We start from the raw sequence: 576,716 nt of genomic DNA, 5'->3' as shown, positions 1-576,716 counted from the left end.
GCTGGTGTGGATCTTAATGCTCCTTGGGCCATTGACCTGTAATTTTTGCAAGAAAGTCTTTGCAATCCTCTGGAGCTATATAAATAATTGACTGCAATTAATTATTATTATACCTGCCCAAAAAGTGAAGACAGTGATCTATCACCAGAAGTGGAAAATTACTAAGGGCTGTACTTCAGACAGGCTCTCCAAAAAGATGTGTTCTGGCTTTCTTTCTGCTGTCTTGCTTTTCCTTTGTGATATATGTATTAAATGGTACCTTCTGCACAAAAATCTGACACTAATTTTCACAGATTTTCAAAGGTACAAGCAAGACACCACTGCCAATATGCTGCTGTTCAGGACCTCCGCATTCAACAGCAAGCACAGTTCAGAGGCTGACCATGATGCTTCTTATTTAACCTATGAGGAGCATCATGTCTAAAGATGCCACAGCCTCTCATGTTTATTCTCACAACTCCCCACTGGACATGGGCATTTTTAAAATAGATGACCAAGTGCAATCTCTTTGCAGCAAGAACTTTTTTCCACATTTGCACAGTCTAACACAAGGAGATGCCATCCTACAACTAGAGCCCCAAACACCTCAGTAATACAAACAGCTGTGCTTTACCCATAGGAGACAGAGACACGAACACCCCCAGGTTGCATTGTCATCTGTCATTCTTCACGTTTACTTGCCAGCACCTTTGCAGTCATCCAGGACTCAGCCAAATGGGACTCACAGGGAAATTTCAGCACAGCAACACGGTTCTGGAGCTTTACACACAGTGGGTTTTATCCACCATTTTCTCTTGCAACAGCATGTTGCAAGACATGCTCGGTTAGAACAAGAGCTGAGTTGTTGTTAGAAAAGCCCAACACTGTGTGCTGCAAGAATAAAGCACAATTTATAGGTAGTCCGAACCTCAAATTTCAGGACCCTCTTGCCTTTCTAGTCAACTTCTGACCAGCCAGATCTTGCAATTACAGATATGGCTGGCATGTCTTCCAAAGGGCAACTGAAGCTTGTGGTAGACCAAGTCCAAGTTTCCTTAGTATTTTAGACAAAAAGCAAGTGTATTCTCACTACTAATACAACAGAGGAAAAATATAAGTATCTTCTGGACTATATTCTATACATTAATTTTGTGAAATGCCTGCAATCCGTCAGTACTAAAGACTAACAAAAGATAGATACAAAGTTATTTTAATTGCTATGAATGCAGCAAAAAGCCCTTTGATTTCTTTGAGGGTTGGGTGGTTTTTTTTTTTGTTAAGCAAAATTTCTGCGTTGGTGTAAGGCAGATTTTCCAGGCTTCAACAAACCAGATGGCCATCCAAAAATGCGATATGAAATTTTTATAGGAAGCTAAGAGCTGAACCCATCTAAGGGAGAGATTTTTCAGAGATTCCAAACTTTTAAAAATAAATATTACTGCAAGATCTTATGTATCTACATTTGAACTGTAATGAGTAAATAAATAGCCACAGTGATAATTACCTAAATTCTATATTTAGAAGGAACAGAACACGTGCAATAAACAATAGCACATTGTGATATTAATGAAGCACTTGCTTCCTCTAAATGTAGAAATTCAGCAATTATCACCAGAATTGGCATGTATAAAGGTGCCGGTGACAATTTTAAAAAGGCATATTGCTTATCTGATAGACCAGAATGCATGCTTTGGACCCGATGCATTCTGTTATGAAGCATTCAGTGACACAGTCCCACACTGAGCCAAGCTTATGCTCGGCACAGCGACGGCTCTGGTGGAGAGGAAGAGGTGATTGCAAGCCTTCCTTCTGCTTGCCCCAACTTTGCGTTGGCTGGAGGCCAACTCAGCCATCAGCACAAATTAGAGCTGCTATAAAGATGTTCTACTTTACACCAGCAGGTTTGGACCCCTGAGGAGCGCACCACTCAGACATCAGAGCATGTATTGAACTTCAGACCTTTCCCATCAAACCTCTGTCAGGCTCCTTCCCTGCTAAAAGGTGTCTCCTTTATGCTCTCAGGCATTTCACCCTGTGCATTTAGAGCCTGTCAGAAGAACTGACAGAGCTGGCCACACCAAGCTGAAATGTCTCTGAGTCACAGGAGATGCCCTCTTAAGCTTTAAGGTCACTTTTGGTAGTGCTGCTTTGTGGCCAAAGATTTGGCCTGGAGACCTCGCCAAAGAAATACCCCCCTGGCAGCTTGTTTTTTCAAACCTGCATCTCTGGTCCCGTGCGCACACAGAGCTACGCTGTTCTGCTGCCAAAACACCATGTCTCTCCAGCCTGCCTTTGTGTCCTTAACTCTTTCCAACTTTCTTTCCTGGGTGAAAAACGCCCCGCTTCTATTTTTCATTGGACTTCTCCGTGCAGCCTGGTTTCCTATGACCCTATTCTAATTCGCTCACGGAAAGCAAACAAAGTTAGCATAATGTGGGAAGGTGATAATTTACCACCTGGCTGACTGCAGGGTCTGAGTTTTAGCTTTCCACCCTATTATGTGCCAAATGAAGTTAGTCACAGGGCAAAGGACTCAGGCAGTGCATGAAGTCTTCTCTAATCATCTGAGCAATGAAGGTTTCATACTCATCCCTCTGCTTTGCAGCACATTTTCTGTGCAGAAAGCACTGCTGAACTGCTAGGGCAAGCTTCCTTTAAAGGGCGTTACATGGGCAAGAAAATTTGTGGCCCAGAGCGTTACAGTCCAGCCACACCTTGCAGTGGTCAGAAAGCTCTCCTTGTGTCTGGGAACTTGGCACGGGACGTACGAGAAAATTAATTACTGAAGGGGTATAGTAGCCACGTTTCCAAATTCAGCTGTTTTGTTCATTCATCAGCATTCAGAACGTGTTTATTCTGCAATATAAACATAATTGCTTGCTGTGGCTCTGCTCCTGCAAATGCCTCCTGACAGATGGACACCTGCCCCAGTGCTGCTACTGGAGATCCTCACACCCCCCGCGCCCACCTAGCCAGGTGTAATCGCTGCATACGGTCCTGATGGAGAGTCGTCAGGAGCCGGTCATGCTCCTTCACGCTCGTAACGTTGACTCCATCTCTGCCTCAGGAAGCATCACCAGAAGTTGACTCACAGGGCTGCGGGAACGTGTTCGCACGCAGAGGCTCCCAGTCTACGGGGAGGTGACAACCGTCACACGCCGCCGGGGTGGGAAGACAAACTGCTGCATACATTGGAGCGTTACGGCACTGAACGTACACAGGATCACAGGGAGAAGATAACACACAACGAAGAATTCATACACCAGCAGTGCCAAAAAAAGAGGTGACTAAAATGACTGCAGCTTATGCTTTCCCCCTCTGAGAGGTAACGTTGCCAGAGGACACAGGGTGCAGAAAGCTCTCCGTAGGTATTTACAGAGTCATCCTAACCAGCTCTCCAGAAGGAATAACTGCATTTTTTCTACAGAAACCTCCGGAGATGATAGTGTGCATGACTATATCCACATCACTGAGACTTTAGATGTACCGTATCTGTTTGTTGGCATAAACTGCTCACAACAACTGATCCCATAGAATAATGGCTCAGAAGCTGGCAAGCTCAGTACCTGATTCACTCAGCACTTGTGCTGCCTCTGACATCCCTACCATCATTATACACTGTCCCTCTCCATAAAGAGACATGAGGGTGAAATAATTGCCACAAGGACCAGAGAGGCACCACCTCTCAGTCACCTAACCTCTGGTGGCTTTCTGACTTGGCAAAAGTAGTTAAGTATAAACTAACACAGGTCTGGGAGCTCTTATTGCGGCAGCCAGAAAGGAACCGCTGCTCTCATGCTAGGATGGGTCTCTCCATCTGCTTCTAAATGAAACCTAGGGTCTCTTTTCCTACTAGTTATGTGAAGTCCTAAAAATCATGTACTTTGACATCCCAGTCAAATAACCTAATAAATGCAGGGATTACTGTGTCTCAGAAAATAATTGCCCCATGCCTTCCTGTGCTAGGCTGTAATGAGAAAATACCTGTCGCAGGGGTACGTATCCCAGCTTTCAGTGCTTTTGAGGTATACTGGATCTGCACAGGGACCGCTAAGCAGGAGTGCGATCCAACCGCTCAGCTCAGATCTTCTCAAGATGCTCTTTGCTCATGCAAGCTCTTGTTGTGTTTTCCACTCAGCAGCCCGATGACTGTCTACAAAAACATGTAGTTATAAATGAGCACACCAACTGGTTCTCAACACGGAGCAGAACAATCAGGCGGTGGAATGCACTGGGAAATTCCCCGTTCTGCGCCTTTTGTTCCAAGGCTGCTAATGTGTTTTCCATGAGAATTTCTTCTGCAATGGAAAAAAATAAACATGTCCCCAAATGTTAGGCAAACAATTTATTTATTATTAGAATGAAAGGCAGAAAGGGGAGTTTAGCAGAACTTTAAACAGAGATTTATTATGAAGGCTAAATATTTTTAAAATGCAGAAATGTGTTTCAACAAAAGTCAGATTTGATAAGAACTGCCGCTTCAAGGCCTTATAGTCTAAATCTTTTGAACTGCTGTTCAGGTTAGCTGAGCTACAGTCTGGAGCAATCTTATGTACATGCACAAAGTTGCAGAATCAGGTCTATTACTGGCTATGGGACTACACTGTCTTAAAGACACTTTTCATGACCATACTCACTGTCTCTATGAAGATGGAGCTGTAGACCTAGATGGAGCCAAAATAAAAGGTACACCACACCTCCAAGCATGGTGAGTTACATTCAGCATGCCATCTGCAGTGAACATATTGGTGTTGCCTTTCTGAGGTCACCCATCAACTGGATGACCTCCGAAGTTGAGGTATCTAGCTCTGGAGCAAATATCTGAAGCGGGTCTCCAAGAATGGTCTAGGTTTAACTGTTGTCCAGCATCCTACCTCTGAAAATGAAACAGAGGAGATAAATAGGGAAAAAAAGGAGAGTTGATGAAGAAAAAAGAGTAATTATGTAGCTGAAATGAAGTAAGGGGAGAAGAAATGTGAGACAGGAAAGAAGAAATGTGGAGAAACACAGGCAGAAAAGAAGGATGGGTAAGTGCAAAGGAAAGGAGTGGTTAGGAGAAATTCTGCTGCTAAAATCCTACTGTTCCATGTGTTTTTCAAACCAGCCCTCTTGTAACAGATAATCTATGACATTTGTCTCTTAATCCTCTCAGCATGCCTAAGCAGCACCACAGTCTATTGACTGAAATGATGCAGCATTGACCATAATTACAGTACCAACATCCTGCTACCTACAGCAGCCATAGCCTATGTAAAATAAAATCCCCAGATATGACAACATGCACAGGAGAATTAAATTTCAAACAGCAATAACTCTATAAACATACTATGGATCTACACGTAGCTTTCAAACAAGAATCTTTTCTACAAGGAGTGCATAGCTGAGGGCTACGTAACATCTTTTAGCCTTTTCTCAGTATTTCTGAAGTAGTTTTTTCCTCTGGCTATTTTCCTAAGGCACAATCTGTTTTTAGGCTGTGCAAACAACAACATTTTTGCCTTTTTGTTCAGGGGAAGCAGGGCTTGTGGTGGCTGAAAGGGCAGCTGAGGTGAGCATGATTGGGCCCGTCTCTTCTGTGGTGGCATTGTGGTTTTGCTGCAGAGACCAGCCAAATGAAATAATTGTGCGTCTTAATAAATACAGCCCTGTGTAATGCTCACTGTGAACATGTGTACTGACCTTATGAGTGAGAATAAAAGGGGTGTACACTGCCCATAATTGATTTTCTTGTGCAGTTGTCCACACTCCCCTGTACCCCAACCACATATCCTTCTGTAGCAATCTTGTGTCTTGTAACTGTTTATCATGTGGATTCAGCAAACCTATACACAGCCGAATTCTTGTGCAAAACTTGATTTATGGTCACTGAATTCATTTTTAATGAACCGTTTCCCAAAATATCAACAGCGTGTTTTGATTTCCAAGAGCAGTTTAACAGTGAAAAAAAAAAAAAAAAGAAAGAAGAAAAAAAGCGCCTTCTTGCTCCTTGACTTAGGAACGCCACAAAGGCTACATTTTCCTCCAACTTTGGACGTTACAGCTCACATACACTTGCAAGCTCACTACAGCTTGCATTAGTATACAAAAATGTCTACCTGTATGTTTAGCAAGCTACAGCCTCAGAAAAATCTCTCCATCTTTCCAGCTGCAGGGCAGACACAGAGGCTGTAAGGGTGAAAGGATAAGAGAGATACAATTAAGGAGTCAATGGCTAATATCTCAAACTGCTGCCTTGCAGGGTGAGTAACCTGTCAAGGGCTGGAGAGGCTAGTTAGTCACGAACGCATAAGGTCACAAAAATATCACTCAGCCTTTTAAATTATACTTAAATAATGTAGCAAATGCTGAACAGCATCTCTTCTCTGCTGCATGGCAATGCTAATGGTCATGCAGTCACAGATAGTACCTTGAGGTCCAATCAGGATCTTTCATGCTTGATAGTACATGGGCTTTCTCCCCAGAGAGCCAAGGTATAGATGAAGTCTAAAGTTAATCAGAGTTTTACCCATCAAACCTAGTTTGTCCATAGGAAAAAACAACTTTTGGTTATACTACCAGTGCATAATGCAAAATTTGGTTTGGTTACACCTTCTCCTAGATAGCACAGATGAATAGCTCAGCCTGTTTAACTACTCAGTCCTGAAAAGGAAGGACCTTCCCACTCCATCTCTGTCCCTGTCCCGTTAACAATGCCTTGCCCCTCTTGTACTGACCTGACCCTTTGTCTGAGCAAATTTGGTTTGATAAAGTTGCAGAAAGTTGCCCTTCCACATTTTGCCAGCTTGGCAAGTCCAGCAGGTCCCTGTGATGAGAGAACACCATGGAGGGTGGGAGCATGCAGCTCCAAGAAGGGCACTGGGGAGTTTCTTCCAGCAGTAATAAAGTATTCAAGCTGAGCACTTCTCTCACCTGGCCATTTCAATGTTGTTGTCACCCTCTCCCCAACCCCCCACCCCCCCGCAAAAAAAAAACCCAAAACAAAAAAAAAACCAATAAACAAAAATAAACACTTCTTTTTTTCAGAAGTAGTTTCAGAGGTGGACAATCACCTTACACAGGCTATCAACAGGAGTGCTGTCCTCACCCATGAAAGGTCTCCTCACAGCAGACAAGTGTCCACTGACGACTTTGAAGCAAGGGAGAGAATTAAACCCTCCGAACCACTCGGGTCCTTTTACTAAATGAAATTTGGTAAACCCCGGAGCATCCTGGCTGACTGCTGAGGCCCCAGAAGCTCATGGTCTAGTAGAGACATCACAGCGGAGAAGGTCTAGGAGTAGCAGATATCCCTGGTCCTCACCACGTAACAGCTATGAGTGTGTCACGGCAACACACTGCAGATCAACACCACGGACTAGCAAACAAAAAACCTCTCCATCTGTTAGGACAGACTTAAATGTCGAGCTAAGCAACTGCATGGTAAACTCAGCTCATGTGCAAAGGAAAGTCTGGCTTCTCTTACAACTCCACTGCAACCATATGCAGGTTTGCCCATTGCCCTTCATTCAGCAAGGACCAAATTATCGTTCCCTAATTAGACAAATAAGTAATCATTACATGTAGACCTTCAAGCACCAGGCAAACAAAATAAACCCAAAGTTAGAAAAGGACCTGGAAGAGGTCCTTGTAAATACTACTACCAGAGACTTTTTCTCCTATCCATAGTAGAGTTATAGCTGTAATAGAGCAAAAGACTTGGCAATAACTATCACATACTGGATATGACTACGTCTCGTTCAGGAAAAGTGCATCATCTTTGGGCTGCAAAGCACAGAAACAAGTTTGTACTGAATTAAAATTATCTCCAATATCAATGATAAAGGAGTCAAAGAAGAAAAATCTAAACTTCCCAACTGCATTTCGACCATAAATTATTATTTCAAATGTCTTTAAAAGAATTAGATTGATTCTAGAAAATCCCCAGAACCTCGAAACAGATTTTTTGTTAGTGGATCAAATACCTAACAGTTGCAGAGTGTCATTGTACCAAAGGAGATGATCAAAGGATCCATTCACAAAAAGTGGATGGTTCTCATGCATGGGAAAAGTAACACGACATCTTTTAGCATTCTCTCTAAGATCTGCAGGTTTCTCTGCAAAGTCAAGGATCACACACAAAAACCCAAAAAGCACAGGAAAAAAATTAGTTCCTTGGGATACTGTTTTCCAGAACTGACAGGATGAAGATGCCTAAAGAAAACCTGGATTAAAGACTGGAATAATCTAGGGCTTCCTTCTATCTCAGTGTCTGCCTTTTTTATTTTCCATAATTCTTCCTACCTATTGACTTTGAATTTTTCATTTTTTTTCTTTTTTCTCTTATTTGTTTGCTTGCTTGTTTTGATAGATGCCATAACAATTCATGTGCTGAGATTATGACATTTAAAACAGAAATTGAAGCAGTTTTTGAATACCTGTGTTCTCTTCTGATGCACAGGAGTTTTGTGTTTGTTTGATATGTTGACACCTAGACTGTTTGTTATAAAACAAATTGCAAATGTTTAATAAATAATACAGTTTAAAATAATTTTAGCACATAAAAATATTTGTAAATAAGTTTTAGTAAGAGTAGCTTAGGTAGAAACAAATGCTTGAAGGTTTTTTTTCAGTGTGTAAAGCCAGTATTGCAGTTGCAGACAGGTTTTGACATTGACCTCCTCTTCCCTTCTGCTGTATAAAACAGTTGTTTTATATACAACAAAATGTTGTATAATTCCCTTAGACCCAGTTATCCAGGCAAAGGCAGTAGGGATTCATGGGTTAGCCTGGCAGGGACTAAAACACTGCACCCTTTCTCTCTGCGGTCCCTTAATAAATGCTTGTACCACTAGCAGGCTAGGACTACTGTTTGTTTTACCATGGCCTGGAGAAATTACCTTGGTTTCTTGTCCTCTAAAACTACTTATTCCTTCAAATCCATTAGTTCAGCAAATTCTGTGGATCTCTATCCAAGCACAGGAGGCTGCTCACTCCGGATGAAGTGAAGGTCCAAGACTACATTTCTGAGATCTGCTGGTGTTGTTTCATTCTCAGACTAAACTGAAATTATCTCAAATGTTGGGCTGGTCAATAGATTGTGAATGAAAAAAGAAAAAAATCCTTTTGGAAAGTATCATCATCTGAACCAGTGAAAAGTTTCAATATTTCTTGTCCCAATACAAAAAAAAAGTGTCAAAATACAACACTTTCCTGAAAGGCAGATATCCTACGTTTTATCAGCACTAGAGAGGAATAAATCAGGAAGATTTTGCTTTGTTTCCCTTAGTTTGAGTTAAAGAAAAATCTTAAAAATAATAAAATAAAAGCACTTCCGAAACCATGGACTCAATATTTTATCCAGTCTATTGTCTCTACGGGTAAGGATTAATTATAAGATTCAGATTAAACTCCAGTGGTACCGTGAAATGTGTTTTTAAGCAGAAGCCTTCATTAAAATAAGGAAGTTGCACCAGCAATACTGCCTCTTCGGTGCTTTTGAGTCAGCTTTTTCGCCGAAGGCCCTATTCTAGTTTCATTCAGGAAAGCCAGAAAGCTACATGTGGAATGAGAAGTGATTGCAACACCCACAAACCCATGTGCTGTTTACTTTCAAAGGGACTTTGAAATGTAAACTGCCTGGGCTACTTTTGAAAGCAGGAACAGGTCATTCAGATCCTGACTCTCAGATGTGTTTAAGAACATATATATGTTTAAATATCTCATCTGTCAGTGCCTCTGAACATCTCTCTGATATTACGATGCACGTCCAGCTCATGACGCTCAAACTGCAGTAGGATTATGGAGTTGGGAAACTGACATCTGGGGACTGAGATGCTAGCCTTCTCCTGTGATTTACCTCAGTTTTTTACAAGGAAATGTATATTACTCTGGACATGGTTTTTATATTTTTGTAGCACAAAAGAGAAAACCTATTCCACATTAAGAGAAAACCATTAAACAAAAACCCCTGCTGCATTTAAATTGAGACACGGCGAGATCAAATCATCCATTCTGGTGCTACTGAGTGATACACAGCTTTGTCCTTCATACAGCCCTTCTCTTCTCTTTGCTTTTTTATTATAAAATAGTAATAATAGCAGTCCATCACCTGTATGAACAAGTAGACCGAGATGCTTTACTTTTCTTCCCCTAGGAAGATGTCCTTCTGCTGGGGTGACAGCAGAAATGAAGCGCCCAAAGGGTTTATCTCTCTGTCCCAGTTAGACCCACACATCTCCCTGGGATGGCGTAATTAACTCTGTCCCATTAAAACACTGCACACTCTGCAGCAGCACCTCAACCCTGGTACCTGATGGATCTGTCCTAGTTACTAGCAGCCCTGCCCATTCTGTTTTGAGGCACAGTTACAGTCAAGCCTGGAAAGAATATCATCGAAATCAACCATTGCAGAAGGGTAAAGTATATCTTTTGTGCTGCTCTCTATAAAGTATATAGTCAAAATTCCAATGATAGCAATCACTTAGAGATAGAAATTACACAAGTCAGATCTGTTACGCACCATTTTGCTACTTTCCAGCAAGATAATATTTGTGTTTTTCCAACTTTCTCTCTGCAATATCATTCAGGAGAGAGAGTGGAGGGGGAATATGGGGAAAGAGATTTCTCTTAAAAGTCATACGACCAAAAAGCTCTGACTTATCTTGATAGGTAATATAAAATATTAAAAGCCTGACTGTGCCACAGCATTTTCCACCTACCAGGCATTGTTATATAAAAAAATGACATTGTACTAAACGGAGTGTAAGGTGAAAACTCCAGCAACTGTCCCACTCCCCACCCCCTATTTTTACCAATTACTTTTTAAAATTTGGCTATTTGTAAAGGAAGCAGAGCAAATCTAAGAACTGGGAAATGCATTTGGTTTTGAACATGAAATGTAACCTGTTTATTAACAACCGGGCAATCTTTCATCTTTGGGATTCGAGATCTGCACAGATTGCGGTGTCACCTCCCGGCATTCCCCACTGCGAACCTTAAGTTCGTGGGAATGACCAATACTAATGATCCCTGAACTGTTTCCCACAGCCAAATGACAGCTGTGATTCTTTAGCCCCGGCTCTCCTCCTAAGAGCTGATTCAGTGGTAAATTTATGGCACTTCCTCTGAAGTGTCCCATGCTGGCTTTGGACATTTATCACCCAACCTTATCATCAGAAGATGCGTCTTCCCCATAACTCACAGTCAAGTGCCTACTTCGCAAGACCACGGGTAGCAGGGAAAGGCAGGTCTGGGTGTATTCTGGGAGATGTCCAAGGCATTTATCTTATTATCATCTTTCTTCAGGGGAGGAGGAAACAGTGGTGGGACTTTGTGCAAAGCGTGGGGGGAATGTGTCTAAAAACATGGGCTTAGAGAAGCACTGGACATTTCTGAGCAAGGATACAAACAGAAAAAAGAAGTGTCATCTTGAACCTATTTCAGGTTTGAGACTTTTATACTGTCCGTCTCAGAATTCAAGGGAAATAGTTATATCCAAGAGCATCTGCTGGCATGGGACCAGTAAAGAGCTGTAGAACTTAAACAGGAATTGTTTATATGTCGTTACCCAAGTCTACTGCAGTTAATAGACAATCTACAAGTCAAGCCGCAGCATAACATTTTCTGTTATTTTCCTTATCACTGTATTTTAAAGCAAATAACACTAACAGCTTCTCTACATTGGTCTTTCCATCTGTAAAATTGATCCTTAAAGACAGAATACATTTCTGAATTCACTGGTCAATTTATTATAGATAATGTGAAACAAGATCTGCACCTGACAAGATGCAATCCCTCCAGCAAGAACGCTTCAACTTCTAGCATGTAAAATGAAGCAGACCCATTTAGCCATAGTGGAAAGTAATGTTAGTATGAATTTATGACCGGAAAGGGTCTCCACAAAACTGTAATTTTGTCCTGATCACGGATTATTCTTGTTAATATACATGGTGATGTTTGACTAGTGCAGGTTTTTTAACTGAGTAGAAAGCAAGGAGAAATTACTTCCAGGTTCAGATGTGGATTTCAAACTCCTCCTTCCTCCTCATTCTCAGCTCTTCCAGGCAGTATTTTATTTTTAAATGAGGGCAAAACCCGGTGTCTTTAACTTCATAACTTCTTGTTCAGAAACTCTAGCAGTGTGTGATAGTCTGGTTAAGAACTGTTTATCCTGCAGCCATGCCAGCAAAGCAATGCACCCTTGATCTTTCCATATGAGCTGTTACACAGAGAGCAGGTTTCACAGCAGGTTCCATGGCACAAAAGACATCACGATGCAGAAATAATGCTCCAAACAGCCAGACGCATTCTCACTTCTACAAATGTCTGAGCAAACATCCGCATCTGGTATTCTGATTCTTTTTGTTGTTGTTTTAAAGACAGTAAAATTCTGAGGATTAGCTTTTGTACTTCACCATTTAGGAGTGCCTCCACTGGCTCAAAGAAAGTGTTCTTGCTTTGGATCTGGCTGGAATTTGGTTACTGGATCAGGAGCACATCTTCAGCACGTTCTGCACTAAATAGACTTGAAATGCAAGGGCTATTTTTTCCTCGCAGTAGAAATAGCTAAGGATGAGCTTTTCAAAGCAAGGCTATCAAAAAATCAGCATGTTTTTCAAAGTTCTGTGGGCTGCATATTCAAACACCATTTTAAATTGTACCAAGGAAAACATTTTTCGTCCGTTTTGAAATATCACAAAAATTCTCATTTAAAGTGTTGCTATTCCATCTGGGTAGTCAAAATTAGAGAAGTAAATCCTGAGCAAACAAATCAGACTTTTGCACCTCACTCTGTAAAGACAAATATTAAAATTGCAAACAGTAGATAAATAGAAACATTCTAAAATGCAAATTGTTACCAGCGATATAAGGCCAAGCCAGTAAAGCGCTCTCATTAAGAAGCTTTATGGAGGCCATAGATTTAATTATCGGGGGCAGTTGTACAACTCGTTCTGACCTACTAGCAGCATTTTTGGTTTGCACAGATGGGCCATAGTGCTGTCTCTTTCCTCCGTCTATCTTTTCTGTTCCCCAGAACAGGCAAATTGCTGAAATCTATAAGTATTCTGCTCAGCAAAACTCTCACCCTTGCTTGTCAGTCTTGAATGCAGCATGCTTTCTGCTGGCAGTAGAGGTGGAGACAATTTTCAAGACTGTGAAAATCTTATAAGTTTCATTCCTTAATAATTATTATTCTGCAGTTGGCGAAGATAAATGCAGCCTGTTCTCCCTGCTCATTTTCTGCTAACAGCAGTAAGTGTCCTACATACTTAAACCATGCACTGTGGACACACAGGGTGGAGGACAAAGACAAAGCTTACACAGCTGGCTTAATAAATAAGGGGGTTCAATGTTTCACTAAGTATATGTAGGGTGTATAACTCTTTTCTGTTCACTCACCATGAAATAATGAAGTTTGGAGCCTGCTGAAGGACATATACCAACTACACTTGACCATGTTAGTTTTACAGGAGGGCAAGGACTTGTGAGAGTCTTGGGATTTTCTTTTTTCCCTGAGAGGAAAAATGAAACTGTCAACAGCACATTGCTGAAAAGTCCATGAAATAAGGGCCTGGAAATTTCTTCTATATACTTGTGCAATATCTTGATTAAAAAAAAAAAAAAAAGAAAAAAAGAATCCTGTTTATTGGAATGTGATAACTGCTGGATGGACTTCAATAATAAAGTATGTCATCAGTGCTTCCACCCAGGAGTCCCTGTTTCTGTCATTCTGGTTATCTCTTTGAGTAATCAGTTTTCTGTAACCTGCATTTCTGTTCTGTCACCAAGTAAATGCATGAAAAGCTTACATTGCCATTCAATCCTCGCAACGCTTGCCTTACAAATTTTGGACCACTGTCAGCAAAAGTTCTCCATTCTGTGCCTCTGGCAAAAAGAAAAATCCTAGGTCTTTTCTCATCTCTAGGACTTTATTCTTGGAGCAAAACTCTTGGATCACCAATCCATATCTGAAAAGTGAAAACTTCTGCCTTAAGTTCCTTCTCTTACTGATGATAGACAATAAGGACAGTGGAAAGCACAGCTTTCTTCTGCAACACTACGCAACAGGATAAACTAATGTCTGACCTGATTGTTTTTCATGTATTAAAAAAAGTATCTCTAAATGAGTGCCTGAAAATACACTGCCAGCTAATGAATATATAGGATTCTTCAGATCTTGACTTTTTTTTCTTTTATGTTAAGGAGACCTGTCTCGTGTTTGTCTTGACACCTCCCTTCAGCTTGTCTGATCCATTGTTTAGCAAAGGTTAAAAGACAGAGCTTCTGCCTGGACTCACAGCTTCTGACCCATGCCACGTAAGTAGTCAGGGCACCCTTTAAGGTAACAGTTTTCCCACAGAACTCAGTTGTGAACATGAGATTTGTTTTTAACATACTTAACTTTTAAAAACAATTTTCTTGACATTGATGTATCCATGTACTTAAGCTACAGTTAGGATCACAGTGAGAATATTTCCTTATTTCCCAGCACTAATGTTCAATTTCTCTTTGAGGCATCATAACTGCATTTTACTTTCACTGATCCTTGGTGCCAGCCAGCCCTAGCTTGCCTAAGTTTCACACAGTGTGGCTGCATTCACTGTGCTAATCTTATGTTACATACATTTTTTTGTCACTCCATGTGTTTCTAATTGGTTTCCCAAGCACCCGCAGCATTACAGCTGCTCTATTTGGCAGCTGCAAGTGCCCACAAACCCCTGTGTCTTCCTCTTCTACACTGTTTTAGGTATTCTCTTTTGGCACTAAAGTGAAAACAGTTGTAATCAGATGTAAAGTATAAAAAAAAAAAAAAAAAAAGCATATGGAAATCTTGTGGCTTTGATGTTGCAAGAGGAGAAAAGTCTCTTCCTGTGTTGTGCCCACTGCCCCACCCCTGCCGATGGAAACTGGCATTTCTCTGTGTAACCTGGGGTTATTATAAGAAATTACAATAACCACAACCAGAGGACGAATGACCAGAAGTGCACAAGCTGCAGTCGGTAGTGGACCGGGCAGAAGCGAAGGCCACGCTCACCACTGCATCCCTGGTCGGGGGCTCTTCACACCCGTGTGCAGGGCTGCCCGGCTGGGCTTAGGAGTTTGATCTGTCCTCCCAAACCCTGCTGTGCTTCCCCTGCCTGGAAAATGGCATTCAGGAGGCTATAACATTACAGTGGAAAATGTAAATATTCTGTAAAACACGCAGGTTCCTGCATAAAAGGCCAGAGAGATTACTTTTAAAGCACTATCTTTTATGACTACCAGGGGGATAAGCACAACAAGGTGCTTCATAAGCTGCCTACAAACAAGCGCCTGTGAAATGCGGTGTGGAAAACTATTAGGGAAAGGACTGTGTTATCTTTACTGTGCACGCAGAGCAGATGGATTTTCACTTCGACATCTCTGATCCCACCTGAGAAAGATGTGCAGCAAGTGAAAAGCTCAATTTATCTGTCACGCAGGAATAAGAAGTGGAGCCAAGCCCAGCAGTGCCTGAACCTATGGTTCAAGGGGGTCTCAGTCTTTTAAAATCAATGCCCAAACTCCTGACTTGTCCTGAGCGCAGGTATCAGAAGGTCATGGGTGGGCTTGGCTGTCAGCATCAGTCCAGATCCAGGCTAGGAACCAAACTACTCATCCTGCACAGGGCAGTTAAGAAACTCTGCTTTCTGTGTCTACCACCACAGTCTTAATTTAGTGGACTAAATACCCTGCTAGTTCTGTAACATGAATTTCTCATAGCAAGTGTACCACTATTTGTGTGTAGAAAGGGACAGAGAAAAATTATGACTCTCAACCCCATGTTCATTTTTTGTGGAAGATCCCTGTGGAATGGGCTAAAAATAGTAATGCAGGACAGCAAAATTTTTGCTTAATAAGAGAAGGGTGCCCAATCCACACATGTAATTTTTGTAATGTTTCTGCTGAATCGAGCTTTATATGGGGGTAGAAGAGAACTCCTACAAAATATGCTGTTGCATTAATTATAAGTTTTCCATTTGACAGCTTAATTAAGAAAAGAAGAGTTAGTGTAGGGCTTGCAGAATTCATGATGAATCACACATATTCGTACAGACTTCATTTTCATGTTTCAATTATACACATTCCTAACTGATGAACAGCAACATAGCATTTTCTGTTTAATAAATGTGATATCTGTTGGAATTGATAACATTAGTTCAGTAATTACTGAGCCATTATTGTCAGGCACCAGGAAAAAAAAAAAATGTGGAAGGATTCCCTAGTTATTAAAGTTTAGCATCAGCACTAAAAAAAAAAAAAAAAGGTGTGGGGGCTTTACTTACAGCCACAATACTTAGCAGAAGTCAGTGATAGAAGGTGCCTATGGATCCAATTAAGAGACAAGGGAGGGAGGAACAATAACTTTATGACTGGAGAACCAGACTGAAGGTTGGGAGATCTGCATTTAATTCTTGTGTCTATCACAGACTTCCTGTGCAGCTTTGGTCAAGTTATTTCATTTCTTTATGACTCAGCTCCCTGTCTGTAGTAACGTAATATGCAATAATACAACATCGCCTTCTCCCACACTTGTGTCTATCCTTTTTAAGTGCAGCAGCTTAACTGTTGGGACTATCTCCTTCTCTGATACAATAGCTCTCCAATTTTATGGGGAAACACCAAATATGCTACCATAATACAAATAATTGTGAAACCAATTGTCTTAACTCATGAGGGGAAAAAAAAAGCAAGTCCCTTCTATCTAGACACAGAGCAATAACTTTGAGAGAAAAGGAGGCAAATATCAGCTCAAGCATCTTTTCTGAAACAGTGGTTTTGATACACCAATTTGTATCCAAACTTTCCAAGGAGAATTTCCTTTTTCTTTCTCCCAAATATGGTAAGAAGGAAACAGAGGTTAAGAGCAGGGAATACCTTCCCTGACAGAGCTGACAGCAGAGAGCTATGGATGACAGTTTAGTCGTAAATTCAGCCAAATCCTTTGGTTTTGTTCCCAAGTAAGAGTTACTTTCTCAGCTACAGGAAATAAAAATTTGCAAGAGGTGAGCATGTGTGGAGATGCCAGAGGTCTCTGTCTGATGGTTTTTTTCCCTTTTTCAATAACAGCAGCTTGAAATCAAGTTCAGATGTTTATTTCTTTGGTGACCTATTCAAAGCTCTTTCACTATCATAAAGGCAACTGCTTACACATAAAATAGGTTTCTGCTGTAATTACTTTTGAATGTATTCATAATTATCTCTAACAAGATTACTGATCAAGAGCCTTGTCTGAGGGAACAGCTGGAAATGGCTTCTCGTTCAGCTTTCTAAGGAACAGTGTCTGCTTTATTTTACCTCCTCATCACCAGAGACTGATAATGCACAAAGCACCTGACTCCTATTTCCCTAAACATGTTCAGAAATATATGGTACCTTTCTGACCTGGTGAGAAGCTCTGTTTTCATGAAGTAAAGCACAAGGACACAGAGTTTTTGGAGCAGCTCTAGGTGAGCATTTTGTACATCCCATCAAGAACAACAAAAAATATGTGGTTTGACATTTCGATGTACAAAAAAGTACTAAGAAAAGGATGAAGAAGAAGATGGCCTCTCCCAGTAACCTACAAGTTTATGTCATTTTATGAAATCTACATAGCAAACACGGAAACGAATACCATCAAGAAATAAAGGATTATTTCTTTGCCATTTCATGCAGGTGTTTTGGCAGAGAAAACAGATAAACATCAACACAAGAGCTGAGTGAACTCCACCTGATGTAGTAGGTCGTGGTGTTCAGCATAGTGCTCTGATGCATGTCCACTGCTAGAGCTGTTCTCCAATTTATCATCTCACATTTGATTGTTACTAGAAATGACTGCAACTGTTCCAACTGAATGTTTTTGTTTTTCTTTTTCCCACTGGAAAATGCTGATTTGTCAAAATGTAGCTGATCCATGGGAACAGAATGATTTTAATGAAGTTCTGGTTGAAGCCAAGGAAACTGGCAGCTGTGCCAGCTTTGAAAATCTCTTGCTCAGACAGGTTTCTAAAATTATCCCATGTGACTTGCTGCCTGTTCACCTGATATACTGCTAAAGAGACCGAGCTCCCCCAAGTCCCAGGCTCTCAGCCACAGACTGGCCAGACCTGGAAGCACAGATGCTCAAGGTGCCACCTCTGGAGTTTGCCAAGACTTGGGAAAGTTTGGGAAGAAAAGTTTTGAAACTGTTGAACAAAATGACATTTCAATTTTTGCTAAACAGAGCTGTGGATTTATTCAGGAAAACATTTTGAAGTCTGTTTTTCACTTGAGGTTTTTTTATTTTGAAATTTTCCACTGAGTAGCTGAAACCCAGCGGAGTATATTTCTTTGTTTTGTAGTTACCACCGCAAAGCCATTTCGACTGATGAAAAAGAAGTACAATAGTTCTGTACAAGGGTTTTGTCTCAGCCAAGGTGTCTCTGTGGAAGAACTGACTTGCAGAGATGTCTTTGTCTTTTCCCAGCTGCGGAAATGTTTGCACAGTTAACTAAGGCTAGACGCACATACAACTTCAAGAGAGCTACAATTCAGCAAGTTAAATCTTATTCCTAAACATTAAAAAAAAACCCTGAACTTAAAAGAGATTAGGCATGCTTCCTACTGTAACTGGATGAGATAGATTCTATTGCTTAACTTTCTTTGGTTGTCCAGTGTTTTGTACTCAGAATACTAAAAAGATAGAATTTTGTGATGAGGATGAGAATTTGTGTTCTGAATTTAGTTTTATTCATAGCATCTGAAGCTATTGCTCCATTTTCTTGGCTATTTAGAGATACCAAAATGGCAGCTTTCATCTACTTTCCAAAGGCCATCTAGGCATACTTGCTTCCTTTATTAAATGTCAATTTAACATTGTCTTTTTACCTTCCTCTTGTTTTTATTGTCCCATCATTGTCCTGAGGCTCTTTGTGACTTTTTTTCCCCTATTTCTATTGTAGCCTGTTACTCTGCAATTTTCTCTTTTCTGTCTCCATCTGTGACAAGTGATGTAGTTGGGGCAAATGTAGGGCTTTACAGGCTTCTGCTCTGAATTGTGCAGGTTTTACTCACTTTTCCCTTCCTGATGTGGATTACTACACAAGCTGGCAAACCCAGTTTCTCATGGACGCCCCACCACTGCCAAGGTTAGATCTTCCCAGATTTGGCTATTACAACACCAGCACTCTGCCAGCACCTGCTCATCTTGGTGCTGAACGGTGGCTGCCAGAGGTTTGAAAATCCTCATTGTTGTCACGTCCCCTTTCAGTGATGTCCAGAGCACACCACCCCTGCACTACCTATGTGGTCTCTCTCCCCTCTTCCAAATAATGTGCTGTAGTCTACTGGAGAAAAAATAGTGGATTTCTGCTTTCATTCTGTCAGTTCTGTTTTACCATAAATATTTGTAATAAGATAATTTGTATCTAGACTTAGGTGATCTTCAGATCTTTAGATGTCTGAAATAATTACAAATTTAGACCCTTTTCATTTTATGTCATTCATGTTCCAGCTTCCTCATCCTCACCAGGCAGCCCTGTTTCTTTGGGCACAGGAAAGTCCTCCTCAGCTGTTCTTTAAAATGTGAGACAAGAATTAGCTGTCAGGATAAAACCACTGCACTAATCAGTTTGCAGAGGTGTAAATTGTTTGTCAGAACACAATGGCAGTAAGGCAATTTTAACAACAATCCTAACAGCAAGGGTCCCTGGGGCGGAAATAAGTAATCAAGCAACCAACCAGGGCTGAAACTTTGAGAAAGCGAGGAGCCATCTCTTTCCAATGCATCTGCAGTGTAATGAGACCTTGCACGGAGCACCGGGAAAGGAACCAGGCTTCTCTTTCTGTCATCCTGAAACCAGCACTTAAGTGACTAATCTTTATTCACATGAGCAAACTTATTCTTTAACATGAGAAAGGAAGAACAAGAGGACCAGGTCTTTTCCCAAAGTTTTCACACATGCCCAGCACTAACTTGGTTGTCCTCAAATTCAACAGTTTTATTGGCAATCATGATGGGTTTAAAAGAAAGTAATCAGAATTAAAGCCAAACCAAACAGCCCTGGAAATCCCATCCTTAGAATATCAAAGTTACACAGTGTTTCATCCAGTCGCTCTTAATTAAACCATCCCAGACATTTTAGAGATAGCAGAATCAAGCCATTCCAGTTTTAATGTCTTGGTACGGAAATTAATTTTGTGCCTATGCCCATATGGGGGTATGTCCATAAATCCAAAGCATGAGGAATGCTGAGAGCATCTCATTTCCCCTTGCCAGCCACTGCGTGGATAAATCAAAATTTATTGAATAAAAGCTGCTCTCTTTCCCTACAAATTTTGCCTCGCTTCTGTCCTTAGACCATCATGGGTCCTATCATACTATTAAAATCAGTCAGCACACCGAAACGAAATGATTGAAAGGCAAGTCTCAGCAGAACTGGAACAGCCCCTTCGTTTTTTATTTCTTACTTTCATGTGTGTGAGACAGGGAGAGAGAGAGAGAGAGAGACTATTGAACTTTAAACTTCCTGATAAGCTGTATTGTGGGAAAGTGCCATTTTTAGGTTTACATGAAGGAGCTACCTCTGAGAATGGCCTTTTAGCCTGTGAAAAAACTAGAAACATCCCAGGAAGTCTCCGAAACATTGTAGCACTGTGAGAATTTGTATAAAAATAAACATTGGATTATTTCAGTCCTACTCCCTTGAGAAAACGAGACCAAATTACTCAGAGCTACTAGCGTAATCTTGACAGAGGAAGGAAAATTAGCAACTGATGCCAGGGATTTTTGTTTTGTTTGGGGTTTTTTCCCCTTCTTTTTAGTGTAAAGTAATACTTGGAAGAGGCAGCAAAGGCAGGTTAAGCCTGTGATTGAAACGGGCTCAGAGCTGAGACCAAGCCCTGGAGGAGAGCAAGCCAAGCCAGAAGGAGCACTTTTAAAAGGTGTAAACTGGAATTCACAGAAACATGAGAGCTTGGAAAGCATCCACTGACAGACACAATCCAAAAGCAGACAAATCCTGGTCTCTAGAGTTCAGGGGATTTTTTAAAGCTTTTTGTCGAGCATTTTTCTCAGGAGAAATTAAGATGTGAAAGGCACAAGGAGTCAAGCAGGGTCCCATGTCACTGCAAAAGCTGTTTCTAGGCCTGGTCAGAAAAGTCCTTCTTTTCATGGAAAAATTATTCTGATTAATCTGTCTTCCCATCAGGAAGCACTGAGAATCCCACATGGTAATAATCCCACATTTTACTCAGCATTGCTCCTAGGACTAGTTAAGGATTGTAAGAAAGAACAGGAGATGTTGTGATTTCCATAGCTATTGGTAAGTGATTGCTATAAATTAAGAGAAAGCTGCATAAAGCAAGGAGTAGGAAGCAGGGTTATCTGAAGCCATATTATGGAAAATGCATGTGTAAGAAAATAAGTAGAATGAAGGCATCTCCTCCACAGGGATGTCCCCACAGCTATGAACTGCTCCACAGTGTTGAACAAGGTTGAGCAACTGTTTGATGGAGAATGCACTGCACCCTGGGAGGGTTTGTGTGCACTCAGAGGAGGGCACAAACTTGCATTGTCTCCAATTCAGAGCAGTGGTTAAATGCAGAGGCTTCATTAATGGCCTAACACATGAGGTCCAATCTTCAGATTTAACTGTACTGTCCCTCTCCATACCTTACATGGCACCAAGAAGACAAGGAAGAGAGCATAGTATGCTAGAAGAGAAAGAGAGAAGGTATTCTGCCTGCTGTCTTGGCTGACTGGATTCAAGAGCAAAAAAGAGTTAAAATGCATGAGTTGCTTTAATCTGAGCGAGAAAGCTAGTTTTTTTAGCTTGACATGTAACAAACAGAAGTATTTCTCTGGGGTGAAACACAGATAGGAACCCCCAGCAAGGGTTGAAAAAGGACTGCAGAAGCACTCATGGCTACCCACATCCCTTTCTGCAAAAATCATTCCAGGCAGTTCAGGAATGGCAGCAGACAGAATCTGGTCCTTTTGCTGTCAGATTGGCCAACAAAGAAAGACGATGGTTAGGATCTCCAAAAAGAACAAAATGAAGGCAAAGAAGTTGCTGCACAACAGGGAGAAAATCAATACCTCCAGAAGCAGGAAAAAAATATGTGATACATTTTTAGCTTCACTGCCCAATCAAGTTAATAAAAAACCCCCAAAAATCACTATACAACTGCATGATATCTATAGTGAAAATTCAATATCTACTGCCATTAACAACATCATTAATAACAAATGTCTGTTTAATTACTCTTGCTAAGATTAAAAAGGCCATTATTCTTGTAAGTTGAGAAATTCATTAGCTGGAAAGTCTGTTTAATGCCACATGCACCCCCCTTAAAGGCACAGGGTTTAATACTTGAAGGTATTTCTGACATTCAGGCATTTGTGTTGCTTGAAGAAGCACTACCCAGCTGGGCTGAAGTTCATGCTGTGACAATAAGCAAGTGCTGTTGCATTTCAGAAACTCAGATGAAGATACCGGATGTCTGATAGCACTGTCTTTCCTCCAGAACAGTTAAAAATGCACAGGGACAGAGTGGGGCTCTCAGAAGTACCTAAATCACTTAGGACCCTTCATCTATATGAGGGAAAAATAAATGCTTCTGAAAGATGGAGTTTGGTGGCTGTATCCCCCAGCAAATTTTGAAAATGCTGCCCCATAATGTAGCCTATAGAAGTCAGTTTTCCCTTACCATGTGCCTGAAGAGTCTTGCCCCACTGCCATAAACCTGAGCTCTGTGGATTATGCAATGTGCACCTTCCGTAACTGAATCCTTGTGACACCTAAGACTCGTGTTTGCCTTGCTATTGAAGAGAGGAAAATGTAGCAAATGTGGTAGTGCCTGTTAATGCAGCAGTTTGGCTGATATCCATTTTTTAATGGTACTAAACTCTTAACACACATTCCATGTCTGGAACTGAATACAATTGAACAAGCAGGTACAAACAGAGCAATTACCTCCTTCTAAAGCCTGAAACGCTGTGCCGGAGTCCAGGGCAGGCAGACGATCTGGTCTGTGGCACAGATTGATGTGAAAAGGTAAACAAGTTTACGAGCTCTATGGATGGTGCAGAAAGGCTATAGAGAAAAATTATTGCAGTTCAGAGCAATAGTAAACAGGGACGCATTTAGCAGGGTAATTCACACTGAGAGATAAGAGGCTGCCTACAGAAGTAGCACCCCAGTTCCTGGGCCCCTCCAGCTGGCTAGCCTCCACATAATGCATGCCTTGTAATCACAGCACGAATGAGGGAGACATACCCAGACAGTGGCTGGAAACAGAGTTTTCAAAAAAGGTACCCAAATGATCGGTATCTCAAAAACTGTGCTGAAGTTCACTGCTTAGCCTGTTTGTGCAGAGTTTCGATAACCACAGGATACACACCAGTGTCTGTGCAATATCTTGTGTATTTTACAAGAGCTGAATTGTGTAACACATTTTTAATACGGGGTTGAGGGGCTTTAGAAAATATAAAGGGGCATTAGAAAAGTACAAAACTGCAAAATTTGCATTTGAGGCAAGGGCAGTGACTTATCCTCTTCCCTTCTTTCCTCAGAAAATGACAACAGTTCTGGCTGCTGTTGTCAATGACATGATGGTGACAGCAAAACATGATGAGTTGTGTGGCTACTTGATGCGGTACCTGGCCAGCAAATTGATACTCAGGATTTACATTCTGAAAATGTTACAGATATCCCAGAACTTAAGAAGATCTCAGAGTCACCAGCCCCACTTCTTGGGTACATTTGTTCTGGTTTTCTGCTTCTGGCAGAGACATCTCCCAAAAACAGAGGTCCGTCCTCTGTTGCTGTTGTTTCAACCTTTTTCTCATGTCGGTATCACCCTCAATCCATGCCTGTTTGGAGGTGATTCCATTTTTCATATCATGCTGCCTGGGGAACCCAACTAGATTGGAATACAGACAGTTCTCCTTAAAAATAAAATCTCACACTAGTAATACATCATTGATTAACACTTACAGTTCACAAATAGTCCCACCATGTGACACACTGGACGCTTTTACATATTGAAAGCAGAGTGACTTAAAATTATGAGGAAGTAGATGTCAGGGCACCTGAGCAGTAATTCTGAAAATCTTTAAGTTTGGCTCCTAAATACAAATCTATCTGCTTTGCCCTACTTACAGATGTTCAGAAGCCTTGTCTTTTACAGTCACTCTCCAGCAACATATAAAAGCGTCTCCTTCATGTTGGGCACCGATATATGAAAGTCTACCACAAAGTCACAAACATCTGTTTAAGGAGCTTTTTATAAGTACCTCTGCCTCGTTTCTAGGTTATGCAAGAAGGTACACTAATTCAGTGTTGAGAGCAGTGGTATTGTGGGCCAGTAATTACGTTAATACAGATAATGATATGTACTTGTATTACAGAAGCTTTTTCAAGAGTTAAATTTGCAGTCAAGCAATTGCATTGCTCTGTTTAGCTTTGCGTTTGGATAGCAAACGGAGTAAAACAACAACCATAATTTTGGTCAGTCAGGAGTGCTGCATTAGAGAAGTAAGGGGTTGTTTGTGAACAGAGGGCATTAACTACTTTCCTTCTGGCTTGGTTTTCTATTGCCTTGCTCCACTTTGTGAGCTTTTAATAGTTGCTTTTGAAATGTCTTACCTGTCCAATTATACCTTGTTTATCTCAGAAATGTTACATAAGAAGCAAGAACTGGGCTTGGTAAAAAGCAGTGCAGCAAACAAAATCATTATAGATTAACTGCAGTGATTAGCTACTTTCTGAAAGAAGTGAGACACTCACAACAAGCCTTGAAGTGTCTATCACAGACCAGAGCTGTAAAGGGTGATGGTGTGTTGTTTAGGCCCAGGTGAATGAGCAAAAGCATCCATATGGCCCAATTAATTTAAAAATGCATATATTGTGTGTAGCGTGTGTTTAAATAAACGAGGAGCTAGATCCAGCAATGCTCCTGAGCAATCAACAAGTCCTTGTATCCAGAATGGGAAAGTTGGGTTGCCTCAGCTTCCATTTTAATTTTTAGTTTAAACCCTAATGTGATTAGTAGACACAAAATCTAGCTGCATTTTTGTTAACATCCTCAGTCAACTAACCCCTTGAAACATGTGTAAGCATAATACACAGGAGATAAAGCTAGAAATGAAAAGGTATTAGATGCGTATATAGTTGCCACATCCTTTTTCTCAGGAGCAGTATGACTACCATACATATCCAGCTATCATACACTCTGGGTTAAATTAAACCATGGTACAAATACGACCAGTTTAAACGATATTACCCCAGGGGTCAATTTAGCCCATCACATGTTAATTACATCCCTGAAAATTAATACACCCCCCCTTTTTTTTTTTAAGGTAAATAGTCTTTTCTAAAATTATTTTTATGGAAAACAGGTTTTGTTTGTTTTTTCAAGAAAATTACATATTTGCAGAGTTCCTGGGCTTTTTATGCTGTTACAAGTTACATCTGGTTTTCTCCACTGGCGCTGTCCAAGCCAACTTTAAAGGTAAAGCTAATCCAGAGCAAGCCAAGGATCTGACTAAATTCTATAAGCCAAGAAGGAGCCAAGCCACAGAGAATATTTAGGCACGAGGCTCCTGCCCACAGCCCAGCGCTGCAATCCCCAGGAATGCACTGCGATTGCTCTACAACCTTGAAAAGCCCGGAGACAGCTGCTGGTTCCTGGCTGCAGCCGCCGCTGCTGAAGCATTTTTTTCCAGCTTGGTTTCTTCTCGCCCTTGTTCAGGCCAGCCCCAAGCCACGAGCCCCAGGGTAGGATTTCGGTGGCTCCCCCATTCCCCTTCGCCCTGCAGCGGCTGTTCATCACCACCCAACGGGGTTAGGCAGAAGGAGGATGGACAAACTTCCTGAGGCTTGAGGCTCTGCAAACAGTCGCTCTTCCTTCTTTGCAAAAATAACTCAGGTCCACAAGCACCTCTTCTTGCAAAGCCAAATACCTGCCCCGGCAGCGTGGTTTGTGTTTTTGGTGTTTTTGTCTGCTTATTTGTTTGTTATTAAATGGAAGAGTGAGCTGTGTATTTCCACTTCTTATAAGCTAGACTGGCAGATGGGGGTCATCTGGATATGAAGTGCCTAGCCCTACCTCTGGTTCACTTCTTTATTGTATGTTTTCCTCTCTCCTCGTTCTTTGCTCTGTAATTTCATTGTCTCTGGTTAACTCAAGTCTTACAACAGAGTCTGAGCTTGCTAAGCAAAATTCTGGCCCCAAAAATGAGTTTTGCAGCCGATTTCAGTGAGAGCAAAGGAAGTATAGATATTTATCCCTTGCTAGAAGACATAATATTAACTATATAAATCTTAATATAACCTCTATTTATTTGCAGTGATATGGCATGAAAACCACCAGTATCATCATAGCTGCAGGGCAGTATTCATATGTAAAATCTTGCCTTACCCTGTGATAAGAATCCCTGGCTAAGGGCAATTGAATATTCAGCATGAAAAATGGGCATGTAACTGAAACAAAGACTTCTGCTTCTAGTGCTTGAACATACATTTCTTATATCTTTCCCTTCTACTGGGAAAAAGTCCACACCGACGTAGCAACAAGAACCAATTTATTAAATAAATGAGCTGATGGTTCCCAGTCTCAGTCGCCCACTCTAGTTACTTGTGTATGTGTGCATGTACACAGATATTAGTATGTCTCCAGGCAATGTGAGCATCCATAGATATAATGTCGCATTGCATTCTGCCGTCCTGTGGAAGATTTAAACTTCCCACTGAAATGCAATCCCTTTTACCGTTCCCTCCTCGTTTCGCTTCCTAATGCCTTCCCCAGACTAGAAAACACAGCTTCCCTGTCTTTCCAGAGCTGTTCCAAAACTGAGAGGCTCACATGGTCAGCTCAGACGGATGGAGCTGGTTGTCACCCGTCGTGCCCCGACCCAAGCGGACACCACGTGCCCCTCGGTAGCTGTTTCATCCTTCCTGTGTGTCTGCTCTCACTTCACTCTTTCCCAGGGACTGTTCCCTTCCTCTCCCCGTTGCTTTCTCAGTACTTTAGCAGATGTTTCTGAGTCCCTCCTCAAGTGTTTCCACCGAAACTGAGGAGGTAGCATGTCTTTCTTCAACAGGGCTTACTGGGACGGGGTGCTGCTGGGACCTGCCTGGGAGAGGAGAAACCTCTCTGCATCACGCAGAGCTCAGTGCAATTGTTCCTGACAGCTCAGGTCTGGGTGGATGGGCAAAGGTCCTCAGACTGGAAAAGCAGCTGAAATGAAAAGTGGGAAAGACTTAATCCTTTTGGAAAATTTATGTATCAGAGAGCTACACCTCCCACACCTACACCTCCCAGATTTCCCTAAAGTAACCATATCCCTGACGGATCCTTAAATCTGGCCAGGCTGTTCCCCTTCCCCATCTTCCCTTCAGGAGCCACTTTTTTTTAGCCAGCTCCAGGTCCTGAGGAGATCCCATTTTAAATATTCTTCCCCCACTCCTTCACTTGCACCTTCACTTTCTGCTCACCTTCGCCAAACTCCTTTAGCAGGGCTCTTGTGCAATAGCCTGCTTCCAAATGCTAACTGTCACAAACTGCAATTATTTGTATTAACATTTTAATAGATTTTCTGTCTCCGACATCTTCTACCTACCTAAAAGGAAGATTGCAGGGCTAGGACTGGTAATCATCTTTTACCTTTTTTTTTTTTTAATAAATTGCCAATCAGGATTACAGAGCAAAAGTAACAATTGCAGAATCCTACTACTCACATATGTTTTTTATCACTTTTTCACTCACTCACTCTTCTGGTATTTGCAGAGTTCTGCTTTGTGCTAGTAGTCTTCTTGGTGGTTATCAATTTTGTTTAATTTGCAAAGAAAAGCCATGTTCTTTGATTTTCCTTTGTAATTTAAACAAATTGGAAACTAGTTATTCATAAACAGGACCATCTTTCATTTGAGAAAGCAGGAGTCAAAAGATTTTGCCTTAAAGTGGCAGTTCCTTGTTTTGTTAAGACAGAAGTGTCCTATTCACTAGGAAGAAACACTAACAAATCTGAAGGTCACACAGTCTAAACAGAATTTTTCATGTCATTTGGAGAAATTATTGATGCTATAGAGATGAAGCAAAAGCAACTTATATTTTAGGTGCATATTAGAAATATATGTCCCTTTTTTAACATCTAAGTTTTTCCATGTTCCAAATAGCTAGCTTACTTTTCAATAATCTTCTTTAAACTAGTTTTTCTTAACCTTTTTAAAGATTATTTAAAATAGCATCAATAATTTAAAGTTAAGCCTAAATTTATATGAAACACCTTCTGTGCCTATTGCATTCCAGTCTTTTTTTTTTTTTTTAATTAAGGAGATTCTAGCAGTCATTTCTGACTGCTGTGGCATCTCTCTGCAAATCCTTTCTTCAGCTCTGCTACACTGAGGTTCATTTGTGTCATTCAAATCTTTGCTCTTTAAATATCCTCTTATAAATTTATTATGGCAATACATTCATATCTTTAAGTTTTATCTGAAACTTCGATAACAAGCAGGAGATGGAATAAATGAGTAGAAAGGAGCCCAGATAAAAATTAAAATACTGTTCTGTCATTGCCTGTATAAACTATTAGGGACATTGACAGGATGGTATTTTAATTTTGTCCTCTTGTCCCTCGCTTCCTCCACCCAACTTCACTCTTCCATCTTCAGCTTGTTACCAAAGCTTCTGATTAGGCCCAGGAACAGGGTATCACACACAACATGCTCAGGAGGTCTTTAAAAAGCAGGAATATGAATGACACCAGGTAAGCATCAGTGTGCTACAACCCAACAAAAAAGATCTTTTCTTTCATTAATTAGATATCCAAGTGATTCTTGCAGCAAAACACCTTTATTTTCTAAATAATGATTAAAAACCCAGCATCATTTAACCCTGCTTCTCAACCCACCTGTGATTTACAGTGATATTGTGTGATCAATTACTTTTTCCACAATTCACGTTATGATGTTAATGCAAAAATCTATTTGCAGGCCTCTTTCCAGCCCTCCCTAAACCAAAAGTTCAGAAGTGCTTCCACTGTGTAACTAAGAATCTGAATGTTGTTGGATATTTTAACATTCAGGTATGACTGTTTTCTCTTTCCTTCAGTTAAGGGAGAAGAAAACAAGTCTTTTTTTCAGTTTTCTTATTTGTTGAGTATCCAGGTAACAAACTACTTAAAATCAAGCAAACAAAACTTGATAATTGGCCCCATCCCCATCTGAGCCGCAGAAGGATGTAACCATGGCAACGTGTGGTTTAGAGCAGACCATTTCGTGTACCTTTCAGGATTTAAGCTTGTGAGAATCTATCCATTCCTAAGTAGAATTATCACTCCGGGAGCAGTTTGTTCTTTATTTTAAAGGATGGTTGAAGCTGGGGCCAGAAATAGTCCTTGAGGATGTGTTCAAGGTTGGGGGGGGGGGGAGAAAAAAAAAAAGTGAAGGTGATAGGCTGCACACACAAAAAGGAAAACAAAACCAACACAAAAAAACCCAAAGTTCCTCCGGGCCCAGGAACAAACAGGAACGGACACTGCAAAAGACAGTAATTAAGGATGAGTCAAGCACAGCAGGTTGTCAGAAAGCTCTGCTGCAAATGTGTTTTCTCATCTGTTAAGAAGCTTGGAACAAAGTTAGTCATACCTCAGCCCTATGGTCCAGCATCTTTTCTCTTGCTGTAGGTAACTCTCATTGTACATGTGTGTATATGTATCATTACAGAAGTATGTCTGTGTAAAGAAATTTAAAAAACAGAAAAAACAACATGCCCAGGTTTGTGATATGGCAACCTCTTCTTAATCACATGGATTCAGGATCTAAGGAAACTAAGTCAATTTAATACTTTCATGCCTTTTTTCCCAATTACATAAGGCTTCCTAGGTTTCTTCTATCTATGTAATCCAACCATCCTTGTGTGTTTACAGTTAATACCTCTGTAACATTACTGTGTTCATAGAGCTGAGCATATAATTTTGCTTTCTTCCTGCATCCCACTAATTAAATTTTGTTTTTCAATGTAATTAAGACTTGGTCTTGAAATCCATCCTGCTAATGTTAGTTTTTTGTTTTCCTTTTGAAACGGAAACTACAAACACAACAGATTGTAGCTGTCTCTTTTTACATGAGACAAGTCGCATTGTTTAACCAGAGCCTGATTAGGCAAATCAACTGACATGAGAATGAGTGGTTGCACTGAAAAGGTAATATGCTGCACAAGGCAATGCTCAGAAATATCTTGACATGGAAATCTAAAGGAGAGATCTGTATTCAGATTTGAAAGGAATTAGATTTGAATCAGAATAAAAATATTCTGAGTCAGAATGAAATATATTCCTGTATTCTTACATATTATCCTATTACCCTCTGCAGCACTTGAAAGGGAAAACATTAATAGATATAGAATCTTTTTCAAGAGTGGATATTCTTTAAGTGGGCAAATTCCACATTTTCTCCAGGGGTCTAAGGCTGGCGGACAGTTGTGTTACTGGCTGGAGTATGTGACGTGGAAAACTACATTGCAGTCCATGTAATATCATAAAACATAAGGTACACATTTCCAGCAGTACAGTAGTCAGAGCTAGAGTACACACTGCTTCCCCTAATTAGCACAGTGCACGTCTCCTTTGGTTTTTTTTCCTTTTCTGCAACTTTTGATATCCTAGGTCTCCTATACACCTTTCTAAAAACCAGTAGTTTACAATAAAAATTTAAATTGAGGGTGAGCCATTTACAACCTTGAGAGGTGACCTAACAATCAGGTCTGAGTTTTCCATGTGTAGGATCAGGACTGACACCTGAAGAAGCATGTATTCTTGATATTATTTCTCTAATTTCAAGGTGAAACCTAAGGTAGACTATCTGGTTAGATCATCATTACTGTGCTCCTACCAGTCCTACTGCCATTACTATTGCTGCTACTACTACTACTACTATTACCAATACTACATTTTTTTCAAGGAAAAAGCAGGATTTTATTCATCAGCAAATAAATATTGCTTGCTGTTTAATTTTATCCTCAGAGAATTTTGCATCTTGCACACTTTGATAGAAATATAAGCTCATTAACAGAATATTTTTTAACCAGACCATTATGACTTCATTTTGAATCAAAGCTCATTAAAACAATTATAATCAAATGTTTCATTTTCTTTTTCCCTTGTGAGGAACAGCTGAAAAGGTTATGTTTGTTTTTCTTTATCTGAATCTCTAGGGCTATATAAACAGACTACATGGACTTGTTTGTGCTCCTTTTTCTTTACATTTAAGGGTTTGCTTGGCAGAGTGTGCATGAGCACTGTTCCTGGGGTCATCCGTGAAGAGTTGCAGCATGAGTTGCAACCCAGACCACACAAAAATCAGTGGTAATTTTTGGTTTTGTGACCAAGGATGTTGACTCACCACCCAAAGGTCCAAACCAGAGCCATGTCTTCATCCTACATTATTGGCAACCATTTGAGAGTGTGCACATCAGGGATGGGTTTGCAGGGTGTTTTCCTTCCCTTGCTCCACTTGCAGGGACCAACAAACCCTGAGCAGAAGGAAAGGGGGAGGGTGGTAGAGCAGGAGAGATGGAGAAGGTCCTCGCTTTGGTCTGGTGTCTCCTACCCTTGCGCAGACCTACAGCTCAGGTGGCAAAATGTTCTCTCGTTTCTTTTGCTGTTGCACATCAAAAATTATTTTGCACGAAGAGAACTGGGGCTCACTGAATGGACCAGTAGTATTTTGTGGGTCAGGGGAATCATACATGGACAGGTGCATGCCACAGTCACCTAGAACAAACCCCACTGAACCTTAACATTTAAAGAATGTGCTTAATTCTCTGGTGCAGAAAAATATCTCTTTTTCTTTCAACACAAGCAGTCTGTAATTCAAAACAAAAATGACCAGCTCCAATTAAGAGAAAATAAATCTGTACTCAAAACCTAGCAAATCTATGTAAAAATAAATGTAGAATTAAGGGATTTTACTCTGAAAGAACATTACCTTCATATGGAAAATGGTGATTTTTTTTCTTCTTTGAAATAGGTAACAAGTACACAGCACTTACAAGCCACAAGAACAGCCCTTAGCTACAGCCCAACACCACTTATTGTAATATCAAACATTAATTGCCTTTCAGCCATGAGGTTAAAACCTGAAAGCTGAACATGGCCTAACAGGTGAAAGCTCTGTGTACAAAATTTTTCTCAGGAAGGACAGTCTTCCTTGTTTCTGTTGAAAATATGAATCTTTGCTATCCTGATAAAGCAGAATTTCTGTACGAGCCCAGTGTAACCACCATTCCCATGCAAACAATCAGCCCATACAAGGCAGAAGAATAATGACAGGGCATCAGTAATGAAAATATGAAAAAAAAGCAAAATTAAACTAATGCATAGTTTTGTCCTAATAATTGACCTAGACATTGGCATCTAATTGTGAGGGAAATGATAAGACAATATAAATGACCATATTTTAAAATAAATAATATTTGAGCACTTTCTAGAAGCAAAATTCTTTATGATAGATGTATTTCTGGGAGACATATTTGTCAATGGTCAGGGTAATCTCGTGAATTTATGGGTTGAAGCCAATGCTTTCTGGGCTCTAAGGAGAGCCTGGGACCCACCTCTTCCACCTGAGCATAAGACATGAGACAAAAATGAGGACAACTCAGTCTTTGTTCAACACCATGAAGGACTGAGTTGTTCATCCTGCTCTCCCAGACCTGTTAGGTGTCCTTTTCTTATTTCCAATTTATGGACCATTTCCTAGGTTTTGAGGACCTAGGGTTTGCATGGCCTCAGCAATAGGTAAGAATGGCTTTCACAAAATCTTCCAGATGAGTATATTAGAGAATCAATTACTCTAAGCATGGATATGTAATTCTACGATTCCATGTTTTAACTTAAATTTGAAGTGCTCTATAACTACATTCAAGCAGGAAGATCATGGTCTTTGCTTTTTTCATTTTTAGGGTTTTTTTTTTCTTCTTTTTCTTTTTTGCTGCTTTTTTTTATTATTTTTATTTTTTTCTTTTTCTACCCAGTCTCAAGCAAGACCAAAGGATTTCAGAAACACAGATCAGGAATTCAGTTGGGTCTACTTGCACGTTAATGGAAATGGGAGCTCTGCTCTTTCTGGGTTGCAACATAATCGTCTTATTTTCTAGGAACAGATCTCCACTGATGACAGGTAAAAGTCAGGTGGGCAAGCAGTGCTATTGTAAGTGATAGCAGCAAATAAGCATTAAATAATGCCCCATCTCTGAACGTCCAGCTAATTCTTTACAATAAACCAGAATAACAGTAAAACCGAAGAGGTGTTAGGAGTGCTGCCCCTAAAATTAATAGAGAGGTTAGTTTGCAGTCACAGCTCATTTCCTCAGACTGTTTCCAAATGCAGACCTCCAAACCAATGGACATTAGATTTATTTCAGATTTAAAACTGTTCATCTTTCAGGGTAGAGCCGTCAACTATTTTGTCAGTCATCCTTAGTAGGCTGACAGGGGTGGAAAGAAAAACAGGAGGATGGGGCATGGAGGGAAGAAAAAAAAGAGACATTTCTGAGTATCAGTTCTCCTGCCTACACCAGTCTTTTCCTTGGTCCTTCCTAGTTAAAAAGTTGTTTCCCAGAGACAACAAGGGCATGAGATATGAAAGACATTGTATTGCATGGTGGTGTATTTACTTTTTTTTTTTTTTCTAAACTCTGTTAGTTAGGAGGGGCAAGCGTGACCCTTGTGTCAAGTCTGGTCTGCACTTGGAGCATTTTGCAGTGGTCAAAGAGAAGGACTGTTTCTCTCAGGACAGTGCTGCTCTGTCCACGCTTCTCCAGCTCCGGCACCGTGGCTGCAGTCCTCTGCACCCTACTCAACAGCTGCCAAGTGTATTTAAGACCCTCTTACCTGAAGAAAGACAAGGTTTTCCACATCACAATGAGGTTTGCCTGGAGGATCTGATTTTTCTATAAGCAAACCAAATGATTTTAAAATTTTTGTTGTTGTTGTTGTTGCTAATTACTTGTTTTAAGGAAGACAGCAGACTGGAAGGCAGTGACCTACTCACGGATGCTGAGATCATTTAAAATTGTACAACGCAGGCAGTATGGCCAAACCCAGACATTCCAAACTCATGAATCAGGCCCCATAAACCATGAGATAGTCTTAAAATAATGATCTTAAAAAAAAAAAAAAAATGAATGTTGGTTTCTCTCCACTGCCTTCTGGCTTTGTCATCTTTTAAGTTACACATAAAATCAATTTTTCAAATATTCCTCATCAAACATGAGGACCTTAATTTTCTATTTTTTTTTTATTAAGGAAAGCTGTTTGTTAAAATACTACATGATACATGAAAACTCTGGTTTTCAAGAAAAAACATCAAATGTTACCACTCTTCTGATAATATCACAAGAGCTGACAACAAAGGAATAGCATCTATACATTGCAATAGTCTTTCCCAGGCACTTTAATAAGACTTACACATTTTATATTCTAGCTGTGCTTTAATTAAAACCAGTTACTTTCTTTTGTTTGAAATAGCTCAAACAATTCAGCGCTTAAAAAAAGAAAGGAAAGAAAATAGAAGAAAGAAGCTATCTGGATGGGTTTCTAATAGTGGGTGTAAATCCAGTCATAATCAAGATTTATTTGTACAAATCATTTCAGTGGGAAAACAGAGCCTCCAAAGTGTGCATTCAATTAAGTATCATACCAAACCTTTGTTATCCTTGTGTTAGACCTGGCTAGTGTCTATGTACATTGTTAGTCAAACATAGCAATATCATAATCATAAATAATTCCTATTTCTCATGAAAAGCTGACTCCAGTCTAAACCGTTAGGGCTCTGCATTTCTATTGGTACTTGTAACTGCCTGAAAGCAAAAGCAAGTTTATTATTACAGACTAAACTGCAGTCAAATATTAACTTATGAACTCTTTTCCGACTTCACAGGATTGTGCGGCATTTTTGTCTGTTATCTGAAATCCTTAATAATGCATTAGAAGACCGAAATTTCAGAAGAATTTGTTGAGATTTCTTCTTTGGCTTCATCTGCAGTTCTCAATGAGCAATGCATCATCCAAACACATTATAGAAATTAGAGTCTGCATTCCATTATGCATTCAGACATTTATAGCAGAATGATAAACCTGTCTGTACCTCAGGGAGTTGGCTTTATAAATCAAGGCTTCCTGTAAAAAGATTACATTCCTATTTGAAATTATTGGGGTTCTATATCTTCTTTCCTTATCATGTTATAATATACATCAGAAAAAGAAAGGAGAATGGAATTAAAGTGGGGAAAAGTGATGTTTTATTAGAGGCAAAATGTGTTACTATTTTATTTTGATTTTCTGAAAGAAAGCTGAGATTCTGGAGTTTTAGGTTTGAACGCTGCACTATTCTGGAGCTTATAAAAAAAAAAAACCCCTAATCTCTCAATCTATTTTTGAAACTTATCTGCTTCTGTAGTACCAGAAAACCTCAGAAGTCTTTCATGTATTTATCATCACTGAACTCCTCTGAGGGAGGAAAATACTGTTATCACTGTTTTAGAGATCAGATGTTAAAGCACAACTCCTCTGACAGAGAGGGGGATTGAGCCAGTGTCTCCCAGCCCCCCGAGATCACGCAGCTGGTGGAGGAATGGGAAGAGCAGTCACAGGAGCATGCCTTCTCAGCAAGTAGGGCACAGCGGGTCAGGACACACTCCCTGCACTCAACAGTGATAGGAAGGATAGGACATTTTCTGGTGTGGGGGTCCTGGAGGCACTATAGCATGGTGCCTCCAAAAGCCATGCCATCCGCCCCCCAAGGTAAGATGCTCCTGTCAAACTCAAGATTTGAGCTATCTTAGTAAATACAATGAAAAATTAGTCTGCTAACATGTGTGGAGAGCAGAAATTTAAGCTCCAGAGAGGGCACTCACTCATGACCATCCATAGGTTTTCTTCCACTGCACATAGAATGTCCCCCTCAAGCCTCACCTTGACCTTCTTGAGATGCCTGCCTTGCAAATTATGGCCAATACAATGACAATGGTCACATAAGACTAGGTGAACAGAAGTGTAGCATGGTAATATTTGGCCTGAAAAAAAATTGGTTTTCTTTATGACCTCAAGTGAGCATAACATCCTGTAGAAAACATTTGGTACACTTTAAGTTAAGAAGCAGGTATGCATGTCATGGTTTTTGGGGATGAGGCACTTTCTAGCAATGATGTGGAATAGGAAATATTAATATAAGAAATTGGGGAATATAGCAAATAAGATGGAGAATGTGAAATTATATATTATTTTCTCTTTACACATTTTAGTACTTGACTTCATTTAGTTTATATATCAGCAAATTCAATAGCTCTGTGTGTTCCTCAACAGACCCGTATTTGCACTGAGAAACTACCACAAAATACATTATTAAATGTATCCTGAGTGTATTCAATAACTGAAACAAAAGACATGGTTTTCAGGACAGAGGTGTATGAAAATAGTAATTTTGGAGGCAGTACAATGTCCAAAGTCACCTGGCTTAGTGGTTAACAGCGAAATGTATGGGTGAACTAGTAAACTTCCTCAGTTTTGTTATTTAAATTTTGGCATCTGAATTTCAGAGCTCAGAAAAAAAAACACCAGCTAAATTGAAAAAGTCCTGTTCTCCTAGGTCCAATCACTTAGTCCAATGAATGGGCTGAAATCCTATTAAGACAGTAGAGTTAGGTCTTCGGGGTCTTTAATTTATACCACAAGTGATACCCACAGTGACTTCAGCATCTACACATTAACTTCATTTAAGCCACAGTGACTTATCATCCATGCATTAACTTTATTTTATTCACTGGTTTGAACAGAGCTCTTTAAGGTTAAAATGCCTCTTGAGAACTGCAGGTTACATCCACCCTAAACTAATTGAAAGGCTCCATGGATCTGAAAACCACCAAAGGACACTGGTGTGTTCATATGACACAAGACCCTTGCCTTGAAAATAAAAGCTTTACACATGTGTGCAAATGCAACCATCCTTCCTCTTTCCCCCACCCCCCGGAAATAAAATGTGGTTCCCTGGTTTCACTGTGAAACAACATTTTTGCATTTATATTTTTCTACCTCAAACAAAACCATCCTTAATCTACTAAAAACTTGACCCACTTGTTTATTGCATGGCACCTAGATATTTCATGCTAAATGTAAGATATTTTTTACTCTACCATTAAAAACTTACCCAAAAGCTAAGTCTAATAAGTTAATTTGATCAAGAAAACTTATCCTACATTGTTCACTTAATCTGGGATTTAGACTCAGGAAGTTGTGGAAGTAAAATCTGCAGAATGAATCCTATTTTACAATCAATAATCCTTACTCTTTCCGAGTTCGTTACAATTAGAGATGTAGCACAATATAGATAAGGACTCAGGAAGTTTAACATATACAGTATTGATTCCTTTTTGTGCTTGTTTTTTATTTTATTTTTACATTATAAAATACTCCCAAGAGATGCAAACAAAGCCTAAGGAGGCCAGACGTAGATGCTGTACCAGCAGTACAGAACAAAATAATTCAGTGTATGCAATCTTAAAACCATAACCATTAATCTTTTGATGCAGTGCATCTCTGAGTGTGGACTCATAAAGTATATAATAAAACACAGATATGCCACAACAATTGAAGTCAAGTCCTGCCTTTTCTCAGCCATGTGACTTACAACAGCAGAATAAGAGCACAGGGTAAACTCTAGGGAAGTAAATGACCGAATCACTTTATGCTCTTAGCCCTTAAATTCCTTTAACATTTTGAGTTTTGCAGGCTGGACTATAGAACTGCCTATTCTACACTGATGATATATTTTAGTTGACTGACATTGTCCACTGTCAAGTTGTCAGGCAGTTTCACTGCCTAAAAACTTCAAAAAAATTTAATTGTCTGAGTGAAACTCTTCCAAACCATATGTTGAAATTTGGGAATATTTCAGAATGAGTTTAGCCACATCCGAGATGGGGCTAATGAAAAAAATTACCTTATTTTGTGTTATTTTTCATCAAAGTAATCACTAAAGTGTTTTCTCTGGAAAGTTTGAATTAGTCAATTTCTAAGGAATGTAATTGAAGTTTGACAAAGTTTTGCATTTGAATCATGTGTGTGGCTTTGGCTGTTTCTGAGAAAGTGTGCCCAAATGTAGACAAAATCACAAGATTTTTTTACAGCTCAGAGCTACAAAGGTATTCTGTGGAATCTGTTTGAACTGCTGTGCAAACCTAAGGCAACTAAACCAACAGAAAACAGCATATCTGACTGGGCATCTCTTTGCCCCATGTTTATGTGTGAGACTATTAGTTACAGCTCTTTCTCCCCCTTTTTCATGAGCAGTGGTGAGACCTACACAACAGAATGTTAAAAAGTTTTTAAAGGAAAGCTTTAAACAAAGCAGAGGGTGACATACTGAAGAAAGAAAACAAAATATCACATATCTCATCATTAATCGCCAACCATCCTAAATGAGATAGTCATCTTTGAAAAGACTAGGATGTGATCATATAATTTAAGACTGAATAATAAAGCGTGGGCATCTTTTTTCTGTTATTTCCTTACTTTCAAGTGCCTCTCTCTGATCTTATTCATGTAGTCTCAGTAATAATCGTGTTGTACTCATAGAGAGCAAAGGTGATAAGAAAAGCTATATTTCTGGGAAGATCATGCATTACATCAGACAAGGTTTGGGCAGGTATGCCTACACATCAGTTCTCTGATGCTCCTCAACAGGGTATAAGTCTGATTCGTGTGTGTGTGTGTGTGTGTGTGTGTGTGTGTAATATATAAATAATATAAGAAAGACACAGTTCATCTGTGAGCAAAAAATCCCATTGAACTATAAGATTCCCAGATGTTATTTTTCTAGTATAGTGTATACGCAGAGAGTAGCTTCCCCTTAAATAGACTGCAAACCTCCTAGTGCTGTTCACTCTACTCGTTGTTTCAGAGCCACCAGAAACCAGCCAGAGCAGCAATATGTATATAACTAGGCCTTGCATGTTTGTATATTTTTAGTAAACATAGTTATTTGGTACCCAGCTGTGCCCCTGTGGTTTTTTCATATTGTTTTTGTTGTTTAAAGATCAAAAAGCACAGGCATATACTGTACATTGTAAAGAAAGGAAATGAGGAGGCAAAACTTAGATAATTTAAAAATCTCTCTGGCACCTCTCCAAAACACAAAACACAAGTCTAGAGATATCCTTGAATATTACATTATGTACCTTGTGCAGAGCCAGGATCTCTGCATTGTTTGGTTTACATTACTCAAACTTCCAAATAGTGAAATTCTCTTAGTATTGGCTTCCACAACCTCATTATCTTTTGTACCATCAGCTACAAGGGCCTCAAAGAAGCAATTTTTAACTTTCAAATGTGACTAATGTAACCATTTAACTCTAAAAGGCCTTTTGTTTCATGTCTGAATGTGAAGATGTTTTTCTTCTATTCTTTCCTTGACAATAATGTGAACTGTTTCGCAGACTGTTGAGAACTTTGTCTCAGTGAGAGGTTATTACTGATTTCTCCATTTACTCTGTGGGATCTTAAATCACATGAAAGTATCTCACAAAGGGAAAAAAAAAAAAAAAAGTATTTTATAAAGCTGGAAGGTGATTGAGGTGTGTAAAGGTAATATCAGTGTGAATTTCTCCTCATTTGGGCAAAATGGCAGAAACAAGAAAGGTGGTCTATGTAGTGACTGCCCAAAACTAGGAAGATCCTGACCAAGGTGTTGTGTCAGTAGTATGGTAAAACATCAGTGCAGTTAAACCATACGGATCCAAGGGTTTGATGGGGACGACCAGCAAACACAACAGCATGGAGAACAGCTGGTTTCAAGAGGAAAACAAGACAGGGAAACATATAAGAAATGGTTGAGTTTGGCCTAGGGAGAGGTCTTTCCATACAGTGTCTTCAAAAGGCAAACTCAGATTTATGAACAAGGTGCTTCTCTATCGTTTGTTTCTACTATGTGCCAAAGCAGATTTTTTTGACTAAGAAATACCTTCCTTCTTTTTCTTAATTTTTGGTTGTTTCTTTTTTGTAGTGGAAACAACATTTCATGGCTTGAAATCTTAGTTATCACTTGAGCCAAAAAACCCCAATATTATTGTGTTTGAGTTCTGGAATTATCATAAGGGATGTGCATTCGGCACAAATCTGTGGTGCTCGTATCCAACCCTTTGTATTCTCCGAGACTTGTCTTTTAAGCAAATAGAACCAGCGCAAGCAGGTGAATCCTTATGCAGCAAAATATCCAATTACTTCTGTGTGTGCTCCACCTGAAGAAAGGCTTCTGGATGTGGGCATGCAAAGTGCTTTTACTGTCATATTCACCTCCGTTAAACCGTAAATAAAACGTGTGGGCATGTGTTGATGTACTTCTCTAGAAAATACCAATGCCACAAGTATTATAGATTATCGTTCACGGATGCTGGCAAAGTGTTTGTAGATCAACATTTTTTTCCAAATGAAGTGTCAGTGCAAAAGTGTGCCCTCAAGATGTGCATGAAGCTCCTGTTGACAATGAAGGGACCTGAAATCACAGGCATCTAAAAGCAAGGTCTGGACCACAGTCACGCCACCACAGAAACTCTGACGCTGAAACTGGGTTTATTTAAGTTCATAAAAACACTGAGCAAGATATCAAAGTATGGTATGAGCATGCAGGGAGAGAGGGAAATGCATGAAATAGACTGTGGAGCAAATGCTCTGGAAGAAAGATTCAAAGTGACATGTTAGAAAAGCAAACATCTGGCATACATGGAAACAAAGGTTGTCTGGATAAAGTGAAAAAGCAGTCGCTCAAAAGTGACTGGAGGATTATGCATAAACTGGCATTTGAAATTCAAAAGAGAGGTCAGTAATTAAAATCCTAAAAAGTAAATGAAGCTTTTAAGAAGCTAAATTCTAGGTGGGTCAAAATAAGCACTGATGGAGCAGAGTTGCCTGGTTTTTAATTTAGAAAGCTGCATAGAGCAGAAAAGTGAATGGAAATCCATATTCGTTTAAATCACACTTCTAGATACCTCCGTCTACAATATAGACACGTCTCAATGAGAGCTATATTTCTTTAGATATCTATAACTTTCCAATATAGATATTAAGCTAAAGGAAGAAAAAAACCCTCATATTTACTTTGAATTCCACAAATAGCAATTGTCTCACTTGAGGAAAATTATTTAGATGTTTTGTGTGTATGTAGGTGTGCAATAAAGACTGATGGACAGATGTATATGTACGCCAATAGATATCTGTAAGTTTGTATCTGCAGTGGTTGTAAAACAGAATTTTATATTCTGTCTTACAGCAGCGTTTGAATAATATATGTAAGAATACATGGCTTTTCTGAAATGCCAATGTTAGCAGTACATTGAGTCTTTTATCTCCAGCAGATGAATCCTATTCAGGACAACTGTGAAGTACTCAGTATTATTGCTGTGAGAGTTCATGTATAAACTCATTTTTGAACATTTTCTTCCCAATCCCCTTTCTGGGGAATGAGTGTCCACATTAAAAAAAAAAATCTTCCTTGCTGCCATCAGTGTTCTGCCAGGGAAAGCTGCCCACATCGGTGGGCCAAGGAGCTTTGGAGCTGTTGCTGTGTGACCTGCAGCCCACGCCACAGGGCTGGCCCCCCATCCCAAGGACTCAGCACGAAATCAGCCAGCAGCTTATTAGAAGGATAAGCAGAGGGAAGGCCAAGGGATTTGGAAAGAAAGATTCACCTTCACCCTCAGCCTTTTGCCTGTTCCCCACCTCCGTACCCCTGCTCCCGCAGCAGACTGCCTCCAGCATCCTCAAAGTCAGCGCGTTACAACTCCTACCCAAGTATTTCCACACCTAAGCACAGCACGGATGTCTGGTTTTTTTAATGAAAGGGAAATATCAATGCCTTCTTCCCCAAGTTTTCCCTCCTCCCCAGGTTCAATCACAGAGGACAGGAGCAGATCCAGGGTCAGTGCTAGCGTAGGAGCTGGGTTCCTGCCTGCGTCATACTCCACACTGGGACCCTGATGTGGTGGCATAACTCCCTGTCACACACCCTGGGCCGTGAAAGGACCACCCAGCACCTGCATCTGGGGGCTGGAGAGACTGTGCCCCACAGTGCCCTGGTTGGGCGCATGTGGCCCCCGCTGCACCTTCCACCCTCCTGCCGCCAAAATCCTGTCTCTGCCCTGAAGGAACAACTGATGAGAAAAAGCATTCTAATGCCAAAAGCGAAAGAAAAGCCTCAAACTAAAAGGGATCGATTTTTTTTTTCTCCATGAGACATTTGTTTTCAGACAGAAATGCTTTTTCAGCTAAACAGGCAAAACATAGCCTTCTCTTCAAATAAATTCTATTTCTCAGACAAAACTTGAAAATAGAAAAATGTTTCTACAAACATTTTCATTGAAAATATGTCCTCATGGGTTCTACAGATAACAGTTTCAGTGGGATTATCCCCAAATTCCTTTTCAGACCACACTCTCCTTGACCTTACTGCTAAGAAAAGTTTCAGGATTTGGCCTTAAAAGTTTAATTTTGGCCCTGCTACAAGGACTAGGTATAGATCGTTTTACCCCCACACACACAAAAACACTTTGAAAGCTTAATTTTTCAAATTACTCTCTGCCCATCCCCTGATATCTACAAGTATTTATAGGCTGAAAAGCAATAATTTGTTTTGATATAAACTCATGTACTGAAGAAAAGAAATATACTGTTTCCATCTGTCAATTAAAATGTTCACTTGAAGTGAACAGTTACCTTGTGGGTAATTCTCCTTAATCTCTTTGCTCAAATAAAGCCAAATATAATTGCTTGCATATAGTAAAAAAAATCCACGACCTACTCTGCACAGAAACCTACATAAAACTATAAGAATGGTTATTTAGTACAGAAGGTTTCAGTTAACACTACACTTATCATATATTTGTTTTAAAGTTCCCTATGTGCTCTTTGTAAAGATCAATTGATATATTTTTCTAAGACTTTTATCTTTTTAGCAGTTATTTGCTAATACAATATTTCACTTCAACGTGCCACATTTTCTCAAACAGCCTTACAATAAAAATTCTTCCTTTAATCATGTCAGAATTTTAGCAGGCAATCATTTACGTATGAATGTATGTATGTATGTATGTATGTTAGCAATTAAGGATACCTTTAATATTAACCTAATCAAGCTCCAGTTTGTGGTTAAGTAATCATCGCTTTTGCTTCAGTGAGATCCTGCCTTTTATGTATTTTACTTAACATATATACATACATACATAAAATAAAGTGTAATAAAGGGCAGGAAAGGTTTCTCTGGTTGTATTTTCTCCTTGTTTTCCTAAATGTATTTTCAAATTGTGAAACAAGAAACAACTATGCTCATAACCTGTCTGTACTTGAGACTAAATAAGCATGTATGTTGTTTATTGCCTCAAGCCTCCTTTTCACTAACTCTTTGTTCCAAATGCTAAATGAAATAATGTATTTTGGGAAGCTGCTGATGACTGCGCACTAGTTTCTGCAGGAGAAAAACTCCCTGAAATCTAGTTAGACCAATGAAATAAAAACATGCTACCTCCACAACAGTGAGGACCCAAACTGGGACATCAGCAAGAATATTGACATTGCCCCTCTCCAGTGATAAGTTCCACTAAATACCTGAAAAACCCTGCTGGTGCATCCAGCGGTGGAGAGAGGTGGGTCCATTGACCACCAGTGGGACCACTGCTGAGTACTGGAGGGAGGGAAGCAGGAAGATCTGCGACATGAGGGATGCTCTTACTGTTAGGGGGAGAACAACCTCCAAAAGTTACTGAGTCATGGGGAGTCATGGCCATTCTGATTCGCCTGGCAGACAGGTTGTATCATAGAGATGGTTCTTCAGGGTGCTGGACCTGATTAGTGTATTTTACCTGGAAGATAGAGGGAAGAGGGGTGTCCTACTGCAAAAGTCCTGCAGGGAATTCTCATTTTATTCACATTTCACTGTGCTGCTTTCTTGAGATGACAGCAACCCCCTTCATTCACTGGATTTAGAGTTCAGACTAACCTCTGATGCCCTCCCCAGATACAAGATCATCTGTCTGAAGGAAGGTTTATTGGCAAATAACACCTCCGCAATCAAAAAATCTTCCTACAGAAGGAAATGGGTCATTCCATACACGAAAGAAAAGTCATTTATTTCTTCCTTAAAATAATTAGAGGGCAGAGCAGGGAGCAGAGAGACACTTTAAAAGGACAGCATTATTTCATCATATAGACAATCACCTTGCTTTAATGCAATTTAGAAATTTCTGATATTGGACAGATAAATTAGGAAGATAAATTGCTGGTGACAGAGACAGGATCAGGGAGAGTCTAAGCACCGTGGCATGTATGTTTTATCTCCTTGAACACAGATTTTAATACCCTGTGTTTTATTTCTGTACAAAATGAAGCTAGGTTACCTTTGCCTAGTAGACATAATTGTCTTTTATAAAAGAGAAAAATGTATAAATTCTGAGGGAAATGTAATATCTTTTTGACATAGTTTTAGACCACCCACACGGCAAGCTAAGGAAGCCAATAATCTTAAGCCAAAATGCGTTTAAATCACTGAACAAAGCTTTTGCCTTTTTATTCGTCTTGTATTGTCTAATAAAACCAACATGAGCTGGTTGTGAACTATTTAGAATTTTTGAGTCCACTCTTTTGTCCAGTCTGTGATGCAGTTATTATTTTTTGGAATATAAAATCCATTTTCAGTAAAAATATACAATATAATGTATTCTGAAAACAGGCCTCCAATTTAGAAGGGAAAAGAATGTAATCTATTTTCAGTGCTGCATATCTTTTAGTACCTGATATGAGGTCAAAATCTGCCCTGATGCAAAGGATTGATAAAAGAAAAGGATGCAAGGGTCTATATACTTTGTATTGGAACTGGGTTTTTTTTCTTTACCTAAAAATCAGAATTACTCTTGACCTGATCTTCACCATACTTAGCACTGATTTTAGAAATTACTTCTGCAAGAGAAGTCTCACAGCACTTCACAGCACTTAGTTCAAGCTTGAGGGTTGAGAAGGGCATGCCCCATGTAAAGTAATTACCACCCGCTCCCATTCATGGCTGGCCCCTAGCAAGGGGACATATTAGTAACTTGGAGGTGAATTCAAGACCAATTTCCCTCAGACAAGGATGGCTGTCAACCAAAACCCCCTGAAAGCAGTGGAAAACATTACCATGATTTCAGATGAGACTTTGATTGACTTCCTAGATAGCAAGGAGAGAGTATCAACAAAAGAGCCTTTATTTGTGAATTTGAAGATTTTTTAAAAAATCGACACAAAATCTGGTTGACAAAGATTTGCATTTATCCAAAAACCTCTGAATACAGTGCCTTCATTAGAGCCAGGATCAGAGGTAGTACCTTTATCTGTGAGGAGTCCCACTGGCTTCAGGAGACCCATTAGTGGCAGAAGCAGCCAGCAGCTCCACGCAGATAGGGATTGCAGACCCTAGTGGTTTATTTCTCTGCATTAACTGTTTTCTCTCTACTGCCTATGGCATATTTACACCCTTTAGAGAAGGTAGCTATTGGGGTTAAGGAAAGCAATGGTTTCCTTCTTCCCCTCTTTTGTTCCCGCTGTAAGTAATACCGATAGTAACAAAAATATTTCCAAGATAAAGTTCCAACTCTGTACCTGAGGTTATTCTGGAAAATGTTTTTGCTTGCCAGAGCTGTGGCTTTGCATAAGGTAAAGGAGCCCTGTGCTCTCTGCACTTTCTCCAGTAACAATGCTTTGATTCAGCCAGCCACCAGCTTGAGTTGAAAACAGTGATTAAGCTTGGCTTAAGTTGTGAGAATCATATCAAATCTCCTTAAGTTCAGTCCAAACAGTGGAATGAAAACATATCTTTTCCTTTAATAAAAAAATTATGAGCTTTTTAAATGGAGCTTAAAACAAGTGGTCTGAATTAAGTTTTAGTTGTGACCTCAGGTATTGCTCTTTTTCCTTGTAAAGCCTGGGATTTGCAAGTTATTTGGCTAAAATTTCAGGGCAAGCTTGAATAAAACAGATTCTCTAACTATATTTTTGCACAAGAGGAAAAAAAAAAAAGAGTTAAGTGTGAAGCTGGGTAAAAGGCAGGAGAGAAGAGGGGTATGAGGAACTGCAGCTGACCTCAAGTGTTTTGTCCTTTTCTTCAGGTTTATTATTTTAATGCAAATGAGAGAACTACTCATATATAAGGAAAAGAAATTACATGCTAGAACAGCGTGTCTATCTGAGATGGGTATAACTCAATTTCCTGTGACTCTTCTAGCAATGAAAATGAAAGCACCAGGACAAGTCCCCGGATGTGGTCAGTGTTATGCCGGACTGGGGTATCTAAACCTAACCCGGGTTCAGATGCTGGGCCAGGGGCCTGGAGCTCATCGTCTGTCCCTCGCTGGCACAGAAGAGAGCAGACTGCCTCTCCCCAGGCATCCGTGCCTGAAGTGCCACCCGGGGAGCCCAGCAGTTTCTAGGAATTACAGTTTGCTGCTGAAGATGAACAGGACCGTGGGATTCGTTTCCCAGCCTGGGGAGCAGCATCTGGCCACACACAGGATATTGCTTCTGCAAGAGGGGAGAGAGGAGACCAGGAGGTGCAAGGGTGGAGGTGGCCCTACTGTGCTGTTGGTGCATTGGAGCCAGAAACCCAGACACAGGATTTTTAGGGCAGCCCCCCTCAGATAGACTGCTCGATCTCTAGTGGAAAGAACTGCAAATGAAGCAAAACATCTCTCTCAAGGCAGTTTTTTTACAGCTGGTCTTCTACTTCCCCTGCTTCTCCATTCTGCCCTCCCCTGATATAAGGAGACGACTTCTTTTTGTTTTACCCCTTGTTTGTCTGGAGGTTTGACTCTTGCTATTCACAGCAAAATTACTAAACTGCAAAAAACCTATGTTTTCATTGGACAGTTATCACTTTGATGGTTCCTACCTTGTAATATTTTTTAATTATATTATCATTGTTTTGACCCTAACGGTAGAGGTAGCAACCCTTCCTGTGCACCAACAAAAACTAGCTCAGCTTAAGTTCACCTCTGGGTGATGGAGGAGACATCCCTGTGCTGCTAAGGAGACACACAGTGTTTGCAGAAATGCAGACAAGCCTGCAAAGCTCTTCAGCTTTAACTCTGAACAATTAAGCGTTTTACTGGGGCTATTTGCATTAACCTGATAATGTGCTTAAACTCTTTGCTGGTCTGAGGCTTTTAGGTATATACATGTATATTCTTCCTCTGTAGAGTAAGTCCATGCCACTGCTAAGGTTTGTATGTTGCCTTTAAAACACTGGCAGCACAAGGACCCAAAAAAGTCTCTTTGCTGTAGACAGCACCAATTGCCTAGCCACAGAGGAGCTTCACGGCACGGCAGTCTTTGGTGACATTTACACGTGTGCCACTTGGCAGTGCATGCCTTTGCCCCCGACGTGCAGGGGCATCAGTGTGGAGGAGCCAAATGTGGCTCTATTTTTCACACCACGTGTGTCTGTACACAGAGTCCAACACAGCCATAAGACCCAACCACCAGTAGGGTGGAATGGTGACACTGGTACCAGAGACCGTACACTGGGCAGGATCAGGAGGAAAATCTTCCCCAGCTATACCCTGCTCGAGTTTGCACTTTGTATTTCTTTTTATTACGTTTTATCGCCAAAACACATGGCTATGTGCCTAGAAATCTGCAGCAAAACTAATGCTGATCCATGGAGAGACTAAAGGCTGCTTCGAAGTCTGATCAAGTCACAGGAAAAAGGTCTCTTTAATTTCAATCTACATGAAAAATTGCTCATAGGAGTTTTGCTAAGACAGAACGAGCTTAATTCTCTCAGGTCCAAAGGAATGTACCTGTCTGCAAAGTAATATCTAATGGTAGAGCTTTTAACGTTGAAAACATTCCACCTGATTTCAGCATTTAAGGGTCTGCATCCCAAAGGAGACAAATCCCCAGGTACAAGAAGTTGATCTGACGCAACAGCAGCTCTTCAAAGTTTAACAATGAGCAATCTGCATCGTCTCAATCCAACATCTCCCCTCCCCCTGGTCCACGGTGTGAGAATCCGGAGACTGTTCATAAATACAGGTTCCCCTTTCCCCAACTTTCACTTGCTGTTTTTAAAACAATGAGAGTAAAAACGTTGCATTTGTGTGCGCTCCCATGAGCTCGCAGGGATTTAAAGCATTTCACCGGCACATTGTAGTTTTTACCTATTACTTTACATTTTTAAAGTGGGACAATGCAACACTGGAAATGGTGAGGGTTTAGGGTAGAGATCTGTTGAAAAAAAGATTTTAATATGGTAAAATCAATCTAAAATCTGTACTAGGCAGGGAAGTGGCAGGGGATAACATGAGCAAAGGGAATAAAAAGAGCTCTGAAGAGCCCATACCAGTTGCTAATACTTAATCTCTTTAAATAATGAATTAGCTGCTCATATCTACTGTCGCTGCTAAGAGAAAGCACTTTCTTTGTGAAGTGAAGTAAAGCTTGAATACCCATGAATTATTCAATATAAAGTGTGCCAGTTAAAATGCCTTGATATTGGAAGTCAAGTGTAAGATTATCTTTTGTCTGTCAGAAAGCATCTCTCCCATGTTACTGAGACTTGAGGGGGTGGAAAAAGGGGCCAACCGGCGCAACAAACACATCAAGAAAAACTAAGGGAGGCATTCTAGTAACACACAGAACCATTTCCACTTATGGATGAACTTCAGTCATATGCAGGAATTATTCTGCTGGGCTTTATTCTGTTTATTGTTTCTGTTCTCCTTTGTCTCCATGATCGCTCCATCGTCTGTGACTCTGAGGGAATCACTCATGATGTAGCGATGCTGCTCCAAGGTTTCTTCCAGCAGAGGCAGCATCAGCTATTGATCTGTCAGCCTTTGCTGACATGGAGAAATATATTTCCTTACTCAGGTTTCTAACAGCTTCCAGAGCTGAATAATGACCTTTCCACTGTATCAGAATGTGTAATCTAGAAGAATGTGCCTTGCAGAAGAGTCTGGCACAGAAAATGACTGTTTCTCAGGAATGTTTAGGTCATCTAGCCCTGGGGTATGACACGGGCTTTCCAAGGGGCAGGGTAATCGGCTGCTATTTTTCGTCCTGTTTTTTTTTGTTTTCCCTCTTCGTACAGTCCACATTGTTGACAGCACCTCCAGATATCTCAAACATTCCTTTTATTTTATTTTATTTTGTATCCGTGTTTTGAATGGATTCCAAATCTTTTTTTTTTTTTTTTTTTTTTTTTTTTAGGATCCATTTGAGTTCAAAATATCATGAAGCTGCAGAGAAAAACAGGCTGGTGTTTTGGAGGACAACTTCTTTTTTTTCAATCCGTCTTTCCCATCCTTCCCCCTCAAATTATCCCTACACACAGCTTCTGTCTACCTCACTAGTACCTTCATGATGCCTTTCGATTTTAGGGTACATTGTTTATGTTTGGTGATTTTTCAGGTAGAGTACTGCAACATTAGCAACTAACCCACAGCTGTGGCATCCAAAATACTAGTCAACAAACTGGACAATCAAAATGGGCTGTATACAGTTTACCATTTAAAAATACCTAATTGAAGCAACCTTACTCTTCTCCTCATCAACAGAAGTGGCAGCCAGGATCTGGTAGCTCTGAAGAGAGGTTAATCTGGGTGGGTTGTCATGATACTGAACTGGGATGCTATCACAGATGTGACAACGACAGTGAGCATCTAGAATTGGCTTGAGTGTAGTCCAGTGTAACACTGAACCCCAAGCTGAGATGACTTAATCACTTCTGGAATACTTTATTTGCCATTATTGTCTATGATCCAGTTCTTACTGATATTGACAGAAGAGTTTATTCAGGCCTAAGACCTCCAAAATCCAACCTCAGACTTTGAGGTGAGACAAGAGAAAGGCATGTTGTGTCTCTGGATCACTGATAACACTCTGTGAAGGATGATGCCAGTACTCCCAAGGATGATGTCTGAGGACTATCAGTTCCCTAATCATCAACTGAAAAGAAAAAGAAAAGGTGAAGCAGAACTCTGAAAAGTATCCCAAACTGTAACAAATATCATTAAAGGGATAATACTTCTAATTGACTTACTCAAACTGAAAAGAGATAGAAAAGTTACTGCATACATTTCGGGAACAATCTCAAACTGTTCTTCCTCTGTATTTAAATAAGACTGCTATGCACTATTGATCAGTCCATGTTCGGTTAAATTCTTCAATACATAAAAGTGATATACGTTTTTGTCCTAACAGAACCATCCATCCCAGCTCTCTTCCATTTATTTTCACATTTCTATTGAAACCCAAAGAACCAGCCTTTATAGCCAGATCCAGCCCAGGCCATAGAAAAAGCTTCTATTTCACCTGTGATGCCCATGCATTAATTAAAAAAGCTATAGTTTCAAACATCTATTTTCTTGACCACCTTTCTGCATGTTGGGTGCTATTCAGTTTAACAGATATTAATCAAATTGAGCAAACATAGAGTAGTTCTCTTTTCTTCAGCCTCAAACTATCCCCGTGAGAATAAATTCTGAATCAGATCACAAGATGAAACGGAAAAAAAGGAACAAAATTAGATTCCAGAACTTTTTGTCTGGACTAAGATAGTTGAATGATCACATGGTTAGAAGATATTTTAAGTCTTTTAATTTTTTAAGTGTCTTAAGTTTTTTCTTAATGTAGCATCAATATACAATTAATATAAAGAATCTAGTCTTAGCAAGAAGAATCAGAATTGGAAAAAAATGCATTAATTCCCTTGTTTTGAAGGGAGATCGTTGCGTGATGTCTTTTAAAATATGGCTTGCAATGTCCTCATTCAACAGATTAAGAATATACAACATGTTGCATGACAAATCAAGGCACAGTCTTTAGAGTCATTTAAGATTGATGTTTAGCAACAAATGAAAACCATTTACCATTTTCCCCAGAGAAATTTTGGAATGAAAGATTAATTATCCATATTATTGTCAAAGCTAGATCCAGAAAAACTCTCTTGGTTTACATCTTTTGTTCCAGAAATTAATTTAAATGTCTTGAAAAGATTGCTCAGAATTTATATGGTGCCTTTCCTCATTAAAATCCATGGATATAAATTTCACAGTATTTAAAAGTACACAGATTTTAGCAGGGAAAAATTAGAGGCCTGTGGCCTTTTAAATGTCAGGGACCAGATTATGGTCTCAGTTGTATGTATCTAATTCTCACTGAAATGAATAGAGGTCCCACATATACACTGTCTTCATAATCAGAACCAATTGTTTTTCTGCTTGCACGATTCAGGCTGGGTGAATGAGGAAACATAGGAAACCAGGCATCACAGGGCAATGTCATTCTTTGGTTCTTGAACTGCGAAACACACTAGATCCGATTTCACTCACTTGTGGTTTTAACAAGCTTTTTATTAGATCTTCCATATTTTTACAATGGGAAGAACCTCCATCATTTCATATAACTCACCACTCTTCATGTTTTGTTGAACTATTAACATTTTTTTTTCTTGCTGAATAACAGATTTTCCTTAGCTAACTCTAAGTGAATGTGCTTTTGTGCCTTTAAAACTACAAAAACAGAGAATAGGCCCCTACACAGTTACCTTGAAGTTTGGGACAGGGCATGGTTTGTTTTGGGTGTGTGGCATGTCTGAAATTTCCTCCCAGAATGTCCAACCTGCATTACAGATTTTGCTTCTAAGAAGCCCATGATCTATTTGCAGTATAGGGTTTCTTGTTTTGGTTTTGGGTTGGGTTTTTTTTATTTTATTTTTATTTTTTTACAAACCGACAACTGTTCCTGACTATTTACACACTGTGCAATATGTATGTCTGTTACACCGACCTAGTTCTTGAAGAATAATGCCAGATGTCCTGTGCTCAAAAATACCTACACTAATGCTACAACCACCACTATCACTGTTTGTTTATGTAGTAATCAGCTGTCACGTTGTCTTTTCATATAAGTCATTGTATTGTTTTGGAATGAGGTCCAGAAGAGTTAAAGGAGAGCACACATTTTAATTGGGCCACAGGTATCTTTTTATAAAACATTCTGAAAAAACACTTTTCAAACTACTAAAGCCCCTCGATCTCTGCAGTACCTGCTAAAGAGGCCAGACACACTTTTAAGATGCCATTTGAACACTTAAAGACCCTATTTCTCAATGAAGACTTGAAACGGGTTTTTTTCCATAGGCAGGGCCAAAGGTTAGATTTCTGTTTTTTTCCCTGATACTTTTTCTTGGCAGGCAAAACTTAGGTAATTGCATATCCACCTATGGGCAGTCAGGAATTGTTCAGATCTATGTATTAGCCAGACTTTTTCTCTGTTGGTTGATCCATCTGACTGACACATCTCTATTGACTCCTAAACTGTAAACTTAACATTTAGAAGTAATCTTTCCACAAAAAAAGTTTATTCTGGGAGTTGGAATGGGTCCATAAACAGACTTAATGGGACAATAAACACTTTGGTTGGAGGAATACAACAAAGGAGAAAAACATTCTGTTGTCTTTCTCTAAAAAAGCACTTGGACTTCTTAATCCAGATCCTCTCTTCAGAATACCTTCTAGACATAAAAATCTCAAGAATTAGACAATAGTCTTGAGTACTTGTGCTAGCATGGAAACTCAAGACCTGTTGGTTAATAAAACGTTCCACTAATCTGTTTTAAAAAAGTGTTCTTGGAGCTAAAGGGGTATCTGCCATACATGTTATCCTTACTCTGTAGTCCATACCCAAATAAATGACCATATCTGTAAATCCTGTTCACCTTTAGGAAAATTCTTGGTTTGTTAACATGCATGATATTGCTGTTGTTTTTTCCATCACTCTGTAAATAAACTCCAGTGTCATTCTAGTTTGCTATAGGTACAGAAGTTTGGCCTTCTTACCCCATTAAGAAAAGATGGTGATATATGGGGGGAAAAAAAAAAAAAAAGAAGTGGAAAAATGACCTGCATTGAGAAAACTAGCCTTCAGATACAGACAGAGCAGAAAAATGTTGCACAAAAAACATCTCTTATCTACACGAGAGTAACTGTGTTGCTTTCAGTGGAGTTTTATTCATTATTTTGGGGGGGATCATATTATAAGGTGACTCAAACAGCTGGCAATTGTCCTTCCTTCCTTCCTTCCTTCCTTCCTTCCTTCCTTCCTTCCTTCCTTCCTTCCTTCCTTCCTTCCTTCCTTCCTTCCTTCCTTCCTTCCTTCCTTCCTTCCTTCCTTCCTTCCTTCCTTCCTTCCTTCCTTCCTTCCTTCCTTCCTTCCTTCCTTCCTTCCTTCCTTCCTTCCTTCCTTCCTTCCTCTTTCCCCCCATCTCCCTCTCTCCCTTCCTTCTTTTTCTACTCTTCAAAAAGCAACATATTAAACCAGTAAATCAAGGAGAAGACAGTAAAAATTCCCACTCCATATAGTAAATAACTATTTTGACCAACCAGCTGCTGGCAGGTATAAAATCTGAGACAGCTGGTTAGACAACTCCTTAGGGCTATCTGCTCTAAAAATCACTTCTTTTCTTTTCCTTCCTTTCCTTTTCTTTTTTTTTTTTTTTTTTCTTTTTCCTTTTCACAGCACATACCCAGATACAGAATCTCTGAGCTAATTATCAGGGCTGGGATTCTCAACTTAATCATCACTACCAATTCCCTGGAGTACAGTGGCATCTAAGAGCTAACCCCTGCCATGCTGAATCACAGCCACACAGATGAAGAGCCAAAACCCACTGAGATTTTCAACAGAGGAGTCCTGTACACATGTATAATATAATCCTGTACTTTACATTTGAAGTGTAAACTAGGAGACACTAGCTGATGAAATGCAATTAAAAGTTAAAGGATGAATGTTATAGATTATTAGTTTAACAAGGCTTCAGGGAAGAGAGAGTCCATCTGTCTGCTTTGTCTAAAAGCAATTCTACGGTGGGCTATCTGTAAGAATTAACTCATGCCATATTCTCCCTGAATGAAAAAAGGTGGAAAGATAAATAATCAGTTGACTAAGTAGATGTAACTTTGCAAAAAGCATTCAGCTTCTGGTTAAATTAAGAGAAGAGAAAGGTAGATCGCAGAATTATTTCTCTCCATCATCCTCATTAAATTTCATTTCAACAGGGAATGGTGTCACTGCTGCTTTAGTTATCTATTATGAATTCAACCCAATATTCAGCTTGAGTACTCTCTGTACATTACTGCCTGTACTTGCAGGTATACAGAATGGCGTGCAGTTATAGGACGCCAGTAAATGGCAGGCTTAATTGTTTTGTAATTATTCCATGAAATCATTTATTTTGCATGAATAAACACAGATGCTTATATACTCTGCTGGTGTAAATCGAAATTGTTCCACTGACACCAGTGGAGGTGCGCTAATTTACACCAGCTGGAAATTTGGTCCGATTATTTAAAGACCTGAGCTATTTGGCAAATGCTCAATAGGCACGACTGAATTGTGAAGTTTCCTCTAAGGGCATTTCGGCAGTAAATTACATTTTATACAGAAACTTCAGCTATCTGGATGTAAAAATCTTCCTGGACTAACTGCAGTAAATTAGTTGGTCTGTCAGATGCATGCTATTTGCTACACCACTTGCAGATGTTCAGTCCTATGTGAGATTTCCTCGACGCAAATGCCTATTACAAGGACATATTTATCACACTTATAGCTGTCTAACCTCTAACTAACGCTGCTCAGATGGAAGACACTTATTTACAAGAAATCTAAAGTATGTTATTATTTTTTGTTAAATTTCGTTAAATTTTTGTTAAAGTTTGGGTATCATCAGCAGCACTGGCAGCTTACAGCATTATTGTTCATAGTGCAAATTGTTTAAGGCTGCAGCTTCTGGAGGTATGAAAATATGTCAGAATTTATGCTTAACTTTTTTAAGCATAAATGTCTTTCTAGCGTGCTTCATGGAACAAAAATTAAAAAAAACCCGACATGAATGGTAGTGGAAAGTTCAAAACCACTCATTTAAGAAATTTAGCCTCAGACATTCTCTCTCCTTCATCTCACTATAGTTACAACAATTTCATAATTTTGGAGCACCTTATGTATTTGTGACTTTGGCAGCACTGCAGTAATACCCTCTGCTTTTCACAAAATTACAGTGGAAGATATGAACCTTCTGCCAAGAAACCATGGTGTAATTATGTGAGATTTCAGACTGAGTGGAGCATCCATACATACACTGGCAGGATCTTGTACACCTAAACAGAAGATCGTGAAATAAATGAAAGCTTAAAGTTTAACGGACATGAAAGTGACAAAGGAGGTCTGAATTTTATTCTCAAATACTGACACAATCACTCTTATTCTCCCTTTCTTTGGCCAAAAATTAAGGAAAGAAACATTTCTTCATCACTCTTAATTTATTCAATTTTGGAGAATCCTCCAGAATGGGGTCAATCATACTAAATGTCATAATAACTGCAAGAAGTATGCAATAGCTCTGTAACCTCAAAACCAACTGTTTCTCTGCACGTCTTTAGGACATAAACCTCTAATTCTCTTTGTGTGTAAAAAATTTGTCCTCAACGGTTGCTAGATGAAATTCTATAACCAGATGAGTTTTGCAGCAGTCAGATTAAACTACAGCAACGCTTGGTTAAATAGTTTTTTTAACTGCTTCAAAAAAAACAACAAAAAAATCAGGTTTATTCTATGATTTCAGTAATCAGTGCAGTGTAATGTTCTAAATAGTCAGAAGGAAAAGCTTGGATAGACTATAGTAATTTTTCTGGTGTGCTTCTAGCTCTCTATAGCAGCATGGTCCTCCACGTTATAAACAGAGATGTATTTTATTTGGTTTCATTCCATCTGCCAGAGAAGGATCTGGGTCCTTACTTGTGTTTCCCTTAGAAACAACAGGGTAGGGGATGTGTTAGTATTATTTTCATCCACTTTTCCTTCCTGGGCACATGCAAACAGTTCAGAGGTTTTCTTCCAAATTACCACTGGACTAGGGGGAATCTGACCTGGCAACCAGCAACCATCAGCCACTTTTAAAGGACCATCTCCTGTTAATTATTCTGGTCCGACCTCAGGTAAACTGTAGTAGTGGGAGGCAACTTCTTTAACCATATAGACCATATTTTAAAATATTTAAGTGTATTTATATGAAGTCAAACATCTCAGGAGGTTCTGAAGAGTTCTTTGTCAAGTGCTTCTGAAATTCTGCCTGTGAAATCATTCTTACCTTGACTGACTGATTGCCTCTACCAAAATCCCTGATGTCCTCTAGTGGACAAGATAAGACAAGAGGTAATGGTCTCAAGTTGCGCCAGGGAAGATTTAGACTGGATATTAGGAAGTATTTCTTTACAGAACGGGTAGTCAGGTGTTGGAATGGGCTGCCCAGGGAGGTGGTTGAGTCCCCATCCCTGCAGGTGATTAAGAGTAGTGTTGACATAGCACTGAGGGATATGGTGTAGTTGGAAACTGCCAATGCTAGGTTAACGGTTGGACTAGATGATCTTCAAGGTCCTTTCCAACCTAGATGATTCTGTGATTCTGTGGACAGTGACAAAGGTGGATGCTTAACTATCTGTTTGGTTCCTCATTGGTATGTCACTGTGCACAAAGCTGAACTATGGAGGTTTCCTGGTGATGTTGGTTCTGTTACCTGCACAATTGCATGCACATGTATTACAGTGCACAGGCTGTCCTTACTCTCATTATTTCATGCAAATGTTACTGAATTCAGAGAACAAGTTGGTGATGAAGAGATCTCCTTGGGGGATTCACATGAGCTTGGAAACAGGCTCATATATTCGAACTAAATTGTGATCTTAAGCTTGTATCTTTTCATGACTTTTCTAACCAAAACATGATGAACACTCAGAATTTGACATCAGATATCCATGATATGAAACCTCAATTTCTTCACAGCCTTGGTAAGGTGAATTCTAGCACACATCTTTTAGCTACCTGTTTCTAAAAACCAATTACAGTTTTCAGTAGCCTCCCACTTGAAGAATAACCTGTTTTGTACCCTTCTGAAGAAAGCCAGTTGCAGCTCTAAGTGTCCAAGTGGCAAAGATGGACAAGAACTAACACGTGCTCTGCTGAGGCACATTCCCTTTGGGGAAAACCATCTTCAGGTCCTCTGTCCCAAGATGTTGCTGCACCTTAGCACGTGGGTCCCTCTTCACGCCCACCAAGTCAAGATGTCCTGAAGCATTATCTTTCCATACAGCAGAGAACTACACCAAGGTTTCACAGCTGGATTTGGGGACAACTTTTCTCTAGTCATTTTGCATGTTTGTGACGCAGCCTTTTAAGCAAGGAAAGCTCCTGCTTTCCTCTGCTTCCAGAGTGGAGGGTACTAACAGTCATTTCCTTTCCTGCAAAGCCATGTCTGTTAATGTTTTATATCCTGTTGCTGTGACTTTATATGAGGTTCAACAAGGCTCAGTGCTGGGTCCTGCACTTGGGTCACAACAACCCCACACAACGCTACAGGCTTGGGGACGAGTGGCTGGAAAGCTGTCTGGTGGAAAAGGACCTGGGGGTGTTGGTCAGCAGATGGCTGAACATGAGCCAGCAGTGTGCCCAGGTGGCCAAGAAGGCCAACAGCATCCTGGCTTGTGTCAGAAATAGTGTGGCCAGCAGGACTAGGGCAGAGATTGTCCCCCTGTACTCCGCACTGGTGAGGCTGCACCTCAAATACTGGGTTCAGTTTTGGGCCCCTCACTACAAAAAGGACATTGAATTACTCGAGCGTGTCCAGAGAAGGGCAACGAAGCTCATGAAGGGTCTGGAGCACAGGTCGTACGAGGAGCGACTGAGGGAACTGGGGGGGTTTAGTCTGGAGAAGAGGAGGCTGAGGGGAGACCTCATCGCTCCCTACAACTACCTGAAAGGAGATTGGAGCGAGGTGGGGGTTAGTCTCTTCTCCCAAGTAACAAGTGATATGACAAGAGGAAATGGCCTCAAGTTGTGCCAGAGGAGTTTAAATTGGATATTAGAAAAAATGTTGAAAAGGTTGCCAAGCACTGGAACAGGCTGCCCAGGGAACTGGTGGAGTGACCATCACTGGAGGTATTTAAGAGCCTTGTACATGGGGCAGTTAGGGACATGGTTTAGTGGACTTGGCAGTGTTAGGTTTATGCTGGGGCTCAGTGATCTTAAAGGTCTTTTCCAAGCTAAATGATTCTATGATTCTATGATGCTATGACTTTACTCAGGAGTTTCTCAGAAACAAACAGGTTTGTAGGTACAACTCCACGGCAGACTGCTACTATTTCATTACAAGCAGTTCTGCTCTCTTTGTAAAGGCATTTAAACTTGGTCTCAAAATGTATGCCTCGCTCTGATGTATTGCATTGCTTCTTGCTTAATTTGCCTTAAGCAAGCTAGTAATGGGTATCATATAAATCCCATAACAAACACAAGGCAACATGTTTGAGGTAGCTCACTTTGAGCTTTGGTAAGGAGCTGTGGCCTCTTCCAACCCGTTTGAGTCATTGACATCTCTCAAAATTGCAAAGGAGAGTGTGCCAGAGGGTTTAGCTGAGAAAGGAGGGCAGCTTCGGGGAACAGTCGTAGCAGATGTGTCCTGGAGGGCCTTGAACTGTCGGAAAAGTGGGAAAGGTTGAGAGCAAGGAATAGCAAATCCTGAGAGCTGGGACCCTGTGGGCAGATGTGGGGCATGCAGGACTTTGTGGGACCTCAGCTGGTTTAGAGAATCACTTAAACTTTTGGGTATTCACCCGAAACTTGCTTCTGCTAATATCACTGGCACCATTTTAATCCTTCCTTGTCTAGCTACAAAATGTCATGTTGTTCTTGTAGACATAATTATCTAATTGTTATTTGAATCCTCCTTTCGCTGCTCATGTAGCAAGTTACCAGCAAGGCTAATGACATCAAGAAAATTGCTCTGAAAGGAGTTGCCTGTATACTGTGATGTATCATAAATATAGATGAATGCAAAGTAAGATGCTAGGCATAAAATGCAAATGAGCGAGGAATGAGATTCAGTTGTTCACCAGAGATTCAGATCTTGATGGAGAAGCCTCTGTAGGGCTACCAAGCAAAAAACAGGCTTATGTTTCAACTCCCCAGCTGCTGCTGAGTAGGGACCACAACCTGTCATAGAGCACTAATTGAACAGGATGCTGCTGGAAGGAAATATGTGTCAGTGCCAGTCCCCCAGTGAAAAGCCATAAGGCAGATTCATGGAGGAGCAGCACACAAAGAACAGCCTGGGCCAAAAATGTAGCCTCAAATGCAAAAAAGTCAGGAGAGTAAGCAGCCACGGAAGAGGTCTCCTGTGGCTGAGAGAAGTAAAAGAAGGTTAAAATACCCCAAAGATTTAAATAGCCTCTGCAAGAGAAGTGGCAGAAAGACCACTGAAGGGGATAAACAACTGTCATGGGAGGCAGTAACTCAGCACAACACAACTTTATTTCACTTTTGCAGCTTTTATACAAACCACCGCCCACACGGTTTCCCTGGCTTAAGCACTCCATGGCAGCCAACGGTCAAGGGCAAATTTCAGGAGGTGATGGAGGGGGAGTGGGCGCTGCATCTGTGCCAGCCCGCCTCCGCAGCGAGCAGGGGTGTGGGGCGGTGAGGAAGACAGACGCTTCTCAGAGCAGTTTTGGAAGAGCCACATGTCCTTACACCTGAAGCAAAACTTCATGGTTTGTGATATTTTAAATTATTGTTATTGCCTAGCTTTGTTCCAAATTAGAAGCAGTGCTCAAAGCACTGAGGTGTCCCAGTTAGCCAGCCTGAAAAACCCGAAAGGACCCTGAATTTCACATGTTTTTCTATTTGCCTAGCAAATCTCACGTATATAGCTGAAGAAATAATCACAGCAGTTTCGTGATGACAGTAGTAATGTGAGGTGGTGGAAGACTGCTTGCATCGATGGAGCCTGCAGTCTTTGGTCAGCTTGAGCTAGAAATACCATTCCACAAATAAAGATATGAAATCTTTTTTTATACCTCTCCATGTCTATGCCTCTATTTGGGCATATGGGACACTCAATTGTGTTAAAACCTACAGCACATGAGCCACAGAGCTACGTAAAGGCTTTGGGAGAATTGCACTCCAACATCTCAGAAGGAGGTCTGGACAGCTTATACAGAAGTTTCCTGTTACAGGACTGCAAAGTCTTTGATCAGCTTCCCCATTTTCTGAAACTATTAATATTTGCATCTGATATTTTTTAGATACATTGTGAATTAGCTCCTAGGTGATTAGCACCTAGGACTGGGGTCAAGAAGTTCTTCCAGATCATCATTTCAAAACATCTTTTTGCTTTCATTTATCTGGTGAGTTAGGCATGTTGCTTGTGGTCAGACGTGCTGTTCAGCTACATAAAATTTACAAGCTGGGGTTTTTTAGCTTTACCCCAGAATCTCTCATTATTTGCAGGAAAGATGTTATTCTCATGCAGTTTTTCTCCCCTCCTTCCTCAAAACATCACCTGTAAGTACCCTCTATATCCTCCATACCTTGCTGAGCTTTGCAGAGAGACATCCGAAGGGCCAGGCACCAGCCCAATGGCAGTCGGATGAAACTCTGCCTCTCAGCACAGTCCCAAATGTACACAAATGTGTGCTCGATTTTTCCGCTGCTTCCTGCCAGATCCTGGTTTGTACCAAAGTAGAAGTAGGAGCACAGCATAAATTAGGGAGATGTGAGGAAAGAGAAAAGACGCCCGAGATAATAGTCGAGAAAGAAAACCTGGGAGCGGCAGTGAGCACTGCAGGAAATGAAGGAGCACAGAGCCTGGAAAAGATGTAGATGGGGTGTGGGGGGCAGCAGCCAAAACCAAAAGGGAAAAGGCAGCAGTGTGGGTAACGGTGACCTTTGCAAGCTCTTTCAATGCAAAACCAAATAATTCTGAGTTTGAAGCAAAGCGCCATTACTATTGTTCAGAAAAACAGTATAGTGATGTCCAGTAAGAGAGTTTGATAGTCTTCAAACAGACTTACTGTGTGATTCAGATAGTTTATTATTACTAACCATCCCTTTATTAATAAACTTTGTCCTAAAGAGGTCCTAGGAATAGATCTGCAAACCACTTTCACTAAGGGAAAGAGATTTTATATATCGGATATTGTTTTCTGTTCCCTAAAACCTCTCCTGTCAAAAGTCAGATAAGTTCCTGGAATTGCCTTTATTGCAAGGATGATGGGAAGAGGCCCAGGGAAATCATTCCTATTCCAGTAATATGGAAAAGTATTTTGCTTTTCCTCTTAGGGGACAGCCCTCTTAACAACCCTATCTATATCTTGCAGAAGAAGAAAATCAACCATAAGCCTAGTTGAAAGGTGATGGATACAAAGGAAAACTTAGAGGGGAAATATGGAAATATATTTTTCAAAGTCGCTGCCTTTTCTGAGCTAGCAGCTATTTGAATATGGCTGTTGTGCAAGAATCCACTGATGTGATTTAAAAATAAAAAGACTCTAGGAAAATACCAGTGGTTTTCATTATTTCTCCATTGGGAATTTCTGGCTTCGTTAGTAGATTCAGACTTCGTTGTTAGCAGCCAAATGCTGAATACTAAACAAAGCATTTCCTCCCAAATTAAATGAAGCTTTTGAATTATGCAGCTTTAATGCTCACTCCTCTGTGGAGAAGAAAGGGTTAACAGCATGAAATATTACCTCTCTGTGAGAGAGGAGGGATTTAATTTCAGAAGGCAAGATCTTACAGCATATCCTGACTCAGACATGCTTTTACTGATTCAGCCATAGCATTCACTTGGAAAGCTTTACATCATGGCCTTGGCAGACTCCCAGGCTTTCCCAATGCAGGCTGCTATTTTTCCTTTAGCTTACCAAAAATAGCCATGCATAGATTTAGTGTACTTGGTTTGCTGGTGTTTACAGGCGTGTGAGTGTTGTCAAGATTGCTCTGGGCAGGCAGAGACTATTGCAGGTCGGGGAAGAACGGGGGAAATACCGATTTGCTTTGCAGGCAGGGCCACCCACCCTGCAGCCTGGTACTTTGGAGACCTCCAAGCATCTGACCTGTGCACTTGTCTTACTCATGGCACTGGCCCCATCATTCGCGTGTGTGTTCCCAGCTTGGGACCACCCTTTCTGCCCGCTCATGGTAGCTTCCAAAGGGTTGATCACTCCCTTCCCCATGACCCTCATAGCACACTGACCATCAGGGCAAAAAAGTTAGCTGTGACTTTCTTCGGAGAGAGGTGTGCCCGAACTTTGGCTTTAAAATGATGAGGTAAAAAAAGTCCGCTGGTACACGAAGGGATGAGCATCACGCTGATGTCTCCGTACAGATTTGCTGACCTCTTTCTAGGCCCTTTTCCTGCAGCCAGGAGGACAGAGCCTCAGCTGCTATCACAGCTGTCACGCGTTACAGCTCCTGGGCTGATGGAGCTGCCTTCTGCTTCGTGTGCTGTGATCTGAAGTGACTGACACACCCCGCTGCAGAGGATCCTTGGGTACGTTTCACAGAAAATTGTGAAGGAAGACCAGCAAGACGCCTAAACCAGGACAGCCTTAATGCTCAGCTGCCAACACGGGCATCCCTAGCGTGCTCCTTGTCCGGGGGGCATGGTGAACACCAGTACTAGCATGTCGGCCACCGCAGGACTTCCTAAAGCAAGATATCTAAAAGGCAGTGTTCCTGCCAGCATCCAGGCTTGCGATGTAGACTGCAATTTCAGAAGGAACACACAGTTGTACCTTGACTGTAGAAGGCAGTTGGCAATAGTAGTGAGCACTCAATGAGGTTTTCCTGAGACAGCTTACCTAAAACAAATCACAGCACGAGTTACAGCAACAGGTTAGCACATATTTTCGCTCAAGCTCGCTACCAGGCAGCTTCGTGAGCTTCCTAGCATGACTGCAGCAGGCTGACGTGCTCTGCGTCCAAGCCCAGGGTTGTTGCAGCGATCACCTCCAGTAGACAGATGAAAGGACCTGAAAATCTGGTAGCTCTTGCCCCAAATTTTTTTAAGAAAATTATCTAAGAACCATCTCAAGGTCTGGAAGACTGGTGAACGGGGTAACTGCAAAATGTCACAAGCTGTCATATCTCTCTCTGCTGTGCTTCTTGTCTCATTGGTCATAACCACCCAACACCTGTGGCACAAATCCAGAGAGAAAAAAAGACCAAGGCACCGTGGCCATATGGTGTGTCACCATAGTGTACCCGCCTCTCACTCTTCTCAGCCCTGCCAGGGAAGCACAGTATCAAGCATCAGTCTAAAATAGGCTTCAGTCTGAATCTCACTTGGAGCGTGAGTCCTGTTGTGATGGCGTTAGTGAAAATGCCTCAGTCAGACTCACCTGGGGAAGGCAAAGATGCTGAGCAGATCTGGGTCTGGGAAATGGTTTGCTTTTAGTTGTATGAAAAGTCTGGCAGGGGAGTTGAGTGCCTCATTTAGTGACTGGAGTTTTCTTTGATTTCTTGTCCTCCACAAACAATGAGGAGGAAGGTCACTGTTCAGATCACTTCATCTCAGGGTCTTTCCCTAACATTTTTTTGTGTTAATTTACAGAAGACCTCACTTTCCAAGTGGACAGAAACACATATATCCTCTTGTGATACCACTTGTCCACATATCCTTGCAGTTGATACTCTTCTCCTAACAGCATGCCCTTATTTCATCACCCAACACCTTCCTTTGTTACTTTTCTTTCTTTTTACAGGTGTTGCTCATAAGAGCTGGAAAGGACAGGATATCTGTGAAACCTGACAAAAGACAGTTTCTTTTCCTTAATTCAACATATGGGATGGAAGGCTCTGTGTGTGCATTCATCTGTACCTAGATACGTGCACATATCTCTGTGTGTGTGTACACATTGTTTTCAGAATACTTTTTAAACGTGCCCTGAAACGCTGACAATGCAAAACCAACAGCCCCGTGCAACTCTGGCAAGTTAGAAAGTGTAGGTTGGGCAGCCAGCACCAACCTTAATAACCAAAAATAACTGCTTGGGTCTGAACCAAGTATTTTCTCATCAGTATGCAGCACCAGGGTGTAGGAGGAGGAAAATGAGGAGTGGGAGGATATAAAACAAACAGTAAAAAGGAAAAATGTCAACTGTGCTCTGGCCTTCCTTTCTGCTTCTCACAGCCCACCCCAAGCAACGCAGTTGTGGTATGTGACGGGCTGCATACGGAGCCAGGGTAGCACGCATACAGCTGAACACATCTGGTGAGCAGTTGCCTGGTTTTGTGTTGCGAGTCAGCCAACAGCATCCACATTTCTAAGCGAGTCCTCTGCCATTGTTGCAGAGTGGTTTATGACTTAACTTTTCCTTTGTAATAGGTTCATTCCTCCAGCCAGCCATACTGCTGTCACTCTTTCATCTTTGCCTCCCCGCTCCTACAGCCTTCATCCACACATGCATACATACAGTCAAACTCAGCGCGATTGCATCGGAGAGGGAGTCGTTTGCATTGGAGAATTTGATATGAGCACTTTATCTGAAATGCTAAATACCTTCCCTTCCTAAGGCCATTCCCTTCAAGGCAAACCATATTTATTTAGGTGTGCAATACCGGTTCGCAGGCCTGACTTTGGCATCAAAGTGGAAAACTGTCGCTTCAGTACTTCCAGGTACAGCACAAGATGTAACGTTATTTCTTGGGCAAGATGTGGTTGCATAAAGAAGTGTAAGTAAAGGGAAGTGCTCCCTTTTTCAGATTAGCCTGGCTCAGGCAGGAGCAGCACATCTGTCCTTTCCCTCTTTTCTATTGCCCATGCTATCAGGAAAGTGGCTAGCGACAATTTCCTCCTCTCTGACCTTTGTTTGGTGTAATAGAGATGGTGGTGGGGAAAAAAAAAGCCATTTGCACAGGCTGATACTGGTTACTGTTCTCATTTTAAGTATTTCTACTTTCCCACCCTGCCAAGAAACCAAGGTTTCAATTAGGCTGGAAGTTGATGGTAGTAGCATGAGGAAGGTTCAGATAAAGAGAAGAAAATAATTAGCTAAGCAGACATGCACCTGTGACCTGGTCCGTGCATAGGACAGGAAGAAAAGTTGAGGAAACTCTCCATGGGCGCTGGCGTTTACACTAGCCAAAGAACAGAGATACAGCCATGGAAATACAGCTGTGCACATGGAAGATGTGATAGACTGGCAAAGTCAAATCGCTTCAGAAGCAAAATTAACTGTGATTACTTGATGCAAGACATCACTCAAACCAATCAAATTGTTATTTTGGGAAATCATAAATTTGTATCCAGAGTCAGTTTGTCACTCATTAAAATCTTATAAGAATGATTAGGAAATGATCTTAATAAGTAAATGTTCTCCTCTTTTTCATTTAATAGCTTAAAATATAAGATGATCTCACCTGGCTCTTACATGACCCCTGACCACCTCGCAGGTAATTATTTTTATTCTCGTCCTTACTGCTGGGGTTGGGTCCAGTCTAAGTCTTTCTGGCACAAGCAAAGCTGAAGTCTCCTTGGCACCATCTTTATCTGGATGATAGCACCGCCCCAGTATGGCACATCTGTAACTCATTTTTGCCAAGTCATTGCTTCCCAGGGCTAGGGGCAGAGTAATGCTGCAGTGACCACGAAGTACATGAAGAAGGCAAAAGGAAGAGGAATCCTTATGAATCCTTCTGAAACAAACAAAAGGGGTGTAATCCAGAGCAGCCTCGTTATTCCTCCATATTACAAGGTGAACCATTTTAGTGGTTACATGTAATAGATGGGAAATGGTTACTTAGACCATCTCTACCAGCCTTTTAGGCTCACTTCAAAAGCTGTTCCTGCTAGGAAATCCCCCACAGGAGGGACTTCACAGATCAGTTTGGTGGCTTTTCATGTGTGCTGCATATCTGTAGACTCAAACTGGGGATCTTATTTTATTCTGAGGAGCTTCCGTGAAAAGCACCATTGTTAAGATATGCAGAAGTAGGCACAGTCATTATTAAAGTATTGTTTAAATTACATTTTGAAAAGGGGGACTTGGGTGCATATCATTTCTTTTGACTACACAAGGACATATTTCACTCACAAGCATATGTCATATTTCTGAGTGAAATATTCCTCCCTTTCCAAGAATGACCCTTGTAAAATGATGGACTGGGTCTTTACATGAAAGAAATACAGATCATTTTGTATCCTTAAAACTAAGAGATAAACCATATTGGAGAAACCAGAAAACAAATCATCCGGATCAGAAATTTAAAAAAAAAAAAAACACGAAAAAAACCCAAACAAACAAACAAACCAAAAACCCACAACCAAAAGAACAGTTTTTAAAAAAGAATAACTTCAAGTGCAAGTTACTGTAATATGAATGCAGCAGTGAATTCACTTTACCTTTAAATTTCACTTTTCCTTACATGGAGCTACAGGCAATTGAAAAGCTGTTGAAATCTGTACTTCTTAAGCCTCCTTTTCAATAGAATAACTACAGGAAACCCAAGGGATTCAAGTGCCCAACAGGTTAAGAGCAGTTTTATTTAATACATTGTCCTGCTTTGCTGAAAGAGAATGGTGATCTCTTTAAGAGACCTTTTTGATTTGCTTTCAGCTCATCCCTGCTTCACAGTGCAATTCTCTATTTCTTTCTCTCCATATCTAGAAAAAAATAATAAATGCCAGTGTGACACATTTTCAGAAAGTGACAACATGGTTTAGAAACTGTCAGTACCTAATGAAGCATTTCAGCTCTATTTTATAAGCTGTGATTATCATGATCATTTTACTGATACATATATGGATTTGACATCTGCAGCCCTTTAGCCTTTTAAATAATCTGGTCAGCAAAATTGCTAGTATGTAGGTCAATTTAACCATTTCTTTCTAGGTTTTCTGGTGGGTTTTTAGTGTTATGCTCTGCGTATACTTTGCTTCTTCCCTGTAGGAAACAGAGCAGAGAAGGCTTGGAAGATATTCAACAAACTCAATTATAAACTCAGGAACTTCTTATTACTTACTATATTCACTCAAGGCAATGCATCGTATAAGTAACACTGACAGAAAGGCTCTGACCCAAGAATTAAAGCACAGATCAGAATAATTGCTCCTGCTGCTCTTAGGTTATCAAAATGTTTGGTTAATTGTAACTCTTCTCATATAGATCTCAAGATAACAGGACTAATAACGTGGCTGTAGGAACAGGGAGAGGAGCAAAAGGAAATGAAAACCCAAGGATTAGGTACTGGACTGGCATTAGGAAGAAGTCCAACCAACACATCTGAAACCAGCAGTCGATAAGGGCTTTCTCCAGTTTTCAGACCCATTCACTTTGGTACCATAGCAAAAAACCCTGTGCCCCTCATCTTTCTCCCTGCCTTTGCATGGCATTAGCTCCCATATGGTTATCTTGGTTTCAGTGGCAGAAATTTGGTTGTCCTGGCAATGCTGAGTGCAACCAAGATGCTGCTGACCCGATGTGGGGAGGGGAAAGGTGCAGGAGCTGCGTGTGCAAACAGGACAGCAGTTGTGCAAGACACACGCACCTAGCTTGTGCATGAAGGTTCAAACTGGTAGAGACATGGATAATCACAGGATAAATTGGGTTGGAAGGGACCCCAGGTTCAAGATCAGTCAGGTTGCATAGGGATTTCTCCACCAGGAGAGGAGTCTCATACTTGTAGATATTCACTCTGGTGACTTGCTTTTGCTTTGCTTGGAAAACAGCTGATTTGGGTCCAGGTGTGACCTTATGCAAGTAACTGCGACACTGAGCGAGGTGTTTGAATGTGTGATTCCCTTTAGGCACACAGGTGGTCCTGGTGGAGTTCAGATGTCTTCGAAACATCCCCATGGAGATATGGACTGAACTGATTTCACACGACGGCTGCATGAGTGGACCTCACCAGCAGTTTGTTACCTTGTACATAACAGAAACCCTCAAAACACTGGGCAGTTCCCCCATCCCTTGATTACCACCAAAATTTTGCTGCTAGTCTCAAAGATAAGAAAGCAAATTATACATGATTTCCCTAGTGATTTTATTTTCCTTAGAAAACTAGTGGTTTTACATTGAGAATGTACTCCTGTACCATTATACCAGGCTGGAAATATGTAATTGAACTTACTTTTCTAGCAATTCTGAAAAGGTTTTTTCACACCAAGGTTAAAAGCAATTTTTTTTTTTTTTTTTTTTTTTTTTGGTGTTCGTGATACGGGTGGTTGGTTTTCAGCTTGGTTCTGCCATTCTAACATATTAAATAAAATCTTTTCATGGAAATAGGTCTGTCTGTTCTTTTTCACTTCAAAATCAAGGTGGTTGCTCAAGCAGCCAGACACAAGAAGTGCAGAAGACGTTACACAACTCCAAACCCAAGTGCAGCACCATAACAAGTGCTGTACATGATGATCACAAGGTAAGTGCCACACATTTGGACACCTGTGCTAGATATTCATGCTCTGCATGAAATGCTTTCCTAGGCCTACACGGTGCCGATGGTAAGTCTAGCACCATGAGACACCAAATTCAAGTGAACGTTAGTGATTCACATGCGTGTGTGACTGTGCCTCTGTGTGTGTACACAGAGATACTCACATATATACAAAAATAAATAAATGCCAACTCGATTTTAACATCAATTTTTAGGTAACTCGGCTTTCTGCAAATGCTGATTTGTGCCTCTTCCTGGAAACCACCTACAGATAGCCAAGAACTAAAGAAACCTTGAAAACTGTCATAGCAACAGTTCAGATTGCAGTTGGGAAGCCTGTGCAATATTGGTGCCTTGTTTCAAAACTGACATCCAAAAATTCAAGTTTAACATCCAGCACCTGTTCAGTGCTCTTCTGAATCAGGGCCATTCACAATAATAGTCATTTGCCCATGCTCTTACTGCACGACCAATTTTTAACCCGTGGAATGCATTCTCAATACAAATTGTCCATGCTACATTCTCATTACGAATTGCCTTCCCTGAAATAAAATACGCTCACTCTCTTTTACATGAAACTATAGCACAATCTTCATAAAGCAGCAGTCACAGATGGGAACTCTTTCCCCTTTTCAGTCTTCTTTGTAAACAGATTTTTCCTATAAGAAATGATGAGATGAAATTCATTCCTGGAACAGTGAGTACAACCCTGTGTCAGATCTCGAGGATCTTGTTTTCATTTTCCAGTTACTGTACAAATTAAATAAGCATGAGTGCCCAGTGAACAGCTACGCTGGGTCAGAAGGTCTTCTAAATTATTAACAGTTCATTGCGCCACAAAATTTACTATTACCTACCACAGTTTAAGCAGAGATGTACAATAGATTAGCTGCTAATTAAGGACTAAACCCTCAGTTGAAGCAGAAACAACGAAAACACTCTCTTTTTGTCAAGCTGGTGGTCTGATTCCAAAGTTTGTGAATAAGTCTGTGGGTCAAAGTAGCAACACTGTTTACTGTCAAGCAGCAGAATCAATGGATGAAGTCAGAAGTTCAAATCTATCTGTAAGAGACTGGATTATCAAATGTCACTTAAAGTATACTTTATACATGTTGTCTTCTTTGACAAAATGTCCTGAAGGTCTCTTTCCTTATTTTTTCACCCCAACAACACTGTGTCTCCGTCAGAGCCCTGGACAAGAGCTGTACCTTGCCCTGCAGCAAACACTCCTTGTAGAGGAGCCAACCCACCCACCCGTGCACACCGGTACAGAATCACAGAATCATCTCGGTTGGAAAAGACCTTGAAGACCATCTAGTCCAACCATTAACCTAACACTGACAGTACCCTCGTGCCTGCAGCAGAAAGTTGTGGCCGTAGCTGCAGAGAGGCTCTCGCCTCTTCCCTGGGCACAGCATTCGTTTCCTTCCACTGCCATCTGCACCCTGAGCTGCACGCCTGCAGTTTCGTGTTCATTTGGGCTCAGTGCCTAGGACCTGACACGCTGCCCGTGACACATATTGCCTGTAACCCTGTTGCTGCTATATGTCTCTGTGCTCTTAGCCATGACAGGATCAAGGCACGCAGAGGCCAAGGACCCTTCTTATACTTTCTTACTCTTCTTCAAGAAGAGCAGGTTGGTCTAGAGTTGTAGAGTTGGGTTCATTATAATGGCTGAGTGTAAGACCTGGTATGAATCAAGCAATTGTAATCTCTCTCTGCTTCTGATGGCAGATTTTCTATACCTAAAATGCATCTTGAAAAATGCAAGTTTTCTTCCTTTTTTAAAGCTTTTCTTTCCGTAGTGAACCCAGTCATAGAGTCATCTCTTCATTGACTTTCTGACTAGCATTTGCAAAGACGAAAAGCGGCTCAGTCTTTCCTCCTGATCTGTTTTACATGATGCTCAGCCCAAGAGAGCGCAAACGTTCATGAAGGGACTTTTGATGAGTTCAAAGGAAGTTGGCTGAAAAGGACGCAAACACTGGAAAACTCCTTTGGGTTCCTTCATCCCATAGGTTCAGCTGCCCTCGGTTGGACCAGCTTAAAATTAGTGTGCACATTGTTTCAGTGCTCTTCTGTTGGCCGAATGCTTGCAGACAGCAACCCTATAAAGCACGTGTACCGTCTCTCTTTTTTGCCCTCTTTTTCTCTCTCACACAAACCAAAACACAGACACACACACACATGCGCACACACAGAGTCACAGCTTGTCAACAGCTTTAGCAAAGTAAAATACAAATGATAATTAGAAACATGTGACCCTAGAAAAGCAGCACAGAAACTAAAAGGTCATCTTTTTTCCAAATGACCTAATTAGAAAAGCCTGGAGTGTTGGCTACAACATAATGGTTTTACACAGCTTTTTAACATAGACTTCCTGTTTTAAAACAGCGCAATTTAGTGCTCCTGCAAAAAAAAAAAAAAATGAATTGGCATTTAATGCCAGCAAAATTAGGCCTCACAACAACACCTGCCTCAAGCAATCCCCAGCCTGTTAGATCTATCAACGGAGCACTGCGGATTTGCCATCCCATAATGACCATGGGAAGCCAGCAGCAGGACCACTGCCAGCTGACAACAGAGCCTAAAAAGTCACTCCAGCATCTCACGGAGCAGGCAGGCAGACGGGGCTCGCGCGCATCCCTGCCCACAACCCCTGCCTGCACCATCCCATTGGAGCATCCTCGCCTTGGCTGAGCCGGAGGCAGCGTGCGGAGGAGAAGGGGAGATGGAGCAAGGAGGAGAGGAGGTGGAGGCATGAAGAAATGCAGAAAAATATGGGAAAAGGAAGGTAGGGGCCAGGGCACAACAGAAAGAACGGGTGAAAATTTCTTGCCCGGGGTCATCTCAAAGAGAAGATCATGGGGTACATTTGGGGGATTTGTTGAGTTTAGTTTCACCTCCTCACTTCTCGCTCCATGCTCCTGTTTAATAATTTTCTTTGTTCTGGTGAACATGCATGCCATTTATTTCTGCAAAACTATTAATCCCAACTTATTCTTCGTTTAGTGAAGCTATATTTAGTTTATGGCTTTTCCCCATAAATCAAACCCTGCAGGCTCCTCGATATAAACGTTTTAATTATGGCAGCTATTCCCAAGCTGTAGGGCATGTCCCCACTGCGATGGGAGTGCAGGGGGCTGCAAGATCGGCTCAGGACAGCAGCAAGGGGAGGATGTGAGCTGGCTCCCAGGCTGGAAGCAGAATAACCAGGACACCATGGGCCTGGCCTGAGCTAATTAGAGAGAGGGACAGAGTTCATGGAGGAAGAAAGAGCTAGAGAAAATAGCTTGGGAAGCGCCGACTTAAGGCCATACTCCGGATTACTAAAGGCAGCCAAAGTAGGTTTCTGTGAATTCAGCTGAAGAGAAGCCCTAGCTTTCACATGGCAGAGAGGCTTAAAGCTTTGCAGCCGTCGTAAAGGTGGGAGGGACATGAAGTTTTTGTGTCCATGTCCCCAGGGGCTTAGAAGTTCTCCACTCATAGTGGTTTCATTGGGAATCGACGGCATTGCCCATTTCTCAGGCAGTCTCCGTGTCCCATAGGATTGAGCTGGATGAAGCAGCATGGAAAAATAATATATACTGTGCATGTAATGTGCTGCTTAACCATTTTTTCCAAACTTACAAAAGCATGTGATCTTCATTGAAAACTGTGTACATGCCAAGTTTAGAGCTTTACATTCAAGCTCTATTTGAGAGTCTGTAATGGGAAAAAAAAGGAAAAAAATGATACACTTAGTTGGTATAAACCCCATAATATTTCTCTGGCTTCATTGTTCTGAAGTGACTGCATGGATTTTATTCAGATATTTATTTTTTTGTTTGCTCTGGTTTGAGAAGAACAAATGTCAAATTTTAGCCTCAAAGGTAATTTTACTATGAAAGCCACTGAAAATAGGGGTTGAAAAATACAAGAATCATAACAATAGTAGTGATAGTACAATGACATTATGTATTAATAATGGTTTCCTTGTGGTAATTCTTCTAGTAATAGTGGGTATCTCATCCATAATTAGACAGGGGCATTCAGATGTACTCAGTGCTTACAATACACAACCCACAACGAAAAAAGAAGCATCGGCAAGATACCATATCATTTGCAATACAAGTTATGTTAACGCTTAAGGTTAGAGAGTGGCAATTTGCATCTTCCCTATATCACACTGAAAAACTAGCCATTCTCCTCAAGACTCTTTTTTTTTTTTTTTTTCTCTCCATGTGTCCAAGGGGTACTGAGTCCCACCGAGGCAGAATCAGGTCCCTGTAATGCATTCACACCTGCATGGGGCTGTCTGTTGATCTGGGGAGAATCAGGTCACTAAGACGTAACTTGGTTTCAAAGACTGAAAGGTACTAATTTTATATGCCAGTAAATCCATCAGATCACAAGGAGACTGAGGAAATGCTTTTATCTTTAAAATGACAGGCATTAATAATGTTACCAGAATTTCCCTTATATATAACTTTAATAGTTTCAGGACTCTTCAATACCTGCACAATGTGAAAGCTTCTGAAATATAAAAGGCAGTGTCCCCTTCAGAGTTACTAACATCGCCAGCATGGGTGTGGGAAGATGAAATACGTTCTCAGGAAAAAGAAAAGGTTGTACAGAAGAGAGGAAAGCCATAACCATTTAAGGAGAGGTATTTTATATAGACACCCGTACTGACAGCATTGTAGCTGGTTCTGTAAAGAGAAAGACCAGCTCCAAGCAGGGTTGCATCCACCAATTCAAGCGGAAAAGATTTGTGCTGATTTCCCGCTTGCAGGTGTGCACGAGGCACGCGTTTCAAAACAGCCGCTGCTAGCAGCCTCGCAAAGTCAATGAGGAATTTACTACCCAGTGCAAGGTGAGGTCCACAGCAGGCACTCTGGAAAACCCAAACCACAAGCTCCAAGCATGATCTAGATGAGAAATGTCTCGCCTGTCTGCTCAGAGCATCATAGTCTCTACAGCTTCCCTCATCCTTCCTCAGATAAGGTCCTGTGAGTCAACGGCCAGAAAATGGCTGCTTAGTCTTAAACAAAAAGTGGATGAATAAAAGACTCTTTTAAGATTGCAGGTCATGTCTTAATAATCTCAAGTTAATGGGATGTCAATCTTCCCTCCACCCCAGGATAAGAAAAAATGACAAAAGCCATTTCTTTTTATGTACATGCCATTAAAGGAGTTCTGCATTCTGTACCTCTGATACACACCTGCTTGAACCACAGCAGTAAGTTCATGACAAGAACATGATAAGCACAATCTACCTTTGTGCTTACTCAAGCCTCTAATAGTTTCCTAGCAGGGTACCAGCATGCATCTCATCTGGATGGAGCCGGAGCGAGCATGCCATGACCTGAAACTAATCATTCCCCGAGCTACACCCAGGATGAGTTTCTCCCCATACACATGAGAATTAACAGAGAGAAAGTACCTCAAGGGCAGAATACAACGCAGCAATGAGTTGCATGGGTTGAGTGGACATCCTTGCAGGTGGGTACTTACCAGCTGCCCCGTGCACTGAGCATTTAGCAGCCTGTCTGGATCATTACTTTTTTGCTCTTTTCTTCCCAGGCTAATGGAGTTCCCGGGAACGGTTCAGTAATGGAACTCTGTGGGGAGTTAGTGTCCCTGCTTTTTTGTCTTCTCACCTTACTTAATCATCTATCTAGCATAGGACCTGTATTAGCTATCTCATATAGGGGCTGAATCTTTGCCAAAATATGGCAGAGCTCAGAGGGTGGGGAAGAGAGATCACAGAAGCAGCAAACCACACAACTTTTTGGTTTTGCAGCGTGAATTAGTCACTACTACCCCACACCTGCTTCTCTTTAAAAATCAATGAAAAAAATATCCTGGTAAAATGATACAGGTGAACAATCAGATTTATTTACTGAAGTTCCTGTAATCTGAACTTCTGTTCTTTAAGATACTTTTCATTAGTATCACGTTAGTACAGCACACTGAGATTTTTACAACAGCAGCAGTGATTCATTGCCTTTGTTAAAGGTTATTTGAAAGTGTGCGCAGAGCAGATCTATAGAAAATCTACAGGATATTCCATTTGGTTCGTATGATTCAAACTCGCTGCAGACTGTACAGTCACAGCTTCCTATTTCTGCTGGAAATACTACAAGCTATTATATTTTTTTTATTAGCTATAATGTGCAGATATGGAAACTGAAGGATACCCAGCTCCTTCCACTTCTCACTTCCAGTCGCCCACTCTCTCTTTCTTTCCCTTTCACACACACGCTTCATTGATCTGAATTCTACATTTATTTTCATCAGAGAACAGATTTAGTTGATCACAGAAAGTTGCTCATTCCAAAGTGGAAAGATTTTTGCTTTGTTTGGCAATGCGAAGCTTTTTTAACAGGTTTGGGCTTTCAGAGTTCGCATTTCATAAGCTAACTGCGTGACTCGACTGAGGCAGTATGAGCAGGAAAGGCAATAGAGTATGCACAAACAGCTCTGTAAAATCGGGTTCTTCAAATACCAATTGCTTTATTACCTCAGTATCGGGTTTACAAAGTTTCTTAATTCACAGAAATCCTGTGTATGAAATAATTGCTGGTTTTCCTCTCAGTATATTTTTTTTTTTACTTTACATTTTTGCTCTGTGAACACCAAACCAGACAACTGGCAGTGTCTGTCATTGCTGTCTGATTATTAACACAAGCTGCAGGGTTTACACAGTCTACACAAGGGACTAACTTGTTTGTGCCGACCTACCAGAACCCCAAAACACTCCTTCTGCATCAATCTGAAATACTGAGCGCCAGCTGCAGCAAGTTAAACCCCAGCTCCTGGATGGACTTGCGCAAGCATCCCACTTGTGGCTCACAAAGAAGGAAACGCTGCAAAGGTTATTTGTGCCTCGAAGGCAACACCAGACCCAGGAACTCACATTTTTTGAAGCTGTCGCTCAGGGACTGCTGAACATGTATATTATGACTGTAGGAGTGAAGCTCAGAAGCGCGGCATGCAAGAAACTGAGTTCTCACTAGGGGCTGGGAGGAGAATAATTCAGAAGAAAATCTTTCTCTTTTCATTTTTTTTTCTTTCCCTTTACATAACCAGTTCAAATAGCTATATTGCTCAACTGCTGGGAAATCAAACACAGAGATAGTTCCCGGACTGTATAAAACTAGCACCCAGAAGGTGAAGGAGGCTGGAAAGGGAGGGAGCAGGAACCCCCTGTTAGAGCACCCATGGGAAAATAAATTGAGAAGCTGCTCCAGCAGAGCCCCATCCTGTTGCAGAAAAAGCTGTTTACATATCTACAGCAGGTGGGGGTACAGCTCTTGTCCACTGAACAAATCCTGCTGCGAGAGGGTATGTTTAGAGGCGCCATTTTGGAAGGTTGTTCCACCCTCCATGGAGAAGGGAAGCGAAGTGCTGTCTTGTGGATGAGCAGACAGCAGCACACATGAAATACAACCTTATGAGCATGCTGGGCGGCCGTTAGGAAATGGCACCTGCACTGAAGTGCCCATTCCTGAAGATTTTAGTCCAGCAACAATAAAGTATGCTGCTGTAATCGATCCCTGCAGCTATGACCCCTCCAGCAGGTTGCTCCACAGCTTGAAGGAGCCATGCCCAGAAGTGCAGAGCATGGCGTTTGGTGAGTGGGAGGCCGTAAAGTTGACTTTACCATAGATTTTTAGACCCGTAGAAACAACTCAGCAAACATCGCTCTGGGCAGGCAGCACTGCCTTGCACAGGAGGGGTCAGCAGGACAGTGTGTTACAGCTTCTGTCAAACACAGTAATTACTGAAACAAGAACTCCCTATCTGTTTTAGCATCAGTATAAGACTAAGAGGTAGGTGTTTTCCCCTTATATCTGATGCAGGGAGCCATGGACAAAAACAGAGCCAAAATCTTTGGGTCACGGAGCTGGATAATCAGATTTTCAGGGAGCTGCTTGGTGGCACAGCCATGCCAGGCAGTGGTTCGCTCTGCAGGGACCAGCAGCTACCCTAAATGCTTGTAGTTCATCACAGCAATAACTGCACCTGAGAGGAGGAGGAGTCCTGTGCCACCGCAGCACAGGAATATCTCTTTGTTTAATAAATGGTCTAGAAAATACGACTTATCATTGTAGTGTGGGGTTGAGCAATGCATCAAAGGCTTCTTGTAGCCTGCTTGGGGCTGGCACAATCTCCACAGCAAGGACTGCTCTGAGCTCAGCGGCTCCGAACCTACAGTCAGAAATGACCCCGTAGGAGCACGTTGCTCTCAAATTGGGCACATGGAAGCACACAACCTGCAGAAGTGGTAGCTCCATCACCACTTCCAGCACCACCCTTACGGCTTGTTGCTGAGGGTGGGGGAGAAACTGAGGTGCTCAGAAGCCTTGAACATCTGCCAGCCTAACTGCTCTCACATCCACAGACCAAAGGCAGAATTTCACCATCAACATTTCCTCTGTAAATCTACCCCTGAAGTTCTTCCTCGGGGTTTATTCAGTTATATTTCAGCTGTGAGCTTTCCTGAGAAAGAACCATGGGAAAAGGTGTACAGGTGCTGAACAAAGATCTCAACCTTCCTTTCCTTCTTTTCAACTTCTACGTTGTTTGCTTAGTGGTATTTGGAACAGACAGCATTTTGCTAAGACAAATGACAGTTTGACTGGAACACGTCAATGAGACACACATACACAAGTTATGGTCTGTTTATATTAATAACAATATTTTTATGAATGAGTGTCCTTGAGAGGTGGACAACTTCTTGATTGCACTGCACCTTTGGATGACTCAGACAGAAGCACCTTCCTCTTTCGGCAGGAATTTAAGTCTATTCTTTAATGATATGTCAGAAATCTGCAAGATCATCATCATATTTTATTGGAGATGGTAACAATTCACTAATTAGCAGCAGCAAGTCTCTGAAAAATACTTTTCCTTTCCATTAAGTTTGTTTCTTACTTTTCCTCAGAGGCAGAACTGAATATTTACATGTATATCAAATCACTGTTAATTTGGCTTGTTGTTATTTTTTTCAGATGGACTGTTAACCCATCATTTTTATGGCATTTTAATAGCATTTACTATATTTTTAGACTCTTCACTGGTCTGTTTAATTACTTGGAAGGTTGGGTTTTTTAAAGTTAAATAATAATTTTGTTCCAAATCAAACGTTTATAGATTAAGAACCATACACACAGCCTCTTGTATCTGCATCCACAATTTTGTGGTTGGAATCAGCCGCATATGGTAATTTGGCATCTGGGTTTTTCAGCATTTTTGAAACGATCTTCAAAATTAAGCATCTGGCCAGTCATAAGTACAATTACCCAGTTCGCACAGGTAATAGCAATATTTCAGCATGAAGACTCAGGGTTCAGTTGTGGTCCATTCAGCATCACAGGCAAAATCCAACTGGTTTCTATGACAGGAGCAGACTAAGAGCATGTGGCCACTCAACACTCATTACTGGATAAACCTTATTTTTTAAAAGTGGGGCTCCAGTCATCTGATCTCACCTTACTGACATACATACAAATTACAAGTATTCAGGGCTTCCTTTTAGTTTTGTAAAACTACACCATCACCACAACATATTTATTATTACTTGCAAAATCCTTAAGCCAGAGTCCTGTTGTGCTGGCACAATATGTGCAGAAGTCAATCACAATACCAAAAAAATTTCTAATCTATGTATATTTCTATTATTCCAGTTTTTCTTTTCCCCACCACAACCCCATTCCATCTTATTTATAGCAGAATTTGTGTCTTCATGTTCAGTCTACAGATGAGTGTAGCTCAATTTATTATATCAGTTAATTTAATTTTACAACTTTGTCTGAAAAATATCCTAGATTGACTTTACATATATGATAGGTATAAAAAATAAAGAGATTTATGGTTTATTTGTTTCTTTCTTTTAAAAAAGCAAAAGAGTGAACTTAAAAAGAGGACATCTAAGTTAAATTCTCAACTTTGCCAGAAATTCATTGTACAGTCTTGGGAATTAATTTCATTTCTCACCGACTCTGCTTCCCATCTTTAAAAGTGGCATAAAAACATGTTCCTTTTTCTCTCTCATCTATTTAGATCCTTAACACTTCCTTGGCCTCTTGCTGTTTCTAATGATCTTAATACTTCCAGATGCCAAAGTGATACAAGTAATAACCACAGGTTTTGTATGATTCCTGCTGGGTCAGTGTGAGATGGACTAGGTCTGATAGGTTTGTCCCAAGGTCACGTAGAGCTCTTTGAGAATGAGATGCTTTAGGAGGAAAAAAAGGAAATAATTTTGCTTTAGTAACATTTGTCAAGTCTTCAGCCAAAGCACATAAACTCTGGATGTCTTAGTTTCTCCATCTGTACAGAAAAAAAGAAAGAAAAAAAAATCTTTACCTTCTAAAAGGACTATCTGTAGTTATCCTCTCATGCTCATGAGGCCCTCTGTTAATGGGCGTGAACTCCATAGAAAAAACCCATCAAGAACAAAGTCTAATCTTCCCATGTCGTGAATTTCAGACTTCAGTTGTGAGATGATGGTCCCCTCCTCTGTGATACTTAAATTCGGTGTTAGTTGCAGTAAGGCTTCTCAAAGCCCCTTTACGACTGGAAAATAAAAATCAGAAAAATTTAAATCAGAATGTAAGGCAATACTCTTAGGATATCAGAAGCACTAAAGAAAAAGAAATGGGAGACAGATTCACATTAATATGTGTGAGTTCATAACGAGGTTTTCTTTTAAAATTCTCCTCCAAAATCTTAGTCTGTATAATGAATTGGACTAGCAGGTATTCTATAAATGTAGCAACTACTGTAAAATGCCATAAAAATGATGGGTTAACAATCTAGATGAAAAAATAGTAACAAGTCAAAATAACAGTGATTTGATCTTTCATGTGAATATTCAGTTCAGTCTGTGATGAGAAGTAACATTAATGATGAGAGGATATAACTGTCAAAAAATCCTGGGAAAGAAACTTAATGGAAAGGAAAATATTATTCAGACCCCAATGCTGGTAATAAGCAAATTATTACCAACTTTGATAAAATTGGACAATTAATATGTAGAAATGCCATAAAAGCGTGTAGAGTGTCTAGCATGCAACATGAGCTGTTGCTTAATAATAGAGGACCTGGTTTAGTCTAAAACTTTCATAAACAACTTCTTTTTATATTGTCCTTTATGTCTGGAAAATTATCCCATTTTTCTTGAGATCTTTTCTTAGGGTGTTAATAACAGAGTAGAGAGTTTTTGAAAAGGCTTTTCAGAGATAATCTTCTCAGTTTTTAAGGAGTGACTGCACTTCTCATTTGATCGCAGCAATTTTACTTTTAACTGCATATAAGTCGCCCTTGACTATAAGGAGGTATATTAAGGATGTAAATATTACATAGGCACACATCTGTAAGTGAGTCCACGGAGCACATCAAGGGTACGTACAGGTTATCCATGGTAATTCAGGACTGCTTCTGCTGTTATGCAGACAGATATTGAATTGGTAGCTGAGACACTGTCAGACAGCTTTGGAAATGTACGTCAGTGGTAATAGAGGCGATGCATCGTACAGCAAAGCTGGTGCAGACAGTCTTTGAGGCATCTTGCAGCAGATCCAGAAATGCTAATTCAAGCCATGCCCCAGACTCACTCTGAAGCCAGCCCTCATGTCTTGTCACCCCAGCTGCAAAGAGTTAGGGGTCATTTAATCTAGAAAGCAGAAAGCACCCACCTGTGGGCCTTTGTGTGCCCCTTCTTTATGCACCTACTTTAAGGTGACTTGAGAAAATGTCCTAGGGCACTAGTCTCAGGTGAGACTTTGTTTTAATACGATAATGATGAACATGTTCTTACACATGGCAGGAGGAATATTTACAGCATGAGAACATCTCATGGGAAAATCTATTCCAGAATAGGTCTGTGCGAGAGGGAATGTTTTCCTACCTGCAAAAGAATTGGTTTGCTTTCATAGCAAACTCACGGTGCACATCAGGGCTCACCCAGAAACAGGGCTACCCATGGAAACTCCCTCCACAGAATCACAGAATCATCTAGGTAGGAAAGGACCTTGTAGATCATCTAGTCCAACCGTTAACCCAGCACTGACAGATCCCAACCACACCATATCCCTCAGCGCTATGTCGTCCCTATTCTTAAACACTCTCTTCGCTTCCTTCACAGAACTGGCCCCAGCAACAAATGTTTTTCTCCCATGACCTGGCAGGTAGATGGATCATAGACGATTAGCCATAAAAGCAGTATGGCAAATTCCAGTGTCATCTGATATATGGAGTTACCTAAAAGGTCTCAAATAGGTTGAACTAGAATGAGAACTGATATTAAGCAGCTATTGAGGAAGGAGATCTTCTCCATCTAGGAAATGCTGCCAGAGATGCAGTCAACAGAAACTAAGTGGTAAGCGAGAAGAAGCCAGCACAGAAGCGATGTCCTTCTGCTCCCAAAGGTTGCAGTTTGGGTCCGTTCAACATGTTTTTCGTCCTCGAACGAGACCCAGCTAATAAAGCACTATATAACGTATTCAGATTCCTGTGGTAACAGTGGATCTTTCTTTTTTACATGACATTTTTTCAAAGTCAGCTTTATGTATATGATTCCTGCCTGCCAAATATCTGCCCCATTTGAAATCTATATCTAGCCTGAAACATTGTGTTTTGCCCTCTGGTTGACCGTCTGCGCCAGTGAAAGACATCCTTGTGAAGAAGTGCCCCTTTGCTCCTGTGGTTACCAATACTGTTCCACACAGTTTCCAAGGCTGATGCTATTATATTGCTCCAGCCACTGTATGCACCCTATTGAGTAATTTATTGGCCAAGATCCTAACAGAGGAAAGGCCTGTCTAGAATCCTGCTGAATTTTAAAAGGTAGGAATATTGCACTTCATAACAAGCAGCCATTAATGATAACCAACAATATAATTCTTATGGAATTATGCCTTGCATCTGCATGAAATTCCCAAGCATAATAAAAAGCGAACCAAAGAAGTTAACCTCTTGTGTGCCGTGCTTCCTGGAGCATAATTACGGAATAGTGGAAAGAGCGTGACCCCGTAGCTCTCCAACATTATAATTAGCATTCCCCATACTGAAGCCTATTGTCTGGAGGACAGTTTTGTCTCTCCTCTGTTCTGACTTGTGCAAAATTATACCCCTAAATGTGAGTTCATGGCCCTTTCTCAAAGCCAGCTTTTTGTTTTCAGCATAGTCCCAAAATCAATGGACTGGCAGGATGTGCAGCATACACCCACAGGGTCAGTTTGATGCTCATTCACTAGATACATACGGTGCATTGTAAGGATCTATATGAGATAACAATGATTTTCCACTTTTCAAATGTAGCCACATGAGATTAGGGTATTCGGCAGAAAAATGCTGCCAACTCTTTATGTCATCCTATTAATGGTGAGTAGCAGAGTCTGTACGTTTTGCTTGGATTACAGAGCAAAACCTGTTCAAAAATCTTCCTGTTTTTCTTCTCATGTATAAATGAAGCTGTGCATTGTACCTCATTAAAACAAACTAAGGTACCTCATTAACACCCGCCAAGAAGTAGTTTGAATGTCAGAACTGGAAGTCTGTATAATTCTGACACGAAAAGTTTTACTGAAGAAAAACTCCATTTAATTAAGGAGATACTGCCAGGTTTTAGCAAAAGATTAACAGTCAGAAGTTCAGAATTTTGCCTAGACTGATGTCTGGTGAAATATCATGATCCTTACCTCAATCTGTTTTTTTCTTGAAAATTTCTGTCTGTGTTAATGAAGTGGTTTTATTTTATTTTTATTTTTTTTTACCATTATGTCTTTCTTCTCTCCAGGGGGAGTGAATGGACCTGCATAGGTACAAATGTAACTGTGGGGCAAGTTTTCCTGATTTTGGCACCAAAATAAGTAGTCTGATTTTCAAAATCAAAGTTCATGTAAATCTCCAACTGAGCTCAAGTGAAGGAAGTCAGATAGAAAACATTTCAGATAGATTCACTGTTTATAAAGCTGTTTTCTCATGGGACCCTGACTTGTGCGCTGGGTGATCAGCACTGTTAAAAATCAGGCATTTACTTAAGAATCTAACAGGGATTTGAGAGCAAAAAATTAAGACTCCTGTTCTTGAAAAACTTGCATTAGATGTTCACAGATATACTATATGTAAAAATGAAATTTTTTAAAAATTATTTTTATTTTTCCTGCAATGGTGATGTGAGAAAATATAAAATAAATACAGTGTTCTCAGATCTCTATTACTCCATTTACTTTCATAAATTCCCAAATAAGTAACAATATTGTTGTCCAGACAAGAGTAACCCTCTAAAACAGACACAACTGCTGCTGCCCGCCCAGAAACACTGGTGTTAGGCGTGGTACTGTACAACTTTATACTCAATTTGCCTCGGTTGCCTAGAATAGAAAAAATCCAAGCCTAATCCAGTCTGAGTACTGTGAGTACCCATCAGTACAACTTGTCTTGAATGAACTTTTTGTCTTTAGGAAGATTAAAGAGCTGGCAGCACTGGAAACTGAAGTATAACGTTTATTGTAGCAGGGAATTAATGACAATTTACAACATGACCATGCTCTGAAGAATGATGAGATGGTGCGTGCCGTGTTACCGTGATGCAGGGTCAGAGCTGTGGAACGTGCCAAAACCATGCAACATGCCTTCGTAACATGGGTCTAGCACACACTGGGCTGAAATCAGCCTTGCTTTTACCTGGAATTTCCAAGTAGATGTAGGCAGTGTGTTGAAGGTAGAAAGCCAACATCTGACTGCTGAACTTTTTGCCTTATACAGCGGCTTTTGACTCATTTCCCGTCTTACTCATAGCCAGAGTGGAGTGAAAAATTTGCGGTAAATAATTAACACAACAAATTTAGCCTTTTTTTTCCTACTCTGCAAGCAAATAGTGATTTTTCAAGCAAACCTCTATTCAGATTTATCAAATGCATGCTGCACAATTTTTTGGTTACTTCATGGCTGAACACAAATAGCTCTACAGGCATATTAGATGATCGACTTCTGAAAGGTGACCTATGCTGTTTAATTGTATCACATTAACTAGGAGCTTTAGTCTTATTTTCTGTGTGAAGGATCAGGAACAAGTTGTACAGCTTTCCATCACTTTCCTCCTTTTTTTCTGACACTGGTGCATTACTAATTTTTCTAACTCCATGAGGTATAATGAAATTAATTTTCCTAGGTTTTATTTACCTTTTGCTCTGAAAAGTGAACCACTCAATGTGTTCTAAAATTTTTCTTATTCTTATTGAAATAAATTATTTGGTTTTAGTATTTTTATACAGCTAATAGCTTTGTTTTGTTTTCCATAAGGATGAAGGGAAACATGGCACACACCACACTGACATACGGCCCTAATGGTTGGCACTAGACAAGAACTTTCACTATAAATTTATGTTAAATGATTACCTGCTCAGATAATTGCAACAATGATTTCCAATAAACTGACCTCCATACAAATATTTCAACCTCCTCTTCATTTGGAATCCAAGATTTTTCTGAATGGTTTCTTTATTTTCTATCAGTTCTACTTTTGTATAGTTAGACAAGTTAAATTCTTGTATTAATGACAAGTTAATATTGTCAGCTTCTCATAATTTTATAATAAATATATAAATAGTCTTAGAGCATGAGAATTTTTAGCTATTGTGTGCAGGGGCTTTTGAGTCATATAGTTAACCCCTCCCAGATTTGCTCCTTTTATATGAATGTATTCAGAGAAAAGAGCTGATATTAAGTTTGTTTCCAGTATTCAGTGCCAACTGAAAAAAAAAGAAGACCTTAAAAAAAAAAAAAAAAGACCTGTTTTTTAACATCTGAAGTTCCCAGTCCAGTGCAGAAGTTAAATGTCTTTGCTTTTCCACTGTGCAACGCAGAGAATGTGGTGGGAACAGAATAGCAAGGCAACTCAGCTGGAAAATATCTCAGATAGATGAAATATTTGTCAAGCAGTTTTCTCATGTGAATATGCCTCTAGTTGGTATATGCCAGTCACTAGAGCATGGCATTTGTTTTATCTTCTGTCCCAAGGATTTATTTTAAAGGAAAAATTGCTGTGTAAGGCACCAGAATTGTGGAGACAACAAAGCAACACAAGTTTAACAAGAGCTCTATCTTTCATGAGGCTAACAGAAAAAGAGTCAAGTTTTAATATCCTCAAAGGTCTTTTTTTCAGATAAGATTTTTATAACAAAGGAACCTTAAGGCAGGTTCCCTTTCTTCTTCTCTGTTAGACTCATATTCATTATTGCCAACACGGCATCATTTTGCATTTTTTAAAGATGCAGACATCAAATATGATAGTGTTGCATTTAAAATGAATAACAACAACTACAATATTAAAAAACACGTTTTTCCCAGATGTGCTGATGTCTCAATAGAATCTTTATGCCGAAAAGGAAACAAGGCACATATAAGTGTTTATCAGCTTTGCAGCTTACAAAACCAATGTCCTGAACAAAGACAGCAACATATCCAGTGGGTGTTATCTGATCAAAAACATTCCACATGTACAAATCAAAGCTAGGGGGAAAAAGAGCCGTGTAAAGATGAGATAGCTGAGAAGGCAGCCACTTCAGGAAAGGGTCCCCTATTTAAACAGTTAGGCTTTAAAAAAGGCAAAATGAGAGCTAAATGAATTCCCCCTCAGGGTTCATGTTCTCACAAATGGGTCTCTGAATTGGATAAAGATACATAATGATTCTGTTTTCCAGCATGGTGTGGACACTGACCTGTCTGCAGGGCATATTTGAAGGTGTGTGGGGGGAAAAAGGAGAGAGTTAAGCCCCAAAAGGTATGCAGGCAGCAATTGGATTAAATTAATATTACAATTAGTGCTGCAAAAAGAAATAATATTAACACCATGAAAAGAAAGAGCCCCGTGATACGCTAATATATAGTATCTGCACCATCCTAATGTACTGCTGAGCCACACTGAGTAAAACCAGCATTTGTCTAAAACTCATCTTCTGGATGATGCAGTAAAGGAATTCAAGAGAGAGAGGATCTTTGCTATGTGCTGATAAAATCTCATGGAAAAGTTGTCCAGTTACTGGCACTTTCCTCTCCAAAACAACCATCCTGGGTATTGTTTCAGTTCTTATTTGCAAGTTATTTGTGTCTCTGGCCATAAGGGTTCAATAAATAGTTAAATCAGTACTGAAACTGAAGAAGCTGGCTCATTTGCCTGTCCTCTTTGGCTTACTTTCATGCCGAAGGTGTGAATTCCTCATGAAGATTTTTCTGGGGGACACACACATATACGAGCCTTCTCCCACCTGTATTCTTCGGGGTCCAAAGGATGTCAGATTATATTAATGTCCCAGCACCACCTGGCAGCATATTTAGATGGTTTTTTATCTATTTCCACAAAATGTACAGGTATTTGATGGTCTTTTTGTTGTATATTCATTTTTGAGCTTTACATTTTTAAGGTTTTATATCCAACCATTCAGTCCTGAAAAATTTGAAAACAAATAAAAGTTTCTGTTAAGTTTATAATAAAAATTAATTGCTATTATCACATGACTTCTGAGTTCAGGGCCTTTAAAATCAGAACCAAAATTTGTAAAAGTTTTTATTTAAAATACAAAACACCATTAGTGCTGGCAACACCAATATAGTCCCCACATTTCATTTGCCAAAGGAATCTTGCAGGAGCTGTTTCTAAGCAAAAATAAATCTCTTGCTGGGAGGGTGAAGAGGGAAAAATCAATAAATGTGGGAATTAAAATTAACCCTGAGTAATTCTTATTTAATCCTACTTCTTTCATTTGTACGATATCATTTTCCTTTATGTTTTAAAAGAGTAATAATTAGTAATCTGTTGATGCACTTAAGTAGAGGGACAGAAACGCTATTAAAACATCTGAATCAAATATGCTGGGAAGATCAACAGGTTTGGATCAGTCACCTTACTGAACTCATCCATGGTCTTAAATGAGATAGGAATTACTTACTTACTTGAAAAAATATGAAGGATTGTTATTTATTGGTATGCAATTTGGAGCGGCAGTATCCTGATCAGCTTCAGAACATGAATTTTTCTTCCACAAATGGTGTGGATGAACCAAGGCAATGGCCAACATCTTACATTGAAAACTGTAGTGAATGGGCTGGTTTGAATGTATATCGTGCAAGCCAATGTGCTTCCGAAAAAGCCTCTTTCAGTTTGTAGCCTTCTCTTGACAGCGTAGTCACCATTTTGAAGCACAGTAGCCTGTGTTTTAAGCAGGTATCTATGAATGACAAGAGTCAACAGAGGCACACTATTGCAGTGTGGAATAGTGCAGACATCTTCACAGAGATGCCACCAATGTAGAACCAGCCCACGGAAGGTGACCAGTAAGTCTATGGGAATCTCCTTTTTGCATCTATCTCTGTAGATAAGCACCAGATGATGGCAGACAGACTCAACAAAGATCACAATTAGCAATTACATATCCTAAACCTCATGTGTGTCTCCTAATGTATGAATTTAACACTAGTTCTCCTCCAGCTTCCCTGTTCAGGAGCTCTAGTTTTGGCATAACAAGATGAGCATGGAGTTACTCTTTGGTTTCTGTGCAGGATGGTGATGACACAGACTATCTATAACTCTTACATTATTGTTTTGGGTTTGTTTTTAAAGAAAAAAAATAACTTTGAAGTGTCTATTCAGCTCAGAACATATTTGCTTTGCATATCACAGGCAACAGGACAATGTAACTACAGCCCACAACACCAGTTATGATTTGATCTCCTGACAGCAAAAGGGGAAGGGAAAAGCACCGTAAGAGGAAAAAAAAAAGAGGGAAATGGAGTGGTTATTACTGGAGTGAACATTCAGTCTGTGACAGGGTAAGGGAAAGAGGCACCAGTTCTGGACTTTTATACTTCAGCACAAATTATTCTGTTTTGCTTGCAGCCCATGACACTGCGAGTCACCAACCTGTGATCCTCTGCCCTAGACTCCCAGGAGCCCGGGGGCTAGTATCTGTTTCAAAAGTCTGGCTGATGACAGTTCCTCCTTCAGGATGCTCTGATTTGAAATTGGGCAGGAGTCTTATTTTACAATAACGTTTGAAAGATTACGTTTTCTAAAGTCACCTCTTACTTGCCTTTGTTCTCTAATACAATGTAAAGAATGAGTACCTTGGCATTTTAAGACATAATTTGCAGAGGACTGTACCATCTGATGCTGCCTTCCTGTAACAGGCAGCATCTGCTGCCTGTGTCAGATGCCTCAGTCGCTGCAGGTAGCACGGGCAGCACAGCCTATATAGCTAAGGTTCCCCAAGACTCTGCAGCATAAAACCTTGTTTTCAACTGTTTATAACTCTGCCAAATACATTTGTATTAATCTTTTCACTAGGAAGTAGGATCCATTTTATTATCCTTGCCAGTGATGTCAGATGAGTTGTCTGTTTGCATCTGGAAATCTTAATCAGTCCAGTCACCTTTCATAAAAGAACAAAGAAAACTGAGTTTTAGCAAATGAGAAATATGAAGGAAGTATTATAACTGGCATCTCTTGGCTCCGAGAGGCAGCTATTACCTCCTCCTGCAGGTCCTCCCACAGCTGTAACCCCAGCCGACTGCTGTCGAGCTTGGCTCGCAGTCAGTGCGGTGATACTCGATAGCTTTGAATCAGTGCTGATGACTGAGATAAGGCAAACTACATGAAACGCCGGGTATTAAAGACAGAACTTCTTTTGCTATGAACATGCCAAATATTGCTGATGCACCTGTTTTATGTTCAGAGTGGGAAGACGGTCAAAAAGGAAGTGGCCAGCTTTAAAAGAGAAGCAGTGCTTTCAATTTCTGAAAATAGCCCAGATACAGAACTGGGTAATAAGAATACGTTACTGAGTAAATGCATGTTTGAAACGTGCTCGGGCATTTTTTCATTGTCACACACAAATAGTATATGTGATGTTTTCAACATACAGATTCATTTTCACTGGTCTGGAGTGCTTCTTATCTCCATCTACCACTGTCAGGGTTAAGGTGCTCCTTGGTGATAGTGGGCAAAGGTTTGCGAGAAAGCCTGCAGTGAAATCCATTATATGAATTGATCTGCCCCTTTTCCCTGATTTTCACTGCAGTTCTCACAAAGATGTAGCAGAGAGCACTCAAGATGTTAGTGTACACAAGTTAACATCCTCTGGCATATACAGATTTTCTAAATCTGAAGGCGATTTTTCTAGGCAGCATATTAATTTCCTCAGTACTCAACAGGAACGCTGGCTGAAACTGCACTGCAGGCAGGGAAATTATAACAGGTCAGAAACTTGTAGGAGCGTTAGAGAGTAGAGGAAAATGTTGGTCATTGGTAAAAGAAACCTCCATTAGAACATGAAAGTGTGCAATATCCTAGGATGTTAGGGACGAGGAAAAAAGCATTCGGCATATGACATATCCGATCTCCTTTGCTGGCTGAATCCAGTTAGATGGTACACAAAAGTGTCTTATAATGAAGTGAACAAAGATTTTCCACACCTACTAGGGTGGTAACCCTGAAGCTATGAAAGAAAAAAAAAGAATCTCTGAGAAACCACAGAACACTTGTTAGTACTTTAAAAGATTGTACAAGCCAGGAGAAAAGGTTTTTATGTTGGCTAGTTGAAAGAGACAAGAGAACTTACTAAGAAGTATGGTGTGATTTTTTTATTTTATTTTCCTTTTCAGTTTGACCACGAGTCCCTCTGAGCGAAGCAGAATCTTTGCAACCTGGGAGCTTAGTTATGGGGGTAAAAAAGAGTATGAAATGTGTGGTGCTCGTACTTGAAAAGAAATCTTGATTCACTCCCACACACGTATAAAATATCTATATTACACAGGAGTACATAATGGAATCACAGCGTTTTATCTGTAGGTAAATACAGATCTATAAGGTAAATGTGGCAATTCCTCTGCCTTATGAAGCAAAATAGTTGTAGAGACTGATTACTGTGGCGGGTGGACTGCTTGGTGCTGAGCTTTCAAGCCTGCTAAGCAGGCAGGTTTCCGAGCCTCTACACAGTCAGTACATGGGAACCGTGCGAGGGAGTGACTGTGAAGGGGAAAGGACAAATCCCCAGGGACAGCCCTTGAATCATTAGAGCTGTTGATCCAGCATACCATTCATAGGGTAATGTCAGTGCTGTGGGACCGGGAGAAGGAAAGGGCTGCTGGTGGTGCCACTCTTCACTGCAGCTATTGAGCCCTGCTGAGGAGTGAGTCCAGACAAGATTAACGCACCAAAAAAGTGTGTGTCAAACAATTGCCTCTTGAAAACCTTATTTTTTACTTCTGAGTTAAAATCCTCTCCAATTTGATATGTTAATAAACATTAATTCCACATATGGAATTTAAAAGCAAGAATCTGCTTTCAAAAACACACGCAGCATCTGGACATGCTGCATATAGAAAATCAAATAAATAGCTTTGGAGAAAATGTTTAATTTAGAGCAGAGATTTGCCTAGTGTTTAGAGCACCACATTTCGTTCAGGACCGTCTCAACTCCAGAATTTGCCATATGAGGATTTCTCTAATGTTCAGGACTAAGGGCCAAATTTGGGATCAATTCCCTCTGAGGACATGGATACCTAAATGCTGCTCCCTGTCTATGTATTTACTTTCCTATAGGTACACAAATACACTGTGACACTGAGAAGGCCAGAAGGCATTCATCACCATGCCTTTGGGACATGCCTGGCAGGTCTGTGGAGAAGGTACAACACACACACCCCCCAACCAGTTCACATTGCCAACTTCCAGCGTGCATTTTTTACTAAAAGGACAAACCGACCCTTGGAAAGATCTTCTGTGTGCTTGACCTAGCTCCTCGGTTTGTTCTTTAGTGGACAGTCTTTTGCTAAAAGCTGTGACCAGCTGTCAGCAAAGATCAAGGACTGCAGTGAAACTCTCCCACCTGCACCCTCCAGCCCGTATCCTCCACTCCTGGTGCCAAGTGTTGCTCCCAGCTTGGCCATGAACGTTATCTGCCTCTGGTATGCTAGCTAGATATCGGGTATTCCCTGTGTCCAGACAGTCGGAAACAACTGAAATTTCTTAACTGTGCCCTTGAATAAGGCTTTGAACGTGACTTTTTTGGTAACATGGATAAGAAGCAATATAATTAATACATATTTTTTTAATGATGTTTGGATTCTTTGATTTCAGGATATTTTTGAGCCTTCCGTAGCACATGCTGAGGTCTGAGACCGAATGCAAGCTGGGCATTCAGGGACAGTAATTACCCGCAGGCAGCATCTCCGCCTGGAACCGTAAGGAATTCGCACAAAGAGCCAAATCACCCCTTGATATCAACAGGGCAAGGCTGACCCACATTATCTAAGAATCCTACTCCAAATTCCCCAGATATCCAATGACACTGGGAATCTGGTGTCTGGGATGCTCAGGTTTGGACTAAAATTAACCTTTCCACCATAGTTTTCTAACTTTAAGATGTGAAAAGTACATCTGCACCGCTACCTCCATCCCTCGCAATTTTTTTAAGACAATCATTTGGAAAAGAGTAAGCTATCTTTATAGCAATCTGAAACATTAGAAAGGTGTTCAGAGACCTCATTGTTGTAGTTAAAATACAACCAAAGTAAAAGCAAATATTCTCTCATCTAAAAAAACAGCAATAAGCACACTGATATAAAACCACTTCAAGAGTTTTTAACATAAAAGGCTACAAGAGTCTAACAAACTTTTTGTCACTTTTGAGAAGCACAGTCTCCTCTGAGCCTTGAGAGACTACTGAGTGCTGTATAATTTGCCAACAGCCGTGGCTAGCACGGCGTATTATCAGGATTAGCTGCCTTTCTTTGTAAGCACACTGCAGCCTGTGTGGATCACACCAACGACTTGTTCTGCCATGGCTTCATATGCCACTGTGCTGAATTATTCACTGTCTGCTCTCTGAGTGTCAGAGTTTGCAGGAGTCCTTTCAAAGAAATAAGAAAGGGGAGCTGGTGAGGCTGGTGCAGGGGGACTGAGGGACGAGATTTGGTGCATGAAACATGCCAGGAGGCACTTGCAGATTCTTGTGTTTTGATGTGGTAAACAATCCCAGCTATTACACAGAAGAATAATCTTTAATAAAGATGATAGCTAGTTAATAGCTATGCTGAACGCAGTGAAAAGAAAACTGAAGTGGAAAAAGCTGACTGTCTGCCTCAGATTATTTATTTCTGGAAGCTACATTAATTTTTATTACATTTACGTATAAAATTCTTCACATGGAGCAAGTTTAATCCTCCCCAGATCTGTGAACAGTGGTTAGCATCAAGATATTACTCCAGAAAACTCCCGTGACTCTGCTTGTTGTTTCAACCGGGAAGATTTCTGTTACAATTACACTGCAATGATGGAATTAGCAGGGTCAGAGGAGGTAGCATGAGAGATGAGAAACAAGCATATGTGACAACCTCCAGGAGACGATTTACATGCGCGAAGCAAAATGTTTCCAAAACTAAGAGCCGTGTGAGCTTGACAAGCAAGTATGCAAGCACAGTCGTTTTGAAAGCTGGGCTGCCTCAAACAGACGGGCAGCCACCGAACCAGAATAGGGGTTTATTTGCTGGTAAAGGTCAGAAGTTAGGCTCCTATGGGCGCTAGTGGAGGGGAGAACACAAGACAGTATCTTTTAGGTTGGGGTCACTCCCAATCCCAAATTTTGGTCAGTCTCCGTGAAGGGAGGAGTTAATAGCTGTAGATGGCACTGGCATTAAATGATGCTGGTGCACGTAGCTGCCTCTGACCTTGACACACACGCAGCCTCCAGCACAGCCTGCAATGCCATGGCCAGTTTTCCTGAGCAAAAGTCACTGCGAACAGTCGTGTTCAAAGAGGATTGAAGGTTTAGACTGAAAAAACAGCTTTCAGGCGGTCTAATCTCGTAAAGTATTACAATGTACAAGGGCAGCGAGAGTAGGTGTTCACCTGTCAGTCTGCTGCATCGAAGACAAGAGCCTATCTCCACTCTCCCATGCACTGACTTTAAAAAAAAAAAAATCACATGGGGGAAAAAAAAAAAAAAAAACACAACATCTTTGCTACAGAGACATTTTTAACAAGTATTCCAGAAAGAGCACCAGCTATCAAAAAGGCTGCCAGGACCAGAAGGAGCCATCAATCGAACAAGTTTACATTTCAAAGTTTTTTGAGAACAGTGAAAATGTCTTTACCCTCCTTGATGGGAAAACTGCAGTGCTATAGGAAAGTAGCTATTTGCTGCTTCTTACTGAAACGCATTTCTCTGAAGCGGCCCTTTAACCCTGGGAAGGGTGCTAGAATGTATAGACATATATATATATTAAGTAGCTCTCCTGAGAGTTCTGCTCGGTGCTGCTTTAAGACCGTGGAGTCAGTCTGCTCTCTTTTCGTTTTCTATATGCCATTGTTCAGCTCCAGAGCTCCTCTCTGATATTAGAGATGAACTGGTTAATTTTTTAAAACCCTTTCCTGATAGTATTTAAGAGACGGCAGAATGCATCTGTCTAATTTTGACATTTATCAGATAATTCAGTCAAGTTCCCTCATGTGACACAGCTTTGTTCCCTTGAAAAGAACCTGCTGCAAACAAAAGGCCATAGTATATTGTACAGCATCGCTGCTCCCAGATGTTTCAAAATTAAACTACTAAGCCTCCCTGGCCCTGTGAAACCTGGAAGAGTATAAAAAATGGAGTGACTTTTAACAAGCTGCATTTTCTGTATCTGTGCTACTTATTTCATCTCTGTGCTTGATTTTTCTGAGTCATTTGAAAATGATTAGGCAGCTCAAATAATTGTTTCCTGGGTATATTAGCGGCACTATAATTGTCATGTTTGGAGCTAAAGTTGGTAAAGCCTGTAGTCTGCTCTGGAATATTCTAACTTCCCATATACAACAGCTCACAGATAAATATTTTGAAACTTTTATTACTAGTTTCCCTAGCAGTTCTTTTCTTTGTTTCTTTGACAGGACCCCATGTGGATTCGCTCTGACACTGTTCTTCATTACCCAACGGCACTGCCTGAACTCTGGATGGAAAGGTTGTCATCTAGCCTTTGGCCAGCATCTTGCAGTCACTACCATACGCTGGCTGCTGCATGCTCTCCTCTTCTGGGTGGGAAGGGTAAACGACAGGCCTTTACTTCTTCGTACATGCAGAAGAAAACAAATGCCATCTACCACGACATATAATTTATGTGAGTGCAGTCACAGCCTCAGACTGACTTATTGAAATAAATTATACTTGATATAATTCATTTGGGGGGAAAAAAAGTTATCAGTTACCATGCCAACACTCTTTGTAAATACCATTGGTTCTCAATGAACTCCTTTTGACCCGTTGGTCTGAGGTTGCTGCTGTGTGATGTACATAATTCTCTCAACACTGGTCCATTACTTCTGCTTAGGGTTGGGGGTCAAGCCTGTAGTGTAAAGTCAAAGAGAATTAGCAGCCCTATCAATAACCAGCTGCAGGACTGCAACCCAAATGATAGACCAGAAAAATCCAAGGAAAGATGAATAAAAAGTGGAGGAACATGCGTGTATATTCTATAGTTTGAGCAGCTGCTGTGGACTATCAACATCATCAGGAGACCTCAGTGCATTAGCATAAATTCAAATGACAAATGCACAGTGCTATTCAGAGACTCATTAATTTGCAATGGGTGCAGTGCTCATGACATATTAGTGAAAAATTCAAATGTCTTTGTAGCATCGTGAGTTTAGTTGCGGGACCTAAGTTGCTAAAATGAAAACGTGTGCAATTTTTTAGCAGTTTATTAAATTATGAAGTGTGATGACTATATCTGTGCATCTTTTTAAGCAGATGAGGTCCAGCGTGCTCCAGCACCAAATTGCATGGTTTGTGTTGAAATCTCCCTGTCAGACAAATTTCGAGCAGGAGCCGAAATACGGGCTGGGTGCTCGCTGCTGCAGGATGCAGGCTGATATCTCCCCCTTCTGGGTAAACTGCATTGCCACCGAGAGAGACAGAAAATACGGTTGCTTCATGGCTCCTGCTTTGTTACGCCTGCCTTCTCCACCACTTTAGCCACCGATTTTGTTTGCACGATGTTTAGAGGAGTCAGCGGTGGCAGAAATAAAATAAGGCAGTTTGATTTATGTACGAGCGCAGCGTCTTCCTCTGTCATTCCCTATGTACACCCGTAGTCTGTACGTGTAGGATAACTTAAACGTGTAGGATATGGAAAGCCTTAATTACAAGTATCTTGTCTTAAGCAAGTGGCTTTGTTTATCTGTACAAAATGGAGAGAGAAAAGGTTTATGTTTTTATATGAGGAACAACCCGACCGTAGTACTTTTTCATAACATTTAGATCAAGCTTGCAATTATAACGTGTGACAACCGAAATACACAGCGGTGGTGTTTATTCTTAGTGCCTTGACCCTGCCCTGTGTATGCAGATCAGACACACTGCTATATCTTTCTGACCTCGATGAACACGGCAAGCTTCGCCTTACGTTTCTGCTTCCTCTTGGACCTCTAACTATATCCTTGCCTGGCCCTGAGTTTACATGTTTTTCTGTCCACCTGGCTGTCACATCTAATGTGGGTTTCCTTTACCAGGAAAATATGCTGTAAGATAATTGCTAGTACTTTTTCTGAGGAATAAAACCCTTAGTTTTAAAGTGCAGGGGCCACAACACCAGACTGGCAAAAAATAGCTTACATTTTCAAAGGCACTAGATTTTAGCTGCATAGTCTCTGAAAAATTTTGAAGCAACCTGATTTTTAAAGACAGTGGAATCAGCTGCCAGTCGCATGTCCAAACCCATTAGTTGCTCTTGAACATTTGGGTGTCTCTGTAAAACACAATAATATTTTATATATACACCAGTCATTAGGTAGCACAATAATAAGAGCCTTAATAAGGTTTGAAGCATCTCCCAGCATATGTCACGCCTCAGAGTGAAAGGAAAGCCATTTCTCACTCTGGCTTCTCATCTGTGTCATGCCACCTGCCACGTAGGATATGGTATGTCACAGCTCAAAAAAAATAAAAAATAAAGGCTGTAAAAGAAAAGGGTGGCATGCCTTTCCCATCCCTGCGAGGAATGCCACATTCCTCTGTGCCCCCCAATATTTGGATAATCGTGATGCTCGCTGGGTGACCTGGGCTGCCAGTGAGCTTAGTGCGTATGGAAAGTGCTTTGCCCTCTCCACATGGAGAAGAAAAGCAGACAGCACATCACCAAACTAAGAGTGCAAACCACTATAAACTGGCTTAAACCTACAGCTTCCAATTACACCAACAGATTAGGATGCTTGTCTGCCCTCAGCTTCCACCCCCTCCAAAGGCTTTCCAGGTAGGCATTTGGGGTGAGATCATAAAAACTCTGCATGAGCCTCCCATCAAAGTCAGTTGAAGCTTCATCACACAGTAACATCATTTATTTTAGTTAACCTTGCCCAAACCTGACATGAACTTCCACATCACTGTGGATCTGAATTATTGCAGGCAGAAGGAAGGAGTTTGATAAGGAGAGGGCAAATATGGTGGCAAGGTGTGATGCAAGCAAAGGGTGTGTCTGGGTGTGCAGACATCAGGATCTCCCTCCAGGTTTCAGCGTGGGAAACGCTAAAAATGTGGAGCAACGGTCAAGACTGGATCTACAGTTATTTTAGACACAGAAGGGCAAATGTTCAGCCACGGAGGCTGCTCCAGGGGATTGCAAGGAAGGAAGAGCCAAGAGCGAGCAGACCCATGTCTCTATGGCCCTGACTGATGGAGGAGCACAGCACCCACCCTCCGACTCTCTTTTCCCCTTTGCCACTGAAATCCCAGTGTTAAGCTACAGAGCAGAGCCTTAACGCAGGCCTGTCAGGCAGCTGAAGGTCCCTCTTCAGCAAAGAAAGCCTTTGGTGGCCTTTGGCTGGCTCCAGCTCTCCAACATTTCCTTCCCTCCCCTCCATCGGGGATAAGACTGGAGCAAACAGCACAGTGCCATGGATGATTGCCTAATGTGACTGTTGATGCCAGCAGGACCCTAAAGCCTAAATGACAGCCGTGGGATCAGAGCAGCCTGGAAATGAATGACTCGCCCTTCTCCTCCCACCACCCACATCAAAAGTGCTGTGCAGGAGCTCAATGCAGCTGAGGATTCAGACCATTATCTAAATGTCACCCTGACTTCTGGGGAGAGATGAAATTCTGTTTTGTGTGTATCTCTCAAAAGCCTAGTTAAAGGAAACAGGGCACAGGTGTGGGTTTTTTTAAGAAAGTAGACTGTATTTCTTATGAGGAACAACTTTTGTTCATTAAGAGGCAACACTGGACAACAGGGTTTGATTTAAAATATAACCACCTAATCTCTGCAAACAATTGCAGAGGTTTCCTTGTATTTACAACAAATGCACTTGAGGTTCAGGTGTCAGTGGAGAAAGTACCTGATCAAGACCTGGTCAAGAACACTGGCAAAAGAAGAGCTTCCTTGCAAAGAAGTTGTTTTCCATTACTGCAAAAGGCAGGGGTTTGCTTTTGTTTCAGAAAAGCCCAAATCTATTTTTCTCTTTATGTTGTTTTTTTTTTAACATCATAGCAGTGGAGAAGCAAGCTGCTATGGACACCTCATTTCCAGGTGTGACGCTGATTTCAGGAACGTGTGTGTTCCAAGATGATGTACCTTGTCATAGATGTCAGGTGGCTGGCTAGCAACAGGAGGTGAATGGGGAAATGTCCCATCTTGAAATCCTACAAAATGATTATTACCTGCAGAAGAATCCCAGCAGAGGGAGTTTGATAAGACAAATGGAAAATCAGATTGTGTCTATGAGCTGGCAGAAGCAGTGAACTCCCCCCAGAAATGTGGACAGTGGGAAAAACTATGGTCTGAGCTACACCAGTGAAAACCCAGTCAGTCTACCAGCTTCAGAAATAAAATTTGGTCCGAAGTGATTAGAAAGAAAGAGGTGACAATATTATTAAACTTATGACACTGTTTGCGTTAACATCTTTTTTTGTGCAGAACATGTTTGTATTTCAATTGGCAAAGTATTTACAATGAGACCAGATATACTCACCACCAAGGGCAATTAATTCAGGGTTATAAAGCTTGTGTTTCAGAACAGGCATGAATAATTCAGTGTTAGGTTGTTTAAGTGTGTTTTGTAAAATAGAGCTGCAGCTTTTGTTTTTCTTGAAAGCTTCTGGAATAAAATGCGATTTTTGGTTTTTTCCTTTTCTCTTCACCCCTGGGGAGAGCAGTGGCCTTTTGATGTTCCACACTGACCTGCATTCCTTGCTTTTTTCCCACTAACTTGAAGAAAATATGACTTAAAATGAGAGGTTTGCAAGTAAGGAGTATGGGACTAACCCTGGGTGTCAGAGCCTATCAAACAGACTGTGGTGCTTCCTACTGCTTTAATCGTTACCAGCCTTGCCAGATTGTGAACTTTTATGATGCTGATAAGCAGAAGTGCACACAGACATAAAGGCAGCACTTGCTTTTGAGTGCAAGTATAACCAGGTAAATGAATTTATGGAGCTGAGGGGAAGGTGCTTGTGTGGTGTCCCTCCATCTCTGCTTCAGGTGTGCCACGATACTTTCATACTACTCCATGGGCTATGCACGTAAACCTAAAAAACAAGCCTGGGTAACTGCTGGCTAATGGTTGATTTTTGACCAAAAGTGTCTTTACCACCCAGAGTCAAGAGACAGCAAAAACGGGGAGTTTTTTACAGCCTTTGCAAACTGTTGACATAGTACAAGACATATTCAAACCTCTTATAGTCCCTGTTAGCAGCTGGGTGGGCAGGGGTGTGTCAGTGGAGAAGCTGAGACCTCCATCATGTTCTTCAGGACTTCCATATTTGAAGGCCCTTGTTAAGGAGTATTTTAAATCAAGAAGTAGCAGAAAAACAGAAACAACATGCCTGAGAGGCTCAGATAATCGATGTTCATCATGTAAGCCTTGCTGGACTTGGTATCTTGGCAGAGCTTAGGAACTTGAGGGTCCCACTAAACATGTTCTTACACAACAGGGCAGACATGGCAAATTATGGCAGTCTTGGTAAGTATCGTGTGCTGAAAAGCAGAGCACCTCAAATGGGTAATATGGCAGACAGCCTTGTTTTTTTCACTATATACCTAAATTCTCTTCAGAGGATGAAACCTTATGGTACTTATGTGGTAGCTGACTTGAGCCTTTCCAGGCTAGGCCAATAACCACCAGACAGCTAGCTGGAGATAATCTCTGTATCTGTCCAGGCCTCCACAGCCAGAGAGACAACGATGCTTGGTGCAGCTGAAACGCTGGATTTTCACACTTTTCTGCCCAAAATCCTTTGTGCAAGTAAGCCATGAGACTTCTGAGAAGGAAGGAAAGTATGTGCACGTCTCCTCTGCCAACACTCAGACCATGTCATGCTCACCTACACCTTTTCCTGGAGACATCCACATGAGGGATAATATTTGCTCCCACAAAAGCACAGCCCAGGAAGAGTATAGAGAAATTCCTAGCCTGGTAACCTGGTGTTTTTCAAGAGAGTCTTTCATATTTCTATAACGAATAAGTTGACATGGCAGTAGACAGGGCAAACTCCACATGAGTTTTTCCCCGTGGGAAAAGGACAAATGGGAAAGTCAATATTCAATATTTGCAGTAAGTTGTGTAGCTTATACAGGCTGTCTGCAAGGTTAGTGTGATTAAAGATTATGATTTAAAGGAAAACAAATGTGTGCCCTAAACCAGCATTTCTCTTTAGAAAAAAACTACATCTTTAATTGTTACCTCTATGTTACTCGCTGTAAGGTTGATCTATTTTGTTCCCTAGAGTGATAAATCTTGAACAAATGCTTGGGTGCTGTAGTGTATGGCAATGTATAGCAGATTTGTTTTCTAGCTAGCATTCCATATTTCTATTCATTTGTGCTGCAGCACAAGAGTGGCTGAGTGAAATGTCCAAACCTCATGCATCTTAGGATCGCTGGCTTAAGGAGGGATACACCAAGTGCTGGGAGAGTGTGGGAAGGAAACAAATTGACAAACAGCCAATGGGAAACAGAGAAAAAGGCATTTTTACTGCACTATGTTTACAACTTGTACTTTCTCAGATCCTAAAAAATCCACTGTTTTGCCTACATGTCTGCAAGACATTATAGTTCCACTTGGTAAAAAACCATGCATGTCAGTGCACAGTTATTAAAGTAATAGCTTCCCCAAGCTAACATGTGCTGAAATTCAGGTTTAGAATTGCCTGTGAACTCTGGAAAAATGGAAGATTTAATGAAAGGATCTTCAAATTACTAAACCTGAACAGTGAATTTGCAGCCTGCCCCTTCTTACTGCTTTTGTTTCTGTATGACAGTATTTTTTCTTCTAAAGTCTCATTAAAGTTCTCTAATCTGAGAGTGAGATAACATAAAAGGGAGGGGTGGGGGGTGTGTGTGGGGGGGGTGGGGGGGTGGGGGGGGTGTCCGTCCTGCGCCCGCTTCTCGAGTTTGGAAAACAGCTGACGTACAGAGCAGCCAGGAAATTGAAGCAGAGGCAGTTCAAGATATTCCTGGGTACACGTATTGGGGGGAAAATAACTTTTATAGGACTCCCTCCTTTTTTTCTCTTTCTCTTCCCACTGAGGAATGGTGTTGGCTTGTGCTGCCAGGCGAGGTGCGGCCGTGGGGGGGTTGTGTGCCCACGGCACTCCCTGTACCCCGCAAGCTCTTTGGGGGTCACAGACCCTCTGCATCCATCACCAGGGACACAGCCAGTTTCAAACTGTGGCACTCTTTCTTTCTCACATTTTTAGACTTATTTTTAACATTAGAATAAGTTAAGATCGAATCCTTAATGGCTACAAAATGCATTCAGAAAATCTAATTTACACCCAACACATTTTCCAAAAATGCATTTGTAAGTGACAAATAAATTATTTATTAGATATGTCTGAAAATATTGACCCAGGGCTTCCTTAAAGCCCTTTTATTAGTTGATACCTTGTTTTCATCTACCTTACAGTAGCCTTCTCAGCATTTGTTTCACTAACAAGGCCATTGCCTTTGTTTTCATCATACCTCCTCATTATATTAATTGTTTTCTGTTGTTCTTTACCTGTCTTCTGCTGTTAAGAAACTCCTCTGTGGTTTGTGGTGTGACAGAATTGTCAGAAATTCTGCATATTTGGTTTGTTATTGTCTTTTTTAATGAATATGGACTCCTAGACAGTCGGCAATACTTCATTTCCCAGTCTGTAAAACATATGCAGTGAAAGACGTCATGTGAGAAAAAAGACTATATTTAAAATAGCTTTGATAACAAACCTGTACAGAGCTCACACCAGAGCCAATCTAAACATTACAACACTTAATAACTGAGCCACAACACAGGCCAAAGTACGCTGCATTATGAAATGCTTGCAGTATTTACCATTTTTTTGTAGTCCTGCTGCCACCAGCTGAAGTACTGGTGAAAATATTGAAATTTGTTATTGATCTCATCAAAAAAAGTTTCATAAGATAAATTTAAGGAAGCAACTGTGTCTTCAGTTTAGTAGAATTAGTCATGCCTATTGCCTTTTAGTTAATAATTAATAATAAATCTAACAGTTAAAGATACTAAGAGAGACTAGATTACTATCTTCTTAGGCTTCATCTAGGTGTCATTTTTGTAAAGACCCAAAGGTGTGAGCCCACAAGTGGCCAGCCAGAAGGGGAGGTTGGGTTTGAACTGTAACCACATCAGCTGTTTCATAGATGCTGCCCATGTCCATAGTCTTACCCTTCCCACCCCTGTGCATGCAGAAAGGCTTAATGCTTTTATGGAGGGCTTCATCATCATAAATCATCTTTGCTTTTAGACCTGAGGCAAGAGGAGCACACTGGTGCCACCAGGCTTTTGGATTTCTCAGAAGGTGTGTTTTTCAGAGCTGCATTCAGTTGCACTGTGCCAGCAATGTCCAGTCTTTCTGACCAAAGAGACGACACACCTTCTTCCACTAGATGAGGGATGATGAATACTGGTTTTGCTCATCCAGTGTGGAGGACAGTTAGTCTAAAAAACCTAGGGCTCCTTGCCAGGAGTTTGCATGGCCTCAGGAGGTGTCAGGATGGAGATGGCCTGGAGGCATTGCTTGAGCTCAAAACCTGAGAATCTCTGCTCTTTCCCATACCAGGATGTGTGAGCTCACGGTCCTGTGAGAGCAGGAGTGGACAGGTTTTACCTTCAATCACAAGTGAAAAAGACAACCTCGTCAGTCCCAAAGACAGACTGAGGTCGAGGAGGGCAACTTTTATTTTTTAAAAGGAATTCTAGTGCCATGAGTATTTTTCATCTGCCTTCTCATCCAATTCTTTTTGTTTGTCATCTTCAAGACTGTACAAAGACTGTAAGAAGACTGTATTTCATGCTCTGACACCAGCTACTCCCTTAAGACAGTCCTTGATAAACAAATGTAGAAGGTGATGAAGACAAAGGTTATACAAAGTTTATCCTTTAACTTCATACAGAAGCATTGCATAAAATGGTCTTTTCTCAAAAAAACCTCTACTCAGTAGTTCACCAACCCTAATTAAGGCATTTTAAACTGCGTGTAAACAGTATATTACTCTTTTTTTCTTCTTCTTCTTTTTTTTTTTTTTCCGTCCATTGTAACTGAGGTGCTTTGTTTCAGGGAGAGAAACACAGCAGAGAGACACAAAGCTTCCTGAGCCTCTTCTCTATTATATAGTGGAGTGTATAATTGTTCAGAGCTGCAAAATAGTCTAAAGGGACTTGATTATGCAAATACATTAAGCGTCTCTTAAAATCTTCTGAAATTATACCATATTAGCCACACAATTAAAGAAAAAAAGATCATCTCATTTGAGTGTGCATGGTCTTTCCTATTTGAAAAAAGTATGTTTCTCTAAAGGAGAGAATGGAAAAGGATCATGATATCAGCCTAAATCCAGGTTACAAAACTGGACTGCTAGTTGTCTCATGAGATATAACCCAGTGACAATTGATATTTCGTCCTCTAACCTTACCTCAGCCTTCACACAGTTGTCTGTTCCCCTTGAGCCAGTCAGATCTAAGCTGTCAATTAATAGATAATGTAAGTTTACTTAGATGTCATGTAATGCTGTTATCCATGTGGAAATACATCAAATGTCCTAGTTTGCTCTAAAGGCTATGGCGCTTAGTAAAAATCTTCTCCCATGGGAAGCCTAGGCTTGACAAATGCCTGAGGATTAGTCATAGTCAGCCATCTCTTTGTGATGCAAAATGACATAATCATTGACTTTTTCAAATAGTATTACACTTCTACTTTCTTCAAATAAAGAACCCAATTCTAGGTTTGCAAACAGTTTAAAAGATTTATACAAAAGATTGTATAAATTTGTTATTGAATAAAGATGTCTTGCTAAACCTCAGGAACAGAAGAAACACAATAGCTCAAAGACTTACTTAAATTTTCAGTAAATTCAAGGATGTCTAAAAAACAATTTTTTCTTTCAATATTTGGCATGGTTTTGTATCATATTGCTGGAGCACTAGATAATCGATAACTTAGATCATTCTCTCCAAAACCATTCAGATTGTGCACTGAAAGCACCAAAAAGTTTGCACAATACAGGTTGATATTCCATTGTAATAATTGTGAACTTTATTTACATTATTTATCTTAAAGTAGGGCACCTTTAAATTAAAATTTTATATTTTAAATAGGATCAAAAAATCCATTTAAATGCTTATTTTTCCTAAACCCCAACATCCAAAACATATGGAAAAAATTGCCTCTAGGTATTGAAAGTTGTTGCCTTTATCATACTGTGCATCTAAATTCCCAAGGATGATTGATTTAACGAGGTTTGCACATTAAAAATCTTTTTCTTTGTTACAATAGAGGAAATCACAAGAAAGATTAATGCCCTCTGCATGGTGCCACCGAATTAAAATGTCTTTCAAATATCTTCACTCCAGGAACACTTTGCTATCCAGGCCTGTACTTAGTAAAGCTTTTCTCAGTGTAAAGAATGTATTAGTCATGGATGATGATGCTGGTGTGCTATAACCTAAATACCTGGAATATGCATATATTAGGACAAACTGGGCACTTCAGAAGGCTTTGAAGAAGTATTCATTTTTCAGGTTGGTATAACAGATTCCATGTCAGAAACGCACGAGGCTACCCAAAGGTATGACATTCAGTCTTGACATATTTTCCCATTTCAGTGGTGTTATCTGACATGAAACAGAGTAATACGCTCCACCGTCGCTTCAAAACTTTCTTATACATAAACCCTCAGCAGTATTTTCTTTGCCTGATATGACAATGTGTCGCCCTAGCATCTGCTGCATTAATGTTTTACAAAGCCATTTTTTTTTAAATTTCATCTGCTCTTATAATCATGAAGAGTATGCTGCTGATCCAAATATTTTCTCCATATTCATACAGAAATTCAGGCTATACTGTCTTAGAGATCACCTCAAAAGTAAAGGGACACAGACCAGCTTGAACATACACTTCTTTCTTTAGGTGAAGAGCTTGTATGCATACTGCATATTGACATACCATGGAGAAAGATCTTTCCTGTCATACCCCACTTTCTAACACACCCCACACTTTTGACTTGAGTGGAGGGATGGGGAGAAAGGGTGGAGGAAGAAACAAGACTACTGAAGTGGCTTTGGAGTGTTGGAAAGTGTCTGCTGGAGATTATATCCGTGCTGGATACAGCAAGTGCCACCCTGTGTGTCTCACCAGAAGACCATCTAATTCACCTCCAAGCAGAGACTGGGACACAGATGGTATAGATGCAACATGGATGACTGGAGAGTTGACCTCTGTGCAAAGCAGGGAGATAATCAACCTGGTAATATGAAAGAATCAGCACAGCATACTGGTTGTTTAGTTTTACACCTTCCTCAAGAAAAATATAGGTGCTATCACATTAATTCCTTCTGGAAAAAAGATTAATTCAACAGTTCCTTCAAAGAAAGTGCATTATATATATAAATATGCCTGTAATGCCAGTATACTGGAAAAAACATAGCTCTATTTAAGCATGAAGTCAGGGTATGGATGTATTTACAGTGGAGAGAATAAAAGAAATATAGAATCACAGAACCATAGAAAACTCCAGGTTGGCAAAATCTATATAGTTCATCAGATCCAACCTTTCACTGAAAGCAGGGCCTTGGATTAGGTTATCCAGGGCCACATCAACTCAAGTCTTCAGGTGAGATTCCAGCACTTTTCTGAGCAAAATATCCCATGTTTGAGTATTCTCACTGTGAAGAATATTTTTAACATCCAGGCAGAATTTTACCTCAAGCAACTTGTGCCTGTTGCCTCATACCTTGGCACCATGCATCTTTGTGAAGTGAGGATAACTTATTCTCCACAACCACCTTCAACATATTGGAAGACCATGATTAGAACCTCCTGAGCCACCATCTCTCCAGGCTGAGCAGTTCCTCCAACCTGTCTACATACATTGAGTTCTCCAACACTTTCATCATCTTGGTGGTCTTCCTCTGGATCTGGTGGTCTTTCTCTCTTGAACCAAAAGGACCAAGACAGTATCAGCACTAGCGTGGCCAGCAGGGACAGGGAAGGGATCTTACCCCTGGACTTGGCACTGGTCAGGACACACCTCAATGACTTGGGCCCCTCATTCCAAAAAAGGCCATTGAATGACTCGAGCGTGTCCAGAGAAGGGCAACAAAGCTGGTGCAGAGTCTGGAGCACAGGTCTGATGGGGAGCTGCTGAGGGAACTGGGGGGGTTTAGTCTGGAGAAGAGGAGGCTGAGGGGAGACCTCATGGCCCTCTACAACTCCATGAAAGGAGGGTGCAGAGAGGGGGGATGAGTCTCTTGACCCGAGGAACAAGCACCAGGACAAGAGGGAATGGCCTCAAGCTGCGCCAGGGCAGGGTCAGACTGGCTCTTAGGAAGGATTTCTTTGCAGAAGGGGTCGTTGGGCGTTGGAATGGGCTGCCCAGGGCAGGGGGGGGAGTCCCCATCCCTGGAGGGGTTGAAGAGTTGCGTTGACCCAGCGCTGAGGGATCTGGTGGAGTTGAGAACGGTCAGTGTGAAGTTCATGGTTGGACTGGATATCTTCAAGGTCTTTTCCAACTGAGATGATTCTGTGATTCTGTGATTCTGAGTTTTCCAAGGTATGGCCTAAGAAGTGCCAAGTGGAGTGGGATAATCACATCCCTAATCTGCTGGTTATATTCCTGCTGATGGAAGCCAGGACTTCACTGCTGCAAAGTTGCACTCATGTCCAGCTTGCCATCCACTCAGTCAGTCCCCTGCATTTCTGACAGAGGCGGGTGAAGGAGGCGTTGATACAGCACATAACATGACCATGGCCTTGGGGGCTGCACAGTCTGTTGAGGGTATTATAGGGTTTGTGCTTGCTCCTGCAGATCTAACCAAAGAGTCAACAGGAATCAGCCTGCCACCATAAATTCAGTCCACGTTTCATCCACAAAAAAGAACACAAGGACTTTCCCAAGGACTTTATGCATGATTGCAGTGAGAATGCAAGACAGAGGGATACATACAGTCTTGATGCAAGACAGAGAGAATAAAGAGCGAAACTATAGGCCCGAGCTCAATAAATGGGCAAAAGTAAATATCAGAAGAAGATTTCAAGCTGAAGAGTGTTGGAAAGTGAAATATCTGAAAAGCAGCTTAGAAATTGAGGTATGCTTTCAACAACAAATATAGTTCTTCAGACAATACATGAAAATTAGGTGCGCTCTGCCATCTACTATAATTACTAAAACTCATTCGTTATTTCTAGTTTAGTAATATGTCATGAGTTCCACCCAGGCAATTTCCCATTATCCTTCATAATCTACAAACATATAGTAAGAGACAGCACCTGTCATGACAAGCCTTAAATGCACAAGGTAAAAGATAGGAGAAAACATGGAAATGAATCACAGAGAGAGACAAGTGATTAAGTTTTTTTAAATAATTGAAGTGATTTTGAATCCTTTCACATTTAATAACAATACCCTTAGTGACTGGCCCAAGGACAAATGGACAGTCTGTTGTAGAGCCGGATATTTAGCAAATATGTTCTGAGTCACCACCCAGAGCCTTCAAAAAAGGCCCAAGTACCATGTAAGACACCGACCACAGGGCAGGGGTGCTGCATTACTGCCACACCCTTGATACCTTTTCTTAATATTTTACAATTCTATTTCAGGCAGGGTTTTTTAGACAAAGAAGACATGAAAAAAGTACAGCTGGTCTCAGAGGGATGGGATGGACAGGTACCTGCCAGACCATCTATTTCATTATTTCTCAGTTAAAAAAATCTTTTTAAAATAATTGTTTCTGTTTCTATGATCTCCATTAAAAGAGATATAAAATTACTCTCTTACAACTAAAAATATTTTAAAGAATGCAATGAAAAGAAGAGATAAACCTATAATGCTGCAGAAGTAATTACATTTAGCTGGTAAATGTTAATTATGAATGTCTAAAAAAGGGTATAAACAGAGAAGATTGTTGATGTCAGGCAATAAGCTACTTTGCAGACATAAATGTGGAGAATTCTGCCTTCTCAGTATTCTTGTTTTCTGACCAGCAGGGCAGAAATAGTTGAAGGGCTGAAACCAGCAACTATTTTGGTGTGGTCCCAGGTATACAAGGCAGATGATCCAGTGTGCTTCTACCTGCTCCCTGACAAAACCCATGAAATAGAGAAAACACTGGATCATCTGCCTTGTTTACCTGGGACCAGAAAAATAAAAGAAAAAGGGGAACAGGAACTACCAGTGTATCTTTCCTTCCCCATTCTGTGCAAGAGAAAGAAATGTGCTCTGGGGAGTGTGATTGTCTGAGGAGGAAAACAAAAGATTAGCAGAGAGCAGAGGAGGTGGAGGTGGGAGGATGGTAACCCAGCAGGACATGGGAGTGGGGAGGAGAGGGAAGGAGGACACACGGGTGGGAGAGGGGTGGACACAAGGTGGAGGGGACATGGGGTGTTGGTGATGACCGACAGGCGGTGGGGCATGACTTCGGGCAGAGGTGCAGAAGAAGGAACGGTATTTGGTCTCTGTCACAGGGGAGTGACAGAGGTAGAGACTGTCATTCATGAACCCTGGAAATATGGTAAACCAGTGGATTACCCTGGCCCAAATTCATTGTGCTACAGCCACGGAGATGGCGGAGTGGTTCCACAGAGGGTCCTCTAATTTTAATTAAATTAAATGCAAGCACGCTGCTTCCAGGGTCAGCACGGTGGTGCAAACACTTTTGGGCACCACCAGATTTGACGCACCCTGAGCCAGTGACAAAAACCCTCTGCAAGAGCCCATGTAAGCCCTGACTGCTCTGTGCTGTGCTCTCCTGTAGCAAGACCCTTCCCATCACCACATTTGCATTACCCTCCTTTCCCAAACCTGCAGAAGGGGATGACAGAAATAATTCAAATAAACCAGCCTGATGTGCACAGATGGGGTGGTGGGTAGGAGGCAGCAAATAGCCCTTGAGCAGCCCAAAGCTCCACGTCCCCGCTTTCTAACACAAAAATGCTCTTGGCTTTCTTGGGACCCACCTCAGCAGCAAGATGTGTGACATGGCCTCTTCTACAAAACCAATTTAAGGAACATGAGCTCTTTTTTTCCCCAAAGATACAAGCCATAATTCTGCTTATACATCGATCACTAGAGAATATTTGGCATCCATTTCTTCAGAAATGCCCCCCAGTAGGTAGTGAGAAGTGTTCCCTTTTCAGTCCTAACAGAGGTGAAAGGAAATTGTGGTCATGATTCACTAGATGATTTTTCAGCTGTGCTTTCTATACTGCTGAAATATTCTCTATTCCCCTGGACATCTTTAACCTCTCCTTCAACTGGATGTACTCCTACCCTTTCAAGGCATGTACAGCCATGAAGTCATCTCATTCACCTCATTCTTTAACAAATAATGTCTGCTTTTTTAATGTTCCATTGTTTAAAAAAAATCCAAAAACTTTCACAGTGTGCTTTTAACCATAGATTTAGTTCACATACAACTGAAATCAAGAAAAGTTCCTTAGCTTGTAGAGTCCATTCATTCTGGCTGCAATTCCAAAGTACCTGTTAGTTCTTCTCTTCCTCCTGGTGCTTCAAACCCTTGGAAAGTGATGAAATGCATAAAATTTCTTGCTTTCCGCCCCCCCCCCCCCCACACACACACATGTGAAGCATGTCTTTTGTGATCTCTCACCAAAAGCACACTTCCAATTTTTATGAAATTATACTTTTGGTAACCTCTTGCATGTCTATCATATCTGCAGTATCAGAGCTCTTATTTGTGTACTCAGTAGCCTGAAAAATTATTTTTTTCTTTTTCTCTCTGCCTGTCTCACTTTTTCCTTTTTTTCTCCCAGCATTTTATTCTAATCAGTAGATAGTAGTGAGCTCTCTAAAAATGGAAAATTGGCTCATCAGCATTAGACTATCTACAAATTCCTCTGTGTTTTTACCTTCTCCCTGCCTTATCTGTGTAAAGCCTTGTCATGTGCACTTTTTATTTTTGTGTAGTAGGTTCTCAAGCTTTGTGACAGCTCTGCTGTTAGTAACTGCTGTCTTACTTTATGAAAACTTTTACCAGATGAAGTACTTCGAAACCAAGCAATGTCAAGAACAACGCAACTGCTTTTATTACACTCCTTTATGGTGGCACCCGCAGAGAAGAGCTGTTATTGCTTTCCCCACATATATTCAATAAGTCCAGAAGGTTTTGGCATTTGTTGGAGCCTTACTTTTTTCCGGCTTTCAATCAGGGAAGGAGTAACTTTGCCTTTTTCCACTCCCGGTTGCACATGTGCTTCCAGAGTCACTCAAGGAGAGGCCACAGGCGCGCATGCAGTACGTGATAAGCAATGTGCAACACACGTCTGCTCGTTTGTTTCCAGCTCGGAAAGTGACGCCCATCCTACAATTTCCAGACCAGGAGCCAAGAAGCTGGCTGTGATTTCATCAGCTGGTCCAATATTTGGTCTAGACCTGAATGGAGCCTGCCAGAGCTGGCGTTAGAGATACGTCAGGTAACGAGGACAGTCCTGTGAGGGGCACGCGACAAGCACTCGGCCATCTAATGCAGCAGGGACAGCAAGTCCCAGGACGCTCAATATTGGGATTGTTTGGAGAAAGCTAAACGCTTCCCTATTTAGCTGCTAAATTTATTTCCCTGGCTTGAGCTCCTACAGCAGCCAGAGATGTAGACTGGTGGTGCAGAGCACGACGCCAGCTCAGCAGTGGACGCCGCAGAGGATCCCAGCTGTGCCAGCTGGGAAACCAGCTCCAGGAGGTGGCTGGGCTCCCGTCCCCAGCTGCAGAGGGTCCTGTGCCCCGAGAGGGCTCACCGCCGGCCCAGGCAGCGCGGCTGGGCAGGGGCACAGGAGCCGCTGCTGCCACCTTACCCTGTGTCACACCTGGAGCCCTGCGAACGCCGGGGAAGATGTCGGAGCAGCTAATGTTGCTGGAGGTGGGACCCTGCGACCCAGCTGCTCACCATGCTGGTTTAGAGCTCCTCGCCCCCAGGTCTCTGTTGAAGCTGCTGCTGCTGTTCAAAAATCCAAACTTCGGAAAGAATTTGAATGCAGTCTTTACGTGCTGACAAATAAATCTATCACTTGCCACGGATGTACGGTTTTACTCAAGCTACTGATCTTCATCTCTTAATAACCAAAATAACAACCAAGGGGGAAGCAGTGCTGCTTTCTCAACTTTTCATTACATTTAAGGTTGTCATAGTATTTTAATTCAGCACAGCTAATGTGTCATACGGAGTATACAGAAGATTGGGTTTGCGTGCATCTCCACAAAAGCACTGACCAGACAGCTTTACCCCTTCTGTCTCAACATGAAATACTGTCATGCCTGAACTAATTCCTTTATGACAGTCATCATATCTAGCATCCTGATAAGTGAATATTTGTGAAACTAGCTCTCGCATAGATCCTCGTGAAGATAATAAATGATATTTATATTTTTCAGCATCGTTGTATACTAGTTGTCATTTTATCTGTGATGTATCTAGCTAGAGATCAATGAATCCAACCATGACACTAAACAGCTAAATAAACCATCATACTCAGCGTATGACAAATCTCTTGCTATCTCCTGCTTGCTCCGAGTCACAAATCTGCCTTTGTGTTAAACTTTTTGAGTCTGGAAATGCTTCTTCTGAAGATGGATTTTAAAGCCTACCAAAGTCTGTACATTTCCATCAACACTGCTATATGATGTAGACCAGAGGTAGAAAGAGATTAACTCTTCAGTCTGGCTGGCAAACATAGAAGAGAGACCAAATATGCCACTGTAATAGCAACAAAACAGCCTTCTGAGTAGACTGGATCATCTTCTCCTAAACCACGAATTTTCAGTTAAGTTCATCATTCAGGTTTCCACTAATTGAAAATAAGCTCATCAAATCATTCAGAAAGGGACAATTCCTCTAAGTTCCCGCATCTTTATTTTTATTTTCATTTTCTCCTTAAACAACGCTTGTTCTTACCCTGGAGAGAGGCCAGGTGTGTTGATACAGACACTTTACCTGTAGTTAGTTAAGAAGTATATGTTCTCTCACCTCTCCACATACTCAGTTAAGTCCTTAAAAACCATGATGGTAGAAAGAGGAGGAGAGTGTGGCCTGAGTTTCTCTGCTGAGGGACTCATATCAAACCCCAGATTTCTGCTGTAAGGATGAACAGCCGATGTCACAGCTAGAAATGCTGTTAGGTTGGGGATGCCACAAAAATATTAAGAAGCAGCAACAGCTTTTCTAAGGAAGCAACCCAAAACTTATCAAATGGGCTTGGAGACACATTTCCTTATTCCTGTTACCTGTATGATATTCTATAAGAGGTAGATAAATAGAAAACTCTAAGTGTAGATAAATAAATCTATTTCAAAGGGTCCTATGGTGAAGGACAGGTTGTAGGACAGATGCATAAAGCTTTGTCCTATCTGCAAACTCCCAATAGTCCATGTTAATGCTCTCTTCCCAGCAGCTGCACATACCTTATCCGCTCCAATTCTGCAGGCCAGGCTCCTCACTCTTCACTTTGTCTCCACTCTGGAGCATCTGCAAGGAGAGTGAAGACAAAATATGAAAATTCAAATTATTAAAGAACCATGATCGTGCTGTACTACCTGAGTATTCCAACGTATGTTTTACTGTTCCTGAGGTCAGGTCAAGTGTCTTACTGGACTGACATAGACTTGAGCAAATGCTTTTGCCTAATACTGGGCTTTAGGTGCTCTTTATACGGTGCCCAACGCTCTTCCTTGATTGCATGAGCTGCTTCTAGTCTAGTTGGGCCGATGCTTGTGTGTATTTCTGCTACATCTGCTGCACGGCACCAGCTGAAGCAGCATGCCAAGTAGGGTAATAGTAAGTAGGAATCTCCAGTAATTGCTCTGTGTTTTTATTCCCTCGCTGTTGATCCATAACAATTACTTCTAGGCCACTGCCAAACTACATATTAATGCTGCTGTACATTAAAATAGCAAGCAACGAGCTTCAGAGTTTAACGTGTTTTCAGTTTCACTTGAACACGAGCCATTTGAATTTCTTTTAATTAAATAAAAATCTTAAAATTTTAAAACAGCAAAGCATTTGGCTTCTGTTTGTCATAATCCGCAGAGACTATGGAAGAATCTCATCAAATTACACAACTTTCATTGAAGAGTGGCACTGTACAGGAGTCAGTGAGAAATGTATAAAGCTTCATTATATTAATCAGAGAAAATCTAGTCCTGTGATATGCAAGCAGGGGACATTAGTATTTTTTTTATAGAGGAGGAGGACAGGGAGAAGACCAGACAGCTGACTGTGATTTGTATGTGATCTCTACAGAATGATCTTATTATGGTGTCTGAGCCCCTCACAGAATTAAATATTTTCTCACATTCCTTTTCTCAGCTTGGTTTTGGACTCAGGTTTTACAAAGCTTAATCCCCAAAGAGTTTCTAGCAGTCTAGAAGTCGCTGTAGGTTCATCCCAGAACACAGGATTGTGCTGGGATTGCTTGGCACAAGAGCCTGACAAAGCCTTACCGAGCTCTGCCCCAAGAGCAGACCTAACTGCTTACAGCTCAGAGGTCGTCTTAATAGGGGAGATACAACCCTTTAGGGTAACGAAGTCACTTAGTATTAAGTATTTTCAGCTTCTTCAGTGGTCATCAGAAGGGACAGTCAGTTGCACTGGTTAGAAGAAATAACAATCTGGAAACTCATTCAGGTTTGACAGAGTAACTACCTTTTTAAGAGCTTTTTTTTTTTTTTTTTAAACATCTGAAATGTTATGGCTCATTTTGAAAGTAGAAATTTTAAAAGGATCTAAGAATAGTTGTTTCCAACCAGAAGCAGTCACTACTAGACATCTCCTGAGATCTGGGTGGAAAATTTTCAGTTGAGAGACGTTCTTTTTCACCAGAGCTTCATTGTCTGAATGGTGACTGCAAAATGTATATCTGCCCAGAGTTTGCATAAGTAGGTTGAAAGGGTCGATTGTCTCTGCAAATAGGCACCTGTACACCCAGACAGTAAATTTGAAAGCACAGGTGTAAATTTTGGGCATGGTTTATGTAGATGGAAATGATCCCTTCCATCACCAGTGAGCCTTGCCACTACACCCCACTGTTGTCCATAAAGGACAACACAGGAGCAAGAAGATCCTTCTGGGCAGATCACCAGGTCCTCCTGGTGAAAGTCACACAAAAAGGTGGTGGGCAAAGAAGAAGGTCCCCTCCTTGCTTCCCAAAGTACAGATTTTCCAGGCCCACAGTGCTTTGTATTTATTTAAAAGGGGCTAAACCCCAGTTTGGCAGTTCTTTCAGACTGGTTTCAAAATCAAGTCATGGTAATACACTCAAAATAATTTGGGGGTGGGGGGAGGGAAAAAAAAATTGGATCATTTCCCTCCATTGAAGAAACTTCAGAACTAGAGGACTCTCTGTTGGGTCCATAGGTCACAGAATCACAGAATCATCGAGGCTGGAAAAGACCCTGAAGATATCCAGTCCAACAATTGACCTTACACTGACCGTTCTCAGCTCCACCAGATCCCTCAGCACTGGGTCAACTTGACTCTTCAACCCCTCCAGGGATGGGGACTCCCCCCCCTGCCCTGGGCAGCCCATTCCAACGCCCAACGACCCCTTCTGCAAAGAAATCCTTCCTAAGAGCCAGTCTGACCCTGCCCTGGTGCAGCTTGAGGCCATTCCCTCTTGTCCTGGCGCTTGTTCCTCAGGTCAAGAGACTCATCCCCCCTCTCTGCACCCTCCTTTCAGGGAGTTGTAGAGGGCCATGAGGTCTCCCCTCAGCCTCCTCTTCTCCAGACTAAACGCCCCCATTTCCCTCAGCCACTCCCCATCAGACCTGTGCTCCAGACCCTGCACCAGCTTCGTTGCCCTTCTCTGGACATGCTCAAGTAACAGAGGTCAGCCTCTGTTGCCCATCAGGTATCTGATTTTAACATTGAATACCACTGAATTGATTAGGACGGAGCCTGCAGGAGCTGTTGGCAGCTCTGACAAGGTTGGTAAAAGTTGGGGAAGGTTTTTCTATTCTCAGTCTGCCCAGATACTCTTTGGGAGTAGGGATGACATTTAAATTTTTTCCTAATGTTTCCAACAGAAGCCTATAGTTACTCCCATGCATCCAGTGTACCTAGTCACTGATAAAAAGAGAAGGAAAGGTGGTAATTTCCTCCTGCCAACCCATTCACTGCAATGACATTTGAGAAAACATTAAAGCCTGGGTGTAATCCCTCAGTTGCTCACAGTAAGAAACACATATCAATTCTGGTTTGCTTCTTTCTTTTTTTAAAAACCAAAATTAATCATAAAACTTCATAATAACAAAACATTTTACCTTTTTCTGTCATTAAAAAAATAAAGTGTGAAAGAGAAAAGCAGGGCCCTTCTCCTACCTCCTTCTTCCACACAAGCCAGGAGACAGGGTGAGCGAGGGAAACTGGAAGATGTCAGAAAGCTATTTTAAGGCTAAAGGAACAGTCAGCTAGTAATGCAACTCACATTAGCATAACCACTGATATAACAATAATTTATAGAAAAATCACAGGTTGTATAATCCTCCAAAAGCTTCCTTTGAATGGAAAGCAAAGACTCTTTAGTGAAAACTTCCACTCTTTTCAAGGGTGGATACCTCAAGCCTGGGTTCAAAGGATTTTCTTCACAGGTTTTTTTGTTGGCTCTTCTTTTTTTTTTTTTTTTTTTTTTTTTTTGTGGTGGTGTTTTCTCAATATATAATTTGATAATGATGTAACTTGCATCTCTGTAAATTATATTCCATGTGTCAGAATCAAATGCTCCTAAAATACTCTCGAAAGACACTAAATATATTTCATACATTCCTTACTAACTCTATGTTATAAAGTAATTGATACACAGCCCACAAAACATCTAAAAATACTCTTTCAGCTTAAGAGATGCCTGCAATTTCTTCTGCTGTGCATAGCAGCAGACCACAGAAACCAATTTGAAAATCCAGTTAGGGTAACATTCAGGAAGTTACAGAGAGAAAACAACTTTTCACAACCTGAGTATTTGCTTTGTTTTATACTGAACTGCCAGCATGTTCACAGAGCTCAGGAAGAGAATAAATTTCCAGTACGTCTTTTCCTAATGAAAAATATTTTTCCACAGTTCTTGACATTATTGGTCTTTCTACAGTTAATATTGTATAAATCTAAATAAAAAAGGAGATACAATTATATCTAAATTGCTACTGTGTATGTTTGTTTATTTCAAGCTGTGTGCAATCTATCCAGGAATATTAACACTATTTCTAAAATGAATAGACCCCCATCATTTATTTTCTGAGTGTGCACAGGGTTGCTTTTGTTGGTTTTTTTTTTCCCTTCCTTACAACAGTAGAAAGTGTTGGTATGTCCATCCTAATCCACAAATTTCAAAAAGGAGGCCCATAAAAATGGATTCATAAAGGCTTAAACCTCAACAGGATTCATTCTTTCTAGGAGTGGACTCGTTCTGTGACCTCAGATTTATTTCTGCTGTGGCAACTTTCAGTCAAAAAAAAAAAAAACCCCACAGAAAAAAAAATGATGAGAAGATCCTGAATTTATGCTGGATGCTCAGATAAATTTAAGATATAGGAAAGGGATGGGGAGAGAATTTCAGAGGCTCCTTGGGGACCCTCTCCCATGCAGGTAAGGTGGGGAGCATCTCCTGCCAGCAATGTGGTGGCAGCCGGTCCCTGCAGGAGCAGGAGGCGGGGAAGGAGCCAAGTGTGCCCAACAACAGCAACGCCCATGGATGTGACTCCTCCGGCAGATTATGCTCTTCACCACCGTGCTACGGGCCAGTGAGAGCTCAGCGTGCATTGGCTCAGTACTGCTCTTCTGCTCCAGGAGCACCATCATTCCTGGGTATCATGGGAGGAAGGAAACAACCGCAGTTGTTAATTCCACATGAGCATTACTGGTAGGATCAGATCATTAAAGTGGTAAAGAAACAGGGTGAAATCATATATTCTTAAAAAAAAAAAAGAAAGAGGAGAAAGGGATGCGCAGACAAAAAATGTTAAAATATGTTAAAAAATTATTGTGGCAAATCAGAAACAGAACCCAAAAATCATACACACAAAAAGTCATCATGCAGTTGTGGGTCTCCCACAGATGGGGGTGACCACTCATGGTTGGGAGAGCCTGGGGCCGAGCCTGGAAAGAGGAGAAGCGAGGAAGAAGCACCGCACACCACCCAGGGTGGATACCTTCACAGGGAGCAGGTGGGAAGACCAGTTTAGGAACAACCTGGACTTTCAACACCAATGAAAGCTAGGTAGAAAATTCAGTGCTTTAGGAAGCATTTAGCCTAGGTATAGCCACCATTAGTAGGGCTCTGGGGTACCAACGCAGCAGTAAATTGCAGGAGAGAGTGGTTTGCACTTCCTTACTGATCAAGTCCTTATCTTGTGTGCCGGGGATTTAATTTTGATTTTGTTTTCTCCCCAACAGGCAGTCACTCCCTTCTGCTTGTGGGTCACTCAAAATCCACTTTTGCAAGCCAATGCCACGCTGCCTGTGACGATGCAGCCCAGTCTGGCCCAGTGGGTGAAAATCACAAGTCCACTTAGATTTGCAGTCCCGGCCAAGTGATGGAGCTCCACCAAACCACACATGGTGAGAGCCACAGCCAGCAAACAACACAGCCTTCTGTGTTCACCCCTCCCAAACCACCGATGAATGGGAGGAGGCTTATGTCTGCATGTACAAGCCTTTGTTCCCTGGAAAAGAAAACACCTCTTTTCATCTTTGGGGGGGGGGGGCGGAGGGGGGGGAAGACAAAAAGTCTAGACTTTTTCCGTCCAGTGATAGCTTTCTGAACCTTTGCGAACAAATCGCTGAGGTTAACAGAAATACACAGCTGCCCTCTTCACAGTGGGACTTAAGGTTCCTCCGTCCCACAAAGCCACTTTTTTTTAATTGTTGTGAGAAATGACTCAGTTTGGGGGGTTGCGCCCAGGAACGATACCCACATGAACTGGCAGGAAGCTGACGGTGTAATTTAGGAGGCCAGCTGTCTGCAGCACACTGGTATTAGTTAGCTCTTGGAGATGACCAAATAAAGCGGTGAAACACTTTGTGTTTGACATTCAGGCATTTGTTTTCTTGAAAATAAGTTTTTTAAAAAACCCAGAAACTTACAAAAAATACAGCTGCTGTGCAGTAGAGAGTGGAAACTATAAATGAATAGAAAAGGAAAAAAAAAAAAACCAACCTAACTTTAAGTAAATGGATAAGTTCTGTATTTTAAGCCCTGATAAAATATTTAAGGTCACATTGAATGGCAGCACAAGGAACATCTCAGGACAAGCTGTTATAAAACCATTGTGTAAATGGACAGGCACAACCACTTGTCCAGAGAGGCTTTGATATATACCGAGAAAGCTATTTTGCAGGCCCATTTCAGATGATGATGTACATTTTGTTTAGAAGACGAAGGTAAGAGAGGGCTGCTAAATAACTTCTCTTGGAAACTAGCTACCAAAGTGGCAGGGGGGGATAGGGAGGGGCTTCACCTGGAGGTACTGAATGTACAGCTACTGACCATGGGAGAGCAATGAATAAACACAGAACAACAAGGAAGGGGAAGGAATAGGCAATCCAGGAGATCTTCTCATCACAAGACCCCTTACCTTCTTTCTCTTTCCCATGGAAGCCCCTCGGATGAGTTAGCACCCAAGAAAACAGGGTTTTCCCTAAACCTTTGCATTTCTGATGCAGAGAGCTCCCTGCCAACAGGGAGGATGAAACAGCACTGACTCTCTCCCTTTCTTCTTATGACCCTCCCATGGCCAGATGACTCCTTGGTTGGCCTCCTCGACTGACCTGGCTCCAGGTGAGCCAGCTTTCCTACAAAGGCATTTACAGAGGCAAAGGATCTCAAGAAGACAAGGCAGGGGCTTTAAAAAGCAGTTGCCATCAGCTGCTGGTTCAGACACCTGCCCTCATTTCTTCACCACAAGCAGCTGTTCAGCCAGATCCTACTGAAATGACCTAACAAAGTCTAATTAATTTTTTTTTTGTGGGAAACATCCAGAAGAGCATATCTGAACTGTTTGAAATGAGCACTATACCTATAGCATCTATTAGTGGCCCAGCATCATGCTTTGACTTATCCACCAGTATAAATCTAACCTTGGCATCACCGCTGCCAGCTCAGTAGTGGGTGTGATCGGGGACAGTCACTGGAGGTAAAATTATTCCTAATGACCTGGCAGTCAGACCTATGAAACCTCAGTGGAAACCCTCAAAGGCAAGAGCAAAGGAACATAAACAAACCAACAGCTGAAATCTGAGAAATTTCTCCAATTCTCCCCTTTTCAAAACTTTCTAAAACTTCTTTTTTTAACATCAGTTGCTTTTAAGCTGTAGTTACCTTAAGTTTCCAGAGAAGTTTTTTGGCTTGCTGAACTGGGATTTTTTAATTTTAAAAAATGTCAAATTGATTCAGTCTAACAATTTTAAAACTTTCTGTCAAAAGCATTTCTTAATTAAAACGTAACTGAAATAATCCATTTTCAGAAAATAGTTTTGTTGTAAAAGCACTGACTTAAACAGATTCTAAACTTGTCATAAGGAAAAAAAAAAATTCAGAAAATCTTCAACAAACTCTGTTCAGGACTCTGTCAACCATGGCAGGTGTATCGTATATTATATATACAATGATTCCACCTATCTGCAGAGAGATCCTTTCCACCTGGCCTTTTGGATGTCAACTACAGGTCCACTGGGGGATTATGTCTGTGCCCCTGGACTACCCAGGGCATTATGGATAGGTCAAAGCCTCCCATGGACATTTTTTCAGATTTATGCAATCATCCATAACTAAATATAACAGACAACCCCACACATTCAGCAGTGAGGAAACCGAACAGACCGACACGTTTTTCAGACAGATCGGCACAGCGAGTCCACGGTTTAAAAGTTTATAACTTCTGTGCTTAGAGACTTCCAGGTGACTTCAAATTAAAATGTTAAAAATTTTAGATAAAAAAAAATTTCCTCTGTCTAATGCCCCACTTCTTTCCTTCTAGTTCCTCAGAGACACAAAGAGATTCTGCCACAACTTAAAAGTATTTAGCTGTAAAATAAGAGTAAAATATTCAGAAGATACTTCACATACATTTGGGTAAAACTGGGGACCTTATATTGCCAATCAGCCAATCCTATTTATTATCATTTAGAATATTTAGCTTTTGCAGCTCTTTCTCTCATGACAGTGTTTTTTCCTTGTCCTTCCACCATTTAACTTTTTATTCTTGTCTGTAATATTGCACATCAGTGCCCATCTTTGTCTTCAGCATCTGTTTCCTATTACCCTCTTCTCTTCCTTCCTGACTTGTCCCAGATTATCAGATCCAGATGCAGGCTTGACTAATCCTTGTGTATTTTTTTATTTATATGTGAATACACACACAGACACATATACAACCAACAAAAAAGATATATATACGTATGTATAAATATATGTGTACATACATGTATAACATATGATGTGTACACCTAACAAGTATACAATATATGTACATACATAAATGAGACACAGACAAATGAAACTTCCAAGATAATGGACATATATCAACATATATCAGACAATATGAGTGGTCTCAGAATACCACATATAATGAAATTAAAAAATAAAATGTTGTATGACCCAAATACTGGAGAAAGACCCAGATAAACTTTTTTTCCATCAGTATTAGGTTCTTCCCAATGTTTCAGCAGATGTTAAAGCAAGGTGGTCTAACAGTAACATGAAAAGCTTTAAAAAGCAGTTAGTTTCACAGCATGAGATGCTCTGTATGCAAAATTACAGAGTTTATAATACATTCCTAGTCTGCAAATCTGATTGGCTCAGTAGACCTAAGTGCTTTATAATAAGATTGCCTCTAAGTGCACATATAAATACATAGGCTAAAAATGCTCCAAGTAGACCATGACGCAATAAACTTAACTGCTGTGTTACGGGATAATGTGTCAAGAACTCCTGTTTTAATAACATCTTGATTACCTACTTAATCGGGTGAATATTACGTGTTTTCTGGTAAGGACCGCTGGGTAAATACATAATTAAAGAATCCTTAAATATTCATTTGGGGGATTTTTTTTCCACAAAAAAGAACAAGCGAAGACTAACTTAAGTGCCAGAGGTGACAAAAGGCTACACCCAAACAACACTCTTAAGTGAGACTTTAGGAGACAAAGGCCAAAAATTTTACATTAAGGCTGAAATATCTATGCTGACACACAAGCTGCCCTAAAAAGAAAATAACTGAGGGGAGCAAGAGAGAGGGAGTGAGTTATTAGCAAACTAATGTTAGAAAGTCAGCCCGGATTTTTAAACTCAAGTCTAAATGTCCTGATTTATGTCAATTTAAATATGACACGCTCTGTATTTATAAGAATATTAATTTAGGCCTCCTACAGCAGTAGCAAGTAACTCTATTAATCCACAATAGATATTTCAATTACATCACTGTTGCGATGCACATGGAACGGTGCATCATGATCTGCTTTCCTACATGCTCTTCAGCAACACCACAGTGGGACTAGCACAGTCACTTTGCTTCAGCTTCACACGCTGATTCAGTGATAGAATAAAGTACTTCACAGATTAGCTTAGTCTGCAGCACTTAAAGGTCAGGATTTATTGTAATGTAAATCACAAAGCAATTTTATCTTGACAGAGATTACATACTGTTACAATATTTCTCGCTGAATCTAGTGATGCGTTTGCTTTTTCTTTGCAACTGCTGTGCAAAATTGGACTTTAGCCCAGAAAAGAAAAAGGGATGGCAGCCTGTTTGGTTTTCCAGCAACAACTTAATTTCTCTTCAGATTTTTCAGCACTCTGAAAGAAAGGCATTTAAAAAAAAAAAAAGCGACACCACCAAAAACCTTCCATAAATACAAGTAAAACTTGCAGGATGGAAAAGCGTTTTGTGTAGATGTTAGGCAGGACATCCACCAAGTTATCCTGCAGCAGAATGGATACTTAGCTCCTGTTAGCTGGAACCAAATGATCTCATTACACAGTGCTGAAGTAGCATCCTGTCATGTCGTCCAAAACGCATTTATTAAAAAAAATAATAATAATACACATTTGTATCCTAAGACTGCAATGGTGGTGAGCCAGTGCTCAAGCATCTGCTCCACTCGCAGGCGAGCTGCCTCGGGTTACACGGTGTCAGGACTGCAGAGCAGCGTCCCCTTCACACCGAATCAACTATTTTTTATCATGTTTACAGACAAAAAAGTTCTGTGTATTACCGCGTTACACAGCCACATCATCAATAAACATGGCAACTTGCACTCATCTTCAGAGTGGCATCAGCAGCAATCACTGATGGGCTCTCCACACCTCATGGAGGCACCTTCCAGCAGCAATTTCAGGGTTGCCTCAGGTACCAAGCACATGCATCCCTCCGGTTAACCCAAACCTGCACGTTCCCAGGGATGGGACCGCGACAGCTCAAAAACACCCGGGAAGTGCCTTACAGGATGAGCAGAGCCGGTGGAGGCTGCCTGGAGAAGGTGCTGCTCCTGCTGAATCTCCTTTAACACAGCCTAGCCTTAGGTTAGAAACAAGACAAGTTAAGTACTTCCTTCGTTTGAAAGTCTTGCTGCTTTCCCAGCCTTTCCTTCCAAGGTCAGTAGTTTGGGGGCAAACCAAGGCATTTCAGTGAACTCCCTTTTGTGTGGAAAGCAGAAGGGAGGAGGACAGGAAAACACAATGCAGGGTGGAGAGACTTGGAGAAAGGCAGCAGCGTTTTTATAGTCCTGTATACCACAACCCTGGATTGATGTGGTGACTTGATAAGATGTTGAGTTACGCAACCGCTCCCGCAGATGTACTATCGCATTAGTTTTTGGGCCCTTGAACGTAGCTAGACTTGCTGACCTCAGACTGAGCTCGTAGTTAGGATAAACAAGTTGCTGTGCCAGTGTACAAATCAAGTCTGGAATCTGAAAAGTCATTAAGACAATAAACATGATGCTAAGTTCACAGATTCACTTTTCCAAGCGAAATCACACTTTAGGCTATATTAAGAAAGCTCTCTTTTTCAGTCAAAAATGCAGAGCTGCATATAAACATACAGTTGTACAACTGCTGTGCGTATTTTATATTTAGAAGAAATGGCAAGTTAGTAGATCCTGGTGGATTTTCTGGATTCCTTTCACTGAATTCCCACCTTTTACGTTTGTCTTTTGTAAGGTAGCATTTTAAAATGCAAATATAGCAAAGAAGTAAAATCCATCATATGCTCCTGGATCAGGCTCTGGGGCTGAGTAAGGATGTCAATTAGTATTCACAAAGTTTGCTTCTAATGAGCAGGAAAAGCAGGTGTTCATGGAAAACAGCAAATTTTAAGTTTATGAGACTTTGTATTTCTTTTAAAAATGCAGTTAACATTACAGCAATTGAAGTCAGGGATTCTTGAGACATATTAATATGTGTCTCAGAACATGAAATAAGAGTAGGAAACTGTCAGACACCAGGAACACTTTACAAAAATTCGTAAGAACTTGCAATAATTATATTCTTGTTTGTATTAGTTTTTTAATTGTACACACCGGTCTGAGTAAACTGTGCTGTCGACCTGGCTAGTTTGGATTTAGGGTATATTGTTTATTTACACAGAGCTTTTGTAAGCTATAAAAACAAACAAACAAATAAATAAATATAATGAAATAAATCTTCCACATGAGTTTGAGACCACTCTTTTGGCACCAACTCAGTTCTAGCCAAAGAGAATGCATTTTAATAAATTTCAGAACACACAAGTTTCTTTCGGTCCCTCCAGAGCAAAGATTCCTTCGTTTATTAATTTTAGCATCATTACCCTTCCATGTAAATACTTCTTTCCAAAGCTGAAAAGAAAAACAGCCTCAGAAACAGCCACCAGGCTCCTGGGTTTTTTTTAAAGCACACATTTTACAGAGTGCAATCAAAAGCAGGTTAACAGCACATTTAGGCAATTTTGATTTTTAGATCTGCCAATGCAAATAAATAACAAACTTTCAGAGATCAGAAACGAAATCTGATATAAATACCTACCCCCTGCTCATTTTTAGGTGGTCATTTAGCCCTCAGAAGCAGTAAGAGATGGAATGCTACTAGCTTGTGCTGAATTAAAACAAGGTCATATTATTATTGGGGAATTATAGCTCGTTCATATCTCATATTCTTATCGATCACAGATCTTCACAGCAGCTTAAAACTGGTTTGCACAGTTAGTAATTTCCTACTAGATTGCATGTGTTGTCCTTTTTTTCCAGAACAGAATCTGAATTGACACATTTCTTTGCATTTGAGCATGTGTCCTAAACACAAACTAGCCTGATGCGCTCAGTGTAGCACCATGAACTTGCTGTCAGATGCCATCTGCAGAAGGACCCCACAGAGGGCCCCTAAAACCACCACAATACAAAAATTGAGAGCCCCCAGACCCTCTCCACAATGCCCTGGGGCTGCAACAGCTCCCCTGGCCTTGCATCAACCTTAAGAAGCAGCAAGGCTACAGGTACCAGCTTGATCCATACAGCTGAAACTTTAATTAGCACAACGTAAGGTTTCAACAGACGAATTTTGGGCAGGTGCAAAGACGCAGCAATTTCAGATGTCAACATCCCTTCTGCCTCCGAAGCCCCCGTGCCAAAAACAAGCACTACCATAACAAAAGACGCAGTGTGAGTTTGCACCTTCCTCAGCTTAATCCACTGTGAAAAGTTTGGGAGAGCACCGAGGTGCCAGACTGTGTGACTGCAGCAATAAGATGATGTCCCTTCTGCTGGTGACTGCCTGGAGACTGCAGACCCTGCTCCGTCCCACCACGGTCCCTCTAACCCCTCGGGTGCACCTTTGTGGGCCAGGCCTCTGGAGAGATCCAGCACTGCAGCAGTAAAGAAATCATATGCATTTAATTTCCACTCTGTTTGCAAAATATTACCCATGCTGAAACCACCTTTTCCGTGTTTCTGCCATCCATCATGTTTCATCTCACTGAAGTACAGGGCAAATTCCTGCCTTCCACATCCATATTTAACATTATTTGTGCTGGATGCACAAAGACTAGCAGAGATCAGACAACATCAGGTTTGTCACTGCATGGTGCCTTAATATCAACAGGGGAGAAGTGGATGCAAATTCATCCTTCAGCCATATCACAGCCTCACAAAGTTGTCTGCACTTTAGCTGGATTTATCCCCTTTTTAAACTCACATGAATAATAAATACATAGTAAAATAAAAATACCTGGAGGTCTGCCACACGTAGAATATCAAGATTCCTGCACAGGATGAGGGTAATAATTGCAAAAGCAACTGTGTGATTTAGGAAGTTAAAGTCGCTTCTGAGGGGTGTGAGGGTGCTCAATTTCCAGTGCTAGCAGAGGGATTTGAAAGTCTGTTTGGTTCAAGGGCCAAGATCCTAGAGACAGAGATTCCCCCCTCCTGTGGTTCACTGTGGAAATCAAGCTGCAGATCCGTTAGTTACTTGGATGTGTTCTGAATATTTCATCCCAAATCTCTGCACAATCTGTCAAAAACAGCCATTGAAAGCAACCAAACAGGCACTTTCCTGAAATACTTTCTTTAATGGTCACACAGCACAATTGCTCATCAGTCTTTTACTCAGGGGGAGAAAATTTTACTTAAGTAAACACTAATTCGAGATAAAACCTCACTCATTTGAGGATATTTAAATAAGAAATGTTTTTTTCTTGAAAGTTACTGAATCATATCTCCATCACACCTGGAAGAATTTAAAATATTAAATGTGTGAAATAAGAAGACCTAATAAAGCTTTGTGTTCTGAGAAAAAGCATGGTTACTAGTAGCATTAGAAATGGTGTTAGAACAACTTCATTCTATGCAGTAAGAAATAATTTCCACCACTTTTTACTTTGGCACTGTCCACAACTTTTAAGAGCTCGGGTGCCAAATTCATCTTGACACAAAACAACACAGAACAATAAAAAGAGTAAGAGAAGGCAGATGGGGTCAGAGGAGGAAGAGGAGCAGCGTGACACCACCAGATGAAGCAGCCATTGATCAAAAAACATTGCGTGCAGAACTTTCCAGATCGTTTTACAGCTGCTTGGGTTTTTTCCATTCTGCTCTCCCCTAATCTACCTGAGCGAGGCAAGGTTTGTGATGGGGCTGGCAAAATGAGGGGGGAAGGATCACACACGAGACAAGCCTCGGGGTGCCTGTGGGAGGGAAGAGGGATGCGGAGCGTGGCAGGGCGCAGGGGACGGGGATGGGGCAGTCACAGACCCTGGTCACAGGGCAGGACGACGTGGAGCGAGTCCAGCACAGGGGAAATGATTTTGCATGAGATGATTTTGCAAAGGAGCTTTCTGAAGTGCTGAGCACGGAGTTGCAAAGCTCAGAGTAAAGGAGGGTGCGTGCTTGAGGCAGGAAATAATTAGCAGATAGGTGAGCTGTTTGGTTGTCAGCACAGAAAAACCACAGTTGTATCCCCATAACCCATGAATAAAAGAAAACAAAATAGCACATCTTTGAACAAGTGTCTATTTTCTTGGTAAATTCTATACATTGCAAGCAATTAAATCTTTTTTCTGTCCATTTTTCTTTCAGCTGCAAGGTGACCCAGCATAGAAACGTGAGCTTTCTGTCCGTGCAAAATGCTCAGTTCCTATTTGTACTGCAAAGAAGTTGCATCCTAGTTGATAAATCGCTATTGTATGGGTGGAAGAGGCCCACAGATTTTGAAGGTGTGTGTACACACCGAGAGAGTGAAAAGATTCTGGTATAAAAATTCCACCTGACATTTGATTATGCTGGTTTTGTTTTTCTAACTTCAGATCCCGCTTTTTAGTCATAACAATGGGTCCCCCTAGTGGGTAAAAGCATAATTGACGAATTTTGTCCATTTAAATTTCCTCTTACTGCAATATATCACATTTGATTACCAAGTGGAAGCTGATGCTTGTAGAAAAGTGAGTGCGAAAAGGTATGGTTAACTTTTGTGCAACTTTTTTAAAACATAAAGCACAGCTATGGTGATATATATTCCTGCTGAGCTGTTTCATTAAGGAATCAAGTCACAAATCCTCCTGGTGGTTTACTAATGCAGCACAGAAACTGTACCTCAAACACCTTGGTTTTAAAAAAATAATAACATAAATCAATTTTTCTGTTAAGGTTGCCCTGAATAGGGTGTAATCAATTTGTAATCCAAACTGTGTGGGAAAGACAACACAATATTACCTTTTTTTCTAAAAAAAAAAAGAAACCAAAAATGAGTCACACTAACACTTTTCCAAGTCACAATATTCAGTGTTTCACAAAGTAATGAATTAGATGCTGTTAGCACTGCAACTGTTTTTGTAAATGCAGCAACCATTATAAACAGGTATAATTAGTTCACTTGCATAACTCCAGATACCAGTACCTATTTTATTAGCTGAAGAAGTCTCAGGTAGGATAGTGGGAGTTATGTTTTGCTCTTTTGGAAGTATCACAGAACAATTTAATTGCCAATGGGGACTGAAGAACTGACTTGATTAATGCATCCTTCAAGCTGCAAAATCCTGAGCAGGATCATTCCTCAGCATTGAGGAACCCTGGAGAAGGGGGTGGGGGGTGGGGGGGGTGTCAAACCATATTTTTTAAGCCTTCAGATATTTTTGCCTTTTTTAAATGCCTTTTTAAGAGAGGTCTGTAGCATGAGCTATATGAACTAACATTTTTTATTACTTTCATTTTACTTGGCTGGCTTGCCTGTGATAATTTTTTTTTAATATATACAGCAATCACAAATGCCATACAGATATTTTACTATTTCCTTTTCGCATTCCTTAGTACAGCACTGTGCTACCACTACTGTGCAGTTTCAACCTGTATTATGGTAGCTCTGCCTTTCACTAAACAGGAGAGCACTAGGTGGCTGGCTTCCCTCCCCCCCCGCCTCCATCACAACTCAATTTAAAATAGATTTATTATATGAGCTTGCACAGCTCCTTTTTCGGTGGGTAACTTCTCTATCTTACATTTCCATTTACAGCTGGGATGGTTGCTGTGTTGCAACCTCTTTGCCTCCAGTAGCAGGCTGGGAAGGGCTCCTTCCAACACCTCGGAGAGCCCATCAAGCAAGAATAGGTTACAGAACTTGGTGTAAATTTACCGCAAGTTTTTGACAGCACAAATTGTCCAAATTCTATTCACACCAATAAAGCAGGCTTTACTGTCAGTCAAACTTCTGGCTAAGCCCATTCTTAAGAGGAATATTTTAAAGAAATTATTCCTTCATTTGTTTATTCCTTTGGAATTCTTTTAAAAATTCGTTTATAAATGAAGTAGTTTTCAAAACAGTAAGGGCTAAAAAGTGGCAAATACAACATCCACTGGCTAAACACTTACATGTCATTTCAAAAAGACCTACATATGGAAAGTTCCCACTTATTATATATTCTAAGCGCTATCACTTCTGACTGCTGGTAATTGCCAACATGTTCATTTTGCTTAGCAACAGTTTTACAGTAGATGAACCATTTGTGCTATCATAAAAGTAAGATATTTGCAGATTCTCTAGACGTTTATGATGTTTCCACTGATTTTATGGTAACGTGTGTGACATTAGAGGGACTGTCCGAATGGATTTGTCCAGGTTTTCCCTCAGTGTACTTTAGGGGACACGGAAAGCGCTCAAAACACTGACCTTTTTTCCCCCCCTCTGTGGAATCATTTTTCTTTTATTACTCAAGGATGGAAACATTCTCAGCATCCCTACAGACCTACTTCAGCAGCAATTATCCCTCTGCAAGAGCACTAGAGAAAATGACTTCTGCAAAAGTTTTGCTAGTGCCAGCCACTATCTTCTACAAACTCTTGACCTAATGGAAAACTCAAAGAAAAATGCAGCTCTCACTTCAGATATGTTCTGTGCACAGCGAGGCGAGTTGCAGCCACAGTTATTACCTGCTTAATAGTAGGACACAGCTTGAGAAAAACAAGTAAAGGGTTGTTTAAGTGAGCAGTGCATCCATCAGATGCGAGTCGACAAAAAACTTCAACTTTGTGAGGCCTAACGAGCAATTGTGAGCAATCTACGGGGCAACTCGATGTAGCGCAGCTGTCCTTATCCTCTGTTCTTGTGCCATTTGTGATAAAAACCTCTGCTAACAAAGGTTACTAAGCTGTGACATCCCAGAACTCCACATAACCTGCAGAACTTGCTTAGGACAGCTTAAAGTTGAAGGATTTCTCCATGCTCAGCTTCCTGCTATAACCTCCTACAATGCCAGGCTTGAATTAAGACTCTCCCTGAGCTGCAGCCACGCTGCAAGACGTCAAGATGCACCCGTGAGCAACACGACAAGGTTGAGGGGACCCCAGGGGCAGAGAGATCAACATGGACCCGGGCGCTGTCCCCTTCGGCCGCCGTTCCTCCTGCGCGGGCCTGTGGCCCTCACGGACCCCCTGTCCTTCTGCTCCAAGCTCAGGGCCAGCTGGGTCTCTTCCCAGCGCCTCTCTGCTCATGCCTCCCTTCACAAACTGCCTCTCTGGCCTCTGCTCCGCCACCAGCCAAGTTGTCGTGGTTTTCCTTTTCCTCTTTGCTGAGCTCCAAGGGCACGGTTAAGCAAGGCTCTGCTGCATGTGGTGAAGACAGCCACGTCACCAGAGTGCTCCCGAGGTGTTTCTGAATGCAGGCAGAGCCTCCACGTGATGAGGCATATGTAACCTTAACATTGCCATTTTCTGACTTTTGATGACTTAACCGTGCCACGGAAACTTTCCCATGAATAAACACAAACCAAAAATGTTTGACGTGACAAACTTAGCATTGAAAAGACTGTTCTAAAATAAGCCAGCAGAGTAACATTTGGTATACACTGCGCTCTGACATGGTATTTTTATTCATTTGGAGGTTCTCAGTTTCCTCAAAGTTGCATGGGATTAGTTAGGGAAGTGATGGACTAGTTGGCACAGTCAAACAGTTGTTACTGTAAACTCAACAGAGGCCCCAGCGGATTTCAGTGCAATGGATTATGACATTCCCTTAGCTGCCACTTTTGGATTTCTACCAGACATCACTGCCCTCCATAGCAGAGGCGACACAGAAACATTTGTCCCAGGTACTCCAGATCAGACCCTGCTGTTTTAACACTAACCCACCTTTGCAAGTCTAAAAATAAGGCACACGTTCACCAGGCAGCTTTCAAATACATAACGACTGTTGAACCCTGTTACCATTCTACAAGACACAAGATTTAAATCTGCAACCAAATGACTCCCTCCCGATATCAAAGAATGAAGAGACAAACACTGAGAATCTGTATCCTATGATAGAGGAAGGAAGCTATCAAAAAGCACCAGGCCAGGTGTGACCCCACAAAACTCTGAGTTGAACGTATGTGTCAATGCTGGGGCCAAGCAGACAGTTGAAAGTTCAGAGCTTAGATCTTACCCAGCTGCAGACTCCAATCTATCACACTGTCAGTCAGTGAATATCAAGAAAAGCCAACAGAAGTTGCAGCACCCCCGGTACACAAAACAGCAAGAAGCTCACCAGTCAGCAGCATAAAACAAGCGTGGTTTTGGAATGCAAGAATCTCCCAAATGATGAAATGCAGAGCAAAAGCAAAGCCAAACATTTGAGATGGCATCATGAAATACTATGCTGATTGTTTCTTTTTCTTTTCTTCCGTGCCACTCCCCCAGTCTAGGCAACTTATAAGATCTCTCCAGTTCACCCGCCTGTGCTTTACGGAGCGTTGCATCATTGTTACCTAGCCTGTAACAAGTGCTGCCACATCTGCAAGAATAAAGATTTTTCAAGTACATTGCAAAAACAAGAAATAAGGCCTCAATCCAGAAGAGACAAAGTGCATCTTGCTGGAAGAGTTACAAACAGAAAGTGACACCTGTCAAGATATAATTACCAGCCATCTATGGAGGAACAGGACCATAACATCCCATAAAAGACAGTTGTCCAACAGCCGCAGCAGCGTATTAGAAAACTGGCACATTCGGAATAAAGGTATGCTGCTTGGTGAAAAAGGTTTTCAATGACTAATAAAGGACATTTTAAGCTCTTTATTACTTTCACTGTCTGCAGAAAATAAAAATGCCCTGAAACATTTTACGTAAGAAGTTAAAAGCCAGAAACTACTGAAGTGGACAATTCTCGTATTGTTCCTAGAGCAGTTCATAAGCTCAGTCCCAAACACTGAATCTTTTCCCCTCAATATTCACCTACCAAACAAATCTGCTAAGATTGCAAAATACTGGTTAAAGTTGGGGTTTTTTTTTGGGGGGGCGGGGGGGTTTAACTAAGTTTTACATTTTATGTGGGCTTTTTTTGCTATTAGATTGTAAAACATTTTACTTGACCTGTAAGAAGTTTGCTGTATTTATTTCCAAGCAAGATTTTCTCTTGCATGGTAGAATCCTTCAAGTCTTATTTTTTCCCCTTTCCCATCTATTTATACTGAAATTAACATGAAAGAAATAAAGTATGTCTATACTATATATAGCAGAATTTTTCCCCATAAACACCAATCTTCATCCTGCAAATACTTTATGCTGTTTACTTTTTGAGCAAGAACATGCTTATAAAATCCACCGCTGATGCAGCAGACTTTAAGACTGAGACATTAACTGAACATTAAGATTACTTCAATTTCCTAAAAAAATACCAATTATTCCTTCATTCCCACAAGTTTCATATTAATTTTATCCCTCACATTTTTCCCCATTATATTTTCAAAATTAATTTTGAAAAAAAACCCCAAAATTAAAGTATCTCAACAGGAAGAATGTCCTCTCCTAGCAAAGGCTGTTCAAAAGACATCTCTGAATGAGAGCTGATGGCCACACACCCCACTGGGGTTCAACACGAGGCGTCTGTTCACAGTACTTGATGAGTTATAAGGAGCCACTGCTAGTCATTTTGAATTGCTTGGACTTTCTGTATGAATGGACTGGTATCGATGGCTTAATAGAGAGCAACACAGTATTTCACAGATGAGAATGTTACAATACACACTCGAAAAATAATAGGAAAAAAAAATCTATTAACTGTGATGACCTTCAGTCTTCAATAAATACCAAACTCTGATTGTTTGTGCAGGGCAAACCTGTTCAGAACCCCAGGATTACTGACAGTTAAAAACCAGCTGCTTTTCTGACAATAAAGATGAACACAGGATTAACCAAGATTTAAATTTTTTGATATATAGGAGAGTGAAATTAAAAAGAAGAAACTACAACTAATATACAGGAAATCTGGAAGATTAACCCACAAGAACTCTTCTGGAAGACATCTGGCAAACCAGAAATACATCCAGACTCTTCAAATACTTTAAAAGTTCATTTCTTCTAACTAGGTACTGCAGAAAGAGCAAACAGCGTCTCCAGCACTATCAGAGCTGTAGATACTGAAGAGACAGCTGCTGGCTGACATCTGCATGATTTAAACACATTTTTGACAACAGTTTATCATCATGGATAGTGGCCTGCCCTTTGCTATCATAACAGAGGTAATACAGAGTTAATAAATTGCATCTCTGAGAATGCAAATGCTTGCTCATGTAATGGTAACATTCATCTAGAACGGTGGAAATACAAGCCTATAAATGAAAAATAATTATTTTCCCTGAAGGATTTTATATTATAGTCCAGTTCAGATTAAGCTACAAGAATAACACTTTCAAGTAGTAATAGTAAAGAACATTTTATTAAAATGGAAGTTTGTCAAACCTTATGTATCAAAACTAAGGCCATAGCTAATGCTAACACAAAGTCAACTTCAAAAGGTTCTTATGATACAATTTAGAAATCTTATACAAAGCTATTTTACAAATGAGTACTAGAACATTCTGAAATGCAGCATTACTTGTTCTAAAATGATATATCAATTATTCTAGTGATAATATTTAATGATACAAAGTCGTGAACTATCAGTGCATATAACCTGTCTTTATTTTGGTCCTGTGAGGGAGGTAATTTTCTGCATCACTCCAGCTACAGAAATGAATGGAAGTACAAAACACTGTAATGGAAGCTGCCAATGATTCCTCCCTTCTGTGCTGAGTTCATTTCTTTTCTTCTAATGCTAAATGTCTCCAGTCATAATAGCAATGAACTCCTCTTGATTGACTGTAGAAAAAGAGAAAATCGTTAGACAAGCAGCAAACATCCATAAACCATAAAAGAAAATAATGTAGATGCATATTATAGTTTTCACTTAAAGGTTTTGCAGTTAGTGTTCATTGTGTCTGATTGATTACTAATCAGGGTTTACAAGTTTGGATTTTTTTTTTTGCGCTGAACAACAGATTTTGCCTTTTTTTTTTTTCTCTCCATATAAAAGGAAAAGTCAGAATGAAAGTTTAATTGTGTGGAATACTTAAGCCAGAATCTAGCCCACAAGCTATTATTTCTAATTATAAAAGTAAAAACACTCTAGAAGTAAAACAAGGTAGAAAAAACCACTAAGTATGTAAAAAGATGGCTACGCAACAATACTTTAATATTGTTACTAAGATTAATAAAAACATTAAAAATGGTAGATACATTTTATTAAATAAGTGCTTTTTAAGCAACAATACTGCAGCTCCAGTTACAAATTCTGTTTTATTCTTATAAACATGATTCAGACATTTATGTCCAAACTGCCTCCCCATCCCAAACCAAGCTATTCCTCTCTCAAACCTGTAACACTTGCCAAATACGAAATGAATTTTAAGATCATTTACTCATGATTCCATAAATTAGCTAGAATTAAAATGGACTTTTGACAAGCTTTTCCCCATCTGAACTTTCTTCATTCTTCAGTTATAATTAAGAGAAATCTTACACAAATGTACTTGAAGAAATTAAGTCATAATAATAAATTAATTAGCAGTCATTAATTATTTTGCTGCACTTATACCTGAGCTATTGACCTTACTCATATGTTAAAACAGAGCCACTGTAAACGACTTAACCAATGAACATGTTCACTCTTCAACTAATTACTGTGGTGGGGAATGATTAGAGTAAGTCAGTGGTATGAAAAGACCAGACACATTTAAAGAATTCTCCCTGACAATTATCTGTCCTGGCCAATGTGTCCAAACTATTCCTGAACAAAGCACTGCAAAGTAAGAGCTACATTTACAGCTAGAAGAAAATTTAAAAAAAATAAACCTTAACCTGCCCCGTTGCAACACGTCAAAAAATACGAAACAAGTAAATTTAGTCTAGCTTAGGACCCTATACTCTGAAGTATCAGTCCATCATATAGCTACGTCGTGTTCTACAATACGTAAGAATTTCCACAGCTTTCGCACAGCAACAGCACAATAACAGCAGAAACATCCTCCCCAAAATATCCTGTTTTAAAACAAACATCTTTGTTAAACAATGCTGCAAAGTGGAAATACAGCACTATGACAAACGAATTTTGTAACATTCAAACAAACTGCAAAGAGAAGCGTAGTTACAACTCCCAGTAACCCAGTTATTCCTTCTCAGACTTAGGATCTGCTCACAAGTTAAGCACAAACAAGTCAGAACCAATCACAGCCCTTCCTAGCACCAGATTTCCCTCAATTCCATGACACAAATGATCATAAAAGAACAAACTGGTATCACAGATAATATGAAGAAAAAGTTGACTCAGACTCTGGGGACTTAAAGAAGCCTGTTATTTCAGTGGAGGCTTTTATTCCTAATTCTGTGCCAAAACCCAAGACTAGGTTATGCTTCCTACAGATGCATCCACCCAAGACAACAAAAACTGCATGAACTGACAGTATGGAGTTTCTAAAAATAGTCATGCTCCAAAACAAAAGTCATTCCTAGGATCAGGAATATGGAAATAAAACTATTTCTGGTTTTAAGGCAGACAAATATGTCAAAAATACTTTCTTCTGCCGAAAGTTACGTACAGTGTACCAGTACAGCTCAGTGGTTTTGCTGGAAACACAAGGGTCCAAGTAGCCTGGCTATCACACAACAGACCTACGTCACCCTGAGCAAAACAACCTCTCACATAAGAAGGGTGTTAAACCACAAGTGGTATTATCCCTGTATTTGAAGTCTCAATTAAAAATGCTACCAACGAACAGTTTCAAATAATTTTTTTTGGCAGGAAAAGAAGAATTAGATGACAGCAAGATTTTGCTACATGACCCAGATGTTTGAAGCTAAACGGAACAGTGATTCACAGGATTATTTACTTCTTCAGAATGAATCTTTAAAAGCGAGAAACAGCATCAGTTTTCTTTAAAGAACAGAAAACACACAGAAACTTAAGGATAAACAGCACCATATACAAACATTATGCTGTCAATCTTCCATATTCGATCTCATGCTTGACTGCTCCAGAGAATGAATGGATGAATGAATAAGAGGAAAAGTGAGCCACCCACTCGTAGCTGATCAATTTGAATTAAAAAATGTAACACTGACCCAGAATAAATACAACTCAGAAACCTTCCTGAAAGGAGCTAATGGTCTACATTCAGTTTGTAGTGATCAAATAGCCACGTGACAAAAAAACATCCTTGGATCCATGATTCTGACATCTCAACTGGCAGCTCCAGGAGAGTGACACAAAACGTGTTTGCAGATGAACTGTACTCTCGCTCACCTCTACAGCTAAACCTTCCAAAAACTCCCAAAAAAGTAAAATTAATCTAAAATAAAAAGTCAAGCAATGCCCTTAAAACTCATCGTTTTTTAAAAGCAAAACAAGCTCAAAATTAAAGTATCTACCTAGACTAGCAATCAATCTGATGGATTGAGAAAACAGGCATCATTCACTCTCTGCTTTGCAGCTACTGAAGAGGAAGTTAATAGGTATCCTATTGTCTGCCAGAATTCACAGCTGCAATCCTGTGTGTCACTGCAGATAGGTGCCTGAAAACAGGATCTGCAGCTTTCACTACACTGACCTGCTTCAATTATCCTATAGGAAACACTGAGAAAAAACAAAATCTGTTTTCTCAGGATGCAGCTCCAACAAAACCTGATCAAGCAGTGAGACCGTTCAGGGATCTAAGCAGCAAGAAAAATAACACTTAAAAACCTAAATGAACAGTTTTCTCCTGGCTTAGCTCCCTTAAGCACCTCACCTGGGGGATCAGAACTGCCAGTGCAAGAAATGGGTGGGAAGACACAGCTGGGAGTGTGGAGGAACATCAGACTGTACATTGTACATCATCCATTGTACAGTATTTATTAAGGAACCATGGTCTCAGACCACAGAAAGACAGCAGAAAACATCAGCTCCAAAAAGAAAGAAATCACACACTGTTCTCAATGCTTACTTTAGTAGTAACAGTGTCAACCTTAACACTCTTCTGGCAGTTGAGTCACTGACCTTTCACTATCTTTGTCTCCAGGTTCCCTATTTACACTCCTACAGCAGAACAAGAGGTTCACATTGCCACACCACTGACCATGTTTAAACGTCCTGCTCTTCCTCTTGAAAGAAAAGGGGTTGTTTCAGTAGTTGACTAACTGTATTCGCCAGTATGCAATAACATCTATCTCTAGGGAGAAGTGTCTGTCACAAAGCTGACAATGCAATTTTTTTTCCACTAGTAGTGAGAGTTTTGAGTCCAACAGATGCGGTGGCTCGCAAGAAGAGCTACTGTGACTGGAAAAGTTGATGAACTCTACTGAAATCTCAGACATGAGTCACCATCCTGAAAGAAAAACTTAGAAGTAGGTTTCGATGACTGTTAAAAATGCAGTGTTTATGTAGACGGTCTCAAGTGAGTGGTCCCTGAAATTCAGATACTAAGGTTTCTGGTATAGACAAAAGAGTGCTTTCAAGTTAATAAAAAAAAAAAGCCTAAGTTTCAGTGTTCATGAAGATTTAATAAGCACAGTATCAAACTAGATTTGTTAATTCATTCTTTATCTAGCTAATAAATGCCTTCTGCAGCCCACTCTGCATGCACCTTGTCAATTGTCCAGAGTAATTTTTCACACCATGCTCTTCGGTGCTCTGAGGTTCAGGAGTACATTAAAGACCTATCCAAGTTGATTCTGCACAGACACAGGCTACAACCAGCATCATTTATTAGCTTAATACTCCATATCCGAGTACCATGCTGAAATCACAACAGTGACACATCACCACTTAAGAAATACTGACTAGGTGATCAGAAGAGTTTCTCTTAGCACTTTAATCCTTTTACTGATTTATAAAGAAATAAAAATGTCACATAGGTACATGGAATCTCCCACATACCAGTTCAGTTTCTTCCACCTTCAACTATACTTTCACTCGACTTTTAATGGACATTGGTTGAATAAGAGTTAGTGGTGAATCAGCTTGAGAAATCACCTTGATTTTTAGACTCCCAGCATGTGTTTCCAGGAGCAGTAGCTGTCAAAACCAATTTCCATTATGTGTAAGCTACAGTAAGTTTGAGCTAAAAGCTATTTAGAAGGAAATTAAAGAGGACATTTTCACAACAAAACCCCGTTTAAAAAAAGAGGAGAAAATTAACAGACTATATGGGGTTTTGTTTCTAATACCTACTTTCTCCATCTCCATCCTTATCAAATTCTTCAATCATAGCCCGTAGTTCTTCATCAGACATATTTTCACCCAATTCTCTAGCAACTCGGCGCAGGTTTCTTAGACTTATTTTACCAGAATCATCATCATCAAACAATTTGAATGCCTTGAGTATTTCTTCTTGTGGGTCTCTGTCCAGTATCCAGTCTGTCACTGTAAGAAGGATACCTTAAATTAGACTAAAAAATTCTGAAGGTTAAACTCAAAATAACCTTAGCAGACTGAGGCAATATGAAGAACATACATTTCCAATTTCACCCTTTCTTTCATTTTTATGTATTTCAATTCAATTTGTTTGGCTGACCTCTCCTTCTCACCTCTCTTTTCCCAAGCTGAGTTTCTCTTTAGGACATACCTGTTGCAGCGGAAAGCTACATGACAGTTTACGTGCTTTCAACACACTTTTCAACAGGAATTAAAAGTCTACACTTCTCCTCTGTTCCCAACTTACCTTTCAGGAAAAACAGCTCTGACAAATGAAGATGTGATATTTTTTTTATATGTTTTGATCAGGATAGTATTTTGACTTGGAGAGAACACTGAAACACTAAGTAATGAAAAACATTCACATGGATGGAACCTCTCCTTTAGATACAAAATCACACTAACAAAAAAACCAAAAAAGCCTAAACCCGGGGGTTATGAAAAGAACACTGCTATGAACTGCAAGATGTTAATTCTGAAAGGATTAATCAGTCTTTATTACTCCTTTTATCAAAACCATTTGTCAATTTCTGTAACAGAAAAGGCAAACTGGCCCTCATAAAATATTTTTCTAGTAATTATTTCAGACGAATCAACCATAATAGATCTTCACATCTTTGTACCTGTTAGTCTTGTATTACAGGGCTTGCTATTTATGACTTTCGTCAAGCCATTAAAAACACATCAACTCCATTTTGTGCATAGAGAACCACTTAGCATCTGCCACTGTCTGCAGATGCAATGCCTGCTCTGGCTTAGCAAACTTGACAGGAAAAAATTAGATTCAAGCTCATATAAGGTCACTACAGCAATGAAGTTTATATGTCTACATAAATCCCTCAGATTTATAATAAAATTAAAATATTTTAACTACACTGCATGACAGTATTACATAATTTGAAAAATTCTACCTTTTGTGGCAAAAAGACAACTGCAATGTTAGCTGAAGAACAATAACACACTAGGTCTCTATATACTATTAGGAACATGACTGTACAAAACAAGACAAAAAGTAATTGCATCTTTATACATTTCAGATGAGCCATTCCTGCATTTAAAACCATAAATAACACTAAACTATGAAAAACTGATGGCTCAAGAATTGCTTGGCTATATTTAGCAGCTCTTCACAATTAAAGCTTCTATAACCTATTTTCACTAAGTCCCTGATCTTTCTGCTAGAAGCGGTATCATGTTTAATTCTGTGCTACGGTCATACGGCATCATAGCAGCACTCAAATCTGATTCAAGTTTTGGGACAGGTTCGATCACCTTCCAAGCATATATTGTGCTTTCTACAAGAATTCTCCTAGCTTCTCACAGCACTTACAGACTGCCCGTATGGATAGCCAGGACAGAACCAGGAAACAATGAACAATGACAGGACTGAACATCAGGAATTAAAAAAGAATTACACAGTAGTTACAGTATATTCAATTATATATTATAGCATAATGATGTAATTACAGTGGTATTATTATTACTATTAAATCAATACTCTCACTTTTTTTTTTTAATTATATCAGGACTGATCATGTATATTTCCCCATAGGCTTTACTTCTGGTTCTCTTCTGACTTGTAATTTTCTCTAACCTGAAATAAAACTATAAAAATATTATCTGACATTAACAACACATTTTGTCCAATCCTAACCTGTTAAATCATTAAAATTTGCCACATTTCAATCAATAACTGTTTTGCCATGTTAAGTAGATTGTTGTTTGTAGCTAAGAGCAAACACACAGGTACTACACTGGGAGAGATTTCAGAAGCTTTACAGAAATCTAATACCTTGAACACACGGACGGGAATAATGAAATAGAGATGTAAAGCCATATATGGCAAAATCCCACACAACTTATTTTTTTTGGTAAACACACATTGTATGCAAAAGTATAAATTATGTGTAACAACCAAAAAATCTTCAAAGAAACTTTATCTTTAAAAATTCTGCAGATCACTACATACTCAAAGTATGTCAAACTGTGCAATACACAATCTTCAGATAAAAGAAACAGCCTAATAAAATTCTACTGTTTTTATCAACAGTTGAAAATCCTTTAATATTTAACATCTGTTTCAATTTCTCTTATCTTTGTTATATATGAAGTCTGTATTCAGTTTACAGTTTGCCTCTGTACACACTCCTTCCCATGAAATTCAATGCCAAATACTTTTCCACAGCAGGAAGGAGAATCTTACAAAATCCATAAAGAATATCTAAATTTTAAGTCCGCATTTATTTCTTTGTGTAAGTTTGAAAAATATTAGGACTGTGTATACTCTATTTCCTTTTATACTGTGGCTATCATTCACCTCTACATATCAAACTGAGTATTCAGAATACAAAGACTTATTTTCCTCCACTACTGACTTTTATTAAGAAAAACATGAAATCTCCGACTTCTACTTCTTAATAGTACCAGGTAATTGAAGAAGTACACAAAGTACTGCTGCCAAACTGTAGTTGCTACTACACGCCACATTTCTGTGAAGGTACACAACCAAACACATACCAACTTCATTAAAATCTTCAAAGGTGATCTTGCCTGTCGCTTCTCGATCATAATCTTTAAGTATTTTCAGTACATCAGCTTTTTTCACATCAAACCCCAAGGCTCTCATTGCCACCTTTTGGAACAAAATGGAAGTGCAACCACATATGAAGGTTAAAATACAGATTTAACAGATTTCTTTTTATTTTCAGTAATTACCATCTTGCCCAAGAGAGAAGGTCTGTATTAGCGGTTTAGCAACAATAATAAAAAAAATTAATAAAAAAGCTTTGTATATAAAAATGACCTGAAAACACTATTAGCAAATGGAACACCAAGTTACAGCAAAAAAACTAGCCTTTGCATTTTCAGGGATTTTACAGATTGGACCAAATGTTTCTTAGGACAAGTAGACTTATTTTCCTCATGTCCAAAAACATTTCAAGTACTGACATTTTTTCAAAGATAAAACTGAAAATCATTCTTCAAATTATTCTACTTCAGTATTCATACTAAGTGTGAGTATGTTCATGGGTTTACAAGTCCTCTTACGAGCGACTTCACTGCTTTTCCAGTGAACAACATAAACCAACCTACTTTTTTATTTTTCCATTAGGTTAGGGAGTACACGTTTAGTTTTCCATTTCAACTGAGATGGCAATTTCTCAGCACACACTACCTTAACTTCCTCCAAACTGATGAATATAAACTAAACTGGTAGTGGAAAACCACAATCCTATTGGATGTAGCCCTCCAAAAATCTATGCTGTATTTGGATTTTGTAGAGAAGGAGACAGTTCTTTTCTTTATGTATTTCTGTTCTTCCGTAGTATTATCTTCAGGGCCACAATATTAAATTAGGCAGGTAAGCAACAGCTTTGCAGGTAATCATGCCAGCTGGGAATTCAAAGCATACCATAACTGGAAAAAGCATATTAACAGTCCTGAAACAGTCCCCGGTATTACCCCACTCACTGTAGCTTCCCGCAAAGATAAAATACCTGAACTCTGAAATAAAGGGAATTGCTATACTTAAGACATTTCTCTTAACAGCAATTAAAGTAAACAAAAGAGTTTTTTTGTCCCCCTGTGAGTTACTTGGTAGAGCCAGAATGTGAAGCCAGCAGGCTGGGTTAAGTATTTCTTCCTAAAAGAATCTCAACCCATATGTGACAGAAACACTGGCCTCTCCAAAGCCACTTTTTGTTCCTGATGCAGTATAATCAGAACAAAAATTCATAAAGATTCTATTAAAGCGACTTTAATAAACTTCATGTACTGTTTCTAGAGACTTCCAGGTGGGAGGACTCACTAGGAGACTGCCATCCTAACCTCCATTTGCTGAGAGCTGTGAACAGGAGACTTCACTGGGAAGGGCAACTATGGAGCCCTCCCCACACACAAATAGCATGCTTCATTCCTACAATCCACAGGCTCCCTGTTGAAAAATGCAAGTGGGTAAGCTCTGGTTTTTAGTCAACAGTTCTACAAATTTGATTTACGTCTTTTACCTAAGCATCTGAAACCTGTGGATCTTCACAACACCAAGCTTCAGATTATATAGTGCCTTTAAAAAGAACCAGCTTTTCAAGAGCTTTTCTCACTTAAGTCATCTGTCCAAGCTAAACCCTGGGGAGCATTCAGACCAGTATTATGCAGGAAACTACAGCAATTCTGTTTCTTTGTCAAGTTTATAGTGTGGGAAGAAAAGCTAATTCTTACACCAATGCAGTATTTCCCACCCCCCTCCCAATCTTCACTCCTACAGCCCAGCAAGAGATCTTGAACATGGAGCATTTTTTAAAGATACAGTCAACATCTCAAAAACTCACTAAGAAACAGATACATATTATCTGCCATAAAACTGTTTAAATGAAGAAAACTTTTACCTTTAATTCATGGTAATTTATTGCTCTGTCTTTGTCTGTATCAAACAACTCAAAGGCATCTTTAATTTCTTGCTTCTGCTCCTCAGTCAGTTCTCTTCTTTTCTTCTTTTTAGTTTTGTCTACGGAAAGCTCATTCCTATATGACAAGAAAGAAATTAAGTGTAATTGATTTTTTTCTGGGAAGATACCACTGTAGATAATGTCTTCCACCAATAAGAAACTCACCATAACTGTACAAATCACTACCTCCTCTGTTCAGCCTCTTCCCAGCTTGTCCTGTCAGTTTAAAATAACACTTGAAATTGACAATTCCTTTATGAAAGCTGAATGACACCTCCACTCCCCCACCCAAAATAAAACCAGCACAGGTGTTTTGGTTAATAAATACCAACAACAAAATTAGGGTAGAAAAACTACCAGTTAAAAAGAATACTTGAGGTTACAAACTAGATTGGCAGTTGAAATGATACAACTGAAAACACTTGTTTCTGAACTGTAGCTTAGAAGAAAGAATTTTGAGAGACAGGCTGCTGGAGGCTTAACTAGAAGAGACAAGTGAGTTGTCAGGCTACTGAAGCGGGCTTTAGGTGCCACAAATTGGCTTTGCTGCCTGTAACAGTTCTTAAGGCAAACAGCATTTATGGATTTTTTTAAAATCCTTTAAATCACACACATACGCACTGTTCAAAAGACTTTCTGCTGTGTTTTGGTATATACAAAAGACAAGCCTCCCCCCCGCAGTCAGCAAATCTTGCTCACAAACAGCTCTCTTTTCCTTGGCTAGTCTAGAAATAAGATTAAATTTTCAGGTAACAGACAGAAAACATATGATTCATATATTGGGGACAACAGCTGAAAAAGCTGAAAAGGATGGCACTGATAAAAGGTACTTTGGACCAAGCTAGTAACTTTTTTTTTTTTGCTGTAACTGTGCTTTATTCACATCAATGAGATTGACTGCTGTAATCCAGAGTAATTGCTTGGAAGATGTCCATTTCAGAGCAAGAACTCTAAAAAAAATTAAAAAATAAAAAATAGTACATTTGAGCTAACATGCGGTATCAACTAAGACTGCTCAAGGTACACACTGGGAAGAAGCAGGCATGCATGCACCTCATAGCATACTGTCGCTGTGATGAGCATGGCTAATTGCAGTGGTAAATCCCCTCCATACCATGACCCTGAGGCCACATCAGATGTGCTGCGTCCAGCTGTGGGCACCCCAGGGCCAGAGAAATGTAGAGAAAGTGGATAAAGTCTAAGGCAGAGACTCCCGTGCCTGGTTGCTGCAGCATATGAAAAGCTGAAGAAACTGGGTTTAGTTGGACCACGGTGAGTGAGGCAGAGGGACTAGGCGGGTGAGGGCTAAGGAGAGGGGATCTAAGTGCTGTCCTTCACCATCTGGAGGGTTATTACACAGAAAAGAGTGACAGGTTCCCCTCAGAGGAGCACAGTGAAAGAACAAGAGACAACAACTACAAAATGCAAGAGAAAAAACTGCAGCTAAGGGGAAACGTTTTCCCAGCATGAGTGTTTATGGGCTGGAACAGCTGCACTGGGAGACTGAAGAGTCCCCATCGTAAGAAATTTTTAGAAGCCAACTGGAGAAAGTGCTCAGCAACCTCATTCAGTTTTGAGTGGGACCTGCTCTGAGCAGAAAGGTGGACTAGATGACTTCCAGAAGCCCCTTCTAACGTTCTCCTCTCAGGAAAATGCTTTTTACACTCATTTCTTTATTTGCACCAGAGGAAAAATGCACGCTCTTGTCACCTACTGTAAAACACGTAAGAATTACTGATGAGTGAACAGAAAAATGGTTTTCAAGGATATTTATTTTCCGAATCTCCTGTAATGAGCCGCTTTTTCTTCTCCTTTGTTAAAGATTTGCTAATTTTAATCAAAACCAAAGATTAAACACACAGCTGGGATTTAGCTTTCAACAACCACTGAAGCTACACCAGTAAAAATTCCAAATATAGACAAGAAAAGCACAAGCTGCACAAGCTGGACCTGCCTCAGACCACAATATTGTCAAAGAGTGAGAGATCCTTAGCAGACCAATTGGGGACAGCATGATTTCACACAGGCTTTGGATTACTATAGCTTTTGGAAGGACTAAAATAACTCTGAGCTGGCTACATAATTAGGACTGGGAGAGTAGCTCGGATCCAGAGAGCCCACATTTTGTGAGCTGCAATGATGAAATCCATTTAGAAGTCTGAAAGCAGATTAACGCCAGACTCTTCTGGAAGAAGCATCTGGCTACTCGAGTGTTTATTTAGTGCTTAGCATAAAGTGTTTTTTTCAAGAGACAGACCAGTACTTAAATGGAAGTAGTTTAGTAGCACTTCTACAACCACTTTTACCACATGAAATATGAAGTTCCCAGACTTGAAAATTAAGGATCATATATGCCATATAAGCATATTAATTACACCTGAAGACAAGGATTTGCAAGGTACAGACTTTGTAAGCCAGGCCCCTTTATAAAACAGTTACTGAATCAAAATGAAAACACAACAAAACTCAACAGCCTAACAACGCCTATTAAAAGGCTTTTTGAAGATGTATTACTTAAAACAATCCAGAAGCGAACCTCTCAAAGCCAGACGCGACGGTCCCTCCCCTCCTCTCCCCTCGGTAAACAGACGCTGCCGGGCCTGATCCGCCCACGACCCCCTCCGAAGGGATCAGACGTAAGCGGCTGGAGGCTGCGGATGACCTTCGCCGGCACACGCCAGCTCCCAGGCCCCGCCGCTGCCCGCCTCACCCGGCTTCCCGACAATACCTCCCCCGGCAGCCCCCCGAGGGGACAGCGAGGCCCTGAGGGCCCCAGAGGGCCCCGGATAGCGGCGGCCGCCCCCCGCCCGCGCTCCGCCGCCCAAAGGGAGCGAGGGGGGAACCGCCCAGCTCATACCAACCTCAAGGCCAAGCTCATGCTGCTGCCGCCACCCCCGCGCCGGGCCGCGGCGGGCCTAACCCACCGCCTGCCCCTCCGCACGGCCCCGCCGCCCCCTTCCCCTGGGAAACGCGGCACGACGCCGGCGACGGCCAACCCGCGCCCTCCTCGCTTTCTGATTGGGCGCTGGCGGAGATCTTCCCGCCTCCGAGCACTGCGCGCTTGCTCATTGGCTGGAGGGCTGACACTCAAGCGGGAGGAGGCGTTTCTCCGTACCGTCTCCGCGGGGGGGGCGGGGTTTGGTGCGTGAGGGTGCTGCTACGCAGAATGCTGCGCGTCGCGGTCAGAGGGGCGGGGGGTGCCTGCCTGTGGAAAATGGCGGCGGTCATGGCGGGCCTGTAGCGTGGCTGGCGGGCTCACGGGGTGCCTGTGCCGCCCCCGCTCGCTCCTCTCTAGCTCCTCTCTAGCCTAGGTGTGCTGGGCTGCGGTAGAAGAGACTTCCGGCGTGCTCAGGGCCTGTCTGCTCTGTCCGCCGCTGAGTCGGGCGGCGCCATCTTGAGTGTGGAAGTAGGGCAGGTTGTGGGGGAGCGGCCTGAGGCGGTGTTCCCGCCGGCCGGAGCCGGGGAGCGGCCGCTTGTTGTGCGGCGGCAGCTGTCGGCACCCCGGGATGTTGGCAGTGCTTTGGAGAAGCGGGCTGGTCTCTTTGTCAGCTGAGAATTGCTACTGGCTGTACACCTTCAAGATGGGGTTTGGGGTGAGGGGAGATGTGGTTCATAAGCATGTCGTTGCAAAATTTGTATACACACATAATATTCAGAGTTTATGGAAGCATTTTTATCAAGCCTTTGTGCCATTTTACTGACTCTGTCTTCCTAACAATTTCCGGGGGAAGCAATCTGTATTACGTGAAGGCTGGAGACCTTAATAGATTGTTTGAGTTCACAGAATCACAGAATTGTCTTGGTTGGAAAAGACCTTGAAGATCATTCAGTCCAACCCTGAACCTCCCACTGACCATTCTCAACTCCACCAGATCCCTCAGCGCTGGGTCAACCCGACTCTTCAACCCCTCCAGGGATGGGGACTCCCCCCCCTGCCCTGGGCAGCCCATTCCAACGCCCAACAACCCCTTCTGCAAAGAAATCCTTCCTAAGAGCCAGTCTAACCCTACCCTGGTGCAACTTGAGGCCAACCCCTCTTGTCCTGGCGCTTGTTCCTCGGGTCAAGAGACTCATCCCCCCCTCTCTGCACCCTCCTTTCAGGTAGTTGGAGAGAGCCATGAGGTCTCCCCTCAGCCTCCTCTTCTCTAGACTAAACCCCCCCAGTTCCCTCAGCCGCTCCTCATTTTTTTTTTTTAGTTTTAAAAGTTTTAAATAATTTCTAATCTCCCAGGAGAAATCCACAATCCATTCAATTTGAGACTTTTACACCAACTGAGAAGCCACATAAGTATCATTGAGGCAACATATCCTGAATTATATTGCGATTGGACATTCTGTATTCTGGGTCCCCTGCTCCATATCCAAATGCTGTGCTGGGTTACTCAAAGAGAAGGTCTTCATCCTTCTAAGAGATTGGCTGGTTCATGTTCCCCACCAGCAGCCCTCCGCAGCTCCTGTTCTTTCTCAGATTTTTCTTTCAATACCTTTTTTTTTTTTTTTTCCTGGATATTCTTTAACCTGTAGAATTCTTGTTCTCATTCATCCAGGTCTGTGATGATACAAGAAGGAGTACACTGGATCCTGGGAATAATCACATGTTCAATTGCATTCACATGTCTGTCTGTTATTTTAATGGCTTCATCCAAAGTAACAAAGAATGTCTGTAAGGAGGCCAGTTCCACAAGTAGCTCCACAGCTTTGGCATAGTTCCTCTTCAGCTTAGCCAGCTGTTCTCCACCTCTGGCCAAGCCGGTCAGCTCATAGCTGTCCCCTCCTTCCTGGCAATGCTCAAAAACTGGCAAGGTTACACCTGCTACATTGTCTTTTTTAGCTCCGATCTTGACTTGAGCTTTATTCACATCTTGGATCACAGTGGTACTGAAATCTTCTGTAAACTTTGCCTCAGCAAGTGAAAAGGCAGCTTCTCTCATCACCTCACCCATCAGCATTTTAGTGTCAATAATTTTCTTAAGGATCTGCCTGAATTGGAGTCTCAAAGCATCAGATTTTTTCTTCAAGAGGTTATGACCTGTTTGGGCTCCTTTCAAACAAGCCTTCATGACGGTCTGAGCCATCCACGAGGGGAAGATCTCGGTGCGATCCTTGCCTGACATGGTGGCAGCGGGGGCCGGTGGGGCCCGCTCTGGTTGTCACCATGAATCATTCTTCTACCCTAAAGGTCAGAAGGTCAGCTTACATTTTGCTAACTCATTGTCGTTAATACTCCTGTGCTTTTCAAACCAGTGAACGAGCCACTGTTACATATTCTGTGGGTGGAGGAAATACTCGTCTCACCGACTTGGAAGAAACGCTGCCTCAGTGCTCCGGTCTGTGTCACGATACCTGTCCCTTGTACCTTGCTATGACAGGGCTGGTTTATAACCAGTCCTGAAACAGCATAGTCCAGTGTTACTAGCTGGACCATATGGATGTTCAAATCTTTCCTAATGCGGTGCTAAGCAGCCTGGCTAGATTCACTGAAAAAACTTGGGCAGTGAAAAACTCCTTTAGGCATTTCAATCCTGCTCTCTTCAGGACTGACAGCATGCCTTGAAGGTGTTTTACACCTACGTTTCCAGTAATAAACCAGTAGCAGGTTGACCCCAAGTGCGCACTGCTGGATGTGAAGAGCTGGATTCAGTAGGTGTGCTCAAGACATTTTCCCTGAACGAAGTCAAGCAGAGATGAGGCTTGTTTGGCAGTCGTTCATAATATCTGGTCCACAGATCAAGTAGGCAGAAGTACGTAGTACAAAGAAGTTTGTAATTGACCTCTGTTAACAAATGGTAGCTTAGTAACTAAAAGCATAAATTATTGGCAGGTTTGACCATAAACTTGTGCTGTAGTGAGATTTTTGATTAGTGGTTTTCCATTTCACTCCTTGCTGTTTGGATGTGTCTGTACTTAGGTGCATTCATCTGAGAATTGCTTTCAAATCTGTGTTTTTCCCCTGTCTGAAGCAGGGAGTTGGGTACAAGTCCTGAATACACCTCTTGGGACTCCATGCTGGTCCCATCAAGGCAACCATCAGTGTTTGTAGTGATGTTGTTACTCTCTGCACTAAACTGTAAGATCTTTGGGGCAGAAGATCTCCAGGCAAACAGATTCTTAGTGCAACTGGTGCTGTTCTTCATGGGATGCTACAGCAAAAGCTCTGCTCCAGAAACCTAAATGCCACTGTTTGTAAATTTAGTAAAGCTGGCAGCAGTGCTCATATTGCACATGAAATGGAGATGCCAGGAATTCAAAACTGAAAAGGCAGGCTTAAATTATAATAGCTAAAAATAAATACCTGATTTTGGGTATGGTAGCTGTGACTTGCAAACCCTTACATTTTCAAAGCTGGCTAAATCCCTTCTAAAATTACCTCTTATGAGTAGGGTGGATAAATTAGAATATCACTGGAGTGTATAAATTAGAATATCACCAGCATGTTCCTCACACCTGTGTATTGCCAGCTTAATGAGGAAAATAATGATTTTTTTTGTGAGGTATACTTGAAGGCTTTATTATTAGCTGTATCTTCAGCTGTTAATTAATTTTCAAACTCATCTGTTGGTATATGAAGGACATTTGTGAGGCTGTCTGCCAGCCATCTCTTTCAGTCAATATGTTTCCTTTTCTATTCCTAGTTTTATTAGTATTTGAAACCACCCTACTGTTCCCTTGTCCCAAGCTGAATTGGAGGGTCCAGAAGATTGCAAACCCCATCCCAGCTGTTCAAAATCAGATCAAATATCAGAACCTTGTGAGATAAAGCAACAAGCTGCTTTGTCAATAAAATTAATCCAAAAACTTTCAAATGAGTTTTGCTTGGGTAGACTTCATGCAAGCACCAGTGTTGTTTGTTCATGTCACTCTTACAGCAAATTGTACAGCACAAAATAAGTGTGAAAATGTAAAGCTGTATTAAAAACATGTCATGCATCCTTGCCAGTTTGATGATTGGAAATGATGATCTGGACCAAACTTCTGGAAAATATCTTCCTCTGTAGCTCTGGTACAGTCACAGATGTGTTGGCCAAGGATCTTTTCTGAGTCATTCTCCCTGTGTCAGAGATTTGTTTTTCCCGTGCTTTCCTATTTTAATTGCTATTGAATGCCTCGTAACCTTCCCAGGGCACTGTTGGGCACACATGGGAACACACACGGGCAAAGTCAGTTATTAAACTGGTGAGATTAGCCTGTGCAATAAAAGCTGAAATTGGAGGAACTATGTGCTGGAAATGGTTTTGGATAGCACAGCGAAGGCGAAGAGCAGGCTTAATAACACTGTTGGTTTTTACTTTAATCCATAATTATGCAAGGAAGCCTATTCTTTTCACGGTGAAATCATGGTAAATTTAGATGCTTTTTTTTTTTTTTTTTTTTGTCTGTGCAGAGAGATGTAGTCCCAGGTGGTACCTGGCTCTGTGTTCCTCCTCTCAGCACAGCAGCTCTGCCCCAGCCCTTGGAGGCAGCTACTGCCTGTACTTTTACTGCTCAGCCACCAGTGGGCAAGTCTGCTGCTGCTGCTGCTGCTGCTGCGGCTGCTGCTGCTCCAGCCCAGCCTGCACCACCCCTACTGGATAAGAACGAATTTTACTGCCTTTTGGTACGAGAATAGAGGAGCAGAGAGGGGGTATTCCGCCTGCACGTTCTCTGTAGAACTGACTTTGAGGTGTGATTACACTGCTCACAGCAACGCGGTGTTAATGTATGAGCGCGTAGTGAAGTGATTTAGCATCGCGCTATAGTTGTCTGGGCTAATTACGTACCCCAGAGGACTAAATTGCTTTCTGACTAGCCTGGATATCCCTGTGCTGTACCAGGGTGTGCGATGTACATATAACCTAATGTTTTTACCAGCGTGTATGTATATTTGGCTTCGAATAATGTTTAAAATAAAACCTAACCTGTATTTTCTGATTGCTTTTCAGTTGTATCTGTGCTTCCCAATTCAGTTTGGAAGTAGGGGACTGAAGAATGGATGAAATCTGGTTGCATTTTTAGACACAAGTGGTACTGCTTAATGATTTCAGAAATACGTGCATAAATTATAAATAATAACTTGAAACAGTGTTGGCTAAATTCTTAGACCTAGATTCTAAAAGTTAAATATTCATAATTCCTCCTTTGCCATATGTTTTTCTGCCCTTATCTCCCTCCCTCTTTCCTAACAGATCTCCATTTTTTGTTTTCTTTGGCTACAGATGTCTGCTCTTAAAAGGCAAGGTGTTACACTAGGCTTTAACAGCACTTGTTCTAAAGCTCATTCTGAGCTCTGCTGTATAGCATCCTTCAGTCTAGGATTTAACAGTAATGCCCTTTTTTTTTTTTTCTCTGTCTCTGATAATGTTCGTTTTAGCAGAAACATCCCATGTTTCTTTCATAGTGTCATAATGGCAAAGAGATGTTCACTGATGTAAAAATAAAATGAGATGCTGTAGTACTGAAGAAATTAAAATTACTTTCATTTCCATGTGTATCAGACCATTATAAAGACCCCTGACTCATCTGAGATAGCCACAGATATAGCATGTATTGTGAAATACAAGGTGTAGTTCAATATGACACCACACATTCATAGTTGCTGTAAATAAGAATTGTATGTAACTGGTAAGAAACTGGAATCAGATTGCATGCACAGCAGTATGAAAAATAGAATTTTACATTTTAAAGCTTAAGTTCAAAGTGCCAAAGGATGAACCAAAACATTGATGGCTGTAAAGAAATCCATTCTACGTGAGCAGAGTGTAGGCTGAATATGAGATGAAGGCGTAGCAGAAGAAAGGTATGAGGCAGCCTGAAGGCTATTCTTATTGATGCAAAGATACCCTGTGTGACTAAAGCAGCCTCCTCAAACTCTGAAGCTTCCTCCTCCACCTGGTAAGCTGTAAGAAGGTGGAGTTACAGGCATGATGGAAGACAGGATCAGAATTCAAAATCATGTTGATAAGTTGACGAGGTGGCCTAGAATCAGCGATAAGAAATGGAATGAAGGCAAGTTGACGGTTCTTTATTTCATAGGAAAAAACTCCAGTGCAGAAAGGCAAGATGGGAGGTAACTGGATCGAAAATGTTATTACAGAACAGAATTTGGAGATTGCAAGGGACCAGAAATACAAATCAGCAATACGACGTATCAGGAAAGGTGCAAACATGTAAGGCAAGGATTAACCTGTTCTGCTCTGCTTGGTGCTGGCCAAAGCTTGAGTGCTGTACAGCTTTGCAGAGCATAGTTTAAGACAGGAATAAAGAAACTGGAAAGATCTGGAGGGAAAAGACAAAGGAATTAAATCTTTACTTATATGTCATGTTTTTAAGCTTATGGTAGCTGTCTGGTAACAGTTTTCTGCTATGTAAAAAGATGTTATACAGCCACTGCATCCAAGAATAACAGCTTAATTTGTAAAAAAAAGGATAAATTGGACTGAATATGAAGGAAAGTCTAGGTTGATCAATAGGGCATTGTGGAATGACCTTTATGGGTGATGGTGAGCCACAGGGCTGCCCTTTATCTGCTGGGTTTCTTATTCTGTGCTCCAGAAGTGGTGGATTTCAGATACTGTGAAGAAAAAGAAGCCATTTCTCAGAGTGAGGAAGAGAGGAAAAAAGATGAGGGAACTCATGCGGAGGCATAGAAGTCTGGGTATGTGTGCAGAAGCAGCAGAGGCTGTGGGATGAAGGAAAAAGTTGGTAACAGACCAGAAATGTGAGGCAGTTGAGGGGCCAGGAAGTGAAAAAGTAATGGAAACAGGAAAAAGTGGGGGCAGGCAGAGGTGGGAACCTCTGGTTTTAAGCAAACATTCTGCTTCTCTGCATGAAGGTGGTGCTAGGTGACCTCAGGATGGTTTTTCTCAGCCCTCTATTGTATACTTGTCTGCAAGGAAGTGCAATAAAGTATTCGATTTCTCATCAGCAAACCAAAATGTCCCCTTATTTGCTAAATGCTGATGAAAAATACTTATTCTTGTTGCTAGGACAATTTACCGTATCATACCTGATGTCAAATATGATTTCCACAGTATGTGTAACAAACTTCTTTCAACTTGTCGGCAAACTCATTTTCTGAGAAAGGATTCGTGACAGTGATGGATTTCGCTTACACCTTGGGTTCCTAGTGCTCCCACTTCGAACACCAGGGCTAGTCCTTGTAACTGGGGCACTGAAATCTTTTTGTCCTGTGCTGCGGTGACTCTTGATGTGCATCTGAACTTATTGCAGTCCTCAGATGACAGAGACAGGCTGTGCACATCCTTCATTAGGATGCAAGTTTTGAGTTGGCACAAGTTGATAAACTCGGATCCGAGGTGTCTGTCTTCCACTAGGAGTTACCCTGTTCCTAGATGTGTAATGGGGCATCATTGACACACAGTTGTACCACATCTTCAAATGATGATGCCCCGTCTATGGGGATAGTCCTGACTGTCAGGTTGTATGATAAAAGATGTCACCAAAAAGGACAGAGGAACAGGGCTGGGTGGGGGACCCCAATAACATAATCTGAGAAGTGGCTGCTCCCAATCTCATTTTTTTATTCCTTAGATAAAACCAACATTGCAGTATTTTTTGATTCTTTTCATTTAATTGCCCTATTTCCCTCATAAAATCGTATCTACCTATATTTGCCTTCAAATTCTGTCCTCATCACTCCATAAAATTCAAAATTTAACAAGCTAGTTTTGAAAGTAAGATTGTACTTGTGCTAATATGCAAAGAGATTGACTTGAAGACTGCACCTCGACACTGGAACTCCTGGGAGGAAAACAAATGCATTGTGTTAACTGAACAACCAGACATCCCAGAAGTTCAGTTATCAGTTGTCTGGAAGGAAGCATATCTTCATCTTTAAATGAACAGGTGCATTTCACCTTCATTTATTCTTGGCTTTATACAGGCACATTTCTTTTCTGCTGGTTTTCATGACAGCAGCTGCTTTTGTTATTCATGGACTAATTTCCACAAAACTTCTACAGTTTATCAGTTGATAAGGAGTCTTACCTTTTATCAGAAACTAGACAGCAATGCTAGGCATTATTTTAAGCTCCAGTTATGTGCTGAACAGAAGCTATGTGACCACTTTTGTTTCAAGTAAACAGCTGTCATGAGCTACTGTCTTGTGTGAAAATAATAATCTACCTCCCCACAAACTGAAATTGGCCCCCAAATATATACCTTCATCACATCCATGTTTTCTGTGTGCGAATTCTATTGAAGACGTAATGCTGATTTGTGTTAAAATGTGTGGTTTTTTTCCAAGAAGTACCCACTCATGGTTTGTTGTTGTGTGAGTCCAGAGGGCAACTGAGCACCATGCAGCCACTCGCTCCCCCCTTCCCCCTCAGGAGTGCGGATAGGAGGAAATACAACAGAAGGCTTGGGAATCATGATAAGGACAGGGAGGGATGATTCACCCATTATGGTCATGGGCAAAAGACAGACTTGTTAGGGGAAGAAAAAGAACATCAATTTAATTCAGATACTAACAGCAACAACACTTAACAGACAGAGTGGGGCATCTTAAAAACACCTTCCCCCATCCCTCCCTTCTTCCCGGGCCCAGCTTTGCCCCTGATCTCTCTACCTCCTCCTCCCCCCAGCAGTGCAGGGGGCAGGCGATGGTGGTTATGGTCAGTCCTGCTGCCTCTTCCTCCTCAGGGGGAGGACTCCTCACATTCTCGTCTCCTCCAGCGTGGTTCCCCTCTCACAGCAGACAGTTCTCCATGAACCTTCTCTGACCTGAGTCCTTCCCACACGCTGCAGCTCTCCCAGCGCTGAACTACAACAGTGGGGGCTGCTTCTCCCCTCACAGTCCTGGCCTCCTTCGGGCGCAGCCGCCTGCTCCGCTGTGGGCTCCTCCACGGGCTGCAGGGCGGCATCTGCTCCACCGGTGACCTCCATGGTGGCAGGGGGTCCTGCCCTCTCACCACAGGATACAGGGGGGTCTCTGCTCTGGAAAACCTCCCCCCTTTCCTCCTGCTCCTTTCTTCCACTGACCTCGGTGTTCACAGAGGTGTCTCCCTCACAGCTCCAACCCCTCCTCCCAGGTTTCCCTTCTTAAATACGTTATCCCGGAGGTGCAGCCACCATCGCTAATTGGCTCGGCCTTGGCCAGAGGCGGCTCCGACTCGGAGCCGGGGGAGCTTCAAGAAGCTTCTCACAGGGGCCACCACTGTAGCCCCCTCCCCTGCTACCAAAACCCCCACCACACCCCCAAACCCAGCACAGGTGTTATAGAAGCTTTGCATCATCTGTCTATGATATGTAAATTCTACTTCAGTCTCTTGCTCAGCACAGAAAACACTGCTAACAGCTTGTAAAGATTTTACACTACGTTTAGGATAAAAAAGTACTCCTCTTAAAAAATACCTAGAAATTACAACAGGACTGCATAGGATTAAAACATTTTTTATTATGATTATCTACGACAAAATTAGTTTTTTAAGAGTAAACTGCTGTTTAACATCGCAGAAGTCTTGACAGATTATAAAGCAAAACTTTCTATCTGATTTTTTTGTCAATTCCCCAATCTACTGAAAGCTGCATTAACACACATTTAGATTTTACAAATAAATCAACACAGTTCTAAATGCCCAAGATGTTGCAATATTTAAACTTACAATGTATGTTTTAAATATTTAATCCAAGTAGTGTTAAAGGGACACTGTAAAACTCTGATGACTAAAACTTGGCAATCCTTAACAAAAATAGTCACAGTTCTTTATACTTAAGATGTATAATTTACCTAGTAGTGAATTTCTTATAGTACAAAAAAAATTTCAAGATCCTCAAAAACTACTTTCAACTGGATTATAGCAGCAGTTTACTAACATGCCCCACATTTTGGGCTGTGTTCATGTAAAGCTCACTTCTGAGCTAGGAAATTATTCCCCAGATTTTGGTCAAGGAGGAAAACCCAGGCAATAGATGTTATCGGCATATACTTAATGGACTTAAGCATGCCTTAATAGGGCGTTTTGACAGTGATCTGGACATTTAAGGATCTTGTAGCCAATACTGAGCACAGATTTAAACACAGATGATGGAGGGTATCTTTGCTTTTGCACTGGCATGCCTGTGAGCCTTCTGGGAGGAGCTCAGGTTTTACAATGCAGTAAAATCTGGCTACAGGGCTTCTAATATTGGATCAAATAAACGAACCAATAGCAGTATAACACAAAAGGCTCATTCAGCGTGGTCTCACTCTCCTGATGAACATTTGCATACAAATTAGCAGGCTGTCAGAAGAGGTGTCTCTGTGCCTTATGGCAGGGGGATATCACCAGTGCTCCTACAGCCTTCTCAAAAGCACAGAGCGATATTACTGCTGGTGTTACCCTGCAGATGGCTAATTTGAAGGAATTCAACTACCATCGGGTAACCTGTGACACCACAGCTTCATCAGGAAAACTGGTGGACCCTTCAGTGCTGTGTATTTCTTCAGCCATTCCAACTTTCCCGCTTGTCACCTCGGATCTGTGCCTCTGAACCCTCAGCTATCAAGAAGAATGTCTGGGCTGCTATGTAAATAGCAGCATGTGTCAGCAGGCTAAAAAAGGAAAACCACACTGTGGAATTGGTTCTGCGCCTCTTTACCGAATGGCTTTTTTGCTTCCCAGGCTAACCTTTTGTATTTCCTCCTCCGGCCAAGTGAGGCCAAGATAAAAAGCTCCTGGCTTCATTTATGACTGAAGTCTGCCCACTGATTCAAACTCCTCATGCAATACAACAATGCACTTGGATTTCTCAAAAAAAAGGGACTGTGATACGAGTGATAACAGGTCTTTCAAGTGCTGCATTGCTGCACCTGTCCTGCCCACTCACAATTTTGCTTCAGCTTGGAGACAGGCACTGCTAACAAGAACTAGGCACATCACAACCTATCAGTACAAATCCTGGTGAAGAATATATTCAAATAGTAAAGGCAGGAGTGCAGTGATCTGTGAAAGGAGAAAAGCATTACATAAGATATGCCTTCATAATTTTCAGACAGGGATGCTTTGTATTTTGCAGCTGTTTTTTTCACCAGGATTTACACCAATAGAAGGCTGTCAACTTCCACTTGCCCATGCCTTAGAGCCCAAACTTTGGGCTCCCTTTTTGTTGGGTATGATGAGAGGGGGGGAAAAAGCTTCCCTGTAAAGTGAAAGCCGAACAAATAAGGCTAAACTGCACTAAAATTTGGGAAAAACATTTGCAGTCTTTTTAGGAAAGTATATATGTCTATATACAAAAATAACATCAGACAGTGTCCTTTTAAAAAAGTTATAGACTGTTAGAATAATTACACAAACTACAACCATTTCAACAGCTTTTAAATATCACACATTCAGTTTTCGTAAGCAAGTTACAACATCATTTAGCATTTCTCAATGTATTCAGCTTTTTTTGGAACAGACTCAAATACAATGCACTTTACTTTTCATAAAAACCATATGCACCAAACACCGAATAAGCAAACAGTGAACAGTTCAAGTTACATTCACTTTGTGGTAACAAGTGTACCGGCTGTTTAATCCAGCAGCTGCAGCAGGGCAAGGTAATGTTAGTGTTTCCATCCTTCCCCTACCACAGAGCATTAACAACCGAGCTACAATCCAGTCACAGAAAAATACTCTTGAACAGCAATAAAACCTTTAAGCTTGTCACAGTCCAGTTCTCCAAATTTACAGAACAACAAACTCTGAAAATAAACTTTTTTTTAATGAGCTCATCAGAAAAAAAACCAAAACACATCAAGCAAGGGCTCAATCCGCTTTGTACAGGCTAGTCTAATACACTAATTCATTAGTTCACAACTTCTCTAATTCCTAACTGGCACGCCTACAAGCAGAACAGTTCCCCAGCCGACGGTGAGAGCGCTCACTCGTGCCCCTCTGCCCCGGCGCAGGCATTCCCTGCACCACATGGGGAAGCGCGAAAGCCTCAACAGTCCGTCTGCTGTTGGATCTGCATCAAAAAGCTTTTTGGATAAGCTGATGTATCTATACCTTCCAGCTTGGAAGTTTGGTCTTTAGCATTTCCATATGTTAGTGGGTTCTAAAGAAACTGCCAGACAGTCGCTTTGCAAAGATGCAGCAGGCACCAAGCGGCAGGTGCTGACGGCTGAAGAATGGCCCTTTCCTCCGTCTGCCCACCGAGTCCTGCCCAGGCACTGCTCTAGCTTTGACCTAACGGCGCTGCTCCCAGCAGACACCATGTCTTAGCATGAGCTGTGTTAGGCCAAAACCTGAGCAGGAGTTGAGTGAATAGTCACAAGCCTAGCGCTACATCCACAAGGTTTCAGGCATGAATGTAAAACCTCTTCTTTTGGCATATATGCATCCGTCAGGATCATAACAAAAATAAAACAATATATTTCAGTCACAGTATGTGTGCAAACATGCCCTGAAAAAATAGAAAGAAAAATGTAGCTTTGGCTAAAGCTACTCACTCACATACTTTTTATAAAAATAGGAATAAAGTAGGCAAAAATAGGGAGAATTTTTGCAGCTCATCTGTATCAATTTGCCAGCTTTTTACTAATGCATACTGCTTTTGCTTCTATCAACACTTTCACAAGCCACTTGTTTTTTTTCAACAGGGAACAGGTCACACAAACCGCACTGTCACTAGGAAGTGACTCTCGAATTTGTAATGCGAAGTGCTATGCTTGCGATGGATCTCATGGCACAAGTTGAAACCTTGTGACAAACTCCAGCCTGCGAAATGTAGTTGGAAGCTAACCGATACAGCCTTTCTGCCCCAAATATGTTAAAGTGCCCAGGCAGTACCTTCTCCACAAGACCTCTGTCCACCAGCTCCATGAGGCGCTGGCAGCTTGTAACGTAGTCACTTATTCTGCTGTAGGGAAGCCAGTCAATCATGGATCCATCGTACACCACGTCTCCGCTGAACAAAATCTTATGGTCTTTGTCGTGTAAGCAAATGCTGCCTCTTGAGTGACCAGGCATGTGCATGACAGTAAGCTGTCGGTCTCCAAGGCTGATCACATCCCCTGCAAACAAGGAAAACATATGCATTTATCGTGTATATTAAACACCATGAAGAATACGACCTACCCATATGCTATATATCCACAGAAAAGAGAGCGGGATATTTATTTTCCTGGTGAGCGCCAAAGAGGCACTTGAAAAATACACTTGACAAAAAGTTAACACAGGCTTGGACTGTATTAATTGAAGCTATTCCCACCCTAATAAACTAAACAATGTGAAAAGAAATGTGACAGAGGAAATAAAACAGGAATCAAACAGAACACATCTAAGCAGGGTCTCCTTTGAAAGTTTACAAAGTAAGTATTTCACAATTTATTATCATTTTGCCCTCACTTAATTCACCTAGAATTGCACTGCTGTTAACTCTGAAAGGCAAAAGGTCTGAACATAAATTGCTGGAGAAGAACCAAGACTGGCCTCCACACACTTTCTTCATCTTACTCAACCAGATATACAAAAATAGAACTTTCTCAACATTATGTCATTTTTTTTGCCATCTTAAATGTGAATGCCTTTTCATTGTAGCCACTGAACTGGTACTTTCAGCAGAAAGCCAGTCTAGGGGTGGAAAACAGGCCAAATAAGTCTGCTTGTAAATTGTAATGGCAGCATAATTATAAATGTGCAAAAGGCATTTACAGGTGGTAAATATGTAAACTTTTGGGCTGTGCAGGGAAAGAAGACCAACAGCTGCTCAGAAGCAGCTCCTTAACAACTATATGAAACATTGCTAAAAGAAATAACATCCAGTACAATGTAAAACATCCAGTACAATGTAAAACAACGCATTTCAAGTTCCATGGAGAACAACAAAAAGTTACCAAACCTCTACCATATCAAAAATCTGAAAGTTACAGATTGCCTCACACCACAGACAGGCATGCCACAAATTTACTCAAAACTCAGCAAGTCTGAAGGTACTTAACTCTTGAAAGGAAGACCTTTTGTGAGAGGACCTTTGGTATTTAACTGAAAAGGATTTTTGAAAATGCTCAAACAGTGTTTGGAAGTCACCGAAGAGCTAACTCCTGACCATCCTGTACCCAACAGGGGAACATTTGCAGAAGCTGCTAGTTTCAAAATTATCAAATAGAATTTTTAGCCAAATTCTCTTTCAGGGAAATGTTGGGGAGCCTTGGCAGGAAAAAGAAGTAGACTTGACTATTGAGAAGACTGTGCAGAAAATGAATGTACTGGTGAATGAAACCACAGTGGAGGTGGTGAAGTCAATGGAGGAAAGTGTTGCAGTGGGTTTCAGACTGCTCCTGGCACTGAAAGGAATACAAAGAAGCAGAATATAGCATGCAAAATTTAAAGAAGCATGCAGAATTTAAGAAAAACTCCTAAATTCTGAAGCTGAAGGGACCACTAAAGGAAACTGTGAGTCCTAGAATATACTAGTTACTAGGAAAACACTAAATGGTAAGGCACAGTACAAGTAGATGCAATTTTAGCTAGAACAGGTGAAATTAAAGGTGCTTGAAACATCTAGTAAGATTAAGGTAATGGCAAAAACTAAACAAACGAAGCAAGTAGAAGCTGCGGTTTTGGACTGTAACAGATTATTGCCCTTGCCCCTGGGCACATTCTGTATTTTCAGTATTACTGGATAGCCTGACCCCACAGCAATCACACACAGTGGAGATGACATGCCACTTCCACACAGTATGTCTCAATAAATGTTATCTTAGAAACTCTGATGTTACTTTGAGAGCGAGTGTGCTTGTTCTTTTACATTATTTTCTCAATAATTCCTCCCTTTTAAAGAAAAAACAATTGAATCTGTTGACTGACTATAGCTGAGTGTCACATCACATCTTCTCTGAAGCCTTCAGTAAGTTCAGTTCTGCTTTTCCAAGCACCTATGTGGGATGGTGTAATACAGCCAAGAAGAGACCAAGTCCCCTGCAAAAGGTGTCACCTGTCTGTCACACTGCTACCCTTTAACTTCTGCTTCACTGTGTTGTACAGTTAGGTTGGTTGTTGCCAAAATAACTTAGTTGTTGTTACTTATGAGAGACAAAATGGAATTTTTTATCTGTAACAGGTCACTTCTGTGAATTTTACATAATTTAGGTAAATTCTGTAAAAATACATATTCCTCGCAGCACGTATTATTTAGGTAACTTCTGTAAAACAAAATCCATATTCTTCGCAGTATGTATTTCAATGAATTGCTTTGTTCCTTACACTGCTATACCTCGATGGTTTATAAATAATCTGGGTCACCAGTCGCCAGAACTGACAGACATGGTGACATACTGTTAGCAGCCTAAGGCTAAACCTGGGATGCTCAATTAATCACTCAAATCACTGTTGAGTGATTTTCATTCTAAGAAAAAAAATCCTGCACCAACAGGAAAACAGGTCAGGCAAGCCCAGGGTATTTTATGCCCGTTTCTCCATTCCTGTCAATATTTTCAGAACTGGTAGAAACAAGAATTTGACCCACTACGTATCTTTTTCGTTCCACATTGAGGCCTGCGGATGGCTTGTCGATATGCAAAGCAGGTTGTGGAGACCAAACCGAAGTGAAAAAATACCGGTTTACGTGCTGCATGAGGGGCTGCCTACCGCAGCTGGAGAAGAGGGGCAGCCAACCCACAGCTGTCACCCCGCGACCCCAGATTCACAATTCACAGAATCATCTCGGTTGGAAAAGCCCTTGCGGATCCTCCAGTCCAAGCATTAACCTCCCACTGGCCGTTCTCACAGAATCACAGAATCATCTAGGTTGGAAGGGACCTTGAAGATCATCTAGTCCAACCGTTAACCTAGCACTGACAGATCCCAACTACACCATATCCCTCAGTGCTATGTCAACCCGCCTCTTGAACACCTCCAGGAATGGGGACTCCACCACCTCCCTGGGCAGCCCATTCCAACGCCTGACTACCCGTTCTGTAAAGAAATACTTCCTAATATCTAGTCTAAACCTTCCGTGGCACAACTTGAGGCCATTCCCTCTTGTCCTATCACTTATTACTTGGTTAAAGAGGCTCATCCCCAGCTTTCTGCAACCTCCTTTCAGGGAGTTCTCAACTCCACCAGATCCCTCAGCGCTGGGTCAACCCGACTCTTCAACCCCTCCAGGGATGGGGACTCCCCCTCTGCCCTGGGCAGCCCATTCCAACGCCCAACAACCCCTTCTGCAAAGAAATCCTTCCTAAGAGCCAGTCTGACCCTGCCCTGCCGCAGCTTGAGGCCATTCCCTCTTGTCCTGGCACTTGTTCCCTGGGTCAAGAGACTCATCCCCCCTCTCTGCACCCTCCTTTCAGGTAGTTGTAGAGGGCCATGAGGTCTCCCCTCAGCCTCCTCTTCTCCAGACTAACACACCCCCCCCCCCCCCCCCCCCCAGTTCCCTCAGCCGCTCCTTATGTATCATAATTCACGAGAACACCCGTTCACGACGCCTTCCCCTCGGGCATCCCCCTCGGCCCCACGCCCGGACACGAATGGAAAGGGAGAAGCTAAACCGCGGGCCGGGCGGCCGCCCTCACCCTCCTGCAGCAGGCGGCTGGGCCGGACGGGCGGGACGCGGAACTGCCGTGCCCGCCAGCCGGGCCGCGGCGGCCGGGCCACCTCCCGGTCCGACAGCCAAGTGACGGCCTCGTAGTTGTCGCCTCGCAGCAGGGCCGCCGCTTCGGCGCTGTGCACCGCCACCTCCTCGAAGTGCTGCAGCCCGCCCGAGTGGTCGAAGTGGACGTGGGTGGCGACGGCCAGCAAAGGCCGCGGGCCGGCCCCCTCGGCCGGCGCCAACAGCCCGGCGGCGCGCAGGTAGTCGGGGAGGCTGCGCAGCCCCAGCCCGGCATCGATCACCACGTCCCGCTGCGAGCCCCGCACCAGCCAGATGTTGGCCCGGTTGCCCGATTCGTAAAAACGTTCTTGGATCCAGAAGATGCCGCCGCCCAAGGGCTTGTGGGCGAACCACTCCAGCGCCGACATGGCCCGGCCGCCGTTCCTCCACGACGAGCCGACACCCGCCCCCCCCCCGCCCCCCTCTCCCCTCTCCCCCGCCTTCAGCGCCGCGGCGGCGGCGACGGCAGGCGGGGCGGCCCCGGGCCCGGCCCACTGCGGCAACCGCGGGCGGAGCGCGGCGGCAGGCGGGTGAGCGAGCGGGGGAGCTTCGAGGGACGGTGAGGGAGCCCCGAGGGACCCCTGAGGGGGTCCTGAGGAGGCCCTGAGGGGGGCTCTGAAGGAGCTCCGCGGGAACTCTGAGAGGACTCTGAGAGAGGTTTGAGGGGACCCCTAGGGGGTCCTGAGGGAACCTGAGGGGTCTCTGAGGGAACCCCGAGGGACCCCTGAGGGGGTCTCTGAGGGAGCCCCGCAGGAACTCTGAGGAGGCTCTGAGAGAGCCCCGAGGGGACCCCGAGGAGGCCCTGAGGGAATCTGAGGGGTCCCTGAGGGGGCTCTGAGGGAGTCCCAAGGGACCCCTGAGCGGGCTGTGAGGGACCCCGGAGGGGGCCCTGAGGGAGCCCTGAGGGAGCCGGGGGTGCTCAGCCCTTGCGTGAGGGGATTGAAGGCGTTGAAGCCCCCTCCCCTGTCGTGACAGGGCCGGGCGCTGCCCGGGGCAGGCGGCCAAGACCATCTGCGGAGGGGGTAGGAAAGCTGTAAAGCCCGGGTTTAGCGCGGGGAGTGGGGGGACCCTCCGGGGGTGACCGGTGGAGGAGATGGTGGTGCAGAGGGTGGAGACAGCAGGGAGAGGGAGCAGGAAAGGGCAAGGGGTGAGCTGGGGGGTGTATTCTCACATGGTAGCGGCTTGTGGCCATCATCATAAATATTTTCACCCTTTTACCTTCAGGGGTGCCAGGTAAAAAAAAAAAAAAAACCAAAAAAACCAACACAAAACCTCAGTATTTAAATTTCAGTCCTTTCTCCTTTATCTGCTCTTCCCTTCCACTGATTGTAACTGTCTCTGAAAATCAAGGATTCGAACACGATCGAGAGTTTTGTTCTGAGGAAAACATATGATAACGAGAGCTCGTCCAAGGGCCGAGTCTCCTCACGCTTGTCGCCATCGTGGGGACTCGGTCTCCGCAGGCCTTTCCCTTACGAAGGCCTCTCCAGCCTTCCCCTGACTGACTGCCCACAGCATCCACAGGTTTGAAGGAATTTTAAAAGCTTAAATCTGAAATTCACCTGCTTGTTTGTAAATGACACACATACTGCCCATAAACGGGAAAATGCTCCCAGGTGCTGCATTGGACATCCTTTGTGGCAGCCAAAACACTAGTTGTTGTGGTAACTTTGTCATGCTTGGTGACTTGACTTGTACAACTCTTTTCCTTCACTATTTCTCTGATCGTCTGTCACTTCATGGTGTCAGTAGACATAAACCTTCTAAGCCAGGATGCTTGAAAAAAACCACAAGTTTCAGTAAAAGTGCAAAGTTGAAATACCCCTAGTTTTAAAGCTTGTTACTTCTCATCAGACTAATGCTCTAGTTCCAGAGAATCTTGCTGAGAATTAATTTTAAAGCAGTATTTTAAAAATGGACCTTTATATTCACTAATGCAAACAGTGTGCCTCTCCTTGCTAGCTGGACATCTCCCTTAACTTTTTGTTTTGTTTTTCCTCTGTTGTTGTTGTTCCCCTTTTTCAGTACCTAGATGATATAATTGCTTATGTTTGGGGCTTTATTGTATCTTTTATCTTTCTCCATTCTGCCAGGCTCACATCTTGCTTTTCATCTTGTTGTCAAATGAGTTTGCTATTTTATTTTTTTTTTTAATTTCCAGTTAATTAAGTGCTCAGGTTTAGCTTTGGCTTTGTTATCTCTCTTAAAATGATTTATTTAGGCCTCTCTGCTTATTTTTAGACAGTCTTCTGTGCTGCTGAGTGATGTGAACATACATAATGTGATTTTGGTTTATCCAAGCAGACCTTATTGCTTTTGAAAGTAATAAGTAGGAAAATGCTTGCATCAACAGGTTTCTCACTGGTATTTAATAAAAAGGCCATTGCTTCCATTTGGGGGAATCTTAAAAGATCTTAAGTATTCATTTCTTTACTCCTAATTGTAATTCTGGACTGGATTCCTTGTAGACAAGTGTATGAGAAGCTGTAGGTATTGTGTTTTTTCTTTTTTGCTGTTTGAACTTGTTACCTCACCTACACACTAATGGTGGGAATAGATGTGGTGATGCCAGTACAGCTGTAAGTCTGGAACAGACACGATCTTACCAAGCAGGGTGCTGCCTTGCAGTGAATGACAAACAGCACATGGGATTTCTGGGCTGATGCCTTGAACTGATCTTTGCATGGTCTTGGAGAGTGAGCGGTAGCACATTGCTTCAGCCAGGCTTCTCTTGGGTCCCATTTCTTGACATCTTCCCTGCAAAAAATATTTCTCATACCTTGCTTTACTGGCCAACCCCATGGGTCATGCAATCCTGAGATGAAGACTGGCCTAACAGTGAAGGTGGTGAGATGTGACTGTAAATGTAGTTTTGCAGGCTATTTTTCTTATCTATCCTTGGTGAAATATTTTAGTTAGAAACAACCTCCTTTTAGCTTGCAGACATGCTGGAGTCCTTTGATGCTTTTGCCTTGAAATTCTTTGCTTTTGGCTCTTTATCAGTACCCAAAACTAGTTATAAAGATAAAGAAAAAAAATAATATGAAGGGTGAAGAAGCCAAACTGTTTTTTGGAGAAGAGTTCAGAAACAGCAGAATGTATTCACAGAAGGTTCTGAGTCCTTGAACATTTTTGTTGTTGTTGTTTCTGATTCTTCTACCCTGATTCAACTCAAGTCAGCACATCTAGGGTTTAGAAGAAGAAAGTTTAAAATTCCTAAGTTAGGAGGTAATTTCAGGCATGCAGGGGGAGCTGGCACAAATGAGGGAATGTACCAAATTTGAAAATGGTTTGCTGTTTAAAACGGTCTTTGAGAGTGCCTTTAAAATTACTGTAATCTTTGTTAGACATTAATTTTATAGGTAATGTATACATGCATTTGATACATGTAACGAAAATAACTCTTTAAAAATCTGTAATATTTTCAGTAACTCCAAATGGCTGGTAGAGGAAGAGGAGGAAGAGGACGTGCTGCACTTACCTTCAACATCGAGGCTGTTGGCTTTGCTAAAGGTGCAGCTCTGCCTGAGGATGTGTTGGAGCCTCCAGCACCGTACCCTGTAAGTACCACAGGTACCTGAGAGCACGCTCTCTGTGTTCAGGGAAAGTGTATGCACTCTCCTGTTTAGGTAAGGTAGTTAGATACATGAACAACCCTAAGCACTTTAAGTCAGTTTTGAAGTATTTAATGTAAATCGCTGTTTTTCTTATTATTACATCCTGTCCCTTTGCTAATTGTTGTATCCTGCATTTAACTAGGTTGCTTACAGGATGTTCATTCGTTAAAGCCCTCCTTGTGGTTTGGTTTTCTGGGCATTGCAGTAACAGAAACACTGGCTATCTGAACTTGTTTGCAATTAAGTTAGACTAGTCTTTGAAGCTGTGAATGGATTTGCTCATTTTAGAAATTTACTGTCGATGCAAACATAAAAGATTTTGGATGATTGTCTTGTACCTCAGCAGCCAACATTTGAAAATAGTTTGAAAATCACTGGAAAATATTTTATGTAATCAAGGAAACATAATTGACATTTGGCATTTGGGATGTATTTGAAAATGAAAGAGCGTTTTCTGACTGCATTTTGCTGTGCAGGGAAGCTTGGGCAATTTTGAGGCAGAAAAATAGTCTTACCACACTGCAGTTTTATGTAAGGGAACTTCCCAATTACGTCAGGATTTCATCAAGGTGCACAAAATTTTTCTCAATCTCACGTTATGATACAGAACTTGCAGGTTTGACGTATATTTGGTGCTATGCTGAGATTTCTCCAAATAGTTCCTTCACTTACTGAACCAGATGTCATATATCCTCTTAGTCCACCTTGTTATGGAGGCTCTCAAATAAACAACCAACCACCAAAAATAAAATAATTATTAACACAGTTAACTAGCTCTCCATAAATTACAGGTTGAAATGTCTGTGAGAGGAGAACAGAACAACTTTTTAGGGTTTAACGGCAACCCAAAACGCAGAACAAAGCCCCACTCCCTAGGGTTTAATGGCAACGCAAAACGCTTTATCACTCACTTGATAAGTGAGGACTCTCAACCTCGAGGACCTGCTCAGGGCAGCATCCCGACCCAAGGCACCTCGAGGAGTTTCCTTGGGCAGCATCCTGACCCAAGGGGAGAGTCCTCAACCACAGCGTGCAGCTCCAGGGGACAAGCTCAAAATGGCTCCCCTAGGGGACTCCATTTATACCCAGGCCCAATCTGACCTGTAGTCAATAGCGGCTCCCATTGGCCAAAGGTCCCAACTACCGCGAGGCCCTGAGAACAAAGGCAGTCACGAGCTGCTCCACTTCAGCAGCCAAGAAGCTGCTTTCATTGGGCAGATGCACCTGTCACACACCTTCATGATTAAGTTGTGTGATTTCATTGATACTAAGCCGTCTGTAACTGCTCCTAATGTGAGTGTTGCAGTCTGCTTGATAGCACGGGGAAACTGAATTCTGGGTGAACTACAGCTTCTGCAGGTACTTTCAGCAGTGGATCAGCCTTGCAGGGGAATTACTAGCCCCAGCATATCTAAAGTATACCATGGAGAAGTTAAAGATGCTTCCTTCCTTCCTTCCTTAGTTTCAGAACTAAGTTAAAATTGCCAGGGAAATCTAGTGCCACTCAAAAAAAATCAAAGTTAACCCAGTGGCATAACTAGGGTTGATAAAAATGTCAAGAGTTAAATTTGGCATTTGGTCAGTTACCAGAATTATATTACAGATGGTGACTGACTCACATTGAAATTAATTCAAGCAGTGAATTGTTCCTGTTGCGTATTTCTAATAGACACATTTTGAGTTCTTAGGAATTTCCTTTAAATGCAATTAGAAACCCAATTAAGGACCATCAGCTTACCATTAGCAACATTAGTGATTTAAAACGCTGGCAAGCTAGAGAATACGGCTGGAAGCAGTAAACTCCGTCAGTGATCCAGCTCTGGGACTTGTGGTAGCACTTTGTGCTTTGCAACCTGCCACTCAGGTATTGATTGTGCACCAACTGTTGTGCCAGAGAAACATCCATTCTTTGGTTCTCTTTTGGGCTTTAGTGTTCTGTGCATTCTAAAAACAGTTTTCACTTATCTATCTTTCTCATTTTCAAGATTCTTAGTTAAAAAAAAAAAAAAAAAAAAAAAAATCCAAACCTTAAAAATTCATTTAAATTCAGCGGACAGAAACTGAATTGTGTGAGGACCTGTGTGCTACCTGGTTGTATGACAATGTAACCTGACAACAGTCATGGAACGGGTGTCCATGTTATTCAGAGTAATCACACCTAATGTAGTTAAAACACTGTTACAGAAGAGGTTAAGGCCAGCACTACTCTGACTGAAGAGAGAAACAATGGTTTCTGAGTAAGTTAGGGTGATGTGAAAAACTGCTTTTGGCAATTAAGAGCTTAGCGTGACTATGAATGACTATTTCACAGTTTTAATACTTTTTTTTTCTTGTTTTCTTGATACATTTTTGCAGAAAGATACAGTGAAGCCATATTAGGTATCCACCTAGTTGTAAACATAGTTATGTATGTCAGAAGGCCATAAAGTATACTTGCAAAGTAACATAATGCATAGTTGCACTCTTCTGTGATTAGCTGTGTTTATTGTAGCTTTTTTAGTGTTCCTGTATATTTGATGGATATTAAGACCTTATAAATAATAAACATAATTTGTACAGAGTACAGACAATAAGCCAGTGCCTCTGAAAACTGGAGAAGATGAAGATTACATGTTGGCCTTAAAACAAGAACTTAGAGGAACTACGAAAACATTGCCCTATTTTTTGACAGTAGAACATCATGAAGGTTTGTTTGTGTGCTTTTTATTTATATCTTTGGTAGTTACTGTTTTGTGAAGGATGATGTAGCGAAATGCATGCGTTGAAAATGTATTTTGTTTTGAGTTTTTTTTGTTGAAAATGTATTTATTCTCATGATAATGAGAATAAAAATTGACAGCTTAAAATGGTAGGGAATTTTTCTGCCTTTACGCTTACTGTAGTTGTAGGTCACACCTACAAGTGCTGCAACTAGAAAGCAACTACTGTGTGAAAAAGAGACATATCAAACATCTATTCCATTTGGTACACCGTGAGAAACATTGAGACCAATTGTATTCAGTCTTTTCAATTGTATGCTAACCAATACCAGTGAAACAGGCATTTCTGCATGTTAAAATACCCTAAAAAATTTGTATTGGAGCAAAGAAATTCGTAGTAAATAGTAGTGTTGAGATTCAGCTTCCATTTTAATTGTGTAAAGACATACTTAAAATAATCAATGTTATGTTCAATAGCTGGACATTCTAAAAGGTACTAACTTTTTTTCCCCTAAGTCCATTCAGGAAGGATTGGTAAGTGTTACTGACAAATCCCCTGAAATATGAAAACTGAGATGAGGATAAGTGGTTTACTGAGGTTTGCATTAGAAGCAGAGCTGGATGAGAAGTGAAAGCTTGATCTTACTCTCTTGAGCTAAGAATGTCTTTTGCTTATATGTAATTAAAAATTAACCGCTTTGTTATTGTTTGACAACAATAAATGCTCCGCTATACTTGACATCCAGTCATACATCATTACACTGTTAAAATCCAAGCTTCCTGGTCAGAAAACTGAGCTGGTGGGAAAGAAGGCAAGAGGAGCAGGGTAGGAAAACTTTTAATGTCTGTTTACCTTGCTGTGGGTGTATTGTAAATCTAGCCATCACAGGAGGTTATTATTGTGAGGAGTGCTTATTTTTGTTTGTGATTTTTGCCTAGTTCTGTCATCCTCCTGAGTGCTTGTTCTGAATGGTGTAAACAGCAAGTGCTGTTACAGGAAAATGGAAAATACAACATATCAGGAAATGCTGCATGTGTCAGACCCTAGGCCCAGTCGGTGCAGTAGGCAGTCGCTGAAAAGCTTTATAAAAATGTTTAAAAAATCTGCTATCTTGTCATGATTTTGAGTAATAAGAGCTGACTTGAACTCTAAAACATGAAGTTTATTTCCATGCCAAAGCCATCAGAGTATTTTCTGACTGAGTATTCATGATGTTGATACGATACAGGTACATAGTTCAGTCCCCCCTCTGAATTTCTGGTAATTTTTGTTGGTGGTGTAGTGGTGAATTCTCGAGGGTTTTGAGACTTTGTGCAATTCTTTTTTTATTAGGCTTTGAATGTAACACTGATTAACACACCTTATTGATTGTCCGCTCATTCTTGTACGAAAGCACTGTTTGAAACACCACAGTGTGAGCAGTGAACACGCTGCTGACCCCAAAAGGCAGAGTATTCCCTCTGACCTGCAGCTGGAGCCCTGCAGCCACCGCGACACATCAGGCAGCTGGTGCAGCACAAGCACAGCCCAGGGTGGACCCTGACAGTGCAGCCAGTAGAACCTTGGTTATGAGGCAAGAACAGGTCCAGTCTTCATTTCCAGATCCCTTTGTGGTGGTAGAATTCCAAATTACTCTTTTATCACATCTCCTCTTTCATCGGAGTAAACAAATTCCGGTCTCTTTGGATTCTCATCGCACTCGAGGCTTGCCGTGCTCTTGATCAGTGTCAGCCTTGAAGTTTGTTATTTCCGTTTGAGACACAAAAAAAGAAACTGCTATGCCTGAAAGCCACCCAGGGTTACTTGCAAGGAACCAGCCGCTTTATGAGAACATACCTCTCTTTTCCAGCTTTGCCTCACGTGATCGTTCTTACTGTTCGCCTCAAAATTGTCTTTGTTTCTGCAGCCTTCTTTCTGAGATGAAGTGCTCTCTCTCTATTGCTGAGTATGCCTCTTAGTAGAACTGCCAGCTTTGAAGACTCTTTTCCTACAAAAACTGGCAGTTGCAGGGGAAGTGGGTAGACAGCCACTTGATAAACTCAAATAATGCTTCAAGTGTTCTCATCATCTCCCCAAGGGTAGTTTGAGGTAACTTCTTACTGAACCTTTAGCTGTACAAAAATGCCCCATCGGAGAGGTGAGGTATAATTAAATCAGCGGTGGTCTGCAGCTTAAAAAGCTTGCTTTCATCTCAGACACAGTATGCAGTTGTCTCTGGCACTGCATTATGTGGCAGAAGCAGCCTAGCTCTAAGAAAATCACTTCCCCCAGGGTAGATGGTTTTTAACTGATCTTTTCTGTTACCTGGTTTAGAGTCCTTTGCTCCCCTGTATTTCATCAAATCGTCTGGTAGGACTAAGAGGGAGGCAGGAGGGGGACTGTGGGCAGGAACGTCTTGAATTAGCTTTGCTGCAAGAGCAAATGGATCGTTTTAGACCCTCAGCACAACATCTACGAGCCAAATGGTCCTTTGAAGTGTGAGAAGGGAAACATTTTAATTAGTTAGGACATAGCTATCTATCTTTCTTTCATTATTCAGGTAGTAAATGAAAGCCACGTCTAATACTATCTGGCAATTTTGATGCATTAGTGTGCCATAGAGAACAGATTTTCATCATTCATTTCAACACTCATTTGAGTGAGTAGCAGGCATGTTCTACACTAAGTTCTCTATTTTCCTCACTTTATAAGCTATGAATCATTCATATTTTTCCTGTAGGTATATCTGCTGTGACTGGGTGACTGTCACTGTGGCAGTGGTTTGGAATGAATTCATTAGCTGTGAGTGGCGAGAGTCAGTCAGACGTATTTTTTTGCTGATGGCATCAGCAATTAGTACTTCACTGAAGAGCCTCGAGCTGAAATCAAAATTACTAGGCTCTTTCCCTCTGTGTGCTGACAGTTTCCCAACAGCATCTCTGAAGGCCACCTACATTAAATGTCCCTTGAGACACTGTAATTTTAAATGCAAGCTCTTCATTGCACAGTTTTAAGTAGGTCTTCTGCTTACCCTCCTCATAACTAAGTTTAAAATGGAGCTTCATTTCTGGTGTCTTCCTTCTCCCTTCCTTTTTTCTGGTGAGTATCTTGGAAGTCTTTGACTGTAAAAGTCACAGTCTGTCTTTGTTACCATTTTTTGTACACTACCCACAAAAATTATCCTTGTTTGCGTAGTGAGTTATTAGTGCAGTCAGAAGCAGTAATTTTCCATTCAGTGGATTTTGCAGTTGGGCATGGTAATTTGGTAAGAAAAAATGGGACTGATTTAAAAATACTTAAGTTGTGATATTGTTTTTGTCATTAGAGATTGTACAAAAAAGTTTTTCTGCAGTACAAACGGATGTACTTACACTGCATAACTACTGTAATATTTACAGTGCATTTCTCAGTTTAGTTAAGCTGGAAAGAGGTTAAATGGACTGAAATGTGTTGGTGCTGTTTAGGACACATCTCTGTTATGCTGTAAAGCTTTGCCATTGCAGAAGTATTTAAGGTCTTGGGAGCTAATTGTGATCAGTCTGAAACGCAGCCTTCTGAGACCTGGGAATTCTGGGTAGTTTTAGGATTAGCACAGTGGTGGTAAATCTCACTGACTGGTTTTGTAGCAAAGGTTTGATTGTGAAACTGTTGAATAGTAGAAGAGTTTGCGTTCATTTGATGTTTCAACCTAGCTTACCTGACTGTATCTGCATTTTATGTTTTCATGCTTTCCAGGGATAGAAGTATAAATGATAATAATTTTAGAGGGGTTTTTCTGGGGCTTTTTTTGGGAGGGGAGGGAGTGTTTTGATCAAAAGGAGATACCCAAAAATGCAAAACAATATTCGGGGTTTTTGCCTTTTTTTGTACTTACTACTTAGAAATGATTAGTCCTCAGAATTATGAGAACTGCTCAAAGTAGTGACATGAAACTGTTTTTTAAGTGTTTGACAACAGCACAAGAAAGTGTTCAATATGGGATTAAAAAAATACACTGTATGTTTAGTTATGGGAAAAGATCAAAGACAGTGTCTGGATTTGCCTTTTTAATTAATTGAATTCAATAACTCTTTGTATCCTTCTCTATAGTCATTGAGAGGTATAGTAAAAGGTACCAGGACAGTGGAAAGGAGCATGCAACATGGACCCCAGGTAATATCTGAGATTATCAAAGGCTAATTCTTTTTTAACCTGTGAAATGTTCTGCGCTTTTAAATGTTTGATTCATTATTTTTCAAGCAATAAGAAAGTACGCAAATCCTTACCAAGTCATGTATTCCTTGTTATGCCCTTCACATGTTTTCAAATCAAGACAAAGTATTGTTTTGTCCAAAAAAAAAAGGAAAAAAGGATCTGATTTTATTTATTTACTCAGTTGAAACAACTGGTTTGCAGCAAGGATGCAAGCTTTAGCTCTCACTCTAGCTTTGCTTCTTCCTTACTCGCCATGCAAATACCAGTTTTGAACTGGGAGCAAACACTGACGTTGCTAAAAATAACTCAATCTGATGTCTCAGTCACAGGTAGCTGGGTTTTATAACATTAAAATTCCACAACCATATCTGTATAGCTCACTACTGCAAACCTAATTATAGAATGTAAATTGAAGGGTATGTGGGCCACTGGAAGGGCTGAACTTTGTCTCTTTGGGGCAGATGCCAGTTGTCATTAAGTGGGTGGAATGCCAGTCCTCACTGTTGTTCCTCACTTTAAAGTACAGCTAGAATTCCATAAAAGAGTTGTGTGATAAAACACTAATTCCATGAGAACTGTGTGCTAAGACACTTAGGCATGCTCGTAAATAGGGTCAAGCACAACAGGGGCCCCTACCTTTCCTTGGTGGGTGGCAGGGGGAGGATTACTGCTGTAAATCATAATTCATGTATATTAAAGCTATTTTCTGAACAGATTGGAGAATACTCCCAAGAGAGCTTAAGCCAAAAGAAAAGACCAAAAAAGGTATATTATATATTTTTTAAAAGCATTTAGTACACACTAGTTGACTGATAGAAGACATACTGGAGCTGGTTATGGGGAAAAAAAAATGGTAGAAATGTTAATTAGTCTGAATAATCAGGGCTTTTGACAGGTTTTTTTTCTAAATAATTTACTAGTCTGCCAGTCTTCTGTGGTTTTTGCTTTGCTCTGTAGGGTATTTTAACTTACTGGAATAGATTTATCTTTCTTTCCTGCCTCTCATAGTGATGTGCAATATTAACATATGAGATATGTAGCAGTGAAAGGTTAAAAAAAACACAAAACTTTTTGGTTTGAAAGTTTGTATATTTAATCAACACTCATCCTATTTAATGAATAGCTGGCTGTTCAGATTTTCTTTATATCTTGGGTTTCTCAGTTATCTTGTTTATGATTTTGCTGACTTTTGCATTTTTTTTAAGCCTTTTATATGAGATTCAGTGTAGGTTATTTTCTACTTCCCCTGGTTTTACTTTCTTTGTTTATTTTCAGCTTTCTTCTGCAGGATTGTGAACCAGATCCTTCAACAGCAGTTGGAGCTGGTATTGGTTCTTACAGGAAAAAACTTTTTTATTATACAGCATCATATGTGTATTTGTTTTTCAAAGTGTTTTCTAGCATGCATGACTGTTATTTTAAGTTCTCTGTAGAAGTCTGTTGCTCTGTTGATGTGAAATAACACTTGACCTCCTGTATCTAGCTGTTTGTTATATATAATTGTTTACTTTCTTGTTCTCTTTGTCCAAGTCTTTCATGCGTCATTTTTCAGTTCAAGGATAAAATAGAAAAAGAAAAGGGAATGTGCAGTAGTCCTGGAGACTGGCTCAGCTGGAAGCTTTGTTCCTTTTAAGAGCGTCATCGAGAAGCATGGTACTAAAGGTAGACTGCAAGATTCAACTGAAGATTACATACTTACTTGCAAAATCTCTAAAGATGAAACCACTACATACCTGCTTTTTTTTTTTTTCAAAAGAAGAAACTGCATTGGCTTTTATAAGCCTATATGCAATAATTAGCTCCCCAGGATCCAATGAAATCATAAATGCCAATTTATTATTCCTTGTTACAATAATGTTGTGATTGTCATAAACAAAGAGAGAATCACTGCTCACTGTGGGGGATTTTTCCTCTTTCGTGCCAGTTTCTCTGTTTGCTCTTAAAAGTACATTTTCTTACATAGCTGTAATGGCAAAGATCAGCTGACCATTGCAATTTGATTGTGTAAAAAAAAAAAAATAGGTTCCTCTAAAAGCAAAAATCACGTGCTTTTAGCTTTGTGGGGGAATCCTGATGATACAGAAGCCCTAAAAAAGTTGTATGACTCAGGAGGTTTGTAAATAGCTGATCAGTGACACATTAGCCCTTCTGGTAGGTCTCTCCATTGTATTTTGAGGACAGCCATCTTAGGTGGCTTTGTAAATTGCGGGAGTGATTTTGGGAATGTGTACAGGAATGGCTTCATTTTTACACACCTCTCACTTTGGTGGTGCCTGGCAAAAACAACCAACCAAACAAAAATGATAAGAAAAGCATTGACTGGGTTCAGCTCTTGTAGGCCAGCTATATGCATATGTATATAGCAATCAGATGTATACATTTACACCCAAGTACTTTGAGAACAGGTATCTGGAGAGATTAGATGCACTCCATTGCACCTCTAAGCTACATGGATGTAAGGAGCTATTTTGCTTGATGTAAGGAGCTATTTTGCTTGAAGTTCTACTAACAATGGGTCAGTGTCTCTAATTTTATGATAAGCTCTGGGGACACCCAGCATTTAAGGAAAGATCTTGCATGTCTGTTTCCATTTCCAGGCTGTTTTGTTCTATAGGCATTACCTCTAAAAGCCCTCAGGGGTTTGTGCAGAAATGACAATTTTGAATCGCACTTTTCACTTGTTTTCCTTAAAAGCCTACTTCATTCTGGATGTGTTTGCTTTGATGCTGTTCATATGTTATTACAGAGCAGCTTGACTCCCCTCAGCTCTGTGCAGTGCTTTTGTCATGTAATCCCTTCCTAGGCACAACACTGAAATGTAATGCATGCTATTTATGACAAGTGCTTTTGACAAAATACAGTTGTCTTCTTAGCAGCTCTCAGTGTCGTGCTTCCTTAAGTATTAGGCCAGATAAAATACATAACCACATCTGGGTTAGTATCTGTTCCAGAAAGGATCTCCCCTCCATCGATGCACGCTGGTTTTTTTCTGATACCACTTAGTGCAGCCTAGCATAAAAAAGGGGCAACTCACATTAGCTTGCCTGAAGATGCCTTGCCCCTCAGCAGCTGTAGCTACACCAATATGGCAGATCATGCAGGCAGTTTTACCCTCCTGAGAAGAGGTAATCCATGTCAGGAACAGTTCTGTGTTGTCAGTTTTATGTGATCGTGCTGACTATAGCAGGAGAGGTGAAGGACAGCTGCACTGTGGAAACGGGATGTCTCACAAGCTCTCTAAATGCTGTAACATCTCTGGCTCTGGAGCGGTTTGTTTCTCCTCATCTACCAGTCCAACTGTGCTCATGGAACTGGGGCAGCCTTAGTTTAGGGTGCTGCAATCCGGGTAGCTCTTAGCTGGCTCTGTGGAATGCTATTTTTGACCTTTGCTCCACTATATAGTTGGATTGTAGGGAGTAACTTGATAATGTTCATGAATCAAGGGACTAGGTGGAAATACGCACTGTGGACTCATGAGAGCCAGCGGTGGTCCAGAAGCCTTCTAGCTGCAGTAACCATGCCTACTGCATTGGAGCTAATAAACTGCTATCTGCCTTTTTTTATCTATCTGTCCAAAGCACCCAGCTGTCGTGAATGTGTTGCAGAAATTAGTAACATTAACGACTTGTTATCCTTTCAAGATGAGGAAAAATAACAGTTGAGATTTTGTTCTAGTTTTTTAACATACCATGAGTATCTAGGTGAAAAGTATTTTGTGAAACTAAACGTCATACTCTGGCCAAACCTTCGGTCAACTGTCTGTTTGAAGTGAGATTCAGACTGGCCCTGTAGGCATCACTTACATAAATTGGGCATTTACACCTCCAGGAATGATGTAGCTCAAAGTCTAAGGTAATTTTAATACAGATAGTATGGGATTTCCATGGCATACTCAAGATGTAAGTTCTTAAGAGCAAGTAAAATAAGAGAATCTGTGTTCTTCCATATTAAAAAAATAATGGTGTTGTATTTTATTTCAGCAGGTGCAAAACCAAAAAAGGCAAAAAGATCTGAGCCTAAAAGTAATCTGGAGGTATTGAAAAAAATTGAGGTAAGATGTGTGTACTACTCCTAAATTGTACAATAGAAATTGCTGAAGGAAAATTAAACCTTTGGTATGTGTGTTGATGGGAGTGTTGATCTGCTGGAGGGTAGGGAGGCTCTGCAGAGAGATCTGGACAGGCTGGAGCGATGGGCTGAGGCCAACTGCATGAGCTTCAATAAGGCCAAATGCCAGGTGCTGCACTTGGGCCACAACAACCCTCAACAGCGCTACAGGCTTGGGGAGGAGTGGCTGGAGAGCTGCCAGACAGAGAGGGACCTGGGGGTGTTGATTGACAGCCGGCTGAACATGAGCCAGCAGTGTGCCCAGGTGGCCAAGAAGGCCAATGGCATCCTGGCTTGTATCAGCAATAGCGTGGCCAGCAGGGACAGGGAAGGGATCTTACCCCTGGACTCGGCACTGGTGAGGCCGCACCTCGATGACTGTGTTCAGTTTTGGGCCCCTCACTACAAAAAGGACATTGAATGACTCGAGCGTGTCCAGAGAAGGGCAACGGAGCTGGTGCAGGGTCTGGAGCACAGGTCTGATGGGGAGCAGCTGAGGGAACTGGGGGGTTTAGTGTGGAGAAGAGGAGGCTGAGGGGAGACCTCATGGCCCTCTCCAACTCCCTGAAAGGAGGGTGCAGAGAGGGGGGATGAGTCTCTTGAACCAAGGAACAAGCGACAGGACAAGAGGGAATGGCCTCAAGCTGCGCCAGGGCAGGGTCAGACTGGCTCTTAGGAAGTATTTCTTTGCAGAAGGGGTTGTTGGGCGTTGGAATGGGCTGCCCAGGGCAGGGGGGGGAGTCCCCATCCCTGGATGTGTTTAAGAGTAGGGTCAACCTTACGCTGAGGGATCTGGTGTCGTTGGGAACTGTTAATGTTGGGTTGATGGTTGGACTAGATGATCTTCAAGGTCTTTTCCAACCCAGACAATTCTGTGATTCTGTGATTCTGTTTTTTTGGTACAAATGGAATAACCAAGTGTAGCCACTTTCCAGCCTTGTCTTGTTAATCTGACAGACAACTGTTCTGCAGTGTGGTAGCACAAGGCAGGGGATAGGGATAGAGCCTGGCTGTGGAGAAACAATTTTCTTTGCTCCTGTTTGAACACAACAACCAGTTGTTCTTCCCTGGGTAGCGATGCAGCCAAATTGTGAACAGCGCAGCTACTAGCAGAGCTTCTTGAAGGCACAGTTGGTGCCAAAGTTTTTTAATCTATTGCTGTTTCACCGAGCTACTGCTGTTGGGAATTAAACAATGTAGTAAGTTGAGAGGGAAGAAACATACAGAAAGAGAAACTTAGGAGGAAAGCGACCTCAGTTTTGGAGGCGGCTACCCACCATGAGGGAATGGGAAGCTTAAAGGTGAAACAGCCTTGTATTTTTTCTCCTGGTAATCCATCTGTTGTTTGGTACAGGTACATTATTATGTACAGTATGAGGTATTGCTTTATCAAGTATGACATTACTGTCAATTATTCTAACAGTGGATGATAAAGGGAAATCATCTGTTACAAAAGACACACTTCTTTAGTCCAGTTTATGCTTGATCAGGTAAGTCCTTGTGAAGTTCTTGTGCTTCACATCATGTTTTAAATACCAACAAAAACCATTGTGCAGCATTGTTATGCTTGTTGTCTTGCTGTTAACTGCAGCATAACGTTTTGGTAGGGTGGAGGATGTGCTGTTGCAGTAACACGGGATTACCTTGTGAAAAAGATTGCCTTGTGACAGGAGTTGGAAGGGAAGGATGATGAAGACGAAAAATCTGAAGGTGAAAAATCTGAAGACGAGAAAGACAAAACAAAAGAGAAAGAAGGTGAAGATGATGAAGAAGCAGAAGAATCAGAGGAACATGATGAAGAGGAGCATGAAGAGGTATGTTAATTTTCTTATTTACACAAAGTCAGATCCCACTCATTGAGTAGTGTGTTGGCTGTCAGCCAGAGAAACACCCCTTGCTTCTCCAGTGCTGAGGGAGAGCTGTAGTGAGAGCCATTATTAGATTAATTTTCTTTGTTGCACTGTGTTGTGTTGCACTTAATTTAAGTGGGTGATTTAGACTTGTTACTCCCAAAGAGCTCTGAAAAAAAGATCTTGCAAGCATGTGTCCTGCCACAATCAATACATACAGTTACTCATTTTCATCACTAAAACTGTGATGACTCTTCTGCTTTTGTAGATATCAGAATTTCATTACAGTGTTTTCCTTTTTCTTTACCAACAAATAAGGAAAGAAAAAACTCCTATTAGTGTTTCAAAACATGGGTGCTCAAGTGCAGTTTAAAGCATGTTTCTTTCACAAATTGCCTCCTCCACAGATACCATGATTTTTTTTTTTTCTTTTGCTTAGGAAAATGACTACATTGCTTCATATTTTGAAGATGGAGATGACTTTGATGCTGCCAGTGATGACAATATGGATGAAGCGACGTATTAGCTATTGTTTCTAGGTGGTACACTGCTCAAGCCTTACACTACTTGAAGTAGAATTCTGGAGGCAGGCTGAGTATCAACAGAACTAATGCTTTAGCTCTGTGGGTTTTAAGTATACTCTCCAGAAACACGTTGAACAATTATTTTTAATTGTACGAGGCTGTAAAACAGGATGCGGGATCCTTTGTTTTGTTCTTTTGCCAAATATTTTGCAGACATACGCCTTTTTTAAGGTTCTCTGCAATTACTACTGATGGAGTGAGCTGTATGCCATGGTATTGCCTCTGCACAGAGAAAGAATGTATGCATTTTAATCAAAATTGTGCCTAAGCATTTGCACTACACAGTTCTACGCTTTAGCAGTCAAATCTTGAAAATAATAGTGAAATTCTTGATGACTGCAGCAAAAAGAGATATGGCCTTTACAGACATAAGCTGCTCATATTTGGCAGCTGTCTTCTGAATTTGGGTAACTTCCGAATTCAGGTGACTGAAAATAATTGACAACAGAGCACTTTAATATAAACTGACTTGAAATGGCCTTAGTAATATGGACAAACAACATAATGAGAGTATTTTGAAGAGCTATTATTCTAGTTAACTGTTACTTTTAGTATTTTGGTAAAAAGGGACTGTAATATTTAACAATGTGTTATCTTTTTAACTATACATAAGTAACATAAGTAAGTAATAGAAGTAATAATTAAGGGTAGTTTCACTTAGAAAGAATATATGTTAGAATTTAAGACTGAGAAATTATGGAATCCTGATTTTCACCAGTGGCACACAGATTAGTGATGAGAATGTCATTCTTTCACCTCAGTTTCTCTGCCTCTTAAGGGGATACTAACTTTCTTACCTCACAGAGCTGTTAAGTGAGATGGCAGATGACAGCTATCTATGTCATGGTTAATGCATCTATTTACTTTCCTACAGAACAAACAAGGCAGAAACTTAACAGATGGCAAACCAATACAAAAAAAACCCCAAAATGTAGGGAAAGATTGTGAAGTATTTTGATGCATGAGGTTTTAATTAGGGAAACAAGACAAGAATGTCAAGAATAGCTAAATCAGAATGTTTGGAAACAGCAATTTTAAGAACCAACAACTGAAGCATAGAAAATTTTTCCTGAGATTAAATACTTGAAGAACACAGTGACAGAGCATTCTGTGTCCTGTGCTCCTTTGATGGTCAAAGTATCATTGGTCAGTGTTACTATATTACTATTGATCAGGGTTGTTGTTTTTGGGTTTTTCACTTGCTTAAAACATTCTGTTCCTTATAACCAGTGCTGTTATTTGGTCTAATGAAAGAACAGTTTTAAAACAAAACCAATTCTTTTATCAGCAAAGGAAACTACAGACTTTTTCCTTGCAAGTTTGCTTTTCTGTCAAGCAGTACTTTACCTCACCGGTGACTGGAAAACAGCACTGCATTATTCCATGAACTTCTGTGTGAAATAATTCATTCCTTAAGGTGTAGCTTTCATGTGTTCTGATGAAATACATACCAGTTGTAAAAGAAAAGAAACTAAAATGCTGTGCAGGTCACACTTCAGAGCATACCCATTTTATTTTGAAGTGTTCATAGCTATACAAATAATGTTTAATAAACATTCTTCTGCATTGCATATGAAGTGTATTCTGTCCATCCGTTTAACACCACACAGGCCAGCAGTTGTTTCCTGAACAGGTGTGCCTGCTTCTTGCACGTGATACACCAGAGAGACAGAAGACGTTCTGAACAAGGTAAGCATCTTGAAAATCAACTTTGCCTGCCTCAAGTATAACAAGTGTTATCTTCTACTAGCTGTTCCCCCCCATGCAAGGTGAACGGCGAGGCTCCTTGCCTCTCACACAAGGATGCAAACAGGTGGCTTTTGCCGGAGACAGAGCTGGGAGTTAACACTGGAAAAGCATTACTGCATGAGTTACAGTTTGGTCACAAGCTGTGGCTTGCCTGAGTAGGTTCGATACCTCATTTTGTAGCAGACACAAAATCTTGAGGAGTGATGACTGTCTTCATTCGTCATACTGCTAACGGGAGAGACAACTGCCTCGTGCTGTACTGTTCAGAAATAGTACTCTGGCAGAAATCAGATATTTTTGAGACCTCTAAAAGGTGAACTATGGTCACCTCTGACCTCCAGATAGACCCTCTAGGACTAGTTTAACAATGGCAGCTAAGCCAAGGCTTCTGAAGAGGCAGAGTTCTGCAGTGACACAGCTCTCTGCTGAGGCACTTCTGCACTGAAACGAGGTGGTGCTGTTAGAGGCGTAACAGCTTTTTTTATAAAATGATTTTCCAATTGCTTAGAATTTATTGCAAGACCATAATGCTGATAAAACTTAGACCATTCTTTGGGTCTCACCAAATTTCAGGTTTGGACAGGCATATATTCAAACCCTACTTCGTACAAGGCACTGCTTTCAGTGTGCAGGGAGAGCACCACCTAAGAACTTCACTGATCCCTACCTTGATTTTTCATGCCTGTTTCTTAATCCTCCTTTCACAGAATTAACAAGTTGTTAGAACTTTATGCAGGAAAGTGCCAAGTTCCTCAAGGCCTGCACAGGATAACACATGAAGGCTCCAGTGATGGTATGGCAGATGTCAATGCCATGTTCTTATTGGCCAAGGATCTGTATTTTAGATCATACATAAAAACGAGCCAAAACAAATAACAGCAGTGACCTCCTGTAATAAAACATGCAAAGTATCCAGAGCTAAGAATACATTATATGCACCACTTCCACTGCAGTCTAAAATGAAATATTTATTTTACGGGTATTACTTATGTTCTTCTAAAAGCAGAGGAGCAGGAGTATTTAAAAGAAGGCTTGTGTCCTCATTCAGGATTATTTTACGAAGTTATATTTTCAGCCTTTATAAAATAGTTATACAAAGACTATTTGTGACAACATACTTCAAAATGTATCAGATTTAAAGCATTTACATTTTACATGATCCAACAGTGCAATATGCACTTGAGAACCAACTTCCTGATCAACAATGTGTTGTAATTAATCTATGATTTACCACTCTGTTTTGTTTGTTTTTTTTTTTTAAATAAGTCAGTTTCTAAAAGACTCACTTGACAAATTTTAACTTAAATCAGATTTAAGTTCCATACAGAGCAGTTATCCTGTTTATTCAGGGCTGACATGCAGTGATGCATTGCCAGCTGTGTTGTACTTTGGAAAAAAACAGTAAAGATCCCTGCATCCTGCAGAAATCCAAGCCAGCTGATGCTTGTAGATTGACAGCATTAGGAATTCTACAATCTTGGAAAGAGACGTACTGTATCTTCTGACAAAGTTAACTCTCTCAATTAAAAATATGCTATGTAATAAAATAGTAAAAATATGCTAGGCTCTCAGTTAAAAGCATAATATGGACTAATAAAGCAGCTCTCCCTCTGTGTTTTTCTAACACCTGCTTATCCTAAGGTAAATAAAGGCCCTTAACTCGGTGACAGTAAGCCACAGGCCTTCCAACACCATGAAAGCCAAAGCCTGAGATGCGCTAGAGAACGATCCGGCCGAAGCACCACAGGGTGAAAACCACCAGATAACAACCAACCTCTCTACCCGCATCTACAGACCTTCCTGACAGAGTCAAACCACAGCTGAAGGTCAGTTCACTTCTATACCGATGGCACTTTAACGCCAGCCAGTTCAGGCACGTGCAGTAAATCAGGCTTATGGTGCCTCATCACAACAGCTAATTTCATGTTGACAATTTTGTAAGATATGGAAGGATAAAGTATTAAAAATGTTGAGGTTTCAGAAACTGAAGGGGAAAGAAGCAAACCAGCAAACAAGCTTGCAGCAAAACACAGACACATTATGTGCCAAGTTTCAGTCCCACATAGAAAAGATTTGTCTTAGTGTGCCAAAGCTGTAGTGCCTGGACTAGAGCAAGTCACCTTTTAAAGTTTTAGCCGGAGAAACTCTATCACTTTAGCCACCATAAATTATTTTGCAATGCAATTTTTCCTACACCCGTACCCAGAAACAGTACTTCAGTATTTGTGCTTGTTTAATTGGCATATTCAAAGACCTATTAATTTAAAAGATCTTTGAAAACAAGCGTTATGTGAAGCATGAAGTTCATGTCTGTTTGCAATCCCTCTTCTAGTGTGGAAACTGTGAGTAGCCTCGCTATCTCCACAGATATGGCTCTGATCAAAGGGTTCAAGAGCCACAGATCATAGTTCACAGATCCAACTGTACCACATTTCCCTTCAAGCTTTGGCCTGCTGCAATTTCAATATAATACATTAGAAGTTATCCAATTCATCCTCCTACACTTGGCATGCCAGTGAACATCTGCCCCAAGAACAGATGGGGCAGGAGTCTTTACTTGCAAAATTCAAGGTGATAAAGCACTCCAGAATACCTCCAATAGTCAGGAAACATTCACTTTATCAGGTTTTTTATATCATATATACTTAGTCAAGACACTTAAAGGAAAGCTTGTAACAGTAGTTTAAAGGACAGTGGTTATTTTCCCATTTCTCTTTGTAAATCCTATTCAAGTCAGCTATGTCGGGCTTTGGTAACAAATGGTTCTTTGAACAGGGTAACAGAAATCTCACTCCAGAAAGCAAATATAACCAAATAAACTATAGGCAGCATCTCAATTTTTATTTAAAAATATTCCAAGTACACAAGTACCTCCTTTCTGCAGGAAGAGTCCAGGGGTTTTTAGTTTATCTTGTAGCATTTTCAGGCAGGGAAGAGGGGGAAAAAACAAGGTTGGTTGTGAAACCCCAAGTGAAACATTCAAGGACAGAGTGGTTGATGGATACACTGCTACATAAAGAACAAGTCTGAAGCTGCAACTGGTCTATTCTACTGCAATTTAAGTTTCTTGCTAGCAGCCATTAAATCTCATTTGAAGTTTTCTAGGAGATTTCAGGTGAAAGTTAGTGTTTGAGGTTCATGGGCAATGTGACCATGAGTACAGTTGGTACCCACATGACTGCTCTATCAGTTGGTCCTGAACTGAGATTAAGTGGAGGGGAAAAAAAATTCATTAGCATAAAATAAAGACTACTGAAGCTGTCAGGGCACAGTGCCAGACATCTGCACTTCTTTCGTCCTATGCACAGGTGAGAAGCGCAGTCCAGTCCAGCCAGTTTTCAGGAGGGTACCATGGAAGGATGTGAAGTTTCAGCAAGACTCAACTGGACTGTGTTGAGGCACAGTGTCACAGAAAACAAATCATCCTACTGCCTATACTGAAAAATACTAAAGAATGGGTTGACCACAAGCACAAGATTTGAAGATTCCAGCTTAAGTATTAGCTACTGCCTCTATAAAAGCCACTTTAAAAAAAAGACCTTCATAGTGGCAATTAATTATGGAATGATTGGGTTTTCTTAAAAAAACCCCTTACTCTATAAGAAAGATAAAATTATGAGAATACAGTTTTAACTGACAACTGTAAACTTGATATTAAAATGTCAAGTGTCTTATGCATTCTATAAATACTTTAAGATGTTTAAAAGTTAGATATCCCCAAATGCCCATTTTAGGGCTGTAAAACATACAGTGAGACTCCTCATGTGTTAGCTCAAACTACGTTTTTTCATCTCATTTTTAATTAAAAAACATATTCCTATCAAAATAGAAAAAAGTGCAAAGCTTCAGAGGCAATTTTATACCTAAATTTGTATCCCAACCTTGAATTAAAATCACCTGTCTCAGGCATATGCAGAGATCCACAGAAACACTCCTGTACTGAGTGGTGCCCATAAAGGCAAGTTACACATCAGGACACGTTTTCTCTGCGTTCCAGATGCATTTTGTGTTCTGTGGTTTCCCCTTTATCTAACGCTACGTTATGTGTCTAAGAGTAACAGTTGCCTGGGGTTTTCCGTTGTTAAGGCTGAAGGTCTTCTTGATTATCGACATTTAAAATATTCGCCGGATTTATTCCATTTTCTATTTGCTTCTGATGCGATGCTGCTGTGACAAACAAATGGGAAGATTCCATTGTGGAATGGTGACTGACATCTGCTTTCACTAGAACTTCGTAATACAGGAGATAAAAAACTGGAGTTACTATGCCAATAATCAGCATAATCACTACAGCTGTCCACCATCCTATGCCCCAATCCGCTCCGTAGTAGGGATCCTTGCATTTTTTAGTTTTACCATCAGTTTCAAAGCAGACCTGTTGGGCTGCTAAGGCAGAAACAACTTCATTAAGATTCTCTCTCTTTGTATCATTACACTTCACTATTTCTTCTATATCTCGATCCACTTCTTTTAAGAAGCTGCCAGCAGTCTCATTAGGGGAGAATTTATCAGAAGGTGGCGTTTCCTGCGGTTCTGGGGAGCAGTGAGCAGGCCGAAGGACTGGTTTGCCTTTTGGAGAGACATGTGTTTCGGTCAACACGCTGAACTTTTTCACTGGAATTCTGACAGACCTCAGGGCAAAAAAGTCTTGATCATTGATAAGATTGTTAACTCTCTTGATATCTGCAACCTAAAAATAAAAACAACAGTTTAAATATCAAAGCCCATTGAACCGAAACGCTCTAAGAATACTACATCCTTGAGAAATACATTCTTCCCTAATGAAACAAAGGCAGGGCCTTTGTTTCGTTTTGCCTTTTTTTTTTTTTTTTTCCTAAACCAATACCCATTCAAACAGTATGAGGCAAGAAGAGGTCAAAGACCAAATCTAAAGCCAGAAGGTAATTATGAGGTAACAAACCTCCTCGCTTCAGGTTCGATGACTGAAAGTCACTTCACACATCTATATTCACTTAATGTATACTCACCTATCAGTGGCAACTGTCTCTGAGAAATGAGTGGGACTTCACCTCAGTGTTTTTAAATGAAGTCAATTACTGTGAATTCCTAATTAAATTGAAAACTTCTATGTAAGGAACATTAAAAATTAGGAGCTTCCAATTCATCTAGCCACAGCTGTTTGGATATTCTTTCTGCTTCTGGGGGCTAAGGCAGAAACCAAGAATAACTTAAAACTGTCATCTTACCTCATCACATCAGCTCTCCCCTTTCCCTGTTCTTGCTCAAAACGATTCTCACTTTGCTCTCAATAAGTTCAGATTTTTAAGTCTAACGTGAAATACTTTGCAAGGATTTAAGTGCCCTTGGAGAATTCATTCTGAGACAGGAACTCCCCTCAACACAGCAGGCACAGCCACAAACCTCGCCATAATGAAATACTCAACAATCAGTACTTTTTTTGCAACACCTGGTAAGCACACAGGGATTGTGCCCATTTTAAGACGCACAGTACCCGAGTTCAGACCCTTCCTGTCCTCACTGGGAGGACATCCACCACAGAAAACACAGTAGCCAAGAGACCCTTGTTGCTGTGACTGCTCCACTTACAACAGATGTGGCCAGAAAAAGTAAGTTAGGGCGATCGCTGCACTAGCCTTGTAACACGAAAAAGTGTTTCGGTTCTTCTGATGGTGTATTTGTTACATGTCATGTACCAGGCTGAATAAATTAGATGAGCACCAAAGACTGCCAAACACAGCATTCACCCCCAGTGATCAGTGCAAGGTCATGCTTTCTGCCCCGGGCCACTCTTCCACGTTCTCCACAAATTTATGAGAAAGAGTGCACCTCCATCATATTTATTTCTTATCTGAGGCCTGATCTAGTCAGTCTGCTCAAAATACCCAACTGTGGTGGGTTCTGAAGCCAAGAATTGCTTAATAAGGCTCAGGTCTGTCATTATTATGAAATAATTATGTCTTTGGTACCTAAGCTCACAACAGGAGGCCCCTAATTTTGTTTCTGCATGAAGAATTAGATGACAGCAAGATTTCCGTAAATACGGATTTTAAATTTCACCTCTTGAAAACTGCACATTTAGTCATCCGTCCGCCACCACACACAGCTGATTTCCTGTTAGAACTGGGTACAGGCAAAAGCTAACACTAACCATGACAGAAGCTGCTGCTTTTAATTAGTACTGGCCAGCCAAAAGTACCGGGTGGGAAGCACACGCACCAGACGAAATTATCAAGTCTCAGTTAGGAGCAGTAGCCAGGTCCGAGCACCAGAAGGGAACGCCTGGGGCTGGTGGGCGGAGAGCTCCCAACCCTGCCATGTGCTCCTGCCGATAAGTATTTAGGCAGTTTAACAGAATTTTTTAAAGCTACAGTGAGGTGTTTTTTTTTTCCCCTCCCTCCCTTAATGAGCTCCACACAAACCGTGACAGGGGTTCTGCAATACCCTCCTCATCACCAAGTCTGACAGCAAAGCGCTGGGAAAAGCGTAATTTTACTGTAACACGCACACTTTGAGAGGCCGAGCCACCAGGGCAACCGTCCATTTCTTACGCTTTTTAGCTTTAAATGGAAAAGCCAACGGAGCTGAGCCTGCAGCACGTTGTCACACAAACACCCCGCCGCCCTCCTGTCCCGCCCGGGGACTCACCGAGCAGCAATACTGAAGCGCGATGGCGTTCAGCGTGTCGCCTTCTTGGATATCCTTCGTCAGCAGGACGATGTCATCCAGCCGGTCCCTCGACGCGCTTCTCCGCACCTTTTCCCGGCCCCGCGGCCGCAGCTCCGACACCTCGCCGCCCTCCTCCTCGGGCGCCTCGCTCTCCGCGATCACGAAGGGGTACAGGTGCCCGCCGACGGGCGCCTGCCCTACGGCCGGCGGCTGCAGGCCGCACCCGGTGCCTCTACCGGACATTCTCCGCGGGTGGCTCTGTGGAACAAACCGCAGCCCTGGCGTCCCCCGCACCGAGCCCCCACCCTCCCGGCGAGGCGACGACCGCCACCGCTGAGGGGAACGCCCGGCCCCGCCGCCCCGAGCCGCGGCCTTACCTGCCGCCACTCCTCATCGCGACCGCAATGGCGGCCGCCCCGCCACGTCCGCAGGCAGGCCACGCCCCCCGCACCGCCCGCACGCCCGCCCTTAAAGGGACCGTTCCCTCAGCGCGCCCGCGGTTTCCCGCCTCGCCCGTGAGGGGGACGCGGCTGCTCCGGGACCCGCTGAGGGTGCGGCGGGATGGTGGGTAGAGGGGGGGTTATTCCCTGAGGGATGCGCCGCTCCGGGGCGGCCTCGGTGGAGGGAAGGGCGTGGGGAAACTGCTGGGCGCCGGAGGCCGAGGCGAAGCGCCCTTCCCGCTCGTGTCCCGCCGGCGCGGCCCCCCGCGGGGCTGCGAGGGACACCACCTCCCCCCCGCTCCCCTCCAGCGGCGGGCGGGCACAGGGGCTCCGAGGGGGGCCGGGGAGGGGACCGAGGGGCAGGCGGTGTCCCGGCTGTGAAGTTTTCTGGGTTAATACGTCATTCTTCTGATGGTTTCTGGAGAAACGGAGGCGGCTCAGATACGGAGCTGACGCGTATCGGGGTCGGTCGGGTAATTCTAAGAGCCGCTTTGCCCGCAGCAGCCCGCAGCTCCTCTCCCAAAGCCTGTGCGCCCGTGCTCTGCAGTGCTGCTCACTCGGAAGTTGCCAGGCAGCTTCTTTTTATCCCTTCATCCCTTTCCCCCCCTCCTCAGGACTCGTACTGCAGAGGTGCAGGTGTTCAGCCCATGCTGATGTATTTTTTTCCCGAAAGAGAAACCATAAATTAAGCCCAGTAGATATTTCAGCTTTCCTTTCCTAACAAAGTCATGTTCACTACTGACTCCACAGCCGTGGCAGCTGCTGAGGCAATAGGAAGACTTCCTAGTCTAGCTAGTAGATTTAATCTGCTGTGGTTTTCTTCTGACACGGCCTTAGAAGCAAGTTTTTGATTACAGCAGGAGCAAATACAGTATTTCTTAGAAAAACTTGACAGCTCTAAGGTTGGGCTGAATATGTTGTAACAAATGATCGCATTGCTGCTGTTGACAAATGCAGTTGCCAGTCTGATTTGTCAACAGGTGAAACCCAATCTTAAAGAAAGTAATTTTAAATAAGTTGTTGTTTTTTTCCTTTTGTTTTTGAGCTTTGCTATACGATGTTTTCAGAATGCTGAACAACCAAAGAGGTGAGAAATGGGCTTGGTATTAACAATGGCAGAATGATTTTATGACGTGAGTTTTGAAAGCTAAATGATGTCAGAACTAATGTTGGTGTAGCTCTATTGAGTGTGATGCTTCACACCCACAGAAACCGAACAGGATTGAAGCCCCATTTCCAGGCTTTGTAAAATAAGCTGTCAAGGTGCGGTGTCTCAGCTTATTTTAAAGAGAAAATATATATATTTCAGTATCTACCTTAAAATAGTGCTCTAATGTGGACGAGGGATGGATGGGGTAAAACTGAAGTATTCCTAAGGCTGTTTAGGTACTCCTTAGCTAAACAGCATCAACAAGAGAAGCAGTACATTTCAGCATAGGTGTTCTGTCAAGAGCATAGAAGTTCTATGTTGTAAGTAAGAGAAGGTTTGCATGAAAGAATATCAATATTCTCGGGTGCAGAAGTCACAAGTAAGCATAAAATATGAGCTGGCAGGATTAGGCAGGTCTGATCGCTGCCCTTTGTGGAGAAGCACGGGACAGTACAAACATGTAAACAGGATTTCCTTCCTGTGGGAAGTTGGGCACAGTTAGTGGTAGCTAATTTTCAGGCTTTCTTATTATGCATTTGTTAAAATATTGCTGAAGGTGCCAAGTGTAATCAGAATTCCCCCAAACCAAATCTTCTTACAAGTCAGGAGACTATTTCTAAATTATTTAGGAGCCTAGCTAGGGGTATTTTATTTGCTTCAGGGTATTTCATAGCCTCTTTGAAGGCCTTAGGTACAGCCTTACGTAGAAGCTGCTCCACAACAAAGACAAGCTTGGATTGTCGGAGTACATGACAAATGTGTGAACATACTTGTAGGAGTCCCAGAATGATTTTATGTATTTCTGGGGATGGCACAATGCAAGCAGATTGAATCTTCCACCAACTGAATTTCCAGCAAGAGCAACACTGAAGGTGATGAAACTGAATTAATTTCCCATAAACAGCTAAGTTTTCTCGTGGGATCTCAAGTTGACGAAAAGTTATTATACCTTTGTGAGTGAGAATTCTGTTGAGAGGTGTTGTGCCACATCTGGCAAAGAATATCTGCAGCACCAACCAGTTTTGGTTTTTAAAGGGAGCTTTCAGTAATAGAAGTGAAGCAACTGTAGTTGTCTGTGGCTGGGAAACTGATGACTCAGACGCTATTCATGCTGTTGAAAGACTGTTTTATGAGACCCCTCAGAGCTGTGGGTGGACCTGGAGAGGAGTTTGAAGGCAGACTTCGTACGCAGTGGTGCCTGCAGCGGTGTCTGAAGATTGTCCCATCACACACCGCTAACGGCATATCCTTTTGGAGGTTTTCTTTAATCGTTGGGTGGTGAGGCTGCAGAAAAGGTCAGGGCAGGGGATTTCACCATTTCTTTATCTAAAGAGGTGTACCATCAGGTCAAAAAAGAACTGCTGAAGCAGCACTCTGCCTTACAGGGGGAAAGAAAGTGTTGGAGTTTGCTTTGACCCTGCTACACCCCTGTGTGTAACCATTTGTAACTAGTGACATTTTCCCATCAATAACAAAAGGGTATATTCCAAACCTGATGAACAAGACTGTAGCTGCATAGCTCCCATGAATGCTAATAGGAGTACAGCCTTTCTCCATCCCCGTGTAAGTTACTTTGCATATCCTAATAGTGCATTCTCAATGAGCGGCGGGGTCAGTGTTAATCACTCCGTGGCATTCCAAGAGCAACGGCGGGAATCTCTACCACGTTCCCCTTGGCCATGTTATATCTTGTGTGGCTTGAGCAGAGCTAGGAAGTTGAGTATACATGTAGGGATGTTAAAAAGATCTTAAGGAATTCATAGAAAGGAACGGTAAAGGAGATGTTGGAGGGCTGATATAACTTGTTTGTAATTTTTAATTAAAAAAATAGATTCTTTCTGTCTGGAATTTACATACATGTGCCACCACTCTTTTTGTAAGTCTTTAAGTCATTCTGTGGTTTGGCACCACAGGGCTAGATTTACATTTAGATAGCTAGTGCCAGGTGTCTGAATGTGTGTTTTAATTGCTTGAATGACATGATAAGCTACGACTCATTAAAAGATTCACACAGAAATAAATATACAGCCTTTGTCTGTCTCTGCTTCCCTGCTTGAAACGGTACTAAAACTGTAGGAAACAGTAACATCCAGGTAGATCTGCAGCTCCAGTGGAGTCCAGATAAAGTGTGAAGTTACTAAGCAGTGTCTGACTGCAAGATGTGTAAGGTGCAGTAAGAGGAGCTGTTTAAGAACTATAAAAGTATGCGGAAAGCAAATAATGCTAACTCTGCAGACACTTGCAGAGTAGGCTGTTCTCCAGTGGAAATATTTTCATGTATACATTCATCTATAAGTGTTGAACCTCAAATTGAGACCTCGATCCTCAAAACTAGCAGAAATGCTTTTTAGTTAGCAAGGTTCCAGCAGTTTCACTCTAAAGTGGGTTAAAAATGACCACAAAATTTGTTTAATTTAGTATTGTTATGGTTTTAATGAGAATAAATGAAAATTTATCTTTGCATTGAGACTGTTATTTCCAGATATCCTATTTCATGTATTTGCTGCTTCCTTTTGGTTAGTCAACGTGAATTGGTTGCTTTTTATTTAATTTTATTCAAATTAAATATGTATTCAGAATAGAAATATGCTGTGTACCTTCCATAACACAGCCAGTAGGGTGCATTGGTCGTTTGATATTTAGTTTTCAAAAATCTGTAAAGAACTGCATATTTGCTTCTGATTTAAATTTTACTTTGCTCAGCTCAGGTATCCTCTGAATAAGAAAATCCACCAGTGAAACCGTTCAGTTACAGTAGAGATGGTATGAAAAAATGGAGCATAGGGTCTTGAAAATTTGTTTCAGATTATTCACAGACAGATTTTGCTACAAGATTCTGAATTCCTCTTTGTATACCTGTATTGATGAATAATATTTTATGTAGTGTGATAACTGAAGTTCTTTTTTTTTAAAGATTGTCATAGATCCATTTCAATTTTAGCTGGATGAATCTGCAGTTAAGCCCAGGAATAGCTGTTACTTTTTGATATGCTTTCCCTGAGTAAATTTAAAGAACCCTTTCAGTGCTTATCTGTTTTTTCTCTAAGGGAATTTTGCACTGTAGTAAAGTCTTTTTTTTTTTTTTTTTTACTGAATTAAACATTCAGAGCTTGTTAACTTTTGTTCTCTTCTTTCTCTAGCTGTCAGTTTTTGGGAATGTAATTTGTTTGCATCCTCTGTGGATTTCAGCATCATGTTTAAAATGTGGACACCAGAACTTTATGCAGTTTCAAATATCCACCCCATTAGTGCTATATATAAAGGTAAAATATTCCCCCACCCCAACTCCTTGTCACTACTCCACTCTTGAGGTGTCTGAAGATCACACTAACTGTTTTTTTCCCAGTCACAACATTGCATTGGACGCTTACAGTGAGCTGCTTGTCTGCTGGAGTTTCTTCAGATGAAAAAGATCCAGAAGATCACTTGTAAGGGGTAACGTGTATTTTAGCTTTGAATGTATTCAGCAGTATTAACGTGACTTGTTTTAATGGAGCCAGCTTACCAGGTGAGCCAAACCGCTGTAGTACTGCCATTTCTTTTCGGTGAATATTGACATCACAAACATCCAGTTGTGATTTTTGTGTTTACAGGGAGAGAGCGCTGAGGAGCAGCAGATCTATTTGTAACCCTTGTTGAACTACATAATAGAAGTATTTTCATTTGTTTATTAGGAAATTTACATTTTGTTCCTAGTCTCTTACTGGAGAATGCTTTTTGACATCTACCAGCTAGTTTTTAATCCATTTTACAGCACCGCACTGCTTGCTAGCATTGCACTATGTCTTTACCATATGGTAATGTGATTAAAAAGTAAGTCCTCTAACTATTAGTTCTGTTATACCAGGACAATTACTGTCATTCGAATTTATAATCTTTCAGAATTAAACCAAATTGCACTATTTGTATAAGATCACGTATTTATTCCATTCATTTGTTTTACCTTCTTAGTGAAATTCCACATCAGTCTTTACATTATTTTGGCTAGGTTTACTGTCAGGCTGCATTTATGGTCTAAACTTCCTTTTGTATCTTTGGAACTGATTGTTATGGACATTTAAAATATGGTTATTAAACTTGCCATTGTCTTGCCAACCCAGTGGTTTTCCCTTATGTCTTTAAAATTCTATAATTTATACAGTGTAATTAAAAATGTCTGCTCTCTAGTTCCCTTTTTCATAACCTGTATACTGATTTTATTTTGTGTCTCTTCTTCTTAATTTTGTGTCTCTTCTTCTTAATTTTGGAAATAAAAAGTTTAAGGATTTTGATAGTTTCCCCCCCACAGGAGGGAGTTGAATGTTACATGGTATTGCTTAAGCATTAGGATTTCAGCCGTGGAAGAAGATTTCTTTGGCGATCTTGGTACTGATAATTCTCCCTTACTGCTGGCACAGCTATGTAGGTATGGTTGCATCTTCACTGATACGGACCTTTCCTCTGTTACAAGCCCGCCACACGCGGGTTGTTACTGCGGATGTATTCTGTATGGGTGCATTGATACCTACAGCTACAGCTGAGGAAAGCTTTCCCTGGCAAACACTCCTTTGATGTCATTCCACTGAGTGGGAAAGTGCCCTTACGCAGGCCCCGGTACACCCGTGCAGTCCTGTCAACTGTGCAGCCTCTTCTCCCCTTCTGCTGTTCTTCCCACGTGAAGAGAGGCCTGTAGGCAGGCGAGGGAGCTGTCTGGGATATCCTAGCATTACTTTCATCCTTTGTTTTAAGCTCCTCACGGCCGGAATAGTGGGGTATGCTGAGCAGCTTTTACAAAAGGGAGAAAGAATTGTAGAAGGGAGTGGGAGCAGGAGCAGGGAGACTATCTCATGGTAAAGGATCTGATTCGGAGTCTTGAAAAGCTTTAATGTATGAGCAGGTGTGGCATTCACAGCCTGCTGTACTGACAAGTATTTGAACTGTGTGCTTAAGGTGCCTTCAGTTTTCACCTATAATGGCATGCAAGTGTAAATTAAACTGTTGAATTAACACTCTGCTCCTGATATTAGTAATAGTAATGGTACTGTAATTGTGAACATCTTGCTATGCTTGCATTCAAATTTTCAGTATAATGTGGACTAAAAAAAAAGAAAAATTTATCAGGTGCTATAGCTATCTCTAATCTAGCATATTTATCAGTATAGAGCTTAAGAAATGGGTGTTTTTCGTAAAAAACATGCTGGTTTCAGTTTTGCCTTTATCTTTGTCATTTTTAGATAACTGTACCATATTTTAACAAATATGAAAGTACTTGTAAAATAAATCATCCCGTTCAACTTTTTTAAGCATTTAAAGTATGATTACAAATGTCCAGTTTATGACATAAATAAGAGAGTGATCTAGTAGACATAAAAACTCGTTGACAGGAGCATTTTCATGAATTTTAAAAGAGATTCCCTCCACCCCTGTTTTCTTACCACTTTTGTCTTTCTATTCGATTCAGCTTCTATACGGGACAGCAGAATGTGTCAGAAACCTTTAAGTTCTTTCAATGAGTATCAGGCATGTTAATGCAAATACATGACGAGTAATCCCTCCACAAGCAGAGACAGTAACATAGCCCACACGACATCAGTAAAGTGTTTACAAGGTATTAATATGCCCACTGTGACAAGATGTATTTAATGGGAAGCAACAAGGAATTTGTTTTATTAGTTTTCCTCCACCCTCAAGTAATAAATCTTAAAAGCTTCAATATTGATTCAATGAAATGAATGGCTGAATCGTTCTGGAGAGGCTCTGACAAGTGGACAAATGCTTCCATGGTTACATTGTGCTATGCAGTATGGTTACTGAGCTTTGTTGGTTTCCTCCCTCTGCCATTGAAGTAAAATAACAAACCACAGGGAAGCACCACACATGGTGGGCATAAACTGGAAACAACTTTAAAAGATCGAGTTAGCTGATCTTATACAGATTTTAAACAATATGGGGTTTATTGATTTATCCCCTAAACCTGCATTTCAGTACTTTCTCCTTTGTATATCACTCTCTCATGTAGCATTTTTATTTCTTGTTCTGAACCACCTCTCGCTTTTGATTTGCAATGCCATAAATTAAAAGGCTATGTGAAAGTGTGTTTCATAGTAATGTTACATGGGTTATGTTTTTCTAGGAATAATTTTATATCAAGTGATGTCACTGCATCAGTGCAGGCTTCTGCAATAGCTGGATGGTGAATCACACATCACGTATAGAACTTTTGAGTGCAGTTGTTTTAGGGCGCTTTTTCAGTATAACGTAATTAACTGGTTTGATTTTCCATCTCCTTGTACTCCAATTTCAGGCGTCACAGGGATGAGGGAGATAATAAACACGTAACTTCACAGACGTCACATTTTAAAAAATAATAAAAACTAATGGCATACAGTTATTGCATTAGCTTAAAAATGTTGCAGATCAAGCATTAAGAGAAGGAAATCCTGAAGGCCTTACATTTCGTTCAGGACAAAGTGTAAAGAAACTGAAAGTGGATGTGTCGAGAGCAGTTGCATATTTTTCCCTCTCAGACCAACTCTGAAAAGAGCGCGTGTTATCCTCTGTGTCAGCAGAGGCTTTTCTTCCTCTACGTGCTTGACAGTCCCCAGGATCGCTATCTCAGCATCAGAATGCTAAGATGCTCCAGTGCCCCTTTGTAGACACAATTTTACAGCAAGAGTGGATGCCAGGATTCCCCACAGCTAGGAAAATAAATTCATGAACATGGAGTATAGTTACTTCTGAGACAAAAATTCTGGCCTTACAGCATTCCATCGGAAGCTTACATTTATTGTGGGTACTGAATTTCACATTTACTCAGGTAACATCTCTTTGATCTCCAGGGGGAAAAGTAAGCAACAAATGAGTAAACACTTCAATGTTTCACTTAAAGGATTTCAGGAAAGAGAAAAGTCAACTTTTATGTGGGAAAAACCATAAGTTATTTGTGTTTCCAAGTAGGTTTTTTTCCCCATTCAAAAGGAAGCAAACAAAATACCCATCTGTGAATTGTGAAAGCAAGTGCGGTTGTATCCAGCAGCTGGAACCCTTTTGCTTTTATCTTTATTATTCTGAAACACTTTTTGAGGACTTTGAAATTAAGAGCAACCTAGATGCAAGAGATTATGGAGAGTTTTCAATGTTTTTATTATGTTTTACCTTCAGGAAAACGCAGTTTTGATAAGTGTTCTTTTTGAATTTACAGTCTAGTGCTTGACATGCTCTGAAGTTGTGTGTTTTGATGGACGTTTTATGAGATAGCATGCAGCAAATCAGAAGTGACATGCCACAAATGGAGAGCTGGGCACACTTGATCGGGAGAAACAAGGCTGCATCTTTATTTAGCAACAATAAATGCACAAGAGGAGTAGGCAGATGTTCTTGCCAGGTGCTCATCTTGCTGTTTCTCCATGAGACCTGTGAGCCAGTAGGCATCCACTGTGGTTTGAAAGGAGCCACTGAGTGTTGTAAGACTAAACCATCTCTTCAGAGATGGCATTCTTTATTGTGATGACACAAAATGACAGAAATTGTGTTAAAATTGCACGCTGGAGCTTGATCAATGAAATCTGAGATGCAGTAAGTTGAAACAAAGAAGTTACTTCCTCATTAATTTGTTCAGTTTTTTACACTTGAACATATTTAAATTAACATTTTCTAAAAGTCATCTCATTTTTTTATGAGAGTCTTGTCAAATATGTAGCTAAGTTCAGTAATAAAAAGGTTATGATTATATGAATAGCATTTCTACTATAGTGTGTGTTAAAGTATAGGAACCTCCCATGAACAGATGCCAGGGAACATTTACTTTTTTCCTGATAATGGGAATACTTCATTTTTTTCAGTTAAAATCTCTTTTTAGATGTTAACATCACATGCTTTCAGTATGCAAGTAATGAGCTGTACCATAAAAAGGTTAACCTTTGCAAGCTGGTCACAGGAAGCATAAACAAATTAATGTTTGTCCATCGATAAAGGACATGATCTTCTTTGACGTTCTCTTTTTTCAGTTTCTTAAATCTTGGACATCTGTGAAAAATAGAGGATCAAAACCTGAATTTATCTACATACATCTGCACATCAACCAGTCCAGCGTAAACCACTGGGTCAGAAGCATAATGCTCAAATTTTGTCTTTGAGTCTTCTCGGATTATTAGTGCGGTTTGTATCTGTCTACTTTGTGCTCTTTCTTGCATGCGTTTGTTAATTCATCAGGAAGCTATACAGTAAAATCAAGATTTTAGTATGAATGCATTCTCAGTCCATCAAGAAGGACCTCGTTTCACATTCTGAAGAACAAACACAGGCTTGATCCTAAGCTGCTGTGGAGTGGTGGTCAGAAGCCTGGTAACACAGACTCGTCGGGCTCTGAGGCGAACACACCTCTTTGGTGTCAGTCTTGGTCAGTTCTGCCTTCTTTCATGGCATGGCTTTGGGCATAGTTCCCTGAAGACTGTGCTGTCGAAGCCATGTGCTATAGTCGTGGCTGCTGTTTCTTTCAACGCTGCCAGTTAGATCAGCTCCCCCATGTGAATCACACTGAGAAGTAATGAGGAAGAACATGGGGGATGGGTCCTAGACATCAGCCAAGCAAACGATTATCTACATGGAGTCAAAGATCAAACTACAGCCACACAGGGAAGAATATACCTGCTTGTGGTGGTCTATAATGTTCTTAAAAATGGTCTGTCCTGTAGAGATGCTTGCCACCATGGGCCATCGTTCTAAGAAAATCCTTTTTTTAAAAAAACCCCAAACAACAAAACCCACGTGAATTTCTTGCAAGAAAATAATCTGTATCTTGTCAATCAGTCTGTGAAGAGAGGAGCAAGATCAGCCTCAGTATTCTTCCTGAACACTAGAACTAACCAGAACAGTGTCTGATGAATGTTGTGGATTTTTGAGGTGTTGTGTCATATTGGAAGTGATTCATTAATAAACAGGAAAGAAGAGAACTTAACTTGTGTATGGTGTATTCTAATTAAGGATTGATCTGTGAAAGAGCCATGCACATGCTTAATGTTCCTCATTCTGGGTAGTTCAGTCTGCTTCAGCTGAAGTACCATAGAAGGTGATATGTGGAAGTCTGTGCAGGACCAAAATTTCAACATTCTCAGAATCTTGTTTGCTACATGCATCCAACTAGGTGCTTAGCCCAAAGTCTTGAAGTTTGGATGTTACAGGTGAAAACAACTCTCAATTTTAGTGACATTTATGGATATTCAGAAAATGTTATTATCAGCATTTATGTTTTGGTTTCTAATATTAGTAGATTAAGATTGCAATACCTGTGATTGAAAACCAAATGGCCTTCATACAGCACAAAAATATTCCTTAATAGAAACAGAAATGTAAACAAGAAGAGAAAACACTCCCTTCTGAAGCTCTTTCTTTGGATTTTTTTCTTCTTGCTCCTTTAAGTCCTGCTTTCCTTCTCAGGGATTTGTTTCTTCTCCTAACTCCCTCTTCTCTGGTCTTTCCTTTCAGATGATGCCAATAAAGGGAAAAGGCAAGATTTCAAAACAAACAAACAAACTGGGGTCCATTGATTCTGTTGCTGCTGCTTTCAATATTGGTTTACTCTCAGCAGAGCCATTTTTAACTTGCAGAGTTTTAATGAATTCAGAACAAAGGAAATCCAAACAAACAAAGAATTGAGGGGTGTACTTAGTACACCTTATTTACTGCTTTTATTGAAAAGAGAAGTTAAGGCTGACCTGGAGGCATAGTTCCATGCAATGCCAGATCTATTGTAGGTCCAATACCAGCCCTGATTGTTTGTCCCTGACATTTGTAAGGGCTGAGAGTGCTGTGTGGGCAGCATGCTGAGTTGTTAAAAGTGCAGATGGAGTGTCCCATGTCAGTCACCAACAACCTTCCAGCTGGTTGAGGACCACCACTGGCAAAATCCCACGGGAGCTCTGTCTCATCCTCATGTGTAACAAAGGGAAGCACAGGTCTCTGGATCGGTACGACAAAACCAAAAAAAAGTAATCGGGAAATCATCAGGAATGGAGAGAAAACATGGAGTATTGCGTGTTGAGTGGGAGAGAGTAGCAAAAGCTACAGTCATTTTGGATCTGAATGCAGTTTTGTTGACAGACTCCATGAAAGTAGCCGTGTGAATTAGTGAGCCCAAGTCTGAGTTCGCATTCTTCCTTTGTTTTCCAGCTCAGTAATTAGCAACTTTTAATGTGCTCAGGTCTGCTGTAATTGAGAACTGATGACTCTTAAGGCAGCCCCTCTGATACTGAGCAGCTTGATAGCTGTTGGTGGGAGCCAAACTTCCCACAGAAATTGGGCAACAAAAGGACAACGTGAAGTCATTTCTATAAGCTGAAACAACATTATAGAATAAAATATAAAAAGAATCTTATACCTCAAGTATCCTTTCCACCTGTTGATCCAGAGAGGAAAACCCATATGGGCTCTAGATTGTGAAGCTGAGATAGGAAAGTAGTAACAGTCTGGTATTGAAAAACATACTACTTATCTCTTATGCTAATACATTAAATTCTCTCTAATGCAAAATTCAGCAGCTAATAGCATGGGCCTTTGAAGGACTGCTTCTTGCTCTCTTTTCGGTACAGAAACACTGGAGCTGGTGCATGGCAATAATGCATAATAAAGTATTGATCAAAAATATGTTCATAAATACACTCAGGTGGACTACAGCAAGAAGTGGTTGGACATATAACACAGATTATCATACACATCTACCTGAATTCCTTTTAGGTGCACAGCATAGCTTTTTAGAAGAAAAAAAGTACACCTGTGTTTTTTTTAAAAAAATAAATATTTTATTATAATGTTTGGTGAGTCATTCCAGTGGTTTGTGTCCTTCACTCTTAAGAACTGAATTTTATTCTGATTATTAATATCTACTTTTGTGTCTGCATATTAGATCATTGATGCCCTTATCTGTTATACTGCAGATTTTTATTTATCAATGTTCATTTTCTCTGTAGCTGTATACAGAGTGCATCCAGAGGTTCATCTTACCTAACATTAACCTAATGTCATTACTCAAAAGTTAGGCAGTAGTCTGAGATAGTCATTTGGACTCCCTGTTTAGTCTTAAAGGCAGTTCATCCCATCCTACTGTGTGACCGGGTTAGACTGGATGGCTGATGTTAGGTGGAATGCCTTCTACTTTGGAGCAGTGCTTTTCCTTGAGGTCTTTGAGTCTTTTACTACGTAATTTTCATCATTCCTTAGCATCTTTTTTGCCTTTCCTTGTTTGTTTACGTTATTCCCGAATTGTGATCACCGCAACTCAACACAGTACTGCTGTAGTGACCAGGCTAATGCCATCAGAAGGCACAAAGTCTTCTAGATCCTGTCAGTTTTTTGGCCTTAATGCTTCTGCACTGTATCCCTTCCTTCTATATGCAAAGATTATATTAGCCTCCACAGAATCAGTGCTTCCTCTCTCTCTGATTTCTTATCACTGTGATTGCATTTTCCATATGCTCCAAATAAATTAAAAACAAAGCAAAGAAAGCTCATTTGAGATGCATGACTTCTCAGTCAACTATAGTAAAGGTAAAAATTGTTCTGCTTTCATTCAGGGCAGAACCCTGTTTTGTGCTTAGCATTTCCCTCCGCCCTTTCTGTAAATGTGCTGTTTGTGAAATAAAGCTGATCTAGAATTAGGCTAGAGTTACGTTTGGGTTTGTTTCTAAATACTTACGTGCTAATATGCATTAAAATAGGCATTTACAATAGATTCTGTTTATTCAATACTAACAAGCAATACGGGATTTTAAAAAATGCATCTGTCAAGTTTCACGTTAGTTGCATGTTGATTGTTACATTGCTTTTGCACTGAGTTGTGTCAGAGGAATGATTTTTTGGCCTACTTAGGAGTACTGTTTTGACAGAACAGTCTGAGGATTTAGGACCCAAAAAAATGAAAGGATCCAGCAAGCTGAAATACCTGATATATGGTTGTATTCTGTAGTAGACTAGGAATGTACTGGGAGTTGGATTTCCTTGGAGTTGGAATCAATGCTTTTAAAAAATTTGATAGAATGGTTTCAATTTGTATGAGAGATGCGGGGAGTGAGGGAGTGTTAATGGATCTGACTGGATTCAGCTACATGGAATTGTTCTGCCGCTACTGCATTTGTTTGCAATAGCATTTCCACTTTTTAAAATCTAGTAGCTATCTCACAGTATCTGGAAATATAGTGAAGACTGTGTAAATGGGACTGTGTGAGCCGGCACGGGCAGGACGCAGGAACAACCACAAACCCACGGATGAAATGCAAAGAGTAAATTTATTCTCACTGCCTTGTGACCTGGGGGATCTCTGCAGCAGCACCCGGGCAGGGATGCAGGTACCATGGTCCTTGCTAACCAGAAAGAGGAGAAGAAAGAAAAGATCTCAAACCTGCTGCTTTTGCCTGTATATCAGAGATTTTCACAGGCATACTTTTCCACTGTGCTTTGATCTTTCCCACAGCAGGGCAGGAATCTCGAGGATGTTCGATGAGGTGCCTCTGAGTCTATCGCAGGCCTGTGCTATCTAAATGCAGATGTTCTACCTGTCAAGCACACAAAGCTGAACAACAATTAGCATGATATATGTGTTTTTCGACACCCCAACTGCAAGTCACTTGAGTGTGTTTACAGTCCTCCTCACCAATCTTCTGCTGTATTCCCACAGGGACTAATTGAAATCCTGTCAAAATTCTGTATTTTCTGTTTTGGGGCTTAAATGTATTGACATTTATTGGATAAGTAGGAATTTTGACACTGGTTTGCCATTAAATGGGAGAATTGAGGATGTTGGGGGCCAACACTGTCAAGATCTGAGTTGCCACCTTTGTGTCTTTGTACCTCGGCTGTGGCTCAGGATTTACTTGGAATGGTGGTGACCACAAAATGTGAATTTGATATTAGAGAAATTACTGAGTCCAGAATGCTTGATCTCAGATTGGAAATTGTTTCTCCCTGCAGAGCACTGAATAGCTGTGAATTAAGATGAGCTGCATGTCTGGGTGCGGCTGAGGGCTTGAATCCAAAATCTATCATAATCCAGTGATAAAGCGTGCCAGTTTTGCTGCCTCCAGTAATAAAACAGAGCAGTCCTCGCTAAGTGAAAGCACCGCTGAGGCAGTGGATGGAGGGGCCAGCTCTATCTCCAGCACAGCAGCGCAGGAGCAATTGCCCGGGTTTTAAAAAATTCCGTCCTCTTCCATCCCACCCCCCTTTTATCTCCACAGCAGTGGGAAGGCAGCAGGAGTCAGGAGAGGGAGGAGAGTGCTGGACGCTGCGTGGAGCGGAGGGAGGAGTAGGAGAGGGGAATGCATAATGCGTGAGTGACAGAGAGCGTGCAGGCGGCTGGCTGAGTCCAGAAGACGCGGATGTCCATGTCCCCGGGTTTAGGTAGGTTTGTTGTCTCTCTGTTTGAGGTGGGAGTTGCTTTGGAAGCATCCTGTGTCATCTGCAGAGGTGTTCGCTGTCCGGCTGGAGGGTTCTGCCAGCAGCACCTGTTGCAGCAGGGACAGGGTTGAAGCAGTGGCAGACAGCGAGCGTGTGGCTCACCCCTGAGTGGCTGCTGGATAGTCGGAGTCTGCTAAGGTTTCTGTTGTTCCAGCAGCTCCTCTTTCTGCTCTGCAGAGCAGGGCAGGTGGAGACAATAGTATTTCCAATGGAAAATCCTATTCTCGGGGGATCATATCAGGATGAAACTCAGTCTGAAGCGTCCTAGCTGGCAATTTTTAACTCTCAGAAATGCACAGAACATAATTTGACTGTTTAAATTAGGTGAAGATAAAAGAAGTGGAGGAGCTGCGTGTGCATTCTGTGTTGCAAAGAAGAGTGAGTTCAAAGTAAGAATGAATTTTTCAAATCATCATCTGATAAGGAATGAGTTTCATTCCTTATCTGTTATATTCCTTATGAGTTATAATTAAAATATGCCATGTAAATGATTACAGTTAGAAACACTGCTCATACTTCTGGCTTTTGATATGCTGATTCTGTGTAAGACATTGCATAATTCACCCTGGCTAGCCCAGATAAAGTTAAGATCAAATGTATACGGAACTGCTTGCCAAACATCAATCATTGTTTTTTAATGAGCCTATAATCGCTTTATAGTGCAGATGTGAAATAACATGTGATTTTAAAACACCCTGTTCATTATACAGAAGCTGAAAGTGTTTTTTTTCTGATAATACTTTGCACTCATCTTCAAGAATGAGTCAGTTAAATAATAAGCATTTTGAGAATCTGCCATGAGGGCAGTTCAGTAACTGAAGGTAGAATATGATATATTTAGTCTATCTGTCCCTTAAACCTAAACCAAGCTTTCTCCTACTAAATGTATTCAGTGTTTCTATGTGGAAGGGAGAACCGGACACCTGAGGAAATAAAATAATTTGTGGCATATTAAGCTTAGAATTGAAATGGACAAATATTTGATAATGTAAAAGCTAACGTTTTTTGAGGGCGTACAATTTTTGATTTCTAATTTATTGTTATTACTAATATTTATGTTGTTACTGATTTCTAACATGCTGTTTTGTGCTTTACTTGCTTTCTAATACATTTTTGTGTTTTAATAGATTTACATGAAGAATTCAATGGTATTTACTAAATTTGCATCTGAGTGAACTAATTTACATCGATAAGGGGAGCACATGCCTATTAGCTCATAACTGTGGTCTGTGTCCTTGTCACATGGAAATCAATGGGGAAAATGATATTTGCTTTTGTGAGAACTAGTGCTGGGCAGTTTATTTGTGCTGTCAGCATTTTTGAGGCTGAAAAGTCATACTGGATAAGTTTTACAGAGTTGATACTAGTGAATGAGATTGATCCTTATGCATTCAAACCTGCAGTGCAATACTTCCCTTGGAAATTGTCGTGAGCTTTATTTGAATGAAGTTTTCAGAATCAGGTCTAAATCATAACCTGCTATTAAAACTTCTAACATACATGGAATTTTGTTATTTAAACTTATTGTCTTCCATGGGTTTTTTAATTTGGTTTTGGAATTCCATTTAAAAAAAAAAAAAAAAGTGCTTAAGTGTGCCGGTGCTTACAAACATGTTTTCCTTAATACGTGAATATGATGACTGTAACTGAACTACTGGAAAAGCTATGAAAGCATATATCTTTAGTGTGTAACACTAAAGAAGAATACCACCACAGAGGGCTGCAAGGATCTCAGTCATCGGGGACAAAAAATTTATGGAAATTTTGGAGAAAAATATTGATGACCCACAAATCACCTTTGGTATCGTTACACAGCTACTATAGTTGTTCAGAATTGCAACATGGTAGTGATGAGGTGATTATTAATTATTGTACTTTTAAAAGTACATAGCAATGGTCTATAAGCTTAGGAAAACTTTAATCTCAGAATGTTTCACTGAAAACTTGGTGGAAAAGTATGTCCTTGCATCACACTTCAAGGAAAGGGAGAATTAAAATTTGATCAACTACATCTGAAGTTTTATAGCCTAAGGTGCTTTTGAAAGCATCAAAACAGTAAGCTGTATGTCTGACTCCTGATATTATTTGAGATGGGGTATCTGATGCAATTTAGCTTTGTTTCATTGCTGGATAACCCTGCTCTCTGATTTTTTTTCTTTCTTGGCCAGCCTCTTCCAGTGTGCTTGGGGTATTGGGTCAATTTAGTTCTTCAGTAAGAAATACAAAAGTCTGGGTAGATGAGAGAAAATACAAAGAATATGCTGAAATTCTTTGCTCAGGGACTATTAGGCCTTGACCTCCTAAAGATATAATCACATACATAACTATTTTTAAATGTGTAATCCTATTGATTGGTTTTACTCATTTGTAGAATTCGTGCTTGTGTTTCAGCTCTCCAAGACTGGCTGATTTAGGTATAGTCACTGTTGTATATAGCGGTGAGTATAACACTTTTCTTCACTAGAAATAAAGGTACATATTATCTGAATACTTGTTTCAATATGTATTAAGACTCAGGTACTATATAACATCTCCATCATCCAGTCGAAGCTTACAGAACCATTTCTGTCGGTTGTAGGCATTTGCTGCTGTTCTAGAAATTCAAGACTACATCTGCCTAATAGGAACTATATTACTGTTTCCTAGGGAAAAAAAAAAAAAAGATTGACAGGAAGAATCAATGTTAGAGGCCATTTATCTCATTCCAGGTGGACCCACTGTAACATTTTTTACTCTGAAAAAAGTTATCGAATCATAAATGATACTGTTTCTGCACAGCTGCACTTGCTTAAATCACTCTCTGAGTGAATAATCTCAGTGGAAAACACTTTGTGTCAATAAACATTTTCAAGATTGAATTTACTCCTTACATGAGAACATGTGGGCTGTTTGCAGAAAGAATTTGGAAACCAGGAGTTCTGAAATGTGCTTAAAATATGAAGAACATTGTTTCACAGATTGGCTTATTAATATTTCCTATAAAAATAGTTAAAGTTGTTTAAATTCCCTTTAGTGAAATACTTTGTAAGTTCAAACTAAGGTTGCTCTTAAGATAAAGTTGTACGTATTCAAAAAGGCTTATATGGTAGCCTAAATTTCTCTAGCAAAACAACAGAGAAGATGCTTTCCATGTTCATTGCAGCTTTTGTGTTTGTGGATTTTTTTTAGCAAGTTGAAGATAAAATTTCCTCTAGAACCTTATAGCAATACCTTTTTATATACCAAGAGATTTTTGTTTGGTTATCTCATTTTGTATCTAGTATAGATTTATTAGTTAGAGTGCAGTTATGATTCTCATTTTCAGATGGCAGAAGACAGTTCCTTCTCCTCAGTCACTTAAGTCACTTATCCTGGACTGGTCCAATACATTACTGCTCTGAATTGTTTCAAGCTTTGCTTCATTAAGGATTTAACATGGCCTTAATTCAGCCATCTGTTATGGGTTTGGCAGTCCAACAGATCTGAGGTATTGGTCAGAGCTTTAGAAATTTCCCACATTTTTAAAGGTTAGGAAAAGAGCTACCTTTATGAATAGATTTTGAATAATTCTCAGCAAGACAATGGTGCAGAAGTGGAGTAAAAAATGCATGTCATTCTCTGAAGCACAGGGTCCCCTGTCTGCCTTTAGCTTTGCTGAAAGGCAATTAGCATTTCAACCAGCCAATTTGGTTACATGCAATGAAGTACTTGGGTTTGTAATTTGCTGCTCTCGGCTTGGTGCTGTTGAGAACTAGCTCTGTGTAATCCTCTCAAAGCACCTTTCTTTCCAGCATAGTTATTGTTGCTGGTCTTAAATAACTAATCGACAAAGAGATTTCCTTGTCTTGAACCACAGGGTGCCTTAGAAGAACGAAAAGAAATACCCAGTTAATAAGGGAATGATTATAATTATTAAATAGTGATTATTAAATTGTGACATAGGTTAAAAGGTTTAGAAAGCCAAGGAAAGCACAATACAAGATAAAGGTAGTGTGGGAAGTCTTTGAACCCAAACAAATTTTGCTTGGGGAGTTCTCTTTGCAACATAAATACTTTGTCCTGTGTTTTATTTAAGAACGGATTGCCCAGATTTAAGAGATGATTTCACAGTATAGATTAGAGTGAGGACCACCAGCTAATCATCTTCTTGGAAATGGTACAAATATATTTTTACTTCTACAGAAAGAAGTTTTTGGGGGAAATTTGTAAAATACAGATCTGTAATAAAATCAACATTCTTTGCTGCAATCTAATAAAAAATGAATACATTTAACTGTAGAAATGAAGCTTTTTTTGTTATGCATCTTAAATTTAACATGTATAGTTGATACAAATTTTCATGCTTAATAATACACTTTTACGAACTCAAGAATGACTCACTGACATGGTTATTTTAGTAATTAGGCAAGACATTACAATTCTGCTTGGCTTGTACATGAGTATTAACTTGTAAGAATCCAATGTGGATAGCAATAGTTCTTCTGCCGGTATACCTGAAATAATGCCATCTAATCCCCACCATGGGGCTGTAATTTACTGTAGACCTTTTTTCTTGCAAGATTATTTTGTGTGAAGCGCTATTGCAAAACAGGTTGTTATACTTTTGGTTTTAAGTATGAAAAATAACCACTACAATGCAGAAGCTCGTAATTACTTTTTCTGATATATGATATTCATGCAGGCCATAGTACTTCATTCAGGACAAGTAGTAGGTATTTGAAGCTATGGTAGCTTTGTCATCAGTTCACATGTTCTGAAAATATGTTAAGTAAAAAAGTTGAGGACATGTGAGAAACTTCCAAAGTAGAGATACAAATGGAAGTTGTTGTGGACCTTTAGGTCTTTACTGAATTAGAATAAATGGGTGTTCCTCTCTGAAGCCTGCAGACCTTCCTCTGTTGGATTTCTGGTTCCATATGTGTTAGAGCCTGACCCTGTGGCAGGCTCAGTCGTGCAGTTACTTCCACAGCAACCATGAGCTGGGAGTGCTAATCACCTTCATGGCTGGCTTGGTTTTAGTTTTGTTTGGGTTTATTTGGTTTGGTTTGGTTTTTTTATCTGCTTGCTTTTTTGTGCAAGAAACCATTTGAGAGAGAGTATGGGTGCTTACAGTGTCTCAAGCCCTACTTGGAGCAAAATGCCAGGGTAAAAAGTTCCAGACCCTAGTTCTGGAAAACTCTGTAAAATAATTTCAATTAGTGAAAGATGTCTGCTGTTTTCCTTAGAACTATATAGGTGGAAAATGATTTCCAGTGTGGAGTTGAAAACAAGATGTACCTTTTGCTTAACCTATACTATATGTTAAGTGGAACTATTCCAAAATCATATCTGTTTTTTTACAGTATATAGTTAGAACTATATATGGATAGATTCTCATCAACTGCATGAGCTAAATTAAAATTTCTGCAGCTGAAATCACTGTTGTTTTGTTGATACAATTTAGTGCAAATTCTGATTTCTACTGGTGTATTTCTTAACATTGTTAATTAGCAGATTTCAGCCAAAGTTTGTTTACATTAGACTCTGATCTCTGTTCTAAATATAAAATAACCTTAATAACTCCAAGTCGTTTCACTGGAGGTACTCTGGGAAAAAACAGATTTTACAGCTAGTCAAAATTATTGTCTGGTTCTCTGTTTGACCAGCAAATTATAAGGTAACTAAAAATATTTGTAGAAGAGGCTTGAGTTCTTTCTGCTTGCTGCTAGCAAACGGAAGTAATGGATTCAACACTGCTTGAGAGTTTTGCCCTTTATTCAGTGCTCAGAATGAGAACAGGCAAAGCAGGCAGTTACCTCAGAAAGCCTTGAGCATTACCTGGCTTAAGAGGTAAAACTTGGTTCACCAGTGAGGATTACATGCTTTAGAAGTTAAAATTTAAGGTTATAGTTTAGATCCACTCAGATCCTTCTGAGGAAGTGAAAAGAAGCTGCCAGAAATCTTGCAAGGGGTTCTCTGGGCTTATTACACTTTTTACCTCTCAGTGACCTCTAATAACGGGATGAGATGATTTGGATTTCTCATCAGGCCTTTGTCTTGGCCTTGGCTTGAAGATTTACCACTTGCAGTACTGGTTCCTGGCTGTGATGATAGATTTACCTTTCTGACTAGTAAATATAAATATGATGTCAGGAAGCTTCAGCATCTTTTCTTCCTTAGGATAAGATGTCTATGTTGAAGGGTGCTTGTCTTTTTCAAGGGAACATAATTGAATGAGCAAGAATTTTCATATGGAGATGTTGTTCAGGTTACATTAAATTGGCCATTCCCAGTGATACATCTGGTCATATATAATAAGATTTTTTAAAAATATCGCAACCGTTAGAAAGCGAATGGTCAGGAGAATCGCTGACTGATGTCAGTGTCATTAATCTCAAATGCAGATAAATCTTCTTAGCACCTGAGGTTGCACTGTGGTACTGTTCTGTCACGGCAGCAATAGTGAGTAGGTAAGTAAGCAGCTGAGCCCAAAAACTTCAGGACAGTGAAAGCTGATCAAGGGATTTTCAGCACCTAGTTGTCTGCGTTTGTGCTTTGGCTAGCACTTTCCAATGTTAGTAATAAGAAGGGGGGTGATGGGCAGGTACCCGGAATGTCTTTGTAGTAAAGAGGAAGACAGGAAGCCCTAGGGAAGAAGTGGACGCAAAGACACCCAGTGACACTGAATAATGTGCATGGAAATTGGTGAGACAGACCCTTGCCCCAAATGCTGCAACTATTAGTGCAGTCCCAGGGTGCAGACAAAGCAGTACTTGTTGTGACTGACTATAATTCTCATGCTTTATCTACCTTGAAGCAGGTTGAAGGCAAAAAAGTAATGCAGGAACATATTATTTTGAAATAGTACCTTTAGAACACTCTCTTTTCCACTCTCTATTAGTGAGAGGCTTACATATCCCACATCCAGACAAAAAAGCCCAAACCAAAAGAGAAACAACAACCAACAGAGCAGATCTGGGTAATACCCACTGCCCAAATGCTAAGCTTTGCAGTCACAGCTGTTGTGTCCTCCTTTGCATATGTGTGAACTGTGGGAACTTTGAGGCAAAGAAAACCCCAGACTGAAATAAAATATTTCTCTCTTAATTTGGGATCATGGCAACATAGAAAGGAGAAGTTCAGTAAATCAAAGTTTTTATAATTCCTGCTGCTTTCCTAGGTTGTTCTCCAATACTGTTGCAAATGTCAGTGGTTCTGAGAACACCTAAAATAAAAATGCTGAAAATATGCAGGTTTTTAATACGGTTCTACAACAGGTGCAGCAGGGGCAATGGCCTTGTGAAACTTCTTGCTCTGTGCTGTCCCTGTGTACTACAGAGAATATCCTCTTTACATATGAAAGAGCACATGTATCTCTCTCCCATTGTATTCAGCCAAAGATGCTGCTGGGTGCTGACATCTCTGCTGTGAATAGACTTCTCTCTGGCAACCATTGATGGCTGCAATGCTGTACTCAATGCAAAGTACTAGGCATGCCAGTTTTTGAATGTTCTACTTGGCTGGGTATTTGTAATCACGGGGAGTAGACAAGGACAGGCAGTGAAAAGTGCACTAGGCTTTACGCTTGCTCTGCTGCGCTGCGTCCGTGGACTTTAGAAATCTGCAATGGGTTGTGCGAAGGTGGGCGGTGGTAATCAAGTTGTAGCTGCTGGGTGGGAGAGGTGCTGCTTCAGCGTACCTGCTTGCTTCTGCTTCCGAGCAGCAGTGGCAACTCTGAGGTACATGAATCCCTCATTCCACCTCCTTCTTTGTGAGGAACTCCCCTTTCTTTTGCCATTCTCCATTCCATATCTGGCTTTTTACACTCATTTCAGATTTGGAACCTTTCACAGCCCTTTCCCTTCCCGACCTCTCCATGTGCCGCTAGTCTGTAGGTTCCCTCATTCTCCAATGAAAACATCCAGATGATCTTTTCATTCTTAAGGAGTTTGATTTATTAAGCACAGAAGCCAGTGTAAAAATCTGCAGAAAAGACCACTCATTCTTTATAAACTTTAAAATCTTCATCTGAAATTTGTTCCTGAAACTCAGCGGAAAAAGTAAACTAATACCAGTGATCCATCAGTTACAAGAAATGCCAGTTTCATAAGGCTACCTCTCCTTGGCTCCAGCTGGGCAATAGATTGAAATGGTATTCCTTGTATAATTTGTGACGTTACTGTGGAAATTACTGTGTGGAATCAGCATATGCTGTGCTAGGCTCTACATGAGTATTCTGTGTTTTCAGGGGAAACACAAATGCGCTTCAGAAAGTGCCATAAAACACAGACTAAAATAAAATGTTAGTTAGGGTTCATGACTCAGAATTCTGAGTTACTTTTTTTTAATTATATGGCTGAAGAATGTGATTTTTAGGCTCTTAAGATTCTTTAACAGCGTTAAAATGTCAAGATAACTGAGAGATACTTTTTTTTTTGTTCTTGATGTCAGAAACTTTTATTATAAACCCCTTACAAACATCATCTAAGCCACAGTACATAACATTGCTTTAAACTGGTACTACAAATCATTATTCAAAATGGTTTTAGTCAGAACATGGTAACAGAATAGTTGATCCGTTGACTTGTACGTACTCTGAAGATATATAATATTCCATTGCTTGTTGGTGTTTCAAAAACATTTAAATGACTTTGAATCATTAATCTATTTTAAATCCTGACTGAATATCCTGGATTGAGAGAACTGAACTCAATAGTATTTGTCTGAAACAGCAGGGAGTATTTGATGCACCAACCACATAGTTTACCAAAATTTACCAGTCAACAAGGACTAGAGTTTCAGCTTCATTAGGAAAAAAACCCCAAAACCTCACAATGATATACTGGGGTGACGGAGGTGGGGAAGGGTTGTCTTTTAATCCCTGATCTTCTAAAGGCTTCTGCTGAACTTTATGCAATGCAGTTAATGAGGAACAAATTGTGTTCCCATATAAATTTATGTAGGAGTTTAGTGTACAAAGTGAGTTCATATTTAACAAAGTAAAATACTGTGACCAGTAATCTCTTTTCGGCTATTTGAATAAATTTGTTCTGCATTCTCTGAGTCTTGATCTATGTTATTTTTTACCATATTACATAAATTTTTTAAAATAATGATTTTCAAACTTGAGTTTATATAAACAGAGTAAAAACTACTTTTGGCAGGCCGTGCAAAGTAAATCTTAGTACAAATAATGTAACAAGGAAGAATACACACCAGCTAAATAATTGATGGTATGATTGTGAAACCTCTCTTGTTCCACAGAAGTAATCCTATAGTTTTAGAATGCTCTCTAGTAGAAGTAATAGAATTCAAGTAATTCTAAACTTTGTAATCTTGCCCTCAAGGATCATGTTTTCAGTATTATTTACTAGAAGCATGTACCGTGGGAAGATATTTGCGAAGCCTATGACAAGGTAACAGCTGAAGCTAAAAGGTCAACAAATTCCTCAGTTTAGTATGGATGATGCCTGCATCTGCAGACAGTGTAATTGTCTCAGAGTTTACAAAGGTTAGACAACTGTTCTCTTTCCAGCTTGAAGGCTTGTATTCTTCAGAGCAGTTCTACATAAAAACAACAAAAACAACTTGCAAGTTAATAGTCAACTTTGAAAATGCCGACAATTTTAAATCCCAGGGGTTTTATATATATATATATTTTATATTTGCTTTCTACTTTAAGCTTTTTCTACACCAGAATCACTAAATAGATAGATATGTACGAAGCAAGCATTGTTCCTAAAAGTCTGTTACACATTGAATTCTCAATAAGAGCGATGGATATCTTGGAGGACTGTGTTCATGCTAATAAAAGTTTATAGCAATGTGAAGTTCTACAGCAAAATTATTTTACTGTGTGACATTTTTGCTAGAAATAACGAAACATTGTTCAAATAGGTTGTAAAGTGGATAGTTGTTTTCACAAGGAAAATGGTTAGTCCTGATTTTTTTGCACTTTCATTGCTCGCCTGTTCCCTCTGAGATGTTCAGTAGAGCTAGGTGAATTTTTTACTACAAGTAATTAAAATCGGCTAATTTTGTCATTCCACCAGTCTCTGCTTGTAGGAATTCTGAGAGACACTGACAGTTTTATTGACTGTACTTCCAATTTATTTAATGTCATGTCTGTGGATAATTTTTGTTCTTTGACTTGCCTGAAAGCAGTTTATTTCATGTCCTCACAACATAAAATTAACCCTTGCCCAGACAGAATTTATTGTAAAATGAATCAAAGTCTTAAAGTCTTTCTGAAGCTGTGTTAATTTTAGTGATCTGAAGGCTATCTTATTCTCTGATCAGAGCAAAATTAAAGCTACCTGACTGAGTACATAAAACACTCAGAGTCTGGACTGGACCTCAAGTGTATTCTGATTCCAAATTTGGCACACACTTTGCAAAAATATGTTTCGAAATACACATGACATTTTCTGTTTCAGTGATCGTTTATGACTAAATATTAATTTACTGTCACTCGTAAGTAATGAAAACAAGTGCTTTGCAAACATGGCTGAGCTTAAATGTTATTGATATGCAAATATTAATGTAATATGTTCTGAACAGTTTGTCCAACCATAATTGACCAGATTTGTCTGGTAAGCATAGCACTCGGAAGTATAATTTTAGCAAAGTGACATTTTATTTATATGTGCAATTACAAAAGTATTGTTTTGTACAGAAATTTTAAAAAGTAACATTATAAAATAGTGACTACAGATTAAAATAAACTTCCTGAAAGAACTAATTCCATTAAAGATCCATGCTGTAATGCTTTTTAGTGTTTAGAGCACAACTTTGTTCTCGTGGTTTGTTCAAAAATTTCTCAGATCCTTATGACAGGAATCTGCTTCGTCCAAGTTCTCAGTTCTGGTCAGCACTGTACAATATGAGCCTCTGCATAACATAGCAGCTGTTTCCAATTTGTTGTGCCAGAGCCTTGTAAAAACGTGTCTTTCACAGTATCAACACCTGATGACTCTACTAAAACTTAAACTTGTATATTACATTACATAACCAGACTCTGATGTAAGAGAAATACACCACCTTAGTTTTAAGTTGTCTTATCCTAACAGAAAAGTAAACTAGACATTGTGTAGGAACAAATAAAAATAAAGGTCTGGCTGTACAAAGGTTACAATGGCATTAAAATGTGCCACAGTGATTCTTCATGACAAGAAAACATGAAAGAATCATGGGATAAGAGAAGCAGTGAAAAGAGTCTCAACTAAATATGCAAATATTTAAGAACGTTTCATGGTCCATAAGTTGCCAGAAGATAGTCTATGAGATGACTGCAAACATCCAACCCTTCACCCTTCCTGCCAATTCATGTTTATTTCTAAAGAGAATCAAGAGAGCAAATAAAGTGGAAATAAAACTGTCAACCTTTAAGCTAATTATTTCTTGGTTGACAATGGAAACAATTGTGGAAATGTCATTGTTTTTTCTTAAGAGATGTTACTTTCTTTCTTGAAAGTATTCCTCCACTTGAAAAAAGTTGATAAATACTGTCTAGAAAATCACTGGATGAAAATTATGAAAATAGAATTAGATGTAGATGATAATTACATTATCTGACTTGGTTATAGCTGAGATCTGTGCATGTTTTCATCTAATTTGTGAAGCTCACAAGATAATCACCACATTTGAAGGGCTGAGAAGGGTTGGATTGGTAAGGTCGACCAGGAATGTTTTATGTATTTTAGATTCACAATTTATTTTTAATTATTCTTTTCTTTTTCTATAGGGATGCCCTCTGCTTTTTTATTAGTTTATTTGCTTTTAGCATTACTCATTCATTTCGCATCTGGAGAAACAGAAGTGAGGTTCAGCGGACAAACAGAGTTCGTAGTTAATGAAACAAGTACAACTGTTATACGTCTTGTAATTGAAAGGACAGGGAAGCCTGCTAACATCACAGCAATTGTGTCGGTAAGAAACTATGCCAATTATATTCTCAGTAAATACTATCTTTCTGAAGTTTTGAATGTTGCCTGTTTTTATCAAGCCAGTGAAAAAGAGGGTGGTATTTCCCTGAGACAGTGCTTCACTTTGAAGAAACAACACCCAGTTTCTGTAACTGAGTAAATCCCTGCTGGCTGCATCAGTAGTTTCAAAATAATGGTATAAACATCTCTACGGTGAGCCAGCTCCTACTGCTCAAGCAGAAGTCCAAACTGGTTTGATTTTGATTGTGGCTGTGAGCTCATACTGAAAATGTAGGTATATAACAATTTTTCCTTTTTTAGATTACTGTAGAACCAGCAATTTAACAGCTACTTCACTGTTTAAGTCAGATTTCCATATGAATTTTAAAAATTACATTGTTCACTTGGAGATCAGAGTTAGTAGTTTTACATTATTTCCTGTATTTCTTAGCTGTTATTAACCATGATCTCAATTCCCTTTAAAAGTTTAAACCCCTTAGAGCATGCTATACCATATGTGTATGGAGTAAGATGATATGTGGTATGAGTACTACACGAGAACACAGCAGTGTGCCAGAGAAGATGTACTGCTTAGGAATTTCTACAGTCTGTAGACAAAAGAAATTATCTCTTTCTGCACAATATTTATTCTCCTGTAACTAAGTATGAAAAATATATGTCTTAGAAATTATGTGGAATAGCAATTGATCTGTAGGGATTTCACACGTTATTAACATCTGAGGAGAAGATCTTGAGAAAATGTGATTGTACTTTGAAACTAGTGCTCTTTACTGGTGTAACAAGCAGAGCAACTTAGTTTCCTTATTAAGGACCTGAAATTCCTAAATTTGTTTCTAACATGAATATTGTGATCAGCTCTTTTAGGAAGATGTTTGTAGCCTGTTTTTTGTAAGAGCTTTTTCGGTTAAGCCTGGTGTTGGCTCAGATACATAAAAAGCAGTTGCCAGTATGTCCAGTGATAGGTGAGAGCTGCAAAAATACCTTCCATACTTTGTTTCCTCTTCACTGAACTTCTAATTTCACTGTTCTTGAACAAAGAATAACCTTTTTCACAATGGTTCATTCAAACCTTTAGTGCCTATGAGGATGGTAATTTCAGGTGTGGCAGCTATGCTGGTTCAGTTGCTTCTCTCCATTTAGTCTCAGCTGCCAACTGTAAACTTAACCTAGACTTGTTGCTGTCCTGACACTACTGCTTTTGTAATCTCTCTTCTAACCACCTTACTTAACAGTAGAATCAGTGGGATTTTCTTTTGTTGACTGAAATGAAAACAGGGCTCTTCATTATAGAAGACTTTATCTTGCCAACTTTGGCAATCAAAATGGTAAACTAGGTTAAACTCCTAGGCTCCTTCTCGTCCCCAGAGTGAGACAGGAAGGCAGAGGGCAGTTATATCTTAAGGTAAGTTTGATTCAGGTAGGGTGTTGTGAGGTATACAGATCTGTGCTAGAAATAGCTTTTCTGCTGAAAAACTGGTCATATGGTGTGTTACTCAAAAGATACCCAGTTACAAGGAAGACAGTCATAAATGGTTCTGAATAAAGTGTTGTGTTTGTTTTGGTTTGGTGTTTTTTTGTTTTTTTTTTTCCCTGGTTACTCAGCACGGATACAAGGGTCTATAATCTATACCTTCTGTCCAGAAATTAACTGTATGACAGCAGAGGAAACCGTGGGAAGAATTACGTGCAAAGAGTCTGAAGTCTGTTAAATGAGTCCAGAATAATATTATAGAAGATAGTGGGGGAAGAAGAAGATGGCATTCAGTTGTGTATTTATTGCAGATTGATGGCGAAAACACAGGAGACTTTTTTGACACATACGCAGCTGCATTTATACCTGATACAGAAACAAACCGAACAGTGTATATATCTGTCTGTGATGATGATCTTCCAGAGGCTGATGAGACATTCACGTTTTACTTGACGCTACTAGTAAGTCTCAATTTTTCAATTTCTCTGCACCCCAGTGGGTAATCTGACAGAAGTGACTGGTATTCCATAGATTTCAGTGTAGTTGTACTGCTTGTCAGTCTGAATCCTAATAGGGAAGAACTAAAATCTGGAGGTTAGCCGGGATGTTACTGACTGCTCTTTAGAAGGTTTTGCCGTTCCTGTGGATGTCTCTGTGTGAGGTTGCTGTGCAGTATAGACATAGTCTGAAACATCATCGGGCACTGCGTTCAGCTGTGGACGTTTGGTGGTGTAGCAGAGGCCAGAAGAGGCAGGTCGTGAAGAGACTCTCAGCCTTTCCTGTTTTCCTGCATAGACCGTACCTGTAAGAGAGGGTGGAAATAGTAAAAGAAAGAGGATGACTTCCAGTCCTCCAGAAGCAGAGGGTGAACGAGACTTAGCTAAAAACAACTCATTTTTAAAATACTTATTCAATAAGTCTCTTCATATTGTTCTGTCTCACAGAGAGGGGTTCACATTCACTTTTTTAGATAACAGTTCATGACTAAGTTGGATGTCAGTTGAGTAAAGATAAATTTCATATTTTATTGCCACTTATTACACATCTTGGGACATTTGCAGTGAATATAAAAATGCATATTTTCCCTCCCTTCTCCTTTGATTTGTAAATGTAGCTCATTTTTACAGCACTGTAAAAATTTGGTTCCTTTAGCTGATATCTCAGTATGTTTTATACAAATGTTTGTATAAACAAACTAACCCTAAACCTAACACGGTTTGTTTTATACAAATGTTAAGAAAAAAAGAACAGCTTTGGAGTTCCTGGCATGGTGTTACATGCTTCATACCTAGTTCCCTAGTGCTATGGTATCATTAATGGATTGCTAAACTATGATTAATAATTTACAAAGTTTCTTTTAAGCACTTTGTTGTTGACCATATAGAGTGTATTTCCTCAGTAAGATTTATTTTGGTGCATTCTATTGCTCTAAATAATTTTCACTGTAATATATAATGAAAAGATGTACAGCTTGTTATAGGCTAATATTTACTCTTAAAAGACAACAAAATGAAAATGTGTGTTTTCTGCCTGTTTTCTGCCATACTTAATACCTTATTTTGTTTTGTTAATTTTAGAAACCATCCGCAACGATAAAGCTTGGCTCACCCAAATCTGTCACTGTAACAATCTTATCAAATGACAATGCCTTTGGAATAATTTCTTTTAACATGGTATGGCTTTTTATATGGTATATGTGAAAATTTTAGAAAGCATAAAAGTGAAACTGTCAAAGATGCTGGTTAGTTATTCAGCTGAATCCCTTGAAAACTGATTCTGAGTTACACCTTTGAAAAGATCTCTAGAGGTAATTCATACATATGTATGTAATTCACACATATAGACAGCTTTAATACTTCTCTATGCTTTTAGGTGTTAAGACACAGCCTGAGACCTTCACACTGAGATGAATATCTATGTTGCTCATCTTAAATATAAAAATTTTAAAAGCTGTTCAGTCCCACTTTCCCTCATCTGTAAGTCAAGATCTAAATATTGTAGGGAAGAAGTGAGGAGTAATACCACAGGAAAGTTAAAGATGTGATTTGGAAATCTTGAGGATATATACATTTTCCCATCTTTAGTGAGCAATTTTATACTTCACTCTGAAGCTGAGAGAACAGTATCATGATGTATGCACTGTACATTACCTTCTGTGATAAGACACTGGTGTGACTCTAGTAGCGTGGAGGATATCTGCAATAATACAGAGTTCGTGTTAGTAGAAAGAGAAACCATGCCTTATTGACAGCATTATGACAATATAATCTTCCTAGAGGACATCCCTGAAAAAGCACAAGAACATGAGAAATTTTTAGCACCACAGTACTAAGCCATGCTCCTCCCTGAATTGGTGTAATTCTTTGAAATCTTTCAGCTACAACAGTTTGATAGACAGAGTCCATTTATAGCTAGTTATTTAATAAATGACTTTTTAATGGAGAAAACCTAGTTTTAATGGGGTTAGGAGCTCCTATAAATACCACTGCTAATATGCCAGTGCTTCGTGTATATTGACTATGTTAATTCAGACAAAACCAAAACACTCTACTTGCATAACTTATGATATTTTTTTTATCTGAAATTTTTCAAGCTTTTTATTAGCTGAACTAATTGGTTGCTAGGAAATGTATGCCATCAGTGGACTGGTTTGCAGATTGGATTAATTTGTCTGTGGGAGTTTGGTATTTCTATGGTAACAGTTTCTTCCTCTGCTGTGATATTTGATCTGTGCCTGATTGCCTGTCCCTTTTCTTCCTCATTAGTCTGCCTTAATCACAGTGAATGAGCCCAGGGGCAGAAATGAATTTGTGCCTCTCACTCTAATTAGGGAGAGAGGAACCTATGGGACGGTCATCGTAACGTTTGAGGTGAGTTTATCAAAAAAGCTTCATACCTTAATCTGTTGGATGAAACTGTGAGGCCATAATTGTAACTTATCACAGTGTTTATAAAATTGAAAGAGGGGCAGAATACCTATGTCTACATTTGTTAAATCTGTTTCATAAAATGGAAAGATATGACCTGTCAAATAGAAAATATTGTAATTATCTGACCGTTTAATTTGAGAAAAAATGAAGAGGTACTAGAGAAAAATTAGTATTATCTGTCATTTAGGAAGATATTTGAGGCAGCATTAATTGGTATTCCAAGTAAACAATGTGTATTACATGTATAAGAAATGTGTTATTTTATATTTCTTCAAAATTTATCTATATTTTACAAATAAACATCTGAGTGAGTCTTTAATGCTTGTGCCAACTTTGAACATATGAGAGCTCAGTAGTGAAATCCTGTATCTGTCAGACTGTAGTTTGAATTCCCAGGAAATGAAACCTTTCAGGATAATTACTCATGTTGAATATTTAGGCCATTATTTATGTACTTGATTTGAATGTGATATAGTTATTGCCTTTATTGTTTTTCTGTTGTTTGTTTGTTTTTTTTCCCTGTCTAGCTCAGATTCTATTACATACCTTAAAATTACATATAAATTCTTTCATATGGATATTTCTTTATCAGTTGTCTGGCCTTATATGTCATCAAGGGTTTAATCTAGACCTGTCAAAATCTCAAAAGATTTGTACTGAGTTTCATTGCATACTAAATAGAACATGTATAGTTAATGTACAGAATGAGATTCACTGTGTAGTTTATTGCAGATCTATTGTTTTTTTAAGGCCCAGTAAATTTTACTATCTGCACAATTAATCAGGTCCATCTCACAGTGTAGTTTATATACATATGTTGAAAAAAATTTACAACATCGTTTAAAAAACCCCAACATATTGCCTCTAAGGGTCTTCCTAGTCTTTTAGGTTTCAGTATTAACTGTAATTTCCTTAATATCACAAGTCAAGATAGAAAGGACACAAAACCAGTAAATGCTATTATTTTATCTTGGAATCTATTATGAAATATTAGTGATTTAAACTGAATTAGAATGCATATCCTTTCTGTTACGTAAAAGAGTCAGTTATGCATCAGTAGCTACCAGAGTTCTCATAGGTCTATATGGAAGTAGTTTTCTTCCTCTTTTTCTGGCAATACATCATTTCTTCAGAGTGGTTACTCTGACTTACTCCATCTGCTAAAAAAGAGCAGATTTTCACAACTGAATGTGTGTGCCTGTGAGCAGGAGATGACTGGATAGTCGTTTGTTATGTGTGTCACAAACCGTATATTGATTATTGTACTTGTATTCAATTAGTACTCCTGTTTTATATATTTCTTATTGTAAAAACCAATTTTTTGCAGATAGATGGACCAAACCCAGCCGAAGAAGACTTAAGTCCAGCTAGGGGTAATATTACATTTACCCCTGGGAGATCAATGCTGATTTATAATTTAACAGTGCTTGATGATGAGGTAAGAACAAACCGACTTCATTTTTGGTTTGTTTATGTAGAAGGTTGACTGCTCTTCTGGAGAGACTTGGGGTAATAAGTTACAAAAATGCTGGGTTTAAATAAGGTTAAAAGTGCTTCTACTTAATAAAGTGTTGTTAAATTTTGGCTCTATGGGCTCTCATTTTTACTTCTTCTAATGCTATCTCTGTAATTCTCATCAGTGAATATTTTTAGTTTCTGAACATATCCTGGCTGCTCTGACTAGACCTGTTAGGTGCTGCTGCAGTAAATGTATAAATAGTCAGGAAAGCATTGTACTTTTTTTTTTCAGATGGAATACAGAGGTCCTTGTTGTATGGCCAAGGATGATGTTCTTGAACTATATATAGGTTTATCTATTAGTCTGTCCTTTCTATATTTAACATTTCTATATTTCTTTTTGAGTGTGCTCTGCTTTTCCCTGATTGTCTGCCTTGCAAATTCAGGCTATGTTTGCATAATGAACTCAGTCTATACTTTTTGTCTTTATTAATTGTTTAAGCAAAAGGAACCTAAATATAACATTGCTTACATGATGCAGCTTTGATTACATCCTCAGTGTTGTCTGTGCAGTTCTTCTGCCTTCAGTTAACGGTGCATAAGAATCCAGTTTATTCTTTGGTAATTTGGTTGGCTCTCACTTGTGTGAAGATCAGACATGTTATGTTTGCCACTAAAGAAAGAATGTAACACATTGAATATTCACAGGGAAAAGATAGATTGACAAAATTTGTGTGTTTTTATATAGATATATTTCAAGATAGAAACATATTTTTAAAAATACTAAAAATAGATAAGATTCCTAAAAGAAACAGGCAATCTTGTGAAGAGCGTAAACACTATGTGATAATTAAAAAATTTCAATTTTTAGATTGGTCTTTCAGAAAAAGATGTTTCTATGTTGTGAGCCTTTCTTTCTACTTCAGAGTAAACAAAACATATTCTTCTACTTTTCAATGTGATTTTCATTTTTCTTATGCTTTTTTTCCTATGGGTTTTTTTTTTTTTTAATTTATAATGGGGTTGAGAGGGAAAACAGAGGTACCAAAATAAGTAAATATGATAAAGAATAGCTTAATAAAGAAATTCACAAGAAAAAATTAGCAAAAAAGTGCCTGTCTCAGAAATGAGCAACTTTAAAGCAATTTTTTTTTTTTTTTTTCATATTTCTGTTAGCTTATACACAGAAATAAATTGTTAGGCTTTTTGGGAGGGTGTGGGGTTTTTTTCCTCTGAGAAATGCTCTCAAAGCTCTGTTTCTCAGAATTTAATCTGTATAACTGTGGCTGGTCCACTCAGTTAAAGTCTTCCACAGGAGTACATGAAAGGTTAATTTTGAGTAAAAAATCTTTATTGATGATGATGATGGAATTCGCAAGAATCCAATGTTACTCTCAGAACTTAGTTTGAGCTTTTAGGATCTGAAGTTAAGAAAAACAACGAAACAAGTATTTTTCTGAGTGGAGTAACCCTTTTCCTACAGAAATTCGGGACTGCAGATCTGATCACAGCACTACATTTACAGTAATTTTATTGTATACATTTCCTTTTTTAGTGAAGAATAATGAAAACTTTGTTAAGAGAAAATGAAAGAGGCGAGTCAGCACTGGAAATCTTTTATAGTGTTGTCTTTGAAGTTTGACTGGGACTTTTACTGATCAATCATGATGCCATTAAGAAGTCCAGAATGTGACATTTATATGAGATACTAAGATGCAAACTACAACTACAATTGTGGATACATCTTGGCTCTCACCTAAATGTATGTTTTTATGGTGCAAGATTGTATATTAATTAGTGAACTAAATGAAACATAATCTATTCTAATAAGGTAAAATAATTGTGTGGTGTGTCAGTATAGGACAGAGGTGACTGAGAGCTTCCAGATCTCATGTTGACAAAAAAACCTGCAGCAGTCAACAACATTATGCAAGTTTTAAGTGCCACAAGCCAAACAAGGGACAGAATTGGCATCAGCTATAAAGGCAGTTGCATGCCCACTCTTTTAGTCCTCAAAAAGGATCTGAGGGTGGCCAATTAACAAATGATGTGAATGAGAAGAAATATTGGACAGCAGGGTTTTCAGAACTTTTTTAGCTTGGTAAACAAAAGTGCATGAAAAGAATTTGTCAACTTTATAACAGAGCATCACCCTTAGCAAAAAATAAGTAATTTTGTCCTCATAGAATACTAGTTTCCAGAAGTCCACAGCTAGAATGACACGCAAACATCATAATTTTAAAAGATTTACTTTCTACCTATATATATTAATAAAATAATCATATTTTTCAGTTAAATATGTTTAGAAAATCAAGATTTCAGGGATAAAATGTAGTAATATAAAGCAAAAATCTCATCCTTAGGTTCTGTAATTTATGCTTTATAAGCCATTCTTTATTGTCTGCTGCATCAGATATGGGAGAAGAAATAGCTAAAACTAAAATGTAGTTCTAAACAGTCCTTTTGTAGAAGTGCCCAAGCCTAAATAATTGCAAAGCACCAGAAAACACGTTCTCAGATCTGTGACGGAAGCTTTCTCTGGGGATGTGTGTGTGTCTGAACATAGGAAGTGTTCCTTTTCCATTTGTATACGAATGGATGGGCTGAGGTAGGTTGTGTCCATAAGTTGTTCCTGTATTCTCTCAGGCATCCATAGAGGTCAATTAGTATGAATATCAGAAAATCAAGATGTAAATCTAAATAACTGGGAAGAATGTTTCCAAAGAAAGGTGGCTTCCAAAAGCAGAGTTTGGATCTCTTCATAGTCTCAAGTTGGAAAGATCCAGCTTTTTCTGATTCTTGCCTAGGTTTTTTTTTTGCTTTTGTTTGGCTTTCCACTCTTTTTCATATTGCCAGAGCAAGAAGTATGTTTTAGAAAATGGAAACATTCAATTTTGAGAAGGGATTTTCAACCAAAGTTAAAAGCAAGACTTCTCTCCTGTTTATTTTAGTATGAAATGAATTGTCAAGTTTGTGTTATTTCCCTTTTCCATAAAATATATAAAACTTATTTCTCAATAAGACTGTTCTGCATGTATTTGAAATATGACTTACACCCAGTTGCTAATATTATTTTTCCAGATACCTGAAAATGATGAATTGTTTGTTGTTCATCTGAAGAGCGTGGAGGGAGGGGCTGAAATCAACAACACAAAAGATTCTGTTCAGATTATTATTAAGAAAAATGACAGTCCTGTGCGTTTTGTTCAGAGTGCTTATATGGTGCCTGAGGAAGTTGGTGTGTTGACAATACAAGTGGTTCGTGGTAAGGATGTCAGTGGAAGATTAATTGGACCTGATGAACATGAAGTCTCTGTCAGTTACGCCATCATAACGGGGAATTCAACAGCACACGCGCAGCTTAATGTAGACTTCCTAGATCTACAGCCAAATACAACTATTGTTTTCCCACCTCTAGTTCATGAAACACATATGAAATTTAAGATCCTTGATGATGCCATACCAGAAATTGCTGAGACCTTTCAGATTATGCTTCTTAAGGAGACTTTGCAGGGAGACGCTGTTTTGGTTAATCCATCTGTTGTTCATGTCACCATCCAACCGAATGATAAACCCTATGGGGTGCTATCAATCAACAGTATCCTGTTTGCTCAGACTGTTATCATTGATGAAGACCAAATTTCAAGGTACTGTAGATCTTCAAAACTAGTATCCAATCCGTTTAAGAGATTTGTTTGGATTATTAAGCATCCTTAGTATTTCACTGAAAATATTTATAAAATCACTACTGAAAATATAATGTAGAAATCGCTTAGTGTATTGTTATTATTATCAACTATATCTACAAAGATTTCAAGGAAGTGGGAATGTCTAATTATGCAAGAAATATTTTAATATTTGTAAACTGTATGTAAAAACTGTAAGTATTTAATCACATTATCAGAATACTGAAAAACCTTTAATCTAAAGGCAGAATCAATGAAGTTGTGATTCTGCCACACACCAGTTCATAAAAGTGGGGAATATATTTCTGGATTCCTTCCCTGGTAAATCTTTTTATTTACTAGATATATAAAATCAATCCCTGGTTAAAAATAAAAAAAAGTGTTGAGTGTCTCCCATGAAATACTTACCTGAAACTTAAAAATAAGTTAAATATTTGTAATTTTGCAGAGAGATTAAAATCAAAGCTCTGTACAAATCTTACAGGCAGGACCGATACACAATACTGAGAGTCTCAATAAAAATGTCCACTGCTAGCTACTGATAGTAGTTCATCCCCAGAGACACAGGTGATACATCAAGCCATCATACTACAAACAATTTTGAAATAATATATTATAGTATGTAGAGCCCAGCACTTCAGTATTCATCTTCCTTTCTTATACACAGTAAAGAAATAAATCTTGCTTTCTAAATTTTTGTAAGTCATGATTCCCAGATGTTTTGTTGTAGTCATATGCTTGTCAGATGCAGGAAACATGACATTCCCAGTATCATAAATATTGTTAACTTAATATTTCAGTACAGAAGCAAATAGCTGATTTGGAATAATTTAAATTTTCATGCCTGACAACTGTATTTTGATATAGTCTATAAAATGGTGTAGAAAGTTAATAGACAAAAGGTTTTCTGAAATCTGACATGTATTTCTTAAGACAAATGTAAAGCATGCCAAGTCTTCACTTCTCAGTATCTTTTGCTCTGTAAACAAAATAATTTCTAACAAATATCTTTAGAGTCATTACAGGGAGCTCATGAATAAGTGCTCTAAGAGGAGCCTTATGTGTGTATTATGCTGTCACAAACTTTAAGCCCTGACTCAAATGTCAGTTGCAGCAGTTAACATTTATTCCACTTAAGTCAGTGTAAATATTTCAGGGAATTGATAGCCAATCAAGCCAATATTAATTATGGTTATATTGCGGGTTTTTGTTTTGACTCAAAACCATAGGTTTGAAGAGATCACGATTGTACGAAATGGTGGAACACACGGAAATGTTTCTGTTACCTGGGTTATAATCCGAAATAGCAGTGATCCTTCACCTGTGACTGCAGACCTCGTTCCAGAGACTGGGGAGATATGTTTTGATCAAGGACAGATGCTGGTAACACTTCCTCTGGACATTATTGATGATGATATACCAGAAGAGGCAGAGCCTTATCTTCTGAAACTCTTAGCTCATACAATACAAGGAGGTGCAGAAGTCAGTGAACCATCTGAGGTAAGTTTGCTTTTAGAATTCCTCTGGAGAAGTAATAATCATAGAATCATAGAATTATAGAATGGTTTGGGTGGGAAGGGACCTTAAAGACCATCTAGTCCCAACCCCCCTGCCATGGGCAGGGACACCTTCCACTAGCCCAGGTTGTCCAAAGCCCTGTCCAACCTGGCCTTGAACCCTTCCAGGGAGGGGGCAGCCACAGCTTCTCTGGGCAACCTGTGCCAGGGCCTCACCACCCTCACAGGGAAGAATTTTGTCCTTATAGCTAATCTAAATCTTCCCTCTTTTAGTTTAAACCCCTTCTCTCATCCCTGCACACCCTGATCAAGAGTCCTTCCCCCCTTTCCTGTAGCCCCTTTCAGTCCTGGGAGGCCACTCTAAGGTCTCCCCAGAGCCTTCTCTTCTCCAGCGGAACCCCCCCAACTCTCTCAGCCTGTCCTCACAGGGGAGGTGCTCCAGCGCCCCTGAGCATCTTCGTGGCCTCCTCTGGCCCTGCTTGAGCAGGTCCGTGTCTTTCTGATGTTGGTGCCCCCAGAGCTGGACCCAGCACTGCAGGGGGGGTCTCACAAGAGCGGAGCAGAGGAGGAATAATCAGTAATAATTGGAGACTCAACCAGTTCTGATAACATGGATTGATTGGCTAAACTGGCTAAAAGGTTTGGGCTTGATATAAATCAAACAAATTAATGAATATAATCTTAGTATATAGACCCATATCCAAAGTATTTGGCTTAGTATAGTACACAAACCCAGACATTTTTAGTGTGGTATCATTCATCTTAGATTAGTCCCAACATACATATCATTGCCTAAGTGCTGTCTTTAGTGACTGCTTGCTAAGAGAAGGCAGGAAAGTTGTTTTCACTTGCCCATTTGCTGTCTTAATGATTATTGGAATGTTTTACACAGAGTAACAACTTCAAGAGGAGGGGTTGGTGATTAAGACTGTAACCTTTGAACTGTTAAAGAAAGGGTGGCTAGCATTGCTGACAGTTTTGTGACTCGAGTCGCTGCTTTGTCTTTCTCTAAAGTGATTGCAATGAACTTGTTGAATAAAATGAAATTTTTCACAATCTGAAACATTTTTAAATTATTCACTTTGTCTGCTGAACCAAAAAATCAGTTATTCAGAGCTCATGCTGGCACATGGATGATTCATAGTGGGAAAGTTGCCACTGTCAGTGCTGTGCTGCTTGTGTACAAAGAATACTTCGGGGCTGTCAATCTGATTTCTTTCTTGAGTGCCAATTCACTAAGGAGAAAAATGTATGGTGACAGTCAGGACATGCTTTTGTGAAAGCATGAAAACTATGGCATATAGTAACTGTTGCATAGGGTAAGTGATGCTGTTTTCTCTTTTGCAGCTTCTGTTTTACATTCAGGACAGTGATGATGTTTATGGCCTCATAAGGTTTTATCCTTTGGAGAATCAGAAGATTGAAAGTAATCCAACGGGACGCTTTTTATCCTTGAGTTTTGCAAGGGAGGGAGGAACAGTTGGAGATGTGCAGTTGGTTTATACTGCACTGTATATTCCAGCTGGAGCTCTGGATCCTGAGAGAGCAAAAGATGGCATTCTAAATATGTCTAGAAGAAGCATTCTCATGTTTCCAGAAGGAAAAACGCAAGATACTTTAAATATACCAATAAGAAATGATGCATTTCTTCAAAATGGTGCTCATTTCCTCGTACAGGTATCTCAGTTGTGTTTTGGGGTGTTTTTTTAGCCTGTGTAATATAAAGGTTATAATTTAGTAGTGGCTCCTTCCCTTTTAATTTAATTAAAGTGATCATACCTGTTAAAAAAGAAAAAAGGAAAAAAATGGTTAGCTCTGTAACTAAGAAAATTTTCTTATTTAGAGATAGCTTCCATAAATATGCCATAAAGAACTTTATTCTTTATCATTATTTACTAATTACGCCACTTCAAAAAAATATGCTGTTGTAACAGAATTCAGGTATTAATCACAGAATTTAACAAAACAAGATCAATGTTGCAGAAGTTAGTTACCTTTTGAGGTATGTTTCTCTGTGTGCTTTCTCTGTGGCTTTCAATATAAACAAATTAAGTTTCTTAAATTACAGAAGCATGGCAAATTTTAGAAATTACAAGCAAGAAAATATAGATTAAAAATAATTAAACATATATTCCATTTATGTATAAGTTTGGCCAGAAAACTTCAAAAGTATTTTTTCAAGTTTTCCCTGTATATGCCCTTTTGGGTTTTTTCCTCTTTTTTTCTATTGGAATTTGTAAGAAGGGAACAAATGTCATTGTTAATTAAAATTGACTGGAAAAAAATAAAGAAAACTATGTTTTTGACAGAAAACTGAATTTTCAGCAAAAATATTTAAAGAATTTCTGCTTTCCAATTAAAGCTTTCATTTTTCACCACAGAAAACCAAATTTGCTTACATTTTAGCAAGTTATTGTTCAGATATAAAGATATACTTCCATATACTGATATGGAAGATCCTGGGCATTGTAATCAGTATTTGCTATACTTATTTTCTCATCTGCAGTTTAGATTACCCCATAATCTCTACTTCCTATGATTAACTATTGCTACTCTGGTCATCCGAGATGATGAGCCCAGGTAGGAATCTTGATAGACAGACAAAGGGATGACCTGGTGCATCTAAAGTGCAAATCATATTTCTTAGTTCCTTTTAATATTTTCATTTTAACTCAGATGTTGTCAGAGTTTTCAAAAGAAGACGATGTTAAATCCATCAATTTAAAATTTGCCAAGTTTTGTCTCTAACTTATGGTCTACCGAAGATGTTTTAATTACTTCTGGGCCCTTGAAGACATTTCTTCCCTCCACCTCTTTCTCCCCACATTCTCTCTCTAAAAAAAAAAAAAAAAAAAAAAAGAGAGAGAAAAAAATTTATTTTCAGATTTTTTGTCTTCATGGTTAGATAGGGAATTGTGTTCTGGAATACTAGAATAGTTTACTATGTTTTACAACCGCGTGAGATCTGAAAGATCTACAGAAGAATTGAATTATCCAATTCCAAGCCCCTTTTAAATGATACATTATAAATAACGCTGCACTGTGGACTATGGACAAGACACACATATGATAAGTATTCCTGAATGCAGGCACTTTGCCCAGCTTCTCAAACTGCAGATTCCAGGGAGGCGGGGGGTGAATGTTCTGTACTTTCTCCATGAACCATAAAAATCTTTTTGTTTGAATAAACAAAATCAGAGGGGCTTTCCAGCACAAATAATTCATTTAAAGAAGGAAGAAAAATACCCCTATTTATCACTATGACAATCCTTCTACATTGTGAATAAATGATAATCTCAGTGAACATGTTTAGAATGAGAAGATTATAGAGTTTGTACTAGGCACAATAAAAAATCAATCCAGGAATCAGGGGAGGAGGAGAGGAGGAGAAAATGAAGCTTAAACATAACTAGGGAATGGATGGAGGAACTGGAAAAGTGAGACCAACATTCTTCAGTGACATCTTCAATTAAGTAACCTACTGTAGTCTGAGGTGCAGTTTTTGGTATGGACAGGAAGATTAACTAATTTAATAAACTACTCACCATTATTACTCAATTCACAATGCATTCCTTTTTCCTTATGTGCTGATTTTCTTTAATAGGAAACACTGAATTAAAAAATTGGATCTTCATTAATTATTACTTTAATCTCAACGTTACTATCCAGGATCAGAAGTATGTAACAAAGTGATTTGTTTCAGCTGTGTAGTATTTCAGAAAATTTACTGAGCTAACAACTGTGCAGTGGTCCAACTGCATACTGTTAATTGCAGGATCAGGGCCTACTCTAAAAGAAAGCTTAGAAATCAAGCAAAACAAACAGACCCACCATCTGTTCCTGCAGACTCTCAATAACTAGCTGGTGTGGTTGAGAATCAGTTACTGAATACAGTATTTGTAAAGTAGTTCCCTCTATCATCAAATAAAATGTGCATGAATATTTTTGTGTGTCACTCAAGCAATGGTAGAGCAAAGTATAATATGGCTCAAGTATTTTATATAGATTGGTTTTAAGAATTGAAAGGGTTTAAAACTTGTCAGTTGAAATGGTGATTCATGATCACTCTATGGATTTAAACAAGGCATCTTTCCCCTCCTCCAATATGATAATATCTGATAACTTCAAGGAAGAAACATCCTTGTGGGAGTTAGAAGGTGTTTGTCATTGGTAGTTCATGCACCAGTGAAATGTTTGCAGAAGTATATGCAAATCAGTTATGGAAACATTTATTATAATGTTGCATGTAGACAAAATCACATGGTATAAATTATATTTGAAAGAAATATTTAAACAGGCATGTCCTGCTTTCCTTACTGTGTCAGTACTGTTGCTGGGTTCAGTGAGTGGTATGTCCCGTTCAAAGAAAGGGTAAACATTTTTCTATTTCTTCTTAGTATGAATAAACCATCAGAAAAATGGTAACACGAGAGTAGACTACAGTTTTGAAATGCTGTACTGATTTTCAATTCTGAATTAAATTCTAATATATTAGTTATTATAAATAGAGAACTCCTTAAAGTTGTATGAGAGAGGAAAGAAGATTGGATCATTCTTTTGTTTCATTAGCGGCTCTAAATTGTTATGGCTGCAGCGACTTCAAGCAGATTTTTATCAATGCATGGCACAAAAAATGAAGTTAGGACAATAGCTTGGGCCATTTGTCAAATCAATACTGCTATTCATAGGTCCAGTAATAAATCAGCCGATCTAGGAGGTTCATTCTCCCTCTACATGCATTTAGTTGTGTACATGAACGTGATTTGTCTGAGAGGTGTTCCATTCTGCTGACAAAGCTCAGCGATAGCCGTTTTATTTCATTGTCACATCTACTTACACCTTTTTGTAACAGCAGTGTTGCCAGTGAGAGAAGTTTGTTCTGGAGATGTTTTGCTCCCTGCATATGAAATTTATACTGAAATGTCAGAATTGTTCTGACTTGGTACTAAGGCTTCTTATTTCTCAGATTTTTCTTACTTTTTCCTACAGCTGGAAAAAGTTGAGCTGGTGAATAGGATTCCTGTGGTCCCACCTGTGAGTCCTAGATTAGGCGAGATTCAAAATATTTCTCTGAGGATTACTCCAGATATTGCAAATGGAGAAATAGGCTTTACTAGCAATCTTCCAATTATTATTTCTGAGCCAGAAGATTCCCCTGCTACAGTGGTAAGTAAACCTTTTCATCTTGTCCCTTAGTATGAAAAAAGTATTTGGAGAAAGCAAAGTTTGCTATATTCAGTGTAACATTTGAAAGTTAATGTGTGGAAAATCCTTCCTCTTTGGGATCTGCCTGATCCCAAATATTGCCCTGATTTAAATAAAAAAAAAAAAAAAAAAAAGGCAAAAATATGCTTGTAAAACTAAGGTCTGAAATAATGTGTTAGTCATTATCAGAAATTGGTCTTTGCTTTCTCTTTAAGCACCTAAAACCTGTTAGGTCTTGATGCTCACACAGAATAAAAGATGCTGCAGACAGTTTTAATCTCTCTCACCAACTGCAAAGGGAGTGATGTAAAGTAGGACTGACAGAGCTTCTAAATTTAATGGAAAAGTCTGTGTATCTTATAGTTGACTTACATACAAACATATAATTTGGCTCGCTGGGTGTGTTTTCCAACAATTATGCCTTTTAGGTTTCTGAGAACCCAAAGAAGCATTTTCTAAAACATTGTCATCCAAGTGCTTTAGTCCCAGCTGGAGAAATATTTTTAAAAATGTTTTTTCATACATTTTCCCTTTTTTTACTAGTTGTCTTCACTGAAATCTGCCCTCAAATCCTGAATCAATGGTTCTCAGATTAAAATTGCTAATTTCTTTAGGCAGAGTACAGGTTGGCACTGTACTATAACAACCAGAGTAAAATTATGGTAGTTACATTTAAAACCTAAATTGTGTCTTGATGAGGTGGGCACTGATTAAATCAGTCATACCGGGCTTTTTCTGTTTATGGTTGCTTAGTGATTTGTGATATTAATAATCTGTCATCTCCACTGTCTGGGCATGTAACTGATAAATGGCTAAAAGGATAAGATTCAGTATATATTTTTGTCGATATACCATCCTTGATTTCATCTCTTGTACATAGGTATGAGCCAAAAAATAAGCTGAACATTTCAAGGCTCATATTCAATAGTAATTTGTAAAGGGGTAATTGTTCTTGCATCTAGTTTTACAAGTCACAACAGACTCGTGTTTCATAGGTTTCCATTGCATTGCATCGAGATGGGACTGATGGTCAAGCAACTGTGTTTTGGAGCTTGAAACCCTCTGGTCTCAATCAAAACGCAGTAACAGATGACGACATAAGTCCTTTTAACGGCTCCGTTGTTTTCTTATCGGGACAAAGTGATACTACAATCAACATTACTGTTAAAGCTGATGATATACCTGAAATGAATGAAACTCTCTTATTAACTTTGGACAGGTATTGTACCCTAATCTCTATTCATATGTATCAGCTGTAATAGCCAATTTATATATAACAAATTAGCACAGTATTAATTAGGAAGTATTGCCTGTATTGCATTGATAAGTGCCTGAAGGAATATTAGTCCATTGATTCAGACTGTGTATGGATTCCTCTTTGACTGGACATCAGTGTAAGAAACTGTTGTATTTATTAAGTAATGACTTAATTTTTTTTATATTTTGGTGAAAATAATGTATGCTATTTAGAAGGTTCTTTCAGCTTTGATCTTTAGTTATAGCTGTTATAACGCATATCTTTTCAGAAGAGCAGTATTTAGTGAGATATTAGGGAAAACTGTAATGGAGAGTAGAAAGCAATACATAACTGTTTCCATCAGAAAAATGTTTATAGCTAGGGTGTCATTGCAGAATTAGATGAGCTCTGCATCCAGTATTGTTTGCTCTTGATAGTTAGATACTTTCATCACAACCCCTGGCTTCCAAAATAGCCCCATGTGACTGTTACCACATGCTTTGGCTACAAAGAGAGCAATGGTGTTTCTGAAGCACAGTGTTGTAGTCTCCCTTCTGCACAAGAACAGGATTAAAGGATAATTAAGGCAGTAAGGGACCTCAGGAGATACTATTATCTACACGTGAACGCTACTCAGAATACTTAAGTTAGTTCATAACCAGGAGCGTGTTCCCTCTTTGATTTACTAGCAGGAGAATCTTGGCTATGTCTTTGGTCCTGCTTCCAACAACTCAGTTGTATACATAATTTAGAAATACCACCAATTCTACTACCTCCTGTTAGCCTAAGGTATATTCTTCCACTTTTTCTGGAAACATACTAATAGGGGTCTGCCAGCTGCAATGTCCACATTGAACATTTACTACTTACACAGTCCTTACCTTATGCAGAAGTATTCTTGTCCTATATGGGAACTTCAACACCAGATGACCGTGGTGATTACATGCTGGCAAACCAGCAACCAGCTCCTCAAGCAGCTGCTGATCCTGTTTTGGAAAGGCTGTTTTCTGAACATCATTCTACCTCCCAGGAAAGATGTTATTCCATTGCAGGATTGGCCTGCTTCTGTAAAAGCTGGCTGGTGGATGCATTTAGTTCAGAATGAGTTATTTCATTCTAGGTTGGCTACTCACTGCTTTGGAAAGACAGTTCTGTTCAAGACAAAACCAAATGCAGACTATTGCAAGCAGTTCTCTGCTTTCCTTCCTGTGGATGAAACCGGTTCGTCTCAAGGAATTCATTAGAGTGTCTGGCACAAAGCCAGAAACTAAGATAACAAATGATGATTGAAGTTGTGAAGAAGTTGTGTAAGGTGGCCAAAAAATCGAAGTGGAAGGGTAGGAAACAAATAAGTAGCTAGAGGAAGGGGGCAGCATAAAAGATTAACTTTTTAAATTCTGACAGCTCTGCAGGTGTATATAACTACAGCTTTCTGCCACTTATTCTGAGTAGTAACCCTAGGCTGTGCCTTGAAAATGATGGCAGCAATAAGACAACTGAACTGGCAGCTGAACAAACGCAACCACTGTTCTGTTTTTACTATGTACGGGTGGGAGTAGCAGGTTCTGCTGATCATGAAGTGGCTGGCAAGAAGTGTGCCAGTGTAAGCAGCTTTCCCACACTTGGCAAGGTCAGAGACTGAAGTAAGAAACAGGTAGTCTGGCCTGGAAAGAGAAGTAAACAAGGAGGAGATAAAATCTGAACTTTTCTCTAGATCTGAATAGTGTCCCTCAAGGCTATGAGTGGAATTGGGCAGCTTTAATGTTAGCAAAAGCCAAGAATGAAATGACTTCAAAGATCATCCTTTCAGTGCTGGAGATGACTCTTCAAATCAGGGTTGAAGGATACTGGCAGGGTTGTGTGTGTAAGCTTGTGGTATTTCTTTCTGCATAGTTTGTGTTTTCTGGATGAACAGGAGATTTCAGTTTCCAAGGCTGGCAGCCAGCACCTCACAGCAGTGGTGAATTAGCATGAAAACAAAGATGCACTGTGCTATGGATGAGCTTGTACTGTTCTATAAATTGTAGCATAAGTCAGTAGGAAAATAGAGCATGTAAGAACTTTAATGAAACTATAGACATAGAAATGCGTTCATAAGCATTCTATTTATTGCAATTAGTAATAGCATGAATAAAATAATAAAAATAATTAGTTCTAACAAGAATGTATTATTTACAACTCAGTGGTGTTGTTAAGGCAGTTTACATTTTAAATGAGCATTGATTGCATCCATAACTATAAAAGGAACTTTCCAAGACATTAAAAATAGTATTTTCCTTGCTTGCTTTGTGGTCTTCGTCCATGGGCCATAGATATTAAAAATAACCTTGAATTCTGTCCGCAAAATTGAGGCCAATGTATATCATGAAGAATATGCTTCTGTAGAAGACAGATGAGTAACAAAGAAGAAAGACAATCGTGTACCTGCTGAAGGTTCTTCATATTTTCTTTTTTTAGGAGCAGCTTCAGGTTGAATGCTTGCCCATATATGAATAGGCCTGAATTGAGACCAAACATAAATAAATCCAGATGTCTGTAGTTAAATCTGTATGAGAAAGAAAAGGCCTTATGAATGTAAGTGGAACAGGCCATGCAAATTGTGTGTATGCTTTGTGAAAGCATATATACATACTAGGGCTGTCTGTTTCACCTGGTAAGCACAAATAGAAATCAGTTTTTAAAAAATCTGATTGTTATTTTTTCCTTCTGCACAACGTATTCTCCTACTGGCAGTTGTCATCCCCTCAGTAAGGTGCAGATACACGGCTATCGATTTGGCAGTTGGCTCAAGGGAAGGGCCAGGACCTGAAGGGCACACGGGTTGTCTTTGCACTCTTAAATGAAAGGTGCTGGGAGTGAGAACTTGTGGACTTTGGGATCTGGGAACAGCAATATACTGATAAGTTTATTTTAATTTGTGAAAGTGATAGTCCATGAACAGATGACCGTTTCAATAGTCCTTATGCTCAAATTTTTATTTGTCATGCCTCATATAATTTAGCATGCCAGAACAGATTCATGTACGCATTTTATGACCTAAATCTCATATACTATATACAATGAAACAAAACTGAAGCAATGTAACAGGGATTTTTATAGTTCTAATGACTCCTGTGATGCAATACAAGTTTCCACAGGCTGTAAATGTGTCTTGAGTAAATTTATAAAATAATTATTTTAAAAATTGCAAATGCAAAACATAGGTTTGACTATTTCATTGTGAACTGTCTGACAATTTTTTAAGATTTTTGTGTTTAAGAGATTACCTCCTGAAAAAAAGTTAGCAAATCAAAGAAGCCCTGTCTATGGTTCTTAGTTCAGGGCTCACTTTTATATGTTGATTTTTATATGTTGTGGGTTGCTGTCTGCACTGGCATGCACAGGAACACTAATATGCTGTTTAATGGAGTTGGGATTTTCTCCTAACTTGGTGATTTTCTGTGGTTACTATCTGTTTCAAAACTATATTTATCTTTCTTAAGTACTTTTTCTATTAAGTAATACATATGATGTTATATGAATTAATTTTTTCAGTGTAAAATGTTGGGTTTTTCTTCAAGGGTTTGATCAGGCTTTGTTTTGATGGGGGAAAAGTTATTTTGAAATAGTAGTAGAATGCTTAAATGAGTGGTGCTGGACACCCACTGCTAGCTTTTATTACTTTTCAAAATAATGCCACCATATGTCTCCTGCTATGAGTAACAAAAATTAAAATAGCCTCCAAAATCAAATAATTCATGGATTAAACCTGGAGAGAAGGTGTTCCCTCTGATGAGAAGTGCTGTGGTATTTACAATGTGGCAAATCCTACTTTAATACTGTTCTTTAAATCTAGGTCCTGCCACTAATTAAATCAGTAGATAATCCTGAAAAAAATGAGGGGGTGAACACTGACTACAAAAATAGGAAGCAAATTGTGTAACATTCCACAGGCAATCTGAATGCACCTTTCTGAGGTACCCTGATAGAAAAGAAAGTTTTTAGAGAAGTGTTTTTTTTAACAGTAACAAAACAGATTCACAGTTGCAATTCAGTTTCTCAGGTGCCTTTCAAAATATTCACTTTCTACGAGATTCCAATTCTTGGTCCAAAGCTATCAAATTCAACCACATTGCATCTCTTCCTAATTTTTATTTTATTTGCAGTGGGATTTAGTTCATAATAACCATTGAAATTGCCATGTTACTTTAAACTCAGTCAGAAATCTTCTTTGTACTATTTTGCAATACTATGTGTTTAAAAAATTGCAAGAAACATTTTGAAGCTTCTGTTAGTTGTCCTAATTAATCTGTAGTTTTTGCTAAATAATAATTAAAGCTCTTTTACAGAAATAATTTCCCTAATGATCAGTCATTTTGTTGTCTAAAAAGTGGATTTGTCGCCAGGTGTGCAATTGGTCAATAATCACGCACTCAGGAGACATTGCTTATTTCAGGGTTGTGCAAGCCTAGGTGCGTGGTGGTTTCCCACAAATTGAGCACACCAACAGTACTTTTCTTGCTATATTTATACACAAAACTTGCAGAGTTAGTAATTTTCCAAGTCCATCCTCTCTATGATGATTGGTTAGTAATTTACATACAATTATAATACTGCTGACACAATACTTGTGCTACTACGCATGCTCAGGGGAAGGGTCTTTACCTGAGCAAGGGTCTTCTTGACCTGTAGGTGGGATTTTCAGTATTATAATGAGGGTAGGTCAGCGAAGGATACATGGACCTTGAGTTTGCTTGCCAAGTTGGCACTGTATCCTCTTCAAGGCCTAATGGCTCCAGGATGTCCTTGCTCAAAGGTGGCTATTGACTTGTTCTTCTGATTATGAATGCCTTTGGCTTTAACATAGACAAAAAACATCTTTCTTGACCTAAGCATAATATTGCTACATTGTTCTAAAAGTTTGACCTTCAACAATTTCACATGAGATTTGTCATATGGGAAGTGGGTTTTTTACAGCTGTTTCACCACAGAGAACACAATTATACAGTTTGAGATTGTGTTTCTTACATTAGCATCATAAACATTGCTGATGCTTATCCTCTGTGATGAAATGAAACTTCATGTCTGCAGATAGCCATTTTACAGAAAAAATTAATCTGAGGAGAAAGAAAAGCAAGTGGCTTTCCCAGTGAGAGGGATCTCTTTACTTCTGGTCAAGTGCTCTCTCTAGTAGCTGGAGTTTCTTGGTATGGCTAAGCAACTGTGTACAAGGAGCTGTTTTAACTTTTATCATTACTTCTGAATGCCCACACCAGGCCAAACCATGTGTTTTGGAAGGTCTGAATAGCTGTTTTTGTTCCGGGTCCACACTGCTGTTACAGGAGTGCCTAAAGAGATGGTTTCACATACCACAAAGAGTGAAACAGGGCTAAATTGATCCTGTGCACTCCATGGCAGTTTGGATGTCTTCACTCTGTGATGAAAGGACTGTACATGAACAATGCGTTGTTCTTGGACGTTGTCAGTGCATGTAGCATGAGCTGATGGCTGGTGACCTGTGGCCTGTGTGGTGGCCTGGAGCCAGGAGACCAGCCTGATAGCATGGCTGGTCAGGCAGGGGCCCGTCCCACTGCCCTCAGTGAGGTGGGAGAGCAGGCTGGAGCAAGTAACTGGGGGCAACCTGGAGCCCAGGGCATCAGGCAAGGTCATGATGGTGGGGCAAGTCAAGCCAAGGAACACACGTCAGGTTTAGGCTGGATGATGGTGACTGGGGTCAGGCACAGCCCAGTGATCTCCAGGCAGCTCCACAGCGAGGACACGAACCCAAGGTCAAGCCAGAAAGTCACCTGGTGGATCCTGGTCCAGGGATCTTATGAGGATTTATATGTCTGTACCTCGGAGTGTAGACAGGAGAGATCCTATTGTGCACATCGTTCATTGCTTATGTAACAGAAGCTCAGAGTTGGAAGCCTAAGCCTAGGTGCTTCTATTCCATTTTTTGCATAGGCTATTTTATGGATTTTTTGAGTAGTAACGAACATTTACTATGTCAGAGCAGTGATAGCAATCTGGCCAGTCATACAGAGAAAACACGGTCAGATCAATCAATCAATCGAGTGATCTTGGTGCTGAAGATGGGATTTGGGTGGAGAAACCTCCCCAACAATGGTTTTCTTTAGCAGTGGACGGGCTGAATCACTAGTTGCTTTCTGACCTGAAAGTTCTCTGGATTCTGATCTGACTTACACTGTGACTGTGTAAAAGTAATAAAGTATTGCCAGTCTTCTCCGTCCTTTCAAAGAACACCTGGAGGTGCTCAAGATGCACACCTCATGGTACCTCGTGACTGTTTCATTTCTGATGCCCTCTGGATTTTTGCAGTGCTACCATTGTGCATTACAACACAATATTAGATTCTGTCATGACTACTCAGTTCATATTAATGGGCTTTTTTGTCTGAGCTGTGTTTGGATTCATGCAGTGTAACTTCATGAAGCTGAAAGAGATTTTATTTCTGGCATGCCCTTTCACTTTCTCACGAATTGTTATGTCTTAACTACTTAACCTTGTACAGACATATCAGAAACTCACTTGACATAATGGTTCATTTGTATTCTTTGTTGTAAATTATATTACCAACAGCTTAGCGATATAATTAAATTTTAGCATTACCAACTCTGGAATTTTCTCCTTGATCTTTTCATTGTATTAATACTTTGATGGTTTTGGAACACATTTGCATATGTTTCTGAAGGAAGGAAGAATGTCTCAATATATAGTATTTAAAATCTATCCTCACTGGAAATCAATGAGAAATTTCTGTTAACTCAGATCTGCTATTTTAAACAATGTATCTACAAGTGTATTTGCTTTATTTTCTCAAACTTTTGAGTGAAGTTTTATCTCCACTGAATTCTGAGTCTGAGTTCTTTTTGAGATTAGTGAGGTCAGGATTTTACTTTGTAAATGCTGTGGTAATCTGTTTGTGGTATTTGGATAGGAGATACAGGTTTTATATATATTTATTTCAGATTAAGTCAAAATGCGTGATTGTCATTGCAGAATAATACTGCCCTTTCAACTGACTTGATGTGGTAGGCCAAAGTACTTGGCCAAAATGGAACTAATTAAGAGATTAGCAAATGCTCTTTTATGTTTGTACTTTTGTTTGTTATATTTTTATATTGGTATTTTAATTTGGTAATCTGGTTAACTGAAAAATTGTCAAATATAAAGTTTAATGTGATTTTGTGCCAAAATAGTTTTTGATATGTACCCTACTGTGCTTATCTGTTTTTATCATTACTTTGGCAGATTGGTGAAATAACATATCATGGAGGGATGTAGTTTGTTTGTTTTAAATGAAGGGCTAATTATAAATACAGGCTGCTGGTGCAGTTGTGAGCAGGCACAGACGTCAGCAATAATCGAGCTCTTGGAAGAGGGCTTGGTAGGGTATACCATCAATGGGTCTTGGCATGCCGAATTGGTCATGAGGTCATTTCTCCAAACTGGGAACTGCCCACTGGCTACCATTTGTCAACCGGAAAATGCCCTGCAAGTAGTGTTCCCATAAAATGAACATTATAAGCATTTGGAAAAGAAAATATCTTCGTGTTGTGTGGGGGTTTTTTGTTGGTTTTTTTTTTTTTTTATTTATTATTATTCTTTTCTAAGATTAGTACTCTTGAAATTCTAGCAAGTGGCACTTTCATTCCTTCCCCCATCCCCTTTCTCTGTGTTGACAGGGTAGAGACAGAAAGGTTTGTCGTGTACTTTGGGTAAGTGCAGTAAACTGTGGTTTGTCTTCAGTGAATCAATGCTTTGTTTTACAAGTGATTGGTTTGGACAGAATCTGTCTTTATAATTCCTTTTCCTCTCAGGAATCACATCTTCTGCATCTCTTCAGACAATGCATGCTTGCCCTTTGGTGTTTAATTTGATGGCATGGGGTTCTGGCTTAAAGACATTTCTTTATTTAGGATCTGTGAATGAAGAAAGTTATGAATGCACGGCTCAGTCTTTGATATTTGAGCGTTTGATGCAATAATGGATTGGTTGTTTTAAACTGCCAGAAATACAGTTTGCCCCGACTAAATGACTGAACTGACTAGAATTATGGAGAAGTTTTCTGTGGTGAAAGATGAACAGCTATCTTGTTTTTGAATAACCCACATTTAGTTTATGTTAACACAAGTTATTGTGTTTACTGACATATTTTTTTATGTGCCATAAACATGACATATTACCATTTAAAATAGATATTTCCTGTTTTGCATCTTATATCTTCCCTGTAGACTTTGCTACAAGATACACTGCTATTTCTCTGTTTGTGTGTGGGCGTTCCAGTTATTTATGGAGTGTCTGTGGAAACAGTTTTGGAACAGATTTCAAATACCGGATACAATAGATCGTGTTTCTTTCTACATGAAATAGTGTTTCAGGAAGTCTGGGTTGTAGTACAGTGAAACCATAAAAATATTTACAGTATGTTCGACCAAGAGTTCATTGAAATTTTCATCCAGGAAACATGGAAGATGCACAGGAATCTAAATACATAAAACATGATATAATAAGCCATATCCAAACCGTCAATCTGAAGGTACATTCTTGATGCATCCTCAGTAGTAGTTTTTCTGGCATTTTTAGTGTAATAAACTTAAAGCAATGCCATTGAAAATTACCACATCTGAGGAAATGAATGCAAGAAATGTGCAAGGTTTCCTTCTCTTGTCAGATAAGGCCCATTTGTGTCCATGATGAAGACCAAGATCGTGTGGCGGTAGCCCAGGGGGAGGAATCCTCCACCAAGAGGAGCTTTATTTGCTCATGCCTGCACCGTTCACCATATGCTTTTAGGCAGCAGGTTTGTGAGTAAGGGAGGAGAAGGGGAATGAGACAGCTACTGAGCACAGATCCAATGCTTACTAGAGCCGGACTGGGATCCTACAGGTAGTGTCCACATCTTACAGAAGGCAGGTTAACAAACAGATGAGGATGAAATCCACAATGTTGAGGGGCAACTCTCTTCCAATTTGTAGCAGTAGTAAATTTTGCAGAAGAGTGAAAGAATGTGTAGTTGTCAATGTAATTTCTATTTGTTTAAGTGATTTTGGATTATCCTTTATGTTTTGATCCAAATACAAAGAAATACTGAATGTAACTAATTTTTACTACTCAATTCTATATCTTTTCCTGTGTGGTGTGTGCATGTGTGACTAAAAAAACCCAGAATCACCGACTATAAAAACTAAGCAGAAAACAAAGTTTCTTCAGAGGCAAAGACTTTTTTAAAAATGGATAAAACATACTGATGTGTCTTTCCTAATTTATTTCAATCTTTGCAGGTCATTGTTTTCGTAATTTATTAATAAAATTCATAAGTATTCTGATGCCCTTCACACAGGTGTGGATTTACATGTCAATCAGAATTGTCACTCAAATAAACCTCTTGCCTTCCTTTCTCAGGGTCAGTGTGGAAAACCAAATACTGAAATATGGGTTTACTACTCGTGAAATTATTATTCTGGAAAATGATGATCCTGGAGGAGTGTTTGAATTTTCTCCATCTTCCAGAGGTCCCTACAGTATCAAGGTAGCTATCTGAGTAATTTTTCTCAATCATTATGGATGATTTAGTTTAAGCAGAATACTAGAAAAGAGCTGGATTTTCTTTTGTACAGGAAGGGGAGTCTGTTGAACTGCAGATTGTCCGCAGTAGAGGAAGTCTCATCAGGCAGTTTCTACGCTACACTGTAGAACCAAGAGACAATAATGAGTTTTATGGAAGCACAGGAATCCTGGAGTTTAAGCCTGGTGAAAGAGAGATCATAATTACTCTTCTGACAAGGATGGATGGGATTCCAGAGGTAAAAATTAATATTTTTCTCTTTTCAATTTCTGTTCACAGCCATATTAGTTTGTCACTTATTAAAATATAGGCAAATATATAGGACAAGTGTGTAATGGCTTTTCTCCAGAATGTCTTCCCAACCTCCAAACCAGTGATGACTGGATATATAGAAAGTGTCTTTGGGTTTAATAGTCCTCAGTGGATTTTTTTTCTGTGAATTGAAACAGTTACACTTTGCATCCATGTAAATTTTTAGCATCCATGACATTCTGTAGTACAGAGTTTAACTGAACTCTTTATGAAGAACCAATTCCTTTTGGTTGCTTTTCTAGTAACCATCTGCTAGTTTTACTCAGTGTTCCCCAGTCTAGACTAATATGTGCCATATAGATACATAGATCCAATAGTTGTTATAATGTCCCTTGAAGCATTACCTGTGAGCTTTTTAAGAAATATATGAAGTACGATGTCCCATTAGATTAATAAAGCAAGCAGATACAGTCTTTTTAAATTAGTTTGCTGTCAATGGTTCTAAAATCTTTGCTTTCTCTGTTACAAAGCCAGAAATGTTAATTAATCTTACGGAAAAGTTACCTTTCAGGGAGCACTACAAATATATTTGTACTACTGAATTGATATGATACTAAGTTAAGTACACAAAATAAGTCCTTGCCTGTAATAATGCTAGATTTTTGGAAAAAATGGTCCTATCAGAGATAGAAATTTCTAATTATTTCTTTGTTATGATGATGTACAAATGCTGTGCATGTAGAAAGCGTGTGTGATTTCCTTTTGTTTAAATTTGCATCTCTTTCTGCCTGGCTAGGGGCTGTGGATGTTTGTTTTGGATGTGAATACTGAATATGTATTTTTATTCTGACTGTTTCCCTCTTCTAGCTGGATGAGATCTATTCTGTAGAACTCAGTGGCTACAGTGAAATGCCAGGCAAGTTGGGGAATGCCACAAGGGTCAATATAACCATTTTGAAGAACGATGATCCACATGGTGTCATTCAGTTTCTACCTGATGAACTATCAGTAACAATAAAGGAAAGTAAAGGAGAAGACATCTATGCTGGTAATTCTTTTTTGTTAGAGTTACTGATTTATCTGCTGTCTGCCCCTGCAAGGCTTCTTTTCCCCATTGCACCTTTCTAGGACAATGTCTGACTCAAGTCTCCACTCAGGAGTTTCCAGAGTGGTACAGTGCTGGTATGATGAGCAGTGGAGGCTGAAGTGGAGAAGAATGGGCCTGGAAAGCCGGAGGGATCAGTCCAGTAAAAAAAAATGTCTAGAGAATATGCCAGACAGGAAGATGGAGTATTGATGTATGTGCCAAGTGCAACCTGGAGGTAGTAGCTCTGCTTGTGGAGCATGAAGAGTAGGGTGCTATGTGAGAGAAGAATTGAGCTAAATCTTCATATGGGTGACTTCAACTTGTCTATCTCTGTTCAATTATTGAGTACATTTACAGACAATAACAAAGTTGAGCAAGTCTGGACTGCTTTAGTGGTCTGTCTTTGTGTGTCCTGTGTGTAGTGCTCTCACATATTATTAGTTTTGCGAGAAGTGGATTTGCTTATTATTTCCTTTCCTTTTTCTTTGTTTCAGCTTTGCTGACCTTTTACTTTTTGATTTGTGTTGTTCTGAAGATGCACACTGACTGTATACATTTGCTTTCTTTAGCTGCCTACAGAGTTGTAAGAAACCAAGGAAACTATGGCAATGTTACTGTGTCTTGGGTTGTTGACCCAGCCTGTACCAATGACATCTATCCAGAACAAGGGACTATTTTCTTTGATAATCTGGAGTTTTCAAAAAACATCACCATTTACTCACTGCCAGATGAGGTAAACATTTTTACAGTTGTTTTTGTGCGAGTATATGGGACAAAGAGTAAGTGCTAAAACGTTACCATTTAAGGAGAAAGAAGGAATGTCTGTTTTTTGAGATCCTGATAAGTATTTGTAGGAAACACCGAAATACTTGCATAAAACTGAGATTACTTCAGGAAATCATAAAAGAATTTGAGAAGCTGTGCATACTTGTAAAAAGAAGTTAGAAGCTGAGTGTAGTTGAATATAGTTAGATTTTAGAAAAGTTCATTTGAATAAAACCCTTGTTTTGATAGCAGGAATCCTAATTTTTATTTTTAATGCTGATATATTTGAAGTAATATAAGAAAGAATGAGAATAATTAATAATAAATAAATAAAGCTGAAAAATAAATTACATGTATCAGAAGCAGGAAGCTGCAAGATAACTTTTGGGTCACCTGTAGAACAGTAAAGATGAAGGGACTTATTTACAAAGATTTTAGAGGGGTGATTTCTCAGTAACTGTATCAACTGTTGTTTGTAATCCCTCTTGACACACCTAAGGATCAGTAAGTGAAAAACAATGCTCAGAAATCTCTGGTTTGTTAACCCTCTCAGTTGTTTATTTTAATTTCTTCATTGTTTTGTATGCAAGAAATTAATTTTGTAATACTCTCCCTTTCAGGTACCTGAAGAGATGGAAGTGTTCATCATCAGCTTATTCAATGCTACTGGTGGAGCCAGACTGGGCAATATAACCAATGCAATTTTAAAAATTACAAGGAATGATGATCCCATTTATTTTGCAGGTTAGATATTATTGGTTTTAAATGTAGAATACATATACTACACCAAACAGATTTTATTGACAGACCAGATCATTGAGAAATCCTAATCCCAATGGAGCTAGTATAAAACATTCATGTTTTTGTTGTGTTGAATTTGTATTTGTTTCCTTCAGAACCCTCTCTTATTTTATTTCATTATTCTCTTTGTTGATGCTGGGATTGGTTAGGTGGCTCAGTAGAACAATATTCTCTTTTATCTACAAGTATTTCCATGCCTTTATCACATATGTCTTCTGTTTCACTGAGGAGAAGGGTCCTCTTGGGGAGGATTAAGAAAACAGACCACATGCAAGGAGCTCAGGCTTGAACTGAGGTAGATTTGTTGCTTGTGTATTTTCAGAACCTCTGACAGTGAGCGTTAAAGAAGGAAGTGTGGCAAACTTTACGGTCCTAAGGAATGGATCTGCTGATGTTGCTGTTGCTGTCCAGTATATTACTGTGAACGGAGATGCAACGGCTGAAGAGGGAGACTTTGTTCCCAGTGGAAAGAGCAGTGTCATTTTGTTCGATGTTGGAGAAAGACAGCAGAATTTGTCTGTGTATATTAATGATGATGATACCCCTGAAACTGATGAAACATTTTATATCTTTCTTTTGAATTCTACAGGTAAAATTAATGATTTGATGTATGGTTAGTAACTCTCCTTTTTTTTCTGCAATTTTTTACCAGTTTGGTCTTATCATAAAGCAATATATAAATGCCAAGCATTATATCAATAACATTTGCTTCAGCATTTCTATATAATTAATGTACACAGTGTGTTTGGATTTTAATCTTGAATTGTTTAATTGGAAACAAAAATCAAATGATACAGCTGAAAACTTTCCTGCAAAAACAACTGGAGTGAAAGTCTCTTTTCAAATGTAAATGCTCCAAATTAGATGGGGTTTTGACTTGACTACAGAAACACAAGGCTAAAGAATGTTAGCACTGCAACAAGTCTTAGGGAAAGAGGGATTCTTTTAGGGTTTTTTGTCGTGCTTCACTGTATACTACACAACTGCCTGATTTCTGTAAAAACAAACAGAACTGTCTCATTTTAGAGGAAGACCATGTAAATTGGTCTCTGTTTTGTTTTTGTAGTAGTGCAACGTATGCATACATTTTTCTCGGTTTGGCTTTATAGTTTTACAATGCTTCATCTACAGAAAAATGTGTGTTAGAAATTACCCAATATACCACCCATGAAGAACAGGTTTATCTTAGAAATAACAGTGTTTTGGTTTGTTTTTTAAATGTTATCATTTAGCAGGAAATGATACAAAATTATTCACCACATTCTTATTTTTGAAATAGATGTCTTCTGGAATAAACCATCACTGCTGTGTAATATTGATAAGAAAATATAAGTTAAATGTAAGAAATAGGTACATTTTCCTGGGCTCTACCTGCTTAATAATGACCCTTCTCACCCTTAGCCCTGCCAAAACTCAAGGTGTAGTGCAAGAGTCATCTACAGTTGTGTTAGCAAATTTGAATGATTTACTGTCCTCCAGTTGTTATTATTCTGCAGCTGAGAGGTAATAACAGGCTGTGAATGCCCTGCGTATCTTTGCAATGCAAAATTTATTTAATTGTATAAATTATATAAAATGTTATTTAATAAAACAAAGGAAAACTATCACAATTATGCATCAGACTGTACCTTCACATTAGATTGTGTGGTAGGTTCATAAATTGAAATACCTACTAGGGATTCATTTCAGGATGAGGAAACATAAAATTAGATTTCTTCACTTAGTCATGCGTACTCAGTGTCTTAGCCCTCATGACAGTCTATAATGATCTAGTCTTCACAGTCAGTGATTCTGAGAGTGCTTCAGGTCACACCACAGTGGACACCCTGTGGCTGGTCTGTGAATTGCTCACAAGGCTTCACTGATGAACTGCATCTGCCCGAGATGTTGGTAGCAGGCAGCCAGAGAATCACAGGGGAATTTTTAGCAATTATTGGAGTATAAGTTAGCTTATGTGTTTCCTGAGGTCAGCTAGCGTTCACTCTGGTATCCAGGTCTCTTACAGAACATCAACTGTATGGGAATGATTGGACAAAGCCATTCTTCTCCCTTCTTAAATTTTCTCTTTGTTCATCTCTTTCTCCTTTAATAACTTTCTTTGGGATCTGCTGGTATTTTCTCTTACCACTCTATCGGGAACCTATGATGGCTTTTCTCCTGGCACACTGGTCCTACAAGAATGGGTAGCTACAGGCTCGCTTTGCCTCTAAAAGCAGGATCATATCATCATGCAGTCTCTCTAGAATCACTAAGAAGACAGAATATTTCTGTACACATTTCTGAAAGCAAAAAAAATTATTTTCTTTCTATGATCCGTTGCATATATTTGCCTTGATTATTACACCCTCTTTGAAAATTATGGCGGGCTGTTGAGGCTCAGAGAAAATACAGATAGAGGTATATGAAGTTAAAGTAAGAAACACATTGTTTGCTTGGAACAAAGGCTAGTCTAACACTGTTCAATAGGGTGAAAAATGGGATGGGGTGGAAACATAATGTACATCTGTGGACATAGAAAGGATGTTAGAATGTCCCTACAGTGCTAATATACACACAGAAATCCTACTAGCTTCTAGTCTGCTTCACAGGTATCTTATATTTTTTCCTATCTGATAGGTGGTGATATGGGTGTGAATAAGCTCTTAGACACTGGTCTTAGCTCATATTTAGTTTAAGTGCAATACTTCTATTCTAGGTCTAAAGGAAAGCTGGGATCTCTGAATACCTATATTTTTCTTTTGACTTGACTAATTGATCAGACATGAAATACTACCTCTCATACAATCCTTTCTGCTCAGAAACACATCTTCTCTGGTCATGTCACATATATTTTTTCCTGCAAATCTTATGTCTTGCTCTCTGCATGAGATGCTACTTAAGTATTTTTACTCTGATTTGCCTGTTACAGAGCATCTCAAAAATTGTTTTTTCACTGATTATCATTGCTCATTTCTTGCATAAAAGCATAAAACCAGTTGGTGTGAGAAGGAAACTCCTTCAGTTTTAGAGTTGCTTTCATTTCTGATACCAGTTTTCATAAAATTAATCACTCTCTTTTTAGGGGATACTGTTATCTTTAAGGCTGGAGTGGCTACAGTTATTATTGAAGCAAATGATGATCCTAATGGAATTTTCTCCTTGGAACCTTTAGAGAAGCCAGTGGAAGAAGGCAAAAGTAACAATTTTTTGTAAGTAACTTTTAAATAACACTTTTGCACTTTTTTTGGACTCATGTGTGTGGTACTTTATGAATAGTACTTAGATCTAATCCCGTGCAAGTTTGCATTGATAAAAATGTATTAAAGAAAATTAGCTTTACTAAATTTTGAATTAAATGATCCATAAACATGTTGAAGACATCAACTGTTTTATTATCAAGTAGACTATGCATATTAAAATGTATACAGAAATTCATATTAAAATGTAAATAAATAAGACTACAGCATTGTTGAATTGTTTCTCAGTAGACTTTAGATACACAGTAATCTGGATAATTTAGCAGACTGTAACATGGACTAACAGAGAAATAAAAAATCTTTTCAAAATATAGCTAAATATGACTAATTCTTTCTGTTAGTTTGTTTTTATTCTACCTTTTAATACAGATGAAAGTCTGTACTCAGAGTCCAGATGTGACCGTCTTCTAGACTGAAAATGCCCTTCCCTAGTCTGACCTCTGAAAGTGTTTTCTTTCCAGCCACTGGGATGTATTCAAGAATGGGAAGGGTTAAGAAAGGAATTTGCTTGGCATCTTACCTTGTTATGTTCCATAAAGTCAGGATGGGATTATAATTTGGCAAAAATACTGATTTTTCATCAAGAAACCTCCAGACAGGTTGTATAGAGAAGTTAGGTCACAATAAATGTGATAGTGTGAACAGTTAGGGAAGAGGCTCTTTTAACATTTAATTACCTTTTATATATTTTTATTTGATTTTTTTGGTTATATTAAGGCCCTGAAACAGATGCCTATGACTTTTTGATTGTGTTACGCATCTAAAAAATGAAAATCCTTGAGAAAAGATGATTTTAAATATATTGTATGTTTGGTTTTGTTATGCTGCTCTTTGAGGTTTTTTTGGTCCTCTATAATCTTATATTCCAGGATATATTTTTTTATTTGATGGTGTGAAGAATGATGATTTGAACTGAACATGTTTATATACAGATGTTTTATGGATACCAAGATCACCAACATTTGAGCACCTTGCTCCATCTTCACTGATGAAATCTGTTTACTAGGGAGCTGTCTCTTCCGTACCCTCACTGCTTTGGCTGTTCTGTAGTACATAACAAAAGGGTCAGAGCAGCATATAACCTAACTGCTGAGAACAGCTGTGGCAGCCCTGAGCTTTAGAGGGAGTAATTGGAGTTACTGCAGCAGTGCTACACAGCTGGGATAGAGTTCCCTGGTTAATTGCAAAAAAAAATTAAAAACCTTTGAAAGCAGAATCAACATAATTGTGTTGCTGTGCCTAGACTGTTTTTGCTAAACTAATTTTTCAGCCTGATATAATCTCCTTGTACAGCATTTTATTTTGCTGTGCAAAGAGATGTACACTTTTTATATGTAAAGCACACTTTGTTAATACAGGCACTATATACTTCAGTTTTTATTTATAATGCCTTTTGGATATTGGTGAAATTATGTTACCAGATAGCTATAGAAAAAGTAAAATCTTGGTTTTATTTACTACGTTCTTATACTGGAATAACCAGGGCTTTCTGAAGGACAAAGAACATAACTCAAATTTGATACCAATGTAAGAAAGAATTTAAGGAGACTTGATGGTTAAAGGGAGAAATGTTTGTGGTTAAATGTAGATGATTTTCTTGTCTAAGGTTGGCCAGGTATATCAATTTTTAATGTTAACTTGCTGCACAATTTTACATTTGTAGTTATTATTTAAATAATAGAAGTGCAAGACAAACTGATGTTTAGCTTAACAATACTACTTTGCATGGGCCTGCAGTGGTTACTTTTTTTCTAAGGTACCTGTGGTAAACCTGGGAGTAGAATTATACTGTGAAATTGCAGGCCTTCATAGAGGATTATATAATTGTATTTATTGTTCATGGTTATTTAGAACATTGTATGCTATTTTCCACAGTAAGGAAGATTAGTGTAATTGTGTTTTCCCTTGCTAATGAATGCTGATGCATACCTGCCAGGACAATCACTCTTTCTGTATCACTGAACAGGGTTTTGAGACACAGAGGACACTTTGGCAATGTCTCACTGACCTGGCAGCTCTTTGATAATGACTCTGCACTGAGGCCAGGAGAAGAGTTCTATGAAACTTACGGGACTGTGTTCTTCATGGATGGTGAAGGATCAAAGCCAATAACACTCCGTGCTATTTCAGATAGAATTCCTGAATTCAATGAATTTTACATTCTGAAGTTGGTGAATGCTTCAGGTATTGTCTTCCATATCACCATTCCCTTCATATCTGGTAGAAACGAATTATGTTTAATCAGTCAAAAAGAAACCAACCCTGGAAATCATGTCTTGATATCCTGTACTTTTCTGGTAAGGTTTTAGGTTTTATTTTTCATTTCATCTTAATTTAGGTATATGAATGCAGTTATTCAGTTCCTGAATTACTGTTATAGACATTTTGGTGATCTGACCTCTAAAAAGAGACCTCTTGGTGATTTCAGAGATGCAGATCTTCATATAGTTGAAGAAAAATAAAACTATGGTTTTATTAAAATAAAATATGGCCCATGCATGTCTACCAAAATGGAGGTTGGTTGGTTTGTTTGCTTTTTTCTAGAGGAGGTAAAATACTTATAGTTACCACTTCATAGGACTTAAATTACAACTGCTACAGGTCTGCTACTGAGCAGAGTTCCAAATCTACACTCATCCCACCTCAGTACTATTTATGGTCTTCTGTGCCCAGACACAAATGAAAATATGTGTTGACCTTTTATGTAAGCGAAATCCACATGCATGTACAGAAGTTTTCCTACCCATAATAGGTAGGTCGCTGCACACGTTGAAAATGGAGGCTCTACATTCACATCATGATCTTTGCATCATGAATTCTTACTGTGAATTCTTACTTAGATAACTGACAGAAATAGAAATAATGGCAGGACTTGGCAGCAGTTCTAATACACAACGGGTTACTGATTCTGCAAGGTATCTCCGCTTCTGTTTCAGAGGCAATGGGCCAAATTTTGCCATTCCATATTCAAGTAAATCTTGGAGTAATATGAGAACTGAATTTGGCCCCATGTTTGTCAAATGAATCAAAGGTAACCTATCTCATTTACTAATTCAGAAAAGTTGGAGCTAATCTTATGTTAGCTGAAAGACAAATGTGTGTTTTGCAGTTAAAAAATAACATACTGCTTTGTTTTCTATGAAAATTGTCACTATAGTGTTAAATATAACGATGCAGTTAAATTATGTTATTAATAAATCAGAGCATTTTCTAAGAGTTCAGAGGCTCTTTAAAGAAGATTCAAGCCTTTTTAGAAAGATATTTTATTAAAAAACCTTTAAGTACTTAGTAAGATTTTTCAGATTGTGGTGTTTGAAACCAACTATTAACTTTTGCTCTAACTTTCGTTATATAGGTGGGTCACCTGGTCCTGGTGGTCAGTTATCTGAAACAAACCTTGCTGTAACCGTGATGATCCCATTCAATGATGACCCTTTTGGAGTCTTTGTTATAGATCCAGAGAGCCAGGACAGAGAGATAGTGGAAGATGTTCTTTCTGAAGATGATCTTTCCTATATTACAAACTTCACCATCTGGAGACAACAAGGCACCTTTGGTGTTGTCCGTTTAGGTTGGGAAATACTGTCTAGTACATTCGAAGCTGGACTACCATCAATGGTAGACTTCTTGCTGCTGGGATCATTTCCAAGTTCAGTACAATCTCAGCCCCACATGAGGCGCCATCACAGTGGAACAGATGCTTTGTATTTCAGTGGAAAAGAGGATGCATTTGGGATTATTGGTCCGGAATACCCATACAATGAAAATACTGCAGTAACCAATTTTACATTTTCAGCGTGGTTAATGCCTAGTGCCAGTACTGATGGTTATATAGTTGAAAAGGATGACGGTAATGGGACCTTATATTACGGCGTGAAAATCCAGACAAATGATTCTCATGTTACTGTAGGGCTTCATTATACAGCATTAGGATCCAACATGACATATATGGCTAAAACAACAGTCCTGAAATATCTGGATGAAAATACTTGGCTTCACCTTCTGATTACTCTGGATGAAAGTATAATTGAATTTTACGTGGATGGAATTCCAGTTCTGGGAGGAATTAAGAGCCTTAAAGGAGAAGCAATTGCTGATGGTGAGCCAATAGCCTGCATTATTGTTCTTCATATGTAAAGTTCTGCAATGTATAGAAGAGCCTAGCTCCTTGACAGGTGTATGCAAGGTACTGCAATTATTATATCTGATTAGTTAATTGAAAAGAATGGATAGAAGATTCTGAGGATTTCCAAAAAGCATATGGAAATTAGATCTGGGAATGTTCCAAAAACTTCAGAACTGTAACAGAGCTTGGATTGCAATAATTTGAAAATAATAATTTTTAATTACATTTATAGAAGTATTCTTATCATGTATACATATTGTTATATATGTTTGCGATTAATAGTTTCTATAAGATTTACAGTACTGTAGCTTAGAAAGGACTATTTTCCTCTCAGTTTCTGAAACAAAATGCAATAATGATTTTGTTTCTAATTGTGTATTATATTAAAACAAAGCCAGTATCTTATAAGCAATAGAATTTTTCAGGGGGTAGATTTACTTAAGTATGTGTTTATGTTGTATATGAAAATTATTCCTATAACTTTAATAGTGTTCCAAGGAACACGCACATGTGTACTTCAGTTTATCTAACTGGATAGTCCCAGATGTCATTTTAGTCACAAGGAACCGTTATGGACATTCACTCTGAACTTGCATAGCAGTGTCCAGAGAAGTATCAGAACAATTCCTTTACAAAGTCAGATATTGTGTGGTCAGAGTACATTTATATTTACTCTTTCTTTTGCAGTTTCCCACTGTTCCGCATGCATTTTTTTTCTTGGAGATCATCTCCATCCTTTTTCCCTTCTTCCCCTTGCCTTCAGTTTCACATGTTTTCTTTGGTGGGTATAGGCAGTGAATGATTATCAAATTCTTGAATACAATCTCCTTTCCTGTAATCAAAGAAAGACAATTAAAAAACATACAGTGATGTTAAATGCATATACATCTATATGCATATATGTACACAAACATAGAGTGAGAATCGAGAGACTTCATTAATTGTATAGTGTAGTATTTTATTTCTGCCTGTAAATTTCCAGTGGTTGAAGTCTGAGAAAAACCTTTGCCCTCTGTAACAAAGTAGTGCCTCTGCAATTAATAATTTCCATCAGACTTGCAGTGCTGTAGCTGAGAAAGGATTTTTTTTCCCCTCAGTTTCTAAAACAAAGATGTGTGAAATGCAATAATGCTTTTGTTGCTAGAAGGATATGTCTGAGTCGTTGTAAATTTTCTGTATTAGTGGAGATGGCATATGCTCTGTCTGGAGATACTACAAGTATAAGGTAAGGATTTAATCTCTCTCCATTTAATGTTGGATGCTACACAGTGGTGAGCAGAGTAGCCCAGTTTTTCTCACCATCCTCCGCCTTGTGTCCTGGGACCATTATCAGCTGCTGTGGTTGCTTGTCTTTAGCACTGACACTCAGTGTTGTATGTATGCCAGTGCATTCAAGAGCACAGTTTCTTCCAAATCCAGAAAACAGCTGGAAAGAAGAGATATCTATGTGTTTTAGCACAATAGGAATGAGTATGAGCTACCGGCTTAGTATATTTGTGTAAAAGGTAGCTGTGATCCCATGATCTGCTGAGCAGGATAATTGTTTGGAGACAGAGAAATATTAATGCTGTTGTAGAAAGCATTTGGAATCTGGTGTACATTTCTGAAATCCATATTCCCAGTGCATTGGGGAAAAGCATGTCCAGAAGGGCTAATGCAATGATGATGAGTATCATCAGAATGGAGCCACTGTCCTAGCAGAGAGAGACAAAATGGGGTCTGTTTGGCAAAAAAAAAGCCAAGAGGGGCTGGTGTTGTACTCTGCAAATCTCTAATAAAAAGAGAGAAATTTCCAAATCTTATTAAAATAAGGAATGATGACAATGTGTTGGTAGAACTAGTTGGATGAAAAACCTGAAGAGCCTAGGATGGAGTTGTTCAACCTGTGATGATCCACCTGTAACATTGACACGAGTCTCAAGGAACCTCCTGATTTTGCATTTCAAGATCAATATGATTCCTAATCCAGGGATAATAAACAATTTACATTGATTTTTAACAATTACAGCTATTCAGCTGCAGATTTATTACTTTGAAGAAATTCAATAACATGAGGAAAATTATAATTTCCTTCTCAGGTCCAGGAATAGTGAGAATTGGAGCAGGAGTCAATGGCAGCAGTAGGTACACAGGGCTAATGCAGGATGTAAGGCTTTATGAGCGTAAATTGACACGAGCAGAGATCTATGAACTCCATGCAACTCCTGCGAAGAGTGATGTCCACCCTGTCTCTGGGTATTTGGAGTATCGGCAAGGAGAGACCAATAAATCATTCATTGTGTCTGCAAAGGATGACAAAGAGGAAGAAGGAGAGGAGTTATTCATCCTAAAGCTCATTTCTGTGCGTGGTGGAGCTCGAATTTCACAAGAAAATACCACAGCAAGATTAAGAATACAGAAAAGTGATAATGCTAATGGTTTATTTGGCTTCACTGGAGCATGTATTCCTGAGGTAAGGTGTTCATAAGGAAGATTTTAGGTGAAGTTTTGGACACAAAAGAAAAGCTAATGGCAAGACCGATTGACCTGCATAGGCCCTTGATTTCACACTGTTAGTTTCTGTAGTTAAGAGAAGTTTTTCTAGAATTTGGAAATGTGTAAGTTTTGTTAATACAGGCTCAGGCTTACTGACATTTTAAAAATGCCCCCAAATTATTTTTGTTAAGAAAATTGATTTTATTACTTAAACTAAAGACTAAGGCTTAAATTTTTCTAGAAGAACATTTTTTCCTTCTGTCACATCTGAGATTGGGTTATCAATTAAAATATAAGATTTAATTTTATTTTTTGGTGAATTATTTAATTAATTAATTATTACAAAGATTGTTATTTTATTTTTCTGTGTTACATGATGTGTTTGAAAGAATTTTACTACAGGTCATGCAATGACAAGATGTGATGTATTTTTCCACAATCATTTGTTGTCATAAATTTACAGTATAAATTCCATATGTTTGGTGTGAATTCGGTTGATACTGGATTGAGTTGCTTTTTTTTTTAAACATTGAATCATTCTTTGGTAGTAGCCAGCATATATGCAATATATAATCTTGCTACTTTTTTGGGGGAGGATTGAAATAAATGCAGCTAATTTTTACTTCTTTAATCAATTATGAGGAAGAAGGACATTATATCTCTTTCTATTGGTACTGGATTATTTTGGAAAAAAAATTCAGAATACTTTCCAATCTGGGAGCTCTGATGACCTTTAAATTACATTCTTTCTAACCAAAGTGCTTATGATGTGTTTGAAAGTAACCATCTTGCCTCGGTGATAGTGGTTTTCAATTCAGTTCAGTTTGCTTTCTACATGCCTACCATATGCTATGATAATAGATTCCTTCAGTTTCAAATGCCACTGATAATGCTGTGATGTCACAGATCATCAACCAACCATGAAGCAAAATTAAAAATTTATATGTCATGTTAATTGTTTTGCACTTATCTTATGTCCATCTTGCCAGGGAAGTATCAGAGCTCTCAGTGATGGTGCAGATACACAGCATTGTTTTATCAGTAGTTTAATTGCTTTATGTGCATCTCTCTCTACTGAGCAGCTGAAGGCACATGCAGTATTTGCTCTGTGTTATACAGCAGCTCTGAAATTTATCTAATGCTTAAGATAGCTTTAGTCTTTCTGGCAATTTTCCAGTAAAATTATTGTCTGTTTTAGTTCTACGATCATAATTTTCTAGAATATAGGGTCAGTTATCAATACCTACTTTGTCCCAAATATGTGAAATTGTTGCTGCTGAAGTTACGTTCTCTGTGAAGACAGAATCATAAAGAGGACTGTAGCACAGAAAATTTTTCAGTTTTTCCTGAATGATGATAGTATAGTTTAATTTTAATGTTTTTTCGTTTTTTTTTCCGTAGTGTTTCTAGTTGGGGAAAGGGGGAATCCAAACCTTTCTTTAGATTATTGCGAATGAGAATGAAAATCATTAACATTAATATAAAACAATAGTTTCAGTTGCTTTTAACATGTACATTTCAAGCATATTGATTCTATCTTTGACACGTAGTTTGGGTGAAGAGATTGTGTCCAAAACAAACAGGGCGTAGTTATTGCCTTTACAGTCCACAGTGAGGTACTAGAAGATGTTGCAAATTCCACTAAGATTGTTATGACCAACATCAAGTTCAGTTTCAGTTTCCGACCAAAAATGCTGAAAGTAGCATGACAGCAAATTTTTACCTGAACATTTGACTAGCATTATAGAATTCCATGTTTTGCATTTATTGCTTTGTTTTACTTTGACAATAACAAACTTATCGATTTCTTGCTTTCTTCCAGAGTGCCGATGAGGGTTCCACTATATCCTGTGTCGTGGAGCGTACAAGGGGAGCCCTAGACTATGTGTATATAAATTACATTATCTCACAGGTTGATTCCACTGGCATTAATTACTCTGTTACCGATTTTTCTAACAGCAGTGGCACTATCACATTCCTTCCTTGGCAGAGATCAGAGGTAAACCCTACCTTCCCATTAACTATTCATCCTGTCCTTTGCAAACCTGCTGGAAAACACCTTCTGAGGATGCTTGACTGGTTTCATAATAGAGAGAGTTTCCTTCACATGGTTTTGTTATATTTTGCAAGGCTTTTTGCATCCCTGACAATAAGTGATATGACAGGTGCTTATAGATCTGTGTGTATCTTGGTTCAGGGGTCACCATGTGAACATGTATGTTTGAATGCACAGAAAATATGAAATATGTTTACATATATGTATATATTCGATTTATGTATACGTACATGTTTACTTGAAGTGTAGATGGTCCTGGGCTGAAATAATGGATCCAGCTACTTTTGAAACTGGAAAATGTTCAGGTTTTGAAACTCAGATTTATCTCTACATCAATTAAATAGACAGCAATAAAGTTCACTGCTGTAATCAAGTGTTTTGGAACCACTGTTGGCCACGTTCTGTCCCTTTTGCTTAATCTGTTTCTATGAATTCAATCCTGACCCACAGTGCAGGGATTTCACATTTATTTGAAAAATTGTGGGACCACGGTATTGTAGAAAGTTAATGTGTGTTTTCTATTAGTGTTCGTAAAATAGCAAGAGTGAATTGTTAGTAGGAAATGCTGCCCTCAGTTTCGCTTTTATGACTCTGCTTAAGTCAGTATGGACTGACTGAAACCCACTGACACCTTTGAAAGGATCCCAGTGGTTCCATTAGAACTGTGGATCTGGTCCCAGTTAAACAATGCAGGTGATTAGTGCTTGGCAAAAGCTTGTGATGTCTGAAAACAGTTTGTTCATGTCACTGTTCATTCAGCTTTAATTCTCCATTGAATCATAGTACTGCGCTGCATATAAAGCAAAAATTTCCAAAGCTTTTCTAGTCTGGCAGCATGAATGAGGCCTGAGTTATTCAATCTAGTGGCAGAAATGGGCTGGTATACCCTCTCTCTCCCCTGCTATGTGGTCCAATTTATTGTCTATGTTTGGCAGAGTTAATGGGCATGGCCCTAAGAAACAGACTGGGAGCAGTTGCTCATCAGGGGAGATAGCCTGAGAGACTTTCCATTGATGTTTGTAAGCTACTCATTCCCACGCCGATAAATACAATAAATACTTAAACCTTTTCTTCTATATGTTTCTCTAATTGTATCACAATATATAGAAAGCTGGAGTTGTCTGAGGTGAATATGTTAGCCTGTGCAGAGCCGGTTATGTTAATGAATAGTATGATCTGCAATATCAAGTGTCAACTGGCTTAAAAAGCTTGCTTACTTACTCTGTAAATTGGATTGATCACTGTAGTGTCTCTTCAGGTGCAGAATTTCTTCAAGATTTTGAAATCTATCGGATATTTCATTTTCAATATACACAATTTAAACTATGCTTATGTTAAAGTAGATAATAATTGCTTGCTTGCTTATGTGTTTATGTAATTTGAAGCACTTAAAAAAGTATGCCTCCCATCTCTGATAGCTTGGTAGAGTTGTTTTTGGAATGCATATTCAAAACATAAAATTTCTCCTAGAAGTTAGGTTAAATTACGTGGAAAGCAAGAATGTTGTCTACATTATTTTCAAAACTACACAGCAGATACAGCTGACTGACTAATCAAAGAATTCGATGAGTTAAGCAGGGTCGTGAAACTCATAAGTGATATATGTTGCACAGTTTGATTTCTCCATGATTTGGTCCTTCTCTAGGTCTTAAATTTGCATGTTATTGATGATGACATTCCGGAGCTAAATGAATATTTCCGTGTGACATTAGTCTCTGCAGTGTCTGGAGATGGAAAACTAGGTTCAACTCCTACCAGTGGAGCGAGTATAGATCCAGAAAAGGAAACTACTGATATCAGCATCAAAGCCAGTGACCACCCATATGGTAACAGTGATGGAGATGATACTATCTTGTGCAGATAATTGTATAGTTCTAGCTCAACAGATAAAAACTTTGCTTAGCCTTGATAGCTGAGGAAGCAATGCCAAGTATTCTGCTTTATCTAGCTTAAGATCAATTCATAATTTTTTACAAGAGTGAAAGGTGAGTACTTATTTTTGAGAATACTACAAAAAGGCATCATGACTGCCCTGACCAAACAGGCAGTGATTCCCTTCTGAGAGCAGATAAACATTGCATGTAGTTGATCCTCTGCAAATTTTTCTCAGATCAGAATTCCTGATGAAGAGAGACATTTCTGCATGCTTGTTATACCAATAAGTGCCCAATACTATGAAATTGAGACTCTTTTGGGAAGAGCTTTATTTATTATTGTGCTGTGGCTTTCTCAGGACTGATATGGGTATCAGTGAGAGAGGAGAAGGTACACAGCACATCCCTGGAAATAGCATGGTTGGGTCCTAAGGGCATATCAATAATTGTTTCTTAATTTCAGAAATGTTAAATGAAAATACAATAAATAAGTTGGTTTCAATTTATTATCATAATTTAAATTTGGTGCAAGAAGCCAAATAGTACTTCTTTTTTGCCAGGTCTACTACAGTTCTCGGTGGGGCCACCTCCTCAGCCAGGTGATGAAATGATTCTGCCAGCCTCTGCTGTGCCCCATGTTACTATCAAAGAAGAAGTTGGACACATCAGATTACTGGTAGTTCGTGCACAAGGCCTTCTTGGAACAGTTCTGGTGGAATATAGAACAGTACCACTTACAGCTTCCAGTCCTAAAGATTATCAGGTATGGCCAATGCCAAAATGTGTATTTATTTTAGGATTTAATTATTTTAGGATTTAGGAGTTATTTGTCCTGGAGGTAGCCTTCAGTTTGAGTATTGTAGCCCAGCTGTGATTCTTTTCACAGAAACATGTTTATTTATATGGTGATGTGATAAACGAATGTGTAATACTCACTTTAAAAATACATATATCATTATGTGACTTCTACCTCCTTTCTTTGCAGCACGTTGTATTTCCTAGGAAAAGCCTCTGGTTTTGATTTTTTTTTTTTTTTTCCTTAAGAGAATTGTCAATTCAGCAAGAAGCAATATTTGCTATTGTTGCTGAGTATATCAAACTTTATATGAGCATACTGGTGCATGTACAATTTAAGATTATGTTTGTACATACTAGGATTTGTATATGTTCAACAAAATAACTTGTATGTATCTGTGTTGGCTTGTCTAACTTATATTTGTGCAGAAAAATGTAGATGAATGCAGATGCTCATAATTCTGTGAATTTAGACTCCTTTTTCTCATAACAAAGTTTGATCAGATGTTTTAAAAGCTTAAGTGAAGAAAAGTAGATGTTTTGACAAGGGCAAGCAAAATCAAGGTTCCATTTATTTTTTCATATGGATGACAACATTAGACTTGAACAAAAATATGAAGGCCTTTCATATTGCAGGCTGTTGTGGGCACGCTGGAATTTCATCCAGGAGAAAGATACAAGTACATTACTGTTAACATCACTGATAATTCTATTCCTGAATTAGAAAAAACTTTTAAAGTGGAGCTGTTGAACCCAGAGGGAGGAGGTAAGGCACATACATCAATCCATCAGTTGTATTTTCATGATCTCTGCTCATCCATTAAAATCTTACCTTTCTTAGGTGTATAATTTCCCTGTTATTTCAAAAGACAAACAAACACCTCCACATCCCCTAGACAGCTGTGATTTTTCTTAGGAAAGAGCTGTTCTTCGGATACTTTGTTAATCATTGCTGGAAACCACCAGATCCAAAATAAAGTGTGTTATTACTATGCATTAGGTCATTTAAAGACAATTGCCGCTTTTCACGTTGCATAATTTCACATTTGGTAATGAGAATTGAAATAATGTAAAAAATACATTAACTTCCATTTTTTTAAATTTATAAAATACTTAAGCCTAAACAGCCAAAGTGGGTTCTTCATCTGCCACTTGAGCGAAACCAGAGGAATTGTGATACAGTGGCTCATACTTATTCAGCTGGATTATAGCAGTAGGAGACTGTGGGTGTTGAGAGACCTAGGGAGTTTAGCTGAGCTGGAGAGGTAGATGGTAGCTTTGTGGAAGAACAAGAAAAACGCTCAATGGAAATCCTGGTGTGATAGTGAGCATCAGTGCTCCTGCCACATAAAACCACTCAGCCCTTACAGAATTTGTTCCCATTGGAGAAAATTTTTAAGGGAGATTGTAAAGCCAGTTGGATGAAAGAAGGTCATTAGACATGTTGGCAGCCATAAAGTGACTTTTTAACTGATGTTATTTTTTTTAAGCAATCCAGAAATGCAAGTATGATGCCTTCTGGGAAGTTGTATCATACTACCTTGAATGTCTATGGTGGAATGTGGCACTATGATGCAACATAGTGATTCTTTTGATAAAAAACTTCAGACCTTTCATGCATGTGGACCCTTTGGTTGAATAGTTGTTTTGTTAAATTAACTTTTCTCTTTAATTTTTTTTTTTTTTTTTTTGTCAAAAAACTTACAGCTAACTTTGGTAATTCACTAGGCAGATACCCTCTTAACACAAACCCTCATTTTGGCCTTTCTAACACCATTGCAAGCACAAAACTTAGGTTAAAGTCTCCATTAGTTGAGCTTTCTGCAGGTTTTTCCAAATTTCTGACACTTTTTCACTTTGAGAGAAAATATTAGAATGAGAAAGTTTGGGAGGGTTTAGCCTCTGGGTTTTTTTAAAATTCGTATTTCCAAGTTCTCCATGACAGACCTCATTTAGGAGTGAGAAAGGGGAAACACAAAGAGGGGATGCAAAGAGGGAAAGAAAGAAAAGAGCAATCAGAGGTGTATGTGTTTTCTTTCCTTCTGACCTCCCATTGCTATTTCCAATGTCATGAATTGCATAAGAGGTGATATACACAATACTTTTTCTGGCTTTTATCAGAAATCCTTTATACTTTCATATCCAAAATTGATGCCTTCCTAGATACTTCCCTCTCTTTTTGTGTTGTCCAGAAATGTTTAAATTACTTTCTGCTTTCTCTTTATTTATAAATGTATATATGTGTATATATCTGTATGTCTGTCATCTTAAAGTTGCTGAGCTCTTTAGAAATGATGGCAGTGGTAGTGGTGATGGGAACATGGATTTCTTCTTTCCAACTGTCCATCAACATGGTAAGCATTTTTGATTAATATTATTTTTTATTGCTAACTGTAATATCCCTTATAAATTACTATACAGACACGACTTGTCATAGTGTTACTTTACTTGCGGTTACAGGTGATTAATTTAGATTTATCATAAAGTTCTGTCAAAACATTCTTTTCCATTTTAATTTAGGCATAATTTCAATAGCAGTCAATGTCTAGTGTAACACAGAAAATAACAGCTTCTATAAAATCAAAACTATACTGTTGTAAAACAAAATATAGTCATTCCAGAAGTACAGTTTGCAAAATTAGTTTTGTTTGAAAATTGTCAAATTTTCTGGAGAGCAAAAAGCAAAGACACTTTTCAAATTGAGGGTAATTTAAAAATTACCTGATTGTATGCTTTGATATGTGTTTTATCTTATTTTGATTCTCTGCATGTCAAAAAAGCTCTTGAAAAGTAGCTGTGTTAGATTTTTTAAAGGAATGTTTTGATTGTTTTTCATTTCTTCTCTTTCAGTTTGTATTTATGTCATGACATACAGAAAACAAAAATAACTTAATACTGAGAAAATTTTAAAAAAATACTAGATGCAGAAATAACATAAAATCTGAGGGAAAATCCTAATCCTATAGGACTTCAAACTAAACCCTACAGACCTAAAGTATTATATGAGCAGCCATTATCCAAACTGAATAATTTATTCCCCCGTGACACCCTGATTTTTGATTTTATTTGTAAATGCAAAGGATTTAATTTTGAATCTGAGAGTAAGTCTCTGGTATAGCTGCTTTTTGGAGCTTCCTGGGTTTTTTTGAAGTGCAGTTTCCCTTTTCCTTCTTTCTAGAAATGGTTTTCTTAAGTGCCAGGCTCTCTCTCTCTCTGAGAAGCAAGTTATCTCACCCAAGACAATCTTTTTAGTAGCAGGATTTACTGGACTTGCTTTTTCATTCCAGCTTATGTTAGGATGAGACCTGCATTCATCTGGTCTATCTGCTTACACTGCAGTCTACCATATAACTCCCCATCACCCTAAATTCTGCTCCATTTTCATCCATTAAACCTATAATTGTATTTGTCCCCCCCTTAAAACATTCAAATTTATTATATTTTTTTTGTTGCATATTTCCGTAGAAGGGCTGCCAGGACTGCATAATTGAAAGTCAGTTCCTTATATGCATTTGAAAACAACAAAGACAAAACAGCACGGATACTCCAGTCGTGCTCTCCTTTGTATTTTTTGTAACGTATTTCTTTTGCTATTTTCTTTCATGTACGAAAAGATGCTAGAAAAAGTAACCCTTTTTGGAACTTGCACTTAACAGCTAGCTTGGGAATTGCATCCCACATCCTTGTGACTATTGAAGCTTCTGATGACGCTCATGGTGTGTTTGAGTTCAGTACTGAGTCACTCTCGGTAAACGGAACTGAGCCTGAAGATGGAGATAGCAATATTGTGCTGCAGGTTAGAAAGCTTTGAGTGTCCTGTTGCTGTGCAGTCCTCTTCTGTCTCTGTTTTTACCAGGCATTCTGCAATGTTTTTGCCATAAATCTATAGGGTTTGTAACAACTTTAACATGCACATCTGTTTTGCCATTTCATACTGAGTTTTCTATTGTGTATCATTCAGACTGAAGCTAAAATTATATAATAATAATACCCACAGGTTTAAAATTACTTGTTTACATTTGAGGTACTACTATCTTAAAATAACCATGTTGATACAACAAATACAGCAAACCTGAGATAATAAAGATTACACTGTTTTTTTAAAACACAAATTTAGTTTTAACCCATCATGTCAATGTTGTTGTTTAATTCCATCTCATACTTTTATGCTTTTCTTTCTCAGAGAACAAAAATATGCAGATCTTTATATTTTTCATTTAGGTTGTGAGAACGCATGGGACCTTATCTCAGGTGACACTGCATTGGATCATAGTTTGTGATCTTACCAAAGACCTCATCTCTACAGATGGGAATGTAACATTTGATGTTGGCCAAGCGACAGCAAATATTACGGTACAGGTTTCTCCTGATGAAGTTCCTGAATTGGATAAGGTGTTTTCAGTTTTGATCATCAACGTCTCCAGTGGTCGCCTTGGAAATCATACTAATGCAACATTAACTATTTTAGCTAATGATGATCCATATGGAGTCTTCATGTTTTCTGAGCAAAACAGACCAATAAAAGTTGAGGAAGAAGCAAAAAATATCTCCCTGACGATAATAAGGCGTGGTGGTCTCCTGGGTATAGTAATGGTGACATACAGAACTATCGGTGATGATGAAAAGTCACCCTTTCTTCCACCTGATGTTGTTAGAGCAACAGAGGGAAAAGATTACTTACCCATTACAGGTTACACGATCTTTGCAGCCAATCAAAGTGAGGCCATAATATATTTGCCTATTTTGGACGATGATGATCCTGAGAGGTCAGAATCTGTTTTCGTGGAGCTAAGCAGTATTGTTTTGATCGAGAAAGTACAGGATCGGCCAAGTAAGTACCTCATATACGTAAAACCTATAATTTAAATAAGAAGGCTAGTATTTATATTTAGTAGGATAAAATGCAAGAAGTTAAATGATAAACTTTCTACCTCTGGCAGACTCTGTATAGTTAAAAAATCTCTCAGTTACCTGCCTTGTATACTATTGGCATATTTTTCCTTTAGCACAGTATTTTGTTAGGGATGGATGATCATTTCTTTGTTCCTTTTACATTGCCTTGTCTTTCAGGCCAAATATGTTACAGTATTGGTTTTGTGCACTAATACCTGCTCTTCTAGTGTTGTTTCTGTAAAGTTCACTATTAGGAAATAACTAAGCTAGTTTTGCTCATTGAAAGCCAAAAAAGTGTTTTAAAAATGAAGTGGTGTAGAATTACACCTGCATGTGGCTTTTTTAGTGTAGAGAATGTTTGTTTCATCTCTCATACAGATAAATTCAGGTTGTTACAGCCTGATTTGTGCTTCAAAGATTCTTGGCATGTCTAACAGCTGCCCCTGCCCCAGATTAATCTCGATGTTAAGGGAAACTTCACATATAATTCTGCAGGGAGGTTGAAACATTATCTACATTTCATCATAGCAAGTGTAAAAATGAAATTCCTCTGAATGGCATTGATCTTACAGCTGGCCTTATGGACAAATAAACAAGTATTTTCACAGTGCCTCACCTCTTCAAAAGAATTATGGCTTCTATGCTCCACAGCAGGGTAGAATAATAAGTTATTAAAAATCGGGATTTTTCTGCCATAATATAATTCAAACACCAAAAGTATGTTGGTGCAGTTTGTAGTTATACTGCATCCAATTCTAAAAAAGATAATTTTGTAACATAGTGGTGACTAACCACTAAACTCACATGTATGCTTATGAACTCTATAGCCATAGACAATAAATGTCTCAGGCACCCCCTCACCGAGTTTTCTTTCTCTTTCAGTTGTAAATTCTCCTCGACTTGGATTAGTGGGTGAGACAATAGCTCATGTAATTATAAATGCCAATGATGATGCTTTTGGAACACTTCAGCTTTCAGCTTCAACTGTGCGAGTTGCTGAAAATTATGTTGGACCAATCATTAATGTGACCAGAACTGGGGGATTATTTGCAGATGTTTCTGTGAAATTTAAAGCTATGCCAATAACTGCAACAGCTGGTAAGAAATCAGAATAGCAGAAGTATCCCGTCTATGTTAAAGTGGAAAGAGCATACTGTATGCTTTGAGCAGTCAAAACAAAGTGTATATTGAATGCACTATTGTGTAACAAGTACCAAAACCAGTGAGATATTTACTGACTCAGTTTAACAAATAGGAATCCAATCCCTATGGGACAGATCATGCATCAGCTTTTAGAAAGCTTTGAGACATTATCACTGAGGAATCTAGCAAGAGAAATGATTGAAGGAATTGGGGTGTTTGTTTCCCTAGTACCCCACCACCTCTTCAAAAAAAGAAAATAAATAAAAATAAAAAAATACTACAGTAGTATATGTAGCTACTGTTTAGTCCCATGTACATATTTAAACCCACCACACATTGTTTAGGTGACCTTATTGGAGAGGAAGTTAGAGCTGGAGATTCATCTGTAAAACCAGTTTGTCAAAAAACAATCAAAACCCAAGAAAACTTGAACTTCTAAAAATGGGAGGTGAAATTCTCTAGTTGGTCCCTGCTATAGAGATGGTACATAAAGAAAGGAGCAAACTTATGAAGTGTGCAGGGTCAAAACCTCTAGACAGTTATAAATCAAACCCTCTGTATTTCAGTTGTGTCCAGAATTGAATAGGTGGGTAGCACATGCTCTGAGAACTGGTATTTTAGTTTCCTTTTTATGTAACAGACTTTTCCAAATAAGAGTGTGGCTAGATAGATGTCAGAGTATGCTTTCAATTAGTTTCTGAAGCAGAGCTGTTATCTAATGTATCACAGCTGGTCATCTAGACATTCTTAGAGACAAGTTTGCCTAAGTGAGGTCCACACACAAAATGTGCCCTTTACTAAAATTGACTTTGACAAAGGTGCTTCTGTTCACTTTTATCTCTTGGAAAGTCAGACAGCAATTAGAAATCAAAGACAGAAACATCTTGGTAGTGTGACCTTGTCAATGGAAGACAATAATGGACCTTTTGTAACTACCTCTTGGTCTAACAGTGGAAAATCTGTTTTGGCCAAGCTGAGTTTTATTTTAATCCATCCAGATGTCTAAAAGACAAGTGGAAATAAAAAAGACTGTGTTGTCTGGATCTGAAGATAAAGAAAAAACCCCATAAAAATATGGAGGAATGCATGTGTAAGCAAAAAGAGAAGATAAGTATTACTGATGATGTTGAATACACTGAACCATAATGCATTAATATTCTGCATTTTTTATTGTTTTGTTTTTCTTCATCTACAAATCTAGGCGAGGACTACAGTGTAGCCTCATCAGATGTTGTCTTACTAGAAGGAGAAACAAGTAAAGCTGTGCCAATTTATATAATTAATGATATCAATCCTGAACTTGAGGAGTCATTTTATGTTCAGCTGCTGAATCAAACAACAGGAGGAGCCTTGCTTGGATCTTTGACTAGGGCAATCATAACTATTGAGGCTTCTGATGACCCATTTGGATCCTTTGGTAAATGAGTCTTGTTTGCATATTTTCTCTCTTGTTAACATTTTTACTGCAGATTGTGGGTGAGCTGTTACTGGGCAACTGAATGAAAACTTTCAGAAGACAAAAAGGAAGCCTGCATGAAGACAGTAAAGGAAAAAATAAGAGAAACCAAATTAAAACAAGTAATTAAGGAGTAATGGTGCTTTATTCTAACAAAAAAGTATGATTTGGTCAGTTGATATAGCAAGATTTTGGAATCTCCCAATAGAGATAGATGGATTTACTTTTTAAAATTTTTATTGATTTTATGGGCTTCATTTCTGCAATAGGTTTAAGCCAAAATCTGCATTATATAACTTGATATCTTCTTTTCACTAGATAATCAGCCAAAGCAGATGTAAAAACCTGGGGAAATTGGAAAATATGAAGAGAAATTAAATTACATTCTCTTATTTTCTGTCAAGTACTTTAGTTTTTCTTCTGCCTGTTATTATCAATAAAATGAATTGTGTATACTTTCCAAAATTAGTTTCATTATCCAGGTTTTGAGAAGGGTTGTGGTGATTTCAAAAGTGTATCAACATTTTAGAAATCTTTTTTGCTTGTTGGGGTTTTTTTGATGTTTTTTTCCCTGCCTTTTCCTTTGACTTACACTTTTCTCCCTTCAGTAACCTACATCATTCCTTTCCTTCCATTTTGTCAGTAGAAGAAGGTAGAGGAAAGAAAGAAAAAATGTCAAAAATAAATAATTCTGGATGGGTAATTAATTAAATTAATTCTTAAAAACTGAAAGTTTAATATGAGGAAGACTTTTACTTGAAACAATTTTAGGTGGAATATGCTGATTTATTTCTTTAGTAAGTGACATGAAAGCTGCTAAAGAGTCTCCTTGCTGGAAATAATTGTGAAATTATACATAGTTCTAAGTCTTCTAAGAACTTAGAAACAGTTCTTGGTTTGTCTCAAACAATGGACATGTTGGAATAAACTTTTTGGATGAGAGCTTAATTTTCCTTTTAATTTCCTCTGCAGATGAAAATATTAATACTGAAAGTTTCCTTTTAAATTTAAACCTGATTAAAAGTGATTTGCTTGTGCAAGTACATGCAATCAAATGTAATAAAACTATGTACTTTGGGATCTGATACATTTACTTTCAGTTTCATTGTTAATGAAATACATCTCTCTGTGCTGTACTTCAGTTTTTCAGATTACCGAATTCACTGTGGAGGAGCCTGAATTTGGATCAGTAACTGTAAATCTGCCAATAATCCGCAATGCGGGGACACTTGGTAATGTTACTGTTCAGTGGGTTGCTACCATTAATGGACATCCTGCTGATGATGACTTGCAGGTCGCCTTGGGTAATATTACTTTTGCCCCTGGGGAAGCCATTCAAATGTTGCTGTTGGAAATCCTGGCTGACGATGTTCCAGAAATAGAAGAAGTAAGTAAAGCAGTTACATCTTTCTTGAATAGCATTAAGAGTTATAACTTGTTATAGAAATGTGTGCAAATTAAAACAAGGAATGTTCTGGCAGGAAGGTGCAAGAAGTTGGGATTTTACTTTGCTTGTGATTATTGTTAGAAATACCAAAAATTGTTTAGCTGCATTATTTCTTTTTTCTTTTTTTTTCTTTTTGAGATTGTCCATGTAGAATTAACTCAGGCCTCCAATGGTGGTGCTATTGGGTTAGATGGCGTGGCAAATATTATAATACCTGCCAATGATAATCCTTATGGCACAGTTTTCTTTCATCAATCCTTATATCGAATTCAGGAGCCACTAGAAAGAAATTTGCTTGCAAATATAACAGTCAGGCGAAGGTTTGTATGATGTTTGCTTTATTTATATCTTTTTTTTGTTGTTTGTCTTGGCTATAATTTCAAATGTCATGCTCCCCTTGTATAAGTATTTGCATCAATTTCTTGATCTGCCAGCTCAACGCATTTTTATTTCATATACATTGTTTTTGAACTAGATGTCTCCTTATTAGAAATGTACATAAAGTACTTTAATATACATTGTAATGTACAACTGATGTACACAGTGTACTCGAAGTTTCATTTTGTCTATTTAATGGTCAAATAATTTAAAGCTGCCCAACAGCCTGCTCCTGATTTGAACTGGAGGACAAAGTGGGTCAACCCTTGTGGGATGGAAAGAAATGAGAAAAGGAAAACAGGTTTTATGCATGTAATGTGATATCCTGAGGACACCTAGGAGGAAAGGTGACAGGGTTGGGTAGCACAGGCTTTTTCTCCCTTGCCATCCTTAACAAGACTAAGTTAATTCCTAGAAACAAATGTTTGCAAACATACATTCTTAACAGACTGCTACTCAAGCTGTAAATAATCAAACTTGCTAGCCACAAAAAAAATGTCAACTCAGTTATTTTGGTACTAGCTTCAAGGGAATCTGCTTTAATTAGCTATTTGGAACTTTTCAGCAATTCAGAAAGGGCCAGTCGATTTTGTTCACTTTTATTCTTAACCCAGAAACATACAGAATATTAGACATACTTCATCAACTAACATTACCTTTTTATTTTAATGTCTTTTAGTGGGGGAAGGTTTGGTCAGCTGCAGATATTTTACAGCACTTCTGAGGCTGACGTCGTAGCTCTTGCCATTGAGCAAGGTCAGGATATCCTGGCCTTTTATGAGTCTCCTCTTCAAGGAATTCCTGACCAACCATCCAAGACCAGAGTGAACGTCTCGGCAGCAAGTGACCCACTGTATGCCTGTGCAACTCAGTGCCTAAAAGAACAAGCGTGTTCAGCCTTTACATTTTCCAGTGCCTCTGAGACTCCTCTCTGCCTTTGGCTGACATCAGAGATCAGCCCATTAACTAACACTTCAGGATTCTGGTCCTACAAGAAAAACATCACCAGTGCATCTGCTCTTTTTAGCACACAAGCCATCGCTGGTAGTGATTATGAATCTGTTACAAGACAGTGGGCCATAATGCAGGAAGGGGAAGAGTTTGCAAATCTCACAGTTACCATACTCCCTGACAGTCTGCCAGAGTTGGATGAGAAATTCACTATATCTCTTTTAAAGGTTGAACTATTGAACATCTCAGCCAGCTTAAAAAATCAACCAACTATAGGACAGCCAAATACTTCCACAGTTATCATAATGATGAATGGAGATGCATTTGGAGTGTTTAAGATCTACAGCGTAAGTCCCAATGCGACAGAGCAAGGTCGGTATATTGAAGTAGAAGAACGTCCTCAGACCAACGTGCAGCTAATGGTACATAGGACAGAAGGCAGCCTGGGACAGGTGACAGTGGAATGGCGTGTGGTTGGTGGAACTGCTACCCCAAACTTGGATTTTGTAGGCGTTGGTGATGTTCTGGTGTTCGCTGAAGGTGAGGCAAGGTTTTGCACTAGCTTCTGTTTTATAAAACTAAAGAAAAGCATAAGGAACATGAGGAGCACTCAGTCCTCTGGACGTTTTGATAAGTGATGTCTTATTCTTAGATTAAACCTCCCTGAATGCTCAGGATACATATTCAAAAGAATATAGTTCATTAGCACGTAGCATTATGTTGCAGAACACACACAGTGGTAATAAAACACAAAAAGATGAAAAGCATAAATATCTAAGTATTTTTTATAGAAATCCTGCAGTGTGCATTATAAAGCTTACCTTTTTACCAAATAAATAAGGTAATAAACTAATAATGATGAAGATAGTTGTTACATCAAGGTTAATAAAAATGAGAATCAGACCTAACCAATCTTTTGTTAACCTTCAGTCAGTACAGTACTAATTTTTCATTATGTCTCTTTCTAGATTCTGAGATTGTATTGATTTCATAATGGAACATAACAGCATATTAAAAAAAATTGAAAATAGGATGAACAAATCAATGACAGACATTACTTAAGAACCACACATCATGACAGATATATTTTATCTGTTCAAAGTCTGAGTTGATTGAACAGTTATTTTGAAAGCAATATATGAGAGTCTAGTGTGCTAGCTAGCTTGCTAAATCATCTGAACGCAAAAGGAGCGTTGCCAGCAGTGATTCTGAGGCTGAAATGCAATTACATTAGTGGTTATAAGTTTAGTAAAAATGGCTTTTTAAAATATTTTGAAAGAAAATGTATCAAGAAATATGTGTATCTTGTAAAATGATATTCTCATAATCCTAAAACACAGGTTATACACATGCACTGAGCCAACAGGATTGTGTTGTGATTTATAATGGATTATAGACACTGGTGATTGATTGCGTTTGCTGTTTACATGATCATTTGATAGTCCAGAAGATGAGTAGCTAACACAATGGCAGCCCATTTTAATGTATTCCCTGGCCCAGTGAGTAGTTTCAAATTGAGTAGACAGACTTGTGTATATAATTCATCAGAGAACTTATACACTTGGTAATTTTTTTACAAGAATATTCCCCTTTTCTAAGTTAAATTTGAAATTCAGAGAATTTAAAATGCAAATAAAGAATTCTAGACATTCAGAAATTATGCCTGAATTGTTAATTTCTACATTGCATGTTTAATAATTTGATAATTACATTGCCCTAACATCACCTTTCAATAGTAACTGAATAAAACTTCATAACGATATTCAGTAACTTCTAGACAGGTAAATAAATATATATGCTTCATGTCCTTTTTTTATATTTTGTAAGTATTTCCTACTGGAGGAGATGATTAAGTCTTTTTAAAAGGGCATATGCATGTGCACACATAAGTATCTGTATGTTCTTCTCCTTGTAGGGGAAACAAAAAAAATGGTCACGCTGACCATTTTAGATGATCCAGAGCCAGAGGATAATGAAAATATCATAATCAGCCTCGTCCACACTGAAGGCGGGAGTCGGATTCTGCCCAGTTTTGACACTGTCACAGTGGTTATTCTGGCAAGTGACAATGTGGCAGGAATTATTAGCTTCCAGACAGCCTCAAGATCTGTTATTGGGCGTGAAGGTGGGTTCTTTGTGCTGACCACACTCTGTTTAACATTAGATTTCATCCCCCTGATTCCTGTTGATAGTGACTCGCAGGGATTGTTTGTATCACTGTTCAGTGAACGGCAGCAGAGGGAAAATAGCCAAATACTTGGCATGTGTTTCTTTGAATTTTTAACTCTTGAAAGCATAGCACTTAAATGAAATCTGTGGAAAGGGTACACCATTTCCAAAGCCATTTTATGTATCATCATCTCTGCTTTCCTTTTTTCTGAAGATCATGTCTTGCTTCTATTGGTATTGAGTTTCAAAGCTCCTTTTAGCATTTCTGGTCTTATTCATTCACACCACATTCCAGAACTGTATATAATGCCCATCATACACATATTAGTAGTCACAAGCAAATCTCATCTATCAGTCACTTACAATTCACTTTAAATCTTCTAGAAAATATTCCCCCAGGAAGATTAGGATCACATCTTCCCTCTTCCTGGCTCAATAACCTGCTATTTTAAAATTTTCTGTTTATGCTTTTTTATGGTAGCTAATTTAAGAATGTAGCAATCCTGCTGTCATCACTCAGTCACGACGTTTGAGAAAGATCAATAATAATTTGATATGGACCAAAGGTTTCTACTGGTCCTTTAAAAGAGCATGTTGATCTAAGGTTTGATGCAGTTTTGCATAGGATAATATCAGTACCAATGGCAATTGCTTTTGGCAGCCTTTGCTGGAATCTCAGTGTACTGCAGTATCATATTTCTCCAGCATGTAAACTGATGGGCAGGGAGAGTTAACAAAACAGAAATTTGCTATCCAGGAATGTGTGCATTGCATTTTCTGTTTGAAGAAAAAAAGCCTTTCTCAGACAAACGTGTTCTGCTTTTTCCAGAAATGAAAGGACACCATAACCTTTTGGTTTTTATCTAGATATGGTTTCTGTTAATGATGTGCTGGTGTGTGCCCGGGTTTTGTTCTTTATTCCTCCCCATTAACAGTTCTGATCCACCTGCCAAGCCATCTGCAATCTGACAGGCTAAGAGCTGTTAATGAGCACAAAGAATTAATACAAACTGCCTCATTCCCAAAGGTTATGATGGCCCTGAATGCTTTCCACTGGTTAAATATTATTCATAGCATGCTTAGCAAATGCTGGCCATTTGGAGCTGAAATACTCTAGTTTGGAAATTACTTGATTCCAATTCCTCCAGCTTGTGCAAAGCAGTGCATTGTCTTAGAGAATGAAAAAACAACCAAACTAATTCCCTTTGATAAAAAAACAAAGAATGAGCTAAGGCCTAAGATTATTTCAGTGTTTGTATTTCATTTTCAGTATCAAGTTTTTTGTTCTGAAAATAAAATTTGTCAGACATAAATCTGAACATGATTATCTTTTATATTTACTGTATTATTGATCAATTTCTGTCAAGAAAATCTGTATTATTTTCAAGTTGTGCATATTATTTATCACCTTGCTGAGGGAAAGGGTAGCATTTTAGTACAGGCAGAGGCATGCAACAGTCGTGTGGCTATGACTGTATTAGAGGAAAATTCACTGCAGTAGCTCGAAATAAGGAAGAAGAGGAAGATGGCTGAGGCCTCCTTCTTCTCCCTGACAAATAGAAATCTAAAGATATGGATAACATGGTTGAATACTTAAAAACTTAAAATAGTGAAATTAGCCTAATAACACTTTCAATCTTCAGAAATCAATTAGTACTTATATTAGTATTTTTTTCTGGGGAGGGATACCAAAGATTTTGTTAAAGCTGACCAAGAAGCCTGGGTCAGTAATTCACTACTTGGAGTCTGTAATTATTATGAATCGTACTCCAGGTTTCTTCTTAGTGTTTGAATTAGAGTGTAAGAGGGTTCTGCATCATAAAGAATTTTGTCCCGGTCTTCAGTGAGAATTCATTGTATTACATAATGTTGTATTGAAATAAGCTTTATCTAAATTATGTGTTTTGCAATGGTACTAAAGTAACCATTTTTTTGTTAAATATTTATTTGTTTGTAATGTATGTGCAAAATTCTCAAATAGGATAGGATGGATTTCAGCACAGTGTTAAACAATATGATAAATTAGCTGCAGGAGAACCTGTAAACTGTCAGTCTGTCCTCAAATATCTGACTGTAGCAGCAGAATCCTTGTGATGTCAATAAATTTTAAATTCTTTTAATCTCTTAGAAGCAACATGGAACAACTTAAGTCAAAGATATGAACATTGGTACATCTGCTAGGCTTAACTGAAGTTTGAAATGCTGAGGCTGAATAACACATACTAATTCTATTTATTTGAAAACAAGTGTATACAAATCTTGTATTACTTCAGAATTTTATATTTTAATTAATGATATTAAGGTCTCTTGAAATTTGTTGTTCATATCTCTCCAATTGGTAGACAATATACATGCATTTCTCTAATATTTCCTTACCAAAAAGAGAACATGTCTAGAATACTCAAATTGTTCCTGGCAGTTTTAGCAATACAATGCTGTCCCACAATATAATATACTAGAATAGCCATCCTAACTTGATGCTCTTTAAATTACATAATCAGAGTGACTGGCTGGGCTGCTCATTTCCTTATGCCATGGAGTAAGAAGTGACATAACACGTCTTCTCTTTCACTTTCGTAGATGTATCTCAATGTTTCTCAATAGGGTTGCTTCTGAGTGTATACATAACACAAATCAGAAGATGGAATTATCCCCAGATTTCACAACAGTGAAAAAAAATCAATTCAGTTTATAGCAGTACTAAGAAAGACTTTTTCACTCAGTTGGGCATGGAACTAAGTTTGTCAGATTTCTGTTTCTGAATCAGTAAAATACATTTTGACAAAACTTGTTTAATTTTCTTCATTCTTGAGTAAGCAATCTCATGTATTATTTTCAAGCAAGTCAGCATTATAGATTTCTGCATATTTAGTGTGTTTGAAAGACAATGCAACACTGTACATACCTGCAAAATCAAATTCCATGCACTTGAAAAACACTGCTGACGTATGGATGCAATACACTTACATATTATAGATAAACAGCTGTCCTCTAATGTGAATGTATTGCACAATATTACTGATTTTACCTGCTGATCTATTTCATACTGATATGTTAATTTCGCATCCCATATTTAAAATATTATTATATAAACTACATAAATTTTATTAATTTATATAAATAGTTAATATTATATAAATTTTCTTAATTTTACAAAGATTTCTAAGGAGTTTATGCTTTCTAATTAAAGTGCCCACGGGGTTAAATGTTATAAATGTGAAAAATACCATGATTGCTTCTTATAGATGCACGTTGTCAGTTGATACTGATTATCCCAGAAATTATAAGAAATGGTTAAAAAATTAAATTATAAACTATTAAATAAGAATGTTTTCGTTTTAAATATTTTTAAAATTATAAATTATTAAATATCAACATTTTCTGGATGTTTTCTTTCCTAACACTGATGACATTTCTAAGTTCAAACTCACATAAATGCAACCTATGGGTGATTACAAGCATTTTTCTGCATGAACTATGTAAAGTCGCAAGACACTGCAAATGTTAGGAGAAAGTACATTACTTTCCAGTTAGCTGGAAAACTGTGTTATAGCTGGTACATGCAGCATTTACTATTTTCTGTAGTTCACAGACAGGTATTGCTCTTCTGTTTGTGCATGTTTTGATGGGCATTTGCTTTCTAAGTTTTTGATCTGTACCAGGCTCACTCATATTTTGATTGTTCTTTTCAAGAGTGAACTAAACCCAGAAAAACCCAGGAGGAAAGAGTTTAGGTTTGGGTTTTTTATTTCAGGGTTACAAGCAAATGTGTTATATAACTGCTGTGAAGCTCACTATTAAAAAAATGTCTTTCAGAAAAATTATTTTAAGTGTGGTGCATATTTTTGGCTTCTCATTTTTATAATTGACATGTAGGAGGGGAAACCCCAAAATATTACATGTTATCCTTTGTTCCTAGGAGAACAACTGCAATTCCATGTTGTAAGAACTGCTCCAGGACTGGGGAATGTTACTGTTGAATGGAAGATAGTTGGGCATAACGTAAAACAAAATTTTGAAAACTATTCTGGAATACTCTTTTTTCCTGAGGTAAGTCCATAAACAAAGCTAAAGGCTATGGAAGAATATTGTAGTAAGAACTGAGAGGGGAAAATTAGTGTGCTTTTATAGCAGTCTTTGTTTCTTGATATTATTTACTTGCTCCTTTACTCTTGGAGTTCTAAACTGGAGACAGTTTATAGTTTTTGATACTTTAACTTTACATTTCTTAAAGATGTTGTTCAAAATGCATATGATACAGTGGTATCACTTGTATTTTATATAATAATGACTAATCAGTTTATCAATAAAATAAATAGGGGACACTGAACGCAACATTGTATGTTCACTTGCTGGATGACCATATTCCTGAAGAAAAAGAAGAATACCAGATCATCCTATACAACATCAAAACAGAAGGTAAGGGCAGAACTAAAGCCTGCTATATCTTAAAACTACCGTTTAGTGGTGTAATATTTTCATATGTATTAAACCATTTTGGAAGTATGGGACTAAGCATTATGCAACTGGTGTAAACTGTACAAAGTTCATTCATGTTTTCTTGAAACAGGCTTGGTCTTTATGTGTGCATATGTGTGTGTGTACATATATATATATGTATATAAACAAACCCCACAGTGTCTTTGCAGTTTTCCTTAATCGGTGTTAAACCTTATTTAACTCTATCTGTTTAATTCAGTAGTTATTTGCTTCCCTTTAACTGAATGCAAACTTGAACTTACTAATGTTACAGTTGCCATGAAATAAGCAGATATTTTTATCTTTTAAAGCAAACTTGTCATGCCGCAAGCTGACTTTCTGATCTGTCTCTAAATTCCAGGAGGTCAGAATATTTTATTCTTGCCATTCAAATGATGAAAAAAGAAGCATGAAATTACATCCCTCTGAAAGACCTGTGTTAAACTGAAATTAACGTCTAAACACCAAACTAACTTGACATGCGTTGTGTTGCTGCTAGGTGCCTTACCAACTTGCCACAATCATTTGTTGACTCTTGTAATCCATCAGGATAAGAATAAATTAATACACCAACAATTATTTATCAAGACAAAACTTGGAAAAGGGAGTAATTTCATAATGGAATGATTGAGAAGTTGAATATAATTTTAACTTTTGGAGTTAATTCCTGGGAAAACTTTCACTTTCCTTTTAAATAGAAGTTTAGGGAAGTTGGTATTTGGCACTGGCCCATTAAGTTTTCTCATTTCTTAATACATTTTTGTGTCTCTGTACTTAGTACGTATACAGTTTCTGTTGTGATTGTATGTTCCTGTATTTGTTGTTGAATGTAAATATGTATACACTCCACACCATCCATAAACTTCAGTGAGCACACCATGTGTTAGATTTATTTGCACTGTTACTGTCATTTGGATGTAATAGTAGCAGTAATATAAAAATAAATTAGTTGATAACACTTGATTCACTGTAGTCCATTTATTCTTTTGCAGGAGTCTCTTCTTCAGGTGCTGCTGTTTTGGATAGTCAAGGATATGAAGCTGTTCTGACAGTAGAAGCTAGTGATGAACCACATGGAGTCTTGAATTTTGCTTCCCCATCCAGGGTAGTTTTAATTCCAGAGGAAAACAAAACGGTTCAGCTTTTTATTAGCAGAGAATTTGGATCTCTAGGTTTGTATAACAACTCCAAGAGAAAGGAAGTTCTTTTTCGTAATTTTTAGGCAAATGAAAGCCATGACAGGGAGGCTGGAAAGTTTGAAAGATATTGGATACAGTTTTTATTTTCAGAATTTCTAGGCTTCTTACTGCAGGCTTAGAAACTAAGTATTAGTTAAAACTGGAGCCATAGCCCTCATTTCCACAGCAAGGAGTCTGGGAGCTGTGACGTAGCTAGTAGGCTATTAGGGTTACTACCTTTATGTCTAATGAATCTGTCTCAAAGGGTTAGTCCTCCAGAAGAAATAAAAAACATATGAGAAAATGAGCTTTTACGGAATGATCATTCCCACATATTTCCCCTCTAAACTTCCAGAAGTTGGAAGTTTAGGAATGTCCCATGGAAAAAAGTTGCATTCAAACCACTGAATTCGGTTTACGTTTCCTCTGAGGATTTCTTATTCCTTTTAAAATCAATTTGTCTATCAACATCCATAAAATTAAGTGCTACTTAATTCCAGAATTCATTAATGTGCTGTGTGCACAAATATTTTCTTGTGTTTGTTGCCTGAGAATTTCAACTTACATTGTGAGATAACATGCGTAATCATTTCCTATTTACTTTTTTAGACTATATTTAGACCTCAGTGGTAATCCCTCTTAGTTTCTTTTGTTGTATCTGTTTTGAAGTGAAGTGACCGTTTACAATGAATATTCAATATCTGGACACACCACAGATTTGTAGAGGCATTTTAATGACATTTATGTTTTCCCATTTCTTTTTTAATATCAATCGGTATCTAATTTACTTTTGGAGCACTACTCAGGAAACTAATGCTTTAAGATAATCCATAATAAATGTAGGATCTCTTACTTAAAGTCCATCATTATTTATTAAAGCTAAGATTCTTTTATACTCTATATTTTATTTCATACAGACTAGCTTTGAATTTCCTCTGTCATTTTATCTCCAGGGTGACTCTCTTTAAAATTGCAACTGGATTTACCCTGGCAGATTAGTGAGACATGGCTTTATTATAAAAAAATTATGTCTAACTTTTTCCCTTGGTAAAATTTATCAATGTGTCCCCTAATTTTTATTCTTTATTGAAGTCTATGTTAGTCTTCCTGGGAAGGAAACTAGATTTATTAAACTGTATTTCCCAGAACTGCCTTTAGAGCCTTTCTTAGATATCAGTCATTCCTGAAACATTCTACTTCCCTTGGCACCAAACCTGATATTAATAATAGATTAGATATCCCAGGTAGTACTTCAGCAATGTAACATTTACAGTCCACGGCACCTCAAATATCTGAATACATTTTGTCCTAATGCTTTTTGAGTCCTGTGATGCTGGACAAATCATCAAAGGCTGGACTGAAAGCACAGTAAAAAACAGTAACAAAGCTCCATTGGCTCCAGATTTTACACTTTTTTACAATGTTTTACAATTAGGCTTTTCATTTTGTGGATGAGCTTTTGATCTCTTTTCTTTGTCTATTCCAGTGAGCGTTACACAAGAATTGAAAAAGCTTGGTTTTTTTTTTTTTTTTTTTTTGTCACAAATTGAACAGGTGCTATCAATGTTACGTATGCCACAGTTCCAGGATTGCTCACCTTAAGCAATCAGACAGAAGGGGCCCTGGCTGAACCAGGAGCTGATTTTATAGCTGTTTCTGGCACACTGACTTTGGAAGAAGGAGAAACATCAGCTGCCATAAATGTTACTATTCTAGAGGTAAACTCTAAACCCTTTCATTCTATACTGATCTATATCACATCAAAAGAGGAATATTTTGGAATGTAAAGCTTGAAACCTGCATATTATTTGAAGCTATATATTTCATTGTCATTTAGAAAGACAGTTTTTATCTTAATGTTAAATTCACAGAAGGACAAATAACAAGACAAAGAAGCTCTACCTATGCATAAATGAAATTTAGTTGTCTCATTAAGACTTTACTATCTGATATTTAGGACAGTGTAATTAATTGCTTACTACAGGTTCTTACTTTCTCAGTGGTTGGGGTTTATGCCTTTAAAGCTGGGCAGAAATGTATTCACAAAAATAGTTTAGTGTCACCGTGGAGTCTTCTTCATGAAATATAATGTCTTACTTCATAATTCATTCAAGGTAATCAATTTTACACCCAGTAAAATTATTTCAAGAAAATGGAAAAATAAATCAATTCTAGTCTTGCTATAATATTAGAGACTTTTAGTGTGTTGCTTTTTAGTGACTTCTGTGACAGTTTCTTAAAGGAAAAAGGAAAGGGGATGTACTGAATTTGTGTTTTGCAGGATGACGTACCAGAGGTGCAAGAATTCTTCTTGGTTAATTTAACTGCAGTGGAACTCATCATGAACCATTCAACTTCATTCCCGCCTAGGCTGGGTAAAACAACTTATACAGAATTATCTTTGGGTTTTCTTTTACATGAATTGCATGCAGATTATATTACTCATTATTCCACTTTCTTGCCAACTATGCCAGTATAAAACAGGGTATTCTGAAAGAAACATTGTAGAATATCAAACATTTTCACTATTACACTTGCTTCTTACTTTTTTAAGCTCTGTAAAAATGATAAGGCAATTTTCATAGAGGATTTAGTAATTAACAGTTGGAGAGCACAATTATCTGAAAAGTTTTATTGGCAGTGTGTTAATCTGATTTTCATTTCCAAGTACATAATGGAATTTTTGTCTAAAAAATTACTCTATGTGATTACTTTGTTCACTCTTTCAAAAGTCTCTTTTTATTACTCTTTATCAGATTTACTTTTAGGAGTCATATCCTATGATTTTTCTACTCTTCCAGTGAAACTCATTTATCATTTGCTTAGTTAGCTCTTCATTCTGCTTCTGAATTCAGTAGCATAGCTGCCATTGGCTTTAAAGACAGTTGGATTATCCTGTGGTACCGGAGACTATTTATACTGCTTGTTTCTAACATCTTCTGATACTGCTTATTTCTAACATCTACTTTGACTCTTTTCCCTTTTCTTTGCATGCCTGTAGAAGTGACAGAGTTAATTCGTTACAGATTGAAAGGTAACTTGCAAGACTCATTGCTGATTCGTAGAGCCTGAGCTGTGATTAGTCAAGTCTAAAATCCAAACCATAAAAAGAGTAACATTTAAGTACAAAGGATTTTTCTGTACTAAACTGTGCTGAGTGTTGTATAGTGTCACCTTCTGTCATAAGGGGTTGTCAGTCTCTTTGAATCCTGACCGTTCAACCCTGCTGTGATATCTGCGTTGGGTTAAATGCCCTTAGGATGAACAAATGATAGTTTTAACCCATGAGGCGAAAACTTATCGTCATTGTATAATGTCACTACAAATTCTGTTATCAGACTATTTTCTAATCTTGTTTTCCCCCTTGATATGTTTTGATTTGTTATGATTGACACTTTAACTCCTCGTTGGTGTAGTGCATTTGTTTAGGATTAGATCTCTAGCAATTCCATACCCTATACAAGATATTTGAAGTATTTCTAGGAAGTGTCTTATATCAAAAGAGAGGGTGTTCTGCACATGATACAGGCACGTGCAGTCAATCCTGCACATCTGGAATATATTGCACGTGCTGTTCATGTCCTGGCCAATGGTATGCAGTATGTGGAGTAAGTCTGGTATGTCTGTGATGTAGAGCTGAACACACTGAACTGAAGTGACCTTTATTTCTGATCGGAGGTTTCACTGATAAGGAGCAGAATCAGCAGGGGTAAAGATGATGCTGTTGTTTTCTCCATGCTCCTCTTGCTCCCATCTTCTAAAAAAGGTGGAAGAAAGAGCCTGACTCAAAAGTGCAAGGAACTAAAAAAAGGGAAAATGATCAACAGCTGAGAATAACGAAGGAAAAAGGAATAAACTTAATCGATACAAGAAAAATCTAAACTGGGGAAGGAGGACAGGGGGCATCAGGGCAGGGAAAGATGCCAGACATGAAATAAGAGGTCTGATGCTGAAAGAAAAGTTTTACAGACCCTGGGTGAACTGATCTGACTGACACAAAGGGAAAATGCAGTTTAGGAGTGCAGCCGAACAGCCTGTAATCACTTAGCACTCCCTCTGGATTTCTAAACCTCAAGAACATTTCTGTTGTTTGTGTAGAGGTTTTGCAGCTACTGATGATTTTCATCACTACCTCATAGTGATCGGGTTGGATTCATGGCAATGACCTTTTACTTTTACTCAGTTTGATCTGAATTGATAGAAGTCTTTCCAATGGATCTAAATATATCATGTTTACTACAGACTCAGTGAAGTCAGTTTGGTTGTAGAAATTGTCATTATTTTCTTCAATTATTTTCTTCAATTCTTTTTAAGTCTTATTAAAAGTAAGTTGATGTAAATTAAGATAGTCATGCAGTGCTGTTGTCTGAACAAATTAAGGCACTATTTCCTCAGAAGAATCAAGTTCTGACTGCCAGGTTCTGGTCTCTGAAATTAGTGGACATTTCTGGCATTAATCTATTCAATGTTTTCACAGTACAATTCATACAATAATCTGTCAGAGTTATTGTGAAGATGCATCTTTATAAAGCAACAGAATATTATAGTACTACATATAATAAAGTACTAATAAAGAGCCTACAAAGAAATTAATAATTCTGTATTTGTAGCAGAATCTGGGGTGTGTGCAAGTAAGGTTTATGATCTGGCACTGAAACATGAATAGAAGATGAAATATTGGATCGTTTATTCTTTCTTACTTATTTTCCCTCCCATATTCAGAATGGCACAGTCTGCAAAATGTTGAATGTCGTCATAATAAACACACACAGTGAAGATAAATTAAGATTCCATGGCAAATCTTGCTTTTGGTATTTCCTAGTTTTTCTGTGCTATGTTTTGCTTTCTAAATTTTCTTTAGTATTTTTTTGTTTGCATTAATAAATGTAACAGTGCTAATTCAAGGCACAGTGTTGCAGTTCACATAGCAAGGTAGTAAGGACAGATTTTTCTTTGAGCCTTTCCAATTATCTTGCCCACTACCATTTTCTCGTCCACATTTTGGAAACAGAAAATGCTGTATTTCTGGTACAAAATTAGTAGATATTTAAGAAATGCTTCTATTATTCTCAAAAATTGTGAAGATGGACTCTTTTGTTCTCTCATTTTTGTCCTTCTGTTTTCTATTTTAGATGTGGAAGGTTTAGCTTCTCAAATCATTATTGATGCTAATGATGGAGTAAGTGGAGTCATAGAATGGGAAAGTACCAAGTAAGTCTTGTCTCCTTGAAGAACTCACTGTGTCAGTTAGTGATTGGGGTTGCCCAAGTATTTTAATTTTCAGTTAACAGTACAATTCCTATTAGAAATAGGGCCAGATCTTTGAGATGGCAAAGCATCCTTCAATTCAGTAGAACTGGAAAGTATAAGATAATTCCGACACTGAAAAGCAACATTTACAGTATGTTTATTCAGAAATCTTTGGCTACCATGTATTTACTTTCACTGCTGTCCTTTTATATTGTGAACTTGCATCACTTCCCCAGCTTCCATCCAGTTTTCCAGGCCCCTGCATCCATGGAAGCATCCACTGGCACCTCCCACATCTTTTTCTCTGACTAATTTCCAGGAGCTAGGAAGAAGGCATCCATGACCATAGGCAGGCTTAATCTGCCACTAGCAGGAAAAAAGCACAACCTCCTATAGCTTAATTCCGTTTAGATAAGAAACAAAGGTAAAGAGGTTGTATTAGGCAATTGTAATGATGTTGGTACTGTAATGATGCCTTGTTCTTATAAAGCAGAGGGAATGATTTGAAGTGAAAATATAACAGCTATGTACCATCTAAGTCAAAAGAGCACTGAGAATTTTTGTTGCTTTTTGTTTTAGTTTTGAAGTTAACGAATCTCAGGGGAACCTGACAATAATGGCATACCGAAACAGAGGATCATATGGCAATGTGTCTGTATTTTTTTATGCCCAAAATTTGGAGGCACAGCTGGGTTTGGATTTTAATGTGACCTCAAGGGTAAGAGCAAATTCTAAATCCAGTCCTTTTCATTCCTTCAGCTTCCTCAACAGAATGCCACCTGTGTATTCTGCAGAATGATCAGTAATGAAGCTAGATTTTTCAACTTGTTTCAGTTGCTTTGGTTATCTGAATAGAGTGAGATAAAATTAGTCATCTTCTTTTTGTTTCTTTCTTGATACTGAAGTATTTTTAAATATAAGACAGTTGTAAAATTTCAAATCTCTCAAATACAATTTTGCATAGACAAGAGCATATAAGATTTCATATAAGGTTTCATATTTTTTACAACAGAACTTTCAAAGTAAATTGCTCTTGCTCATCCTCATTCTGCAACGTGCTAAACTTTTTTACTTCTGTTTCAATCGATTTATAAGGGACATAGAGATCATAGCTCTTCTTCCCTCCTCTTCCTTCCTATTTAAGACAGTTCTGTTTAACTTAGTTGAAAAATTCTGTGTGTATGAACAGCTGTTAAGTATTCAGTGCTTTCTGTGTTTCAATGCTAGACTCTTTTTTTTGCTGATGGAGAAAGGAATAAATCCGTCGTTGTTATGATTTTTGATGATGATATTCCTGAAGGTGATGAGAAATTCCAGTTAATTCTAACAAATCCCTCTCTGGGACTGGAATTAGGGGAGAATACAACAGGTAAAACTTAAGTTTTGATGTTCTCATTCTTTGGAACTGTGTGGCAGTCATTTTAATGTCATTCTTCTGAATAATCATATTTCTGAAAACACCATTTCCCTGCTATGGTAGATGTTTATACTCCTTTGGAAGGTTCTTAAACATCCCTATGAAATCTATGCAATTAACAAGATAATATGTAAAATAAGGAATCAAAACTTGAAAAAGTGAGCTTTTTAATAAGAGGGTCTAGGTACTTTCTGTCTAGTAATCTTCCTAGATAAAGTAAAATACTTACATCTTCAAGTAATATCATGGACATAAAAGCATTATATATACACTAAAGGCAGAATGGATTTGTGTTTATATGTATTTTATTTGTATATATGTACAATTATATTTTACTGTGTTAATTAAAGAATATTTCCATTATTTATTTCTCAAAAGCCACAATTACTATACTTGCCAATGATGATGGCCATGGAGTTTTGTCTTTCAATAACAGCGATCACTTCTTCCTAAGAGAGCAAACAGCTCTCCATTTGATGGAAAGTGTTGCAGTATTAAATATTATTAGAGAACCTCCTCAGGGGATATTTGGCACCGTGACTGTTCAGTATCTTGTAAGTGAAATTAATTCTTCAGAGGCATCAGTGGATTTGACCCCTTCTCAAGGATATATTGTGCTGGAAGAGGGAGTCAGATTCAAGGTAATATGATAGTTATTACCAAAGAAGTGAAGAAAGCTTTTTTGAAATTGTTGGAAAGATTTCAGAACTGTCTGTGTTTTTTCTTGTATTTATTTATTTCTTACGTTTTCCTTTATTCTCAGAACAAATTGAGTTGTGGGAGTGCATAAAAATTAAATGTGCTTTTCTGTAAATATTTCTCTCTTTGTAATAGTTGAGGTAAATTGAAAACAATATAGTGGTTATATAATGTTTATGTAAGCATGGGGACATTTCTTTATATGTATTCATCATGTAGCTGAAACACAGACTTCGAAATGAAGTGATAATTTGCAAGCTTGAATAGTTAAGGTTGAACTAAAATTCCCACTCTGTAATGAGATGCTTCAGCTGGTCTGAACTGAACAGAGTGTGCTGCAACAAATGCAGAAAGTGAACAGCTCTCCGAGGCTTAGGAATAGAAAATGACTTATTCTTCTGGGAGTATTAAGCTCACTCTGTACTGTCCCCACAAGAACATCAGTTAGAAAATGATCTAGCTTAAGTTTGTGAAAACCTGACCCTTCTGAAGTTTAATGGAAGTGTGGTTATTTTTTATTTTTATTTTAGTTTTTACTTTTTATTTTATTTTGTCAGTGAAGCTAGGCTCAGTAACAGGTTGCCATATTATGGCTAGTGGGGTAGAATCTGAAACAAACCTTTCTGGAAACACTGGTTTTCAATTTCTGAACCTGATGTGCATTTGGAACTACAGTGATGGCTAGTGTAGCAGATCTGCAGGAAGTCAAAGACTTCTTAAAACAGTGTCTGAATCTGGTTTATTGCAGAAGTAAACAGGGATCTAAAAGGTTGTAAGCTCCAGTTTACTTCCAGATCCATCATTACTTTTTTTTCTATAGCAAAGCTATGTGCACCTCTGTAACTTTTGTCAGTTTGGGCAGTTGGAAGTATGACAATGAGCCCCAAATGATAGTGAAAACACCTACCTCTTTCTAGATAATTCTCTGCTAATTTGAAACCACCTTGAGAGGGTCCTATTCTCATCCATAGTGGTGCAGTAGAGGGAAGGAAGCATCAAGAAGAGAGAGAGTATTTCAAAATATCCCTCTATTCTTGCCTTTTTTCCTTCTTTCATCCCAGCACCAGTAGTGGAATTACCCTGTTGCCTGGAGCTAGTTTAGCTGCCAGCCAAAGTAAATTAAAACCAACTTGACTGAGCTGAGGGGATCAGGTAGCTGTACGGGGACTATGAATTACCAAGGAATAAGTAGAGAACGAAAGCATGAAAAAAGATTACAGAGTATTAAATTTCAGAGGGTCTTAGGATGATAGGAGAAAAAAGGAGAGGGGGGGAAAAAAAAAAAAAAGATATGCTCTTCTTAATATTGCACCAATGAAGGTCACCAGACGGTTGACTTTAGAACCTCAGCCTGAACTCTCCTTGCCTCACTTCTGCCTCTCCAGTTTCAAGCACTGCTGTTCTCCTTCTGTGCTATCCAAAGGTGTACAGTGAAAGAATGGAAACAGGGTTATGTCATCATTAGCTGCCAAGTCTCAACAACCTTCTGTGCTTGTTTTCTTGTCAGACACTGCATATTACTGCAATACTGGATGAAGAACCAGAAATGGACGAGCACTTCATTGTCACCCTGTTCAATCCAACTGGAGGAGCCAGACTAGGCACAAGAGTGCAAACTATGATTACAGTATTACAGAACCAGGCGCCACTAGGGCTCTTCAGCATCTATCCAGTTACAAATAGGTACTAAACACTGATTCAGTTAAAAGGAGCTTTTTCATATTCAGTACAGATGGTGTCTCTCTACAGTTTTGTTTTTGATGAATCCCTTTAAAGATATTCAATCCAATTGTAAAACATTTGTAATTTTGAAAAGTACACTATCTGTCAAATATTATTACTGCTATTAAAAAAAACAGAAAAACACTTAAAATGGACTAGTCATCATTAGACATGTCAATCTCTCTATGGATTTTTTCATAAAACAGTACTTCATCAGTCCCTTAACATTCCACTAATAGTAACCCATGTGAAGAGCTCCAAACCTCAAATCAAGGCCCAAGGAGTCATACAGTTAATAATTTATTTTTGTTTTTAAGCTTGTGTAAAATACACTTTCACTCAGGGCTGTTTTTCAGAAGCAAACGAACCATATGGAATGACATTTTCAAAAATCATTCAGCTTAAGTCATACAGCTGGTGTGTTAAATCTCAGGCTGGTTCAAGATTTTTTTTATTTTCCTATGATTTTGCTAAGGTCTTGTGGTAAGAAGCATTGGACAGCCTTAATGTAGCTATCAGTCTGTCAGACAGAAAAACCAGTTCTTCATATTTTCTTTTTATTTCTGTTGTATATTCTGCGCTGGAATTTTACTGTAAGAATCTTATTCTTTTCCTATAAAAATAATACATTTTATCTTTATTTTCACAATTCTCACATTTAGGACAAATTTCCTCATAGTTGAAGAAGCCAACACAACGGTTTATTTGAAAGTTTCACGGAGTAATGGGCTCAACGTGTCTGTGAGTGTTGAGTGGGAGACATTGTCGGATACTGCGTTTGGCATCAGTACGTTCACTTTATAGAGAGTGTCCACTGCTTTTGTCAGAGTGGAGATAGCAAGAGACTAGCCAAAGATACAGGAGATGTAACTTTGGAATATAAATTCATGTATTCAGACTTCATCACATTAATTAATATTTTTCTAAGCATGTCACGACTCATTAGGTCAAAGAGCTCAGCTGCTTAAGAGTCACCTTGTCATCAGCCACTTCTGCCAGAGTTTCAATAATCTGTCTTGCTCTCCTTGCTGCTAATATGAACATTATTGTCACTAGACTTTTTTTTTTTTTTTTTACTAGAATATGGTCTTTACTACTTCTAAGTTTGGATTTTTCTAACACAGTATAAGAGACACACTTTACCTGAATCTGACATAGCCTTAGTCTGAAAAAATGCCACCACGTTTTCTATCCTATCCCCCAGTGTGCCAAATGAGATGAATTTGTGGGAGTCTCAGGCTGTAATTTCATGAGCACTTTAAACTGGTCCAAGTTAGCACTGCCACTGAAGGAAGATATCCTTCCATCTCTGCCTGCTTGTTCCCATTTCCATGCTAAACGATTTGTGTTCCAATACTGGTCACTACCAGCTGCCTGCTAATCCAGACTGAAACTAACAAGGCAAAAATGGAAATGCCTGGTTTTGAACAGGGGTGAATATCCTGTCTGGCTCAGCAGCTCCTCTGATCTATGTGTGGGATTGGGGGTTTAGCTGTTGGAGTTTAGTTCTGACAGCACAGTGCTTTTTTCTGTAAGCCAGTCAAACAGCTTAGGCAGTCTAAGCATCTTTGTGCCAGGACTGCTTGTTGTGGTGAGGGGGAGAAGGAGGACAAACTCATACATTTTTTAGGTTTTTTGTCACTTTTTTTGCTACTTGCTATCTGGCTAATTTTCTCACTAGCTAAATTCCAAACTGAATCATTCTGAGTCAGACTCAAATTGCCTATGCATCTTCCATATGCAATTGTAATATATGAAGAATACATTTATTGCTTAACTCTCATTACATCCTCAGTTCTGTAACATTTCCATGCATTTACATACACTTATACCAACTATTTAGAGACAACTTCAACATTTCTGATACTATGCCTGGTTATGGCAAGTAAATCATGCAAATGGCATTGAAAAAGGCCTCAAGAATAAATAATACTTTCTTTTACTATGTTGCAGGGGGTAGTATTGGTGTCCTGTCTGTCTTGCAAAGTTTTGTGGAAGAGTCAGCGTCTAGCTGGTGTTTCTTTACATCAGGAGAAATCCTGTATGGTGTTCTGCTGCGTACGCCTCCAGCTACATTTTCTACTGTCTACCAGTGGAAAGGAGTTTTTGTTCCCGTCGAGGTAAATGTTTGCTTGCAAACACTAAGCATGCTACTTAACAAAGAATTTAAGTCTCAGTTTTACTTTTTTATTCCTCTCTCAGAATTTCAGTATGTGGAATCCTAAGAGCTGTGTGTCTTTCCAAATTTATACCTCTCCCTACCTTGTAATTACTCATGGAGGAGCCACACAGGGAGCTTCCAACAACAGTGTGTATGCATTCATGCCTGAACGCAGACTGTTGAAGGTAAATCTGTTTTACTTACAAAATCATAAAATAATGGTATTGGAAAGGACGTTGGGAGGCTCTCCAGTCCAGCAATGTTTTAGGAAAAGAGCACTCTGTGCTTGGCTAGTTTGGGGCCCTAACACCCTGCATGACTTTAGTGATATAAGTTTTTACAGCTGGTTGTTACTGCTGTGTTTTTATATTTATATTTTGGGGGTGGGGGAAAATGACCTGGCAAGTGAGGAAAGAAATTGTGGAGCAATCAAGTCATAGAACATTTTCTGAACAAATGTATGATTAGTTATATTAATTTTCTAAATTAACTCCACATATATAGACGTATTTTTAAAATTGTAGAATTACATATATATAATTTTATATTTTTTATATATAGTTTTATATGCAATTTTACAGTTTTTAAAAATATGTGTGTATATCTATAAAAACTTTGAAGTGACTTCCAAACACAATTGTTGTAATATTTCCCTCACAGATACAGACTCTTTCTATTCTGGATACCAGACATGTGAAACACTTTGCTGTGGATGAAGAAGACTATTTGATTTTTGTGAGTTACACAACCAGTTCCAGTTCCATCCAGGTAAGAATACACTTCTCTTCCCTGGCTTTGATGTGGGTAGTTTGATTAGTTTTGAGTTTGAAATATGAATATAAAAATACCTAGGTATATATTTCTGAAATATTACTTATGTTTCTCTTATGGATTTATAAGACTTAAAATTCTAGAACTGTTTAAATGTAGCAACACTCTCTACAATTACATATAATTTACATTTGATTTGGTTTTATTGCTAGTGTTATTTCTGGTTTGAAATCTAGCATGTAAAACAACTATAAGAACAGAAATAACTTCTGACCATAAACCTATTCATCCGAAGAACAGGCACAGCTGCTTGCAGTAAGGTAGTTACTTACCAGTGTGCCTCTACCTTAATGTAGGGTCCACCTTAGAAATAAGGAATTTGGTTCACTAAAAGTCTTCCCAGTTTTTCATCATAACAATTTATCTTCTCTTGGTACTAATTATGAATGTATAATGAAAAAGATTTTTCATATTTCCACAGGTTTACCACTGGAATAAAGATATGTTTGTGCTGCACCATCAACTTCCACTTTTCGGAGCTCTGAATGTAGCCTTGTTTCCTAGAGGAGGTGTTATGTACCTATTAGTTTCTTTGTCAAACACCAGCCAGAACGTGCTCTTGTACCAGTGGCTGAATAATGAGTTTAGGAATCTTCATCAATTACCAGAAAAAGAAATAAAACTCATGGAGGCCTGGATTTCTGGATCCGATATATATTTAATTATTGCAAAAGGTATTTAGAAGACAGACACTGAGTTTGCTAAGTATATGCTGGCTTGTTTGGTAGCAAAGGCATTTGTGGTAAAGGAGCTTAGATAGGGATTAAAGTACAACTGGGGAGTGACAATTCACTGATAAGCATTTTATCAAAGCAATCCCTGTTTTGTCCCTCAGAAAATAAAAGTATTGTGTTTTTTCTCAAATACTTACGAAACTAATGAAATATTTTCCCAAGAGCGATAGGAAATAACTCTATTCATCTAGCTGTTGATTGCACCCTTTCTAAGCTTTTCTGAGCTTTGTGATTTGCAAAGATCATTGGTCAGCAAAGTACATGTGTTTTTTATTGCAAGTATGACATTTTAGGCATTGTTTTATGACTATGTCTATTGAAAAGTTGCAGTCCATAGGTTTGTTTGCAATTGGCTGTTGAATACTGGCAATCTTAGCATTCTTATATGTGAATGTGTGCAGAAAAGCCCTTGATGAATCATCCCATGAAGGTTAGTCATACTGTGGAGTTATGCACGAAGTAAAAAGGAAAATATGATAGTTGGTCTCACTTCGTAATTAAAGCTGCCAAATTCTGGCTTTTGAATGGCCACTGAGTGTGCAGTTTCACAGGCAGCAAAATAATGTAAGTTTTGTCATTTTGCTCCTTTGTAGAATCTGGAAATTCTTCTGAAATTTTCATCTGGGAGACAGGGCAGTCTACCTTTAGACACTTTCAGACTCTTCCAGTCTGCGCTGTAAGAAACATCCATGTTTTCATGCCTCCTTCAGGTTTAGGTAAGACAATATTTCTTCAAATCCTAGTTTATAACACTGGCATGGCAGAAATATATGTGCTCTTTTTTGGTGTTATTTATCAGACTTTAAAAGTTGCTGTAATCATTGGACTACCGAGGACATTTGTGACATTAGAAGGAGAACTTTTAACTATATCATGGAATATTTCTTTTTTCTCCTCCTTGCTCAATGTAGTTCACATCTTCCTGTCTGGTGAGGACACAACATCACTGTATGCTTGGAACCCAGAAGGGAACCAGTTCTCTGTGGTGCTGGAAGCCCCATATGCGGATCATATCACTTCAGCTACTGCAAGGTCTCTGAACTCCAGCAAGAGCTTGATTGCTCTGTCCGTAGAGTCCAACTCCCAGATTTATGAGCTGACCACTATCTCCAACCAGTCAGATTTTATACCTAGGTAGGTTTTATTGTTTTATATAATTTTCTCCCAGCTCTTTTATTTCTTTTTCTGTGATACTGTTTTTGTGACAGTGGAGACCGTTATATTCTTCTGTGTGTGGTGTGCTTATTAACACTAAAGAGAATTTTTCACAGGTAGGTTTAAGATGACCTGAAGTCAAACAGCCTCACAACATGCCTAAAACGTGGCAAGAAAGGACTTGCAGTTATGACTTGATTTTTTTAAAGCTTTTATTCAGGAAAAATTAAATTACTATCATGATTAATTTCAGTTACTCTATGATCTATTGTAATTTAAAAAAAGCCAAAACTACCTAACACAAATCCCACAACCTTTAAACCTCAGTTCCTTCCTCAGGAATATAAACAATAATTCCAGCTCCAAAAATGCTCATTAAATTTATAGCAGTCCTTTCAAAGTTCATTAATCGGCTATCCTCAGTTTATAATTATTTGATGTGTGTGTTTTTATGCTAGTTCAGGTGAATTGATATTTGAGCCTGGGGACATGGAAGCTGTGATAGCAGTCAATATCCTGGATGACATCATCCCAGAGGAGGAAGAATGCTTCAAAGTGTGGTTGAAAAACCCTAAGGGAGGTGCAGAGATTGGTGTTCATGGTTTTGTTAACATAATTATTCCTTCCAATGACAATGCCTACGGAGTCATTGCATTTGCTCAGGTAAAACTTCTCAGGTAAATCATTAAAATACATATATGTAGTTTCTGAATAATAGAACACAAACACACTAAAACTGTAAGTTGGAGCATGTGACAGAATTGTTTTTCTAAAGTCTTGTAACAACCTGAGTTAGAAGCTTTTTAACATCCATTTGGCATTACTATGTGATTATACAGAACACAAGGTGATGGAAAATCAGTTCCACGGTCTGTCCCTATTGTGAGATTTCTATAATCCACTTACATTTAGATTAACACATAAGTTTATCAGTTTGGTTTTGCAACAACCTAAAAATTCAATTTTCAGATGACGTATATGATATCATCATAGAGTTGCTACTGGTTGGTTAATCAAGGGAATTAAGTAAACAAATCTGAAGGTCTTTTGCCCCTGAAAAAGATACAAATCAGGTTATGTCAGAAGATGAGCTAGTCTGCCAGAACAAAAAAACTCATTTGGAAAAAATGTCAGACTGAAGGTATTATTTGGAGTGGTTAATTCTTGAATCAACACTGTAGAAGTTACCTAGACAGGGCTATAGTAGATGCATACTGAAGATACAAAATACAGGAGTCATTACTGAAATGGAACATTGCATCTGGACTTGTGTGAGGTGGGTGAATAACAGTAAAGTAACAGCAGTAAAAATACTTCTCTTTTGAAGCTCCACTTGTTATCTGTTTCATACAATTTGGACATAAAATATTGTGCTAAAAAAAAACCGACAAAAAAACCTAAACAAAAAACACAGGGTTTTTTGCCTTAGGATAAAGAGGCTTGACATTTTAAATTCTTACATCCATGAAACCTGGGAGTATTGAGTACATGTGAAAATTAGGGCATATAAATTTAGTCAATGAACACCTATTTAGCTGCTTAATAGTAGATTAACTTGTAGATGCCCAATGTCACTGGCCCCCATTGAATACCCAGATCCCTAAAGAAACTTTTCTTTATAAGAAAATAATGTTACGATTCTGCCACTTTATGTTTTCCAGAGCTCTTTATTGAAGCAAGTTGAAGAAATGCAACAAGACAGCTTAATCACCTTGAATATTGAACGTTTAATAGGAACATATGGACGAGTTACAGTAGAGTGGATTGCTAATGGGAGCATAAGTGATGTATTTCCAGCTTCAGGAATGGTACGTAAAAACATCACTGATATTAAGGAAGCACTCAGACAATAGGTGCAGATGTACTGAGGGAGAAGGCTGGTATATCTTAGATTGCCCCTTCTGTTAATTCCTGCTTCCTGGTCCTTTTCTGTGGTTCTGGCAGTCTGCACTTCTGGCGGGCATATAATACTGCAGCAACACTCTTGCTCTTCTAGAACCAGATATTGCAGTGCTGTGCAGGCATTAGAAATGCGTATCTGTAGTATCCTGTTCCCATCTTCCTTTCTTCCTGCTGTGAGATCCAGCTACTGTGTCAAATCATTTGCATAGGTGGGTACCAGGGAGAGTTTGCTCTTTGTCCTGACATTGTCACAGAATCACAGAATCACAGAATCACCTAGGTTGGAAAGGACCTTGAAGATCATCTAGTCCAACCATTAACCTAGCACTGATAGTTTCCAGCTACACCATATGCCTCAGCGCTATGTCAACTCTACTCTTAATCACCTCCAGGGATAGGGACTCCACCACCTCCCTGGGCAGCCCATTCCAACGCCTATCAACCCGTTCTGTAAAGAAATATTTCCTAATATCTAGTCTAAACCTTCCCTGGCACAACTTGAGGCCATTCCCTCTTGTCTTATCGCTCATTACTTGGTTAAAGAAACTCATCCCCAGCTCTCTGCACCCTCCTTTCAGGTAGTTGTAGAGGGCAATGAGTTCTCCCCTCAGCCTTCTCTTCTCCAAAGCTTCAGTGGCCCTGGAGGATAGCACAAGTCCCTGTTGGATCTGTTTCTGAAACTGTTTAGATTTTCAGCCAAGTTAAAATCCAGCGTTTCCTGCTAGCCAAAGTTCTTGGTATGCCTTACAACTGACAGGCACCAGGTTCTTGAAGTCAAGGGCCTCCATCTGGTGGCCGTCTGTAGAAGACACAAAGCCCTGTGGGCTTTGAGGCTGTAGAGCTGTAGCACAGGCCACAGCTGAAGGCCAAAAGGCTGTAGAAATGAGCTTTACACCTGGAAATAATGGGTCTGAAGTAAGGTAAAAAAATTAGAGAAAAATCAACAGAGGGGAATTCAAGGATGCCAAAACAATCATACTAAAATTATTAAAGTACTCCTTGAGCATTCCAGATGGATGCTACATGATTTCCCTGCATATGTTTGCAGGAAGGAAGGGACACAAAGGTAAAATAAAGGTATGATGTAGTTCACCAGAAAATTCTGTTTATCCTTCAGTGTAGGTGTAACCTGAGTGTTCATAGACACATCTTCCTTGTGAGAGAGACCTAATGAAGTGGTCAGCCCTTTGAATTTAAAAATAAGAGTATAGATAGACAAAGCATTTCTCAATCATTTTATGTGGGAAAAAAAATCAACAAAACTGTTGACTAGACATTTATTCAATTAGCAGTGATTTTGATACATATTATATGGTGATCGTTATTTCGACATATTTGTATGTGGTGTACTGACCTTGGCTGGTTGCCAAACCCCCACCCAGTTGCTCTCTTACTGCCCCTCTTCAGCAGGACAGGGGAGAAATAAGGTGGAAAAGCTTGAGATACAGATAGTTTAATAAGAAAAGCAAAAGCCATTCATGGAAGCAAAGCAAAATGTGGAATTTATCCAGTACTTCCCATCAGCAGACAGATGTCCAGCCACTTCCTGGGAAGCAGATCCTCAGTATATGTAGCAGTTGCTTTGGAAGACAAATGCCATAACCATAAATGGTCACCTGTGTGTGTGTCCTCCCTGCCTCCTCACCCTCACCTTTTATTGCTGAGCGTGACGTTATTTGGTATGGAATAGCCCTTTGGTGAGTTTGGATCAGCTCTCCTGGCTGTGCCCCCTCCCAACCTCTTGCCCAGCCCCAGCCTATGACACTGTGAGAGCACTGTTCAGCTACAGCCAAAAAGTTGCTGTGTTACCAACACTGTTTCAGCCACAAATGCAAAGCACATCACTATACGAGATGCTGTGGGGAAAGTTAGCTCCAGCCCAGCCAGAGCCAGTAATTTGCAGAAGAAAGGATGCTGATGACCATATGTCAGCTGTTTACTGATTCTTCCTCTTTTTGTAATCTTTGAAAGGGTCTTAAACTTAAGTGTATTATTCAAGAAACCTCAGGGAAGAGAGGTAATTTTGAATAATATAACATATAATATTATAATAGAATATAGTATAACACAAACCAATAAATTGAACATGATCCAGCTATGTGTGCATACTGGTTTGAGGCAGGGTATTGCCAGCAGGTTGAGGGAGGTGATTCCTCCCCTGTACTCAGCACTGGTGAGACACATCGGGGGTGCTGGGTCTAGTTCTGTGCTCCCCAGTAAGAGAGACGTGGGCATACTGGAGTGAGTCCACCAAAGGGCCATAAAGATGATGAAGGGATTGGAGCATCTGACACATGGGAGGAGGCTCAGGAAGGATCTTACAACTGTGTAGAAATACGTGATATCAAGAGTAAAGAAGGTGAAGCCAGATACTTCTTGGCTGTGTCCTGTGTCTGCAATGGGCACAATACAGGAAATTCCCTTTAAACATGAGGAAAAATCTTTACTGTAATGGTGGTGAAACGCTGGATCATGTTACCCAGAGAGATTGTAAAGTTACTGTCCTTGGAGATATTCAAAACCTGGCTGGACATGGCCCTGAGCAGCCTGCTGTGGTTGAACCTGTTCTTAACAGGGGCGGTTGGAGTAGGTGATCTCCAGAGGTCCCTTCCAACCTCAACCATTGTGTGATTCTGTGATAATCAAGATATATGATCACTTTGAAACAGCTGAGCTGTTTTGCCTGAAGTTGGAGTGTAGTTGTCAGAGAAAGGTCTTAGGTTGAATGCCTGTTTATAAAGCAGATAGCTATAGGTAGCTTGATTATATCAAACTCATTTTCATGGAATCATAAAATAATTTTCAACGGGGAATTTGGTCTCTCTGATTACTGTGCTTCTGATTGAGAAATTATTTCTTGTTTTGTGACCTTTTCTTCAAATTATTTTACCACACTGCATTTTTCTCAAAGTGTTTCTTTGTTACCTGTCTCTCTGGGTCTCTTTTTTTTTTTTTTTCTTACACTTCTTTTATATATAAATATGGCCCGGGGAACAAAGAGGAGGAACTGGAGCTCTTTGCCCAGTCAGGAATTTATGATATCATAGTGATAACTGAAACATGGTGGGACAACTCACATGACTGAAGGATCGTGGTGGATGGCTATAGGCAGTTTCATAAAGACAGTCAGGGAAGAAGAGGTGGAGGAGTCATGTTCTATGTTAAGGAGAACCTTGAAGGTGTAGAAGTCAACTGGAGCAATTGTGGAAACCCTATTGAATGCCTCTGGGTCAAGAGGGGTCGTACCCAAGGGGGATCTTACAGTAAATGCTGACCTCCAAACCAAGACTGTATGGCCAACGAAGCAATATTTGGGTCACTTAAGCAAGCTTCAGGTCAACAGAACCTGGTTCTTATGGCTGACTTCAACTACCCAGTCACTTGTTGGAAGAACAATACAGCAGCTCACATGTCATCCATCAAGTTCCTGGAATGCATAGAGGGCAGCTTCTTCATACAAATGTTAGATGTGCCAACCAGGAATGAGGCACTGCTGGACTTTCTACTCACAAACCAGCAAGATCTGCCTTGTAATATCTCGGTTAGTGATGACCTTGGCTGCAGTGATCATGATATTGTGGAGTTTGGGATCCTGCTGAGCACACTGAAGGTTAGTACCAAGATAAAGGTTTTAGATTTTAGAAGAGCAAATTTCAGCTCACTCAGAGCTTAGCTGAGAAGATTTCTTGGGGAAGTTTCCATGGAGGATAAAGGAGCTAGTGAGTGCTGGGATGTTTTCAAGAACACTCTCCTGGAAGCACAAAAATTGTGCATCCTCTTCAAAGGTAGGTGAAGTAGGCGGTGCAAGAGACGCCCTTGACTTAGCTGTGAGCTTCTGAGTCTGCTCAAAACCAAGAGAGAAGCATACCAGAGATGGAAAAGTGGACAAATACCCATTGAGAACTACAAGGGCATTGCCAGGGTGTGCTGCAGAGATGCAGTTAGAAAAGCAAAAGCTCAGCTTGCGTTGAAATTGGCAGGGATGTCAAAAACTGTAAGAAGGGGTTCTTCAGGTAGGTGATCGCACTGAAACAGAAGGAAAATACTGGCCCACTGTTAAACAGGAGAGGTTAATTAGTCACCAACAACACTGAAAAGGCTCTCAACACCTTCTTCACCTCTCTCTTTACCAGCACTGCTGGGCCACAGGCCTTAGGAACAAAATCCCAGGTCGATGCAAACACAGATGCACTATGAGTGAAGGAGGAGTTGGTATGTGAACTCCTACAGGAGCTTGACCCCTACAAATCGATGGGCCCTGACGTTATCCACCCGAGGGTGTTGAGAGAGCTGGCTGACATCATTGTGAGGCCATTCTCCATAATGTCGTGGAGATTGGGGGACGTCCTAGAAGACTGGAAAAAGGCTAATGTCACACCCACCTGTAAGAAGGGCTTAAAGGAGGATCCAGGAAATTATAGGTCCATCAGTCTTACTTCAGTCCCTGGGAAAGCTATGGAGCAAACTCCTGGGGGTTATCCCAAGTCAAATGAAGCATGTGATTGGGAAAAGCCAGCATGGATTCATCAAGAGCAAATCGTGCTTGACAAACCTGATCACCTTCTATGACAAAGTGACCTGCTTGGTTGATGTGGGACAAGTGCTGGACACTGTCTACCTGGATTTCTCCAAGGCCTTCCCCTTGGAAGGTGGAAGAATCAGTTCCCCACAGCCTCCTCCTAGAGAAGCTGATGTGTTATGGTCTAGACAAGTGATCTGTGCAGTGTGTGTGTGTGTGGGAACTGGCTGACAGGCTGCGCCCAGAGGGTGGTGGGAAATGGCTCCTTTTCAAACTGACAACCTGTCACAAGTGGGGTCCCCCAGGGATCAATACTGCGCCCAACACTGTTTAATATCTCTATAAGTGACGTGGATGATGGGACCAAGTGTACCCTGATGAAGTTTGCTGGGATACCAAACTGAGTGGGGAAGTGGGCACTGGGGAAGGGAGAGTCACCCTGCAGGAAGACCTGGACAGGCTGGAAGAGTGGGCTGACAAGGACCTTATGAAGTTCAAGGAGGACAAGTGTAAGGTGTTGCACCTGGGAAAACATCATCCAGGAGTGCAGCACAGGCTGGGACCTACCCAGCTGGGGAGCAGCTCTGTGGAAAGGGACCTGGGGGTCCTGGTGGACAACAAGCTCAACATGAGTGACCAGTGTGCTGCTGTGGCCAACAGGATGCTGGGCTGCTTCAACAAGGGCATCACCAGCAGAGATAAAGAAGTCATTATCCCCCTCTACTCAGCGCTTGTCAGGCCACACCTGGAATACTGTGTTCAGTTTTGGTCCCCGCTATACCAAAAAGATGTGGCCAGGCTGGAGAGGGTGCAGAGAAGGGCCATAAAGATGATCAAGGGACTGGGCAGCCTGTCCTGTGAGGAAAGGCTGAGAGAACTGGGTTTGTTCAGCCTGGAGGAGAGAAGGCTTAAGGGAGACCTTGTCACCATGTTCCAGTACTTAAAGGGTGGCTACAAAGGAGATGGAGACTCTCTTCTTACAAGGAGTCACATGGAGAAGACAAGGGGTAATGGGTGTGGGTTACTCCTAGGGAGATTCTGGTTGGACACGAGGAAAATTTTTCACAATGAGAACAATCAGCCACTGGAGTAATCTCCCCAGGGAAGTGGTGGGTTCCCCAACACTGGACACTTTTAAGATTCAGCTGCACAGGGTGCTGGGCCATCTTGTCTAGACTGTGCTTGTGCCAAGAAAGGTTGGACCAGATGATTCTTGAGGTCCGTTCCAACCTGGAATTCTGTGATTCTATTTTATACATATATATATATGTATTTTTACATATATGTATGTGTATATATATGTATATAAGTGTGCATATTTTTTTTAATTCATAGAGTTTTACAGAATAAAACAGTTGCTATAACACTTTTTTTATGATGTTTTTCCCTCCCTCTTAAAACTTTAGATTACGTTTTCAGAAGGTCAGGCCCTGTCCACCATCACCCTGACAATTCTCGCAGACAGTGTTGCAGAGCTTTCAGAGACCGTGGAAATCACACTCACCCGTGTTACCACTGTGGGTGTCCAGGATACCACAAAAGGAGCTGTCATCGATCCCAAAAGGGCCAGAGCTGTACTTACCATTTTACCCAGTGACTCTCCACACGGTGTGATTGGGTGGCATACAGAATCTCTCTTTGTTAAAGTCACAGAGCCAGAAGGTAACTGTGTTTCTTGATTCTTAGGGAAAAATATGTGTTTTTTCAAAGTCAGCATTGTTGAAGCTAGAACATTGGTTATATATGTATAAAATATATATTTGTTTTATTTATATATCAGCATTTTCCTATTAAAAATTTGTAGCAGAAATATCCTTTAAAATATGTAGCTATGCTACTTCATTACATACATTTTATGCTGTATTTCACATTGCATATATCAACATTATCCAGTCATTTTTGTTTAAGGGGTAAGTTATTAAAATCTTGGCATCTTGTGTTGCAAATCACTAATCATAAAATACTTCTATTTAGATAAAAAGCTGAACTGGCCCATTTAATGGGGTTAATATCTTGTTTAAAACAATTTACAGAGAAAGGCTTTCCTCATGAATTGGGTCAAAAAGGGAAGCTTTTTGTTCTGTGGGACAGGGGAAGGAAGGAAGCAGAGCAAGAGTGAATTCCATTTCAAGAAAACTGAATCGGGGTTTTTCTGCTTGCCAGCTGCGTGTTTGATTGGGTTATATCAGTTTTCCTTCCAGGCATCAAGTGGAATTGTAAAGGATCTGCCAGGCGGCTGTCCAGAGGAGCCTGCCGTGGCCCAGGGAGCCAGGCAGCTGATTGCTCTGGCACTCTCCGCAGCCCGGTGGTTTTCCAGCAGCTGCCTGATGGGCTATTCATACTTCAAAAGCCCATTGAAATTTCCTGGCAATTTAATACTCTGTCCATATTAACAAATAAAATTTATGAAAAATACGTTTTCCATCAGAATATTATTGCAGATAAAACCTCCTCGCCAGTTCTATTTTAAAGTGAATTAGTGTTGCCCCTTTTTTAGGACCTGAAAGTATTGTGAAGGGGTTCTGTTGGTTCCTTATATACACATACATGCATATTATAAACGTTTATCCTTTGAAGTTAGGATTCAAGGCACGTTCTTAGGTTTCATTTGTTGCAGAGTTTCTTTTCCAATCCTTAAATGTTATATTTTTAATGAAACATATACATGTGCTAACTGTGAAGTAGTATCTAGTTAATATAGGTAACGGAAACTAGTCTGAAGGACAAAGCCTATTGCTTTTTGTCTGCTTCTATTTCCACACTCATAAACTCAGCACTTTCAGCCAAACGTTGTGTTTGCTGGTTTACTGGAAAAAAATTAAAAATCTGCTTTCCTAAAAGGGACCTGAGCCTGACTGATACAAGTGTGTCTCATTTTCTTCAACACTTGAGTGAAGGAAATGTAAAATTTACAGCCAGAGCAACTGCCTCCAATGCTGCTTTCTGTATTAGAATCAGTAGTGATCTCCTAGGCATGTAGAGGCCAGGCAAAATAGTGAGATGTGAGTTTTGAATAAAAACTGAATAAAAATGGCAATGTTGAGGTAACGGTTTGTGTAGCGAGCATTTAAAATTGTAAATATTCCATATTTTATTCTTCCTCTAGATCCAGTTTTAAAATGCTTTCCAGATGCACACACTGTGTGTTGTGTGTCTTCACACCACTTGTATGTGCTCATTTGCCTGAGTCATTGAATTATCCAAGTATTGTTGGGTTGCTAAGCAGAACTGAAGTGGGCTCTAACAAGCAGCTCCAGTACAATTAGGTGAGCTGAAAATCAAGCAGGGCGAGGGTTAAAACAATCATGTCTTGATTTTTTTTTTCCCCCTCCTTGTTATAGGGCAAGTCAATTCAACTATTACTTTACAAATTGTTCGAGAACAAGGGTTTGTTGGAGAGATTGCAGTTCAGCTGAGCACTGCACCTAACTTTGAACTCCCCCTCTCCAACCAAGCAACAGAGAATGAGGATTATATACTGGAAAAGAAGACAATCATTATGGCAGAGGACACAACAATAACTTCTGTTGTAGTCACTATTTTACCTGTGAGTATTCTAACAACTTTAGCTAATAATGTTTTTTAAGGAAAGGGGAAATGGTGCCGTTTCTATACCAGAAGTAGGATTTAGCATTCTAGAAATGTCTAAAGTGTGATTCTTGCCTCATCAGATGGTTGTATATTAGTAAGAATTGCACCCATCTCTTTCAAAAGAATTTGAGTACTCATCACTGAGAATGAATCAAATTTGTTTTGTTGTAGTCCCAAAATTAACATATTGTAATGACAAAGGAAAAAATTATAAATGTCTTAGGTGCTTTCTGGTTTTTCAACTTGTTGCAGGTTTTTACAGAGGATTTATGTTACTTTACATGCCTCTTAACAGATTTGTTCTGCAGTCCAGTTTTTCGCAAAAAATATGTATATTCTTTAAATACATTCATAATGGAGGTATTGCTTTTCAAGTTCTGGCTTAGTTTCTGAAATCTAGCCACATTTCTTATAGACAGGAGAAACAAGTGACAGCCAGCAATACTTTCCACCGTTCTTATAGATCTGGAATCTGACTGCCAACTTCAGTTTCTAAAGCTCAGCAAAGGTAGTCTTTTTCACCTTTCGTATGGTGTGAAGCAAGAGATTGGTTATATGGTCCCAAGTGCTGAGAATTTTTGAATAGTAAGCAACCTACAAGTAGTCATCTTTCTGCATGTATTGTAAGTTACTGTGTTTTATTAAAAAAGTTACATTTAAAATATTTTTGCAGGACAATGTTCCAGAATTACAGGAAGGATTTATAATAAATATTACTGATGTGCAACTGGTCGATTCTCCCACTGGAGGTCACCCAAGCGTGAAGAGGCTTGGGTTAGAAATAGCTGAAATAACAATTGAAGAAAACGATGATGCCAGAGGTGTATTTAGTTTCAACGTTACAAAGGTAAGTAGGTCTGAATGAAAAATATTTAAAGTAGCATTCCAGCAGGAAGGTCTGTGTTTTCAGACCAGTTTTGATAGTGTTCCAACAGGCTTTATGACACTAAATTGTTCTGGTTAAAAAGGCCAGATACCAGACAAACAATTCCTTCTTAAAAGGTTCTTCACAATGAATATATGAAACTTATTAGGGAGCTGGAAGTGCTAAAACTGGTGTCATAGAATATTCTGAAAGGAACCTCAGGAGGTCATCTAATCCAGACTTTTGCTCAGAGCAAGGTCAATACTAAATTCAGACCAATTTACAAGTGATTATGTATTTCTTACTTTATTTTTACCTGCAAGGCAAAATGCAAAAAAAAAAAAAAAAAATGACACTCAGCAGTTTCTTGTTGAATTTACAGGGTATAACTGGAGCTGTTACTGCTTATGAGGTACCACCACCACAGAATGTACTGAAACTACCAGTTGTTCGACAGGCTGGGAGGTTTGGGTCAGCAACTCTGTATTGGGAAGCCATTCATTTAACTGCTAGCTTTGAAGACTTCACACCATCATTTGGAAACCTTACGTTTGCAGATGGGCAGGTATGCACTTGCTGAAAGTTTAGCTATCTCCAGGTTACCAGCTTAAGAGTTTCTCCTGTTTTCTTCCTGCAGAATTAGCATCTTTTCATTGAAAACATTATATTTATGGCCTCATGTATGTGAATGATGCTCCTGACTTCAGTTCTTTAATGTGGAAAAGCAGAATGTTCATAAGCATTGACCAAATAGGGTTGTATGCCTTTGGTACCTCCACAAGTGAAGACATAAGTTCTAATAAAGCCTCTTACGCTGAAAATTTGCAACATAACCTGTCTTCTCTATACATTCTCAGAATAAGCCTGTATGTTTTCTTAGCTGTGTTCTACATATGGTTTTAAATTTCATGCTGCCCCTGACGATACTTAGTGTACACAAGGGGTTTGATTTCAAGTGAACAGAACTGGTCTTTGGCAAATAGAATGATATACTTTGTGAGCAGAATTTTGGCTTAAGTACAATACAGTCTTCCTGCACTTTCTACTGAGTACCAAAGCAGAGCAGTCTGCTGGTTTTAAAAGACACGATTTATGTTAATGGACTTAAAAAGCACTCTTGAAGTTTTGTTATCTTATTATAAATATACAAATACAATAAGGAATAATCACAACTGAACAATGTGTGTTTATCTATTATTAGATAAAATTTACCTTTTTAAATTTCAGATTTTTTCAAGCAATCCACAAAATATTATAAATGAAAATTTGTTGTTCTTGCTTTTTTTTAACAATTTCTGCAGGCTACAGGAGAAATAGAAATTACAATCATAGATGACAGTGAAGTTGAATTCCTTGAGATATTCAAGATTGCCCTGGTGAGGGTAACAGGTGGTGGAAGACTTGGGGATGACACCCTGGTAACTGTCGCTATTCCACCAAACGATTCCCCTGTTGGAGTATTTGGGTTTGAAGAAAAGAATGTGAGTTTGATTTGGATTGCACTCTTTTCTGCTAAAGCTGTATAGCAGGCTTGTGTCACTGACAGATAGCCGATTTTGGTAAGCCTTCACTGCATTGGAAGACATGACTTCATTGAAAGGCATATTAGTGCTTGTCTTCATCTAGCTCTGTAGGATGGTAACAACAATGAAAATGCTGCTGCAGAGATGTAGATTTCTGCATGACTGAATCAATTTAATTCAGTATAGTAACAATTCATGACATCTCAGTTAGGATTTTTGGTAGTCTTTTGAATATTAAAATTGTTTTATAATGATCCGTATTACTGAAAGTTTGGAAAGAAATTATGAAACGTATCTCATTTTAGTTCTTGTCAGTGAATGATTCTTCTGCTCTCCATTTTGCTGGTGCCGTGCTTGCTTGTGACTCATTGTCTGTAATTGTTTTGAATCATAGGGCATACAGAAATAACATGAGTGACTAATTCAACACGATCCTTACGTCTATTATCTCCCTGTTGGTTTTCGCTCATCCTTATTTTACATTGTCATTGATAATGTTTGTTGTTGTTTATCTCAAGTCAGTGTCGATGCCTTTTGCTACAGCCGTTCCTACTTCCTCCTTCTCTTTCTTCATCAGGTAACAGTGAAGGAACCTCAGGCACCTGATGACTCTGCTGCAGTTGTGTTGCTCACTGTAAGCCGAAGTCAAGGAGGACGAGGAGCAGTTACAGTGTTATGGATTCTTGAGGAAGCAGCCAGATATGATCTGACCCCTCTGAATGGCACCCTTCATTTCAATGAGGTATTTCTGATATTGCAATAAATTATTTACTATTAGATTTATAAATACTTTCTTCTTCTTATGTGTGTGTTTGCATGGTTGTTGTTCCATGTTTATAGAAGTAGGGGGTTACTAAGTATTGTAACACTAGGAAAAGGCCAGTTTGAACTGGCCGGGTTAGCACTATGCAGTGTTTTTTCAGACAGAAAAGAAAAGCTGTCATGCTCTTTTTAAGGCAGCATAATGTAATCATCAGGAAGATAGGCTCTTCAAATCTGTATTTTTTTTTACAATTAAGGAAGAAGAACAAAAATGTACTGAATGTCAAGAATGATTACAGAAACATTTATTCCATTGCAGTATCAGACAACTGAAAGAGAAAATCAGTATTGAGAGGCTGAGAATTAATGCTCAAAATCTGCAGATTTAAAAAAATAAATAATAAAACACCCTAGTGACTTTCAAACTGGACAGTGTTATTTGATTTGTATTTCATGGCAGGTTAAAACTCTGAAGGAGGAGCCGAGATATTGGCTATTGTCAAGCTATTGTTGTTATCTTCATATTGGCCTTTTACGGTCTACTCAAAATATTTAATGAAAAAAAGTGTTTTAATATAAAGCACAATCTATTCTGTCTGTACAAGGCTATTTTGCATTAGATAAATAGGTGTACCAGTTGTTTCTTTTAATCAGCTGGAAAATAGCCTTTTTGGTAAGATCACCAGTATTTGGCAGTTTTGCTACCATTTTGCTGTCCTTTCTCTACTGATAGGCCTGGACATTTTTTTTTTCTTCCCGAAGTTCTTATATATGCATACATGTAAGAATACAAGTATGTATATATGGTGTACTAATGGTTATACAGTGTGTACCTACTTTTTTCCTATATTCTCATTTTAAGCATTTGCTACTGCCCACTGACAAAAATGTGGATCAGACAGGAATTTTCTATGACCTAATATATCTAATCTTAATAATGTTAATCCTTAGAATGTGTGTATTCTATTGACTATGCACTTTCAGATGGAAAAGATTTTTTATAGAAAGTTTCCTCTAAGTTGAAAACTTTTGTGTGAATTCAATTTAAAAGCAATTCCAACTGTTATTCAGTTGAAAATAGCCATGGTATTTTTGAGGTGGCACACAATGTTTGAGAGGCAATTTTTACTACATTTCAGCCAAATCAGAATTGTCATATTTTAAAAATATTACAGAATATATCAAGCATATGCATGCTTAACTCTTGATTTGTTAAAGAAAAAGACCTTTTTTTATAATATCATACTTTATTTAGTTTTGTTTAATGTGTGTGTATATATATCTCTTCTGGTCGTTATGTGATGCAGACTGAATCCCAGAAGTTGATTGTCTTGCATGCGGTACAAGATGGACTACTGGAGGGGAATGAAACATTTACCATTCAGCTAGTCTCTACTGGTGATGCAGAGATATCCCCTGTAAATGGTAAAGAAATTAGTTCATTACAGTCTGTTTTGAGATATTTCTTATGAAAATTCTAGTAAGTCTGTTCATATTTTTTTTATTCTGTAGTGGTTATAGATTTTGTATGCAGCTAGTTGGTAGCAGTTTGGACTGTCAGTCTTTTTCCCTAAGTTGTTTTGTTGTCTGAAGAAATAAGAGAATTTTAGATCATAATTTTTCATTCAAAATTAATTGGTGTAGACTTTTGTGTTCTGTTAACATTGGTCGTAAAGAATTCTTTAACAAAAAGAAACAAAAACCAAAACCTGGTTCAGACTTTTAAGAACTGTAGAATAATTTCCTTTCTAAGGGACCATCCAGGGCTGTCATGTAGTTGAAAACCCCTGCTCAGGGAACAGGAGACTTCACAATTAGATTAGGTTGCTGAGTGCCCTGTCCACTCAAATTCTCAATATCTCCAAGGATGGGGATTCTGTGGGCTCTCTGGGAAGCCAGTGCTTGACCACTTGTTTCACAAAATTTACAAAAATTAGCTCATTAGTTAGTTTTCATTTACTATGAGAGCTTTGTTCTCTTCATAGGTGTGGCAACCATCATTATTGTGGGTGATGAAGGAGCTTCTGGGGTGGTTGGGATAGCCCCTTCATCCAGGCATGTTCTGATTGGAGAACCTTCAGGAAATTATAACGGAACTGCTCTGATTAGGTGGGTACATCACTCATTTTTCCAAAGGATGGTCAACAGCTCAGTTTCAAAAGTTATGAGACTCCACTTTTGGCAAGAATTTCTTGAGTGCTGCATTTCATTATCACTTCTGAAATGAGAATTATTTTTAAAATTAGATGCTTGCTTTTAAAGAAGGGCAGAATATACGATGTGTGTATGTGTCTTTTCGGTATTACTGGAGAGCTCCAAATATTCCTCTCAGTCTTCAGATTATTTGCAACATTGATGCATTAAAGGAAAGAAGATTCTAATGAAAGGAAGGGGGAAGGGAATCAATGACCTTTGAAGATGCTTTGTGCTTTTTAGGATTCCGTTGAGGATTGGTGCCTGACTATTTTTCAGTGTATTGCTATGATGGCTAGCATAACTAAAGTGGCAACTGGGTTTTTAGTTGGAACAAGATGCAATTATTTCACTGCATTCAGTCAATTGAAAACAGGATGAAGAAATTAAGATGTTACCTTCTAAGAGTACTGGAAAAAGGATTACGACAATTTCCCTTGGCGAACCAGCAAATATAAGCAACAGAACAGCTTCTCAGGCTGCCCTGATTTCTTGGTAGAAATACAGATCAAGATGCCTCCCAACACAGGGAAATAAAACAGAACATCAGAAATGTTATTACTCTGAAGAGGGAATTGGAAAGATCGCAATAATGACTTAAAACATTAAAACTCAAGCTTCACAGTGCTGATAACATTTATTTCATGCACAACAATATGATATACTCTCTGTCTCTGGATTGGTTATCAAATATTAAAGGTAGAAAATGTTTGTGTTCTTACTTGCAGCCTGACACGTGGCCCAGGGATTTTTGGTGAGATCACAATATATTGGAATATAACACCTCCTCATCATACAGAATTTATTGAGACATCGGGGACCTTGACAATGCGAGATAGACAGTCTGCAGCAGTTGTTCTAATACAGGTATATAAGACGTTTCACACCAGTAATTATTTCAAGTTCTTCCTTTTATGTAGCTAGTATCTTGGTTAGAAATTAGTTATACCTCTCTCCCTGGAAATGGTTTAAATCCTTTTAGCTTTCATTGGTTCTTCTCCCTAGGCTGTAGATGACAACCGTCCAGAGGAGAAGCGTTACTACCAGTTTCAACTAACTGGAATCAGTAATGGAGGACTCATAAATGAGTCTAGCAACACAGCAAATATTACCATGGCTGCCAGTGATTTTCCATACGGAGAGTTTACATTTTCACGGGAACTATTGCAAACAACAGAAGAAGAAAAATGGGTATTAGATTAAAATTCCTTCTTATGTAAAATATTGATGATATCAATATTGTTGCTAGATCTATGCTTAACTTTAGGAAAAAAAAAATCAAAGATTTATTCTACATTTATTGTAGCACAGTCTCCAGAATGGCTGTCTGAGGCTTCTGAAGTTTTTTAATACCCTAATTATCTGCTAAGTTATGTGTACTCTATACTTTCTAAAGCAAATTGTTGTTACCTGACAGAACCATTGAAAAGATGCCTTTAGAACATGCTCCTAGAGGCAACTGTAACAGAAAAACAAAGCCATTTTTTAAAGAAGATGTCCTCTTTCCCTCAGGTTAACATCACTGTTGTGCGTTCCAGGGGATCCTATGGCAAAGTGCGTCTTTGCTTTCAGATAGTAAATGGGACTGCAGAGGAGGGAATTGATTTCACTCCCACAGTAAGGGAACTGTTGTTTGAAGAACATGAGGAGAGTAAAATGATTTTGGTTGAAATTCATGATGATGACTTTCCTGAAGGTCCTGAAGACTTTGCAGTGATGATTACAGAAGTGGAACTCCAAGGAAGGTAAGGATAAAATTCCTAGTTGATTGATTACAAGCAGAAGAACAAACTATATTTGGAAACTCATCTACCTGCTTAAAGTCACCACTGATTTCAGCTCTTTTACTGTAAAATTTCATAAGACAGCTCAACTATAACAGTAATTATAATAGCAATTGGATGTATGGGGAACCCAATTCTTTTGGCATTAGTATAAAGATTTTGCAAGTTGTCATGTTGCATGAATTTCAAATAAGAAGATAAAATGAGAAAGAAAAAAGGAAAGACACACATTTTTGTGAATATCCTTCTATTTTTTGCATATGTAATACTTTGAAAAAGTGTGACCAAAAAGTTGTCAGTGATAACTGTCAGAAAATAAAAGTATTTGTGGTAATTGCAAATTGTCACACCTGCATCTTAATACATTCACAAGAATTTTTTATGTAATTTTCTTTTTTATGTTCTTGCAAGTGGATTTGATTTTACCGTAAGAGAAAATGGTCTACAGATGGATCAACCTCCAATAATAGGAAATATCTCCACAGTACGAGTTACTATAGCAAAAAGTGATAACGCAGAAGGCATTATAGAATTTGATCCACAGTATATCTTTCTACAGGGTAAGTTTACCTTAAGTTTTCACTGTGGTTTAGAAGATAAATCTGTAGCTATGGCATAAATTTTGAAATAAAATAACTTTTTCTCAATTATTCTTGCAGTGGAAGAGGATGCTGGATTAATCATGATTCCTGTTGTGAGAAGACGTGGAACTTATGGCTATGTTACAGCTGATTTTCTTTCTCGAAGTATTTCTGCACTTCCCAATGGTGTTGACTATGTCGTCCATAATAATTCTGTCATTTTTTATCATGGACAGAACCAGACTTTTATTTATATTTCTATTATAGATGATGAAGAAAGGTAATTAATTTTTCAGATATTTATTCCTTATTTACTTCTCAGAAATTCTTTTTTAGCATGTGTAGTATGCCTGTGTGTAGAGTTGGAATTGAAAAACAAATTTCTTCAGTGGTGAAAAATCACCTAAATTTAAAGGGGGGGAAAAAAAGAGGTTATTGTTAGAGTTTCATAGTTCCTGTTAAATTTTATGCAGATACATTTTTTTAAAGTCAATAAGCAGAAATTTTGGGTGTTAATAGAATAATAAAATATTTTATCTTTTTTTTAAAATTTTACTTGAATAGAAAATAGAACATTATTTCAGATATCACCATCATTGCATCATTCTACACAAATGGGAGGAATCTTCTGCTGTAGGCTTACAGAGAGGGCTTCTGTATGACTCTAAACAGATCCAGTTGGAAGCGTGATTGCATTACTAAGTACAGTTTTAATTATTTTGTTTCTTGGATATCTCAGAATCTCTTTTTCTTTTTTCCATGCAGTGAATTTGAAGAGCAATTTGAAATCCAGCTGACAGGAGCCACTGGTGGAGCAGTCCTTGGGCTCCACCTAGTGAGCCAGGTCACTATTGCTAAAAGTGACTCTCCTGAGGGCATCGTCCGATTTCTCAACCAAAGCCGAATTATTCTTCCCAATCCTGATACACTCACGGCAGTGTCCCTGGTGCTGGAAAGGACTGGAAGATTGTTAGGGGAGACACAGGTGGGCCCTGGCTGTCAAAGACTGAATGCTTTCCAGTCACTAGGTCAAAAACCTCCTGCATTTTCCTTCAAGAGCTTGTGTTTGATTTCTAACAGGATAGTGTTGGCTTTTCATTAAGCATGAATTGCATTTAGTTGCAGTATAACAGCAAATGTTGGTAACCTTTTAATCTTCTCTTCTCCTGCTTACTTTCTTTTATTATGGTCTGCTGTACTTTGTTTTGAACTAGCTCCTAATCCCTTCAAAAGTATGGTTAATTTCATACATCACCACTAATTTAATTTAATTCCGTTGAATTACTTCCTAAAGATGGTCGAAACTTTTTCAATAAATTGTTAACTAAGAGTTTTCTAGGTTTTTTTCTTTACTCTATACAGACCACTGACAAAGTAAAGGTATGAATATGAACCAAGGTAGGCCTTTCACAGTCTTGGAACCGGAAGATTGTCAGTAAAGGCCATCAGCTCCTCCTCTCCCCATATAAAAATTGCCTTGGCCTTCTTTGACTTTTTCTAGGAGTCATTGAAAAAACTGGAAAACAATTAAAATGTCCAAAATAATAATTGTAAAATGCTGAATATGAGCTCAAAAGCAACTAATCTGTGGGAAATTTTGAAAATATTCTAGCTTTTAATCAGGCTGAAGAAGCATGGATCATCATTGGAGCGATTAAAAAAATTTATTGCAGACTCTTGAGAAAATATTTGTCATCTTGCGTCTTGATGTTACACTTCACAGGGAATGGTTTTGATCATGAATACTCATTTGGGGAGCTTTGCAAAAGAAATCATAAAAGGGAGAGAAATAGAAACTGGCCTGTGTGTTTCCTGTTATGTGCTAAGGAAATCTCAGTTTCTTTTCTGTTACTAATATGTAGAGTTTCATAAACTGGCATTGTGGCTAACTAACACTTCAAAATTTTCACTTATAATTTGTCATGTCTATTTTTCCAAAGGATTGTATATTTTCACACATAGAATTAATTATTAATATTTTGTATTCTGTATTAACAGCAAAGATTTAAACATAGCTAGTTACAAGAATTTTTATGTCACTTGTGGTACGCTGTCATTTTTTCCACCTGGGAGGCTATTATAATATATCACCACTCTAAATCTGAAACTGATATTTTCCACAGATTAATTGGGACATCTTGGGACCCAATTCAGAAGAGGTTTTATCTCCCCTGAATAGTGACATTGCTGATCCTGTGAATGGATCATTTTATTTTGGAGAAGGAGAAGGAGGTCTGAGAGCTATTAATCTACAAATCTATCCTCATGAAGAAGTTGAAGTTCAGGAGATCTTCATTATTAGACTGAGCCTTGTGAAAGGTGAAACAGAAATAGATCCTAAGGCAAACAGCGTTGCACTAATAGTAAGTCATTACTGCTTCTCTTTCTTGAGATCTCTGTTGATATTGGTATTTATCCTGCAAGGATTTTAAAAATTAATAATTATTTCATAGTTTGTCATTTGGCTTTTTTGTCCCTTGTACTACTTAGGTACATTGTTACGGCTTCACTTCTTAAAAAAGAAGGCAAAGAATCTGTCAGTAAAGATTGGTCTATAACCCCTGGCCTGGCCCTTTTATTTGCAGGTTTCTGTGGTTCTCTTTGGAGAGAGCATGGACTGGGTCCTCATTTCTAAATGTTAGTTTGTTATTCATCCCTTCTTAACCTCTTCTGCTCCAGCTATCGTATATAAAAGAAAGGAGAGAATCTGACTATTCCAGAGCAAGAGAAATGCAGAAATTTGCAGGGCAAGGCAGAGGGAGTTGTCAAAGACAAATTATTGCTCTAGGAATACTGCAACTAAGGAAATATTTATAAGGCTGTTATAAGAAGTGCTCAAAAAAATAAATCTTTCCTAGAAATTGGATTATTTTTTTTTTTTCCTGGTCTGTAGTGTTGATGGAATTAGCTCCTATTTCCACAGAGTCCTCAGTTTCTCCTTCAGGGCGCCACGTTTATTCCTCGGACTGGACTGTTTCACCCTGCATGCCAATAAATTGGCTTCTCAGTAGGCACTGATGTCACCGTGAATTCTTGTTGCAGCTAGCGATTCACACAGATGGATGTGGGGGAGCTCTAGCCCCGAGGGCTGAGTTTGCAAACTGGTAATGTTAGAAGAGTTTCTGTACACTAGCCCAAGGTGCCTGAGCATTTCCTGCTTTCACATCAAAATATTCAGATACGGCATTTGAAATAAAACTCTATCCTTTTCTGTGAACAGGTGGACTGAAAATTGAAAAGGAGACACTCATATTTTCTCTGCTGTCTTTTAGTATCATTTTGACTCCTGTTCAGTTTAGATCCTGCTTAAACTTCTTTATCACTGTAGGATTTTGTGACAAAAGAGCAAGTCACCCATAGATTTCGTATTTCACATGTGCATTCGCGTGTTTGTCTGTGTGCGCATGGGCTTGATATCACTCCCTTCTCATAACTTGGTGACCCTGTCTGCTGTTATATTTTTTTTTATTCTCTCAGTCTCTAACTACTAATGTACTCTTGAATCTACTTAAGAGGAGAAAACTCAGTAGGAAGAACTAATAGATACGAGCCCTGCAGCATCTAGCAATGAAAATCTCAGTGTTTTGAACAAGAATGCAACTCACTCTACATTTCTGATTTTTGTTTGTTTACTTTTTTACAGATACAGAAGTTTGGTGATCCCAATGGAATTGTACAGTTTGCTCCTGAATCATTAACTGAGAATAACTATACAGAACCCTCAGCAGTGGAAGGGCCGCAAAGTATTACACTGTTTGTCAGACGAGTTCAAGGCACTCTGGGAAACATAACGGTATTCTCACTCTTTTCCTAATAAACAGAATGATCTGAAATCATCCTCAGAATGAATGTATGGAGGAATATCTTATTCTGTGCCTTTCAATTGCTTGTTTTTCAAATTCATTTTTGAAATGTTGCCTTTTAGACTGAATTTAGCAAGGGCTCAGCCCTCGTGCTTGTGGTTTGGAGAGTCAGATTCCGTCTTCCCTGGTCAGGGTAAAAAAAAAAAGAGAAAGAATACTGCAGTGATTCTTTCACTTTCTCTCTCCCTCTCACCATGTACTTTTGATGGGAGGACAGAAGAGACCATACTTTCATAGTGAGCTTTCTTTGAGATGATCACAGTTTACTTTTTTTCAGATATATTTAAAGGTAAGAATCAGACTTTTCTGAACCATCACTCACATTGATTTTACCTAAAGTTGTTTAGAAGTCAGAATTTTAACAGGTCCTTGTTTTAAAAACAAGGGGTTTTTTAAAAATCAATCAATAAAAGCTTCTGCTGTGGTTAATGAGATCTCTTCACCCCTTTCTGATGTGAAGAATCTTAGAAACGGGAAAAGCATTCAAGGATATCTTGGTGTAAAAATAGAAATAATTTCAAAAAATTGCTCAGAGATTCCATATAGTTTTACGTAAATCTTCCAAATATATACAAAGGAAATCTTTACATTCACAGTACTGTTAGAGGAACACACTTTTGTTAGGGGTGTGTGCTTCTTTCTATACATACCTAAACCAATTTTTATTTTACCCATTTAAAACCAATCTGTTTCATATCCTACCTACACTGAATCCTGAGTATGGAAGTTTCTGACTCTGTGGGTAATTTTGCTTTCGTTCTGTGCATTTTCTAAACTCATTTCAGGTTTACTGGGAAATACATAGTGAATCTGACATCACAGGTGACTTTCTTATGACAGAGGGATCTGTTGTCATTGCTGACCAGCAGAGTACGGCTGAGATAACCATCTACCTGTTACCTGATGATGTTCCAGAACTGGATGAAAGCTATGTGGTGCAGCTGATTTCAGTAGAAGGTGGAGCAGATTTAGATGAAGAGAAAAGAATTTCAAAGATCAACGTGTTTGCAAACGATGATCCTTATGGAGTGTTTGCCCTATACTCTGATCAGCAGTCAGTATTCATAGAGAGAAACCTGGATCGGTATGTTCAGATTAATGTAACTCGGCATGCTGGGGCATTTGGAGAAGTGATTGTGGAGTACCATATCATGTCTCATCATGAAGAAATGCTAATTGAACCTGAGAATGAGGTGGGATACCTCACCATAAAAGATGGTGCCAGCTTTGGAGTGAAAAGAGTGCCAATAAGCAACCAGGTCCGTATTATCCTTTTAGCTCCTATGATATCTATTGTTTCCATTTGTGTTCATCACAATACGAATAAGATACTAAGCTCTCAATAGTATCCACTGCAAAGGAGCAGAAAAGAGAGTTTTAGTTTTATGGATTTCCTATGTATTGAATAGAACTGGGTTCAAATATCACATTTCCAGATAATAATTGCAAAATCACTGCTACGCATGTATTCAGATATTCAGTGTTTCCTTCCATCACTGCTTTGCATTACTATCAGTTCAATATTTTATTATTACATGTATGCAAATATTTTCTCAAGTTTCTCTTTTGGATTGTAAATAGTGTTCTGTCATTCCTGACTCATGAAGCAGCAGATAAATTGACTCGCAGTTCTTTGTGTTCCCTGGTTGTTTGTTATTATTATTACAGTCTTACATCCACACTTACATCCTTTTACATCCATCTTACATCTTTTTAATCCTAAGGATCAAAATCAAGTTGTGTTAGATACAATTTATTAGAATGGCAATAGTTGCTCTACGAACTCACATTCCAACAAACTGCTGGTAAATCACATTCAAAATACTGATATTTTAGCTGTATTTCTTTTGAGAAATATAATCTGCAAAACACTGGTCTTGAAAACACTGCTTTTTGTGTGGAAGTAGAACAAAATCTGCAGACTGTCCTGCTACTTAATTATTTGAACTGGTGGATATAATGTTTTTAGTGGAATTAAATTTCTACCTTTTAAATTAAATTCTCTCTCTCAAAGGCATTTATTTTACCGGGCTTGAATTTTACTCTGGAACTGATTAATGTAAGCCTGGTTACGGGAAGTGCCAAGGATGTGCCTAAAATATTAGGAAAAGCAAAGTCAGCTGTTCTGCTTATTCCTGAGGAAGCTGCCAATTCACAGGTCAGTAGAGTGGCTCCTACCACGGAAGGAAGGTAGTCTTTATTACAAAAGATAGCTGCTGTAAGGATTCAATTGACTCCTTAAGTTTTCATCATTGCAACCAATTTAATGACTGACAAGACTTTTCCAGTTATTACTTGCACTGTATATTATATTTTCTGTGGTACAAATTCTTATAGATATCTGTTAATAGAGTTTGAAAATGTTTCTTCATCTGTAAAATGTAAATAGTCCAAATATTATGGTTAATTTATACTTTTGTATACATGAAATGGAAGTTCTGACATTTAAAGGAGAATAACTATTTCTGGACAGTGTTATTCCTTTAAGTATAGCAGCCCCAAAGTAGATAGCAGCATGTATGTGGTATTATATGCAAAAAGAGATGAAGGTCATGCTGGGTTTTAATGCAATTGACAGTGTATTTGGCTAATCACTGAGTGAGAAATTTTCCGTTTTTCTACTTCGTATGAGAGTGAGAAAAGAGAATTTGACTGTTCTGATATGGTATATGTGCTACAGTTCCCTTTTTGTATGTCAGGCAGAAAATAGCATGCTGAGGTTTCTACCCCTTAAATTTTATTGAAGTTTTTATTTAATGATTTTAATTGGTCTGTCTTTTAATTTGTAATTGAACTTAATTCAAAGGGTCTTTCTGTAACCATTGTTTACTACCATATATCCATTTATCATTGCTTTTACAATGTGCAAGTTATCCTTTCAGTCCCATTTGCTGCTCAAAGAAAAAGAAAAGTAGACCATACTAGCAAGAATAATTCTGTGAACAATTTCATGTGACGGCAGCTTACTTTTCACTGGATACACAATTAATAATTTATTTTAAATCTCTGTGTATATATATAAAACTACAGCTATTGCCGGTGAACGTTAAGGGCAGGTTGGTTTGTTTTTCTTTTAAAGAGACACAGAATTCTGTATTCAGTGTTTTCAGTACTGAAATGTCAGTCATACTGGTTCCTTTTCCCGGAGATCTAATTCTCAGAAATCTAAGATTTAGAAGTATTGTTAAAGAGTTGTGAAGGAAGTATGTATATATATACAGACATGCATATATATGTACAAACATACATCTATATGCATGCATAATCATTGTAAAATGCCTGGTTTACAAAACATAGTCTGCTTTCACATATGTTGTTGCCCATTTTTATTCGATTTTCTATAACAAAATCTACTATATTTCCACAGGTTGGCTTTGAATCTGTGATTTTACGACTTACAGACATCGTAGCAGGGACAGGCCAAGCTGTCATAACCAGAAGAGGAGTTTATGGCTCTGTAACAGTTAGCTGGATTTCAGGATACCCACCAGACCTAATCACGGACTTTGCTCAACCAGGCAATATTACTCCTCCATTTGGTAAGTACTTTTCTGAGGAAACAGCTATGAAAATTGCCTAAGTGATGATACCACCTTTTAGTCATTTGTACCTCTAAATGCTCCCTGTGTTAATGAAGAGTCATTAGAATGAAATTGTATGGTCTAATTTTTATCTGTAAGGGTTATGTTTACTTGATGAGCAAAAAAAGAACTAAGCTTCACAGATACGTGTCTGGGAGGCAGGCACAATGCTATGCCCCTGAAGCACAGCTTTATATAGGAAAGACCCTTATTGTGCATGTTGCTTCTTCCTAAATGGAGTGGAATTGTGGTTAAAGTCCTTATCTCAGCAGGTTCCCAGGTAAAAAGAGGATTCCTGTTTAGTGATTTTGACTCGTGCTCTCTCTCACACTCTTTTCCTTCAGGTAATGTTGTATTTTCCTCTGGTGAGCAAAGTAAAGTAATTTCATTTCAAGCCACTCCAAGCCTAAATAAACATGAGTCATTTGCCATCACTTTAGCAGCAGTGCACAGCAATGTGTCTGGTGGGGCTCGCCTGAGGTAAGGATATTACTTATACTTTTGAGTCTCACAGTTGCCGTAAGAATTGTGACCTGTGTGCAGGTATAAACCGTATTCAAATCCCTATTAAATTATAGGTAGCTAGCAAGCTGTAGTGCCTTTTTGATAAATATGTGTGCCTTGTCTCAGGTGGAAACAAGTGTCAGCGCTGCAGATCTGACCTTATCAGAACTGAGGCTTTTCTCCAATTCCAGTCTATTTCATATTACTGGGCTCCAAGATGCCTAGAGTGTGTCTAGAATGATGGAGACAGTTAAGAGAATGAAGAACCCAGATCAACAGTTGTAGCCAGGAAGCTGAAGGATGAAAGCAACTCTAACAGTTTTCATTAGTGTCCCTAAATATACATATTTAGAAGATCTTAGATAACATGGTTTAAAAATAAGTAAAATGAAACAAGAAATGCTCTGAAAATTCCTAATTTATACAAAAAGCCCTTTTTATTCTTAAAACCAGAAACATTACGTTGAATGTAGTTTTCCATCTCAGTTAAATTGTTATCTATTCTTCAAACTATTTTCATTCTTTCTTACTTATTGATAGCTAAAAGTGGTCTAAAAAGAATGGACATAGAGTAACACTGCATATGGAGAAAGGTATTGGCTTCACCATATAACAATTACACTGGCAGATCTGAAGGAAGTAAGGAATGAACTGGATGCCTAAACTCCTGAGACTGACCCCTTCTCCTAGGCTTGTCTGTCCTGTGTGAGTCAAATACCTTGAGTCTACGAGAATGACCTTTTTCCTAGAAAACTTAAGACTACATGCCAGAGGAGGTAAAGCTGACAATTACTTTGAAGAGGTTTTAGCTCCCTTAGTGGTGGAAAGGGTCTAGTTTGTTTAACCAAAATTACTCACTGTAATTGTAGTGCCATTTGTTAGCCACTAGCACTGAATAATGGGTCAGTTCTAGAGATAAGACCCAAGGTTTAGCAAAGAGTCTTAGACTCTATGCTTATTTTCTAATAAGAAGCGGATACATTTAATATGAACACAGTAGAGCTTAAACTGATATTGATAATAGGGCTCAGATCTGGAATAAATTTCGATGAACAATGTTGTGAGGAGGCAGTTAGTATTTCAAAGCCCCACTGTAAATTTTAAAATATCTTCCTTTCCTTCTCTGGCTTCCTGGCTAAAACTGTAGATCTGCTAGCATCTGTCTACTCCACAGTTTTCACTTGGTACAGGATGTTTGTTCAATGGTTAAAACTGATATTACTTGGGGTGGCAATATTGTAATATATCTCCTTGCATTGTGTCTACAATAGAAAGACATCATACTTTCTTTTACCTCTCCATTTTCTCAGGAAGACCTTATTTTATTTATCCTTTACTCCATATCCTGTGCTGACTCAGGATGCATTAACCCTGTGGAGACCTGTTCAATCCAATCATTGCAAAAACCTTTTTCAGAGAACCTCTTTACATCTTGCTTTGTATGGTTGCTTCTTCCCTCTACTGTTACACGTTTTTTAAATCCACTTTCTTCCATCCATCCATCATTGGTTGTTCACTGGAAATTATTCTGCTTGGGTGTTTTACCTTTCATACTTCATATTTCCTCTCTCAACTTTGATATCTTTTCTGTTTCAGATCAGGATTTACAATAGCTGAAATTGAGCCAATGGGGATATTTCAGTTTGCTTTTCACTCAAGATCTGTTTCAGTCGAAGAAGATGTTCAGGCAGTCACACTGCATGTCCAAAGATTGTTTGGTTTTCAAAGTAATCTCACTAAATTGACATATCAGACTGTTCCAGGAAGTGCCAAACCACTAGAGGACTTTATACCCATCTACAATGGAGAGCTTATGTTTTTACATTTTCAGACAAATGCTGTGATAGAAATATCAATAGTTGATGACACTGTGTCTGAAATGGAGGAATTTTTTTTTGTAAATTTGACTGCTGTGGAAATTTTGGATGTTCAACCTGTGAATCCTGCCTGGAGCCCACGTTTGAATCCAGCTTTCAGTGTTGCAACAGTTAATATCCTGGATAATGATATTCATCATGGAATACTAAGTTTGGGGCCAGAGTTTATTTATGTTGAAGAAGATGCAAACAACAGTACCCCCAACACAGCGATACTTCATATCAGAAGGACCAAGGGTTTCACTGGTGATATTGAAGTAACCGTTAAAACCTTTGGGGGTGTGAGTGCACAGAGTGGAGTAGATTCATATCCTTTTGGAAATGTTTATGGAAAATTGGACTTCACATGGGCAATGGAAGGAGAAGATTTTGAGGAACAGTCAGTCTCTCTGACTTTGCTGGATGGAGAAAGAGAAAGCACAGTGTCCATAAAAATTTTTGATGATGATGAGCCTGAAGGACAGGAATTGTTTTATGTTTACCTCTCAAATCCTGAACATGGAGCTCAGATTGTGGAAGGAAAGGATGAATATGGATTTGCTGCTTTTGCAACAGTAATTATTGCAGGTAATATTTCTTCCCCCAGAAAATTAGTAAATACATCAGAATTAAATAACAGTAAATAACTTTATGTTCTCATAGCAATTTTCATGTAAATATTGGAATTCTATTTGGTAATAAGCAGGGTATTCTATTCCCAAATCTTGAGTTTTCCACATCAGAGGAAGCACCTAATGCACCAAGCCTGCCATGCATCCCTTAACAACGTAGCTCAAAGTACATTTATATATGCTGCTTATCTGTGTTCTTGTCCTGCTTTGCTTCATGAAGCTTAAAAGGCTAAGCTTGAGTGTTTTTCTTGCAGATGTGGTAGAATTGCAGGCTTTTTTGTTTTTCTTTGCTATTTTGTCACTTTTATATTGTGTGGCATTTGTGCAAAGTATACAAAACAGCTTCTGTTTTTGTTCTTTGATACTATGCAGTTCATATCTGCAGGGTGGTCATCCTCTGCCTCTGCAGATGGAGGATAGGAATGGTCTTACACAGACATGAGGGAAGAATTTTTCTTTCAGTCTCTGCATGCTACTGTGAGAAAATGATGTCAGAGCTCCCGTTTCCCTTAGGTTTCAGATATCTGTCAGACTTATCAATTGAATATAAACCAAGTTTAACAGCAATATAGGTAAGTTTTAGAAATAAGTGGGAATTGGAACAGTTTAGGCTAATCAACAAAATTATATGTAAGGTCCAACATATATTGTAAGTTTTGTGTATTGAGATAATCTTAACAAAACAAGGTAGATATTGAGGACCAGGATTAAACTGTTGGATGAGTGTATGCAGCAACCAAAATTACGTGTGTAAGAGCAGATCATATAAAACCCACGTTCCCTTCATGTGCAACATCTCTAGAATTCACCAGGCAGGTAACTGAAGAAATATGTGCATAGGTTGGAATTTGAACTTGTACTGAATCCCACAGAAGTGTATTAACGTGCTCTAGAGTTACACCCTGAGTACAATGAGTATGGAAAGTAACATCAGGAGACAATTTACACTGAGGAGAAAGGTCAAAGCATGTATCTGCATTTAACTGTATAGGAAGATACCACAGGTTAAATATTTGTGCATACGCAAACACGCAGTTTCTGTTAATCTTCAGTATATATATTGACACTTAATAAGCACTGGGTCGGAAGTAGATTGCCTTTTCAATTGCAGAGTAAAGCCATCACTACCTGTAAGGGGAAATCCTTTAGAAGCAAAATTTAATGGGACACTGTAAAGACATTAGTTTCCCCTCATTAACCCTGTTTTCTTTTCCTCCACTGCTGTTTTGCTGAAGTTATTTACATTCCCGTGAGAACAAAGCAGTATTTTGCAGCTCCCTAGTTCCACACACTGATTAAAGATGCAGGAGAAAAGCTGATGTAACAATTTGGGAAAATGAATGGGTTCAACAACATTATTATTGGGATGAATAAGAAAGCTAAAGTTGTGTCCTTGGAGGTCCATCTTTATCCCATAACCTGCTGTGGCAATGCTGTCCATCTAGGGACACACTGAGGCCCATTTCTGTTTAGAAAGAATATGTTTTAAGGGTGATGGTAAACATAAAGTAATATAGCTGAAGTGATATCACATAAGGGCATTACAAGCAAGGCTTTTGACACTGTTCTAGACTACTGTAACACCTAGTCTCTTGAAGACAAGGGACACAGAATTCAGCCAGTTTGCTGAATGCTGCTGAAAATACAAGCTTCTGTGCGTAGATGGTGCCAGGACTCTCATGAGGAATTCACTTTCAAAAATACTTATTCTACTGGTTAAAATAAAATTTAGAAATGCCAGCATTTGAAGTTCTAGTGAAGTATGGAGTGTAAATTAGGAATAGAAATATTAAAATAAATTTTCTTGGGGTGTGCCTAAGTGGCAATTTGCGGCATGCTTTTGATACCTAGTCTTTATTTTTTTAGCAGTTATCCATACTAAAATTATGATTTAGTCCCAGCTTAACTTTCTTGCTAATTACTTTCATGGACTGTTTCCTATATAGGAAGTGATCTCCAGAATGGCATTTTGGGATTCATTCCAGAAGTACAAAGCGGTCTTGTACTTGATGAAGACTCAGAAAACAGAGAGGTGCTGCTGATTGTCGCGAGGCAACCAAACAGGTGCAGGCAACAGCTGATTCAAGTGCTCTTCCCACACGCTGTAATGTGCTGTGTTGAATCACAGAAGCTGCTGTTAGTGGAAGAGGTTATCATAGATCTTTATAATAAATCTTTGCCTTTCAGCTCCTTTAATAACTTCCCAGAATTTGGCAAACGGGCTTTTAAGTTGTGAATGTGATTAGGTCTGTCACTGTACTGTGATAAAGCAGAAACGGAAAAAAACATGTATTTTCCAACTTATACCGTAAGGCAGCAAGTGTGAAAGTTTTGCTTAAGGTAAAGTACTGCTAAAAGACTGCTAAAGGTGTAACTCAAATTCTCATCTCCCTGTATGATATAAGTAGGTATGCATACTAAAATGAGCAATTAATAAGTTACCAAAGTGTCAGTACTATGCTTATGTCTTCACTCACACAGATACTGCGTTTTTTCTAATTAACACATATATCTGTGGCACATTTATGTGTACTTTAAACAAATATGCTGAATTATTATAAGTTCCTTAAACTTATAGGAAAGAAAAATTCTGCCTGACTTTCCAGGCAAATGATTCCTATAGTATTAAGGAAGGTACTTGGCCACATCCAGGTCTTCCAAGCACCAGTTTCTTTTATTCAGCTAATACCATGTTTTCTGAAATAAATATTGAGAAGAATCTGGGTGCCTGTAATTGCTTTATTTTCTTCCTGTATTATTTTTTGGTAATCTAAACTGATTTCAGAGGAAGGAATTTAAATAAAAAGAGAGAATTTTTAATCTTAAAGTAGTTTGTTCCCTAGTGATATGTTTTGAATAATAACATAAAAATAATGTTACGTCTGTGGTTTATGTTTTCTAAAACAATAGTGCTCTCCTTCAGTACATGTATACTCTTGGTTTTCTTGTAGGGCTTTTGAAGATGTGAAGATCTTTTGGCGTGTGACCTTTAATAAAACAGCTGTTGTCCTTCTGAAGGATGGCATGAACTTGGAGAATGAGCTTGTATCAGTGCTGGGAGCCACTACCTGCATGGCAGGTCAAACAGTCTGCAACATCTCCATTGAAATAAAACCTGATAACGTAAGGAATTATTGCTCATTCGTGTACAGCTCTATAACATTGAATTGCAGTCTATCAAGATGAAAAACCCTCTCTGATTCAGAGGAACTGAAGTCCAGTCTGAATGTGGTAACTTAACATCTGCTCGGTTCCTCTGCAAATACATGTTTATTTAGAGGCTTGCACGACCTCCATTGTGACCAATAAAAATTTGTAAAGGAGATTAGTATTTAGTTTGAAGAGTAAATTGCAAATCTCAGATTTTTATAGAACAATAAGAGAAAAAGAACAGAGTTATTTCAGAGAGATTCATATTCATATACTGGACTCTTATCCTTCACACAGTGAATTTTTCATCTATCAAAGCACTTCTTAGGGTAGTTTATGGAAACTGTATGCTGTGAGTAGTAACATCTCACTTAACAAAAAACTTTTATTGCAACTTGTGCATAATTTTACGTGCCTAAATCTAGCACAATGATCTGTGAAAACTCAACTCAGTGATAAAGCAGCATAAGAATCTCTGAGTGTCTAAAAATCTGTCACTGTGCACATCCAGCTTGTGAGTAGCGAAATTCAATTTAGCAGCCGTCATCCACTAAAGCCATTTGGCATTTGTCAGTTGGGTCTGCCTAAGAGCCCTGAGAGGCCCAGCTGGCACTCAAAAATGCAGATGTCATTGAATTAACACAAAGCACAGCATTCAGTCATTTTTATTGACAAGAGAAGGAAAAAAATATTTTTGTGTGAACACCTAGTGGTTAGAGCGGTCCCTTAAGAAATGAGGGATTAATGTTTGCCATTCTTTCAGAGTGGAGAGTTTGAAACTTTCCAAGAAATTATCCTAACAGCCAGGCTAGTGACAATGCTGAGGTCTGGGGTATGAAAAAGGACAAGATGAGGTTTCTACGTTTTTTCTGACTACATTTTAGAAAATAATGCAAGATGTAGGAAGTGTGGAAACAGTGATTTCCCACTAGGGAATAGGGTGCATTCTCTTAGTTCAGTAAGAGGGCCATTTTCCTTCTTCATCTTCAGATGTTATTTTTACATTACAGAGCCAACGAATAAAATATATACATGAGTGGGTCACAGGCTGCCTTGCTGAGTAAACTGGGATTTTGAACCTGTTTAGTCCAAAGGAGTGATATCATTATTTAATGACCGCAGTGCAGCAGCTGCAGAGACACGCAGTTGTGCCACATGAAGCACAAGCGTGTGCCACTTTAACAGGTGCTAATGGAAAGCTAAAGTTCCCTATGGCATTCCCATAAATTTGTGCCTGTCATCAATTAGTCAAGATCGTTCCATTTAAGGAATTACTTAACAAGTCAATTAAAAATACATGCTATTTAACCCTGAAAATATTTCCTAATTCTTCTTCTAGTTCGTCTTCCATAAGATAGCTTATAAATTAGTAACAAATACATTACAAAATGATGAAGTAATAAATATATTCAATAAATATTTTACATTTTTTATGGCATATGGTATGACATATTCCAGCTTTTGAAAGTTTTTATTTAGTCAGCTGTACTGACTTTGTTAGCCAAGAGCTGAATCCTGCGTTCCTCAAATTAAAGTAGGATTTCCAAAAATCCAGAGCTGAAACAAAAAGCTATGTGTGCTAACAAAAACCTTGTCTCCAATGATAATTTTTTTGGGATGCTATTGTCTTGTAAAGAACTATTTTTTACAATCTTGCTGCTTCAGGAGTGCATGTAATAGGTACAAATAACATATTTTCAATAATTTCTGGAATCTTAGTAATCAGATGTCTATTTCTAAACATGTTATGTTTGCATTGTAGGTACAAAATCAAAGATGAGGCAGAATGCCATACTGTAATTTAATATTGCTACCTTATTTTCAAAAACAAGCATTAAGAATGCAGAATTGACTAGGCTAATTCTTTGACATATGAACACTAAAATTCAATAGCCTGTATTTCCAGACTGACAGATTTGTCTAGATCTTAAACCTCACAAAAGTCTATCAGATAGTATCTCTAAGCTTTGGGATTTTCAATAAATTCAGTTAAGTCTTCAAGTCTGCTGAGGTATGGTGGTAAAACATGCATAAACATGTTAGTGTTGAAACACTAAGGCTGTATATAAAGTATTTTTCAGAACTTTACCTGAGTTCAGTACTCGAATATGGTCAAGTTAATTAATTGCAGTTTCAAAACTATATACTTAGACTTCTGTGCAGTTTTTCCACAGGTGAGTAGGAGTGTACATGCCTTTTTGTAAGGCAAAAGAAAATGAAAGAGCAAATTCTTCACAAGACGTACATCTCTGTAAATCCATCATCTGAAATATGGAGCTCTTGGAGAATCTACTGTCATGTATTATGGCAAATTTGCAGCCACAATACATGTAGTATATAAATAGATACTTTATTGCAATAAGTTCCAAGTGAAAACCCAAGATTTCGTTATTGTACATGACAGAGTAGAGCCTGTCACAATATTATTTTTGGGATATATTTCATTGTACTTATTGCACATTTTAGGAAGCATGCTTGTGGTAAATGTTAGCACAATTAATCCATTGCACATACAAAATAATACATACATTTTTTAAAGCTGAAGGTAATAGTAGGACTTATAATGATATGAAAATCATCTCTTATTTACAGGTACCTGAATTCGAAACGTATTTTTTTGTTGAGCTGTATGCTGTAAGCGCAGGAGCTGCATTGAACAACAGTGCCAGATTTGCTTTTATAACAGTCCTTGAAAGTGATGCTCCTCATGGTTTAGTATATTTTGCGGTGGGATCTCGTTTTGCTGTGGCTCATAAGAAGACAACTTTAATCAGTCTGCAAGTGCTTAGAGATTCTAGTACATCAGTAACCACAACAGTTAGCTACAGCATGCAAGTAAGTCTTTTATTATTATTTTTATGATCTAACTTATTTTTTATTATTAATTTTATCCTTAAATCATTGTTCATTCTCTAAGTGTGACTGTAATTAGCATTTTTACAGGAAACAGTCAAATGTTTACTGGACCTATGTGGTCTAGCTTCTTTGGTTTTCCATTAGTAAAAATAGTAAAAACTTAGTAAAAATTAGTAAAAAGACCTTGTTCTCACTGCATTGTCAAGAGTGATTTTGTTCATGGTACCTTCCAGTACTATGGTCAGTCAGGCATTAAATAAATTACTTTCTTTGTTCTAAGGTTCTTATGAGGCTCCAATTTTTGAGGCTTCTTTCTCAGAAATTAAGTTTTTATCATAATGGGTATGACTACAAGATTCAGATACCAACACACTTGCTGTGTTAGGTCACAAATTTATTAATACACAGACCACACTTAGGAAAAGAGGGAGAACTGTCATCAAATTTTATTTCACGTTCCTGAAGTACTAAACTTGAAAATTGTTCTTCTAATCAAAAGTCTCATGTGCTAAAGTAAATTTTATCATCCTCATTCATTTTTGTTCTGTTTACAGCTGTTACACCAGACTCTTCTAATGAAGAGTGTTGACCCTTTTATCTCTAAATGAGTACTTCATTATTGTTGACAGATGATGAAGATTCCCCTTTAGTAGAAATAACACAGCTGCAAAAACATGATTCCTTCCACTTCCTTATAGTTGTGAATCCAACATCAGGGCACAGGCTGCAAGAGGGATTCCTCCAAGTTTGCCATCACTTTGGAATAGTGCTTGGCTTGATCTACATTGAATATGTGGGATTTTATGCCTAAAAACATTATTTAGGGGAGGGTTGTTACAACAAAGCATTGTGTGACCAGTGTACTCCCTCTTTATAATAAAAGGTTTTGCATTCTGTTGTTATATTGCATGCTTCTCTATCTTAACTGCACAGGTTTACATGGTGTTTCCATGCATTTATTATACAGTAGCTGGCCAGTGTTTTAGTTAGATTGTGTGGTAACAAATTTTCACATTCTTTCCAGCCAAGAGTGCATTATAATTTAGCTGTGAAGTAGAGAAGAAATTGCTACTGTCCAGCATATATTTAGGCCAAAATATAGGAGACAGTTCCTTATCCTTTTTCATATAACAGCCCTTCTTTGGACATTTTTAGGTATTGAGGATGCATGGCCAAGTACCAAAGTATTGGTACTGTACTTTGGTACCTGTAAAATAAGAGGTCTCGGCAGACAGGAAGCATGAGATGCTAACTGGAAACAGATGTTTATCTCACTTCTACAAAGGCTTCTTAAACATTGTTCTAGTTGCTAGTGCTTTTATGACCACTTATTTCCCTGTTTCCTAATTCTCAGCTGGAAGAGATAAACAAAAGGAAACTTCTCACTGGAATTTGCACAGATGATGTGGTCATGTTCTAGAGCAATTTTCAACGGATACACACTGCACTGTTTTACCATGTTCTCCTGTGAACTCAAAAAAATTCAGATTTATTCCATGAGTAAACTCTTCTAATTAAAGCTAAATATTTTTGAAAGGGGTCTAGTATTTCACAAATAAACATCCTTGTTTTTTACAGAAGACCTTTACTTAGTAGTCAGTATACAATCTGTACTTATTAAACGAATAGATACTATTTAGAAGTCATACATTTGAATAATAGCCCAGAATGTTAGTTTCCACTTAAGGAAAGTTTATTACATTACCAGATATAATATCAAGGTTATGACAACTGACAAAAAGTGCAAGAATGTGAAGAGTGAAACAGTATCTGCAAACCTCATGGAAGGTAAAAATAGTGCTACCTCACAGGGAAATGAGGCCATATAGCATTCCTAGATAAGTTCATCTGTCTGCTTGGCATGTGTATTCTATAGTGTTTGCTTTGCCTTTGGACCTAAATGGATTGTTATTCTTTTAAGTATTTATACTGGGACTGAAAATATCATGAATTGATATAAGTTTGGGCACAGATTTCCAAAACCTTTGCTTTACTTTTGTTTAGTTTTTATGTATCTGTAATGCCTGAACTGAGGGACTTCACACTGCAGACATAAACTTACATCAACCCCTCTGGAATTCACCTTACAGATGTGCTAACATTTCTGTAATATCTATTCACCCAGAAAAGCTTTATGATTTTTGTTCTGGAAAAGAGGGATCCTGTTAACTATTGACAATATATAATTCTTCCCCTAGGTTGTCACTGACTATAAGTGACAGATTACTATTTCAGGGAGATATTTCATTTAATGTAATTGTTATATCATTCTTAACTGCATTTTGAAAGAGGACTTCTTTTTTTTCACATTTGAATTTTATCCATTTGAAATATGTGTGTTTTGAACTGGTTTTGAACAATTGCATCTATCATAATGTTACCTAAAACTCTTTTGGTTTGTTTTAAGGAGCTACAAAAACCTGAACCTATTGGTCGGACCTTCATATCTCCAGCTGTGGCAGGACAAGATTTTGCCAGATCTGAAGGTTTATTGACTTTTGAACCTGGACAGAGAAATACGTTTCTGGATGTGACCCTGACTCCAAAGACAGGATCTTTAAACCCATTTCCTAAACGTTTCCAGGTTGTAATTTCTAATCCCACAGGCGGTGCCAGGGTAGATGATGTGTATGGTATTGCTAATGTCACCATTGTCTCAGATTTGGACTCCTTGCCAGTTTGGGGGCTAATCGATCAACTGCATCAGCCTCTTGATGACACCATTTTACACAGAGTCCTCCAGAATCTAAATGTCAAAGTGGCTACAGAAACTACAGAAGAGCAGCTTACTGCTGTGATGCATATAATAGATAAGGTAAACCTTTCCTGCTTTTTCTTGAGTGACCAGTGAGTTTTTAATAAGCGTATAATAACACGTAGGCTTGTGATAAGATCAAGGTTGGCATCCACAGCAATGACTCAGGGGCACAGAGTGCACAGGTAAAAACAGAAATTGTGAAGTCCCACAATCAGGGAAGAGGTTTGTCCGCCACTAGTTAGGCTGGTGGCAGGAAATCAAAAATCAAATAGGTTGAAAATAGCAACCAGTATTAATTTTGCATATGTACCTATACCTCCAGATTTTCTGCTGTGCAAAATTTTCCCATTGGTGCCATACTTTCATAGAGCTTATTATGGTTTCCTGATTCTCAGGCCACATCTTTGTTGCTTTTAGCCCCGGAACAAGGTAGTGAGGCCAAATTTTGCTCGTATCTTCACACTGACGGCAGTCACCAGACAAGCAAATCCTGCCAGGGCCAGCTGGAGCCTGCTGTGCTCTTATCCAGGCATGCAGCTTGTCTTTTTTCCTGCAGTAGCTTTAGGAATCGGGTTGGCAGGGTAGCTGAGCACTTCAATATTGCACTAAATTCTCTGAAAACTCTGGGACTAGTTTTATGACTTTCTGTCTCTTCTGGACTTGTAGAATAATGTGCAGGAGCTGGAAAATGTTTAAATAGACACAAAACAGTATAACAATACTCACGGACAACAGTTCATTTCTGATTGTTGCCACTTTGACACAGAAAGCAGAGAAAATTATGTAAAAATTTCTCAGGTCAACAATCTCTGATTTGTGAAAGAATGAAAAATGCCACATGGTTTCTTTAATAGTCAAATCACTATTAGTAAGCATATCTTTATGTAGTTTTGACACAGACTGCCTCTCACAGCTTGGCAGCGGTGATCAGAAGGTGGAAAAAATATTCTGAACTTTCAGAAGGAACATTGGGATAAATACTTAATTCTTACTAATTTATTTTATATATTACCTTATACTAAATACTTAATACTTACTAAACTGTTCACATGAGCAAATGTTAGAAGCACACTTCTGTTTATAAAACGTTTGATTTCTTCTCCTCTCATTAGGTTACAGATGTGGGTGAAAAGCAGTTACTCACTGATAAAAGTAGAAGTCTTTTCTATGAGATACTCTGTGCTCTGGCTAGCCCGAAACGCGAGGACACACGAGGATATAGCCTGCTGGCTGAGGTGACCGAGAAGTTTGCTTTTTCCCTGTTAACTGGAATAATGTGTGGATCACCAGGAGAAAGGTTAGTAAACTTGAATTCATAGTATGTTTTGGAAATACTTGACAACTTAACAATATAAAAAAATTTAAATTACTTTTTTAGAAAAGGGATTTGTCTGTCATCTAATATGTTAACGATATGAAAATGTGCTGCCCTCTGTCACAGTCTCACAAAGCACTATATTGGCACTGTATGGTGTCACAAATAACTGGTACACTGATACGGGGTAGCTGTGGGAGTAAGAGTCAGGAGATCTGGGATGTATTAATTCACCTTTAGCTCAAATATTGCCTGGAAAAATACTAATTAATCTTACTAAGAAAATAATATGTAATTGTATGATGAAGAGCTATGTTCTAAGACTTAGATGGGAGTAAGTCACCCAGAATTTCTACTGGAATTTTGTAATTTCTGTGCGGTTGGTTTTGCTCACTTAAACATCATTTAATTTTTTTTTAAAACTACTTGTAAGTTTTACCTGTAGTTTCAAATTACTAGTTTTGTCTGCAATACCTTGTGGTCAGGCTAATGGGCAGGGGAAATAGATGACTGCAGAAATAGATGACACTCTTTTATGAGACAGATGGTTTTAAACAGTGGGTTTCTCCTGCTGTGAATCTGTTAAACAACTGGTAGTTGAACTTAGAAAAGAAACACCTTTTTTCTTCCCTCCAAGAATCAGCATAATTTAGATTTCTATCTCCATTTCTTTTGGAGATGTAATATTTTTTTGCCATTTCCTAAGTTGTAGAGGGTATGAGGCCCATCTCAGCCAAAAGACAGTAAATGGTATAAATATCAACACTGTCCTGAACAGTGTCCAGAACTTGGAAGTTCAAATTCTTTACTCCAAGTTTTTTTGCATCATCTGTTGGAAAAAAGAGGAAAAGCACGATCAACCATTTTAATGCCTCTGCTTCTTGTAGACTTGTCTCTATATCAAGTTGTAAAGATGAGAATTATGATAACCTAGTTTACGATGTAGGGGTTTTGGTTGCAGATCATAGTGAGCAAAACCCAGAGGGGCAATGGAGAACCTGGAATGCAGAATAAATCAGCCCCTCTTTTTTTTTTTCACAGAAACTGAAACTGTCTTTCAGTTAAACATCATAAAGGCTAAAAATAATGGAGGAATAAAGTATTAATTACAAATACATTTTAGAGTTATTCTGTGAAGAACAGTGAAGCTCAGTTCCACTTATCAGTCCTATTGCTTTTCCATTTCAACAGAGGTAAAAATATCCTTGACAGCTGCCCGTACATTGCAATAATGGCTCACAACTGGTTTCCTCAGCAAATCAATGGACACAGATTTGATGGAAAAGATGGGGATTCTATTCAAGCACCTGAACACTTACTAGAGGTCTCTGTTGTATTATCACCTCCTCAAGAAGAGAACTGTGAATCTGTACAGTTCACAGAATACAGCAGTCAGCAGTGGTTCCTTACTGGAGATAAGGAACTTGCCCTGAAGAACAAGGTTTGAAGATAATGCAATTTATTTTTTAAAGAAATTAGTTTAATTTAGATATTGCTTAAAACATCTTAAATGTAGTTAAAATAATTTGAATATTTTTGTGTGTGTCTGATTAAAATGAGCACTGACTGTTGAATTTTAATACATAAATTTGTATTACTTATTTGTAAATTTGTATTTATGTTGAATGCGTTGTTTCAGGTTTTTTCTATGAGTTTGAAGGGTCGGAGTTCGCAGCCTTTGAAAGATAACAATGAAGTAATTTATCGGATTTATGCTACAGGAAGTCGGATTGTTCCCCAAAAGTCTCTGTGTCTCCTCTGGAATCAAGCTGCTGAAAGGTTTTTATTTTGTTGATCTGTTTAGTTTTCCAGTTTCTACCATGAACCTGTGTATTTGCCCAAGATGTGATAACTCTGATTAGATCATTTGCAAGTATGAAATTGATCAATTTCCTATCTGTCTTTTTTCCTAATTTTTTCTGGCCTTTGTGCCAGCACATAAAGCTTCCCATATAATAAAATGCATAGTTATTGTAGCTCAGACATTTCTCAGACTTCTACTTTTGACTTTTTTCACCAAAAAACCATTTAGATTATGTAATGATGTGTTAGGCAATGCTGACAGGCCATAAATCCCAGAATTGCATCACTTCAGTAATGACTTTTCACTCTTTACAATTGTTATCAGACAACGCTTCAAGTCCATTCTTACAAAAGTAAAGAGTTAAACCTGCATCTCTGGTATTGTTTCAGGTCACTGGCTCAGAAAGTTCCTAATTTGCTAACATCCACTCTTTTCTTTGGGTCTGTGAAGTGAACCAAAAAAACCTGTTAAGGGGCAGACTAAGGTTTTATCTAGACCAGTATCCTGTCTCTAGTAGTGGCTAAACATAAACACCCAGGGAAGAGTAAGATCAGGACAAGCAGAAATAGTAATTTCCCTAATACTATACTCTCCAGTGACTCTATGAGCCAAATGTGATTTTGTGTATTTTGTACACCAAATGAGTTGTCTACCACAAACTTGTTTAGTCTTTCCTTGCACCATCCAGAATTTCTGCACATCTTTTGACAATGATCTCTATAGGGCTATTACTTTTTGACAGAAAAGCCACCTCCTGTTTTGATTTTTTAAAATATTCCTGCTACTAGCTTAAGTTGATGTCTCCCAGTTTTTAGAAAAAATAGTGAACTGCTGATCATTTTCCATTCTTGTTGCTACTCATACCACTGCAAACCATGGAATAAAGTTTTCTGTGTATGGTCTTCAATGCCACATTATTTGATTAGCCTGTGTCTTTCCTGTTCACACAGTATAAATTAATTCAGAGAGAATTATGTTCTGTATCCTGGTGACATCTAGTTGGTTTACATATGATTTCATTAGACTGACTGGATTATATCAGTCTGTCACTGATATAAACTATTTCCCCTCAGAAGGGAGTTGCAGCAGAATTTACCTGTATGCTCTCCTTTTATCTACACACTATTACAGATCAGATGTGATTTCCACTAGAAATGGCTTAGGATGTCACCTGTAGTATCCTTTTTGAAAATCAGTTCAGCAATAAAAGAAAAGAAAACATGAATTTTAGTTTCAAAACAACAAATAGCAGTAAAAAATGAAACGTTCTCCATAATGGTGTAAAGTATCTTTCAAGTTAAGTTACAAACTGTTTGAAAAGTTGGACAGACCCGTAAATCTTGCAGAAGTTTTAAAAGCATGGGCACAAAAATTCTCTAGTGAAAAAAAATGTACATTATCATATATTTACATTTTTTTAATCATAAAAGTAAAAAAAAAGCTATAAACAATATTTTAATTTCATGTAAATGTGCTATTCTGAGAACTGCACCTGAAAGATTACACAAAACACCTCCACAATTGTTTAGAAAACTTGGTATTTCGGAGATAAGACAACAATTTTCAAGCCTGTTTACCAGGCAAATTACACAAGTCCATTTCCAACTTTGTGAATCTTTTGTTTTGCAGCTGGCTGTCTGATAGCGGGTTCTGCAGAGTGGTGGATGACACATCAGACTATGTGGAATGCTCTTGTTCTCATATGTCCATTTATGCAGTTTATGCCCAAACAGATAACTTGTCTTCATACAATGAGGCTTTTTTCTCTTCTGGATTCATCTGCATTTCAGGTCAGTTGATTTAAGACAGTTTTCTCATTAATAACAGCTGATGACCAGTAAGACTGATTGTTTTTTAGAGATTTTTAGTAATTGATGACAGTCTTTTTATTTGGAGGGGTACTGGGGGAATGTTAACTAACTTCATGGTTTTAAAGTTGCCATCTGGTCCTATATTTGCACACTGACAAATTTTACCACTGAAAAAAAAGTCCAGCAAAGAAATATGTTTCCTTATGATGTTTTATTGAACCATACAAGAGAGAAGTATGTCATTCATTTGGGGGAAGAAACTTAAAAATCCTAAAATCACCTGTGATTCTAGCAGCAGTACAGCTGTCATCTTTGTCAAATCTTTCAGACACTTTTCTACCGAGCCTGAAAGCTCTTTGATGATTTCAGTTGGCAGTTTACACTCAGAAGTGATAACCTGAGGGAGATAGATTCCACATCACGTCTGTAGAGCTCCATTGCACTCTGCTGCCTAACTGCCATCTAACATCTTGGGAGAAGCCTGAGAGTTTAAACTCATGAGGATCGTGACTCACTTCATTGACAGTGGCGATAGCGTTTGCGGAAGTCCCAAAGTGTCAGTCAGGAAGCAGGAGATCTGAGTTTTAAACTCCGCTTGGCTTCCAAAGGAGATGGAAATTACACCTTTCACATTGCAGTCAGTTCACTATTATGTTGCAGGCAATCACGGGTGAAAGTAAATTTTCCTTCTTCTGTTGATAGGCAGTGTGCAAGCAGGAACCTAAGAGTAATGGGGTCACTAAGAAAACATGTTAGAGGGATTCTTAGTCTACTCTTAAGGCACTTAAATGGGAATCTGTGTCTGCTCCTTGTGAGGTTTATGACTTCTGTACTAGATCACTGTATGAGTAACAGAAACTGTGCAAGAAGCTAAATCCCCTACTTATCCCCTCCCAGCAAACTGCCCTAACAGACTAAAGCTCGGGTTCTTAATTGTTTTAAAACCTCAGCCATGAAAAAGAAACCAAGGAAAGAGAAGAAACCCCTCTAGATATCACTTACTTCACACAAATTGATTGTTTTATTTAACAATATGAAAGAAATTTTTAGCAGATAAAAATAAACAGATTATAAAAGTTAAGCTTCTAACTTAGATTGTGTTAGTGAAAGTAAAAAAACCTAAACTATAATAAATTGTAATTACTGGTTTACAGGAAAAAAAAGTAAATTGATGAGACAAATATACCACAGAATGCAAAATGCTATATAAACTGAAGAAAAAAACAATACAAAGTAAGCCCGTATGCTGTAGAAACTAAAGCTAAGAGAAATATTTTGCTGAACTGGAAGCAATAAAGACCTACAGATCCTTGTTCAGCACTAGTCTTTTCCTGTAGTTGTGTGTCATAAGACTGTATTTTAAAAATTAGAAGAGTTTAGCCTGGTTAAGGGTTTGCCTTGGATATAATTGCAGTGCCTTTCAGCTTCTTTGGCTGGTTGAAGGTGTTTCTTTATGTGATTATATAATTCAGCGATTAACAAATTGCTCTAGATTTAAGAGCTACAAGAATATTATTTATTACTCTAACATCTCCACCTAGGTGTGAAGAATTTATAAAAAAAAGAAAAATAGCACAGTAGAGTGAAATTAGAATATTTTTTCAAAGTTTTCTTATGTAGATGTATAAATTTCAGTAGCTATTTTTTGAAAGCTTTAGAAACAGTTTTTTCTGCAATGATTTATTTCATTCATCTCTTACAAATGCTTGTACTTGAGCAACTAGGCTGTCTCAAGAAAGGATAAAAGATTTGCCTTAAGTATCCAAATTCCTGCCCTTCCTGGGGTGTGGGAGTGCACAAACAATTAATTAACTCTACATGAGCTTCTGTAGTGTTTTTCTTAGTGGCTCAGCTTTCCCAGGGTTGTTATTCTGAGAGCTACTTACTGGTAGGTAAGGGCCCCTTCACCGTTTCTGTTCTGTTCATGTTCACAGTGAATTAGTGAAATGAAAGGTGGTGTTATTCTTTCTGAGTACTGCTATAATAGATTTCTATGCTGAACACAGATGAAACGGGAGACTGGCGTTTAAGAAGGCCATAGCTGGCTCCTAAAGGAGTTCTACTTAGCTGGAGGGAATTTTTTATTTATTTGTTTCTAAAAGGATTTTTGTATGTAGCAATATGAACACTGAAGAGTTGCCTTTGCTTTGACTATTATGACAATCGTCCATATCATGAACAAATTAAAAAAAAAATAATTTGCAAAAATGACTTGTTTACATCATGCAATTATTTTAGCTCCCAAGTCTATGAAAAAGTTAAATAGATGTCAGTACTTCAGTAATAAATTCATGAGTGATCCCAGTGTGAACCAAAATGAACGTATTCTCTTGAAAAACTTGGGTTTTTTCTGTTTTTTTTTTAATGATCTGCACCTTTCAAGAGATCCAGCACTGTTGTTCTTATCTAGCATAGTTTATCAGCCTAAGCTTTAAATTCCCCTCCTTTTATTTTTTTTTTTTTTTTTTCTTGTTTCTGTGTAGGTTTCACTTTGGCTATTATCTCCCACCTTTTCTGCACCAGGTGTGCAATGTTTGCAGCTAAACTTCTCACTCACATGATGGTTGCTTGTTTGGGTACCCAGGTAAGAAAAAAGGCTGAAGTCTCTAAGTGTAAAATTATATACACCTTTGCTTTCCTTTTTCTCACTTTCATGGTCATGTCTGAACAGACCTCCTTTTCTTTTGTACAGGGTAAACATTTTTGGAAAATGTAAAATTTCAACATATGATACTTATAATTAATCCAATATTCATACTCTATGTTGCGAATTCAATTGAAATTATATATATTCTGAAAATACTTAGAGAAAACTTATGTATGATATAGCCACATGAGAAGATAGTCTTGTATGTGGAATAAAGTTTTGATGATATAATTGAGACAAAAAAATTCCCTCATTAACATCAATATTTATTAAATAGATTAATGTCAGTAATCATAAATTCTGTGGGAAAGATTTATTTTGAGTAGTAGATGATGAAAGCTCTTTTGCACTTTTTACGAAGGAATAGTTATGAAGAACTTAAATAATAAAAGAGAATTAAAAAAGCTGAAAGTCTTCCTAGTTCTCTCATACTGGTTCAAATAGTAGGTAATAGAATGTCAGCAAACTGAAAGAGCATATAAAAGGAGAATATGTCCCTCTGTCCTATAAAATGTAACTTCCTCAGCTTTGGTACACCTGGTGAAATGGAAATGGTATGGGAATGGAAATGGTATGAATAACCTCAAGTATCTTAAAATTACTTTGTGGAAAGATTCTTCAGGAAGGAGATTTTATGTATATTTTTAATGCTATAAAGATAATGTAAATACAAATTTAAATATATGCTGAAGGCAGGGATGCTGAGAGATTTTAAGCACATTAGCAGGCAGGTACTTAGAGGAATGTGTCATATCAGGGAAATACTCCAGAAAATTGAAACAGCCCTGCGTTACCTGTAAAACTGTAGCAACTGGCATGTCTGTCAGACAAACTTTTGTGTGCTGCCATGGTTAGTATACATTTCTATTCATGTTACCTAATTATATAGTTCCTTGTTGTACTATGGAGTGAGTTGATAATGTTCATCACACAACTGGATTTGAAATAGAAGGAGCAGGAAAGGTCCTCACAGCACATCTAGAGATCCCTAGATACCAGCAGGTTTCTTGTACCTTAGGCTGTAAAAGTATTTTGCCATCTCGGTTCTTGATTTTTGAAGCGTATACTTAATGTTTTTTAATAGTTCTATATAATTATACGGAAAGCTGCTTTGTTCCAGGGACCTGTAACGTGCATGGTTACTAGTGTACAAACATGCAGACTTATTTTGGACACATAGCTCATAACACAGGTAAGGACTTGCATATGGTAATTTGTCAAGATTATACAAAACAAGTCTAGTGAGGGCTTTGCAGCCCATTTTACAGTCCAATGATATATTTTGGAAAAGCTTCTTCTACTTTTCCTTTGCAGTGAATGTTGAATTGTCTGTGTTCCCAGAATTGTTTGATATTTTGCATATAATGGAACCATCCCCATCCAAGTTGCATTCTTTCTGTCTCCAATACTTTTCCATTTCTTTGGCAATATGTTCCATTTCCAGTACAGAGAATCTTGTTTCTTTTTACAGTGAGTTTATTTCTCACAGAAGTTCTTGGGTTTTTTTTTTGTTTGTTTGTTTGTTTTTGTTTTGTTTTTTTTTTTTTTTCTATAAGGACTCCTTAGCAGGTCTTTGGAAACTCCATTAACTCCCTGGACAACCTGTGCCAGTTCTTAGTCACCCTCACAGCAATAAAGGTGTTTCCTGGTGTTCAGAGGGGACCTCCTGTGTTTCCATCTGTGCCCATTGCCTTTGCTCTGTCACTGAGCACCACTGAAAAGAGCCTGGCTCTGTCCTCTATGCATCTTCCTTACAGTTATTTATATATTTTGATAAAATCCCCCTGACCCTTCTGTTTTCCAGGCTGACCAGTCCCATCTCTCTCAGCTTTTCCTCACAGGAGAGATGCTCCATCCCTTACTTATCTTGGTGGCCCTTCATTGAACTCTCTCCAGTATGTCCCTGTCTCTCTTGCACTGGGGAGCCCAGAACTGGACATGGGACTCCAGGTGTGGCCTCACCGGTGCTGAGCAGAGAGGAAGGATCACCTTCCTCATCCTGCTGGCAATGCTTTGCCTAGTGCAGCCCAGGGTACCATCAGCCTTTGCAGCAAGGGCACATTGCTGGTTCATGTTTAATTTGGTAGTCACAAGTACATGCAGGGCCTCTTCTGCCAAGATGTTTTTCAGCTGGGTGGCCTCTAGCATATATTGGTGCATTCATTCAAGCAAAGTTAAGTTTTGCTGTTTTAAGACATTACATAGTTAAAATCATAGAATCATTTACGTTGGAAAAGACCCTTAAGATCACAGAGTCCAACCATTAACCTAACACTGCCAAGCCCACCACCAAACCATGTCCCTAAGCACCACATCTACACGTCTTTTAAATACCTGCAGGGATGGTCACTCAACATTTCTCTTAAGTCTGTTGCATGCATTTAGAGCTGTTGACTAATTTTGGTTGGAAGCCACTCTGCAAACTTTCTGGTTTAGACCCCTGCTCAAAGCAAGCCCAGCTTAGGTCAGTTGCTCAGGATGCTGTCCAGTTGAATTCTGAGCATCTTCAGCAGTGGAGATCCCACAGGCTGTCTGGGCAACCTGGTCCAATGTTTGACTACCCATTGTGAAATTGTCTCGCAATATCTAGTTTAAATTTAATCTGTTGCAACTTGTATCCGTTGTATCTCATGCTGTCAGTATGTGTCTTCAAGAAGAGTTTGGTTCCCTCATTTCAAGACATTTCTATGAGGTAATTTATAAAAACAGTGATAAGATTTTTCCCCCCTCCCACAATCTTAAGACTGAAGAGCCCCAGGACTTCTGTATATTTTGTGGTCTGAATATCTTGGTGGACCTTGACTGAACTTGCTCCAGTGTGTCAGTCTCCTTCCTGTGGTGAAGATCCCAACTGTATCCAGATGTGGTCACACAAGTGCTGGAATAGAAGGGAAGAATCACTTCCCTTTACCTTTTGCTTAGCAATACGAGGCTGCTTTGCAACAAGGCATACTGCTGACTCATGGTCAATCTGCCATCCACCAGAACCCCAGGTCTTCTTCTGCAGGCCCGCTCCCTTGCTGTTTGGCCCCTGCCTGTGCTGTTACATGGCATTACCCTGTCACCAGCTGTAAGACTTTGCATTTGCCTTTGTTGAGCTTTGTCAGAAGTCAGACCATTTTTCCAGTCTGTTGAGTTTCCTTTAAACAATGGCATTACGAATCACCTGCACCCAGATTTTTGGGTCCTCCTCAGACTTCCAGTGCAGCCCTCTGTCCCATCATCTACACCCAGATGCTTTAAATAGTATCAGCCACTGTATCCCAACTCCTGAGGAGCACCACTGGTAATCAGGCTCCAGCTGGACTTCATACTGTTGATCACAACCTTTTGAGCCTCACGGTGCAGGCAATTTTCCACTCACTTTATAATCCATTTAACCAAAGCATGTCTCAGCATTTTAATGGTAATACTGCAAATACCACAGAAACCATGTCAAAGGCCTTGCTAAAGTTAAGGAAAACAACATTTGCTGCACTTGCCTTGGCTGGTCATCTCCTTATGGAAGGAGATTGGGTTAGTCAGGCATGATTTTCCCATCATAAATATACGATGGTTGTTCCCAGCCACCCTCCTGTCCTTGCCCTAGGTACAGCTTCCAGCAGGTCAGGCTGGTTGGTGTGTAGTACAGAGGTCTTTTTTCCAGGCGTGTAATGATTCATCTCTATGCCTAAAAGTCAATCCGAGGGAAGGAGAAAGAAAAATAAATTTGTCTCTGTACAAGAAACATCTTTAAATATGGTTTTAGAGGGTGATTTTCATAACTATCTATATCTTAGGTGAAGAGTTGATTCCTAACTGCATGTTCAAAACTCTCAAAACCTCAGAATAAGTCATATATTAAATAGTATCACAAACCAGAGTTTGTTGCACTTTGAGTAATTATTTGTGTGACTTGCCTTGCTTCTCAGTTTCAGTCTAGTTATTTCATATCTTTATCACCCTTAGAGTTACTTAGCTGCAGTAGTGAACTTATATGTTAGTGAATTTATAAGTTAGTGAACTTATTTCTGAAGATACCCTGAACATGATTTCTTTGATTTACTGATAGAATTTTAATTCCAGGTCTTAACAAGCTGCTAAACTCGCGTTCCTCTATTCTCAGGCCTGTGCTGCAGCTGCTTTGCTGTAAAATGAACATCACGCTGTCACACACACACACTTGCCAAAGAATGTATAGTCAAATCAGGTAGAGCTATGGGAAACATTTCACTTGAACAGCATATTCAACTGAAATTCATTTTTCATGAAACTAGTCTAAGTCAACCTCTCTCCAAAATATGCATGGAAGAACCTAAACAAAGTCATTTTTAAAGCTTGACCTAAATGAAAACTGAAATAAAAAGTTGCTGCATTTTCTGTTAAATGTGGCTTTATTTAAATGTTATAAACGTATCTCTTTTAGATTTTCATATATTGACGTGCAAGCGTATTGTCACTAGTATGCCTAGCAGTTCTTATCTGCTGACAATTCCAGGTTTCAAATAGTAACTCCGGTGTAACCTCGTAGGTTTCTTCTCAAGGTTGAGCAGGAACATAGACATGGGCATGGCTGGAGACCGGCTCAGGTAGAGACTAATGGCCCAGGGCTGAGTGTAGGTGGAGACTGCAGCTGGGACTGGTCAGGACTATTAGGGTCTGTTAGTGCACTCAATGCCCTGACATAAAGGCAGCTTCTCTCGTTTTTATGTTGATCTGTAGTAAGCATTTTAAACATGAAGGGAGGGTTTGAATGTCCTTGTTTTCAGTCTTTCTTCCCATAAGTAGAAAAAATTTTGAGAATTAGTAAAACTATATATAAAGAAAAACTATCTGAAAGGCATGTACTTCATGGGTGGAGAAAAGTGGGAATTGTTATTGCAGGGAAAGATTACAGAAGGTAACAGATTACAATTAAGGTGTAAGAGCATAAAAATGCCATTATTGCCTTTGCTTCTTCATGTACAAAAGTAATACTGAGAAGTCAGATATCTCTGGCTACTGGAGTGCTACGCTTGGTTCTAGCTGATGAAGGACTTAGGACGTGGGAAAGTTAACTTCATCTTGGGCTCACAGGATTTTCTGTTTTTTCTTTAAATACACTTCATTTAAACTTTTATATAAAATACTGATCTGTGCAGAATAATTCTTGAGAACAGTTAAATGTGTGGTGTAAATATAGTAATTTAGTTTAGTCACAGAGATACTATTTAGAATGGTTCTAAGTCCTTTTGTTATTCATTCTTAACCCCTAAAGTCCATGGCTCGCCTGATCTCTTTTCCTTTTGCTATGCAATTGTTCTGGAAGTTTAGAAAAAAACTTTTGAAAGAGGATTTTAGCAGGGTAACTGCTTACCCAGTGGGCTAGCTCGGAGAGGAAGTAAAGACAGCTTGTCAGCAGCTGTTGAAGAAAAGAAAGTGGCTTTAAGGCATGGTGGAAAGAGAAGGGATATGTTTGACAAGAGTGAACTGAACTACTGTGCTAGCTGTTCTGAACAGCTGAAGGAAAATCTTTATACGGTTAATTGTGTTGTGATGTGTTGGCATATGTTCTGGCTGGAGAGAACTAGCCTGATTAGGAAGCCGAAGTCAAACAGAAAACTCTAAATGGAAGATGTTTGTACAGCTATACCTACCTACAAGTATTCAGACAGTATAAGTGTGATTAGATATTTACCATACAATTACAAGTTTTGTGTTTTTGTTAACCAATGACTTTGTATGAGAGGAGTTAAGACATTTTTAACTGAGAACTTATTATGTGAAAATCATCACTTACTAATACCTAGCTTAAATACAAGTAAAATGTTAGTACTTTACATTTTTACCTAGTAATGTTTAGGCAGTACTAGGCACTGGATTTGTACCTATTCAATCTCAAAGCACTCTACAGACTGAAGGAAGCTGGTGTTTCTGTGTGCACTTACATTTTTACCAGAGAAAAGCCTAAGAAGCTTTTCAGGTTAGCTCCCCTGTTTTATACATACATGAATAATTACTTTTCCTCTAATATCTGTACTGGATGTTTGTTAGGCTTGTAGTAATTTTTTTTTTTTTTTTTTTTTTTTTTTAATTTCTACCTGTGCAGTAATTATTATTACCCGTAGATGGCAGTCAAACCTTTTCACCATATTGCTCAGAAATTTGCTCTTCCAAGACTGTGCCTGCTCTGTGGATGCTCACAATAATTTATTATTCTGTCAGTGATGGGGAATGGTGATTCACAATATCCAGCCTTCATTTCATTCTCGGTGTGTCTAGAGCTTCCAGTGTTAATGGAGCATTTGTAAAGCATTCAAGAGTGGATGTTTCACCAAGCGTTTGGTGAAACTCACTGGAAAGACATAAAAGGCTAGGTATTTCTAAAATGTTTTTATTCTTTCCATTCTGATATTTAATCAAAGAATCATGCCTCTAACAAGCATTATTTATTGAATCATTAGTTAGTCATAACATTTTGTTTGTTTGTTTAACCAGCATGTTATAAGTTCATGCAACAATATCTTAAATGCAAAAGGGAAAAAATTACTGGGCTGAGATTTTCAGTTTTGGAGTAAATTTAGTGAAGATTTGTGTATCTGAAAAATTGAAATATAATGAGAACATACTTCACAGTGTCTCAGTACAGTCATACTAATCAATAAAATTCTCCTTTTCAAAAAACTACAAACCTAGATTACAATCTTAATAGGAACCATTCCTTATGGCTCCCGTGCTTGGCCTGGGAATTCCCAGGCAGAAACACATGAATAAGCACTTTGTACGTGGCTTGTGCATGTTTACTTAGCTTGATGCATCTTGTCCACATTAAATTTCAGTGTGGATGCAGGGGCCATGCCTACAGCACAGGCTGAGTATTACAAATGACTTGAACATGTGCTAAATTCTCCATTTGGATTTTTTGTGTGTACATTGCTGAGCTGCTCTGTAAATGTGCAGCAGCTATTTCTTGGAATATTTGAACATTCCCAATCTGTTTACAGCAATGATTGTGTACAAATGGCCTGCTATTCTTCTGGACAGTAATGCAAAATTAAAGTGTAACAGTCAGATAGAAAAAAAGGCATATGGGGAACTGTGTCATCCTATTTTTGTCAAACAATAAGTGTATATTTTATAATTTAACCAGTCCTCAAGCTACAGTAGCACTTAGCAAAATCATCCATCACTGTAATATCTGTAATAATTACCAAGCTGGCAAGCCAAAATGATCCTACCATTGACTTTGGTAGAAATGCATGATGAAGAATTATACTCACTGTGTTTAAGTGAAAGCTGTGCATCATTCAGCCCAAGCAGAAATACAAAAATACATGTCAGTTACATTTTTTAAGAAGAAATTGTGCAAGCAATCCTAGTTTAAAAAATTGTTAAACATTTATATGAAAATTATAAACTGCCTTGGTGGAATTGTTGTTTTATTATTTGGACTTACTCAGATGTGCAGGAAGACAGAAAACACAATTCTGCCAGAACTGAGATAAATTTTAAAGATGTGATGAAATCTCCAGGGGGTGATGAAGGAGCAGGATATGAATGAATGATCATAGAGCCTGTAGCTTCTGCCATTGCATAGAAGTGAAACATCTGCATTAACGGTGAAATGTTGCTTCTGCTGTATTGTTCGTCTTAACCATTCTCTTCCAAATTAGGGGAATTCTCACTTTCCCCCATACATAACCAAAACCCCAAAGAAATGGTCATGTATACTGGGATAGGGGCAGATTGCAAAGCATATTCCAGAATGAGGTGGATAGAGTGATCCTCTGTACCATCCACCACAGGGGCAGCTCGTGGTTGAGTGCCTGCCTCTGTCCTGCCAGCAGAGACAAGCCTTCGTGTCAATTCAGGCCTCCCTTACGGTAAGCCAGTGCTTTTCAGTCAGCTGATGGGAAATACTAATTAAAGGGCTGTTTCTGAAGAAGCCTGGTGCAGAGCTTCACTAAACTCCGTGTCTGTATGAAACAGGAAACTCTTATGGAATAGAAAACAACAAATATTACTATACAGTTAGAGCCCAGTTGCCCAGGGTGAGGGAATTTGCTTCATAAAACCTAATTGTCTTTGAGGACAACTAGGCCTGAGATTGCCTTGCTCTGATTTCCTTGCTGTAACCTGACAGCAGTAAATAATGCTGAACGTGGTACCATCGGCCTTTCATGAAGTGGAGCAACCCATGAGGTTTGAGAGGGCACAGAGGAAACAGAAGAGAACTGGACCCAGTGGCCCAGAATTGGTGCCCACTCTAGAAATTCAGCTCCACGTTAATGTGTTTTTTCCTGTTACTCTTCAGTGTGAAATGTTTCAGAAGAAGAATGATGAGTAGTAGATAGTCTTCTTCCACCCTTAATTTCAGTGTTCGTATCTTTGGGATAATAATGTCTAAAAATTCTCATTTAGAGAAGGAGAGATTCTACAGGTGTTACAGTGGAAAGTGGAAAATATTTCTACTTCTGTTAGAGGAATATTATAACTTATTCAATAAAACTGGGCATTCTTTCCCTTTTGGACTTTTTTGATGTCATTAAAGTGATCAGAGCCTTTTTCAAATGAGTATTCAGCCATTAACTCCCTAAGTGGGATATCATAGTGGCTAGATTTCTTAAGGGTGTTATGCAGTCTCTCTGTCCCTACCCAACTTGTGTTAAGACAGTTGTGGAATATTCCATTTGTCCTGGAGTAAGTGAAGTTTCCATAAGATGGGCAGATTTTCCTGCTAAGCCTTTTGATGTCATATTTCCTAATAAAGGAAGACAGCCCTACTGGTAATTCAGGAATAAATAAGTAAATATTCTTGGAGGTCCTGCTTATATTACTTCCACAGAGGCTGGGGTCACACTCAAAAGTCAGCGTTAGAGTTCAGTTGATACCACATGATTTACTTAGTTGATGAAATATAAGAATGACAATTATATTTTCCAGCAACTTTGTCTGCATTTACAATTAATTTTCATTTTGTAGTAGGAGTGAAATTAGTTTAAATTGCTGTGTTTCTGTTAAAGTTCTGTACAGCAGAGCTAGGTTAGACAGTTGTTGGGCGTGTCAGGAGGGAAAGATGCATCAGTAAGAATGTTTATGTGGGTAAGCTGCTTTCACCAATTCCTTAGATGACATTTATGTGATCACAGTAAATAAATATTAGTGGGTTTACAACAACAGTCATGATGTTCCAGGATATGTGATGTATACTCCCTAGTCCTGCTGATAACATGTTTCAGTGTAATACAATTTGTGGTGATTTCTTGGAGTCTCACCTATTTTCTTTGTTACCTTTGCAGAAAAATTAGCACCTGAACCTTTCCTCCCAGTGACTATGTTAGTAGGTTTCATACCGAATTAGTTAATTACTTATTAGCTGATTTCAGTCATTCCCACCAAGTCAAAGCGCAATGTTAAGTTCATGCAGCTTCTTTCAGAAGCAGTTTCAACCTAGTAATAAGCATAACTATTTGGGGATTAGTTTACATAAAACACAATTTCATAGTAATCTAAATTGAATGCTTTTACAGAAGAGCAACACAGTTTTATGATCAGTAAGGCTCCGAGGACCCATCTCTATTACATTATGTTGCTACTTGTGAGTCCACAATATCTGAGAAGAATTGGATAGTCAAAGCTGGGCCTAATGAGGGATTTGTAGTAGAAGAAATTATCATTTATCTTAAGATGTCAGTGACTTTATAAGCTGTATTGACCATATATATGCACGCATATTTTAAATATATATGTAAGGTGTCCTCAGGAGATAGATAAGGTGTATGAGATCCTTTAGAACCTGGGGGTCAGGAAATCCTTATCTCAAGCAGTGGAGCACCTGACCATCAGAATAACTATTATACATAACGTAACGGTGAGGAAGGACTGTTACCATAAAACAAGCAGTTTGTTACCCTGATCACCTGAACGTTCTGTGAGAAAGTGGGAAGAGTAGCTTACCCACAGGAACCTCATTGCAGCATCTTTCCCTTTTTTCCAGTAGAGGGAGTCATTTTGCCTATGGAGTTCTATCGGATGTCAAATTGCTGTGGCTCGGACACGCTTCATATAAACATGACACCGTCTGCAGATACTTAAAGATAGAGCTCTGGCAAAAGTAAAACGCAATGCAAATGCTGTAAGAGTGGATCTTTAAGGTCTCGGTCTAGGGAGTGTGGAGGAGCAGAAGCAGCTGAAATGCCTCTATCTGATGGAAAAAGGGCAAGAAGCAGTGCTCTAGTTGTCACGACCAAGTGATGGAGCGTGTAAGAAATAAATCTGAAATACTCATATAATTTAAATTTTATGATACATTTTTTCATCAACCAACACGGGATTTTGGTCTCTCACCGATAACTTATCACTACGGCAGTACCTACATATTTCTGCTTTTGCTGTTCATAGGGATAATGTTACTTTACCACCCTTGTTCACTTTTCTGACGTTGAGTCACTATGTAGTGTTAATGCACAGGCTGTTAGTATCTTCTTATAGATTATCTCCTCGTGTTTGCCAAAACTCGGATATATGAGCAATACTATAACATATGTTAGAATGCTGCTACGTTATCTCACACCTCCTGTCCTCGTTGCAAACAGTCAAATGTTCTGTTTATCACTTTAAAGTATAAGAGTATGAGATTTCTATCAGCTAATGCCTTCCAGCTCTATTTTCATTATACCTTCATTTTTCCCAACATCACAAACAGTTGGGGACCACACACAGAGAGGAACAGACAGCAGCATTCCCAAGTTGCCTATTCGTTGCTTTTCTCTGCTTCTTACTGTGAAGCAGGTTATACTGCTGCCTTTCTCTGCTTCATGCTTTTCATTGTCATTTTTCGACTCTTATTCCCATTTTCTGCCTTCTTTCTTTCCCTCCCTTTGTTCTATCCACTCATGCGTGCCATTCTGCTTTAATAAAAAGTCAAGTATCTATTACTTCTCCTAATTAGCAAATCTCCCATTGCTCGTTTCCCCACTAAAGGCTTTCTCAGCCTGTCTTGATGGAGAGAACCTCAGCAGTTGCTGTTACACATAAATTCAGGCCCTAGCAATAGCTGTGCAGTGTTAATCCTAAGTTTTCAAAACATTCTTAATTTAGCTTATCTTTTGGAGGAAGAAATCCATTGGCTTTCATGAACAATGGTGCCTCAATGGTTTTCCTTTACAGCTAATTAAAATTATACTAACCATTGAATGTTTAGCTTCTGGTTTTACTCCACCACTGTCACTTTGTTTGCTTACTTCCATGTGCAAGAATATTTTAAAAGGGTCTTTTTGTTTCCATTTTTGGCAGTTTTCTCATGACCTACTTCTTCGTATCTTCCAGGCAGCTAATGTTCCATACACAGTAGATTAACAAGTCCCTTTCAAGACTTAATTGGATTATTCGTATACATGAAACCAGAGCCTGAACTTGCCAGATTCATACTGCAAGTGCAGTTTTAAGCATATTGGGGTTCTGATTGCATTTGAAAATAGCTGCATAAGATTTTAATAAATACCAGTTTACTAATGATTATAGTTAACTGTGATTAAATACACTTGTGTAATTTTTGATAGTTTAATCACCAGGCTATAGTAAAATTTTATACACTGGTGGATGTGATTTTGTTCACATAGTAATTTTTCCCTGCTGGTGTATAGAAAGTGCCTTTTGGAAATGACATGTGGATTTATAAGAATCAAGCAAACAGGTCATAACACAAAGTCAAGGCAGGCTTTCGTTTTGGTTTTTCTTTTATTGTCCCATGTAGGTCATGTCAGTATTTTTTGCCAAAAAAATTATGATTTGAAACAAAGACACTAATACAAATGTAGATCTGAATAGACTGACGAATGACCATGAAAGCCATAAATTCTGGGAACGATGGTGAATGATCAGTCAAATAATTAATGAAGAGTTTGGGCTGTATATTAACCAGAGAGAGAAACCAGGAGCATATAAAGTATATGTTCATAGCAGAAAAAAAATAAACTGATCATATTCAGTCATGAAAAAAGGCTTAAAAACTATGACGGTTGATCATAGACTATGCTATATTTCCATTTTACTGGGAATCTTTTTCTGTATTAATGGATTTGGAAATACAAGCAATCTAAAAGAGCTTGCATAAGAGGGCCTCATGTAACAAAATTGCAAAGTATATGACCAGAGCAGGTCACCTACTTCAAAACATTGCACAAAGCAGTTCAAACCCACTGAGTGCTATTTTGATGGGAAGCCAGTCATTGAAGAGACATCATATATCAAATTCTGCTCAGTTCTTTCTATACTAATAGGCAGCTGTTGGACAACCATTCATTCAAAGAAAATGAAGGAACCAGGAATCCTCTTCTTGGAATGAGACAGATGGAAGAATAGAAACCAACTTCTGAAACACAAGGCATGTGCATCAGTAGAAATTAATTTGTGTGGCTGGAACATTTGCTAGGGGTGATAGAATTTTAAGTGTCTCTAGGATAGAAGAGAAAAAGGAATAAGCAAACAGGAGATAATTAACTACTTTGTCTTACTTCACAGCTAGAATGGGATAGGAATCTTCCCTTAGTCAATAATTGTGGGTCAGCTGGCAAGAAATAACTTGGAAAGCAAAGGAATTCAAAGTCTTAAGATTGGCTGTCTGTGAGTAAACAAACAGGATTGAACCAAATGAACACCCAGCCATCTCATCATTTACCCAGGGATATGAAATGTCTGCTCCACCCAAAGGATAAGTTTTCTGATTAAAAGTGTTAGCCCCCCTCCCCAGTATTTCTCCCTTGCCCTCGGACAGATAGTGTCCAAGGACTTAGAACATTTTATTGTGTCCTGCAACTGTTTTAGACAGATATTGCCCTAGTCCATGGTCTGATAGAGAGAGACCTGTGTGTTCCAGCCAGTCCAAACATAGACCTTTCACCACTGGATAGAAGCAGGTGGCAAACAGGGGACATACACGTGTTTTCACTATGTTATACAAGGTCAAGTGGATCCGCTTTATGTGTGCTTTTAGGGTGATTGTGCTCCACAGTGTCCAGATTCAACATCAGGAACACTCGGCCTTGAAAGTAAGTTAGGAAATAATTTATCTTTTTGAATTCTAAAATGGTGACTGAAGCCCTGGCTCATGATAGGGAAGCTTTTTTTTTTTCAATGTGTCCCACAATAAGAACAAAGTTGAGAAGAGAGGGATCAAGAAGTCATACAATGTAAATATGTTCCATGAAGATACATCAGTCCTCTAAATCTAACATACACAGGTATTTTATCTTCCCTCCACCTCTTTCACAGGTATGCATGATTCAGCACAAAGTAAGTGAGAGACGGATAGAGAAATACATAGCCAAAAAGTGTAGACACAGAACTGTCTGTTCTGTGTAAATTCACACTTAAACGTGGCTCATAGTTACTGCTATTTGTTCCTTCTGAAGTATTTTTAAAATATCGCAAGTTGTGCTTGTGTATAATCTGTGATCTAGATACAGTAGTGTACTTCAATTAGAGACAATTACTTGAACATTTGTAAAAGGTCTCCACGGGAGATAAAAGACTGAGCTCTATAACGAAATTTATCCTCACATTAAATCGTGCTCTTTAATTGGTGCAGATCTTTGCAGTCTCTTACCTTGGAGCAGAGTTTTGGGCAGATGGGTGGTTAATGTGTTCCTAAACCCTCATCTTAATGACTGCCAAGTCATTAATTCACTGTGATACACAGAGTCCTACCCTTGACCTGGGACAGGTTAAAGTGATGTTCACATATTAATCTTAATATTTTGTATAAACACGTACCTTGCTTTCTACTTTTTGCATACCAATATATGGCATTAATACTTTGCAGCTCATTACTAACTTCTACCTGAGACCAGACTTGATTGCAACTAATCGCTTCAGGATAATTATTAGTTTGGGTGTCTCAGCTTCCCGACTTCAAAGAAGAAAAGCTTTCAGGGTATATTTGATAGTCAGTGCTATCTAGTCTTAAAATATGTTTTGTTGACATCAGACTATCTTCTTAAAGCACTGTGTAAATGTGGTTTCACTGGAAAAGGAAAGGAATAGAAGCAAATAAGGAAGTTGGGTGAAATGGTGTTCACCATGTGATTAGTAAATCTAAAGCATTAACTCTTCAGCCACCTCCTGTGTGTAAAGTCCTACAAATTAGTGATGGAAAGGTCACATTTATCTTCCTCTACCTGTGAGAAATCTTTCCTCCATAATGAATTCTTGGTTGTGTTTATTTAATGGTTTTAAATTAATTTAGTTTTTAGCTCCTAGCATTTAGATTGTAAGCTTTCTTTGTTCTGTGCCTGTATGCTCAGTACTACTAAAAGGATAAAATCAAAGCTGAACTTGATCTTAATTGTACTAGTAGATCATTCCTGACACAGGAAGCAAATGTAAGACTATGTTGATCTTCTGGTTAGAAACGTGAATGGAAAATGTGTCTTTTTATCATAACTACAAATAAAAAGGAACTCCTTTGAAATCCAGTGGTAGCCATGGACTGAGCCTGCAGCTGAGCTTGGCTTGCTCTGGCCAGGAGCAAGAGGCCCTGGGAACTTCCCACCAAACCCTCACTCTCTTGTTGACTGGAAGATTTTCCTTCAGATTTATAATAAACTTTTACTAAGCTCAGCCTGGTGAGCTGTGGTAACTTTCACAGCATTTGCTAATGCTTTAGGTCTTTCCTCCATCTCTCGCAATGACAAGTGTCCTTACTAAGCTTCACCACAGGAACAACCACCTTCAGAAACATTCTTTGTCTGGAAATGCTGAGATGCACAAATGTTATCAGTGAGCTTGATAAATGTCAGATTCCAGTAGATAGTCTGTTTATCAAAGGAAAAAAGAAGCAAATTATTTTTCTACCCTCTGAAATTACTGACACATTATCTTCAAAATGTTATAATATTCTACAGGATTCTGCTAACATTTAGCTATATATAATACAACAGTTGTCCCCTTTTCAAAATTAAGTGCCTAATTAATTCATATAGTTTTACAATACTGGAAAACTTTTTTTTATAAAGCAAAACCAGCTTAATGTGAGCTTTTATTTTTCTGTAGTTCACTGCCTGCTTAATTATTCCATAGCTGTATACAGGGTGCTCACTTGTAGCTTCATTAGCTTATGAAGTGCTGCACTATTTGTGACACTTACAATGTGCTAAATGTTATAAACAGAAATTTGAAGAAAAGAACTCACCTGAGGAATTTTTGGTATAAAGAATCCACTTTGGGTTTAGCTCCAGCAGATGTCTTTCCTGCCTGAAGTTTCCATTGAACATTGCGTCATATTACCCTTTCAGAATATTTTAAGTTGCTCAGAGTTGAATGAGATACATATATAGCAGATGACTCCAACTTTGGAGGTCATCACTTGCCATCAGTGAGGAAAATGTAAGCATTGTAGCTTCACTTGGCTTATTTCATATTCCTCCACAACTTAGTCTTAAATTGACCACAAGAAGCTGTAGCGATGCTGTCCTAACATGCACTGAATGATCTTGGATGCAAATAGTCCTTGGTAGGTCCATTACTTAGACAATCTGGTATATCACACAACTGTAGTCAAACGCAGAGGGAACACCAAACCACAGGGAAAAAAAAAAAAAAAAAAGCTTTGTAAGACTTCATTTGGCACCATCCTCATTTTTGAGCTACTATACAGGTAAGGAGTTGAAGAAGTTGTAGCCAGAGTAGCTAGCTTTCAACCAACGCCCAACAATATGATTTCAAAACCTCAGATGATTTTGCTACATTTATTTAAGGGGAGAGAAGAATGATTTTTAAATAGGTATGGGTAGAACCCCTGTAAGTTAATTTTCAGCATTTCTAGTCTGAAACAAAGGGAGTTGGGATGCATTCTCAGCTCAGGCTCGACATTCTGCTTTCTAGTATTGTTTCATGCCCACTTGTCAAGACTTTCAACTAAGCATTGTAGATTATTTTCATCAAATGAAACAAATTTATGAGGTTAAGAATAGGCTCTTGTTTGATAATTACAAACTAATATGCTTTAAATAATCTAGCAAATTATGACCTGTCATTTACTCATTAATAAAGTGGTTTTTTTCTTAAAATGGAATGAAATAGAGGGATTAATTGTGGTACATGATCAAAAACAAATGATTTGCTATTTCACATTGTTGAACATAATTTTTAATATGGCCGGTGCTTTCTAACTAAGATTTGCAAAGCTTTGTGTAGTAGCTTCCTATGACAGACAGTACTGTTCAGAAAAGTCAAGTATCACTGATAAATTAGGAACGTATATTAGTCATCTCAGACTGTAAGTTGCCTTTCCTTTCCCTGTCCTACCAAGACTTCCCTGCACATCAGGTGGAAATCTGGAGACAAGTATTTTCCTTATAGTTTGCTCACTCCAACTGTGTGGTCAGTTCATTAGCATAATTGCCCTCATTGTTTATCATGACACAGCAGAATAATAGCAGTTGCTACACTCTCAGATGATATAGGTTTTCTAAAACTAATTCTGTTTTTACCTTCTATGTTTGGATTTATTTTTGCTTGTTTATTTTTACATTTTCTTTTGGGATTATTGTGCTGCTAAAAACTTTGTCAATTTTAAATCCAGTAATAATATGCTTTATGTAATGCAATTCCAGGATGTGTTTAGTGTTGTCCTATCCATGAAATTCAGTTCCAAGCTTAATGCCGCTGTTGAGCTCTGGTTTGCTAACTTTCAGTCAGATAGAGCTGAATATTTACCCTGAACTGACTGTATAATGACAGTAGTAGCCTCAGGGGTAGGCCCTGCCCTGAAATGTATTTAACAATGGGAGTGACAAATTTACTGTCCCACTGAACAGATCAGCAGTATGTAAAAAGCAAATGGATTTTATCCAAAGCCTATTTCATCCTACAGGTGTTGATGAACTTGGACTGGGCCCATGTAATTGTTTTTTGCTCTATGTGGTATTAATACATTAACCCCCTGTTGTGGTTTATGCCCAGCTGGCAGCTCAGCCCCACCCAGCCACTTGCTCCATCCCCGCCCCCGGTGGGATGGGGGAGAGAATCGGGAGTGAGAAAGCTCGTGGGTTGAGATAAAGACAGTTTAATAAGTAAAGCAAAAGCTGTGCACAAAAGCAAAGCAAACCAAGGAATTCACTCCCTGCTTCCCATGGGCAGGCAGGTGCTCGCCCATCCCCAGGCCAGCCGGGCCCCATCACACGTAACGGTGACTCGGGAAGACAAACGCCGTCACTCCGAACGTCCCCCCTTCCTTCTTCTTCCCCAGCTCTGTCTGCTGAGCGTGAGGCCATATGGTGTGGAATATCCCTGGGGCAGCTCTCCCGGCTGTGTCCCCCCCCAACTCCTTGTGCACCCCCGGCCACTCGCGGGGGGGCTGAGGGGCAGAAAAGGCCTTGGCTCTGCGTGAGCACTGCTCAGCAGTAACGAAACCACCCCTGTGTCATCAGCACTGTTTCCAGCACAAATCCGAAGCTCCATACTAGCTACTATGAAGAAATTAACTCTATCCCAGCCAAAACCTGCACACCCCCCTAACCATTTGGACTGTAGATAATGTAAAACTTTGCGTCTTTCATTTAAATGCCTACCCATCAGTGTTGATAATAGAGCAATAATCTAGATCAGATTACAGAGTTTTGCTGGTCTGTGTGGAATTTTTCATGTTTTCTAGATGAGATTTTTTTTCTTTCGTTGTCCAAAACCTGTGGTCGGAGAAATACTAGGAGAATAAATTACTTGCAGTTGTCCCTATTTTTACTTTAGGTGTTAAAATATCCCACCTAACTTTAATAAGTGTGGAGACAAAGGTATGGAGTAAGTTAAAGAACAAGTGTGCTTTTAATATATCCTCTGGTTTTCATCGGAGGTTTTAGCAAGTCTGTAAGTCTGTTAAAAATAAGAAGTCCAGTAGATCTACTTTATAATTTGAAAAAAAAAATGTCCTCTTTCTTCACAGTTGACTGTGCTTTCTTCAAGGTACTGAGGTTCTTTTCTCTCTAAGCCCAAGGAAAGAGCCTGCTATTTGTTTATTTTAGGGGTTTGGAGGTGGGGTTTGTTTTGCTTTGGCAGACTTTTTTTTGTTGGTATATGTCATCAGTACAGCACTTAGTGATTCTTGATGCACTTTGGGAATGGGAAGCTTTTTTCCCTGTGTACTAAGATTCTCATCAATTTTGGCCTTGTTTTTTTCGTTATTCCTGTTTTCACACTTCTGTATAAAATGTTGAAAGTTGTGACTCCATATGTTTCTCGTCAGTGGGCCACTTCCCTTTCTGTGTTTTTGGTGTTATTTTTTCCAAAACCAGATCTGTTCATGAAAGTTCCTTCTGTCATGTAATTCTTTGGTCCAGTGCTTAGTAACACTTGAGGTGACTTAAGCAGAGCTATGAACAGAGAGCGAATTTGACACAAATACAGCTGCTGAGTATTTGTGCATTATGGTAGAAATTAACTGGTCCATAACAGATAAATCATAGCACAGAATCACAGAATAATTAGGACCGGAAGACCTCTAGAGATCATGTAGTTCAACTCCTTGATCCAAGCTCCCTGCTCAAGTGAAAGAATATACAGAGAACTCTGTAGTTCATATTTCATTCTGATCAAAAAAGTGTGTGCTTAGAAGTGCCCTGTTTCTTGCACTTCTGGTGTTTCCAGATGGATTTGAAATTCAAAACAGGATTTGGAGAGTTTTCTCTTGACTGTCCCAAATTATAAATCTCAGATTGACCCAAATTATAAATCAAAAGCTTCCCGTTGAAATGGTTCATAATTAAACAATAGTCTAAATGCTCTAAATAGTCTAGATAATTTCAACCACCATTTATTTTTCAAAATGCTACATTTAGTGATTATGCTTGGAGGTGTGAATTAAGATATTTCTGATGGTTTAGCTCTGCAGATCATATTGTTGCATGCTGAATTTTGGAAAACATTTATTTGGTCAATTTCAACAGTCCCAATACAGGTATTTTATTGTATGATATGTGCTTCTTCGGGATGTGGAGGGAAGATTCAGTCTTCATCACTTTGGTTTCAGAGATATGTGTTTAACTTAAAAGTTTTATATAATATAAAAACTTGGAGTTATCAGATACATTAAATTTCTAACATTGTTTTCTGAGCTGTTTTCAAGTGAAATAACCAAACCAGACTTTCTCTCATGCTCTAGCAAGCTGCCGAGGGTAACTGTGTAGGTGTATCTGAGATGAACAGGATCACCATTTCCTGCTGAAGACTGAAATGCTGAAATGCTGTGCTAGAGGTTTCTTCCTGCAGAGCAGGTTTGACCAAAAGCAAGACTACTGCATATCTCTCACAGAATCCTTTAGAAGCCTAATCTCCACCTTAATTTCATTTTCTAATCTGTTCCTCTTTTGTGAGGTCTTTATTGATGTGATCACTTGTTCCTCTCAAACTTAACTTTGATTTAGAATATGGATCGAGATCAAGCAGTGTAGTGCAAGGTGAATTCCTGCCAATGGTGTCCCACTTCATCTGAAATGGAGATATATTTGATAGTTAGGTAGCTCATTTATATATCAAACTTTTTAAGCCTATTATGATAAAAATATTTTCTTTATTTTACATAGAGAAAGAAGAAAAGTAGAACACTGTGGTACACGGAGATTACACCTTTTGTTTAAAAAAACTTCTAAAAGCAAACAAGTGAAAAGAAATCATCATGTGCTTTTAATATTTAATATATAAATTAATAGGATCAAGAACAACAACAGAAAAGACTTCCGATAAATCCAAGTGTATATAGGATAACTGAAGGTTCTGTCAGAATTGGCCACTCCTGAGCTAAACAGGGAGTAGACTCCAAGCAGCTTTGTGAGAAACTAGAAAAGAGGAATCAATCCAGTCCTGTAGTCACTCAGTCCCGTTTGATCTATGTGCGACTTCAGTTTACATGTGCCTGCCACGTTATACCTGCTACCTGCTGCTGAAGTCTGTAGGGTTCACCCTTCTATTCAGATTCTTTGTCAATAATTGCTCACAGGGAGTGAAACCAACACTTTCTCTTGCAGATCTTTGTTATAAACAACAACAAAAAGTTATTAGCGTGGTTAGTCATTAATAAAATATGAGTTGAGAACAAAATTCACTTTCCTATAATTATACACAAATTTCATCATTGAAAAAGTCTACATCCTTGAAGTACTAGACTAACAAAATTGCGCAGTAACCTATGTTAGCATAGAATTTCTGCCCTGTGTTTTCTAGGTAGTTTTGTTAGACAGAGATGGAGTTGCATGAGCATGTCACAGAAGTTTTTACCTTTTCAGCAGCGGTTCCAGCCGATGTAAGGGCTGTTCAAAAAGGCTGACTTCAGTTCAGTGAGCCTAACCTCCCCATGCTCCCCTCCTGTGGTGAGAAAGCCTTCCTCAGCATCAGACCGGTCGAGTTAGACTCTAGCTTTGAATTGCTTTGTAGGGAAGTCTATCACTCTTTTGTGTCTATAGAGAGATTATGTTCACCAGGTTGAATTTAGCCTTTGTGAGTGAGTTTCTCCACTTTTTAGTGGTGTCTTTGTCCTGCTAGTATCAAAACAAAGCAGAACCTAAGCAGCATTTGGAGTGTTAAAGCGTATAAATAGAAATGAGCAGTAGTCACAAAGTTGTCCAACAGTAACAAATACTTTCCTTTTTTTAAGTATAAATTCAGAATGTGGGTGAGGAAATTAAGGTAGCGCCTAAAATTTTATAAGAAGGAAACTACACACAGAGAGGTATAGAAAGGGAAATATCAATGCTTATTTTTGCTTAGGTGGTCATATAAGTAGTCCAACTATGTTTTTTTAATTAGACATCTAAAGATGGTCTAGCTATCTTGGATCAGTAATTTAAATCTTATGTAATAAATTATGAGATAGAACATCAGAACTGAAATTGTGTATGACAAGAAACTTCTTTAGTAAAAAGATTAGTTACTATACTAAAAGTAAGTTACTAGTTTGGGTACTGTACTTGTCACATTTGGTTGTTTTAGCTGTCTAGTTTTCAATCATTAAATCATGATTTAATTTCTTGAGAAATGTCAGTATAGAAATATTTCAAATTTAGAATTTCTTTCAAAGTCATTGCTCTAAAAAGCATGTGTTTGTAATTATAAGAGTAATTCCTTTCCCTTGACTGAACGAAACAACAGAAAAATTAATGTTGGTTGGTTTGACATTGGTCTATTTATCTAAGTGGCATCACAGTGTCTAAACTATGACTTTGTTTAAAGACTTAGATGATGAGTGCTAAATTAATTTTGTTAATGGATAACAATATATGAAGTGACATAACTATTTAAGTCATATGTGAAAGTGAATACATATGTGGCAAAAACTCATTGCAGACTTTGTCTTTGGGTGATAATTGCTGTGAAATTACATACAATGCCATCCTGCTTAAGTCAGTTGGCCAAGCTGCAGGCATTTCCAAGACAACACAAGCACAATAGTAATTTTATATCCCTACCTGATATAATCACAGATAGACAGTGCGGGGTTTCTTTTACAGAATAGAAATTAAATGGTTGGCCTGCAATTCCTGGAAAAGTTGCTCTCACTCATTATTTCTGGCTTATTTATGTTTAAAAAATAATAACAACTAAGAATAAGACACTATTCAGTAACGTGTATTGCCGGAAATGATGACAGTGTTAAATAGATTTTCTTTTTGTAAAGAGGTCCAATTACTCCATTATTAATGATATTATTTAAGTACTCATTAAATGTGACATTATTTAATGGGTTCATGTTAGTTTAAAACCTTCATTAAAGGATTACTGTGGGGGGTTTTGTAATCTTGTATTTTTCCATCCATCCAGTGTTATATTTCCTACTGTCCTTATGAATTTGGAAACTTTTTTATTTGGACAGTGAATGTGGGAACCCAGGCCCTGACAAAGGTGAAGATTATGTAGTTTTCAGGTGATATAAGAAACTGGAAACAATTAAACTTCATTGGTTTCCATTGTCCTCTTCAAAATTATTGTATGATGTTGCAGTGATGTTTATTTGTTCTGTGAGCCTTAACATCAGGTGGCAATTTCCTGTCTTGATAAGAGTGTCCCATTAAACAATACTGAGTTTCACAATTGACCAATGGCAGTAGATACAATCCCAATATGAGAAACAGGGCAACCAGGTACTTCTGTACTTAATTGTGAGTGCATCTTCTACACTGTGTACTTAATACAGAAGGAAGAATTAATGTACCGTTGGCATTGCTCTTCCCTTGACGTTGGACAACTGGTATTTTAATATCCTAGGATTGTAGAAAAAAAGTCTTTCATGTCTAACACTGTTTTCTGTTGTAATTTTTTGTAGTTGTAATCATCCTAATTATATCGAGAGCTAGTTTGGTAAGGATGATATTGCTGAAATATTTTTGCCAAAACTTAGAAAATTTGCCCTCCTTTGTTTTCATCTGACTAAAGTTTTATGTTTCCAAAGAGAGGGTTTATATCAATAATCAATTTCTGTCACTTTTCCATTTACTGTAAGTTACTCTTTGGGTATGTTAATTTGTTTCATCAGGCATGCTTAGGAATACATATCTCAAGATGGGAGAATCTGATTCTGGAATCTGTTTCTGAAGTGGGAAAATCTGATTGCATTACACTGACATTGGATCTTGTATTAAGGATGTTTTGAGGATCCTCAGTGAATTAATATCACTCCTCAGGGATCACTGTGTCAGTGAAAAATAAAGTATAAAAGTTTAAAGTATATAAAACTTTCTATATTTTTAAAAGTGTGTCTAAACTGTACCAGACTAAAAACCAAGCTCTCTTTGTATACACACATAAATATGTACATATAAATATATGTGGAGATATATATATATGAGATGGATATATATACATAGAAACAGTTATAGAGAAAAGAGAGAGCAAAAGACAGAGACTAGCTAGACTGGAAAAGTTAGACTAAACTAGCTGAGACAGACTAGAAGACTAAGCTGAAAACATAAGCACTGGTGCAATTTACAACAAAAAAAGCTACACGAAATGACAGACTACAGAATGCGTGCATATTTAAATATAATTTTTTTATTATACCTTTGCTATAACAGCAAATTAGCAAATGTGGGAACCTGCTGGTTGTACTCTTCTAGTGCCTTCCTTGGTTTTTCTCCTGAAATCTCGCCTGTTTGGGAGACTCTGCTTCTTATTTTTGCAATGCAAACTGTTTTCAAAGTATTTCAGTGTGTTCCAAGATAGATTTATATTGCAGAAATGTCATCTCCTACTTCTCTTAAGATTCTGATTACATATACTATAGTTAATCTAGTTACTTAGCCTCTTGTAGGCCTTCCAGAGTCATGAGGCACAGATCATTTTCCTCTGAAGTGTCCTACAGAGATTCAAAGTGCAGAAGCCAGAATAACCCCATTACTACTCTTTGTCAGGTTAAAGAAAATCCGTTTCCTAAGCAGAGAGACCAGTATATTTCCTTCCACAGTAGTTACTGGAATTTTCCTTGGTTTTATTTCTTTCTTGAATCTTGATCAGCTGCTGCTTAACAACAGCTCATGTCATGCTCGTGCTCATTATAGGCATCTCTCTCTCCTCTTCTGCTTCCCACCCTAGCTCCATTGAAATTCTGTATTTGCTTGATTTTTATCTTCATTCTTTCTTCAGCAGTCTCTCTGTCTAAGCCCACTTCACTCCTTCAGTGGTCATTGCTGTCCATGACCTCTTCATATCTAGTCCTTAGCTCTGACTGAATGCTGGATTCTATAATTTGACTTTCTGCTGCTCTCTCATAAAAGCCTTTCTCTTTCTGATACCTTCCCGCAACTCCTGTTACTCCCCACACTAATCCCAACATAAACTTCTTGGATTTAGCTATGCTAATTAACCCTGTTATCTCCTTTAACTAGTAGCCCCTGTTAACTCTTCAGATGATGGTAACGAGTTGTAACTGGGCACTGTACTCTCTTTATTCCTTCATGGTGTGGGACTCCTTTTAATGTGCTTGGTTACCAATGCCTTCTCTGCAGTGGTGAACATGAGAAACTCATCTTCTCCTTTGCCATAAAACATCGCAGCACGATGCCATTCAGGGCCAAAACAACATCATTTCATGGTAAACAAGACTCCTCGTTTGAATTGTCCCATTGGTCTGCTGTAATTGTGTAGATGGATGTGTCGTGCGCAGTTCAGGCATATTTTGATTACCTAATAAGCGCTGATGAGAGAACATCAGGACTACATGTAGTTTAAATTGAGATACTGCAGCCAGTAGCAGTAGGGTGGAAGGCTGGTATTCTGAGGAGACCTGAAGAGTGATCAGAGTCGGAAATTTGAAATCAATAAGCAGTAGCAGCTTGGAGAGAAAGGATCAGTCATCTTTCCACTACATTATCTACATTTAAGTGATTTCTCTTTCCGGAAAATTTTCCCTCTTGACTATCGCATTTGTTGGTGGGAAACCATGAGGGAATGAAAAAGTTTTTAACAGAAGTGATACGACTTTCAGTTCTTTTCTAGAAGCTGTAAAATTAAACACAAGAAGAGCTGTACAATGTCAGGGGTATTTTTATACTTAATATTCAGAATTATGTATAAAATAATACCGTGATTACTATTCATTTATATCATAGAATCACAGAATGGTTTGAGTTGGACGGGATCTTAAAGACCATCTAGTTCCCACCCCCCTGCCATGAGCAGGGATACCTTCCACTAGACCAGATTGCTCAAAGCCCCATCCAACCTGGTCTTGAACTTTTCCAGGGAGGGGGCATGTACAACTGCTTACTTAACCTGCTTGCTTTTGATTATGAACCACTCCTCAGCCAGAGAACAGTGACTGGGAGAACAACCCACCTGCAATCCAGGAGGAGACAGTCAGTGACCTACTGCATCACATAGACATACACAAGTCTATGGGACCGGATGGGATACACCCGAGGGTGCTGAAGGAACTGGCTGGGGTGCTCGCCAAGCCGCTTTCCATCATTTACCAGCAGTCCTGGCTGACCGGGGAGGTCCCGACAGATTGGAAACTGGCCAATGTGACTCCCATCTATAAGAAGGGTCGGAAGGATGATCCAGGAAATTACGGGCCTGTCAGCTTGACTTTGGTGCCTGGGAAGCTGATGGAGCAGCTCATCCTGAGTACCATCTTACAACACATGTGGGACAACCAGATGATCAGGCCCAGTCAGCATGGGTTTATGAAAGGCAGGTCCTGCTTGACAAACCTGAATCTCCTTCTACAACAGGGCGACCTGCTTATTGGATGAGGGAAAGGCTGTGGATGTAGTTTACCTTGACTTTAGTAAGGCCTTTGACACCATTTCCCACAGCATTCTCCTGGTGAAACTGGCTGCTCGAGGCTTGGATGATTGCACATTTTGCTGGTTAAAAAACTGGCTGGATGGCCGGGCCCAGAGAGTTGTGGTGAACGGAGTTAAATCCAGTTGGCAGCCGGTCACGAGTGGTGTCCCCCAGGGCTTGGTTTTGGGGCCACTCCTGTTTAACACCTTTATTGATGATCTAGATGAGGGGATCGAGTGCACCCTCAGTAAGTTTGCAGAAGACACCCAGTTGGGTGGGAGTGTTGATCTGCTCGAGGGTAGGGAGGCTCTGCAGAGAGACCTGGACAGGCTGGAGCGATGGGCTGAGGCCAACTGCATGAGCTTCAATAAGGCCAAATGCCGGGTGCTGCACTTGGGTCACAACAACCCCCAGCAGCGCTACAGGCTTGGGAAGGAGTGGCTGGAGAGCTGCCAGTCAGAGAGGGACCTGGGGGTGTTGATTGACAGCTGGCTGAACATGAGCCAGCAGTGTGCCCAGGTGGCCAAGAAGGCCAATAGCATCCTGGCTTGTATCAGAAACAGCGTGGCCAGCAGGGACAGGGAAGTGATCTTACCCCTGTACTCGGCACTGGTGAGGCCGCACCTCGATGACTGTGTTCAGTTTTGGGCCTCTCACTACAAAAAGGACATTGAATTACTCAAGCGTGTCCAGAGAAGGGCAACGGAGCTGGTGAAGGGTCTGGAGCACAGGTCTGATGGGGAGCGGCTGAGGGAACTGGGGTTGTTTAGTCTGGAGAAGAGGAGGCTGAGGGGAGACCTCATGGCCCTCTACAACTCCCTGAAAGGAGGGTGTAGAGAACTGGGGATGAGCCTCTTTAACCAAGTAATAAGTGATAGAAGAAGAGGTAATGGCCTCAAGTTGTGCCAAGGAAGGTTTAGACTGGATATCAGAAAGCATTTCTTTACCGAATGGGTTGATAGGCATTGGAATGGGCTGCCCAGGGAGGTGGTGGAGTCCCCATCCCTGGAGGTGTCAAGAGGCAGGTTGACATGGCGTTTGGGGATATGGTGTAGTTGGGATCTGTCAGTGCTAGTTTAACCATTGGACTAGATGATCTTCAAGGTCTTTTCCAACCTAGATGATTCTGTAATTCTATGTAGAAGTTTTAAAAAATCGGACATGCTGATTTTTTTTTATTTAGTTCTTTGATTAACGATGTTGGTAACATAAATAATATCACTGTATGTTGTTCCAGATGACTATGATTTAACAGACTCTTTTACCTCAACTGTATAGGTGCATAAGCGTTGCTTCAAAAATAGGGACAAACAGTATATGTATCTAAGCCTACAACTCTGTGTAAAGTATATCAAGGCACTTCTTGTAAAGTAAGTCCTCACACCTAATTTCTGAGCTGTATTTGCTTTTGTCCTTTTTTTCGGTTTTATGGAGTTGAATTTTGTTGGTTTATTTGATAATCAGTGGTAGAGTGATTCAGTGGTGAATTCCCACATAGAGTTCTGCAGCATGTGAGCGGATCTCACCTTAGCTTCCCCTTTGAGAGGCTGGTTAATGCAACCGTGTTCCTAAATCTGCACAGGAGGCCCTTTACGCTATGCATTGTAACACAGTGAAATGCAGAGAGCTCCAAGAAACCACTAATTGAACCTGGTTTAGACTTGCAAACTGGACAGCTATGCTAGTGTAGCATTCAATTCAACCCAATTAGTTCTACCCAGAGGCAAGACCTATTTGTTTCCATCTAGGCCTGATGCAACTTCTCTTCTTCAAACACCAGATAGTATTTGTGCACGCTGCTGTGCTGCCCTGTTGGGACCTAACGGCTTAGGCTGTTGATATTGTCAAGGACCTATGAGCTAGACACCGTTGCAAATGTGCATGTGTCATTAATACACTTTGACTTAATTTTTAACATTCAGATTAGCAGCGTGGTGCAGTGTATGTGTTTCTCCTCAATCTCATCTACTTATATTTTTTACCTGTTCTACACCAGCCTCCACCTTTAGTTCTCGTTGACTGCAGAAGCACCCCCAACTTGTTTCTCTACTGGTAACAAAAATAGGATGAAGTTACATTATTAATTAAGAAATCAGGTTGGATAATTTAACACTTAGGAAGGCTCTAATGCCCTCTCCTACGTAAATGATATCTTTCTGTAAGAAATATGATAATATTTGCAAATAAAGGCAGCTTGGGAAGAAATAAAAAGAACATATAGTTATGAAATTGCCAATGTCAGGAATTTGTAATTTCTAAACTGTTGAGCCTAATTTCTAGTAAATTGGACTACTTCTCAATTTAATAAACAGTGAGATCAAAACAAGTGTATCTATACATATGTTTGATGTTCTTCTCTTAAGGTGCTTTTTCAAAGCAGAGAGTTTTGACAGATCATATAAAAGACTGTGTGGTCAAGATGAAGTTAATTTTGTTGATAACAGCCTCTCCAGTGCAGTGTTGAAAACAGACCAGTGTTTTGGCTGTTGCTGAACAGTTCTTGCACAGCGTCAAGGCTTTCTATTTTTCCCAGTCTTCCTCCACAGTAAGTAGGCTGGTGGTGGGCAAGAAGCCGGGAGGGGACATAGCTGGGACAGCTGACCAAAGGGATATTCTATACCATATAACGTCATATTTAGAAATAAAAACTGAGGGGTGGGGGGTTGGTCTTGCTTGGAGACTGGCTGGGCATCTGTCTGCTTGTGGGAGGTGGTGAGTGATTGTTTTTGTGTCACTTGATTTTATTGCCTTTCCTTCGCTTGCCAAATTGTCTTTATCTTGACCCATGAGTTTTTTCACTTTTGCTCTTCTGATTCTCTCCCCCATCTCGCCAGGGCAGGGGGTGAGCAGCGCTTAGCTGCTGGCTGGGGCCAACTCACCACATACACCTTGAGCTACTGGTAGTATGGGAACACTTTAACACCCCTCCCTGAATGCAATTTCAAAAATAATTTGTAATAAATAAAGTAATTAAAGATTAGAAAGGAAATTATAACTTTGTGCTACCTTTAACAAACTTTATATGCTGCAGCAAATGTAAACTTTGATTTTTTGATTCTATGAATATTTTCCCTGTTATTTTCACATGATCTAGCTGAAAGCTAAGGAGGAAAGTGTTGTCAAAATTTTTATTATTTTTCTAATTTTTAATTCTCTACCATCTCGCAGATGATGTTTTAGTTGAAGAAAAACTAACTTTTAGGTATGAGAGAAGCATCATAGTAAGGTTTCCTTAATAAACATGCAACTATAATAGCACTGAAATACTGCAGGAACAGACATTTGTCCTAAGCAACTATTCCTGACAGAATAAGAATTACCTTCTTGGTGTCAAGTGTATTACATTTCCTTTCTAGAAGTAAACAGTCTTCCCAGTAAAATTATAATGAAAAATGTGAATGAGATTTATATATGTGTTAAATGTTCTGAGTAATGTTTTAAATGCCTAGAAAAAAGGACCAAAAATCACTCTCATAAATTTAGTAATATCATGTGTATGATTAAATTTCACATATATCAGTGAATAAATTTACCCAAATACAGTTTCTTGAAATAAGTTCAACAGAATTTTCTTACCAGATTTTTGGCCATCTCCTTTTGGACATGCACACTGCAATATCCACAAATATATTTTCTGCTTCCCTAAAGAAACCTGTAAACGCCACCCATTCCTTTTACTCTTTATATTTCTGGAATTTCAAATACTACTGTAATTTGTTTGGCCCTGTCATTATTGCCTTGATTTCCCTCAGTCTTCCTCTGCCCAAGGATTATGAAATCTCTTCCCTGAATCTCACTTAACTGTGCCTTAAGGAACAGCAACGAAGGGGTTTCGTTTTGTTTTTCAAGATCTACTTTTGCCTGACAAGTAGGATATATCTGACTCTCCAAAGCTCTTTTTTCACCTTCACCAGTATTTTAACCTTTACTTTGCCTTGTTTTAGCGGATGTAAAGTAAAGGTCACAAAATTATACTCTTATTCTTTGGTTATTTAGTACTAGATGGTAGAAATCTGCATGCTGTTTTGCAAACTTCTCTATCAAAACATGAAATAACAAAAATACCTAACATGAAATATCATATGCAGATTTTTCTCATTACTTCTGAAACCTGCAAATAGTTCCGTAATTGCTTGATAAACATAGGTTTAAAATGAATATAATGTTGATTTAGGGATTACATTAACAATAAGCCTTCCAGTATATTTGAGAGAAAAAAAAGCTTCATTATTTTTGTCTTAATTTCTTGGTATACATCTTCACTAAAGTTAGATCTGGTGAGACATTTTCTTAAGCCTTATCTCATTGTTTTATTTTTAGAATGAAAACTTAGGATTTATTTCTGGCCAAAATTATAGAGAAAAAGAGAGAGAGAGACTAAACCTGGCTCTACTGAACGTTATTAGAAAAATGGAAAGCTGAGTCTGGAAAGACTAATATGAACCCTATGCAATATAAGCTGAGACTTGTTGGTTGAGGTGTCCCTCTGGGATAAAAGAGAATAGCTCAGGAAGCAGTTAAATCTCCTGAGCTGTTGCTTCTGTTGAAGATTTCTCATGCCTTTCCTCTCACTTGCACTATGAAAGCACTTCAAATGGTCTTTAGATTACTCCAAATTTGGAATATGATTTTTTTTATATTATTTTTTCCTTTTCAGAAAAAAAAAAAAAGGTATTTTTCCGTGAGTTCTACATAAAAGTCTGTCTTCTTAATGAGTGTTTGTGACCCACAGATGTCAAAGAAGCTTAGAAATTATCCAGGTGCTTGCTTGACAGTGTATTATCAGCTGTTAATTCTGCCAGAGAATTTTAAGTGCATTTTTCTGACTCATTCTTTGTATGTGTATTGTTACCAGTATATGAGGAGATTGGGAGGGGTTCTTTAGCAGAGATGTACAGGTTGGATAAGATAGCACACATAAGAAAATTAGAAGCAGGTAAGCCTGGAAAGAGAGTTCATACTGCACTGCAACATACTGTGTTAACCAACCAAACTGGATGAGGGATATAAAAATTTTTGTTATCCATAACTGGTTGTGCTGGGGATCTGGTTTAAAGGGGAACCTACAAACAGGTATTTTTTTTATGTCTGATCTTTCTTTCTCTTCTCAGATTCAAACTTTCATTGAGTTTTTCACTCAGTGTGTGCTGCTGAAATACAGTGATCTGATTTTGACTCTTTGGTTTCTTTTTTTATAAACTTCAAACATATATGCCTCAGACTTGACATCTCCCATCTTGTCTTCTTATGATTCAGTTCTTCTTTCCTTAAAAAACAACAACAAAAAACTGAAAAAAAAAGCCCAAGGTGTGCCAGCTTCAGTAAATGAGAGGTAATAAGGTTCAGTGTGCATGTGCCAATGAGTCTGTAAAGAAAAGTTGCCACACCTTAAACCTCAAGCAGTATTCACCAGCCAACATCACTAGGATTTAGCATACCAGCTCCTATTTATTCAAACTGTTGCCACATGAGCTAATATTTCAGCCATGTTTGCCATAGACAGAACGTGCCAGTTCTCAGCTTATCTCCCTTTGCATTCTGAGTACTGCTGTTGTAGGACTTTGTCAACAGTGCTGCATTCCTTGGTTTTTATCAAATTGCTTTGACTATGAGGAAAGCACAGTGCCAAAGATGCTAATGTCCCAGTGCTGCTGTTGCAACTGATGCCTGTTCAATTTCTCTTGCCTCTTCCCCGTATGCCTATGAATGAACAGGTTAATTTTTATCATCTGTTTGGTTTCAGTCACAGCCTTGTGAAACAGCAATATATAGTGACCTTGGCAGGGTAGTGTCAGACTGGCTGTGAAGGTTTTTCATTGCTTAGTGACAAATAGTTTACACATAGTACCCACACTGAAAAAGCGTGTACCAACCCCTGCATATAAAGCTCCGTTTTTCTCCCAGATGTATTAATCTGGTTTTAACTTGTGAAAACCAAATAGAGGTGGTGTGCTAATGCATTTACAGTGTGATTTTTATTTTTTTTTTTAAAAGCAGGAGCATTTGTCCAAGTAAGGATTTGTGAATGTTGTTGACAGTCAGATACAGTCAGTTTCCTAAGAGTGAAACTTTAATATGGAGATACAGTCCCACATAAACTACACACCCTAATGTGAAATGTTTCGGCATGCCCTGCTCTCAGCCTGAATAAAGATGGTTCATTTCATCTTGGGACCTGACTACCAGGCTATAGGCTAGTCTGGGTGGGAGGCTCCCTCCACTTCACCTTTTGATGCTGTGCCAGCTCGAAAAAAACATATCAGAATTCCGTAGGTCAAAGAGAGGGAGCAAGAGGGAGCATGACTCTGCGGCTAAATGATTGGGGCACCTATTTAGAAGAGGGGAGATCCCGGTTCTGATTTCTGCTCAAAAGACTGCACAGGAGCCTTATGTTAAAGAGGTATTAGAGTTCAGAGATGTGGGTCTGCCCCCCATGCCAACCTGCAGGTTGAGGAGGGCATGGAAGCCAAGTCTTTCCACTTCTTATGTGGATCTTGCAACCACTGACCTGTTGTATAAAAAGGCATTGTTACCACCTGGAACAATTGTGTTTTTTGAAAGAAAAAGATAAGTCTCCTGCCAGGGTCTATAAGATGTTTTCTGGCTGTGAACCCTAATGAAATGTCAACACCTCCCTGCAACTCTGAATTGCAAGCCTAACTTCTGAGAAGAGAGAACTTTTTATGAAGGTTTCTCCCTTCTGTGTTTCCTGTTGATGGCAACCCATGGTCTGTGCAGGCTGTGCTCAGAATTCTGGGGGCTCTGAAGTATGTTCATGGGAGACTGTGGCAGTGATGGGATCAAGACCCACCCCAGCATGTCCTTGTATGCAACAAAGTGAGTTCTTATTGTCTTGTCTCTTGATTGTCCACCTTGGAGAATTCTTTGTAGCATGTCTGGTTGGAGCTACTTCTCTGACAGAGACCCAGTACAAGATCCAGGCAGCTACATTTTAGAGATGCAATCAGTTTTTTAGGTTTTTAATATTATGTTACCTGCTAAGATCACATGGGGCATTTATGGTGATATTGGGAGTTTGCTGAACTCCTAGACCTCAGACTTAACTATACTTTCTCCATAGCATGAAGCATTATTTGTGTTTAAAATACTGCCTTTTCCCACTCTGATGAATATTTAAAGAGAGTAATCAAGCATAGTTTTAAGAATGTTTGGCAATAGTCCGAATGATATGCTATAATATCTTCCATGGTTTATAAAATTATTAATGATATAACACATTCTGTAAGTTTCTTAAACATAGAGCATGTTGAGATACTTTGATATTCTGGAGCTTTTTGTTTTTCACATATACTTGCTTTTTCTTTTACCATTTAAATTTACAATCTCAGTTAATTTGCAGTGGAGCTTTTAGTTTCCTGTGCAAATTAATGCAGTCTACCCTTAGGCATAATTCAGATATTGCCAAGCCTCCTCAACTCCCTCACCCAAATAACAGCAAACTGTTAAAAAAATGTTTCATACACTCAGAAATACCTACATTCATGCATTTCAGCAGCTATTTTTTTTATATATAAAATCACCAACTTCATCTCTAAAACATCAGTGATTAAATAACCAGCTCTAGAGAACATTAAACAATATTAAAAAAACCTTCTGAGAATCCAATGTCAAAGTTTTGTTCTCTCAGCTGGAGAGAAGATCGTGGATCATCTCTTGCTCTACCCCAGATTGTAACCTAAAACAGTAGCAATTTGGTACAATAAAAAATCCTAGATATGCAGTTCTGTGTAAGAAGTGTAGCTGTTTAATCTTTTTAGGCCATCAAATAGCTTTGTAAGTGCTGTTAATGCTCATGCTTTGTTCTTTACTTGCTTTTTTTTCTTGACTTGCATTTTAATAAAAAAAATCGATGGTGATCAGATATTAATATAAAAAGATCAAGAATAAGATAACATTGTTACCTTGTGCTATAAAAGCAAGCAATTTATAAAAGAGAATACAGTTATTTCATTTTCTCTCTTAAAGATATACTTTCTTTGAAAGAAAATTAAGTTATTGAAAAATGAAATCCTGTGGAGAAAATAAGCAAACAATTAAAGAAACTGTTTTCTTCCCATTCAAATGAATATGAAAAGCATGTAATTTTATTGGCCTTCATAGAATCATAGAATCGTTTATGTTGACAAAGACTTTTAAGATCATTGAACCCAACCATAAACCTAACACTATGAAGCCCACCACTAAACCATATCCCTAAGCGCCACATCTACATGTCTTTTAAATATCTCCAGAGATGGTGACTCCACCACTTCCCTGGGCAGCCTGTTCTAGTGTTTGACAGCCCTTTCAGTGAAGAAATTGTTCCTAATATCCAGTCTAAACCTCCTCTGGCACAACTTGAGGCCATTTCTTCTTGTCCTGTCACTTGTTACTTGGGAGAAGAGACCAACACCCACCTCTCTGCACGCTCCTTTCAGGTAGTTGTAGAGGGCGATGAGGTCTCTCCTCAGCCTCCTCTTCTCCAGACTAAACCCCCCAGTTCCCTCAGCCGCTCCTCATAAGACCTGTGCTCCAGACCCTTCACCAGCTTTGTTGCCCTTCTCTGGACACGCTCCAGCACCTCAATGTCTGTCTTGTAGTGAGGGGTCCAAAACTGAACCCAGTATTTGAGGTGCAGCCTCACCAGTGCCAAGTACAGAGGGATGATCTGTTCCCTTGTCCTGCTGGCCACACTATTTCTGACACAAGCCAGGATGCTGTTGGCCTTCTTGGCCACCTGGGCACACTGCTGGCTCATGTTCAGCTGGCTGCTGACCAACACCCCCAGGTCCTTTTCCACCAGGCAGCTTTCCAGCCACTCATCCCCAAGCCTGTAGCGTTGCGTGGGGCTGTTGTGACCCAAGTGCAGGACCCAGCACTGAGCCTTGTTGAATCTCATGCAGTTGGCCTTGACCCATTGATCCAGTTTGTCCAGATCCCTCTGTAGAGCCTTCCTACCCTCAAAACCATAAACACTCCCACCCAACTTGGTGTTGTCTGCAAACTTACTGAGGATGCACTCAATCCCCTCTACCAGTTCATTGATAAAGATATCAAACAGAACTAGCCACAATACTGAGCCCTGGGCAACACCACTTGTGACCAGCCACCAGCTGGATTTAACTCCATTCGCCACCACTCTTTGGGCCTGGACATCCATCCAGTCTTTTACCCAGCAAAAAATACACCCATCTAAGCCATGATCAGCCAGTTCCTCCAGGAGAACGCTGTGGGAAATGGTATCAAAGGCCTTACTAAAGTCCAGGTAGACAAAATCCACAGCCTTTCCCTCATCCACTAAGCAGGTCACCTTGTCACAGAAGGAGATCAGGTTAGTCAAGCAGGACCTGCCTTTCATAAACCCATGCTGACTGAGACTGATTGCCTGCTTGTCCTGTACGTGCTGCATGATGGCTCTCAAGATGATCTGCTCTATAACCACCTCTGGCACTAAGGTCAAACTGACAGGCCTGTAGTTGCCCGGATCCTCCTTCCAGCCCTTCTTGTAGATGGTCGTCACATTTGCTAACCACCAGTCAACTGGGATCTCCCCGATTAGCCAGGACTGCTGATAAATGATGGAAAGTGGCTTGGCCAGCTCCCTCAGTACCCTTGAGCAGATCCAGTCCAGCCCCATAGACTTGTGTGTGTCTCAGTGGTGTAGCAGGTCACTAACCGTTTCCCCTTGGATTATGGGGGCTTCATTCATCTCCCTGTAGCTGTCTTCCAGCTCAGGGGGCTGAGTACCTGAAGAACAACTGGTCTTACTATTAAAGACTGAGATAAAGAACACATTAAGTACCTCAGCCTTTTCCTCAGCCTTTGTCCCTGTGTTTCCCGCCGCATCCAATAAAGGATGGAGATCCTCCTTATCTCTCCTTTTATTGCTAATGTAGTTGTAGAAACATTTTTTATTGTCTTTTACTGCCAGTAGCCAGATTAAATTCTAGCTGGGCTTTAGTCCTTCTAATTTTCTCCCTGCATAACCTCATTACATCCTTGTACTCCTCCTGAGTTGCCTGCCTCTTCTTCCAAAGGTCATAAACTCCTTTTTCTCCCTGAGTAATTTCATGGTAATGACCCTGAAAATAATACCATTTGAAGAACATAGGACCAGCTAGCTGAACAGCATGGATTCTGTCTGTAAAAGAAGAGCAAGGTAGTGAATGAGATTTTTTTTTCTGATGAGTGAGTGGCATTTGTATTGCATTTGGTGATCAGAAATGTCACCTTCCTCACTGGCAATCTTACCCCTTTTAAGCTCTCTCATTGATAGGTTCATGCATGTTGACACGAGTACTCCTCACGTGTCTGAGGTACCATTGGAGGCTTCCACTGTCTGTTTTGCACATTATTTGAAATACTTAACTTCTTAATATTGCCTGGGTATCAATGATCAGCCTTCAGTTTGTTTTTTCTCTTTGAAATGGGTCTCTTCCAACCTCTCTGTCTTTATCATTATCTAAGGCATCAGAAGACTGACCCTTTATTATCTTCCTATCCCTCTTATTCTCCCTTAGTTTTATTCTAGGCCATGTCTTCCTTCAACAGATTTATAAGAGGCATGATTATGTTTTTGTTCTGAGGTACTTTTAATTTACATGAGACATCAAAAATACTCCCATTTCTGCTGAAATTTGTAGTATCTCAATCACTTTAAATATTGTTAATTAGGAGGGATCCTTGCTTTCTTAAATGATGAATGCAATGCTTGATTTTGTCTGAATAGGATTTGTTCAGCAACTAAGCAACTAAGGCATTAGTCTGTGATTAATATGTTCAAAGCCCAACTCTGCATTTTTTAAAAATTTCTTCAATATATATTGTGATACATTGTCAAAATGAGATCATCACAGAGATTGTCCGGGAAATATTATTTTGCTGTAATTTACCACACCACTTGCCAAATGGCTGCATTCTGTAACTTAAGTTTTAAAAACAAGACCATAAGAGTGCACTCTCAGCAGTCAGTTGGTAGTCTTTTTAGGTAAACTGTGAACAAGCATGGTGTTCCTCAAAACTGTATGTACTACAGCTATTGGAAACATGGCATTTTCTACTTAGTGGTGTTGCATGGATTTTTAATGTAAGGCAAAAATTCACAGTACTAAAACAACATTCACAATATCATTTGAGTGTAGATATCATGAATATTTTTGATTGTGGGTAATTGCAAACTCATGCAAACTGATTTGTTTTCACCTTTTAACACCAAATTCTTTCTTGAATTAACTGACATTGTCTCAGCTTAAAAAAAAAAAAAAAGCTTTTTAAAGTTTATCTTCTAATCTTTGTTATTAGCGTAATCATCAGCCTTTTAATGTGAGGTGTATAACCTGGGATTTACTGTGAAATCTTCAATCGCCTTGTCATGCATATCTAGGCTGCAATCAAGTGTTTTCTTTGTAACATTCTAAGGATCCATTCAATAATTTATATCCCAAATCCATCATAGGCACTCTGATATTTTACTTGTTTCCTGGAGCTCATCCTCATGAGCTGAACAGACAGGATTGCAAAAATATTATTTCTTGTATACCATGCCATGTAGGTGACATGAAAGTACTTTGAGTTGCTCCTCTGGGTCTCATGATGGCCACATTTCTTATCTGAGTTTTCAGGAGCAACATTATGCAGACCTAGTCCTCCGTATATTGCCTTTTCTTATTCTGTATCTCTCACCTCTGTTCCATGAGTAATGTCTCCTCTCATTTCCTTTGCTTACAGGTTCTCATATGCAAGGAAATGCATAAACAGACTTTTTTGTCACCAATTAGCCATGATATGGGGGTATGATCATAGAATCCGAAGATAATTTACATTGAAAGGGACCTCTCAAGGTCATCTGAGGAAGAAACTCCTACTCAGAGCATGGACCTGTCTATCATAGAGAATACTTATCGATTTGTGTTTATTGTCTTAATAACAGAAAGCACACAAAAGAATTATTGGACTAGCTAAACTGTTAGAGAATGGAGAGAGTAACAGAGAAAAAAGAAACTGTGATTGAGGCCAAAAGCCTTCAATTCCACTGTTTCTTTGGAGTTTTTATTTCTGGATATTAAAAATGAAGTCCTATTCATGCCTGCAATCAAAAAAACCCCAACAACAAACAACCCAACAACAACAAAAAACCCAACCCTTAAGCTAATTGTTTAGTATTGAGTATTTGACAGAATGAGATGGAGTGCCTGAATCACAGGCAAATTGATGCACTCTCCGACTCGTTATCCCTAGTACAGTTATGGGAATTCTAGGTCCATTAACTTTGTTTTCCTGTCAGATAAACTAGTTAAAAGCAGTTAAATAAGAAGCAAGAAAACTCCCAAATAAGCATGAATGCAACTACCTTCTTTTCCTGATTTTCCCAGGTGGTAGCTGATAGAAAGCTTTACAGGGATGCTAATTGGGTCCTGTTGACTCACTGCAGTATTGGCAGCTCATTTTCCCATTTCAGTTGAAGCAGACCAAAGAGTGGCTTACCTGAATGAAGGAATGTAGGGTATGGTAGGTATGATGCTAGGAGAGCATCCTGGAAGCTCATCCTGGATGCTAGGAGGCTCCTGGAAGGAGCCAAACCTGGAGAAAAAAACTTTCAGGTTGGAGTTTGTTCTGCATTAGCTTCTCAACAAGCCAACCTGAAGGAGGAGTACTACTCAGGCTTCTATTCTAGTTCATAGAAAGCTTATGTAAGATACTAAAGTAAAACGAATTTTAAAACAGCAGTAATGTGTTTCTAGAATAACCCTAAAAAGTGAATTCATTGAACTAGTTTTAAGCAAACTATATAACTTGCATTCAGGGAGATGCTGCAACTATCAAAAAGCTTTTATGTATCCAACTCATTGGCAAGGAGACCAACTTTAGCCTGCTTTGATTTTCAATATAAAAGTTTTGAAGTTATAAAACAATATTTTCCAAAATGGCCTACCATTGTCTTCAGGTCTCTGCAGGTCAGAGACAGCAAGTCATCCTCCTCCAGACTTCACCCACAGTCTGGTTCAGTGCCTTTCCTTAGCTCCAAGTCCACAGCTGTCTGTCCCAAAAAGCTGTGTTTTGGTGCAGATTTCCTGTTCTGCCTCCACAGAGGGGATCTTTCCCCACCACTTTCTTGTTCCTTGTTTTGCCTCACACCCTTTTTGCTGTACTGCCAGTCTACTTAGCATGAGCCCCATGTGCTCACCCATGTGATGGGTATACCATATATCAGAAGAAAGTATTTTATTGTCGTTTTGGCTTGAAAATAATGGAATCTAACCTATTATGAAGACCAAGCAGATTTTTCTGCATTCATTATATAGGACAGGATTTTTTGCTATTGGCAGGAAGAGAGACCATGCAAATGTTACTGAAGAAAATTGTGTTAGCAAAAAGGAAATATAAATACTTGGAAATGCCATCCCAGATTGTTCAAAATGTTGTTTGAAGATAGCTTCCTAAAATTTCTACTTCTGATAACCATAGTTCCTATATCTACCACGCTTCAGGCCCTTGATTTGACAGAATTCATGTTGTTTTCCCTTTGCTACGTGCCTGACAATCATGTATAGAGGTTCTCCAATTTTTAAAAAAAATATATTTTTTTGATACTTCTGCTTTAGAGAGGTCCATTTCCATCCCTTGAGTAACCAGTTATATGAAACTGCTTCTGCCTTGGCCACTGTAGTACAGCGCCTGGAGTGACTGCTCATGGCAGACTTTGCTGTAATTATGAACACGGTTATCTGAACACAAGACACATTTACCTCTGCTGCCACTCTGAAATTTTCCTTGCCCTCCACGGTGTTTACAAGCAGCCCATCTTGCACACTCCTACCTAGTGAATAACCAACTTTTAAGCCAGCTTTTTTCTTTCAGAGAAGATGGTCCATTTTCCCAAAACTATGTGGCAATAAGCTGATTAGATTTATCAGGTGGTTTTGAGAAAAACATAAATATGGTGTTTTCATCATTTCTTGATGTGTCTAGTTGGTCTTGCTCAAGACTGAAAGTAGAATATGCTTCTGTTTGGGTTTTCTTTCTGAAAACTGTAAATATCCAAGAAAAGCATGGCTTCTCTTTGGTGATCCTAAGAAAGCAGGGACTTGTCAAACATGGTAGCTAAATTTGCTTCCTGAAATCTATATTTAATTGAATAAGTGAACTCTTTTCTTCGCATGCATCTCCCAAGCTTGACAAAAAGGCAAGATACAGATTCATCAATACAAATCAGCCAGATAACTGAAAGCCTTAAGAAAATTTGTCTTCATGTATGAATGTTACTGTAAAGTATTTCAAATACTGGAAATTTTGAAACTCAATGGTGCCCATGCTTTTCCTGCAAAGTTTACAGCTTCTCAAATCAGACTTCGTACAAATGGATATACCTTTTTAGTAGAGAGAGTATCAGAAAATGTGGCAATTAGTCCTGCAAATCAATAGTTGTTGGCATACCACATAGTCTAGATTTCTCAACAGTTATACTCCAGCCATATATATCTAAGGAGCAATAACAAGATGAATCCATTAATCTGTTGCAGGGGTGCTTAAAAAGCTGACTTAGCATCATAGGTCTACCTCCTCCCATTTTGATAACATCTAGAAATAGCTGCTGCTGAAAATTAGAGTAGACTTGTGTCAGCTTAAAATCATTCTCTGCAGTCTCCCACAGCAACCAGAAAGCTCTCATAAAGCCCTTCCAGTCTATGAAATGCCATTTACCATCTGGGAAGCCAAGATGCATCATAATGTTCCTTGGTAGATATGCCAAGATGTCCCTTGGAATACTCTAGTTCGATTAAACCACATTTCTGATTTTTTTTCTGTGGGCAGAACAATGTAAAGCAGCATGTAACTCTGGTATCTGGATGTGTGATAAACTCGCTGGACAGAAGTTAACTTTCAAGACTGCTGAACTTGATGTTGTTTCAAAAGAACCATAATGAAATTCTACATTATTATAGTCCCAGCATAATGGTTGGAATCTGTCTGAAACACGGAGTTTCTGTGTGGTGGAGGTATGGTCATGCAGCAGATGACTTGCCATTGCCAGATGGGACTCTATACAACAAATGACTGGCAAGATCGTTGCAACTTTTCTCCTTTCTCTAGCATATAGGTACAATCCCATGCATTTCATTTAAGTTATTCACACAGTATTCTATTAATAAATGTAAGGATAGTAAAATACACATAAATACATATGCATGTCAAATAAATAAAGCAGTGAAGGCCAGTTAAAACTCTTCATACTCATGCTGGTAACATATTAGTCATGCAGATTTTGCTACTGAAGCCAACTGTATGACTCACACAGGGGAATAAGACAGTGAAAATCTGGCCCTGGGTGACTTCAGAAACACGTTATACTCACGGACTGAAACAATTACAATTTCACAGTGGCGGTTTAGCTTTAAAAATGTCATGTAAAACACTGCTAAAGAACATCATGATGTGACCAGCTTAAGTTTAAAGCAGAGTTATTTAATTTTTTAAAGGAGTTTAAAGTTTGAGAGTTCTTTAAAGCAGAGAGTTTCTCATTAGAAGCACAGAAATAATTGCCACTCCTTTAAATGTTGCTCACCTTGTACTGCCTTTCTACTGTATGATAACATAGGTTGTATTTGGCTTAAGAATTTTTTGGGGAAAATTGTTTTTCAGTGACTATCATGCAACTGATCTGTACAGCTTAAGCCTCTCTCCGTCTCTGAGGTTAAGCTGTTCCATGCTGCATAAAGTGTTTTGTAGTTCATTATTAGTATATTCAGCTCAGATGAATCAGTGCCATTTACTGAGAAAGAGCAAGATGTTTGTACCTTTGTCTGCTGAGTCCTAGCTGAGCATCCTAACTACTAGGTTATTAAATATTCCACAGGAGGGATTCATTTGTGCTTGAATAGACTTTTTTTTTTTTTTTCTCTTGCCAGATATAGCTTAAGTATTCATTTTGGCAAATAAAGAGTTTCTGATTAAATATTTTACTGATGGAAAATCTCTGTCTGTGGAATTTTACAGAAGTGGGGATGATTATGTTTCTCCAATCAGAGAAAGTAAACAAAATCCATTGTTGAGGATTAGGTGTGATAATGGTGACGGTGGTAGACAGAAGTACTAAACTGTTAACAGCAGTATGTTTCAGCTTGTTTTCCACGAATAAGCCTGATCTTCCTGGGAAGGTGCACTTCTTTACTACACAGGAGGTGATGTGTTGGTGTGGTGTTGGTGTTTTGTAGTTGTGAACACAATTTAAACTATCCAACATGGAAAATCATTTGCTATCTCTGTTTTCTGAGTTATGTGTCTCAAAATGTTACGCTTTGTGGTGTACTGACAGTAGGCAAATGCAGTGTATGTAGTAGACTAAAGGTAGTCTATCCAACGCCTTTTATAGCATTATTTTGTCAAATATTTGTGATTATGCTGTTCTTGCAATGCTGTCCCTGGTGCTTTTGATGAACCTTTATATGTCTAGGTCTAGAGTCTCAGATTTATGTATTAAATACAAACTTAGCGAGAATTTGCCCATGTTTGGGCAGATACGTGCAGGGATCTGCAAACAAGACACAAGCGTCTTCAGGCTGCCATCACTGCTGAGTGTGTTCTCTGGTACTATGTTTTTGAGAATGTGATATAGGCCTGTTACTGGGCCTTTTCACAAACAAAGCAAAGTACCATCAGGACACTGTCCTTTTGCTCCTGAGGAAAGAAGTTACCTAATCTTAGGTCAAACAAACAGGCAGTTTAGAGGCTAACCTTTCTGTCATATTTTCATTGCAAACACTCTAGAGAGAGATAAAAATGGGGCATGGAGTAAGTTTTGTAGCCAGGAATAGTTCAGTTTTCAAAAGGACAAACAAAAATTATTAAAAAGGGCGTCTTAGGTAATCGTTCACAGGCAGAGAGTTTGGAAGTTCTGCGCTGGCTTTATTAACTTCTTTTCATTCTCAGTAAATATAGGCATGTGCCAGCATCTCCAGACCCAAACATTCTTGTTCAGCAGTCACGTGTGGAGTCCATGGGCAAGTCACCTTTGTATCTTTCCAGAGTTCATGTTGAGGTCTACTTTGTGTTCATCCTTATTGTGTTTCCCTGGAAACAGAAACAGTGTAGAATAATAGTGGTTTACTAACCAGCTGGGAATATTGTGTTTGATGGCAAAGTACATTGTATGCCCATGATGATATTTTTCCTTGGCTCTGTGTAAGCACCATTCAAGGATTTTTTTACAAATTTCAAATACCAAATAATAACTGTTTCTGTTGGAAATCAAGGGAAATGTAGGAAATCTTGTTCACAAAACACATACAGAATTCCATTTTGGCTTCTCTTGCAAGAATATGCCATCAGTCCTTCCTGTGTAGTTGAGAGATGTTGCCTTACGTGTATCTTCTGTGTGATCCTGGCTTATGTTCCCAAAAGGAATATGAAGAAAAGAATATAAAGAACAACAATAAATAAAAACTGAATTGTACTTTCCCACTTTACTCACACAAACAACCAGAATTGGAGGGATTCTGAACAGTTTTTTTCATTTACCAGAGTAATTAAAAAGGATGACGTATTTTGGGTCTTAACAGACTTCATCTTTCAATGAATTTGTGGTCATGGTCAAAAAGCTTGTATCATTTTAGAAGAGATTACAAATTTGATGATTGTTCACAATGTTAAAACTATGGAACAACATTATAAAGAAGGATATGTCTCCTCCATAAGCTGAATTTTCTATGATGTACTAACTCTATACTAGGGAAAAAAAGTTTGCTTGTGTTATGCACTTATTCAGGATTGGTAAAACCATAGAAAATCACAGTGAAAATCAGAGATTTAAAAGCCGTGAAATAGAGATTCAGAGTAATGGAACAGCAGACATTAAAGTCGGATGAGGATACAAATGTGAGTGTTTTCTTGGAAGAGAACGTCTTTGTGAGTCAACTTGGTAGAGAGAGAGAGGAATTATCAAAACATGGGGAGAAGCAGGAGACAGCAGTTAGCATCTTTGGCTTAATAATAAAGGGCATGACTGTATAATAAATCAAGGGTTTTTTCCTTAGATACCTTCTGGCCCCTCAATCCAAAATACAGTACCATAGAGCTCCTGCTCACTGTGCCTTTTCTTGTGTTGTGGAATAATTAGAATAATTAGAATCTTCTTGCTCAGTGGGATTCACCCGTGTAAACGGCCATTAGGGCACAACGTCTTCTGTGTCAGATACATGACACAAGTGCTGTGTTGCCCTTGAATAACCATTCTGCAGAATAACATCAGTTTAACTTAATTTTCTTCGGAAGACATTTCTAGGTTAACAGCAGGGCTCTCTGGAAGAATTTTAGTTAATCATTCTCTCACTGGGAGGTGATGTTAAACCAAAAATAGAAATATTGTGCTCAAAATTTTAATTTCAGTCAAAGTTTCCAATGGGTAGAACTGAAGCATTTGTTTTATTGATTCAGACCAGCTATTGGAAATCTAGAGTTGGCAAACTCTATAGGAAATATCTTCATGGAAAGGTCTTGGATGTTTAGCTCCTGCACTTAGATCATGTACTAAAAGATCATAAACACTTTGGTTTGTTAAGGTACTTTTCTCATGATAGCAAAAGAAAATTAAAAAAATATTCAACATCCTTACTCTACAGAGTTCTAGAGAGTCAAACAGCAATGGAACAAGACAACCATGCTTGAGCCTTCCAAGAATGTTGATATTGCTCAGCAAGGGGAGCCCATAAGGTTGGGGCACCAATGATGACAACACTCCTTTCCTTATAACGTGTGACCATTCCTTCTGCTGCCCCAATCAATCCCTACTCTACTGTACACCTTGCAACTTCAAAATGAATGAACTGAGAATGCCATAATGAGTAGTTCGGGAGGCGTGCTAGGAAGTCCCAGGATGAGGTTCAATCAACACATCTTCCACAAGCAGAGCTTCCACAAGTAGCCTCTGCTGCAATTTAAGATCATTCTCATAGTGGCCATGACTCATGACACTAATACCTTTTTGTTGATGTTGCTGTGTCAGCATAGACTTTTTCCAGTGATGTCTAGGGGACTCTAGTAAAGAGAGTCAAAACTCCTCCAGGCAAAAAATGATCATATGTGTTGACACACGTATGGTTTCAGCCAGCTGCGTGTCTCCTGAGTCAAATAATCTGATGAAGCTAAGCTTGGCAAATGAAAACCTCCCAGTGTGGAAGGGCCTTGATGTCTTCTGATTGCTATGGTAGGAAAAACAGAAGTGAAAACACCACTAGAAAATACTACGCTAAGTCTTTTTATAGGCTGATGTTTCAAATGGTGTCAGCAGAGCTGTAAATTGTAAGCTTCTGGCACAGAGTGTAACATTCCAGAAAAAGAATACTTTTTTCCATAGAATCAGATTTAATGTTTAATAACAAACAGTGTGAATGTAGCCCAGTGAACTTTAACACATCAAGGACAGTGTTGTCAAATAAAGTGGCCTGCAAAGGTGACAGAGTTCAGTTCTGGTCTTGTAGACCTTTGAAGCTAGTTTGTTTAATTTGGGGCAAGTTTATATACATGAAACAGAACTGTATATTTTGGCTTTGGAATCTAGATTGCTGTTTAACCACCATTCATAATTATGGTATTACTTATTAATCTTTGTAGCCTTAGGTCAGTAGAGGTCTGAAATGCAGCTGCATGCTCAAGCATCACAACTTGTCTCTTACTCTTTCAAGTGACAGATGGTTTTAAAAATAAGCACAGCAACAGCATGTAATAGTTATGTGGGTTTTTTTCACAGCCCATCACAAAGTACTTAAAAAAGTATTTGAAATCTCTGTGTTGTAGATGGAGACAGTGAGAGGCAGAGAAGCATCCTTACTCTTCTGCGAGTCCTTACGTTAGGATAGGGCAGAGCCAGGATTCAAACCTAGGTCCCAGTCCAGTGCTCTGTTTACTCCAATGTGAAGAGAATCACAATACAAGCATATTCATAGTAAAAAATCTAAATTTTGTCTGCCAGTTCTACAATCCTGTTTTGCCTTTGAGACACTAACCAAGGTTAAGACCTATACTACATTCTGAGCTGCTTTTCCAGAAATTTAGTCCTCTAGCTACTAGGATTTTATTTGAAAGATTCCACTCTGAGGAGGCATTTCTACCTTAAACTTCAAGAGCTTCCCACTGACAACAGCGCAAATTCTCTGTTAAATTTTCTGTTAAAAAGCAGTTTCACTGCCTAGGAGTAACTTGCTGGAATTGAAGTCTGTGAAGGGTTATTTGGGGTTGGTATTCAGGTAAGCAGTATTCTTCTTGTCTGTTTTTAAATTGATGCTATATATTCATTGTTAGGTTAAGAAGTTAATGTTTAAACAAAGTTCCTTAAATAACAGTAGTCACTTCTAAATGTAATATAGGTAAATGTAAATATAGGTGGGGGTTTTTTTATGTTTCTCAAAATAGTTTACTTGAAAGTGTTTAAAATTCTGCCTGTCTGCAGACTCCTCTCTCATTTTCTTCTGTATTTTCCTAGATTTTTCCACGGTAGATAGGATGCTAAAGTCTTCCCACAGGGCAGACACTTTGTAATTTTCCATGTGCTACTTAGAAGTTTATGTGAGATTTGGAATTAATCACTTATACAGTTCCCCCTCATAAGGTGGTTTATCTGTTACTGATTTACCAGGGTAAGTAAAAAGTTCTTAAACTATTGATGAAGCCTTCTATAAATTAACAATGCCATTAACCTCCACTCAAACAATGAATTAATTTCCTGAAAAATCTCTCCCTTGAGAAAGGGGTTGAAACCATAAAGTCAGAAAGGTTCTTCCTATAGTAGCCCTTGCAGTGCTAAAAACATATCATGGTTACATATAAATATCTCCTTTTGTTTCAACATATAAATTTACAAAGGGGTGAAGTGAGTAGTTGAGCACCTTAGGGAGCTATAAACAATTATCCTGGAGCCAGAAGCTTCAATCCTTTTTCCGCAGGAAAGAAGACTTTTCCTTTTTGTTAGCAGCTGGAAGAGAAACAGGCAAAATCAGTTCCAGTGATTCCATTGGTAGCTGTCCTATTATTCAGAGGAGGAAAAGGGGGCAAAAGGGGGAGAAGGGAATTTTCTTTAAGAAGCATTATTTTGTATTCACAAATAGAATTTTGTAAATATCCTCTTGTTTTTTTCTATTATGTACTCTGGAATGAAACTCCACACACACCCCCCCCAATAGTCAGTAAATTTATATATCTTAAGAATTAACCATATTTCCAACTTCACTAACGAAGACTTGAGGCAGTTCATGAGTAGAACAGTCTCCAGATAAATTAAATGCCACGAGAATGTATGAAACGATGAAAATAGTTTTCAGATTACCTGGAAAAACATTTCTCCATACGAACTCCACATATAATCATTAGAAACTGTGAATGTTTAGTTAATGCTGGATTCAGGAGAAGCTCTTCCACTTTTCCCTTCTTAAAAAAAAAAAAGACAACAATTATAATTTACTAGGATGAGGGCAGGGATGAAATGGAGTTTTGTTGAACATTTACTAGTTAAGACTTATTTGCAGGTCACACAGTTCCACAGAGGTCAAAACTGAGTAGGTTGTGCTGTCACACCAAACAACTCTTGTTCTTCAGTGAGTGGTGACCATTTCTTACCAGTGACCAGTAGAAAGCACTGGTCAAGTGGGATATGGTGAGCAGGAATTTACTGTTTGTATCAGCTTGTGTAAAAGTCAGGAGACCTATGGGTTATGTTTTGTAAATCTGTAAGAAAAAGCCATATTCAAAGTCATAGTGTATTTATAAACTTATCATACACTCATGCAAATCTTGTGGAATTTCAGGAATTTCATGCATAGCTGAATTTGTAGGTGGGATGAATTCTTGTCTGGCACTAATGACACCATTTGCTGTTATCATTTAACTTCCTAATTTGATACCTGTATTCAGTGCACACTAGGAAAACATGCCTGTGCACCACAGGAGAGAGGTTTTCTTTGACCATAATGCCTGCATGTTCAGGCAGAAAAAGCCCAAGTTTTGTCTACCTGTAACAGTGCATTGTACTTGCAGGGGTGATTGCTTTGAAAGTCGCACTTACTTAAGGATATATATCAGCCATCTAAAACTAAAATTGTCAGCACTAATATGTCCACGATCTCATACTGATTTCTCACAATTCTATGGTGAGAATATTTTTCTGGCACTTAGTCTGTTTTTTTTTTAATGCAGCATTCATTTCAGTTTCATCACTGGGAGGAATGGAAGGTAGTGCAGTAGAATACATACTTTTTCTTCTCCTCCTGTTTATATATTTCGGATATTTGAGTTTATACCAATCACCTATAAACTGTATTCTTGAACCTCTTTCCATATGACTAAATTTCCGTCTGTTGCTGACAGCTAGACAAGTCTTTTCTACCCACAGCACCACCTACTGAGACCCGGTGCCCTCTCTTTTAGAAAGCACTGTCTCCTAGCAGTCAGTAATCTTGCCACTTCCACCTTCTGCTTGAAAACGATACCAAAGTCCTTTGTAAACAGTATTTGTAGCTTTTTGTTGCCTTAAATCACAAATAAAAGGATATTAAAATTAAAAAGGAAAAAAGGAACATTCTCATTGAGAGCATGTAAGGTATTTGTATGGTGGTGTTGGTGATGGATTTATTACAGCATCTCAAAACTGACAAACTAGCCTGCAGCTGTGAGTTAATTCTCTGTAGTGATGCAAATAATGTGAAAAACATTTAAATGTACTGGCTGGATAAAGCTAATAATATTGCTTCTATACTTTAAAATACATTTCATTACATAGCCGTCTGATTATCTGGCAGAAATATTTTAAGACAAGTGGAGAATATTTTAATTTGGCTGATAGCTGGCAGTTCATTCCCACAGAAAGCACTGAAGATTATCAAATAAAAATACCTTCAACCTCTACGTACAAAGACTGGCACGTCTCTGGTGAGCACAGGGGCCAAGTGCAGACTCACTGCTGCAATCAGCATAACAATGTTTTTACTTCGCTGTCCTGCACCATTATTCTGCCAGAGTGGAAAAACATATTGGGAATTAAACCTTAACTTATCACTCAACTAATAATTAATTAATAATGTTTCAGTGGGAGGAAACTCTGTTTTTTAACTAAGCTGCAACACAGTTTTGAACCCTCTGTCACGTTGCAAACAAGCTTTTTGTCTTAGAGGATCATCAGTTTAACGATATACTCTGTGCTGGCTTAATTAAGTCTTGAAAAGTAACTGTCACAACTCCAAAATATTAACTTATTACATGCAATGGTACTGCTTCTGAGTATTGTCATGGTTTTTAAGGGCTAGGTAACTTTTTTTGTGTGGTTCCTCAAAACATGAATAACATGAATTCTCTGTGTCATTTGAAGTTGCCTCTGGCTTCTTTCTTTGTAGCCCCTTCCTGTATTTCCAGCTGGTGGTTTTAGTCTTCCGTGTATCTTGCTTCCATTCCTAAAGATAATTTTTAATAAAATACTTTGATTATTAGGCTGGATATCAGGAAGAAAAGAAATTGAGAACTTTAAGTCAGGGAAGAAAGACGGTGGGAAACAGGAGAGAAAAGGGGAAGCCAAAGAATACTCATTTTCAAGTCAGCTTCCGCTGTGACTCATGCCTCACCAGTCTCGCTGAATTCCTTTGTGTAGGGTCAGCTCAGGCCTCGAGGAAAGAGGTTTTAGAAGAATAAAATAAATGGAAATCTGGTTGATTGCTCTTGGAGCATAAAGCTTGGGATTTCACTGCGCAGCAACGTCCTAACGCGAGTGCACGTTAAAAATATGTTCTTCTCCAAGTTTTGTGGCTTGTTAACCTCTTTGGAGATGCCAATTCATAAACTGGTTATGTCAGTCCTGTGCAAAGAACATAAGCAGCCTCCATTTCAAAGGCATGTCTTGCAGTCACAAGACTAGAGTCTAGAAAGCGCTGTCTTCAAGAAAACAGGTGGGCTTTGAGGATTTTCTCTTTCTGAGAGGCATAAACCATAACTTTTCCTCTCCCCCTATGCTCTGATTCAGACTTTCTAAAAATGCTGCGTTGCAAACTCTCAATTTAACATTCCTCTGATTCTCTACAACTTTATTTCACCCTTAACCTTTTCTTAATGTCTCTTCCCCTCTCCCACCTCTATGCCAACTGTCTCTTCCTGCATCATTTAGTCAGAGCCCAAAGCATACAGCAGTATTGGTTTTATTTGGTGTGTTCTGCAGTGTTGTTTAAATAGAACAAAAAACAAAAGCCACTTTGAAAGAAGATAGATATTTGACAAATTGCTTCCTGAGAGTAAGAAGTCTTAAAGAGACTGAAGATAATATAATGAAAATGTGTAAGTCTCTTATTTCTGGAACAGAGATTGAGATTAGTGTAATAAAATTATGATAAACAAAAATAAAAATTCAGACACAAAAATTAACACAGGACAAATGCTAATATATTTATAAAACTGTACTGCTTTCCATTGCAGTTTTATGGCGTTACTGTTGAACTGCTTACTTCAACAGGAAATGAAACATATTGCTCTGTCAAATAGTAGAGTATGCTATCAAAGGTAGTAAACAGTTGCTTGGGTTTTACTTATTGGACACAATAATCTCTTCAGAATTGTCTTGTTTTCACATACTCACTATCAGAGTATTACAGAAGTGATTGCTTCCTGTTTTTCATTTAAATATTAATTCCTGAGGGGTGTGGTTTTGTGAGTTTTAGTTTTCTACTTTCTAGTCAAAGCAAATGTTCTTTAATTCTCTTTTAAAGAGATCTGGTGCAAGTTAGGGATTTTGAGAGCAGGGCACTGCTATTTACCCATGGTCTTGGTTAGAGGAGAATGAGTTGATACTCCTGGTAAAATGATAAGTTTGGGACATTTGTCCAGTCCTCTGTTGACATCCATAATTTCTGAAAAAAAATAAAAAAAGAGAACAGAAGTTATAAATTTAGCCAAAGTAGATTTTAGTATGAAGAACGGGTCACTTATAATGTGTGCAGCTCAAAAAAAAGTCCTTTTTACTCCCCAAAAGGCCTCCTGTATTTTCAGTACAGGAATTCCAGTGATGTTAAGCATAATAGCACACAAAAGCATAGTAGATCATATGAATTGCTGCATTTCTTGGGAAACACTTGATGGCAATCTCCCTTCAGAACTGTTTAATTTAGACAGTGACAAAACCACAAGAACACAAATGATGATGGGGGATTTCCACTTAATTAGATGACTTTCCTTTCACACTGAGCAGGTCTGCCCACTGAGAGGCAGTCTTTACCCACGCTCCAATCTGAATGCTCAGAAGGCTGAGGTTTCTTAACATCCATTCATGTGGGGGTTTTGTACCTATTTTTTTTACAGTTAATTTACCCAAGAGGGAATGAAAGCGAATCCTGTATTGCAGTCTCTAAAACGTTTTGAATTAATGCTCTATCTTGAGCCCTCACATCAATATCTGCAATATGCTACAGATATCAGCAAAAAAGAGTATTAAGTAAACAGGTTTGAAACTGTGGAGGGAAAAAAAAAAAAGTATTAACAGAATTTTGGGCTCATTTGCTCTGTGTAGATACTAATATTTGTAACCTTGGGGTTTTACATTTGCACTCAAGACACAAAAATGTGGTAAAACATAGGAAAATAATCCCATTTTTTCATATATTATACTTTCTAATAAGAAATGGCTGAAATTACTATTTACATGGGGTGAAAAGTAGAACTTAGGTTTTTCAATTACATTCACATTGCTTGCAAGTAAGATTCTGAGCTTGGTTGCTGGCTGTGTGGAAATCAGGGAAGCAGAGGAATATCTGCAGTGAGGGATCTGGGTCTGTGTAGGAAAGTTTCAGCCAGGCACAGGCTGTACACCTGGGTTTTAATCCATTTGGCTGGTTCTGTATTTTCATGCTGTGCTCTTACACGCGATCACATAAAAAGCAGAGATATGTGTTCATAAGGATATGCTAAATTATAGTATGATTCATGTAGTAATACTGCTGTAGCTGCAGTTTGCTCATACCAAAATTTGTAGGACAAGATAATATCTTTTATTACACCAGCTAGCACAGTTGGAGAAGCTAGGTAAGTCTTCTGATATATAAACATTTTTAGCGATGAAGAACTGAAGAAGGGACTCGTGTCCTTCAACTTCTGCATTTTTTTACTAATTAGATGGTTTGTACAAATTTACTCCCTCACTGAATGGCTTTGCTTCACTGTAAATTTTGTCAGTTCCCAGTGACCTAAAGGAGCCATCATGGCAGCCTGCAATTGCTGGAAAATTTTAGGAGAACCCTACCTTTTTGCCTGATACCTTTCCCTGAACTCCCACCTGAACTCCCACCCTGACTGGCAATGCAAAAAATGAAGCATATGAACCTAACCTTAACCAGTAACATTTTAGTCGTCAGGCCCTGGAGAGCAAGGGTATGCCTGTGTAGTCCTTCCCTGGCAGACATAAGTATACATTTCTCATGCTTCAAGCTGGACTCAGGCCAGCTCTGAACAAAAACTGTTTAGCTGCAGTTAAGAGTTGCTTTGTGTTCTGACTAATGTGGGACTCAGCCTCTCAGCAAGACTTATTTTCTCAAGTACTACACAGCGTTAGCCAAACTGTACAGCTTTTGATCTGGAGCTAGCTCATATTCAGCTCACTTAAAGCATAAGGCAGATGAAATCACATCTGTGTGCAAGATACAATAGAAATTAAAACTGATCTTATACAACACGGGTAATGGTCATGCATGGCAGAAAGTCTGTCCTCGCCGTGCCGAGGGGCCCGGGGACACGCATGTGAGCTGTTTGCAGACACAATCTTTGGAAGCTAAGGAACTAAGGAAATTAAGTTGTTTTCTTTCAAATCACAAAATTGAATTTTGCTTTGCTGTTGAGAAGCAAACGCAAGCAAGCTCATCCACAAACGCAGTATCGAAGTGGCATGGAATCAATGCAAGTTTGGAGTTCAGAAGATATTTCAGTGATAGTAATTGACTACATGAACATATTAAGAAGAAACAGAAAAGCAAAACATGTGGTGATGAGGTCATTTCAGTTAATAAATTAATGTGCATAAGCTACTTTATGCACATTTGACCTTCTAGTGTTGATTAATTTAACACATGGGAGGGGTCTGAGGAGAGCGTTTGCTATTATTAGTATAGTCGAGCATAGGGAGCGTTTGAAGCACTCGGTCACAGCAAAAACATCCCTGTTTCTGTAGGAACAAGCAAAATGTTGAGACTAACTATATCTCTAAAAGGAGACAGGTTTGAGGTGTGTGACTCTTAAGACAAACATTCGTCGTGTTTGGCTTGTGTTGCAATAAAAGATAAGGAGGATAATACCATGTTCCTAGAAAAAAAAAAGAAAAGAAGCTGCAGAAAAAGTGCTTTTGTTCAAAACTTGAAAGTAAACGTGGTGATTAATTGCTTTAGAACTATCAGTTAAGCAGAGAGGGTGTTTGCTTTCCTATATGTGCGCCCATACACACAGCCGTCCTGCTCGCCCTGTTTTCCTCGCGTATGTGATTGAAGCGTACGCTCTTCAAAGCTGGTTTTCAGAACTCTGTCTTCTGTGTCGGCCTTTTTTGCCTGCAGAACTACCACACATCCGTGAGGAATATTTATCATTTTGGGCCTGCTAAACGTAAACAGCTCTCAGTTTTACAGCGGCAGAGCTGCAGAGGAGCTGCAGTCACCTCTGGGAAGCAATGTAAACTGGGCTAGGCAGCGACCAGCTCACAAATAGCTCTTTTTCGAGAACTTAGATCTGAAGTTGTTCGACTCTTTCAAGAGAAAATTGGTCTCTGTGCTATGAGTGGCAGGAGCATATTCAGTGTTTAAAATCATCCCAGGAAAAATTATTAAGCCATGCATATTTATTCCTTTCGCTCTGAATGCTGTATCCGAGTTATTATTTGAAGAAAATTCATCATTATACATTATACAGTATATATCCTGCAAAGTCACAGAATATTTTCTATTCTTGAAGCTTGTTTTGTCAGTCAACTAGTGGTACATAGAATGGTCTGGATATCAGTTTTACTATCATTCAAAAGAAAAAAAAGGATGGTCATTATATATGACAATCTTTTCTTACTGTTCTAGAAGGTACGGTAGAAGACATTATTTTTGAGCCTAAAAATTCCATAGCATCTTAATCACCTGTGAAATATTTTCTTGTCTAAAAAAAAATTTTGTGCAGGGAGTTTCATTTGGAAATGAATTTGAAATGTTTCCAGTTACTTTTTCTGGTTTTAGTCTGACACAATGAACAGAAGATGGTTCTAAAATTACTGCCCTTTGTTTTTCTTACAAGGTAGGGTCAGTGGATCATGTAATTAGAATTATTAAATGCTGTTTCAATGGATTAAATGTAAGTGGCTGGGGGGGGGTAGTGCTTCTTCACTACTAAAGCTGGAAGAATTTATAAATAACTAACATTACAACTAAAATAAACCATTTGGAAGTATTTACACTAAAAAAGGCTGTTGTTTAGCCTTTGGTCATGAGTTTTTTATCAAAAGGTGTCCTGCAATATCTGGCAGCTATCAGGTTAATCAGAAGAGCTGCTGAGAGCCAGAGCAGTGCTGCTGTGGCTGGAAACAAAAAACCAGAACCCTGGGAGCAGAGGTGCTGGGGATGGGGGGGCACTTGCTGGGAGAGGCACCTCATCCCCATCCGGCAGAACGTCCCCACTCAGGACCCACTGCTGAACCCACCAGAGATCATCTCCTGTGGCCACACGCTCGCTGGCATCGTGGTCAGTGGGAGAGGGTCAGTACTGTCTCATGAGGAAGGTGTTAAGCCTTTACAAGGAAAAAAATAAAACAAGAATTGGAGGTCAGGAGTCTCATTCACACTCTGGCTTATAATTAGTATCCATCTTATTCCCCCTTCCCTTCAGGGGCATTATTCCTTCTTGTTGCCACCGTAAGTGGAATCTGCGTCAAGGCCAGAAGTTCATCTTTTTGAATAACAAATAAGCGATACTTAAGAAAAGAGGAATGATTTTCAATGTATCACATAAAAGCTTTGTTTCAGGGAAGTGTTTAAAAAAAAAAAAAAAACCCAAAGAAAGTTTGGGCTCAGATCTTGCTGGATGTTAACACAGATCTGGTTTCCCTAAGGTTGTCTGGACTGCCCCATGCAGTCTCTCTCACAGGCAGTGTCCAATCTCTGCAGTCAGGTGGCAACCATAACTACTGATGACCAGCAATCTTGAAAGAGTCTTGAAGCTGCTTGTAGCTGATGTAAATAATGATCTCTCTCCAGGTGGTCTTATTTGCCCAGCCAGTTGGATTGGCACTGCTGGGAAAGCTACACAGATCCGTTTTTACCTGCCCACCCCTGAGGATGAATCCTTGCAAAATAAGGGCCATATGATTTGGGAATGGCTTATGGCAGAACTGTACTCTGGAGATTGAATTTTCATTTTAAAATATATTCCTACAACTTGAGGATGTAGAAATAGACCCAAATCACAATTTCAACTTTACTCTGACGCAACAGTTTTTTCCCCTCATTCAGGTGAAGAGCTTGAAAGTTCCCTGGTAGCTGTGAGCTGCCTTGTTCAAGGCCATTATGAGGCTTTGAGAAATTCATGCTGAAGCCATAGGTTCTTGCTCTTTTCCCAGATGCCTTTTTCCCTGAGGGATTTGCAGAATTGATCTAGACTTGTTAGTTTGTCCCACACCTCCTTGCAGTCCAGGCACAGAAAGGCCTTTTTGCTTTAGTCAGGTATACTTTAAACTCAGCTTTTCTGTCTGAATGCTGAAGATTTCCTTTAGTGTAGGATCTAGTCTGTGTGTTTCCGGCTAGATTTAGGCTAAAACCTAAACTGGATTCTTAGAGTTCTCCAAGTTCTCCTGTTCATTTCTTGCAGCTACTGTATGTCCTCTTCTTTATCCAGTCATTTCTATCCAGCAAGGCATCTCCTATTTTACTTTCAGACCCTTTGCTGTGTGTGGCCTGTTCCACTTCTGCACAGCTGACTTGAATACTGTGGGAATAAACTTGCCACTGTGCCCTTAAATCTAGCATGAGACTTGCCTTAAGTCACCACCTCTACATCATCATCATCAGGGCAAGGAAACGAAGTATTTCAAGATGGGAGAAGACTTTAAAAGCAGCTTGGAATGTATGTATCATCTTCAGAGAAAAGTGCCAGATGCAGAAATGCATTATCAACCTGTCCCAAATCAACATGCAATTTTTGATGGACAACAGAGTCAGTCCCCTGCCTCTGTACTCCCCCCTGCTGCCCCAGGATGTTGGATGTCCTCCTCTGAGAATTCCTTTGTGTGTCTCATGAAACCAGGAATCTACGAGTCATTTCTTGTCCTTCTGTCTTACTGTATTTGCAACTCCAATCTAATCAATAGATCCCCTGGGAAATGAGTTACTAGTGACTGCATTTCTGTTTCTGTTCAAGTATGGTAGAGCAGGGGTATTTTGGATATTTTGTCTGTTTTCAGTAAAAGCCCAGGGATGCAGTTTAAAGACTTTTGGACTGAGGGGATCCATACAAAGCGAGATACAGAAAAGGTGAGCCTGTGGCCTGCAGCTTCTCTCAAGAGGGACCTGAGTCACCAGTCAATCCCGTGACCATTATGCATTTCAAAACCTAAAGCTACTAAAATAACATTAAAACTTTTGGAAAGAATCAGATGGAGAAGTATGTATAAATGAAACAATACAAGGACACTAGTGCACCTTTCCAGTCACAGCATTTGAAAGTTAGAACTTCTTTTACCTGCAGTAGCTTCAGAACATCTACAGTGCTTAAAATTCAGCTGCATCTGGATATGATGACTCTAAATCACTGGCTATTGTCTGTGCTTTTGGTATGACAGATTAAATATCTCTTTAATTCCTATACGTAGCCTGAGGATTTTTACAGTAAGGACGGTTTTGAAATATCTGAAGTGTTGTGAAATGAAAAGACTGTCTTACATATCAGTTTTTTTCCCACTCTTTTGATAAACTACATAAATAATTTTATGTATTGATGGAAATTATAGCAGGTGAATTTAAAATGTAGAAAGCAAAGCACCTTTCTGTTTCTACTCTGAATAAAGGGACAGCCATTCTCAACTTAACAAACTGATTTTGATGTTCTATAAATGGGCATCAGAAATTTGAAGCTAATGTGTGATAAGAAGTACAGGTACAATCAAAATGGTGCCCAAAGCATGGAATAAGTTTAAGTGCTTCATTCCCAGGATCCCCTGGTACTAGTTTACAAAATTAATGTTTCAAACTGTGAGTAATTAAGACAGAAACATGGAAAAGCAGATGACTTAATGATAGTATAGAACTGTGTGCTCAAATTCCTTTAGCATTTGATAGGAGATCCTGACCGAGAAACAGGAATTAGACCATATGAACCTACATAGCCCAGCCTTGTGCATGGCAGTCTAATTTACTAGATAAAATAGTATTTAGTTAATTTTTAAATACAAAACTGACTACATTACTGTTTTAATAGAAGTCCTTTTAATAACATCTAAGAGGTCATTTTAAAGAGTTAGATGTGAATCACTTTTTATTTTTAGAAGTTTTGCTAAGTCTGGCTATCTGCAAGCCCACTTACTTTAGACAAAGAAGTTAATGTGTTCTGCATTCTTATTATACATGAGAAACTATTACAGAAATCATCATATTCTCTCAGTGCTCACCAGAACTTCTAGTCACTGAATATCAAAATAGCAAAGCAGGCATTACAGAGTAATTTTTCAGATTAATTTCATATGCAGATGCTCTATTCCAGAATAAACATCAGTTTATTTTAAATCATTTTTGTGTGAAGACAACTAGAATAACAGTTATTTTAGGAAGAATAAGTGACTTTCTCTGCAGTTCATTTTCACATGTTGGCAGAACCACAGAGCACAGATTCTAGCTAGATAAGGAAGTTTTTATGTTTGAGTTTGAAAAAGCAGTTCAGCCTGTACCCCTGCACAAAGTCCGTGGCAGCAGGATACAACTTCTAAATTCTATAAATACTTAAACCACGCCCTGGAACTTATTTTTACAGTACTGTTTGTGTACTCAAAGTTGTACTTAATCTATGTTACTGCTTTAGTTTAGTTACAGTTCTAGGATCCTTACCTTTTTGGCCTATTTAATGCATTTTTCTTTGCCTGTTTTTAATTTAAGTTATTGCTCAGGGCACTAGTGACCCAGTTCCTTCCCCCACTTGTTTACAGATGAGTTGAGTCCGTACAGAACAGATACATAAACTGTGACTACTAAGAGATTATTTAATGCTGTTTAATAACCTACGTCAGCTGGCATGCTCGTGATGGTTTTATTATAGGCGTCTGAAAAGTCCTGTCTTAAGTGGAATCATCTTAAATCTTTACTGCTTGTTATAGCCTATGCTATTTACTAATTCACATTGATTATTGCAGGTTCAAAAGTCAGTCTTTCCATTAACACCACAAAATCCAAAGGTTTGTGTTCTATTTTTGTTAGGGAAGGGAACCACCTTCTGCTCTGTGATTATGAAACCTTTTGCACAGAGAAAGCAGGAGTTAAAGATACCTATATCACACTAGATAATACTGATCACTGAACTGATCATTCTCTAGGCTGTATTTCAACATTTAGAAGGAATCTGGATCAAAGATTGCCACAACTAATTAAATAAGGCCAACATTTCTTTAATGTCATAGGTTACAAACAATAGTAGAACTAGGGAACTTACCTGTCAGCCCTTGTTGAAGAATGCTTGGTTTGTGTTAAGTAAATTTCTCTTTATGTGTTAAAAGCTTCTGGCAAAACTTGAATTGCTTCAACTAAATATCCTTTCGTATCACAACAGACTTCATCTTAGAATAGCTCTTCCAACCAATAAATGAAGACAGATCCCATAGTCTTGTGAAGATCTTGCTTTCTATACGTAAACCTGTGTTTTTTCTTGAGAGTCTAGGCAGCATGCACTCTAGGAACTGGTGCAAAGCATAACCATTTACCATCACCAGCCTTCTGCTAGAGGTGACATTTCTTAGTGTACCTGCTTTTTGAGCTGCTTACGCAGCCACTAATTCTGTAAACACAACTCAGATTACCATTAACAGTTTAACTAGGAGGTCTTTGCTTAACCTAGCGCATTTTAACTGAAGAAGGAAAGGAAAAACCCCTCACGATGATCTCTGGACCATATAAGGGGACTAATCTCTAGGCAGAGGTTTGCTACTGAAGCACAGTGAAGCCCGAAGACCTTACATGTCTGTAATTACATCTTGGTTATTTCTTTTTTAACAAGATAGATAAATAGTTATCCTTCACCATTGGCTAGCCATATAGAGAAGCATGGGAGACCTCTGCTACCATACTTAAAATATTAACCAAGGGGGCACCCTGATTGCATCCTGACCCCAATTTATGGTGAATCTGCCCTACCGTGTGTTGTGATTCCTAGAGGGGGGAAATCTGTAGGCATGCAGGCAGAAGGAGAGCTGCATATTACTCCAGCCAGCGTCTAGACTGTGGGGAGTGTTTTCATCTGTCTCATCTTCAGGTTATTTCTGAAGAAAATAGAAAAACTAGGATAGTTCCAGTTGGAAGGGACCTACACCGATCATCGAGTCCAACTGTCTGATCACTTCAGGGCTGACCAATAGTTAAATTATGTTATTAAGGGCATTGTCCAAATGCCTCTTAAACAGTGACAGGCATGGGGCATCGACCATGGGGCATTGACCATTTCTAACTATTTACACAGAGCATCAGGAGTTAACAGATATCTTTCCCTTGCAGCAATTTTACTTGCCCAACATCCCATATCGCTGACCCTGGACAGAGTTCTAAATTTAGTTTAGATGTAATAAATGGTCATGCTGTTAAATTTGTGTGCACTTATTGCAGGAAACTTACACCTGAACTTTAAGAAAAACTACATCCAGAAATGGAGGAAGTGAAAAGTCACATTATTAACAGTTTTTCCTGATATACCCCCTAAGCATATATAGATCCCACTTGAGAAGCTTCTAGAGCCAATTAATCTGTCATGGCAGATCTGCTGAGGGTCTAATCTGAGTTTCTAGATAGAAAACAATACAAGGCAGATTCCACCATAGAAGGTCAACATCCATCAGAAAAGCTTGTTTTGGACAGCATATTGGGACTGCCCTGAGCTGTGTCTGGGTGCTGGAAACTGGAAAAGACTGTAGATACATTTTTCATGGTTTTAAAAAGAGGCTTTTTCAGCTTCTATTTGCATCATTATATCAAAACTGCTGTGGTGTTGAGGATCTTGCAGTGGGACTCAGGAGGTCTGGCTTGTGTTCTGTAATGAGTGACAACACAGTGTGCATCTTTGTCCCCGATCTAAATGGAGGTGATAATAGGAGCTGTCTTTATAGGGTACTATGCCAGATACATTGTTCTGAATCTGTGTATAAAACTAAATGGGTTAGGACCTGCTAAGAGCCTGTTAATCCTTATTTTAACTTATTTAAAAAAAAAAAAAAATCAAGTATAACTTCTCAGTGAGTATCACTCAACACATTCTTTGTATGACTGGAACAGAGGAGAAACTGTGTTAGAGGAGACTGTGCAGTTGGGTACTTGTGTCAGGCTTGTTGTGTGAAGGCTGCGAGCTACCCCAGCCTTTCCCCAACAGCTAACGTCTCTGCACGGCCAGCTGCGAGCTGCTGTGCCACACTCCTACCCTGGATCCTGCACCCTCAGAGCGCCGGCTGCCTCGCCCGGAGAAGCAAAAAAATGTCCCTGAGCCTAAAAATGGGAAGTGAAGAGGGCAGGGACTGAACCCAGCATGAAACCAACTGCCATCCTGCTCAGCTGGGGGAAGGGAATGAGTAACATATGGTTGCTGGTGTCTAATCACCACTTAAAATGGTTGCCAGTTCTGCTGCTGCTTAATAAAGTGTAAACATCTTTACACAAAAGTGCCATGGGTCACTGTTGTAAATACACCATCAGTATTTCAAGTGATTTTATTTTAGTCAGCCATTTGCCTTTTCTTAAAGTGCCTGTTTACAGTGACGTATAATCAACATACTTTAAGCAAATAATTCATAAACACAAAAATATCTCTAAAATACACAATGCATGCAAATTATACGGTAAGACTTTGGAGCTGCTGTTCATGAGGTACTTATTTTTTAATATATATATTCACTGACTTAACTGAAGCCAGAAATAAAGCTAAACCCATATGTATTGTTTTTTCTGGTGTCAGTTTTAAAGCACCCCTCTCTGAATTATGGCAATTTCTGAAACAATTTAGTGACCTGGGAAGTCATTTAGCATTCATGTAAATTCACAAAGGAACTTTAACTGCTTATTTTAGCATCATTAATACAGAATAAATATGAAATGAAAAGTTAGTTATTGAACTTTTCTTTTGACCCAGTTAAACACCATGTTTTGAACCTTCTAAATTACGTAACCTTTTCATCTGTACTCTGAAACCTGCTGTGTGTTGTATTGTTACTTTTTCCAGGAATAGTGACTTAGAATTTTTGCTAGAGTCCATAAGGGTCTGCAATTTTTCATATATCCTTTGTCGGTATTTTTGTCCTGGCATTTAATATCAGAACACAAAACACAAGAACACTTGACTTAGATCAGTGCTGTCCTGACCTACCAAACAGTTACAAAAACTGTGATTCATATGCACTATTACTAAGCAGTGTCCCTGTGTTCAAGAAAGGAACCCCTTTTTTTACCCATATAAAGTAAATTCAAAGCAGAAGAGAGCAATTTGGTGAGGACATGGAAGTTTTAATGTGTTTATTTTCCTATGTTATTGTTCATTGCAATTAAGTCCAACAAAAGGAGCACCGCTGTAAATTATGCCTTTGATACTATTCCTCTTTCGAGGTTGGGTTGGTGTAATGAGAGATAGCATGTGGTTGGGCTTTTTGTTGTGTTTTCTATTTTAATAGAAATGCATGTAAACAAGCTCTATAAGGAAGACAATCTTTTCCTATGAGGAATAAAGAAATAAATTTTGAATTATTAAAAAAATGATAAAATTGGAAAAAGAGAAAAAATATTTAGTGTGAAAATAAATTACATGATCCCTGTTAGGATGCATTTCTGTAAGACGTATATGAAGACTTTTCTGTCTAGAAGAAGCCAATGTCTAAAGTTTCATGAGTTCGTACTGTGAAGCAGCAATTTAGAGAAATTTCAAAAATGTGACATAAGTATCCTGACATGTTCTTCACTGGCACATTCCAAAGTCTTCACGAGGAGTCAGCCGCTTGGTCTGCGGGTTCCTCCCAGTGGGGAAGGATCTTTTTCTCAGCTACAGGAGGCGGGGGTGCTTCCTGCTAGGATGAGAAAGTGAAACTGTTTTGAGCAGATGCGGCAGACCCCAGCTCTGCGCACTCTCCCAGAGCTAAACGTGTGCTGTTCCGCGGCTTGATGATTTTGTATCTGCTTGGGTTAGCCTTCTCCACAGCTTTTCCTCTAGAGCATGGCAAGGCGTTCTCTTTCTTTTTTCTTCGCCCAGCACAACATGCTGCCTTTTCAGCACTTCTTGCAAGAGCAAAAGATTATTACTCTCAGATTTATTCTCCTCCTGTGAAAACATTTTTGCAATTCTTAAAATTATAAATCAAGTTTTGTTTATAGTTTACTGCTTTATTATTTGACTTTTACCCTTTATTTTACTTATTACTTAGGGGTTTTAACCTCACATTTGCAATATCAGTGTTGAAAGTTCCTGTTTTCTTCTATTTTTGAAGGAGTTGGGTAGCTAATATCACATCAGATACACTTAGGTCTTTGTAAAATAATTTTTTCAGTATTTACTGCATTGTCAGGCTAAAAAATTGGGACAAAATCTTAATACATACTGGTTCAAGTTGAGGGGAATATGGTAAATCAGTTACCTATGGATTTCAATAGAAAAACATCCCTGTTCTCCTCATTGGGTGTTGCATATTCTCTGACCAGGAATAGTTTATGTGATATGGTTTGCCACAAAATGCAAGGAAAAAAAATCTTATTAAGTGAAAAGGAAAGGAATATTCTTCCATCAAAGTATTCCAAATTCATCAGTTTCACTGTGTTTCTGTGAAACGGTTCTGAAGGGATGCCAGAATGTTAACCATTTTAATACAGTACTTTCCAAACAAGTTCAAAACTGTTAATGGAAGATAAGATGCAGTCTTAAATCCAGAAGTAATTGGAAGCGCTGGTATTTTGGATGTCTCTTTGGAATCATTGGCCTTTATCACTCTTGAAATATTAAATGCAGAGAAACAAAGGTTTCTCAGTAGAGTTCATGAAAATGTGCACTGCCCAGTTTACAGTGGGTATCACTGCAAACGTGTGTAGTTCCTTGCATATTTGGGCTGAGCTGGAGGTAACCTTCCCCACAACAGCCCTCGTAGTGCTGGGCTTTGTATTTTTATCTAGAAGAGGGTTCATAACACACCGATGTCCTGGCTGCTGCTGGGCAGTGCTCGCACAGCATCAAGGCTGTCCCTCCAACCTCCAACCCCACAACCAAAGGGGTGGGCAGGAGGTTGGGACCTCTGACCCCAACTAACCAAAGGGATATTCCACGCCATATGATGTCGTGCCCAGCAAAAAAAAAAATCTACACGAAAGGAGGATATTTAGGTTTCCTCAAAGGTACTCACAGCTTTACCCACAGGTAAATTCTTCCATGCATAATCATGGATTTGATCATACAGTGATCAAATAGTATACTATAAATGTATGCTACAAATAATATGTGAATTTTGTGCATATGCTAATCGTCCAAAAACTGACTCAGTCCACTCTGGTCCGATGTATACAGTTAAGGGCATTACTCTTATCACAGAATCACAGAATGTTTGAGCTTGGAAGGAACCCCTGCAGATCATCTTCTGCAACCCCCCTGCTCAAGCAGGGCTACCCAGAGACAGTTGTCCAAGACTATGTCTAGATGATTTTTTAGTGTCTCCAAAGATGGAGACTCCACAGTCTCTCTGGGCAACCTGTGCCAGTGGTCGCTCACCCTCACAGTGAAAAAATGTTTCCTGGTGTTCAGAGGGAACTGCCTGTGTTTCAGTGTGTGCCCATTGCCTCTGGTCCTGGCACTAGGCACTGCTGAAACCACCACCTGGCTCCGTCCTCTTTACACCCTCCTTTCAGGTATTTATACACATTAATAAGATCCCCCCTGAGCCTTCTCTTCTCCAGGCTGAACAGTCCCAGCTCTCTCAGCCTTTCCTCACAGGAGAAATGCCCCATCCCTTAATCATCTTCATGGCCCTTTGCCGGACTCACTCCAGTCTGTCCATATCTCTCTTTTACTGGGGAGCCCAGAACTAGACAGAGGACTCCAGGTGTGGCCTCACCAGTGCTGAGCAGAGGGGAAGGATCATCTCCCTCAACATGCTGGCAACACTCCTCCTAATGCAGCCCAGGATGCCATCAGCCAAGGGCACATTGCTGGTTCCTGTTCAACTTGGTGTCCAGCAGGACCCCTGAGGCCTTTCTGGCCAAGCTGCTGTCCAGCTGGGTAGCCACCAGCATGTACTGGTACATGGGGTTATTCCTTCTCAGTTGCAGGACTTTGCACTTCCCCTTGTTGAACTTCGTGAGCTCCCTCTCAGCCAGTTTCTCCAGCCTGTCTAGGCCCTTCTGGATGGCAGCATGACCCTCTGGTGTATCAGCCACTCCTCCCAGTTCGGTGTCATCTGCAATGACATCTGCAATGACATCATCCATGTCATTAATGAAGCTGTTAAGCAGAACTGGACCCAGTATTGACTCCTGTGGTACACCACTAGTCGCTGGCCTCCAACTAGACTTTGCTCCACTTATCACCACTCTCTGAGCCTGGCCATTAAGCCAGTTTTCAACCCACCTCACTGTCTGCTTATTCACTCATAAATCAACATCTCATCTATGAAGATCTTATGGGAGATAGTGTCATAGACCTTCCTGAAGTCCAGGTAGACAATAGCTACTGCTCTCCCCTCATCTACCAAGCCAGTCACTTCATCATAGAAGATTATCAGGTTGGTCAAGGATGACTTCCCCTTGGTGAAGCCATGCTAACTACTCCTGCTGATTTTCTCATCCTTAATGTACCTGCAAATGGTTTCCAGAATTAGATGCTCCATCACCTTCCCACGCATAGAGGGGAGGCTGATCAACCTGTAGTTGCCTTCTTGCCCTCTTGAAGATGCAGGTGATGTTTTCTTTCCTTCAGTATTTGGGGACTTTTAGTCACTGTGATTGGTCAAAGACTACCGAGAGTGGTCTCGCAGTGACATCTGCCAGCTCCCTCAGCAATTGTGGGTGCATCCCATCAAGCTCCATGGTCCAGTGTGCTGGACCAGTATTCTCACACCTGATCCTTTTCCACCAGGGATACATCTTTCTTGTTCCAACCTTACCCCCTGGTCTCTGGGACCTGGGATTCCTGAAGGCTGGTCTTGCTATAAAAGACATTCAGTACTTCCACCTTTTAGTTCAAAGCAGAGATAAGATTCACTCCCGTCTGTCTCGTGCTGTAGCCTCATTTTAAAGTCCATCATATGGTAGCATTTCAGAATTTACCATGGCAAGTTGTAATTACTACTACTCTGTATTTCACTTATTTATTCTTCATACATACTTCTTATGATTTAGGTTTCAGCCAACCTGCTCTTCAGTTAGCTGTTGTTTACCTGATTGGTATGGAATTGCTTCAGTCTTCTGGTCTTTCCTTTTTCTCTCTTATATGAAATTTGAAAGGCAACTCTCATGGCAACTCTCACTTAGACTCATTGTTTTCTCTGCAAATTTCGCTAATAAGGTCAAGTTTATCTCTGCTAATTCTGAACTTGGATTTTAAGAAATTCTTTTATCATTAGAAAGTTGATTGACTTCCTCACATCATCTGTGGTTGGCATCAATGAATACGCCATGTACATTTGGTTGGTCATGATAGATGACATTAATGAATATGGCATGTACATTTGGTTTGGTTGACAATAGTGTTATCTCCTTGTGTGGAATTTTTGTCTAATTCTTTTTATTATATAAGTGAAGAGAGAATAATGTAAAAATTTGCAGTGAGGCAGGAAAAGTAAATACATAAAGTGTGACTCCAAACAAACAAAATTAACATCTTCACATTTTCAGAGGAGATAGTGATGTTAAAGATCACCACTGGGATAAAGACAAGATAGTGAATAGAGTGAGTCGCATGGAGTGAAACTTATGGCTACTGAGGCAGAAGGAGAACCCAAAGGATATGTGTGTTGATAGGTTGGAACAAAAAAGTCCCCATTCCTAACCTTGAAAATGCTGGCATGATACTTTGCAGGTCTCACTACAAGTGCTTTTAACAAATCCTTCACTTCAGAGTGCTACTATATGACTGGAAAATAATGTATTAAAAGTAATGTATAGTAAAAAAAAATAATCTTGGCAACTGCAGGCCCATTAATTCAGTCTCAGAAGCATCTAAGAGTTTGAAAAAAAAATTCTGTCAAAAGACATAGTGATAAATGAAGCAGAGAATAAGACTCCTGTGTGTTTATACTTAGATCGTGCCAGACTAGTCTCATAGTTTTCTTTGATGAGATAAATGCGGTAAAATACATGATATGTCACATAATTTGTAAAATAATAATGGAGGAGGATTAGTTCAAGAACTCATATGTGGGAAGAGGCAGACTAATGGGAAAAGACAGCTATGAGAGAGTGGTATTTCACTGATCCTAAAGGACTAGTTTGTGGAACAGAAAATAATGTGCCTGGGCAAAGTGCACTGATGGCAGAAAGTAGAGAAGCACTGACACTAATTAGTGGTTGTGGGGTAGGGTATAGAAAGATGTGAATAGCTTTGAAGACTGAAGTGTGAATCACAGGGATATTTCCTAGAACAAGGTGAAAAGCCATAACTGTAGACTAACAGCAAAACTTTAACTCTGTGGCCAGAGGTAGTCAGTTGGAAATGAGAAGAAAAACCGATGATCACCGAGGTATTACCATATGACAGAAGAAGTATTTACGTGGTGCACAGTTGAGTGAGAATCTAGTGAGACCTCTGCAGCTCTTCTCCATCCAACCCTGAGCACATGTTTTCATGAAGGACAGAATCAAAGTGGCACCAATATAAAGAAGGATGATGAAATTGGTGTGCAAACTGCAAAGGCTTTTGTGCAAGGACAGTCTTTCACATGTGTGAGTACACATTTCACAGTGCAGTAGATAGGATTACTTGGAGAAACAAGATAAATTGATCCAGGCAGGTGCTATATTCACGGAGCTAAACTGCTTTTGCTGTCCAGCCCAACTTAGGCATGTCTACAGAGTGTTGCGCTGTGCAGTGATCGGCTTATTTAACCTTGAAAAATGAAGCCTGAGGAAGAATACTACTGCTTTCCGTGAATTCATGACAGTGCAAACCCCAAGGAGGAGGAAATCCTGTTTATCGCAAGAGGCTTCCAACAGCATTAAAAACATATATAAATTGACCATGAATACGTGCAGGCTGGAAACTAAGAGGCAGCTTTTAACTCGCTCTGGGGTCCCAAACACCAAAGGAGACAGACCTGCTCGAGCGGGTCCAGAGGAGGCCACGAAGATGCTCAGGGGGCTGGAGCACCTCCCCTGTGAGGACAGGCTGAGAGAGTTGGGGGGTTCAGCTGGAGAAGAGAAGGCTCCGGGGAGACCTTAGAGCGGCCTCACAGGACTGAAAGGGGCTACAGGAAAGGGGGGAGGGTCTCTTGATCAGGAGGTGTAGGGATAGGACAAGGGGGAACAGTTTTGGGTAGATTTAGATTAGCTATAAGGATGAAATTCTTCCCTGTGAGGGTGGTGAGGCCCTGGCACAGGTTGCCCAGAGAAGCTGTGGCTGCCCCCTCCCTGGAAGGGTTCAAGGCCAGGTTGGACGGGGCTTTGGGCAACCTGGGGTAGTGGAAGGAGGGTTGGAACTAGATGATCTTTAAGGTCCCTTCCAACCCAAACCAAAATGGTTCTATGATTCTATGATGTTCTGAGATAGCCTACTGCTTGAAAACACCAGTGCAAAAATACTCTTCTTCATACAGGAATGTACAGTTTTGTAAATCATCTAGTTTTATTCATTTATAGTTTGGTGTTGATGACTTAGGTTGAATACCCAGGTGCTAATTTCCTCCAAGTAATTGCTAGGTAATTGTCTTAAAGTTACAAAGGAATTGCAGTATCCTTTGATTAATTAACTGAGTAAATGACTGTCAGATGGGAACCTTGCCAAAGATCTTTTTGCTCTTTAACAGAAGTGCATCAATTTATCATCTTTTATTTTTTAACTTTTATTTTTTCATTTTGCCAAGAGGAACCTTGTGAGTGATATGCTATCATTGTCATTTTGAATGTGGCACAGAACTATCATGCACAAATTAGCAAAAACAGCAGCCTGCTATTTGACTTAATTCACTTGTTATCCCTTAGTTAAATCCTTTTGGGTCAAGACTGATCACCTTGACAAATACCAGGAAGAATCATTATGTTATAATCTCAGTGTAGAACCAAATGGCAGGTTACAAAGATTGTTTGAAAAGGGGTATTTAATACGATCTCTATAAAAAGAGCTCTGAACAATTGGTATCAAAAGGAACACATCCAATATATAATTTTTAATGTTCCAAGAGGGAACAACTTGTTCCAATATATGGTACATGTTTTGCTTATAAAGTAATAGATTCATTGTTACAAGAGTTTGCCCACTACAGTTGAAAACTAAGGAAAGTACATGAGGCAGTTAGGTCTAAGAAAGAATTTATCTGGAAAGTGCTTTTTTTATATGTTTCCCTACCCTCCTCAGATACTATGGAGGAAAGGTTTATTCAGTGGCCTGGGCTTCATGTATTTCTGCTAAATTGTGGTGCATTGCATTTTGAGCTCTAAGTGCCAAAGTAGCCAGCGTTTGTCAGAACAGCGTAGCTAAACTACAGTCTCTTCTCCCAACGTTTCAAAAGGTGGTCTGCCATTTGGTTTTTGTGTTATAAATCAATTCTTATTATACCTTCTGCTCAAGATGCAGCAATTATATGAAAATAATGTATAAATGTTTCTTTGCCTCTTTTACCCCTTTAGCCTTTTTTTTTTTTTGCTTAAAACACTGTAATGCCACTCATTACAGTGAATTCTTAGCTGAGTGATTACTTCAGCCATATTGCTGTTTTACTTCAACAAAAGTCAGTATCCATGAAGGGTATGCATTTTTAACAAATATTTGGACTCTTCACATTGTTTTGGTTGGAAAACTGTTGACATAGTGAGCTACTTCTCTTTTTTAATATACAAAAAATTATTTTTCTTGAAACAGAGGAAAAGGCTAGAAATTATAGTTTCTTTGTTTACAGATCCAAAATGCTTTCAAGCCAACATTCAGTCCAGAAGGTGCTAAAAACATGTTTCCAAGACTGGATCAGTCTGCTTTTGTGTTTTCATCCCCTTTTTGTCTCTGTCTTTGACATACACACAAGCCTTCAGAGAACAAAAGGTGGTAAAGCCTCTCCACCCAGCTGTGTGTTGTATTTTGCTTGTTGTAAGTAGAAACATTTGCTCAAGTTTTAGGAGAAGTACTGCTGGTACTGTTTGAGCTAGCTGGTGCTACAGAGTTCTTTACACAAACAATTCTTGTGTTTATCCCTAATGGAAGGCAGCTATTGCACACATATTTCAATTGTGTTTAACCCACTCCAGACAATGGCATTTGTTTTAGCAGTGTCAGAATTTGGCAAATAGCAATCTGTATTAAGTTGTGTGTTAACCTGTTAATCACTGAATAGTTGTGTGGCAATGGTTAGATTCCACTTCCCAGCGGAAGACTGATGAACCCCACATAAAATACTAAAAGTACACTTTTTCCTTTAGATAATGAAATACATCTCATAATTGCTTTTAGTCCAGTTGTTGTCCAGTTGCTCATTCTTGTTTTTCTGTTTCATGGTGAGATAACATTGTCTGTCAATATACAGACTCTGCCTTTATAAGGATATTTTTATAGTAAGAGTTGTCCAATACCATACCTGTATTTTTGTCCTAAATAAAATGTCCAGGTGCATGCCAAATCACTTGGAATACTTTAACTTCCTTCCCCACCCCATCTCCTGATTTTATATGCATAACATCAGTCTGCACAGTCCATGAATTGCTGTTACTAACAAGTCATGGTCAAAATGGTAGTATTCCTTGTAAAGGAAAGGAAAAATCATAGGTTACTGCAGGTGCTCTGTAGGTAAATCGAGACTTTCTTTATGTGAACACTTCAATTCTTTAATGAAGTCTGCTTGTAGAACTATTTCCTCTGTAAAGAAATTCACAGAAGACAGAGCTAAGAGTTTCTGAGTTGTGGTTTAATTTTAAATGCAATTGTTTAGCAGCATTCATTGCAGTCAGAGTCGGAGTACCTTTGTTCCTTAGACAATGCATTGGCTACTTATCCAGCCGACGTATAGTCCTCTGACCCTTGGCATGTTTGTAGAAAAAAACTTACATCTGCCTTGTGACTGTGAAATCCTGGTCTGCTTTTAGGCAACAGAAGAAATGCTTACTCCCTTTTGTGCAGTGTTGTTATCTTATGTGATGGGGTAGAATATTGCTGCATGTCTGACAGTCCAAAGACAGTAAATGCCTCTTGAGTTTGTTTACTTGATAAAATTTCTGGCCTAACTGAAATCAGAAGATAAGTCTCTTTTTATTTTATTGAGGAAAATCTCCACCCACAGTTACAAAACTGGTGTCTAATGTTGCATGGCAATCAGTCTGGTGAACACTATTAAACAATATTAAGTCTCTCTATAGTCTTTTCAGATATGGATGTAATGGACACTAGATTGTCTGCAAAATGTTTAAAGCTAGTTTTGTGGCTGACTGTGTTAAAGGGCCACTTCTTTTGGGTAAATATTAAATGTCCAAGGTATCTCTCCTGAGTCTCTGGAACGGTAACTGAGTGTATATTTTACTTCCAAATGGAAGATATTTTTTTTCTCATTACTATTATTATTAAATTAATTTTGTTTCATTCCAATATGCATATATTCATTTTTTCCCTGCAGATTTCCTTTCTGGCCTCTGCTTACATGAGCCAACATCTCTCAGAGGAAAGCTGCTCTGCCCTTGCATCTGTTACCCATTACCTTTACCTCTGCCAGTTCAGCTGGATGCTCATTCAGGTTGGTTTCTTAGTCTTTTTCACCCCTTCCCCAAAAGCTCTGTAAAAGTAACTGATACTTAGACTGTGTTTCTATTATATCATAATATATATATCTCTGCAATTCAATGCTATTAGAAAGGGAAAACATGAGATGGTCTTTATTAAGCCTAGGGTGTCACAGCTCCATGGGTAAATATTTGAACCCTCCAAAGACTTTTTCCACAAATATCCATTACAACGGTGGAAGAATTTCCACATCTCACTTCATCCTGTAGAAGTTACTGTCTCAAAACACTGAAGAACTATTTTTATTAGAGTTAATAGCTTTTTTAAACATCTCTTATTTGGTCTTTTGATACAATCTCTTATAGGTGAAATTAAGTGTAAACTACACTGTAATTTTTTGAGTCAGTAGCATGACTAAAAGTCATTAGACTAAAGTCAATAGACTTGTATAATATGACAAACATACGTTCATAAGTTTGCATTAAAATACAGAGTATATACATTCATAAATATTGCCAGAATTTTCACAGAATCATATAATGATTCAGGTTGGAAAAGACCTTTAAGATCATCAAGTCCAACCCTTAACCTAACACTGCCAAGCCCACCACTAAACCAAGTCCCTAAATGCCACATCTACATGTCTTTTAAATACCTCCAGGGCTGGTGACTCCACCACTTCCCTGGGCAGCCTGTTCCAAAGCTTGACAATCCTTTTGGTGAAGAAATTTTTCCTAATATCCAATTTAAATCTTCCCTGGTGCAACTTGAGGCCATTTCCTCTTGTCCTATCACTTGTTACTTGAGAGAAGAGACCAACACCCACCTCTCTGCACCCTCCTTTCAGGGAGTTGTAGAGGGCGATGAGGTCTCCCCTCAGCCTCCTCTTCTCCAGACTAAACCCCTCCAGTTCCCTCAGCTGCTCCTCATAAGACCTGTGCTCTAGAACCTTCACCACCTTCATTGCTTTTTTGACACATTATAGAACAGTAAATAGTGTAAAAAACAATTGAACTAATGTGGGAGACCATGAACAATCAAATCTGTTATGGAAAATTACCAGTTGTAAGTTAGCCAAAATAACAAGCTGTGAGGTTATTTGGGAAATACATTATCATGCCCTTGTCTAGGAATGTATATTTAGCACTAGTGCGTGAATTATGCAATTTATTTGTCTGTAATTTTAATAGGATTTGTCCATAGCACATTTATTATAGCATACAGCTTTATATATGCAGTCCATACATTACCATACAAATCCTCCAATATGCAGGTTATTAGACCAAACCAAGGCTAAATCTAAATACAGCTTTGTCTCCCAGTGACATTCATGTAGTATCTGGCATTTTCCTGGGATTATGTCAGGCTCACTTTTATTGAGAACCGTGGCAGGCTCTCTAACAGCTCCACTGTGCTTGTTGGTTTTAGCAAGCTACAAGTAGATGGTCTGTCATGTACACTGCCGCTGCAACTGCTCGTAGAAATTGAGCAGAGACATCTAAGCTGCTCTGTCTCTAGTGATACTAACAGTCTTTTTATTCTTGTCGCTTTTCCTGAATTTATACAGTTAGAAAGATTAAATATTCTCTCCAGTGGATGTTACTTTCTACTGTCTCATTACAGAATTTTTTTCTGCTGTGCTCCTTCACCTACCTTGGCTTATGAGTTTCTCTTAGGTTAACTAACCTAAATTATTTTGTGAGCTGTAAATTATATTCTTCTTCACAGCTGCTCATTTACTTCATTCCTAAGCCACTACAGATCTCTTGAACATTTACTATTTTGAACAGACAAAGTAATACTTCTAAGTTGCCATTTTACTGGGATATATCATGCTTTGACTGCTCAGTGTTTAATAGTGTTTCGTCTTCCCATCCTACATGTATTACATTACATTAAGTCACAAAAGGACTCCTGTTTTGAATGCTTGCTCTTCCAAGGATTAATTGCTTATCCTGACAAAAATTATATGAACGTTAACAGTTGGTTATTTTTATGGCTGTAGTTGAAATCCATTGTTAATTTTTGCTGGAGTAGAGTTTGTCCAGGTCCTAAGAACTTGCATGTCCCATTCAATTTAGTGGAGCCTCAGGCTTGTGTTAGTCACGAAGGTTCTTCATGCAAATATGAGGGGACAGAGGAGCTTAAGAGGGAATCCTTTATAGCCTGCTGAGTGATGAGTTGACAAGAGCCACCCAGAGTGAAGGGGATTTCCTCTTTTTGTAGGTGCAGGTCTTCAGCTGTGTATAATTTTTGAAGTTTTAAAGACCCAAACCAAAAGGAAAGAAATAATCTGAAGCATTGATCAACCAAGCACTCAGCTACAATTTACTCTTCTTGATTGAGAATAGGTCCTGAATTTGTATTTCTCATTGCAGAGTGAGGAAGCAATGCCAGGGTATTAAAGGAGTCCTGGGGACATGCCTGTGCTTAAATTGGTCCCCATGGCAATATTAGCAAAGCTTGTGGATCTGAGGGAAAACCAGACTGATTTGGGAAGTCTAGATGCTACTGCTAAATCTAAATGGCAGATTTAAATGCCTGGGAAATGAATGGTCATCTTTCTCAGCATGGTATACTTAGCACACATGAGTTGATTTGGAAGGCAGAATTAATAAGGTGTTAATACTTAAATAAGACTTAAATACTTCTGTCTGGGACACGGCAAAAATACGCGAACAGATTCTGTATCACTCATGCAGTCACTGTGCCCTCTGTAAGGCTGTACAGCCTATGTGCAAATGCTTGATCACTGATGCATTTTATACAAATCTCCTAGTGTCAGTCATGATCACTGCAAACAGAAGTGGGTGAACGTGATAATCAAGGGCAAGCAGCGTGCAGATATGTGGAACTGAAACATCCAGAAAATCCAGATAATTTTAAGTGATCAAAAGGTGGTGTAGCAACCTTTCCAGGTGACAAAAAAGTCTATAGGAAAACAGATTTAACAGCACATTTAGACCTGTAGAGATTCAATTCTGTAGTCCAGATCAAAGATCTTCACTTTCTAGACTCTAGGACAACTTTACCTTTTTGTACTCATCTTTCCTACTTCTGCATATTGCTGGGTATAGTAATTATACTTAGCATTTTATCATATATTAAGAGTGGTTACAACAACAAAATCTATAGCTTCATATGCTAATTCTTTTTCTGTTTTTAGCTTCTTATATTTGTGGGCTTACCTTCAATATCAGTATTTGTACTACACACATAGCTACTACCCACATATTGACCGAAATGCAGGAATGGAAAAGACCTGAGAGTCCTGGTCCACTTTCAGAGTCAGAACAAAGGCGACATCAAATCATCCTTGCTTGTCTGATTGTTCCTGTCCCTTTGTATTGCATTGTCTTGTTTCTTGGCTTTTATGGGGAGATTTTTGTAAATTGCTGAATGTTGATAACATTATCCAGTTTTTTTAAGGATGAGGCTTTCTTGACTGCAGAAGAAAAGGAGTAAGCAAGGTACAAATGACTCTCTGTGGCCACAGAGTCAGCTTAGCCTGAAATATTTGCTTTATACTAGTCTGAAATTCAGAAGTCTTCATCCTGACAGACATCTCGTCATACAAACTTATGTTGGTACAGCATAACCTGTATTTTCAAATGCAGTCTGCACTTTTATTTTAGGAGCACACAACTAAAGATGCCTTTCTGTATTCTGTTATTCTTCCCATGACAAATCTTTAGTAAGACAACTATTTATCAGGAAAAATAATTTTCTTCTTTTAGCATTTTCTAAGTTGTTACCAAAAAAAAAAAAGTTACAAAAAAAAGTTAATAGTTGTCTTTTGAGGAAAAAATTAAAATTGTGTAGTTCTCAATTGCCAATTCTGACATAGAGCAAAATTATGGGAAAAGGTGGACTTGGTACTTTTCTGAGCCATTGCTACAGTGGAGTAAATCAACAGCAAAAGTGGCAGTTCAATAAGCAAACCAGAGTGAATGTCATGAGCTTGCTGTTACCCATACCCGAATCCTCCTCCTTTGTGGATTTAATGGCACCTTACATTTTCTATAAATTTATTGCAGACTTATAAGACAAGTACTTATTTTACAATAAGTTTAATAATTATTTTTAAGAATGATTTATGGACTGCTTAACAGCTTTGAGAAAGGAATTATGTGAAGTGAATGCTGTGGTCATTCCTAAAAAGATGGAAGGAAAACAGCAGTTTTCCCACTGACTTGGGAAATACTTTAAGTATTTTGAAGCTAATATTTACCAGATATCCACAGATTATCACTAAAGATAAATGAATGAATAGTTAAAGAAATAAACAAAAGTGCCCCAGTTTTGAGAAGGTAATTTCAATTAATTGCCTCATTCTAAAAGAAAAAAGGCTTCACTGAAGTTCACATTGTCTCATTAGAGTGTTATTTGAATTTGTAATTGCTTTGCATTCTACATCGGAACAATCACTACTTGTACATTTGTTCTTACACCTGAGCAGCTGGGAAATGGACTGTACGTTTTATTCTTCTGTAGAACTGGTTATTGTTGCAACATGGCAACAGGAAAGGATTTGCTAAAATTAGCTCCACTATTTGTATTTCACTGATTGAATTTTGGAACATCAAAAGCGGTTGAAGACAAGAATTTAAAATTATCAAGATAGAAATGTCACTGGGCAGGAGATGGTGAACTACCCGAACCCCCTTATATCTTTGCAGCAGCACTGGTGTTAAAGTGTTCTTCTGTGATAAATGAGATGAAATAGGTAAATATGGCTAAACAAACACAGAGCAAGGACATGAGGTACGGTTTCTTAGAAAGCAATCTCGGTTGGATGACTGAGAACAATGTTCACCAGATTGTCAGAATTAGTAGAACCAACAATCCCTGAACATAGTGGCATAAATCAGTTCAAGGATTTTGCTGTCTGGAAACGCTTGCAGTGAAGCACAGCCCGGTCAGGACTACAAGGGCATGTAATTTGAAGAATGTTTATTGGCATAAGGTGCAAACAGAATCTTGAATGGGTTTTAAATCCCATGCAAAAGTTGAGAGGGAAAGGAACATTATAAGAGAACAACCAGATCTTTCCACTAAATGTGGATTTTTTTTTCCAAATACCATTTTCATGCATTTAATGTTTCTTCCTGTGAATGTCCAACAATGGAATTACTAGTTTTTCGGTGTTCTTTCAACCCACACAGGACAGTTACAATTATATGGTAGGATTCTATGTTCTTTTGAGGAAAACAAACTTTGCCTTTGTTCACATAGCACCAATCACCAAATGAAAATAAAAAAGGCCATAATAATTACTATATAATTAATATAATTACATACACTGGACTTATTTATAAAGTGTCATTCTCCAAGGGAGCATTTAAAATGCTTATTAAACTAATATTTTTTTAAAAACAAGTTGTTAACATATGCAATGTGCTTTATGATTCATAGATAGAAAGTATTGTATATTCATGCTATATAAACCACAGAAAAAAAACTGTAATGATAATTAACTGATGAGACTTACATAAAGAATCCACAAACCACTAATTAAGTTTTTGATTGTGAAAATTCAGTCTGCCTGAACAAACTTGTAGACAAACCCTTGGCTGAGGGTAATCTGCAAAATTTCACAAACACAAATAATCACTTTGCAATTGTCTTCTCGCTGTATATGGATTTTACCTATTTTAACAATAGATAGCTGCAAATTAAGCATATAAATCCAGATTATTTTGTGAAATCCATGTGTAGACAATGGAGAGAGATGAGTATGATTGGGTAAGGGTCAATGAGGGCCTGAAGATGTCTGTCCTCTCTCAGTGGAGACTGTCAAGACAGTCTAGAGGCCCAAGCTTGAACTAGATGCCCTCTAGATAGAAAAAGGCAAAATTAATCCCTTATTCAACCCATATAAAAGACCAGAAATAATTATACAACATGCTGGTATAATAGGTTTGAAATGGAGGAAGTGAAGAAATATTTTGCAAAACATTTTTATTATAGGTAGTTTAGGTGCTTATTAGAAAGTAGTACCGTGTGTAGATGTGCATAAAAAAATGCTCACCACATAGGAAAGTGTTTCTACTATTAACCTCTTAAAATGCAAAGATCCATGCAAAACTCTTTAAGTGTTTTGTTTTACTTGAAGAGTTTCCTTACTCATACTACCAGTTCTTTCAAGAGATTTCAACTATTCCACTTCTTCATTTTGATTCATATATAATTTTAAATTCTTAGTTATGCTGTTTGATGATGAGTTGATCATAAGAAGACACGAATTATTGTAGAGAAGCATGTGAATTTATATTCACTTACTTGCATTTTTTTCTCAAATGCTTATACAAATATTACACAGAATCACAGAACCATTGAAATTGCAGGGCTATCTTGAGACTGCCTACTCTGACACGCTGGCTCAAGCAGAGTCAGCTAGGGCAGGTTGCCCCGGACCATGTTCAGTTAGGTTTTGATGATCTCTAAGGATAGAGACTCCACAACCTCCCTGGACAGCTTGACCCAGTGTTTGACCACCCCCACAGTAAAAAAGCTTTTTCCTATGTTCAGGTAGAATTTCACATATACTAATTTGTGCCCGTTGCCTCTTGCCCTGCCACTGGGCACCACTGAGGAGGCTCTGGCTCCCTCTTCATCATACCCTCCCATCAGTTATTTATACATAAATCCCTCTGAGCATCCTCTTCTCCCGGCTAAACAGCCCCAGATCTCTCAGCCTCTCCTCATTGGAGAGATACTCCAGTCTATTAATCATGTTCATGGCCCTTTGCTGGACTTGCTCCATGTTTTTGTTGTACTGGTGAGCCCAGAACTGGACCATGTTAGAACTGTTGAAAGAGGTTAGTGCATTTCCTGCAAGAAGATACATAGAGCTGAACAATAGTATAGAAAGATTAAGCAGAGATGAGGTTTAGCAATATTACGTCAGTCTTTTCTGTGAAGGTATGGAAAGCCAAGAAGAAAGCTACTTCTGCACCACAAAGCTATTTTTGATCTGCAAAAATAGTGTTTTCTACTAAACAGGGTGTCCCTTCTTCTCTGATAGTCTAATTCCAAATCTAACAGTTATATAAATAAACATGCTTCTTTTATAATCAGTCTCTTTTGATTACTTAAAAGAAGAAAATGAGAACAAAATATGTTTGAAAATGTTTATATATACACATATGCTGGGACAGAAATATGCTGTATTATGACTTTCAGAGTGATTTGTTTTTTGGGATATCTAATCATCCACAAGTCTATTGACTAACATTCTGCATTATTCTTCAGGCTGTTAATTTCTGGTACGTCCTGGTGATGAATGATGAACACACAGAGCGGCGCTATCTGCTTTACTTCGTTTTGAGTTGGGGGCTTCCAGCTTTTGTTGTGATCCTGCTTTTAATTATCCTGAGAGGAATCTATCATCACAGCACAGCACAGATTTATGGCCTTGTCTACAGTGATCTGTAAGTTTTCCTTTAACAAGGCATGAGCTAGCTATTGTACTCTCTCTTTTGCTTTATATTTAATTTGCTTGCACGTAGGGAAGGGGATATGCATGCAGCCAAATGCAGTGAGGGGCAGGGGGATTCCTCGTTTGGTGGAGGTGAAGCAAGTGTGTCACCCGTATGCAATGCATCACTTTCCATGCAATTAGGCTTTGCTCCAGTTTCTCCACAGTTCCATCCTGGGCTGAGCATTGGCAGAGCCAGCTCGAGCATGTCTGCTTTGTGGGTAAATTATTTATTCTCTTCTGAGACAGTGCAATTGCAGGGTAAAGGATAGAAATGGTTACTGCTGCAAAAGTGAGCAGAAGAGCATGTTTTTCTTCCATTTCATTTCCGTGTTTAAAAAAACACAACGCCAAACCCAGCCTTAAGCTCCTGCCTCTTAGATTATTAAATATATTCTCTGCTAACAATGTTACTACATTAACATGTCAAATATATTTCCTGAAGTGTTTCTCTTGGAATATAGAATATGTTGTATTACAACTGTTCCAAACTTGAGCTTTGCTGTAATGCCAATAATTAACACAGCCCTTTTAAAGCTATATATAACTTCAGAAAACTGTCCTAATTAAAACAATTCCTAGAACTTTAGATGTTTAAGTGGAAAGATACATAGATAAATATTTTTGTTCTCCTTCCCTACCCCTTTTACTCTGGCCCATTTTCTGGCAAAGCTAATCTATAGCTTTGATATAACCTAGATAATAGCTATTCTAGGATATGAGGCTATTATGCTTATTCACTTTGTGTCATAATTACATGCTTCATGCACAGGAAAGAATAAACAGACAACTTCTTTTTAAAAATAATAGAAGAATGTACAAGTTCTTTTTATGGAAACTTCTTATAATGGTGCTGGCAGAGTAGACCCAAAACAGAATATCTGTGCATGGTTCCATTATAACTGAACAAAATTCAGTACAGTGTTTTTTTTGTCATACAAAGGGAATTACTGTGAGAAGTAGATACTGGAATTCAATATTTGTGTGTCTGAGAATATGCATTACATATATGTGTACAGTTATAAATATTACTTGTATATATATATGTATGTATATGTGCACAGTGTATGATAAGCAGGCATACCTGATTTAGATCTAAATGAGCTACACCACGTACTACAAGCTATCCTGCCGTGTTAGCCAAGGTTTAGTTCCACGATAACAGACACCAGCTCTCAACTCAAAAGACTACCTGAGGTCCACTACTGCAGACCACTTCTGATATTCACACATCAGGGAGTGCTGCATAGCTCTACACCATCCCATACACATAGATTTTTCTTCGCAGAACATGGTGAACGAGAGTATTGTATTTTACTTCATGGTAAAATACTTCCCCAACATGAGAAATGTGTGTAGCATACTCAAGTCTTCTGATTGCTATCAGACAGTGGGTTGATGGTATCACTATGCAGTGAACCACGGTTTCACAGTTGTTTTCTTTTGGTGTCCATGTCTCATTCATTCAAAAACAAGGAAAAATCCCTGTGTTCTGATAAAATCATTAAGTAGAGGAAAATTACTCAGTCCAACTCATTTGCCCAAATTAAATATAAAACTTTTCCAGCATCTTATTAAAGTGGGCAAATGACAGAAATCATCCCAAGCTTAGTGCGTGTCCAGCTTATTCCAGTTCAGTCAATGTGAACACTAAGGAGATATCTGCAAGGATTTTCATAAACAGCATCGATGCTAATTCCTAATTTGAAGAGCACTTTAAAAGTTGCTCTTAATTATACAAAGAGGACTTTCAAAGCCTGAATGTAAAAAAGCGGACAGATTGAACTACATCATGTGATTTGTTTTCTCCAAACCAGGATGTATTAGTGGAAAGGGAAACAAGGAGATTTCCAAAGTCAAGGTCATTACATGCTAACTTCAGAATCAGCCTTAGAAATACTTTGAGAACAATGGTGTGCTGCTAAGGAGCTGGAAGGCTGGTTGAAGTAATAAAAGCAGTGAAGCCTGTTATCTTAGCTCTCTTCTAAGTGATCACTCCTTCAGGCATTTTTGCATTAGTGTGGTGTCTGACCAACTGTTTTTGTTCCTAACCAGAACGCCAGGGGCACAATTAATAGCCAACAGGATGGCTGTGCTGAAAGAACTTCATTTTATGCTTGTACTGAGCACAAAATTTGAGCTGTGTTGGGTTTTGTGCTTCAAAAGAAGTATTATGACAGGGTCTGGCTTCAGATATGACAAATTCTACACTCAAATGCATATATTTTGTACAATAACTCCCATAATATGTCACAGTATAAAACTAACAGGCTGCTGTGGTGATAACAGTAATATACATGTTGGTGATTATCTTCAGAATTAGCAGTTTATGTATGGCATGAACAGTGCACTCTGGCATTATGTGAATTTTTTTTATGATACTGATGAATTTGTCTGTATCAATGCCACCACGCAGCATGATTTTTTTTCAGATCCTAGCTCAATTATGTGTGAAAGAGCTAACTGCCAAGAAAGGGCTGTTTTACTCCTCCCTTTGCCAATTCCCCCATTGCTCAGCTGAAGAGGTGAAAGGCTGTTTGAATAGGGCCAGAAAAGTTGCTGATGAAAGCAATCACATCAGCATAACTGGAATGAAAGGAGCAATGAGATGGGCATTTGCATAGGATGGGTTTGAATAGAGGAAGAGCTGTCTGTCTGGATATCTGTAAAGAAAAATGTGGAGGTTCTGTGAAGAGCTGATACAATACCTTTACTAAGGAGAGTAATAAGATTTGATCCCCTCTTAAAAATATGCATTAGTTCTCATGCCTTCTTTTAAGAAAGAGTAACAAGTTATTTCAGATGCAGGTGTCTATAACTGCACCTCTGCTTAATTTCTGTGTGTAATAACCATTGGCTCAATCATGTCACATGAAACTTCAAAGTAGGGGCATTCTCTGTGTGCAGCTGACTAGTAGAAGCGGCTTGAACAGGCATTTGACATCTATCTTGTGTTTTACTTTTTGTATGGTAAAAGTCTTACATGAAAGTTTGTCAGTGTTTGTAAATGAAATCTCTAATGTGTCTCTAAATTTCAAGTATATTTTCTACCCTGCTCTCTAGTAACCATGCTTTGGAATGTATATCCTTGCTTAAGAATTGCCATGATGGCTGATTCATTAGTGTTTTTTAGTGATAAGAGGCAGGTGTCAGTTCTGTTCAACTGGCTAATAACTGAAATTTGAATTAAGCACTGAAATAGACGGTTTAAAATCACTCTGAAAGAGATATATTATCCTTTTATATTTCTGAGTTTTTTCATCATACAGACAATTTTCCAATCCGATCAATACAATTGAATGTACTGCAATCTTCATCTAAAATATCTTCTAAGGACCTAAATGCTATCATTTAGGTACACGCTGTTTTTAAAAAGTATTTCCTTTTGTCATTTCTTATTACATTGAATGTCACCATGACTTTCTGTTGTGACATAAGTAGAGACCTCTGGATAACCCTTCTCTTCTTTTTTTTTTTTTTTTTTTTTTTTCCCTTACCTCCCATCTGATTGTCTCTTTCAGAACTATAAACCAAACCCATAATTTGTGTTTCTTTACAGGAATTGGCTTTGCACACTTCAGCACCCTTCTTCTCCTCTTGAGAATAATTTTTCTTGTTGAATAAGAAAAGTGTATGAACAGATCAGATGAGTTCACAACAAGACAAGAGTTCAGCTTAAAATCAAATTCCAAAGCTCACTGTGGTTCCCAAACTTCAGACAGTTCAACATTTGCTGTTGACTTGGTATATACAGCTAGCCAGTCATGGCCTTATTTCTGAAAATCTTTTAGCTGATGTTCTCAAAGTGAGTTTAATCTTAGCAATATGTTTAACCTGAGTAATGTATTTCTAATGAGTCTCTTAAAGTACAAAGACACGGTTCACCTGGTAAGGTGGAAAACATGGAGGCAAATTGGAACTGCAGATATCAACAAAAGAGATGGAAAGTGCACTGGAGAGGTGAAGAAAGGGATGTGAAGAATTACATACCATCTAGCTCCCACCAGTTTCATCCTGGTCCCATTGCTGGTTAGTTTGAAGACAAATGTCAGCAATATATGTGTACCATGCATCACAGGGGTGTTACAGACTGCAGACAGTTCTGGAAACCAATGGAGGTATAGATATAAAACCTCAAACTGGTGAATGACTTGAGACTAGCAACAATTCAATCACCTTTTCGAAGAAAACTGTGTTTGGGTTCATGATGTCACTGAAATCGGGAATAAAACTCCTTACTGCTGGGTTTTCGCATTAATGAGCAGGCTTTACTTTGTTTGGCCAGGACATGAGGGAATTGGTCCACCTAACATGTCCACGTAGGTTGCCTCAGCTAAAGCTTATCTCACTCTGTTACATACATATGCATTAAATTTCCCAGAACTAGTTATATCTACATAGTCATTACTCATGGGCTTGGGTCTCTGAGGGGCTTCCATAGGGTCTTTGGCAGTCGTTAGCGGTCGTTAGCTCTATTTGTTACAGTCCTTGATTACTCATCTAGTTCTGACAGTTTTCTTAAGTACATTCTGAGATAAAATGGTGAAAACTATCCTTGTTGTTTAGAAAAATCTACAACACCTTAGAAGTCTCTTACACTTACAAAACAAAGAAGCAAGCAAAATGACTTCTAAAATGGGAATCCTCGACAATAAAGTAGCTTTCTAATTTCTCATAGAGCCCTAAAAATTTAATTATTCACACCTGCATACAAGTAAAAATTTCAGTACCCTTGGAAGTCAGTGAAACCACACCCATTTGCAGGGTTTTGCCTTAACGCATCTGAGATCAGAGGCCAGAATTCTTTAATTACAAGTATCAGGTTTTGTTCACAAACATGAGTTTAAAGGTTAATTATGCTATGTTCACTGGACTTGTACACAAGAGTATCCAGAGCTATAATAGCTGTTACAAAAAAAGACCACTGCCTTAAAATTGTTCAGAATTACAGCTCAGAGCTTGAACTTTTAAGTAACTTGGGTGGTTTGAAAACTCTTACCTACAATAGCATTAAATATGTTTTTTATATACTTGAGAAGTACTCTTGTTGCAGCTTAAGCTTTGAGTCTGACTAGATCTTCTTCTCATAAGGAGGCCAAAGGACTGTTTTTATTAGAGTATAAACTAAACCACATAACCTTTGAAAAGGATAAACCTGGAAGTGATTAGACATGACAGAATACAAATTTAAAAGTTTATAAACAAATATCTCCCTGCCCACTGTGGCCTTGCAAAAGCTGGTCAAGCTGGTTTTCAAGCATGGCTTTTGTCAAGCTTCAGCCTACCTTTTTTAATTGAAGCAAACTGTATAGTTTCCTCTAGTTTTCAGAACATGTTTTTTGGTTATTTCTGAGACATGGTGGTCTGCTCCTTACACTTTCCAAACTCTTTTCCTTCTGCCAATCCCTCCAGTTTCTAGAAGTGTCTCTTTTTTAGCAGGATCATTTATTTGCACAAGGGAAGAACGATCTCCCCTCTCAGGAGGTCCCACCTGATTCACTAATTTTCCTCTTTAAAATCCCCAGTAGTAAACAAACTGACCACAGAAGAACTACATGTGCTGTTACAATACTTTAAAATTACAGAAGTATCCATGTATTTGTTTTCAGTGCTAGTGTTATGATAATATCTCACAGCAGAAAAAGGCTAAGTTAAATGTTCTCACAAATATATCTTGTATCATATTGTCTGCCATGACAATATCTATGAAAATCATAGAATCACAGAATTCCAGATTGGAAGGGACCTCAAGAATCATCTGGCCCAACCTTTCTTGGCACAAGGACGGTCTAGACAAGATGGCCCAGCACCCTGTGCAGCTGAATCTTAAAAGTGTCCAGTGTTGGGGAACCCACCACTTCCCTGGGGAGATTACTCCAGTGGCTGATTGTTCTCATTGTGAAAAATTTTCCTCTTGTGTCCAATCAGAATCTCCCCAGGAGTAACTCACACCCATTACCCCTCGTCTTCTTCATGTGGCTCCTTGTAAGAAGAGAGTCTCCATCTCCTTTGTAGCCACCCTTTAAGTACTGGAACATGGTGACAAGGTCTCCCCTAAGCCTTCTCTCCTCCAGGCTGAACAAACCCAGTTCTCTCAGCCTTTCCTCACAGGACAGGCTGCCCAGTCCCTTGATCATCTTTATGGCCCTTCTCTGCACCCTCTCCAGCCTGGCCACATCTTTTTGGTATAGCGGGGACCAAAACTGAACACAGTATTCCAGGTGTGGCCTGCCAAGTGCTGAGTAGAGGGGGATAATGACTTCTTTATCTCTGCTGGTGATGCCCTTGTTGAAGCAGCCCAGCATCCTGTTGGCCACAGCAGCACACTGGTCACTCATGTTGAGCTTGTTGTCCACCAGGACCCCCAGGTCCCTTTCCACAGAGCTGCTCCCCAGCTGGGTAGGTCCCAGCCTGTGCTGCACTCCTGGATGATGTTTTCCCAGGTGCAACACCTTACACTTGTCCTCCTTGAACTTCATAAGGTCCTTGTCAGCCCACTCTTCCAGCCTGTCCAGGTCTTCCTGCAGGGTGACTCTCCCTTCCCCAGTGCCCACTTCCCCACTCAGTTTGGTATCACCAGCAAACTTCATCAGGGTACACTTGGTCCCATCATCCACGTCACTTATAGAGATATTAAACAGTGTTGGGCGCAGTATTGATCCCTGGGGGACCCCACTTGTGACAGGTTGTCAGTTTGAAAAGGAGCCATTTCCCACCACCTTCTGGGCGCAGCCTGTCAGCCAGTTCCCCCCGCCACTGCACAGATCACTTGTCTAGACAAATGATGAATGAAAAATAATGAAAATGATTGTCCTGCAGAATTCCTTTCTAGAAAAAACCAAACACTTCTATCTCGTCTACAGTCTAGTGCAAGGCAGAAGTTTTTCCAGCAAAGTCACTGGATCTGTGACTGTGCAGCCACATCCAAGGGACAGGAGAACACAAGGCTGGAAACAATGAACTTCTTTCTGTGACTAAGAGTTAACAAGTCTTCCTGTTACTCACATTGCAGTTTCTCTGAATCAGGTTCTTACACATGGGCACAACACAGGGCACAAATTAATGTCTAGGAGCCATGGCCAACATTATTTGGAATACAAACTTCACAGAAAATGCTTTCCAGCGCCAGGTGCATAGCAATGGGTCAAGGGCCCTTTGTGTGTCCTCACATGAGAGGGAGGCAGAACTGGATTTCATACAAAACAAGCAGTGCAGCTGCTGATTGAATGCTCAGTTTCCTTGAGTGAGTCACACCCTGTTGAGTTGCTACAGGAGCGATAAAATAGAAGCGTGGAGACAGCTAGCGCTCTAAGATATTGTCTTAATTGTTGGTTTGTTAACACCTGTATGCTGAGAGCTGTAAAATGCACAAAAATAAGGATAGTCTACACTCCCAAAGGTACTCTCATGTGGTGAAGCACAGATGCTAGCAGGGTAGCAGGTTTTGCATCACTTCCAAGTGTAGCGAAGAAGTGGAAGGCTTGAAAGAAGCACAAATCTGTAAATCATTATCCTCTGCTTTTATATTTGGTGTTAGACAAAGTTGCACGTGATGAGAAATGTTTACTTTAAAGTCTTGCCAGGACTGGAAGTTTGAATGATAAGTCCAGTCAAAGATTTCTTAAATAAATAAGTTTTAACTCATAGGGATAGGTGGAGGATGGGGACAGCCTAGGCTCAGGGCTCAACCCAAACAAAAACATAAGACATAATAATTTGTGATGTCTAAGTACTAAGTACTTCTCCAAGCTTCATTTATTTTGATGCTGTTGTAAGGATAAAATCTTCCTGAAACAGATTTCCAGACGCTACTTTTTGTTAAGTTTTATTTCAAGGGCTACAGCCCCACCTCTTCTAATTATTTACTGCCTGTGCTTACAAGGAGGACCCTGTAAACCTTATATGTTAGAGATAGAGCCATGCTTTGTCTCTCTAACCAAATACCTGCCAGGCTGGTCCACTGACACTTAACCGCATAAGACAAAATAGTGGATGCTGTTCTAGGTCTCACCAAGCTGCATGACTGTTTCACTGCTGGCACACATTCTGGGCACAGATCCCTGGCTTGCTAGCTGTTCCCTAAAATAGAGCCCTGCTTTCTTAAATCCAAGGACTTGTGCCACTACCAGTAACAGGAATTTTTTAGCTTGAGTGAGCTAATTGCTGTCCAAGTATTTGACTGAAGTCTCATGTCCCCTTTCCATATTGCTTCAAAAGTGCTGAATTTAGTCCAGAGACTTAGAACAACATGCTTGAAACTAGACTTTTACAGGCAGGAATAGCTAAGAAAATAGCTAAGAATAGCCAGAAAAAGCATTCAGGGATTTTAATAAACTGTCAGACGTGCTAAGAGGAAGAGGTTTGTATGATGAACAGATGTGGAATTCCCATCCACTAATACCTAAGCCTTACTTTATATTCCGCGTGGACTTGGAAGTGTCTCCCCACATGGTCTTCTCTCTCCTGCTTGTGCTTTCTGTTATCCCAATTCTTCCACCTCCTTTCTCCTCAGTTCACTGGCGTATCATCTAGGATTTCAAAGCTTTTGCAAACCGCTGTTGCTAGAGCTCAGTACAGAGTGATGCTTGAACACCTGGATGCGAGGCCAAGCGCTGTGCTAACCACTCAGCTGAAGCAGTGGGGGGAAAAAAAGCCTGTATTTTCCACTGGCTAATTTCTCACCACTCACTGTTTTGCAGGCAGGGTAAATTATCCCATGCTGAGCTCTGTGCTACTGTAGGAGAAGTGTTTCTGATGTATCAGAGCTACTTGGGTTATGCCTACACTGCACCACAATATAGACATTCCCATACATACATATATATATATATGTATGTACAGGGCAAATTACCCTACTTCCCTGACCTGTGGCAACAGTTAAGAGAGTACAAAGTTTGGCCTTTTTGTATTCTCTACTTGTGCTTTATTTTCTAAACTCCTCCATTATTTCCAGTGAAGCTGCCTAATGTGCTACCCACTGCTAAGGATTATTTAGAAATCTCTTACTGCTAAATGTGATGGCTTTAATTACCTTTTATTTATCCCTCATTTCCAACATATGTTTTCAGTGGAGGACAATAGTTGGGGGTGGGGGCAGGGGGTTGAGTGCTTTTTATATCTTGGCAAATATTTACTGTTAATGTTAAGCAAATGTTAGCATATCATAAACAGACATAATCGCTGTGTTGTGCTTTTAAAACATTAAAACAAAGAAAGATAAATTCTGGCTGATTTGAATGATGGAATTTTGAAAGGTGATTAGAGAAGAATATTTGTTATTAAGGTAAAATTTCCAACCACTGTTAAGTTCTGACAAATCAAGGCAGTTTTAAAGCATTTCAAGGATAGGTTGTTATAGGTGAAAGTTGCACCCACAAATGACCTTGGAGCCTGATCCTTCAAACAGCTTCAGATGAGGGGATTTCTGTGCCCGTGCAAAACTCCAGAGACTTCTCTAAAGCCTGTGTAGTACTATGGCAGGAGTAACAGAGAACATCTGCAGGATGAAGGCTTGCATCCCTGCCACTGACAGCTTTAAAAAGCTTCGTATTTCCTTTCAGGTTGTGTAAGAATTTAGCAAGATAGTCCCTCCTACTTCATGATCTTTAATTAGCAGAATACCGCCTACTGCTACTAAAAAAGATTGTTCTCGGTTTATCTGTTTTCCAACAGTTTAGAAAAGCTTTCATCTGATATGCTAGAATATAACAGGAAATGCTAAAATAAGCAATAGTGAGATCAATATGAGCAACTGGCTCCCACTACTTCATTGACACTGACATGCTATTTATAATAAGTATATATCTAACCTCTTGTATTTGATCTTCCTAAAAAGAGTAGTAAAAAAACAGATTTTTTTTTTTTTTTTTTTTTTTTTACTTCACCACAGGAGTGTTCTGCGATAGGTTGATTTTGTTCTCACATTTTAGTTGTGTGAAGTACATGGACATTGACTGTATTTAATGCAGTGAGCTGTGCTTTGCAAGGCAAACTCTTGTCTGCGCTATGTAACAGCACCAGTAATTAAAAGTGTATCTCATCAATCTGTGCTAAAATGCATCCGAGAAAAAGGAACACAGCTTTAGCAGATTGATTTGTATTAGTAGTATTAAATTTAATTGGCGGTATGGCTTATACAGAACCACTATGCCTGATAGAAGCGTTTGAAGAGCGTGCTTATCCTGGGCATTTATTGTTACAACAAAACATGCAGATTAGAAAAAGTATACATACTAAATACTGTTTTGAAGTGGGGAAAAAGACTTTCGCATGACATTTTGTTATTCTTCATGCCGAAGGGCAGGACTGTGAAAATGTGCTTTATTTATGTTTGACAGTTTGCACATAGAAACATCTCCTTTCTCAGCTAGATTTACATTAAAATCCTTGGTTGAAAGAATGGATAGAAATAGTAAGCTGGTTAGGAGTGTCTGCCCTAAAAGCTAGTACAAGGGGAACATTTTCTTGCGTGTGAGAAACTGTAACAAATATTAAATAGTAAAAAACAAAAAAAATAACCGTAATAATAGATGATTATTTCGAAGCCATTGATAATGGCTGATACACATGAGGAAGAATCCTTAGATATAAACAGGAGCAAGATAATTAACTGAAATCAGACTCATAACTCCTTACATAATTTTAAAATTGCAGTGTTAGCAAGAACCCTGCTCTAAGAGACTTCAAACACGCTTCTACCAGCATATTTTCCTGGTGGGATGCTGAAGGCTACAAGTCTTCTGGGACTGCTGGGATGATCTGCCTGGGGACTCCAGAGCTTCCAGTGCCTTGGAAGCCTAACCTGTATTAATACAATGCTTCCGCTAAGTGCTTGCTGCTTCTCCTTTGGTGCTTCCTCAGTATTTACTTTCACAGGAGGGGAAAAAAAAAAAAAAAAAAAAAAAGTATAAAATTGTTCTGAGAAATTTCCAGAGGATGGCATAATGAGAAGACTGAAACACAGTGGGCCATGTTCTAAAACAACAGCAGATGACATTTTGGGTTCTTATTATAGAAAAGCATTGCTTAGGCATTTTATTTTTCCCCTTTTCCCAACTGTTTAGCTCTACAGTGACAGCAGCAGTACAGAAAAACAAGGAAATTGTATTTTGCTTTATTATGCAATAGGTCTGGTTTATTGACAAGACTGTTGTTGCACACACTGACTCAAACTGAATCGTCTGAAGATCCTGTTCTTTGCTGTTTCAAAACAGCATCTTGGCACTTCTTCGTTCTTTGTTCGTGGTGGACTGGATTTTCCCCACTGTTTTCTATCATCGGTAATTATTCTGTACCTCCATTAATGAATATGGTGCTCTTCATAATGAATTCTGACATGTGAGTAAATGTGATAGGGTCAAATTTCTAGCAGCACTTCCCACTGACACAGAGTTGTCTTTCAAAAAATTGTTGGGACAATCTGTCCAAATGTAAACAAGAGTGAGCAAGCCTTGGCCTGATTTCTGGCAATTGTAAGTTCCACTGCTTTCTGAGTTTACATTTCTTAACCAAAATGCTCTAACTGTGTCTTCGTTACCTTTTTTCCCTCCTTCTCTTCTTCTCCTCACTCTTTTTCTTCTTTCTTTTGCTGCATAGAGGAAAGAAACTAAAAGAAAACTAAATAATGCCAAAGGGTTGACTGCCACATTATCACTCCATAAACTCTGGAAAAACTGTTATTAAACATTTTGCATTTCATTTGACACCTGCATCCAGTAAAAAGAATTAATTTCCCCATGTTGAATTATATATGAAATAAAAGTTATGGGCCCATCTCTGAGCTAATCTGCATGAGATATAAACTGATTTCAATTCATCAAACACAGCTTTCTTTTTCGTTCATACCAAACAATATCCACAGCACTAGCATGGGCAGTAAAAGGTTTCTTGGGTTCATGTTCCCATCATGCCGATGAGGTGACAGAGGCCAAGTACAGCACTGGATCAAAGGGGTCAGTCTAGCTGTGTTGTGCTTTGGGCAGTAGTATTTGATTATAGAAGTCTCAAAATTTACTTTTTTCATAGCTGTGGTGGACTCTTTGAGGCAGCTTTTATGGTTCATAGGAGGTTTGCTTGCTTTGACCTATAAGCAGATGATTGGTGCTCCAGAGAAAATCCCCTATTTCCTTTTGAGGAAAAGTGATTAAACAAAAGCAAAAATAACATCATGGTGTTGTCTTTGAGCTGCAGCTATAAGGAAAGCACTTGCCTTTTTAATTTTTTTTCCAAAAAAATTCCAGAAATATATGCAACCTTTCTCAATCAAGTGCTTTCCTGAAATTATAGGGTGAAAAGTGTTTTTCCCCTGATTCCAGTTTTTGCACCACATCCCTTAGGTTAAATAGGGTGAATTAAACCAGGAATCTTTTACATTTTTACATCAGAATTTGTGTAGTTTTCGCCATGGATCAAGGCCACATCTAAAAGTAGGATAACCTGTGAAAAAGCTCGTGGAACATCATGGCCACGGGTTTATGAAGAGCTCGCACAACACACAGAGAATAAGATTTCTTGCACAGGTGCACGAAAGCGTAAGACGCACTTGTAGCTCCAACCAGACAGGTATTTTTGGGTCAGAGGCTCAGTGTTTGCGCAGGGGCTGTTCCGCATCTGTGCGAGATGCCCCATCTCCCCAGGGAACCGCGCCGGCTTCGGGACGCTCTGCTGCAAGAAGCAGCTTATCTCAGTGTTTCTGCAGCACGCCGACGGTGGCTAACCAAGCACAGCCTTGTAAAACCCGGTTAATAAACAGCTGGTGGAACCAGTCACCCTCAGCCTTTAACAAGTGGCGGTTTCTCATCCTGGGTCTAACAGACGTGGGAGCGGCGCCAACCGTGTCCCTTGCTAGAGGTGGCTGTGAGGGGACCCGAGCTCCTCAGACATTGACCTTGGCGATGGCTCAGCAGCAGCGCCCGGAGCCAAAAGCTGAGCTTTGCTAGGCACCCTCAGAGGCAGCTGGGCGCGTATCTGCCGTGTCACCATCTGGGAGAGGCAGATGTGGCACTTTCGATGAGGAGCACGGTGGTGCAGACGCGCCGCTCTGCAGGCTCACAAATTTAGGTTTTTCAGACTGCTTGTGAGGAAAGAAACTCGTACTTCCTCCAGAGCAGTAACGCGGCGAGTTTCCGCTCTGCGCCGTGTCCTGCACACGCTGTACTGAGAGCTGCCTCTGTGTGCAAAGCAGGGGCGGAAAAAAAAACCCACCCTGAAAACCCCAAACAAACAAAAGTCTACATATTGCAAAAGCCTCTGTTAACATCTAGAGCTGGAGATTCTCTGGCTGCATTGTTTGGAGGCAAGAACTGAGACAAGTTTTTTAAAAAAAACTCATATCAGGAAGGTTTGCCTGCGGTTTACTTATCAGCAAGAACATTCATTTGTATTAGTGTTTTTCGCTTGTCAGTAACAGCACCCACATGAACTTATGGTAGAAGTTCAGCAAACACCTCATTGTTTAAGTTAAAAAGACAATCTTTACAAACGCTGGCACATTGTGTTACATTTCTAATTTGTTTTTCTGACATTTTCTTAGCTTTCCTAAATGTCTTATCTTACTGGTAGAAAGCCTACTTATTTTTAACAAATTTACTTTCTAAGTTACCAGAGTTTTTTCAGAACTAGAAGCAACAGGAACTGACATTTAAATAGCTTCAAATACCTTTCATGCAGAGAGAAGTGTAATATTTACAACTGTTCTGTCTGTCATCTTAAATTTCAGAGGTGCTTTATACATCACAGATTATTCTTTGGGACTGGAAGCCACTAATATCAGAAAACTTTTTGCTTTGTAAAATATAACTCCAGCAGAGTGCCAGTTTAAAAAAAAACTTCTGTAATTGTCATACATCCTTTAATTTCAATACAGTATTTAGGACCCAATTCTCACCCTAATTTTTTTAATGGAAAGAAATAAGCAAAATATTTCCAGTAAGAGCATGTACACATGTAACTACCACTTTAAAATCTTATCCTGTCTAGTTAGAAATTTCCAGTGTGCAATAAATACATTTCCAAGATTTTTTCCAATAAAATCAGAATCTGAGCTATTTTGTAACGTTGTATTACAACTTGATTTCAGAAAATCAGTTTAAAATTTGATACAGTCCATGTAATTTGGCCAACAGGGGTTAAGCATGTAGTTTGTTCACAAGTCATTAAAAAAAAAAAGTGGCAGGGATTTTCCAAAGAACATAGGAGAGCTGGTGGGCAACCACATCCTGCCAAAGCGATGTCAGCGGGGTGTGGGCTGTGTCATGCCTCTTTGAAAGCTTCAGCAACACCCTTTGACTCAGTTATAAACCAGTGCTGCTTTCACCTTAATATATGACCATTTATTGGGGTTACCTGATGCAAATATAAATCAGATAGCGCTGTCCTGGTTATTTTGAGCTGCTCTTTTGTTGCACAGCAGACAAAAAAAAAAAAAAACAAAAAAAAAAAAAACAAACTATTTCCTGAGAGGAACTTCTTGCTAAAAGAAACCCTAACATATATCTGAGAGTCATCAAAATATGAATCCATGACACATTTCAGTCTGCCTCCACTGCTTGAACAACCTCTCTGGCTTGCCAGGTGTAACTTAGAGTACCCTGAGGTGGCTGTAATTTACACTGACCAGTGTGAAATTGTTCTTCTCTGCTCAGTCCTGTAGAAGAATCAACCTAGCTGGAGGGAAGGTCCTTAGTGGACTCATACAAAGGTTTCTGAAGCACTGAATCATGAAAGCAGACATAGTGTGTTTTCCTGAGTCACCATACCACCGTGCTTGCCTTCCACTGTTTGATTTACCCAAGCCATGTCATTTTTTCTTTTAAAACTTGCCGTGGGCCCAAAGTTGTTATGAATAATGAGCTGTTAGAAATGCAGAGTGCATCTGACCATTAATGCTTAGCTTCAGTGGCCTTTGAGTCATTTTTATCAAGGCATCCATGGCCTTCATTTTAATGCACGCCATTAATTAAATCTGGCCAGGGATGTCAAGGGCAAGAAGAAAAGCTTCTATAGGTATGTCAGTGATGAAAGAAAGACTAGGGAAAATGTGGGTCCTCTCCAGAAGAAAAGAAGAGACCTCCTTACCCAGGATATAGAGAAGGCTGAGGTACTCAATGACTTTTCTGCCTCAGTCTTCACCAGCAAGGGCTCCAGCTCCTGAGGGAACTGACAGGTGAAGTGGCTAAGCCACTATCCATCATATTTGAGAAGCCATGACAGTCTGGTGAAGTTCCTGCTGACTGGAAAAGGGGAAACATAACCCCCATTTTAAAAAAGGGAAATAAAGAGGACCTGGGGAACTACAGGCCAGTCAGTCTCAGCTCTGTGCCTGGCAAGATGATGGAGTGGATCCTCCTGGAAACTGCTGAGACACATGGAAAACAGAGAGTTGATTGGTGACAGCCAACACGGCTTCACTAAGGGCAAATTGTACCTGACAAATTTGGTGGTCTTCTACAACCAGTGCTGGTGGATAAGGGAAGAGCAACTGATGTCCTCTACCAGGACTTGTGCAAAGCATTTGACACTGTCTTGCATGACATCCTTGTCTATCAATTGGAGAGACATGGATTTGATAGATGGACCTCTCAGTTGATATAGAATTGGCTGGATGGTCACACTCAAAAAGTTGTGGTCAACAGCTCGATGTCCAAGTGGAGACCTGTGATGAGTGGCATCCTCAGGGGTCATCTTGGGACTGGCGCTGTTTAACATCTTTGTTGGTGACATGGACAGTGGGATTGAGGCACCCTCATCAAGTTCACCAACAACACCAAGCTGTGTGGTGTGGCCGACACGCTGGAGGGAAGGGATGTCATCCACAGGAACCTTGACAGGTTGGAGAGGTGGGCCTATGTGAACCTCATGAGGTTCAACAAGGCCAAGGGCAAGGTCCTGCCCATGGGTCGGGGCAATCCCCAGCACAAATCCAGGCTGGGCGAGGAGTGGCTGGAGAGCAGCCCCAAGGAGAAGGAGTTGGGGGGGGTTGGGGGGTGGAAAACTGCCTGTGAGCCAGCAACATGCGCTGGCAGCCCAGAAAGCCACCCGTGTGCTGGGCTGCACCCAGAGCACTGTGGGCAGCAGGGCGAGGGGGGGATTCTCCCCCTCTGCTCCGCTCTGGGAGACCCCTCTGCAGTGCTGGGTCCAGCTCTGGGGGCATCAACAACAGAAGGACACGGACCTGCTCGAGCGGGTCCAGAGGAGGCCACGAAGATGCTCGGGGGGCTGGAGCACCCCCCTGTGAGGACAGGCTGAGAGAGGTGGGGGGGTTCCGCTGGAGAAGAGAAGGCTCTGGGGAGACCTTAGAGTGGCCTCCCAGGACTGAAAGGGGCTACAGGAAAGATGGGAAGGGACTTGTTACAAGGGCATGTAGTGATAGGAGCAGGAATAATGGCTTTAAACTGAAAGAGGGTAGATTTAGGTTAGACAGAAGGATGAAATACTTCACAGTGAGGGTGGTGAGACACTGGCACAGGTTGCCCAGAGAAGCTGTGGCTGCCCCCTCCCTGGAAGTGTTCAAGGCCAGGTTGGACGGGGCTTTGGGCAACCTGGGCTAGTGGAAGGTGTCCCCGCCCGTGGGAGCGGGGTTGGAATGGGATGATCTTTAACGTCCCTTCCAACCCAAACTCTTCTATGATTCTGTGATTATGCAGCTGCAGTACATTATTATGATTTTGTTTTTTCTGCAGTGGCTGGAGTGTTCTGCTTCAGAGAAAGATGCTCAAACACTGCTCTCAGTTTTTAAAACAGCACAGACATAGCTTTCACTTTTGTTGTCTGGGGAATTATGACATCCAAATTTGCAAACGGATCAGTTTATGTTTAGGCCTTTATTTATATATTTTCTTATTTTAACTACTGAAATATGACTATCACAGTATGAAATTAGTGTAATGAATCAGTATTTCAATATACTCTGTTAGTTGATTTTAATTTACATATAAACACTGTAATAAGACTGTAAGGAGATACATTCTCCTAATCATCATTGGGTTTTATGTAGAAGTTTGATCTTGCCACTGTAAGTCAAGACAAAGGAAAAAAAAATTCTGGTGTATGAGTTTTTGGGATCAACTTGAAATACTATAAAGGGGCCTGCTTCTCTCCAGCTGTTAGGTATCTGCCATCACCCAAAATTAACAATATCACTAGGTCTCCTACAATTGAGGAGGTTACTACTTGTCACTTTTGAAAACATTTTAAATTATAAAATGACACTTCAAATTCCAAACATTCATGCCAAATAAAAGAGCTCCAAGAACTGATACCTGCCCCAAAGGTTAAGTGACACAGACTGGTTGTCATTCACATGTCATCACTGGTTGTTTGAACTCTCTCCTGTAGCCAAAACTATAGAGCACTTGGTCCTGTATCTGCTCTGTTCTCTGCAAAGAGTCCTCGTAGGATTAAAATGTATTGCTTTGTGTGATTTTCTTTCTTTCAATTCAGAGTATTTGAAACAACATGAGTGCTGTCTTGACAGCAACCAGAGAACTGTTTTTATAACGTGAAAGCGAGGGTATGTGTGGTGTGCCCTCACAGGTGGCACGTGGGCATTTTTGAGAGCCTGTACTGGGTCTGGCTGAGATGGAGTTAATTTTCCCCATAGCAGCCCTCCCCATAGCAGTGCTGTGCTTTGTACTGGTAGCTAGAAAGGTGTTGATAGCACCCCAGTGTTTTGTCTTCTGCTGAGCAGTGCTGGCACAGCACCAAGGCAGTCTCCCCAACATCTCCCCCTCACCAGTAGGCTGGAGGTGGGCAAGATCCTGGGAGGAGACATAGCCAGGATGACTGACCCAACTTGACCAAAGGGATATTCCATACTGTATGACATCTGCTCAGCAATAAATCTAAGAGAAAGAGAGGGGGAGCATTCATTATTACGTTGTTTGTTTCCTGGGGCAACCACTACGTGTACTGAAGCCCGGCTTCCCAGGAAGCGTCTGGACATCACCTGAGCAGACAGATTGTGCCAACATTGGACCAACATTTGGTTGAAAAATGTTGTTTCAAGCTATATTTACATGTAAATGCATTCATAGACAGAGAGACCTGACTGTCTAAGCACTGTCCTGGCAGCTGTAATCCCCTATATTGTACTTTTTGACCTGGCACTCACATTCTCAAAAGCCTTGTAAATATTTTCTTACATCACTAAGTTTTCTTTGTATGCTGCAAATTGGAAATTGTAATCTTTATAGCCTAGACTGAATATGTAATAAGTATAGATGATAGAAGCATTACTCAATACTATCGTTTGCATGCCATGTTATTACTCAGAGCACACCTGAAACTAATGGTTGCTTTCTGAAGGCTTAGGAAAAAACTGTAATGCTTGGCACGCTCCCACGCCTACTGTATTGCATTGCACTTTGCCCTTGGTGAAAGGAAAAAAAAAAATCTTTATTGAGGGGTTGTTTTAGAGTTCTTCTCTTTGTGTCTTATACATACCTTTAGAGAGAGATTGTCTAGCCACTAGCAGGATGCAAGACGTATTAGCAGTAAAAGTAAGGTTTTTGGTAAATGTTGTTTTGGCTACTGGATGAAGTAAACACTGCATTGTTAAACTGGAGCTGTACATGTGCTTTTCATCCTTGATCACTGGAAGGATTACTTTTCCCATTATGTAGTTTGGATTGTACAATATTTTAGTTGATTATGGATATAAATGAGCTTGCTTATCATCAGAGGCACTGGCAGGCAACATCCTAGGAAAATACCAAATAGAATGTAAATAAAATGCATGCTAGGCATGTTCTCTGGGTGTGTGCAGGTATCCTGTGCATGTGCATAGTTTGCAGTTGTTGATAATGAAGGGAAGGGTAATGGGAGAAAGGAAGGCGAGGAAGGAAAGAGGAAAGAAAAGACAAGGTGAGTCAAAGAAAGAAAAAGAGTAGATTAAGAATTGTTATGGTGGAAAATGAAAGCTCAGCTGATCTTTTCTATTTCCTACTTTGGGCTTGACTGTGGATTGCCTAGGAAATGTTTAACAAGTGTTCACCAGAAGAGAAAGCTTTATCTACTTAGAACTGAGCCTCTGGGGTTTCATTGGAAAGGATGGTTCAAACACAGAAATAAGAGCTGCCTAACATCTTTCATTGTCAGGCATGTGCTTCAGACGTTTTTATATTTTTTTCCCCAAATATTAATTTCTGGGCTTGAAAGTACCTCTCTATTTTGTGTCTGGATCCTCTTTTAAGGGACCTAGCCCCGAACCTTGTGGATCTGCTACATACAGCTAACCCTTCTGTAACTACTGTGATCACCATCAGCCAATCTTGGTGTAGTTTAAGTCCTTCAGCTTGTATTTTCCAGCGAGAAAAATGTACTACAACATGGAGAAAGTATTCTGCTTTTGCTTCTTAACTACTCGTAGATTGACAGTTCCTTTGCCTACTTGTAGTTTGCCGATATGTGTCCCTTCTCTTTAGGAAAAAAACAAAACCAAAACCAAACAAAACAAATAAAAACATTATCTTTCAGTCTGTTCAGAGCGGAACACTTTTATAAGACCTCTGATAGCCTTCACAGCTCTGCTGTGAACTTTCTTTACTCAATTCATGGTTTTGAAATGTGCCAGAACTAGACACAGCTTGTCACTGAGGTGTCTGTAATGCTGACTAGAGCAGAACAGTTACTTCATATGTAGTATACTGCTGTTCATACATCCAGGTATGACATTTACCTCTTTGGAACAGCATAAAGTTACAACCCATGTTCTAGTTAACGTGATCCACTGTAATTTCCAGATTCTCTTCTGCGGAATTAAGAACTAGCCAGTGAGTGTGGTACGTGTGTAGTAGGTTTTACGTTTTCTTTCCTTGTAGTGCATCCTGCTGTGTAATTTTAATAGTGTCAAAAGTTTCTAAGTGCATTTATAAACCAAACCTGTAGCCTCATGAAAGAATGGAATCAAGTTTATCTGATGTAGTCTGTTGTCCAGAAAAGCATCCTGATTTTTGCTTTTTATTTCTTCATGAGCTGAATGTTTTATTATGTCTCACATTTGTTCGGTTTCTGACCTTTAGAGCAATGTTAGTACGTACCGAGTCATCTCAAATTTCCCTATATATTCCAAGGCATACTGTAAAAGACTGTCAACAGCCTAACTATGTTCTCAGGTAAATTTTTCAGAATACTTAGAAGAAACTTCTCAAGGAATCATGACTTCAGAATATCCTTCAAATGTTGTTCAACATCTTCCTTGGTTACTAATGGACTGGAAAATATTACATTTGCCTCATATAATACGACCCTGGGATAAAGGAGTTTCCATTCAAATTTACCACAGCACAAAGCTGGGAAAGAAGTACATTGAATGTCAGTTGTAATTCATAATGTTATTGACATCTGAGATCTCTTCTGAAAAAGTGGTGTGGTATTCAGTGGGGACATGTGGAAAGAATTGTATCTTGCCAAGAATAATTAGCTATGCAAAAATAGGATGGGGAATAACTGGCTGTTTACCAGCTCTTCGTGAAAAAATATCGTGCGTATTGTGGATGATAAACTGAGCATGAGTCAACAACTTCGTGCTACGGCACAAAAGGCAAACATGGTATTGGGCTATATATAAAAGAACTTAGTCTTAAGGAAACATAAAGTCCTTCTGATGTAGTCAAGTACTGAGATAAAATGCTATCAAAGGTGCTGGACCCCATAATTTAAGAAATACATAAGCAAAGTGGTGTAATTAATGAGACTGGCAAAGGTCTTAAATATAAAATATTCTCAGAAAGACTGAAAGAGCTAGGACTGTTCTGCTAAAAGAAGACCAGGGGGGAAAATTGTAGCAATTTGCAAGTAGATAAAGAAATGTTGCAGCAAACAAAGGAAAAAATCTGTTTCCCACATCCGTGTTGGCTATGCCAAGACATAATGTGAGCACGCTGCAGCAAGAAAGAGTTCAGTTTAACCCTGGGAAATGGTCTCTAGAGGTGAGTGCTGTGAAGCACTGAAACAGGTTTCTGAGAGAGGTTGCATGTTCTTTATCAGGCTGGAGAGACATCAGGCAGTAATGACCTAGGGTGTTGTATAGAGAAAAGCTGTTTTATGGAGAGAAAAGCTTTTTAGTTCTCAGCCACAGTACAATTTCCTTTAGTAAAATGTTCACATGGACAGCGGGTCATTTCTCATGGTACCTCAAAAATATTTTCAACTTCTCACTAGTGTTGAACCACACCGTAGCTCCATCCATGATACCACCACAGACCAACCCTTGCTGCAATGTTGGCTAGCAAGGTGGCATCTATTATACATGCAGTTGTTTTATGGTTGGCTTGCAAATTTCCTGTCTGTGCAGTAAAGCTCAAAAAAACCTTCAAGTAAGTTCTACACCACCTTCCATTGCCCAAGGCAGCCATGAAACACATCAGATTGGGCCACGCTCTTTAATTCAGTCTTTCACTGAGTTTTAAAAAGTGTTAAGTCTGTTTTTTCAGGGTGCTGTCTGGTCTGCTGTTAGTGTATCTGGAAGGCTGCATGAAGTGGAATGGACTATGGGTCTAAACCCGTGTGTTTTAGGCACTGTGAATCTTTGTATATTCTCATAGAAATCTCTAGAATCTTATCTACTCTAGAAACAGAAATTTCTCTGGTGTGAATGTGGCTTGCATTTCCTCAGGAACTAGTGACTACCATCTCAAATGTTAACCACTTTTAAGTTTAGCATACCCTTTCCAGCGGGTTTTCTTCACATCAGTTAATAGAAACAAAAGCATTTAACAAAAAAAACCAAAACAAAAAACAACACATACAAAAAATTGTCCACATGTTTCTTTCCCTGTCAGAGGAGTGGAAAACAAAACACAACACAAACATTAATCTTGTTGCTTGATGTATTTACGGACAATGACTACTGTTACAATATAAGACAAAGAAGAATGGAACTGTATAATCTGTTCAGGTTGAGAATTGGTCAGGTTCAGGAGGCTTTGGCACTGCAAAAGGCAGCATGGTTATCTGCTCTGGTTATCTGCTCTGAGGGTATGCCCACCACTTGGTCTCAAACAGTTACTAAAACCAGCATTTCCTGCGTACAGTTTTAAAGTAAATAAGCATTATTTTTGGTTTTCTTTAAAATGCTCTGCTTTAAAGCTCAGTGGCTCATGAGCTGCTCGGCATTGATTCGCTGCGTGGATTCTACCATCATGGTGGATGGCCATGTGCATAAAACTTCACCAGTCTTGAACTGCATGTGAAGTGTCCATGGATCAGGGCCTCTAGCTTGGTGCTAAGGGAAATAAAATGCTGCAGCATTGCCTGGACGCTTGCTGTTCTGGGTTTGTACCTCACTGCCAAAAGGTGAAAAGGTATTTGATATAAAGAACAGCAGTATTCCAAAACAAGCAGAAAGCTGGAAGAGGGGATCGCAGGGAACAGCATAAACTCCAGTAAGTTATTGCACTAGATGCAGGCCCACACAGGAGCAATTTGTGAGCTGACATTGCAAACAGACATATAGCAGAGAACTGAGTTTATTGGTGATTCTGAGATGCAAGAGATCAAATCTCAGAGGGTTACGTTTAACAACTGTGTTGAAATTAAAAGCCCAGAGCTTCCACCTATTAGAAACCTATAATATTTTCAAAAGAGGGTTGATTGTCAAACTGTTAAACTGCCCACAACATCAGAAGCAGATCATAAATATCATCATCTAGGATGAGTTCATAAAAGAAAGGCTTTTTAGTTTTTGGTATGTTGCTTAGATACAGGTCATACACAATTCGCTGCCAATGATTCGTCAGATTAGCAATTTTTTAGCAAGTAATTATTTGAAAAAGAACATTTCCATTGTCTGGCCTGCTTTGCATTTAGTAGAAAATTGTTGAGCATGTTCTAAGAAGAAATATGAAGTGCCAACTCAAAGTTAATGTAGCCTTCTTCCACAACAAAGCCAAGATCTGGAACAGAGCAAGTTGCTTTTTAAGAAAGCCCAGAATGTGTGAACATCTAGAAGTATATGTAGATTAAAACCCGACTTGCCTATTTTCATTTTTTAGCATTGTCTCATCTACTTTTTGAAGAATTTGCTGATTAAGCATGAATAAGTGATTCATGCTTTACCTTTTGTTAGGTTATTTTAGGTATACACATTTCTTTCTCTAAATGGAGGTGATGAAATACAAACATGTGTCTGACCTTTGCCTTTTACCTTCCTGGTGTAGCATGTGCAATATGAGCAAACTCTCATGCTGCACAATTCTGTTTTCTGTGCCCGGCTGCCTGCCAACCAGCTGTGCCTATGAGTTGTCGAGCTTTGTGCTCAGGATTAAATAATAATAACGAAATTAAAGATAAATGATAAATTAAAAAATTAGCAACAACAGTAGTGATAACAATAATCTAGGTCTAGCTCTGGAGAGAAACTCACATGACGACTCAAAGTCCAAATGCCTGCTGAGAAAGCTAAATGAGAACACCAAGTATTTGATAGGCAAGAATACGTCCAATTTTTTTTCAAACTTAACTTTCCATAGTTTCAATATGCATTTGAAGGAGATTGTCCTTACAATTCAAGACACAGCAATAACAGAATGAAACTGACTTTAACACATTGAGTTATTTTAAATCTTTCTTGCTTAGAAGGGAACAAAATATGTCAGTCCTTTCAATGAATACCTTCCTGAATTTTTTAAATAGTCCTTATTTGCTTAGCAACGTTGCTTTCTTTTTCTTTTTCCTTTTTTAATATTAATTATGTAATTGTGCTAACAAATAGTTCCAGTATACATCTTGGCAGTTGTTTTCTCCTTTTCCTTTAAAAGTATTAGAAAAATAAAAGAGGGCTTCTCATATATTATGTAGCTGGAATACCTCTCCAGATTTTAGGAAATATTAATGGTTTAAGTGATCACAGAAGACTGTACAAAGACACTCAAAGGGTCAGATAAACATCCTTCACCTCCTTGAGAAGAAAAGAAGCCTAGCAATCCTTTTTTATAGATCAGAAGAGAGAAAAAAAAGCCATACCAAGGTAAATCCCTGATTCTGGCTGGCCAAAAAGTGAGGTAATTTTAATCAAGGAATTGATTTAAACCTATATGATTTTCTGAGATTACATCTTTTCCAAATGGAAGACAATCTTGTCTGTTAATTTGTATGTCCTAATCTCTCTGTGTTTGTGGTTAAAAGTATTAATTTAGACTGAATGAACATCTGCAGTAGTTCTCATGAGAGAAAAAAAATCTTATATATTAAAGCTGTTTCTCATCGTTCTAGTCCTGCAAAAAATACGTAAAGTAAGTGTCTTATTGCTTCATATTGAAGGAAAAAACCTAATATAGTTTCTGTATTTTTTTTTTTTTCTGTTCTAAAATGATTAACAAATAGTTACACACCAGTTTGGAGTTATACCTTGGAGAAGACACATACTAAAGACAATTATTTCTAAAATTACTTCTAGCATCTTTTGCAGAATTATAACAGATAGAGACCTACAAAGGGCTTTGGATACTGCATTTAATATTCTCATAAATCGCAAAAAAAAAAAAAAAAAAAGTAACTGTAAGTTAAAAACATTTAAGATGGAGGTACAGTGCTGTTTATGGGAAAGGTGACACCATGAGTGGAGTAGGAGCCTGGGAGGCTACCAGAGGGAGCCTTGAAGATAGCTAGGAGTAGTGTAAGAGAATCAACTAATGGGAATATGTTACTGGTTACCAGAGAAATTTATAGTAATCAAAATCAGAGATGAAAACAAAGTCAGTACTCAGAACAAAGTGGTCAAAACAGAACCAAAGATGGACCCTCCAGTCAGATAACAATAGTCAAGAGGGGCAAGAGTGGAAGCAGCTTGGGACAAAAGCTAAACAGTTGTCTTTTCAATGGTAGAAGAGATGTATGCTGGTAGCAAAACTTCTCAAAACAGTCAGAAAAAAAAAAAAGTGCAATTTGGTAATAGAACATGTTAGTAGGAAGTCACAGAAACTTTGTAATAAAATGGCAGTCTCTGGAGAAGATAACGGTGTTTGATTTTTCTTGTCCCCACTACACAAGGCATGTATTTCAACTGGTAGCTGTTTGTTTGGTTTGGGGTTTTTTTACTATTACTCAGATTCAAACCAAACAAAATAAAAACCTTATAGTTACTCACCCAAGAAAGAAATATAAAAATAAGTTCATTATGCACAATGGCTCCATCTTTCATGGATTAAAGACTTACTTTACACAGTCTACTGCCTGTTTGAAAAAAAAAAAAAAGAACTTGCTTGAAGGCTATACTGCAGGAGATAATGCTCTTCTTTAAACAAGTAAGGTTTATAATTATGTAGTTCATTCAATTTTCCACATTACTCTTTCTAGGCCTTTTTCTGTATAATAGTTGTGTTCTGGAACCCAACTTAGTTGATGTTCTGGGACATATTTTCTTCTATTCCCATCCAATGCTAGGAATATGAGACACACAGTAGTTCCATGTGACAAATGTGTCATCATAATGGAGTAATAAATGTGTGCCCCTAGTGTCAAGGATAATAAATATTTTCAGTTGGTCCATGTAATAACATCCCATATGATTTCCAGCATAAAAGATATCTTTCAACATATATCATCACACTACAATATGGGAATAAAACTTAGGGACATAGTGGTCATCATTGAATTGTTCACCATTGCTTTCAAGAAAAAAATCCGAAGTAAGCTTTGTAGGTTAATACAGCTTTGTGTATTTCTTGTCTACATAACTTTTCAGTGTCTTTTTTAGAGCTAGTACCTAGGGGCATTAGTAAAAGTGATCCATCTCTGTGGATTTTAATTTTTGTGCAGCTTTCATTAACTGATTATAAAGGAGTGATCACAGAAAATGTTCAGATAGTTTTTTAAGAGTATATGTGATCTCTGAAATACAAAAATGTATCAAATTGAAAAAAATTACAGGTTTCAGAACATAAATATGATTTTATAGAAGACTATACTTGTTCTAAGATTCTTGGCTTCACTATAATCTTTTATTAAAAGATGCATAGGTTATGGTAATGTGCCTTCATGTCTTAATGCTAATTGGGCCCACTCAGGGATACATTTGGGGAACAAAAATAACTTTCATACCTAAGAAATATTAAAAATTAGAAGGATGCAATAGAACGGATGTTGCGTCCAGGAAACAACTGTGTTGACAGCAGGTCAAAGGAGGTGATCCTGCCCCTCTGTTCGGCACTTGTGCAGTCACACCTGGAGCACTGGATCCAGTTCTGGGCTTCTCAGTACAAAAGAGGCATGGACAGACTGTACAAAGTCCATTGAAGGGACACCAAGGAGAGTAAGGGACTGGTGTGTCTCCTATGAGGAAAGGGTGAAATCGTTGGGACTCTTCAGCTTGGAGAAGAGGAGCCTCAGGGGGGATATTTTCAATGTATATAAATGCTTGAAGGGAGGGTGCGTAGAGGACAGAGCCAAGTTCTTCTCAGTGGTGCCCAGTGCCAGGACCAGAGGCAATGGGCACACACTGAAACACAGGAGGGTCCCTCTGAACATCAGAAAACACTTTTTCACTGTGAGGGTGACCAAGCACTGACACAGTTTGCCCAAAAGAGATTGTGGAGTCTCCATCCTCAAAGATATTAAAAAACCCAACTAGACATAGGCCTGGGCAACCAGCTCTATGTATCCGTGCTTCAGCAGGGACATTGGACAACATGAACTCCAGCGGTCCCTTCCAACCTCAACCATTCTGTGAAACAAACACTTTTAGTTGTAATAGGGAGTTCCTGTCCTCGCTGTTGCTTACTTACTTGCTCAGAGATGTCAGGTGGTATCTCAGCTTGGTGTCTGACTGAGCCTCTACGTTCTGAAAAGAGTTGTAGAAGGTATCTAGATTCTGCTGGAAATGATTCTGGGATTCACTGAGTGTGCCCGACTGATGGTCTGGAAGAGCTGACATAGAATGCAATCTTGACTTACTGGACAGAGGACACATGTCCACCTAAGCAAACCCAGAAGGTATACCACATATATCAGTGAACCCAGTCTCTTCTCAGATGTACATTATACCAGCTCTGGCTCTAAGCTTATTTAGCAGAGCTGACCTGACAAAGAGAAGGGCTGGGTAAGTTACACCCTCTTAATAGGGATAGCAGTGACCACATACTCAGTAGACATACTGACTCCCGAGCCGTCCCTTGGGCTGCTCCGTTGTGCGTCATCTCTAGAGAAGGTCAGTGGCTGTAAAGCACATACTGATCTCCAGGGAGTTCACAGAAAACCCTGATCTCTCATACCGTCAAGAGCATTCTTTAACTATCATCTCCATATCCTTCAAGTCATCATCTTATATGCGTAATTTGACTCTTTTTCAGGAATAACTCATGTTCCTGCCACATCTTTATAAATAATTATAACTTTAATAAATGGAAAGGGTAAGGAGAGACGGGACAATTTAAAAAAAAATGGGAGGGAGTGAGCATTTGGCTTCAGTGCGCAAATGACATATAATTTCCAACAACTTGAGGAGGAATAGTTATCTTGCCTTTAAGACTTGTTCATTTATTTTAAAAATATATATCTCAAAATTTAATTTGTGGTTTCAGGAGCTAAGTATAGAAAATTGCATAATGCCCTTTTAAACTTTAGTGACTAAGAGTGATCACATTAAATGAATATAGCATACATGGAGTTTGTTAAAATATAACTTTTTTCCATTGCAACTGTTTAAATCTCTCCAACATTGGTTAAGCTAAAATATAACATGCATACTTTTAAGGTGCAAATGTTATATTCCTTAAGATATGACGAGGAGTTAAGAACCAACAGAACCCAATGCATCCTATCGAGGTTACTCTGGGAATAGAGTTAATGAATTTGTGGTTTGTAAAGCATATCCTTCTTCCTTCTTCAAAAACATTTGGTTTTGAAATTTCACGCATGACTGTTCCAGGTGTCTCTTATGTTTATCAACAGCATTTTTTTTCCATTTTTTTCCATCAGATGCTTCATTCCAAATGCCTACGCTGCTCTCTTCACCGCTGCTCTGGTGCCATTAATGTGCTTGGTAGTAGTTTTTGTGGTGTTCATTCACGCCTACCAGGTGACACCACAATGGAAAGCGTACGACGATATTTTCAGAGGAAGAACAAATGCTGCAGGTATGATTCGTTGGCTACCCCTGCACAAACAAGTTGGACTTTCGGAATGGTACTGACTGTTCTCGCCAGTTCAGAAAACCCCACTAGAATCCATAATTCAGTAGATACCTACGCACTTTTTTAAGATTAAGCATGTTAGTGGTCTCTTTGAAGTCTGTGAAAGTATTTTAATGATGAAAGTTATGAGGATGCTTAACTGTCTTAGGAGGATAAAAATGTGTTAAATCTAAAACAAGAAATGAGTATCAGTGGTTATGTCTAGTCTAGTAAAGAGAATAGCAATAAAACACAACACCACTGCATCCCCATGCCTGGTTTTGACTGAGGGTACCAAAAAGCCCTGTCCTGGGCAGGCTGGGGCTGCTCAGGAGCTGTGATTGCCTCCGTGTGGGGCAGTGGTAGCGTTCGACCCCACGCTGTGCTCCTCTGATCGGCCCCCGAGGACGCGCACAGCTCTTGTCCCCCACGTTTCGCTGTGTAGTCGGTGGCTGCACGGTCCTGCGGGGGCTGCATGTTGGGGTATTTGGAGTTAATGCCTCTGTTTTGAAATTTCCTAGTGCTACTCGCAGCTGAAACATGCTTGAAAGAAAAGATCTGTCTCATGCAAAACAGGAAGTATCGGTCGGTCTCCTCTGTCAGAACAATTTCAAATACAATAATGTTCCCAAAATAAAGTTGCAGCAGTTTTGACCGATACCATAATAATAGGACACTTTGTGGGAAGCTTAGAATATCTTTTTTTGTTTTCATAGTGTTTTTGGAGAAAAATCTGAGTTTTATAAGCAAGTGCAAATATACAGATTTTAATAAAAGTGTATCTATTTTCTCCCTGACTGCATGAAGCCAGTAAGATTTTATAAACTCCTGAAAGATTCTTGAATCAGTTTTCCCAGTTCATTTAATAAATATCATCTGAACTTAAAAGGGATAGTGGATTATTTAAAAATTCCATTGAGTAGTCCAGTGCTTGTTACTCTCCAGATTTATACAGAGCAGCTGTCTTGTTCAAAAGCTCAAATTTGCAGTGATAATTGTATTATAAAATGAGGGGTTGTGGGTTTTTTTTAACATTTGGGTTACCAAAATATATTCCTTTTATGAGAAAATGAAAATAAATATTAAATATTTATTATCTGGACATTTCTTCAAATATTAATTTCTTTCTTAGTGACAAAATGTCAGCTTGATTATGAATTTCGATAAGGTCTGATAAACATAGCTTATAAATATGATACTCCAGACCTTAGCTGCACTTTACTCTTTCATTTCTTTCTGATATAAAAGAGACTGCCTGGAGCAATCACAAAGGTGGCTCCTTATTCAGTCTTGAGTGATACAGTTTATTTATTTATAAATAACTTTATTTTAGTATCTCTAAAGATGGAGATTCCATATTCATATATTGAAGATTAAGGTTTGTCTCAGAGCAGTTAAACCAAAGGAATAAAAGTACTGAATGTTGAAACAATACACTAAGTAAAATAAGCATGCAAAATGCAGAAAGTACTAATGGAAGTTATATCTACCTTACATAAAGGCATGAAATAATAGGATTGAAACGACTTTGTTTGATTTAACATAGGATACAGGGTGTTTTCTTTCTCTATTAGAGTCCAGAAAATGGTATAATGAATGCTGGGGTCTCAGGAGAAAAGAAAAAAAAAAAAAAATAGGAAGAGAGGTGTTCAGTAAAATGTCAATAATAGCTTTTTTTTTTTTTTTTTAAAGTAGGCTGTAACTTTCACCACTTGTGCACCTGCACGGCAAACTGGCATTTTGCAACCACAGGGCTTTTGCAAGCACAAATGAAAGTACCTTGTGCGGTGTGGGCGAGAGCAAGTTGGAGAGAGGCTGTTTTAGAGAAGAAAAAGAGCTGTCTGCTGAGTTTTATGGTGCCTGGGGTTGTGTAAGGGCTCTCTGTGTAGCTGTGTTTATAGTGTAAGCTTCCAGAAAGAAAAGCTGGTGATTTCCGTAGTTTGTAATGTTGCTTATAACTATATAACACGGTGCTAACTGTGAACTAAAGGCCTCTGACTTTCTGACTGAATATTCCTCTCCTGAAATTTGAGATGACGGTAGTATATTTACATTATTTTTAATGTTTTATGGGCATATTGTGCTTTTAAAGACATATTCAAAAGCAGCTTGCAGTCGTAAGGCCTATTAACACTTTTAAATTTTGAATCTTACCATATGACCTACTCTTTGGCGAAGTTCACTCCACTGACTCCATGTTCTTACAAACTCAGTGAGAACTGCTCCTGCTTCAGTGCTGTTATTGCAACAGCCTCAGAGGATGCTGTGGGAAACAAAATTTTTCATAACGGCAAAGTTGTGTGATGATATCTTGAGAGGGGGTCCTGGATCACACCCACACCAAGTTCTGTCCTCAGTGCCACTTACGTGATCCTCTGGTGTAGGGAAGTCTTTTGACAATGTTGCCTCCTTAACTTGCACAGGAACCAATTATCTTGCTGTTTTGTTACGGCAATGAATATGCCAGGGTTTCTCTCTGTTTCTTCCAAAACCAGAGGAAGGGTGGAGCTACCGAGCAACAGTTGTCTATGTTTAGTGTCTTATTTTAGCTTGTCTCTGGCTGTCGTCCCCATACTGATTTATGCCCTGTTCAGTCACCCACAACAATGAATTCCTACAGCAAAAAAAACCCCTTTCTCAGACTCCAGCCTGAGGTTTGGTGCCCAAACTTTCCCACTTTGAACAGTGAAGTAAGCAATGAGAAGAAAAGAAAAGAAAAGAAAAGAAAAGAAAAGAAAAGAAAAGAAAAGAAAAGAAAAGAAAAGAAAAGAAAAGAAAAGAAAAGAAAAGAAAAGAAAAGAAAAGAAAAGAAAAGAAAAGAAAAGAAAAGAAAAGAAAAGAAAAGAAAAGAAAAGAAAGAAAAGAGAAAAGAAAATAAAAGAAAAGAGAAAAGAGAAAAGAAGAGAAAAGAAGAAGAAAAGAAGAAGAAAAGAAAAGAAAAGAAAAGAAAAGAAAAGAAAAGAAAAGAAAAGAAAAGAAAAGAAAAGAAAAGAAAAGAAAAGAAAAGAAAAGAAAAGAAAAGAAAAGAAAAGAAAAGAAAAGAAAAGAAAAGAAAAGAAAAGAAAAGAAAAGGAAAGAAAAGGAAAGAAAAGGAAAGAAAAGGAAAGAAAAGAAAAGGAAAGAAAAGAAAAGAAAAGAAAAGAAAAGAAAAGAAAAGAAAAGAAAAGAAAAGAAAAGAAAAGAAAAGAAAAGAAAAGAAAAGAAAAGAAAAGAGAAGAGAAAAGTTCACTGCTTTGGAAAAATGTCTGCTCTCCATTAGTTACCCTTTCTAGAGAGAAAATAAAATTCCAGGTGAATGACACTGTAAACAATTCTGACATATCAAGTGTAGAGAGCTATAAACATAGACAAAAATATTTTTAAATACACTTTTACTAGTAATTGTGGACACCTGTTCAAGCTTCTATGATTTAAATTCCAGAGAGCAAAGAGTATTGCAGAAAGGAAAAAGTGGCATATATACACATGTAATTACCATTTATACATAGATATTCATACAAACACCTATTTGCATGTGAATATTTGAACTAGTACTGTTTATTCCCTTTCTGGGAGATATTCAGTTAGAAGATAGTTAAAATTGCAATGTGATAGAGATGACCCCGGGTGGATTCTGCAATAATTCATGCAAAACATCACGGAATGTTGTCAATAAAAATAAAATATCAAGGTCACTGGCTTGCATATTACCATAAAATAGAAAAAGGTGTCAGGTATGCAGATCTGAAAGAAAAGAAAATCTTTATCTGGCTTCTAAGTCTACATTCTTTTGGTCATTTCATAGACTGTAGAAAGAGCCTCTTAAACTATAGCTGGTAATTCTGAAGTTTCATATTTGTGATCTCTATTTGAGGAAGGCTAATACTAACTTTAATAGAAATGTAGTAGGAATAGAAAAAGTTCATCCTCATTTGTAGTGTATACTGGGTTTTTTTCAAATAGATTGAATATGCAACTGGCTAAGTTAAAAATCAGGTCAAAACTTTTTCTTACTCACTTTTCTCCTACTGTTGGAGTACTTTGAAGCTTACCTTGCAAATAAAGTTCATCTTGAACTATGCAGAATCACAGACTGGTTTGGGTTGGAAGGGACCCTTAAAGATCCATCTAGCTCCAACCCCCCCTGACATGAGCAGGGACACCTTCCACTAGATCCTGTTGCTCAGAGCCCCGTCCAACCTGGCCTTGGACACTTCTGAAGATGGGACATCCACAACTTCTCTGGACTATCTGTTCCCATGTCTTACCACCCTCATCGTAAAAAAATTCATCTATTCTAAATCTTTCCTCTTTCAGTTTAAAACCTTGTCCTGTCACTACAGGCCCTCTTTTTTATAAGCCCTTTTAAATATTGAAAGAGCACACTAATGTCCCCCCAGAGCCTTCTCTTCTCCAGGGTGAACAGGCCAACTCTCTCAGCCTGTCCTCACAGGAGAGGTGTTCCAGCCCCCTGATCATTTTTGTGGCCTCCTCTGGACCCGCTCTGACATATCCATGTCTTTCTTATGCTGGGACCCCAGAGCTGGACCCAGCACTGCAGGTGGGCTCTCACGAGATCAGAGTGGAGAGCTGTAATGGCCTCCCTCGACCTGCTTGCCACACTGCTTTTGATGCAGCCCAGGATGCAATTGGCTTTCAGCACACATTGCCAGCTCAAGTCCAGCTTTTCATCTGCCAATATCCCCAAGTCCTTCTCTGCAGGGCTGCTCTCAATTTATTTCCAAGTCTGTACTGATACTGGTGATTGCCCCATCCTGGGTACAGGACCTTGCACTTGGTCTTGTTGGACTTCATGAGGTTTGCATGGGCCCACTTCTCCAGGCTGTTGAGGTCCCTCTGGATGGCATTTCTTCCCTCAAGCATACCAACTACACCACTCAGCTTGGTATCATCCACAAACTTGCTGAGGGTGCACTCAACCCCACTGTCTATGTCATTAATAAAGATATTGAACAGTACAGGTCCCCGTGCAGAACCCTAAAGGACACTGCTTGTTACTGATCTCCTTTGGACATTGAGACTTTGACTGCAATTCTTTGGATGTGGCCATCTAGCCAATTCCTTATCCATCAAATAGCCCATCCACCAAACCTATACCTCTCCAACTTAGAGACAAGGATGTTGTGTGGGACCATGTCAAATGCCTTAGAGAAGCTGGGATAGATGATATGAGTTCTCTTCCGTTATCTACCAACACAGTCACTCCATCATAGAGGTATACCAGATTAGTCTTCTACAGCTATTAGAATGAATTCTGTCTGCTGTAGTAAAACATCTTCCTGAACTTAGGTAGCAGTACTGTGTTTTACTATTGTTCTGTCTGTAGGAGCAGAGAGTTTGTCGTTACCCACACTAAAGGGGACTCCCACATATTTTAGTTACTAAGAGGAGAATAACAATGCTGGGTTTCACCATACATAACTAAGAGAAAAGTTTTTCCGCTTGGTAAGTGCAAAGAGGATCTGTTTGTACACGGTTGTAGTTTCTTGGAAAACTATAGGATATAACTGGGGTTTTTTACATATAGTTTTACACAGACATTAGTTTATTAGTTATACATCCTTTTCTGTCATGCATATATTCTTCCTAGTCCTCTAGATTTATCCTGGATACTCCTGATTAGAGTCACATGTCTCATACTCTGTTCTGGTAGTTCCAGGCTTTCAAGAAAACATCATGACAGCTAGCCCAGCAAAATTTTGCTTTTAGTAACTGCCAATTCTGTTGGCAGTGGCCTGTGATCTTCCCAGAGAGATTATCACACTCTTTTCTTATGCCTGGGATATCACTGTAAAAGAATATGATTAAACCAAGGTAGTAGTGGAGAATAAACAGAAGTAAATAGAATTTGCCAAATCCTAATTTGAGCAATATGCACACTTCTCATTGCCCTGTCTGGAACACCAAATGCCTGAGGTTGCCCTCTCATGTTCTTTTTTACTGTTCCAGAATTGTTCTGTTACTAGTTGCCTTGTTTTACATGTTGATTGATAGAGCTTGCTTAGGTCAGGGAATTTTCCTCAACAGTAGAAGGCTAGAAGAAAGGGCAATGGGAGAGTCACGAATTAATTATCTCCTAGAGCAGGCAGCTCTTCCTCCTCAAAAGCAAGTGTTGGAAAATAGTGTGAAAGCTGATTTACAAAGAATGTCAACTCTACCTCTAGTATACTCTCTCAAAAATATGCATTGAATTTGCTAGGAAAGAGACCAGTTTGAACTGATTCCGTTTGCCAGCCTTTTGGCAAACATGTTCTGTTGACTGATTATTCTGCTCTACATAGAAACTATCTTCTCAAAAGTTAGTCTTGACAGGAGCCAAGTCAGAAGCGTGCAATGGATAAACAGCTTCTGGGTGAAATAATATTTAAGTTTGCAACAAGAAAGACTGCTTTTGAAGGAAATCAGGTGGCATAAAGCAGGGTGGTTGTATTTGGCTGAAATAACAGGAGGTTCAAATAAGCATATATGAGATGATTGTTTTATCTCAACAGTCTTAATATATAAATGTAGAAATCAGAGATGAATAAGACAACAATCCAATATACATAAATTCATTTTCCAACTGTTTTCTAACCTTTCATAATTTCACAAAAAGATTTGAAAATATAACAGAAAATTTGAATTGAAAAATCACCTGGATTTTTTTCTGATAATACGTTTGTGAATAGATGACCTTCATTTATTGAACAACATGTAGTGGCATAATTCTCATGCCCTACACATAAATATGCAGTAGAACTTACCTGATTCAGATATCATCATTGTAAATGTGCCAGAATTAAAGATTAAAACTTTATGTTGCCAAAATAGAACTTCGTGAAGAATGCTTTAGATATTTAGCTGTAAAATTTTAACTACCTTCTTGCATGTTCCTTCATATAAAGTTCTTTAATATATTTATTGTCTTAGCAGTATGCAGTTCCTGATCATGACAGAACATGTTGGATGGTCCACCTATACTTACTGCAATCTGGTCTTCTCAAGAAATAAATAAGCCATACAAAATGCACGTGCAGGACATTCCAGCCATGCTCTGTGCTCAGGAAATGATGCTGAGGACGAGGTTTTTGTTTCTAAGTGAGAATGTATATCTAAACCTGTAGTTACATGTCTTCCTTATTCTGTGAGATTTACGCTAAAATCTTAATCTCAAATTATAAAATACATATCGTGTATATAAGAGAATCAAAGGAACAGTGAATTGCAGGACTGCTTTCACCTTAGGATGACAATATGCATCTAGAAATCAAGAACCAGATGTTGGCTGCCTCTGAACTAAGAGTTATGTACAGTACTCACAGTATTCATCACAGTCACACATTAGATATAATATTTTAGTCTTCATAGTGCTCCAGGGGCTTTTCTTTTTTGTAATTACGAGAAAAATAAATCTTTGCCTCTAAGATTTTTACAAATACAGTTAGGACAAAATGCACAAGCATAATTACAAGCTGTAATAAAGAACAAAGATCTGAATAAGATAATAACTTAAATACATCATCTGAGCTCATGTAATTTAGATTGTTTGTACTGTGCTTCACATACCCAAATTAGCTTTCTTCCTCTAAAGAAATCTGCAGAAGCAAGTTAATTTGCATGAACTATGCCTGTACAGTTGTGAATTTAGTATGCATTTAATATTTTGCATAATACTTCTAAATAAATTTATTATATGGAGATAAGGATGTTCAAATTTTTCTTTCTTTTTTGATTTGCTGTTGTTCTGGGGTATGCTATGTTCCCTGCATAAAAATAATAGCATAAACTATTATAAGATGCTGGGCTTTCATTTGATTATACCATAAAATGTCTTAAAGATGTATGAGAAAGTTTGATGAAATAGTGAAATTTAGTGGAAAGGTTAGAGATGCCAGTCTTCTATGATTTTGTAGTAGTGATGTAGTGTTTATGCTTAATGGGAAGTGTGCTTCTCTTTTAGGAGGTATGATTTAATTTCAAACTCTTCCTTGCCAGAAGGAACAGCAGATCAAAAAATATAAACAAACCAAAAATACTATTTTAACAGTTTTGCTGCTTCCTGGTTTTACAAATTATCAGTGAACAGTTTTGTCCAATGGGATTTCATGGACATGTGGCTACCAGTATCAGCTGCAGTTAAATTCTGCACATCTTTAACATTCCCAGTTTGGTATTAGAGATTTTGTCATGAGTCACTGATTGCATGTTGGTGGTGGTATTTTCTCCTTTGAACTCTGTGAGGAAATATGTTAGGTTGTTTATTTTGGCCACAAAATCATGTTACCAAACTCCTTTTCTACAGCGGTTGTCAAAAGCAACTGAAAACGGAGCCAGGTTGATTTGGAACACGGTATTCAAGCTTATTTTTAAAAAATTGGTTTTGTGGCATTTTTGTAGTTGCTAAGTTTAACCCATGACTTCTTAAGCAATAGTCTGTAAATGTTTTATTAATTTAGGTCTCCCACAAATTGGTGAAATTCTGTGAAGCAATACTTTCTCCCCAATCATCTAGGAGAAAATGTTTGTAAAGATCTTTCAGGTTTTGCAATAGGTCTTCATGTCTAGCCAAGAACAATTAAAAGCAATTAAAATTGCATTATCAGTTTAACAACCTAAGGGGAAGACACATAGTAAATATTTATAGGTAAACTCAGAAGATCATTAAAGCCATATTATTTAATTGCTTCTTTTATTGACTTTCCTATTTTTAGAAAAAAAAAAAATTAAACACTTCAGGCAATAGAAAAAGACATAATAGGGGCCAACACAGTGGTGAGAATACAAACATTTGGATACATTCTGAAAGCAGAGTGCACTCTTTATTTTCCAAGTTAAATAATCTAGTTGTTTGCTGCAAAGACATACTCAGCATTACACTTCAGGATTTTAATATTGTTTAATAATTTCCAGTTTTACTAATTTCTATTTGATTTAACATTTTTCACTGCTCAGACTCATTTTCCTGGATAATTTTATCTATAATATCAGGTATAGAAGGAAGGAAGAAAACCTTCAGGTAGTCTACCTGACAGTTTTGTAATGAAACAGGCTGAATACATAAAATTAAGGAGTAGTTCTAACTCTACAGACAGAAGAAACAGAAAATTGGCAATTCCAGACTATGGAGTGTATTTTCTTTTGAATTACATGTCTATTCTAGGAAGAAGATAATGTATTATCTTCTGAAATATATAATCTAATTCAAACTGAAAAATAATGCTTTTTTCTGGGTACCAATTGCAAATACATCATCAAAACCCACCTGCGTGACCGAACATGGTATTCTGAAGGGACTAATCCTGGTGTCCTGAAGAGAGTTCTAGTGCTGGCAATCCGTAAAAGCAGAATGTTGTTTTTCTAGTTCATTTCAGTTACTTTTCCTAGTGGCGCTACAGATTTTCTCCAGAGCAACGAGCTGATCATCATTTCATAGGGTTTATGACTTATGTCTCTTTTGATGCCTTTGTTCAAGTGAGTTGTTGGTTCATTCACATAGTAGGTTTCCTCTCTGCCCAAGTGGTCATCCATTGTTTTTCCTAACTGTAAAGTATAAAATATACAGCAAGAAGGCATTCCTAAAGAACCTTTTACTATGCACCATGGGCAGTTGTTGACTGAAATTGTGCAGGAGGATTTCCATCGTTACTTCCCTCCCTGGAAAAAATGGGTTGTGGCAGGCACCATCAAATGATTCTTTCATAATCAACAGGCACTACACAGGGATAAGAGAGGTTGGCTGTGTGAACTGCCCCATCATTAAGTGGAATTACGATGACACATACAAATCCACCTCAATCTTCCACTTGCCATCAGCTGAACCATCAAAGGTGTGACAGTGGATCACGACGGGGAACACTGCAAGGCTCCTCATTGCCGTCCTGTTCCTCTTCACAGCTGCTTCCACTTTTGTCTTCTTCATTCCTCCTCTTCCTCCCAGCCTTGGACTACCAAGAGGCTGGTAGGTGCAGGTGCAGAGGTTGGCAGGTATCTCCTTCCCATGCTTCCCAGAATAGCTGTATGCTGCATATGAAGGGAGTTAGCGTACAGAATGCATTTGACACTGGAAAATTATTTCTCTTTTACTCTTTTTTTAATTCCTCCACAGTGTCTGAACCAGCACAACTCAACTAGCAGAATCTATTCCAGGCCCTGGCTATGAATAAATTTTAGACAGTCTCATTCTATGTTGTAAAATTTAGTATTTCTCACTATTTTTCCACTTCTTTTGGGTACATAGATGTGACAACTGTTACAGATCTCATTTCTAAAGAAGTCATGCAGAGGCTGACTGGACCAGTCCTGTGGTGCTAAACTTCTCTGTGGACCCCAGTAAGCTCCTGCAACCTGCTGAGGTTGCGGCAGGTGTAGGTGTAGACACGAGAGCCTCATCATTGTCAGATTATTTCTCTGCGTAAGTCCTTACAGATGTCTTACAGCGCAGCAGAAGATGAACTTAAAACTGTCACCATAGTCTTTCTTTGTGAGGTTTATTTCAGAAATATACAGTTGTGTGGGTTTACTTTGTTACAGATTTAAAACTACTGTAGGTGAAAGCACAGCTGTTTGGAAATGTTCTGGGTTGTTTCCTTCTGTTTCTTGTTCTTGCTTCTGCTATAAGGAAACCAAAGAACAAATGCAAGCCTGACAGCTGTTTCAGCTGACAATCTGGCATTTCATTACCTGAATCTTATGCTATTCCTGTGGAGTTCCACTGGATACTCTGAATTATCAAAGTTCACCAAAATTAGTTCAAGATGATTTTGTGAAAGAGAAGTCCCCTGAAGATGACTAAATGAAAAGAAACTATCTGGTTCAGAAAGCTCCTGAGTTGTAAATGGGAGAATTGCTGTGAGAAGTATCACATCTGGCCAGGTTTATTTGGCCCTTCTTGGAGGTAAGGCCAGATAAACTTTTGTTCATACCCAGCATGGATCCTTGTAGGTTCCCGCTGAGATAAATCAATTTTTCCAGCACTTTAATACTTTTCCTGGTTCATGAATTTTGTATTCTAATCCAAACCTGTCATGAAAATCTTGCAGCCTATCTTTCAGATTCTCACCAGCATCATTTTTATGTAAATCACTGGACAAAATCTTATGTTTATGCTAAGAACTCCCCTACTGTAGTAAAACTACAGTTTTACCACCCATAAAACCAAATTACAATGTATCACAGCCCTCAGAACAGTAAGCATTGCGGAAAAATAAATTTTATAGATAATAAGGAAAATAATTTTAGCAATGGGGAAGAAGTGAGAAACAGTGGACACATTTATTTTTTTGGTAAATTGAAGGTATGCTATTTCACCTGGTCAAATCCCAAGCTGAACTATGGTAAATTTTCAAACTTTAAGAAACTGCAACTAGAGCTGCATAAGCTGCATTTATCTGTATTGAGTCATCAACTCTGCCCATGTTTCTTAAGCTTGTACTCAAGGAAAAGAGGAGATATTTCAGGGAGAAGCATGAACAGTCAGGATGTGATATATGCGTACATACATACATATATATATATTTTTAAGGAGTGGGAGGGCTGACTGTTGCTTAAATAAAACCCTTCATCATTCCTAGTACCAAAAAAAGGTGTGATAATATAAAAAAAAATGTGGACCAGCGTGGTTGAAATATATAATGTCCAACAAAGCTACTTGACAATGTCTCCCCTACATCACACTGATGCTGAGCTGCCTGCTCCATGGCAGTCTTTTGTCTGCTAAGGTTTACTCAAATAGTCTAAAGGGGTCTGCTTGCACTTGGATTTAGAGTAAAATTCTTATCAGGGAAGGTTTATCTTCCCAGAAATACCCTTTGAGTTTTTTTGGAGCAGGGGGTTTGGTTTTCTTTCCATGGGAAGGAAACCACAGGTAGCTTGACTGTCTATTTTGGTTCATTTCAAGCCTATTTACTGGCATCCTTTTCCTTCATGAAGAGCTGTTTTTACAAACTTAAAAGACATTGTTGCTGATTTTCTGATATGTTTGTTTTGGTAATTGAGCTTTTGTTTGATTAAATGCAACCAACTGTCTGATCAAAATGGGTGAAGAGAATTCAAACAGCTGAAACTAAATGCTGCCAAAGTTTCAACTCTGTATTAACCTTTTACAATACTGGTAATGAAGCAATTGTTACTGACAAAGGTAAAAGCAGAATCATAAACTGTACAAACATTCAGCATCTGGTAAAAAGCAGGTGTCTTCAGACCATCTTTATTGTTATAATGCATTTATACTTTGACATGTTTGTACTAGGTAGCATTCATTACATAAACTTTTATCAGAATTACTCAAGGTAGACTCCATAGAGATCTTGCTAGCGTCAGTGAGTTTGCCTCTGGTTTTACCTGGGGTAATTTTATTCTGCTGTAGTGGCACTGAATTTGTCATATTTCCCCTTCACACACACTTGAAAATAATAAAGTCAGATCATTGTACATCAGAAGTATATGATCTAGATATCATCATTCCATTTCCTTCAGCTTTATGTAGACACCTATTTCAGTGATCTATGTTTTTGACAATCTAGTGGTGCTAGGTTGTGCTTAATATTGTGGTATTTTTCCTTAGGTGATGTTTATGCACTAAAAGCAGAAACCATGGTGTTAATTTTTGCCGTGTTCTACTGCGTCTTCCACCATTTGCTTTCTTCTCTCCCCTTGGCCCCTACCTGAGTTGAACCATATTGCAAAGTAATACAAAAGTCAAATCATTATTCATCTTCCCGAGATAATTCTCATCACTGTTCACGTTGGTCGACGTACAGCATGTAGAATTGTACGCATTAGTGATCATTAGTTGCCAGTCCGTTATATCGGTTGAATTTCATAAGCAGCTAAGGTTTACTGCACTATTTTGAGTTTTAAACAAAAAGATGATATCATTCCACTAAAACCTGTGCACAAATAAATTAATGCATTTCTCTATAGATAATTACTGAATTTACCTTTAAAATTACATTTACAAAATGTGACTTTTTGGATATATGTTTTCTTACATTTTATCTTGGTAAATTTCATTATTTTATCCTCAAAAACTTTAACGTTGCCAGTTCTTTGCTGTTTTTTTGTGAACTTTGTTAAGTACTTATCTAATAAGTATTTGGATTCATTAGTGCACGCAATGTGGGATAAAGAGAAATACTTAATGCTCTACATCTTACAGTACTACCTGGTACTTTAGAGGGCTTTGCATTTTCAATTATTGTAAAAGCGTTGTGATGTTGGCCATGGAGATTAGTAGCTGTTATAGAAAAGTTTGTTTCAACATCTGTTGAGGCCACAAGGAATTCTTCCCTTTTGCCCAAGGGACTTTGAGACTGGTGCTTTGTGTGCAAGGGATACTAGTGACTCTGGAGTGTGAAGTGAGAAATATGTTGCATTTCCATTCTATTCATCTAACAAAATCGAGTTCCTCCCAGACAAATAGCAGAGGTACATAGCCTTAATCTTCTTCCCCCAGTGCTGCTCTGGAAAAAACACATGTATTGTTAGTATTATGATTGGGATCAGGGATGCTTGGGAAGTCTCAGACCTGTAGTAAATTTTGGCCAGACCTCACCTCACCATGGGAGAAGTGATTCAGGTCCTTAACAGGCATTGATTGTCATTTGAGACAACCAAGATTATCCAGTCTGCCTTCCAGCTTTCTCTTCGTAAGGAATGGGTCATTCACAGGGCCTGTGTTGTATGTACTGATCATGTACAGATCCTTGAGATCTCCTTTAGACCTAACGCCATTCTAAGGCACCAATACCCGCCCACCTCCTCAAGTCCTGTGAGAGGTCTCTAGCTGCCTTGGGCTCACAGCACTGCGTCCTCCCATCCGCTGAGAGCAAGCGAGCAATCCTGCATGCACAGGAATAGTGCTATTTACAAGTGGTCCAACGAGAGGATTTAAATATATGTCCTCAGACATAAGTGGCAGAACGGGAATACCTTAACAAAGATTAGAGCTGAGCTTTCAAACACCTTTGCTTACGGCATCTGATTTTCTTAATGCTTTTGTTATTTTCCAGTATAAACAGGCAGGGTCTTTTTTTTTTCCCCGCAATAAAAAAAAGGCCTTGTTAACTGTTCCAAAGAACTTAATTTATTTTAATACTTTGGGTTTATTACCTCTACTCCTAGGTTACCACTACCCTAGCATAATGTTAATTTTGATGAGTAACGCAGTATCTCATTATAATTCACTAAGGAAACACATATCTTTGTTAAATGTTATGTCACACTATCAAACAGTGGTTGCTCCCCAGGTTTTACTGAGGACTATTACGCTTTAACAGGGGAAACTTTAGGAACATAGTAAGTTTACATTGTACTTTGCTTCAGGTCATTCCCTTGTTTATAAAAATATACACATGCAATTCTGCCAAAGCAATAGTTATAACCCTGGAGGAACTACTGCCTGCCTTGCTGGAAGGTAGACTTGACTTTGGCTATTGCCCACATTCAGAAGGCACTTACTATTTGTACAGTATTAAACAAAATGCCTAAAGTGCTCCCAAACTGCTGTTTCTGGAATGAGGCCTGTCAAAAGCACATCCCCACTCTTTGCTGATGCTGCATGACTGCTGCGGAGAGGGGCAATGCCTGGATGAGCACCTTTGCCCCTGAAGTGTGCAGATTTGAGCAAACATGGACTTTGAAGTCTGTCAGTCAACATGGGGGACCAGCGTGGTGTACCTGGCTGTTGGCAACAGGAGCAGATGGGGGAAAAAGCTTTTCCTTTTGGCAAACTTTGACCACACACACATCTTCATGCCAGCATTCCTTAAATCTTTTATGCTGTAAATACAGTAGGGAATATAAAGTGCAGCTGTACGTGTGTGTGCTTAAGGATGGATTCTGAACATATTTTTGAAGGTGAATGAAGTTAACTGGTGAAAAGTCTGTCTTCGGGGGAGCTCCTCGCCTGAGTGGAGGTTGTCACTTAAAGTTTTACAGGGTCAGATGCCCTCTCATGTTTGGCTTGCACTGAAAGTACCAACAAATCGGAGAATAAGTTTTTCTTATAATTTTCTATATATATATTTCTATATATTTCCAGACCTGTGGCAGTTTTTGTACTGATCATGCTTTTGTTCTTTTCCCTTTCCTCTCAATTCTTGAAAATCCATTTCCTCTAAACATTTTCAGAGCTTGCCAAGAGCCCTCTCGTGCTTCCCCCAAGGTCAGCACGTTTCCTGACTCCACGTGTGCTCTTTCCCACCCGCAAAGCACCCACGACTGGTATGCTGAGCTGGGCTGTGCCCCCCTGACCCCCCCTCCCCCTTCCCCCAGCCAACCGTGCCCTTCTGCTGCTCTCCTGGCCCCAGAGAAGGTCCCAAAAGCCCTGCGACCCCCACCCAGCTGGGGCAGGAGAAGGGCTGCCCATCACTGGAGAACGAACTCCGGGGTTGGCCAGAGATGGTAAAACAAGGTCGTGCTTTGGTAACGCTTTAAAAAGTGTTTTTCCCAGGGCACACCAGCTGAAATGCTGCGTTTGTGGTTTTTTTAGAGATCCCCTTGGTGTTGTACCTCTTTGCCCTGATTTCCGTCACCTGGCTGTGGGGAGGACTGCACATGGCTTACCGGCACCTCTGGATGTTAGTCTTCTTCATCATCTTCAACAGCCTGCAGGTAAGAGCTGGCGCCTTTTCCTTCATCCTCTTGCAGAGCTGGGGGACATCTGCACTGCTCACAGAGTGTTTGGCTTCACCAGCTGAACAACACCCAGAAACACACTGTGACACGGTGGAAGTGTTGATTACGTAGTCTGTTTATTTCTCAAATTAGCATATAGAATGCGTATTAAAGCAAGGGATGCATTGTTTTGAAACAATAGCAGTATAATTGCATAGATTTAATTTCATAGCTAATACAGTGGGAAAGAAAATTGCTTGCTTCTGTCTGTAATGTGTTACTGAGATAATTATACCAGTAAAACTGAATTATCTGCAGCCTTTGCAAAAAACAGAGTATTTCAATTTTCTGTATCTGTTAACTCTAATAAAAAAACCCACAAAGATTTAAAATTATATAACCCTAATATTGAAATTTTTTCCATTATGATAGGTGAGCCTTGAGGCTTAACTTTTCTCATACAGCATACATATTGGTAAAGCAAAGATCTTTTCATTGAAAAAATCAAATATAAACTAGATGATTTTCGTTATAAAAAATGCAAATAGCCCTTTGCAAAATTTTACAGATGTAAGGGCTTTCACTGGACTCAGTACTGCATTACACTGCATTCAGTGCCATGCTGCATATTGCAGAATTGTTTACAGAATAAAGGTTAGTATATCACAGATGAGAGAATGCCTCTGATGTCTGAAAACAGTGAAATTAAGAGGAATCAGAAAAAATATATATCCAATTTTTGGTGTGGAAATTTCTTTGCCATTTTTATAACAGAAATATCCATGACACAATGTATTATTTTGCAATATTAAAAGCCTTTATACATTATCAAATAAAAGTTAATTAATAAGGTGTATTTTCACAAAGCAGACTTATTTTAGATTTGAATTCAAAAGGTTGGAGTTTCCTTAAGCAGCAATCTAATATTTTGAAAATGTACATCTCAGACATAAATTCTTTTTTAAATTGAGAAAAAAAATGTAGCTTATTCTCCTCGTAAAACATTTGATTGTTTAGTGTATATTGTCATTTAGCTATTCTGTATATATTGGCATATATTGTCTCAAAATAGTTATGATGTTTTTTTTCTGTGAAGTTAGGTGAATAGATTTGCCCTGGTAATTGTCTACAGCATAGACATAAAATTGCTTTTTTGCAGTGAGACTGCCACAGCTCTGCAGGACTGGCAGCAGTACCAAAGCACATTCCATCCCTTTCCTCTCTCCCTGCAAAATCTCAGAGCACAGGCAAACCCCCCCTGAGAGTTCTAGCACTACAACTGTAACTACTGCAGCTTTGTAGTGAAACTTAATGCACTGAGATAAAGCATAAATATGTGGTGATGTTTGTGTATGTACATGTAGAATTACACATATATATTTTATGTATCCTTCCTTACTGTCTCTCTACAAAGAATTATTACTAGAATCTGATCTGGGTTTATGTTATGTAGATCTATCTCAGATACACAATTTTGAAAAGGGTCATTCGTTATAACTGAGCTTTTATGGCAGAGGTAAAACAGTGCCAGAGCACTGTAATATGCATGGACATTTTCTTTAAAAAAAAATTATTTTATTGCCAGCGCATATTTAAAGAAGAGGCATTGAGTACTCTGTGAAAATTATCATTCTTAGCCAGAATGTTGACCCTTCTGTGTAATTGCCAGAGACGATATATTAGTCTGCTTTATATAACCTGAAATTTCATTTTATCCAAGTGATGTTCAAAGCCATAGAATTGCTATTTTTACTAATGTTGCCAGTTTCAAGACACCGATTCATGCAATATGATCAAGAAGTAAAACAGGATGTTGAAAGCCAGTCGTGTAAAAGATGAGGCCCACAAGGCCTGTGGGGGATTCATTGCACAAGTGGTCCAGTATGACAGCAGGTGATATGGAAAATGCAGATATAAAAGCATACCTACAATAATGTTTAAGTCGTGACTGCTATTAGAGATGCACTACTGAATGACTCCAAATTAGGATTTTGTTTAGATCCAGCTAAAAGTGAGATGATACCAGAAATATTTGCTTTTCTCAATCTATGTCAAGTTTTTCAGTTAGTTAAATTTAATACTCTTTATGTAGTTTTGTTTCCATTCATGCACTCTAAAATCTTTAAACCTTAGGAAGTAATTTTTTTTTTCTTTTATTGTCTATTCCTTGACTGTCAACTAGTCTCTTATCAGCATTGCTTGCCCATACAAAAGTTAAATGCCAGTAACACTTGTGTAGATAGTACATAACTCTTCTGTGCTTCTGCTGGAAGATTTTTGGAAGTATTATAATTTCAGAAAAAATTCTACCATAATTTCATGCAACTGAAAGAACGCGTATTTCTGTATGTATATTTTTTTGGTGCTCAAGGACCTGACATAAATAACTTTCACTATGAAGAGCGACACTCTTCTGTCAGTCCCACAGCAGGTCATGCACAAAGGTCACATAACCTCTGTTGGGAGATGCTTTTCTGATCTTTCAGAGGCATGTCCCCATTTGCATCTGCACCCTCAATTAGACAGCTGGGAAATATATATTCAGAAGCTTTGTTTGAAACCCTTCAGAGGAGCTAGAAAATGAAAAAAATTAAGAAGCCAAATACTGCAAGCATCACCCTCCTCCACTGGCTGTCTTGCCTTACGTTGTTACCATCACTGTGCAACACCACCCATGGAGCTCAGACTTGGTCTCAAACTCGTGGCGATGCCAGACTGCCCACATTGCCCTTCTGCCTGTAATTCTTCCTATAACTCTCTGCCAACATGAACAACTGCTTCACCAATAGATATTACCTCTTGTATTGGGATCAGTTCATTTGGCTTCCTGTCCTAATGATGGATGGTGGTATCTGGGGAGTGACTGTAGATGTCCATGGGCCTGCAGAAGATACTGCAGCATCTCTGTTCAACTTACATCAGTACTGATCTTCCACAGCAAAAGGAGAAAGCTGTTATTTTTGTTATTCCTAGACCTAGAGAATCTGCAAAACCTCAAATATAAAATAATGTTCCTTTATTGAAAGGAGAAGCAATTTCAAATGTATAATCTCTTCCTGGTTAATAAATTAAAACGTGCAGGTCTGGAGCTCCAACGCAAACACCAGTAAATAAAAACTTTTCCTTCCAGTTGTGAGGAGCTCAAGAACTTCACACTTCATGTTTTAAAAACATTTTTTCCCTTTGCTGGAGTTTTCAGACATAAAATGCAATAGGACAGTATCTACTACATTTTATTATAAATATTGGAAATTACCTTTTAAAGTATAAAGTTAACAAATATTTAGAAGGAAAAGATACCTTTTTAGTGTTGGATACCCTGACACAGTAAAAAAAAATGGAGTAGCTCTTTCACAGCACTACATTTTTTATATTTGTTTATTTGTTTTAATAGGTGATTGTCTTCAGTGCTTTGTAAATCTCTACAAGCTTAAAAAAACATTTCCTGGAAGACCCCCACATTTTAAATAACCTCCCCACATATATTGTTCTCCTGTTTTAAAGTTACCATTTATCTAATCAGGAAACAGAAAAACTGACATGAGATGCAGGTGACCTGACATGCAGCATGAAATGAAAAGCAGGGAAGGAACAAGGTGAAGAGTCTGTAAATTTCCTTCATCTATCCTTTTTGTCAGATAACCGGATACACCAAATTGTCTTATTTAGAGAAAATGTCAGTATGCAAACTGTTTGTATAGAAGAAAATTAGGTGTTACAAATCCTGAATACTGAACAAACGAGGGTTTTGCTGTAAGCTGGTACAGCTTTACAAACTTTTGCAGACCACACTCCCACCAAGGATGGGCTGGTGTCGGGAAGCACGCGGTCCCTGCTGAGAGGGCCTCTGGCCTGCAGCCTCTGCAGAGCCAGGTTCATCCACCACAGGGACAGCTGTCTCCAGTGTCCTTTGAAGCTTTAATCTCAGCCCAGCTGTTTGGGAATGGGAGACGAAAATGGGACTTAACAGTGGATAACACATTTTCATAATGGTTTCGAGAGGAACTATCAGTCTTTAGTGCATGCTGTTGGCATCTCATTCCCATGCATTATCAGCTCTCAGAACTGATGATGATTGTTGAAACGAGGCTGTTTTTCTGCAATAAAAAGCAGTTTTACCATTTATTGGTGGGTATTTCTGTATTACAACATGCTCTGTTTCAGCTGGAAAGCAATTCGGTGTTCATTAAGAGCTTTTCCACAACAAGAAAGAGAACATGAAACAGTTTACGAGAAACAGAGTCCTGCTTCCCTGCTGCTCAGGAGCTACAGACCGTGTAACAAAGCAGAATGCGACCCATTAAAACGTGTTGGATATCCAAATGGATTCAATTCAGGAGATTGGAAAGACACTGCACGTTATCCGATTTAGTTGCGTAGCCTTATGACGTACATTTCGTAGGAAATGCACTTGATAGAAGAATCACCTACCAAGGACAAATTGTTTCCGAGCACTTCCTGCGGGAAAAAGTTCCTGTCAGAGATGAGTTTATAGTATGAGCTATTCTAGTGCATGGAGGGGAAAGCAACTCTTTCCTTGTAACTTCAGGAATAAACATGCAAGGTGTGTATGGGGGGACAATAGGCAATTTACAAAATAAAAAAATAAATTTAGAAAAGCATGAAAGAAAAAGGCTAAGAAGCATGCTTGGGATATCTGATGTTTTGAGTTCCTCAGCAGTATGCTCCTGATTATCCTGCCAGGCAGCATCTGTGTTGCAGAAACATACTCTGTATCATGTGAAAGGCCTCGGTTCCTCATCTTTTCACTTGCAAAACTGAGAGGAACATTTACCTCTTTTCTTTACATATGATTGCCTTCGTGGATTTATTTACAAGAGACTTGCTGGGGTCAGGAGTGAAAGAATAAGCTGCTGTCTTATGTGCTTCTCTCTGAACGTTAGGATTTAACAAGCTGCTTAGCATACACTATACTCCTCTAAAGGACCGCTGTGTTTTTCAGGCAATTAGGGGAGTGTTTCTCGTTTGTGTAGCTGATGTCATCAACGGCATATTTGCTGTTCAGTGGATCCAAAGTTCAGGGTGGTGGGTGGATCTCTTCCCATTGTTTGCAGAGGGGTTGGGATGAGGCCTCAGACCCGTTCTCAGGCTTTTTCCTGCAGCCAACTTTCTTAGTATAATCTTGATTATTCCTTGGCTATATTTCCAGCAAACTGCGCTGCACACCCCAACCCTCTATCTTATAATTTAGGGTGTATCTACACTGCAAACTACAAGGTATTAGATTACCCATAGCTACCCCTGTCGTGGTTTCCTGTACCTTGTGCTAAGCCCCACCGCGCCCTAGCCCCAGCAAGAGATTAATTAAATTTTTTAATAAGAAATTTTGAAGCAATCAAAACCTTGCTCATATGAAATACTGAAATGTAACCCATCAACAGTACCAAAACTCCATTTTTCAGCAATTTTAAATCAGGAGAAAAGTAAATAAAAACTGGGAGTTATCCCATTATTAACAACAGTATTCAAAAAGATCTTGTGTGGTTGCTTTGGCTGATGTAGATATGGGTAAAATGTCTTTGCCTGTTCTGTGCTTGAGCACACCAGGATGACTCATGCCCACATAATGACCAACAGTGTTACGTGTAACATACATCTTCCCAAGAAACACAGGAATAATCTGGAAGTAAGAGTTGGCTGGTGATTTTACAAACTGGGCACAATGTCTGACTTGCCTAATATGACAATTTTTAAAAGTCAATTTATTTGTAGTGAATTACAGTAAGAGAATATTCAGGAGTTCAGGGACAAATGTTTGAAAAGCCCATGGTACCTTTAACAAGAAATATGGATGTACAGAAAACGAGTGAACAGGGGCACACCCAAACCTGGCATTGGCTGGAGTAGACATGATTCAGCAGACTTCATTAATTAAAATAGCAGAGGCAAACCAGACCAGGAGCAAGGGCTAGCTCAAGTAGCAAAAGAGATAAAATGTCAAAGAAAACTAGTAGATATGGTGGGAAAAAAAACCAAAACAAAACATTATAATGAGGAATACCCTGTTTATGGAACATCAGAAAATAAATGTAGCAAGAGAAATCAGTATGCCACAGTTTTAGAAGCAAAGAAAAAAGTTAAAAAATATAGCATATTGAGGAAGCAGGAACACAACAAAGATACACAGTTTTGTAAGTACATTATATTAGTGCAGTAAAGACAATAAACAAAAGTATATGGTTTAAAAGCTTTTGCCAGCACCAGTTGCAAATGAAAGATATGTTTTTTCCTAGAACATACTATTTAACTAGGGACATAGTCGGGGACACTGAGAAGGCCACTGCTATAAATAGGTTCACTTCCTGTTTCTTATGGCATCTTCCTAAAGCGTCTCCTCCTGGTGAGTCAGAGATGGACTCGAAGATCCTGTACAGCAGTTCTGATGATCCAAGCCCCACAGAAACAAAGTCAAGTACTAGACAGACAAGAGATGAGAGTAGACGTGGTGGGCTGCAAAAGGCTGCCTAAAGATTTTGAAAAAAGTGATTCTACACTGCATATAAGCCCAACAAAAGACAATGAAGTCATCATAGTATTGTCAGGACAAGGTGAAATGCAAGCAGAGTATCAAGAAAAGCGCATAAGCTTGTTCAAGTAGAAATAGTACAAGCAATACCAAACCCTCTTCTGTCAGCTGAGTGCATAAACCAAACACAATCAAACACAGCTCAAAGAATTTGTACGCTACCCCAGAAACAAAAGGAAATGCACATCCAAAGCAGACATTTTGATATCTGTGCAATAAAGTAGATTCTTATGCTGTTACTGGGGGTTTGGATTATCTTCCAGACATACTATACCTGGAAGGAAAGAAAATAGTGTACTTAGTACAGTTCACTTGTTTAATAAGTGAACAACAAAGGAGTAGAAAAATATGTTATTTTTGTTAAAGTAAAAAACCCTGAAAGTTTGTTCAGTATGTGCACTTAATTTAAAAAAAAAAAAAAAAAAAAAAAAAAAAAAGAAGTTAAAAGAACTAATATAAAGCAAATCAAGAAAGTTTGTAACTTTCTGAGGCTTCACACTTTTTGACATCATCAACTAAACTTCTGGGATGTAATCCTGATTGGGCAATAGCATTGGTATGCATTATACCAGCAAACCTACAAAGCCATCCGAGTGACTTGATTATTCAGTGAATCAAGACAATGCAGTATTCAATTTTATATCTCTTTCTCTAGATATATTACTTCTTTCTTAAAGAAGAATTCTCTGTGTTCCTAGTTACCACCCTAAACATACTCAAATACATGATTACTGTAATGACTTATGAAATTACAGTAAAATATTCCCTTTACCTATTCATTTCCTTATGTAATGGACCCAAAATCAGTCTATAGCTGAAGACAAAACAAAGAAAAAACTGTGCAGTGTCAGGAAGCTTTATTGGGTTGAAACTAAATATCTCCTAAATATATAGCAGAAATTGATGTCAGAAGAGAGTAGCTTGTGTCTAGAGCTGTGTTTGTGATGATGAAAGTCTACAGAATAGTGCATAATAAAATTGCTGAAATTGCAGAGTGAAAGAATGTACTCAAGTGGGCTTTGCTTTACTGGATTTTCAACCAATTGTCAGTCAAAAACATTTAGAGAGTATTTCAATCAGCTGCCCACTTAAAATAGGAAAACGTGATTATAGCGTATTTTTTTAAAAACAAATATAGTCATTAAATAACATTTTAGGTCTTCCAACATCTATGAAACTCCTTCAGCTGTTCTTGAAGAACTTTATATCAAAAATATATTGCAGGAAAAATCTCTAAACACTCTAATAAATTTTTGAGGTAGAAGATGATGGAGTTTTAACCATTCCCCTTGGAAGGTGTTGGTAATAGCAAGAATTATGTAGTACACAAGAAGAAGTAAGACATGTAACTATAGCATGTACTGCTGCAGTAAGTAGAAGTATATCCACTGAAAAGGACTTGGGATCAGGTGTGTTCTTTTCTTCTTCCACCTCTGTCACTAAGAGTTGACTTTTCTTACTGTGGAGAATAAAATAGCAGCCAACTTGATTTGGTATTTGTAACAAATCACCTGTGTCTTATTTTATATTGCTGCTAATATCTTTGTGTAACCATAAAAACTTTTTTTTTTCAGTAATTCAGCTAAAAGAAGTATCTTAGTATAATCATAATGTAGAATTGATCTGTATTTTGCCTTTAAATCCAGATTTCTAAATTCCATACTATTATTTTAAGACCATTAACTGACGGTCATAGAATTCAGAAGGTGAGTGTGGCTTCTAAGTCTTGAAAATAATGAGTTTCTTTATAATTGGCTGAAGTACTTATTGCTTTTTTTTTTTTTAATCCCCCTGTGGTTTTTATAGGCAAAGCCTGTTGCATGCACTGGCAGGGTTTGAGGAAGAGAGAAGCTGCAAACAGCAGGGGAGTAACAGGCTGAGGACCGCTTAGAGAAACTGTAATACCCAGATCCATGGAGCTGAAAGGGATTCATCCCAAAGTGCTGAAAGACCTGACCATGTAGTTGTGAGCCTGTTTTTGAAAAATTATGGTGACTGGGGATAAGTGTGATGGCAAGGAAAAGGATAACATTACTCTCAGATTTTAGGAAGGCAGAATGTAACTTCAGAAATTTGTGGCTGATGGTAACCAGGGAGAGTGGAACTCCTCTTGGAAATTAGGCAAAGCAGACACCAGCCTGCACCGGGAGGAATTTGGCCAATGGATTGAGTTACCATGCCTGTCTGCTCAGAGCTAGTGAAGCTCTTGGACTGCTCCATCCAGTTTTGGAGTCTCCGGTTCACAGGGTGTATGGAGAAACTGGTGAGAGTCCAAGGGAGGGCTACCACAGTGGTTGGAGGCCTGGAGCACATATGCTGTCAAGAGTGACTGAAGGAGCTAGGTTTGTTTGGTCAGGTGAGGAGGACACCAGTGGAAAATGTAGTAGCAGCATGCAAATATTTGAAGGGTAGTTAAAAAGTTGATGATATCATTCTCTTCTCCTCTACTCTCTTGATAGTGCCAGGCAATAACAACAAGAGCACATGGCCACAAAACTGCGGCATGGGAGGTTCAGACTGCACATTAGGAAAAATAATTCACTAGGAGGAAGTACAGAACTGGAACTGTGGCCCAGAGAGGTTTGGGATCTCCACTGTCGTAGGGTTTTAAAGTTCAGCTTGACAAAGCCATACCGACCTGATAGGTGGACTGACTCTCTGAGTGGACTGAATGACCTTCAGAGTCCCATCCAGCCAGTTCCCCTGTGGTTCTACGATATGATATGTGGGAAGCTCTATTCTCAACCCGTTTATTGTGATAGATAGACAAACAACACCAGCCACATGGTGCTGAGGTCATGAGTTTTTAGGAAAGCATCAAACACTACAGACCTAATGCTAAAACCCAAAGACCTGGAAATTATATTGACAGGGAAGTTTAGGTAAAATATTAGCCACCTTTAGGAGTGACTTCGGAGCAGTGAATTCAGTTTCTCGTGTTTCGGCACTGCCAGAGAGGTGTCTAGGCATACATATCTTCATGCTGAACATCATTACATTATGAAGGCTGATCTGAACGTTTCTGTGAAATAAATGCATGTGAAGTTTTAATAGCCTCTAGGAAAAGAACCGTTCCCTTTTCCTCCACCCACACTTTTCCTGCACAAGAGCCCTCTATGTTGTACAAGCCTTATGTTTCACCAGTATGAGAATGATGTTTTCTCCTTTTCTTCATAATAAATACAGATGATGCCTTGTTTGGGGGCTTGTAAAACTGGTGTTAGAAAAAAAAAAAATCATTCTCATATTTTATATACAGTTTCAGTGGCCTCCAAGCAACTACCGCAGAAAGAGTGAATGGCATTACTGCTTTTATCTCTCATAGTTTTATTATGACTCAACGTATTAATGATATGCAATTTTAGCAGAAACCACGATAAGCTAAGTTTTCATTCTGAAATAACAGGAATTCAGTAAAGACTGACTTCATTAACTTTTTTTCTGAACTACTATAGGCAATGTAAAGTCCTTTGTATTTTATTTTATCCTTGACACATAGTACAATTTAAACAGGTGTCACTGTTGGAAATTGTTTAGATTTTTGGCATGTCATCCAGCTGATGAGTGTCGAAGGAATATGAGTTAAAAGACATTAAATTAATTTGTAGACCCAGCCTTAATTTATAGATGACTTGATGAGTTGGTAAGAGAAGAGAACAGGAAGGGGTATGAAAAATGTGTACAAGACTGGCAAAAAAAAAATTCAATCATTTAAGCATATGGTCCTTATAGAATAATGCATGAAAGAACTTCTCTCATGTAGGTAAAAAGATTATTGCATACAGCAACCAGTGTGAGTTAAGTAGGAGTTCCAAACTTTAAAAAAATAGGCCACTTAGTAAGTTTCCTCAGTAGTGAAATTCTCCTGGATTGTGGGCAAGACAGAGATAAAATCATCTTGAAACCATCAGTGAGACCAATTATTCACAGCTTTTTCTTATAGCACTTTAAAAAAAAAAAAAAATTATTAATCTACGTGCCCAAAAACTGCAAATGCTCATTTTCCAGTGAGGACAGAGCAGTTCTCTAAGTACAGTTGATAATGATTTTGCTAGCCTAGGAAATAATGAATTAGAAGTTGTGCAAATTAGGACAGAGTTAGCCTGAGAGAAACTGTTCAATGGATTCTGTTTTAGAACTGCTTTCTTCTAAAGAAGTGTCGTTGTGGGCTCTAGCATGTCATATTAGGACTAAAGGGGAGGTGGTTTGCCAAAAGAAACAATAACTTTTTGAAACAGCGACATGATATGAAAATATAGTTTGCTTTTTACTTAAAAGCGTTTTGGAATAGACTAAGCAAAGAATACTTAAAATAAAGCTGGGAGACATCTAGACATCAACAAAACCTTTTTGTGCCACAACATGGGTTCAGTTATATCTTATATACTATATGTATTTTGATTTTGTCAACTAGAAGTCTGTTAGTTAGACATCAGTTTTATAATTAAAGATCACATCCTTAAAAGTAAGATGAAATCTAGCTTGGATGTAGTGAAGTTAGGCATACTAGTCCAAACCATTATCTGCTAATCCAGACAAAGGAAATGCAGCAAATCTGTTCAACTCTTAAGGAAGTACAGTGCCACAGCAAAATTGGGGGAGTAAGAATAAAGGGAAAAATATGGTAAAAATGAACGGGGAAAAATAAAAAAATAGTAATATTGCATCTTGATGCTAATCTTCACCTGCATTTTCGTTGCAATCATGGCAGAAAAAATGCTAATATGTTTTTCTGATTACACAAATTTAGGGGTTATTAGTGATTCAGAGAAACTGATGTATTCTGCATAATGAAATGGATGATTTTTAATCTATGGAGTGACTTAATGGGAATTATATGAGATCTGACAACACTAAGATACTAGTAATGAAAGAATTTCTGCTATAAATGGTTAAGTTATATATAACTGAGAAGTACAAACCAAGATGGGTGTGCTGCTTTATCTCAGGACAAATGCAAATCACCAGTATGATACAGGCCTGAAAGAAGCAAATGTGATGCTAATTTTGTACCCAACAGCAATATGAATGCCACTGTAAAAGGTACCGGTGATGCATTGTTTGGGATCCTGTGGACATTTCTGAGCCCATTGGTCCAAGAGATGAATTCTGTATATAGTAGGAGTAGAAAAAAAATATTATTGGTGATCAGGGCTTTGAAAATCTTATTTCAGAAGCCTGAGAGTGTTTCACATGTCAGCAATCATCTATTCTCTATGTGTGCATACTGGCCTTCATCCAGCAGCTGTATAATCACTTTAGTGTCATGTTGCACATAAAATAATGTATTCTGTCTCTCAGCGGGCATTTTTTAGAGACTTCCGTCCTTTTTCAGAGTTGGACCTAACTCAGAACAACTTTTTGAGTTTCAACACCTCAGTTCTGCTGGGGAGGCAAGGTGGGGTGAGGCCATAAAGAAGGCATTGAGCATCACTTTCAAAGTTAAATTCACTTTGACTACATCTACTAGCACAGTACTCTGCCAGCTGTGATTTGTAGGGGCAAACACTTAAACGTCTAACCTGCCCAGAAATGCTGAGTGTGGCTGTGATCTCATACCACTAAATTCTTTGAGATTTTCAGTATTTCCTTCTATTAACAAAAGGACTGTGAATTTAGGGAACATGTTAACTGTACTGTCGTAAATTCATTCCGAAGTCAGTTTGTTTGAAAGTATTTAAGTGTTATGTTGCCAATGTTTTCTTTTCGTACTGAATTTTTGTGATGGATTTTTTTCTCCAAAGGGGAACCTGTCAACAGTTAAATGTGAGATCTGAATATAGCCACTTAGTAGCAACTCTCTCAGGAAACCTTCTAATGCATGTGAGGACTTCAAATCATCTGTGTCTGGAAAGAGTTGAGCAACTGTGAAGCTGGAGCTAACCACAGTTGGATGAAAATTGCTAAATTATGTTTTCTTTATTTTGAGCAAAATGTCAAGTGTTGCTCTTTTGCCTTTGCATTGACAAAGGTCAATTGGATTAAAAAAAGCACCAAATCAACTTGTACTGTCAGCTGATTATTTGTTTAAATCTTCAGATGTGTTGTTTTGCTCTTACAACAGAGTCATGAAAAGTTTTAGTGACAAAGATATATTAGATCCTCAGCTGCAACACTGGGAACCACACTGATATTTTTTCTTTGTTCTTTGTATGTCTTCTTAAAGGAGAGTGAGTAGAAGACTCACTTTTAAAGTAGAAGACTTTTGAGAGGATTATCACCTTATTTTGTGTGCGTGTGTAAGTGTGCGTAAATAAAACACATAATCTACTGGAGACTTCCTAATGTTGTGATTGTGCTTTAAAAAATGTGTTACAGGAAAGCAGGCTGAAAAAGTAACACTTCCTAAAATATGCTCAGATACCCTGCATACCCAGTAGAGGATTTTAAAAGTTCAGTATTTCTTATGCCCCAGCACTCTCTAGAATTAATCTTTTGAGTTCCAGGAAAGCGAAAATTGGCTTTTTAAGAGTCAGAGCGATTCCCTTCTGAGTGGAGTGGAGCCAACAGCTCTTGCAGGACCTTTTTCTCATTCCTGACTTCTGAAATATGGCAGGAAAACAGTGATTCTCACCATGAATACTGCTGCTTTCCTGCAAAGCTTTGCTATTTTCACACTAGCTTTGTGTAACCACCTATTATTAGGCCAACCTGTGTGACAGAAATTTTTACTTTGTAAAAGGAATATGTGCTTATAGGTCTATTTTCAATTCTGTCATTTCATTTTCATCAGTGAACAAAAAAGGGTTTGTCACAGTCCCCACCCCTAGGCACCTAAATTAGTACAATGGTCTTCAAAGGCTTTTTATGTGGTCAGTAAAGAGAGAAATGTGATTCCAAATGAAGGTTCACCAGACACGTCTGAGGTTCCTGCTTTCTCATTACTTTCAGTTAGTATAACATTTTAGTACTTAGACTCTTTATACTTAATGTTTTATTGAATAGAAATGTCTTCGTCCTCTAAAAAAGCCAACAAAAACCAATGCATAAAAAAGTTAAAATAATTAATAGTCACCTTAGGAAATGGTTACTTTCAGGCTGCCCTTTAATGATAAAGTGTACTTCGTCCTTTCCTTATTACAGTATTTTTTTGCTGATGAACATCTGCTAAAGTCTCAAGAAATAAGCTCAGGTTAGGACCACCTGCTTTAGCGGGGTACGTACATGGTTGCTTCTCAGTAAATGCTAATGCCAAGCAATTATTTAGACTGAGAAACTATGTTTATGTATTAACTGGAGTGCTCTGGAGTTCATGAATGGGCCAGACTTTCATTGTGTTGAACACTGTACAGAGAACAGACATGTCCTGTGCGATGTGTCTGTAAACTCCGAGACAAGACATGGACATGCACTACAAGTTGCCAGTTAGACAACAGGCCAGCATGGCAGGCAGGCAACAAGCTTGTGTAGCCAGAGACCTAAGAGGAGGTCATCAAGAAGGTGAATGGGTCGGATATTTAACTGTTTGTCCATAAAAATCGTAACTGGCAATGCACTGCACTACTCAACGTGCTGCATGGTGGGAGGATAAGACAGTGGGAATAAGTTGAAATAAACCTGAGGTATGCTAGGTAGCTTTGAGCTGAGTCAGAGGAATAAAAACTGTTTCTGTGCTCTAAAACCACACTAAGGACCATTGCTGTGGAGCGTTTTGCAACAAGCAGCAAAGCTTCTTCTTCCTCCCATAGCAAGAATTCAGTCCTGTCCTAAACTAAGATTTAGTCCCAAAGACAATCTCGTCCTTACACACCTGCTTCTTTGTCCTCTTCTGCATAGGTTTTAAAAAAATAGTATCTAGACATTGCACACATTGAGCACAGAAGTGTTAGAACCCATCCCAATATTTCTTTGACTATCTCAGAACCTTTTTTATTTTTCCCTAAGAAACAGGTAATCTCAGAAGAAGAAACAAATCCTTTGTATCCACATTTCCACAGGGGCTTTGCTTTGCAAATATGTACAGTGTAGACATCCTTCATGTAGGCTGCAGTACTATGGGACGTAGTGAGACCATGGAGACATTATGAGATTCTTGGACCACTTGAAGTTTTTCTTAAGAATCAGTGTAGAGATAGTCTAGAAAGTAATTTATACAAGATCCAGCCACATGTGCTGAATTTTATCTGAAGTTATTATCCCAATCCCTTGAAAAACAATATAACTGTCCCACTTTATTTTAGGACACATGAAAACCAACTGGGAGTGTATCTTTAGGATAGGCCCTAAAAAATTTTAGAGAAAGTTAAAATAACAAAAATTTTGATAGTTTTGCCTCTCAGAAAATATATTTGTATAAAAACACAGATCTGTACTGGTGTATTTGGACAAACTTATAGAAATCTGAAAATATAGAATACAACAAACTTGAGAAATGTCGTATTTTCACTAATTTAATACAAATTTTAAGTTCATATATTGTAAAGAAATTTCAGAGCACTCACAATTAGTCATTTTCTGCTTGTGAAAATTATCACAATGGGATACATTGATATAATACATGAAAAACTGAGAATAAATTATTTTTTAATTACTATTTTTTTAATAGTTCACCTGGCCTGTAACTAGTCAGCAGTAGCATGAATTACTAGCCTGTCAATTTTCAGAATAACATTCTGAGATGGATATATCAGCTCTGTTTTATAGATGGCTGGAATAAAAGCTGTGGGAATACCAATTACTTTTGTAGGGCCAGCATACTTGCTAATATAGGAAGCAAATTTAATGGTTTCCGCATTTCAGGTTTGTACTTAGTTTATTAAACCCCATTACTACTAAACTCTTAGTTGGTATTGCCACAAGTACTTTATTTTTCGAATGGATTGTATTTTCTAAATGGAAGCCAAATTTAGTGCTACTAGTTCATTAAATCCCTGTAACAGTAGAGAGTATAAGGAGCTGTGGGATGAATGATTTTCAGCATAATCTAAATAAAGACCCTCCTCTTCCTGGAAGCATCTCTTTTTGGATTGCTTCAGATTGCCACCCTCCTTTCCACTGGCAAAGAGCATTAGCACAAACTGTTTAGTCACTTTGCTAACGTGGTTTGGCTTAGTTTGTAAAAATGATTTGTAATAGCTAAAATGCCAAGCATGGACTGGAAGAAAATAATGCAGTACTTAACACTAAGTGACATCTAACTTGCCTGGAAATTCCTCTTTGCACAGTACCAATACAAACAATGCAAAAATACAACATAAATAAATCCCAGGATCATAGTTCTAGCTTTCTGCCAAGAATGTGATTTCTGTGTGTGACTTGTATAAATTGAGCCATCCACTGCATTAAAAGATTATTTTTATTAGCTTTGTTCACATAAAACCTAAGTTATGCTGTATACTGCAGCTTTTCAAAAAAGTGTTTAAGTAGGTGTTAAAAGTTTCATTCATTTTTTAGTACAAACAAAGAATCAGTCATTGTGTCAATACTGAAAGACTTTATGCAGAGGACGGAAAAGTCTTGCGGTTTGGGGTTTAGATGTGTTTTGTGGGGTACTTCAAGCTATCCCACTGAGTAATCTCATCGCCAGCACTGCTGAGACAGAGGATCAGAAGTTAATTTCACAGGCCTATGCCTCTACTGCTGTCTTCACTGCTATCCCTTGCTGACCCCAGGAAGGCAACAGGGCAAAAATAATCCCAGAAAAAAGCAGCGTGTAAGGTTACTGCATCCTCTCCTCCTAAATGGTGAAATTAGACTCCTGTCATGTGCTGTGGGATCCTTTCATTAGCAAACTGGAAAAAAATCTCAATTTCAATGACCTAACAGGAATATAGAAAAACAGTCTTCATTGCAAGTGAAACCTTCCCTTTAGCACATTCCACAAATGCTGAGAAAGCTCTAAGGGTATTTATTTTCTTTACAAAAAAATGTCAGTGCATCCTGAAAGCGTGAGCGCTGGATTTTTGGGCTGCCATTTGAAATGCATCCGCTATGTGACATGACACAGATAATCCTAAACGGATGTAAAGCACATCTGCTTTGGAGCCAAGAGTGATATAACAGTGTCAACAGAGATGAAGAGCCAGGGAGTGCAGTGACGACGGGAAAAGCTCCTAAGCTTGGGCTTAGCGCTGCTTTCTCTGCTACACTGCTGTTGACCTGGCTCCTCTGTATCACTGCTCAGGTGATGACTGTAGCCACACTCTTCCTTAGTGGCCCTTGGATTGGTCACGTTTTGCTTTCTGTTAAATTTTAGTTTGCATTAAAACTTAATTTTCCTATGTATGATTAAGGTTTACTAAATAACAGGTGCTTTGGTAAGTGCTTTGTCGCACAAAGTCTGTTAACATCCAGCAGGTTGGACTATAATTATCACAACAGCCGTGCCACAAATACTAGCTTACTAACATCTGCAAAATAGAATAGTCATGTCTATACCATATATTAATGAATTATTGACCTTTTAGAAACTATACATAAACAGATTCTTGGAACATATTCCATCAATTATCTCAGAATTAATAGTAATTAATTATTACACCTTCATAGATTCCATTTGCCAAGCATAAAAATGCCTTGCATGGATGACATTCTTGTACAGGCTAATGTATTGCTGACTGTTTTATGGTTTTCTGACTAGCAAATTGTCTTCCTTTTATGCTTATACTGGATTTTATTACAGTGTTTTCTTTGAATGACAAAGATGAAGTGGTGTATGTGTGATACTCATATGTGAGATGAAATCATAATCTTTGTTTTTTGTTGCTTTCAGCAAATTTTGGAGAGATTGCTACTACTAGTATTTTTTTTTCATTTTCCTGCTAGATTCCTTTCAAATTAAGAAATTCAGTTTAACCTCCATTCATTCCATTTCTGCACTGAAGGCAACATATAGCTAAAGTATGACACAAAGTAAATGTACTTTGTTGCTTTAATTCATATTGGTAAGTATGATCTTCATTGTATGTTTATACTTTTTAATGGAGGGAAAAAAAAACATATTACCATCTTTGCCACAAATTTTACATCTAGTAATGTAATTTTGCATCTAGTTTTGCATCTAGTAATCCATTACACATGAAGCTTAACCTAAGCCTGTGAGTGCAGCTACAAGTAACGGAATGCACATGCTTTGAGTCGCTCTGTATCTGAATTCAGAGGTGGGTCTGTGTGGAGCAGAGTTATCTAACGCCTAAGAAGGAAGTTCATCTGTATCTTAAAACTTGTTTTACTTGCTGGCTGTCTTCAGGCAACAATAGTGCCTGTTCCTGGTTTATCAAATTACATTTATAGGTATATAGTTATATAGTTATATAGTGATAGTTATGAGTAAACACAAATTAATTTATATTTCTGTTACCCAGAAAATAATTATAACATTTAGACAACACAGAAATCACCTTAGCAAAACCCTCACAGGCTGTTTGTAGCTTTGAAAGACTCCTAAGCAAAAGCATGGAGTGACAGTGAGGCAGAAGGTAGGTATGTGGAGAGGAGAGGCTACAGTTTTCCACGGAGAGCACTTGGCAAAACTGGCTTGGCCAGTTTTAGGAGTGTCATTATATTACATTAACCTGAAGTTTCCTGAGTGAGCCTGCGGCAAGAACCACGGTCCTGGTGGTGGTGGTGGTGGAGGAGACACGGTGCCCAATGTAGGAGCAGAGCAAGCAGAAGCACACTCAGGTTGTCACCATTTCCACTGTCCTCGCTGGAATGAGACAGTCAGCATCACCCTATGGACTTCTACATTCATTAAATTATATGAATTATTATAATTATTAATTATGTAAAACAACACTGCCACACCAGGCTATGAGGCTTCCAGTCCTTGCCTATGTAGCTGGGTTTTATAGGCTTTATGTTTGACCTGCTTAACATAAAAGTGCTTCGAAATCCACCTGCCTGACAAAGTTCTCCTGCCTCACTTCAGAATTTCCTACTAGTTCCCTCAGGAGATTGCTTTTACCTCTCATCAGGCTTTTCACAACTCGCTTATCAGCCCATCTTTTCTGCTAACTTCTGCAAAGAGCCAAAATGCTGTTACAAACACCTGAACATGTGCAGTCTGGAGGTGGAAGCCTAATTAGGTCAGTGTTCCCGATCTGGTCTGACCTGTAAGTACCTCAAGGTTGGTGGAGCTCGTCTCCATGTGCTGGCCCTGCTCTGCAGGCAGAGCCTGTCTGCCTGTGACTGTGCGGGCAGGGAGGAGCAAGGCCAGAGGTCTTTCTTCCACCGCTGACTGGAGGAGAGGTAGTGGCAGAACTGGTAGCTGCTCTGCTGCGGCAGGGGACGGGAAAGTGCGAAGCACGAAAAGCCAAAAAGCACTAGACTCCAAAAAAAGATAGCGAAGGTCTTCTTGCAGCCATGTACTCTCTTCTTGACCCACCGTGCAGCTCTGGAGTTGGCAGCTGTCTGTGTTTGCTTTGCACTGGAGTTCGCGGTGCAGCCAAGGCAGCTCTGTCAAACACTTTGGGTGGTTTTGCAATGAGAAAACATGATACTGCAGAGCCAGCAGTTATTGCCATACAAGGGTGCTGGAAAAGAATAGGCAGCGATCTGCAGCCCTCACACAAAGAGGGAGACCTCAAAAGGACATATATTCCATGCTAAGTAATAGCAAAAAACTAAGCTAAAATAAAACCCAAAACAACAGCTGACAAGCTTATTGCTTTTAAAAATATGTGAGAGTCCATCCTTCAACAGCTCCTATCATTTTTTCCTCTTAACAAATGTTCCACAGATAGCAGGAATGGGTCACAGAGCAGGTCATATCCAAATTCTTCTGTATAGTGCTGCAAACATATCTTAGGTCACTTCTGGCATTAATCCATTTAGAGAGAATTTCCAAGAGGGAAAGTAACTTCTTGTTTTGCAACTACGAGAAGAACCAACAGTTTGATAAGTGTTTCATGACTGACACTATCTGTTGCTGACAATGGGTAGAGCTGCATTCCTGCAAAGTTCAATAAATATATGAAGGCATGGAAATAAAACGTTCCAATTGCTTAGTTTTGAATTACATATGTATATACGTATCCTTTGGTATTACACTGGTGTGCATTGACATACAATTTAGGTTTTTATAAGCAGAATCATAGGGAAATAACTAAATACTGCAAGACCATTACTCTCTCAAGAGTTGTTCTTGTCTCAGAGTTGTCCTTGTTTAGATTTATCCAATGTGATCGCCTCAATGTTAATTTCATTCCCGTTCTATTCTCTGTAAATTTCCCATTTATTTTTGTTCACAGCTTAGTAGTGGTATTTCTGTCTCAGTCTATTTAGAAAGCCCTGAGATAAATTTTTGTGCCAATGATTTTTCTGTTAAAAACCAAAAAGTTGTAACCCACAAATGCAAATTCTAGAAAGCTTTAGAGCTACCATTGCTAAAAAAACACTCAAAACAAAAGTTTTTAATACAAGGCTGACATCATATCCATACTTAATATGAGTTTGGTTTTAATTTTACTTTGAGTAACACTCCCTATGAAAACAGAACTCATTAACTATTGAGGTGCTTTTTATTCATCCAGGGCTTTCTCTCTTTGCACAGACTGGGGGCAAGGATGGGGGGAGGAAAATCAGCTCATTATCTCCAGCCAGGAAGTGAACGATTTCAATGACAGAGCCAAATATATTATTATACCTCCACCTACTCTTGTTCACCTACTTGTCAGATATGGAAGGACATCTAGTCCTTGTCCTCATTTTTGCCCACGTTTCCCTTTTTTTGAGGAGCATCCCTAACGAAAACAGCGTTAGCTTCCTGCCTTATAAATAAGACTTGCCTTCTGCTGTCTCTGAAGCTGTGGAAAGGCAATAAATATCTACAGTAATTTTCATTAAAGTCAAGGGGAGTGGGGAGTGTAAACTGCTGACAGGTTCCTATGAATATCATTTAATAGCAAAGCCTGCTAAACAAGACCTCTACTTCTGAGACAATCAGAGCTCTCTGGCAAAAATAACTACTTGTAGTAACTTACACATCTGTTATTCTGGATGTAAAACACATAAAAAGTCTCTATAAGGTACTTACTGGTGCCAGTTTTAACTAAAGGAAGGTTGAAGATGGTGAGACTTTATTTGGTTCCTTGCAGCACTGTGTGGCTGCAGCTCTCTAACCGCCTGCAGCATCCCCAAAAGTTTTTCCCCAATAGTCAGAGAATGCTGGAGTATACAAACACCTTATTCCCACCCGTCTTGCCCTAAAACAGCTAAGGAGCAGGTACGGAGAATAATTATATCAGTAATCCACAACCCTTGGGTTCCCTCCAAGCCAGAGGTTTTTTACATTTTCTTGCATTTATGGCTTCTGAGGTTGCAATAGTCAGAGTTTTAGTCTTTTATGACACTGCAGCAAAATGCTGCTAAATAAATGGTCTGTCCAATTTCTCAGCCAGATATGACAGAGTAGCAAGAAATAAAGAGATAACAATAGGCCTAAGAGAGATTATGACACTGAAAGAATCAATTAAAGGGAAAAAAATGTTATAGCAATAACTCCTAGCCTTTACTTAACTCTTCATTTTGAGATTTTCCTGTAATAGCAAGTAAAAGTTCAGCAATAAACACAAAGTTAGCTTCTCTCTTTTGACTCTGTCTCTCAATGCTGACTTTCGATTCCCTGTTCCTTTTAACTCTGTATATTTGTCATTAATATACATAAGCAGAAACTACTGCTATGACAAAAAAATAATGAATACTTCAATGTGCTGCAGGAATATTGACCTGTATTCAGTGATGCCAGTATGGTCCCTGAATGTAGTTTCTTCAGTTGCCAGCTTTGCTCTTGAATATTGCTCTCCTATGCTAACTTTCGGCTTGTTTTCAGATACAACTAGAGAATTAACTGGTCTAACACCGTTGATTGGGGAATCTCTTGACCTGGGGGCAGAGGCTTTTTTGTCGGGCATTTCTTGTCTGTTTGAGAAAGAAGTGAAAAGAGTAGTAGACTTAGATTGTAAGGTGCGAGCTGAAATGTAGGGTTATAAATGTTTACCTTGGAAAGCAAGTATGAGAATAAATGTTTGCAAAATATTGCAAAGCTTATGTGCAAATTCATGACCTCTGATATTTCTAGGCCTTTACAGTCAATGCAGTTGAAAAATATGTGAGGAGTAAGCGTATATTTTGGTCTTTCTGTTTTCTCTTTTATAATGTCAGGTTCATCAGCAGACTGATAGTCTGTTTTTCTTTGGTATGTGATCTGGCTGCTTTCTGCTACCAAAGTGGTCCTGCACGTAGGGCAAAGCACAAGAAGAACTTGAGGCAAAGAGGACCTCAAGGGATGCTGTCCCCCATTTCTGTTGCCTGTGCACAAAAGAAAAAAAAAAAAAAAAAGGCAGATAAAAAAGAAATGAGGCAGAGGTGGGGAACAGTGGGGTGCTAGTCTACTTTGTCTGCTCTTGGCTGATTCTCAGCCTGCTGCAACCATGTGTGGTTGGTGCAATTTACTGAATCTCACAGAGTTCTGTAAGGAGGGACTGCAGCCAGAACTGCAGAGGTGAATTGCAAGCTTCTTCTGCATGCTGACTCTCCCATGTTTGCCCTCCACAGATCACACCCATCCCACTATTTGTACCTTTGGTCTTTGACTCAATGTTTGTTTCTTCCTCAGCTAATCTGAAATACAAAATTAGAGCTTTCTTGATATTTCCGGGATGACTACGTGGGAAGGAAGTAACAGAATCTTTCCCAATCTGCACATCTGGCAAGCTTGCCTAAGCATCTGTATTTCAGTGCATCTTCAAGCTGAACACTTCTCTTTTAAAATTTCAATCTGTCCTCCTAAATCAAACAACAACAAAAAATAACCAAAATCTCCCAGCACTTGCAGGGCTCAAATCAGAGGTACAAATGGCTGTTGTGTGGGAGTAGCCGCAAGTGTGCTGAGAGCTATGTAAAATATTTATAGTGAATCCTGAGTATCCAAGCAAATCTGCTTTTTAAAGATTTGCCAAAATTTTTGAACCTTTCAGGTAAGTTGGAGCCAAGTTTAGACTAAATCTGAGCTGAATGCAGTTTGCCAGAAAGGAATTTATGGCTTTGGCTTTGGGTAGAAACTGCAAGATTCAGCATGGTCTTGGCATAGCTGGCTCTGCATAAAGAGAAACTTGGCAGTTTAGACCAAGTTTCAGGTGTTACATTAATATTAGGAAAACATATTCATGAAGCTGAAAGCACAGTAAGGATTTTTATCATTATTACAAATATAGCAATAACCTGTTTATCTATGGAATTATAACTTTTCAAAAAAAGGAAGCACTCAAAATAACTATATCTTAGTACAAACCTGTAAATACATTCATAATTTAATGGTGGATATGTGAATGACTTTTCATCATTCCATTTTTTATGGTGATTTCTGTACATGGATGTGGATGTGGTAGGAGTTGGCAGGTTCAACAAGTGGTCTTATGATGTTGCCTACCAAGATGGTATGAATTTTGCAGTCCTCAATTACATTTATTGTTGTCTTTTGCTTCTGATGTGAATTTTTAGAACTTCAGCTGTAACAGACACAAATCTTTTCCTATGAGCAAAACTGAGAGTAAATAACTCAGGAAGCAAAGTGCAGATAAGCCGTAAATGTTCCCAATAGAAATTGTGATAAAAGAAATGCTACGATTGATAAGAATTATAATAGCTTCATCAAAACTTGTGCTTAACAGCAAATAAACAGTCAAACCCTTGATGATTCACAGCAGGTCCAAAGTCAACTTATTAAGTGTAATCACCAGTTGGCAGGGTTGCACTGCTAAGGACATGGCTTTTACAAAAGTCACTTTGAACGCTAAGGAAAAAGAGTTAAACAGAAGGATCTGATTTACATTTCAAAGGTTAATATTTCTGGAGAGCTATGAGTGGGAGAAGTTAAGCGATGGCTTAGGATGTAGTATCATGTGACTAAGATGATACTTCTGTCATGATGACACCAATAAAAGATCTTCAAGCTGTTCTCAAAGAAAAATATGGTTGAAGGATATATGGAAAAATAAAATGTACATTAAAATCTGGTTTTTGATATCTAAATATGCAAAAAAATGCTGTGCCTGCAATTTATCATAATTATCTCTGAAAACAAGGAAACTTGCAGAGGGAAATAGAGAATTATATATGTTTTATGCGTGTCACTTGATTAGCATTATTAATGCTATTGTGCATATGAACAATCAGTTCCATGACTAATTTTCTTCCAAAAATGATTAGGAAAGACAACAATATCAAATATATATCAGGCATTGTACAATGGCCCTGATTATAATTTCCTGACTATGATTCCTTTAACATTGTGAGTCATTTTTTGCTATGTAGGTACTAGCTTCTTGAACATGGCAAAACATGCAAATTATCTGGATTAATCAGACCAGTAATTTTCCCAAAAGCAGTAGGCACTTGTTATGTAAATCAGTGTTAATCCACAACAGGCTTTGACTGGCCAGTGATGGAAAACTACATGAGAAAAGTGAAGTCCGCAACATAAGAATTTCAGTAAATTAGTGAAATCCCCAGGGAAGTTCACAAGAAGTCACCTAAGGCATGAAGGTGCACAAGCATCAGCACCCGTGGCCATCAACAACCACCCAGGAAGGCCAGCCTGACCGTTAAACTGGCAAGTAAAGGACTTTCTGGGACTGGCTGCTAGGAGTAAATTAGCATCGACAGAGAATAAGATTAAATCTCACCCTGATAAGATTAAAAAAAACTAAAACGAAACTAACCAAAGCATAAACCAGCATGCGGAAATTCCTCTACAGTAACTACAGACAGCTAGTCTCAAAAGTTGATCTGAGTAAAGACAACTCTTCTGTTGGCAGAGACACCTGTTTGCATGATTTCTTGGGTTTTTTACCACCTGGCTCCAATAAATGTTTAACTTTAAAAATAATGGTGATGTTTTAGCCATGGTGATCTAAGGATCAGAATTACGGTTCTGGACACAGAGGTCCTTTTGTGGTCTAACATAAGATACCATCTTTCTTCACAAGCCTTGATTTAATTTAAAATATTATCTTCTGAAAAAACAACTTTTAGTGATAATAGTCACTTGGTTAGTGATGTAGTCACATGGTGATAGTTATCAAGTAAAGTTTTCCAAATTAAAATAGGAACTCGAAGAGTGCCTCCATAGAGTGCACTGAATTTTTCTTAGTGCTGGTACATACCCTGAGACAGGTTGAGGAAGTGCTCAAATGCAGTGTACAAATGACTTTTATTTACCGAAAGTCCTGTAAAAACGCTTTAGTTTTATAAATAGAAATACCGTTCCTCTAAAATAGATTACATTATCTGAATATTTTTTCCTTGGAAAAACAGTTTTTGCAATTTCAAGGCAGGGTCTTTCAGGCATGGATGAAACTACCCGTGTGAGAAGTGTGATGTATATTGTTTGGGTTTTTTTTTTTTTTTTTTTTAATCTAATGCCTTGGTGTGTTTGTGTTTATTAGAACAATAGAAATCCTTTATTTTACAAGATCAGTTTAATATTATGGGATAAAGAGGACATCTCAGTTTTCTCAGTGTGTAAAAAGGAGATGATGAAGAGGTTTGCTCATGGCCTACAGTCTGTTGTATCCTTTCTCATTACTAGTAGCAGAGTTATCTCAATTTCCATATTTAGACATTCTGTAGTGTCAGCACAGTGAGTTGGAACACGTAGAATTAGAGGATAAAGAGACAGAGAGACTATGAGTGTCAAATGTGCAGTGAAGGCTTTCTATGGATCACTTCTCCAGGTTTGCATGTGATCTTCTGGAGAGTAAAATATATTCTGTCCTTTTATTGACAGCTGTGGAAGTCTGTCCTCAATTTTCTAGCTTCCTGCAGCTGTCACTCCACGGAATAAATAAATCAAGCCGTTGTATATGATAATCTCCCTCACACCCATGCATGCGCAAAACCCCCTCACAAATTATAAAATGTACCAGGAAAAACTTCCCTTCTTCTCCTACAGAGGATGTTCCACAGTCTCTTTGGGGAACTTGTTCCAGTGCTTAATTACCCTCACCTTAAATATGTTTGCCTTATATCCAGTTGAAACCTCCCCTCTTTCAACCTAGGGCCAGTATCTCTCATTCTTCTGCCGTGCCTCGTTGTCTTCTTGGTAACCACCTCTTGTGTACTGGAAAGCTAATAGCAGTTAATGACTATTAATTCCCCTCTGAGCCTTCTTCACGACAAAAAGCCCAGTTTCCTCAGCCTGCCCTCACAGGGCATCTTGGTGACCCTCCACTGAAGTTGCTCAAGTTCTTACCCATCCAGCGCTCTGCCCATCTAGACGACAATGTCCTAAATTGGGTACCAGAGTGCTGTGGGAGACCATGCTAAAAGCCTTGCAGAACTCAAAGCAGATGTGATCCATCACTCTCTGCTTGTCCACCGGACCAGTCACAGAAGGCAGTCAGGTTGGTCAAGTATCCCTAGCAAATCTGAAAGAAGATTGGTGAAGTATCTGACATAACCTAGAGCAGCATCAAGGCTGCTCCCACCTCACTGGCTGGTAAGGTCCCAGTGGACTCTTTTGCATGTGAGCTTTCCTTCAGACAGTTGTAACTGTGGCTTTTCTGGAATTTTTTTTCCCTAATGTAGCAGTGCAAAAGAGCAAATGTACAGACCAGCTTGCTGAGGTGAAATAGCAATTGTCTTCCATCAGCATACATCAGTAAAATAACCAGCAGCCTTTACTGACAATATCTTAACAACATTTTTCAGGCAGCCACCACGTCTGAGGAGAACTGTAAGTTGCCTGTCTGTGCTCCCACCTTCGGGACAGCCTAGTTGTCTGCTTGAAGTAGTTCTCACCTTCCTCCACGGGAGATGCATTAGTAACACTTTTTCCTTTTATCTTTTACTGTGACATTGTATTAATACTACTACTATCATAATGTAACCATAAATGGCATGGGGTTAAATGTTTTGTAAGTAGCCCTGTGGGCCCAGTACACAGAAGTTATATAGTATTACAATTAAATCCTCCAGAGTCCTGGGTCTTTAGCTTAGCTGTTCGATCTGCTTCCACAGAGCCCAGGTCAAGCTCTGGGGTTAGCAATCAGTCATTTCTCTCTGAGACCAAATAGTTTCAGCCTCCCTTTTCATGCTTCTGGGCTGAGGACGATGACTGAATTTGCATGCAACAGTGGAGGATATTGGTACTAGGCTGAGGTTTTGGGGTTTGGGTTTTTCGTGTTACATTGTTTGGGTTTTTTTAAATGAAATCTTCTTAAGAATACAAAATTAATATTTACTACATTTTTAACAGAGATGTCATTGCCTGTGTTACTAATATCCATACTCAGACCTATCTTCTTTCAGTCCCTTTGGAGGGTGTAGATTTCTTCTCTGAACATCCTGCAGGTCTGGGACAGCTGTCAACAGAACTTTACTGTTCTCTGCATTTTATACTTGGTGCAACTAGCAAGGAGCAAGGTCTGTGTGTGCCTGAAAAAGTACAGTGGTGCCAACCTGACCAAAGTTGTTCATGTGATAGATGCAGTGAAACATATGTGCCAGTGCCAACAGCCTTATATTCATAGTACTTCAAGACTATTTTTACAGTATTAAAGGTTGAAGTGAAAAAGAACATCATGAGTGTCAAAAGTGTGATGAAGGACAATTCAATTCTCAAACTAGTGCTTCTGAAAACACCCAATGAGCCTGTGAAAGCTGTGGTTGCACTGACACAACCCGAGTGTCTGCATCCTGCCCGTGGTCTTTCAGAGTAAACAGCCTGGTAGCTGCTGGTGCTAAGATAAGCATGGGTCAGTACAACTTGATCCATGGCATCTTCATGTGTATGATCATTGGAACTTGGTGTTGTGTGGGCAGGACCGTTTGCCTTGTTCTGATTTCCCAAAACTCAGTTGCAGTGGTTTCTACTAAAGACACAGGGTAGTAAGAATAAGACCACAAACGGCTTTTGATACTTCAAACAAAACCACAGTGATGGCACGTAGGAACCCACATCTACAGGGTGTATCTTCCTGAGACTCTAGATTTGGATAGGAATATGGGTCAAAGAAGGTTCAATCCTTTTTCTAGCTAAGCAAGAAATCTTCTACCCAGCAACACGGTTCCTGTGTAAAAGTATATTGTATGTGAGAGTGTTGGGTTTTGTTAGGCATAAGCTTGTTTGTAAAGCATGGCCATAATATTTTACAAGAGTGGGAGAAGTAAAACTCATAATTTTTGTTTGTTAGCTAACTCAGCCTGTTACTCCTCCTGTCCTTAGACAGTCAGATAACCTCCCTGAGTCCATTTGCTCATTATGGAAGGACCCAGAGGAGCTGTCTCATCACCCATCTGCATCAAGACGTGGGAGTTCTGAGTTGTTGAAGTTCCTTCTCAGCTTTGAGAAGAGGAGGGCTGCGGCAGGAGTGCCACACGAGGAGATGCATCTCAGGGATGCTGGTTCCTGCTGCCCAGGACAAGGGTCTGCGAGGGGCAGAAGTGGTGGCAGCAGGGAGGAGTGGTAGCAAGGATGCTCTGGCTGTCAAAATGCCTTTCTGTGATTCTGGCAGAATGATAGTTCCTCAGAAATAGCACTGTCCAAAACACGTGGAGAGTTAAACCAGGACACCAGGCTGGGTTAAGGAGGTAATTGTGGTACTTTATTCCATGTTTATTTGTTTTAGAAGAGTGAGTGTCCACACTTGGGGCTGCACAGGAGAGTGACATAGCATGGGCCTTGTGTACCAATGCACAGGGCTGTGCAGCGTTTTCATCTAATGGGTTTTCTTGAAAAGTACAAAACCATTTGAAACATGTACAGCTTCTGTGGCTAGGTCCTTGGAGACCAAAATGCCAGAGGCTGCTCTGAATTCAGTGTCATAAATGTTATCTGTTCTTCTTGGGTTTTTTATCCTTTTCATATCCATTAAACCACTTAAATTAAAAGAAATCCATTTGCTGGTCCCATTATGCTTGACCTACATCAGAGTCCTTGGATTTGTTTATAGAATGAAAGGACATTTTGGTTCCTTTTTAGTGTCTCTTAAGTGTAACATGTGTTTACATCAGTTTTTTGGAACGTATTTGCTTACATGTATCACAAAGAAACTTCCTCTCAGTTAACTGCTTAGGGTCTTCATGACAGCAATCATCTAGAAAAGTGGGAAAATGTTATCTTAAAATAGTGGCTTTTAACACTTCTGTTTGCTGGCTTGATGTTAAAAATATACACACACGGAGCTTTATGGCTTTATAGCAGCTATATGAAGGTACTTCCAGTGTTTGACCAGCTGAGATTGAAATCCCATTAAATCCCTTTAACTTCTGTTTTGTGTCACTTTTGACCAGACTGTTTTGTCGTATAGTTTTGGTATTAGAAATTATGAATCTGTGGATCATGAAGTGCTGCTGCCTGTTTTATAGGAATGGAAATGAACATATATCTTCAGTATTTGCAGTCTCCATGAATTTTAAAAATTCCTTCCATTAGGAATTCCCAAATATAATTAGATGAAACTCCTTACTATTTATAATCCCAGCTATTACTTTCATGCCAGTGGGTACCTTTCCAATAAATTGTTTGGTTTAGCACAATTGGTTTCAGGGGTCTAGAGGACAATGTGAAATACAGAAAACAATGCAAATGTAATTGTATTGCAGCAGACGAGAAGAATTCAGAAGTCTTCTTTCTGTATTTTGGTTAACTCCTTCTTTAGTAGTTATTGAACTGGTTGATTTATCAGTTGAAATGGATTCTTTTCCCTCAGTATTAATGCAACTTAAGGATTAGAGAAAGAAAAACTCAGATTTCATATTCAGAAGTTCAATCACTGGATTTCTTTGCAAACAAAAGACATGGTTATAATACTTTCCTTGGCTACGTCTAAAGGTCAAAATTAGCAAGCCTTTAAAGAAGAACTGCAGAACCATACAGCAGAGCCTTTGTAGTAATCACAAGTGAAAGACAGTGCTGGATCAGTGGATATCATAGAGAATCCAATTTATAGTTACAGCTTGGTATCTATGACGGCAGCAGTGCAGTTCGCATGAGATTGAAATTGGGGCAAGAATGCAAAGAGCCAGCAGGTCAGTAAGGAAATAAAGAATTGTGGCTTGGGGCCAGCAGCCAAATCCTCTTGTAAAGGCGGCCCTTAACCACATTTTCACTATTATGACAACTGTGAAACTCAAGTTTGTTTTGTTGTTGTTGGGATCTTGGCTTTGGTTTGCAACCGTGTGGGTTCAACCAAATAATAATTTTCAATGACTCTTTTGTGTTGGTTTTTTTGTGTGTGTGTGTGTGTGTGTTTAGCTGGAAGTCTCAAGATAAGAAGTTGCTTTTAATTTCCAGATCTCTGACGAGCAGTGACGTCATCTCTCATTTTTCATAGAAACTGTCTGCAGCCTTTTGAGGCATGGACTGCTGGTGTAAGGGAAGGCATCTGCCACAGAACATAGGTCCTTGACATGACTGCGTTCAAACTCTGATGTAAGCTCCCTGCATTTCACACGCTGATGTTTTTTTTCTCTCTCTCTTTCAGGGTCTTTATGTCTTTGTTGTGTATTTTATCCTGCACAACCAACTTTGCTGTCCTGTGAAAGCAAGTTATACTGTAGACATGAATGGGCATACAACTCCAGGATCGGCCTTTTTCACACATGGCAGTGGTCTGCCAGCGGCAGGTGGAGAGATCAGCAAGTCCACTCAGAACCTCATCAGTGCTATGGAAGAGGTAACAGTTCTTCAGTCATTACCTTGTGTATTGAAAATGTCCCTGGAGATTTAAGTTGCAGTACTGAAGTGTGGTATACAGGAATGAGATGCTAATTATTATAGGTTGGCTTTGGAAAGGGGGAGATTAATTTTTTTTTTTATCATAAAAATTGTTACCTTTAGCCATGGTGGTATTCTTGGGACTTACAATTTCCTGGTAGCACCCCATATAGAGAATTTCCCCTTTCCTACTTGAGTCTTAGGTTTGTTATCGAGGCTGGTTAAAGCGCTGTCAAAAGTAGATCAGGAGAAATCAAAATATCAAGTTAATTCTTTCAGCTTACTATGGGCCTTAGATTTAATTTTCCAGACTCATGTTGTGTAAAATTTCTGGAAATTTTAATAGAATAGAATAAAATTAGAATAAATTAGAATGGAATGGAAAAGAAAAAGGGAAAAGAAGAGAAAAAGAGAAAAGAAAGGAAAAGAAAAAAGAAAAGAAAAGAAAAGAAAAGAAAAGAAAAGAAAAGAAAAGAAAAGAAAAGAAAAGAAAAGAAAAGAAAAGAAAAGAAAAGAAAAGAAAAGAAAAGAAAAGAAAAGAAAAAAAGAAAAGAAAAGAAAAGAAAAGAAAAGAAAAGAAAAGAAAAGAAAAGAAAAGAAAAGAAAGAAAAGAAAAGAAAAGAAAAGAAAAGAAAAGAAAAGAAAAGAAAAGAAAAGAAAAGAAAAGAAAAGAAAAGAAAAGAAAAGAAAAGAAAAGAAAAGAAAAGAAAAGAAAAGAAAAGAAAAGAAAAGAAAAGAAAAGAAGAAAAAAGAAAAGAAAAGGAGACATTTTGAGGGAGATGATTTTCAGTCTCTTTGTTGCTGGAAGTGGGATGCTGCTAGTATCACTCTTCACTACCTGTAGTAAACCAAGGTGACTTTTGCTGCTATGTACATGTGCATGTTGATAGAGCTAGTTGACAGTTTTCCAGATAAACAGTTTTTCCAGGGAAAACATCAATTTAATGGAATTGAAATATTTCAAGGGAACAAGTCAGTTCTAGCACTAACTTTTTGGGAAACCAAGCTGCTCACCTGGCAGCTGTTTTGCCAGTTTCTCTACCTGCTTGACGGTAGGTTAGTCTGGATTTTAAAGCTCCTCAACTGCCTCCTGGAAGACCACTAAATCTCTTCAGCATCCCACTTAAGGTTGGCTCCTGACTCCCCATTTCAGTGGAAAACATAGCTTCGCAGCTCTACTTGTCAAGCTTTTATGTTCCTGAGCTCCTAAACAGTAGATGAGCAATAACCCAGGAAAATATATTTTGATTGTCCTAAAATATACTTTTTTAGAGTTCTGTATTTTGGCTTTTCATCATATTTAAGAATGAGATAGATTTTTCAAAACCTCTTTTCTCATGAACTGAAATTCTGATTTTTTTTGTGAACCTTCAAAGGCAGGCAAATTACTTTAAAATATTGCATTGGTAAACATGGGAAGCAGTGGGTTGCCGGCTGTAGATCATATAATGGAAAGCAATGATGATCAGTGGCTATAGAAGGGAGAAGCAGGGTCCAGCAGAGGAAGAGGCAGTGGTCAGAGAGGAGGGAGCTGGAACCTTTCAGTGCTTTAATTTAAAGTTCTCTATAGCAGGGGCCAGTGTTCAGAAATAGCAATAGTTTTTCAACTTTTTGAGGTAGCTAGGATAGGCATAATAAATACAAGGTTGAATGACTTGTAATTGAGTTACACACACATATATACATTTTGTTTTGTTTTGTTTTGTTTTAAAAAAAAGGCTACCTGGTTCACTATAGAAGTGACAGAATAGCTAATTCCAAAATTTCTTGGTCTTAAGTTCATCTCTGGTCATAGTTTCCAGTTTCTGTACTGTAGTTTTGCTGATTACTGCATTTCTGTGTCTTCTTAAACTTTGCAGGTGCCTGCAGACTGGGAGAGGGCATCCTTGCAGCCTGGTAGTCAAGCTAGTGCTGCCTTTAAGCAAAGTCCACAAAACGGAAATGTTTTCCACCCTTCTGGAGGATTTAGTACCAGCTCATTGGTTGCTGATGAGGAATCACAGGAGTTTGATGACCTAATATTTGCTTTAAAGACTGGTGAGTGACTCTTCTCCTTGTTCCTCAAAAGATGTTATGTTGTTCTTCACCCTAGTGCTGTCACCATTCTGTGAGATCCAATTAACGAGATCCATTAATATAATCTGATTGCCAGTGGAAAATTGCCATCTGAAGTAAAATTGTTTTGTCTTGGATGATTATTGCATGAAAAATATTGTGCAGCCTATCTAAAACAATGGACAAAGAGTCTGCAAAAATATCTTTTGAGTCATGATGATAAGCAGACCTGCAGAAAGTAACAACAGATTCGAGGCTCTGACATCTTTCACAAGTGCTTAAACTTGCTGCCTGTAGACATGGACTGTCTTATCTTCTTTTCCTTTCTTTTTCAAACTGATATATAGAGTATATACAATGCCTATCTTTATTTTAGATATATTTATATGTGAGAAAGTACATAACTTCATAAATATTGATTCTCCCAATAAATGTAAGACAAAATATTTATATAAACCACATTTGGACCGAAAAATGGTGTACACTGAAAAGATAAACTACATGGACTTCTGCCCAAACAGAAGAGCCAGCTGATGGGCTCACAACGCTGCTGGAGGACAGAAGCGGGGGAGGCCACTCTAGGTGTCCACGCTCAAACTACACCAGCAAGAGAAAACATTTGTAATCAGATTCCCCTCAAGAACCTTAGAGTTCAAGTCTTCAAAATCCCAGGCTTTGCCCTCAGTTATGTACTGTGTTTCTGCCTTTTCACCCACTCCACCAATGAAACTGCAGGTTATTCAAATGATGATATAAATAGATAGCCAGACGTGGCCACAGGCGGAAGAAATTAAGAGAAACCTGATTCAAAGATAGGTCAACATGGGAATGTCTGATAAAATGACTGACCAACCACAAAGACATAGTAGCAGCACCTGATACGACCTGGCAGGTGCTAACCCAAGCCCACCTCTAGGCGGCCAGGTGAAATACGAATGGACTAGCTTGGCAGTAGGAGGTCACCTGCATGGTCTTTGGGGATAGTGTTGAGCCTTGCAAGAGACAACACCGAGGTACTGGTGACATCAGCAGGTTAAGTGCTCTGGCACCGATCATTTCAGGAGTTTCTTCCCTTCAGTCACACCAAGGAAAACAGCCAAACTGGTTGGAAGACTGGGAATGCTGCTAATGAAGGAGAATTATTCAGTATATTCATAATACTTTATCTCCTAAGCCAATTTCCATTGCAGAAAACTATTCTAATTATGAAGGTAATTGGATGATTAATAAGTGGCCTAGCGCTAAGAAATACAAATTTTTATGAAGGTTGTCACAAAATCTGTGTTGTACCTATTAATTTTCCTGGACATTTTGCAGACTACTTCTACTTCGTTACATAGTTAAAGATTTTGGGCAAGACTTTCAAATCTAGGTGCATAATCTTACAGTTGCAAACCTTTTTTTTTTTTTTTTTTGAGTATCTAAGAAGGTAGCTTTTACTTTTTTACTTTTTTCCTGAATATTTTGAAAGAAACCAACTAATTCACAGATAGTTAATAAGATATGAAGCCATTCACACATAACACTCCCACCATCTCACACAGTACTTACTGTTTAAGCATCTCGGTTGACATCAGTTGGCCTATTTTCTGCAGTAAACTCTACGCACTGTGGAAGACTGACTCTTAAATCATGAAAAACAATCTAGGCAACAGCAGTAGTTAAAACTCATGGTTAATAAAATTCACCACAACTTTAGCATTTAATAATTTTTTTTAATAAATCTTCAAGCTTCATCCTTAGTTAATTTGTTTTCAGTCCTTCTAAAAGGAAGTAGGTCTAGAACCAGCTTTTGACTATTTTGCATAAATTTTATTGTTGTAATCTTTATTAATATTTTATTATATTTGTTCTTATGAGTCTTTTGTATTAAAGTGCTTTGAAGCAGAGACCTCAGGGCACAGCTGGAGAAAACTATTTTCATTTGCATTACAGATTCTAGTAGTACCTGACCATTTTACCTCAGTGCTTATTGATGTGCCCAAACTGTGTCCCCAGCAACATTATAGGGGCAAAAAATATGATTTCTAAGCCAAACTAGTTGCCTCATCTGGTTCCAGCCCCACACACAACATTTGAGCAAGCCAAACTGAAGAGGCAGTGTTGAGGTTAGAGTAGTTTTAACCACGAAAAGTAAATGTTTATCAGCTATTGCCTAAATACAAGCTGTAGCTCAACATATACTTTAAATCCCAAAATGTGAGCTTTTCTGTATCTAAAAATTGTTTCTGTTTTATTATTTTCATCCAGACCTGATCTCCAGTCCAGTTCAGTGCATGGCCAAGGAGTCAAGGTGCTCCCGATGGCACGAGGGAGGGAGCCGTGTGGAAGCTATTAAAAAGGGAGATGAGGTGGTGGAAAGTGGGATTTCTTCTCTGTTTGGCAGCACAGGCTGATGCTGCTAAAGTATTCACTAGCTGTGGTCTGACAGGGATTTTACGATACAGTTAATCCAGCAGGCACTGAAAGGAGCCTGTCTCCTGATCCCTCCTGGCAGCACTTTTCTTCTTTCTCTCTTGCATCGTTGCTCGTACTCATGTGAAACCGCAACAACTCAGGTTGGAGACTTCTCTCTTCCTCTTCATCTCCTTCCTCTGCCCCTTGCCACTCCACACCAGTTTGATGCCCTCTGAGCACCAGTCCCTGAAGGGAAGCTGCTACAAGTATACTTGAAATTACTAATGTACAGGGACCTGTAAAATAAGACATTGATTTTTAACGTCAGACATCACTTATGTTTTACTAGCTTTTATTTTTTCCTGTATTTTACTGTCATGTATATAATTTCATTTATACTTTTTCCTAACTACCCTCTGTAGTTGTTACCCAGTTACCCACTTATAAGATGTTTTAAAACCTTTAACTCCTTGCCTGGTAAAGATAAGACAGACCTTGGACAGCCTGAAAAAAAACCAACCTCCCTAAGTACATCCCTAATAGCAGGAACCTAAAGAAACAAGGGCCTAAGAAGACGCCAGTGTCAAGAGAAGTGCTGAGAGCTGGAACAAAGAGGAGCTGAAGGTCGGATGAAGTAACTCTCTGACCAGATATGGACACCAGAAACCTAAAGTTCAGTAAGGGACAGTGTGAGAAAGGCTGTGTGGACCCCTAAGGAGGGGAGAAGACCCTCACCCTATTTTTACTGCACATGCTCAGATGATGTAAATGAATTCTAAGAACCATTAGCATAAGACTGCCTTTTCTAAGCAATCTGATGCATATGTATGCTTTCTGTGTGTATTAGTCAGAGAGTTTTGTTAGTAAGTGTGGCACTTGTGGTGGAGTGATCCCCAGTGCTGCCCAGCAAAAAAGAATCCCTGCTGAACAGTTGTACTCAATCCTGACTGTTGAGTGAAGATCTTTGTTTCATCCCAGCTCCAAGGAAGCAGCGGTCATCAGCAACCAGAAGACCAGCACCCCTTCTCTAAATAGGCTAAAATGTATGGGCAGCTGAGATGCCTTTTTGCTGCCTTGCTCTTGACTGTCATTTGCTCTAAGTAGCGCTTCTCAAACCTTTTTAGACCAGGCTTTATTTCAGCAGGCTGATAATTCCTCATCTCAAACAGACAAGCCCCTGGCAGAGCAGGAAAAAGGTGCTTTACACCACATTAGCTGTTTTTATCACTCCTAAACTGGGGGGTGTGGCTTTTGGATATGGGGGAAGAACAGAAATTCTTGCTCTGCTATTGCTTGAGCTTTACCTCTGATAAGCAGAAACAGAAACCTCCATTATCTGTCATTCCCTAAAACTGTCAATCTATAACCAAACTCAGCTTTAGCTGTGCTAAAATATTAGCTCCCACTCTGAAGGCTGGCTGAGGATCAACACTGATTAGCAGAGGAATATGCAAAAATGCCTTTATGCCTCTTTGCACTTCATCTGTCCTTTCTGCTTATGTCGTTTGGAGCTGTCTGAAGGTTACTTTAATTTATGCTCGCTGTCTGTAGCCGCAAGGTTTAATCTGGCAGCCAGGATCAGTGAGAATGAGGGTATAATCACAGCAAAGCTAAAATCTCATTCCTGTCCCCCTGCTCCACCTTTGCACTGCAGCTGGCTACTCTCAGCCGTAGAAATGAAGGATGACTGGTGAAGGTTAGAAAAAATCAAACCCATCTCCCCTCCTAGCACAACTTTATTCTTTAACTTGCAACTGTTTAGTAATTCGCAGTTTGCAGCCCAGCTCCACAAATAGATGCGTTGGCACACTTGGTCTTATTGCTAAAGAAATGTGTCGTAGAACTGTACACTTAGCCCTTGGTTCTGTAATCATTAATGCTGGGCCTAATTACAGATTAACCTGAAATACGGACTGGGTCAGATGAAGGCATACAACTGCATTTCTAGTGTGTACTGTTTCTTAGCCAGCTTTTATGCTGGCTTCATGCAACCTTTGCATCACGTGGCCGTAGAATTTTTTGTTTGCTGCAAGAAACCCAAAAGCTGGACTTCTTACATCATAAAGCCATGGCCTCTGAATGCCTTATCAATGAATTCCTCCTTTCCATTGGATATGTTCATGTCCATACAGAAGTACATAGTTAGGATTTACTACCCCCACTATATCACCTCATTTCTTATACTGTGGGAATCTCTTGACCAGCCAACTCCAAGGCAGTTAATATGAAGGAAATTATAGAACAATTATGGTAGGAAAAAATAATCAGTAAGTCCTGCTTACTGATATGTGCTAAACCGTCCTTTTTTTTAATGTTTATGAATTTGTCTTTATTTATTTTACTGTATTTCATTTATGGCGTTTATAATGAATCAAAGGCTTAGCTTCTACTGAGAAGGACAATTATTTACTAATTAGTTTTTGTTAATTGTACTAATGAACTTTAAAGGTGCTGTCATTTTGGACTAGATCTCATTTTTTCTCTCATTTTTTGTTTAAGGTTTATATTGATAGTTCAATAAGACTGTTGCCCTCCAGATTTTTAGAGTTGTATGTTACTGTCATTGGAGCTAAAGCCCAATATAGCAGAATTCCCTAAGGACTTCTACTCTGGTTAGGGCTGGGGAGTTAAAAAGGGAGACAACAGAATAAAAGTAGATGGAATCTGTCTCAAAGCAGCAAGCTGTCCATCTGCTTTACTCTAAATACCTTAAGTGCACGATAGCCTCACTGACCTCTGAGCTTCCATCTGTATTCCCATCTCCTGCAAATTCTCTTGTCCTCCCCCTTCTGTGATGCACAAAACTGAACTAATTCATTCCTTTGGGTGAGATGTGAATGCAAAACACAGCAGAGCCTTTGAGAGAGGCCCAAACCCCTCCAGTGCTGACTGGTGACCCACCCCCGTAAGAAGTTGTTTACAAAGATATTTATAGGTTAAAGCTGAGAATTCCAGCCTAGCACATAGCACTTTCCAAATATATACTGGACAGTATCAGTGGAGGATATTGCTACATCCACATCTCAGTGTATTTTTGTTCTTAATAGAGCATATGTGGTAAATCCTGAATAAATATTCTACATGGAGAATACCTGTATAAGTTAACATCCTCCACCCCCCACCCCAATGCAGCTATTACAATAATGATGTTATCTAAACAGCTCATAGTTTTCATTCTAATACATGTGGGGTTCCAAAGTCTTGGTGTTACCACTGTAGGTGCCTGGTTTAAGAATTAAGCATCTTACGGTGGACATCCTGAACCAGACATTTGACATTTCAGATTCTGAAAGGTGTTCAGTGCAACATCCTGGAGACTGTCTGTCACAGGGCAGATAAACTGTAGACAGTGGCAAAGTGCCAGATTTGTGCCCTGCCTTATCAGCCTACATAATTTCTGTTTTGAAGGGCTCACTTCACAGAAGAAAAGGAAGGAAGGGTAGCCAGTTTGCATATTCATTCAACTTCTCCTTTGTGATCGTTCACAAATATACTATCTGTTTGCTGTTGAACGTGACTGCATAATAACCAGGAAGCATTTTTAGTCCAATCTGAACTTTATTCATAACAGCATCGATGTCTGTTGGTGTCATTTCTGTAAAGTCAAAACACCGAAGGAGGATTTAAAGTAGGTTCGTGTAGCTTATTCATTTCTATCTAATATATCTTGATTCAGAAGGCAAGATGGAAGTGCTTACAAAATCAAAAGTCTCCCCAGAGATACGAGTACAGCAATTACAAAACAAACTCTGTCACCCTTAAAATGTCTTAGTGAAAGTTTGAGATCTGTCTGCACAAGCAGATGACACCAGCTGGTGTTCAAGGGCGTGTAGGAGCGCAGTGCTGAGATCCTTAACCAGTAGATGTCGCTGGAGGGATCTCGCTGGGTTTGCAAAGCGAAAAGTGACTTTTCAGTTTCTAGCTAGTCCTTTGATAAGAAAGGAAAGGAAGAAAAGCCTCATTTTCCAGCGTCTTTTTCTTAAAATAATTCCTTCACGACTTAGGGAAAAGTAATACTCCCCACTATGTACCTACTATCCAACTCCAGCATCTCTAGGGGAGTATGTGCTTTTTTTGGGATCTGATTGAGTTTAAATTCTGCTCTAATCTGAGAACAAGCCGGACCTATGAACTCTGTGAAACTCCATCGTGTAAACAGTCGTACCCTTCCCAGTCTGCCGACTGTTTGGTAAACTGGTATCCTGGTTACATTTCAGCTCTCATTCCTAAAAAGGATCAGCTCTTACATAGTTTGTCTTTGCATCAGCAGCAGAGAAAGGCCCTTGTAAACCCAAAGTAGCCTACTTCAGTCTCTGGTTTACCAGGACATCTGCTTCCTGATAAGAACCTCCATAACAAAAAAAAAAAATCTCCTCTGACTTTGCACAAAGCATGTGCAAAACATGCACATATATGACATTTAAGAATGTAGTGTAATATCATATTAGACTGGTATCTGATCTTTTTGTAGTGGCCAGCACCAGATTCTTTAAGAAACCCCATACTGAATAATTACAGTATAGCCACCAGTAAGACAAATACCTTTCTAACCCCAACAGTCAGTGTTCACCTTAAAACCTGAACCTGGGGTGATCATATTTATATCATATAATTTTAAATGTTTTCAAAATGTGTTTTTTCCCTTTTTGAAATTTGTACCCTCTTCAGCCTAAATAAATGTTTTGAGTGAATTCCACTGTTAATGATGCTACATAAGAAATATTGTTTGTTTCTCTGTTCAAAGTATTTTATTTACTTCAAGGTTATTACCTTGTTCTTCCATCCCCAAATGGTAAATGCAGAAGTCTGATTTATCTTCTTTATTACACTCATGTTTCCTTTCTAAAACAGTTTTAGAGAAGATGAGACAAAAGCCCAAATAACTTAATTATTCAGTTGCTGTTTTTCCCAGGACTTTCAAGCACCTTTTAGTTATTAGGACTGCAATTCAATGAAAAGGTTAAATATGCATATAAATTTAAATCCGTAAGTACTGCTTAATCATCTTCAGTACACTTATAAACAAGTATTTTAATGATTCAGAGCCTAATCTTCTTGTCTTTATTATTGTATCTCAGTACGTTGATGGATTTTTACTCTTGTGATACTCTGACAGTAATTACTGGCCTCTCAACAGCTTGGGTCATATACAGACCCAAGAACAAGACTCATCTAGCAGATGTCAATGAATGCATGTTCACTCTGCAACCCAAACACCAAAACCAGGTGTAAGAAGGATCACGGTGCAGAAATACCCACTTTCCACCTGGATGCAGTAAGGCTGGGTTCATGCAGCGCTGCACCCAAGTTTGGTCCCTACCAGGACTTCTTCTAGAGCTCTGCAGGAAAGCCTGCCTAGTCCTGCAGATATTAGGATATTCGCTGAACCAAGCTGCATATTCAAGACTGCAGCTGACTTCCCACAACAAAAGAGCATCCCACCACTGCCCCCTTTTCTGTACTTCTCTACTTCTTCAGGTTGACATAGCACTTGGGGATATGGTGTAGTTGAGAACTGTCAATGTTAGGTTAATGGTTGGACTGGATGATCTTCAAGGTCTTTTCCAACTGAGATGATTCTGGGATTTTGTGATACTTGGTGGGGGTGGTGGTGGAAGGAAGGGGGCTATGGAAAAACTCGGTAAAAGTGGAACAATAGGGGGCATAGAAAATGATGAGGTAACTCCAAAAAGTAAATGACCCTTGTCTTGTATTTTGCCGAACAAGCTGAAGCCTGGAATGTCAGCTGAGGCAGAAATAAGAGATGCACTGTACGGCTGATAGAAACTCCTGGAAACATTTTTTAGTATGAAAATGCAAATCACTGACTCTCCCAGCATACCCTGTTTAGGGCTTTATGAGCCCAATGTCATTCCTTTGCCTCTCCCTTGAACTGTGTGTAGTTACAGATCTACTTCTGCCCAAAATAAATAACTTCCCTAGTTATTCGTAAATGACATCACTGTAGGACCATGCCTGAAATTAGTCTGTCTTGAGATCACCATGCCTAATTTACAGTGATGTACAGTTCTCAACAAATTTAAAGCCTGCATGACCTAAAGCCTAGCAAGACCCATGTATTTGTTAGAATTCTCTCTACAACTCAAAGGGAGGAGCTGAAAACTCACTGAAATTTATAGTTACAACTGATATTCTATGAAGAAGTGGTCTGAAAAAATACGTATTTCATAAGAACTAATGGAGGATTATGTATCTTCACACTAATCAATTCAAACCTCCCCCACAAAAAAAACCCAACCCCCCAAAAAACAACAAGGAAGGAACAAGCTAGTAGAACTCCTGTGACAAAAGGATGGAGAAGGTGGCCTCCTGAGATCTCTTCAGACATGTTTTCAAAGTTTCCATGGGCCTAAGTCTAGTATTCTCTAGCAGTAGAAGAAAAACACAATACACCAGCTTGTGCCAAATGTGGGTTTAAAGAATATTTAGTCAGCATCTTTTCTTATGTTGAAATTACAATCCTATTAAAACAGCTGGAATTATAGTTTAACAGGGAAATTGTATCATTAAAAATCAATTCTTCATGAAGAAGTCCTTGGAAATACCAGGCTATAACAGCCAGACCATGAACTCAGACTAAGCCAGGCCTTGATTTATGCTCTTGTGATTTCAAGACAACCTATGAATAGCTATTGTACCATTTACTGAGACAAATAAAGTGACTGACAGTGGAATTCTGAAAAAGCATGTCTGCATGGTAAAAAACTACATCAGATAATGTTATAATCTGTGGATTCAGAATTGTAGACTAGTAAAAGGAAACTTGCCACATCGTTGTGGGGTAAGGAAGCATTTCAATAATCAGAATAAAGCAGAGCAGGACACCATATCACCCTTTCTGTGTTGGGATTTCATTCTCACCGATTCTTTTGTTTGTTTTTTTGCTGTTTCAGGTGCAGGTCTCAGCGTCAGCGATAATGAATCTTGTCATGGCAGCCAGGATGGTGGCAGCATGGCTAACTCCCAAATTGTAGAGCTTAGAAGAATACCCATAGCAGACACTCACCTCTAACTCCACAGCTTGGTTGTTTTTTTGTTCTTTTTGTTGTTTTTTTTTTTTTTTTAATTCAAGCCTCAGTATTTTTATATTTGTACTTCCTTTTGCACTAAAACACTATATAAAACTGTGTAGTAGAATGCTGTGAGCTTTACTGAACGTTTAACAAGGAATGTTTGCTTGAGGTTTTGTATATCAGAAAATAAACTGTAAATTTTTTACAGTGGCTGAGCATCAATAGATACCATGGAAATCAGCCTAGATTTGTATCTTGTAGCTAGATGACATATTTCACAATCTGTAGCTTTTTTAATTAACCTGTATGTGTAACACTGATTAATAAAAATGATAGAGTCCGTTTGATACAAACAAGTCTGTTATTTCTGCTCACTGCTTATGGAGCTGGAAGATGATGCACAGACATCCTGTTGGACAGGAAAGCTTTTTAATTACGCTGTTGTTCTAAATTCCCTAAACTGTACTCTTCTCACTGGTTTTTGGGTACCCAAATCTGTGACCTTTACAAATTCACATATAGACACCGTCTTGAGCCAGAAAGCTTGAAATGTAAATCGTGTCATGATAAAATAGGCAATGATCTGAAACAGACAGAGGGGAGGGGAGATGAAGGACAAGAGCAAAGCCACTGACAGCTGCATGCTGTTGACTGCATTACCTTGCTGAGTTCATAATATTAAACTTTCTTCTCACAGTCAGAAATAAGAGGGAATTCAAAAGAGTTGAATTTTCTGTTAATATCAGTGGGTGCTACACGATACCCCAGTTCTGAGTGAAGGGTTTAAGTATTGCATTACAAACTGAGCTAGATCAGTAATCTGGGGTCATAAATGATCAAGAAACGTTCCTCCCTTGGTAAAAAAAAAAAATAGAGGAAGTATTTCAGAACTGAGAGGGGGAGGCAGGCTGATCTTGTAGGAATCATTAACTCTGCTTCTGCACAGACACTCTGGAAGAAAAACACATTAAAGTATGAGTGCAAGGGAATTTTCCTCTGAACATTTCTGAGCCTAGCACAGAAGTATAGTAAATGAGAATGCAAGCCTTTCATACCTTCTTCAGGAACTTGCCTAAAGGCTTAATGCTGGGAAAGCTCTGAGCAACAACCTCTCCCTTCAAAAGAAAACTTTTCTTATGGAAATCTTTCTGTGAAATTTGCTATAGTGATGCACAGATTTTACTTTATCTAATTACTTGTTGAGCTGAAAAGAAAACCAAACAAACCCCATTTCTGTGTCCCAGTTCTGTAATATCTGGTAGGACTGCACAGCTTACGCTTATCAGTCATATCCAAAGCAGATGTAATCTTTAAGGTCTAATGCAAAACCATTCACAGACAGGGGAAATTACTTCTAGTCAGCAAAGCCCTTAAACAAGTGCTTTTTAAGTACACATTTGAATTGATGGGAAATGAGTGTATGTATATTTTATTAGTACATGTTCAGCAGCATCGAGTCTTAAATTTCTGACTCCCAGGAATTCTGTTGACTCTGTTTATGCTGGTCACAATATGCAGCAAACAGGGCCGAGTCTTTGTGGTCAATGGCAAAACTTACTGAGGGTGGAGGGAGAAATGAGCCTTGTTTCACTGTGGGCAATATACAGAAGCACAGGGCAGTCAGGGAGACCCACACCCCTCTGCAGAAAGGGCAGGCAATTAAAATTGGGTGCAGTGCATCCATAGTAGGCAACTTTATACAAGAGTGAACCATCTAAGCATGCTTTATAAATCCCTTTTCTGCCCATACCTACACTTGCTGGAAAGGGATTTTCTGGGCACTTGAATGAACTGCAAGTATCATCGAAATAAGTCTCTCAGTCAGGGGTTAAAATTAGTTTTGGACACTTTGCAATACAGTACTTTTTTATTTTCTACACAGGAAACCTGGCTCTTGAAGAGTTTTTTTATTTTATTCCATTCTTCCTGAATCAACTGAGATGAGCATTGTCCATTGTTGATACTTCTCATCTACCCACTAAAGCCCTAACGTGAAGCCTGGCCCTGCAGAACGATTGCAACACTTGCTCAGTTGTGAGAGAGCCAGGGCTGTAACAGATGTTTCGTTACTCGCAGTACATGCTACTACATGCTGTGAGAAAGCTTATAAAAGAAGGATGTTTGTTTGATTTTGACTCACCACCATAAATGTTAATACTTTGTGTCACTTCAACTTGTTGCACAACTGGCCTGGTTAGGGATTTACTGTAAATGCATCAGCATTTTCAGAGCAGATCAGTAGGATGACAGCCACTGCCAGCATTTTTTGAATTTTAAATCTCTAGGTGGTGCTCACATGGTTTAAGATCATGAGATTAATTTTGTTATTGTTTTAAACCTTTTTTTTTTTTTTAAAGATAATATTATTTCTGTAGGAAATTCAGTGTTTTAATAGCATGGATCTCTCTGAGGTCCATTTTCCTGCTCCTTGAGCAGGTGAGGGCTGAAAGGGAAGCAGGGCAGCTGTGTGCTCTGACTCAGATGTGCCCAACAGCCACACCTGGGCAGGAGAACTACCTTTACGGTTGGCTTGACTTCACCTGACCAGACTGAATGCCTCCTGTGGTTCCCTGATCTCAGGAGTTATTTAAAATTTGATAGAGAATATAAACATTTCTTTGTTTCTATGAGCCGAATGAATCCACGGCTAGATAGATTTCAAGACAAGTATTGCTACCACAGGGCCTGCCGAGCTAAGATGAGTAACTCATTCAACCCCTTGCTTTGTTCCTGCACAGTGAAGAACACCAGGACATTTGCTGCCTTTGCTTTTTTTCCCCTGTAAAAGAAGCCATCATTTCTCCACAAGAGGTCATTCTCCATGTTTTGAGGGGTAGAAGGAGCTGTGGTTAATATGGATGTAAAATTTTATAGTTCACTGTGTGAAGGAGGTGCCTTTTCCAGATAAGCTTCACCTAAAGCTGCTTAAATATATATGTAGATCGGATGAATGAATGGATGTGTTTCAGGAGTTTATCACCACTCATACACCAACATAAGTAAATTCACTTTTTTTAAAAGATGTCTGAATATATTTCACATTCAAGTGCATAAGTGATGAAAAATGCTGAGTTCAACAGACATCTTTTAGGTGATGTTTTAGAGAGAGCTACTGTGGAAGATTCTGATTTCACTTTTCTTGGTACATGTCCAAAATAAGTCAATTCGTGTCAGGGACCTGAACAGAAATATTCAGATTTTTTTCTTTTCTTTAGAACCTAATCGAGAGCCCCAATACATCCATGTTCTGTCTCTATCATGCAAATGCTTAGTACTCCAGTACCCTACATCCAAAGTCATAATCCTGCTGAGAACTGCACAGTGAGAGCTTTGATCTGCAAAAGATTAAACTGTATTGAGGGCTTTACAGCAATAAAGTGCCTATGTGCTCGACATAAAATTATGTTAAATTGACTGATCATGCAGAGGTCTGACTAGAAAATTGCTTAAGTTCAGGCATATCCTGCCTTCAGACACATTTCACTATAGTTCAGCCTATACTGTGGACCTTGAGCTACTATTGTAGCTTCTGCTTCAATACAGCGCGGCTGTAAACCAGTAAGAAATCAGAATGTGTGCCCAGTTTGCTGGCAGCAGAATTTGCTCCCGTGTTACTTCTACGGGCAGTAACATGTAGTGAGAATAATAGCACATGCAAGTTCAGGTTCATCTGTTCAATTCAATATGTTATTCTCTTAATTTTCACACAAAAAAATAAAAAAGAATTTCCATTTTTCAGTTCATTGTTCAAAATCATCTTCTATACAATAAATGCATTGAAGTAATTACAGTATAATACTCTTGTATGCAATAAATACAGGGAAATAATTGTGATGTAATACTTAAGCATTACAGAATTAAATACCCTGGACTAATGATGTGCTGAAGCTAAGAAGACAGCTGTGTAAACTGGCCTAAATAGTAGCCCAAAAACCCTAAGAATAGTTTTGGTTGGTTGGTTGGGTTTTAACCAAGTCAAAGTTGTGTTCATGGTAGAGATGGCATTTTTACAAATAGACAAGATTTCGATAAAATTGTAAATGCCTTTTTCTCTGTTGTTATTGCATTTCAACATTTTTTTTTGCTTTCTGTGCAAACCCAAAGACTAATGCAGTATCTCTCTGGTCCTGCCATCCTGCTCAGTAACCCCAGGAAGGTGAACGCTTTGCTCTTCCTGGAGGTGGTGGTTCTACTCACAGGATTATTTTGCCAATGGCTCGTACTACAGATTTGCCTGGATATCCAGAAAAGAGAAAGGTATTCTGGGAACTGTGAGCACAGAGCTTGAGAGCATAGATTTAATAACCCTGACACCACTCCCTGGCTAAAACCTACAGCTTGGAGATGGCCCCAGGAATGTCTCAACAATGACTGGTGCCAAAAACGCAGGGAAGGGTTTCTGCTGAAGCTGTCAGGATTTTCCCCAACTCAGCAGGTAGACTTTGAAGACAGTGTAGTCACCCCTGTGCTGTAGTACCCCTGGTTTGAGCACACAGTGATTTTATCCTCTAAATTCCAAAAGCTGTCATCTTCAGTGTGGCTCTGCTCTTCATGCAGAGCAAATAGCATCTGGCCCATCTTGTGATGGCTCAAAGTATATGTGAAACACAAGTATGTGTCAATGTGTACACACAGACAGAAAATAATTATGGGATATAAGAATTTAATATCATAAAAATAAATTCAGTTTCAATCTGGAAGCTAAAACACTGCGGTCCAGGTTATGAAACAGGTTTCCCTGGAAACTTCTTGGCTCCTGCTTTGCAATTCCTGAACTGAAGTTAAGCGTGTGATTTCCCAGTTTCTTAACTGGAAAGAGTCATGCATCCAGGCATGGGGTATACAGTTGCCAGCAGGGATGCAAGAAAAGGGGATGCCTGAAATCTCCCTTTGCTGTCAGCCTCCCACAGGGCACAAGCATGTGCTGCACCACCTGCATCCCCTCTATCCAGGACCCACCGCGGTGCTGCTGCCTCAGGTCTGTCCGTTCCCCACGGTGGGGAAGCAGAGAAGAAAATACAAAGACTTTCCCATCTGGGAAAGACCAGACACATTTCTGCTCCACATGCACACAGGACCATATTTCGTTTTGCTTTGAGAGATCAACATGTCCTGGAGGTTGGGGCAGGGCAAGACGAAAAGAAGGGGCAAACAAACTTTGACCTCACTTGAAATCCTTGTTGGGTCCTGATAAAGGGAGATAGCGAGTTGTTCCTCACCAAGTGTGTGCCTGTGGTCCTTCCTGCAGGATGATAACACGCCCCACCCCACCTCCTCTGCTGCGGCACACAGGCAATATCTGCATTACCAACTCAAACGGCACTTGTTTTCTGGTGCTTCAGCCCCAAAACGAGCTCTGTTTGCATCTGGTCTCCATGGCACGATATTCTTTGCAACACGCCTTGAAGCAGAAATCTAAAAATACCTCACTGACTGACCTTTTCCTGCTGAAGGAGTGACCCTTCTCCCTGGTCTCCTGATTGTCCAGCACCTCAGTCACTTCTGTGGGCCCACATTTCTCCCCAAAGAGACTCTTTATTCACTTATTCCTTCTAAAAGCATTTGCCTCAATAGCAAACAGGCTGGTGCTCCTCTTACTCAGCCAAGCTTTTGTAAGGACATAATGCCAAATACGAATTTTCCGGTTTTCTGCCTTGTGAGAAGGAACTGGTTTCCCTCTTAATTCTTTGTTGTTCTGCAGTTACCACATTTTGTAACTTCTGCTGGACAAGGTCCTAAGGAGCCACGTCCTACTCCAGCAAAAAACACTGGCTACCATCCTCAGAGTTGAGCTTTGGCTATTCAGATGGCAAAATATTGGTTAATGTGTCTCCACCCATGTGAGTCCTGTATCCAGCTATTGTCTGTTATATATTTAATAAACCTGGTCTAGCCATTTTAAGTGGGACTTTCTGCAGGTTTGGGGACATGCATGCTTCCTTGTGGTATCTCTTGATTTTTCTGTCCCAGCCAGAGCTGAAGCCTTGCCTGCGCTGTGGCACAGCCGTGCGCAGGTGGTGGAACCTCTCCACTCTGATCGTTAGCCTAGTCTCAAGGCTCGAGAGGTGAGTTTGAATTTGGTGGGGGTGCAGGGGGCCTGAAACCCTGCCCTCGTTTGTGAGCAGTGCTCTGACTAGCTGTCTGCTGTATAAAAGGTGAGGTGTCTACAGCTTCTGCCCTCCCTTTTGTGTGCTCTGGGATGTTCCTTGGAAGGGTGAGAGCAGGTACTTCTGGCAGGAAAAATATACAGCTGTAGAGCACGAGCAAAGAGGAGAAACTGCTGAGAGCTTCCTTGCCTTCATTTTTTCATGTTTCCCGTTGCCCAGTCTTTTCACACTATTTCCGTATGCATGATGCTCTGCCTTCTGACAATTCAAGATCACTAAGGCAAGCACCATGATTCTTCCTCCAAGGACCATGTGCCTACAACTTCTGGATTCTTCCATCTTGAGAGACAGATTTAATAAGAATCATGTCACTTTACAGCGCTAAGAGGCTTTTCAGGGTTAAGTGTGTATAAACTCCTTATATCCAGTACTGGCAGAAGACCTCTATTGCACATCAGAAGACCTCTAATCCTGCGCTTTAGTGGACTAAGGATTAAGGTAAGGCCTGACCTATGACAGCAGTGTGGACCACTGCTGTATTACCAGCTGGGAAACAGTCTGCCCACCTTAAAAATCATGCTCTGCTGTGGAGTGCAGAGCAAGAAGGAGAAGGGCAAATGCCAGGCAGTTACTAGCAAGCCTTCTGACTTGCAAATGGAATGGCTCATTACAAACATTGGGAGATTAATATTAAAGATAATCCTCCAAGCATGGAAAAGAATCCTGCATAGCCTCAGGAGATGGACAGCTAAATCCTGGGAGCCAGCGTACACACTTATGCCATCCGACCCTGTGGACACAGACCTTGTTTTTGAAAGCAGCATGCTCTAGAGGAGAAAGTAAATGGAAAAACAATATCGTCTTGCTTTCCTAACCCAGAAAAGGAGCCTTGAATGTTCATGAAAACAATCTTTTATTGCAAAGGAAACAGAAGTTGAGATTTTTCTGCTCCTCATAAAACTGAGGCTAATGTGATTAAAAAATGTCATAGCTTTCTGAAGCTGTGTGAATTAACAAAGAAACAGTGTGCATTTCTGTTCATGTCTTCTCCAGTTATATTCAGACATTCTCAGAAATACTGTTAGAATCACTCTTTTTTTTTGCAGTGCTAGGCAACAATGTACGAGGCAATGTTTTACAAATCATATGAAGTTAACATCTAGACCATAAAACACAAAGTTAGTGCCTGTAGACCACAGGTGTTCAGAATTCATTAGTTCTGACTAATTGAACTGCTTAATACTTATTTTAATCTGATATCTACTCTAGAAGGAAAATTGTTGTGTTGAAACTAATTAAAGCCCTTTTGTTTCTTTTTTTTTGTCTTATGTGAGTTTTATATTAGTGGTGGCAATACATGTTTTGCTCAAAATTAAGTCCATTATTTCTAGTTTTCCTGGGAGAGAGTGAAATAAAGGCATGCCTCATTCCTTGTACTGGAGAGAGAGAACATCTGTATTGTGAATAGCTCAGTATTTTATGAATTAGTGTTAAATTTATATACACAAATAAGACTTTAAACAAATAATAGTTATTGAATTTGGAAGGGGAGGTTTGAAAGTGAGATGTTTGCCTGTCTACATTTCTGTAGAAAGAATACAGACAGTAGGAAAGGATAGGGGATGTTTAATCCCATTTAATCCCATAAAGAAGAAGGAGAAGGAGAAGGAGAAGGAGAAGGAGAAGGAGAAGGAGAAGGAGAAGGAGAAGGAGAAGGAGAAGGAGAAGGAGAAGGAGAAGGAGAAGGAGAAGGAGAAGGAGAAGGAGAAGGAGAAAAACAAGAAGAAGAAGAAGAAGAAGAAGAAGAAGAGGAGGAGGAGGAGGAGGAGGAGGAGGAGGAGGAGGAGGAGGAGGAGGAGGAGGAGGAGGAGTGTCTTCCTGGTAAAACCCATTCCACGATAAAACTGAATACACAGAAAACAAGTAGATGACAGTGGGTGTCATTGTCTTAGTGTGATTATTAGCAACTGCAGGATTTTGCCTGGGGTGACTATTTTCATTTGTACTGGCAGTGTATAGTCAGCAGTGACCTCTCTACTGCTTCTCAAGGTCAGATCCTGATCCAGAGGCGCTCAGAGAATATTTCTTAACATCAGATTTCACTGGCTCGAATTTATATTTTGTGTTTACAGGCATGAAAATTTGGTCGTAACTGGCTTGTGTTGTGAACATAAATGCTATTTTTGGTTTGCAGGTGGAGAAACTGAAGCCCCAGATCTCCCATAAAACCTGGCATACAGCGTTAGACAATTCAGCATGAGACTGGGGCACGTGCAATCCCAGCAAAGTCAGCAGAATGCAATGACTAACACACCATCTTTAGAAAGACTTTACCTGGTGGTGGCTGAGAGTTTATATTGACATGTGGGCTTGTGCTCAGTCGTCCGCCTACGATCCTGCATATCAGCACACGCTTGGTCTCAAACATGACACCTGGCAGCTGTTCCTGCTGCAGAGGAGAGCAGAGGATGCCTCAGCTCAAAGGGAGATGATGGGCAGAGGTGCCACCAATGCAGATGCAGGTGGCAGACCTCGCTTGCAGCCCTTGAGGAGTAAGGCACGAGTTTTGTGGCCTTGCCTACCCACCTGCCATCCTATGCAGTGTCCCAGCATCAGTGCACTTAACTCTCACCTGCCCTTGGCTTTCCACTACAGAGACGGGGGTGTATAGGAAACCATCGCTTTTATTTCTGGCTAGGACTTTATCAATTTGAAGTTCGCCGTCTGCTCCCCACATACACTAGTCATGCACGCAGCACGAGTGCCCCTCCGGGAGGTATTTGCATACATCAGAGACAAAATAGATTTTGCTTCTGTCACCTTCTTTGCCCAGAGTCTCACTTCCCCCTTCTCCTGCAGCCAGAGTGACAGCCTTGGGCGATGCCCAGATGATGGCTTGGATCTTCCACCTCTCCCAGTCCTCAAGGTGTTTATTTTAGCTCTAGGATCATGCTATAGGGATGATCTTCCAGAGGACTGCTGGTGGAATCCAGATTGCAGGTATAGGTAGGACAGAGATAAAACATTGCGGTGCCCATGCTTCATATCTCTTGAGGGTGGAGATCTTGAAGAACTAGTTGCACCTGATCAAACCCCCCTTTATGTCTTCAGTTTGTGCAGTCTCATGGATTATGCAAACTCCAGCTTTGTTCTGGAAAAACAGCAGTTAATTATCTGGACCCCCAGGGCATGCCTATGACTAACGTGTTAGGAAAGAGCTTTGGAAACTGGTCTGGCACAAGGTGAGAGAGGGAGAGGACATGGGAAGCTCCAGGTCTGGGCTCCTGAGGGCCAACAAACAAGGAAGAGAGAGCAGGCCAACTTGCTGGTGTCCTGGGATCTTTCTAGGTCTCAGCTTTAGCATGTACCAAGGTACCCTCCTGGAATTACACATTGGATCACCTGAGCCCATGGCAGCCCAGCCCACAGCCCGGGATCAGCAAAATCTGATCTGGCTTCCTTGTAACTAGGACCTGTAGAGTACGTGGGTGTAAAACTGCTGTGTCTTTGCTCAGCCAGATTGCATATTCAATAAAGGTGGTTTAAAGTCTTGTGATACAAGGCTCATCCCTGGCTGCTTGGTTCATTTGTCTCTGATGCCATAAAAACAGCTCTCTTTGATCCTGAGAGGTTGTTTCAGGCTTATTTTTGTTTCTGGATTGATTTTTAACAGGGACACTGTGAGGGCTGGAGAGACACAAGCTTCTAGTTATGTTTCAGGCTTTCAAGTTTGGGGCAGAAAGTCTGTCTGTGACCACAGAGTTTCCTGCTTCACTTTTCTCCCTTTCCTTTGGTTTTCCACAGGACAGCCTGCTAGGGTTGTCCCCTGTGGCAGCACTTTCTTTTCAGTGCTCACCTGCTTTTCGTTGAGCTGAAGGGAGCTTTGGTTACCAAGAAGGTAAGTCGGCTCTGTGATACACTGGGGTGTGTGTGATGCAAGTCAAAGACGGGCAGCATGTGTGTCACAAGGGGCTGTGGTGGTGGGTAGTGGGTTAGAGCCTGATCCTTGCCTGCTGTAAGAAGGACGCAACTGCTTTGAGCCTTCTAGCTCAGTGAATTTGGACTTCAGCTTCTTCCAGAGACACTATTTTTCCTAAGTTCCAAAAAACTTAAGCTCTGCAAGTGTTTCAGAGTATTGATGTCGTCAGTTTGTATAAAAATGATGAAAATTATCAATAATACAAACCAGTAGTTTTATATTATTTATAATACTAAAGCAACTGTGGTGTTGCTTATAAGCAATAAAAATGTGACCTTTTTTTTAATGTATCAAGAAGCAGGAAAGATACACCCAATATACACAAATTATTAATGTCTGATTAAATGTCTCTTGCTCTAGTGCACTGTCTTTACATATGACCAGTATACTCTGGAATGCTTGACCTTGATTAAAACCAAACGTGTTGCTCAATGTTAAAGGAAGAGGAAAGGAAATGTTACAGATAACATGCCAAGTTCCTTTTTTTGTGTGTGGTTGTGTCTCCTTTTTTTTCTTTTCTTCTCACACATAACTACAGCATTGTTGAAGTAAGCACTAAATGCTGCTGCATTTCATCCTACGCAAATACAGGGTCTTTAACATCATCTGAAGATAAAGGTTATATTTTTCCTTGGAGGTAGTATTTGTTTGGACTTTGTGATTGACTAGGAAGAGAGAGGTTATCTATGCACATACATTTGGCTGAAAAAAGGATGCTTTTTTTCCCATGGAAAGCAGCCTGAATATTCAATCATTATTGCAAAACAACCAACCCAAGAGAACTTGGCTTGCACCTTCCATATGTATCTAATAGGATTTAGTCAGAATTTACTGCATATACAGGCATGACACGTGATGCTTGCAGTTTCCATTTGGCTGTGCATTCTTCACTTTGAACCAGCATCCAGTGTGCAGGGAAGCTTCATGGTGCCACAGGGGTGGGATGATGATGCCGGGGAGAAAAAACACCTTGACAGTCCCTTCTGCTAACCTGGTGCACAACAATGTGACTCCTCTAGGATTTCAGTAGGATATTGCTCTGTTCTCCTACTCTTCTCTGCTCAGATATTCCACATTAAGAGTTTTATTGAGAGCAGATGCCTGCTGAACATGGAGATGGCCAACTTGCTGTGACCAAAGAAAGCCTCTAAAAGCAACAGACAGTTGGTGAAGTGGGACGTAGTGGTCTTTCCAGGAATACAGACTCCATTACCACTTCTCTTTCCAGGAATGTGGACCCCATTACCACTTCTCTGCAGTCTCAGTGGAAGGAAAGCTGCTACCAGTATACTTGAAATTGCTAATGTACAGGGACCTGTAAAATAAGACATGGAGTTTTAACATTAGACATCACTTATGTTTTACTAGCTTTTATTTTTTCCTGTATTTTTTCCTGTATTTTACTGTCATGTATATAATTTCATTTATACTTTTTCCTAACTACCCTCTGTAGTTGTTACCCAGTTACCCACTTATAAGATGTTTTAAAACCTTTAACTCCTTGCCTGGTAAAGATAAGACAGACCTTGGACAGCCTGAAAAAAACCCAACCTCCCTAAGTACATCCCTAATAGCAGGAACCTAAAGAAACAAGGGCCTAAGAAGACGCCAGTGTCAAGAGAAGTGCTGAGAGCTGGAACAAAGAGGAGCTGAAGGTCGGATGAAGTAACTCTCTGACCAGATATGGACACCAGAAACCTAAAGTTCAGTAAGGGACAGTGTGAGAAAGGCTGTGTGGACCCCTAAGGAGGGGAGAAGACCCTCACTCTATTTTTACTACGCATGCTCAGATGATGTAAATGAATTCTAAGAACCATTAGCATAAGACTGCCTTTTCTAAGCAATCTGATGCATATGTATGCTTTCTGTGTGTATTAGTCAGAGAGTTTTGTTAGTAAGTGTGGCACTTGTGGTGGAGTGATCCCCAGTGCTGCCCAGCAAAAAAGAATCCCTGCTGAACAGTTGTACTCAATCCTGACTGTTGAGTGAAGCTCTTTGTTTCACAGTAATGTTCAGGATAAATTTGTGTAAAGCATACCATGAACATTAGCGTGTCTTGAATGCTCCGAGATATACGAGTAAGGGTTTAAATCCATGTTAGTTTGAAATGGGCAAATCAAACTGATTTGAACTTATTTTTGGTTTTTTTTTTTTTTCTCCCAGCTAAAATATTAATAATGTCACGTGATGAATTTTCAAATTGAAAGAAACTGCCTAACATCTGCTTAGTCCACATTAAAACAGAAGTAATGAAACTTCCTACCTGCCTCAATTAGCCTTTCCAAGACACCCATCACTCAAGTAATTAAGTGATTCCTTGTTTCTCAAACTGCACCAGCCACTGCCAAATAAAATACAACCATTTAATCATGTTAAATTAGAGCTATAACAATATTAGTCATTGCCTAATAGCCTTTTTTAAGCCACTAGGAAAGTAAAGTCTTGCCAAGAAGACTGTTTCCCTTCCACAGTATAAATCAATAAATCATAATTGTACTATGTACCTTGACCTCTTTTCTACCACACTGTGGAAAACAAACAGCAGGAAGCCAGAGACTGGTTAAGTAATTTAAAACAATTTGTAAACTATAATTGAAGGGACTGGTTAGGCTTATTAATTAGTAAATCAGAAGTATCAGAATGAAGTAATCATCAAAAGTATTCCAATGCACTTGATTTCAGTAAAATATACTAAGCGGAGCAATCTGATAACATGGCTGCTACCATCAGGGCTGTGAAAGACTATGTTCTTTTCAACTGTTTCTGTCAATGTTTGAACATAAATTGGTGAACACATGTTAGAAGGTAATTAATCAGTTGCAACCATTCCACCAAAGCTAGACATGTCATAAATTATGGCTAGCCAGAAGTCCTTTATTTTTAACCACTAATTACTGATATTTTCATCAATATTCCCGAACTCATATTTCTGAAGCCACTGCAGACACTGGTCAGAGCTTTTTTGGTCTAAATCAGCTGCTTTCTGGCAGTGTTTCTTCACTGATTTACCCTCATTTTATTAACAGTCAGGGGTGGGAAATCTCCAGCTCTGGACTCCTAAAGCTGCATCTGTTCTCTGGGTATTTACAACAGGGCAGGGCACTTTCTCCGGAATAACAGTCCTGGTCGGGTTAGAAAGGATTTAGAAAGGACAAGGATTTAGAAGGAATTTTTATGTGATCCTCAAAACACCGCCTGAACCCTTTGGGTTTCCTCCCCCTCTCCTGGAATGGCTTAAGTGCCATTTCTTTGTAGGCGCCCTAAAGTGCTCCCTGGGATAGCTCAGGAGCTTGACACATGTGTTCCACCATAAAATAATAAGGACTTCTAAATCATAGAATCATCTAGGTTGAAAAAGACCTTTCAGAGCATCAAGTCCAACTGTTAACCTAACACTGTCAAGTCCACCATTAAATCATGTCCCTGAGTGCCTCATCTACATGTCTTTTAAATAACTCCAGGGATGGCAACTCCACCACTGCCCTGGGCAGCCTGTTCTAGTGTTTGGCAACCTGTTTGGTGAAGAAATTTTTCCTAATATCCAACTTAAACCCTCCCTGGTGCAACTTGAGGCCATTTCCTCTCATCCTATCACTTGTTGCTTGGGAGAAGAAACTGACCCCCACCTCGCTACAATCTCCTTTCAGGTGGTTGTAGAGAGTGATAAAGTCTCCCCTCAGCCTCCTTTTCTGCAGGCTAAACACCTCCAGTTCCCTCAGCCACTCCTCATAAAACTCATGCTTCAGATCTTTCACCAGCTTCATTGGTCTCTGGACGTGCTCCAGCACCTCAATGTCTGTCTTGTAGTGAGGGGCCAAAAACTGAACACAGTTACTTGAGATGTGGCCTCACCAGTGTTAAGTACAAAGGGATGATCATCTAAAGAATGCTAAATACCTTACTTAGCATGACAGCTAAACCTTGAATGGTAAGGAATAGGATTACCCAGGGCTGTCAACGAGGCGAAGTGTCTCCCACCACTGAGAAGTCATCCCTGAGGAAGACTGTGTTACTAAGCCAGGCCCTAGGAAAAATGAACAGGGCAGTCTAAGCCTTGGGAGCATGTGAATGAGCATCGGCGTTTATCAGCTGCATCAGAAAAGCTGATGCAGTGACCGAGATGTGGCTGGACTATGTTTGTGTAAACACTATGGCTGGTGCCTCATGAAGACTGGCATGCTAGTCCTGGGAAACTCCAAGCTGAGAGTGAAGCACGTAAAAGGAGGAAGTGCGTAAAAGAAAAATATAAATACTTTCCAGGAATGCTTGTATTGTTTAGACATTTCAAGAAAAAAAAAAAAAAAAAAAAACAAAGTAAATGCAAACCACAGGGAAGAATGACAACAATATTTCTGAAAAAAATTGTTTCAGAGCATTGTTTATTGAGTGCTTCCTTACTGTTGTAATTATCAAGAGGATGTGCAGCATGTACATATAAAAAATAAAGATTAAATCCTTACTAATAGAAGATAAAACTCCGATCTTCTAGAAAGGAACAGTCTGAGGGGAAAGCGATTGGCTAGATTGCTACTACTTAAAAGAAATTTTATTAATATTTATAGAGTTTAGCGAATATTGCTATCCTTTGCTTTTTCCTGATGGCTCACTGGGTCAAAATAAGCTTATATCTTCTATTATTATTTAGTCACTGTCCATTTTCCCATTAGTAGCAGTAGGATAAGTTCTACTTCTCTGGTGATGATTTCCCTCTCTAATATATTCAGTCCCTTTTAGGAAAACACTTGGGGTGAGGAGGAGCTTTCAATTTCATATTAGCAACCCAACCGGTTCAGTCAACTCCTTCTAATCCTATCAAAATTCCCCAGCATCTGGAAACACCACCTGTCTGTAAACCCTTAGTTAAACCTTACCTGACTTTGCTGTCAGAGAAGGTGCCTGTGAGCACTGTTTCCATCTGGTTTTCACATTGGGACTAGAAAAGTCATCAGCTGATGCAATGAAAATAGAGGGGCCATCGCAATTGCAGGTTCATCATTGTGTTTTAAACCACAGAAGGCTGCGGTCAGGAGCTTGAACAAACTCACACCATGCAATAAAGCTCTCAAACACACACACACACACACACACACACACAGAGGAGAGAGCAAAAGTACAGTTTACCTAGGGAGTTTCTAAAATGGGGCTTGTGCAAACTACCCATTGGACAAATACCTCCAAAGTGTGGGTGTTCAACAGGGGACTTCTCTAAACCTCCAAGGGAAAAAAGGGGCAGTGGTCTTCATCTTGACCTGGCAAAAGCCCAGCTGCCTCCCTGTACCTGCACTCCAGGTACCTGTCTGAACAAAGAGATGAGTCCACCCTAGGAAAACTCCTAGTTTAGTTGTGCCCTTGCACGTGGCTGTCTGCGGAAATACCTCAGTTAAAATTCGTACTGGTCAGTGGAAGCTGCAGGGGTGGGTGCTTCACAACTTCATGATAACTCTGATCCAGACCCCTCAGAGAAGGAGGGAGTGAAGCTTTGGGAGTTTGGGATGTTCAAGTATCTTAACAAAAATCAGAATGTACATCTCTGTGTGTGTTTATAACAAAAATCTTTGATGCTAACCCATGTTCATTAACATTAGCAGCTGATTTAAAATATTTTCATTAAAATTCAAAGTTTCAGAAGGAGATCTCTCCCAGCCTCGGGAGACAGAAAGAAGGCTATCTCTGAGGGGCTGAAGATAACATGCGCAGCTCCATCCCAGCGCATTTTTTCTGGTTGTATTTGGAATTTAGCAGTGTTCTGCTTTGGGAATTTTCAGTAAATAGGACATGTCAGTGTATTTACGTAAGAAGGCGGCTGTTGGAGATGTATGGCCTGAAGAAGTGTTTTTGCAAGCTAGAAAGCAGCAAAATGTGAGTCTGAAGCACAATATTCACAGAAAAAATGAAGCTTAAAAAAGCATATGTAGCCAGTTTCCCTTCTTGTTGGGAAGAGCCCACAGTGAATCAGATTTTTTTTCTTTCTAAAGGGACTTATTTTCCTCATTTTTCCAGCATCAGATTAAGTAGCAAAAATCCAGGATTAAAAAATAAAAGGCGCAGCTTTAGGTGGACAAACTGTTTTCTTCAGGTACATGGCTTGTTGATTTTTCATCTAGAAAAAAGTATCAATTACTTTATATTTCTGGTGACTTCATCAGTTGGACATGGTGGGAAAGGACACCTCCCCCCAACTGAAGGTGCCATGCAAGGAATAAAATTTAATTTTCCTAGAGCTAGAAATGAAAATATGGCTGTTGATTGAGTCCTTGAGACAGCTCAGATTTCTGTACTGGAGGAAGATATCTGGAGAACTCAGCTGTGCTTAATGAACACATTAAATTAGAAACCCTAACAAAGTTGAGAATTCAACTAATGTAAAATGTTGCTTCTTATAATTTAACTTCCAGCTATGCATATCATGTAGAAAATTGTTAATGTTTTAGCCATGTTTGATCCAAAAGAAGGATAGCAGAAGGATTCAACATGATCTAGTTGAAGATGTCCTTGTTCATTGCAGATGGGTTGGATTAGATGACCTTTAAAGGTCCCTTCCATCCCAAACCATTCCAGGATTCTATGATTCTGCCTTTTCTTGCCTTTGATTTGTTTGATTCTTGCTTTAAAAAAGAAAAGAATGAAAATTTCAGCTACCTGGAATTGTTAATTTGAGGATTCTTTGGCTTTTCCCCTGCACTGTCCCATACTCTGTGTTTAAAAAGACATATTAATGGATACTAAATGAGTACACAAGGATACTGTTCTTCTTAGCCTTGGACGATATGCTGTGGCACAGCGCATATGGTGGGCTTTTACTACAAAAGAATTCTTCTTACTGTCTGATGCCTGTGTAGGAATACTTCCAGCTCCAGTTATAATAGTATAACCTTACACCCATCTATTCAGTTTTAGAATAACCAAATTGAAATTTTCAATGGTGAAGTATTTTCTATTTCTATATATAATCTGGTGTGTGTATGTATATATATATATATATATGTATGTAATGGCATTGCTTCCCAGCATTAGCAGATCTGTTGGGCACATACTTTGCACACCTGCTGTATGTTTTAACTGCCCGTGTTTTTAAATGAAAATATTGTATTGCCTTTAAAAAACTCAGGCACTAAGAATAACATTTGTAGTCTTGTTGAAATCTCAGTGTGTAGGGGGTTTGAGCTTTTTTTTTTTTTTTTTTAATAATAATAATTATTAAGAAATATTCCAAGAATTGTTTTTGTTACTGCAGGAAGTTAACTCACTGCCCAATAGGAAATAATCACTCAGTCAAGCATAAGGCCATTAATAAGCAAATTAAATAAGCTGCTCATGAATCAGTGTATCTTTTCTCTTTTTTTTTTTTTTTTGGCAAATCAGATGTACAATTTTTTGTTGTATTGAATAGTTTAATTTGCAAGGCTAACTGCACATGCATGTTTAATATGTATATATGTAGTGGTAGGTCCTGAGGCAGTAAGACATAACTTATTATGTTAGGAGTGCAGCACATTGACTTTTCAGTTGAGTAAGTAGAGAAATGTGCAAGACTTCAGGGCCTGATCTGAGCCAGCAGAACAGTTTTGCTAATGACTTAAATAGGAGCAAAGTCTTACTTTAAAGTACTTAGTCTAGAATTACAGATAAATTTCACACTAGTGCTAGCCAAATGATAGCAAAAGTGATTAATTAGTCTTTAAATGGCTGAAAGGGACCTTCATTTTGCTACTATATGCATGGAGCACATTCGTTGTTTGTCTGTATTCAGGCTACTAAACATTTTTTTTTCTCAAACTGAAAGGTTTATTACTTGCAAAAAACAAATAATGTGCTAGTATCAGCGTGTTTATACATTTAAAATTAATTAATGTTTTACTTGACAGTTGCCCTCCGACAAGCAACAAGTCAAAGTAAAGTGTTGATGAGCAATCCTTAGACTGAAATGTGTTTGCATTTGGTGAGCACGTACAAATAACACACACTTATGTAGATAGAAAGGTCAGTTAATGAACAACTTCCTACAAATGGACCTCTGCTCACACCAACTGTTAGGCCACTGAGTACTTCACCATCTTTTTCATATACCAGGGAAACTTCTTATTTCAAAACAAAAATTTACTACCTAACAACTAAACCTCTACATTTAAAAGATTCTTACTGAATATGTTGTGAATGAAGAGTGTTTTATTTTCTCACTTCAGCCTCTTGCTCTGTTCTGTAAGCTTATTTGTTGTCAGAGACAAGCTGAGCTTGTCAGAAGCAGCTTTAGTTTATACCATAAGCAGATACTTCATAAATTGTGAAGTGTTTTGGGATTCAGGTCCCAGGGCATTCAGTATTTGTGCTGCTGAAGGACTGAGAGACTGTGCTGTAGCTGTTTAGTGCACCATGGAAGAGAAGGAAGAGCAGACATCTTTCCTCTCCTTAGGCTACATGAGCAAAATTGGTAATGGAGTTCATGGGAACAGGTGGAAAAAGAGTTTGGGAAATGTATTAGAGAATATCTGAAAACAAATGTGAAAGAAGGCCTGAGGCAGTACTATTCTCAGGAAATGGTTTAGGTAGCAAGACCAAGTTATAGTAGGTTAGCCCTCCACTGAAAAAATTGGGAAAATTCAGAGCCCACGGGCAGCCTGAGAAGTTGAACAAAACCAGAGGAAGAAGTTTGCTATGGAAGTGCTCTGCCAAATATTTTGGGCTTGTCCGTGTGGCCCTGCGCTGGTAGAAGTAGCACTGGATTTGCGTTATGTAGGTCTTCTTGGCCTTTCTCCCCACCAACCCGGACTTTGCTAGGCAGAAGATTTACACTCTTGTGTATGTAAACATGCCCACCCAAATCCTGACCCCTTTGTCTTGTTTCTGCTAGGTGTTAACGTACCCATCATGTACAGAGTGGCTGTGTAAAGCATGCCTTAGGAAGGGACAGGGTGTGCTATGATGTCGAGCACAACACAGAATCACAGAATCACAGAATCATCTAGGTTGGAAAGGACCTTGAAGATCATCTAGTCCAACCTAGCACTAACAGATCCCAACTACACCATATCCCTAAGTGCTATGTTGACCCTACTCTTAAACACCGCCAGGGATGGGGAGTCCACCACCTCCCTGGACAGCCCATTCCAACGCCTAACAACCCGTTCTGTAAAGAAATACTTCCTAATATCTAGTCTAAACCTTCCCTGGCGCAACTTGAGGCCATCACCTCTTGTCTTATCACTCATTACTTGGTTAAAGAGACTCATCCCCAGCTCTCTGCAACCTCCTTTCAGGTAGCTGTAGAGGGTGATGAGGTCTCCCCTCAGCCTCCTCTTCTCTAAACTAAACAGCCCCAGTTCCCTCAGCCGCTCCTCGTATGACATGTACGTCTAATGAGTTTGCAGGTGAAGCGGTTTGTAATTCAGCTGTAATTTTATTGCTTTCAAAACCCCGTGCTCATTTTTGAATCAAGGGCTGAGGAGGCTAGCACTATGTGACAATGCTCTAGTATCTTATTTTAAACTCTTGTTAGCCCTGAGGATTGTTTTCTGTTGTTTTAAAGCAATCTGGAAGATCTGTCTAAATCAACACTCTTAGCTGTAGTGGCTTCCAAACCATTCCGTGTGAAACATATTGTGTATGCCCCGCACACGTGTGCGATGGCAACGCACATCACCTTGGAATAAATCTGTGAGGAATACTCTATGAGAGAATGCCTCCGACAGCAACATCGACGCAGCCAAACCACTACATTTCAGTACGATCTGGAAGGATTTTCCAGGGTGCTCAGTGATCTGTAGACAAATCAGTAGCATTCAGTGCTGCATGGATATCTCTTGGCATTTGGATGTGTCTGCTCTGTGGTAATGCAGTCGTAATGTCATGCAAGAGTGCCTTAAGTATGCTAATATTCCTTGCCAGGACATTAGCTCTGTTCTAAGGTCCTTTTAAGAGTTGGTGGTGAAGGGAAGCTGCTACAAGTATACTTGAAATTGCTAATGTACAGGGACCTGTAAAATAAGACATTGATTTTTAACGTCAGACATCACTTATGTTTTACTAGCTTTTATTTTTTCCTGTATTTTACTGTCATGTATATAATTTCATTTATACTTTTTCCTAACTACCCTCTGTAGTTGTTACCCAGTTACCCACTTATAAGATGTTTTAAAACCTTTAACTCCTTGCCTGGTAAAGATAAGACAGACCTTGGACAGCCTGAAAAAAAACCAACCTCCCTAAGTACATCCCTAATAGCAGGAACCTAAAGAAACAAGGGCCTAAGAAGACGCCAGTGTCAAGAGAAGTGCTGAGAGCTGGAACAAAGAGGAGCTGAAGGTCGGATGAAGTAACTCTCTGACCAGATATGGACACCAGAAACCTAAAGTTCAGTAAGGGACAGTGTGAGAAAGGCTGTGTGGACCCCTAAGGAGGGGAGAAGACCCTCACCCTATTTTTACTGCACATGCTCAGATGATGTAAATGAATTCTAAGAACCATTAGCATAAGACTGCCTTTTCTAAGCAATCTGATGCATATGTATGCTTTCTGTGTGTATTAGTCAGAGAGTTTTGTTAGTAAGTGTGGCACTTGTGGTGGAGTGATCCCCAGTGCTGCCCAGCAAAAAAGAATCCCTGCTGAACAGTTGTACTCAATCCTGACTGTTGAGTGAAGATCTTTGTTTCAGTGGCAGTACCCTCAGCTGCAGCATGAGCCCTTGCACTTTTACAGTTGCTTTTTCTCTCTTTCAGCAGTGAAGGATGAACTTGAAAAAGTTCGGCCTCTGCTTGGCGAGAGCTCATGGCTGAACATGAACTCTTCCTGCTGACCCCTTCCTCTTTCTTGGACTCCAGGGGTGACTTAGTGATGGCACAGTATTACTTTTTTGGCTGTCAGCTGCCATCCTGCTGAAGGAAGCCCTCGCATTTGTCAGCATCAGCCTTATAGAGGCAACTGAAATCATTAGATAGAAGCATGTACTCTTTCTGGGCCAGATGCAAAGATATGTTCATTTTTTTGTTTTTTTTTTTCCCCTGAAATATGTACTCCAGGAATTCAGCGATCCTCTGAGATGGCCTCTTCCTGACTCCTGCAGCCAGGCTTCCACCAAAGGGAGAACATCCATGGCCTGATCCCACTGCAGCGAGGCTGCCAGTGAGGGATTTGTTCTTTGAATCATCCCCTCGGCTGTGCTAGATTCAGGGGAAAGCTGTCGGGGTAATTCCTGATGGGATCAGAGTCCTGCCAGCCACTCACCATTGCAGATGTTCAGTCTGCACAGGACTAGGTGAATCAGAACACCAATCTGCAACAATGTGGGCTTAAGCTTCATGGTGACACCAAGTTTTGCCAAAAGCTGCGTCTGGGAGCGTGGAGCCATGCCTGCTGCACGGCAGGGTGGGAACCAAAGAAGAAAGAGTGGCAAAGCAGTGTCCTCTGAGACAAAGCTGTGTCATCTGTGTGCAAAATGCAGAAGTAGGTTGGCTGGTGCAGGGCGTATCTGGGCGCATTTTGAATTGCACCTCCTAGGAGATAACAGAGGCTGGCAGTTTGCATAGGCAACTTTCTGAGGCTGAGGTTATGATTCTGTATGAAGAGTTAACACTTTTCTTGAGGAAGGAGGTTGAGATGGGGAAATTCCTTAGAAAATAGGAACTATCACTGGTTTTGGTGTTGCTGTTCTTAAAGCCTGAGGAAATGGCTGGTTTTGAGTGCTTTGTGAGGTTCACTGAAGAGTGTGAATTTGTTGAAATGGTCATTACCTTGTCACTTCCCAGTGAGGTCGAAATGGCACAACTGCTCTCTTGTTTCTTTGCATCAGTTGCCTACCCCTGATTCATCTCTACTGTGATATAGATAACCTATATAAACCCTTCACAGGACTTCAGAATGGGTTTCAATATTTAAATATATACGGTGATGCTGGCTTCCACTATGAGGTAGGCAGGAGGGAGCTGAACAGGCAGAGTGCTTGTTCACAAGACCTGTCTTTTGTGGCTTTTTGTTTGTGTTCAGAGAAAACTCCAGTCCCATTCCTTAGCAGACAGCAAGGCTGAGTCATGCACAGCTTTTGTCTGCACACCAGCATCATTGCTGCTTACCAGCCTGATGCTTTGGCCAAACAGCCAGTGCTTCCTCCATATCCTCCTTTTATTGGGTATCAGTGTCAAAAAAATGTTTGTTTTCTGTGCAAAGACAGGACCTTATGTCCTTCTGCATCTTCCCATATTTTCCACATTTTTTCTTCCCAAAGAGTGAGGGAGGTTTTGTTTTGCAGTTCCTACCCCAGAACTGCCTTCAGTGATGTGGGTAGACATTACCGTGATGGAGATCGCTACAGATCAAAGCTTACAGGGTTTAGTCATGAGTATGGGTTTTAGAACAATAGATGAACTTAGGCTGGTAAATCCTATTGTTTTTCACACAAAATAGGACTGCGCTGCAGAATCATAAATTGCTATAGGAATTTAGGGTTAATGAATTGATATCAGATCTTATATCAGAGTAGGATCCCGATAAACACATTTATGTTTTGATTTTGGGCTAGATTTTGCTACTGAATCCCATACTTTAACAGAAATGGCATATGAAAACCAAACTTTCACATTTGCTCTTTTGTAGCCAACTTTTTAAAACAAGCCTCAAGTCCCTTTTAACTTTGTAAGAATAAACAAGACTATAAGGCAACAATTTTCTTCAGAAACACAAAACAGCAGGAGTTAAATTTTATTCTCAGTTATTACGGTGTTCTGCTGAAATAACAGTGAAGTCATGTTGCATTTTTCCTAGCTTGGAGAGTAAAATCTGTCCCCAGCAGCTTAGAAAATGCCTACTTTTTCCAAACTGCTAAAGCTGTCAGTGTGGGTTTTTTTGCTTTTGTTTTTGTTTTTTTTGGGGGTTGGTTTTTTTTTTTTTTTTTGTTCTTTGAGGCTTGTGGAGGAGATAGTGAAAGAAAGGAATGGATTAATCTAGAATATACACTGACCAAACCTGTTTAGCCTTTATTTAAATAGTTTAAATAGATAGCAACTCTCTTCTTAATCGAAAATATTAATTATTAGCAACAATGAAACATTGCTGCCAACCCCCCACCAAGGTCAGTGCATTTTATTTGGAGCATACAACATGAATCTATTTCTTTTTCAAAATGCCTGCTATAATAGCCCTCCATCCTCCTGCATTTGCTGAGCCTGGGATAGTCACTGTCCCCACCTATCCCCAGCCTGGTTGGCAGCCTGCCCAGCATCTAACAGAGTTAGAGTGTGCTCTCCCAAATGATTAATGAATAAAGCTCTGGAAAACTTCACTGGGAGGAGATGTCACCCATTTGATATATATAGCATTTTTCTTAATCTGGCTGCACAAATTATTTTGATGGAAATGAAATACCAAGCTTACCACATGGTGCTGCTCCACATGAAATGCCTTTTGTTATTTTCTGTTGCGGGCCATAACCTTTTCTGTCCCTGATTCGCTCTCCATATCATGCAGATTCAATACTTTAGAAATGCCAAAGACGATCCAAAAAGTTTAAGGAAGAAAAGGAGATATTTTTGTTCTTCGCCGAAACTCAGGAATCTAAACTTGATTGCTATATTAATCTTGGATTTTATGCAGTGTTTACAATAGAAGTCTGAATATATGGTGAATTATATGTTTACCACCAGTATATGATAAATTTATGTTCAAACCATTTACACATACATTCTTAAACCCTTTTGTTTTAATTTTTAAAAGATAATTAGTAGAGGATATTTTGGAATTTCTGCTGCCAGTTTTATTACTTTCCCAGAGACAGTCAACCCCACCAAACTTTAAGATGAAACTCACAAAATGCTGAAGTCACTGGGATAAAAAGGTGTACCAGTCTGCTCCGATGACTGAAAATTTAGCCACATAGTACTGAATGGGAACCACTGCTGCTAAATGTAAGTGGGAACAGAATCTGTTTTCTCCTCTCTGTTTTTGATGTACTATGGCAAAGAATCTTTTTTCCAAGTAAGAGGTTCTCTTTCCCTATAGTCCTCACAGAAGATACAGAAAATTATTTTACCCAGTGCCTGAATTATCCAAACCTGTGTAAGTGTCCATATTTTATTTTGAGGCTGTAAAACGCCTCAGATATTGTCAGTGGATTATCAAGATGCAACCAAATTCCTGGAACCTTTATCTGAAAAGAAAAGTCAGCCTTCATACACCTTTTAATGGTCAGGGACAGCCTCATTACTTCCAATTTTCTGATAAATAGCAGATTATTTGCAGGTCAAAGATTATTTTCTCTTTAACACTTCTGACATATTTTGTTTCCAGAACCTTGATAGCTGGGATTTGGCAAATGGTCTCTGTTCTGATTTTCCTGCCCTTGGAGGATTAAAACACTTTCAGCTCACCATGAAGCTAATGAGGGTTGTGAGGTCTCTGTACCTGGGAGATGATCAGGCCACTGTTGTTTTCTAACTAGACTTTGCTGACTTTGAATAACAGAGCTTAACAAGAAAAATCAATACATTAGAGACTAAATCTACAAATGCTTTGCAATCATGCAACATTAAGCAAAGTTCAGGCAAACAAGCATGTGTGGTATTCAGATTTCCATTAGTCACTTAGAGTGGAAAAACTGACGTGATTGTCAATTAGTGGGATAGGAAATTCAGCTTATTTAACCAAGAAACCACAGTGCAGCGTTAGGCTCCTTAGTTAAAACAAACGTCTCATTACAAAGGTACTTTGATATTTCTTGTGTTTATAGAAGATCAGTCATCATTCAGGTACTGAAAAGCTATAAAATTAAATACATGTGGACTTCAACAAAAGTAGGTCCTACCCATCCTTTTCAAAGTTTCATCACTTTTGGCAAGCCTGTACAGCACTGAAGGTTAAAGATGAGCTAATACCTTCTTATACTGTCTATTTTGAGAAATACAGAAGAAAACACTGAGCATCTCCCTGCTGCTTCAGCACATGAGCTTTCTTTCTTTTTCTTGCTCAGATTAATGATTTGCTGTTTTCCAAACTGTGAGTCAAAATAGCTGCTTTTGCCTTTCTGCACTGTGGTTGCATTGCCAGCGTTCAGGAAACTAGTGTCAGCATGTACCTTATGCAAGCAGGGCTCCAAGGCCAGTGTATTTTGAACAGCAGCAAAGTAATTTTCTTTTTTTTTTTTCAGGAGTTTGTTCAGAATTTTGTCAGGTTAGGGTCACTTTTTTACAGGTACAAATAGTTTGCGTAGAAGCGCATGGGAGAAAACAAGTGCTGGCAAGAAAATATAATTCTAGATAGTTCTGTCCTTGTGCTCAGCAATAACAAAATGGTGATCAAGGGTGACTTAAGATTAAACAACTTTTGCTTTCAGAAAGCTGCTAAACACTAATTCATCACAATGCTGATAAGTTCTACTCCCTGTAACAGTATAATACAACAGCTTTTCTTAATTAGGTTTTTGTTGCTTGTACCATTTTATAGAGGCCCTATTCTTGCACCAGCTAGGATAAGGCTAGTACCATCCTTGAGACACTGATGTGCTAAAATAGCTGCTTTTCCAGATGTACCTATGTCCTGCTTTGTGCTCTCTTCTTGTTTGCTCTGCTGCAGGACAAAGAACAGCTCGGATAGGAGATGTATGTTTCACTGAGAGGCCAGAGGTGTTTAGTTTGAAGGTGAGGGATCAGGATAAAGAACAGTCTGATCTTGTGGAATTTTATCGAGAAAGGTGACTAATGTCGTTCGTTTGCTGTGTCTGAGTCCATGCCATGGGCAAGAGTTGTTCACCCTCCTTTATCAGGATGGAGGCACAAGGGTGTTACTGGACGCTGCCCATAAATGATCGACATGAGAAGTCCTTCAGACATCTGGAGTTTATTTAACACCAGCTGCTCTCTGCACTGATGCTCTGACTCTAAGGAGAAACCTCTTCTGGGAGAAATGTGCTGGTGATTTCTGGGTGAAATGGTCCCTCCTCTCTGCACTCAGAGCTGATAGCAGGCTGGTGAAGAGGAGATCTTGAATCATAGAATCATAGAATGGTTTGAGTTGGAAGGGACCTTAAAGACCATCTAGTCCCACCCCCCTGCCCCAGGCAGGGACACCTTCCACTAGCCCAAGTTGCCCAAAGCCCCGTCCAACCTGGCCTTGAAGCCTTCCAGGGAGGGGGCAGCCACAGCTTCTCTGGGCAACCTGTGCCAGGGCCTCACCACCCTCACAGGGAAGAATTTCTGCCCTCTATCTAACCTAAATATACCCTCCTTCAATTTAAACTCTTTCCCCTCATCCTATCCCTACCCTCCCCGACCAAGAGTCCCTCCCCCCTTTCCTGTAGCCCCTTTCAGTCCTGGGAGGCCTCTCTAAGGTCTCCCCGGAGCCTTCTCTTCTCCAGATGAACCCCCCCAACTCTCTCAGCCTGTCCTCACAGGGGAGGTGCTCCAGTCCCCCGAGCATCTTCGTGGCCTCCTCTGGCCCCGCTCGAGCAGGTCCGTGTCCTTCTGATGTTGGGGGCCCAGAGCCAGACACAGCACTGCAGAGGGGGGTGTCAGCAAAACTCCAAATGAAAACAGCCAGGTCTGACCCCCCTGCTCGTTTGGCATGGCTGACATTATCTCCTAGACTGACAGGCCTCTTCCTTAGCTTGTTTACAAATCACACGAGTCCTGTTCCTGCTATGCACAGCCAGGAATTCGTTTCTGGAAGAGTTAACTTGACAGCCATCCCTGTGGAATAATGCAAAGCTAACCACTTTTGGTGCATGGGTAGCTTGCTTTTATCAGAAGTGCTGGATGCGACTGAGGAAGATACGACGAGCTTCTGTCATGAACAAAATCAAAGTGTCCAAGTTTCTGCCGGCGGTGTGCTCTGCCTTCATTTGGATTTGAAAAAGAACACCTGGAATCCTGGAAAGGATTTTGTGAGGCTGAGAGATCAAGGGCAAGCCTGAAACTTGCCTGGTTGTGGGAACTCAAGGAATCCCAGCTGATAGCCATCTCTGAGCAGAGCACTGTGCCTCCCTTAGATGTCTGAGGGCAAGAATAGATAATTATGACATTTTTTCTCCATCAAACTCCTCAAAAGCAGATGATAATGGTTGTCTAATGCTGAACAAAGACCTGGGCCAAATGAAACAGTTTTTCTCTCATTTTTTAAATTCCCTCGAGTGAATTCAGAGAAGAGATATTTTAACATTATCCATGTACTGTACCAAAAGGAGACACCTAGTATGTTGTTATGCAATTGATCATTTTTGGCAAAAAAAAAGATCTGAGTGATAGTTTTTTTACTGTTTTGGGCTTTGGGTTTGGGTTCTTTTTTTTTTTTACATTATCCGATGACTCAACACAACTAGCACGTAAAGATATTGGCCAATGCCTTCATATTACATCTGAAATACAGAACAGTTAATTGCCCATCTCCTGCAGCAGGATGTGCCAATTATCTGCCAAACAGCTTACGTAGTTGAATGACTCCAAGTAATTTTGCTGACATCCTGTAAATAGGTGTTTGTGCAACAGCCTTTCAAACATAAATAAAATCAAGAAACATGATGAAATTATATGCTGTCTCTCAAAGGTAGTGATTTTTTGTTTTTTTTGCTTTTCTTAAAGACTATATGTCAATCATTCAATTTAAGAGGGAAGTAAGTTCTGAGTGTATCTGGTTTCTGCTCTCCTGCCAGCTTTTCCCTTTTGACTTCTACCAAGCTTTGCGTGATCTGTCAGATCAGTTTGGAAAGGCCTCTGCCTCTCCTTCAAGAGGACCCCTGTTTATTAGCTGTGCAGTGATGTGGTTGTCTCCTTCCTCCTTTACCTCCTCTTCCTCCTAAGACACTTTCTCCTGCTAGCAGCTGGCATAAGTGTATTACAGTTGGATCAGCTTTGCCCATTCAGCATCATTTGAGAACACCAAATTCATCATTAGTTATACGCACTGTTATTATATGGAGAGCTGGTTTCCTTCTCAGCCAAACCATCTCTCTCAGTCTTGCGGAAATCAGGCTCCTCATCGATGTGGAAAGTCTGGGTAGGCAGAAGCGATGTGAGAACACAGCTGGAAAATAGTCATTATAGTGGAGACAGACTGAGCAGAGGAAAAAATGACTTGGAGAATCGGGGATTTATTTAATTTGGTTGTATTAGAAAGCTTCGGAGGAACAAAGTCCTCCCTCATTCAAAAAAATTTATGTTCACTTCTAACTGGTTCCAGCGAAATTAATTTTGGATTAAATTATATTCCCAGGTCTGCAAGTGAAGGCAGGAGTTGGCATATTCCCACATGAAAAGAAACTCCAGTGTTTGCCCTTTGAAACATTAATTAACTCCTTGCAGACATTGTTTAAGGAGGAATTTTGAATGGGGTGATACTGGGCAGAGGATGGGAGCAGCTATTACCTCTGGCCTTAAACGTTACCAAACAGTATCAGTTACCATACACTTCTCTTATGTAGGAAGTACCCACCTCATTTTTTATTTAATTCCTATTCCTTCCCATGAGTAACACAGAATGGACTCCAAACAGCAAGAAATCTTGTACAATTACCTAACAAAACTTGCTTCTTGGGAAAGTCTGAGGCATTGGCTCATTATCTTTTCTTCCCTCCCAAGCTTCTAAAAAGAGCAGAATGTGGAAAGTGATGTGATATTCTTACGATATTTATCCACTTACATGAACTCTATGGCTGCAAGTGTCCAAAAGAAAGATGGATAATTCTGCTTGGCCAGGGCAGGAAGAATGTGAGTGAGATTTCCTTTGTGGCGATGGCAGTGGGCTTTGACTCTATGGTTACTGTTGATGAGTGACATGGGGGAAATGGGTAGTTTTACACAGGCAAGGACCATGCAAGGCAGCAAGCTCCAGCGTGTAGCGTGCAGTGTGCTCACCAGCAGCCCCCCGTTGGAGCACAGAGTCCATCCTAAGGTGAGAAAACTGACCATCTTCAGTGTGGTCCAAGTGAAGCTGACAGCATTGCTTGTGAACTCCGTGGGGAAGATCTTGGTATCTCTGTGGCATTTGCAGCTACTTTTAAAAACCTATGGAGGAAGGGCAAAATGGCAGAAGGCTGAAAAATAAGAAAAAAAAGATGCCTACCTTATTTAATTTTTAAAGAGGGAGAAAAGGGATAGATGGCAAACTGTCTCACAGCTTACTAGAAATTTCTGCAGAAACACTGGACAAATACAGTAGAATTTGCAAGTATCTAGAAGAAAACAAGGAGCTGAGAAACAGACAACACAGATTTGTCAAGAACAAATCATGTCTAGCCAATTTAATTTCCATCTTTGAAAGTAAGGCAGGTTTTCTTAACAGGTAGAAACAGCAGATGTTACACATACTGCTTTTCGTAGAAAATCGTATTGTTTCACCTGACACTGTTTTGGTGATGAAGTATGGTTAGGTGTATGTGCTGAAGGCTCAGTGCAGTACTAGTTGGAAAATTATTCTCAGAATTCAGTGGCTTAAAGTCAGTGAATATGACCTGTGTGTGGTACTCATCAATACTTCGTACTAATGACTGGATGATGAAATGAGAGTACAGTCATTAAATTTAGAGGTAACGTTAAGCTGGAAGAGAATGAGAATGTGTAGACAGGCTTAGCATTAAAATTGGTCTTGACAAGTTGGTGAATGTGAGTCAACAAGGACAACTGCAGTGCACTGCATCTCAGCAGGAACCATCATCTTTTCAAGCACAGAACGAAGGGCAACCGAGTTAGCAGCACTTTTGTAAAAAGGGACCCAGGAATGATGGTGGTCCAGAGGTTGGATGAGTCACCAGGGCCGTTCAGGTGAGAAAGTAAACACTATTCTGGGAGTGAAATTAGAAGACGGTCTGTGAGAGTAAGGTGAAACAACCTTTCTTCTTCATCACTCAGGGCTGTGAGGTTTCCATGGCAGTGCTGTGTTTTAGATACCGTGCATGGAAGAAAAATAATTTGGAGATAATCAAATAAGCAGCAACCCAGTCAAAGATCTAGAATAAAAGATCTCCAGAGGAAAGATAAGAATTGTTTATGTGTTTACCTAACCAAGAGAAAGTAAGTCTCCTAATAAATAAAAAAGTTGCAAAAGCCAAAGGAAACCTGTTCTCCCATACAGATGAGAAATACATCAGAAATCAGAGAGTTTAACCTGCAAAAAGGGTGTTTGATTACTAGTCAAGGCTTTCCCTTAGGGACAAGGAAGTACTGTGCAGGGAAGCTGTGGAGCACTGGTGGCATGTTGCAGTTGTGAACAGGTTAGGCAAATTTTATTCAGGAATGACATGTGTGATTGATCCTGCTTCAGTCAGGAGGGTGGGAGGTGCCCTCATCATGTTTCTTCACATCTTCTAGTCTGTGAGATTGACCAGTAGTCAGGTAAATTTTAACCAAAAGTTCAAATTGACCTGCAAGCTTCAATGCAGGGATGTGGATTGGGACTGGAGCACCTGGGAGACAACTGTAAAATGAGCCTGGATTTTAGGTGGGATTGTGTTATTTTAAACTTTTTCTGTTCTGGTCTCCTGCATAATAGGTGTTTTATCTCTTTTTGTGATTTTCAGGCTGACCACAGGTATCCAAGCAGAGGTGTGTCATTAGCAGTCAAAACTCAACTGGACATACTGAATTAATGTGCACAGCAGAATGAAATATTGTGATCTGGATGTCAAAGTACACAAAACTGTTGAATTAAGCATTGACAGATTGGCAAGAGCAGCCTTTTTGTGTAACAGTTGCCCCTTTTAAAAATAGCATGCTTTGGTTTATCATTAAGTGAGAAACAAATAGCCCTTATTTATTATGGAATTGTTTTCTTTAGATCAGTCATCCATATGCAGATGATTCAACTACTTATTTCAGTATCTTGGTGGCAAGACTTTTTTTAATTTTTGAATTGTATCTCTTTGTCTCTCAGAGCACAAATAATGGGAATGGAAATTTGCTTAAGCTGTAATTATGAACATCGCTATTTTCTGTACTTTATTCATCTCCTTAATAATTCTGAGTATTTGCTGTCTCTGCAGATGAACAGATAAATGTGCACTAGTTTCATTGGAAAGCAACAGGATTTTGCTGCTTATGTCTGCATATATTTCTCTGAAGGTAATCTTTCCGTAACAGACTAATAAGCGACTTATCAGATTTTTCTTCATATAGAGAGAGGTATGCATTTATGAAAATGAAAACACTACCAAAAAAACAACCATAGAGAATTCAAACAATGCCAATATAAAAGCTGAGATTGCAAGGATGTTGCTTCCCTTTGGTGTTACCCTCTCTGCCTATAAAAAGACACAGAAAAAAAAAAATAAAAATCTTGGCAAATAAAAGAATCACTAGAGAGTCCAGGTAACGGCAAACCGTTGTGTACATGTGAGTTTAAAAAATAAAAACTAAACCCCACTTGCATGATTCAACCTAAAGTAGAACAGATCTAAAGAATTCAAGAAAACCATTACCACTAGTAAAGTTGTATCTTATGACTCTGATTTCCAGACTTTCTGCCTTGGCTAGACAGTCAGATGCAGTTACATAAAAACTTCCCTTCCATAAGAATTTAACATAAGAGGGACTCATATCTTCATAGAATATGGAATATTTTGGCATATTCATTTGTCTGTGTAACATTTTTTAAAACTTTGTGCATCTGCCTTTCAGTTTTTAATGTCATGGTATCAAGACAGCTGACAAATTGCTGTGGATTTATGAGCACTGTATTATGTCCTGCTAATATTACAATATTAATATTTTTTCATGTAATTAGAATACATAAAATATAATTGAGATTGTTAAAAAAACCACCTTAAATTTGTTTCAACATCCTTCTACAAAGCTGTAGCACCTACAGTGTCCATTTGAAATTGCTGTACTATATTCTGAGGAGAAAATGAAGCCCATCTAAGTTTGTCAAAATAAATTATTTCGTGAGATCAGGATTATTTTTATTCTGCTTTCCTTTGTCAGAAAGTGCTGAAAATATTTGGAAAGAAAGTTTTGTAGGTTTACAACTGAAGACCTGAGAGAATACCAGCACATATTCTTCCCTGACTTGTGTTCATGTTTCTTATCCAGAAAGCTCTGGAAATAGTCTGGTGAAGTTGCTTTCCCCATTCCTACCCACCAGTTTGATTTAGTACTGTCACTGTATTTAAAAAATCACTTTAAGAACTGAGATCATATGTACAAAATCTTTGTGGTTTAAAGAAAACATGGTATTTTTTTGTTTGCTTTCTAGTATGCTTTCTTACATGTAAGCTTTAATGTTTATGTTTGTCATTGTGCTTACAGAAACATTTATAACATTTTCAAAACATTATTCTGTGATATCACTTTATTTCAGGATTGGAAGATTTTTCAACTTAAAATGCAAAGGAATTGTGATTATACTGAAGTAGTTTACCAGAATGACACGTGTTCATAACACTGCAACCTGGGATTTTCACTGATTTAATGACATTGGTTTTTCTGCTGACTTAATCTTATTGGCACAAAACAGTTCATACACACAAATGTCCTCCTTCTTTCCCTAATGTATCTGTAGATGTTTGCATTATAAACATAAATACATAATCCTTCTTGCCTCCAGCTGAGCTCTTAAAACCATGGCATTTTGAGTTTTAAAGGTTGCACTTTGCAAGCCAATGTTCTGTTACTAATTTAAAATTTGCTTTTCATTAGTGGATATAATCAGACCTAAGTGCTTCTCCCCTTTGAAGATTCCCAGAGCTGTGGACGTCCTTTCCCTCTCCCATCCCACTGTGTTCGTGGCACGGTCCTAAGCAGCGTGTCAGTGTTACAGCAGCCACTGAGTTATATCAGAAGGGAAGAATGGTCCATCCCATCTTCAAGGAGAGCTGCTGCTTTCGTGTGCTCTCTAGAAAAGATTAATTCAGTGCTGTGAAATCAAAATGTGTTGAGAGACTGTTCCCAGGCAAACAGCTGCTGCGTTAGATTTTCATCATCGCAGGACTGATGAGATTTACTTTGGGCTGCTTTTTTTTTCCATTGTACTGCTCCCTGGTGATAAGAATTCTTGTCTTTCTGCTAGTTATATTTTAACCTACCTGTTGGTTTTCTTATTTGAGAAGTTAAATGGAGCAGACTTCGGGGGAAGGTCTGAAGTAACTTCGCAGTGTTACTTCAAAGACACTTTTGCTGTTGAACAGCCAATCCACTGATGGTTATAACACTTCAGTGCATGTAAGTGCCTTATGTAATGTAGAGAAATTAATTAACAGATGTTCTGGGTACTTTACTGACTTAAAGTGGACTCTTTCTGCAGATTCATAAAGGCACGGTGGAACTCAGAACTTCCCTAGAAAAACAGAGCTGGGAACCTGGCAGTGGCTGTATTAGCTGGTGCTGGGAAACTATTTTTAGACCTTCAGCTATTTGGGTAATTGAAGCTTTTCCCACTTTCAGCTAATGCACTCTCTGTTGTATAACCCAGCTGGCGACCAGCTTGGTGCGAGGACAGAGCCGCAGGAGGCCCCGCGGCAGGCACTGGGAGAGATAAAGAGCCGCTCTCAGGTTTGGGGATTTATCCGCCGTCAAAACAAAGTATTATAGTAAATGCATGTGTAGGTGGAGGACTTGTTAAGTGACTCTGAAAGAGCTGGAACACTGGATCATGTTTACTTACAAGGCTGAAAGTGGATTAGCGTTATTAATTTTCCACGTACAGCGTGCGCAGCGCGGTCGGTGCTAGAAGCTAGCCCAGCATCTAGAGCTTCAGTTTCCAAGTGTGAATGGCATTATTTCGGCAAGCCACCACCCCTGAGAAAGGGCCAGGTCCAAATGGGAGCTGGATTCTCACCAAGTCCAGCATTTCCGTTTGGCTTTAACCTTGCTGGCCTTCAAATTTCCAGCTTGAACGCTAGGCACGAGTAAGAGACATCAGGTAGGGCTCAACTGCTTGGCACCTAAATCCATAATTCAGTGTTCCTCTCTACAGCAGGCCCAAGGAGTGCGACCCGAAAAGCATCTAACAAGATAGGGCTAGAAGAGAACAATTTTTTAAGGATTTTTGCTAAATGTATTAACTACTGCGCATATGCCATACACACGTCCAGTTCTCTCCTCGGCACAGCTTTTAACTCCCATAGTGTTCCTTTGCATATCTTAATGCCTAACCTCACTAAACTCTGTTCTTTCTTTTTCACAAACATAAAATATTTTAGCAGAACAGAACCTTGAGTCATAAAGGTTGCTTGAGAAAAATGAAATGGTTGAGTAACCTAAGTGGCTTGTTAAGCTCTTCTCTTGAATGCTTAAAGAATTCACTTGAAATAAAAGAAAGAACCCTTGTTGACATAATATTTCCTTTAGCAGTTTTTATCCAAATCAGTAACTGCTTGGTGTGGTATTTGGGCTTTGTGGAATGTGTGGAAGACAAAGCTCACGTTTCTTTGAATTTCTTTGGGGCTATTAATAAAAGTGATAATTAAAATTACATAGCGTATTTGCCTGTCCTCCCCCCCAAAATCACTTGGCCAAAATTGACTAAATCAGTATCCAAAGTGTTCCACAGAGACATGGGTAGCAATTCAATAATCCAAGATGAAATAACATTTTTTTCAATACTTTCAGAGGCAGTTTTAATTAGATGCATTCTTAATGGAATTTTCAGTATGTTCCAGGCAAAAAGATCCTTTTATAATAATCAGTTTAGACCACATATATCTCCAGCTTCAAAGCAAAAGCAGAAAATAGAAACTAAAATATGTAACTTGCCCCTTGCAAAACAGTCAAGTCTGTCATGATGCTGGCCTGTACAAATCTGTCTTCACTTAAAAAGAGGAAAAATATGGTTTTCAGAAAAAACTTGCCCAAAGAATTAATCACTAACATCATTCTTGATGTAAAAGGTAGAGGGTTTTCAAACGCTTTCAAGCCTCCAAAGCAGGAAACTAGATGCTTATCCTTTCTTTTGCTCCAAAGCAGACATGCACTCCCTCTGAAAACTTTAATTACAATATTGATGTGGTAAGTCAGGGAGCGCCTGTTCAGCTCTGCTGGACATAAATCCAGAAATGACAATGTTAATAGTGGTAAATTTAGATAGTGTTGATTTTTGGGATTCCTCCTATACTCTGTAAGTGTGCAAGTATGACTCACAAATCAGTCTGTGTGTTGATAATAAGCATGAATTCAGCTGCATGACATACTAATATTAACAAGGAAACCATTTCTCTGAAGTATAAATTCACAGCTACTATAAGGCTTGTCTAGGAAATTAATTTTTGGAGGAAGAGAGAAGTGCAGTTGTAATGCTGGATTGAAAAAATTATCAGTTTTAAAATGAGGATAAAGAAGGGAATATATGAATCTGGGTATAGCAAGATGTTTTTCCTGTTCCCCATTTTTTCATTTCCTTCAATAATATCCTTCCAAGAAACATATCCTGCTATTTGGAAAAAAAGTGCAGAATGTCTGTCCAGATTCTATGATTTTCAGAAAAGGAAACAGCCAGACCTGGCAAGCATAGCTGTGGATGGACAGGAATGTCATAGCAGACCATGTGCTCTTAGATGTGGGATTTAGAGCACGGATTTTGTAATTCAGTGTTTGCCACTTCTATACATCTTGGGAAGAAAGTGAAAAGGAGCAATACTGCTTCCTGTAGAGAAAGATGACGTGAAGAAACATATGTCATGAGACAACCACCTTGCAAGATCATTTGCTACGCTAGTACTGCCAAAATATTATTAATGTCTAAACTTTTGAATACAGAAAGTCTTGTGGAAGATCTCATTGAAAAAGTACAAATTGGAAGTTATGTTGATTCATGACACCTTGTAAACCGGTGTGTTTCTTAGCTGAAACAACAAAAATGCAGAAATACCCTGTAAAACCTGCAAATTCTTAGTTTGTTATTTTGAAAGGAAACATGCAGATCTGTAGGTAAGCTTATTTTAATTCAGTATTTGCTTTTATTGGAAAACAATAACAAAGATCAAACTTTAAATTTTGGGGTATTGACTCACTACCGAGGTGCAAGAATACCATCACCACAGCTTGATTTTATCTTTTTTTTTTTTTCTCTTTTTTTCCCTTTTAGGGGCTTCAGTGCAGTTCACAGTGATGAACATCCCTTTTCAGCAAAACCACCCCGAGTTCCACAGTGCAGACACTTGGAGCTTGCCCCACAGGCAGCGAGCGGGGAAAGGCTGTTAACTCTGCCACAGCTTTTGGGTGGGAAAACTTCTCTGTCCTGCCCCAGCTCCTGAGAAATGCCATCCTGGGCTTCATGATGGATGGGCTGGTGAGAGCTAACAGAGCTGTGACCATACCCCTTCCTCCATCACTTTTCCTTGGAAAGAAAGGTGGTTTGTTTCTACTGCACGGGCTTGCCTCCTGCCCTCCCCCTGCGCCAACACATCACACGTGGGCTGTTGCAACCTTCCTGTAAGGAGGAGAGAGCAAGAGGGCAACTTCTTGTCAGAGTACCCTGAGGCAACAGCAGGAGCCTTGTGCAACCGCTGTCTTGCTCGTACTTTTTTCCATGAGTTACCAAGGCCTGTCTGTAGCTTTTTTGGGTTTTTTTGTGTTTTTTTATTCTTTTTCTCTGTGTAGCTATTTTATAACGATGGTCACGTGAGACCAAAAAACAACAGTAAAATATGTAGTTTCCCAGTGCGTAGTTTCCCAGTAGTGATGACTTCTGGCAATGAGCTTCGTATGTCCTAACCCGAAACAAAAGGCAGCACAGGAAGAGAGAGTGACTCAGTCTCTGAGTCCCAGAAAGTAAACACTGTCTAACCAGTCTTATCTGGTTTTTAGGAGCCTGAATGAGGCATTTTGCTGGGCCTGGCTTTCTTTTTATGTGTTAGAGACTAATGTGGTTTGTGAACTCAGAAAATGGGTTGCTAAATGCTCTTTAGCTGAAGGATTTGAGAGGTACGTGCTTCCCCTGGAGGAAACTGCCGCATGTTAGGAAACTTCAGTGCTTTGTTTTCTCCTAAATAGGTTCACCAGCACTTTTGAGTGTGGTTTGGGGGAGAGGGGGAATGGGATTTTTATCAGGAAGGAAATTTAGGGTGCTGCTCACCCACCGTCCAAGTCGGTGCAAGTCCTCTACTGGGTGAAGCCACCTTACCTCCATAGCAGTCCTGTTTCTCCTGAGCCTACAAACCTCCCAGATGCCCAACAGTTCTCCCACCACATGTGGCAGAGACAGGTGATGCTATTTCCAGCAGTGTCATGGTCTCTTCCCCACTGAGGGACTTCAGAGCTCAGGTTCATCCTCAGATGTGGCCCTGCCCTGGGGAGGAGGATGCTTCATGCCTGCAGCTGTTGAGTGCATTGCCTTGCCTTGTAGGTGTGTCCTCCCTTCTCCTCTCTCCTGCAAACACACAACCCAACGTACAGAGATGTATCCCCAGCAGGTGATCCTCTATCTCCACTTCATCTATCTGGAAGTCTGTGAAGCTGAGAAAACTGAAGATGTATTCCAGCTTCTAACAGCTGTTTCATCTTGGCTGTCAGTCTCTTCTCCCAAGTGATAGGACAAGAGGAAATGTCCTTAAGTTGGGCCAGGGGAAGTTTACATTGGGTATTAGGAAAAATTTCTTCACCAAAAGGGTTCTCAAGTACTGGATCAGGCTGCCCAGTGAAGTGGTTGAGTCACCATCCCTGGAGGTTTTTCAAAGATGTGTAGACATGATGCTTAGGGACATGGTTTAGTGGTGGACTTGGCAGTGTCAAGTTAATGGTTAGACTCAATGATCTTAAAGGTCTTTTCCAGTCTAAATGATTCTAGGACTCTGTGATCTGCTGCTGGTGGAGGGATGGCTGTGGAAAAACAAGTGCTGGCTATGATCTTCTTTCAATGTCCTTGGAAGTTTGGGGAAGAACTAATGCACTTCCTTTGCCTGCTCAACTTTTCTGTTCCTTTCTCCTCCTTCATAGGTCCTTCAAATCATACGTCTTCCCGGTGAAGCAGGTGGAGCAAGAGCAAACAACTCCCCTTCCAGCAGTGAAACAATGACCCCAAAAGAATGTGGCTGCACGTACGCAAACCAGCGCTGTGATTATATTTTAATAACACACTGACTGACCTTTGAATGAGTTGTCCTTCCAGTCATCCCAGGAAGATGTTGGCAGTCGGTGTTTTGTACAGCACTTCTCGATGCATGCTGGAAAACACTGCGGTGTTGACTCCATTTCACAGATGGAAAAATCGCCAAACGAGAAATCAAGTAACTTTTAACACTGCTAAAGTGGAAGTGCAGAGCCAGGAACTGTGGGCAGCTTTATCTGTCCCAGAAATTCAGGCCAGCATTTTTAAGCCATCAGTATTTCCATAGCAGCTAAGCATTTAGCACCTACACTTGTGGGTTTTCAACCATTCTTAAGGCAGTATCTTCCCAGATTAAGAAACAGAGTTATTAACAAACATCTTGTTAAATTCTGTGCAAGTTATTTAAAAGTCTAAAAGTAACTTACGTGATCAGTGTTCCCTTATCATGTTCAGGGAAACACTAGAGGTATTTCAGAAATGAGAACACCAGAAATATTATCTACTTAGGCAGCAATCTGAAGTGAATAGATGCAACCCAATTATCAACCTAAAATGTCCTTTGTTGTTTTATTTTGCCACTTTGTGCCAGCAGCCAGTGGCAAGTGCCAAGTTGGTGTGCGTCACCTCTACGGTGATTTTGCCCTGGTGCTAATTTTGCAGTGTATAGCAACGATAACCTTATAACTCTGGGGCTTACAGGGAGGCGAGGATGAAGAGAAGCAGGCATGAGATATTGAGATATATATGTGTATATATATTTTATTTTACTTTTTTTCCTGTGGGATGGATCGATGGAGACACTGACTGCCTGGGGAAACTGCTTGCCTGTTACCTTTTGGCTGATGCCAATGTGTGGGTATTTCAGCTCTTTTTATAAATCTTTAAAAGGAATAATAACAATAGAATCATAGAATCATAGAATGGTTTGGGTGGGAAGGGACCTTAAAGACCATCTAGTCCCAACCCCCCTGCCATGGACAGGGACACCTTCCACTAGCCCAGGTTGCCCAAAGCCCCGTCCAACCTGGCCTTGAACCCTTCCAGGGAGGGGGCAGCCACAGCTTCTCTGGGCAACCTGTGCCAGGGCCTCACCCCCCTCACAGGGAAGAATTTCTTTACATATTATAATAATAATAATAACAACAGCAACACCTACAACAACTACTACTACAATAAATAATAAAGAACAATAATAATAGAACAACAATAGCAATAAGAAAAAAATTGAAATAATGAAATAGTAAAATAATAAAATAATGGAAGAATAAAATAATGAAATAACAAAATAATAAAATAATAAAATAATGAAATAACAAAATAATAAAATAATGGAATAATAGAATAATTAAAAATGAAATAATAAAATAGTAAAATAATGAAATAATAAAAAATTAAATAACAAAATAGCAAAATAACAAAAATTATAAAATATGAAATAGTGAAATAATAAACTCAGTGTGCTGCCCATGCAGGAGCGGGTCTGGGGCTGCTGGGGATCCCGGGGGTGCCACGGGCAGAGAGTCTCCCGAGTTATTGCTGAGGCTGCGCTGCCCCCAGTAGTCCCTGGGCAGCCCCAGGTAGCCCCCAGTAGCCCCGGTAGCCCACGGGCAGCCCCGTCTCGCCCGTTCCCCACCCCACTGGCTCCACTGGTTGAGCAGCCGTGGGAATCCGCCCCAGTGCCCTGCACTCTGGAGGGGCGGAGGATATTCACAAGCAATGTGTTTCCTCTGCTCCCAGCACTGCGTCAAAAGCAAACAAACAGGAAAAAGAAAAACAAAACCACCAAACAAAAGCAAAACAAACCTCCTAACCCCCTCACCAGACGCCACAAAAACTGGCAGTGCTGCTGGTGCTGCTCTGCTGCTTTTATCCATTCTTGGGTTTAAATGGATTTTGAAATGATTTAATTCAAGCTAAAAGCACGTACTTAACGTGCGACGTTTTTACACTTTTAAACAAGATTTAAAGTGTAGTGTTGGCGGTGACGTGTGTGTTGACTTAAAGGATAGGCTTGCTGGAGTCCTACCTCCTCATTTGTATGGATTGCAGAAACCACCCACCCAACCTCCCTTCTTTGCTCCCCTCCACTTCACACAAGACTCAAAATTATACGCAGAATTCCTGATTATGGTTGAAGCATACCCTGATAGTTAAAATACGCTCATCTGCAATATTAGCTAAGTACCCAAAATGTTTTGGCTTAGTTTGGAGAAGTTCATGGTTTTGCCATCAGTTTTGTGTGTAATGGTATTTCTGTGTCTCACAATTCCCTTTCTCATTGTAAAACCAGCTGCAGCTGGTTATCACTGACTGAATTAGCACTATCGGGGAGTCGGACCTGTTTGATGTCGTTGGAGAGGATCTCACTTGTGCATCAGGAGGTGAAAATGTTGATGGAAACTCCTCAGGAGTGCAACTGCTGAGCCACTTATAGCTTTGCTAGGAGGCACTTTGTGAACTTAGCTCCACGTATCGTGGAAAATCTTTGGTAAAAGTTGGTTCAAGGGTGTGCTTCCAGTCTTCCATGGGTAAGGCCAGACCTTGAGCTGTGCTTTTCAGCATATCCCTAGTTCTCCTAATAGCTTGCATCACCAAGGGGAATATGTTTCAACCTATCTGATTGCCTTTCACATGCAGAGCCTGCGCTGTGTCAGATATGCCTGTCGTTAATCTATACTGCAAGTCGCATGAAAAGATACACGCAAAATGAGCACGGCACAGGCCTACATTATCACTTTTATCTAAACAGTCTGGGGTGAGGTTCTTTTGTTAGGGAAAAGAGTTTCTAAGAATAACAGGTAGTTTTAAACTGCTTGATTTTTGGGTGCCCAGACTGAAGCAACTGCTTTACCGAAAGCAGATATCAATACCTGAAATGAGGTTCCTTTAAAGTAAGTAAATACAAACTAGATGTGGTGGTTTGTTGGGTTTTTTTTTTTGGCAGGGGATGCTAAAGAAATGACAAGGAATGTTTCACTTTGAATTCTCATTGTACACCTTTTTTGAGCTGAAAAATATTTGTTGTTTTAGGCTGATGGTGAAAAAAAAAAGTAAAGCCAGGGTGTTCAATTTCTCTCAAACTTTTTAAAAATTAGGCCAGTTTTAATATTTTAAAAAGTGTGTTGGAAATGACCATTTGACCATTTTATTTTTTGCCTTAAAATCTCTCTGTGTTTTCAAAAACCATTGCAATGCATTTCATTAAAACCACATTTCTTCAGTGAGTTTTCTCTGCAGATGGGTGTTAATCTGCCACTGTAATGAATCAAACATTCTTTGATGTTCAAAGTTGGTACTCCCAGCTTCTTCTTCTTAACGGCTGGGCTTTTTTTTTCAGCCCATCTTTTCTCTTATCTCCAACCAGGAATCTAACCTCCCTTCAAGGTCCGATCATCTCTTATGTCTAGATGATTTCACTCATCTGTCCTTGCCTTAGTCCTTCCTGCTGTACTCATTCCTCTTGGACTTCACTGTCCAACGGCATCTGTTGAGATTGAAGATGTGGTGGGTACTACTGCAGATTGGAACATGTGACAGATGAGGAAAGAGTCTCTCAGCAAAAATGCTGATGAACTTGCCCTGTAGGCTTGAGGCAAGGTTGGTTTCAAGGGCAAGGGAAGGACAGAAACAAAGACTACTCGAAAGGCCAGCAAGGAGGCTGACAAAAGCATTTTGCTCATCTGATGGAGACAACTGCCAGCAGTAGTTGGAAGTAGAGCAATATAGAGAGTTATACAGGCCTCAACAAGGGGAAAAAAAGGTTTTACGACCTGAATGACATTAAGTTCCCATAAACTCAGGTAAGAATGAGAAAACAAGCAGCATGAGGGAGCTCCTGGGTTGTTTCATTTTATCCTTTGAGTTTCTTATCATATTAAAAGCCTGCCCAAGCTTGGAATAGGGGTCATATTGAGAAAAAGTCACCTCAAGGAACCACACAGACCTCCTGACCTCTTCTTTGCGGCTGCAGAATACATGTGCAGCACTAGTGTCAGTGGGTGAAGTTAGTTCAGAGGCGTAGATAGACCGAATTCCTGCTCTCTTGCTTTCCCTCTGATTCAGCAGCTGGAAACAGGAGAGCCCTGCACACTGTGACCTGGTTTTTGCACTGTCCTTCAGGAACTTGACAGCGATCCAAAAAGCATTCCTCAGATCACAGGCTGTTGACACAGTACCTCAATACGAACCGTGAGCAGGCTGGATTTGTTCTATATTTACTGCCGCTGGCAGCCGCCGGGAACGGGGCTGTGCTTGAAGCATTTCTAGCATGCTCCAACCTTGTAAGCCCCAGAAAATGAATGTTACACAACAAACTGGGTCCGGCATAACTGGGTTTAGGGTATCGCCAGGAGATGCCCCTTGAGCTGACCTGCTGATTGTTAGCCATGCTGTCGTGGTTCTCACCCCTCCTGCCAATGGGTGAGCTATGCTGGCAGAAAACTATTTTTTTTTTTGTGCTTGTTTTTTTGCCAGTTTAACTCCCTGAGCTGTCTTACTGTAAGGCCAGCCGTCCACCAGTGCCAGCATGTGGGAAAACAGCAAGTCAGATGCTTTAGTGCAAACGAGGACAAGACCTATTGCTGTATTACTATCCCCATAGAAATAATGGGGACCAGGAAAAGCACAAATGTGGTATATGGAGAGTGAGAGGAAAATTTATGTCTTTCAGCAGCACCCACAGAAAATCCCTTTTATGAAGAAAGAAAGGATATAATTAGGTTGAATTTTCTTATTCTTCAAAAAAGAAAGTAAGATTTCAGATCTCTGAAAAGCAAAAAAAATTGCTCATTTTTTTTCCCCCTTCTTTTTGTACTATCTAATAGTCTGTGGTAACATTATGCTTACCTAAGAAGCTAAAATCCCCAAAAGTAAGCATTTGAAAATGGGCTCAAATTCAAACGGTGTGTAAGCTTGCATGTGCACACAAGCTATATAGCTGCACATTCATATGTGCAATTTTCTTATCATATCTTCATCAGTGAACTCAATGTACAGAAGATAGAGGGTGGTTTCTCCTCCGATTTCCCTTCGGTTAGCTGAAAAAAAAAAAATCTCTGACTCATGCTGAAATGTATTTTCTATGGGTTTATGATGGTTTTAGCTTCCAGCCTCAGTTTCCAAGCTAAGGTAAGCTAAAACAAAGGGAGGCAGAAAATAGCCTGAACGTGAATGGAGACTTCAGTCATGTGTTATGTACCCCTGGAAAGGAGAGGGGGGTAAGTCTTATTAAAGTTTTCCAGTTCATACCAAGTAGAAAGTAGAGCCCAGGGAAGAAACATTCAAACCAAGATTTCTGCAACTTCTGCAACAATTTCTGCAAACTGAAACTTGATTCAACTTTTTTTTTCTTCTCTTTTCTCCAGTGAGCTGATTTTGTTATTGTTCCAATAGTGAGACCTCAGACTATTGCAAACCAATAATCACAATTGCTGCAGAATCCTTGAGGGTTCACCTTCTAGGTCTTCAGACCTGCATATGAAAGGCTAATTTATTTATTCATTTTTTAAGGTATTGATTAAATTTGAAGTCTGTGGAGTCATTCTTGAATTTAAAGGCAGCAATTCTGCTGCTACGTATTTGCTGGTGAGGACTGACATGGGAAGGGAGTGCAGAGAGAGAGTAAATCATTCTCTCACAGGGTAAATGAGCTAAGAATAAACAGGGGTGCTGTGCTGCATTGCTGTGGTTACACATCTGTAGCATATGGGGCCCATCACCCACTTTCGCTATAATACTTCAAGAATACTGTAAAAAACACTACCTCTGAAAAAACAGGAATCCTCTGCTGAAATAGAAACATATCTTGTGCAAAACCCCTCTGAGCAGAAGTTCTGAGCAGTGTTGGTGGGTCAGCAGTCTGAAGTCGGCAGTAGCTTGCATAAAGCAAAACTCATAAACAAGCCGGTGAGTCAAACTCATTTCCTTGACTAACAGGAATAGGATTTCATAAACAGAGCAATCACTTTGTGCTCTCCAAACCAACTGTGAACTGTGTTAGCCGGATTATGGAGCACAAAAACAGGAGGGGGGAAGGCAGCTGTTTCCAGCAGCTCTTTTGCAAAGACTGTGAGAAAAGAGGCTGTTCAGAAAACATGCGCTAGGTTAGACTTTGGGTAACTGGGAATTCCTTGTAGTAGGACTTGTATAACTTGATAATACTGCCTTATTGCTGAGCTGCTCTGTGTTGAGCTAGCTCATTCTCTTTCATGTTTACTCTGTGTGTTATATAGTGGTGGTTTTATGTCCTTTCTTAATGTATTTGTGTAATTAATGTGTGTTTAAAGTTAGTTGGCAAGATCAAAGTAATTAAGACCCCTGTCTCATAAAATTCTCTGTCTTTCTAGTGAGGCAGCAAGGACCTCCTACTCTTTACTTCAGTGGAGATTCACATAGATCAGACTTGTGAGGGAGTTAAGACCTCACTCATGCAAGTACTTTATATTTTAAATTCAAAACACTGTTCTGCTCTCTCTTTTTTTTTTTATTATTTTTTACCAGCCTTTTAGAAATGTTGTGTTTCAGCTGATCAAATAGAAAATATGTTCTGCGTTCAGTTACAACTTCACTCTGAAGGATATATTTTTAAATATTTTAATGCACAATCTCACAAGTGGACAATCTCTTTGGTCCTATTGACAAATATTCTGCCCTTGGTCCTCAGTGCAGCTGCAGTCCAACTGCACTCCATGAATACACTTCCATGGATGTTTCATGCCTGTAGTCATGCAAGAGGCTTGGGTGTGGGTCAGGGAATGCAAATAACATGCTGAGGCCCAAAGTTTGGTCTGTTGCCTATTGTGGATGATCGATGTTGCTTACACACACCCTCCTTCAGACCTCAGGCTGGCGCAGGGTCTGCAAAATAGTTCCTCCATGGTTCTGCGGGCGTAGAGAGCATCCCTGTTCTTTGCCATCAGTGTTCCCATCTTAAATCTTTCATGGTGTTGGCACTGAGAAGGTATTGAAACATCACAGTGTACTGCTAATCCTAAGGGCTTGGTGAATAAACCATAAACCATAGGGAGATGTGTTTGTCTCTTTATCTCCCTAACCTTACTACCTCCTTCTTGTTTCTCAAAGAGATTTAGTCTTGCTGGAAGACCAGGACCCCATGCAGGTGCTTTGTTTTTTGTGAAGGTTTCAGCCTGGCATTCCCCCTTTCTCTGCGATGGGCTGTCACCCTGTCTCCCACCCTTGCCACCACTCTGCTTTCCGTAGGCAAAGGGAGGAGGTGGGGACATGCCTTGCTGCTGGTTCCTCCCACGCTCCACCGCTGGAGGAGAGCAGTGGTGGGCTTCCTCCTCCTCCACGTCAGCGAGGCAGTGGCAGGGCCTGATGGAGCAGGGCTGGAATCATCACAGCACAGAGAAATCTGTCCATCCTACATAATAAATTCCTCTCACACTACGCCGTCGTCCTGCTATCCAGGCAGTGTTCATGCTGTCAGGATTCTGGAGCATGAACTAGCCTTTAGAAATTAAGACGGGTTGGTTGATACTAATTTCATTCAGTGTAATTAGACACCAGCAGTCTCCAACATTGTCAGTGGGGAGTAGGAAGGTTTGTTCTGCCAGATCTGTATTATAATTTACCAAAATGTATACCAAATGGAATCTAGCCATTTTTTTTGTCAAAGTAGACTGTATTATTTTGTCAGAATCCTGTGCGATAAAGCCTAACTTATATGCACTGGAGGGCTACATGTTATTATTTCTATGGGATCAACTCATCGTGCATAACAAGGGCTTCTTGTGTTCCCCTTTTTTTTCCCTCCCAGCCCTGCTGTGTGCCACTTGTTACTTCCCTGAATTCCAGGAACAAATCTCACATTTCTTGCCAAAAGTTTAATCCACATTTTTTACTTGTTTAATGGCAAGGGTCTCTCTATGTACTTCCTCTCCACCACTCTGGGATTTTTATATATTTATCTACTCATTTGTGCCTTTTTCCCTCTTCCCTTGTGCTTTTATGCCTCTGCCCTTTACTGCTCTCACTCCTTTCTTTCTCCTTATCCTCCCCCTCTTTCAGGATGTGAGTGCTGTCAGAAGTGTATTAGAAAGTTGACAGAGCTGAAATGGAACAACTTCCTTGGAAAGAAGTCAAAGTTTGCTAGAGTTTGGAGTTCTGATGATCACATTCCAGTAGACTCATGTCTCCACCCTGCTGTGTTTCTCCTTTTCCCAATGACAGCAGTAGAGTTTTGCCCTTTTATTTTCCCTGGAACTTCAGAACTGATTGAGTACGTGTGATGTTCATAAGCTGTTGTGTAACATCCAAATGGAGCAATATCTTCAAGTTGAGTACAAGACCTTGCAAGCTCAGTCAACAATACCAAGAAGTTGAACTGGATAAGACAATTTTGTCAGTTGGTGGTAGATTCTGAAGATCTGGCAGCATCTTCATCCTTGGGGTTCAGAGGGCTAAGTGGGTCAGGACAGGGAGGACAGGCTATCTATAGACACAAAGATTTAAACAAGCAAAAACCCAGAAAACTCAAAAACCCTTAACTCTGAAATTTTGGAAATCAGATTACTTCTGGCCAGTTGTTTGTTTTTCAGTCATGCCTGTGTCTAAGTGAATGCAAACTGTGTAAGTGAAAGTTAACAAAAAACCCAAATGATTGGCTGGCAAACTGCTATGAATATTCATACTACTTTGCTATATTGTAAATATTTCAGCTAGAAAATATAATGGCTGCAATAATTTTGGAAATATGTTTGGCAGAGAAACTTGAAATGGAAACACAATAAAGTTAATAATCCTTTTGACATACGGTTATGCTGAAGTTGTAGATAAAACCTTATTGTACCTGGTATGTGTAAGCCCACGTTATCATCTAGGATAAAGCTGAGAAACATTTAGGCTCCTCTGTGGAAGCAGAGAGATAAAACAACGTGCACCACTGCTGAAAACAGACTCTCAGTGAGATAAAAAGTTTAACCTTACAGCCCAAGAGATTTCCTTGGCATGAGGTAGTAAATACAAGGACAGGAGCAATAACTGGCTGGGCTACAGGAGGGAGAAACATTAGAAACTGTTGCTGACAAGCAAGCGGCAAATAAATCTCAGAAACAACACGAGAAACCCTGATTAGACCTGAAAGAAAAATTTTAAGTGTCATTGTAAGTGAATCACTGGTTTAGCCTAACAGGATCAGGCAGAAATGAGTGACATATACTAGCTTATATTAAAGTTAATCTATAGGTGATTTCTATAAATTCCTTGAGCAGGAATTCGTAATAGTGTTGGGAGTGTAACAGGAAGCTCTGCTGTTAAAGAATACCTCCTACAGTAGATACTGAACTCTATTTCAGGCAACCCAGTATTCACATTTACATTAGGCTTTCCACATGTGTTTCAGATCCAATTTATGTCAACAGTAATTGAAAGCTGTTACCATCTGGGTTTTGGGTGGGCTACATGGAATAAGTTATCATGAAATAAGTAACTTCTAGTGTGAATTAAATATCATTTGAAGTCCCCTGGTGGGAGCTGAGGGGAGAAGCCAAAGAGCCCTGGCTTGCACAGAGTTTGAAATTAAGGAACCAAATTTTACTGGAAGTAAAGAAAAATGTCACCTTTACTCTGGAGAATAATGCCTTAAGGTATAGGACCTTCTATATGGCGATATTTGGTTATTTCACAGAACCTTCAAATAAGCACCACATGTCCACAAGTCTTGTACTTTGCAAAATCTGTAATCTATTATTTTTGTTCTGTATCTGGTGCAAAATCTACCTCAACCCTAACAATTCTACATTTATAAGCAAGAAATTGCTAAACAAATAAAAGAGCTGGAACAGATGTTAACCTCTTCACTCTGGGGAAGCCAGATATAAATTCACTGCAGGAGAACAAATTCAGTAACTGGACTGCCTAACAAATTTGATACTAGTGATATGTGCAAGTTCTTTCTTTTTATACAATTGCTTGTTTACCTTTGAAAGCTCCGTATTGCAAAATGAAGGTATTTTTTGTGATATTCATGGCTTCTATTCAGAAAAAAAAAAAAAAAAAAAAAGAAATGTGAATCTTCGAGTGAAAATTTAGTGTAACATCCTTTGGCTTGGATGTTACATTAATAGGCACATCAGATACAGACAGAACAAGGGTTTGTTTTCATAACCCCATCCTGCTTTTGTAGAAGTTAATGGGACTTTTGCTACTGTCAACACTAAGAATCAGTTAGAGACTACAGGAGCAGTTGCCAAAGGCAAGAGCTTCAGAATATATGGGGAAAAGTAGCCATGGAGATCTACAACACTGACTAACAGAGAACGGGATTTGACTTGGCACCTCCAGAGGTGCCTTCCAATCTGTATTATTGGGTGTTCCAATGACTGTTTACAGTTCATTACCAGAGAGCTTCTGCTTTGAAGTACCTACTGTATTAGTGACACCCTCCAAACTGAGTAAATCCAATTTATATTTTAGCCTTGGTATCTTTTTAATTTTCTGAAAAGATCATAGTTTTAGCACTAGGGAATAACGAATGACATAAGCAGTGGGAAAGATATCTGCCCAACATATTTCTCTTTGGTTCCTTGGTTGAAGTGGTAGTTATGTAGATGCTTCAGTTATCTTAGGCTCAGAAATTGCCTGTTTTCTTCATACCAGTCATGTTTTTGAGAGTCTGACCCTTCTGTAGAGACCAAGAAAGACAGCAGGACTTTTTGATGAAATAGCTGGCAAAAATACCAAACTTTTAGGAAGGGCATCTGTAAAACAGAACATTCAGTGACCATGCAAGTGTTAATTAATCACCAGAAATATCCATACCTTTCATCCTTGAAGAACCACCCTCTTCTGGAAGGCAGAGCTGTAGTGATGTTTCATGCCACAACTTCTTGACATCACTAGAAAATTTTGGCCTAGGAAGTGGCATCCGTGGCTGTAGCTCATTTCTGTTTTGTGGGAGCTCAGAGTTTCTTGTTTTGATGTTCATAAGTGTAGTCACTCCCCCTTAGCAGCCACCACTCGAGCTGTGGGTGTTTGTCTGCACAGGGTAGGGGTAGGTATTGTAGCCGTGATGTATGCCATGTCCTTCAAACACAGCCATCCTCCCTCCAGCCTCGGGGCCAAGAAGGGAACTTTCCTTCACCTGTGGGTGCTGTATAACCGTTCCCTTCTTGGTCATAGGTGCTATGTGCTCTTCAGTTATTTTGGCTTCCACGTGAATTACGGAAGAATGACAAATAGGAGAAACCTACTGAGAAAACAGGATGAAAGTATGATTAATGTGTTATTACACGGTGTTTAATGCCACGTTGTCAGATGGCTAACATCCCACCTTCCTTTGTTTTCACATGTGCACAGAGTGAGAGCTGGAGAAAGACAATAGCTGCTGCCTTGGCTGTAAGTGCCCCGTTCTTCACTCTTGCCCCAGTGCTTGTTGGGTTTATCATCCTCACTAAGACAGGGGAGGAGTGAGTTCAGACTCAGCGGACTTTTCTGTTGGTTAGAAATGATGGTACTGGTTGTTTGGATGTTGGAGTTAATATTTCTAACAAGGATAAACACAGGATGAAAGAAAATGGAGAGCAGCTGGCAGACACTCAACAGACTCCTCCACCCTATCCCTTCAGAGAATATTTTCTTAGGCTTTGTAACTCGGTTCTCAGTAATGTTAAGTTCCATTTAAGATGGATGTAGAAATACGTAGTATATGTTTTTTGAAGTCAAAGCAAACATTGAAGAACAAATTGTGAAATTTCGTTTGGCAGAGGGAGGTTGCATCATTGACTTTCCTCTCAGCCTCAGGAGGTTTCATAACATCTGAAGACATCATCATGAGTGTGAGAAAGTTGACATTTAAGAAAGAGTCTAAGAATGGGAAAAATTATTAACCATTAAATGCCAAGGATGTGAAGGGATTGTACCAGTGATCACAGGCTGCTTAAGGAAGTAATGATCATGCACAAGTTGAAATATGTATTATTACGTTCTGTAAAAAAACATCCCCTATATGCTCCCCATATGCTCCCCCATGTGGGGGAGCACCCATATGCTCCTACATTTCAAGACTTCAGGAGTTTACGCTGCCTGGGCTCTTACCTGGTGTCCTTGGAGGGCTACCCACAAGCAGAAGAGGGAAGGCATAGATGACTTAGTGTGTGAAATTAAGATCATTTTCTTCCTGAGTAACAAAGGTGCATTTATCCCATTGAATTTCATCTGCCATTTTGTTGTTCAGTGGTGTAGTACTAAGAGGTGCTTCTGCAGAACTTTATAATTGGCTTCATTCTGACTCTCCCAGGGAGTTTTGTGTTGTCAGAGGTTGCTGTCATATCATCATTGATTCTTTTATCTAAATTTCTTACGAATATGTTGAACAACAGAGATCTTGTTGATATCTTTCTCCTATCATGAAAAATTACTTTATTCCCTAGATGTAAATCCAATTTGCCAATGTTTCTGATAGAAAATTGAATATTACATAGACCACACTTTTCTAGCTTTTCTTTATGTAGGTATGTGTATGTATTTGTATGAACAGTATTTATTTGTATTTGGTTTATATACAATGTGTAGGTATGTATGTGTCGATATATATGTATATGTATATATGTGTGTGCATATGTTTGTGTGCGTGTATACTTATTTTAAAGAGAAGTATCTGAATTTTCTTGATTGGCAGTTTTATGTTATGTTGCTCTTTGAAAGAGGTGCAATAACTCTATTGTAAGGTCTATACATCCAGAAAATGATCTGCTAACCCTGATAACACATAAAAATAAAGACAGTATCACTTAACTTGGCCGTGAAAATGTATAATTCTGGATTATCAGCACTGTAATGTGAAGCTTGTTTACCTTAGTTTGTGTGATGTTTGGCAGGGGGCTGGCATATTTTTGCCAGTGTTTTCTCTTTTATTGTCTTTAGAAAATTCACACAGTTTGTGAATTAGCTTCGAAGCAGACCTGGCTGAACCCAGGAACCAGCAGATCTTCCTTTCATGGTATTGTGATATGTTTTGAAAAGGCTGTCTGATTGAGGTTAAATTTGATGCTGCAAAAACATTGCTTAAATTTATCTGTAACAAGAATTCAAGGGGAAAAAAATTGAACAGAATATTAATATGACTGACTTCAGCACCTACTCCCCTTTAATGTAGACATGAAGCCTTTCTTGTGGGTTTTTTCTCCTTTTATTTTAATCAATAGAAGTTTTATTTGGGATGAGGAAAGAAAAATCAGGAAAATCACCCTCTTGTCCATGACTTCCAGTCATAAATCTCAAATAAAAAATAAGGCATCCCTGCACACCTCAGACCCTCAGCAGGTGTTCTGCAATTTGGCAGTCTCAGACTCATGTTATTTTTGCCTGGCTTGCAGAAATAATTTTCCATTAATGAGATGAAAGGATCCGTTCAAGATAGTTCTTGTAAAATGCTGTGCTTAGATTGACAGTACACTTTATTATGATTTGACTAAAGTTCCAGTATTTTTCTATTTTGTACAGATGTATTTGACTATGTTTTAAGTCTGTGCATTTCTAATGAAAAGTGAACTGAGTAACTGAAAGATAACAGAAATCTTCCACATGAGTAACTCATTTAGCCAACACATTTCTCTGTTTCTAAAGGATGCCCTTTACCAAGCATTCTGTTTTCTAAAAATTTAAACAAAAGTCACTTTATCTACGTGAATAACCTAATTGACTACAGTGTGACTACTTACATACGCTGTATGAAGGCGTGTGCTTAAATTTAGTCAAGCCTAGGGAATGTAAATGGTGTCATGTATGGCCTTGTCCTTTTCATTCATTTACTCATTTGCCGCTGGCAGTGTTGCTCCCAGCTGGATCCCTCCAACTTGCAGATGTTGGGACTCGTCACTTCTTCTGCAGAAGACCACTAGAGACAACAAAATTGCTTCAGGATGTAGCCTGATGACTCATTCACTAGATGCTCTCTCCCTTCCGAGTAACGATTGAATCATAGTAGATGCCAAGGGTGGAAAAGACTGCTTGTCATAAAAAGCTGTGTCTATTTTTAGTGCTGTCCTTATATCCCGGTTGATACTCCCTCTTCATAAGACTTTCTAAGGTATGTCACACCCTCAAACTGCATCAGTAGGGCTGCAGGTAGAACTGGCGTGTTTTGCCACTCATGTCAGCTATTACAGAAAGTTAATCACTGATTCACAATAAAATTTATTTTAGCTGAAATGAGCTGACCTCTCAAGATTTGCATATATATTTATAAATCCCTAAAATCCAGAGTGTGTTTTCTGGGAGAGGATAGGTGTCCCCGTGAACATGACCCAGAGATGTTAATGGAATTGTTGCGGGGTTTTTCCTCCATGTCTTTCCTTGTTGTAGCTAACCCTGATATACTGTTCCAGAGAGAACCGTACCCCTTTACGATATTTCTTATACTATATCTAAGACATAGGGTATTTGAAAGGTTTTTTGAAAGTTTTGGAATTTCATGTAATTCCCCTCATTTACATTCTGTACATTTCTTAATGCTGTGAGGGGTTGGGATCGTAATGAAAGTGAGAGGTAATGAAGTGCAAATTACTTCATGCTAATAGAGGAATCATTGTTCAGCTGAGATAGTTGATGATTGAGCATTTGTAATGGTGCTAGCTGTTGGGTTTTCCTAATATAAGGATGTGCTAGCTAAGGTGTAACAAAGTGCAGTTTCAGCCCTTTTATTAACTGTAGCGTATAGATCAGTAAATAATAAAAATCAGTCTTCCTGTCTTATTTTAGGATTTCTCCAGTTCTGTTCATATATGTCTTTTGGGGATGAATAAAGCATATTCATATTGGTTTTTAAGGCACCCTGAATATTCCTCACCAGCTCAGCATCTTTGGGAGCTAACTACAGTGCATTCATACAGTGCAATGACAACCTGCTATTAGTGTGTAAATTTTACATATACTTTTTATGACCTTTTTCTATTGCGGGAGAATTTGCTCTCAAAAAGAGTTGTTTGCTAGCCACTGAGTGTGTACTTTTAAACCCTACATTGAAGACCTTCCCCCGTGCCCCACCCCACCTCCCCCCCCCGTCCCTCTAATTGATGTTTGTGGATTGTACAACCTGATTTTTTTAAACACAGGGTAGTGTAGCCTATAAAATTTCTAACTAATCCTACTGGTACCACACGAGGCAAATGTACAGTCCCAGTATCGCAGGGTGGGGAGACAAAAGAGTTATGATCATTTGGGTAAACTTACTATACTACCTATTTTTTTCTGTTGAAGGAAACTTTCTCCTCCACTTTCACCGCATTGTTTCTACTGTTTTCTTCAGTGACTGAATTGTTCCCATTTGCTGAGTAGGACAGAAGTGACCTGGCTTGTGGTTAATTTACTTCCTCATTTGTGTATTGGGATAGTTAATGGTACAGTTTGTAATCTTGAGAATGGTACTAATTTGTTGGGTGCTAATGACATGTTCATTTAAATTGCCAGTTTAAGAGGTAGGGACAAATCCTGATGCTGTGGCTGAGATTTCATTCTGCCCTGTAATTACTCAGTATCTTCATGAAGGCTTTTCTGAATAGAGGTGACAAGAAAACTGAAGACAGGTTGTCTGATTGCAAGGTAATACCTAGGAAGAGGGAGGAAAAACATCTGAGGCTTCCTTTCTGTCCCAGTCCCACTGGGTCCTTCCTTCTGCTCTGCATCTTCTCACCTTCAGTGTTTCACACTGACCTCCCCAAACTCCTCATCTCCTCTTCCCTTACCGTGGAAGAGGATCCAAAATAAAGGAATCCTCATGTTTGCCCCACACCTTTTCTTTGTTTGGCAATTGCGCATTGATCTCTTGTTGCAAATATGTTTCCCCCCTCTCTGTATGGCTCAGAATAAGATGGAGAGATAGGAGGGGAGCAGCAAAAGCCAACATGCACAACGTCAGGAGTCACGTTGGAGTTGTTGACAGTGAACGTCCTGGCTTTTTTTGGCTTGCTTCACAACAGGGGTGGGGGGGGTGGGGGGGGTGGTGTATGAAATTGTGAATCCCCATGGAGACTTTTATGAAAATGAATGTCTGCTTTTGCATTTAGGTTTCCCCTTAAAAGAAAAAAAAATCCTACTGTGGAGGTTATAAAATAGGCTAAGCTTTATTTACCTAAGAGACAAGGAATTTTATTGCTTGCAAAGTTATTTATGACATAAGTGAAGACAAACAGAAGGATGAAAGGAAAGATAACATTTGTTGTGAGTACCCAAAGGAATGCGTTCATGAACAGGGAGTTCAGTAAGTGCCAAGCTGATTATTTTCCCCATTCCCCCCCCCGTAGAAGTGGAGTTAGAGGGTCATTAGCATATAAAGGTATCACCAGCATGTGCTACACTCTATTTTTGTCCATCATCTGAGAAAATAAATGGCAACTGACAGTATCAATTAAATATTTTGGGTGAGTTGCACAGCTTTAATGATGAACTCATGCTAGGATAAAACTCTGGATTGTCTTCTCCCAGTTGCGTCCCTTGAACTCGAACAAGAACGTGGTCTTGCTGGGCTGGGACAGGGCAGAGGCTTGCTGGGAACATGGAGGTCAAAAAAAAGACCAGAGTGTACTTGCTGACACTGCATGAGATTAGTTTCTTGGAAAGCAATGAGCTAAATACAATTTTAGATTTTTTTGTAGATTTAAAATGTAATGCAGGGCATAGCTGTTGCTTTTTTTTTTTTTTTTTTTTTTTTTTTTTCCTTTCTTTGCGGCTTGAGATTTTTAGTTTGTTTAATCTTCCAGGTTTCAAGCTTTTCTCCCCAAACCAGGTGGTTAGAAACTTGCTGCAGACAAAACCCCAAGGCTCCCATGGGGGTTATGTTGCCTCACTCCAGGGACTGGAACTTGTGTGGAAGCACCATCAGGCACATGATGAAATCATACCAGTGGGCACCTCTTGCTTAAGAAAGAGGAATAACTTCCCAGCAGGAGCCCCTGGGGCTGGGTTAATTCCACAGCCCTCTCCACCGTCACAGGAGGTGAAGACTTGTCTGATGTAGCCTGTGGATCCTCTTCATCCCTTTAGTCTCTTTCCTACCTTTCTTCATTGAACCCTGCTTTCACGGGTGGGAAGGTCAGACCCAATCTCACAACTGGGGATTGAGAACAGATGCCAATCATTCCTTATCTAAGAGAGGTTTTGGAAGCAATCCTGACCTTGAAAGCAAAACGTCTGCTGCCTACAAAACTGAGGCGAGCTTAAAAATGGACAGGTGAAGGACTGAGAAAACAGTGATGTGCCGTGTTGGCTTTTTTCATCACGCAGTGGGGCAACATGAGGGTTTGAGTGGTATTTCAAGGAAAGGTGAACTTGCTGCACAACCCCAGATAATGAGTGGTAGATGGGGCAAAAGTCTTCTTACTGAAAGTTGAGCTTTTCATAGGTAGGAAGACTTCTCTCAGGAATAAATTGGGCCTCATCTGAAAGAGGTAGGGGTGGACGACCCCACCCTGGGCAGCTACAGTGGCATTGTCCCCAGGTGTTTGCAAATCATCTCGCTGAAGGATGCTGATGACCCGTCAAGACAAATTGGAATGAAGATTGACAGAGTTTTGTATACTAATTAAAACTCAGTCGCTACTGCCGAGGGCTCCAGCTGAAGCTGCCAGATGTATCGCTTCCCCGCGCAGAGCTCCTCTGCTATTTTATGCATCTGTCTTGTGTGGGGCCAGCTTTAAGGGCACTTGAAAGAGAAAGCTGCCCTAGGTCACCATAGGTTAGAGAAGGCAAAAAAAGTAATTATGAATTATTTTCTACTTGCTACTACCTTCTGAGAAAATCAACAACAGTGAGGCATATAATTCCTTTTGTATTTTTTTTTTGGAAATGAAGTTAACAGCAAACAGTGACAAAATGTAATTTAAGAAAGTAAGATAAAACCAGTTCAGCTCCTTTTATTTCTCAGTGCCTTCTTCACCTCTTTCTTTCTATTCTTCCACCTAGCTATTGCTGTATATTTCTCCTGAGCAGCACAATCTCATTGCTACTTGTGCAGAAATTCACAGTTTCCTTCTGTTAGTGGTTCCTGTGTGTGACCTAAAATAATCAGTATTGCCAACTTGCGCCATTCAAAAGAAATGACAAGGAAAAGATTTTCTGAAAAGGCATAAGTTTGAAGTTGATGTGAATGTCAAGTTTTTGATGTCAGAGTTGTGTCCGGTTGGGTCTTCAAACCTTCCTAAACGATGCATTAGCCATTTACTTTTTTTTTTTTTTTTTTTTTTTTAAATGGGGATTCTCCTGTTATCAATGGACTTGAGGCACAAGGTTTTTAAAGCTCAGGTATAACTGAAACCAAAAATCAAAACTCAGAATGGGGTTCCATGCTCTGGTGACAACATAGCAATTGAAATGAATACTTTTATATTTTGCTTTTCAAGTTTGGGGCTTTTTGTGCCGTTGGTTCATTGGTTTATTTATTTACTTATAGTAAAGTATGGATAATATATTGTGTTTTCTGCCTCACATCATTACCTCTAAGACAAAAAAACCACCCCTGCCTTCCAGCTTTGAAAAGGTTTCTTCTGCTGTAGGTGTTTAAGCAACCCTCTGCAGCAGAGCGCAGCCCGCAGCCTGGCCGTGTCTGCAGCGCTGACATATTTGCCTGGCAGAGCGCTGAGAGTTACAGCAACTCAATATTTCTGATTTCTCCTCCAGGCAGTGGAATGAGCCTGTGACGTGTCGCTTTCTCCCCACCTGCAACGTGAGGGTAAGTCCGTCAGTCCACTGTCGATCTCTGAAGGCTCCGAGGGCGGGTTAGTGGATTCATCGCCTGGTGCTTGATGTGGGTTTAGTCACAGCAGAGTCAGTGCGGTGCCCTGTTGCAATCAGGGTTACTTTGCCGTGCTGCTTGTCCTAAAAAAAAAAAATAACCCGGCCTACGAAAGGGGAGCTTTTGCTTAATGAAAATGACTCTGTCAGGGTTTTTTCGGTGGTGCTGGTCTGAGCCCCTCTTCCCTTTCCTGCTGGTGTTTCTGAGAAGTTGTCAGTTCAGTCTTGCGTGCTATCAAGACGGCTGCTATAAACAGCTGCTCTCGATCATCCAGGCAGTGGAGGGATATGGCAGGGCTGGCTGAGATGACTCAGAAATAACAAAAAAAAAAAAAGGCGGGGGGGTTGGGGGGTGGGGGAAGGCGGGGGAAACCAGGCATTGGTTTGCAAAAACATGACTCAGCTTCTGTTAAGTAAGCCCTCTGTTCAAGCACGTCTCATCCACTCATGACACAGCACGTTTAACGGCGTATTTTGCGTTTCTTTCCTGGCTTGTCCGTTCTGTTTTCCTGTTTACAGTAGGCGAGGAACAAAACTTGTCAGAATAGCGTGAGAGCTGGACCCGGGCTGCAGGGGCAGCTCTCTGTCAGAGCAGGTTTTGCAGGACTTAGCTTTAGAGCTGTCCTAGCATTGTCCCAGGCTTTAACAATAACCATGATAATTTCATTCAGGCTGCAGTTGTATGTTCTGGTATGCATACACCAGCTGTCTTCCTTCAAATCATTTTTCCAGGCCCGAATGCTTCATAAATCAAAAATAGGCATGTGTCATTTACAAGGCCTTTCATTTTTAATGCACTTTTTTCCCAATGTATTATTTCCTTATTTCTAAATTTAACCTAACAAAATTACATATTTAATAACTGTGGCTTTTAAAAGCTTTTCAAACATATGGATTGAATGCATATGAAGAAAACAGAAGTGAGAAAACTGATTCATTTCATGTGCAGGTTTTTGTTGAGATTTATGGCACAAAACTTACCAAATACATGATGTACCTTTGGAGAGCAGATAATAAAATAAAGGGACGTCTGAATCTGTTGAGATTACCTCCAAAATCACCTTTCGTTTCCTTTATACATACCAAAGAATTTGAAATAGTTAATACCTGTAAGAAAGTCTTCAACAATAGACTAGTCTGTAAATTCCATTTCCAATGTCTATCCAAATGACATGCACATATATGAAAACAGGAAACTCAGAAATTTCATATGCATCATGTACCTTGAACTCTGAAGCCTATGCTTGACCAGATTAGCATCAATGGACATTTAAAAAATGTAGCTCTATGTAAAATAAAGTGTAAAACAATTTTTTTTGTAAGGAAAGGAGTTTTAGTTTTAAGCCACCAGAGGTTTGTTTATTATAATCATTAACAGGGGGAAGAAGGAAAAGGATGTGATATATGAAAAGTAAATTGCTGATATCTTGTTTCTTTGTAAAACATCTTTTTTTTTAATCTGAAAATGAAATCTGTCTTAGATTTTTTTTTTTTTCCTGTCAAGTTATTTGATGTAGTCTTCTAGACCAGAATAGCTGGAATGTGTTGCTGATTATAGCAATTGCCTAGTCTTCCTTTACTTAAAAAGAAGCACATGGACTTGAAAAACCATAATGAAGGAAATCATTTGGGTAGCTCTCCCTGGCAAAGAATCCCTTCCCTTCTCTTTACAGAAAGTGCTGCTTGTGTTTTTTATGATTCATTCGCATGAAACCTCATTCAAATCCAAAATTATCTGAGTCTTCACTTAACACTTTATGGTCATACTGCAAGATGTGGGACATGGAAAATATGTGAAATATATTGCTATTTAAAGCTTCTAAGCCTGCTCAGCTTTGAAAGTCTGAAAACTCTATTGAGATCATAGTGGAAAAAGTATATGAAGGTGGGGAACTGGTCTTCAAAATACTTAATATGTTATTACAAAGACTGTAAAATGAGATCACTGAGATGGTTTTCAAATACTGAGTCTCCTGCATACTAAGGCTTTTATGGCATAAGAATTACACTGGATTCACAAAAAATGTACTCTTAAATGCTTGCACTTAGTAAAAATGATCAAGGCTAAAGTTTTGGTAGATGGTTGACCTAGCATATAGCTGCAGCAGCCAAATTAGATAGTGGCACTGAAACTATATCTGGCTATAAGGGTTGCTTATAAATCTACTCTTCAAAGACACAGGTCACCAGCAGCAAATTCAGAAAGCAAATTAGAGATTTTGCTTTCTATCCCATACTTATTTGTGCATATTTATTAGCTCCACTGCCCACTGAATATTCTCTGTAATACATAAAGGCTTTCTTAAGCAAATATTTTTGTTGAAAAACAGGTTTCCAATGGTTAGCATAAACATTGCATTGACCCTGAGAATGTATGAAAGGAGAAGATGGGCCCCAATGTGGTTATATTAAACAGAAGACTACAGCTATAGTTTGTATTAGGTTAAAAACGTGAGGTTATATTGGGTTATAAGGGTTAACCATCATTAGCCTTTCATTGTGCAGTCCTTAAGAGGTATTAGGATAGTCACCTTGTGCTTGGAAATGTCTGTCTCTCTCAGACATGGCCAATATGTACTGTGTTCATGGCTCTGTAGAGAAAGGCAGCAAAACGTTGTGTTGTAAACATAACAATGTAGTAGTAAACTGTATGATTTAGTTGTCGTAATTTGGTCTATGGACACCGTTTTAGGTAACTCGTCAGATAATCGTGGTACTCTGAGAGACTAGGTTTCATGAACACAGTCCGTACAGGACACTTGGTTCCTTTCCTTTGGCAGCCTCTTATTGGGCAGAGTGTCCTTCTGTGCACAGCACTGTCAGAGGGATGCTAGTGAACGGGATTTCAGATAATGGGTCTTCAAAGTGGCAATCCTCTGTGCTGCCTATGGCTTAGCTGCACTAAACAACATACTTTTCTTTATCCAAATGCTTCGCGGGGAGGGGTGAACACCTCTGCTGTCCTTCCAGAAGTGACAGGACAAATAACTCATTGGTGAGAGCACCGGTTGCTTTAGAGAGCAGTGGAAATTAGAGCAGTGTCTATTAGTGGGTATCAGAAAACTCAGTGCAGGCTGGCTGGCAAGACTTTCATCTTTCTGAAACACACGGTGACGTAAAGCAAAAATCTGCAATCTAGTATATTTTTCAGTAATTGTTTAGCTTGTTTTGCTATAAAAAAACAAACCCTCTTAATACTACCTTATACGTTACTAATGAATTACAGCAGTTCCTCTGAACCTGGCAGAAGATGTGCAAAATGAATCCATGTGCCTAATGACATCATCGGTGTGCCGCCAGCCTGGGAGGTGTCAGACGTGCCATCATAAGTGTAGAGCAGTTGTGAGGGCACTGGATGCACCGTGCTGGATCTGTGAAGCTGGCAAGTCCAGTGGAGCATTCTGCAGTTTTGGTTGCAGAATTCTCAGGTTTTGGCCAAAGAAGTCATGAAGTGAAACACAAGAATGCATCCAGGAAGTTTGCCTTTAGTAAGATGCACAAGCTAGACTGTGTGTCTTAATTTTACAGTATGCCCACCCTGTAGGATGCTGCATTCCTTTCAGTTCAGAAATAATATTTTAGATTTCATTACCTTCATACACACCTTTAAGCCATTTCTGCCTTGACATTCTATGGAGGTGATGTTTTGAAGGCTGATGCCACATTTCTGATGATTGTGATTTGAGAGAGAAGTCTCCTCTTAGAACCTTTCCTTTAAAAAAAAAAAAGTTTTTGAAATACCCGTTTGATGAACAGAAATAAATGTATGTCAATTTTCCTATAAATAAAACAACTTCCTGAAATAACATATCTGATTAAAAACCAGAGTATTTATACTTCTCTGTGCCCTGCGCACTAGCTTACGGGTTGAAAGTCGCCAGCAGAATGTCATCATTGCCAGATTCTGCATCTGGATCTTTGATTTATTTGACAGACATGCAACGTCCAAAATATCTAGGCGTATCGCCAGCGACTGTTTAGATGTTGGTGCAGGGGAACACACGATGTTCTTCGTAGATCAGTGTCCAGTCGTTACCCCAGAACTGCCTTTTTCTGGTTGTCTTGGTTTGTGTTGATCCTGTGGGGTTTGAGCGAAGCACTCCTCTATCAGTTTTCTTCCACGGAAGTAAATGTGACTGGAGAAGCTGAAAATTTCTTTTTCTGCAGGTTTAGTAATGTAGTAGTCATGAGACAGAGCTAGAAGAAAATTGAGTTAAAGAGCCAAATCAAGTCAGTGAACTACAAGAAAGTCAACAGAATAGAAGAAATTTCAGCTTTTTAACTGAGTAAACAAAGTCAGTGAGCCACAAATTCTACATCTGATGATCATTTTTGCCTTTTCTATGTAGTGTGTTTATGTAATATGAGGGGGGAAAAAAAAAGCTATCTAGCTATATGCACCATCATGTAGAAGCGAAATGTGCATTCGTACAAGTGATTGTGCAGAACTGGGCTTGCCATAATCCATATAAGCACAAGATGTGAAAAGGCTGAGCCTATTATTTCTGTTTCTTTAATAAGACCAGTTGCTTACATGCTATTTATTTAAATAATTGCAGCCCTCTTCTTCCCCCACCCTTGCTTTCTCCTTTTGGAGAGAAAGAACTCCTAGAAATAACTAGTGTCAGCTGTGAATTCTGCAGGAGAAGCCAAGAGTATAAAGCCCATGCAAGTGTGGACAGATCTGACCCTCCCGGGGAACGTGGTGACACGGTCCCTCTCGCCCACCCCGGACGGGGTGAGCAGGCTGTTGTCAGCAGCACCTTTTACAGAAGTTACACGGGGAGCCAAGGGACGGATTTTCTCTGCAGCTGCTCCGGAGAGTCAGCCGGCACTCGCCGTGGATGAGGGTGCACTTTGGCGATCCCTGCTTCGAGGGGACGTTGTTTGGAGCCTGCTGACCAGACACGCTGTCCCCGTGGCACCCCTGCTAACGCGGGTGCCGTGTTTACATCGCCTGGTGTAGGATGTTCTGTGCTACCCCACGGCTTGTGCGTGGCGGTGAGCATCATCCCTGGAGCGGCCGCCCCATTTGCAAAGCCTTCTTTGCTGCCACTGCGTTGTGTTCAACATTGCTGAGTGATGTGGGAATAAACTGAAAGCAAATACGCAGCACCCACTGCCTTGGGGAAAATTAAGTAGATGGCACCGTGACGAGGTTCCTTGCTACATCGCACCGGCTACATCCATGACACACACTGCTGCCACTGACAAATCCCAGTAGTTTCCATTTTTCAACAAGCTACGTGGCTCTTAGGTTTTTTTCACTCCTTGTCTTTTTGTAACAACGCTAGCTCTAGTGCTTCTTGGGGGCCTGGGTTAAAATTTACAAATGTGAAACTTTTTAAAGGTCACCAGAGTGTTTGCTCCTCCTGTCAACAACTTGCTTTGCACAAGGGCTGGAGAAAAGCGCTTGGTTTGGTTCCTGGGTATGATTCAGAGCACCCTTGAATAATCCTGTAACAGTGCTTTGAAACCCCTTATTAAAACTGTCACCATGTTTAGAAAGATCTATGGGCTGCAGAAACAGAACATCTTCTTATAAGGTCGGAAGATACAACAGCGCATCCAAGTCCAAAATGTCCTGGTCTGAACTCGCAAGATCTCTGTTTTGTATAACCAGTCAACAGGCTTCTGGATCACATAAATCAAAGCTGTTCCTCACCCGCCGCCTGCTCAGCCCGCCTGTGCCTGTGTTTGGGGTCTGTGCACGCGTTTTCCTCGCGGACCCACACAGGTGGTGGAGGTGATGCAGGTTGACAGGGGATTTTCTCCACCAGTGGTTCCTGGAGGGCTCCCACTGTGTTCAGCAAGGGACTTCCCTGTTGCAATGCACTTCTAAACTGCAGATTGCACTATTGAGCTAAAGATATCCGTGTGCTCGTCGGGGCTTCTCTCTCGGTGGCTGCCTGGATGCTCTGGGTAGAGAGGTCAGTCGCCAGTGGCGAAACCTGGGCTTCTCCCTGCGCTGCTCTCCGCTTGTAATGACAGCAACTTTTCTTCTTCCCCTTCAGATCTGCTCACTGGGAGCCAAGGAGAGAGAAATGACTTGTTGGAGTATTTTGTATTTATCAACCAGTTGCCAAGAGCGTAAGGCTCAGCACAGCGGAGCTTGCCTTTTGCAGCAGCAAATAAATGGAAGCAACGTGCTGCTTGTACTCTGTTTCAACCCTAAGCGCGCTCTCAAGTGTATTTTTTCTTATTTCTTCTAGTACTGCCAGAAGCCTAGTTAGTATTAGGGCATGCAAAATCATGGAAGAGTACCAAATATATGCCAAAGAAATGAATGTATTTTAAAATTGCTTTCTAATTGCATATGGTAAGCAAAAAGGATCAGCACGAGGGTAGGGTAATACAGCCTTCATTAGAACAGAGTTTCCATATGTTAGCTACATGAAAATGATGTTTATAAGGCATTTAAAGCTTAATTTTGGTGGGTTTTTTTTTTTTTTGGTTGGAGGGGTAATTGTGAGACAGTAGTAGGATGTATTATCTCAGTAGTAAAAAAGATACAAGTTCACTGCAGTGAACTCCAATATTAGTCGTTCCTGTGAATGCTTTTAAGCTGTGATAAAATCACTTTCAAGGTAAGCCAATATGCGTTCATTGTGAGATACTTCATGGTAACGGTCCTGAAATACCTTAACATAGTTCCCGTATTGCAACTGCCTATTTACTAGGTCATACCATGAATAAAAGCTAAGTTTTATAGTAGGAATTCACAAGTCTTCTATCTAATCACTACTCCTGGTGGTTTTTTTTCAATAAAAAGATGGTTTTGGGGAGAAAATGTATTGTGGCTTTTCAAGTGCATTCTGGGAAGGCATTTCAGGTCAAAAAGGTGGATGAAAGGCATTTTCTTTGAGGAAATCCAGCTTTATATAAGGGCTTTATAGGATATAAGAGCAAATACAAGCACAAAAAGAAGTATGTTTTGAAACATTAAAAAGTTTCAGTAAAATACAGGAAAGGGAAGACAGAGAAGGGATTAAGAGAAGACTCACCGGCTTTGAATTACTTTGAATTATAAGGGAAAAAGGAGGGAAAAATTGGAAAGAAAAATAAGCACAGACTTGTGGTTGGAGAGTTAATTTAAACTACATTGTTCTACTTCTGCATAGGCCAGGTATTGTTTTCTTCATTTGTTTTTGTTGGGGAGGATAGCTTTATGTGGCACAACTGATGAATCGCTTTATTGCTTTAGAGGTGTGCAACTCTCACAATAAATGGTGTTTGATGCACTAAAAAAATAATGGGCAGCAGTAAAACTGTCTTTCCTGTCTTAGCCTGTTAAAAGATAGGTAAGAGGACCGTTTAGTTTAATTTATGGGAGGTAATTAAATAGCTGTAAAACCCTGATGCAGGTTTCTCTTTGTTTATACCACATATTTAATACTGAAATAATTTTTGAAATTGGAGCTGAAGATGTTACAGTGATCTATTCTCTTAGCAACTCTAACCAGGAAAAATGGGCTGCTTACAGAAGAAACAGACCAGTGTTGACAGACTTCAACTGATTTAGAGTAGGCCCCCAAATAAGGGTGTAAATAACAAAAAAGTCATTTGTTAATCAGAAGTCACTCCCCAGGGAATGTTCCACACCTTTTACAGAGCTACCAAACCACAGAGGGGTTTATTAAATTCTGTTTCTTAGCTGATGGGCAACTGTGGCAGATTTGCCTTGAATGTTGCTATGACCATCTCTAGCGGGAAGTTTCATTTTGATTCTAGGCAGTCCAGTGACAACAAGGCCTTGCTTAGATCTGGGCAATTACATTAATTTTCAGATAAAAGTAAGTAATATTAGATTTTGCAGTATTTCCTCCCCTCCTCCTATGGTCCCTGTGTGTATTCAGCTGTGAACAAAACTATATCTCTTTTGAGGAAGACTGAACGGCGTTGCACTTGTCAGTTCATTTTAGAAATAACTTTATTAAACCAGTAAACAGCTAATGGGTCCTGGCCTCCCCATCCCCAAGCATTTGGTGGAGAGTTGGTGAGTCAAAGGCATGCTTTAGCCTGGCAAGACTCGAGAGGGGAGGTGAGGGTCCCTCAGCAGTGATGCACGGAAGCAATGGGGACCACTGTGCACTTGGTCGTTTGCTCCAGTGTCCCCAGCTGGAAACTCTGCAGGGAGCTGCTCGTGGTAGACAGAATGCACCATCTTAGAGAGATTTTGTTTTTTCTTGTATAAGACACCAGACTCCGCTGCTGGAGCAGCAGAGAATGAACGCATAGTGCCAGGCTTTGCACTTTGGTATTAGTTTCTGAATGTGCTTTTTTTTTTTTTTTTAATTGTATCTTCCTACCCCCCTAAAAACACATCTCCTAAACAACTCAATTTTTATGTTCTATTTAAAGCTCTCGCCTTCTCTGTTCTAGGTCATTGTCTTTCATCCAAATACGACAAACATTTATCATAGCAAGGTGCCTGAAGCAAACTCAAAATGCAGTGTCCTTCTGAACTTTGAATCCTCCCCATTTTGAGCTGGATTAGATAAGAGGTACACCGTTCGACTCTGATTTCGTGGCAGCACCTGGCCTCTACTCAGAAGCTAACGCTCTGTCCTAATGTCCACTAGGTCAGGAGATAGGGAGATCCAGCTCTAAAAATAGCATGCTGTAGCTAGGTGGGGGAGTTCCAGCAGTGAATGATTGCTGGGAGAAGAAACAGGATAATTCTCTCCTATTTCCAGGACATGGTCTGGAGGGCAGGTTGAACACGCCTGACAATCTGCCTTTGCGAGTGGCTTTCACTAAAAAAACAAAATCTAGGAGCTGAAATCCACAGTGACGGTCATGCAAGTGCAATTCCTGGCATGTCCTCAACTCTCTGCGGAGCTCTGATGGGGGGGCTCTGCTCAAAATCCACGACACGTGGGAAGTGTGGATTCCACGTCCAGTTGTCCTCCTGCAACACCAGCCTACTGAAAATCCACGCTGGGCATTTGACTCTCTGTAGAGTTGCCCATGGCTGTGTACCTCAAGACACAGGAGTTGGTTCAAATCAGCAGGATTCACCCAGGGCAAAGACGTTTTCTCATGTAAAGCCGTTGTTGGGTGGACGCTCATGTGTGGCTTCTGGAGACCCTCCTTCAAGCTCTGCAGCTGGGCTTGGTGCTCGTGGCCGTGCTGTGGAAAGCTAAGGTGGCTGGAGTTTATGGCGAGTGAGCGGTTCATTTCTGTAAAACACAAAAAGGCTTAAATCTAGAAGGGGGTTAAAAAGCGCTAGATACAGGTTTTAGCTAGGTTAATTGCCAGAAAAGGTGTTGATCAATCTTGCGACATCGCCTTGCATCTCTCAGAAGCTCAAGTGCTCAAGCATTGTTAACTTGCTGCCCTTCTGTATGTTTTTATGGACAGCTGACGTGGAAGAGCCATTAGTTTTACATCCGGGTGCGGCACAGACTTGTACATGTGCGCAAGTATTTTAATATTCAGAAATAAAAAAACATTTGCACTAAAGAAAATCAGATCTTCAATAAAACTTCGGTAATTTTCAACTTTATAATAATACTGATGATAAACCTAAGCTTAAATTAATTGTTAAGTAGAGGTGCTGGTCTAAAAAAGTGAGGTTTCAAGAAAATGCTGTGCTGTTCTAAAAGAGGTGAGGTTTCAAGAAAACATTGCACAGAACTGCTGGAAGTGTGTGTCCCTAAAATGATGCTGATGTTAATTTAAATTCTAACACTGCCACATAGCACTAGAGACTTGGTTAACAAGAAGGGTTGGGCTGGTATTACAGAAAAATACTCCGTTGAGACTCTGCCATGAAGGAGCTCCAAGTGGATGAGTGAAATGAGAAACCACCTGTAGTGCTAGGGCCAAAAGTTGACCTCTAGATGAACCTCACAACTAAACGTTATCCATTATTAGTATCTGTTATTAGTGAAATCTGTATTACCATTAGCGATAATTATGTCTAATCATTAATGGAACGTGTATGCTTACTAGTCAAAGATGTAGTTTAGACACAATATAATGAGCAGGGAGGATGAAATGGTGAGAGAATGTGTCCAACTTCCCTTGCTCAGCCTCGTTCAAGGCCAAGAACCCAAGAGTTTGGCCTCATTAGAAACTCCCTTGGTTCTCCCCCCCAGCCCTAGCCAGGCTTTGGGTGGAATCCAACAGGAGGATGAAACCAGATGTTTCCGCTCAAAACAAAGGTGCAAGTCTTTCTGGCTTGCTGATTTTTGGGTATATAAGGCTGGACCCGCTCTCAGTGACTTTGGATGCCTCACCTACGGATGGACGCATTGTGTAGGACTTCCCACTTGCCGGGAAAGGTTCTCCAAATCCTCACTGTAACTGGGGCTGCCCAGCACCTGCAGATCTGGATGTCAGTGATGTATGAAAATGGGGATGTATCTTTCTTAAATCACTCTTCTCCCCGTCATGTAGTAATTAGGTGCGTTATCCTGCTTAACTGTATGTAGTAAGTGTACTATTCTGTATTTTTCTGCTTATTTTCTGTATTAGTCATATCCTTTAATTATTAACAGTAAAATCACCCTACTCTGGTGTCTGAATTTAATTGGCGTCCTTGATCAGCAGAACACCTTTATGTTTCTTACTGGTTTGAACCAGAAGTTGGGCAAAAATTATTAACAGCGTTATTAATAGGGCGGTGGGAAGAGCCTAAAAAAGTCTGCCTGGATTCTCCATCATTAACAAACTCGGAATTTTTTCAGCTGCACAGGGTATGCTGAAGTACGATGCTCCTGCGGGGTGCTGGGACTGTGACAGTATGGGGCTGTACACTTCTAGACAGTTTTTTCCCTATTTTGAGACAAGTAGTTCACATGTTGCTGTAGTATTCCCCCTGTTAGGCGATCCTTGCGGTTATTGTTTTATACACAGACGTGCTTTGAATATTCAGGTCATGTGTAATAAGTTATGACATTTAAAGCTTTTTTTTTTTTACAAAAGTTTATTTTCCACAAGGAAGAGCAATAGGAAAAATTAAACTGTTTTCCACATATTGTTTTCTTGAAACAGAGTCTACAAGGACATATTCAGCACCAAAACTAAAAACAAAAAAAAGTACAAACAGCCATAGAATATAATCTATAAAGCAAACATTTAATATTGCACTTTGTTTCGCTAATGTTTGGATTTTACTTACTTTTTCCTAATTCAGATCAGAATTCTATATCAAATACTGGGCTACAGCTGTGAACCTCATGTTTTATAACGCTGAGAATTGACCAATACTTGTGGAAGAATAATGCCTCTGAACAACTGACAATGCAATTTAAACTGTAAGTCTTTATTTGATAAGGATATAGAATTTTTTACCTTAATCACAAAAGCTGTGATGCCATGTCAATTATTACAATATTGGTCAATCCTTTGTATGCGATTTTCCATTATATTGTGATAAGTACTTTAATGCTATGTATATCAGCAATTGTTCCCTAGTCTGTTAAAGTAACAAAAAAGGAAAAAAAAGTAAAACCACCAAATGCCCTTTTATGCCAACGATCCCATCAGCTTTTAAAATTGTCTGGTTGGAGAGGGTAGAGGGAAGGGACATTCACAAAATTGGCCTAATAACGTAAGACATCACCCACTTTCCTTGCCGTCCAATATTCTTGCCAAAAGCCCAAGTCTTTTAACTGAATCACTTAAAACGCGACTCATTTTATCACCCTGTTGTCGCTTTTGAAACATGAATTACCGTTCATGTTCTTGTGAAGGCCACTTATGGAAAAGCCTACTTTTGTCGCATTTATGAAGCCTTAAAAACAAGGCAGAGGTTTGTTTTTTTTTCCAGGAGCACCACGCAGGCAGGCCAGCCTCCCCTCTCCCGCTCCCTTCCGAGCTGTTTTATTGCACAAGGAGATCAATTCTCGATGGATTGCATCATGATTTAACTCCCAACACCAGAAGCGCGTTCCCTTTTGTCAACAGCCTGTGTTACATGGTTTCTGAAAAAGGAAAAGTTGACTTTTGTGGTCAATCTCTAGCATGCAAGTGCTGGTATTTCATCTAGCGGCTCCACTGCACTCCTCTTCCTTGGGGCACCCTCAAGGGTGAGCGCTGTTTCCACAGCTTTTCTTGCTTTCTGAATGAGGACAGGGTGAAATCCACCCTTCCATCTTGTTTTAAAGCTCTTGAGAGAGTACCACGGAAGATGCAACTCTAGCTAACCAGTATCTGAGCATGGCTGGTTAACACTGATCTTGCCCAGTTTAATTATATGTCTAGTCTCGCTATTTTTACAGTATCATAAACCCTGAAGATAATACAAAGTGCACAAACTGAGCTCTTAGCAGAGTCCAAGCTTTTTCTGCAGTCTGAAATATACTTTCAACTAGAGACTCATTACATATAGAATTTTTGGTGATTAGGTAACTATATATAAAAATAAATTTACTTTCCCTTCCCATCCCTACTACTTGAGATACCAATCTGTCTATAAAACCTAGACAGTGTATGACTATTTCCTTTTAAAATTCTTTTGAGGTTGAGCTGGTGTCTGCTGGTGCTGCTGTTATATGTGCCTTGGTTTTTCATTTTTTTTTTTTTTTAAAGCTTCACAACTTGAACATCTTTTTTTGTAACGTAGAAAAAGAAACGGGAATGATGGTGGGTTTTGTAACTTTTGTGTATGTCCCTATTCTAGATCCCCCTCTCAAAGAACAAAAACAAAACACAAACACAAAAAAAAACAAAAAAAAAGAAGTAACTCAACAGTGCAACGTAACAAAACAAATAGCATTCCAACAGTTTGGCAAGTGATGAGTTCACCTGAGATTAAGTGATTTTTAGGCAGTCTGTAACAAAATGCTGCTTTGCGAGAATAGTAGAAAGGCAACAAATTCTTAAAGGAAATCAAGAAGTTATACAATCTTGATGGAAGTCTATTAAGTTTCTTTCTACAAACTCTGCACCCCCCACCCCATCCCCATATCTGTTGCTTGTCTACTACAGTAGGCTGCAAAACATACAGCAAGAAGGATTGGCTTGAAGGCATTTGATGTTTGTAAATAAATCCACAATAGGATCCAAGCTGAAGAGGTGATACATGATCAGCCTACTAGGACAATTCTGAGCATGTGCATATGCAGGTAAAGTCCAGGCTACATTAAATTAAAAAAAGGAAAAAGTCAGTGCATTTGTCAAAGTCTGTTGCTTTTTTTTTTTTTTTTGCCAAAGCTTTCCTTTGCTCCTTACTGTGCGGACCACAAACAAATTAAGAGGAGGGGTAACAACAGTCCGGCATAAAGGAGAAAAAAGCTGTAGTGACACTGAACCGCACAACGTAAGCAATGAGCATGTGCAAATTTCCAAATCATAAGAGGAAGACTTCCCTCTCTTACAATGTGGTTTGAGTGTTTGACACACATGACTGTAGGTTAGTAAGGCTGCTCCTAGTATGTGCCAGTATTTAAGGGGGGGAAAAAAAGAGAAAAAATAAAGAGCTCAGGTCTTCAAGCATGTGGAGCAGTCCTACAATGTTACTGTAGGCTTCAAAGCACGATCACAGGTTGTTTTCATGTATTCACCATACAGGCAAGAGCAAAACCACTTCCTTTGAAAGCGTGTCTCCACAATGACGCCCTGACCTTCAACACGGCAGGTATGATTCAAAACCCAAGTGAAGTCAGCTCTTTAGGATAGATTCCTTCAACGAGAGGGGCAAGATGGTCTGTCATCTGTGGGCCGATCTGGGTTTGGATCAATCTAACCAAAAGAGGAAAAAAAAAACCAAACACAAGGCATTTTTAGAGTCAGTTACTAGAAACAGACCAAACAAAAACCTGACCAGAACTGGCAAGTCTAAGGCAATCATAGAAATAAATGGCATTCCCAATCCAAAGGTTGTTCAAATAAATGAAAAACTTCTAGTCAATCAGACAAAACTTTGAGGAGAAATTAGTAACCAGGTATAGTGGAAAAATGTGAACTACAGGCTGATGGTAATTTAAGGGTAAGCATGACGAACTAATGAAAAACTTGAAGAAATCTGCTTTAGTAGCACAGAAGTCTTCTGATTTATTGTACACTAAGACGACAACTTTACTCCATCACTAAAAACGTAACTTGAAAAATATTTCAGAAGGCATTTTGCTTCCAAAACACAAAGTTATCAGTAAAGAGTCACTCTACTTTTAATTTACAAGTAATTAATCCTCAAACACTCCATGAAACGTGTTACAGGTTCACATGTTCCACACCTTATCCCTTCCTTTCTACAAAAGGAAGAAGGGGAATAACCTGCTAACTTAGGTCCCCAAAACTGGATATGGGAAGAACAGATGAAGTGTACAGTATAGTCAACATTCTTATCAGTTAATTTCATACAACCATTTTTTGAGGACAAAAACGGCTTCTTTCTCAATCTTTAAGTATGTAACATGAAAAGGACTTGAGTTGTATTCTACGGTTAAGCAACAACACAGTCCTCAGAAGAGTCTCCAGCACACAAAAGCCATGCCCCCTCTCTGCCCAGAGAACAGCAGATTAATGTTTCAAGAAAAGAAACGAAACAAAATCAGTGGGTAAATTCAGGCAAGATTTAGCCAAAGGACACTTTTTTTTAAACTTTTGTCCTGTGCCACTGCTTTATCCTGAAAAATACAAAACATGGAAAGCTCTTGAAGTTCCATCAGTTACTGAGTGGCTTTCATGGAACTAAAAATGCAGGCATAAGTGCTGGAGAACTGAGAAACCCAAGTCAGAAAATACCCTTTGTGACTTCTCTACATGGAACTTCTGAAACGACAACTAGCAGAAGCAAAAACACAGAGCAGTTTTGGAAAGAAGTAGAGCTGAAAAACATGGTGTGCATCTGTAGACCCAAACCATTGGTGTTAGCCAATTAACCAAACACAGCTAATCCAAGTTTTTAATCATCAGGTTGCTAAGAGGGTACACAACAGTTTGGAAATTTCTATAAAGCATCAGGATTGTGAAGAATCCTGAAAGCTATCTGATGCAATCCACCTGCAGTTTGCTAAAATGAAGTCGCCTTATCCCCTGTGCATCATTTTAATGATGATTTTTAGGAAGGAGGAACAGCTTCCTACATTTATGGCACAAGACAGAATTCAGAAAAAACAGTGAATTAATCACCATATTCTGTCTGAGGTACCTACTTCTGAATAGAGGGGTGGAGGCAGAAAACGGAACTCCTGGATGTATGCAAACAATGGTCCTGGAAGCGCTCTCTCAAAGTCATCACAAGCACCTATGGGTGCAAGGCTGGACTGTCTTTGTTCCTCTGTGACCACTTCTGCATAGCTAGGAGGTGCTGCAGGGAAAAGGCACACGCAGTTCCACCAACAAGTTCTTACGCAGGTGAAAATATAGAACATGACAGATGTTAAAACTTTCATCATCATAAAGTAAAGGACTTCAGTGACTTTTTAGCAGTTGTTGAGCATGTCAGGCATGGTAGGTTGTTTTGTTTTCCTTCGAGATCGTGCTCAAATCCAAGAGCAGACCAACCACTGCTTATTGTGGCTTTATAATTTAAAGCATCCCCAGAATACTGAATTTCTGTAGGTATGATAGAACATTGCATTCCTCTGTGCTCCACAAATTCAAGCCCAGGATTCGTACACAAAAAAGGCATGTTTATTAGATTATGTGACAGAGGGAAGGAGACACAGAGGTTCTCCTCCAACAAGAGATGCCCCACTAAAATGAATTACATTCTCTTTTCACAAAGCCTTGGCTACTAAGGCTGGTAAAGGACACCGTAAACTGACGCTACCACAACGCCTCGTAACCAAGGATGCGATTGGGATGCTGGAGGCAGGATGGATTTTGCATGGGTAACAGTGCCATCCTGCACTCTCACTTGTGCCAGCTCCCAAGCAGCTGGATTTCACCACTGGCCTGTGAGAGGAAAGCAGGGAGAGAATCCTCCTCTTCTCCAGAGGACAAGCAGGTGGTAAGGAAACATCCACAAGGGACTTCCTGTGGCCTTTATTACGAAGGATGTAATTTGGGTCTGTTTGCACGACAGCCATGAATAAAGCAGACAAAAATGAAGACAGACTAGGAAGATGATTGGGATTTGCATTCTCAAATTACCTTCTGGTCTTTCAGGCAGCGTCAGACCGAGCCAATTCATGTTCATGCTACACTGGCTGCTCACACTTGATGTTCTGCTACCAAATGGGTGTAGAGGAATGGTACCAACAACCAGTGGTAAGTTAAGGAATAAATCCATGGCACCTGGAATATCAACATACACCTAAAGAACAACAACAAGACATGTATGATTAAAATGCAGGTTCATATGAGCACTTCGTAATTATTAGACTTTGTAACTATCAGGTTAGATTGAATTCTCTATCCATGGAGTGTTCCACAAGGAACTTAAGTTTCTCATTGTTAGTTTTAGGGTCAATGCCGCGATGGGAGACAAAAAGCTCCCCGAGTCAGAACCAACTCGGGATTCTTAACATGAGCCCTCACGTGGAAATGTCACCTACTCGTAACAACGTTTGCTTAGCTGGCACACAACTGTCTTAAGAACATGCGTGACTTAAACTGAGTTTAGTCACAGAACTCCTGTCAGGAGGCTAATCCCAGTATATGCATTACTTTTGTAATCAGCTGGCACAGAATGCTTTGCTAGCCATTGCAAGAACGATGGAAACTACTCATGCTCAAGTGAAACAGACCACCCAACGTACCATCAGTGAATACTCCACACGGATTATGCTACAGTCCAGGATTGAAGGGGAAACAGGTGGAATCTTCAACTGTTTGCCATTCCAGGTTTCTGTTTTGCCAGATGACAAGGATTCCCCACGCAGGTTGGCAACAAGCTGTTTGACTTCCTTCATTTTCCCTTTGGCATAAAATGCCTGCGTTTGGTAAATGGCTGCCTTTGGCACCACCACACGGGAAGAGCAGTTCTCAATCTCAGCAAAGATCTGAATTGATTCACCTGAAACAAAACAGAATTTCATGTTCTCTTTACATTTGCAAGGCAGCTTAAGCCAATTGCCACATTCTGTGTATAATGCACCGGGTACTGCTAGCAATGCTCTACCTCAAAAAACATCCACTGATGCAAACAGGAATAGGATCACCAGGAGCTGATCTCAAAGAAAGATGTACAGATCTAATAGGAGCAGGTGTCCTTTGACAATCTGGAGAGCCAGCCAGCGTAAGTGAGCAACATTAGTCGCAGTTAAGAAAACAGCAAGAAGACTGCTGAATGCAGACTGAGGTGATAAGAATAGTTTAAATATTTCATTTATATAAAAGCACCAAGTACAAACTGTCATTTTAAAAAGGAAGGAAAAACATTTCCTAGAATTACTTCTGTTACGTACCTGGGGTGTAGCCCTTCCTTTCAATTTTGGCACTTAAGGATATTGGGCCTGAGGTACAAAACCAACAACAAAGAGTCTTTTCTTTTGTGCCTGCTTGGGGTGACTGCAAAAAAAGAACAACATTGCCCATTTAATTAAGAGTTCCATGAATGTCTTCATCTATTTGAATCGACACAGAAAATTTTCCTAATGTACTTAATTATGCATTTTGATAAACACAGACAGTTTTATTTAGAGGAAGAACTCAAGCAGGTTCAATGGCACTATGAGATAAGGTTGATTCTAATCCTTTTACCCATTAACACTGCTTTTGCTGCTACACTTCATACTACAGTCACACTTAGAACAGCTTTTATACTTAAATACTGTGTAACTTGAGAAAAGGCTTTATAGCCTACATATCCCACCATCTTATTGGCAGAGCTTTTAATTCTTCAGTAAACTAGAAGATCTTTCCAACACGCTGTATTTCAGAAACAATAACTAAGCTAAAGTACTGTAACCTTGACTCCTGCTATTTCCTCTGTTTCAAAATGATCTCGTTTCATCTATATTAAACAGACTTTGTTATTTTACACAGTATCAGGATTTAGGACTTGATCCAAAGACCATTAAAATCAAAATGGGAGTCCTTTGATTTTAATGGAATTTGTGCAAGGCCAACATCCCTTTGCAAGTCTGATGAAATTTTCACCCATACACACAAGAAACCTATTTCAATGGACTTTGAGGGTTCCCCCCCCCCCACCCCCTCCATAGCTTAGGATTTGAGGAAGAGGAAGAAAAACACAAGAGGAATTTTAGGCCAGATTGAAATCAAATCGTCATTGAAAGCAGTTGTGATACTGAAGTTATTTCAATGAAATGACATTTCAGAAAAAGACTACAGAATTGTGATAATTTCTCCCCATTGGTAGAAAACCATCCATATGGAAATTATCAATTATGCACATCAGCACATCTTTTACTTTGCATTTTTAAGTTAGCAGACTCTCACTATAATATTCTTTTAAAGTTCCACTGTTCCTTCCACAGATTGTTCTTTATTCAAAAATCAAAGGGGAACAGTTCTCAAAATTTTCCTTCTTAGTGACATTTCACAATTTAGTATTACCGATTTAAACTGACAAAGCCATTTTACATATCTTAAAAGCGGAGCAACTCCAAGTACAGGAAAACATAGCTTTCAAAATACCAGTAGTCACAGAGTTGCTGAACTGATGTAATACTTAGAAGATCAGCTGTAACTAAACTAGGGAATAAATAATAGGTAAAACTAGATGTGGATATTGTTTCAGTTATTATACTTTATTTTTATGCCAGAAACAAAGAGTGAGTAATTCTGTCAATTCTTACCAGTAATGAAGGAGTGTTGATATCTATATGTTCAAAGACTGTAAATTCCTTCTTTAATTTTACTGGTAGAAACCAAGGCCTATGCAATTCGGCTTTCACCCAATAGCGCACACTGCCATGTCTGCCTTCGAATGAGGTAGCAAGTGGTCTGTGCAGGACACAAATGTCAAAATTGAGTAAAGTCTGTCTAATAATGACACAATTGATCAGATCAGGGATTAGTATCTAGAACTGCATTTTTAATGCACTGTAGCATTTAATACAGCGTAACTTATTTGCAAAGTTTCCATATCTCAGAATAATTCAAGATTAAAGGCGGGAGAAAAAATCATCTCCAATTCATCCTACTGTAGTTTTGCATAGATTTTAAGAATCAATTAAAGAATTGTACTAGAAAATGCCAGGAGAGTACACATTTCCTTTAAACTGAAGAGGCCACTTTCATGTCTAGAGTAAAGCATGCCTTTTTAAGGCCAAATTAAAACTACCAACTTAAACTTAGCATTAGTGTCAACCAGTCAGTGCCAGGTTAACGGTTGGACTAGATGATCTTCAAGGTCCCTTCCAACCTAGATGATTCTGTGATTCTGCGAATTACTGGTTCAGATACTGTATTTTGTAAATCATGGTCTACTGTTTACTTGACTGGTTATCTCAATGTCAATAGACTGATTTTAGCTGTAACTCAGCAATTCTGTAGTTTCGCCTTAAGCAGAGTAAATATTTCAATTTAGAGTTCTGAAGAGAGAGGCTACTTTAAGTACCTTCTAGTTTTCCTCTACTCTGATGAGACCAGCTTAAAACATCTGTATAATGTACAGATGCATATGTGTAATATATATATAAAAATAATCAAGACTATCTGCTCTTAAATTTGACACATGAAAGAAGTCCTTTTTGTGAGGAGGAAAAACGATGTGCAAAGGATCTCCAAGCCTTTCAGCATCACCTTTTTTATCCTGTAACATCACAAGCTGAAAGACAAAAGATTTTTACATTCCAGTTACTTCCAATTAACAGTAGTTTTCCATAACTTATTTTCTCCTTAATTTTATACAAGTATTTTTTTCTATTTCACTATGTTTTGAACACTGTAATATATAAACTAAAAATAAATTATTCGCTAAGTTTCTGCATCTTCCATGGTGAATAAATAATACTAGCCATGCTAGTACTTTTCAGTTACAGGTTTGACTTCTCTATTTGCACATCTGAAATGTTTATTTTTCCCCCCTAATAATCCAAATTAAAGGATTCTCTAATGGGTCTTCAACGTTTCATACTGCCCCATATTCTTTATGGCAATAATCAGTAAGGCCAGTGTGTCTTCTTTCTTTCCACTGCTGCTCTGCAGTTTTAAGCAAATTTTGGAAGTATTCTATGGACACAAAACAACAAATAAGTAGGCAGCATTGAACTTCAGGCTTTTAATACCAGCCTTTGTTTTCTCAGTATTATCAACAGCTGGTTTCACAGAAATTCTTTCATGTCACTTAAAAAGAAGCTGTGTTTTGACCAACTCTTGTGATATTTCTAGCTATCTGCTTCACTTCAAGCTAAGCATTTCATGTTCACATATAATGTTTTGGTTTTTTTCAGATTTATATGCCCCTTCCAACTTAGGGGAAGATCAGTATTAGCCTTCTTTTTGTAGTTGAGAAATGCCAAGGTGTCTTTAAAAATCTCCATGTACACAGTTCTTCTCCACTGTTCCACTAAGACCTACTGTAAAGTCCCACGCTGTTCACTCTGAAGCAGACCTGTAAAAGCATTTATCATCCGCAGGTTCTGCTAAAACCAGCACCTCTAGTAAACAGATGGTTTATTAGCTTTAATATTAGGTACTGAGCTATTTCACATCACACACTGACAATTTTTTTTTCAACCTTTATGACTTCACTGCTTGCCTTTTACAGCAGAAGGCTCCTTTTTCCATCCATGTCAAGACTCCCTCTGTTCCTGTGTATTTAAATTTTATTACAACTTGTATTTTTAGTAAATTTTCATATTGGTAACTCTTCTAGGTATCAATCTTCCATTCACAACGTCTACATTACACATTTCAGACTCAGGGCGAGGGAACAATATCTTAACATTTCTACTCTCACTCTTGCTTCACCACTAATTTCTGAGACAAATGGGATTAGGGATGGGAATTCTTCTTGCTTCATCCACCCATCCTCCTGCTTATTTCCACCCAGCCTTTCCACTAAAAGGCCAGCCTGGGTACGTGCACCCTAAAGGAGAACCACCTCCTCTTTTGTTCAAACACAGTTAAACTTGCTACCTCTGTTCCAGACTGAGCCCAGACAATTCAGCTCTGATCTTATCTCTAGTTCTGCTGGTCTGCATGGCTCCAGTAAACTGCTGGTTGGGTTAGAAGGTACCTTAGCCACTCTGTCAGTACTCCAGTCAGGGTTTAAATTCTTCTCCCTCCCCTTGGGAAGCGGTAAAATATGCGAAGACCTAATGAGTCAGTAGGACTTGGTCAAAAGAAACTGGGCAGCAATGAGCTCCAGTTTTGTTGAAATGAGGAGAAAAAAAAAGGAAGCGTGTACCGGTTTAAAAGCAACCTCTTCAGTTTAATGAGATTATGTCCTCCGGTGCATGTCAGAGCACAATTCCTACTACCATTGAAAAGGTTTCCCCTCCACCCACAGCAGGAGTTTGGCTCAGGCGGGTGGGCAGCAGGGCCCAGGACTGTGTGCAGGCACTTACGTCTGTGGAAGCTCGAAGCTGAATGCATATTCATGCCTTCCCGAATGGATGGTGTGGAGGCCTTCTTCTGAATTGTCATCGTCTAGGAGGGAGAAAAAAACCAACATGCTATTCCACCTGCACAGGTTTTATACATTACATGAGCTTCTTTACCAGAACAAAAGGGATTTACACACTCATTACAGCACTTTAGAACGTGGTGTCCCAGGAACAAGGGTCTCAGGTCCATCCGTATTATCTGCTGGATGCAGGGACAAATCTTACCTACAGTAGGGTAGGCGAAATCACCAGATTCACCTTCCACAGCAGAAAAAGTTAACTTGTTTTAATTTAGAATCCTGCCTCTGAGTACTGACACAGTTGCAACTGCTGCCATTTCAAGGCCTGCCTGCAAGACCTGTAATGGAAATCAGGCTTTCCACTGCGATTCCTCATTAAAACTGAGCAGAGATGGCTCTTTAACAGCATTAAACAGTCTGCACAAAGTCTGCTGTGTAAGATTAAATTTAGTAATTCGGCTTCCTTTTATCTCCTGCCTGGCAACAGTGTCCAGAAATTAATCACCAAAAAAATGAGGGGGAGAAAAAAAAAAGAAAAGGTGTACAAGCACCACCTGGAAAGTACCAGACAAATTCACGGGCACAGAAAACGGCAAGCTGCCCGATTAACACGGTCTACAGCTAAACTTTTTATTTTTTTGATAGGTTCACTTGATCTTGCTTAAGACAGCAAGACCACGATATTTTCTGGTCACACCAAGAAAGCCAACCTTTGTTTATGGTCATGATTTCTTTAAACGCTGCATGAAATTCGCAGTTTATTCTGACGTAATTACCATAAACCCAGAAAAATGCTGACTGCATCAAAATAGAAAGTTGAGAGAAAAATAACTGAGCATCTTGCGCATAAAAAGCGCTGGAATAATAAAAGGGGATATAGCAAGACAATGAGAAAGGCGACCAATTATATTTAATGGTCTGGAGCATTAATGGAGACGCACAGGAGGATTTTAAGTTCCCATTGTCCTGCAGAAATGCCCATGCTCCCCTTCCTACAGTGCACGGCAAGGGCCAAAAATCTTTTTTTTTTTTTTTAAAAAAAGGAATAGAACAATACAAAAAGAGCCCACCGGCAAGTTATCGACACAAACGCACCTTCAGTGCGCAACATCAACAAAATAAATGCCAGGAAAACGCGCCGAACGGGCGCGTATCAGCGCGAGGGTGGGCTTTTCCTTTCTGAGGAATATTTTTTTTGGGGGGGGGGGGGGGGGGGGGGGGGGGCAGGGAGGAAGGTGGGTTTGAGAGAAAAGGCGAGCGCTGCTTTTCGGTTGCGGCTCTTATTTCCCAGCACGGCGATCTCTCCTCCTCACGAAATAGTTCCCGTCCTGCCTCCCCCCCCCCCCCCCCCCGCCTCCTTCTCCTCCTCCTCCCTTTCTGCCAGCTCAGCAGT

At 39.3% G+C, this 576,716-nt stretch overlaps 6 protein-coding genes, 2 long non-coding RNA genes and 1 pseudogene across 11 annotated transcripts in view; 3 read left to right on the top strand and 6 right to left on the bottom strand.

Moving 5' to 3' along the window:
• Positions 1–131,411: 131,411 nt before the first annotated feature.
• CETN3 (centrin 3) lies at positions 131,412–143,907 on the bottom strand. Its single transcript, XM_074856079.1, has 5 exons — positions 143,789–143,907; positions 140,868–141,003; positions 139,000–139,114; positions 136,240–136,431; positions 131,412–131,855 (listed from the first exon to the last, which is right to left on the bottom strand). The coding sequence occupies exons 1-5, from the start codon at positions 143,803–143,805 to the stop codon at positions 131,812–131,814; spliced, it is 504 nt and encodes a 167-aa protein (XP_074712180.1). The 5' UTR covers positions 143,806–143,907; the 3' UTR covers positions 131,412–131,811.
• A 1,398-nt stretch (positions 143,908–145,305) lies between these two features.
• LOC141937965 (V-type proton ATPase subunit D pseudogene) lies at positions 145,306–146,041 on the bottom strand (annotated as a pseudogene).
• A 7,260-nt stretch (positions 146,042–153,301) lies between these two features.
• Positions 153,302–160,877, bottom strand: MBLAC2 (metallo-beta-lactamase domain containing 2). The gene is made up of 2 exons (XM_074856420.1): positions 160,408–160,877; positions 153,302–156,906 (listed from the first exon to the last, which is right to left on the bottom strand). Exons 1-2 carry the CDS (start codon positions 160,850–160,852, stop codon positions 156,521–156,523), a joined length of 831 nt encoding a protein of 276 aa, XP_074712521.1. The 5' UTR covers positions 160,853–160,877; the 3' UTR covers positions 153,302–156,520.
• Positions 160,878–160,987: 110 nt separating this feature from the next.
• Positions 160,988–179,086, top strand: POLR3G (RNA polymerase III subunit G). 3 transcript variants are annotated; one of them, XM_074855688.1, is made up of 8 exons: positions 160,988–161,014; positions 163,913–164,044; positions 166,661–166,787; positions 170,870–170,932; positions 171,689–171,739; positions 174,955–175,025; positions 176,752–176,895; positions 177,371–179,086. In XM_074855688.1, exons 2-8 carry the CDS (start codon positions 163,922–163,924, stop codon positions 177,455–177,457), a joined length of 666 nt encoding a protein of 221 aa, XP_074711789.1. In that variant the 5' UTR covers positions 160,988–161,014; positions 163,913–163,921; the 3' UTR covers positions 177,458–179,086. The 3 variants fall into 3 exon arrangements, with proteins under 3 accessions (XP_074711789.1, XP_074711790.1, XP_074711788.1); XM_074855689.1 differs by lacking the exon at positions 160,988–161,014 and adding an exon at positions 161,419–161,506; XM_074855687.1 differs by lacking the exon at positions 160,988–161,014 and adding an exon at positions 161,479–162,008.
• A 2,998-nt stretch (positions 179,087–182,084) lies between these two features.
• Positions 182,085–186,335, bottom strand: LYSMD3 (LysM domain containing 3). Its single transcript, XM_074855686.1, has 3 exons — positions 186,290–186,335; positions 185,892–186,170; positions 182,085–183,954 (listed from the first exon to the last, which is right to left on the bottom strand). The coding sequence occupies exons 2-3, from the start codon at positions 186,153–186,155 to the stop codon at positions 183,346–183,348; spliced, it is 873 nt and encodes a 290-aa protein (XP_074711787.1). The 5' UTR covers positions 186,156–186,170; positions 186,290–186,335; the 3' UTR covers positions 182,085–183,345.
• An 85-nt stretch (positions 186,336–186,420) lies between these two features.
• On the top strand, positions 186,421–191,224 carry LOC141938109 (uncharacterized). The gene is made up of 3 exons (XR_012627166.1): positions 186,421–186,476; positions 190,643–190,765; positions 190,849–191,224. It is a non-coding gene; the product is annotated as an uncharacterized LOC141938109 (long non-coding RNA).
• A 9,621-nt stretch (positions 191,225–200,845) lies between these two features.
• Positions 200,846–497,459, top strand: ADGRV1 (adhesion G protein-coupled receptor V1). Its single transcript, XM_074856164.1, has 92 exons — positions 200,846–200,870; positions 201,252–201,316; positions 212,629–212,813; positions 214,613–214,762; positions 215,879–215,974; positions 217,067–217,171; positions 218,559–218,669; positions 221,771–222,336; positions 223,605–223,875; positions 225,240–225,569; positions 228,882–229,058; positions 230,093–230,316; positions 239,743–239,869; positions 239,958–240,143; positions 241,025–241,205; positions 241,814–241,977; positions 242,630–242,753; positions 243,133–243,399; positions 245,872–245,998; positions 248,013–248,230; positions 249,402–250,145; positions 252,251–252,624; positions 254,470–254,646; positions 256,349–256,529; positions 257,138–257,340; positions 258,009–258,138; positions 259,646–259,726; positions 261,029–261,168; positions 261,594–262,203; positions 263,148–263,363; positions 264,610–264,825; positions 266,007–266,251; positions 266,450–266,631; positions 267,369–268,180; positions 269,556–269,765; positions 273,729–273,859; positions 274,129–274,228; positions 275,281–275,460; positions 277,021–277,184; positions 277,748–277,841; positions 278,468–278,500; positions 280,599–280,677; positions 281,296–281,434; positions 281,944–282,085; positions 282,512–282,774; positions 284,340–284,515; positions 285,217–285,341; positions 286,508–286,674; positions 286,757–286,900; positions 287,376–287,483; positions 287,968–288,220; positions 288,874–288,996; positions 289,192–289,414; positions 289,894–290,098; positions 291,097–291,243; positions 297,263–297,518; positions 299,198–299,403; positions 300,121–300,294; positions 300,695–300,877; positions 301,614–301,793; positions 302,413–302,577; positions 303,905–304,022; positions 304,583–304,706; positions 305,519–305,657; positions 305,796–305,981; positions 306,303–306,535; positions 306,986–307,134; positions 307,234–307,435; positions 307,921–308,140; positions 309,279–309,518; positions 310,799–310,948; positions 311,804–312,277; positions 313,033–313,176; positions 314,386–314,557; positions 314,944–315,079; positions 316,700–317,547; positions 319,538–319,655; positions 320,543–320,714; positions 323,334–323,576; positions 326,005–326,412; positions 327,468–327,652; positions 328,862–329,111; positions 329,310–329,449; positions 331,104–331,264; positions 333,769–333,869; positions 404,134–404,250; positions 411,492–411,670; positions 439,630–439,787; positions 455,293–455,414; positions 485,391–485,582; positions 487,483–487,660; positions 496,990–497,459. The coding sequence occupies exons 3-92, from the start codon at positions 212,631–212,633 to the stop codon at positions 497,106–497,108; spliced, it is 18,666 nt and encodes a 6,221-aa protein (XP_074712265.1). The 5' UTR covers positions 200,846–200,870; positions 201,252–201,316; positions 212,629–212,630; the 3' UTR covers positions 497,109–497,459.
• On the bottom strand, positions 376,119–391,954 carry LOC141937880 (uncharacterized). Its single transcript, XR_012627108.1, has 5 exons — positions 391,821–391,954; positions 383,933–384,025; positions 380,470–380,570; positions 380,033–380,118; positions 376,119–376,223 (listed from the first exon to the last, which is right to left on the bottom strand). It is a non-coding gene; the product is annotated as an uncharacterized LOC141937880 (long non-coding RNA).
• A 67,338-nt stretch (positions 497,460–564,797) lies between the features above and the next one.
• ARRDC3 (arrestin domain containing 3) overlaps positions 564,798–576,716 on the bottom strand; it is a 14,623-nt gene continuing 2,704 nt past the window's right edge. Inside the window, exons 2-8 of one of the 2 annotated variants that reach the window (XM_074855403.1) lie at positions 575,265–575,346; positions 572,547–572,694; positions 571,191–571,293; positions 570,543–570,799; positions 569,935–570,097; positions 568,992–569,146; positions 564,798–567,576 (exon numbers count right to left, since the gene is read on the bottom strand). In XM_074855403.1, coding sequence (XP_074711504.1) covers positions 567,520–567,576; positions 568,992–569,146; positions 569,935–570,097; positions 570,543–570,799; positions 571,191–571,293; positions 572,547–572,694; positions 575,265–575,346 — 965 coding nt within the window. In that variant the 3' untranslated portion in view covers positions 564,798–567,519. The remainder of the gene's footprint in view (positions 567,577–568,991; positions 569,147–569,934; positions 570,098–570,542; positions 570,800–571,190; positions 571,294–572,546; positions 572,695–575,264; positions 575,347–576,716) is intronic. The other variant, XM_074855404.1, reaches the window with a different exon arrangement.

Source organism: Strix uralensis, chromosome Z, assembly GCF_047716275.1.
Source record: "Strix uralensis isolate ZFMK-TIS-50842 chromosome Z, bStrUra1, whole genome shotgun sequence".
Taxonomy (NCBI): domain Eukaryota; kingdom Metazoa; phylum Chordata; class Aves; order Strigiformes; family Strigidae; genus Strix; species Strix uralensis.
Note: the sequence above shows the minus strand (reverse complement) of the source record. Positions and strands in the feature narration are given on the sequence as shown.

What these genes read in the sequence shown, in the direction of transcription:
- POLR3G (XM_074855688.1), top strand. Translation starts at nt 163,922, where the DNA reads ATGGCTGGTAGAGGAAGAGGAGGAAGAGGACGTGCTGCACTTACCTTC. An exon ending in AGCCTCCAGCACCGTACCCT is followed by an intron (nt 164,045 to 166,660) that starts GTAAGTACCACA and finishes TAATTTGTACAG; the next exon opens with AGTACAGACAATAAGCCAGT. An exon ending in AAAAGAAAAGACCAAAAAAG is followed by an intron (nt 171,740 to 174,954) that starts GTATATTATATA and finishes ATTTTATTTCAG; the next exon opens with CAGGTGCAAAACCAAAAAAG.
- LYSMD3 (XM_074855686.1), bottom strand. Translation starts at nt 186,155, where the DNA reads ATGTCCGGTAGAGGCACCGGGTGCGGCCTGCAGCCGCCGGCCGTAGGG. An exon ending in CGCTTCAGTATTGCTGCTCG is followed by an intron (nt 183,955 to 185,891) that starts GTGAGTCCCCGG and finishes TTTTATTTTTAG; the next exon opens with GTTGCAGATATCAAGAGAGT.
- MBLAC2 (XM_074856420.1), bottom strand. Translation starts at nt 160,852, where the DNA reads ATGTCGGCGCTGGAGTGGTTCGCCCACAAGCCCTTGGGCGGCGGCATC. An exon ending in CAGCCGCCTGCTGCAGGAGG is followed by an intron (nt 156,907 to 160,407) that starts GTGAGGGCGGCC and finishes CCTTGTTTGCAG; the next exon opens with GGGATGTGATCAGCCTTGGA.
- CETN3 (XM_074856079.1), bottom strand. An exon ending in TAAATTACCATGAATTAAAG is followed by an intron (nt 139,115 to 140,867) that starts GTAAAAGTTTTC and finishes TTGTTCCAAAAG; the next exon opens with GTGGCAATGAGAGCCTTGGG. An exon ending in TGAAGATTTTAATGAAGTTG is followed by an intron (nt 136,432 to 138,999) that starts GTATGTGTTTGG and finishes TCCTTCTTACAG; the next exon opens with TGACAGACTGGATACTGGAC.
- ADGRV1 (XM_074856164.1), top strand. Translation starts at nt 212,631, where the DNA reads ATGCCCTCTGCTTTTTTATTAGTTTATTTGCTTTTAGCATTACTCATT. An exon ending in ATATTTAATTATTGCAAAAG is followed by an intron (nt 288,221 to 288,873) that starts GTATTTAGAAGA and finishes GCTCCTTTGTAG; the next exon opens with AATCTGGAAATTCTTCTGAA. An exon ending in CAATATTACTCCTCCATTTG is followed by an intron (nt 314,558 to 314,943) that starts GTAAGTACTTTT and finishes CTTTTCCTTCAG; the next exon opens with GTAATGTTGTATTTTCCTCT.